Raw genomic sequence first — 516,033 nt, 5'->3', positions numbered from 1 at the left:
TATTCTCTGCCATTCTGCCATTACATACATTGTCATGGCCATCAATCATCTTATAATACATCTTACTCTATGATAAAGCTATAATAAATAAAAATCTTTCATTGGCCCCTCATTGCTTATAAGTTAAAATCCCAACTGAGTTGGAATTAAAGTACCAATCCAGTGTCATTAGATGTCATTCCCTTTCACAAACCTTCTGTCTCTAGATGACTGCCATTCATCAGAAGCATCAAATATATTTAGTCCTTTGCTTATGCCATTCCTTTGGCCTATATTGCTGGCCACTTCCTAACTGTTCCTAATCTTTTCAAGAGTCTGCTCAAGTATTTACTCTATTATTTTCCTTGAATTGTGACCTGAATCTCTCTGAGCAGAATTGCTTCCATGTTTGTTTCAAGGGGACTTTATACAAACTCTAATTTAGGTCTTAATACTTTTTAATATTGTTCAAGTCGTATTTCTTGCTATGTGTTTGAACTGCAATCTCTATCACCATATTTGGCATAGAATTCAGTAAATGTTCATTAAATTAAGTGAATTTTATGCTAAGGCGTTGTGTGAAAGAGTACCTTATATAAGTCTATTAGTAGCACAAATTAATGTTCTTGAAAATATAGGAGAAAAGACATGTGAAGACACAGAAGTTTAAAACATTAACTATCTGTTACGCACTGTCCAATATGCTTAGTATATGAATATGAATAACAAGTCATTATCTTCAAGGGGCGTAGAATCTAGGGGGAAATCAGAAATGTAAATTGGTGATTCATTCATCAAGTATTGTTTTCTAGTTTCACTGAGATATAACTGACATGTGACATATATGCTTAAGGTGTACAAAATAATGATTTGACATGCATAAATGTGGCAAAATAAATGTTACAATAATCAAATATTCATTAAGTGCCCATTACATGCTAGGTACCATGATAGCACTGAGGCACCTTGGTTCAAGGAAGATTTCTTGCTGTTGACTGCTGAGTCTAATCCTAACAGGTTAAAAAGAATTAAGCAGTTGATGAAATAAATATAAGGAGGTGGGGGATGAATTTAAATAAAAGGAGTGTGAGAAAAATTTTCACAGGCATGAAATACATGGGACCATGGGGAATATAAGTAATTCTAGTGCATAAGTCTAAAGACAGGAGTGAATGGAAATGATGGGGGAGAGGTACACAGGACCAATCATAAAGGAACCCCCTTAAATGCTGTTAAGGACTGGACTTCAACTCCTAGGCCTGGTGAGCCACTGGCAAGTTTAGGTTAGGAGACAGTCTCATATTTGTATTTCTGGAAAATTCACTTTGGCAGCATGAAGGAAGGGGGAATATAAGGGAGTGGCTCTGTGGACCAGTCAGCAATTATGAGATTTTTGTACTATTCTCATAATTTTGTACTAAAGGGACGGGGGAAGAAAATGATAGGGTGTAATGTGGGTAGGACTGCCTTTAGAACCTGATCTCGTAGGTACATTAGATTAGATGTGAGCCACAATTTAGGGTGTAAAGTGGGGAAATGAGAGGGGGATAATATTTGGTAGGATAAGGCTGTGACACAAAGCCGGTTTATGGAGACATTAAAAACTGGGAAGAAAAAGGGGATGGGGTATACTATTTCAGACTTTGGAGTTTTCACCTACATCTTAAACATGCTCCCTATAACACTCAGCTGAAATGGCCTCAGAGCTCTGCTGGGTTGGGCTCATGGAATGCGGCCATCCCCAGCTTTCCCAGCAACCAGAAATCAATCTATTTGCAGGAAAATTGAAAAAAAAAATCACCAGTTTTTTGAGAAGGTATCATCCTGTGAACTCATCACAAAACTAGGAACTTTAAATTGAATGTTAATCTAGAATGTGAAAGTGACTTCTGTAAACTGCAAGTAAAACTGGTTTTATCTCTCTTCTCATCAGTAGAATAACAAGAATACCAGTCTATTCCACTGAGATTGTGTGGGAATTATCTAACTGATGATTATAAACTACTTTAGAAGTATACAGTGCTGTAGGAATGCTAAAATATATAGCATCCTAGAATCTCAAGGACTTCAAAACAATCAGAAATTTTATTTAATGTATATTTATGAATTTAATTTATATTATTTAAATTTTATATATTTATATTTATACATAAAATTATATATATTATTATATATACAATTAATATATATTAATTATATATAATATATTTATTATATATTATATATAAATTTATATATTTAACATCTACAACACATCTACTAACATTTATTAACATCTATACTACAAAAGAAACTGGCTAATTCCTATGACAGGAGCCCCTGTGACAAAGGATTTTGAGAGGTGTAAAAATGCATTAAAAACAGTCGTTCATAAACATGGGTTATGGCAGGAACCAACACAGTTGAGTTGTTTTGGCAAGCTTACTTTGTGATTTAAATGTGGTGTGAGATGTGGGGTAAAAGTTTTCAAACATGAGCAGATGCTTCATGTACTAGGAAGCTACTGTAGAAATTTTCTGTCCTGCAATAAAAAAGGGCACTGGCTTTCTCTTAGTTTGTTTTCTTTTTAAATATGGAAATGGAAGCTTTGATTTAAAGGGTTTTAGATTCTCAGGATGCCTGACTGGCACAGTCTGTTAAGCATCCAACTCTTGGTTTCAGCTCAGGTTGTGATCTCAGGGTCGTGAGTTTGAGCCCAGCATCAGGCTTTACGCTCAGCTTGGAGTCTGCTTAAGACTCTCTCTCCCTCTCCCCCTAAGTAATAAAGAAATCTTTAAAAAAAATAAAATAAAAAATATAAAGGATTTCGGATTCTCAAAGGCCTGCCTTCCCAGGTCAGCCTTGCCACTTACTGGCATTGTGGCTTAGCAAGTTGTTCACTCTCAAAGTCTTCAAGTCTCACTCCCATTTTTTTTTTAAATATTTTATTTGTTTATTTGACAGCTAGAGAGAGAACACAAGTAAGCAGAGTGGCAGGGAGAGGGGGAGAGAGAGAAGCAGGCTCTCTGCTGAGAGCCTGATGCGGGGCTCTATCCCAGGACCCTGGAATCATGACCCGAGCCGAAGGCAGCCGCTTAACCAACTGAGCCACCGGGGTGCCCCTCTCACTCCCATTTTTACAACAGGGATGAGAATACCAAGCTGGCCTGCAAAGACTAAAGCCCACTTATGTAAAGCATTTAGCACATAGATAGTAAATGCTCAATAAAATGTAGCTCTATTTTGTACATTTTAAATCAAGATCTCCCCCTTTTGTTAAATCTCAAATGTGCATGTACCATTTTGGGACTGACTAAGGTGCTAATATATGTCTAGTGTTTCAAGGACCTGTCTCTCTGCTGTGACCTGCACTACACTATCCTTTATCCATCGCTACTTCAACTTATTACTTAGATATCTGAATGTACTCTCATTAAAGGAGTTCAAATAGGGAACTAGGTGAGGATTTGTCAGCAGTGCTATACAAAGAATTCTTACATTGGACATGAAGTTAGAAATATACCAGTGGTTCACAAAATTTAACAAAGGAACAGAGGGAGAAGGAGAAGCAGATTCCCCACTGAGCAGGGAGCCTGATATGGGGCTTGATCCCCAGACCCTCGGATCATGACCTGAGCAGAAGGCTGATGCTTAACCAACTGAGCCACCTGGGCAGCCCCAAATAAAGTCATTTCTGAAAATTCACTTTCCTCTATTACCACCATAATTTCATCAAAGGACATTTTAAAGCTCTCTGGTTAAAAATTATTTATGTATATTTCTTGAAATCAAATGAATTTGCTTTATGAAAAATTCATCATCTTACACAAAATTTTATTTTGCAAATGGTATCAGCTTACAGATCAACAATAGACTACCACTAGGTTAGATGAACCTCTCATATATTACTTAAACATCCACACAAAACAAATACACTTATACATAATTTTTGGAAGTTTCTACCAAAAGTTAAATACATAAAAAGCAGAAGGAAGTAACCAATTAAAATTAAAAGTAGAAATGAAAGTGAGATAAAACCAAGCACAACAAGGTAACATTTACATGTCTATGGATAGAATTAAAGAACAAAAAGGTGAACCTAAAGGGGGACGGTATGATGCCAAGCAAGATTCTGGCTTGAGCACGAGGCACCCTTGATGAAACATGAACTGTACTTTCCCAGACCAGCTGGGGATGGTGGTGGGCAAACCAAGTCCATGTACTGGCTAAAGGCCACAGCTTCGACTCAGTCCTTACTGAATGCTGCCATGAATGCTGGCCCAGTGTTGACAGTTCTGATTTCTATAAGTAGAAACATGGCCTTTAAGTGGAATCCTCCAGTTCTTAAATACTGCTAACTAATTCACTTTTGAATTTTCTGTGAACCACTTCAAACAAAATACCTATCCAGACCTCATTCAGCTTCCCAGGATAGCAGTTCGGGTGCAGCAAGGCAGAAAGAGTCAAGGGTACCATCCTGAAAGCCAGTCAAGGGAAGAGGTATGGCCAGAACAGAGCCTAAGGAGGAGGAATCAGCAGAACATTATTGTGAACGGCAAGACAGAATTTCAAGGAGCCAGTTCTACAGCATTAAATGCCACAGAGATTTCCAGGAAGATGCAAGAACAGGTGAGTGATCACTAGTACCACTTTTAGAAGCGGTTTCAGTGGAGTGGTGGTATTAAACCCAGGCTGTTGTGGGTATTCTTTGTGAAGCTTGGTAAAAGTGTTTTCTTAATTGACATTAATTCACCAATAATATTTAAAAAGTTAAAAATCCATTAAAGAATATCATAGCCAAACCTGAAAATTCTATTCTGATCAAGATTCTTGACGGTTCAATTCCAAACAGAATATAAAAGTCAAACTTTGAGATAACAGATAAGAAGCGAAACTAATACTTTAGAATTTTTACCTTATTATCTCAGATTCTTCCTGGGACTCATAATGGCCTGCAAGCTACAGAAAATCCTCTATGCTGAATACCATGAGCAGCACTGAAATTTCCCCTCATTACAGCATCTCAGGCTCTGCTTTGTGAACCACCTTGATGATCCCACTTTTCCAAAACAAATCATTAGCCTTTCTATCACACCCACCTCCCTTCCAGGTGACACATAGGCAAAAACAAACAAACCAAAAAAAACCACAAACAAAACCTCCACATATACAAAACACAGCAAAATAACCATTATTTTCATATTTGCTATAAATTTATAGAGCATTTACGAAAATCCTAGATTCATTATCTAAACTTCCATATTTACTTGTATCATTCTCCTACTAAAGCAAATGTTACTATTATTCCCGTTTCCTAAAAGCAAACTGGAGCTCTAAAAGGTTAAATATATGCACAAGTTTAAAAAATAAGTGACACTAGGTCTGATCCCAAATTCCAGTATTTCCAATACATGTGAAAATGTACATGTGGTACACTCCAGGACACATGCATGGCAGGGCCGCCTCTCTGGGTACATTCCTATTTGGGTGAGGCCATACGACAAATTCAAGCCAATGAATGGAAAAGAGTGTTTTTTCTGAACCACACCGTTGGAGTCAAACTCCAGAACAGTCTCCTAGAAAAGTTTTAAACAGTGACAGCTTAGGTCCCAGGGTACAGACATGGAGCACAGCTCCCAGCAAACTGGCGAAATATAGCCCATACAAGAAATACTCCTTGTTGGAACAGCCACCAAGATTTTTGAGTTGTTACCACACTCCGACTTAAGTCTATCCTGACTCCTACCACCAGTGGTCTCAAAAGTCAAACACATCTCAGTGGGTTAGGATACAGTATGAACATAGGACAGAAAAAGTTAGGGTCCAGAGCTTTTCAAAGGATGTTTGTGTTAAAGTCTAGCATTAGGCAGTTGCCAAAATTATCAGACAAGTAACTGTCTCATGTGCCCAATTTTTATTTTAAATGGTTTTCCTTAGAATTTTCCAACCTCATTAGCAGGAAAATGTAAAGATTTACTAAGTTATTCTCAACTGGGCGCAATTTTGTCCCCAAGAAGACATTTAAAATGTCTGGCGATATTTTTCTGCCTCACATCTCTGGAGACAGTACTACTGGCATTCAGCTGGCAGAGCCCAGCAGAGCTAAGTACCTTATAACACACAGCATGGCCCTCACAAATCATCCAGCTCAGAATGTCTGTAGTCACTATTGAGAAACTCTGGTAGAGGTGTAGAATGCCTTTCTGATTTCAGGGGGGAAATGTCTGATTCAAAAACAGCAATTTACTTTTTAAAATTAGGTTATTTTTGTCAGTAAACTTACACATTGGGTTCTCATCAGTCCTCACGGTGATACTGTATTGGTTAAGATTATAAATAGTAATTGGATTTTCCTTTTGTCAAAATAAAGGTAACACAGATAATAAAAATCAGGAGAAAGGTTTAAGTCATCCCTGTTCAGAGAACTGATAATTTCAGCAGAAAGGTAGTAATTTGTTTCAGTAAGGTATGCTTGTCATCCTGATTATACTGAAATAAGACAACTATAAACTTCCTGGTCAGTGTATTTACAAAGTTTGTAGTATTTTCTTGGTTTATACACTTACCTTAAAGGACCTTTATATTTCATAGATTAAAATTGATTGTCCTAATTGAGACAGGAAGCAAATTAACAGTCTCAGAAGAAAAAAGAAAGCTCTCTTGGGTTTTTCCTCCCTTAAATCAACTCAAAAGACTAGAAGAATTCATCCAAGGGGTTACATAAATTAGAAAGCAGCCCTTTTGTAAGCAAGCACAATGCTAAGTCAATACCTCTCCCTACTCCTGATGGTCCATTAGTCTAAAGACAACTCCTCAGAGTCACAGCCTATCCTTTCAATTAGTCATATGACTGTCAACAACATTTATGAAGCACTTACTATAGAGGTCAGGCAATGTACTAGATATTTTATTAATAGCCAAAAAGTTCTTGCTTCTAAGCACTTACAGACAGGGGAAAATAATAATAACAATAAACTAAATACAAATAATTACTAGTGTGTAGTTACTAGATATCAACATGTATGAAGTGCGGCACCCAGCCCAGCCTGGATGGGAGTTTGGCTAGGTAATTAACTTAAGACCAGGATAGGAAGCTAGGCAAAGCTGGGTGGGTGAAGTGCTCAACTCCGAACGGCAGCTCAAAGGCCTTCAAGTTGGAGGGAACAACGGTGAGCAAGAAATGATACTTCCTACAAGTTGCTTTAAAAAAAAATAAAAATAAAAATAACTCCTTGAGTTATATTTTTCTGCAAGATGGAAAAAGATTTTAAACAAGATGTAAGACAGGAAAGAAAAATGAATGTGAAACAATATGGAATGAAGAAAAACCACACTCATTTGTTCAATAAAAGTAAAAACATTATGAAATTACCAATTTAATTCTCAGAAACACAAGTGTTCCACTCCTTCAGCTAGTTCGTGAGAACCCGTACCAAGATAATATATTAAGAATGATGTGCCAGCATTAATTTGCACAAATTTCCTTACAGCTTCACACTTATACACAGTGCTTGTTTTTCTTCTTTAACACCCAAGTCTTAGAATATTCTTCAAATTCATTTGTCCTAAATTATTCTATTGTCCTTCATTATTCTAAGAGGTTTTAAGCTTCAACCTGATTTCTAAGAGCCATGGCTTAAATGCCTATCACTTTATCTCCCTCTATTCTGTCTGAGACATAATGCTATGCTTGATATATTTATTCGAAATCCCTTAAAGCAAGAATCTGTGATTGTATTATTCTCAATTATATGTAAGGACAAAATAGAGCCTGGTAAAATTCTAAAACAATCTGAGAAGAACAATTAAAAATAACAATTGAACAAATGTTGATTTAATTCATACAGCTTTTATTCTTCTTTTGGCAAACATCAGATAATATGAGCAAAATTATACTGCTCACTATACTTACATACATTCTTTTTTGCTTTATATAAGCTTGTAAACATATGTTAAGTGGATAAAATTCTTGGCTAAAGACATATTCAAAAACTCTGACATATACTTTTCTGAGTTAGGAGAAAAGAAAGCTTATGAAACTTCCATTAGACCATAATCACACAGCAAACTAAATTAGTATATGCTGTTTTTAAATTAACATCTGCCATTTTTTAAAGACTTCAATTTTTGGTTACAGCTAAAATGATTTTTATCTGAAGTTTTAGAAAAGAACAGAAGCTGACCACACAAATCTTACCCATAACCATACTGGCCATTTAAAAATAAAAAATAAAAATAAAACTATAATCAAGAAAATTCCACTCATCTTATTAGAAAAAAATAGCTACCAATAAGTTATTTTAAATATAGATGGCATTTGTAACAACTAGGTTTCATGATACTTGTCTTATTACTTCTCAATGCTTATCTTTTGATTTTAAAGTAACAGATTACTTCATAATAAAGGCAAGTATAATTAAATAATTTTATAAATTTCAAGCCCCCCAAATTTCAAATCAAGAACTCCAAAACAGTTAGCCTTCAGAATACATTTTGTTTGGCAGACAGAATGGTTTTTCATCTTTTGAAATGGAATACCTTCAAACAGTACTTATTTGCTCTAGCTGACTACAGCCCTACCAGCTTCACACATGGTCACCAGCTGGACATGCGAGGCTCACACCCGGTTTTAATATTATAAAACCCAGTATCTACTTACAAAAATTAGTGGCACTCATGGAGGAAAAATTCAAATATTATGAACTTGATGCTAAATCTTACTACTCATTCCTAATTTGGGAAAACTAGATCAAACCCAAAAGGACTCATTTTCATAATACTTAATTATATAACAAATTATCAATGAGACATGTTTCTATTATATGGATACTGTCATCTTAGGCAGAACAGTGTTAAGGGTAACCTGAAATCAGATACAGATAAATCATTCATATCATGAAGTATTGTACACTGACTTCACTACACACAGTGATAGCTCCCAAACAGTGGCCTTCAACTTTATCCCTACATGTAACACAAACATTCTCAAGTATCTGAATTAAAGGACAGATATCATTAAAAAGGCTAACTAAAATAACAAGTAACAAAGGCTTTCTTCTAGTCCTAAAGAATGAAACAAAAAGAAAGGTTCTGTAAAACAAACTGGAAATGAGGAAGAATTTGAAGTCAGGTTGGCCTTGGACCCTTTTACATTGCTACTTCTTCCGTTTGTTCAAGCTAAAGAATAAGAGAGGCCACAAACTGTTTCTTATGGAAAAGGCTGCAAAGAAAACATATGCAGCTAAGTGAGGATGAGGAAAACATAACAAAGAATATAAAACTTTGTAGTTATAAAGCTAATCACGAACGATGGTATTGGAGCTCCTGGCTGGCTCAGGCAGTAGGGCATGCGACTCTATCGCAGGATCATGTGTTCAAGCCCCATGCTGGGCAAAGAGATTACTTCAAAAATAAAAAATAAAAATAAAATGTAAAAAAGAGACACTAAAAAAACTGTAAAAAAAAAAAAACAGTGGTAGTAATTCCATTAGGAAGTTTAAGAAACAGCAAGGAGTAACAAATAAATTAGAGACAGTAATCTGATAGGTCTTTATTTGCACACAAATAAAGGCTAACGTGTAATCCTTTAGAAGTCTGATCTGTAGGGGACACCTATTTGCCTTTGAATTTCTCATTTTTTAAACCCGATTTCCATGTGAATAAATATTTTTAAATTTTTAGTTATTAAAGCAAACTTTTTAGCTTCACTTTGACAGCTATATAAAAAAAGTTTCATAGTATGAATCCCATCAGTACCAAGTTACTGAAATCAGATTCATTTATAAGCACTAATTAAATCTGCTATCACCATTACCATATAGAGATGACAAAGAGACCAAGTCATTTAATTTCTTCAAGAAAAGTAATATTAAAATGGCTACTGAAAGCTTTTACTAATAAGAACAAAATGTTTAATTTACTTTCAGTGCAGAACAGAATGTTCAGGACCTAATATTAATAAAAATATCAGCAAATATCAGGTCTGTAAGTGACATTCTCCACACTGGACTCACAAGTGTTTTTAAAATACCACTAAGCGAACACTGGTTAAAGTTTATCTCTGACACATTTTTTTTAAAAAAATCTCTTAGTAGCTTTGCCATAAAACTGATTTAAGGTAGTCGGTTTTTCAGTAATGTTAGAACAATCCAGCACTTGTAAGAATAGTCAGATCTGCACACTGTACTAAAACATAATTGTGCAACATTTTGTAAACTAGCTGCAATTTTCAGTAGCTGTGTTCACCAACTGTGTAACAGAATTGTAATGTTCTCCTAAGCCGTATGCATGTCTCATATATCTGAAATGAGAAAAGGAGAAATGAGTAGTTTAGATGAAAGTAATTCATTGTATATAAATGTTTATTATGTATATAAAACGAAACAGTCTGAATGAATCACTCCACAGGGGTATCACTCAAAGACTTCATTGACATATTACTTAAAAGTTCAACACCATTTGAAAAGCATCAGCAGTCAATAAAACCTGGTTCAATAACTCTGTAACTGAGTTTAAGTCAGGGAATACACAATCACTGGGTGGGGAGGGTAAAGTGAAATACCGAAGTGCGGAATACTCAATAGCTTAAACTTTTACCTAAATTTAAGCCATCAGTGACTGCCTTTGTAGGTTTGGCTAATTAGTACTAAAGCCAATGGCAAACTCTCCACGCTTTCAGAGAAGAATTCTCATTCATGTAAAATACTTTTACAATATAAAGAAAAAATTCCTGAAGAGTAAACAACTAGGCAACATGAATATATTTCAGCTTTTACACTTGCTGAAACTTAGCATTATTCATGTGAAACTAGGACAATATGAAAACTAAGGCTAAAATCTGTAACCTTTAGAAATGATTTTATTGTTAACTCATACACAAGAATAAATCACTAGGGTTTTTTTAAACAATTACCTAAATCACATATTGAAAATGCTTTCTAATTCTATTATTGCCTTTAACATAAGATAAGCATAATTAATGCAGCTAAAGATACTTTTTTCTGATTAATCATGATACACACCCAAAATATTTGAATAATTCTTTTTGTCTTAACTATGAAAAATGTAAAGTAAAAATTTCCAGGTACTTACACAAGTATTAATGGGTTTTTTGGATATTCTTCACCAACTACAATAGGAGGAGAATCTGCCTGTATTATCTCTATTGGTGTTTGCAAAATGTGAGACAAAGCTCTTAGCTATAGAAAAGAAAATGTGTTAGTAAGGAAAATAAAAAGGTCAATCTTACTCAAATCATAAAATACTGAGTATGCACGAATAGGGCAACCATCATCCAACAACAGGGATCTATTCTGTTCCTCACTGTACACCACAAGCCTGCCACATAGTGGACACTTAATACATATTTGAAAAACAAATATAATATTTATTAAATCAAATGCAGAAGTTTCAAGCCCTGGCTGCATGACAGCTTTTTAGAAATGGCAGTACCATAGTTAATGAAGTGAGAACAGGGTAGATTGGATTCATTATACTAGTCTCTCTACTTTTGAATGTTGTTTGAAAATTGCCAGTTTTTAAAAATACTATTATTGCTCAGGTACCAGACCAAATCAATTACAGTTTGGGAGGGGTTGAGAAAAAGAGAGAAGAATAGAGAAGATCAGGAGGTTTACTACTTTTTTTTAAAGCTTTTCAGATGATTCCAGTGTACCAGTGCTGATAACCAATGCTTCATAATTTTCAAAGCATAACTAGACTGATTTATGTATATGAACTGTACTGTCCTTACATGGGCTTTCCATCTGATTAATTCACAATGTTAATTTCGTATCATACATTATAAAATTAGAGCCTAGGGGTGACTGGGTGGCTCAGTGGGTTAAAGCCTCTGCCTTCAGCTCAGGTCATGATCCCAGGGTCCTGGGATCGAGCCCTACATCGGGCTCTCTGCTCGGTGGGGACCCTGCTTCCCCCTCTCTCTGCCTGCCTCTCTGCCTACTTGTGATCTCTGTCTGTCAAATAAATAAATAAAATCCTTAAAAATAAAAAAATTAGAGCCTAAAGTCAGATGAGTAATAGTTAATAATAAGTATTGGTAGTAATATTGGTTAGACTTACTGTCCAAGGACACTAAAGCTCTTTTATGTATATTAATTCATTCAATCATCACAATAACCCCATGGAATAGGTACTACTGTTACACATTTTAAGGAGCTAGAATCTGAAGCAGAGAATGATTAAGATGCCTGCTGTAGTTCAGCACAAGGAAATAAAATGACCTGCCATTGAACTGATTAAGTGTGCCTGTGGAACCCCAGTTCATAATTTTTTTTTTTTAAGATTTTTATTTATTTATTTGACAGAGATCACAAGTAGGCAGAGATGCAGGCAGAGAGAGCAAGGAGGAAGCAGGCCCCCTGCTGAGCAGAGAGCCTGATGCGGGACTCGATCCCAGGACCCTGAGATCATTACCTGAGTCAAAGGCAGAGGCTTTAACCCACTGAGCCACCCAAGCGCCCCCCCAGTTCATAAATTAAACACTTTATAGTCCTCACTCATAGTGCCCTCATCTATATATTTACCAAATTATAAGCATTCTGTCTGGAACATGGTCCTTTTAGAAAGTTTTAACAAAAATAAGAAATTAGTTCAAGAATGTGGAGAAAATTCTATGCTGCACAACAGTAAACTTAATCCCATGCTCTATCTCATAAAATGTTCCTTTGGGACAGTTTTTTTTTTATACCTGAAATAACATTTTTTAAAAGCCAACCAGAATGGAGGGTGTGAAACAAGTTCTGGAAATAACCTTTCTAAATCTTTTGAAATCACCCCTTCTAAGTCTTTTGAAATCATGTAAAGAATTTCTTTTTAATAATTTAAATTTACTCCATTATGAAAACAGCATAATTATTTCAAATTAATTCATAAACCAAAAAACTTATGAATGCCCTTCAAAAGATGTTTTAAAGGTTATTTTTCCTCAAATTATTTATTTTTAATATTTATTTGAGAGAGTGAGAGAGAGGACAAGCAGGTGAAGGGGCAGAGAGACAGGCAGACTCCCCACTGAGCAGGGAGCCTGATAAGGGGCTCCATCCTAGGATCCTAAGATCATGACCTGAGCCCCCTAAATGCCCCTAAAGTTTTGTTCTCAACTTAAAAAGAATTGCTTGGGTCTCTAGTTCTCCTATTAATTTGTGATTCTCAAAAGAAAGCGCAAGCATCTTTACTCCTAATGTAGACACAAAGCTACTATGAAAATTTCCTGAGTTTCAGAGACCCAGGAGAGGCATACAAAATGAATGGACATAGTTCCCTCTGGTGGTTCAGAACAGGAACAAATAGAGCACTAAGAAAAAGATTTTGAAGAAGCATTCATGCCATTTCTTCCAAAAATAAAGTTCTTGAAGTGAAATACTTTGAGCCACAAACTATTCAAGATGAGTAACCATCACTACCCAATACTAATTACACTGTTAGATTCAACCAACTGGCACCTTAGCTTACAAAGTTCTATGCATACACTTATTTAAGGTCCACAAATGACCTACCAAGTCACACAAGGCTCTTATTACCCACATTTAATTAGGAAACTTGAGCTCAGGAGGGTTGGCTGACCCCCCAAAATCACAAAACTGAAGAAGGAGAGGAAAAGCCAGGACCCAAACCCAGGACTTTCTCTCTCATCCCCTGACATTTGAATACCCCAGACTGCCTCATTACCACTTGGGCCAAAGAAGTGTTCTGTTTACTTTTTTTTTTTAATGAAACATAATTAACAATAAAGTAATTAAAGCTTTAAAGACAATCCTGATTAACTCCCTATATGTGATTGAACATACTGTTTTCCTACACGTGAATTTTAAGGCATTAGATACTGCTTTGGAGTCAGTCAGTCAGTATTAACTGGAATTCCAATTGTAATGTATTGTGATAGGATTTGGCCTGTAATTTCACATAAAAATACTATTTTCTATTTCTAATGTAATGGATAAGTCACTATAATAGCGATTCATCACCTGAGTCACTTAGGGTAAATTTTACTGTACTTGAATAAAATCCTCACTTTCTGAAGTCCAGAAAATCAAATATATTGCCAGGAGCAGCATCACAAATGGAAGCCAACAGGTACAAGATTAGCCTCACCAACCCACAGATTACACACTGGGCTATTTAAAATAAAATAGTGCTTTACTTCCCAAAGATACCTAATTAAATCAAAGGTCTAAGAATGTTAACTCACTATTTCAATCCTTCATCAGCAGAGAAATAGCAAATACATAAAGAAAAGGGATACTCAGTAACTGGGATCATCTGGAAAAGATGTCTGAATACGACATATGGGATTCAGAAATTAAATTTCACAATCCACAAATACCGTAAGTGTTTACAAACTTACCTCAAGCTGACCTCCCCATGCAGCTGTGTTGACAATATCCTCACAGTACTTGCTAAACTCTTCTGTAGAGATAAATGGGACGATAACACTTAATTTTCATAACTCATGTTACAAGATCCCTTTAATACCTCCCACAATTCCTGATCATTACTCAAGTTGTGAACTTGAGTTCCTTCCTCTACCTGCACTCTCCAGAATTTAATCCACTTCCCATATCCACACTTAACTCGCTTCAACTTTCTACCACCTCTCCATCTGAGAGCAAAGCTATTCATTTCTGCTTCTCTCTCTCTCAGACTGAAGTCCAGGGACCTTAACCACCCAGCAAGGCTATTCTCTGTTTACCCAAGCAACCCCCCAAACTGTCACCATATTCACCATCTTGACATGTATTTTAAAGCCCAGATCTACAACTGAAAAAATACACTGAACAATTAAAACAGTGCAGCCTTTATAAAATCAGGTCAACTGTGAGACCCCATAAGAAACGTGAGAAGAGAATTAGGGTAAACGTAGAGATGACCAGAAATTCCTTTCCCAGCAATAGCACCGTACCAGAGTGCCTTCACTGTTTATTTTGAAGGCATTTACTTTATTTGCTTCAGTATCAGTTCTAGTCAAAGAAAGGGCTTCTTGGATCAGTCATAAGAGTTGGCAAACTCACAGTTTAATGGCACATCTTGAGCGTACAAACTTTTATACAGAAAGTTAAAATGGGAAAGAAATATCCTCCCTGCTTAGAGGAAGGGAAAAATATTAAGGGCATCTATAGAAAAGATGGTCTGTGGGTTTGCCTCATTCACTGCTGTATCTCCAATGCTCAGAACAGTACCTAGAATAGTTCCTGGCACACAGTCGCCCTCAATAAATATCTGGTTGAATGAATAAGAAATTAAGTCTTTTATCTTTTTTTAAATTCAGCAGGCTGAGTTGCCACCTCTTTTCCACTGTCCTGCAATTCACAGAGGTGGGGACTCCATTCAGGGAAAGCCAACCTTAACCTTCTCTTCTCCAACCCATTCTGGCCATATAACTTGCTCCCAGAGGATACTACCACACCTATAAGCTTAAGGACTAACTTCCCTCTGTTCCATCTCCGTGTCCCCCCCACACTCTGAGATTTTCACCTGCTCTCTCCTTTGCCAGTTGTGCCTTTTTTTACACCTCTCCATAAATACTTTATCTTAATTATCAAAGGTATTATAAAGAATAATAAGGCAGGTTATCAACTCAATCATTTTTGGTTTGGCAAAGTCAAATTTTGCCTAAATATTACAGCTTATTAAGAAAATTAAATCTTGGGACCCCTGGGTGGCTCAGTTGGTTAAGCAGCTGCCTTCGGCTCAGGTCATGATCCCAGCGTCCTGGGATCGAGTCCCACATCAGGCTCCTTGCTCAGCAGGGAGCCTGCTTCTGCCTCTGCCTGCCATTCTGTCTGCCTGTGCTCGCTCTCTCCCTCTCTCTGATAAATAAATAAAATCTTAAAAAAAAAAAAAATTAAATCTCCCAAAGTACAGGATAAAAGTAGGATTTAGCTTTCCCCATCTTTGTGCTTATGGTCTTTGGGCCCAATACTTCCACAGACTAGTCAAAGCTTACCTCTATGCCCAAAATTTGTGACATGTGAACTCATAAACAATTTTTTCGATAATGATAATGAATCCTATTCCCATTTCTATCTTAAATTAAACAATATATTAAACCCCCAAATAGTTAAGTGCTTAAAAGATCTTAATAAAGCAGGGCGCCTGGGTGGCTCAGTGGGTTAAGCCGCTGCCTTCGGCTCAGGTCATGATCTCGGGGTCCTGGGATTGAGTCCCGCATCAGGCTCTCTGCTCAGCAGGAGCCTGCTTCTTCCTCTCTCTCTCTTTGCCTGCCTCTCTGCCTACTCGTGATCTCTCTCTGTCAAATAAATAAATAAAATCTTAAAAAAAAAAGATCTTAATAAAGCAAAATGTACTAGTATATATTAAAATTATAAAAAATAATTCAGCCTAAATTTTAAGAATTTTTTTTCCCCCTCTGTAAGGACTATCAAGGGTTTTTCTTATTCTCAATCCCAGGAATCATTTCAATTTAACAGCAGCAAGAAAACATAATGGTGGGGGAGGGAGGGAGACATAGTGAAGAAAAATAAATTACCTGGAGTATACATATCTCCTGTATTAGGATTTGTTAAAAATGGCAGAAAGTCTTCCACGTGGCCTTGTATATATTCAGCAGTTTGTCTTCTCAAGGCAGCCACAGTCAAGGGGCATTTCTGTTCTTTCAGCTGATCTTCAATGGCTCTATACATACAGTGGCCATCAGATGGAATCTGTTTGATTTCCAACTGCCTAGCTGCCAATATTTGAGCAAGTTTTTCACTTTCCATGTGTCTAGCTCCAGATAAGTTCTCAATTTCAGCTTCAGCTATCCTTTCTTCCCGTTCCTTTTCCAACGCAGCTTTTTTGTCCTGGGAGGAGGAGGATACAGGAAAGTTAATTTACAATAATTAGGACTGTTTCACATTTATTAAGGGGATAGAAATGTAAGACTCTCGAAACTTTCTGCCGTTTTCCTCCCTTCTCCCACAAGCATTATCATACTGATGATCTCATCACTTAAGGAATTTTTTATACTACGACCTTCTTTAAGGGCAACTTCTCATCTGCATGTACCCAACACCAAGCTCTGTACTAGAACAAAAAAAGCCTTCATATTTTTCTTTGAAGTCTATTTTAAAACTACAAGACAAGTTTCTAAAATCTCTACTGATTTCAAAGTACTGCCCTAAGACTGAGTTATCCTAGCCCTTAAAGCAACATCATTATCATATTTATGCCAAGCTAATCCAAGCTTTTCAACTTATCACTCAACTACTGGAGCATTAACATGCTATATCACCAGTGAGGCATCAATTGCCAAAGCCTTTAGAAGAGTACAGGAATTCTATTTATCTAGCCTAAAGAAAAAAACTGTGTGTACGTGTACACACATACACATTTAATTAAAATAACAGATAAAAAAAATTCTTCTTATGAAAAGTTAAATGCTACAGATAGACTGAAGTTCCCCTAAGGACCACTGCCAATTTCAATGCTTGCTCTAGAGGTCTGGTGAGTATCTTTGTCAATATTTTTCCTAAGCATTTTAACAAATATAGATGTACTCATTAAAAAAGTATAGAAAAAAAATTTGACCAAAAAATGGTATCATATTACATTCTGCAACATGCTTTCCTTATTCAAATGTCAGAAGAGTTCTTCCCATGGCAACATATGCAAGGATGGTGTAGGAGTAGGGCAATGAGATCTGTAACATGAAGGTTGGTTAGGAAGTAGAATGAGAAGGCTAGGGGAAAAGAGAAAAAAAATCCGGACAGTTATACTAGCAAGGAACCAGAAAGTACAACATGTTTCATAGCTGAACACAGTTCATAGAAACATGTCAAAAAATGAGGTTGAGGGCAAAAAAAGGTATGTATATAGTTAATGTATGTTAAATCTGTACATTCATAGTTTAAAAATTAGAGAGATATACACAAAATAGACTGCTTTTCTCTGGATCATAGGATTACAAAGTAAGTTGTTTTCCCCCTTCACCTATCCCCCCATCCACCACCCCTCTATCAACCACCAGTTTGTTCTCTGTATTTAAGGGTCTGGTTTTTGTTTACAAAGTAAGTTTTGTTTTGTGCATGTGCACACGTGCACTTTTCTACATCTTTCTAATTCTCGACCACGAATATGTTTTACTTATATACAGGTCATGAATGCTTTTCAATTTTAGTATATGTGCTGCCGAAGCGAGCACTCATGAATCCTTTTCAATTTAAGAGAATAAAAATAGTTAAGTAAAATTCCACATCTTGATATTGGTAGCAAATTACAGTGAAGGATTTGGTAAACCAAGAAAAAGAAGGGAAAAGTAAAGATTTTCATGTCCCTAGCTCTCATTCCTCTTTGGGGCAGAAGAAATTAATGGAAAGGCAAATTTCAAACTTAATGTCACACACTTGAACTACTTGCCTGTTATGTGCCATGATGGAACCGAAAGTGATTTATAAATTACCTGAATCAAAACATTATTACCTCCCTGACAAAACATACACCTATTTAAGTTTGTTCCACCCAAATCCAACCATGCCAGAAGTAACACGAACAAATTTATTTCACTGCATACCTACAACTACGCATCACAGCAGCATAAAAATCTTAAAACACAAGATGGCACTGTTACTTTATGAAAGTCTAAAGAACATTTTCAGAGGGGAGAGGGAGGATAAGCACCTTGGATATCATCTAATCCAAAACCCCTCATTTTCCTCTGAGGAAACAGCACGCAGAAAGAATTCCAAAGGCCATACAGCTGGTTTAGAAGCAGAGTGGGACCAAGGACAACACAGAGCGCTCCTTCTATCCAGGCACCTAAATCAGAATAAAAGTTGGAGCAGATGGGAGCTGGAGTTAATGATGTTATATACTAGTTACTAGAAGAGTGGAATTGTATACTTCTGCAAAAAACGTTTAAGCCTCTAAAATACTAATCCAAGCATTTCATTTTTGCCCTCAAGCTCTGCTTCAGTGTTCCATAGCAATTGTGTTTTCTTTCTAGGCAAAAGGGGGGAAATACATTGGATTCTGTTCCCAGCCATGGACAGCTTCCCAATGGCACTAAGCACTGCAGTTTCTACAGCCTTAGTGCTGGAGACAGAATGGCAACAATTAAGTCTAATGAAAACATATATTTGAAATGAAAACAGCAATGAACTCATAAATATATTGTCAGTAAAACTAGAGTCATGTCAATACAGTAATGCAGCAAAATCATCTCTGAAGAGAAATCGTAAGAGCTGGGTACTAGTCCTGGATTTGTATCAAACTTTCAGTTTGCCACTAAGACAACTGGGCCTCAGCTCTCTCATTTGTGAAATAAAGAAATTGAACTAGATTTCATTCCAGCTCCCAAATTTCCTGTTTCTGAAACCCAATTCTTCTAAGTTCTACTCTGGGCTCTTTTCAGCATACCAAAGAGCTTCTTCCATTGAAGCCTGATGAATTAAATAAAATACTCCCTGTGTTTTTCTAGATTCAAAGTAAGAGATTTGCTCTACAATATTCCAATAATAAATCTTCATAAAGTTTTATCAAGTTTTTCTAAGACAGAACTATATCTCTCCCAAAGACAAACACAATTAATTTATTGGCTTTTCATACCTTGGTGTTTTGGGCAAAAAAAAAAAAGTTCAGGTTTCATTTTCTTATGTACTATAAACTTTTAAATGTTTTCAGTTCCAGAATCCTATTAATACTATTAATATAATAAAGCAACAAAAAAGTTCAGGCATTACTTCAAGGGTGTTTTCTTGCCAAGTGTTTAAGCAGCTGACCATAAAAGATACTAAGATTTTTGAGAGTATAGTTGAAAAGGTATGCATTTCAGCTACATAGAATTTTAGGAGAAAAGTAACAAATGTTTGAGAAAAGTAAGGGAGTTTAATTTTTTATTTGTTTTGTTGCCTAAGGGTCCAGCTGGGGATGAGTAAGATTTGATAAAGACAGGAATCAGTTGGGACCTAGGTTTTCCAGAATGAAACAGGCTACTCTAAGATGTATCAATTACTAAGTAGAGGCAGTACCAACATGTATTTTGTTATGCCCCTGCCAAGCAAAAATTCTGACCTTTGTTTTTGAGCTATAGAAACTACATGATAATTAAGGCTCTTACAAAAAGAATACACATTATAAGGAGGGAGTTAAAATAGACAACCTCCAAGATACCATAAAATCTAAATTTCATGACTCAAGAAAATAAAATCTTACAGAAGTATGAGAAATGTTTGACAATGCAACTTAATCAACTTTCAAACAACCAAAAAAAGATACAGTCTTGGGTTGAATTTCTAAGAGGCACACTATGCATTACTGAACACACTAAACAATGCTATCATTTGCTGACCCATTAGTTCTCCAGGTCTTGTGTTTGGGCTTTGGAAATGGTATATTATTTAATATTTCCAGTAACTCTATAAGGTAGGTATTATTTACCCCATTTTGTACATATGAAACTGAGGTTTAGAAAAGTTAAGAATCTTACCCAAAGCCACAACAGTAAATGGGATTAAAACCTTCATATGTCTGACACCAAATACCATGCCCTATTAAAATTATGTACTACTAAATTATAAAAATGCTAAATTAGCTAAAAATAAACATTTAAATCCTGCAAAATATCAAATGTTAGTAAAACAATATTTGAGATTAAACATACTAGATTTAAAGCCTTTTTTCTTTTTCCAAGTGAACAGCTGTAACCTATCTAATTTCATTCCCATAATTTTGATTTCATGAACTCACTACTTTCAACAAATCAGTTTTCTTATAGCTCTCTGATGATGTAAAATTTCATGCCCACATTTATTTTTATGCATGCTGTTTCTCCTACTCAAATATCCTATTTAATTAACTGTACTTTCTTAAAATTCCAACTCATTTTTTAGTAATTGGCACAAATGAACTTTTCCTTCTCTGACTTCTCACTGCAACTAAACATTACATAGATACCTGCATAATTCTGAGAATTTTGTACACCCGTTTATCTTAATTTCTAGATTCAAATCCTTGTTTCACCACTTAGCACCACAATTTTTAACCAGAACAGAATCACCTTAGCCCACAATGATACGATTCTGAATTATTAAATGTGGGATAATACATTTGTAAAAATATCTTTTGCACACTCCCTTTCTATCCCTACTCTTTGAGACCTGAAAATTGTACATGTTATTTTATACTGTTTAGACCTATTTTCTTCTCTTCAAAATAAGGGTAAGACTCTACCAGATTATAACTAAGACTAAATGAGGTTTCATATAATCTATAAGCCTAGCACTGTATCTGGCACATACCAAGGACTTAACAAATGTTAGTTCAGGTATTTGGCAAGAAACTTCATCTTTTTTTTTTTTTTTTTCTATTCCTTTTGTATACAATACTTAAGATACTAATAAGCATATAGCACTAACTTAATTACTTGGTGACATGACTTTCATACCCGTCTCTTTTGTGCTTTTGATATCCGAGGTGGCTGATTCTCAAGAACCAAGTTTGAAATGTTAACAGCAACAGAATCTATCTGAAGGAAACAAAAGCATTACCAAGTTAATGGAAAATAAAGTTCTTCTTTAAGTATTACATTATTAAACTGAAAATCACAAAGAAAGAAAATCACCAATATGTATAATACAACAATTCAAATTTGAATAACAGTACTAGGTACAATATTACATGACATGGTATTCTTCTTCTATTTTTAAGGGAGAATTTGTCAGAGTCCCACAAAGTTCCCTTAAAGCTCTCCAAATGCTCATCCCTGCAAGCTTTCCTTCCTTCTTGAAATTCCTATTTCATTAATCTAAATACTTCCTGTAAGTGCCAACTTACAGTCATTGAGCAGTTCACCTTTTCCTTCTCTAAAGGCTGACAGTACTTATGATATGTAAGGTCCTGTGCTAAGGTGCCTGAGTGGCTACTTTGGTTAAGTGTCAGCCTCTTGATCTCAGCTCAGGTCATAATGTCCAACTCCGCACTCAGTGCGGAGTCTGCTTGTCCCTCCCTCTGTGTGCATGATGTCCAGCTCGTATTCTCTCTCTTTCTTAAATAAATAAATAAAATCTTAAACAAAACAAAATAAGGTCCTGCACTGGATCAGTTCATTACCGCCTTCACAACCCTTTCTCCATCTCAATTAGCCAGAACCTAATGAACACTGTTGAGCTTTCTCTATCCTCTTCCGTCTACAAACTGATAACTACAGGTAGAAAAGTTAATGTATTGTTCAGATACCATAACCAATCTTAATCACCAAATGGCTATCATGTGTTTGCTGAAGTAAGAAAAAAGATGCTAGACTAATGATCAGTGTTAGTACTAGTATTTTATTACTGCAAATGTAACTTAAATTAAGTTTTTGGTATAACAAATGCATAAAGCACACAGAGGACTCTAATAACAAAAGAGATAGCAGTCTCCAAGGCTATATACCCAAATTATCAAAATATGAAAACCAGATTAAGACTTCAAAGAGTGGTTACATCAACTTTAATAAAATTAGCATTTGTGTATTTTTTCATAGGAATCTGCTGAAATCTACAAACTGCCATACTGACAACAGGCAAGATACAGAGAAGCATCTGGAAAGCAATGACATGAGAATTCAGATAGTGTTCAGAAAGAAAACAAGCTTAAGTTAATGAAAAAGATAAGAGCCCAAAGTAAAATGGGAGTTTGTATTTTAACAGTTGAAGAATATATTCAAAGAAATCTTTGAGAAGAATTCATTGAGACAGAAATCTCAAAACTGAAAATTGGAAAGCAAATAAAACTCTATCACTAACAGAAAAGATGGGGAGATAGTTAGGAATACCATGATTGCCACAACACAATTAAATATCTGGAGAATCATACCATGCTACTTGGAAATAAAATATGTTAAGGCACAGGTCAGGATCTTAATGACTAGCTAATAAGGCTAAAGAAAATGAGACCATGTTTAATACACTGACCACTGTAAATCAGTACAGACAAGTTGTTTTCACTATCAACAGTAGACCAAAAATAAACCAAGTAAAACTAACTTATGGTAGATAAAATTTCATCCAGCCATAAGAACTTTCTATCAAAAATGGAGTAAGATTATGGACTCTGTGATCGCGGATATCCAAACCCATGTGATAAACCACCATACCACACAAAGTTTTAACAGAATTCAGATTCACATCCTGGAGTAAGACAGTCCTGATTCTGAATTCTGGCTCTGGCATTTAATAGCTGTTATGAATTCAGAAGGAAATTCTTAATCCCTGAGTCTATTTCTGCCTTGAAAAATGAGATTATCTACATTTACTTCATGGGTAATACCTCATAGTGTGTTACTAAGAAAAATTACATGAGAATAATGCACATGCTGTCTTAAAGCATTTGGCACACTATTAGCTACAATGATAAAATAAGTATTTGTTAAAAAAAGACAGTATGGGGGCGCCTGGGTGGCTCAGTGGATTAAGCCACTGCCTTCGGCTCAGGTCATGATCTCAGGGTCCTGGGATCGAGCTCCGCATCGGACTCTCTGCTCAGCAGGAGCCTGCTTTCCTCTCTCTCTCTGTCTGCCTCTCAGCCTACTTGTGATCTCTCTCTCTCTGTCAAATAAATAAATAAATAAATATCTTTTTAAAAAATTTATTAAAAAAAAAAAAAAAAAAGACAGTATGCTCTACTTTACCCAAGAAACAAAGTAAATTTTCATATAACCTGAACATGATTTCATATTTGCTGTCCCACTTGATTCTTACAGAATCTTGTGCTAAACAGCTAAAGTATTTGTATCATATTATAAGTGGAGAATTTTATGCTTAGGAAATAACTTAACCAAGTTAGTCATACTATTTAATGGCAATTCTGGGGCTAGAAGTCTGATCTTCCAACTTTCACTTGGTGAAGATCCCTCTGGTCTACTTTTCCATCGGTTCATTTGGGGGGCAAGTACATAGTTGAAGTGTATGTTTTTTTCTGACCTCCCTTACAAAAACACATTACCAAGTAAACCTTGTCACAGAAATATTAATGAAAAGTAATGCATGAGCATGCTTTTGTAACTTCCTTTCCCTCTAATTATATGATTTCATATAGTGAACAGTTTCTTAGAGGTGGACAGTAGCTTTCAGATGCTGTAGGCAAAGAGAAACATCACTTTACATACTTTACTTTCCTTAGAATTCAGCTTCAGTTGCTCCAATTCCTCCTTATGTTTCTGTTCCATTTCTGCTTCCAACTTAGCAACATCTTCAGTGAGTTGCTTCCTCCTCCTTTTGTCATTCTTGGGAACAGCATTTTTCATACCTTGAATTTTAGCTGAAAATCCACCAAAAATCATTAAGTCAACAACCCAGAGACTGAGAGGAAATGAGAAATAGGGACAATAGGGGATGGTAAGGGGAGAAGGGCGTACACAAGTAATGTAAGCTAAGAACAGTAATTACATAACAATCAGACATTTACAGAGAAGAGCCCAGATGAGGGAGAGAGCACCTCAAAAAAAAAAAAAAAAAAATCCTCATTAACAAAACGTACCTCTGTTTAGTTTAGTGTGATAGGGAGTTTAAAAAAAAAAAAAAAGACTCTAGTTTTAAATCTCTCAAGCATCCCTTCTGAGTCCTCAAAATCGAGGTGAGGTATTTCAAAACGCGTCCATTAGCGCCCAGTATCAGTAGCTGCTTAGGAACAGAAAAGGGAGACAGGGGAGGGGGTGAACAATCTGGGCCCAACACGAATTCTCAGACTCCAGCACCCGGCGGTGGCGTGGGGTAGAGGGGACGCGGTGGACCTGAGAAAAGGAAGCTTCTGAAGATTCGGCGGATTAAGGGACCATCGGGCCAGGGGATTAGAAGGGGCGAGGCCACTGGCTACTTTGGGAAAGCCTAAGAGGATCCAGATCAGAAGCCTCTCGAGATTCCGCAGAACCGACCCACCACGCGCCCTTTCCTGGGTCCGAGAGATTTCTAGGTTCCCATTCCCTCGTCACCTTGCAACTCCTTCTTCTCTTTGCGATGCTTTCTCATTAGCTGCTCCTCCTCATCAAGCTCCTCCGCTAAGACTGACTCCATGACGACCAGGTAGCCTTGCACATGCGCCGGTAGAAACCTGCACCACCGGTTACCCCGCACTTTCCACCCCTCAACCTTCACCTGGGGTGCCATTGGCCGTGCCTGGGACCCAGGCCCGCCTTCGAGGCGGTACCGGATCTAAGCCGAGTCATTGGACCAAAGGGAAAGGAGATGGGATGAACGCATGCGCACTCTCAATGACCCCCAGCTCCGATGAGGCGGGAGAAAAGCGACGGCGCGTGGGGGTGTGGCCTGGTCCGATGGAGTTTGCTGCCTCGCGATTGGCTGGCGCCCTATAGCCCCCCGTGCAATAACGCTAAGCATCTGGCTATTGGCTCTGACGTGAGGCGCGCAGTGATGACGTGACCGAAGCCATTTTGGGCATTCATTTTATTTTGTGAGGTGCTTCGGAACGCTTTTAGTCTTTACTTTTGGTCCCGTTGCGAAGGAGAGTTGTTCAAAAGGTAAGCGGGAGGAAGAAAACTTTTGAGTAAAACTGTTGATAATTACCAATGGGAATTTTGGGGCTGACTCAAACAGGAGGAAATTAAGTTTTGTTTATTGTTTTAAAGGTCGAAATAACTGAGTTCGAGAGAAACAGTTTATAATCGAGAAAATGCCGCCTCTTGAAACGGATATAGCAGTGGAAGCCGGAGAGAGAGTAAGATTTGAGTATCGTGTAACACAGGAGCTTAAAAATCTGTGTTCAGTAATAAAGCAGCTAATGTCAGAGCGCCTTAGACGTATCAGGGAGTTGAAAGAGATAACGGAAATGTGCGAGCCTGATCAGTCACAAAATCGAATTACCGAAGTAAATGCAGAACAAGAGAAACCGCAGGCAGGAGAAGAGGAAAAGTAAAAGAGATTAGAAGCGAAATCTACAGCATCGGTTCAGCAGATACACATAATAGGAATACCTGAAACAGAAGACAAAGCAAATGAAGCTGAAACAATAAGGGACTAATTGAAGAAAATTTTCCAAATTCGAAGAAAAAGCTAAATCTGCAAATAGAAAAGGTTAAGAGAGTACCAGTAAAACAACAAAAAGAAAGCAACACCTACTCATATCCCATTGACTTTATTAAATTGGAAGGATAAAGAAGAAAAATTCTACGAGTATTCAGAGAAAGCAGGTTAACTATAAGGGATAAAAGTCAGACTGACCCGATTTTTCTCTTTCAGCTCTAAATGCCGAAAGGCAGGGGAGCAATATCTCTAGTTTCAAGGGAAAATAATTTTGAGCCAAGAGTTATATATCCTGCCAAGTTACGGTTTATATATGAAGGCAACTGGAGGACGTTCCCAGATACACAGGAGTTAAGAGTTTTTTTTCTTTATTTGTTAAATGCTGTTACTACAGCCCGCAAAAACGAGTCGTGAGACAGTTGTATGGGAAAAAAAAAAAAAAGTCGGGTAAACATTAAAGCTAGTTAAATATCATTAAGATTACATTGTTATGTGTAGAGTTATGAAACTAAATGCAAAGATAAATTAAGTTGGGTCTATAATTTCAGTTTGTCTTGTTTTAGACTGAAGAGATGTGCTAAATGTTCAATTTAGAGACTAAGTACTGTGTTTAGTTTGTAATGTGGATAAAAGTATGCATGCTCTACAGCTACAAAATTAAAGGGCTTTGTCATTGTGGTGGGGAAGGACACCTAGAGTAAAGGCATTCCAAGTGTTAATCTGATAAAATGGGAAGTTGGTACAGTTTTGTGTCCTTTATTTTTAATTACAGAGTGGGGAAAGTAACAAGTTTGTTTATAATGTTCATATTGACAGTGTAAAGAGAAAATTTCTAAATCCCTGACTGGGGAAGTGGTAGATAAAAGCATTGTTTTATGTACATCTTGCCTTGGGAAAACCAGTAGTAACCGTTTCATGTAGTAGTTCGTTCTAAGTAAATTTGACAAAGAGATAAGTGTTACAGATAAAATTAAAATATACCAATTTTATGAATTGGAAAAGAAGTGGTGAAAAAACAAAGCAAGGAAACATTAAAATTAGCATAAAATAGATTAACAGAGATACAGGTGAATTATCACACTCATAAACGGACTAAGTACCCCTGTTAAAAAGATTCAAATTGGGTCAAAAATCAATCTCTGAACCTGGATCTTCACATTTGGATCAAACAAAGGATAAAGGAGTTTAAAGATAATAAAAACTGTTAAGTCATAGAAATTGAACTAGGGAACAACATTTTTATCAGAATTTAAGCTGTAACAAACTATAAAACAGTGTGGGATATAACTTTTAAGAAGCTTTATGTGGTAAATAATATGGCATTCATCTGTAAAATGTTCACTGTCTTGATGTGAGTTGTAGTTTTTCTGATGTATACATAGTTTTTAAAATAAGTGTATTTCAAGTACTTAATAAAATAATTCTTAATTCAGTTACATATGGCAGTACATATATTGGATACTGACTTCAACACTTCCAGTCTTTAGTAAAGTAAATGAAATGGAATACATTAATTAGGAGGAGTGTGTATGTGTGTATAATATGTATTATTTTGCTCCTTTTGCATTCTTCTCAAATTATCCTGAAACATTTCCAAATGATCTTGTACTAGAATACAGAGAAAACTTCAGTCCAAGAGCACATTGCACAAATGACTACTTTGCAAGAAAGCTTAGAAACTAAGTTTAAAAGCTGAAAAGTCGTTCTTGGAATTTTGGGATGTTCTTAAATATCTTGGGTTAAAGAAAATTGTAACAAAGACTTATATTTTAGGAAATGGTACAATAAGGATATTATACATTATATGTTATGGAATGAATGTACAAAAGGCAAGAAATGGAGTGAAAACATTTAAGTGAAGGATGGAATATGCCCCTAAGATAGACTTACTAATTGGAATTTGTTAATTTTGTTACCTTCCATGTAGTGGGTTTTTTCCAATATAAGTGGCACTCTAATAATAGTGCCAAATAAGGCACTATTTCAAGTGCCACAATTAACATCTTAGTGACAGATTTCTCCCAACTGAGTTTTCACATAAGTTCTAAACAGCTCATTTTCGAAGAGGGAGAAGCCAAAGTCTTTTCTCACCACTACAACCCCCATATACAAACACACGTTTTGTCTCTTTCTTAGACCTCCATATAGTATTTCTGGCAGAGTGGTTTTTATACGGAAATTCTGCTCCTCAGAAAAGCAATATCAGCATTATCTAGGAGCTTATTAGAAATTATCTCAGGTTAATAGCAGCATGGGATTAGATTATAATAAAATACATTAAACATCTATAAACTTTCTCACTGAACATAATGCATTTTGCGTTATGAATGCTTAATAAATGTTAAGTAGCATTAGAATCTAGAAATAGTTTTGCTGAAACAGTGTTACTATATAAAAGTTCTTGCATTTGAATTATAAGTCTTTTTGGTTTTTCCAAATATTTCAGGGTAAGACAGGTACTTCTGTTTTCCTCCTGTCTTGAAAATTTATAAAGTTGGGACATGGAAATTTCAAGTTGAACAATCCAAATTTTAGAAATGTTGAAGTATAGCATGGCAAATGGTAAAGGAATGAGCCTCTCTAATAATAGTAATAGGTCTCTCTAGTGAATAAAATAACCTTGGGGTGGATTTAAATTCAAGTTGTACAGATAGTTCAAGATTTCTGGATGAAATCAAAGATTTATAAAAGCTGTAAAAGGCCTTTATTTAACTATAGAATTGGTGACAAGTGATAAATAGAAGGATTACAGCAATTGAAACAGCAGCTCTAGTAAATTACAGACAGGACTTTTTTTGGATTCTCTAATGTTGAATTCCCCTGAAGATGATAACATTCTTGTATTAGTCAGTGTGGGCTAAAATATGCTAACCAGTTGCCTGAAGATGTATTAAAATGCAGATGATACAACAACATATTTGGGATAGAGCTGAGATTGTATTTTTTTTTTTTTAAGATTTTATTATTTGACAGAGGTCACAAGTAGGCAGAGAGGGAGGGGGGAAGCAGGGAAGCTGAGCAGAGAGCTTAATGCAGCCCGATCCCAGGACCCTAAGATCATGACCTGAGCTGAAGGCATAGTCTTGAACCCACTGAGCCACCCAGGCGCCCCTGAGATTATATTTCTTAAAAGCTCCCATGTAATGATCCTGCCAGTCTGGACACACTTTCAGGTAGAAAAATAAGACCTTCGCTGTGTCTACTAACCATGAAAATGAGGCTCAAAAAGTAATTGGCTTAAGGCTGCATAGTAAGTATTAGCCAAATCTGATTTCAAGAGTATAATTTTGTCATCTATGTAATCCTACCTTGTCCACACTACAGCACCTACTTACAAGATCGTTGTGAGGATAAACTTCTAGTTTATATGATAAGGAAGAATGCTTATTACTTGCGTTAAGGTACATACCCAGAAAACAATGGCTTATGGAGGGAAAAATGAGTTTTGTGTGTAACATACTGATCATGATTTGTGACAGGAATTGGTGGATAAGTCAGGTATTTGGAAATTCAGGTCTAGAGCCAGAAGAGAGAACAAGATTGGAAATTTAGATTTTAGTTTTCTGATTTGAAGACAGTATTTGAGGCCATAAGGAATCGTCCTGGAAAGGAGATTAAAGCTTAAGGGACACCTGTGTTTGATGGGTAGGTATTACAGTGAAATAGAAGATTGAGATTTATAGTTCCAGTTGAATTTAACATAAAAAACAACACACACTATAGTCAGCCTTATACTTAGTGATGGGTAATAAGGAGTATGGGACTTTTGTCTTTGTACAAAAGCCTTTTTTTTTTAATTCGTAATTTTCAAACTTAAAAATACAATGGCACACCCATTGTCCTAAATATTCTAATACGTAGTTCACTGCAACATAGTCGATTTTTGTTTCCAGCAGTTATTCCTAGAAAGTCACACTGAATTAGCGAATAACTGTATCATAGCATCGGGAGGAAAGATAGATTTAGGTTCCTGTGAACCTCTGGTCACATTATTTTCATCAACTTATCTATACATAACCTTGTTTGAAGATACTTTATTTAATATATGTTGTTGATTCACCAACATTAAACTCATAGCCAACAGCACTGTAATACATGGCCTGAGCAAATCTTACTTAACATACTTTCTCTGTAAGGCACATCAGAGCCTTGAACTTAGGAACATACACTAGCCAGCCCTATTCTTGGACCATTTAAATAAGCAAAATCACCAACAAAAAGCATAAATATATGAAAAGTATATCATGAAAAGGGCACTTGTTTGCAGCATGGGGGCCGAGACCAGAAGACTGTCCCCTTGTCTCACTTCATCTGGGCCCATGCATGTAAGAAGTCTCAAATGTGCTGCTACTCTGCACATGGACATACCCATGAAAGCACCATAAGTATTGATTTGGGGGTTTTCTAATAAATTTTAGGAAACAAATTCACATACATAACTTGCAGAAAATGAATATGGACTATAATTCAACGTTTTTTTTTAAGGATTTCCAACTGGAATTGGGAAGCTACATTTACACCAAAAGCCGAACACTGATCAGACTTCCACAGAATTAAGGATCACTGCAATGGTCCTGAAAGACTTGTACGTGATCACCATGAACACAGTGGTTTTTACTTCTTTCCTTTCTGTTGGCCCTGAACCAGCACGTCTGAATTCCTAACAGCTGTTATTTTGCTGTTTTGTCTGGGACAGCAAGAGGAGAATGTTCCCAATATGGAACAGAGCCAGGCTGAAATCTAGACTCTCTGTCCCAAATATTAATTTCAAAGAACTCTTAACAAGACTTAAATGATGATATAAATCTATATGCCCAAAAAGTGCAAAAAAAATTGAGGGTTTGTGTTTTTCATTTGACCAGACTGCGTAACAGATACCATGCAACCAATTATGAAATAAGATTGCTGTTCAAGGGTCACATCACCCAACTGCAAAGCTCATAAGGGTTAGATACATTGCTGAAGGAAATTGGGCCTTGGTTTGGTTTGGTTTGTTTTTTAAGATTATTTTGGAGAACCTCAGGCTGATTCCCCTTTGAGCACAGAGCCCCACACAATCCCGAGATCATGAGCCAAACAAAACCAAGAGTTAGATGTTCAGCAGACTGAGCCACCCAGGCTCTCTTGGGCCTTAGTTTTAATTAATTGGCAATTTTGAGCAGCTCATTCTAAAAGCTCATAAAAGTAATAATAAAGCAGTGGGGTGCCTGGGTGGCTCAGTGGGTTAAAGCCTCTGCCTTCAGCTCAGGTCATGATCTCAGGGTCCTGGGATCGAGCCCCACATCGGGCTCTCTGCTCAGCAGGAAGCCTGCTTCCCCCCGCCCCCTTCTGCCTTTCTGCCTACTTGTGATCTCTGTCTGTCAAATAAATAAAATCTTTTTTTAAAAAAGTAATAATAATAATAAAGCAGTACATGTCTTAGTCTTAGGTGGCCATAAACAAAACTATGGGCTGGTGTCTTAACAAACTTATCTCTTACAGTTCTCAAAGCTGTGAAGTCCAAGATCCAGGTGCCAGCCAACTCCGTTTCCGATGAGAGCTCTTCCTGACTTGTAAACACCTGCCTTCTCATCATGCTTCTGCATGGCAGAAAGAGGGCAGAAAGAGGGCGAGTGGGGACAGAGGAAGAGAGGGAGGCGGAGAGAGCAGGCTTTCTCGTGTCTTAATAGGGACACTAATTGTATTGGGTTAGGGTTCTAACCTTACAACCTCATTTAACCTTAATCACTTCTTTATTCCAAATATAGTACTCCCAACGAGGAGGGGGTTAGAATTCAACCTATGAATTTTTTTGTGTGTTGATGGGGCACAGTTCAGTCTTAATAATATAGGAAGGCAATACAATTTTTTTTTTTAAGATTTTATTTATTTGACAGAAAGAGATCACAAGTAGGCAGAGAGGCAGGCAGAGAGAGAGAGGAGGAAACAGACTCTCCACAGAGCAGAGAGCCCGATGTGGGGCTCGATCCCAGGACCCTGGGATCATGACCCGAGCCAAAGGCAGAGGCTTTAACCCACTGAGCCACCCAGGTGCCCCAGAAGGCAATACAATTTAATGCAGCCTAAAATAACTGCTGGTTTACCAACACTGAGCTTTTAGGCAGCAACCTTAGTTGTTACGTGCTAAATTTCTTAATTATAAAAATGTGGAGTGAAGTCAACTTGAAATTTTGAGTGTAAGAGCTTTTTTGGTTTCTGAAAAAATTAACTCTACATTGTTTTCTCTCAAGAATTGCAAGTATGAAATTTATTTTCAAAATATGGCTGCTGTGATTGGTAAAATGGACACTGGGGTTTTTATAAAGTTCTTTTGTATATTACTATCTTGTTTAAGCCTCAAACAATTCAGTAAGACATGGAAAACGAACTATTACCAGTGTCAAGTGTCTTTTAGAGAGAAAGGTCTGCGAGGTTTGAAATGGAACAAACAGTATAATAGTAAAGAAATGATTGGAGCGCCTGGGTGGGTGGTTCGGTGGGTTAAAGCCTCTGACTTTGGCTCAGGTCATGATCCCAGGGCTTTCTGCTCAGCAGGGAGCCTGCTACCCCCGCCCCTGACCCCCCACCACCCGCCTGCCTCTCTGCCTACTTGTGATCTCTCTCTGTCAAATAAATAAATAAATTCTAAAAAAAAAAAAAAAAAGAAAGAAAGAAAAAAGAAAGCCATATTACCTTTTAAAAATTAAAAACATTTCTGCAGAAATCTTGAACAAGATAGAGATGATAAGTGTTACCCATTATCCCACCATGCAGAGATGCCCTGAGAATGGGATATTTCCTTCTGGAAATTACTTTCAAATTTTCAAATTTAGACCAAAACTATATATACATTTCTGCTTTTTGTTCATTTGCAATTGTAATACAGACATTTCTCCAAGTCGTTTTTTCCTCAAAAACAGTTTTACTGCTACATGTATTTCCCACCACATGAAACAGCTGTCAAAAACCACTTTTCACCTTGTAGTTTGCTTCTCAGCAATATCAGACACTATTGACTATCTCTTCTGTCCACGTTTCTCCTGAAATGTCAGTGAAGTCTGTCCTTGTCCCATTATATAAAAAAGGAAAAAGAAATGTGTTCTTCCCACCCACCTTTCCTATTTCCCTGTTGAATTTGTTTGACTTCTCTCCATAAGAGTTATCACCAACTGATGTATATATATATCCTTGTTAAATTGAGTATTGTCTATTTCCTCTCTTCGCTTCCATGACACACCTTCTCCTGCTTTTTTTCCGTTGGTCCTGACTACTCCTTCTGTCTCTCACTGAAATTTGCTGGTTCCCTTAGGGCTCTGACCCAGGCCCATTTTTCTCCTAACTTCCACTCCCGTGGCTTCAATTACTACATCTCTGTGCCAACTGGACCTTTCTCCCAAGGGCTGGAGTCATGCATATGAATAGAGCCTCCTGGGTGGCTTCACTAGGATTGTCCCACAGGTGCTTTGATTTTAACTTGCTAAACACCGACTCTTACCTAATTTGTTTGGGTTTTTGTTCTTTTTTAAAATAACATTTCTGTATTTCTGGGATTTTTTAAAAAGATTTTATTTATTTGACAGGCGGGGGCGGGGAGCAGAATGGGGAGTCATCACTCTCTTAATGAAAAGTCTCTCTCTCTTAATGAAAAGTCATTAAGAGGGAAAAGCTGAGCAGGGAGCCTGAATCAGGACTTGATCCCGGGACTCCAGGATCATGACCTGAACCTAATGTTTAACCAACTGAGCCACTAAGGCGTCCCAGGATTTTTATTCCCCTAATCTCAATAAATGGCACCACTCCACATTGTAGAAGTCGCCACGTGTTTCTGTTTCTGCATTGATCTCGATCCCATCTACTCCCAACCTCAGAACTTCAGCTTTTTTGGTCATTTTTTTTTTCTGTTTTTAGAAAAATCCAGCTTCTTCCTACCTAAAAGTTTTTTAAGTTTTTCGCTATGGGCTTCCTTGGGAAAAACATTCCCCAAATTTTCTAAAACTGACTGTTATCATTCAGGTCAAAATTAGTATGTTTCATTTATCAGAGATGCAGCACCTAAACAACAAGCTACTGTTGGAGGCGGGAATGGTGGGGGGGGTGGCACTCATGATATACATATATCACTTACCTCAAGGAGCTGTCAGTGACTTGACCTTCTGTAGCACCGTCAGGGCCCTGATTACCCTCTAGTAGTGTCGTTTTCTTGCCTTTTTTCTTTTATAGTTTTATTTATTGAGATGTAATTCACATACAATAAACTGCAACCAATTAACCAGCGCCACCGTTGTCTCAGTTGCTCATGTTAGAAACCTAGGTATCATTCCTGACTACCGTTTTCCCTTACTCTTTCCTTTGAGCAAATCCTTAAACCCCACCTTCTAAATGTATCTCAAATCAGTTAACCTATTTCCAGTTCCTGGCATCACTTTAGGTCCAAGCCTGAATCATTTCTCACTTGTATTATGAAAATATGCCCGCTGGGTGCTTGGGTGGCTCAGTCATGAAGCATCTGCCTTCGGCTCAGGTCATGATCCCAGGATCCTGGGATGGAGCCCCTCATTGGGCTCCCTTCTCCACAGGAAGCTGGTTCTCCCTCTCCCACTCCCCCTGCTTGTGTTCCCTTTCTCACTATGTCCCTCTCTGTCAAAAAATAAATAAAATCTTTAAAAAAACCAAAACTCTCTCAAGTTTATTCTTTATATACAATGTGAGTTATCTTTCTAAAATCGAAGCCAAATTTAAGAGTTTATCTCTTAAAGTAGATTTTCAATAAAGTGTGTGTTTCTTCACATACTTCTCAAGGCCGTCTCCAGTCTCATCGCATGCCGCATTCTGTTATAATCTAGTAAAGCCATTCTGGCCTTTGGTATCTTGAACTCTCACACCATCTCTTCCTTCGGGAACGGAGTACCTTTGGAAATAGTGCTTTCTTACCACTGGAAATATTGATCTGCCTTCACTCCCTAACCACTCTTATCCACAATATTTACCACAATACTTACCACAATATTTGCCCATTCATTCCCAATCGTAAGTACCTTAATTAGTCCCCCTTATAATACTTTTACTTTTCTTCTGTTTTTTTTTTAATATGAATATACCTTTATGAAGCGCAGAGTAACTAGATTCGCCTTCTTCACGTTTTTGTCCTCATTCCCTAATGTAGTACTTTGCACACAAGTCATTTAGTAAACACTTCATTCAAACATGGACTGGATGAGCATTTAGCAATAATAAAGACAAATAAAAGAACATTTAAGCTCCCTTTCATCTTCATACAGTTATGGAAATATTGTCCCATATTTTATTATCAATATTCTCAGACTCAAATCAGTCCTCAGTGGTAATTAGAAGACAAAAGATCAGATCTTGACCCTGCAATGAGATTTTACCCAATGGCAAATAACGGAATACCAGTAAGTGAAACGAAATACCTTATAGTACTTTCTCTTTTGGCCTTTTAGCTTTCTAGTTTGTGTCTTAGTTGTATTGTATTTCACCATTTTCAAGTATTTTCAGTTGCAGTGTTCTCAAGTTTCTCACTTTTGTTTTCTTGCCAATTTCTAAGTCCTTCTCACTAAATTATTTTTCTTCCTTTATGATAATTTTTTTTCTGCTTTTCCTTTGCCAACACTAAACAATCACGTGGTACCAGTTAACAATCCTAATGTGATGGAACCTGATGTAGTGGGTATGGCAACTGGTACTCAGCATCCATTCCAGCTTCTTCCTAAAAGTGAAAGAAATTTTAAGGACTGGAAAGAGTACTCTATTTCTTCTATCTCATATAGGATTCTGGATTCAAATTAATTTCCATCAGTTAGAGGGACTTGCCCAAGATTCATGGAGTAGGGCTGTTTTTTCTTATTTCTTATTTCTGTTATGCCTGATTAGGACTTTTACAGAGAACTTGGGTGGCACTGCAGCAGCATTCCAGTGTCCAGTGCCTTGCACCTCATCTCTGGGTATTTTTCTGTCTCTGGTCAAGGCCATGGAGATGTGTTCTCGAAGTCAATGTGTCTTGTGGCAGCCTGTTTTATAGCCTCTTTATGCCTCAGTTTCTAATTTTAAGCTGAGGGGGATGGTAAGATGGGAAAGCCATATCTTTATTTTTTACCATACAACTATTTTTTCAAATGAAATCTTTTGCAGAAGACTAGTGTATGAAGCAGATAAAACAGAGCCAATGAGACTGAAAGGAATGAGTGACATGAAACCTTACCTACTATTCCCTAAACTTGAGGCACCTCTAATGAGCCTTGAGGAGTTTAGTTTTAACATCACTGGATAATCTGAAGCAGAAATCCAATCTGCATGTATTTTTGGAATCATCTGAAGAGATGATTAGTTTTGTTTCTAACGCTATTGTCCTGGTCTCTTTCCCAAAAAGTCTGCTATTGGGACCAAGCAGGTGTATTTTTTTAAATCTTCCCAGATCACTCTAATATGCAGCGAAAATTGGAAATAACTTCTTCAGATAGCTTTTTTTCTGATTCTGATCACTCAGCTTTTCATTGCTTTTCTTTTCATTTTTTTAGTTGTATATGTATGTGTGTGTATATATATATATACACATATATATGTATATATATTTGCCAAAAAACTTCTCAAAAAAAGAAAATACCATATCCATAAATTTTATCTGGTGAATTCTATCAAACACTCAAGGAATAAATAACATCAGTGCTACACCATATATTTTCTAGAAAATTGCAGGAGAAATCATTCCCCATCTCATTTTATGAGGTCTGCCCAAAAAATACAACCCCAGCAAAGATTTTACAAAAAGGGTAATTTCAGAGCAATATCTCTCATGAATAATCCTTTATGGAGTATTAGAAAATCAAATCCAATTATACACAAACTGGATACCACAATATGTTCAAGTAGCATTTATTGCAGGAAAGTAGAGTTGAGTTAATAAAAAAAAAAATCATTTAAAGAAATTCAGCATACTAACAAAAAAAGGAGAAAATTATTAATTCAATAGAGACATAAAAAGCTTTTGGAAAAAATCAACACTGATTCATGAAAAAACCTGGCAAACTAGGATAGCATAGAATTTCCTCTAACTACTAAAGAATATCCAGAAAACCATTCCTCCAACATCATACTTTTTTTTTTTAACTTTGGGACTTTATTTTTTATTTTTTAACATTTTTAAATTTAAATTCAATTAACTAACATTTATTATTGGTTTCAGAGGTACAGACTTGTGATTCATCAGTCTTATATAATACCCAGTACTTATTACATCACGTGCCTTCCTTAATGTCCATCACCCAGTTACCCCATCCCTCCAACCCTTTCCCCTCCAGCTACCCTCAGTTTGTTTTCCATTGTTTTTCAATAAGGCAAATATCTCCTTTCATTTTGGGACCTTGTGTTTTCTTTCTCAACCTACAACTTCTTCAGAAGTCCTTGGATTTCACCAAATTCTTACCTTTCATTATACCTCTATTCTTTTATGTTAACCTAGCCGGTCTAAAGCCGTGTCAGTTTCCAAGACAAAACACTATCTGTTTCTTAGGTATTTATTGTGGTTTTGTTGTTCCTTAATACAAATTTACATAGAATAATAATATAATGATTAATAGATGGGACTTGGAGTCAGAATTAGGTTATTTTATATCTCTTCCCTTTATTACTTTGTAGCTTACTAACCCTTTGGACGAGTTAGGGGACAATGATAGTCTTACTACATAGAATAGTCATAATGATTTGGTAGGGTGATACTTACAAAGTGTCTACTACATAGAAAGTGCTCAAAATTGCTCACTTTTATGGTTACCAATACATAAATAAAACTTCATTTTTTAATTTTTGTCTCTACATAGAAACTAAATAACTGAGTTTAAAACCATATAATGAAGTGTGGATGATTTCATTTAGTCAATCTGCTCAATTAATATTTTTTAAGTACCTGTTATGTACTGTGAAAGGAACCAAATAGATGGCCATCTGCCTTTAAATATCCCAAGTGTTAATGGACAAAGATTCTATCAATTTAAAATGAGAAATATTCATTATGATGAAGGAAACAGACATCAAGAGGGCTGAATCTTGTCTAACATCGTATTTGTTTGACCTGCCCAGTGTTGCCACATATTTCTTTTAATTGGCCCTCAAACATTTTTTTAAAAGATTTATTTATGAGAGAGAGAGAACACACTTAACCTGTTCTGGGTTAAGTGTATTTGGGCCCATCGAAAATATTATTTGCTGGATCTCAAGATTTGCTTCTTTGCTTAATTCCTTTAGAAAATAAATTTGACTTCTTCTTTCTAAATGTGGGGTTTTCTCCTAAAGTCTCTCCCAATTTTTAAAATGTTTCCCACCAGTGTACCAGGAATTGTGATCAGAGACACTTGACTGGTTGTTCCTGTCAAAGCACTTAGTATGTTAACAGAGAATAGACATGGAATAAAAGGTGAAAAGGAAGCTAGATTCCAGAGCAACATGAGAGTTTGGGAATCTAAGTAATGAGGCAGAATGCATCAGAAGATAAAACAAAATTTTCAGCACAAGAAGTAGCCAGAGTTCAAATATGAAACAGACAGGGGATTGCTGTTGAAAATCAACTCCATTGTTTGTTGTGGTAATTATCCACTCCCCACAAACAATTCCAATGGTTAGGGTAGCACACTGGGTAATGTAATTTTCTTGGCAGGACTATTATTGTCTATGCAGGAATTCATGTAATGCCCTTAATTTTGTTTTAAAAAAATTAGATTTTAACTTAAATCAGCTTTATTTATCATGATGGGGAAAAGATTAGATTTTGTCATTGTGATGTTTATATCAAGGAAGGCTTAAGACATGTCATTAAGGTACTTTCTTCCTAGCATTTTGATTATATTCAAATTAGGTAATCAGTGGTGTCTGTTCTGAGAAGCATGGTAAGTAGAATTAAGTATGAAAAACTCTAAAAAAAATTTAAAAATAAAAATGAAAAGCTCTATGAAAGGAAAAACAAAACATCAAAAATTTCCAACACTTTACTCACTTAGATTTCAAAGAAATTTTGAATTTATTTTGTAAACAGCTACAAATTACAATAATTTACTACTTTAACAAAAACTATAAATTATCAGAACAAATAAAAAATTATATTCTTTTTTAACAATATTAAAGTATCAGCTATAACTATTTGTCTGGTTAGTACAGGTTACTATTTACGTATTTCCTCAGACAATTCCACTTTTTTATCCTTGCATAGTGGTTACTGTAATTTTTCAACATTTAAAAGATTTCTATTTATTTATTTATTTATTTGACAGAGATCACAAGCAGGCAGAGAGAGAGGGAAGCAGGCTCCCTGCTGAGCAGAGAGCCCCATGCAGGGCTCAATCCTAGGACCCTGAGATCATGACCCAAGCTGAAGGCTGATGCTTAACCCACTGAGCCACCCAGGCCCCCTAATTTTTCAACATTTAAGTTGTCCTTAAAATATTACATTAAAGTATTTTACCTTGTAGTATTTATAGTATTTATTTTTAATATTTATTTATTTTTCTTTTTAAAAAAAGTTAGGATTTTTATAAGATTTATTGAGGTATAATTGACAGACAAAATTGTACATACTTATTTTGTTTAAGATTTACTTATTTTAGAGAGAGAGCATTCACATGCCTATGCAGGAGGGTAGGGGCTGAGGGAGAGAGAAGTTCAAGCAGACTCCCTGCTGAGCAGGGAGCTGGACACAGGGCTCCATCTCATAACCCTGAGATCATGACCTGAGCAGAAATCAAGAGGCGGATATTCAACCAACTAAGCCACCCAGGAGTCCCTAAAATTGTACGTATTTAAAGCGCACGGCATAATGATTTGATATATGCATACATTGTGAAATGATTACCACAATCAGGTTAATTAACACATCCATCACCTCACATACTTAAATTTTGTGTGTGTGTATGTGTGAGTGTGTTTGTGTATTGAGATTGACTAAAATGAACTCAGCAAATTTCAAATCGTACAACACAGTACTACTAAACTATAGTTACCATACTGTGTTTCTTACCTTTTTTTTTTTTCAATTCCAACTACTTTCTAGTTTCTCCTTTGAGCTCTTTGACTCATGAGTCTTAGAATGTGACTTTTAAAAAACTTTATATTTGGGGGCGCCTGGGTGGCTCAGTGGGTTAAGCCGCTGCCTTCGACTCATGTCATGATCTTGGGGTCCTGGGATCGAGTCCCGTGTCGGGCTCTCTGCTCAGCGGGGAGCCTGCTTCCTCATCTCTCTCTCTCTCTGCCTGCCTCTCTGCCTACTTGTGATCTCTCTTTCTGTCAAATAAATAAATAAAATCTTAAAAAAAAACTTTATATTTTGATTTAATTTTAGACCCAGAAGTGGCAGAAATAACAGAATTCTTATGTACCTTTTAGTCAGCTTTTAGTATTTTATCAAAAGCAGGAAAGTGCCATTGATAATATACCATTAACCATAGATCTTATTTGGGTTTCACTAGTCCTATGAGCACTCTGTTTGTGTGTTTGTGGTAGAAGTCTATGAAATGTGCTACATGTATAGAGTCATGTGACCACCACCACAGTCAGGGCACAGAACTGTTCCATCACCTCAGAAAATTCCTTGTACTGCCCCTTTCTAGTCACACACTCACTTTTACCCTAACTCCTATCAAGCTTCTCACCGTGGCATTTCTTTTTCTACACAGTTGTTTTGGCCCTTTTAAATGAATCACTGAACACTGTATCAAGGACTAATTATGTACCATACAGCGGCTAACCGAACATAATAAAAAAATTAAATGCAAAATCAATATGATAAAAAATAAATGCTCTTCATTACATTTTCTTGAAGATTTTTTTAAAAGATTTTATTTATTTATTTGACAGATAGAGATCACAAGTAGACAGAGAGAGGAGGAAGCAGGCTCCCTGCTGAGCAGAGAGCCTGATGTGGGGCTTGATCCCAGGACCCTGGGATCATGACCTGAGCCCAAGGCAGAGGCTTTAACCCACTGAGCCACTCAGGCGCCCCAAAGATTTTTTTAAAAGATTTTATTTTTTCTCTTTTAGAGTAGGGGAGGGGCAGAGGGAGAGAGAATCTTAAACAGCTTTCAAGGGTATGGAGCCTTACTGGGGGTTTTATCTCACAACCCTGGGATCATGACCTGAGCCAAAATCAAGACGCAGATGCTTAACCATCTGAGCTACCCAGGTGCCCCTAAAGATTTTATTTTTAACTAATCTCTATACCCAGTGTGGGGCTTGAACCTATAACCCCAAGATCAAGAGTTGCAAGCTGGACCAACTGAGCCAGCCAGGCACCCCTCTTTAATACAGTTTTAATATTTTGTTATTAAGGATCTTAGGCTCTTAGGTACTGCTTTATGAGATTAATTTTTGTATACTTTTTGCTCTGTTGATATTGTAAAAGTTTTTTGTTTTTTGTTTTTTGTTTTAGTTGTTTCCTATCTTGTTACTGCTAGTTCATGCAAAATCACTGGTCTTTCTAGCTCCGTTCTCTCTTTTTGGCTTTTATCTCTTCAACTTTTTTTTTTTTTTTTTTTTAAACTCTTCCCATCTCCGGGTCAGAGGGAAAAACATGTCTTTGCTTTTATTCATGAAGAGCAGCTTTCTGATTTCTGATGCTTTCCATCTAAACAGTATTCCTGTAAACCCTCACCTACCATTAGTAAGGTCATCAAAGTAAACTTCTAGACTGATTTTTTGCCTGACAGAAATTCTCTCCTTATTTCAAAAAAAATGTTTAATAAAATAGCTTTGCCTAAAAAACTCCCCCCCAAAATTTACAGTTATTAGAACAGAGACTTTAATTTTAAATTAAAGAAACAATGTGGAATATAATTAATACTACATAAAAGCTCCTGGAAGTTTGTGGTGGTTGAACGAGAACTATTTTGGTAGTTCCTGAAGTTCTTAGAACTGAGGGATCATCTTTCTTTTAAAACTTGAAATTCAGCAGTGAAATTCTGCATTGCTTAAAAACAATAAAGAGATTGTAATGTATACTTCTAAAATATAAAAAAAAAATCTGTAATTAACCCTAGAGGGGAAAAAGAAGGTAATTGTATTAAACATAATCCAATTTAATTCTAAGAGCTATTTTCAAAAGTTGAGTTTAGTGATGACAAGCATCTTTATTATGTTAATGCTCCATAAGGAGAGACTGAAATAAATGGATCAAATAATAGGTTAAAACATTTGGGAGAAGAAGACAAAGAAAAGGAAAGCAGCTAAGATGTGTGACCACATGCAGCTCATCTTAGGGTGAATGAAGACAGAGTGGGAATGTAAAATCGAGGTAGATGGTTGAATTTTCAGATTCAAGAGCAGATTAACCTCATAGAATTTAAAAAGGTGGACTTTGGCAGACTATGGCTGAAAATAATTAGGTTAAAGGATTGTAATAGATACTTGCATCTGGATATGGCTCCATATTTCTCAACATGTGCAATCTCTGTATAAGGGAAACAGTTATGTTTAAAATCAAAGGGTTTGGGATTAGATGACTTGGGTTGAGATTCCAATTCTAATGCTTAAGGCTAGTAATAAATAGGATGAGTGAGCAACATGATCTCTTAGACGTCCACCGTCTGCCTCGGTAAAATGTATGTAATGGTAGTACACCCTTCAAGGGTGGCTTTGAGGATACACTGGGACAATTCACATAAAGCAGTAAGCCCTCATTAAACAATATTAGCTATAATCATAATCAGAGATAACACACCTTACTGTTAAGAAATGTCACTCAAGGTAGAAATAAAGCATGCCATCCCCTGGCTTCCCCAGTTGGCTCAGTTTTGTATCTTGCTATTCCTGATCTGGACAGGAAATAGATCAAAATCCCTATTATCCATAGAGCATGATAAAAATATCATCTGGGGGCACCTGGCTGGTTTAGTCAGTGGAGCATTCGACTCTTGATCTCAGAGTTGTAAGTTTGAGCCCCACATTGGGTGTAGAGATTTCTTAAAAATAAAATCTTTAAAAAAAAAAGATACCATCTGGTGTCTGCTTCTGGACTCCGAGTTTATAAACCTATGTCCTCTAAGGTGCAGCCTTTCCCTATATTTGTCCATTCCCATGAGAGGGTGATGGCCCCGCTTGCCCCTAGCTTCTGATTTCTGCGGTGACCTGGCAGCCTCTCTTTCAACATAAACCTATTTCATTGACACCCATCAACCTGTTGAGCCGATGCTAGCCTAGCCCTTTATCCACAGAGGTTAGACCTGTGCCTCCTAACTCTTCATCGGCTAGATCACTCCTCTCCTGATGTTGATTTTCAGTTCCTTCTAGCTTCCCTTGCTGCTGTGCTTCAACAGCTAGATCAGAAGTCCTTGAGTACTGATTTGATCTGGAACACGCTTCAGTTTTCCCTGACCACTTGGATGGTGCTGACCTGCTCCTACAGCCTGCCCTATGCTCCTATCAATTCTTTATTCTTGCTTCTGACATCTTACCTTCCCTTTTCCAACTAATTGCTATTTCCTAGGATGCCTCAAAGCCAAGCAAGTCTGAGTTGTGGTTTAGAAAGCATGGATGGGGCACCAGCCTGTCTCAGTTGGAAGTGAATGCATGCAGCTCTTGACCTTGGGATCATGAGTTTGAGCCCCACAATGGGTGTAGAGATTACTACAGATAAATTTTTAAAAAAGGAAAAGAAAAAAATTTTTTAAAAAAGGAAGGATACAGATATTTCATAAGAAATTGAGGCTTTGACGTCATATGGCTCAATAGTAATAACTGTCCTACTTATTTGTTGCACAGGTTTACTGTGAAATGAGAGTCTGTATGCACAGCATATTTTAAACTATGAATTGTAAAATTATAATGATAATAGACAGACATTCTTCTTTTGTTGCCAGCTTTCCCTTCCTTTTCTTTTCTGGTCCTTCTTTGCTGCCTTGACATGGCTACCTCATTGTATGTCTTCTCTCTCACTTTTTTTTTTCCCTTTTCCTTATTCTTACTTATCTTCTCCACACATGCCCCCCACCCTACCACCATTTCCCTTATACTTTTATTTTTTCATCCAAAAGACTCCTCTCTCTCTGGGAGGTCAGTGCCTCTCTGATACTGGTTTTCACACTAGTTCCCATCTTCTGCCTGATGATGAATTTCTGTGCCCTCCCAAAAGTACTTGTTCATGATGGCATGGGATAAATCAAAAATTGGAAATTCATGTAATGAAAATAAATGCTAATCTAAAAAGTGTGAAACAGAGGTGCCTGGGTGGCTCAGTGGGTTAAAGCCTCTGCCTTCGGCTCAGGTCATGATCCCAGGGTCCTGGGATCGAGTCCCACGTCGGGCTCTCTGCTTAACGGGGAGCCTGCTTCCTCCTCTCTCTCTCTCTCTGCCTACTTGTGAGCCCTGTCTGTCAAATGAATAAATAAAATCTTAAAAAAAAATAAAAAGAGTGAAACTGATCTTTATATGTTGATATGGAAAGATCTTCCCAAAAAAATGATTAGGTAAAAACAAGATATAGAAAAATGCATATAGAATTATTCAAGTTATAGGGGCGCCTGGGTGGCTCAGTGGGTTAAGCCGCTGCCTTCGGCTCAGGTCATGATCTCAGGGTCCTGGGATCGAGTCCCGCATCGGGCTCTCTGCTCAGCAGGGAGCCTGCTTCCCTCTCTCTCTCTCTGCCTGCCTCTCCATCTACTTGTGATTTCTCTCTGTCAAATAAATAAATAAAATCTTTAAAAAAAAAAAAAAAAAAAAAAGAATTATTCAAGTTATGTAAATAAAAAAGGTACACAAGTTCTTATGTATTACATTTGTTGTGAGGGAGACTAGAATAAACAAATTGACACCTTTTTAGAGCCCTTTTTTTTTTAAGATTTTATTTATTTGACAGAGAGGGATCACAAGTAAGCAGAGAGGCAGGCAAAAAGAGAGAGAGGAGGAAGCAGGCTCCCCACCAAGCAGAGACCACGATCCGGGACTTGATCCCAGGACCCTGAGATCATGACCTGAGCTGAAGGCAGAGGCTTAACCCACTGAGCCACCCAGGCACCCAGCAATTCCACTTTTACTAATAGACATTTTATACTGAAGAACTAAATTTTATATAATTATTGCAATTTATTTATTACAACATTTTTAATAGCAAAAAATGGAAAGAATACTATTGTCCAATACTAAGAAATTAGGTAAATAAATCATGGAATATCCACAAAAAGATATAAAGCACAGGGCGCCTGGGTGGCTCAGTGGGTTAAAGCCTCTGCCTTTGGCTCAGGTCATGATCCCAGGGTTCTGGGATCGAGCCCTGCATCGACTCAGGAGGAGCCTGCTTCCTCCTCTCTCTCTGCCTGCCTCTCTGCCTACCTGTGATTTCTCTCTCTCTGTGTCAAATAAATAAATAAAAATTTTAAAAAAGATATAAAGTACAGTTATTAAAGTTATATTTTTGAAACCTACTTAAAGACATGAGAAATGTAACATTTTTAAAAACAAAAATTTACAAAACAAAGTTTACAGAAGGACTTTAATTTTGCCTATGTATAATTTATGTTTGCATAGACAAATAATGAAGAATATATAGATAAATATTCTTAGTGGACATAACTGGGTAATGAGGTTAAGGGAGTTTTCTTTTTTTGTGTTTTTTTGTTGTTGTTAAGATTTTTGTCTATTTATTTGACAGAGTGAGAGAACACAACCAGGAGGAGCAGCAGAGGGAGCAGGAGAAGCAGGCTCCCTGCCAAATAGGGAGCCCAATGCTGGATTCCATCCCAGGACCCTGAGATCATGACCTGAGCTGAAGGCAGACTTAACTGAGGCACCCAGGTGTCCCGAGATTAAGGGGGTTTCTACAGTCTGTCCTCTCTCCATTTTCCAAATATTAAAATTCTTCTATAATAATAGAAAAAGTAGAAAATGTTATTAAAATAATACAATAAGATAATTAAGTTTTTGAAAAATTAGTAGGCTCAATTGAGGTTGGATTTTTAGAACAGGAAAGTTTACCTCTTTTTTTTTTTTTTAACTCCATGGCTGGTTTCTACATTTATATAACTTGTCTACCTACCTCTCCACTTGCCTACCTACCTGTCATCTGCATATCTATCGTGTCTACATCTGCCTGCCTATCCATCCGTCATCTGTATTTACTTTCCTCAGCTGGGCTTTCTAAACAAGTTTGTTCTGTGTTTTGTGTTTTCTCTCATTTAGTTAATAGTTCTTATGGTTATAAATGATTGCTGCCAGTCTTGTTTAGTAGACTTGGTATGTTCTTTGTAGAGAAGACACAGAGAATTTTCCAATAGTTAGAGTAACATTACTACAATTCCTTACCTCTCCAAGTGTAAACTTCTTCATGCTGTATTTTGTTTAAATGTAGGAGCACTCTTATAGGCTTTTGAGTAATGGTGCATTTTAAAGCACATTTAGCTTGGAATTTCCACAGCAAATTTGTAAAAGACAAGCATGCAACTACCTACACCAAGAAATTCATTTCCCAATAAGCAGTTCATATTTGTTCAAATTAAACATGGAAGTTAAATTCAGTCCTGGAAGATAAATTCTTTCACTTGTCCAGATTGGTATTAGTAAAAACCATTTGGAAAAGCAATCTGTTGCTCCAAGAAGCAATTTTATTTTCTCCAAAGAGATAAGATTAGTAATCAAAATATTGGTATCAATAACAATGATTTTAGTGCAATCTGTGGCTCATATCATTTTCCAGTCCTCAATATTCCTTTATTCCATTACTTGCTAATACATCTAGATGCCATTCTATTCACTGTTCTTTTGCCTTATTAGTAATAGCCTTTTTAACTGAGACTAAGTACATTATTTTCTAAGGTGTGACTGCTTAAGAATTAGATGTTCCAGGGACGTCTGGGTGGCTCAGTTGGTTGAGCGGCTGCCTTCGGCTCAGGTCATGATCCCAGCATCCTGGGATCGAGTCCCACGTCGTGCTCCTTGCTCAGCGGGGAGCCCGTTTCTCCCTCTGCCTCTGCCTGCCATTCTGTCTGCCTGTGCTTGCTCTCTCCCCCTCTCTCTCTCTGATAAATAAATAAAATCTTTAAAAAAAAAAAGAATTAGATGTTCCCTGGGGCACCAGGCTGGCTCAAAAGTCAGCAACTGACTCTTGATTTCAGCTCAGATCATGATCTTGGGTGGTGAGATGGAGCCCTGTTGGGCTCTGTCTCAGTGAGGAGTCTGCTTCTCTCCCTCTTCCTCTCCCTCTGCCTCTCCCCTCACTCACATGCTCTCTCTCTCTCAAATAAATAAATAGATTTTTTTAAAAAAAGAATTAGAACATCCCTTAACTGTGTTTTCATGGTGTTTTCTTCATATATCCATTAGTGCAGAAGTTGTTTAATTTTCTAAGGGTATGTCACACTCAATTGTAAACCCCTCAAAATTAGAAGTCATGCTTTATTCATTTATTATTTATTTATTTATTTGAGAGAAAATCAGGGTGAGGAGGGACAGAGAGAAAGGGAGAGAGAGAATCCTCAAGCAGACTCCCTGCTGAGCTTGTGGCCAAACAGGGGCTCCATCTCACAGCCCTGAGATCATGACCTGAGCCGAAATAAAGATTTGGATGCTTAACCAACTGAGCTATCCAGGGGCCCCCAGGGACATTTTTATGTCCCCACACATAGGATGGTGCTTGGTACAAAATAATCAATCAATGAGTGATTTTTATGATTGAAGTAAAGGGCAGATGATAAGAATAGCCATTCAGAGAAAACAAATCAAGCAGTGGTTGAATCTGAAACTCTCTCTAATATTATTGTAATGGAAGAATTTCAAATATTTAAAACTTTTATGTTATTTTACTAATCCTGGGAAGCATTTTGTATAGATTTATGTTCTAATCCTCTGGCTCATTAGAAATAGGAGAAAACTTAAAGGTAGACTGTTTAGAGCTTTTATGTTCTATTTTTATCAATTTTTCCTAAATGGGAATACATATCAATATCTTTAAGAGATATTTTCTACTTTTAGAAACAAAGAGTAAATGACATAAAAACGCAGGTCTTTCTTGTATCAGCCCAACTAAAGGTTACCTATTTATCTCTGATTGTTACTCTGAGTTGAAGTTAATGGTATTTCTACAAGGGATTATGTATTTTATATGCAATAAAGAGTACTACTTTTGTTTTCATGTATTTTACTTTCTTTTAGTTTTTGTTTGTTTGGCATTGCTAATACAAAGTAGTCAGGAATTTAGTTAAGAATTGTGATTTTTGTCTGCATTACTAGACTCAGTTTAAGATTCAGCTAAGGAACCACTAACAGGATTTGCCTTTGTGTTATGGTGTGGAGAAGTCCTTCTGAGGAAGGTAGAATAGGGGCACACGATATCCTAAATCCCTGGGTATATGTTACCTTACATGACAAATGGGACTTTGCAAATGTGATTAAGTTAAGAATATTGAGATGGAAAGAATTTCCATGTATATAATCACAAGAGTCCTTATATGTGGATAAAATCAAGAGAGGCAGAGTCAGATTTGAACATGCTGGTTTTGCAGCTGGAGGAAAAGGACACGAGTGAAGAGTGAAGGCATGTGGGTGTTTTCTAGGTGCTCTCTCCTAGAAAAGGTGAGAAAATAGATTCTCCCCTGGAGCCTCCATGGAGGAACCAAGCATTGCTGGCAGCTCAGTTTTAGCCTAGTAAGAACCATTTTGGACTTCTGACCTCCAGAACTGTAAGATAATAATAGGTTTGATTTTTTTTTAATTTGAAAAGAATGTATTGTGTGCTGTCTATAAAAGCAGAGTGTACACACTCACAACTAGTGAACAAAAAGCTACACTATCCTATTTACACCGTTTTAAGCCACTAAATTGTTGGTAATTTGTTACAGCAGCAAAGCAAACTGATACACTTCCCTTACATTATTCTACAAATGTGATATTACTGGTAAATAAAAAGTTCCTCCTGTCAGGCAGGCCAGAGACAGCTGCATGGGACCAGTTAGTGTTCATTAGTGTGGTGAGGGTGATTGGGGATCAGCAAGAATATGTGACATGAAAGGTCAGTGACAAAATAACTCAGGCAGACAGAACAGGATGCCTTGGAAAGACTGAATGACCTGAGGCATAACCTTAAGAATCAGATGACCCAAAGAGTAGCCTTGAAAGTAAAGGCCCAGTAAGACATGAGAAGGACAAGGCAAGAAATGGTACTCTGCTAACTCATGTATCATGTATTCTAGGTTTAACACGAAATGAGAAAGAATGAGGATGGCATTCTATCAGCAAAAGAATACAGTTTGATATTTCATGGGCTATAAATTTCAGAGCATATAAAGGAAGATCATACACAGACACAACATATATTGAAAAATAAGGCAGTCATTAAAAATATTTTCAACACAGGGCACCTGGGTGGCTCAGTTGGTTGGGCATCTGCCCATGCTAAGGTCATAATTCCAGGACCCTGGGATTGGGCCCCATGCTGGGTGCTCTGCTCAGTGGGGAGCCTGTTTCTCCCTCTCCCTCTGCCTTTCACTCTGCTGCTCATGCTCTTTCTGTCAAATAAGTGAATAAAATCTTTAAAAATTTTTTCAACACAGACAAAAATCGAAAGACAATAAATTAAGAAAACCATTTGCCTTATTTATTATATGTGTTGAACTTTCAAAAGCTGACTGAGTATCAAGGGGATAGGTACTTCATTCAAGCTGTTGCAACAGAAAGAATATCCAAAGGGAGTGATTCCTGGAAAATGGGAACTGAGGAATTGTATATAGCAAAGAAACAAAAGTGGCAACGTGCCAATTAAAAGTCTGGTGACTAATCAGGCAGGTCCTATAATCCTAAGCTGCTGAGAAAAGGAGAGTCCCAGTCACCACAAGTGGGGTTTAAAAAAAAATGGCTCTCAAGTCCTAGAGGGTAACTGACAATACACACACCAAGATTTTTACAGGTGCATAGTCTTGGATCTAGACTTTCCATTCAAAAAATTTATCAGGAATAAATATCAGAAAAGTGTTCAAAGATTGACTGAAGTCATCCTCAACATCTGTCTTTCATATACTGCTTGAAATCCGTCAGAAAATCCTGTTAGAAAACAGACATGCAGGGCGCCTAGGGTGGCTCAGTGGGTTAAAGCTTCTGCCTTCGGCTCAGGTCATGATCCCAGGGTCCTGGGATGGAGGCCCGCATGGGGTTCTCTGCTCAGCTGGGAGCCTGCTTCCTCCTCTCTCTCTGCCTGCTTCTCTGCCTACTTGTGATCTCCGTCTGTCGAATAAATAAAAAAATCTTAAAAAAAAAAAAGGAAGAAAACAGACACGCAGATCAATGGAACAGAATAGAGAGCCCAGAAATGGACCCTCAACTCTATGGTCAACTAATCTTTGACAAAGCAGGAAGGAATGTCCAATGGGAAAAAGACAGCCTCTTCAACAAATGGTGTTGGGAAAATTGGACAGCCACATGCAGAAAAATGAAATTGGACCATTTCCTTACACCATACATGAAAATAGACTCAAAATGGATGAAGGACCTCAATGTGAGAAAGGAATCCATCCAAATCCTTGAGGAGAACACAGGCAGCAACCTCTTGGACCTCAGCTGCAGCAACAACTTCCTAGGAACATCGCCAAAGGCAAGGGAAGCAAGGGCAAAAATGAACTATTGGGATTTTATCAGGATCAAAAGCTTTTGCACAGCAAAGGAAACAGTTAACAAAACCAAAAGACAACTGACAGAATGGGAGAAGATATTTGCAAACAATATATCAGATAAAGGGCTAGTGTCCAAAATTTATAAAGAACTTAGCAAACTCAACACCCAAAGAACAAATAATCCAATCAAGAAATGGGCAGAAGACATGAACAGACATTTCGGCAAAGAAGACATCCAGATGGCCAACAGACACATGAAAAAGTTTTCCACATCACTTGGCATCAGGGAAATACAAATCAAAATCACAATGAGATATCACCTCACATCAGTCAGAATGGCTAAAATTAAGTCAGGAAAGGACACATGCTGGTGAGGATGAAGAGAAAGGGGAACCCTCCTACACTGTTGGTGGGAATGCAAACTGGTGCGGCCACTCTGGAAAATAGCATGGAGGTTCCTCAAAAAGTTGAAAATAGAGCTACCCTATAAGCCAGCAATGGCACTACTGGGTATTTACTCTGAAGATACAAATGTAGTGCTCCAAAGGGGCACATGCCTCCAAATGTTTATAGCAGCAATGTCCACAATAGCCAAACTATGGAAAGAACCTAGATGTCCATCAACAGATGAATGGATAAAGAAGATGTGGTATACATACACAATGGAATACTATGCAGCCATCAAGAGAAAGAAACTCTTGCCATTTGCAATGACATGGATGGAACTAGAGGGCATTATGCTAACCGACATAAGCCAATCAGAGAAAGACAATTTTCATATGAGCTCTCTGATATTAGGAATTTGAGAGGCAGGGCAGGAAGGGGTTGGGGGTAGAAAGGGAAAAAATGAAACAAGAGGGGATCGGGAGGGATACAAACCATTAGAGACTCTTAATCTCAGGAAACAAACTGAGGGTTGCTGGGGATGGTGGGGTAAGGATAAGGTGGCTGGGTTATGGACTTTGGGGAGGGTATGTGCTATGGTGAGTGTTGTGAAATGTGTAACCGCCGGGGCAAATAATATATGTTAATTAAAAAATAAATAATTAAAAGAAAAAATAAAATCCTGTTAGATTGATCTTCACAATATATCCAGAATCTGACCCCTTCTTTCCCAAAAGGCAGTGGGTGTTGGAGAAAGTGAGAGATTGGGAGGCGTGGTGGGGGAGGGGAGTGTGGAGAGAGAGAAACAGGGGGAGAGAGAGAAAGAGGGAGAGATTTGACCTGTTTTTAGTCCATTACGTCCTTTTTTAGAATTATAACTCCAGGAAGGAACTGAGCGGAATGGATTACTCTCTTAGTACCAGAAGCACCAGGGTCAGTGTACACTCAAAGAAGAAAATTTTATATTTTTCCATACAGGAAAAAAATAAGTATATTTGCTATATAAAGATAAAGACATTCTTTATAACTCTTTCTATGTTTTTCTTTGTAAGGGAAAACACCTCCTACCATAATACATAAACTCTGAAATTTCAGTGGCTTTTAACACAATAAAGCATATTTCTTTCTCACAAAATGCTTCAAAAACCATTGTTCTTGGTGGGCAACTCTCCTGTAAGGAAGTGATTTAGTGTCTCAAGGTCCTTCCTTCTTGTCCCATTTTCAACATGTGATCCCACGGTTTCCTTGGGGTCATTTCCTGCAATCTATCTTAGAAAGGAAAAGAGCTTTTGAGGATCTGAAAGGGAGGTTTTTATAAGCCAGGCTAAAAGTAGTCTGTATCATTTCTACAAACATTCCATTGCCAGAATTTGGACATACAACTATCGTTAAGTAAAAAGATGTCTGGGAAATATAATTTAGCTCAGTTTTTAGGAAGAAAAGGGAATCGGTTTGACCAATAACCTCATAAATGAAATTTTTAAGTGGTAATAGAAAAGATGAACTCCCCAGTGGAAAAATGGCCAATACCAATATTCAATATTCAATAATCATTAAGGATAAAGTTAAATAAGTTAAAAAACCTACTTTTAATATTAAACTATCAATATTAAAAATAATAGACCATGTTATTTTCCTAAGCTGCTGAGAAATAGTTCCAGTCACCACAAGTGGAGTTAAAAATGTTTTCAACTCCTAGAGGGCAACTGACAATACACACCCCAAGATTTTTTCATGTGCATAGTCTCTGATCTAGACTTCCCATTCAAAAAATTTATCTGGAATAAATTATCAGAAAAGTGTTCAAAGATTAATTGAAGTTATCCCCAACATCTGTCTTTCATACACTGCATGAAATCCATCAGGAAATCCTGTAAGGTTGACCTTCACATATACCCAGAATCTGACACCTTCTTTCCACCTTTACTCCTTCTTCCTTGCCTATAGTCTAATTTTAACACAAGTAGCCATTGTGATCCTTTTATTTTTTTATTTTTATTTATTTATTTTTCATTGTGATCCTTTTAAAACCTATGTCATATCAAGTCCTTCCTCTACCCTAGGCCTCCAAGAGCTCCAGAACCAAACTGGTTGCTTATGATCTGTCCCACCCGGGCCAACGTCAAACTTCTCTGATCTCATCTTTTGTTCCCCCACCCCACTGCCACTCCCCTGCTCACTTTGTTCAGGCTGCAAAGGCTTCCTTGCTGTTCCCACCAAGTGTGGTCCCTCCTCAGGAACTTGCTGTTCACTGTCCACATCTCTGCTCAGATACAGTGAAGCCTAGGTAATTCCTCTGTGCAAAAAAGCAATGTGCCCTCTCCATCTCTCTCCTCCTTCCCCTTACGCTGCTTGATTTCCCCCCATAACGTTTTATCACCATCTAATGCATTATATATCCTTGTTCAATTGAGTGTTACTGGTCTTCTGCTGTAATGGGGTAAGGGGTTTTGTAACACCTAGAACAGTGCCTGGCACATGGTAGACATTCAACAGATATTTGCTGAATGACTGAATAAAATGCGGCAAAAATTCTGAAACATCAAAAAAATATATAGGACTGGTTATGTAAACTGGGATGATGCTGTGAAGAGTCAGACAGTCAGAGAAGACAGAATCAAAACCCTAGATGTGCAGAAAATAACACTAAAAATGTGGTTTTGTATTTCATAGGAGGAAACTCTGGGAATACCAATTTCTAAAGAGGTAACGGTTATTTTTCTTACCCAACTGGTTTCTGAAACCATACGAATGGGAAGTTTCTCATCATAAAATGTATTTTAACATTTGTCAACTGCTTCTCTGGTCTCAAATAGGTTTTTCTGTGAACATGGGTGTCTCTGAGGGCTGAGAGGATTTTTAAAGATTTTTTTAAAAAATTTATTTACTTGACAGAGAGATAGAACACAGGTAGGCAGAGCAGCAGGCAGAGGGAGAAGCAGGCTCTCCACTGAGCTCTCCACATCTCCCAATGTGGGGCTCAACACAGGGCTCGTTCCCAGACCCTGGGATCATGACCTGAGCCGAAGGCAGACACTTAGCCACTGAGCCACCCAGGTGCCCCGCCAAGAGGATTTTTAAAAAGCAATCTTATTCTTTGCAGATTATCTTAGTCCGTTGGAGTGGCCATAAGAAAATGCCACAGACTGATTGGTTTAAACAGCAGACTTTTATTTTCTCACAGTTCTGAAAGATGGAAGTCCAAGATCAAGGTCCAATAGGGCTCAATTTCTGGTGAGGACTCTCTTTCCAGCTTGCAGATGGCTGCCTCCTCACTCTGTCCTCAGCTGGGCTCTCGTCAGTGCAGATTCATCGAAAGACAGAGACTGAGAGAGAGGAAGCATATATGAGTGAGCACAAGTTCTCTGGGGTCTCTTTTTATACAGGCATCAATCCTGTTGGATTAGGGCCCTATTGTTATGCCCTTATTTAACCTTAATTACCTCTTCAGTGCCCTATCTCATCTTTGTAGTCCCAGCATTTAGTACCAGATACTTGCATTTCTTAGTCAAAATGTTTTAGTCAGGGAAAGCTTGAATTTGGAGCAACAGTCATGTATTTTTCCTTATCTATCTATCTATCCATCCATCCATCCAACTTATTAAACAAACTTAACTCAAAGAGGTATAAATTAAGAAATAGAGTTTCCCCCAAATGCTGTTCCTAACACGGCCATTTTAAGTTCTCCCTTGCCTCCTATAACAGATTTCTTCTCACCTCTGGGGTTGATTCTATAACTTCCTGGTCAATTTCAGTGATTAAAAGTCCATTCAGTCTATAACTCTAATTTCATATCCAAATAAGAGATTTCCTTCTGTCTGTCATCTGCTAGCATTGTGGTTTAAAAGACCTGAAATGGGGAGGGAATATACTTCTCTTCATTCTCATTTTTCTACCTTGGGGAAAAGAATGTAGTTTACCTCTAGGCTTCAGGTGTTTCCTTCCTTTTTTAGTTCCAAGCTTCTCCAGGGAGTGGACACAGGGAGGAGTTAGAGGGATTCAAGCAGCCACTGTAGTGTTCCTTGGGCTGTTTGGCACTAACTGTTGGACACACTACCTGGCCATTGACAATGGTCTCTCCATGGCAGGTACTGGATTTCCAAAGTAGGCAGAGATGCGAGTTCTTTTTTTTTCTGTTTTCTTTTTCTTTTTTTTTAAAAGAAGACTTCATTTTTAAAGTAATTTCTACACCTAACATGGAGTTCGAACTTACAACCCAAGATCAAGAGTTTCATGCTCCACTGACTAAGCCAGCCAGGTGCCCCTCATGGGAGTTCACATGTGTCCACATGTGTCCTGTTTAAATTCTTCCGACTCTCCTCAGCTCTTGCACTCAGTGATATACCTTGTGGTTACTTTCTTTTTCTTTTTTCTTCTTCTTTGTTTTAATATTTTATTTATTTATTTGACAGACAGAGATCACAAGTAGGCAGAAAGGCCCGCAGGGAGAGAGGAGGAAGCAGGCTCCCCCCTGAGCAGAGAGCCCAATGCGGGGCTCCACCCCAGGACCCTGGGATCATGACCTGAGCCAAAGGCAGAGGCTTTAACCTACTGAGCCACCCAGGCACCCCTACCCTGTGGTTTCTTGTCGCTGGGGAAATTTTTGCCCTGTAGTGATTTTTTTGTATTGGTGCCATGCTCACTTGACCCACCAGAAATTCATGTTCTCATCAAAGCAGAGGTGATCGCTGAGCTACACCATAAGCCTGTTCTGCCATCATTCACCAATTCATTTTTTTCCTGTTCATGAAGACTTTAGGAAGATGGACTAGCCCGTTTCCTAATTTGATGTACAACTGGAAATGAGGTGCTGTTTTCCTTTTATACAGGTACCCCCAGACTTTGCAAGTAATTCTCTTAGAACCTTTCCCATTGGCTTTTTGGAAAGGGGTAGGAAAAAGCCACAACAGAACTTCCTAGGCCAACAATTTATGTCTCCAGTAATTCTCATTTTTCTCCTTCTTCTCTGGCTTATATGGGTTCAGGGTCTTTGTGGTTATTGAGGGACCAGTTGGGCTGAATTAGCATTGCAAGTACTGATCGCTTCTTTGTCCTCAACTTGGACCCTGGCTATCATTTCTGGGTCAACAGGGAAAGTTCTACACAAGTTCAGGTCACATATCCTCTACAGAACTTTGCATTTCAGTCTTCCCTTTTGGAGGGTGCTTATAGAGCTTGTGTCTTACTTTACACTTACTAGCATCCTCTGAGATGTAGGACAGCTATCCCTCATCTTGCTGATGAAACTGAGACAGAGACAGGCAATCTAGGACTAATTAATTGGAAACAAATTCTTCTGTAACTGCAGTCAAGTCTACAACCCTCCTTAACTGTTTTTTGCAAAATGTTGCACCTTTTACAACTCCAGAACATGGCCTTGTTCTTTCAGTTAGAACTTGGTCTGCTGGAGAAGTAAACAAAAATCCTTGGAGCTGAAGGTAAAACTTTTTAGCCTAAGCGTAGTAGAGTATCCATCCTTCAAGCTTCCCTCACCTCACCTAGCAACCAAGTTTCTTGCCTCCCCGAGGCACAAAATAATTAAGGGGCATTCATATTGCATTCTGCATTATTATACATACTACACTACGACAGCACATTTAGTAAAAATCTAAATCCCTGTTTCCCTGAACCTGACAGTGTCCCTCAAATTTTTTAGTAGGCATTTCCAAAAGACCTGGGAAACTTTGTGCTTAAATACAATGCCCTCAGGCCTGCTGAGATGCTCCAGAGTTCTTGTATTAAGCAAGCAGACTACACACGGAGATGCTACCCTACATATATAACTACAAGGTAAGTATAATGACTTAGTGAATTAAAAATATAAACATAGGAGCACCTGGGTGGCTCAGTGGGTTAAAGCCTATGCCTTTGGCTCAGGTCATGATCTCAGGGTTCTGGGATCAAGTCCCGCATCGGGCTCTCTGCTCAGCAGTGAGCCTGCTTCCTCCTCTCTATCTGCCTGCCTCTCTGCCTACTTGTGATCTCTGCCTGTCAAATAAATAAATAAAATCTTTAAGAAAATATATAAACATGTTTATATGTCACTGGACATATAAACATGTCCAGGGGTGCCTGGCTGGTTCAGATGGTAGAGTGTGTGACTCTTGATGTTGGGGTCATGAGTTCAAGCCCCACATTGGGCCTAGAGCTTCCTTTAAATAAATTAATTAATTAATAAAATAAATTGATTAATTAACATAATATATAAATATATATAATATACAAATATATATAAAGTATGCACACCCTCCAGACCATTGTACTTTTAGCTTAATCCAGTGATGCTTATCCCCTGATTTCCCTTCTAATAGAGTTAAAAAGAGAGAGTGGCAAAAAAAGCTTATATTTATAGTTGCCAGGCAGTGATAATTATATTCCATACATTTTCTCTTTCAATTATCATAAATATCCCACAAGGTAGGTATTTTTTTTGTTGTTGTTGTTGTTCTACAGACTAATTACACAAATGAGGTATAGAGAAGTTAAGCTAACTTAACCAAGATCACCACTTAGAGGTACTGAATTCAAATTATATAGAATTGTATTCAAATATAATTGACTTCCAAGAGCGGACTATCCCAGCACAGAGGAGAAAGACTGAGAGATCAAGATGACAGAGTGGAGGAAGCATTCTGATATGCACTGAGAAAAGCACTTATAACTCTTGTGATAAATATTTAATATGAACATACTTTACATCACATAGATATTCATAAAATACACTTCTTGGGACTTTAAAATTTTGATTTGAACTTCTACCCCAAAGCATGGTGTTTCTTGAAGAGCTCTCTTTTGTCCTTCTTGGTGCTTTTCTTACATCAAATATTGTTTTAGCTGTGATAGGTCACTGTATAACGACACCTCCCTGCATTATGCCCCCCTCTATTGATACGTCCCAATTCCCATCAAGAGACTCAATTTACCCCTCTGCTCACCTGAATGTGGGCTGGCCTTATGACTTGCTCCGACCAATAGAAAGTGATAGAAGTAACCTTGTACCTGTTCCAGAACTTGGGACTCCTGAGGCTTTGGCAGCATCTGCCTTTGCCCTCTGGGAAACGCTATTCTGAGACTGCCACACAAGAAAGAAGCCCGGATGAAAGCGAGTTTGGAGAGAGAGAGGTTCAGGCACCCAGCTTTCTCAGCTGAGCTCAGTCCGCAGCTGAACCACCAGCTGAATGCACCTTTCTGAAAAATAATATCTTTATTTTAATCCCTAAATTTTAGGATGATGATTCTTCCAAAGCAATAGATAAACCAGAAGTACAAAATAATAGACTAATCCGACAAACTGGTAAAGTATAAAGCAAGAGATGAATGTAACAGAAATTAGTATTGTTCTAACAAAATCCAAAGCACATGGCAGTCCTTAGGGCCAGGCAGCAGGTGAATGCTGAAAAGGGCAGAGAGGAGACTGTTGGTGCAAGCTAGGAAAGAAAGCAGGGAGGAAATTGCTGCTGGAGACCAGAGGACAGAGGCGGACCAATTAACTGTTGCCTGTGGTACCTTGGAAGGTAGTAAAGGTACTTAATGAACTTGTTGATCTCACTAACATCATTTCCTTGTAGAATACAGAAAGTAACAATTAGCTTCTTTCAGCTGTTTGGTGGGAGGTGGCATTTTTCTATTGCTGCCATAAAAAATTACAACAAACTCAGCAGCTTAAACAACATCAGTGTATTATTTTATAGTTCTGTCAAAGTCCCGAGACAGTAAAAATTAAAACCAGATCAGTAGAATAGTATTTAGTTAGAGTTTATTGTACACAAAAGAACAGTTCACGAATGGGGCGCCTGGGTGGCTCAGTCTGTTAAATGCCCAACTCTTGGTTTAGGCTCAGGTCTTGATCTCAGGGTCCTGGGATCTAGCCCAGGCAGGCTCCGCACTCAGTAGGGAGTCCGCTTGAGGATTTCACTCCCTCTTCCTCTGCACCCTCCCTCCCTGCCCCTAATAAATGAATAAATCTCAAAAAAAAAAAAAAAAAAAAAGTTCATGACTGGGAGTCTTCAAATCCCAACAGTGAGATGAAGCTCAGAGGCATGGTGTTATTAGATGGCTTATAAAGTGGAAATGAGAAAAAAAAAGTGGAAATGAGGAAGTTGCTTAATCTTTATAATGATTGATTATCACAATGGAAGTTGTCTAGGAAAAGAGGCCTCTGAGCCTCTAACTCTCTTTGGGTGGGAAGCAGGAGGCAAGCTGAAGGAGATAGAAGAATATGGGAGAAGTGTCATTGCTTGAAACCAGGAGCCTAGATCTGAAAAGGTACCACAGCTTCCACAATCCCCCTCTCACCCTCTTCAAATACTGCTCTGAGACTACCGGGCCTGTGGTATGGATCGGGAGACTAAATGCAGAGACGCGACAGAACAGCCCTCCTGCCTTCCTCCCCTCCTCTCCTTTCCAAGCTGGTCCTGCTGAGAGAGCCCCTGGCCAATCTGCCAGCTAAATGAAGCTTCCTGAATAGAGGCCCAGGCAAGACCAATAGAATAACCACACAGCTAATCTATAGAATCGTGACAAATAATAAATCATGTTGTTTTAAGTCACTGGATTGTGGTATAGCTCAGTAGTAGATAGCTGGAATTGTAGCTTAAGTAGCTGAAGGAAGTAGTAAGATACTGCTTTACTGGCCCACACATCATCTGTTTATACTGTACTATTATTCCAAAGGACACATTACCTCATCCCCTGAGTAGAGATGGAAACATCTCATAATCATAAAATGCCTTGGAGTGAGATGAGTATTATTTAATGTTTCTTTCTTTCTTTTTTTTTTTTAAAGATTTTATTATTTATTTGACAGACAGAGGTCACAAGTAGGCAGAGAGGCAGGCAGAGAGAGGAAGGGAAGCAGGCTCCCCGCTGAGAAGAGATTTCCAGGACCTGAGCTGAAGGCAGAGGCCACCAGGCCTCCTATTTAATGCCCCTATTTAATGTTTCTTGAGTAACCATGAACTATTATATTATTGTAAAATTAGAATGAAGTGATATTCACCTAATAAAAGTTTTTCCTTTTTATGAAACTTTGCATTGCTGCAAATATAATCTCAATATACTCTCTAACTTTCATAGTGTGAGTGATTTCCATGAGCCGTGTCGCCCTCTAATGAGTTCTGAAATGGACAGAGAAGCCATATAAAGAACTAAAGAAAGAAAAAAATATCCTTTATACCTGGGCAGTAAAGAAACCCCAGTTGCAGCGTTATAATGGAATAATGAAAACACTGGTCAGATGGCAAAACTGTCATCTTCATCGAAAAATCAAGAAATGCTCCATGTTTTTCCTGGTAACAATTTGCTTTAGTAAGACAATTTGGTTCTATGTAGGATTTCCTCATACACTCCTTTGCTTATTTTTTTGGCAAATATGCATCCCCTACTTCTTAATGAGCCAGTCATTGTTAGATAAGGGAGACACAATAATGAATGAGTCATTTACAGTTTCTGACTCACAATGTCAGTTGGGAATAAAGGGTAGGTGGATAATGGAAATGTAAATACACTGTTCCCATAGTGTGATAGGTGACAGGACAGGACACCATAGTCATAGGATTTTGTGGATTCTTCTTAAGTTTCTTTAACTCAATAGCTTCCAGCCCACAATTGTAAAAAAACAAAACAAAAACAAAAAAACCTGCTATTCATTTTGTAAACGGTTCATTTTTTGCAGGGGGTGCCTCATCTTGACCTCTCACTTTTCAGGTTCCTAGAGATTTAGAAATGCCCTTGGATGACATCATCCAGGGATCCTTATATGGTGTCGTCTTGATACTACTGACCCGTAAGAGATGCTGCATAGTAGAAAACATTATTCTTTGACTTTCCCTTAGGATTTCCAGCAGATGCCAAATGGATTTTTTTTCTTTTTTTTGAGAATAAAGAGTCTTCAGAGAGCAAAATGAAGACCCTTCTTAATGTAATATGAGAAGTAGTTTCAAATGTCTAAAGTCAGCTTTCCTCATACCCTTTGAAATCTACAGGGGGGATTCCAGCCTCATTTTTTGTTTGCTTTTGACTGTGCTACCACACAGACATCTGGAGGATCAAGACCATTCATTGCTCTACTTATTCATCTTTGTATACCCAGTAAGCACATAATACATGTTTGTTGAATGACTCAAAGAATCATTGAAGAAAAATGATCTTTTGAGACCTTTCCTGTTTTTCTATTGCATTTTTGTCAGGCATATTCAAAACTTTGATTTCTAAACCATTTTAGCAAACCACCAAAATAAGAAAAGAAAAACATAAACATGAAAGCTTGCTCATAACTATGACTAGCTTTTTCTTTTGTTTTTTACTCACTTTTACATGTGAAAGATTATTTTAAAACACTAGCTCAAAAAAAACAACAACCCCAAAACATTTTTTAAATTGGCCTACATCATTCATAAACTTCCTTTTTGTATAAGGTGTCAGGGACAATATAGTCCAAAAAAAAAAAAAAAAAAACAACTAAAAGGGCAACGTATTTTGTCAACTTAACTTGTAATAGCCAACAAACTCTGCATCGTTTCGATAAGGTACTGTTACTAGAATGCCAAACACATATTTAAAAACAAGGACAAGCAAGGAATGGCACTACGCTTGCAGAAATTTATTTCCTCTCAGACAACAGATGTGGAGAAGTGATTTTGTAACCAAAAAAGCAGCCCCCAAGAAGGAATTGATAACCCTAGGAATAAGCTTTCTTGGATAATTGCTGCAAAGTTGGCAAGCACAGAATCCCTCCTCCTGCCCCCTCCAGGAGCTAAACTTGAGATCTGTGTGTGCTGTAGTTTTTCTGTAATCAAGTCACAGGCCTTTTCCCCTTACCCCCTTTCAGTTTGCTCCTTACGGTTCTTCCCCTTTTCCTCGTTAGTTAAGGAAACGCAAAGTACAAAGAGAGGGGAGAGTTGCAACCCCCTACCTCTCGCTTCCTCCAACCCCCCTTTCGGTCACACCGCACCTTCCCTTCCCCGCCTTTCCCGGGCAGCCCTACTGTGTTCCCCGGCTCCTCCTCCTCCCCTTGTCCCCTCCTCCCCTCTCCCGGGATCCTTCTTTCTTCCTCCCCTCCCCTCCCCCAGACAGGCTTCCCTAGCGCGCTTCCCTTCCCCCGCCTCCCGAACCCGCACCCTCCCCTCCCCCAGCCTCCTGCCTTGTGACACATCCCGGGTCCTCCCGGAGGCGGCAGCAGCGGCAGCAGCAGCAGCGGTAGCAGCAGTAGCCACCACCTCCGCGGGAGCCGCAACCCCCGGCTCAGCCTGCCCCCCGGCCCCGCAGCTGCCGCAGCAGTCATGGCTGCTGATGGGGTGGACGAACGCTCGCCTCTGCTGTCAGCATCCCATTCGGGAAATGTCACCCCCACGGCCCCGCCGTACTTACAGGAAAGCAGCCCCAGAGGTAAGGCCAGCATGGACCTTTCTACTTCGTAAGGAAAAGCCTAGAATGTTAAAGACCCGGGAGCTCTAGCTCCGAGGTGGAGGCGATCCCCTCACTTGGGCTGGGAGAGAGGGATGCTGACTGCGCCTTCCCGAGCCAGCGCCTGCTTGCCTGAGAGCTTCCCCGCAGGGCTTTTGGTGGGGTAGGGTGGGGTGTGAGCGTGGGGCGTGAGCCTTGAGTGTGTGCGTGTGTATTTCACCCCTTCTCACCCTCTGGGGTGTGTGTCTGTATGTGTGTTTCACCACTTCTTACCCAGGGGTACAGGATGTGACATGAATTTCCCAGGCTGGGCTTTACCGTTTCAGAGCAGCCCCCAAGTGCCACTGGAGGAGGTGCAGATCTTTCACGATCATTCATAAATCCTTTCAGATGGCTGAGAAACCCCTAGTACTGCTCACCTTGGGATCTGCCCTTGAAAGGGCTTAGCTTGAAAAATATGCATATCCTACTATCCGCTCTCCCCCGCCCCCCATGCTCTGTTCAATCAGGGAATTGTCTTACCAAAAGGAATAGAATTAATCAATATACCTAATATGTCTGAAATTTCTGCCCTTCCTTATTACTCCCTTTTCTTAGGAGTATGTGTTAGCTTTCGTGGGGAATGAAGAAGCATAGAGAGGAAGATGTAATATTTTTGATGCATATCTGGGTGAGACTGAAATGAACTTACTTCTAAAAGTAACCCAAGTTAATACTTCTATTTATTTCGCTTCTCAAGATGGAATCGAAAAAGATTTGACAGCTCATGGATCTGAAGAAGTGTGTGTGTGTGTGTGTGTGTGTGTGTGTGTGTGTGTGGTGGGGGTTGTTAGCAAACTATTCAAAGATTTATCTTTGTTCTAAGCCTTTTAGTGGCTTCTATAGTAGAAAGAAGGTGGAGTCAGGATTTATAGAAAAGGGAAGGCAAGGCTTGTAAAAACCACTTAAGAGTTGTGAGAAGAATGGTCAAATATGGCACTTGAAAATGTAGCTTAAGTGCATCTCTCTCTCTTTTTGGCTGAATATGAGAGGAGTTTAAAAACCCAAGGAGACAAAATGGTAATGCTTTTGAAAATATAGGCAGATCGTGTTTCTTGTAACGCAACTTTTTCTTAGTTCAAGTCTGGAATTGGAGCCAGTTGTAGAGCAGGTTGAACTTGATTTGTATTTAAAATTTCCATTTCATGTATAACAACTTTAAAAGGAACAATCTAGGTCTTAATCAACACCTAACAAGAAACAGGACAAAGGAAAAAAATGTTTAGCTGTGAATAATTCAGTGTGATCAATGAGTTGAGAAGTAAGGTGCAAAGTGGAACAGAGACTCACCTAAGAAATCCACAAGTCGTGTTTGTATTAAACTTCTGTCAAAGGATATCAGTTGGGGGAATTGCCTTTAATGCAGAAATTTGATACTAATTTTTCACTGTTATCTAAATTGGATGGTCTAGAATAAGTTTAAATACTTATAAATGAGTGTTTCAACTTCATTAAATCACCCTTAAAGGCAAAATATTTGCCATTTATTAAAAGACAAAGTTTGGATTTAAGCAACTATCCTATAATAGATTTTCATGCCTTCTATCTTACATCTTTGTTTTTGTGTTTTTAGTCATAGTGGCTAAATTATTCCCCCAAAATATTCATGCTCATGGACCTGTTTATGGGTTTATCATTTGCCATATATTTGACTAATCTGATAAGACCCCCTCAAACTACACAATAAGGTACAAATTGCAGCTCAGCCCCTGAGAAAAAAAGTTTCATTCCAGATAGTTAAATAACTGAAGAAATTCAATGTATTAAAGAACAAAATTCAACTGAGTACATTTTAAAGATCTTATGGGCTTTATTTGATTCGTGACACTAAAGCATCCCATCCAGCCGATAGAAAGGAGCTCTAAAAAGGTGAGCTAAATGAAAGACTTCCCCAGGCAGAAGAGAGTGGGGAAAAGGAACTTATACTGGCAAAAAAGTGGATTGGTCGTGGGAAGATCACTTTCCTTTAGGGCATGGCAGTGGTCTATCAGGCACATGACCTCACTAGTGCTAATAAGGTAGTTCCTGACTGACTTGAAGAGTTGCTTCCTGGGAGAAGCCAAAGTGTAACTAAGTCTCTCTGGTTGGTGAGATGGAGCTTAGCAAAGTGCCTCCATTTTGAGCCTGTTCTCTTGTTTTCAACAAATGATTTAGCAAAAAGCCCTTTCTGCTTTATGGTAGACTATACATATATATTTTTTAAACTGGTGAATAAGACAGGTCAGATGATTTAGATAATTAAAAAACACTGAGTTCATCTGGCATAATACCTAGGAAGCAAGGAGCATAATTGAGATGTAAAGACATTTTATAAATTGACATTTTTGTCAGAATATCTTTTCTTGAATAACAAATAAGCATCTTCATAAATATTTTGAGTAATACATAAGATCTGATTCTAGGAGACCAATGTCATTTACTCCTTCATTGATTCATTGGGCAGCACTATGTGCCCCAGAATGCTCTAGGTCAACAAAACGGACCAAACCCATCCCTTCTTGGAGCCCATGTTGAGATGGGAAAAAAGAATCAAGAAACACAGGGCTGAATTATTACTGTAGGAAACACTCTGTTGCTAGACCAAATGTTTTCAGAAGTTGACAAGAATTAGAGTTGAGGGTTGGGATTCAAAAGACCAGAATAGAATGTACTTTCTGATAATGAACTTTGGTTTATAATACCATTCATAATTACACAGACTTTTTTTTTTTAAGTAGCTAAAAGCCATAACTAGTGAATATTTTCTTCAAATGAACCCTTTGCTATTTGTGTCACCACCTAAGAACAGGAATGTTAGCTCTTACTCTGAGATGAAATGTTCTATTTTATTTTATTTATTTTTTATTTTTATGTTTTTAAGATTTTTTAATCTATTTGTCAGAGAGAGTGAGAGAGATTGAGAGAGAGCATGAGCAAGGGGGGAGGGGAAGAGGGGGAAGCAGGCTCCCCACTGAGCAAGAAGCCCAACACAGGACTCAGTCCCAGGACTCCGGGATCATGACCAAAGCCAAAGGCAGATGCTTAACCGACTGAGCCAACCAGGTGTCCTGAAACATTCCATTTTAAGTTAAAAGATGGTGAAGTGTTTATTTATAAACAGGTTATTGATAAATGTAGTGGAAAGCAGTATTTTGCATTTGGTTTTAGCACAGTGAAAAACATGTGTGGTCTGTGTAACAGTCCACCTGTGTTTCCAGGTGGAATGCTTCTAGTGGTCTTTACTGTCAGTATTGGATTCCTGTATAGAGTAGGAGATCACCTTTCCTGTGACTAAAACATTTGGTACATGTATCACCCTTTGTAAAGGCATAGAAATTAAAATCAAAGACAGTTTTAGGCTCATTTGAAGAAGAAGATTGAGGAGCATCTGCCTTTGGCTCAGGTCATGATCTCAGGGTCCTGGGATCGAGCCCCACATCGGGCTGTCTGCTGGGCAGGAGGCCTGCTTCTCCTTCTCCCACTCCCCCTGTTTGTGTTCCCTCTTTCACTGTCTCTGTCAAATAAATAAATAAAATCTCTCTAAAAAAGAAAGATTGGAAAAATAGCACAAAACTTGCATAATTTGCTATATTTAATGGATTTGTTTATTATTTAATTTTACAAGTAGGATATGGCAAGATTGGAAAAAATACCACAAAACTTGCATAATTTGCTATATTTAATGGATTTGTTTATTATTTAATTTTAGAAGTAGGATATGGCAAAAGAATATGACCGTTAAATTGATAAGACTTCCTCTGTGAAAATAGTTTATATTTGGGGTTGTCTATTTATCTGTGTATTTACTATGGTAATGTGATTATCTACTTCACTACAATTTTAAAGGAATTGTTATACAGAGACAGTTTCATTTACTTAGTTTATTTCTGTCATTCATTCAGCAAAGAAATATTTGAGTACTAGCCAAGCTCTGTGTGGTAGGATGGGAAAAACAGATATGACCTCTCTTCCAGTTTAATGGAGGATATTGAGACATAAATTACATAATCATTTGAACAAATGCAAAGTGCAGTGGGGTTGAGGATAGTGCCAGAAATGTATCCAGTGCCATGAAAGTATGTAATAAAAAGATTTAACCTGGTTAGGGAAGGCCAGAAAAGCTTTCCTGAGACTTCATTGAGGTTTTTAAAGTTGAACTTGGCAAAGGCAGGGCCTGGAAGAACATTCTAGACTAAGAAAACAGTACGTACAAAAGCCTTTGGGTGGATAGAGTATGGTAAGTACAAGGAACTGAAACAAGGCCAGTGTGGCTAAAGTGAAAGCACCAATAGGGAATATATTGCAACTCGGGATTGGAGAAGTGGGTGCGATTGATATTCTCCAAGACCCGCCTCACCCTCCAAAGAATCCTGCTTTTTGGTATTCAAGTCCTTGGGTAGGTCCCCTCCTTGATTTTGGACTGACCTTGTGATTCAATTTTGACTTATAGAATAAAGCAAAAGAGAGCTGAATGACTTTGGAGACTAGGTCATAAGAGGTCTTGCAGCTTTCGCCTTGTCTCTTATAAAATGCACCCTGAAGAAAGTAACTTGTCTTGTAAGGATTTGAATGCACTGAGACTACCTTGCTTTGAGGAATCCCCAACTGCCACTTGGGGAGGCTACATGGAGAGAGGGATGCATGACCAGCTCTCAGACGTGTAAGTGAAGAAACCATATTGTTGGATGCCCAGCCCAGCTAGGCCTTCAGATGATTCCAACCCCAGCCAAATTCTTATTGTACCTGCGTGATAGAGTCTAGATGATTACCATTCAGCTCAGGCGGAACAATCCACAGACTCATGAAAGGTAGTATTAAACTGTTGTTTTAAGTCACTAAGTTTTGGGGTGGTGTGTTCTGCACCAACAGATGACCAGAACAATACATATTGCTCAGTCCAGGCAGGATATTTTTGGTCATGTTGAGAAATTTTGCCTTCAGCAAAGGGCTGCTCTGGTTAGATCATCATCATCATCATCATTATTATTATTATTATTAAAATTGCAATATAGCTGACACACAACGTTACATTCATTTTCGGTGAAGAACACAGTGATTAGTGTTTATGATATGCTATCTCACCACACGTGTGGCTCTCATCTGTCACCATACATTATGGCAGTACCATGGATTATATTCCCTGTGTCATACCTCTTATCCATGTGACTTATTCATTCCATAATTAGAAGCCTGTATCTACCACTTCCCTTTCTCCATTTTGCCCACCCTCAGAGCTCCCATCCTCCTCCCGCTGGCCCCCATCAGTTTGTTCTCTGTATTTATAGATCCGTTTTTACTATTTGTTTGTTTTTTTTTTTGTTGTTGTTTTTGTTTTTGTTTTTTTCAGATTCCATATATAAGTGAGCTCATACAGTATTTGTCTTTGTCTTATTTCACTTAGCATAATACTGTCTTGGTCCATCCATATTGTCATAAGTGGCAATATCTTGTTCTTTTTTTATGGCTGAATAATATTTGATTGTGTGTGTGTATACATACCACATCTTCCTTATCCATTCCTATGTTGATGGACACTTAGGTTGCTTCCGTATCTTAGCTATTGTGAATAATGCTGCAGTGAACATGGGAGTGCATATATTTTTTGGATTACTGTTTTCATTTTCTTTCGGTAAATACCCAGTAGTGGATGGAATTACTAGATCATATGCTATTTCTGTTTTTAATTTTTTGAGAAACAATACTGTTTTCCACAGTGGTTGCACCAACTTACATTCCCACCAACAATGCACGAGAGTTCCTTTTTCTCCACATCCTCACTAACACTTGTTGCTTCTGGTGCTTTAGATACTAACCTTACTGACAGGTGTAAGGTGATAGCTCATTGTGGTTTTGCTTTGCATTTCTCTGATGACTAGTAATTTTGATCATCTATTCATGTGCCTGTTGACCATCTGTATGTCTTCTTTGGAAAAATGTCTGTTTTTTAAAAGGATTTTATTTATTTGACAGAGAGCAAGCACAGATAGAGGTAGTGATGGAGGGAGAGAGAGAAGCAGGTTCCCCACTGAGCAGGGAGCCTGACGCCGGGTTTGATTCCAGGACTCTGGGAGCATAACCTGAACCGAAAGCAGACATTTAACCACTTGAGCCACTGAGGTGCTCTGGAAAAATGTCCTTTTTTTTTAAAAAAAAGATTATTTATTTATTTATTTGACAGAGATAGAGACACACACAGCGAGAGAGGGAACACAAGCAGGGAGAGTGAGAGAGGGAGAAGCAGATTTTCCACTGAGCAGAGAGCCCAATGTGGGGCTTGATCCCAGGCTCCCCGGATCATGACCTGGGCCGAAGGCAGATGCTTGACGACTGAACCACCCAGGTGCCCCCAAATATCTATTTTTTATTTTTTAAATCAGTCTATTTCTGTATTAGAGAGTGAATGAGAGGGGAGGGATAGGTTGAGGATAGAATGAGGATAGAATGAGGATAGATGGCTTGGGCGGCTACCGTCTGATTCACGCAGATCTCATAAGTCTGATTCATGCAGATCTGATAAACTGCTATGCAGCGTGGCTCCAGGCAGTGGTGAAGGTGGAGAGACAAGACGAAGTTACGAAAGTCAAGATGACTTGTTGTGGATTGGCTGTGAGAGTAAAAGGAAAGCGGCAAGGCCATCTCCCAGAGTTCCCGTGTCCACAACCTGACGGTGTCATTGCCTATGCGGAGATGGAGAACACCAGAAGAGCATCAGGTTTTGGGGAACGCAGATCATGAGCTTAGTTTTAGCTAGGATACATTTAAGATGTTTTCAGATATCCAGGAAGAGAAGGCAGATAGGCAATTGCTTCCACAGGTGTAGACCAGAGAAACGAGGCCCGGGCCAAAAAATAGAAAATTATGTTATTGACATATTGGTAACAACTAAATATATGGATGTCAGTTCAGAACTTCCCAAGGCCCCACCCGATGTGCCATGCAATGTGCTGAGAGAACATACAAGGATTAAGATATGAGTTCTCCTCAGTTCTTAGAACAGCAGAGGCCTCCAGCTCTGCATGACTATAAATATTGTCACTTTCTCTGGGTACTGAAATGTAAAAAAGTTTGGGGAGCTATGTATGAAACTACTTAGGGAGACAAAATAAAATAAAAAGAAGAGAGCCCGGGCGCCTGGGTGGCTCAGTGGGTTAAGCTGCTGCCTTCGGCTCAGGTCATGATCACAGGGTTGTGGGATTGAGTCCCGCATCAGGCTCTCTGCTCAGCGGGGAGCCTGCTTCCTCCTCTCTCTCTCTCTCTGTGTGCCTCTCTGCCTACTTGTGATCGCTCTCTGTCAAAAAAATAAATAAAATCTTTAAAAAAAAAAAAAAAAGAAGAGAGCTCTAGGACGGAGCTTTGAGAAACTCCCACATTCAACAACCAGTTAGTGGAAGATGAGTCTCGAAAGAGACTGAGAAGTAGCTTCCAAGCAGGTGGGAGGAAAACCGAAAGACTCTAATATCACAGAGTCTAGGAGAGAACACCTCCAAGAAAGAAGTGGTCAAACATGTCAAAAGCTGCAAAAAAGAGCAAATAGATAAGGACCCAAAAATGTCCTTTGAACTAGTGACCTCAGTGAGAGTTGTTTCTATGTGTTTATATTCAGATCCTTTGTAAAGAATTGAAGCATTATTCATTTCCATCTAATGTAGTATTCTAATGTAGATTTACTTAATTGTAAAATCAAAGCCACTTCACTTCCAAGAAGAGGCTAATAATATTCCCTTATTCTGAAACACTTGGGTCTCCTATGTAACATAATTAAAAGGGCCTTGTCCTTTTCTTTTCATCTTTGTTTCTCTTTTTAAAAATGTGTAAATTTGAAATTGCTTGACAAAATGTTTTCAGTGACTAGAAAATAATTTGGCTTCTGGTTTAAGAGATAAGTTATTTACTATGTACTCCTGTACTCCTCACTTAGAAACTGCATAGTAAATAAGGTATATTTTTAGTGACCCTCTTCTGTCCTCTACCTGGAAAAAATCTAAAGTTAGAAGTGGTGCCGTAAAGTGGGGCAAAGTCTCATTTCACTTAGAGCTAAGTTCTGTACTAGACTATAATTTTATTGATTGTCTTAGTTCAGGCTGCTGTCACTGAATACCATACATGGGATGGCTTAAACACCAAATCCTTATTTCTCACAGTCTTGGAGGTTGGGAGGTCCAAGATCAAAGTGCCAACAGATTCCGTGTGTGGTGAGAGCTGGCGTCCAGGTTGCAGAGTGCTGACTTCCTGTATCCCCCTCACATGGTGGAGAGAGCACGAGAGCGCCCTCTCATTCCTTTCCTAACAGTACTAAAAAGTCATGCATGAGGGCTCCGCTCTCATGACCCAGTTACCTTCCAGAGGCCCCACCTCCTACAACTCTCACGTTGAGGTCGAGAGGTTTGACCTGAATTTTGAGGGGCCATCAGTCCATTGCACTGAGAGTTCTTGAATATATCTCAGCAGTCTATCACATTTCTGAACCTCCTTGCATCCTTGCAGAGTTCAGGGTTGGCTGTGGATTGGCAGGAAAAGAAAATGTAGACCCAGGGATCTACACCACATGCTTAACCTACTGTAAGATTAAGATTAACTTTTCATTTCATTTGCCAAGGGTTCTGAAACCTGCTGGAAGCCAGGTTGTCACAGTGAGTGGAGAAAGATGAGGCCTATTTGAGAGCAGCTACCTGCCACTCTGTGAAGGCCTCGATAGGGTGTGCACCAGCTGTGATACTGAGTGAGGAGGGTCTTGCTGAAGCTTGATTTCGTGATATGCTGAAGCTCAGGCCATGCTTAGTAGACTTTTTTCAAATCGGTTCTTGAATCAAAATCTGCTTCACTGAGGCCACATCTTTAAGGGAAAATAGAGCGTAAACACTGGTGAAGGGTATCTGCCTCCAGCCGTCCAGTATTGTGGCAAGCCCTTTTCCTAGTCTCATCCTTTTCTATTATTTGGCAGGGATCAGTCTCCATGATTTTTTTTATTCTATTTTATAATGCCCACATTTCTTCCTGGCTCTGGCTCTACCCAGCATCTTTAATACATTAATCAAGATGTGTTTCATTCAGTCAGTCATCCTTTCAAATATTTGAGTGCCTATTATACTGTTTCAGATTTCTGGGAGCCTTCATTCCCATTAGAGTTATATCCAGTGAGCACTATAATTTCCGAGAGTGCAGAAAATAAAGCAGGGCATGAGGGTGGAGGGTGGCTGGCTGCATGGGGAGTGTTTCAGATTGCTTTGGGAAAGAGACCTCGGAGATGACAATTGCTGAGACCTGAAAAATTAGTTGGGATCAACCATTGGAAGACAGAGGAGGAATGTGCCAGGCCACTGGAACAGCAAGTATAAAACACGATGCTGTTTCAAAACATGGCGGGCAGTGGGCTAGAGCATGGTGACTTAGGGGCTAAATATGGCAGAAGGGGCTGGGGGACTAGACTAGGAAAGACAGAGGAGATTTTGTAGGTCACCATCAGAGATTTGACTGTGTTCTGAGGGTAATGGAAAGCCATGGAGGGTTTTGGAGCAAAGGAGAGATGTGAAATACTTTGTTTTTAAGAAAATCATCCTGGGGGTACCTGGGTGGCTCAGTCTGTTAAGTATCCAACTCTTCATTTCAGCTCAGGTCATGATCTCAGGGTTTTGAGACTAAGCCCTACATTGGCCTCCATGCTGGGTATGGAACCTGCTCACGATTCTCTCTCTCCCACTCCCTCTGCCTCTTCCCCCCTTAAAGAAAAAAAAAAAAGGAAAGTCATCCTGGTTGGTTTGTGGAGAATGGATTATTGGGGGGGAAATAGGACACTAAGAACACCTGAGAATAATCAGGAGGCTGTTAATGTGGCATAGGCACGAGGTGATGGTGGTCTGAACCAGGGTGGAGGTGATGGAAACAGTGGGATGTGGTTGGATTCAGGCCATATTAAACATAGATCAGCAGGATGTGCTCTTGGATTGAATCAGTTGAAAGAAAGGAGTCACAAATCTCCAGAAATAACCCAAGCAACTGGGAAAAAAACTGCTTTTTTTCTAAGATAGATAAACAGGAGAAGAAGTTAGGTATGGGGGGCAGGGGAAAGGACAGTGGAAATCAATATTCTGTTTTAGACACGTTGAGTTTTTGAAGCACCTTTAGTCCTCACTTAGTTGGAGGTGTTAAGTAGGCAGCTGAATGCACAGGTCTGGAGGGTAAGGAGACATCAGGGATGGAGCGTAAATGTTATTCAACAATTATTTATCACCCATGTGATAACACTCACTGTGGTAAGAGGAGATGCTCCCAATTTCCCATTTATTTTTAAGGACTCTGCATGATGTTTTCAGGAATGTCTAACTTTTAGGGTAGAGCATTCTGTTAAAGTCTTGCAAGATTTCCAGATGGATACAGATGTTAGCCAGATGGATACAGATGTTCAAGAGGCGAGTTAGCCAGATGGATGTTCATAACTGTCTTTGAGGGCAATAAGCAACTCTCTGGGAAGTGATCCAAATGGGAAAAGCAGACAACACTGGATACAGCTTTGAGCTCAGCTGCTTTGTGTTTTACTCTTGTGAGGATGAAGAGATGTTGCATACACTGGGAATGACATCCCTTTAACAGCTTTTTTATTTTTTAACTTTTTTTTTAGATTTTTATTTTTTTATTGACAGACAGAGATCACAAGTAGGCAGAGAGGCAGGCAGAGAGAGAGAGGAGAAAGCAGGCTCCCCGCTGAGCAGAGAGCCTGATGCGGGGCTCCATCCCAGGACCTGAGCTGAAGGCAGAGGCTTAACCCACTGAGCCACCCAGGTGCCCCAATAGATTTGTTTACTGAAACGTTTGAGAAGACTCTTTTTTTTTTTTTTCCTTTAACAGCTCTTAAGACGGAATATATTTTGCCTATTGTTTTCTGTTCTTTAGAGACAATTTCTCTACTTTTTTTTGTGGGGGGGGAAGGTGGGGAGATACACTGGAGTTCGTGTTGCTTTGGCACTCTTCTAGATTCTTTCCTTTTCCCTGATTGCTGTTGTAAAGTGAATTTCTTTTTCTCTGTAAGAATTAAAAAAAAAAAAAAAGTGTAAAAGAAATGGAAGACATGGCTCCTCTTCCTGGCCTTCAGGTAAGTTTGTCAAGCGTCGTGTAACTAAATCCCTTTATAGTGTCAGAGGTGATCTTGCCACCAGGTAGGGTTTAGCCTGTGGGATCTGACACTTGAGTTCTCTCTGCCAGTGATCAGCTGCTGACCTTAGAATAGTTACTTTGCATCTTTGTACCTCAGTTTCCTACCTGAGAAGGAGTGATTTAGTATGTTCCTTTTTGGTTTTATATTCTATGACACAGTTGTTCTTGGTAAGGAATCTAGATACACCTAGGAGAATATATCTATAACTTTATAAAGTGTAGGTGGTTATTATCTTACCGCACTGTTTCACTTAAATTCCTATTCCATCATCCTTTGAAAATAGGGAAAATAGCATATTGAACATTAAAGAGTATCACTTGGCTTTTTTGAGTGTTGGAAGACCAACTAGCATGGAGTATTTTATTCTGTAGAACGTATTTGTATGTACCATCTGACTGGTTAGGGCGTTCTATCAAAGCATGTATTTCTAAAGGTTATGGGAAAATCTTTCTTCTTTCCATACTTGGTCAATTTTTGATATTTAAGTATGGTAGACTCATAATAGGGATTTTAAAACCATGTACAAGAAAGCCTCTAATTGTTCAGCGTTTGACCACATGATTTCTACTGAGGGAGAATTTGGGGGAAGGTATGTGACAAGATGAAATTTTATAGTTTCAGAGATTAAATGCTAAGATTTCACAATGTGAAATGGGAGTAGATTTTTTTTTAAAGATTTTATTTATTTGTCAGAGAGAGAGAGACAGTGAGAGCACAAGCAGGGAGAGAGGCAGGCAGAGGGAGAAGCAGGCTCTCTATCAAGCAGGGAGCTCGATGTGGTACTTATCCCAGGACCCTGGGATCGTGAGCTGAGCCAAAGGCAGACGCTAAACTGCCTGAGCCACCCAGGAATCCCAGTAGTGAGTAGATTTAAAGTGAGAAGACTTTCACAAACTCCTGAGTCATTATTAATCTTAGGCCATAGGATGTTTCCCAGAAAACACTGACTTCTACTGAGCTGAATGGAGTCTACCAATTAATACAAAATATTTCAAAAACTTATAGGAAAATGATTTTTCAAATTTACAGAATTCTGGGATCCCATTCTCATGATTCTCCATATAGAATACTTTGCCAGGCTCAACCAAAGAGTATCTGTATTTGTTACCAGCCCTAAATGAAGACATAGGTTATTATTAAACTATTAGACACACCTGAATACAAGACGACCTAAGTGCTATGTGTTAGTGCATGCCCCACATCTCTGTACAGGTCCTTGCCCTTGCATTGCATTTCAGTGTGCTTGATTTGATCCATTCCTCCAGCCTATCAAAGTCTTTTTTTTTTTTTTTTTTAAAGATTTTATTTATTTATTTTACAGAGATCACAAGAAGGCAGAGAGGCAGGCAGAGAGAGAGAGGAGGAAGCAGGCTTCCCACTGAGCAGAGAGCCTGATGTGGGGTTCGATCCCAGAACCCCAGGATCATGACCCGAGCTGAACTCAGAGGCTTTAACCCACTGAGCCACCCAGGTGCCCCTCCAGCCTGTCAAGGTCTTAATGAGGGGGATCTGTTCCAAAATGGAAAACACATCACTGTGTGTACATGCTGTTCCTTAAGACCATACTCATTGCCTCATACTGGTATCATTTACTAGTCACTTCTAGTCTTTTCTAGGTAAGAATATACTGTTTACTTCCTATGAATTGATGAGTAGGAAAGGGACTTTGGAATCTAAAACATTCAAATTCTGCTCATTCATCAAAGCCATTTTCTTTCATATAATCTTTTCTAATCTCTATTACTGGAAGATCTGTGTTCCCAAAGCAGTATCTCTCAACATTAACATTTCCATTTCCATTTTATTTTATTTTATTTTACAGAATAAACTTGAAAACGGGGTGAGGGGCAGAAAGAGAGGGAAAGAGAGGGAGTCCCAAGCAGACTCCGTGCTCACCTTGGAGCCCCACATGGGCTTATTTATTCACTAAATATCTTTATGTACTTACTGTATGCTTAAAAATAAATATAAATAAAAATAGATATTCTTTTTTTTTTTTAAAGATTTTATTTATTTATTTGACAGAGAGAGATCACAAGTAGGCAGAGAGGCAGGCAGAGAGAAAGAGAGGAGGAAGCAGGCTCCCTGCCGAGCAGAGAGCCCGATGCGGGACTCGATCCGAGGACTCTGAGATCATGACCTGAGCCGAAGGCAGTGGCTTAACCCACTGAGCCACCCAGGCGCCCCTAAAAATAGATATTCTTAAAAATAAATAAGTTCATGTCACTCCATTTTTGTGTCTGATTTTGCTTAGATTTATGGTGAATATGTGCCAAATTCCAAAATTATGAAACTATTGACTTCATCTAGAATCTTTTTAATCCATACATCATTTTTTAAATGGGTGAAATATTTTAAGATAGAAAATACTGAGGGACGCCTGCATGGCTCGGTTGGTTAAGCCACTGCCTTCTGCTCAGGTCATGATCCCAGAGTCCTGGGATCAAGTCCTGAATCAGGCTCCTTGCCCAGCAGGGAGCCTGCTTCTCTTTCTGCCTCTGCCTGCCACTCTGCCTGCTTGTGCTCTCTCTCTCTCTGACAAATAAATAAATGAAATCTTTGGGGTGCCTGAGTGGCTCAGTGGGTTAAAGCCTCTGTCTTCAGCTCTCAGGGTCCTGGGATCGAGCCCCGCATAAGGTTCTCTGCTCAGCAGGGAGCCTGCTTCCCCCCTCTTTCTCTGCCTTCCTCTCTGCCTACTTGTGATCTCCCTCTCTGTCAAATAAATAAAATCTTAAAAGATATATACTGAGTATAATATCATTCATATATCTTACTATCTAATTATGCTGGACCTTGGGTTTTTGTTTTTAAGATTTTATTTATTTGTTTGATACAGACAGAGAGAGTGAGCACAAAGAGGGGAGTACAAGCAGGAAGAGAGGCAGTGGGAGAGGGAGAAACTGGCTGCCTGCTGAGGAGGAAAATGGACGGGCTTGATCCCAGGACCCTGAGATCATGACCTGAGCTGAAGGCAGATGCTTAACCGACTGAACCACCCAGGTGCTTTTTTTTTTTTTTTTTTTTTTAATAAACGTAATCTCTATGCCCAAAGTGGGGTTTGAACTCACAAACCCGAGATCAAGAGTCACATGCTCTCTACTGACTGAGCCAGCCAGGTGCCCTGATTATGTTGGAACTTAACATTCTGCCATGCTATTTCATATATTGAAGGAAATAAAATTATAAATATGGTTGAATTTTTTTTTCTTTCCCATATACTGAGGTCATTTTCCCTTCTCAAATTCTCTCTTATCTAAAATGTCTTGTAACAGATTTGGGCTCAGTTATAGTTGAGTATATTTTATAACTGATTTATGAATATTTATAACCTTTAAGTTATCATTTAGTGTGTATACTTACTTATATGTAAAGGAGTGTCTTCCTTTCTTTTGAAAATGCACAGTCTTTAAAAAATGTAGATACAGGGGCGCCTGGGTTAAAGCCTCTGCTTTCGGCTCAGGCCATGCATGATTCCAGGGTCCTGGGATCGAGCCCCACATCGGGTTCTCTGCTCCGCAGAGAGCCTGCTTCCTCCTTTCTTTCCCTGCCTGCCTCTCTTGCCTACTTGTGACCTCTGTCTGTCAAATAAATAAATAAAATCTTAAAAAAAATAATAAGAATAAAAAATGTAGATACATAGTAAAAATAAGCTGTCTCTGAAGAATGACAGAATAGGAGTTCTTTACCTCCTTAGGCTATAGGAGGAGTTTCTTAATTTCTAGGCAAGTGCATTTTTTGTCCTGGGAACAACAATTTGTTTTTCTGTACTGAAAAACACATTTTTCTTGAAACACATGCTTTCTTGGAAGCAGTATTGCAAGTAACAAATTATAAATGTGGCCTTCCATGTAAACAGTATGATTGTACATAAATCATGTCAGAAAAAAATTGCATCTTTTGAAATCAAAATAAATATAGTAGTTGATCAAGTGAAAGAAGAATACATAACTTGGGGCCCCTGGGTGGCTTAGTTGGTTAAGCATCTGCCTTCAGTTTAGGTCATGATCTCAGGGTCCTGGGATTCAGTCCCCCTCACCCCCCATCAGGCTCCCTGATCTAGGGAGAGTCTACTTCTCCCTCTCTCTCTTGTGGCTCTGCTCCCCCTGCTTGTGCTGTCTCTCTCTCTTTCTATCAAATAAATAAAATCTTAAAAAAAAATACCAAAAAGGAATACATAACTTATTCACTGTCAATACTTGAAGAAAGCTTAGTGCTCCAAATGAAATGCATTATTAGAATGAGGCAGAAATGTTGCCTTATGGGAAACAGCAAGGTCAGTCAGAAGCTTTTGTCATCCAGGAACTGGTCATTGGCAGGTCATTGGGCATTTCTTGCCAGCATCTCCAGTTATGTGGCAGTGTTTCGATAGGGCCCAAATGCCTGAGACCATGAAGGGAGGGACAGACAAAAGTTTAAAAGCTCAGAGTGGAATTCAATTCTCATCAGTACCTGCTGGAAAGAACGCCTGGTTTGCTATTGCTATGGGACGTGCGGTCAGCCGGTGCACATTAGCTCTTACAAGCAACATCAGAGGCATTCGGATGTAGATGGATGTTGGTTCCAAGCTGATATTACAGCCACACTCAGTAAGGTTTGGATGTTTTTCTAGAGCTGCTGTGTCGGAGAAAGGAGTTAAAGGTAACAATTTGGAGAAAGGCTGCGGTATTGGAGGAAAGCTAAACTGTACTGGAATGACTCTATCATCGGCGTCCCTTGCCCCCACCCTACACCCTTGATGCACACTCTGCCTAGTTAGGGTTAGATGCCCTCCTCTGTGCTTGCAAAGCCCCTGTGCCCATCCTTATCAGAGCACTTTCCACACCCAGTTGTACTTGCACTTTTGCTATCTTTCTCCATGTTAAGAACACGAGCCCTGCAAGCCCTGAGTCTCACTCCCCGAGGTGTTTCTGATGTACCTCCAGCACTGCGCCCTGCTCACAGTACATGTGTGTGACCCACGGACTGCTCACTCCCTCCCGGGAACCCACCGCAGAGTGCCTGGTGGGCTGCTGCTTTCCTCCCAAATAGAGCTGAAGGTCTCTTCACTTTCTCTGGCCTCAAAGCTCATGGTGGGGGTTGTATCACACCCTCAGCTACAAAACTGGGATTGCCTGGGAGCAGCAGTCCAACGTAGAAAAAAAGTGAATTGACGTAGTATGGTATGGGTATGCATGTTTCATCTAATAAATTCACTCCAACATTCTAATACCCTAAACCTCTGATTCTTCTTCTGCGCCATGCTGGGGATGTTCTGACATCCCAGCTCCGTTGAACATAAGGCCGAGTCTCACCAAAAGACAAGGAAACGGATAGAGAGCTACTTCCAGTTTTAAAACTAACATCCAATCCAGAGTATCTGCTAAATGCACCCATATAATTAAATTTGGCTCAACTCAGTGTTAAGTTCCATCCTTTTTGGTTTAACGCTCTGGGGATCTACCCCCACACGTATTCTCCAGGTTTTTGAACATATATATTTTCAAAACCTTGCAATTCTCTTGATGTATAAGCTAGTGCTTCCTGAGTCATGCTTTCGACTTGTCCTCCTGGAACATGTTGAGATGTGAGCTTAGTTCTGTGTCTTGAGGCAACCACAGGAGAGGATGAGTCTTAAGGAAGATGGCTGTCCACTCCTGAGACAGTTTTCCTGTAAGGGAAGGCGTGTCTCTTCAAACACAAGGAGAAAAGCAGCTTTCTACTCATTAAGGGAGGCTCAGAGGGACTCCGGGTTTCTCATTTCTGTTTGGCCACAACCAGATGCACCTATTCCATGTTTCAGGGGTCCACTCCTTCACAATCAGCATTCCAACTTTCACAGGAGAGCTTGGTACTGCTGTGGATTTACCTGACATTATAATTTTGCAGTCTACGCTATTAAATTTGTGTTTGATTTACAGCAGTGTAAGCCCTGTGACAATTGGACATAAGGGTTACTTCTAGGGCTGCAGTAGAAGTTCTCTGGCTTCTCTGACTGTGACTTAAGCTGAGAGTTTAAAGACCTGAGCTTCCCATTTTCTTTCTGTAAATGCTCCAAGGTATTCATGGGACTCCACCCCATATCACAGCCTGGATAGTAATTATTCCTGCCCTAATGGTCTAGTGAAGTAGCCATAACCATCACAGTCATCTGCAGGGGATAATCTGACTCATCAGGATGCCACTGAGAGCCACCAATTTCTACCTTACTGTGTCTGTCCCACTGGTGAAGGAGCTCGGCACTGCATTTGAACCCAAGGCATGATCAAACCATTTCTCTAATCCCATTTTTAGAAAAAGATTTATTTATTTATTTGAGAGAGAGAGAGTGCAGGGGGAGGGACAGAGGGAGAGTGTGAGAGAGAATCGCAAGCAGACTCCCCACTGAGCATGGAGCCAATGTGGGGCTCTATCCCACAACCTCGAGGATCAGACCTGAGCCAAAATCAAGAATTGAATGCCCAACCAACTGAGCCACCAAGGCTCCCCCCAATCCAATTTTTGAGGGTTAGTTTCCTGGGATTACCCTTGGCATGAATTTTTCTATCAGTTAAGACCTGGAGATAGAAACCGCACAGTGGAATATAATAGAATTGTTAATTAGGTATGAAGTTGTTAACTAGGTAACTAAAAGGTAAAAACGCTATCCTGTGGTATCAAGTAGGTATCAGATGTGGGAAGAATCTGCCATGACGTCTAGGGTTGAGAGAACATAGGGAAGTGATTGGAGTCATTAAGATGTAATAATTTAGAATTTAGGTCGGTCGGCCAGCTAGTACTGATGTTCCTGAGCTCTGGAGAAAGACTGTACGCTTGGGGAAAGGGCTGTAAGTCCCTTCTTCCTCCCTCAACCGTGCAGGCTTCTTGTTCACAGAATGTAGACTGCCGCCAGCTGGCAAAGTTCCAATGTGGTCTGCAGAGCTTGGCTCCAGCATGACAAAGCAAAGAAGGCTAGATTCGGAGCGAAGGGTCAGTAACGTAATAAGTAGGACATTTACCCTTCCATGCTGGCTGTAGCCCAATGGAACCTTCTGAGGGTTTCATGGTACTAGAAGAAGCCAAGAGTTTTCCAGAATAGTTTTGTTTCTTTGGTTTCATAGAGCAGGTCGTGATCTTCCCCTTCTCATGCAGGGCTGAACTGGAGAGGTTTCAGCCTGGAAGTAGTAACCCATACCAGCCAGCCTCACTCTGTCCCTTATCCATATTCTCCACAAAGTTCCTAAGGAGGAGAAAAAGCCAGCCAGGGCTTTCCTCGCAGGCTGGCCCTTTTATACTTTGCCTGCTCATCCTTAATCATAGTGTCCTAAAATAGCTCTCATTTTAATTGGATGTCATTTTTCAATTTTGAGACCACATCTTTGTCAAGGGCCTGAAGGAGGGAATATATAGAGTGCATTAGTGAAGTAAGTGAATTAAACTGGAAAATATTGCCATCGAAGAGGCTTATAAAGGAATAACTGAGCTAAGAAAGGTCAGTGCAGTCCAGCAAAAAAATTTCAACCTTTAAAATGCTGGAGGATATCTTTGGGAAAAAAAAAAAAAAGAGGGCGCCTGGGTGGCTCAGTGGGTTAAGCCGCTGCCTTCGGCTCAGGTCATGATCTCAGGGTCCTGGGATCGAGTCCCGCATTGGGCTCTCTGCTCGGCGGGGAGCCTGCTTCTCTCTCTCTCTCTCTCTGCCTGCCTCTCCATCTGCTTGTGATTTCTCTCTGTCAAAAAAAAAAAAAAAAAAGAAGTATGGATTAATACACGAGGATGAAGTAGCAGGACAAGGGGTTGTTTGATATAAATAGGTAAATTAGGTCTGTGTTCATGAAGGGAAAATGTAATTTGATCACATGTGGGTTTACAGAACAATAATGGTTCTTTCAGAGTGTTTCAGTAAGACCATTACGTATACCTTGTGGCCTGTATTCTTTCATATTGGCTCTTTTATGAATCTCGGTTTTTCTGTCAAGTTTTTATTATCATGAATGGATTCTTCTTTTATACTCTGTCCTATTTTTTATTTTCCCTGTCTTCCACCTCCTTCTCCTCTTCCCTTTTAGTCCAGATCTGATTCTTGTTTCTACAGGAAACAAGTAGTATTTCTACAGGATTCTCACTAGTTCTTATGTTTTTGCCTGTATTAAATTATTCTCCAAGAGAGACAACGGTTATTGTGAAGAAGCCTCTGGGAATGCACTCAGCTCTTGACTTTGCTGAAGGCTGTATACAAATCTATTAAAAAGTTATAACCTCTGGGCCTCAGTTTTCTCTTCCATAAGGTGAAGAAAGTAGACTGTGTTATTCCTAATACTGCTTTAATTTTTAGCATGGTGTAACTCTGGAACTTTGAAGGTGTTTCTCAGGACTGGGGGCTACTGGTCTAACAAATACTGCTCACTTGGAGGAAAAAAGGATTTTTCACTTAGGTAAACCCCATAGAGAAAATGACCATTGTTTAAATAAAAAGCCTCTTCCAAAATGAAGACTTTTTGTGGCTGTCAATATCTAATGATCCTCAGTTCTGAGATAACAGTGGACCTTTTATCCAGGGCAGAAATTTGAAACAGGTATGGTACATACTACCATATGTGATCTGTTAACTTTTAAAGTGAAAAGAGACAGAATGAACAATCTAAATCGCCAATTATTACAGGTTTACTAACTGTGGAATGGATCTCGGAAATTAAAAGTCCCTCACAAAAGGAGAGGGAGTTACAGGTGAAGGTTTTTTTGCCGGGGTTGGGGGGGAGGTTAAAGTATCAGACATATCTCTACATTGGTTTAGGGCTGAAGTAATGGACAGAAATTTGAGACAAAAGGCTTGGAAGCACTGTTGAGTGGAGCAGTTAGGCTGCAGCATCTGTCATTCTGTTGATCTCTTGGATTGATTCCGTTCCTCTGGTGGGCCAGACCAGTGTCTCCTGACTACCTCACCTCTGTCAGTGCATGATCTGGAGGGTATTCCTCTATAGTAGAGACCCGTTTTTCAGTGAGGCTCGCTCACCTGCTAGGACCCAAGCTCCTCTTCAATGAGAGCAGCAGTAATATACTGTTATTTTCGCAAGAGAAATTGATGTGTCTGATAAATTTCAAGTGATTCACCCATCCATCCACCCACTCATCCATCCGTCCACCCACACACCTACCCATCCATCCGTCCACCTGCACACCCACCCATCCATCCATCCATCCATCCATCCATCCATCCATCCATCCATCCATCCAATGGATAGTCACTGGACATCTACCACTAGACCAGGCACTAAGACAAGTACTGGGGAGTCCGTCCTAAACAAGCCAGACACAACTCTGGTCTCATGGAGCTTACAGGCTCTCCCATCGTAAATTTCTGATCCTCACTTGTTTTTCTTTTCCCCTCTCCTCTTCTTCTCAAGCCTCCAGAAGATGCAAGCGTATTTTTGTCATAATCAAAAGCTTTTTTTTTTTTTTTGACAGGTTACAAATTATGTAGTACGAATCTTAGAGAAAAAATTCACAGGGTTTTGTAGGCTGTGATGCACTTGAAATGCTTTTGTAACCCCCCATTGGGATTTTTAGATTCTTTTGAGCAAAGCTTTTGCCTGTTGGAGTCGATGGGCTTTCCTGGCCTTTTGTGTAGCTGCAGTGTGTGGCTTCTCCTTCATTCCCTCATCCTCAATGCACTTGTTTTCTTGGTGAAATTCTCTTGTCTTTAAATTTCTTTTCTGTCATATTATGTAAGATGGAGACCTGGAATGATGGGAGAATCTACTTCATGTTACTTCATAACTCAGGAAAAGGCAAGAGATGAAACTACTTTTATTAATAATGCTAATAATTATTAAAGCAATATTTATTATTAAACATCAGGCAGTGTGTCTAGAATTTCTAGGGAGGTATGTATTTGTTTCCCCAGAACAATACATTCTTTATTGAGCTCTGATAAAATAATCTGCAATTTGCAAGGGCTCCAATGTACTGTTGAGTCATTGTTCCTTTAACCTGTTTTTCCTTCTTGATTAATACATTACAAATCACTCTGGATCAACCGTAAATTCTTTCAAGGATTTAAGGCTATTTTTATAATTTAAGACATCTATAGCTTCTTTTCAAGTTCAGTATTTGGCAGTGTTCTGGTAGAAGCCTCCCAGAAATGTATGCATATTGTCATTTCAAAGTGGCCTCTTTCAGGGCCTAACTGCTGTGGAAATTTAGCTTATCATGAATCATTCATTATTATTTTTTTTTATTTATCTTAGAGAGAGTGCATGTGTGTGTAAGTGGGGGGAGGGGCAGAGGAAGAGAATCTCAAGCAGACTCCACCCCCTTGCTGGGCGTGGCACCTGACTGGGGTCTCACTCCCACAACCCCAAGGTCATGACCTGAGCTGAAACCTAGAGTCAGAGCCTCAACCAACTGAGCCACCCAGGCACCCCTTATTGCTAATCCTTTGCTAGTCTAAAACAAAATCTATACGATAAATCTCAAGGATGCCAGGTGGTAATATGTGAATTTTAAACATACTATGTTTATGCTATGCTTTAAAAAATAACACAGAGTTCAGAATCTAATTCTGTGCAGAGGAAAATCTCTGTTTCAAAAATAAGTCTTTTCATGATTAGCTATAGTGATTGAGTTTTAGAGTATCACAGAAGCCCTTTGCGATACTTGTTCTCTTTAGTGGGGCTTCAGTCATGAATCACGTGTTGAGGTGTGGCCCTGTCTAGAAGTCCTAAGACTATACCTTTCCTCGAAAGGGCCTCCTATGCCTGTAATTGAGGTAGCTACACAATGCGGTCAGGGTGTCCCCTGTAGAAATTCCCATTCCACAGTAGTACATCTGGATTCTCTTTTTCAGACTTATACAACGTCTGGTACATGAGCATGATTCTGAAACTGGGCTTCCACTCTTCACCCAATCAGGCAAACTTAGGACTCAAAAAACTGTGTGTGTGTGTGTATTCTGGCAATTTTCTTTTCTTTTTTAAGGTTTATTTAATTATTTGAGTGAGAGAGAGAGAGCACAGAGTGGGGAGTGGCAGAGGGAAAGGGACAGGGAGAGAGAGAATCCCAAGCAGACTCCTTACTGAGCACAGACCCTGACACACATGGGGCTCAGTCCCAGGACCATGAGATCACAACACAAGCCGAAACCGGAAGTCAGATTGCCCAACCAACTGAGCCACTCAGGTGCCTCTGTTCTGGCAATTTCCACACACACAAAAGTGGTAACGACAAGATGACTTTCTATGTCATTGTATTTATTCATTATCAACATTTTGCTAATCTTGTTTTATCTATTAAACCATTGTTGTCTTAGAGTATTTAAACCAAATCCCAGACATCATGTTTTTTACCCATAAATACTTAAGTGTATTTCCAGGATTTTCAATGTTAACGTTAAAAGTTTGAGATAAGAAAATGTTAAGTTTGTTTTTGTTGTATGTCTCAAATTAGCATTGTTCCATTCCAGTTAGCTCTGTTCCATGATGATATGTTTAGTTTTCCTTTTGTCTCTCCTTAACTGCCCCCAAAACTGTCCTGCTATTGACATGACCAACAGTTACATACTGGTCCCTTTGTAAACACAGCCTGGCAGCTGCACAATTTATGGGTATTTGTAAGTGATTTAGAAACTTTGCTCTCACTGACTATTTCTCTTTCTTGGTAATCAGATCATTAGTGTCACATTCTTTAGGCATGAATCATCACTTTCCCATTGCAAGCTCTATGAGTTTATGCAGGAACAGAGGGGTATATTGTGTATAGGTTAGTAAAAGGAATCCAGATCATTTGGGTAGACTGAGGCAAACATGATTTAGTTTTATCAGAGGAAGAATTACTCTGTTTCACAGTGTAGTCCCATGTGTTGTTTGTGCTTGAAACCAGGATAAGTTGGCTAGCTCTGAAAACATAAATACAAGAATGAGGTCATTTGTGATAGTTTCTGCTTTGCCTCTATTCTCTGTAAAACACTGGCTCTGATTCAGTGACTGATAACCTTTTCAGCGGAACTCCCACCTCCGTATACAGCCATTGCCAGCCCTGATGCCAGTGGTATTCCAGTAATAAACTGCCGCGTGTGCCAATCTCTCATCAACTTAGATGGCAAGCTTCACCAGCATGTGGTTAAGTGCACGGTTTGCAATGAAGCTACGGTAAGTGAGGATTTCCATTAATAAAGCATAAATCATTATCTGACGTCTTGTCTCTTAAGGAAATACTCCAGTAATGTTACTTGAAGGTAGATGTGGCCTGCATATAGACGTGGCCATATTTTCTCATCCTTTCTTTCTTCTCTCTAGTTCTCTTTTACCATCAAAGATGTCTCTGGGTGTTTAAAGCTAATTCCATTATGAAAATCTCATGGTGAATTTAAATATAATGCCATTTGGCTCTTTATTTTCTAACACGAGACTGATCCTAGTCAGGTACTTAAAATTATCCTCAGTGTCTATCCACATCACAACTAAATCCCTTTTGATTTTCACAAAAACAAAGATAAGCCAAATTTTACTTCAAATGTGGACTTTGTACTTACCATGTCAAAAATTATTTAAACTTGTTTTACATCTGTAGGATGTCTGTATGGTTTTTCTGGACTTAAGATTATGCATTTATTACTGACACCTGTGCCAAAGTGTTTACAAATAGCTTGGTATTTTATGCTATTTGCTTGATAGTAATTTAGAGAAATGTTAAAAAATTTGAAGAGCACATATTTTTTGAGCTGAACCTGGAGAAGAACAACTACATTTTAAGTAAAATATTTAGTTTCAAGTAATGAAATGGTATTAGTTAGTTTAAATATATTTCTACTTTTATGGTTAGGCTTTATTTTAAAAATTTCAATGTCTCTCAAAATCTGCAATTAAATATCAGTTGTTGGTATTTGTATATTTTTCCTTCTTAGAAAATTCTCAAAAAAAAAAAATCAGCCAGAGTTTATTATGTCTCTAAGAAAAATGAAACATGTTTATTGGGCTTTATATCTTTTATAGAAAAGTCATAAAATAAAACCTTAGGTCGTGAAGCAATATGTTTTATTGTAAGTATGTATTTTTTATAAGGGACATCATTTGGAGATGAGCTTTACTGTGTAAATAGAGGTGATACTGGCAAAACCAGCTATTTTCTTTTTAGGTTGAACACTCCCTAGCAAACCTGACATTAACCTCCGTAGTGTTCATTTTAGAGTTAACAACCAAATAAGAGTTGTGAGACATAGAGGACAATTAAAAACAAAACAAAACAAAAACACCCAATACCTGAAAGGTGTTTTTTCGATTTGATGCTACTGTTGATTTTTTTCTTCTGTTCCACCATCCCTACAAATTTTTTTTCTTTGATGAGTAAAAAAAAACTTGTAAAGCTTTATATTTACTCTTGGAAGTAAACAGAACAGGCTGTGGATTTAGCCAACAGCCTCAATCTGGATACTCAGAAGTGATGAGTTCATTATTCCGGAACAAAAGGATGTGGGTACAAATAAACTACTTCTGGACATAAAGAAAATTGCACTGATATTTTTATATCATTATAACTCCTGTTAAGTAAGGAAGTGTAAGTATTTCTCAATATTCTAGAGAAAATGAGTAGTATCTAATGATACTACCATATCTAATGATACTACTGTGTGGAATACTAATTAATACTAATACTAATACTACTGTGTGGAATCAGTTACATTACAGGGAAAGAGAAGAGAGGGAAAATGTGTGTGAGGAGTGTTTTAACAGATGACTTGCCAATGTTTGCAGTGTAATTGATCTTGAATTTATGAGTGAAGAGGTCTTAGGCAACTAGCAGTTTCTCTGGAGAAATTCTGGGTCGAAAAGAACAGGTAAATGCCCCAACAGAGCAACTAACTCCCTTCTGTTCACTATCTCCGTCTCCTGCTCAGTTTCACTATGGTTCATTCTTCTCATGTCACCTAAAACAGGAGATCAGTGAGTCTGTTCCCCTGATAGGAACCTGATATTTCTGAGGAGATTTAAAAAAAAGAAAAAAGAAAAAAGAAAAAGAAACATAATAAAGCAAACAAACAAACAAACAAAAATAAGGCTAATGAAAGTCCTTCTTATTTTAGTAGATAGAATTGGGAAAGAAATGAGAGAAGTTGGGGAAGAGAAAAGACAGAAAAATTTTAGCAAGGTTTAGAGAATACAGAATTTAAGGTTAAGGGAGAAGCAATTTTTAGAGCTAGTTAATGGAAAAGTCGAGAAGTCCTGGAGGAAGAGTGGAGCTAATTGGCTGCATGATTGATTATTATGAGTCTGAGATCTGGAGGCTGATGGACTGGGTCTTGAGTCCTACCTGGCTCTGCTGCTTGGTAGTTGTCTATCCTTGGGACTCTGTGGTTTCCTCTTGTAGAGTGGTGTAATAATAACATCTACCTATTAGAGTTGCACTGAGATTACAGGGGTAAAGTGTCCAGCACAGTGCCAGGGACATACAAGGTCATTTTACTAAGTAAGAACATTAGAACTTATGCATAAGGACAATGCCATTTTCACCCCCATTTCCCTGTAGGCCAGACATGACCAGGCGTGGGCAGACAATAAAGACCAGTTCTTCTAGTTCATTCACCTTATTTTATAAATGAGGGAACTGAGGTCTAGAAATAAGTTGGGAATATAATATAAAAAAGTTTGTCATTTGCCAAGTACATATTTACTTAATGGGGAAATTTGGATGTATAGGAATTAACCCAATTTCTGGTTTTCTTGATATTTTAGATTGGATAGTAACACATTCTGGATGTTTATAAATTTTAGATATTCAGATTTTATCTGTTACATAGTTTAATAAATTGTTGATGACTTACTAATAATTTTTATATATTTCTAATAAGATTGTTTACTTAAATTTCTCATTTTTTTTGAAATGTTACAGATTCACAGAAAAGGTACCAAAAATAGTACATATTATGTACAGAGAATTTCATAAACCCTGTACTCACATTCTGCAAATACGTTAATATCATGTCACACTGGCTTTCTCTCTCTAAATGAATAAATAATCTTTTTTTAAAAAGAAACTTTTAAGACAATTACAGACATGGGGTTCTTCTACCCCTAAACATTTTAGTGTGAATTTTCCTTACAAAGAAAAAAAAAAGGGACATCCACTTATATAATCATAGTACAATGATCAAATGCAGGAAATTAACATTAATACAATGGCTATTATCTGGTCTTTGGAACTAACTCATATTTGCTCAATGGTTCCATTAAAAACAAAACAAAACAAAACAAAACAAAACAAAACAATATGGTCCAGGAGTGAACCCAGAATTCCATGTTGTATTTGGATATCGTGTCTCTTTAATATCCCTTTGTCTGAAATGTAGTCTTTCTTTGTCTTTGATTGCCTTGATATTTTCCAAGAGTACAGGCAAGGTGGTTTATAGAATGTTCCTCCAGTTTGGGTTTGTCTGATATTCCCGGATGATTGGATTCAAGCTATACAGTTAGGTAGGTATGCCCAGGAGTGATGAGCTAGTCGTCTCACTGCTTCATAGGTTATCTACTCTAACAAGCCTAAGTTCTTGTTTATTTATTTAAAGATTTTTAATTTATTTATTTGACTGAGAGAAGGAGAGAGAGAGAGTGCACAAGCAGGGGGAGCGGCCCAGGGAGAGGGAGATGCAGGCTCCCCGTAAGCAGGGAGCCTGATATGGGTCTCAATCTCAGGATTTGGGGATCATGACCTGAGCCAAAGGCAGATGCTTAATCGACTGAGGCACCCAGGCACCCCGCTAAATCCTCATTTAAAGGAGGGTTTTCTTTGGTATTTATTCTTCCCTTTTTTTAAAAAAAATTTTATTTATTTATTTGACAGACAGAGATCACAAGTAGGCAGAGAGGCAGGTGGAGAGAGAGGGGGAAGCAGGCTCCCTGCTGAGCAGAGAGCAGGGGCTGGATGCAGGGCTCAATCCCAGGACCCTGAGATCATGACCTGAGCTGAAGGCAGAGGCTTTAACCCACTTTGCCACCCATGTGCCCCTATTCTTGCTTTTTAAATTTACTGTAAAGTTTAAAAAAATGGTAACATTAAGAGTTATTGCAAGTTGTTCCTTTTTTAAGTTAAAAGATGTAATAAGATTAATCATTTCTTATATTCTAGCAGTGAAGGAAAGTTCAAATTTGTTATATACTCCTTTTTGCCCAATATTCCTAATGAGTTTGCACCTCCCAAATAGGTAGATGCAAGGAACTTCAGTGAATGTTTGCACCTGGTAGCACAGTTAATTGACTTTGGTCTTAAAACTTTAAAGGGAAAACAATTCTTGTTGTGAACTTAATTTTTCTTCTCATATTAAAAGGGCTCTGCCAACTAATTTTGAAATATGCCCTTCACAATTACATCTGTGCAGCCCCAGATTTTCATAGAGTGCTTGCCAACATTTGAGCTATTTAAAACCACTTATGATGCATTTTTCCTTAACCTGTACTTTGGTAGCACTACGGGGGGCCTAAGTTTTTAAGGAATCATTTCCTTTTTATATACAAACAAGCTTTGGCAATCTGTCCTTCGGTTAATTTGCTGTGTTTGCATTTTCTTCCCTTATCTAGCCAATCAAAAACCCCCCAACAGGGAAGAAATATGTTAGATGCCCTTGTAATTGTCTCCTCATTTGTAAGGACACATCTCGGCGAATAGGATGTCCGAGACCTAACTGGTAAGAGATAAAGATTCATTCATTCATTCATTTGTTCATTCAACAAGTACTTATTAAAGACTCATATGTGCCAGGCTTTGTTCTAAATAATCTTTGTCCTCAAATTAATTGCAGGACTGAGATTATTATTTTTTCTTTGTTAAAAGAATGATGTATTTAGTTTGAAATTAATGATCACAAGTATTTGTAAGATATAATATTCTTGAATGAGCAATGAAAGTTTTCTTGATGTTAAATAAGTACTTAATGCACTGTAATAGACTAGTGACTCCTTAAACTGATAAGTAACCCCTTATCCCCATTGTTATCTATACAGTGATGTTATTAAGAACACTTGTAATAAGGGTATTTTGAGATCGCTGGTTTCAGCCTGCAGACCAGTGTTATCTGAGTAGATAGAGTAAACCCAGTCTGGAACGCAGGCAGGCAGGTGTTTAAACGGTTGCAGTAAAGATGTTTCTATTTGCAAGCCACTTTAGATATCTGTTTTATCAGTAAAGGGAGGGGACACCCAACTGTCATGTGTGTATATATATATATATACATATATACATATATATGCATATATGTATATATGTATATATATATATATGATGTGAATATATATGATGTGATTAAGATCGATTCAAATAAATATGTTTAAAAGAAAAAGAAATTTAAAAACCCCAAAAGTAACCACCTAGTTTACCTTTGCTTTAATTCATCTTAACCTGGAAGTGTGTTAATCATCATTGTGTACCTCACTGTGTGCTATACTTGTGTTTGCTGAGCATAACCTATGCAAGAAATTCGGGAGCTATTGGCCATTATCAAATGCCATTATAGATGTGCCCAGATAGGACTATATCAAGACATTTACTGTGTTTTTTCTGTGATTTCTGGCTTTTTGACCATGATATGTGTCATTTGCAACTCCATCTGATGGAATAGATAGGAAAGAAACCACCCATTTTCCTTTTTGACCGTCTCTGGTTAAATAGACATCAAAGAACTCCAGCCTACCCAGAGAAGTTTGGCTGTGAGCACTTTGGCACCTTCATGGTACATGTGTATTTGTTGATGTAGAATGTTTTAACTTGTGTAGTCTTCTACCAAATTCAACTTGTCTTCCTAGATAGGAAATGATAAAAACGATTTTCTGATTGGAGCTTGTAAGAATTTGGAAATGGCAGTTAAATGGTTCCCAAGGCCATTGGTTAGAAACAACACCATAATATATGGTTTCCATCACAAATATGAAACAGCTTTCTTTTTTTGCTTTCGAAATTATTGCCACTTTCTGTGAATTTGGCTTCGAAGCCTGACAATTTATAAAACAAGTGTAATCTATTTTCAGTGCCGTACCGTATATTACAGGTTTTGCCCTCCATCCATTTGTGGGATAATGAAATTGTTTTCTTTTTCTCTCCACAGTAGACGCATAATTAACCTTAGCCCAGTAATGCTCATTTCTGAAGAACAGCCAGCTCAACCTGCATTGCCAGTCCAGCCAGAAGGTACAAGGGTCGTGTGTGGGCATTGTGGAAACACATTCCTGGTAGGTAACCAGACATTTGTCATAGTGGCATCAGTCTGTACATGTAGATGTGATCATATAGTTTTGACCACGGCTCAAGCTCTTCTAGTTTTGTCCAAGTCCAAATTAATCAGACGATTAAAAGAAAGCCTTTTTAAGAAAGACAGTTAATCAGAGGTTTAGCTAGGGTGTCCTACATCTTTAGTGAATTAGACAAAAGGTGCATCCTCTGATTGGTTCATTTGCAAAAAGGGGCCTCTCTGGGTAGACTAATGGGAAACAGTGCCCTTTCTTTCTGGGCTTAACAACATGGGTGTCTTTGGTTGGTGAGTGGCTAAATCTTAGCTTTACTGTCACCTCCCCTCAGCAAAAAACAAAGTGCACAATCTCATGTAGTGGCCCTGTTTAGTGGTTTCTAGAGTTGAGAAAAATTCTTATTATAATTTACTAATTTTTTCCTGATTTTTAAAAGTCAAACTTGGAGTAAAGGGAATTAACTCTGGTGTCCATAATTCGGTAAACTACTTAGAAAAAAAGTAAGAAGGTGAAAGGGGTTATATATATATATGTATATATATGCAAAAGTTCTTGTAAAGAACAAGAGTTCTTGTGTTACTACTTTTGACTTTAAACCCTAAGTTTGGTGATTTTTTTTTTTAAGTTTTTTTTTTTTTTTTTTAAATTAGAGGGAGAGAGAATGAGATAGAACATGAGCAGGGGAAGGGGCAGAGGGAGAAGCAAACCCCCTGCTGAGCAGGGAGCCTGATGTGGGACTTGATCTCAGGACTCCAGAATCATGACCTGAGCTGAAGGCAGTTGCTCAACCAACTGGGCCACCCGGGCACCCCCTAAGTTTGGTTTTTAAAAGTTAATTTCATAGTGCTTTACGCTGTCAGGAAGATTTTCTTTTGTTATTCAGCCTTCATAGGAGACAGCATATTTTCCTTAGGACCTAAGTATTAAGGAAAACTTGCAGAGTGTGAGCAGGGGCAGGTCTGACGTCACAGCGGTCTCCTACCACAAGATCTACTGCCTTGGGATGAACTAGGAGACAAACCCATTTAAGAAAGTGTAGATGATTTGCTTTTTTTCCTTTCTACTTTTTTTTTTAGTAGAGTAATTCATGTACATAATTCTAATGTCAAATGGGATTATAAAGTTGATAGGGAAAATAGCAGTCATCCCTAAATACCGTCCCCCACATACTTTGAACTCTTTCAGCAGCTCTCCTGGTATTTACCTACCTGTGTTTAAATTGTTTGTTTATTCTTTTTTCCTTTTGATTAGGCAATTTTAGATATTACCTATTACCCTGTACAATGCAGGTTGAGGACTTAGCACTCATAACACCCTTTCCCCCCAGTCTTCTCTTTACTCTGTGGTCTCAGTAAAATTTTAATATTTTATTTAATTAAATAATACTTAGTGTTTACCTTTTTTATGATTAGGTAAATTATGTTCAAAGCTGAGCCAGGTAGTATATACTATATTTCAGTACTGTATGGTCTTTCAGAATTTGTTAATTTTTTTGTTAGTAATTGTCTGTCGTCCTTCTGGAGTGCTTGGCTGGTGGCCTGCCCAGTCAGTAGAGCATCCAAATCCCGATCTCCTGGTCATGAGTTTGAAACCCACATTGAAAGTAGAGATTACTTTAAAAAAAAAGAATAATTGTCTCTCCTCCTTTTGAATTTGTTTAATTTTCTATGTACAAATTATTTCTTCCCATATTCTTTTAAAGGACTGTAAAATTACTATCAATATAGTCATACACATCAGGAATCTATTATTGAGGCTTCCAGCTAACAGCTGCCATCACGGGATTTCCCTTTATCATTATCCTAGGAATTCCTTTTTCCTTTTCCTGTCTTGGATCCTGGGTCTTCCTCACAGTTCTTGGTTTACTCCTTCATTTTGGTGTAGCACATCCGTACTTAGCTCTCTGAGAAAATGCAATGCAAGGAAATAAATTTAACAAATTTTACTTCTTAAATGGTTTTTATTTTTAAAGATTTTATTTATTTATTTGAGAGAAAGAGCGAGAGAACACAAGCAGAGTGAGAGGGAGAAGCAGGCTCCTTGCCACGCAGTGAGCCCCTATGCGGGACTTGATCCCAGGACCGTGAGGACACAACCCAAGCCAAAGGCAGACACTCAACTGACTGAGCCACGCAGGCCCCCCTCTTAAATAGTTCTCTCTCTCTCTCTCTCTTTTTTTTTTTTTTTTTTAAAGATTTTATTATTTGTCAGAAAGAGGGAGATACAGAACACAAGCAGGGGGAGCAGCAGGCAGGAGAAGCAGACTCCTGCTGAACAGGGAGGCTGTTGTGGGACTCGATCCCAGGACCCTGGGATCGTGCCATGAGCCAAAGGCAGACACTTAACTAAGCCACCCATACATCCCTCTTAAATAGTTTTTAATCTCATCTCATATTTACTTTATGGTTTGTCCAGATGTAGAATTATAGGTCGCTAATTGTTTCCTCTCAAAATTAAAAAAAAAAAAAAAAAAAAGATTTTTCCCCACTGTCATCAAGAAGTTCAACTGCGGCTCTGATTCCATGTCCTTTCTGATTTTCTTTTCTCTTTATATTCCTTTCTTCTTTCATTTTCTCCGGTGCTCTGAAATGGCATTAGAATGTGTCTTAGAATGGTTGAAGGAGATGTCATAGACACACACACATGAATATTACACGGCTGTAAAAAGGATGAGACCTTGCCATTTGTGACAACATGGATGGATCTTGATGATGTTATGCTTTGTGACATAAGTCAGACAGAGGAAGACAAACATATGATTTCACTCATATGTGGTATCTAAGAAACAAAACAAATGAAAAAACAGACCAGACCCATAAATACAGAGAACAAACTTGTATTTTTTACGAGAGTGCGGTGTGTAGTGGGATGAGTGTTGAGGGGGAGTGGGAGACACAGGCTTGCAGTTATAGAATGAGTAAGTCATGGAATAAAAGGCATATCATAGGGGTGCCTGGGTGGCTCAGTGGTTTGGGCTGCTGCCTTCGGCTCGGGTCATGATCTCAGGGTCCTCCGCAGGAAGCCTGCTTCCCTCTCTCTCTCTCTCTCTCTCTCTCTGCCTGCCTCTCTGCCTACTTGTGATCTCTGTCTGTCAAATAAATAAATAAAATCTTTTAATAATAAAAAAATAAATAAATAAAAGGCATATCATAGGGAATGGAGTCAATAGTGTAACAGTGTTGTATAACAGATGGTAGCTACACTTGTGCTGAGTATAGCATAAGGTATAGTTGAATCACTATGTTGTTCACTTGAAACTAATGTGACCTTGTATGGCACCTATACTCAAATTAAAAAAAAAAATGTGTCTTAGAGAGGGAGAATATGTTTGAATTCATTGTCTGGGTACTCAGTGGGTCCTCTTAAAGTCCACGCTATTTTCTTTGTTCATTCTTTCTAGAATCCTTCTTTAGATCACCTGAATTATTGACTTTCTTTTCTTTTCTCTTTTTTTCCTTTTCTTCTTTTTCTTTCTTTCAACATTTTCTTTTTAGTTTGCCTTTTCCTATACTTACTGGGAAACTTATCCAGCTATGTCCTCTAAACTTAATCGAAACTTTTAATTTCAGGTTATTTAACTTAATTTTTAATTTTGAAGAGTTTTCCTGTGTTCTTTGGTTGATTTTTTCCTTTTTCTAAAGAGCATTCTCTTTTCTATGGTATCTTTCTGAAACTATTAATTCTGTTTTTTTTCCTGAGGTATTGTTCTTCTTTATGCCTTGTCTCTGTTTTCTGCCCACTCTTTCTTTCTTTCTTTCTTTCTTTTTTTGTAATAGAGATTTTAACTGAAGAGTTGTTTATATTTGAGGGTCAGCACTGATTGGAAGCTCTATTTATGTAGCAGGAGTGAAACTTCCTTCCTTCCTTCCTTCATCTCTCCTCCTTCTTCTTCTTCCACTCTTTTTTCTTCTCCCTTTTTTCATTTTTGAAGAATTGTCAACTCTTGGTATCAAGAAGTCTTCTTTGAGGACAAGTTTCTCAGGGCAACAATCCCCCCGTTTCTTGCGAGTGTTATGCCTGGGAGGCGGCATTTAGGAGTTAAGAAAGGTCGTGAGGAGAATGTCTTATCCACTATTCAAACCGTAGATTTTAACTTAGTTTTTTTCTTTTTAGGATGTTTTATTCTTGCCTTCTGCTATGCCTGGTGTTTCTAAGTTCACAAGCTCTCTAGTCCAGTTTCTTCTCAGGATAAATTCTTCTGTTTTTGCATGTACTTGGGAGAGAGGGCTTTCTGGTTTTGTGTGTAGGGAAGACTTTACAGCCCGTACTACTGTTTGTCTCACTACTCCCAGCCCCACCTTAGAAAACATGTAGTAGCCCCAAGAGCTGAATTGCTCTGCCTTTCTTCAGTGTGAACATAGCTCTCTGCTGACAGCCCTCAACTTTCAGTATCCCTTTCGCTAAGCCAGCTGCCAAGTCTCCATTAACTTTCCATTGTCCAAAAATTGAGGTCATTTCTCCTCTTTATCCATGTGGTAGTATACATTTTTAAATTCATTTCCTATCATTTTGGTCAAGTTTGGGAAAGGAAATGGAAATGCACGCATCTAATTTACTACATTTAATCAGAATTGCTAGGATTTTTCCAATCTAGTAGGAGAAGATGAATCTTCCTTGCATTTATGTTTTATTGATTAAGTCAGTGACTAAGTACATAAATTAGATATAGCTGGTGGGAATAGTTAACAAACTTCTTTTTGAAAACTACTATATACTGCTTTTTTTTTTTCCCTGTTTAGAAAAGTGTATTAAACATTACTCTTGTATTATACTTACTGAAAGAAAAATTTAATTGTCCCTGAAGGTACCCAGTCATTTCACATGATCTATAGCCTAATTTTTTTGTATTAAAAATACAAGTTAAATAATGAAATTAGTAAAATGCAGCATATGAAACTTCATGCTGAGCAAAAACATAAGTCCAAAAAAACAGTTACTCTCTATCAGTAGAATAGTTTCCACGGAATTTATGATGTTTCCTATGTACGTCATATTTGAATGAAATTTTTAGAACTACAGTTAAAGATATTTTGCAGTTTGTTAACTGCGGGTATCCACATTATCCTTTTTTTGTTGTTGTTGTTGCCAACAGCATTATTTATAATAATCCCAAATTGAAAACAACCTGCATACCCATTACATTTGTTCCACATTTTCCTTCTACCACATAATCTGTGCCTTTGATTAAGTTGGCAACATCTGCTGGGATCCATAGAATGCAGTGAGAAGAAGTAGTGGTTATTTCTCAAGATTTAAGCAATCTGTTCCACCTTTAGTGTAGTTTCCCGAGATTTTTGCTCCACTGAAGTCAAAACCAGGATTTTCTTTCTGGAATCTCTCTAATGTAAGTTTTCTCGGTATTTGGTCTTATACCCAAGGTTGCATATTCAGATTCTAGAAGAGAAGTCCAACAATTTGTGGGATCTCTTTTTGTCTTTGTAAGAACAATATGGACCAGCCATGAAAAGGATGAGAACTTGCCATTTGTGACAAGGTCACGTTCCCTCATCAGCTGCTGTAGAATCAAAGAATTCACCCTTAATAATCTCACAACCCCCCAGGGCCAACGCCACATGTTGGCTCTGCAGGCCACACTGGATGTCTTGGGCGCAAGTGCCTGGAGGCACCTGAAGTTCAGTGACTACCTTCTCCAAGGTCTGGTAGCACTGGCCCCATGGCATCCTGCGTGGACCACCCCACTGTGCTCCTCCATTGGGGCCAACATTCTCCAGTAGCCGCCCAGCTACAGCCGCACAGAGTGAGGTTATACTGCTTTACTGTAGTATAGGAGACTCCGTAGGTTTTGATAGATATCAAGTGATTTGACTAAGTTAAATATATATTAAATATATTTATTTTCTTTTTTATATGTGAGCAAATTATATTTTGAAATACCGTTTTAAAATCTTCCAAAACAGATTTCAACTTCCTTCAGAGAGTTTTCCTCTGTAATTATATTTGCATTTTGCTCAATTGTAGTTTATATTTTAAATCCTTGCCAGGATAATCTTATAGCCACAATCTAAGTGATTTGATTTCATATGTTCAAAAGCATATACTGAGTGCATATCAGGCACTGGGCTACATGCTGGGGAAACAGGACGGCACATTTCCTGTCTTCATGGAGTTTTCTAATCTAATTGAAGAACAAAGACAATTAAAACAACAATTACAAAAAAAAAAAAAAAAAAACAATTACATGGAATGTGTTTAGACTACAGTGGGAAATAGCAGTGTTCTTAATGCACACACAAAATTACTATCCTAGAGGAAGTAACATTACCCTAAGAGTAACAGAAAGCTTAGTAGAGCTTTATAGTTAATTCTGTATATATAAGTGCTATTTAGAAAGGATTGCATCAGGGTAACCCTGAAGAGGTACAAGACTAGATGTTTGACCTTTTATTATCCAGAAAAGTGAAGATGATTGATGGAAATAGCATCCAGCTTTTCAGAGAGAATTGACATACTGACAATAGGGTAGATAAGGGAATGAGGGAAAAAGGAAAATCAAAAAGACATTAAAAAGTTCATATTTAATTTTTTAAAATCATCTGGCAGTAAATTCTAGAGAATGATCCAAGTGGAGAGGTTAAAAGATAATGTATGTGACATGGTTTTTATTACTTCAAAAAGCAGTTTATGTGTTTAGTTCTTTTCACCCTAGGAGAAAAGTACTAAAGTAATGTGCAACCCAGAGACCAACTTCTAAAACTAGCTCTCATTTACTTAATATTTAGTGCAGGCAAGTGAATCATATTAGCATATTAGCACAGTAAATATGTCTAAAATCTTTAATTCTTTAGCAGGAAAGGCTGTTTTGAATTAATACACGGTATTTAAAGATGATTTAAAAATTTCTAGAAAACGAAGTTTTTGGTGGTTAGGGGAACACATTACGTGCCTCTGGGGTGGCTATTACTTTTGAGAGTTTCAGATTAATGAGACCTATTCAGTGTCATAAAGAATAAATAGACCGCAAATCTCTTAATTCTGACCTAAGAATTTTGCCTTATCCTTATTATGCTGATCACAAAGTCTTATATCCTCTGTAGTATGTTCTTTGTCTTTCAAGCTTTTAACTAGTGGGATTCACTTACTTTTTCTCTACCTTGTTTCAGCCTTGCCTTAGGAGGCCTAGAAACAATTGAGACAAGTTATAAAGTTCAATGACATTGGAAAGGAAATATGAAAGAATCAGGAACAGTGGAAAACCAGGGCAGAAAAACAGGATAAATCGTATTTAAGAATATAAATATGCATAATATTTAATCCTGTGCAGTTGTTAAAATTAGTCTGAATTTTAGCTGTGCGTGTTCTAGAGTCAACGAAAGCAGGAAAACTTGATCCATTAAAAGGTATTCATGATTTTTTTTTTTTTAAAGATCGCATAGGAGAGGGTTTACTGGAATACTGTGACCGGAAAGAGAATTATTTCCATGGCTTAAGATAACAGAACAATATAATAGACTGTGTCCTCAACAACCTTCTGTTTATAATATCATCTAATATATCAATGTTATAATGCTGAAGTTAACTTTACTATGAATTCACACTGCTCACATTCTATTTCACAAGCTGGCTGGAACCATGGGGGATGTTTAGAAAAGTTAGATTCGCGTTTTCCAAAGTACAATCAATAGAACACTCATTTTGTAGGATAATAATAGGTGCTATGTGAATAAAGAGTTCCATGCTAGGATAAATAAAAAACTAAACACAGTTTTTTTTACAGTTTTTCTTTAGCACATTTAGAATGTGCTAGTTTTACTATCCAAGAAGAGTTTTAATGTAGTATTTACAACATTTTTTTTTTTTTTTTTTTTTTTTTTTTTTTTTTTAAAGATTTTATTTATTTATTTGACAGAGAGATCACAAGTGGGCGGAGAGTCAGGCAGAGAGAGAGAGAGAAGCAGGCTCCCGCTGAGCAAAGAGCCCGATGCGGGGCTCGATCCCAGGACACTGAGATCATGACCTGAGCCGAAGGCAGCGGCTTAATCCACTGAGCCACCCAGGCGCCCCTACAACATTTTTTTTTAAAGGTTTATTTATTTATGTTGGGAGCTGGGAGGGGCAGAGGGAGAGAATTTCCAAGCAGACTTCCTACTGAGCGCAGAAAAGAAACTAATGTGGTGGGACTCAATTTAAGACCTGGAGACTAGGACCTGAGCCAAAACCAAGAGTCACATGCTCAATTGACTGAGCCACTCAGGCTCCCCTACAAACATTTTTCACCTCTAAACTGTTTTGAGGACATCATCTAGTCAGAATAAGGTTGTTGTCGTTTTTTTAAAGATTTTATTTATTTATTTGACAGACCGAGATCACAAGTAGGCAGAGAGGCAGGCAGAGAGAGAAGGAAAGCAGGCTCCCTGCTGAGCAGAGAGCCCAAAGCAGGGCTCAGTCCCAGGACCCTGGGATCATGACCTGAGCTGAAGGCAGAGGCTTTAACCCACTGAGCCACCCAGGCGCCCCCAGAATAATGTTTTGAGGAATATTGCTTAGAAAAGAAGAATAGAGGGAATACATAGTTTTTAGCTAGCCCTGCATGAAAAATGAAGAAGTTTCTTAAGACACTGAACAGTGGAGTTTAATTTGGGGGCAGGTGTTCTCTCTTGCTGGTGAAAGGCAGATCCAGATGCTTTGTCAACAAGTATCTGACTGGGGGGTTGTCACACCCCAATAAAAACAATCTACAGTATGTACCTGAATCACCGATGATGATTCAAACTTTGCTTTCAAGTGAGCCTGGGTAGTACCTTCAGTCAGGGTCAGATTTTCCTTACTTGGACACAGGACATATGATTTGGTGTGATTGCAGAGAGTAGCAATAGTTTTAAAGTGAATAATTCAAAGCTATGACACCAGTCACCTATTGTGTCCATTAAGAAATAAAATCCAGTAGGGTACTATCAAAGGATCCATTTTTAGCAGTATAACTTTCTTAAGCCCTTCTAAGATTGATTAAAAAAGTGTATCTTGGGGAAACTAAGTTTATCTGTTACATAGAATGGTTAGAAATAAGTCAAATATTGGATGACCCCCGCTAAAAATGATGGTGTTTTAGAGAAGTTGCCTTTAATCTTCCTGATAGAAAATAGATAATTTTGGTCTTTTTCCCCTGTTGAAGTTGTGGCAATAAAATTCTAAGAGAGAAGAGGCTGCACTTTAGATAAAAGAACAGTAGTAAGTCAACTTCCTTTCATAAACACAGGTATTTGCAATCACTTGAATAGAGTATGACAAAATTATTTCTAAGAATAGGTGCTTTTCTTAGTTTGCTGCATTTAAGTGAGTACTTGGAGATAACAAAACCCAATGTGTTATGTTGCTGGCTATTTAATTTACTAATTACATAATAAAGTCTTAACTGTTTTTAGTTATAATTCAATTTAGTGTGCATAATCTATGCTGAAATGAAGAGCACTATTAAATGGTAATACTGGACAAAGTCATCTCCTTAGGTTGACCATTAAAAATTCTGGAATTCCTATACCAACATAGTAGGCTTCAAACTTGGATTTTAAGTTCCTCTTTGCTCAAGGGTTTCATAACTGCCTCCTTAACTACTTTCGTTCTTTTAACTTTGAGCAACCTAAATTTGTTATTTATAAATAAAATTTGAAATGACTTTATAAGTTAAGCAACTGTCCTAAAATGAATTACAATAACATAAAAAAGGGGTTCCTGGATGGGTCAGGTTTCAGCTCAGGTCATGATCTCAGAGTTGTGCTGCTGGCATGGAGCCTGCTTAAGATTTTCTCTCTCCCTCTGTCCTTTCCCCATGTTCTCTCTCATTCTCAAAAAAAAAAAAAAAAAAAAAAAAAAATGCCCAGTAAGATTTCTGGATTCTTCACTTAATATTCTGTAGAACTCTGGAAATCTTTGTTTAGCACCTTAATTCTGGCATTTTTACTATTAAGAATACGTTTAGCAATAAGTTAACTTGTTATAAAGTGAGTATGAAAGAAAGATTTACTGGTGCTTGAACAAAAAATGTAGCCTTGGTTTGGCATTCTCAGATGTTGAAAAATAATCATTTTGAAAAGAGAGTGAACATTCATGTAAAGTCTCATTTATCTTGAGACTCTATGTGCCTACTCTGAGAGAGCATTTGCAGCATAACTAACTTTCTTTGAGGTTTCAAATGAAAGTGAAGAAAGAGAAGTCTAGGAAAACCCAGATTTGTTTTTTTTAAGTTAATAATTGTTAAAAATTAAAAAAAAGTATGCATTAAATACTTTCTAAAAGTTAATCTCTTTTGTGTGGAAAACATTTGGATATGTATAATTTATTGAGACCCTACTATGCCTAGAATTGGAAAGTTACGGAAAGAGACCAAAGTGATTCCAAATCAAAATAAGCAGAAGTTGATTTTAATAAAAGAAAAGTTGTTTTGATGATAAAACTGAAGTACTTAAAGGAATTCTCCTAAAACTATAAAGGAAATAGAACCTTTGCAAGAAGGAATATAGAAAAGCAAGCGAAATGGAAGATGAAAAAGGCACTTTTGAATATACATTTTGTGGTTAAGATACACTTTAAATTTATATTGCATATACTTTCAAAGACTTTAACCCACTACCAGTAAACCGTTTCAAGTATCTCAGTAACAAGGAAGATAGTTCATTCTATTACCTACATTCACAGGGAAGAAAATTTGCACCCTAGGAGTATCTTTTTGTTACATAGAATAAGCAAGGACAAAACAGAGAGACCTGCCTGACTTGAGTTCTCTCCATATCTCATTTGTTTAGTTTATTTACTTTGTGGGTTTCCCATGTAATTAGATTATAAATAGCTGTATTTTAGTAATGAATTTAAATATCCATATATTTCAAAGGCTAGTCCTCAAGGTTTTTTAAAAGAAGATTTTATTTATTTGCAATAGAGAAAGCGTGTGAGAGAGACAAGCAGGGGTGGAGGGTAGGGGCAGAGGGAGTGGGAGAAGCAGATGCCCTGCTGAGCAATGGGCCCAACTCTGGCCTTCATCCCAGGTCCCTGGGATCATGACCTAAGCCTAAGGTAGACACTTAACTGACTGAACCACCCAGGCACCCTTAGTACTCAAGATTTAATGGCAAAATGTTTTCAAAGGTCCATGAAATATGTTTTCCTTCCTTGAGAATGAACTGAGACCTAAGACTAGAAGAAATGACAGTAATTACAGCAGTACATTTGGATTTCATTAATAGAGCCAACCTAGATTGCGTCAGAAGCTTGGGCAAGTCATGGGAACTGTTGCAGAGGAGAATCCCAAACTTTATTTTAAGGGAGTGGAAGAAGTGTTGAGGGGAAAAGCTCCTATAACCGTGAGAAGGGGGTTACTTCTGCTGTGATCCCTGGTAACATTTGAACTAAAAAAAATATTTTATCAGATTGGATAGTTTTCAGTTGTTTTTCTTTTCAATCTTTTCTTTTTATTTACAGTGGATGGAACTGAGGTTCAACACTCTGGCAAAATGCCCACACTGCAAAAAAATGTAAGTTTCTCTACCACTGGAAATGCTACTGGGAGGTACTTGAGAACAGTTTAAAGAGCAGAATTCTCACGTTGGTAGATTTTTATTTGAAGACATACAAGACATGAATACATGTTTAGTATATTTATGCTTCCAAAACTAAAAAAAAAAAAAAAAAAAAGTATCTTTTAACTGATTAATATATTCCATTTTGAAATGAAAATGATTGGGCTTGATTATTACTCTCCAAAGGGAAATCAATTTCTAAGAAGAAATTACTAAAATTATCAGTAACCTGGTGAGGATTTACAAATGTTCTAAGAGGTTATAATCTATGCAAGTAATCTAAAATTTATATTTAAAAGATGGGCTGTAATCTAGGAAAAATACCAAATGTTTGCAGGTTTGCAATTAGATAGTTGTTAACTTTTTTCATGTCCTGTCCAGTGAGATTATTCTCTGATAGCAAAGTGTATATAATTATTTGCCTGTCTTAACTATTCAGTATGTTTTTCTCTATTCCCAAGTAGTGTACCTAAGGAAATTAACAAAAGGCAATATAAATGTGGGAAAAAATAGAAGATACTTTGATTAAAGATATTTTATGGCAGCTCTGTTGAGGGGTTCCCAGATCACCCCAGGATTCTGTGATTTTCTAGGAGGATTAATCAGAATTCGTATTTATTTGTACTCATAGCTATGATTTATTATACAAAGCAAAATCAGAAAAAAAAAAAAGGGCACATGGGACAAAGTCTGGAAGACACCAGGTGCTAGTTTCCAAGAGTCATCTCCTATAGAGTCACACAGGAGGGCTTGGAGGGCTTAATTCCTCCACCAGGGAATTGTTACAACACAGGTGAAAATTATCTACTGGAGAAGCTCATTAGAGACTGTGACCAAGGTTTTTATTAGAGTTGGTCACAAGGCACCTCCTTCATAGCACGTATCAAATTTCTAAACTCTCAGAAGGAAAGCAGGTATTCAGCATAAATCATATTGTTTGCACGGACAATTTGGGCACAGTGATCCACTCCTATCAGGTAGGTAATTGTGGGAACGTTTTATTTAAGTTCGCAGATGCCAGCCAAGGTCAATCCTGAAAGCAGGCCTTTCTAAGGGTAGCTATCTCAGGCCTGCAATCTATTAACTCTTTCTGCACAGTATTTATGTTGATAAAATTTTAATTTAGCGATTATTGTTCTCCACTTATTTGTGTGAATTGTAACTTGAGCTAAAGAAATTTAACTGCAATGTTTTGACGGTTCAGCTTTTAAAAACTGAAAATATGAGTTCATAATTTAATTGGTGTGGTCCTTAGTATGATATAAACACCTTACGTATTTTGAGGAAATCTTAAGAATGATCTCTAGGAGAAAAGAACTGAAAAGTATCTGAGTAGAGTATATGTAACAAAATCTCTCCTTTTATCTCTGCTAGATCTAATTCCAACCAAATCTAGCCCTGTAAGAGTAACTTCTTTACAGCATTTTTCTAGCTTCAGAGGAACAGACATTTCCTTTTAATTTATTTGTGAAATTAACCAACTGAATTCTTAACCTTGTTGAATTCAGTACAAGTCTGTATGGAGAAGCAAAGTGGATAACCCCAAACAATATACAGAAAAATAGATACTTGAGAGACACTCCCCCACATAAGTATGTGAATATGTATGTGAATGATAAATATTTCTGTGTGTTATCTATATTTTCACAAAAATGAAAAAAATTAAATGGCAATTATCTTCACTAAGAACATTAAATTGGGATAATAATTCTATGGAAGGGGGCACCTGCGTGGCTCAGTCCATTAAGCATCTGACTCTCAGTTTCAGCTCAGGTCATGATCTCAGGGGTTGTGAGGTCAAACCCAGTGGGAGGCCCTGCTCAGCACGGAGTGGGCTTGGGCTTTGCTGCCTCTCCCTCTGCCCCTTCCTCTGCATGCATGCACATGCTAGTGCATGCTCTCTCATCCTCTCTAAAAAAAAAAAAAAGAAAAAAAAAGTAAAAAAAGATAAAATAAGTAAATAAATAAATAAAAATTCCATGGGAAATAGCGAAAAGTTCCTGTGATTAGTAGATTGTATGCTAAGCACAGTGATGGTTCCTTTCTCTACAGAGATGTATTAGCTGTAATCCTTCCAGCAATCCTGGAATGCAGGAATTACAACCCTCATTTTACAGATGAGGAACTGTTAGAGAGGTTAAGGATTTTGCTTATGTGATTTGCTTGCATCATTGTTTTAGAACAGTGGCAATGTTTTGCTAATAATAAAGAAGCGTTGAATGTCTAGATAGTCTATAATTGGTTAAAATATCACAAGACAGGGCGCCTGGGTGGCTCAGTGAGTTAAAGCCTCTGTCTTCAGCTCAGGTTGGGATCCCAGGGTCCTGGGATCGAGCTCCGAGTCAGGCTCTCTGCTCAGCAGGGAGTCTGCTTCCCTCCCTTCCTCTCTCTCTGCCTGCCTCTTTGCCTGCTTGTGATCTCTCTCTGTCAAATAAATAAATAAAATCTTTTTTTAAAAAAATCACAAGACAGTGTATTAATGTTAAGAATTTTTTTTTTAAAGATTTTTAAAATTTATTTATTTGACAGAGATCACAAGTAGATGGAGAGGCAGACAGAGAGAGAGGAGGAAGCAGGCTCCCCGCCAAGCAGAGAGCCTGAGGCGGGACTTGATTCCAGGACCCTGAGATCATGACCTGAGCCGAAGGCAGCGGCTCAACCCACTGAGCCCCTAATGTTAAGAATTTATATCAATTACTTAAGGAACAACTTTCATAGAAATGCACATGGAATAAGTCAGCTTAAAATCATTCTTAAAGGGACGTTTATGGAATTGGAATCACATGCAAAACATGGGAGGGTTCAGGGCATCCATTACTTATTTGACTAAAGATACTGTTACCACATGAAACTCATGGCTTGTGTCTACATTTGTTTTCCCTTTGAAGGTTCTTCTTCATAACAAAATGATGAGTCATCTGTTGAGATAAGAGTCTAAGGAATCTTACTTCTTTTACTTTTTAAAATTTTCTTAATGTATTAATTTGAGAGAGTGAGACAGAGAATGTTAATGCAGGGGGAGAGGCTGTAAGAGGGGAAGAGAGAATTCTTTTTTTTTTTTTTTAATATTTTATTTATTTATTTGACAGACAGAGATCACAAGTAGGCAGAGAGGCAGGCAGAGAGAGAGAGAGAGAGAGAGAGAGGGAAGCAGGCTTCCTGCGGAGCAGGGAGCCCGATGCGGGGCTCGATCCCAGGACCCTGAGATCATGACCCGAGCCGAAGGCAGCAGCCCAAACCACTGAGCCACCAGGCGCCCCAGAAGAGAGAATTCTAAGCAGACTTCCCATTGAGCATGGAGCCGGAAATGGAGCTTGATCCCATGACCCTAAGATCATGAGCTGGAAAGTGAGAGATGCTTAACCCTGCGCCACCCAGAAATTTTATTTCTTTAAACACAAGTATAAAATATCCTAAAGCTATGTTATGTTAAAGGGGTTACTAAATCATTACTATGAAACCATCCCAAAACATGTGTAGGAAAGCTTCCCCCAGTGGATCCAGAGACCAAAAAGCATTTTTTTTCCTATCACTCTTTTTCCATTGGAGCCAAAGGTGAGGTTGCTCTTTCAGTGTGCTGGGTGGCTTGTGGCCACTGCAGAAGGGGAGTTGTAGTCCTAGTGTTCTGAAGTAGTACTTGGACTGTATTATTATAAAGACATAAGACTGGTAAAGATGGCGGTTTAATCCATGATAGTTATTATTGGCTATCATTTCTCTGTATCACTGACATCCTCCTTTGTGGGTCATCTCCTGACATTTTAAACAATAGTGGGCTCTTACTTTCTTTTATTTTGGTTTTTAGTGCTTTCTTTTATAATTATTTATGAATTGAGTAAGTAGTCCTGTGCTAGGTACTAGGTGCTTAAAATAAAAGGTATAGCCTTGTCTTCAGGGAACTGATTCTTGTGGGTATAAGGAAGAGAAGAGTCAACTAGAATAAAGTTTTAAATCCTTTGAAAGAGGTTCACCTATCATTTTCTGCTTTCAAGAGCCTCTAACCCAGATTGGAGGGAAAGGCAACTTGAGGGAAGGCTTCTGGTTGGGAGGTGGCATATGAAGTAAGTTATTAAAGATGAGTGAGAATGATGCAAAAAAGAATGCAGGATGGTTCCTTGTAGAAGGAGCTATCGGTACTGAGGTACAGTGGAGTCAGAGTGTAGATGTGATGTTAAGGAAACAGAATAGATAGGATTGAGTGTGAAGGTATGAGAGAGATTGGGGGTAGAGGAGGCCTTTACATCTGAGAGGCTATAGAACTATTCACTAAGATAGCATTTAGAAGAACTATGTCTGGCAGACAGATGCTAAATTCAGTTTGAACATATTAGATATAAAGAGACTCTAGGTTTGCTAGATTGACTAAGTCTTCATCCCTTGAAATTCATATCCCTCCACTCTTCAAACCACCAATCTTGGATAAGTATGGCCACGGCTTCTCCCTTCCTTTACCGAGTAACTGACATCTGAAAAAAATTCTGTATTGGTTATCTCTTTCCAAATGTGAGCTTTACACAGTGAAACCCTTGCTTGATACTCCATTTTGAAGGGTCTCTGATTAGCTCCCTCGCCCATTCTCCTAAGCAATTATCTCTAGAAATTTGCTGTTCCTCTTAAACTCCCAACCTTCTACATAACTCACTCAGCCTCAGCAGACGACTTGCCTTCCCTCTCCTGATAGGACTGAGGCTATCCATGAACTCCTTCGTCTTCTCGCTGCCTGGCTATCCACTGCCCGTGTCTACACGTACTTCATTTTCTCTTCTCAGAGGGAGGCAGTTCTCTCCCTTTCCGTGCTTATCCCTCCGTTTGATCATGGCACCCATTCTGTCTTCGGTGAAGTGCAGTTAGCCATCAGCTCCACTAGGGGGTGAGGAATTTGCTTTGACAAAATTCACATCCCAACTGCAGATTCTATAGATCTGATCATTCCTCTGATTCTGCTTTTCTCTCTAGTATTTGGCTCTGTTGATCATCCCGGTTTTTTCTTTAAAATTTGTTCTTTTCTTGGTTTCTAGCTACCACTTTCTCCTTCTTTCATTCCACGTCTGAGAACATTGCTTTGATATTTCCTTTGTTGACTTCACTTTCTCTTCGAAGTAGTTAAATATTGCAATTCTTCAGGGTTGCAACTTGACCACACTAGGTCTTGGTTTTCTCATAGTTTCCTCTGTCATATATATGCCATTAAATCTTGACCAATATGCCACTAAATCACCCCAGATCTCTTCAGATATAAATATGCAATCTGTTTTCACTATTTTCCCTATTGTTATTTCAACCTGGGTGTCCATAGGTACTTTGAACCCACATATCCATCTTCCTTATGCTCTGCCAACTAATCTTCCGTGTGTGTGTGTGTGTGTTAAGATTTTATTTATTTGACAGAGAGAGATCACAAGTAGGCAGAGAGGCAGGCAGAGAGAGAAGGGGGAGGAAGCAAGCTCCCTGTGAAGCAGAGAGCCCGACTCGGGGCTCAATCCCAGGACCCTGGGATCATGACCCGAGCCGAAGGCAGAGGCTTTAACCCACTGAGCCACCCAGGTGCCCCTCTGAAAGCAATTTAATGTGGTTTAGGGTTTGTATCATTCTAGGGAGCCTGGGAAAAGCAAATGGAAGTTCTCTGTGATGAAGCCACCCCAAACCATTCTTACAAATTTTTTATATTAAGAACTGCCAAAATAAATTCTCAACAAAAATTACCAATCACACGAGGAAACAAGGTACTATAAGCAGAATCAGCATCAGAAACAAACAGTATAATTAGATTCCCAAGGACTTCAGATATAATTATTAGATACAGAATGTGCTATAGCCATGTATAAAATATTTTAAAAAAACAGAAATGAGAAAACAGATAAAACTAGAGACTCTTTGATTCTGGGAAACAAATTGAGGGTTGAGGAAGGGAGAGGTTGATGGGCAGATGGGACAACTGGGTGATGGACATTAAAGAGGGATCATGAAGTGATAAGCACTGGGTGTTATATGCAACTGATGAATTATTGAATGCTACATCTGAAACTAATGATGTACGATATGTTGGCTAATTGAATTTAAATTTTAAAAAATGACCAAGCACACACAAGAAACTGTATACAAATTTTCATAGCAGCTTTATTCTTAATAGACCCAAATTGGAAATAACCCAAATGTTCTTCCATGAGTGAATGGTTAAACAAACTGTGGTACTTCCATACCTTGAAATACTACCTCTGCAATGAAAGGAATGAGCTATTGACATATGCAACAGCTTGGATGAATGTAGGGTGAATGAAAAAAAAAAAAGTGCTGTGAGGTTGCCTACAGTAGGATCCCATTTATGTAACATTTTGAAATGGTGAAATTTTAGAAATAGAGAACAGATTAGTGATAATGTGGTGGGTACAGAGGGTAGGCAGGTGGGAGGGATGTAAGTGTGGTTATAAAAGCACCTTTATAGTGTTGGAACTGCTCTGTATTTGACTGTGCTGATGGATACTTAAAACTGTGCATATGATAAGATTGTGTAGAATTAAATACACACATACACAAATGAGTGTAAGTAAAGCAGGAAATCTATCAGTGGATTGTATCAGTGCCAATATCCTGGTTATAATACTGTACTGTAGAGTTTGCCAGATGTTGTTACCATTGGAGAAATTGCATAAAAAAAAATATGAGATCTCTCTGTATTATTCATGAGTCTGCAGTTGTCTCAAAATAACACATTTACTTAGCAAAAACGATAACCAGATAGATTTTAAAAGCAACAATAAAACTTACAGAAATTACAGTGCAATGGACAGGTAAAGTAGCAGATGAAGCTGAAAACTGAAATTGTGGATTAGAAGAGAGAGGTAGGTAAATTACCCAGAATCTATCAGGGGCACACAGGTGAGAGTAGTGTTGCGACAAATATGTATGAGAGCAGCTGAAATATATCTGATCTGGAAGGCAAAAACAAAGAATGAGATGGGGCATTTGAAGAGTCAATCCCTAAGGATTTTCAGATCTATGAAAGATACAAACCCTTCGATTCAAAAAGAGCAGTGAAATCCGTGTAAAATAAGCAAATGCATTGTAGTGAAATTGCAGGAAACCTACGATGAAGAGAAGATACCAAAAGCAGAGAGAGAAAAGACGGATTTTTTTCTAAAAGAAAAAATTTTTTAAGTAATTTCCACTTTCAGTGTGGGGCTCAAAGTCAAGACCCAGACACCAAGAGTTGCAAGCTCCACCTACTGAACCAGCCAGGCTCCCCAAAACAGATTTTTTAACTATAAAAAAAGATAACAGTTCTGTCAGCAAACATCTTAACAGCAACAATGGAACCCAAAAGATAAATTTAAAAATACTTAAATTATTAAGAGAAATTAACTGTCAAACTGGTATTATAGACCAATCTAAGCCATAGTAGAATAATGAAGGCAGAACAAAAGTGTTTTCAGATGCAGACCAATGAACCACAAACAACAGCAACAAGTAGAGAACATTTACCATTTTGATACCCTTACCAAAGAAACTTTTAAAGGATGAATTAGGGAAAATAGATAAATATCCCAGAAGAAATTTCTACAAGGCAAGAATAAAAAGTAATCTTGTAACTTGTAAACAGTCATCAGGATCATTGTATAAAATAGCAAAAATAAGAGTAATGATAATATTAATGCCAATGAATTTGGAGAAATAAAAATATAACAGAATCGAAATATTACAGAACAAATACATATAAGATGGGAGCAGAATATTTGAAGTTAAAGCTCTCTAAAATTCCTATTTTTATTGGGAGGGTAGATTTACAATTTTAGATTTTAAATGTTATGTATGTTCAATTTTACATGTCACTGCTAAATTAGTACAAATAAATTGTAAAACTTTCCAAATAGTAGGTGGAAAATGGAAATTAATAGAATTATAGTCAATCCACAAGAAGTCCAGAAAAGAGGGTGGAAAATCATAGGAAATACAGAAACTACAGAAAGTGAATATAAGAGAGCAGAAATAATCCATATATATATCAGCTTTCAGAATAATGTAATTAGACAGAAACTGTCAGCAAGGCTTGCTACAAATTATCAGACTAGACTGAGGTCCGTCTTTGTGCAGTTTGAAGAATAAACTCGTGAAATACGAGAGCATAGGATGAGAGTAAAAAATGGGAAAAAGATCAAATCACAAAACCTTCACCAAAGGAAAGATCCCATACAAACACTAACCAACATGAAAATAATAATATTAATATTAATTAAAAGAGCAGATTGTTCTCCTCTTCTTCCTTGTACCAGAAGAACTTTTCAGAGTCTGACTGGCCACTTAGCTAACCACATTTTCAAGCCTCTCTTGAGGAAGTTTGTAGTCATGTGTTTCAGTTAAGGCAAAACTTTTCTTTTACCCACTGAGCCACCCAGGCGCCCCAAGGCAAAACTTGTCTTAATTTTCTCTCCCCTCTTCCATTTGTCTGGAAAAGGCATGTGCGGCAGGAGATTCGTCACCTGTGTTGTCTGGCAATAGCAGTTAAATCACAGAACAGAGCAGTCTACCAAACCTAAGATGTACATTTACCTTTGAATTCTCATATGTAAGAGAAATAAACTTTTTAAAATTTTTGATTTACTTGACAGAGAGAGAGAGAGAGAGGAGAGAGATCACAGGCAGGAGGAACAGCAGGCAGAGGGGGAGGGAAGAAGCAGGCTCTGTGTGGAGCAGGGATCCCGAAGAGGGGCTTGATCCCAGAACCCTGGAATTACGATCTGAGCAGAAGGCAGATGCTAAACCGACTGAACCACCCAGGCTACCTGTGAAATAAACTCTTTAAGCCACTGTATTCTGGATGTCTCTTATAGCATTTTAGTAGGTACCTTAAGTATCTCATATGCTTTAGAGTAAAAAGAGTTATTATTATGGTCACTTCATAAAAAACAAACTCTAGGGGCACCTGGCTGGCTCAGTCAGTAGAGCATGTGACCTCAGGGTCATGAGTTCAAGATCTACTCTGAGCATGGAACTTACTTTAAAATGAATGAATGAATGAATGAATGAGTGAATTTAAAAAAAACACATAAATTCTGGGTTTGTGTGCACCACATAATCTGACTTCAAAATAAGTAAAATAAAAATTGAAAATTATAAGGACTGTGCCTTTGTGGATCAAGACATAAATATGAAAAGATAAAATCTAATATTTTTAGAAGATTTTAAAAATATTTTTATAACAGGTAGGAAAGAATTTCCTACACAATGCAGAAGAAAGTACAGACCTGAAAGGGAAATGTTAATAATTTTTACTGTATTAGAATTACCTTACATTACATAGATTTTGTGAATAAAAACTCATTATCAGAAGATGTTATTTAAAATGAATTTTTAAAACCACAGGCTAGAATCCTCAGTGACAGTAGCATCTTTGTGCCATCAGAGCTGAAACTGCTGTCACGGTTTTCACCCCACTGTTTGCAAGATTCCTAGTGGGTGTAGTTTAAAAATTTTTAAGAACCAAGAATTTTCTCAGTTATTGGCACACTCCGTGAACCATGGTTTTGAGACAATATATGAACTCACTAAAATGTGTATCATATGAAGGAGCTTTGTAAAGGGTCAGGAGCAGACTACCTCTATCAGGATGTTACTAGCTCCCCCTGCTGGAATGACATCCACCTGCATGTGGTATCCACCCCCACTCCTCCCCTAAGTGGCAGGATAAAGTTCTTATTCAGATGGATTCACCTCACAGTCCTACTTCTTTCTTCCTTCTTTCCTTCCTTCCTTTCTAAAAGATTTTATTTATTTATTTGACAAACAGAGATCACAAGTAGGCAGAGAGGCAGGCAGAGAGAAAGGAAGGGGAGCAGGCTCCCTGCTGAGCAGAGAGCGGGATGTGGGGCTGGATTCCGGGCTTGATCCCAGGGTCCCGGGATCATGACCTGAGCAGAAGGCAGAGGCTTTAACCCACTGAGCCACCCAGGCGCCCCAAAATCCTATTTCTTAAGTGGCCTCAGGCTTCTGCTTTCTTGAAAACTATTGACCCTTGCATGTGCTTGAAGGTTGGATGAGTCAGACATGATCAAGAAACGACAAAAGAGCCTTGGTTATACTTTACCTTTGTGATCAACTGTTGGATTAAAAACAACAACAACAACAACAAGGACAAAAAACTGTTGGTAACATTGTCAATATTAAGAACCTGTTTACATTGTTACATTCTATTGTAAAGTCAGCTAAAACTGCATACTTTCAGCAGGACTTTGTGTATAGTTAAAGAAGGGAGGGGCCAAGCCAGGGACAAATTATCTATTCGGAAAATGGTCCTAAGAGATTTTTTTTGTGTTTGGCACTTTAAGGTCATCGTTTGGCAGGAGTTTGGAATTAATAGTCTTTCTAAAGTGTGCTTTTTCAAGTTTAGAACCGATGCCGAGTCTTTTTTTCATGGGTTTTCATAATATTTTAAAACTATTTGTTTAGTAATGGCTCTTGTTTAGTTTTTAGGTAAAGGTTAATCTTGATTTTAAAAAACAAACCCACAGACTAAAAGAAGATATAAATAGAATATATAGCTTCCTGGAATAGTATGCAGACTGTGTAAATATCACCTGTGAATCAGTAAGCTAAAGAGCTCAAAACAAAGTGATAATAATATGAACAAACAATTAATAAAGAAAACCAATAGTCAACTAGCATTTGAAAAGATGTTCAGTCTTGCCCGAAGTCATGTTAAAACCACAGCAAAATACCATTCGCACCCATGAAATTGTCAAGCATGAAAACAATACCGAGTGTTGAAGTGTGGGTGGAACATTGGAAGCTCTCATATCAAGATAGTGAGGGTATAAATTTAGCATTTATTAAAGTTGAAGATATGTCTCCAGTACAACCCAGCTATTCTGTTCTAAGAATATGTTCGAGAAATTCCTGCATATGTTCATAGGAGACATAAAGGAGTGTTCAAAGCAGCTTTGTTATAGTAGCCAAAAATCCAAGGCAATAAACCCCTTGACTGTCCTGTCCATTGACAGGGAGAATGAGTAAACTGGTGCTTTCGTATAACGGAAGATAGTTGTGAAAATGAATAAGTTTGATCTCCTCATAGAAGTATGGAAGAATCTCATGTAGAGTGTTAAGCAAACAAAAAAGGGCAGGTCACAGAAGCATCGTTTAGTATGTATTCATACACATACAGAGGTTTAGCACATGCAGAACAGTACTACATTCTGCATACAGACACCACGAGATTTCCTAATCGATGCAGTAGGTGCTTGTTGCTCATTTGTCCCTGTGATAATACAGCAGTTGAGTTGTAGAGTAACAATAGGTTATTTCTTTTCTGGGAAGACTTCCCAGAGGTAGCGATTGTGTAAGCTGGATGATGAAAAATGGGCATGGGTTTTCTAAGGAGAATTCATGCACTGAAATTAATGTACTAAAGTGGATTCTTTGGCTCACAGAAAAGCTGCTCCAATATTCATTTAGGACCTTTTGACTTATTTAATATATAATTCTAATAAACTGACTTGTCTTGTAATCCATAGCAGATTAATTATCTGTATTAGCAGATACACAGGTAAATAAATGAGAAACGACAGCCTGCGGTGAGGTATAAAGGCAGGGAACATCACCAAATGCCTGCACAAGAATTAAAATTAAAAGTAGTCTAAGGCTAACTATAAAGGCAATGAATCTTATGTCTTGGTGACTCCACACAGCAAGCTGTACACTATATTGATGACCCCAGGTTACCCAGATGTTTATGTTTCAGGTTAACAATTTAGGAATATATATATATATATATATATATATATATATATATATATATATATATTTGAAATATATATTATATAAATAAATATATATATATTTTTGAAACATCATTCAGCAGTTTTTAAAAAAAGATTTGGAGCTTAAAGGAAACCATTTTTCTGTTATGCAAAATTAACCTCTTTGGAATAACACATTTCACACTATGCCTAGTAAGTAATGCATTTCTGTATTCCATTTATTCAGCATACATTCCTTGAGCAATTACTGTGTGCTAGCTGTGATGTTGACTGGACTGGCCATACAAAAGCAAATCAGATACTTCATTATCTCATTCACTAATACAGTGCCTCCTATATGATGTATTTATGTATTTATGCTTAGGAAAAGAAGAAAGTGCTAATTTGGGTGGGTGATCTCTGTTCTACTTACACCATTTTGAAATTACAAAAATTAAATGTGTAAATGACTAAAAATTATTGGATTTAAAACTTTGAGAAGCATGATAACAGTATATGATTTTATGAATTTCCCATAGATTCTTACAGTATGTATTAACAGATTTTGAAAAGTTAATCTCTTGAATATTATAATCCTAATTCTAAAAATTTTTCTTAAGAAAACTAAGCAGATTTTTTTAATTGATGTTTACCTGGTTTATAGTAGTGAAAATTCTGTGTCCAGTAGTAGGATATTGACTAAATTATGTTGTATTCATCCATTGGAATTCCAATTTGAAAACATTTAATGACATAGAAAATGCTTACACTGTGTTGGTAAATTACCAAAAAAAAATTGGCTGGAGGAAAATATGTCAAAATTATTTAAGGTAGCGGGATTATGGGTAATTTTCTTTGTCGTTCTTATTTTTTATTCTATTTTCCAAATTTTCTACAGAAAACATACACTGTTAAAACTGCAAAACATCAAGCACTGTTTGTAAGCTAGTACATATTTTCCATCCTAGAATACATTTTAGAGCTGTATTTTTATATTAGAAGATCGTTATTGACCACAGTAGTTCTTTTGTGGATACTGTCAATAACCAAGGCTTGAACTTTGATTAAAGCCACTGTAATATAATTTACCATTTATGATTATATTAGCTCATTAAAAATGGCATTTTTATGCATGTTCTTGTCTCTCAAATTGAAGAAATAAACAGAAGTACATGTGTCACTAGAGCCATAGAAAAGTACTCCCAGGGATGAAAGGGAGAAACTGCATGGAAATAATGCTCTCTTTTGCTCATGAATTTGCAGTTCCTCAGTGGGTAGCGCACTTCCCCGAAGACGCTGCTGTGCCTATATTACCATTGGAATGATTTGTATTTTCATTGGAGTCGGATTAACTGTGAGTATTACTCTACTCACTGTTAGAATTCTTTCTTCTCACCTTTATCAGTAGTAAGTGATGAGGCCTGAGACAAACTTCAGTGATCCCCCAAGAACCTGCCTCCCTGGCATCCCAGAAGCTTCTTGAGGACTGAAGCCCAGTCCATGCACCTGTATTTAATGGAGTTCAGTGGTGTTTTGGGACTCCTCTCAAGGTCCTTGACCTTGGGGACTTTACCATCCATTTAGCAAAAATCCATTGTTTTTATTTAGTGCCATAGCAAAGCAAAAGCAGTAGTCAGCTATGGAGATCTGAAAAACCTTTCTCTTTATTCAAGTTAAGCACAGATTTATTATCATTATGGGGATGGTTTATTTTTAGAGGCGACTGAAGCTAAGTGGTTGGCACTGGGGATTATTCTCTCCCAGGAGGAGGAGGAGTTACTGATCTTTTTTTGGTACCATTTACTTCCCATTCTCCTTTGTCCTACCTGGCCCCATATTATTAGGAACACTATCATGTTGTATAACACTAAGGAGTTTAGGTGACAATTTAGTTACTTATAGAAATAACATGTTCAAGTGGGCTTTTTTGTTTATTTCATAAAGTTTGTAGTTAATATAACTAGCAGTATTGTCCTGCTAAATTTTATTCTGTCAATGATAATCAAAAAATTCATCAACTCATATTTCATAGAAATATTGTGGCCTCAGGGATATATTTTATCAAAATCACATGTAAGCCCACACAGGCTCTTTAAGCAGATATTTGCTTGAAGTTTTTAATCTTTTGTTATTATATTGCTTTTTATTTTAGGTTGGCACCCAAGATTTTGCAAGGCGATTTCACGCAACCTATGTTTCTTGGGCAATTGCTTATCTTTTAGGTTTGATCTGCCTTATCCGAGCTTGTTACTGGGGAGCCATAAGAGTGAGTTACCCAGAACAGAGTTTTGCATAAGCTTGCTTATAATTCAGTGATGCAGGTGAGAGTATCTAGCAGTTCTTGATAAGCTACTCTGGACATATTTGAATCATTCACCCTAATGGATTCCATTTCTGGTTTCTGTATAAAGTTTCAAGACTTGGGAGTATTTTATGAACAAATGCCCATTGCACTACATTATATGCAAATAGTTTGTTTTGCTGCTAGGTTTTCAAGCTCTGAATAATAAAACTGTCTTCATGTTCTTTTACATGTCTTAAAGATATTTTTGGATTTGTCACCAAACATTACATATAACATCACCCTTCCGTTATTTTTAAATCAGTTATTCCATTACTTGCCGATCTGTGAGTATTCCCAAGGAGTGTTTATAAATGTTTCTACAATAGCTTCACATTTATACTCACATTTTAATTAAACAGTATCAAAATTGCTTGCTTTAAAATCTAAGCAATATGCATTTTGCTTGAACTGCTTACTGTAACTTTAACCTAAGATCATAGTGACCTTATTCAGGAAAAAAAAAATTGAGTGTACCTTCAAAGACTTGACATTCTTGTCAGATAAAAATAATTTCTAGATACTGTATGCTTGTTTTTGTTGTTTGTAGAAAGATACAATATTTTGGTAGTAATTTAAAATACAAGAATGAAAATATTTATTTGTCCACAGTTGGAGATAATGTTGGATAAATGTTTTTTCTCAAAGATCACAGGACTTTTGTCTTTCATTTTTGTCTGCTTTTTTATTTACTAATTCTAAACGTTATGGTCTAGATTTATGAAGTTTAATGTTAATCAGCTGTATGTATTCCTTTATAGATCTTGGAGGAAGTATTTCACATAACATGTTTTATAATACTTAACCATTTAAACAAAGATATATTTACACTGGATTTCCCCCCTTTTCATTAGATCATGGTAGATTTTCTTATTGGGCTAATTATGGACTACTTATATGAGAAGAGAACCTATGACATTTTACACTAGCTAAGATGTTGAGGTTAGAGGTAGTTACTCTTATCTTCTCGAATATAGCTGGTCTGATGGTTACCCAGTTTATTCAAGAAAGTAGATCAAAGACAAAAAGTAGCATAGTTTTCTAAGAATTCACAAGGATTTGAGTAATCAGCTCTCACACTGCCCATCTTTGCAGTTTTGAAAAAGAAATTGCTTAATTGAGAAATAATGTTCTAAAGCCTTTAATGTAGTAGAATTAAGATAAAGAGATAATGAATAAATTAATTGGCTCTTCCACAGATAAGAATAATTTAAATTATTTATGTTCCTGACTAGTATAAAAATGTACTCATCAGAGAATTTGGAGCAAAATACATGTAAACTTCAAAGAGTAAATGATAAATGTCTAAATGCAGTAGCTCAGGATTATGTGTACCTTTGAAAATACACTAATAAAGATTATTGTTCAAAACTACCTTGTTATATTCCGTTTTTAAAAAATAAGATGGTGTTTCCAAAATGCCTTGAGTTATTACTCTAAAGGAGTTTTCATGTTTAAGAACATGTCTAATGTTACTTTATATAATATTCGTTTATGTTTTTTTCTAGTATTTTCATGGTTTCATTTTAAAAGTATAGATTTTAAATCTACTTACAATACTTTTGATGTAAGGTATGAAATAAGAATCTAATTTAGGGGCGCCTGGGTGGCTCAGTGGATTAAGCCGCTGCCTTCGGCTCAGGTCATGATCTCAGTGTCCTGGGATCGAGCCCCGCATCGGGCTCTTTGCTCAGCGGGAGCCTGCTTCTCTCTCTCTCTCTGCCTGACTCTCCACCTACTTGTGATTTCTCTCTGTCAAATAAATAAATAAAATCTTTAAAAAAAAAAAAAAAAAAAAAAAAAAAAAAAAAAAAAAAGAATCTAATTTATTTCTTTTCTTAATGGTCAGCTAGTTGTAACCGCATTATATATAGAATAATCCCATTAATCCTCCCATTCCTTTCCCATAAATTTGAAATCTCACATTAAATTATATGCTGCATGACCATTTTCCTTTTGGACTGTAATTCCATGATAGCAGGAACTTTGATGGTCTTGCTCACTGCTTTATCTTCAGCATTCAGAACAGTGCATAGTGTATTTGTTTTCATAGATATTTGTTGCATGAAAGAATAAATGGTTAAATGAATTGGTATGTTAAATTTTTATACTTTGGGGGGCATGTGGGTGGCTCAGTGGGTTAGGCCTCTGCCTTTGGCTCAAGTCATGATCTCAGGGTCCTGGGATCGAACCCCAAATCAGGCTGTCTGCGGGGAGCCTGCTTCTCCCTCTCTCTCTGCCTGCCTCTCTGCCTACTTGTGATCTCTTTCTGTCAAATAAAAAAGAAAAACAAATTTTATACTTTGGGTTTGGGCTTTATATTTTGTTACAGAATATATAGGTGAATGAATATAATATATAATATAATCTTGTGTTAAGGAAAACTTTCTAAGTAAAACCCCAAAGCAGAAGTCAAACAAAAGGGTTGATAGATTATATGATAAAAATTAAAAAAAAAACTTCTGTGTGGGAAAAAAACATAAACAAAGCCGAAAGATAAATTGTATTTCCAAAATAGTAGAAAGAGTTAACCTTTTTAATATGGGAAGGAACTAAAGGCTGAAGAAGCAATTCATTAAGAAGAAATATGCTAAGTAAAATCATGAACTTCTTTTCAATTTATTAATAATCAAAGAAGGTAAGTTAAAACAGTAAAAATACTATTTTTTACCTAGCATATTAACAAAGAATGAAAAAGAGTGATTAATCCTTGCAATTCTGAAGATATGAGAAAGCACACACACAAACACACAGTCTTTGACAATAATTCCATCACTATGAATTCTAAAGGTGTTCTGGATACAAGAACAAATATATTTGTACAATGATGTTTATCACTTTTTTGCTTATAATAGGGATTGAAAGTAAGAAGTCCAAAAATTAAGCAATAGGAGATGGGTGAAATACATTATGGTATACTCATAAGATGAAATAGTAAGTAGGCATTAACAAGATGTTGAAATCTGTCATCTAACTGAATTGGCAATGGTTCACAAAATACTGCGACAAAATTATATTACAAATCAAAATGTACAGTGTTATCCACTTTTTATCCACAGAGATTTTACGTGTATGTGTTAAAAAATTAAGGAAAATTAAACACTAAATATTAAGAAGAGTTCTCTCGGGGTGATAAAAGGCAATAGTAACTTAAAAAACTCCTGTGGTAGATTAACAGTTGGAAGGTTAGGATTTGCTGTTGATGAATAGATAAGAATGTTATGTGGTTATCATTACCAATGTCTGTTACATTTTTATTTAGATCCTTGAAGAGTTTTAAAATAAATTTATTAACTCCAAACCAATATATTTCATTGATAAAACCTTATTTTTTAGAGTCAATATATCATATATTTAAGCTTAGTCCTATATGAATTAACAAATTTTTAATTAAATCCAAATTTATGAGAGTTTATACCTAGATTGATTGATTGATTCATTTGCAGAGAAAGAGAGAGACCGTGAGAGAGGGAATACAAGCAGGGGAATGGGAAAGGAGAAGCAGACTTCTTGCTGAGCACGGAGCCGGATGTGGGGCTTGATCCCTAGACCCTGGGATGGTGACCTGAGCTGAAGGCAGAGGCTTAACAACTGAGCCACCCAGGAACCCCTACCCAGGCTTTTTTTTTGAAAGTAGAGCATTCCTTCCAATGCCTGGTACAGATACAAAACACAGAAAGTGCTGGGAAAAATGTGATTTGAAAGAATACACCATAGTCACTAATTGGAAAAGGAAGGATTTTTTTTTTGGGGGGGGGGTCCCGGCTATACAAAGTAGTAAAACAAAAATGATCTAGTTCTTAGAAAAGAGGGAAAAAATCTAACTACACTCAGTTATTCTTGACCAAGTCATTTGTGAGAGAACATGTGTCATTTAGAAGATCCAATAACCCATGTCAGGCACAGTGCTTGCCTCACAGCGCATGCAGTATGATAGCCACAGGAAGCCTAGAAAGCACATAATTCTTTTTAAAAATTTATTTACTTATTTATTTGAGACAGAGAGAGAAGGAGAACACAAGTGAGGGGCAGAGGTAGGGGCAGAAGCAGATTCCCCACCGAGTGGGGAGCCTGCTCAATCCCAGACCCTGGGATCATGACCTGAGCTGAAGTCAGATGTTTAACCTACTGAGCTACACAGGCGCCCTAGAAAAGCACATATTCTTGTTTCTGTTTTACTAGAAGAAATCGAAGTGTCACTCTCATCGTTCTGAAAAACTGGGTTTTAAGTAGCACAGGTGTATGCATTCAAAACAAGTACTCCCAGATGATGTTGATGTAGGTTTTCCTGGATCATACTCGAGTAACACTGCATTATACCGTGCACACACCAGTTTGCGTCCACTTTCAATGGCATTCACATTTTCTTATATATAAAAGCTTTGTATTGGAGTAAATAATGCCATTTCATTTGTTTAGCTTTGTTTTAGTTTTGATCTAGCGATACTTGTGCTTGTATGTTATGAAATTACAGCCATTTCCATGTGCACTGTCTCAAAATTGCTGTAAAATCTAAATTTGCACTTATTTGATGTGTTTTGGTGCACATGTACATATATATGTGTACACACACATAATAAACACTGAAAAAAACTGGTGTTTATTGATCTGCCTTACAGCTTTGTTAATATTTAATCTCTGTGTCATAGTTATGACTCTACCATTGAAGCTGCTCAGTCAGGGAGGCTAAATAATTAAAGGTCGTTCAGGTTATATGTGATGGAGCCAGTTGGAATCAAACAATCTGCCTTCAAAATTTATCTGCTTTCCACAGCATGAGGTTTTATTGTGCTTTGCTTTGTACAGAAAAACTTTTGAGTTTTGTGCCCCCTGCTGTTCATTGTCTATAACTCATCTGTGGAAAGAAAACTGAAAAATGTTTGACTTCAGTATTGATTTCACAAAGAATAGAATGCTATTTAAATATTTTTATGAATTTGATATTATATCCAGTTTTATTTTAGAGCATTTTATGTAACAAAACATTACATGTATTTATTTTCTTTTTTATAGTTAATATAAAATCACAAAACTGGCTAGGAATATTACATATTAAATATGAGGAAATTGATACACAACAAATTTTAATGTAAATTCCTTTTCTTGTGATAGCAATATTGAAATGATTTTAAATAGCACAAAGTGCTAAAAATGATCTGTAAAGGTTTCTTGGTTTTAAAATCACTTTACATGCTCAGTTACAAATTAAATGCCAAGATTCTTTATGTTTGAATAAGTATACATGTATTTGACTTGGGGTGGAATACCATGCGAAAAGCAGAAAAATAAAAAGCCTATATTCTTTTGGGACTGGCCCACAGACTAAGGTATCAGATAAGGCTACAGGTCTAAAAAGTGGGTATGGTTTGTAAATTGACATTTAAATCAACATCATCTAAGGTAACTTGCTAAATAGGAAGTGATCATACACATTATTCTTAACAAATTTGTAAATTTACCTAGAGTGGCTTATGCATATATATAGGTACTAACACTTGGTTGTAGAACTACTCGAAGTTCCCAGTGTCCAAATCAATTTTTCTGAAAAATCTTGCTGCAGATATTTCTACATCAGATATACCTCTGACTGAAGATATTGGATATTGAAATAATTATGGAGAAAATGTGTTACATTTTCATTAGTTTTTAAGCTTTTAGCAAGAGTAAGTTTAGGCTATTTGTAGAGAATTCCTTAGCTTATGCAATGTATTATTTTTTTCCTGGCTTCTTGAAAACCTACCTGTCTTACTCCTTCCTTTAAAAGTCCCTCTACCTGGGGTGCCTGGGTAGCTCAGTGGGTTAAGCCTCTGCCTTCGGCTCAGGTCATGGTCTCAGGGTCCAGGTCTCTGCTTAGTGGGGAGCCTGCTTCCCCCTCTCTCTGCCTGCCTCTTTGCCTACTTGTGATCTCTCTCTCTCTCTGTCAAATAAACAACTAAAACCTTCAAAAAAAAAAAAAAAGTACCTCTACCTACCATCTGCCATCTACAAATCTCTTATCACTCTCCCATAATCAATGCCGACTTCAGTACCTGATTTCATTCTTACCATATGTCATTGATTTAACTGTCAATGTGAATGGACTAATACTCTGGTCTGGACTCAGTTTTGATACCCTCAAATCGAATGACCTTCCATTCCACTTCTGTTATTCATCTCTAGCTGTATGGTGGGTGCTCATACTTAGAAGCACTCCATCTCTGAACCTTATGCTCAGATACCCACTCTCTGGCCCTATTCCTCCTCTACCCTGACAAAACCCTCACTCTCTTCGTACCACTATTCATGAGTATTACCTTCAGCCCTTCCAGTTTCTCAGTTATCTTCCAGTCTATCTTCTATATTTCCAATGAATCCCACAAACACACAGATTAATACCACTACATATTTTTAATTTCCTTTTTAAAAAAGACTTTATATATTTATTTGAGAGATAGACAGAGTGAGAGAGAAAGAACATGAGCAGCGGGGCAGATGCTTAACCGACTGAGATAGCCAGGTGCCCCCGATTTTTAATTTTCACCTTCACCTGCTCCTCAGCACTGTTGACCTATCTCCAGCAGCTCCTGCAAATTTCCCACAGATACTACTTGAAAACTTCAAAATCCTAAAGCCCGTTATCATACTTTCCATAGTTGACCCCTTCCTCTCATAGCAGATGATTTATCTCCCCTATTCTTACCTTTGTCCCCTCCCTCCACCTACACTCTAGGTCCATCCCAGTCCCTCACTCCTCAGGAAACTCGCAGTATCTTTTCCTTATTTCTACCCATCTGGCTGCTCACATCAATAACTGGCATTGCCATTTTCACTTCTCATTCTCACAGCCTTTCCAGTCCATCAGGTCTCCTTTATTCTCTCAAGTTCATGCACTTCTCTTTCTTCATGGGCAGACCTACCTTCCTTGTTCTCATCCACACTGCCTGGGCTACCGGAGAGGTCTATGAACCAATCCTTCTGCTGCTGTTCTCGCTTTGCCTACTGCCTGTCCCTCTCCTCAGACCATTCTCAGCAGTTACTTAGGTGTACATATGATCTTTTCGCATCTAAAGTCCGTCAGTGTCTCTTTTTACCCTTAGGAGATAAAAGACTCATCCTTCTGGAGCGTGGTACTGAACCACTTATTCAAGCAGGGCCTCATATCTTACGTTTCTGCAGTGCTGAATTACTAGGATTTTTGTATTCACTATTGCTTCATTTCTGTATGCCTTTGCACATATCCTTCTTCCTGCAAGGAATATCCCTAAGTTGGTAAACTCCTTTTTATCCTTGAAAATTCTACTCAGGCGGTACCTCCTCTTGGAACCCTTCCATGATCATCCTTCTTTCTGTCACCCCAAATATAATTATTTCTTTCCTTGTACTACTTCTGTTCCAAGTATATACTTCTAACTACTTCATATACTATCGTTTATTTTATTAGTTTATAGGTACTCTTTTAAAAAGATGATTTATTTTAGAGAGGAGAGCATGAAGGAGAGAGAGAATCTCAAGCAGGCTCCCCACAGAGCACAGAGCCAAACCAGGGATTCGATCTTACCACCTTGAGATCATGACCTAAGCCAGACACTTAACTGACTGAGCCACCCAGCACCCCTACTTGATAGGTACTCTCAAGACTATCATTCTCCTCTTGCTGGTTGTTCCTCAGTCATACTGTCTTATTTCAGTTTGTCTTTGTATCCTCAGTGCCTGGCACCTAACAGGCACAGGTCTTCAAAACTTTTTTTCCCCCCTGAGCTAAGCTGAATAGAACCAAGTCTCTATTACGGTTTTTTAATGACTTGTTCTAATGATTATATGTCTGTGTGCATCTGTATGTATCCTCCATAAAATGGTTTGTAAATGTGGAATAAGTGAATGAGAGACAGACTACTGGCAGGAGGCTAGTAAGGAGATCATTTGGTAAACACTAGACAATGCCGCCTCTTCAGCTTTTCCCAACTCCTCAGGCTTTCAGTAGCACCAATCAGGCACACACACGCCCTCGGAGTGCCTTTATAGGAACAATTAGCTTCTAGAATTGTAATTTACTGTTTGTGAATCTGCACCGTCAAAGACACTACATTTCATGAGAGCAGGTAACCTGTTTATGTGTGTTACTTGTGCTTTGCGTTGTATTAACTTAAAGGTAGGTACTGTGAAGGTCAAATAAGATATGAAAATATAATGGTAACAAAAACCTCTACTTAATAAAAGACCCATTTAACTGTGAATTATCCTTCTTGGGATTCCTATTTCCGTTCTTGCTTTTCCTCAGTCCATTCTCCAAATCTTTATTTAAACCAAAGTAAGTATTTACTTAGAATGAGAGAATGGCATCCTGTTACAAATTTTAAAAAGCTGACAAGTACCAGCTATTAAAAAAATCCATAAAAGTATTTTAATTAACTGCCTGAACCACCCTATTTTTCCCTGTATTTGTACTTTTATGTATTTTGATTGCCTCTTTATCTGACAATTTTATAATGCATTTCCTTTGTGAGAGTAAATAATTTGGTATTTTCTGCAGCATAGCTAATCAAAATTTATTTTTTATTATTGAAAATTTAGAAAAGTTAATTTTAATCATAGCTTATTTAGTCATGTCAGTTTTTAGTGTATTGCTAAGTTGGGGAAACCTGTTGACTTTCTTATATGAGCTTGATGATTTTAGAGCATTTTAAGCTTTTCTTGATCAGTGTGACTAACCTTAAATATTCTTGAAAGTACTTGCTAACTAGTCAAGCTGTTGTTGAAGTGTATGATGAGCTCTAGATTATCCTTTGTAGATGCCAGTATCTCTTGTCAAGTCAACAAGAAATTTTCCAAACTTCCAATGTATTTATATGATTCATTCTTCTTCAATTGATTACTAAAAAGTTTTGGAGTCTACTACCTCTGTGTAAAATTTACCTCTTCCTCTAAATGGATTATTGATTTTAGTTTGGTCTAAAATTTTTTTCTTCAAACTTTTTTGTCACAATAGTTTCTGTTAATTTCATATAGTAATCTATACAAAATAATTGTATAATGTATATGTAATTGTATATGTTATATTGTTAAAATTTTTAAAAAGATTTTATTTATTTGACAGGGAGATACAGCAAGAAAGGGAACACAAGCAGGGGGAGTGGGAGAGGGAGAAGCAGGCTTCCTGCCAAGAAGGTTACCCGAGTTTTCTTGTTCGAGAGACCACCAAGGAGCCAAGCACTGATGCAATCACACGAGGGTTTATTTGACAAACTTAAGCTTGGGCCCAAGTATACCTGACGCAGCGGAGTAGGGACTTGGACCTGAGCTTAGTTAAGGCAGGGGTATTTATGGGTTCCTGTTACTAAAGCAGAGTGGGGGTCTCTGGAACTAAAGTAGGGTGGGGCTCCTTAGAACTAAAGTAAAGTAGGGGAAAGTTCAGCCCTTGGGCACTGGGGTCTGAGATGGCTGTACTTATGCTAAGGCTAAAGACTGAGGTGGGATGGCCTTAATTTTTCTCGGCCTCCACAAAGGGAGTATGGGGGCCCCTGGATGGCTCAGTGGGTTAAAGCCTCTGCCTTCAGCTCGGGTCATGATCCCAGGGTCCTGGATCGAGCCCCGCATCCAGCTTTCTGCCCAGCAGGGATACTGGCAGGGATACCTGCCTCCCCGTCAACCCCCTCTCTCTGCTTGCCTCTGCCTACTTGTGGTCTCTGTCAAATGAATAAATTAAAAAAAAAAAACCTTAAAAAAAAAAAAAGGAGTACGATGTGGGGCTCAATCCCAGGACCCTGGGATCATGACCTGAGCCGAAGGCAGATGCTTAACAACTGAGCCACCCAAGTGCCCCTAAATATTTTCTTGAAGAAGAAAACTTCTATTTTGACTAGATTGATGAGAACTGAAACCTACACTTACAATTTTCTACATCTGGGGGTTGGAAGGATTTATTGACTCCATTGTGCACAGACTTCTGGTGCTCCGTGCCATAGGACATACCAGGTGTGGTGTTGTCTGGGGATAGGAATGTTCCTGGAAGTCATTTCTACATTAAATAACTATGCATGAAAGTAATTCTGAAACCACACCTTTTAAAATGGTAAATCCTATCATGTTACTGCCCCACTGTCCCATTGCTCTTACAGTAAAATTCAACCTGCCTACTGGAGCCTTGTATGATTTTCGCTTTTCCCATCTCTCCAAACTCATCTTTCATAGTCTCTTCTTGCTTTCTCTTGCCTAGCCATACTGATCTCATGTCAGTTTCTGAGTTTTGCAAACTCTGTTTTTCTTGTTCCAGGGCATTAAGATTTCTTCTGCTTAACTCGACAGTTTTTTCCTATTATGCATGTGTTTTAAGGTGTACTTAGATGATCCCTTTTCAGAGAGGCATTCCTTCTTTAGTTATCCCATTCTAGACAAACTTTCTTCGCCTTTACATAGATAGCATCCTTTGGAGGTTACTTGTCTTTTAAGTTCTCTAAATACTTCTTTCCAGAATGCACAAATTTTCTCAATCAGCATCCCTTGCCTAATGTTCCATTTTGTCTGTTATGGGCCCATGACATGTGTGTGTATGTGTATAGGTCTGTATATGTATGGGTATATATTTTCTGAATTTATAAAATAGCTGATGAGAGTCCCACTCTGAATTCCTCATTTCCAACTCTTACACTACCAGCTATTCACTTGTTTGCCCAAGTCAGAAACTCAAGAGTTACCTAGATTCTCTTCTCAGTCACCCCTTCCGTCCAATCTGTCACTAAACTGTGGATTTCACTGCGGCAACGTCGCTCAGATCTTCATTCCCTGTATGACATAATTTCTGACTGGAGTTACTGCAAATGCCTCCAAGGAAGCCGCTTTGCAGCCTCTTTCATCTTGCTCTACCTCCCTGCCCGCAAAATCTGCCCACCAGGGGCTCCTGGGTGGCTCAGTGGGTTAAAGCTTCTGCCTTCAGCTTGGGTCCTGGGATCAAGCCCCGCATCGGGCTCTCTGCTCAGCGGGGACCCTGCTTCCTCCAATCTCTCTCTCTGCCTGCCTCTCTGCCTACTTGTGGTCTCTGTCTGTCAAATAAATAAATAAAATATTTAAAAGAAAATCTGCCCACCATACTGCTGTCAGAATGATCTTTCAAATATTCAAAAAGACAAACTATGAAAAATTTAGGACCTAATTCGCGTCCACGGCTCCTCTTGTCGTTTCCCCGCTATCAGTTCCCTAACTCCAGCGACCCCACACCAGACAAGCCATCTTTTCCTTAGCGCTTCCTCCTTCCGGGCTTTCTTCCCCCTGCCAAATGCAACACACCAGCCGGGCTCTGCTCTGAAAACGACCCCCCAGGCCCAAGGGTCTGTTTAGGCATCCCTTGTCCTGGGCTGCCAACTTGCACCTGTGCCTCCACCACAGTCCTTAGCACGGCCTACCGGACTGCCCCTAGCTCAGGCTCCCAGCGGGTTTTGAGCCCTGTGATGGCAGGACTATCCTGTTCTCCCGTGTAGCGCCCCCATGTCCCCGCAGCCTACAGCTGGCACCCACACGGGACTCTCCGAGAACAGAGAAAACGTGAATGAAAGAAAAAGGGTGAAGACTGAAAATTAATTATTCGGATGGAGTTGCTTCAACTAATCTTGATCTTTGGGGACGGCGGTCTGAGGTAAGTATTCCTGCCTGGTGACCGTTTCTGAGAGCCGGAATCCCAGCACGGACCGGGCGCCTCAGCGTCGGGCACAGCCGCCCGCCCCGTCGGGGCCGGCCGGCCGCTCTGACGCGGGCGGCACTCAGTCGTCAGCACGCGGGCAGCCTCGCTCACAGAGGCGGCCTCGCTCACAGTCGCTGCCTGGAGCCCGGCGCTCGCCCTTCCCGTCCCGGGCAAGCACGGCCGCCGACTGGGGTCCCGAAGGCTGTACATGCGGGCGTGCCCAGTACCGGGCGAGCCTGCCAGCACCTGGGAGAGGCCATCCCCGGTCTCCTCCGCACGCCGCGCGGCTGCCCGAAGCCCCGCGCCGCTCCCGCGCGCCCAGTACGCCCTGGGAAGCGCGCGCGCTACCGGCTTAACGGTTCTGGCCCCGCGGGGCTGCGGCCGCGCTCGAGGCCAGCCACCCGAGGCCCCGCCCCGCGCCCGCCTCGCGCCCCTCGGAGCCGCCGTCGGCCCCGCCCCCGCCATCCCCGCAGCTCTCGGCCTCAAGCAGACGCGCGGCGGGAGCCGTTCCCCGACGGGCAGCGGGGCGCTGGGTCGCCGCGTTTGGGCTGAGCGCGGCGACGCTGCTGCCCCGAAATCCTCCCCGATCTTGAGGCGGTAAGTGGTTGGGGAGGATAAGCCGAACTGGGAGGCCAGAAGTCGGGCCCGGGTGTGAGGAGGCGGTGGGCGCCGTCTCTGAGGTCGGGCGCCGGGAAAGTTGTGAGGGAGGGGGCAACTGGGGTCGGGCGGGGCAAATCAGGCTGGGCCCTCAGGTGGATGGTAGAGTGTGAGGGAGCGAGCGCGTCGAGAAGAAAGGGTGGTGACTGACGGCTGTGGGAACGCCCGGCGAGGGGCAAGTGGCCCGAGGGAGAGGTACTCGGCTGAGGGCGTATTAAAACGAAAAACATAAACTCCAGAGAAAGCTAAGTACACAGCGCCCTCTGTCCCAGGACCCGGTCCTTGAAGACGTTTTGTCCCTCATCCCCTGGCACCGTCACTACTAATTTCGGGCAGGTTTTTTCCCCTTGACATTATTGTAGTTGTTTTTATTAATAAAATAAACAGCAAATTAATAATTAGTTAGATGAAATTATATTCAATAGGAAAGAAAACCCGGCAGGAAAAAAAGTGCCAAGAAACCACATATGGTTAATTCACAGAGGAAAATCGAATGGTTCCTGAAAGTATATGGAGACATACCGCATAATTTCTGTGTAGAGATATGCCATTAAAAAAACCGAGATGTAGTTGACATGTAACAGCCTCAGGTTGACAACATGATGATTCAGTATTTGTGTCAAAAGGTTTAATTGCTGATAATTTAGGCAAAGTTGCAGAAAAGGACAGTTACATTAGTTACATATCTACAAGAGCCCATTATCTGGACAGTTTTATCCTACTTAAATGGTCAGTTTTGTTTCTATTGAAAAATACCCTACGGAGAGGAATACAAATTTTTTGATCAGTTGTGAAGAGAGAAGGCATGAAATGGAAAATATTATGGAACATTCTCTCCTCTTAAAACTTCCTAATAGTTTAGTTTTAACTTTTCCTGAATGTGGCGGCCTGATATGTGGAGTATAAAATATCTTTTTAATCACCTAAGTCACAATTGGTTTAACTCTTACTCCCCTGTATTTCCTTTATATTACTTTTCGTCTGTCAGTTTCATCAGTGTGAGCTGTTTACTTGGGAGCAGCTTGTGGTTTCAAGGAATCCTAATTCTGTTTGATATTTTGAAGTTGAAAATTGAGATTAAATCCTATCTGATTATCATATGGGAAACATACATGAAGTAGATGAAAACATGGTCTTTTCACTTCTCAGATTATTTAATTTTATATGATTTTATTTCTTTTAATTTTAATTCCAGTGTAATGTGCAGTGTTATATTAGTTTCAGGTATATCCTATAGTGATTCAGCAGTTCCATATAGTACTCATTGTTCATCAAGATAAGTGTGCTCTTAATCCCCTTCACCTATTTCTCTCATCCCCTTCAGTCATCTCCCCTCTGGTATCCACTTGTTTGTTCGCTACAGTTAGGAGTCTTTCCCCCCACCCTTTAACTTTTGTTCCTTTGTTTCTTAAATTCCACACATTAGTGAAATTTGTCTGACCGGCTTATTTTGCTTAGCATTATACTCTAGATCCATCCATGTTGTTGCAAGTGGCAGAACTCCATTCTTTTTTATGGCTTAATATTCCAAAATACCTATTTGTGTGTGTACATATAGATATATGTGCATATATACAGCTATAAACATGTATGTATATATCCTTCATCTATATGATTTTTTTTAAAGATTTTATTTATTTGAGAGAGAGACAGAATGATAGAGCGAGAGCGCATGAGAGGGGAGAAGGTCAGAGGGAGAAGCAGACTCTTGGTGGAGTGGGAGCCTGATGTGGGACTAGATCCCAGGACTCCAGGATCATGACCTGAGCCAAAGGCAATTGCTCAACCTACTGTGCTACCCAGGTGCCGCCGCCGCCTTCTTCTTCTTCTTCTTCTTCTTCTTCTTCTTCTTCTTCTTCTTCCTCTTCCTCTTCCTCTTCCTCTTCCTCTTCCTCTTCCCCTTCCCCTTCCCCTTCCCCTTCCCCTTCTCCTTCTACATCTTCTTCTTCTTCTTCTCCTTCTTCTCCTTCTTCTCCTTCTCCTTCTCCTTCTCCTTCTTCTTCTTCTTCTTCTTCTTCTTCTTCTTCTTCTTCTTCTTCTCCTTCTTCTCCTTGTTCTTGTTCTTCTTCTTTTTTTTAAATATTGACTTATTTGAGAGAGAAAGCGTGTGCGGGTGTGGGGGTGCAGAGAGCAAGGGAGAGAGAGTATCTCCAGCAGACACCCCGCTGAGTGTGGAGCCTAAGTCAGGGCTGATCCCAGGACACTGAGATCCTGACCTGAGCCAAAATCAAGAGTGGGACACTTAACCGATTGAGCCACCCAGGCGCCCCTGGTCTTATTTCTTAATTGCAGCAAAACCATCAGCATTGTCTAAAGAAATGTAGAAATTTTAAGTATAGTATCCAGCTTCTAAATACAGTACTTGGTAAGTATGTTTCTTATGTTGTGACCCATGATAAGTAGGGCACTGTACCATGTCGGCAGAATGAGGAAAGCATAGTAATCTTATAATTTATTTACTATTCTAAGAAAAATGATAAATTGAGGAAATAGAAATTATTAGTACACATCAATTTATTCAGCAAGTCTTTATATATAAATGTCCCTTCTCATAATTGATTTAAAAAAATCCATTAAGCAATGGAATACTAGAGAGTCAGATGTCTTTCATTTTACTGACTAGAGTTTCTTTTACTGATTAGAGAGTTGGAAGTCTTTCACTTAACAAACATGCAAGTTAGAGACAAGGACATGACCTTTTTTTCTTCATTTTACCAAATACCAAATACCATGCGAACTTGAGAATCTCTCTCATTTTTCTGAGTATTAGGTTTCACATCTATAAGGTTACTAATAATGATTCTCTACATATGGCTCAAAATTAAGTGAAATATCTGTAAAGAATTTAGCATGTAATAGGACCTAAAAAATTGAGTTTGAATTAAAAAAGAATAGTATATATTGTGTATTAAGATTATGTCCTAACTGGTCAGTATCTGTGCTTATTATCCCATTATACTGTATTTTAGAAAATTCTAGATAAATTTATAATTTCTGAATTGGTTGATCTTTAGGGTTCATACTTAGTTTGATTTTTTTTTAAACAGAAAAAGAACCCAAGATATTGTTAAGTATTGCTAGATGTAGAATAGCAAAGCTTCCTCACTAAAGCTTCCTGACGTGTGGATCAATATTCTATTCATAGCAGTTGTCCTTTTAAGATGATTTGTTAAATATATGTAAACTTCGAAAAAAACTTTATTCAATAGCTCTCAGCATGAATTATTAGAATTAAATTTTTGAGACATTGGATCGAAATGTTATTTAAAAAATATTTATACTACAGGGCTGTGTATTCATAGTTTAAAAGACAACTCCATGATTGGCCCATTACTTATTATCCATTGTCATAAGTAGGATTCTTTTTCTTTTGCAAGTGTTGTCCTTTGTAACAGTTGATGCCATAAATGCCTACCCTAGGTCATTCTAGTAGCTTCAAGGGAAACTTTTGGAGATCTACATTGTATGAGTGAGGCAGGTATTAGAGTTTAAAATTAAAAGTTATTTTGTATAGTGATTTTGTAGTTCAGTTAAATCTTTACTGTTTTTAACCTAAACTAAGAATTAGGCTTTGGTTTGTGGATCCTGTCCTTCATAAGTTATGAGTCTATGGATCAGTTTTACAGTGATACTTACTGTAAATACTTGCATCTTCCGTTAATAACACTGTAACATGATGCTGTTGTATACTGTGTATCCCATACTTATTCCCTATAATATCAGTGTCTTTATGCAGGCATAAGTTTACTTAAAAAAATATTAAATAGAATACTATATGGCATTATCTTTTCTCATTTCTTTAACTTATATGAATTTATCTGGAGCTCTTGCTTAGTTTTCCTACTATATATTGAAAGAGTGGGTGATACTAAAAGATCTTTTATTTTTTGTTTATGTACTTGTGTTGCAAAACCACATAATAGTTCTTTAACTCCCCAACTCTTGAAAATCCCTAGTTTGAATACTGTGGATTTGCATTGCTCAGCAACTGGAAAGGACTTTACAACCTATCAACTAAATTTCAGCTGAGCAATGAAAAACAAGAAAGTGTGTGCCACAGTACTCTATTGTATTCTGATTCATTAGTTTCATATGGGAAACAGGATGGAAAGTTACTACATACTAGTATTAGGGTTCTAATTATAACGTTTAGGATAAACATTAACACAATATTAGATTGCTTTTTGGTCCTTATTTAAAATTTTTCCTTCTACATAGAAAATATTCAATATTTGTCTGAAATACTTTTTTTTGATACATATGCTTATAACTTTTCTGTTTCTTATTATATCAAATTTGTATTGCCAACAAGTACAGACAGCATTAGTTTTGTTTAGAAGTTTGTTAATAGCCGTGTTGAAATACCAGTTAAAAGACACATTACAAAACTTGATAGGTATTAATTTGGAATACTGGCTGGCTTATCTCCAAACTTTAGGAAAAAGTAACTATTTTGTGTTTAGTTATCAGTGCTAACTTTGAGAGGTTGTTGAAAAATTTATGATTTTACATTTGAATTATGTCCAGAGGCATTTTTTAAATAGAAGAAAGCATGTCTTTGGAGCTAAAAGAGAGTTATTAACTCTATTCTTTACTTAGGGAAACAGTTATTTAGGGTAATAATCTGCTTAAAAATCATATGGTTACAATTGCTTCTGAATGAGCGGATACAAAGTCAGATGGAATTTTACTTTAGGCTTTGTCTTAATAGGCATAATAATTTGGAAGGCTGTGTCCTATTCAGGCACCAGAAGATTTAGTTATATTTAAGAGGTATTTAAATTTATAGATTGATTTAGTAAAACTAATTATGTTGCAGGTACTAGCACACAAAGATAAATAAGATCTAGTTCTTTTTTAGACTCAACTAACTCAGTCTAATCATATGGGCATGTAATAGATTTACTGTGATAAATAATAAATAAAATACAGTAGGGGTAGTGGAAGAAGAAAGATAAGAATATAAATTATTATTGTTATTATTATTTTACTGTAAGCTATCTGTTAGGAACTATAAAGTTTCCAACGAACTACTTTATTTTCCATTACTATTGAGACATGAGAATATTTTTTCCAAGGAAATAACAGGAACTTGACCGTGGTCTTGAAAGATGAATAACATTAAAGGAGAAGAGCAGCAGGGAGAGGGAAGGAACTCCAGAATGTATAAATACATGGTGAGACAAAATACCACGTATGAATTCAACAATCTATTAAGCACCCACAGTGTTCTAGGCACTGTGCTAGACACTGGAGATACACCTGTGTGAGAAAACTGTAATTTAGTGGTCAGATGATAGGTAATTGCAACTAGTGCAGTAAGAACTACATTGGAAGAGGATAGACACAGGGATGTTTTGTGAGCACATAAGGGTACTTAACCAGAACCTGTTCAGGTCTGCCTGGGTGTGAGGTAGAAAAAGGTTGGACAAGATTCTTAATTCTTAGTGGCCAGAAGCATGGAGATGGACATGCCGTCACTTCCTTGATTCAGGACCTTGGGCAAGTTACCTAATTTCTCCAAGCCTTAGATCTAAAATTAGGATTATAAAAAAAAATACAGCTAACATTTATTAAGCTCTTAATATGTACCAGGCACTGTGCTAATGCTTTATACATATATCTTGCTTAGTCTTCACGTCAAACCTAGGAGATAGATGCTATTGTTTTCCATAGTTACATCACTAGGTGCTGAAACCATAACATGAACCCACGTAGGCCAACTTGAGACCTGAACTCTAACTCTTAATTGGGCCTAATTGATAGAGTTGTTCTGAATCTTAAATAGTGTAACTTAGATAAATGATTTACTCTGCATGACAATGTAGATGTTGGCTTCTGTTTCTGTTATGAATAATCCAGGATATAATAGGAACTGAAGTTTTTATTTATTTATTTATTATTTATTTTTAAAAAGATTTTATTTATTCATTTGACAGATAGAGATCACAAGTAGGCAGAGAGGCAGGCAGAGAGAGGGGTAGAAGCAGGCTTCCCGCTGAACAGAGAGGCCAATTCGGGGCTCGATCCCAGGACCCTGAGATCATGACCTGAGCCGAAGGCAGAGGCTTTAACCCACTGAGCCACCCAGGCGCCCCAGGAACTGAAGTTTTTAAAGCAGATGTTGTGTAAAGAGATCATAGTTTGGAGAGAAAGAGGTTATATTCACCCATTTGTTCAGCAAATGCTTGTGTTACACCTACTTTGGATCCAGTCCAGGTACTGTGTTAGTTGCCAGGGAAATAGGGTGAATGAAAATATTGTTCCTCACTTAAAGAATCCGCTCTTCGCTTTTGTAAGTATTAAAGACAAATCAGTCATTATAATATAGTACAATATTCTTTAATGCCATGATACAGGCATATTCACTGTGTCCCATGAAAATAGGGCGAGAAGGGAGAATTTAAATCAGGCTGAGTGATCGGTGAGTTGAATTAAGAACTACTGTGGAACCAAGAAAGTAGTGGTGAGAAAGAAGAAAATAGATTTGAGAAATATTTTGGAAATAGAATGGACAGGAATTAGAGACTAATTATAGTATGGAGGCTCTTATTTAGATCTTATTTAACCAAAGGTGGTCTGAGAGAGTTGAAGGCTTTATAAGGAATACCAGAGGTGAGAACATCTTTGGAGTCAAAGTAATGAATTTAATTTTGGATATCTTGAATTTGAGGTGTTTGTGATAAGATGTAAATGGAAATATTTTAAAAAATAGAATTGGAATTTGAGAGGTAGAGCTAAATGTATGGATTCGGGTGTATTTGTCATGTAGATCGGTAGCTGAAATCATCGGAATAATTGAGGTCAGGGAAGATCAAAGCCAAATTTGGAAGGATTCCTAAATTTAACTGGAGAAAAGAAGAGGAATAAGCCAAGGAAGTTAGAAGAGGTAGTCAAAGAAATAGGAAACAAACCAAAAGAAGAGTCAGGAAAGTTATGAGAGGAAAATGTTTCAAAAGAGGGAATGTTCCATTGTGACAGATGGTGTAAAGAGGTCTAAGGTTTCCACCTTAACTTATAAAATAAATTATCTTCAAATGAATGTTGTGGTTGTGTGTGTGTGTGTGTGTGTGTGTATGTATATAAAAACATCTTGATCATCTTGTTGAAAAGATAAGATACATTTTTTCTTCCTAAAGTATGGAACCTCAAGGTCTTTGTGATAATGGAAACCAAAAAATTGATTGGTAAACCGCTTCAACCAGCAAGACCTGTTCGTCATCTGACTTCTCCCCCTGGTGAGTAATCTAGGGTACATATCTTTAAATATTAATTGTTTAATGGCTAAGTAGTATTTGAAAGACTAAATAATATATGAAGTAATTGTTTATGATGGGTAAGAAATAATGAAAACTAATGATCTTGTTTGTTTGAAAAATTTAAAAACCAAAGAGAAAGACTCTTAATAGTCTATGAGTCTACCTAGTCTATCAGACTAACAAATGTAGGAAGAATAGCTCTTGCCTCCCAACAACTTTGTGTACTTTTTTTAATGTCTCATTTTTATGGTTAACTGCTTCTGCTTAGAATGATACTCTCAATACAAATTGTGCCCTGAAATTATGCTCACTGCAGAGCAATCCTGCTGGAGAATTAACCTTTAAAAATAATTCCTAATAGCATATAAATGAATGAATACAAACAAAACAATGGTTACAGATTAGGGCTTTGCTAGGACATAGGGTCTCACTTTTCAGGAAATTTAAACAAAAATTTCTAAAATTAAAGATTTTTCTTTTGCCTGTTAAACTAGTATTTTGGACATATTTTTGGAATACTTTTTCCTTTATTGGAATTTATTTTTTTCATTGTTGCCAGAATGGCTTCTGTATTTTAACTTAGATATACTGTATTTTAACTTATTTTTTTCATTGTTGCCAGAATGGCCTCTGTATTTTAACTTAGGTATGTGTGTGTGTGTGTATGTATATATATATATGTGTATGTATGTATGTGTATATATATATATATCTATATCTATCTCCTAAATGTTAATATATATATCTCCTAAATATTACTATATATATTATATATAATATATATATATTGTCACCATCCTATTAAAATACTCTTTATTCCATGTGTTCAACTGAGTAACTGACTTCTTAGAAAAAGGAAAAAAAATTTCATGTGTTCAACTGAGTAATTGACTTCTTCAAAAAAGGTGCAAAGATGAAGCAGAAAAGATAGAAATGATACCAGTTCCTCAGTTTTCTATTTGTTCTCCTCTTACAAGGGAGATTGTCTCTGCTTTGGTTGTGTTTCCTCTGAAAAATGGCTGTGACTTAGGACTGACAAAGGATATTAAGGATCTTCTGGACCATAGCTTTAACTGTGTTGATGCCAGCTCCTTCTGGTGTGCTGAAGAAGCAGTAGTTTTGGGTCAGGTCACAGATTTTCTCCTAAAGGGAAGGGTATAAGGCCATTGGCCACAGCTCCTTTCTGTGACCAGCCTTTTTATAGCACCCGTCACTCCCTTATCTGTACAGATTCAGTTTTTCATTGATTCTAAGTCTTTTATAGGGGATAAAGGTAGTGGACCTGCCTCTCATTTAATTATATCCTCCTAAGATCCAGATAGAATTATTTACTTTTTAAAAATAAAATTTATTTATGTATTTTAGAGAGAGAAAGACCAAGCTCGACTCATGAGATCATGACCTGAGCTGAAACCAAAAGTTGGACACTGAAGCAAATGAGCCACCCAGGCACCCCAATATTATTTCCTTCTGGAAATTCCTTTTGTCTTCTATATCACAAAGCCCACTCTGCTCTCCCCTAATATCTTCGCTGTACCCCTCATATTTGTTTTTATTATAGTAATTTCTTATGAGCTTGTCTTTTAAAATAGACCATGAACTCTTCTAAAACTCTGAACTCTTTTTACACTTACAACCCATCCCCTAACACAGTGGCCGATATTTCTTAGTGTTTAATAAATATTTGTTAAGTAAATGAATTATCAGAAAACAGTTCAAAACAGTACCTGGAATATCCTGGATAGTTAAGGGTTTTGGATGGTTGTTTATCATTTATTGAAATAATGGATATTTAAATTAGTTTTCTTTTTTTTTTCCCTTCTACCAGGAGCAGTATTCCCTTTCAACTTTCAGAATGAATATTCATGCAACACTCAATGCTTACAAAGTGGAGTTAGCAGAGTAAGTCCTAGAAATTATAATAAAATGAAACATTGCAGACTGGAAAGTAACATTTGTTAGATGGTGCTGTGCTAAGTACTGTGCTAGGTATTTTATGTACTTCTTAAAAAGTTATGTTGTATTTCAAGAATATATTGAAGGAAATTATGACTTTTGCCCAACATTTTCAAATCTAAACATTTTGCTTTATTTATTTTAGAAAATGTTAAAGAGGGGTAACTGGTGGCTCAGTTGGTTTAGCATCCAACACTTGATTTCAGCTCAGGTCATGATCTCAGGGTTGTGAGAAAAGATTTTCTCTCTTCCTTTTCCTCTGCCCCTCCTCCCCCAAAATGTTAAAGAAGAAACCTAACATATATTTCAAAACTCCTGTTTATCCTTCCACTAACCCATTTTCTTCTCATCCTCCACTTCTTACCCCCTACATGGTATATGAAAATAGTGTTCATTGTGCAATGGAATCCTATTTCCTGCCATCGCCACGTGTTGCATTAAATGTGTGCAGTAAGTCTCGTCCCAGAGATGGGCCCAGAAAGGGGGTGGCTGGCCCGATGGGCACACAACCACATGCCAAGTTTTTGATAGGAAGATGAGCTTTAGCCCCAGCCCTGCGATTGCCCAGCCCTGTGACCTTACATGAGTGATTTCTTTAATTTCTCAAAGCCTTAGTTTCCTCACCTGAAAATGGGGCTGATAGCTGTCTTTCTCAGAGGAAGGTGTTAGGAGGAGATAGCAGTGAGTCAGTGCTTCCAAAATCTTAGCACTGTGTCTGGCATGTAGTAAGTGCTTGCTCCATACATCATACAACAGTTTTCCTGGCTGTGCCTGTGGACAGTGCCCCTCCACCATCCTGTTTTCTTCTCACTTTCCTCCTTACCCTCCTCAAATTATTCTCAATTTGTTACTGTTTCCAAGAATGTGTTAGTACTTTTGCTACAACAAATAGAATTGTTTTAACTGCTTTATAATTTTATATATATAGTATTATACCACATGTGTTTTTGCCATTATTTCTGCATTTGGGTTTATATTTTAAATTTTTTAATATAATTTTTCAACTAAGTAAAATAATCAAAATTTAAAGTTGAAAACATATAAAATGGCATTTGGTGACAAATTTCGCTGCAATCTCTACCCCCTAGTCACCAGCTTCCTCTGATCAGAACTAACCATTGTACTAGTTTCTCACCTAGATCCTTCCAGAAATAGATTCTGCATGCAGAAGCATTACTATGTTCATAATAAATAGAATATTAGGCAACTTTTAAAATGAATAAAGCTGTTCTATATGTGCTGATAAAAAAACTCTTTATATATTAATATACCATATTTTTTATTTCATTTTCTGTTGGGGTTGGTACTTGTTTCTATTTTATAATAAATGCTACAGTGCACATCCATAAATATGTTATATCTTATACATGTTTGAGAGGTTCTCTGCATTATAAAACTGAAGTAGAAGTAGTAAGTTAACAGGTAATCCTATTTTTTGCTAACTTACTCTCCAAAGTGATTTGTATGAGCAATGCAGGAGAGGTCTGATTTTTCTACATCCTTGCCTTATTATTGTCAGATTTCAATATTTTGTCTTGTTTATTTAATTAATTAATTTTTTTTTAAAATTTTATTTATTTATTTATTTGACAGATGCAGCGAGACAGGGAACACAAGCAGGGGGAGCGGGAGAGGGAGAATTAGGCTTCCTGCTGAGCAGGGAGCCCCATGCAGGTCTTGATCCCAGGAGCCAGGGATCATGACCTGAGTTGAAGGCAGAGGCTTAATGACTGACCCACCCAGGCAGCCCACATTTTGTCTTGTTTAATGGATAAGAACTTATATCTTTAAAGATTTTTAATTATTTATTTGAAAGAGGGAGTGAGCATGAGTGAGCATGAGTGGGGGGAGGGGCATAGGGAGAAGCAGTCTCCCTGCTGAACAGGGAGCCTCACATGGGGCTGGATCCCAGGACCCTGATATCATGACCTGAGACGAAGGCAGACACTTACTGACTGAGCCACCCAGGAGCCCCTGAGAAATCATATCTTTTTGCGGGTTTTCATTTTTATTTTTCTGTTACTTGTAACAGAAAAATAAAAACTTTTCATCTTTAATTTGGCCATTTGGATCTTCTCTTTTTCTGAATTGTCAATTCATATCATTTGCCCATTTTTCTTGGGTTGTCTTTCTTTTTGGTTTATATGCCTTTAAACTATATTTTGGATTTTAATTATTTTTCTCATATGCAGAGCAAATATTTTCTTTCCTGAGAATGTGGTCTATGATAGAATTGTCTCTTTTTGTGGTGTTTTTGTTCAGAAGTTTTAAATCTTAAGGTAGTCATATTGTCAGTGGTTTTTTATTTTATGATTTCACTTTTTGTGTCATTGTTTGCTAAGTCTTCTCATTGTTAATATCAAAAGATATTTTCCTACATACGTGTTCAGGTATAGTCTACTTGAAATTGATTTCTTTTGTATGATATGAGATAGAAATCTAATTTTTTTCATGTAGGTGGCCAATTCTCAAGTATAATTCATTGCATAATCTGTTATTTCCATAAAGATGTATGACATCTTTATAATAACTTTTCATGTACATAGGGTCCTTTTTAAGGCTCTTTATTCTGTTCCATTGATCTAATTGCATGTGTTTGTGTCAGTACCATGGTATCTTAATTAGTCTTGCTTTATATTAATTTTTTATAAGTCATTGTAATGTTTTGTTTCATTCTATCAGCTAGTATGTCCCCTTAATAAGTAATGTTTATAACTCTCTTTGGAACCATTGACCTTCTTCAGAAATCTTTATGTGTAAAAAAACGTGTATTTACATTGCAAATTTGATAGAGGAAAAACCAAACATATAATTAAACTTACTCCTAAACTTAAAATTTTGTCTGCTGCTTCAGTTATAATGCAAAAGCTGCCAGAACCTATATCAGAGGTTGCTACAAATATGCTGGATACTTTTTACTAACTATGTATTTTTTAAGTCAGCTTTATTAAAATATAGCTTGTAGTAAAATGAACCCATTTTTTCAATGAGTTTTGACAAATATATACCTTACGTAACCAATCCCATAATGGAGATATAGAACATTTTTATCTTCCCCCAAAGTGCCCTTATAACCTTTGCATTCGTTCATCATCCATTCTTCCACTAACCCCTACTGCTCCCTCCTGCTTCAGACATTCACTGATCTGCTTTCTTTAACTGTAAATTAGTTTTGACTATTCTAGAATGTCATGTAAATGAAATATACATACTGGGTATTATGAATAATGCTGCTTTGGATGATTGTGTTCAAGTTTGTTTGTGAACATTCACCCAATACACAGGAATGGAACTGATGGGTTTTATGAGGAGTTTGTTTAGCTTCTAAGAAACTGCCAAAATGTTTTTCAAGGGGGTTGTGCTGTCTTATATTCCCATCAGTGGTATGTGCCAGTTCTGGTTGCTTCATAGCCTACCAATTTTTAGCCATTTTGGTATGTGAATGTTAGTATCTAATTATATTTTAAATTTGCATTTTCTTAATGATTGAGATTGAGCATCTTATCATTGATTGAGCTTATATTCTATTTGTATTTTTCTTTTTTCCTTTTTTTGTGAAGTGTCTGTTAAAATATTTTGCATATTTTTGATATTTGGGTTGTTTACTTTGGGTTATTTGATTTTGGGTTTTTTGGGTTCATTGAATTGTGAGAGTACTGAAAATCAGTATACATGTGTGAGTTTATTTCTAAACTCAATTATGCTTTATTGATTTATGTCTTTTCCCCCCAACTTTATTGAGATACAGTTCATATGTAACTAAGATGTACAGCGTGATGACTTGATAAGTTTATATGTTGCAAAATGTTTACCACAATGGATTTAGTTAAAGTATTCTTCATTTCACATAATTACCTTTTGTTGTTACGGCAAGAGCATTTAAGAATTTTTTCCTAGCAATTTTCAGTTAAACAATACAGTATTGTTAACTATATTCATCATACTACATAAGTCTCCTATATGTCCATCTTTTGTCAACATCACATTTTACAGACTGCTGTAGCTTTATGATGTCTTAATATAAGATAGTGAACATTCACTAACTTTAGTTTTTTTTCCTAATTTTTCTCAGCTGTCTAGGTCTTTTGTATTTCCATATAAATTTTAAATGAGCTTGTCAATTTCTACAAAAAGTCTACTGGAATTTTGAGTCTAAAGATTAATTTGAGAAGAATCAGCATCTTAAAGATACTGAGTCTTCTGATTCATGAACACAGCATATCTTTCCATTTTTTTGTATTTTCTAGCATAGGGGTCTTGAACATCTTTTGTCAAATTTATAAGCAGTTCATATTTTTTGATACTATTGTAAGTGGTATGTTTTGTAAATTTCAAATTCCACATGGTGGCTGGTAGGATACAGAAATAGTATTGGCTTTTGTGTATCAATTTTGTTAAATTCACTTTTAGATCTGATGGTTTTTTTGGTAGAATCTCTCCTCCCATTCATGTTCTATTATAGGAATAATTTTTCTGTAGCTTGTACTATAAATACATAATGCATTGTTATTTTTGCTTTCACACATTATCTTTTAAAATAGCTTAAGAAATAGAATGAGTTTTATTTTACCTTTGTTTACTAGTGCTCTTAACTTCTTTGTATAAATCCATGTTTCTGTTTGATATTATCTTCCCTCTTCTGAATAACTTCTTTTAACCTCTGTTTTTTTATTACTACCTCATAAAAAATACTTGAAAACTTTGACTTAAAACAATAACTTCTTACTCTCTTTCATGGCTCTCTGTGTTGACTGAGCTCAGGTGGCCTTTTTCTAAGTTCAGTAATGTGGTTGCAGTCAGGTAGCATCTAGGATTGTAGTCATTTAAAGTCTTGACTTGATGGCCAAATGTCTTACTTATATGGCTGGCAGTTGATGCTGACTGTTGGCTTAGGATTTAGCTGCTTCAGCGGAATGGAAGGAACACCTAACACCTACAAATGATCTTTCCAAGTGGCCTGCGCTTTTAACAGCTTCATGTCTGGATTCCATGACTAATGTTCTAAAAGATAAAAGGTGGAAGCTGTGAGATTTTTAAGGCCTGGAAATCAGTTAAGTGTCATGTCTGCCATATTAGATCAGTCTGAGCAGTCACAGAACTTGCTCAGATTCAAGGGGAGGAGATAAAGAATTTACCTGTTGATGGGGGAAGAATGTCAAGATTTAGTAGCCATCTTTTTATTTAAGAGTAATTTGAGGGGTACCTGGGTGGCTCAGTTGGTTAAGCATCCGACTCTTGATTTTGGCTCAGATTGTGATTTCAGTATCCTGAGATATAGGCCCCTGTTGGATTTTGCGCTCAGCAGAGTTGGCTTGAGATTCTTTCCCTCTTCCTGTGCTCTCCTCAACCACTGCTCATGCTCTCTCTCTTTTTTAAATAAATAAGTAAAATCTTTTAAAAAACCTGAAAATAACCCCAGTAATTTGAATTTTCCTTCTGTATTACCATTTCCTGGCCATTCCTTATTACAGGCTTTTCCCCCCATTGTTTTATAGGAACTCTTGTATACTACATAAATTAACTCTCAGTGAGTTAGTTTTTTTCCTGTTTAACTTTTATTCTAGGAGTGCAGTTTGAGATGCATTTACCTCTTCTCATTCTCCTTTGTTGTCTCAGTGGTGTACATTTGTTTAAGATGAGTTAGAGGAGCTAGAAACATTTTTGCTCTAAATATGAAAAAGCTAAACAGAATATTGGGTAATGTACCATAAATGGCAAAGAGCCTTGACTTGAAAAAAAAAAAAAAAAAAGACCTGGTGTTTATTTTGCTTTACTCAAGCCTATTCAGTTTTCCATTTCCTAAACTAGCCATATTACGCCATGCTTCCCAACAGAAAGCTGTTCTTTCCTTCCATAAACATTCATTTTTCACTAGTCAAGCCAGTCTAATTACCACTCATCCTCCAAGCATCTTATAAAGCCCTTCCCAACATTTTTAAAAGAGATTTTACTATTTGACGGAGAAAGAGGCAGTGAAAGAGGGAATAAGCAAGGGGAGTGGGAGAGGGAGAAACAGCCTTCCTTCTGAGTAGGGAGCCCTACTCATTGCAGGGCTCAGATCTTAGGGCCCTGAGATCCTGACCCAAGCCAAAGGCAGATGCTTAACAACTGAGCCACCCAAGTGCCCCTTTCCTGACATTTTAAAGCCAAGTTTGATATTCCTACTCATTTCTTCCATCACACTCTCTGCATATTTTTATTATAGAGTTCTCAAGTTTTATTCATTATGTAAGATTGTAAAATTTGTAAGATTATTATTTTATTGTAAGATTATAATTGAAAAAATTATAAAATTTTAGTAGATGTACTCTCTTACATGCTATGAAATATTTGAAATAATCAGTATTTTGAGTTGCTAATATATGCAGAAATGACAGTACAGTTTTTTCCAGATTTCTTGAGGTGTGATTGACAAAAACTGAATATATTTAGGTTATATAACATGATTTCTTGTAAAGGTATAAAACCTGATGATTTAATGCATGTATACATTTTGATGTGATTATAGCAATCAAGTTAATTAACACATTCATCACCTCACATAGTTACCAAGTTTGTATGTGTATATATAGGGGGGAACACTTAAGATCTATTCTAGTAGCAAATTTCAAGTATATAATATAGTATTATTAATTATAACCACCGTGCTGTATATTAGGTCTCTAGAAATTATTTATTTTTTAATAGAAAATTTGTATTCTTTGACCAGCATTTCCCCATTCCCCTATCCTTAGCCTCTGGCAAGCACCATTTTGTTTTCTAATTTTATGAGTTTGACTTTTTACCATTTCACATATAAGTGAGATCACACAGCATTTGTCTTTGTGTCTGGTTTATTTCACTTAATATAATATCTTCCAGGTTGTAACATATAGCAGAATTTTCTTCTCATTTTATGGTTGAGTAATAATATTCTATTTACATATTTTTCATCCATCTATCTATCTAATGTATCTACCACATTTCCTTATCCGTTCATCTGTTGATATGTATATAGGTTATGCCCTTATTTTGGCTATTATGAATAATGCTGCAGTAGATGAATGGGAATGCACAGTCTTGAAGATTGTGCTTTTGTTTCCTCTGGATATATACCGAGAAGTGGGATTGCTGGATCCTTCAGTAGTTCTATTTTTTATTTTTTGAGGAACTTCCATACTGTTTTCTAAAATGGCTCAACCAGTTTATATTTCCAGCAGTGTTGTACAAGAATTCCCCTTTCCCCCCATTCTTACCAATACTTCTCTCTTTTTGATAACAGCCTTCCTAACAGATTGGTATCTCATTATAGTTTTGATTTGCATTACCTTGATGATTTACAAATGTCAAGCATCTTTTCATGTACCTCTTGGCGATTTGTATGTTTTCTTCGGAAAAATGTTTATTCGGGTCCTCTGCCTATTTTAAAATCAGATTATTATTATTATTTTACTTTTCTGTTATATGAGATCTTTATATATTGTGGATATTCATCTCTTATTAGAAATATGGTTGACAAATATTTTCTCCGGTTCAGTAGGTTGCCATTTCATTTGGTTGGTTGCTTCTTTTGCTGTACAGAAACTTTTTAGTTTGATGTAGTCCAGCTTAATTACTTTTGCTTTTGTTGCTTGTGCTTTTGATGTCATATCCAAAAAATCATTGCCAAGACCAGTGTCAAGGAGCTTTTTCCATGTTTTCTTCTGTGGTTTTTATGGTCTTGTATTTGGTTTTGATCCATTTTCAGTTTGTTTTTGTGTGTAGTATAAGATAAGGATACAATTTCTTTTGCTCATGGATACCCACTTTTCTCACCACTATTTTTTTTTTAAAGATTTTATTTACTTATTTGAGAGAGAGAGTGCAAGTGAGAGAGCACAAGCAGGTGGAGCAGCAGAGGGAGAGGGAGAAGCAGACTCCTCACTGAGCAAGGAGGCTGATGTGGGGCTCGATCCCAAGACCCCAGGATTATGATCTGAACTGAAGGCAGCTGCTTAACAGACTGCACCACCCAGATGCCACTCAACACTATTTTTTGAAGAGATTATCTTTTCTCCTTTTGTATTCTTTGTTCTCTTGTCAAAGATTAGTTGAGTATATGTTTGGGTTTATTTCTGGGTTGTCTGTTTTGTTCCACAGATTTATGTGTCTTTTTTTTTTTTTTTAAAGCTTTTATTTTGGGGATGCCTGGGTGGCTCAGTGTGTTAAAGCCTCTGCCTTTGGCTCAGGTTGTGATCCCAGGGTCCTGGAATTGAGCCCCACATCAGGCTCTCTGCTCTGCTTGGCGGGGAGCCTGCTTGCTCCCCTCTCTCTGCCTGTCTCTCTGCCTACTTGTGATCTCTGTCAAATAAATAAATAAAACCTTTAAAACAAATAAAAGCTTTTATTTTTACATAATCTTTACACTGAACGTGTGGCTCAAACTTAAAACTGTGACATCAGGCCAGGTGTCCCATTATGTCTTTTTATGACAGTATTACAGTGTTTTGATTATTATAGCTTTGTAATATAGTTTTAAATCAGGAAGTGCAGTGCCTCCAGCTTTGTTCTTACTCAAGATTACTTTGGCTACCCATGGTCTTTTGTTTTTCCATATGAATTTTAGGACTGCTTTACCTGTAAAAAATGCTACTAGAATTTTGAAAGGGATTGCATTTAGATAGTAAAGACATTTTAACAATATTCTTTCAATTTATGAACATAGCATATCTTTCCATTTATTTATGTCATCTTTAATTTTTTTAGTGTCATAATTTTCCTTGTACAAATATTTCACCACCTTGGTTAAATTTATTCCTAAGTATTTTCTTCTTATATTTATTTATTTATGAATATGTTTATTTATTTTTAAAAATTTTTTTCTTTTAGATACAGATTACAATTTACTTTTGAATTTGATTTTAGGTATTGCATTTTCATGTTAGTGAAGTGTGCCTCTGCTAAAATTTTCAAATTTAAAAAATTATTTTTTAAAAAGGACCATATGGGAGTTCATGTTGTTTATTAAGTCTAACAGGAAGATCTAACAGGATCTAACAGGAAAATCTAACAGGAAGAAAATCAAAGATTTTGGAGAAAATCTTTGACACTTTCATATTTTCCTACCTCTAATTAAAAATAAAGAATTTGTTAAAATTTGATTTGTTTTCTGGTAACTTATTTTGATGACTCAATATTGTAGAGTCCTATTACTCTTCATGTGTCATAGGGCTAGATAACTAATCTTCCTGACTTCTTGCAGAGTTACCTTGGTAGAATTTGCAGATGTTTAAGGAATGGGCTACAGCTTGCTACTATGGTGATTGATAGAAGAGAGATGTTCGTTTTTCAGGATATATGTCTTCCAGTAAACCTACCTTAATGAATTACCATGGTTCAGAGTATGGCCTACTGTTTGCAAACTGATTTTTGTCAGTGTAAGAGAATTATCTTAAGGATAGATTGTATTGACCAAATTTGTGAAACTGATTTATAAAATCAGAAAAAAGATTATTTTATCATGAGAAATCTTACTGTCTTGTGCTGGATATTTTCTTATTGGTTCTACTAGTTTATTATATATGTTAGGGAGATTTATGAGAAGCTAAATTATAATCAGGGTATTTCTTAGTAAGCATGGAATGAAGGGTTAGTTAAAAAATCAGGACAAAATTGTTAAAGATATATGTGAATATATTTTGAAAGATTTTTTTTTTGCTTATTTTTAATAAGCTTTTTATAAGATTGCTTATCCTTCAGGCCAGAAATATGTCTTGACTAATACTTTAATTGTTAAGGAAAATAGTTTTGGAATGGGAAAAAAAAAGTTATATAAAATTTTTAAGCCATAGTTATAAAGTACGTTTTCTTTTCTTTTAATAGTGTAAGACGAATGGAATGCAAGCCTTTTCTCAAGGTCATAATGAACAACAGCAACATCAGTCTCCAGTTAAAAAAGGTAAATTTTTACCATAATTCCTAAGTTTCATAATTTAGCATTCCTGTTACTAGTTGCCTAACTATAAGAAATTTTATTATATTTTTGGGTTGATTTCAGTCTATATTAGAAATGCTATATAGGTTTGACTGCTTTATGGGAGAGACTATAGTAACAAGTCTTAAACAAGACAGAATCTTGTTTTTGTATTGAATATTGTTTTTGTATCTTGTTTTTTTCCTATAATAGCTCATAATTGAGCTGGTGTATTCATTCTGCTCTGGTGAATTGTTACTGGACTCAATCTCATTGCTTTGCCATCTTTAATGTGTGGCTCTCTCTTCATTGCCCAAGATGAATGCCTTTCCTCCAGCCACCATATTCCCTGTCTAGCCATCAGGAAAGAGGTAAAAGGAGAGGTAGTTCTCCTTAAAAGTATGATCCATAGGCAGCATCTGTCACTTTCACGTAGTATCTCATTGGCCAGAGCTTAGTCATGCTGTACAAAGCAGACTGAAAAATGTAATCTTCAGCTGTGTAGCCCACTAATTCTGCTACTGAAGCAAAAGGGAAGAACCGCTCTTGGTTATAACCAGTAGTCTCTTCCCATTGACTACTTTCTAATAAAATAAAAAGTATTTATTTATTTAGTTTCCAATTTTTTGTCAGTCTATATAATTTGAAAGTTATGAAAATATTAGCTTTTTCTTCTACTATTTAACTCTATTTCTAAATAAAATGTTTAAATTGTTTCCAGTTTTTTTTTGTTTTTTGATATTGGCATTCTATTTTGCAGAATAAGAATTTAGGTCTTCCACATCAGTTCCCTCACTTCTTCACTCTTCTATCTTCCCTCCCTACCATATAGTTATTTCACAAGTTTCAGTTTTTTTTTTGTTTTTAAAGATTTTATTTATTTATTTGACAGAGAGAGATCACAAGTAGGCGGGGAAAGCAGGCTCTCGCCGAGCAGAGAGCCCGATGCGGGGCTCGATCCCAGGACCCTGAGATCATGACCTGAGCTGAAGGCAGAGGCTTAACCCACTGAGCCACCCAGGCGCCCCTCAGTTTGTTTTTTTTTTTTTAAAGATTTTATTTATTTATTTGACAGACAGAAATCAGAAGTAGGCAGAGAGGCAGGCACAGAGAGAGGGGGAGGCAGGTTCCCTGCCAAGCACAGACCGATGCATGCGGGGCTGGATCCCAGGACCCTGGGATCATGACCCGAGCCGAAGGCAGAGGCTTTAACCCACTGAGCCACCCAGGCTCCCCACAAGTTTCAGTTTTAACTGACTTATCACTCTTTATATAAATACAGTTGCTTAGCCAAGAGGTGCATGTCTGTTTCATACAGTCAATCATTTTTCTTAGAGCTAATGTTTGCATTGTTTTTCTATGCAACTGCTATTAACTTTTCCCTTTAAATGCTCCAAGAACGCAGTGACACTTACCTGTAGTATTTTTCTTATGCACAAATATATCAGTTGGTATTTTTTTCCCCTTGAGGATACTTCTTTCAGAATCCTCCATTATCCTGTTCCAGTATGGACTGTTTACTCTTCAGTACTATTGCCCTGGAATGTACTTTTACTCTTATCTTGGGATATCGCATTGCGATTCTTTGGTTTCTTCTTTTAATTTTTATATATTTTAATTTAATTTTATTATTTTATTTTGTTTTGTTTTTATTTTTACTTTTATTTAAGAGAGAGAGCGCATGGAAGCTCAATCTTAGGACCCTGAGATCATGACCTGAGTTGAAATCAAGAGTTGGCTGCTTGGGGTGCCTCAGTGGCTCAGTGGATATAAGCCTCTGCCTTCAGTTCAGGTCATAATCCCAGGGTCTTGGGATCGAGCCCCGAATTAGGCTCTCTGCTCAGCAGGGAGCTTCTTCCCTTCCTCTCTCTCTGCCTGCCTCTCTGCCTACTTTTGATCTCTGTCTGTCAAATAAATAAATAATACCTTAAAAAAAAAAAAAAGAGTTGGCTGCTTACCAACTGAGCCACCCAGGCACCTTTTCTATCTCCTTTTTAAATTGAACCATAAATCACCATATAAACCATTTAAAAATGTATAATTTGGTGGCTTTTAGTACTAAGTCGTATAAATATCACCACTATTTAGTTCCAGAACATTTTTATAATCCCAGAAGGAACCTCATACTCCTTCAGTAGTCATTTTCCATTCTCCTCTTTGCCCAGCCACTGACCAACCCTAATCTACTTTTGGTCTTAATGGATATACTTATTCTGGGCATCTCTAATGGAGTTATATTATATGTGACCTTTTCTGTCTGGCTTCTTTCACTTAACATAAGATTTTCAAGGTTCATCCATGTATAGCATGTATCAGTACTCCATTCCTTTTCATGGTTAAATGATATTTTCTTATATTGATATGTCACATTTTGTTTAACTTTCAGTTGATGGATATTTGGGTTGTAAGCTTTTAGTTATTATGAATAATGTTGCTTTGAATACTTGTGGACAGGTGTTTGTTTGAACACCTGTCTTCACTTTTCTTGGATATACACCTGGGAGTGGACTTGCCAGGTCATGTGGTAATTCTATGTTTAATTATTTGAGGAACTGCCAAACTGGTTTCCACAGTGGCTATACCATTTTACCTTCCCCGTAGCAATCTGTGAGGGTTCCATTGTCTTGATGTCTTTGTTGGGATCTTTAAAATTTTTTTATTTTTTTAAATTTTTAAAAAAGATTTTATTTGAGATAGCGAGCAAGCGAGAGAAAGAGCGCAAGTGTGCACCCATGAGCAAGAGAATGAGATCAGGAGCATGGGGAGGGCTGGAAGGTGAAAAGGCAAACTCTCTGTGAAGCAGGGAGTCCCATGTGGGGCTCCATCCCAACACCCTGGGATCATGACCTGAGCCAAAGGCAGACACTTAACTGAGTCACCCAGGTACCACTAGGATCTTTTTTCACTATGGTCATTTCAGTGGGTGTGAAGTGGTGACTTTTTATGATTTTGATTTATATTGCTCTAATGACTAATGATTTTGAGAGTCTTTTCATGTGCTTATTAGCCATTTGCATTTTTTCCTTTGGAAAAAGTTCTGTCCAAGTCCCTGATCATATTTTAATTGGGTTATTTTCTTTTTGTGATTGAGTTATGAGTTTTGGATACTAGCATTTCATCTATTTTCTCTCTGCCAATTCCCTCCCCCTGCCCACATGCTCACTTCTTTTCTTCCCTTCCACACACACACACACACACACGTAGGTGTATATAAGGTATTTGAGATATATATATATAGATATATATATATATCTATATATATATATCTCCTTTATCAGATGTATGATACTAGGCTTTTATCCAATATATTATTTACACATATTTTGTCTTACACTAGGGTTTTCACTTTTGATAGTTTACATATCTGTACAAATTAAAGAATTTGATGAAGTCTAGTTTTTTTTTTTCTCTTGTTGCTCATAGTTTTGATGTCATTTCTAAGAAATCATTGCCAAATGTCAAGTCATGGAGATTTACCACTATGAGTTTTATAGTTTTAGCTCTTACATTTAGGTCTTTTTTTTTTTTTTTTCTATTTTAAAGTAGTTTTTGTATATAGTGTTAAGTATAAGCCAAATTCAATTTTTTTTTTTTTTTTTTTGCCTTGGATATCCAGTTGTCTCATCACCATTTGTTAGACTGTTTTTTCCTCCATTGGCACCTTTGTTGAAAATCATTTGAGCATAGGAGTATGTGTTTATTCCTCGACTTTCAATTTTGTTTCCTTGATCTATTTGTGCTATAAATAGTACCACATTGTTTTGCTTACTATAGCTTTATAAAGTAAGTTTTGAAATTGGGAAGTATGAGCCTTTAACTTTGTTCTTTTTCAAGGTTGTTTTGGTTATTTGGGGTTTCTTGTAATTCCATGTGACTTTTAGAATTAGCTTTTCCATTTCTGCAGAAAAGACTCCTTTTCTTTCAAAAGGAATTTTGGTAGGGATGATAGTGAACTTGTAGATCACTTTGGGGGATTATAACAATATTAAAATTTTCAATCCATGAACATGGCGTATATTTACATTTACTTCAATCTCTGTTTTATCGGTGTCTTGGTTTTCAGTGTAAAAGTCTTGTACCTCTTCAGTTAAATTTACTCCTAATTATTCTTTGTCATACTAATGGAACTGATTTTTTTTCCTTTTTTGGGGGGGGACTGTTTCTTTAATTTCCTTTTTTTTTGACTCTTATTCATTGATAATGTAGAAAATAAAGCTGATTTTGTATGGGGACATTACTTTGAGCTTAGAGAAATAAAAAGGATTTTAAGAAAATACTATGAACAGTTAAGGGTATACCAGCAAATTAGATGACCTAGGTACAATAGAAAAATTACTAAAAACATAGAAAATACTAAAACTTCCTTAAGATGAAATAGAATATCTAAATAAACACATAGACAGGATGGAGATAGGAGATAAAAAAAATCTCCTAACAAAGAGAAGTCCAGGATTTGATGGCTTCACTGGTGAATTCTACCAAACATATAACAAAGAATTAACACTACTTGTTCAAACTCTTCCAAAAAATTGAATAGGAACACTTCTCAGCTATCATTTTAGGCCAGTATTATTCTGCTACCAAAGCCAGACAAGACATCCTGTGAAAAGAAAACTGTAATCCTTAGAATATAGGTGTAAAAATACCAGCAAACCAAACCTAGCAGCATAGTAAAAAGATGACATATCATGGCCATGCGGGATTAATCCCAAGAATGCAAGGGTGGCTAAACATGTGAAAATCAATTTGTATAATACACCACATTAACAGAATGCAGGGACAAAAAAAAATACATCACCATCTCTATTGTTGCAGAAAAACCATTTTACAAAATCCGATACTCTCTCTTAATAAACACTCTCAGCAAGCAAGAAATAAAAGGGAATTTCCTCAACATAATAAAGGGTATATATGAAAAGCCCATAGCTAACATCGTAGTGGTAAAAGACTGCAAGTTTCCCCTACTAAGATCAAGAGCAAGTCAAGGATCGCCATTTTCACCATTTTCATTCAACATTATACTGGGAAGTGCTAGCCAGAGCAATTAGACAAGAAAAAGAAAAGACATTCAAATTGGAAAGGACAAAGTAAAGTTATCTTTATTCACAGATGACACAATCTTATACCTAGAAAATCCTAAAGTGTAGTACATGTGAAAAATTAGTAGAGCTAATAAATTAATTCAGTAAAGCTGTAGGATACAAAATCTTTGTTACTCATTATTTTAGTAATTTGAGCCTTTTTCTAGTTGATTTTTGTCAATTTTGATCCTTTTAAATAATCAACTTTGGTTTGTTGATTTATTGTTTTTCTGTCTATCTTTACTCTCTTTTATTATTTCATTTGTTCTGCTAGTTTTTTATTTAGTCTGCTTTTCTTTTTCTAGTTTCTTAATGTTTGATGTTAGGTATTGATTTGAGCTATTCTTTTTTAATATAGGCATTTATAGTTATAAATTTTGCTCTAAGCACTGCTTTTTCTGTATCCTTTAAAGTTTGGTATGTTGTGTCTTTGTTTTCTTTTGTCTAAAAGTATTTCTCAGTCCTCTGTTATTTATTGTTTGATCCATTGGTTTGAGCATATATTTTTAACTTCCACATATTTGTGAATTTTCCAGTTTTACTTCTGTTATTGATTTCTACTCTCATTTCTTTATAGTCAGGTTGTTTTGTATGATACCATTGTTTTTTAAATTTATTAAGACTTGGTGCATCTGGGTGGCTTAGTGGGTTAAAGCCTCTTCCTTCGGCTCAGGTCATGATCCCAAGGTTCTGGGATTGAGACCCACATTGGGCTCTCTGCTCAGCAGGGGGCCTGCTTCTTTCTCTCTCTCTGTCTGCCTGCCTCTCTGCCTACTTGTGATCTCTCTGTCAAATAAATAAATAAAATCTTAAAAAAAATAAATTTATTAAGACTTATTCTGTAGCCTCACACTTTCTGCATCCTGGAGAAAGTTTCATGTGTACTTCAGAAGAATGTACATTCTGGTATTTCTGAGTGAAGTGTTCTGTATTTGTTTGTTAGGTTTAGTTGGTTTATAATGTTGTTCATGCTCTGTTTATTTCCTTGTTGATCTGTCTAGTTTTTCTGTTCATTATTGAAAGTGGGGTCCTTGGAATCTCCACCTGTTATTAAATTCTGTGTTTGCCTCCGATTCTGTCATTTTCTGTTCTGTTGTTAGGTAATTGATATTTTTATTATTGTATAATACTCTCCTTTATCTCTTTATCTCAAAAAATAATTTTTGCCTTAAAGTCTGTTTTTGTCTGTTGTTATAGCATACTCAATCCAGCTCTCTCTTAGTTATTGTCTGCATCAAACATCTTTTTATTCATTCATTTTTAACTTACTTTTGTGATTGGACTTAAAGTAAGTATCTTCAGACAGTATATAATTGGATCATATTTTTAATACATTCTACCAATCCCTGACTTTTAATTGGAGTGTTTATGACTGATATTTAATTGTAATTAATAGTAAAGAAGGACTAACTCCACCCATTTTCCATTTTGCTATTTGTCTTCTATGTCTTGTATCTTTTTTGTTTTTCATTTCCTCCATTAAAACCTTCTTTTGTGGGGCACCTGGGTGGCTCAGTGGGTTGGGCCGCTGCCTTCGGCTCGGGTCGTGGTCTCGGGGTCCTGGGATCGAGTCCCGCGTCGGGCTCTCTGCTCGGCAGGGAGCCTGCTTCCCTCTCTCTCTCTCTGCCTGCCTCTCCGTCTACTTGTGATTTCTCTCTGTCAGGTAGATGAGCGAAATCTTTAAAAAACAAAACAAAACAAAACAAAAAAAAACCTTGTGTTTAATAAATTCTTGTATCATTTTTACTTCCTTTTCATATCCCTTATTATATATTTTGAAGTTATTTTCCTAGTAGTTGTACTGGGGAATTATTTAATTTATAACAATCTAGTGTGAATTAATATCAATTTAGTTTCAATATTATACAAAATTTTCCCCATGTAGTGTCATCCCACCTTATAATGCCATTGTCACAATTCCATCTTCAAATGTTGTATAATGTATTAATCTAGATTTATAATTCTGCAATTTTATGTAGTTGTCTTTCAAGTCATATAGAAATAAAGAGGATTTACATCCAAAAATTCATTGATACTACTTTTTAACTTGCCAGTGTAGTTAGGTTTGCTGTTGTTAACTTCTTGATGTGGAGTCTAGTTACTTTGTGCTTTCTTATTTTAGCTTAAAGGATTCCCTTTAGCACTTTTTCTAAGGCAAGAACTGTCTTGTAACAGTTTGCTTATAATGCTTATCAGTGTGAACCTCTTTGAGTGTATTCAGTTTTTAGTTCATTGAGCTTCTTGGTTGTGTCAGTGTATGTATTTCACCAAATTTAGGGAGTTTTCCGACATTATTTCGTAAAATATTTTTTGTCTTTTCTCTCTCAACCTCTCCTCCTATGACTCCCATTATGCATTTGTTGGTATTTTCACTGTGCTTTGACAAATATCTTAGGTTCCATTTATTCTTCTTCATTTCTTTTTTCTTTCTACTTCTCAGACTGGGTAATGTCAGTTGACTTTATATTTGCTCACTCTATCTTCTGCCTGCTCATATCTGCTATTGAACCATTCTAGTGGTTTTCACTTTGGTTATTGTACTTTTTTCCCCAGGATTTGTTTGGTTCCTTTTTATAATTTTTTGTTTCTTTATTGATATTTTCTATTTGGCAAGACACTTTCTTATGGGGTTTCCTTTGGTTCTTTGAGCATACTTAAAATAGTTTAAAGTCTTTCTCTAGTAAATCCAATATCTCTGTATCCTCAGAGAAAGTTTCTATTAATTTCTTTTTTTCCTATGTATGGACCATACATTCTTCATTCATTGCATGCATTGTCTTTTGTTGTTTTTGGAAACTGAGTGTTTTGAGTATAATGTATTAACTCTGGAATCAGATTTTCTCCCTTGTTGTAATTTTTGTTGTTTATCTGGTGACTTTTGTGAACTAATGTAAAGTCCATGTTTGTTATATGTGGCCACTCAAATCTCCATTGTGATATCTGCATGGTCACCTGCTGATTTGGCAGAATTCTCAATACCTAGAACCAAAAAATATACAAGGAAAAAGAACCCCCTCATCTTTGCATATGGCTTTCATATGCGTGTTGGGCTGTGCCTTTAGTAAATACTTGATCAGGCAGTTTACAGCTATTTTTTGACTTCTTGTTCCTGAGAAACTGGAAGGTCAGCTAGAGGTGACAGCTTAAGATCTTCTCAAGTCTCTCTATGAGCATGAGCCTAGCCTTTACATTGCATGTAGCCTTTCAGATTTCTAGGAACATCTGAGTCTTTCTGTGCCCTTATTCCCCCAAGCGTGTTTTACCCTAATCTTTTTACCCTAATCTTTATTCCTAAACTTTTGGGTTTTCCTATTGTTTGCTTTGTTATCCCTTCTCCCAGATGGAATTGGCTATTACATTTCCCTGTAAGTGTTTCGACAAATGGATTCAGATAGCAGCCTTAGGCCCTGGAGAGTTCTTAGGTGAGTTAAAGGCAAATCCTTTGAGATGATTCTTTAGGGAGTCAGCAGATAGGTCAAAATGAACAACCGCAGTTCTCTCAGAATATGATTTGCACTACTCACTGTTCTCTACAGTACTGGGAACCTGTACCAGGAATGAGAGCAGCTGTTTTCAAAGCTATTGCCAAGCTGGATTGGGGAGATGTTTTCAGGCAAGTTAAAATGCCACAAAATTCTGTAGCATATTTAGCTGTTCTTTTCTTTACTAAGCATTCCTCTGGTTTTGTAAGCTTTTGATTCCAGAATTCAGAAGGAGTTGGTTCTGGAGGTTTTTGACAGTTTGTTGCTCTGGTGGAGAGATAAACTTTCAGGGTTTCTTTCTTGGTTACTTTTGCTGACTTACTCTCTTGTTTCAATCTTGACTCCTGTTTTCTTCTTTTTTGATTTACCTCCTCATTTTGCTCAGTGCATTTTCCAGGAGTTTCAAAAAAAGGGTATTGGTTTGTGAATTCTTTGAATTTGTGTATTTGAAAATGTACTAATTACATACTTGATTGATATTTTGGTTAGTTAGAAAATTCTAGGTAGAATGAACTTCTGAAGCCAGACACAAAGATTCCATTTATATAAAATATCTAGAAAAGGCAAATCTATAGAAAGTAATGATTCCGCTTAGATGGGATTAAGAGTGAAGAGTGATTGCAAACAGGAATGAGGTATCAGATGGTAGTTGATATAAATACTCTAAAAATAGACTGTGGCAGCTGTGATTTCCCAGCTCTGTAAATATACTAAAAATCATTTAGTTGCACACTCAAAAGGAATGAATTTTACAATATGTGAATTATACTTCAATAAAGCTATGGAGGAGGAGGAAAAGGAGAATTGCAGAATTCTCCTTGGTAGTATTATCAAAACTTGCTGAGTGAAACCTTCCTAAGACAGGGAGTGAGTCTTCAACCTCAGGAGACTTTACTTTGGGACCTCACATTCATACAGAACTAGCTGAGTTTTCACTGTATGGATTAAATATAAATATAAATGTTTGATTAACAAAATTCCAGGTTGAAATTATTTTCATTCTAAAATTTTAAGGCATTTTGCTTCATTTTCCAGCAGGCTATATTAATTGGTTTTTAAATCTACAAAGTTCAGTGCCGTTCAGGTTTCCAGTACTTATAAATGGCCTTGTTTTGGTTTGCTTTTTGTTTTTGCTGTTACTGGCTTTGGATTTATTTTGATTGTGTGTTTATCTTTGCTTTTTAAAATTTCCTAATGTATCTTTGTGTAGGTTTTTTTCAACTTCATTTTTCACCCGCTGGGCAGTTGGTGCACTTTGGTTCTTCTTATGTGGAAATTTGTGGATATTTCTTTGATAATTTTCTCATCTCTATCTTGTCTATCTTCTTCCTGAAATGCCTGTTATAGTCAGATACTAGTGATATTAGTCTACTTGATTCTGTAATTTTCTTATATTTTCTTTCTTATTTTCCATCTTCTCATTGTTTTGGTTTTGCTTCCTAATAGCTTTCCCCAATTTCTTTCTCTGGCAGCACAGTCCAGAGAACAACTTGGGACTGAGTGTTAGCCACTAGTTCTTTTAAAAGCTACAAGTATTTCCATCACTGGAAAATTCTTATTCAGCTTTTATATGTGGCACTACAGCTTCAAGAGCTGCCCAGTCTGTCCCTCTCTTTTTCATTCTCTAAGTTCAGAATCCTTAGCCTGCAGTGCCTATTCCTTTTTAAAAGATCTTTTTTGGGGCAGCTGGGTGGCACATTTGGTTAAGCATCTCACTCTTGATTTCAGCTCAGGTCATGGTCTTAGGGTCCTGAGATTGAGCCCTACGTTGGGCTCCCTGCTGAGTTTGACATCTGCTTGATATTCTCTCCCTTCTCTCTCTGTTCCTCCCGCTGCTAAAATAAATAAATCTAAAACAAAACAAAAACCAAAACCCAAACAAAAGAGCTTTACTGAGGAATAATTTACATACTTTAAAATATACCATTTTAACTATACTATATACTTTATTGTCTTTTTAAGTAAATTTGCAGAGTTGTGTGACCATTTGAACAGTATGGTTTTAGAACCTCCTTATCACTACAAAAAGCATCCTGTCTACTTTTACAGTCAGCACCCATTCCCAGGCAACTAATATTAATCATTGTCTTTCTCTATTGATTTGCTTTTTCTGGCCATTTCATGTAAATGTAATCATACAATAAATATTTTACATATGGCTTCTTTCACTTAACATAATGTTTTTCAGGCTCATCTATGTTGTAGCACTTATCAGTAGTTCATTTTTATTGTTGAGTAAGTATGTTCATTGTATGGATATACCACATTTTGTTGATCTATTTCCTGTTGATGGACATTTTTGTTGTTTTCAGTTTTGGAAAGCATGAATAATGTTCCTATGAACATTCCTGTAAAAGTTCTGTATGGACATACGTTTTCATTCTCTCGGGTAGAAATGGGATTCCTAGGTAACATGGTAAATATATATGCCTAATTTCATGACACATTTTTCCCAAGTGACTAACACCAGAAATATCTGGAAATTCTAGATGCTTTTAGTCCTTGCTAACACTTGGTATTGACAGTTCATATGATTTTTTAGTTATAGCAATTCTAAGAGGTACTGATTTCCAAAGTACTATAAAAATATTTTTATAAAAAAATACTATAAGTATAGTATATAGTATATACTATAAGTATAGTAAAAAATATTTTTATATAGTATATATAAAGTACTTTTTTATAAAAAAATTTTTTTTCTCATATTGTACTCTCTTGGCAACTTTTGTATGTATGGTACAATATTATTAACTATAGTCACCATTGTGCATATTATCCCCATGACTTACTTATTTTATAACTGGAAATTTATACCTTTTAACCTCCTTCCCCACTTTGCGTATGGTCCACCCCTGACTCTGGCAGCCTCCAATTGGTTCAGTGACCTGTAACACTTTTTTTTTTTTTTTAAGATTCCATGTAAGTGAGGTTGTGCCATATTTGTCTTTCTCCATTTGACATATTTGACTGTACTTAATACTAAGTTCATCCATATTGTCACAAATGGCAAGATTTCATTCTTTTTTATGGTTGAGTAATAAATATTTTATTGTGTGTATATATATATATATATATATATATATATATATATATACACCACACTTTCTTTACCTATTTCCATATCAGTAAACAGGTTGCTTCCATATCTTGGCTATTGTAAATAATGCTGCAGTGAACGTGGGGTACATATATATTTTTGAAATACAGTTTTTGTTTTTTGGGTAAACACACAGAAGTTATGCTGGAAATAAAAAAAAAAAAAAACACAGAATGGGAATTGCTGGATTTTATATTTCTATTTTTAATTTTCTGAAGAATCTTCAATACTATGTTTCATAGTGGCTGTACCAGTTTACATTCTCACAAATTGCATGAGTTTCCTTTTCTCCATATGCTTGTCAATGTTTGTTATTTTTTGTCTTTTTGATATACCAGCTATTCAGACCAGTGTGAAGTGAAATGATAGCTCATTGTGGTTATGATTTATATTCCTCTGATGCTTAAATGTTGATCATAATTTCATGTGTCTTTTTACATCTGTGTCTTTGGAAAAGTGTCTGTTCAGGTTCTCTGCCCATTGTTAATTGGGATTTATTTCAGTGTTGAGTTGTAGAATTCTTTATATATTTTAGATATTAACCTCTTATTAGTTGTATCATTTGCAAATATCTTCTCCTATTCAATAAGTCGTGTTTTAATTTTGTTGTTTTCTTTTTGCCTTGTAAAAGCTTTTTAATTTGATGTAGTCCCAATTGTTTATTTTTGCTTTTGCTTCCCTTGCCTAATGAGACAGATCTAAAAAATATCTTGCTGAGACTAAGGTCCAAGAGATTATTACCTTTTATTTTATTTTAGGAGATTTGTGGTTTTAAGTCTTACTTTTAGCTCTTTCATCCATTTTGAGTTTATTTTTGTAAGAAATAAAGTGTAAGAAAGCAGTCATGTTTCATTCTTGGGTATATTGCTGTGCAGTTTTCCCAACACCATATTGAAGAGACCATTTTTTTGTTTTTGTTTTTTTTTTAAGATTTTATTTATTTGAGAGAGAATGCACCAGAGCACACATTTGGGGTGCAGGGTGCCACAGAGGGAGAAGGAAGGGGAGGAGGAGACTCCCTGATTGGGGAGCCTGCCAGTGCTCAATCTTGAACCAAAGGCAGAGGCTTAACCAACTGAACCACCCAGACCTTCCTTGAAGAGACTGTCTTTCCCCATTGTGTATTCTTGACTCTTTATCATAAATTAATTGACCATGTAAGTGTGGGTTTGTTTCTGAGTTCCCTATTCTGTTCCATTTGATCTGTATGTCTTTTTTTGTAGCGGATACCATAATAGTTTCATAGCTTTGTATAGTATAGTTTGAAAGTGGAGTGTGATATCTTTAGTTTTTGTTCTGTCTCAAGATAGATTTAGCTGCTCATGGTCTTTTTTGGTTCCACACATTTTAGAATTTTTTGGTTCCACCTCTGTGAAAAATGCAATTAGTATTTTAGTAGGAATTGCATTAAATCTGTAAATTGCTTTAGGTAATATGAACTATTTTAACAATATCAGTTCTTCCAGTCCATGAGCATGGAATATCTTTCTGTTTATTTGTGTCATCTTCAGTTTCTCTCATCAGTGTGCTATAGTTTTTTTAGAGTATAGGTTTTTTTTTTTTTAACCTCGTGGCTACATTTATTCCTATTTTATTTTTCTAATGCAGTTGTAAATGTGATTGTTTTCCTAATTTCTCTTTGTGATAATTTGTAATTAGTGTATGGAAACATAATAGATTTCTGTATTTTAATTGTATTCTGCATATTATTGAATTCACTTTTTCTAATAGTTTTTTTTTTAGGGAGTCTTTAGGGTTTTCCATATAAAGTATCATGCAATCTGCAAACAGTGACAGTTTTACATCTTTCTTACCAATTTGGATGCCTTGTATTTTTTATCTGATCATTGTGGCTATGACTTCCAGTACAATGCTGAATAAAAGTGAAAAGAGTAGACATCCTTATCTTGTTCCTGATCTTAGAGAAAAAGATTTCAACTTTCACCATTGGGTATGCTTTTAACTGTGGGTTTATCCTCCTTGGGTTTTATTATGTTGAGGGATGTTTTTCTGTATGTTTCCACTATGATCTTTTAAATGTATGGTTGAATTTTGTTTGCTGATATTTTGTTGAGGATTTTTGCATCCATGTTAATCAAGGCCTGAATTTTTTTCTGGGATCCTTTGAGAAAAGCATGTATCAGGGTAATGCTGGTCTCATGAGTTTAGAAGAGTTTGGAAGAGTTTCAGAAGGATTGGTATTAATTCTTTGAATGTTTGGTAGAATTCATCTGGTCCTGGATTTTTGTTTGTTGGGAGGTTTTTTGATTACTGGTAACAATCTCCTTACTAATAATTTGTTCACATTTTCTCTTCTTTGTGATTCAGTTTTGATAGCTTCTATATTTCTAGGAATTTGTCCATTTCTTACTGGCTGTCAAACTTGTTTGATGGATAATTGTTCCAAGAGTTCTATTATGTGTGATTTTTTGTATGGTATTATTTGTAATGTCTTCTTGTTTGAGTTTTTTATTTTAAGCCCCTTAAATTCACTGAGACTTGTTTTATAGCCCAGCACATGGTTTGTCTTGGTGACTCTATCATGTCTACTTGAAAATAATCTGTATTTTGAAGTTGTTGATATAGTTTCTATAACTGTTAGTTAAATCAAGGTGGTTGATATTGTGCAGATCTAAGTATTTTCTGATTTTTTTGTTTAGTTCTTTAAAGCGCTGAGGAGATAATTTTGTATTACTTGATATTTTTGTGGAATTGCCTATTTCTTTTGTCATTTTTCCTTTATGTATTTTGAAACTTTGTCATTTGGCACAGCACATCAGTAATTCTCTCTTTAGCTGATATTAAGATAGCCATTCCTGCCTTCTTATTCCTACTTTTTGCATGGTATATATTTTTATGTCCATTTACTTTCAACCATGTATGTCTTATAGGCAGCATATAATAGTAAGGTTTTCTTTTTTTAATCCATTGTGTCAGTTTATGGCCTTTAATCACGGTGTTTAACCTAAGAGCAAACCATGTTCCTTAGTTCAAATCCCTGTTTTGAAAATTAAATTTTATTGGAACATAGCAACATGCTTTTCTGTAGCTGCTTTTACACTATTATACTGAGCAGTTGTGACAGAGACTTTATGTCCCAAAACTCTCAAATATTTACTGTTAGGCCTTGTACAGAAAAAAGTTTGTTGACACCTTGTTTAGACCATTAACATTTAAGGTGATATAGTTGGATTAAGGCCTTTCATTATTTATTTTCTGTTTGTCCCGTTTTTCCCTTTTCTGCTTTCTTTTGGGTATTTTTAAATTTTTGTTGGTATTTGATTATATCAAATTTTTAGGTATATTTTCTTGTATTTTGAAGTTGTTTGTCTAGGGATTATAATGTCTCAGTGTTCTTGTTAATATTATACTACTACATGCAGAATGGTGATGGTAAAACGTTGCAACCATGTGTAGGTTTCTTCCTCTGCTCCATTGCCCTGACCTTTTTGCTGTTATTGTATCATATCTCCACTAGACAGTGTCATAAGTTTTGCTTTCAATAGCCACACACACAAAATTTAGAGGGGAAAAAAGACCATTATATTTATTCAGCTATTTACCCTTCTTTTATTCTTCATTTCTGAGTATTAAGGTTTCTATGTAGTATCACTGCCTTTCAACCTAAGAAACTTCCTTTAGCATTTCTTGTAGATTAACTAACTCTACTATTTATACATTTTTAGTTTTCTTTCTTTTCTGAAAATGTCTTTTAATCTCACATGTTTCAGTTTCACACAACTACCCTCCACTTCAGATGACAGTTGTAAGTAGTAGGTCCCCAGATTACTCAAAACTTCTAAATTAGAGGTTAAGTCTCCCTTCTTGGATTTGATCATTTGCTAGAACAGCTCACAGAACTTAGGGAAAACACTTAACCAGTTTATTATATAATAAAAGATATGATAAAGGATACAGATGAAGGAAGAGATATGTAGGGGTGAGGTCTAGAAGGGTCCCCTGTGCTAGAGCTTCTATCCCTGTGGAATTGGAGTGTGCCACCCTCTGGGTACATGGATGTGTTCCTCAACCCAGATGCTCTCCATACCCCATACGTTGGGGATTTTTATGGAGGCGTCATCATGTGGCATGATTAATCATTAACTCAGTCTTCAGCCCTTCGCCTTCTAGGAAGAGCTGGAGGTGGGACTGAAAGTCTCAAGCTTCTAATCATGGCTTGATCTTTCTGTTGACCAGCCTCTGTCCAGAAGGCCACCAGAAATCACCTCATTAGAACGAAGGGCATTTCTTTCACCCAGGAAAATCCAAGGGATTTAAGAGCTGTATGTCAGGAAGTAGGGTAAAAAACCAAATACTACAACAAAAGATGCTTCAAGTATTCTTATCATTTAACAAAATTACAAGGGTTTTAGGAGCTTTGTGCAAGGAACCAGGGATGGAGACCAGTATTTTTTGTTGTTGTTGTTTCACAGTATGGAATTCTAGCTTGTCCGTTCTTTTCTATTAGCACTTTAAAGATACTGCTCTGCTGTTTCTGGCTCAGCAAGTGATCTTTTATACTGATAGTTTCTGATGAGAAATATGCAGATATTTGAAGCTTTGTTTTTATTCTCCTTTAAAGATAGGGACCCTATCTTGGATCTTTTTCACCATTACTAGCACATCTCTGATGTGTAGATATACAATAAATTTTTCTTGAATTTATTTTGTTTGTATTACATTTTAAGTAAATATGAAGACTAGACAGACTTAGTGGGGTTCTATTTTGGCAGGATCAGAATTGCCCAACACATATTACTGCCATTAAACTTTTTAAGATCCCTTCACTAGATATGAATAGCCAGATGAAAGAAACCATGCATCCATTACTGATTTTCTGAAATGTTTCTCTTTCTCCCACTTTTCCTTGGTTACTTGGCTTCCTTTCCATGTAAAAGGAAAAAAGGAAGCAGTAGCTACTTGTCAAAATTTTTTGCTTCTCTTCTCTTTTGCATAGAAACTACTCATCATTTTATAAAATAATGGATTATTAAGGGACATTCAGAAAACAATGAGCCAAAAAGTGTTCTGGAAGAGTTCTTTATTTTATAACATTACATCTGATGTTTAATATCTATAGAGAGAATTAAATACAGCAGAGATTTCCTGTTGAAGCTCTCAAGCGTTTCCATCTGCAGAAAAAAACCAGACTTTCTGCCTGATCATCCCATTGTACTTCAAAAACCAGTAAGTAGTTTCCTAATTTTACATTAATTCTAAAATATTTGTCTTTAGTATTTTCACTGGATTCTTTCCTTAGATTTTTAATTTTATTATGGAATATAATTCAGAAAAGTACATAAATCCAAATGTATAATATAACCCCAGCTTTGTTTTTCTTTTTCAACATTTCCTTAGCAGTTCAGGGTCTTTTCTGGTTCCATACATATTTTTAGATTTACATATTTTTTAAATTTACATATTTTTTAGATTGTTTGTTCTAGGACTTTGAAAAATGCTGGTAGAATTTTGATCGGGATGGCCTTGAAAGTATAGATTGCACTGGGCAGAATAGACATTTTAACAATGTTTATTCTTCTGATCCATGAGCATGGAATGCTTTTACATCTTTTGGTGTCTTCTTTAATTTCTTTCATGAGTGTTCTGTAGTTCCTTGAGGTCCTTTACCTCTTGGTTTATTCCAAGGTGTCTTATAGTTCTTGGTGCTATAGTAAATGGAATCGATTCTCTAATTTCCCATTCTAAATTTTCATTACATGTATAATATAACTAATTACTGTAAGTAATTACCACTCTGGCCAAGAAATAGAATGGAATTATATTTTAAGAAATATTTTTTGCATTGAAAGATAAGGAGCCTAAAAATTCTATTGTTTTTAAGTTCTGTAATCCATCTGCAGTTGATTTTACTTTATGATGTAAAGTAGGGGTCAAGTTTTACTTTTTTCTACATGAATAGCCAGTCATCCTAGCAATATTTTCTCAAAGAATAGTCCTCTGCCACCCTTGTGGCAATATATGTATGGTGTGTTTCTATGCCCTTACTCTTCTCAATTTATCTTTTTATATAGTAAAACAAGTCACCCTACTTATTCTTCAGTGTGTTTTTGCTGTTCTTAGTGTCTTATATTTGTGTCACTGCATCAGATTTCATCAAAATAAAATACAATAAATACACCTATCTTTTAGCACATTGATTGGAAACGACAGGAATGTTGGTATCAGACTTGGGTTCAAATTGTAGCTTCACCTTGTGCATTAGTACACTGTTCAAACTTAAGTCATTTAACCTTGAAACCTTAGTTTTGTGATTGCAGATGAGGTTGATAATGTATAGCAGGACTTGGATAGTACTTAGTGCTTATTATGCACTTAGTAAATTGCCTTTATTTCCATTTTGACTAGAGTTTGACTTTAAAGTTTTCACAATCTTTTTTATATGGGTAAAAGTATTCTATTGAGATGAACTCAAAATATAAGTATGCTGAGAATGGCTCATATGGGAGATATAACATCTCCTGTGCTTTCCAACTATTTGGAATACAAAGCCTCTTTTTTAAAATTCCAAACTTGTAGAACTGTAGTCAGTTCAGTCAGAAATTTAAGTTTTTTTCCTAATACAATGTTCAAATTATCCCACCTGTTCAGAAAAAAAATCGTAGTCATATGTATGAATAAATCTAAACTTGAATGCTATATAAAATATGGTCATTTTTTTCATTTGCACACCTATTTCATCTCTAATATTTTATTTTGTAAATAAAATTTAGACAGACACATTATTTTGAACAAGCCAAGTACCACAAAAACAGAATAGGTTTGGAATACAATCTAATATATTTAAAAATGAATTACATATTTTTTTAAACATAGAACTGTTTTGACAAATTCCAGTTACTTTAATACTTTGTATAGTAACATGCATTTAAGATCTGTAAACACTTAATAGGATCACAGTATTTGGTTTGATAAACTAAGTAGTAAAAACTGTATCTTTTCAATCTAATTGATAAATTAACTTTTTCTTCTATGTTATAGGAAAACCACCAAAGTTTTAAGTAGCATTTTAAGAACAAATGAATTTGAAGATAAAGAATTATTCATTTTCTATTTTGGACACCTGCAAATGAAGTGGATCTAGTAACAATAACTGTAATGGACTGTGACAATTCAGTTTATTTTTAATTTTGATGGTTGGGTATTTGGTTTCTCCTAAAATGAGAAATATTTTAAACTATAAAGAATTTTCTAATCAGTTTCAGCTTTGCAGGCAGTTTCCTGCATAAATTGGGAAGTAACACTGGAAAGTAAGAATTTGGTTAGTAGGGAAGGCTGTATTTATAATTTGCATGCTACTTGCAATTTTTTGTTTTTCATCTCTTGTAATAATGGAATGGAAATGTAAGCTGTAAAGATTCTCAAATATAAAGTATTTGCTATGATGTATATATGGTACATAATTTCTTGTTGTTTCTAAAGTTGGCTTTTGTTCTGTTTTCCACTGATTTCATACCAGCACTCTCAAAGGATCTTTACAATCTCTCCAGAGGCTTAAATGACCCAGGATGTTCAATGCATAGTTCTCAATGACAGGAAGGAGAATATTTTAACAGGCATTTCTTTGGTCTCTAGGTTTTTGATAAAATTGTTCAATATTCATGATTACTAGCAGAGATTGACAATTTGGAAACAAGGAAACTCAAGGTGAAAACAGCTGCTACTTGTTGTCTCTAATCAGACTCCATGAACAGAAGAAGTTAGGCAATTGCAAATTAATACTGATTTTTTTTTCCAAAAGAGGAAAGATTTAGGCATTTGCAAGTAATTGAGGTACATTAAGTTTCAATTCTTTAATTTCTTATGACAAGAACATGTATGGATGAAGAATTTGGGGGCTAAGCTTTTAGCTCCTAGAAATTTTATATAATAAATCTCCTGCATTTTGTCACTCTGGACATTACTATTGATAAAAAGAGTTTCTTCCTGCATAGTGTAAAAAAAACATTGCTGATATAAAGGTAAGTGTAAACCCTCCTTAATTCTATTCTCAGAAATCCCCAGGTCTATAAGCAAGGCATTCAAGACCCTCATTTGGCAGAAAGTTTTATCATAAAATTATAATCCTAAAACCAGTAATATAATCCTAAAACCAGTAACTTTTTCTTCACTGGTCTTTGGGCTTTTTTACCTGGATTCAAGCTTTAGTCCATGGTAGGCTTCCCATCTTGGTCTTTTAGTACACTACCTTTCATTACTTCGCTCCCCAGGGGGGGAAAAATACACTAAAACCATAAATTTCTGGATTACTTAAAAATGATACATTTAAACCTTTAGGGCCCAGATTTATTTTTTGTCCTATTTTCCCTTTATATTATTATAGGTTCTAGTGTGTATATACATATATATATACACACACACAAAAAACAATTTATGTATAATTTGTATAAGAGCTGAGGTATTACCATAATTAAATTGGTTTATTATTAGCTTGTTCTCAAAGGGTTTTTTTTTTTTTTTTGGACTCTAATTAAAAAAATGGTAATAGAACTTATTCCAGTTTGGAATCTAAAGAGCTCTTCTGCTCAGCACTGTTATTGAGGGCAGAAACCTTTTTAAAGTCATACCACCATGGTACTTTGCAAACTGCCTCACACTTAAAAGACTTACGTACTTTCTTAATCTAATACTGAAATATGTTTTGATTGGCTATAATTTGTATTTTTTGAAACCATTCATAACCTTTCAAGAAGTTTTATGTCAAAAGTCACTGTATATAATCAGAGTGAGACTGCAAAGTCTGTTTTATTATCTGTTTGCCTTTGTACATATGTATAGCTTGTCTGAGTAATCATTGTACATCTTCATTAATATTCTCTGCTTTGTATATAAATTAAAAGAGTTGAGCCAGGTGTTGTTTCATAGTGTTTGTCATCTTTAGAAGTGACTATATATATGTGTATGTGTGTGTATACACACACACACACACACACATTTGTGTCTGTGTGTGTGTAGGTGTGTATATGTCAAAATTTACTGCCCTTGTCTTGTATAAGTTATGAAAAAAATTACTTAGATGGACGAGGACTGAGGCGTATACAAAGGTATACCTTTGATAGAAGCTAATTCGTTTGAGAAAATTTTAGCTCAAATTTTATATTTAAAAATATAATTTAGTTCAATCTGAGTTTTCTAACAGTAAAAGAAAAAAAAATTGCCTTACAGTTTTTCCTTGAAGACCTGTGGTTTCAAAGGCATTTGGATTATAGAATAACAGAAATAGACTTAATCTGCACTGGATTTTTATTAGCAGCATTTATCAGAATAGATTTTATTAAAACTATATGAGCCTGTATAGCAAAGTGTACTAGGTACACAGAACACACCAACTGTTCTGGTGAAATTAGAATTGTCATTCTAGTGTTAAAACTGGAAAAGGTTTTCTGTCCAGTACCTTCCCTGGGAAGAGGGAATGCTCTTAAAATTTTGTGCTTATTTTGTATTTCTTCATTTACTTAGGTTAAAATTTTATTATTTAAATGCAAATGTCTATTTTCCAGAAGTAAATTAGTCCTCTGGCTCATATGCCAAAAAATTTGAATCAAATTTTCTCAAAGAAAAATTCTATTTTTTTTATTTGTTGAACCTACATATAATTATGATGCTATAATAAATGATATAATGGTGTTACAGTACCAAATGGGACCCTAACTATCACAGAATTGTTCACTTGTGAAAAACCAGTTTATAACATGATAGGTATATTGAGTCTATAGATTACAGTCAAGACTATTGTATGCTCATGTATTAACTTTTTTTTAGCTTAAACACTAGAAAGGTATTTTCTCACAGTTCTAGAACCTGGAAATCCAAGATCAAGGTGCTAGCAAGGCTGATTTCTTCTGAGGCCTCTTCTGGCTTGCTGTTGGTACCTTCTTACTGTGTCCTCACGTGGCCTTTTCTTTGTGCACCTTCTTTTGCTCTCTCTGCACGTAAGGACACCATTTTGGTCACATATTAGCTTTTTCAGTAAAGTGAATACTTACAAGGTCATGAATTGGTAATGGAGGGAGCACTACCAAAGAATAAACTTCACAGAAAATCAGTTACTTAAAAATGACAAAACACTGATTTAACCTTGATAGTTTATGACAAATCTACAAAAGCTATCCTATGAAGTGATACTCTAAAAGTTCCCACTTCAATTATTTTTTATCATTTCTTTTTCACAATTTTTTTCCTTTATGTGTACACTTTTTTCACATATTAAGATTCTTTCACTGAAGGGTTTAGGTTACAATGTAGGTTACAATGTAGCAAAACAGCAAAGACTGAGAATAGTGAACTTCAAAAATTTAGGTAAACTTCACATAAAAGATATAGAAGACATTTTAGAAGAGTGCACATCTTAAATATATTAAAAGTACAGAGTAGATTAGTAACTGCAGAGAATTTTCTAATTCACATTTTCAATAAGAATACTTGTTTTGCACTTGGAACCATAAAATGTCTAGGAACATCTAGTTGTTCAGGATCCACCATGAAGCTGAAAAGAGAAAAACAACCATTATTGAATGAAAATAATTGCCAGGGCTGTGTTAGTCAGGGTGTAATCATTCTTAGACTATTTTCTCCCACCTTTAGTCTGTATAATTATCTTTCAAGTTAGTCACTATTTACTATTTGAACCAAGATTGAACTCTTCCTATGCAATATTTGTACCAGGTCTTTGGGCACTTGGTCATACTTTTTTATGTATGAATGGAGCTTATCTTGGCAATGAGATTGTAAATGCCCTGGATGAAATCATATTGTTTTAATCCTCCCAGTACTGGCAGCAGTTTGGGAATGTAAAATACTTTTACATCACAATTTCCGAAAGACTGGGTAGAAGCAACTGGATGTGTTTTAAATGTAGTGTATCTATGTTGTAAGGTTGAAAATGTTTTCCCCAGTGAATATAAATATCCCGAAGTCAAACCTATAGCAAAGAAGTAAGATTGATGGAATGCTGTGAGAAACAGACAAATAGAAAGATCTGAAATTTGCAAAGCTATTTAAGAAATATACTAGTTGGTAATAGGATCTTAACTTTCATGTGTATCTTCTTTTCTCATAGCCACAGGCCTCTCTCATTTGCCAAGGGATACTTGGCTCCACAGACTGAATTCTTCATATTTTGGTCTGGGTATTTTATGATGGCTAGTGGGCTGTTTGGCTGTACTTCAGTATGCCTCATTTGAAAGATTTTGATATTTGAGAGTCCATAGCAATATATTTAAGATGTTTCTTCAGTAAACCACTTAGAAACTTAATAAAAAAGCAGTCTTATCAGAAATCATAATTTGTGAGTTAAATTAAAAATACAAACCTACCCATCTCTTTATAATAGGTATTTTTTCCAGATTTTTATTTTAGGTCTAACTATGTACAGCTGAAATGCTTTTAATTGTTTTTATTTTTAACCTTCATATCCATATAACAAACAAAATGCATGACTGGTTACTAAAAATATTAGTAGAAAACACAAAAAAATAAACATATTAGTAGAAGTCATATGGCCATTAAAAATTTAAATAATATTTATAAGCTAATTCCAGCTGTTTGTCCAGAGAGGTGTGTCTGCTGTTGCAATTTATAAAACTTCCACATTCAAAAGAAGAAAAGGATGCCCCAAGTAGATATTAAAAATCTTTAGGGAGATTTTAAAAATTGTGTTAGAAATCAGACCTATCTTTTCTTTTTGTTCTTCCAAACTTCAGGGGTCACTGCTGAAATTAGATGTGATATGGAAATTAATGCAAAATAGGTTAACAAAAAAGGCATTAAACTGCACTGAATTTGGGTTCTGAGAATAAGAATCGATCCAGTATTATTTGTGCCCAACTTTTCTCTCCAAATTAGGGAATGCTCTGAGAGAGAAAGAGAACAGAAAAATTTCAGCCATATTCATGGCTTTCTTATTTGAGTAGTAAGTCTGAGATATAAGCAAGGGAAATTCTGTAAGTCCATAAACGTGTCCTTAAGATCTAGAGTAAGTATATACCTAAAGCTCAGGCAGAGATGGTAGGCTGCTGACTGGAAAACATTCACACCTGATCTCCCCCATCTCCTCATCTACCTTCAATTCTAGAATTTACCTTTTCACTTTCCATTTATTTCCTAATCCATTGAAATCTACCCTACCACTGCATTAAAACTGTTCTCTTGAACAGTGACCTCTTGTCAAATCCAGGTTTCAGTCCCATTCTCTTCAGTCCCACCCCACCACACAGGCCCCTGACAAGCACTGTTCCTTGCATGGTATTTCTCTTTCAGTTTCCTTGCTAATTGACTACTCTGACTCTCCACCTCTGAGTGGTTCCCCTCTGTCTCTTTAGAGGCTTTTCCTTCCCTTTTAAATAAAGGCACTTTCCTATGCTTTTGTCAGATAGTTGTTCTTATTTATACCCTTTCTCACAAAACCCAGGCTTCAAATATCTTGCCATGGTTAACTCCTGAAAACTGTATTGGCAAGGGAACTCTCTCTGGGTAGCTCCTGGTTCAGATGCCTTCTTTTTTCTGGCCTAGATTATTGCCCTACCTGACCAATCTGTCACCTCTCCATGATACCCACCTTTCTCCCTCCTGCCAGTTACTACTGATTAGAGCATTCACTATGCCTCTCAGAAACCTTTAACGAATCCATATTACTAAGTTCAAACTCATTATATTTTCAACCTGATTTCCTACTCTCCTCTCTCTCTACATGTACCATGTATAAGCCCTATGCCTTATTCTTACGTTTGTACCAATTAGCCAAGAACATTAACATCTTATATTTTGTTCATGTCTACATTTTACTTCTAGCAAAGTCTCTTCCATCTTTATTTGTCCAACTGCTTTAAAGTTCGAACTCCAGGTCATCTCTTTTTAAAAAAAAAAAACTGTTAAAAAGCAATCCCTTCTCTAAATACACATGCATATTATGACACCAGCGGTAACTACTGTGTTATGCTGGAGCTTGTTTTTTTCTGCAAGTATTTGTCTTTCCTACTGAACAGCATTTTATGGGAAGGGACTGAATTTTTACTTTGCACTCTCTCTAGCTCCCAACATAATGTTTATTCAAAATTGGAACTAGCACTAGTAAAGCTAAGCATCCCAGTATTCTCAGTACCTAACCCATAAAACACTCAGTAAATATATTTAATTGGTGACTGGAAGGGTAGATGAACAAATGAATTTTGGTTCTCAATTATCTTAAGCCTTGGCTACGTGAAACTTCTTAGACAATTTCAATTTTCTCTTTCCATTCTGCTTTCCTCCAATTACAAATAGTATTTTAACAGCTATTAAAAATATTTCCAGCATAATTCTAATCTGCAATCTATGGGTTACACATTTCAAATTTATTCAGTACACTAAATTATAATATGGTAAAACATTTGAATAAATTTTTTTGGACATGTCATGATTTGACTCCAAGTTTGTGAGATAGGTTACTCTATGTGACTAGAAAAAAATGACTAATATTAGTTTAATATAGCCAGGAATACAAATAGGATCAACTAAGTAGTAAAGACAATAGACTATATAGATCTATTTCCTCCCCCCACTTTTAGATTTTAAGATCTAATAAAGAGAGCACCACTGATTTTGGTTTGGGGGTAAGAAATACATCTTTTAAAAGCAAAAGACAATACAACAGCATATAAGCACTGAAATCAGGATAATTACCAGGAACTAGCATAGTAGATGTGAGTTCTGGAGTTTCCAAGAAGTCCACGTTGCTTCTCTGGAATGTCTTGCTATAATTTGTCTGAAGGTGGCTGTATAAATAATTACAGGTTAAGGCTGTGCGCTTCTTTTATAATCTAAGTAGAGTGCAACAGATCGACTTCAGTCACGGTAGCAAGGTTTTGGATGATTTGGATTAAGTCTCTGAATATAGACTTTTTATGGTTATTTGGCCTTAAAAAACAAAATTTCTGAAGACTTTTAAAAGTCTTCAATATAAGAATATATAATAATAAGATTGCAATATATTAATTAATTATATATATTAATGTAATTAAGAATAAGAACATTAATTCCCATGGAAAATAAAAGGAGAAAGACTTTAATTGCAGAAAGTAGCTTAAACAGAAAAAAGAATATACTGGCTGTCAGAATGATTTCAAAGTAGGATAGCTAAGAAGAGAGACTATAGATTTTCCTCTCTCTAGGGGAAAAAAGAAAAATCATCTATCTCAAAATGTAGGTCTTGAGTACAGGATTAAGTAAGTTGGCTTTAGCTCTCTTCTGTGTTTGAAATTCTATTTGTGTCATTATATATTATAGTTTTAAAATAGTCACAAAAATAAAACTTTTAGGTAAATTTATAAATTAGGTAAATTTATAACTAAATTTCCTGGTATTCTATTACTTTCATTACCATATTTAAAACCTTAAATATGGGCTTAATAGAGGGCTCTATTCTCTGCCATTTAAAACAAACTAGTACTATATAATTTCAATAGCAATAATTTTCTTCATCCCATTTTTCCAATTGTATGTTACCTATTTGTAATTATCTTAATTTAAAAGAGGTGTATTGGTTTAACTTTGTTGAAAAGTTACTGACAAATATCTACATTCAACATGTACAATATGGTTTGATATACATTATACACTATAGAATGCTTACCAAGAGAAGTTGATTTTTTAATTTTTTTGCAGTTTAAAGATATTTAGAAACTTAAGCCATGATGGTGTTAACTGTTATAGTTTTACTGTAAAGTAAAATGCCACAAAGTTTATGAAAAATTAGAAAGTAAAATTATTTTCTCATCCTTCCTTTTCTGTGTCCTTTGTCCTCCTAACCTCCCGGTACTTAAGACACCCACGACCCATATCTAACTCTTTTTTTTTTTTTTTAAGATTTTATTTATTTATTTGACAGAGAGAAATCACAAGTAGGCAGAGAGGCAGGCAGAGAGAGAGGAAGGGAAGCAGGCCCCCTGCTGAGCAGAGAGCCCGATGTGGGACTCCATCCCAGGACCTTGGAATCATGACCTGAGCCGAAGGCAGTGGCTTAACCCACTGAGCCACCCAGGCGTCCCCTATATCTAACTCTTACTTGACAACATCAGTAAAGTGGTTATACTTAAAGGAGGATCATTACCAAAAGTATTTGTGCTTCAAGAAGAGAAGGGTTTCTAATCTATGAAATAAATTCTTAAAAGGGTCGGATTTAGGAAAACGAACAAATGGGATAGATTTTAAGGTAAAGGGAATAAAGCTTTTCCTACAAGTTCTAAAAACATCACGTATATTTCCCCCTCCTTGCCCTACCCCCCAAAAAAGCCTAGTGTTACTTACCTATTCCACACACTGCTGTTCTCCCAAAACTCATAAATAATGTACCGAGATTCATTGGAAAGCTTCTGTATGGAAATACTGAAATGGAAAAGAAAAATTGTAAGTAGCCATGGGAAATTAAAGACAAGAAGCAAACTAATTTTAAAGATTCTAGTTATTTATTTTAGAGAGAGATAGTGTGAGCAAGCTCAAGTGGAGAGAGAGGCAGAGGGAGAGAATCTCAAGCATGGCCCACGCTGAGCAAGGAGCCCTACATGGGACTTGATCTAGGACACTGAGATCATGACCTGAGCTGAAATCAAGAGTCAGATGCTTAACCAACAGCCACACAGGTGCCCCAAGAAGCAAACTAATTTTTCTAATTATCTCTGTATGTGGTGTGAAACAATCTTACCTATTCATATGGAAAACACCTATGGTGCCTGCATGAAAATGAAAGTTTTGTGAAGAATTGATTAGTTCAATATGTCTACTGTTTGACATAATTTTTAAATTTTTTGGTTTGTTATCATGAAAATAATCTCAGTATGTAATAGACATGAATATCTGTTGTCTTATGGTTCCAAAAAATGTTGTATGTGTGCATTTGTACTTGACCTCAAGTGCAGATCTTTGAATCTATCCTGTCTGCCTCCATATAGCTCTTTCCAAATTCCTGGCCTTATCCCATCCTTGGATTGACTGCTGCAAGGTTTCTGGTTTGTCACTGCCCATGGTTTGTTCTCTCTCTCTCTCTCTCACACACACACACACACTTCTGGTTTGCCGGGGCCTACTGATTTTCTCTCTTTCACACACACGCACATATGCAAGCACGCATACACACACACACCCAATTTTCTCTCCAACTTTGAGAGTCCACATTCTAGCCATAATTGTCATTTTTTTGTTTGTTTGCTTTTCCAATTTAGGACAGACAGATTTGTCCCTTGCAACTCTCTGACCAGCCTGAGAGTGGCTAAAAGGCTATGTGATGTATTTTGGAGGAGCTGGATTGGGGGGTCTGCTGAAAAGACACATTGGGATGAAGGCTGGATTTAATCGATCCTGGTGGTGGTGTGGGTTATCCCGTGGAGAACAGTAAATACAACACAGGAAGAAAAGCTAGAAAGGTGGTGAAATCGCTTAGTGAGTAATAACAAAGATCCAAATTAAGGTAGAAAAGAGGAGGGGACAGATTCATAAATTTATGGGAGGATGGGAGACAAATACAAAGATGACTTTAAAAAATTCCAGGGAGGGGGGAAGAGTCAAGATGGCGGAGAAGTAGCAGGCTGAGACTACTTCAGCTAGCAGGAGATCAGCTAGATAGCTTATCTAAAGATTGCAAATACCTGCAAATCCATTGGCAGATGGAAGAGAAGAACAGCGATTCTAGAAACAGAAAAACAACCACTTTCTGAAAGGTAGGACAGGTGGAGAAGTGAACCAAAGCGACGGGAAGATAGACCCCGTGGGGAGGGGCCGGCTTCCGGCAAGTGGCAGAGCAATGGAGCACAAAATCAGGACTTTTAAAAGTATGTTCCGCTGAGGGACACGCTCCAGAGGCTAAACCAAGGCGAAGCCTATGCGGGGTCAGTGTGGCCTCAGGTCCCGCAGGGTCACAGAAGGATCGGGGGTGTCTGAGTGTCGCAGAGCTTGCGGGTATTGGAACAGAGAAGCCGGCTACAGAGACAGAGCCGAGGAGTGAGCTCTCAGCTCCGGGTTACCGTGAACCGGTCACAGGCTCGGTGAGCTCGGAGCGCGGCCGGAGGAGAGGCAGACAGGAGCTACTGGGCGTTGTTCTCTGGGGGCGCACTGAGGAGTGGGTCTCCGGGCTCGTGGCTCCTCCGGGCTGGAGACCAGGAGGCCGCCACTTGTATTCCTGTCCGCGGAACTCAGGGAAGAAAAGCTCAGGGAACAAAAGCTCCTGAAAGCAAACCGGAGTGGATTACTCAGCCCGGCCCCTGACAAGGGCAGTGCAATTCCGCATGGGGCAAAGACACTTGAGAATCACTACAGCAGGCCCCTCCCCCAGAAGATCAACAAGAAATCCAGCCAAGACCAAGTTCACCTACCAAGGAGTGCAGTTTCAATACCAAGGAGAGCAGCAGAATTCCAGAGGAGGAGAAAGCAAAGCACAGAACTCATGGCTTTCTCCCTGGGATTTTTTTGGTCTTGCAGTTAATTTTTTTTCTTTTTCATTTTTTTTCTCTTCTGCTAAAATTTTTTTTTAACTTTTACCCTATTCTTTTTTAACGTTTTTTAACTAGTTTATCTAATATATATATTTTTTCTTTTTTATACTTTTCTTTATTCATTTTCTTTTTGTAATTTTTTTCTTTTATTTCTTTTTTTTTCTTTTTCTTTCTTTCTGAAACTCTTTTTAATCCCCTTTCTCCCCCCTCACGATTTGGGATCTCTTCTGATTTGGTTAATGCATATCATCCTGGGGTTGTTGTCACCCCAGGCAACAACCTGTTTTTTAGTATTTTACTTGCGCCTTCATATATTCTTATCTGGACAAAATGACAAGGTGGAAAAATTCACCACAAAAAAAAAGAACAAGAGGCAGTACCGAAGGCTAGGGACCTAATCAATACAGACATTGGTAATATGTCAGATCTAGAGTTCAGAATGACAATTCTCAAGGTTCTAGCCGGGCTCGAAAAAGGCATGGAAGATATTAGAGAAACCCTCTCGGGAGATATAAAAGCCCTTTCTGGAGAAATAAAAGAACTAAAATCTAACCAAGTTGAAATAAAAAAAGCTATTAATGAGGTGCAATAAAAAATGGAGGCTCTCACTGCTAGGATAAATAAGGCAGAAGAAAGAATTAGCGATATAGAAGACCAAATGACAGAGAATAAAGAAGCTGAGCAAAAGAGGGACAAACAGCTACTGGACCACGAGGGGAGAATTCGAGAGATAAGTGACACCATAAGACGAAACATTAGAATAACTGGGATTCCAGAAGAAGAAGAAAGAGAGAGGGGAGCAGAGGGTATACTGGAGAGAATTATTGGGGAGAATTTCCCCAATATAGCAAAGGGAACATGCATCAAAATTCAGGAGGTTCAGAGAACGCCCCTCAACATCAATAAGAATAGGCCCACACTCCGTCACCTAATAGTAAAATTTACAAGTCTTAGTGACAAAGAGAAAATCCTGAAAGCAGCCCGGGAAAAGAAGTCTGTAACATACAACAGTAAAAATATTAGATTGGCAGCAGGCTTATCCACAGAGACCTGGCAGGCCAGAAAGAGCTGGCATGATATATTCAGAGCACTAAACAAGAAAAACATGCAGCCAAGAATACTATATCCAGCTAGGCTATCATTGAAAATAGAAGGAGAGATAAAAAGCTTCCAGGACAAACAAAAACTGAAAGAATTTGCAAACACCAAGCCAGCTCTACAGGAAATACTGAAAGGGGTCCTCTAAGCAAAGAGAGAGCCTACAAGTGGCAGATCAGAAAGGAACAGAGACAATATACAGTAATATTCACCTTACAGGCAATACAATGGCACTAAATTCATATCTCTCAATAGTTACCCTGAATGTTAATGGGCTAAATGCCCCAATCAAAAGCACAGGGTATCAGAATGGATAAAAAAACAAAACCCATCTATATGTTGCCTCCAAGAAACTCATTTTAAGCCCAAAGACACCTCCAGATCTAAAGTGAGGGGGTGGAAAAGAATTTACCATGCTAATGGACATCAAAAGAAAGCAGGAGTGGCAATCCTTAGATCAATTAGATTTTAAGCCAAAGACTATAATAAGAGATGAAAAGGACACTATATCATACTCAAAGGGTCTGTCCAACAAGAAGATCTAACAATTTTAAATATCTATGCCCCCAACGTGGGAGCAGCCAACTATATAAACCAATTAATAACAAAATCAAAGGAACACATCAACCATATAGTAGGGGACTTTAACACTCCCCTCACTGAAATGGACAGATCATCCAAGCAAAAGATCAACAAGGAAATACAAGGCCTTAAACAACACACTGGACCAGATGGACATCACAGATATATTCAGAACATTCCATCCCAAAGCAACAGAATACACATTCTTCTCTAGTGCACATGGAACATTCTCCAGAATAGATCACATCCTTGATCCTAAATCAGGACGTTGTCAACCAGTATCAAAAGATTGGGATCATTCCCTGCATATTTTCAGACCACAATGCTCTGAAGCTAGAACTCAACCACAAGAGGAAGTTTGGAAAGAACCCAAATACATGGAGACTAAACAGCATCCTTCTAAAGAATGAATGGGTCAACCGGGAAATTAAAGAACTGAAAAAAATCATGGAAACAAATGATAATGAAAATACAATGGTTCAAAATCTCTGGGACACAACAAAGGCAGTCCTGAGAGGAAAATAAATAGTGGTACAAGCCTTTCTCAAGAAACAAGAAAGGTCTCAGGTATACAACCTAACCCTACACCTAAAGGCGCTGGAGAAAGAACAAGAAAGAGACCCTAAGCGCAGCAGGAGAAGAGAAATCATAAAGATCAGAGCAGAAATCAATGAAATAGAAACCAAAAAAACAATAGAACAAATCAACGAAACTAGGAGCTGGTTCTCTGAAAGAATTAATAAAATTGATAAACCCCTGGCCAGACTTATCAAAAAGAAAAGAGAAAGGACCCAAATAAATAAAATCATGAATGAAAGAGGAGAGATCACAACTAACACCAAAGAAATACAAACTATTATAAGAACATACTATGAGCAACTCTACGCCACAAATTTGACAATCTGGAAGAAATGGATGCATTCCTAGAAACATATAAACTACCACAACTGAACCAGGAAGAAATAGAAAGCCTGAACAGACCCATCACCAGTAAGGAGATTGAAACAGTCATTAAAAATCTCCAAACAAACAAAAGCCCAGGGCCAGACGGCTTCCCGGGGGAATTCTACCAAACATTTAAAGAAGAACTAATTCCTATTCTCCTGAAACTGTTCCAAAAAATAGAAATGGAAGGAAAACTTCCAAACTCATTTTATGAGGCCAGCATCACCTTGATCCCACAACCAGACAAGGATCCCTTCAAAAAAGAGAGCTATAGACCAATATCCTTGATGAACACAGATGCGAAAATACTCAACAAAATACTAGCCAATAGGATTCAACAGTACATTAAAAGGATTATTCACCACGACCAAGTGGGATTTATTCCAGGGCTACAAGGTTGGTTCAACATCTGCAAATCAGTCAATGTGATACAATACATCAATAAAAGAAAGAACAAGAAACATATGATACTCTCAATAGATGCTGAAAAAGAATTTGACAAAGTACAGCATCCCTTCCTGATCAAAACTCTTCAGAGTGTAGGGATAGAGGGCACATACCTCAATATTATCAAAGCCATCAATGAAAAACCCACCGCAAATATCATTCTCAATGGAGAAAAACTGAAAGCTTTTCTGCTAAGGTCAGGAACATGGCAGGGATGTCCATTATCACCACTGCTATTCAACATAGTACTAGAAGTCCTAGCCTCAGCAATCAGACCACAAAAGGAAAGTAAAGGCCTCCAAATCGGCAAAGAAGAAGTCAAACTATCACTCTTCGCAGAAGATATCATACTATATGTGGAAAACCCAAAAGACTCCACTCCAAAACTGCTAGAACTGTATAGGAATTCAGTAAAGTGTCAGGATATAAAATCAATGCACAGAAATCAGTTGCATTTCTCTACACCAACAACAAGACAGAAGAAAGAGAAATTAAGGAGTCAATCCCATTTACAATTACACCCCAAACCATAAGATACCTAGGAATAAACCGAACCAAAGAGGCACAGAATCTATACTCAGAAAACTATAAAGTACTCTTGAAAGAAATTGAGGAAGACATAAAGAAATGGAAAAATGTTCCATGCTCCTGGATTGGAAGAATAAATATTGTGAAAATGTCTATGCTACCTAAAGCAATCTACACATTTAATGCAATCCCTATCAAAGTACCATCCATCTTTTTCAAAGAAATGGAACAAATAATTCTAAAATTTATATGGAACCAGAAAAGACCTTGAATAGCCATAGGGATATTGAAAAAGAAAGCCAAAGTTGGTGGCATCACAATTCCGGACTTAAAGCTCTATTACAAAGCTGTCATCATCAAGACAGCATGGTACTGGCACAAAAACAGACCCATAGATCAATGGAACAGAATATAGAGCCCAGAAATAGACCCTCAACTCTATGGTCAAGTCATCTTCGACAAAGCAGGAAAGAATGTCCAATGGGAAAAAGACATCCTCTTCAACAAATGGTGTTGGGAAAATTGGACAGCCACATGCAGAAAACTGAAATTGGACCATTTCCTTACACCACACACAAAAATACACTCAAAATGGATGAAGGACCTCAATGTGAGAAAGGAATCCATACAAATCCTTGAGGAGAACACAGGAAGCAACCTCTTCGACCTCAGCCGCAGCAACATTTTCCTAGGAACATCGCCAAAGGCAAGGGAAGCAAGGGCAAAAATGAACTATTGGGATTTCATCAAGATCAAAAGCTTTTGCACAGCAAAGGAAACAGTTAACAAAACCAAAAGACAACTGACAGAATGGGAGAAGATATTTGCAAATGACATACCAGATAAAGGACTAGTGTCCAAAATCTATAAAGAACTTAGAAAACAACACCCAAAGAACAAATAATCCAATCAAGAAATAAGCAGAGGACATGAACAGACATTTCTGCAAAGAAGACATCTAGATGGCCAACAGACACATGAAAAAGTGCTCCATATCACTCGGCATCAGGGAAATAGAAATCAAAACCACAATGAGATATCACCTCACACCAGTCAGAATGGCTAAAATCAACAAGCCAGGAAATGACAGATGCTGGCGAGGATGCGGAGAAAGGGGAACCCTCCTACACTGTTGGTGGGAATGCAAGCTGGTGCAACCGCTCTGGAAAACAGCATGGAGGTTCCTCAAAATGTTGAAAATAGAACTGCCCTATGACCCAGCAATGGCACTACTGGGTATTTACCCTAAAGATACAAACGTAGTGATCCGAAGGGGCACGTGCACCCGAATGTTTATAGCAGCAATGTCCACAATAGCCAAACTATGGAAAGAACCTAGATGTCCATCAACAGATGAATGGGTAAAGAAGATGTGGTATATATACACAATGGAATACTATGCAGCCATCAAAAGAAACGAAATCTTGCCATTTGCGAAGACGTGGCTGGAACTAGAGCATATTATGCTTAGTGAAATAAGTCAAGCAGAGAAAGACAATTATCATATGATCTCCCTGATATGAGGAAGTGGTGATGCAACATGGGGGCTTAAGTGGGTAGGAGAAGACTAAATGAAACAAGATGGGATTGGGAAGGAGACAAACCATAAGTGACTCTTAATCTCACAAAACAAACTGAGGGCTGCTTGGGGGAGGGGGGTTGGGAGAAGTGGGGTGGGGTTATGGACATTGGGGAGGGTATGTGCTTTGGTGAGTGCTATGAAGTGTGTAAACCTGGAGATTCACAGACCTGTATCCCTGGGGATAAAAATATATGTTTATAATAAATAAAAAATTAAAAAAAAATTCCAGGGACTTCCAGGGAAGATGGCAGATTATGAGGACTCTAAATTCATTGTCCCACAGATAGAACTAGATGATAGCCACCTCAGTGTAAGTAACTCAAAAAATGACCCATAGACCGGCAGAACAGATTCTCCATAGCTAAATATAGAGAAGAGACCACATCTAACAGGGTAAGACTACTATTGGGCCATCCATGGACTACTGGACTGCTGGCAGGGGGGAGGGACACATAGGGGTAGGGAAGAGGGAGAAACAGACCCTCACAGTGGGAAGCCTGCAAGGGGAAGATGAGTTTGCCTTTGAAAATAAGAAAGGCCAAATTTCATGAATTCTTACAGTCAGTGGGTCTTAAAACCTAGAACTTTAAAAATCAGCAGGATAGGCTCTGGGAGAGCCTGGAGAGATTCATTTTCTCTTAAGGAGCACAACAAACAGGCCCATGATATAGCAAAGGAGCAGCAGTTTGAAAAAATGCCTGAACTATACTTGTTTACTAACTTCAGGGCATGTGCTGGAGAGGCAGGGATCCTTGGCAGACTTTTCCAGGAACACAGGAACAGGCAGGTGCCATTCCCCCCTTGTTCTCCAGTATAAACATAGTTATCTATGGGAACCAGAGCAGCAAGGACAATCCCTACATAATTTGCTAATACTGTGCATCTTGCCCAGCAACCCTCCCACCCCAACCCCACATCCTGCACTTAGGCAGGTCTATCCTCTCCAACTTGGCCTGTCTTTGTTTTGGTGGCTGCAGGTCTCTCCCAAAGCAGACCAGGACAAATCTTGCTCACATCACACATCCAGCCCCTGTGCACTTCAGCAGATCTGCCCCCCACCCTGGGGTGGAACCCATCCCAGACAAAGCCACAAGCTTGGCTGTGTACAAGCAGCTCTGCTGGAGGCCAGCACCACTCCCAAGGTGATGCATGTCCCTGGGAAAGGGAGAAAGAACCACATACACACCAGTCCAGCTCCAGCTCCAGCAGTGTGCTGAGGGCAGACATCTGGTCTGACTGCAGGCCCTGCTCAACAATGAACAAATACTTCTCAGAAGACAAAAGAGTGTTACTCAGTGTTACTATATTTCTGGCAAATGCCTGGTCTGACTCAAGCCCAAGGTGGCCCAAGACTGGCTCACTAACAGCACAAGGACCAAACTATGGCTGACAACAGGCAAAGAGAGCCAGTGCGATCACTGGACTGAAGGAAAAAGTAGCTCAGTCACAAAAGCAGGGTGCATTCAACAAACAGGATACACCCGTGAAGTGCCAGGTTCTGGTGAACAGGGGACACTGCACTGCAGGACACTATAGGACTTCTTTTTCATAGGGTCACTACTATCTGGAGCAGAAGAGCTGACTTTCCTAATAGAAACAGAGAAAAATGAGACAAAGGAACACATCCCACATGGAAGAATAGGACAAAATCATAGCCAGAGACCTAATTGAAATCGAGATAATATGCCTGAAGGAGAATGTAAGGTACTGATCATAAACACAGTGGATATGAGAAAAGAGTGGAGGACATCGGTGAGACCCTTAACAATGAGACAAAAAACATAAAAAATAGAGATGAACTCAATAAATGAAATAAAAATACACTAGCTGGAATAAAGAGACTAGAAGAAACAGAAAAACAGTGACTTGGAGGACAGAGTAATGTAAAGAAATCAAGGTGAACAGGAGAAAGAGAAAAAAATGATACGAAATGAATATAGATTTAGGGATCTTAGCAACACCATCAAGTGGTGTTCATTCACATTATAGGGATCTCAGAAGGAGAAGAGCGAAAACAGGGCAGAAAATTTATTTGAATAATAACCGAAAACTTTCTCATTCTAGAGATACAGATATTTAGATCCACAAAGCACAGAAAGACCCTAATGAAATCAACCCAAGAAGGTCCACACTACAACACATAATTAAAATGGCAAAAAATGGAGATTGAGATTTTAAAAGCAGCAAGAAACCACACAAAACTATCAGCTGATTTTTCAGCAAAAAGGTTGCAGGCTGGAAAGGAGTGGTGTGATACACAGATCAGCTAGATAGCTTATAAAACTATTGCGAACACCTACAAATCCAATGGGAGATTGAAGAGAAGAACAACAACAATTCCAGAAACAGAAAATCAACTACTTTCTGAAAGGCAGGACCCGCAGAGAAGTGAATCCAAAGCGACAGGAAGATAGACCGGGGTGGGAGGGGCCGGCTCCCGGCAAGCCGCGGAGCAACGGAGCACAAAATCAGGACTTTTAAAAGTCTGCTCCGCTGAGGGACATCACACCAGAGGCTAAACCGGGGTGAAGCCCATGCGGGGTCAGCATGGCCCCAGGTCCTGCGGGGGGGCACAGAAGGATCGGGGGTGTCTGAGTGTCGCAGGGCTCACAGGTCTTAGAGCGGGGAATCTGGCTACAGAGATAGAGCCGGGGAGTGAGCTCTCAGCTCCGGGTTACCTAGAACTGGTTGCAGGCTGGGGGAGCTCAGAATGTGGCCAGAGGCCAGGGAGATAGGAGTGAGTGAGTGCTTTTCTCTGAGGGTGCACTGAGCGGTGGAGCCCTGAGCTCTCCGCTCCTCAGAGGCAGAGATTGGTAGGCCGCCATTTGTATTCCCGTCCTCCGGAACTCTATGGAAAGCGCTCAGGGAACAAAAGCTCCCAAAAGCGAACCCGAGTAGATTACTCACCCCGGCCCCTGGTAAGGGTGGTGCAATTCCGCCTGGGGCAAAGACACTTGAGAATCACTACAACAGCGCCCCCCACCCCCAAGATCAAAAAGAAATCCAGCCAAGACTAAGTTCACTTACCAAGGAGAACAGCGGAATTCCAGAGGAGGAGAAAGCAAAGCATGGAATTCATTGCTTTCTCCCCATGATTCTTTAGACTTGCAGTTAATTTTTTTTAATTTTATTTTTTTTCATCTATTTTTTTTAAACTTTTACCCTTTCATCTTTTAATGTTTTTTAACTAGTTTATCTTAGTACCTTTCATAAAAAAATAATCTTTTTTGAACCTTTATTATATTTTGTCCTTCATTGTATCTAACTTTATTTTTTTGTATACACATAGGGTTTTTTCTTCTAAAAACTTTGGGGTACAACTTCATCTAATAAATCAAAATATACCTTAAATCTAGCTGCAGGCTTGGTTTAGTCTCCAGCCCAAGCAAATTCTCTCCACTTTCTTTTTCTTTATTCTCCCAACCAACTTACTTTATCAACTCCCTTTTTAGAAATTAAAAAAAAAATTTTTTTCATCTGTATAGGCACATTCCATCCCTTCATTGTGTTTACCCTTATATATGTTTTTTATTTTTTAAAATTTGGGGAGGTAGTTTCTTCTAAGAGACCAAAATACTCCCAAAATTAAGTGGGTGACCCTGTTCTAGTCACCAGTCTAATATATATTTATGTGTGTGTGTGTATATATATATGTATATATAATATAAAAAATAATATATTTTTATATATATATTTTTTTCTTTATATATGTGTATATATAATATAAAAAAGAAAATATATATATTTTTCTTTATATATATTTATATATTTATATATTTATATAAATATATTTATATATTTATATTTATATAAATATATATTTATATATATTTTATATATATTTATATATATTTTTATATATATAAAATAAATTTTATATATATATAAAATGAAATTTTATATATATATTTTTTCTTTATATATATAAAGAAAAAATATATATATTTTCTTTTTTATATTTTTTCTTTGATTTCTTTTTTTAATTTTTTTTTCCCTGAACTTCTTTTTATCCCCTTTCTCCCCCCCACAATTTGGGGTTTCTTCTGATTTGGTTAAAGCACATTTTCCTGGGGTCTTTGCCTCCTTTTAGTATTTTACTTGCTCCTTCATATATTCTTCTTTTTTTTTTCAACATGCAATTTTTATTTATTTATTTGAGAGAGAGGAGAGAAAGAGGGAGAACATGAGCGGGATGAAGGGTAGAGGGAGAAGCTGACTCCCCGCTCAGTGGGGAGCCCAATGCTGGGCTCCAGTTTGGGACTCCAGAAATGTGACCTGAGGCACTTAACCCAGTGAACCACCCAGTTGTCCCAACATACAAATGTTTCCACAGTACTGACAGAGTTCTCTCTCTCTCTCTCTTTTTTTTTTTTTTAATAAACATATAATATATTTTTATCCCCAGGGATACAGATCTGTGAATCTCCAGGTTTACACACTTCACAGCACTCACCATAGCACATACCCTCCCCAATGTCCATAACCCCACCCCCCCCTTCTGTCAACCCCCCTTCCTCCAGCAACCCTCAGTTTGTTTTCTGAGATTAAGAGTGACTTAAGGTTTGTCTCCCTCCCAATCCCATCTTGTTTCATTTAGTCTTCTCCTACCCCCTTAACCCCACATGTTGCATCTCCACTTCTTCATATCAGGGAGATCATATGATAGTTGTCTTTCTCCGCTTGACTTATTTCGCTAAGTATGATATGATCTAGTTCCAGCCACGTCTTCACAAATGGCAAGATTTCGTTTCTTTTGATGGCTGCATAGTATTCCATTGTGTATATATACCACATCTTCTTTACCCATTCATCTGTTGATGGACATCTAGGTTCTTTCCATAGTTTGGCTATTGTGGACATTGCTGCTATAAACATTCGGGTGCACGTGCCCCTTCGGATCACTACGTTTGTATCTTTAGGGTAAATACCCAGTAGTGCCATTGCTGGGTCATAGGGCAGTTCTATTTTCAACATTTTGAGGAACCTCCATGCTGTTTTCCAGAGCGGTTGCACCAGCTTGCATTCCCACCAACAGTGTAGGAGGGTTCCCCTTTCTCCGCATCCTCGCCAGCATCTGTCATTTCCTGGCTTGTTGATTTTAGCCATTCTGACTGGTGTGAGGTGATATTTCACTGTGGTTCTAATTTGTATTTCCCTGATGCTGAGTGATATGGAGTACTTTTTCTCGTGTCTGTTGGCCATCTGTATGTCTTCTTTGCAGAAATATCTGTTCATGTCTTCTGCCCATTTCTTGATTGGATTATTTGTACTTTGGGTGTTGTTTGCTAAGTTCTTTATGGATTTTGGACACTAGCCCTTTATCTGATATGTCGTTTGCAAATATCTTCTCCCATTCTGTCAGTTGTCTTTTGGTTTTGTTAACTGTTTCCTTTGCTGTGCAAAAGCTTTTGATCTTGATGAAATCCCAATAGTTCATTTTTGCCCTTGCTTCCCTTGCCTTTGGCGATGTTCCTAGGAAGAAGTTGCTGTGGCTGAGGTCGAAATGGTTGCTGCCTATGTTATCCTCAAGGATTTGTATGGATTCCTTTCTCACATTGAGGTCCTTCATCCATTTTGAGTGTATTTTTGTGTGTGGTGTAAGGAAATGGTCCAATTTCAGTTTTCTGCATGTGGCTGTCCAATTTTCCCAACACCATTTGTTGAAGAGGCTGTCTTTTTCCCATTGGACATTCTTTCCTGCTTTGTTGAAGATTAGTTGACCATAGAGTTGGGCTATTTATTTCTGGGCTCTCTATTCTGTTCCATTGATCTATGGGTCTGTTTTTGTACCAGTACTATGCTGTCTTGATGATGACAGCTTTGTAATAGAGCTTGAAGTCTGGAATTGTGATGCCACCAACTTTGGCTTTCTTTTTCAATATTACTTTGGCTATTTGAGGTCTTTTCTGGTTCCATATAAATTTTAGGGTTATTTGCTCCATTTCTTTGAAAAAAATGGATGGTATTTTGATAGGAATTGCATTAAATGTGTAGATTGCTTTAGGTAGCATAGACATTTTCACAATATTTATTTTTCCAATCCAGGAGCAAGGAACATTTTTCCATTTCTTTGTGTCTTCCTCAGTTTCTTTCATGAGTACTTTATAGTTTTCTAAGTATAGATTCTTAGCCTCTTTGGTTAGGTTTATCCTTAGGTGTCTTATAGTTTTGGGTGCAATTGTAAATGGGGTTGACTCCTTAATTTCTCTTTCTTCTGTCTTGTTGGTGTAGAAAAATGCAACTGATTTCTGTGCATTGATTTTATATCCTGACACTTTACTGAATTCCTATACAAGTTCTAGCAGATTTGGCATAGAGTCTTTTGGGTTTTCCACATATAGTAACATATCGTCTAAGAAGAGTGATAGTTTGATTTCATCTTTGCCGATCTGGATGCTTTTAATCTCCTTCTGTTGTTTGATTGCTGAGGCTAGGACTTTTAGTACTATGTTGAATAGCAGTGGTGATAATGGACATCCCTGCCATGTTCCTGACCTTAGCAGAAAAGCTTTCAGTTTTTCTCCATTGAGAATGATATTTGTGGTGGGTTTTTCATAGATGGCTTTGATAATATTGAGGTATGTGCCCTCTATCCCTACACTCTGAAGAGTTTTGATCAGGAAGGGATGCTGTACTTTGTCAAATGCATTTTCAACATCTATTGAGAGTATCATATGTTTCTTGTTCTTTCTTTTATTAATGTGCTCTATCACATTGATTGATTTGCAGATGTTGAACCAACCTTGCAGCCCTGGAATAAATCCCACTTGGTCATGGTAAAGAATCCTTTTAATGTACTGTTGAATCCTATTGGCTAGTATTTTGTTGAGTATTTTCGCATCTGTGTTCATCAAGGATATTGGTCTGTAATTCTCTTTTTTGATGGGATCCTTGTCTGGTTTTGGGATCAAGTTGATGTTGGCCTCATAAAATGAGTTTGGAAGTTTCCCTTCCATTTCTATTTTTTAGAACAGTTTCAGAAGAATAGGAATTATTTCTTCTTTAAATATTTGGTAGAATTTCCCTGGGAAGGCATCTGGCCCTGGGCTTTTGTTCTTTTGGAGATTTTTTGATGACTGTTGCAATCTCCTTACTGATTATGGGTCTGTTCAGGCTTTCTATTTCTTCCTGGTTCAGTTGTGGTAGTTTATATGTCCCTAGGAATGCATCCTTTTCTTCCAGGTTGTCAAATTTGTTTGCGTAGAGTTGGTCATAGTATGCTCTTGTAATTGTCTGTATTTCTTTGGTGTTAGTTGTGATCTCTCCTCTTTCATTCATGATTTTATTTATTTGGGTCCTTTCTCTTTTCTTTTTGATAAGTCTGGCCAGGCATTTATCAATCTTATTATTTCTTTCAAAGATCCAGCTCCTAGTTTCGTTGATTTGTTCTATTGTTTTTTTGGTTTCTATTTCATTGATTTCTGCTCTGATCTTTATGATTTCTCTTCTCCTGCTGCGCTTAGGGTTTCTTTCTTGTTCTTTCTCCAGCTCCTTTAGGTGTAGGGTTAGGTTGTGTACTTGAGACCTTTCTTGTTTCCTGAGAAAGGCTTGTACCACTATATATTTTCCTCTCAGGACTGCCTTTGCTGTGTCCCACATATTTTGAACAATTATCATTATCATTTGTTTCCATGAATTTTTTCAATTTTTAATTTCCTGGTTGACCCATTCATTCTTTAGAAGAATGCTGCTTAGTCTTCATGTATTTGGGTTCTTTCCAACTTTCCTCTTGTGATTGAGTTCTAGCTTCAGAGCATTTTCTTTTTAAATTTTTTTTACTTCTAAATTTTTTTTAACTTTTACCCTTTTCTTTTTTAACTAGTTCATAATATATATATATATATATATATATATATATATTTTCTTTTTTATATTTTTTCTTTATTTGTTTTCTTTTTTTTAATTGTTTCTTTCTTTTTTATTTTTTTTCTCAACCTCTTTTTATCCCCTTTCTCGCTCCCATGATTTGGGATCTATTCTGATTTTGTTAAAGCATATTTTCCTGGGGTCTTTGTCACCCTTTTAGCATTTTAATTGCTCCTTAATATACTCTTATCTGGACAAAATGACAAGGCAAAAAATCTCACCACAAAAATAGAACAAGAGGCAGTACCGAAGGCTAAGGACCTAATCCATATAGACATTGGTAATATGTCAGATCTAGAGTTCAGAATGACAATTCTCAAGGTGCTAGCTGGGCTCGAAAAAGGCATGGAAGATACTAGAGAACCCCTCTCCAGAGAGATAAAAGCCCTTTCTGGAGAAATAAAAGAACTAAAATCTAACCAAGTTGAAATAAAAAAAGCTATTAATGAGGTGCAAAAAAAAATGGAGGCTCTCACTGCTAGGATAAATAAGGCAGAAGAAAGAATTAGCAATATAGAAGACCAAATGACAGTGAATAAAGAAGCTGAGCAAAAGAGGGACAAACAGCTACTGGACCATGAGGGGAGAATTCGAGAGATAAGTGACACCATAAGACGAAAGAATATTAGAATAATTGGGATTCCAGAAGAAGAAGAAAGAGAGAGGGGAGCAGAAGGTATATTGGAGAGAATATTGGAGAGAATTTCCTTAGTATGGCAAAGGGAACAAGTATCAAAATCCAGAGATACAGAGAACCCCCCTCACAATCAACAAGAATAGGTCCACACCCTGTCACTGAATTATAAAATTTACAAGTCTTAGCGACAAAGAGAAAATCCTGGAAGCAGCCCGGGAAAAGAAGTCTGTAACATACAATGGTAAAAATATTAGATTGGCAGCAGACTTATCCAAAGAGACCTGGCAGGCCCGAAAGAACTGGCATGATATATTCAGAGCACTAAACGAGAAAAACATGCAGCCAAGAATACTATATCCAGCTAGGCTATCATTGAAAATAGAAGGAGAGATAAAAAGCTTCCAGGACAAACAAAAACTGTAAGAATTTGCAAACACCAAACCAGCTCTACAGGAAGTACTGAAAGGGGTCCTCTAAGCAAAGAGAGAGCCTACAAGTGGTAGATCAGAAAGGAACAGAGACAATATACAGTAACAGTCACCTTAAGGCAATACAATGGCAGTAAACTCATATCTCTCAATAGTTACCCTGAATGTTAATGGGCTAAATGCCCCAATCAAAGACACAGGGTAGCAGAATGGATAAAAAAACAAAACCCATCAATATGCTGCCTACAAGAAACTCATTTTAGACCCGAAGACACCTCCAGATTTAAAGTGATGGGGTGGAAAACAAGTCACCAAGCTAATGGACATCAGAAGAAAGCAGAGTGGCAATCCTTATATCAGATCAATTATATTTTAAGCCACAGACTATAATAAGAGATGAGGAAGGACACTATATCATACTCAAAGGATCTGTCCAACAAGAAGATCTAACAATTTTAAATATCTATGCCCCTATCATGGGAGCAGCCAACTATATAAACCAATTAATAACAAAATCAAAGAAACACATCAACGATAATACAATGATAGTAGGGGACTTTAACACTCCCCTCACTGAAATGGACAGATCATCCAAGCAAAAGATCAACAAGGAAATAAAGGCCTTAAATGACACAGTGGACCAGATGGACATCACAGATATATTCAGAACATTCCATCCCAAAGCAACAGAATACACATTCTTCTCTAGTGCACATGGAACAGCCTCCAGAGTAGATCACTTCCTCGGTCCTAATTCAGGTCTCAGCTGGTATCAAAATCCTGGGATCATTCCCTGCATATTTTCAGACCACAATGCTCTGAACTAGAACTCAGTCACAAGAGGAAAGTTGGAAAGAACCCAAATACATGGAGCCCCAAAACAGCATCCTTCTAAAGAATGAATGGGTCAACCAGGAAATTGAAGAAGAATAGAAAAAATTCTTGGAAACAAATGATAATGAAAACACAATTGTTCAAAATCTGTGGGACACAGCAAAGGCAGTCTTGAGAGGAAAATATATAGTGGTAAAAGCCTTTCTCAAGAAAGAAGAAAAGTCTCAAATACACAACCTAACCCTACACCTAAAGGAACTAGAGAAAGAATAACAAAGAAAGCCTAAACCCAGCAGGAGAAGAGAAATCATAAAGATCAGAGCAGAAATCAATAAAATAGAAACCAAAAAACCAATAGAAGAAATCAACGAAACTAGGAGCTGGATCTTTGAAAGAAATATAGATTGATAAATGCCTGGCCAGACTTATAAGAGGGCCCAAATAAATAAAATCCTGAATGAAAGAGGAGAGATCACAACTAACACCAAAGAAATACAGACAACTATGAGCAACTCTACACAAACAAATTTGACAATCTGGAAGAAAATGGGGGACATATAAACTACCAAAACTGAACCAGGAAGAAATAGAAAGCCTGAACAGACCCATATCCAGTAAGGAGATTAAAACAGTCATCAAAAATCTCCAAACAAACAAAAGCCCAGGGCCAGATGGCCTCCCAGAGGAATTCTACCAAACATTTAAAGAAGAATTAATTCTTATTCTACTGAATTAATTCTTATTCTACTGAAATTGTTACAAAAAATAGAAATGGAAGGAAAACTTCCAAACTCATTTTATGAGGCCAGCATCACCTTGATCCCAAAACCAGACAAGGATCTCATCAAAAAAGAGAATTACAGACCAATACCCTTGATGAACACAAATGTGAAAATTCTCACCCAAATACTAGCCAATAGGATCCAACGGTACATTAAAAAGATTAATCACCATGACCAAGTGGGTTGTATTCCAGAGCTGCAAGTTTGGTTCAACATCTGAAAATCAATCAAGGTGATGCAATACATTAATGAAAGAACTGATACTTTCAACAGATGCCGAAAAAGCATTCGACAAACTACAGCATCCCTTCCTGATCAAAACTCTTCAAAGTGTAGGGATAGAGGGCACATACCTCAATATTATCAAAACCATCTATGAAAAACCCACCGCAAATATCATTCTCAATGGAGAAAAACTGAAAGCTTTTCTGCTAAGGTCAGGAACACGGCAGGGATGTCCATTATCACTACTGCTATTCAACATAATACTAGAAGTCCTAGCCTCAGCAGTCAGACAACAACAACAACAAAAAAAACTAAAGGCATCCAAATCGGCAAAGAAGAAGTCAAACTATATTCTTTGCAGATGAGATGATACTATATGTGGAAAACCCAAAAGACTCCACTCCAAAACTGCTAGAACTTGTATAGGAATTCAGTAAAGTGTCAGGATATTAAAATCAATGCACAGAAATCAGCTGCATTTCTCTACACCAACAACAAGACAGAAGAAAGAGAAATTAAGGAGTCAATCCCATTTACAATTGCACCCCAAACCATAAGATACCTAGGAATAAACCTAACCAAAGAGGCACAGAATCTATACTCAGAAAACTATAAAGTACTCATGAAAGAAATTGAGGAAGACACAAAGAAATGGAAAAATGTTCCATGTCCTGGATTGGAAGAATAAATATTGTGAAAATGTCTATGCTACCTAAAGCATCTACACATTTAATTCAATCCCTATCAAAGTACCATCCATCTTTTTCAAAGAAATGGAACAAATAATTCTAAAATTTATATGGAACCAGAAAGACCTCGAATAGCCAAAGCGATATTGAAAAAGAAAGCTAAAGTTGGTGGCATCACAATTCCAGACTTCAAGCTCTATTACAAAGCTATCATCATCAAGACAGCATGGTACTGGCACAAAAACAGACCCATAGATCAATGGAACAGTATAGAGAGCCCAGAAATAGACCCTCAAATCTATGGTCAAGTCATCTTCGACAAAGCAGGAAAAAATGTCCAATGGGAAAAAGACAGCCTCTTCAACAAATGGTGTTGGGAAAATTGGACAGCCACATGCAGAAAACTGAAATTGGACCATTTCCTTACACCACACACAAAAATACACTCAAAATGGATGAAGGACCTCAATGTGAGAAAGGAATCCATACAAATCCTTGAGGAGAACACAGGCAGCAACCTCTCTGACTTCAGTAGCAGCAACTTCTTCCTAAGAATATTGCCAAAGGCAAGGGAAGCAAGGGCAAAATGAACTATGGGATTTCATCAAGATCAAAAGCTTTTGCACAGCAAAGGAAACAGTTAACAAAACCAAAAGACAACTGACAGAATGGGAGAAGATATTTGCAAAGGACATATCAGATAATCTATAAAGAGCTTAGCAAACTCAACACCAAAGAACAAATAATACAATCAAGAAATGGGCAGAGGACATGAACAGATATTTTTGCAAAGAAGATACCCAGATGACCAACAGACACATAAGAAAACGTTCCACATCACTTGGAATCAGGGAAATACAAACAGAACCACAATGAGATACCACCTCACACACCAGTCAGAATGGCTAAAATTAACAAGTCAGGAAATGACAGATGCTGGCGAGGATGGTGCAACCACTTTGGAAAGCAGCATGGAGGTTCTTCAAAAAGTTGAAAATAAGGCTACCCTATGACCCAGTAATTGCTCTACTCAGTATTTACCCTAAAGATACAAACATAGTGATCCAAAGGGGTATGTGCACCCGAATGTTTATAGCAGCAATGTCTACAATAGCCAAACTATGGAAAGAACCTAGATGTCCATCAACAGATGAATGGATATAGAAGATGTGGTATATATATACAATGGAATACTATGCAGCCATCAAAAGAAATGAAATCTTGCCATTTGTGACGACATGGATTGAACTAGAGGGTATTATGCTTAGCAAAATAAGTCAATTGGAGAAAGACAACTATCATATTATCTCCCTGATATGAGGAAGTGGAGATGCACCGTGGGGGATTTGGGGGGCTAGGAAAAGAATAAATGAAACAAGATGGGTTTGGGAGAGGGCAAAAACCATAAGAAACTCTTTTTTTTTTTTTTTAAAGATTTTATTTATTTATTTGACAGAGAGAGATCACAAGCAGGCAGAGAGGCAGGCAGAGAGAGAGGAGGAAGCAGGCTCCCTGCTGAGCAGAGAGCCCGATGCGTGCCTCGATCCCAGGACCCTGAGATCATGACCTGAGCCGAAGGCAGCGGCTCAACCCACTGAGCCACCCAGGCGCCCACCATAAGAAACTCTTAATCTCACAAAACAAACTGAGGGTTGCTGGGGGGAGAGGGGTCGGGAGAAGGTGGTTGGTCATGGACATTGGGGAAGGTATGTGCTATCGTGAGTGCTATGAAGTGTGTAAACCTGGTGATTCACAGACCTGTACTCCTGGCACTAAAAATACATTACATGTTTATAGAAAAATAAAAGAAAAATTTTAAAAATGCTGAAATAGAAGAATCTGCAGCCAAGGACATTCTATCCAGCAAGGCTGTCATTCATAATAGTAGGAGAGATGAAGAGTTTCCCAGACAAAAGTTAAATTCATCACCACTAAACCAGCCGCAAAAGAAATGTTAAAGGGGACTCTCTGAGTGAAAAAGCAAAGAACATAAGTAGGAATAAGAAAAATAGGAAGCACAAAAGGGTAAAAATTAAGTACATATATAAAAATTGGTCAAAAGACTCATAAAATACAAGGCTATAAAGCTGGCACTATACACCTAAAATTTAGAGGAACAGGAGTAAAGAATGAGTCCAAACTGAAGCAAACATCAACTTAGCATAGACTGCTAGGTGCAAATATGTTATATACAAAATGAAAGCCATGAATAAAAAAAAATAATAGATAAGAAAAAAATATAGAAAAAGGAATCCAAGTATATCACCAAAGAAAGCTAACTAATCACAAGAAAAGAGGAAGAAGAAACAGAAAATCTACAAAAATGAACATAAAACAAGTAATAAAAAGTCAGTTTATATCTATCTATAATTATTTTGAATATAAATGGATTAAATGCTCTAATCAAAAGACATAGGGTGACAGAATGGATTAAAAAAACAAGACCCTTCTACGTGGTGCCTGCAAAAGATGCATTTCAGACCTAAAGACACATGCATATTGAAAGTGATGGGTTGGAAAAATATTTATCATGCAAAAGGACATGAAAAGAAAGCTGCGGTATGAATACTTACATCCTGCACAATAGACTTTAAAATGAAAATTGTAAGAAAGACAAGGACACCACATAATCATAAAGGGAATAATCCAACAATAAGGTACAACAATTGTAAATATTTATGCACCCAACTTGGAAGCACTCACATACACAAAACAGTGATTAACAAACATGAAGTAATCAAGAGTAATACAATAATAGTAAGGGACTTTAGCACCCACTTACAACAATGGATAGATCGTCCAAATGATCTATCAAATAAATAAGGAAACAGTGGCTTTGAATGACACACTGGACCAGAAGCATCTAAGAGATATATTCAGAACAGTCCATCCTAAAACAGCAGAATACACATTCTTTTAAGGGCACATGCAACATTCTCCAAAATAGATCACATGTTAGGCCACAAAATAAACCTCAATGAAGTAAAAAAGATGGACTTCATATCATGCCTCTTTTTGAACAGAATGTTATGAAACCAGAAATCAACCTCAAGAAAAAAAACCTGGAAAGAGCACAAATACATGGAGATTTAATAACATGCTACTAACTATCAATGGGTCAACCACAAAATCAAAGAGGAACTTTAAAAACTCATGGAAACAAATTAAAATGAAAATGCAATGGTCCAAATCTTTTGGATACAGCAAAAATGGTTCTAAGACGGAGGTTTAGAGCAATATAGGCCTGCCTCAAGAAGGAAGAAACACCTCCTAAAAGAGTTAGGAAAAGAATAAAATCCCAATCCAGTAGGAGGAGGAAATATTAAAGTAGAAATAAACAAAATAGAAACTAAAAAAAAAAAAATCAATAGAACATATCAAACTAGGAGCTGTTTCTTTGAAAAGATCAACATAATTGATAAACCTTTAGCCAGAACTCATAAAAGAGAGAGAGCGGGAGAGAGGGAAGAAGAGGACCCAAATAAAATCAGAAATGAAAGAGGAGAATAACAACCAATAACACAGAAATACAAATAAGAGGATGTTATGAGAAATTATATGCCAACATATTAGACAACCTAGGATCAATTCATAAATTCCTAGGAACATATAACTTCCCAAAACTGAAGCAGAACAAAACAAAATTTAAGCAATCTGATTACTAGCAATGAAATTGCGTCACTAATCAAAAAATTCTGACAAAAGTCCCCGACCAAATGATTTCACAGGTGACTTCTACCAAACATTTAATAAGAGTTAATACCTATCCTTCTCAAACTATTCCAATAAAACAAAAGAGGAAGCAAAGCTTCCAAATTCATTCTATAAGGCCAGCATTACCCTGATACCAAAATCAGATAAAGATACTGTAATAAAAGGGAATAAAAGAGAACTTGAAGCCAGTATCTCTGAAGAACAGAGATGCAAAATTCCTCAGCAAAATATTAACAAATAGAATCCTACAATATATTAAAAAAATCATTCACCCCAATCGAGTGGCATTTATTTCTTGGCTGCAAGGGAGTTTCCAAATTTCAGAAATCCATGTGATACATCACTAAGAGAAAGGGTAAAAACTATATAATTATTTCAATAAATGTAGAAAAAGCATTTGGCAAAGGACAACATCCATTCATGATAAAAAAGAAAAAAAAAACAACTTCAACAAAGTAGGTTTAGAGGGAACATACCTCAACATATATGAAAAACTCACAGAGAACATCATATTCAATGGGGGAAAACTGAGAGCTTTCCCCCTAAGATCAGGAACAAGAAAAAGACGTCCACTTTCATTCAGCATAATAGTACTGGAAGTCCTAGCCACAACAATCAGACAACAAAAAGGAATGAAAAGTGTCCACATCAGTAAGGAAGGAGTAAAACTTTCACTATTTGCAGATGACAGGATACTATTTGTTGAAAACCTAAACACTCCACCAGAAAACTGCTAGAACTGATAAACAAATTTAGTAAGGTCACCACAGGGCAGAAAATCAATATAGAGAAATCTGTTGCATTTCTATACACTAATAATGAAGTAGCAAAAAGAAAAATTTAGAAACCAATCCCGTTTACATCAAAAATAAAATACCTAGGAGTAAACTTAACCAAGCAGGTGAAAGACCTCTACTCTGAAAACTAAAACACTGACGAAAGAAACTTAAGGTGCAAACAAATGGGAAGACATTCCACGCTCATGGTTTGAGAACATCAATACTGTTAAAATGGCCATGTTACCCAAAGCAATCTGCAAATTTAATACAATCCCTGTAAAAATACCAATAGCATTTTTCAAAGAGCTAGAACAAATAATCCTAAATTTATGTGGAACCTCAAAAGACTCTAAATAGCCAAAGCAACCTTGAAAAAAAGCAAAGCTAGAGATACCACAATCCCAGATTTCAAGTTATACTACAAACCTATCGGAATCAAAGCAGTATGGTACTGGCTCAAAAACACACACATAGATCAATGGGACAGAAAAGACAACCCAGAAATAAACCCCCCATGATTATATGGTCAATGAATTAAAGGAGGCAAGAATATGCATTGGGAAAAAGACAATCTCTTCAACAAATGGTACAGGGAGAACTGGGCAGCCACATGCAAACTGGACCACTTTCTTACACCATACACAAAAAACAAACTCAAAATGGATTAAGGATCTCAGTGTGAGGCCTGTAACAATAAAAATCCTAAGGAGAGCACAGGCAGTAAGTTCTCTGACATCAGCCTAATGGACACTTTTCTAGGTATGTCTCCTGAGGTGAGGGAAACAAAAGTAAAAATAAATTCTTAGGATTGCATTAAAATAAAAAGCTTCTGCACAGCTCACAATCAACAAAAAGGCACCCTATGGAATGGAAGACGATAACTGCAAATGACCTATCTAATAAAGGGTTAATATCTACAACATATAAAAAACTTACACAACTCAATACAAAAACCCCACAAATAACTTAATTAAAAAATGGGCAGAAGACATGAACAGACACATGAAAAAATGGTCAACATCTTTAATCCTCAGGGAAATGCTAATCAAAATCTGTAATGAGCTATTACCTCACACTTGTGACAATGCTAAAATAAAAAACACAAGAAACAAGAGTTGGTGTGGATGTGGAGAAAAGGGAACCATTGCTCACTGTTGCTGGGAATGCAAAATGAAGCAGCAACTGTGGAAAACAGTACGGAGAGTCTCCTAAATATTAAAAATAGAATTACCATGTGATCCAGTAATTCCACTACTGGGTATTCACCCAAAGAATACAAAAACATTAATTCAAAATGATATGTGTGCATTTATGTTTATTGCAGCATTATTTACAATAGCTAAAAAAATGGAAGCAGTGCAAGTGTCCATCAACAGATGAATGGATAAAAATGTAGTACACATACGTGTGTGTGTGCACACGCACTCACACAATGGAATATTACTCAGCCATAAAAAGAATAGGGCACCTGGGTGGCTCACGCTGCCTTCAGCTCAGGTCACAATCTCAGGGTCCTGGGATCGAGTCCTGGATAGGACTCTTTGCTCAGCAGGCAGCCTGCTTCTCTCTTTCTCTCTCTGCCTGCCTCTCTGTCGACTAGTGATCTCTCTCTCTGTCAAATAAATAAATAAGATCTTTAAAAAAAAAATAGAATCTTGCCTTTTGTAACAACACGGTTGGGTTTAAAGAATATAATGGCAAGCAAAATAATTCAAAGACAAATACCATGAGGAGTACCTGAATTAAAATTAAAAATAAAATAAAAAATGCCACTGGTCCAGCTTGTACAGTCTAAAGTTTTATACTATATTCAGATTAGAAATCAAAATGAGAGTGTAAACTATTAACAAGGATACAGATTTAACCAACTGAGCCACCCAAGGATACGGATTTAAAAGAGAATAAAGAATGTATCAGTGTAAAGTCAAACTAAATGTAGTTTAGGGTTTTCCTAAGTGTGACCAGCAGGTGGTGGTAACAACACACAGAAATTTTAATACTTTCTTCCTTTAGTTCTGCCTGTAAATAAAGTTTTTCATAGTTGTTTATCTAGCTTGCTTAATTAAGATATGATGTACCAAATGCTGTTGGCTCAATTTCAGGTTTTCTAGGAAAAGATTTATAAGAGAATCAAAGGAATTGGATGGGAAATGAAATCAGAGATCTTATAAATCTAGAAGTCTATGAAAGACCTCTTGGCGGGGGGTGGGGGGGTGTTCTGGAAATCCCGGAAATAAGCTGCAAATTGATGGTCACGTCTAGTTTTTTCTGGGAAGAAAATTCATAGCTTCCACAACAGTCTCAAAGAATCTATAATCTCCAAATATAATGTGACAATGTAATGGAACAAATTTGAACCCACGATTTTTTTTTTTAAGGTAAAGTTTAAAATACTCAGCTTAGCATTTTAGGCTCTTCAAGAACTTCCTGCTCTAAACTGACTCATTTATATTATTACTAAAAACCAACTTATCTTGCAATCTGCGCCTCCCATTTTTCTGGACATCCATAAGATAGTAAGAAATTCAAAAAAATTCTACAATCATTCTCAAGCTTTTAAGGACTGAGAAAAGCATCAGTGGGATCAGGCAGTGGTTTGAAGTAGAGCCCAGCAGGCCTACTCTTCTCTACAACTTGGTAGCTTTGTCAGTCTGGGCCCATTACTTGCCTCAGTTTCCTCACCTGCAAAATGGTGACAATAATAGTACAATGAGTATTAAAGTGTTCCGGGTAAAAAGCTTAGCCCAGTCCTTGGCAAATTTTGTGTGTTTAATTTAGCTGTTAGCTCAGTAGCCCAGAAGAAAGTGGCACTTCCAAGGAATGAGCAGTTTATAAAAGGCTAAGTCTTAAATGGTGTTAAAATTGAGAAGCATGACAGAAAGCATGATAGAAGTAAAAGGAACTAGAGAGAAAACAAGACTGGGGCGGGGGGGTGGTGGTGGTGGAAAACACTGAAGGAAAAAAGACTTATTTGTGAAAACAATGTAAAACAGCAAGCCAATAATAATGATAATCATTATATTATTATATGCGCTAGCAGCGATGGTGACAGTTGCTAACACGTATAGCTCTGTTCCAGACCCTGTTCTAAGCACTTTACGTGGATTAAGTAGTTTTACCTTCACAGCGATTCTGGGGGTGATACAGCAGACACTATCTGTTGCCCCAACTATTACTCACTTTTTTCTTTTTTTTTTTTTAGATTTTATTTATTTATTTGACAGAGAGAAATCACAAGTAGAATGGAGAGGCAGGCAGAGAGAGAGAGAGAGGGAAGCAGGCTCCCTGCTGAGCAGAGAGCCCGATGCGGGACTCGATCCCAGGACCCTGAGATCATGACCTGAGCCGAAGGCAGCGGCTTAACCCACTGAGCCACCCAGGCGCCCACTCACTTTTTTCTTAACAGAACCTTACCACTGTTGAGTTCACAGTACCTCCAATGTACCTATCAGCACTAGACTGAGACAGTCATCACCATCTCAGTCTCTTCTGTTGGATACTGTTTTCCTCACCTCCCCTGGAGTGAGAAGTGACCCTGTGACTTCAGCTGGGCCAATGAGATTCTGGGGAATGTTGGCTGGGAAGCAAGGGCTTCTGGGAAATGCCTGCATCCTGAAGATCAGACATAAGAGGAGGGCTTGTTGGTATTGCTCCTTTCTCTTTCTTCCTGACCACAGGCCATCCAGTGGAGAGCCAGATGGCAGAGCTGAAAGCAATGCAGGTTTTGGCTCAAAGGGATGTGGGTGAAAGTGCTCATCGGAACTGTTCTACAGACTGGGTGCCTTCAGCTAAGAGTGAATCGGATACATAGCAATGACATTTAAGGGCATGGCTGTGTAAGACTGTACAATACAGATAACAATATGTATGCAATGATGACACTAAGAAAAGGTTAATTATGAAAAAATTGTGTCAGCAATATTTCTGTCGAAAAGGCTTAGGGCTTGAATGATTAGCTTTCAATTATCTACAGACTTTGAATTGCATAAAACATGTTCTGAGCTGCTGCTAACGTGCTTCAGTCTTCCTTCTGGATGTGTTCAGGCTTCCTGTGATAATTACCACTCACTGGCGGAAGCAAGAATTCTTTGGCTAAGCTGTCCCTATAGGTAGTCGATAAGAGCTTCTGCCCTGAGCTTTGGGAGACCTTGAATATTCCCAGCTGCTGGAAAGGGGCAGTGAAATAGCTTCTAGGGGGGAGTGATGTGGCTCAGGAATAGTCGGGGTTGAAGATAAATTACACAAGACCCTCTTCTTCTTGGCTTATATGCCCCATTTTAACTTATAGAATGTAGCCACTGGAGAAAAGGCACGACAGGAGGGAGTCCCCACCTCATTTCTCTACATCAAGCTCTAGCCACCAATTTATTTCACCTGCACAAAAATGCTGATAAATGATTCATGGTCACCATGCCACAAGATATCATTAATTCTTACAGATGTTTCTATGGCCATGGTAAAGTCTCAGGGTCAAGTCTTTTTTTTTTTTTTTTTTTCTTCTTACATTCAGTTTGGGTCAAGTCTTATAATACAATTCTACATCCATGTTCCTTAGGCCCTCGACATAGAGACATAGAGCTTGGGACACATATGAATTCTAGAACTCAGATCTAAGGGTGACTTCAGAAATCGTTTTATTCTCTTTAACAGCTGTGAAATTTTAGGCTATGAATGAGTAACCTCTATTCCCAACTGGATTCTAAGATCCTTGAAAGCAGAACCTTTTCTCACTTTTTCTGGCATTGAGCATGGTTCTAAGAATACACAGTGTACACCACATATATTCAAATAGTACCTCCCCACAGATATTGATAAACTGTCACAATTATAAAATAAGCAAAACTTGGGGCACCTGATGGGCTCAGTGAAGTGACCGCCTCTTGTTTGCTCAGGTCATGATTTCACAGGTCAGTCATGCGACTGAGCCCCACCTTGGGCTCCACGCTCAGCAGAGAGTCTACCTGAAGATTCTCTGCCTCTGCTCCTCCCCCCACGTGCTCTCCCTCTCTCAAACAAATCTTTAAAATAACTAAGAAAAAGATCATCAGTGTTTGTGTGTGTGTGTATACATGTGTGTGTGAGAAATGGGTTATGCGATTTAAGTGGCTTTTCCACTAACAGCTCCTTCGGAAACTCAGTTGACGAGTACCCTGACAAGGACTCCAACAGCCTCTAAACCACTGAGTCTGGTGGTCCAATACCTGCAGGACAAAAACCTCTCTAATTTAATTGCCTGAATTTAAGAAACTAAGACCTTATAGTTGGAACAGGAGGGATCTTGTCCATTCTACCTCTGGTTAACCACAGAGAGTCCAGGAAACTTTAATTCAAGGATGACCAAGTACTGGGAAAAATTAACTGTGGGTTTTGGAGTCAGACACGCTGGGGCAAGATGTTTAATGCATCTGAGCCCATTCCCTCCTTCAGTGGACAGGATACATAATTCAGATGACTGCAGTGAAGATCAAATAAGAAAATGGAAGCCAACTGCCTCGTCAGACAAAGTAATTTCTACTTTGCTTTATGGCAGCATTTCTTGTCTAGCCACGGTTATGCTGAGCCTGACATCAGGGGAGGAGAAGAAATGGCAAACCTGATCATTCTGAGTTTTACTTTATCAGCCAAGATCAAGTCGATGGTGCGTGACTAACAGTATGAGCGGCCTGGCTGATTGCTCATCAACTGACAGAGAAGAAAACGACCCGATGAACTGAATTTAGACAGGCAGGCCGGCATAACTTGCATTTCACATGGTTTCTAGCCACGTGGACTGATTCTCTGATGCTCATTCCATCTGATAACGTCTACTTTCTGATAATTCTGGTAAAAGAAAGAAATCCGTAGAAAAATCAGCAAGTAGGGAATGACGAGTCCTTAAAAAACAAACGAGTCTTGCAAAGGAAAAGGAGAGACCGAGCATCTCAACTTATCTCACTGGAAGAGGATTCTTTCCCTCCCTGTTCTTCACAGCTGGCGCCCCGGGAGCAATTTTCCGTGGCCGCTGAGGGAACAGTCCTCAGCAGGCCGCACAGATCGGTCTCCTCAGCTGCTCTCCCCTGCTGCGTCTCTCACCCTGGGCTGGCCACGGGGCTTCAGGCCCTTTTCCCAGCACACATTAAAGCACTATCTCTGAGCCTTAAGAAATATTCAAACTTTGTACCTTATTTATAAATGTAGCAAGTCTAATCCATTCCTGGAGATCGTGATACACCAAACCACACTTTATCTTCCTTATGTCCCCACTTCTTTGGTTAGTATTGTGCTCTATTTTCTGTAGTTCCTACTGTGGATGGTGTGTACACACACATGCACACACACACACACACACACACACACACACACACTCACACACACGCACGCACACACTCTTTTTGCATTTTCCAAGCATTCAATTCCAGTTTCAGATGAGTAGGCTTTTAAAACTACATATACTCGCACTTTGACAGATCCCTACATCACGGAGCTAAAATGGTTTCGATCTGAGCTCTTCTGAGTTTGTTGTGAAGAATAACAACAGCAGCAACAACAACAAAGGAAACTCAGCATTTTCCTGTGTTTCTGTTACAAAGGCACGACTGGAAGATCGTGAGCGGTGGAACAGGAACAGCACTGAGTGAGTCCCCTGCAGCTCTAGAGAGGGGGTCAGAGGTCAGCTAGCCAGATGATGAAGGGATAGTAACCCCCATGCATGTTTCCTGGGCCTCAGGGTGCTGAGCACTCAGTTAATCCTCGCAGCCCTCTTGGTGTCTTAAGAAGTTCTTAATGAGGAATGGAGTCTTAGAGCCTGTAAAGATCTTCCCCTAAATTACAAAATGAATACAGTCCCATGCTTAACTCCAAAGCCAGACTTCTTAACTGGGGAGCTAGTCTGCTGGGGTATAAATAAAATACAATTACCAGAAATAACACCAAAGCACGCAGAGACATAAAGTATGCATTTCTGTGTGTGTGTCTGTGTGTGTACACACTCACGTGTACATGCGCTAAAGCTGTATTCAAAGAGCATTATGAAATGCAGTTTGAACAAACCCCAAGGTAGGGGTAGATTTTGGTTGTAGTTTTCCAGAAGCAGATGAGTTTGGAGCTGGGCTTTGGACTTGAGGCAGAACCTGCGCTTGGCAGAAAGCTATCTGCTGGGCACACATTTCTGGGGAGCAGAGTGGCCAGGTCTAAGGTACAGGTTATGCTGCAAAGACAATGGGCAGCTGCGCACTGCTGCTCAGAAAGAGAGAACCAACAGTAGCAGCACTGTGCATTCTGAAGGAAAATAAGCATAGAGTCAGAGAAATATCTAGCATTTGGTTAAGACCCTCAGAGTTATTACAGTTCCTGATGAAGGGAATTCCACAATTGTTTCTGTAAAATTATTCTAGTAACTGCTCACTGGATGACCTGGAGTGGAAAACCGAAAATAAGGAATAGTTCATAAATTTCACTAGCCTAAGATAATCGAAGCCTGAGCTGGGTGGCTATGGGAAGAGTTTTTTACTATTATTATTTTTTATGACCAAGGTCTGCAATCACGACTTCAGACACTGTGCAATTTCCTAATGGCTGAAATGATTATCAGGCTGTAAAGCAAGCTGCCAAGGGAGCAATCAGAGCTAGATGCCCTGGACTTGGGGTTCATCTATCAGAGATGATTTTAAATCAGTGTGGGCCTGCCTGGATGCAGAAGCGGAAATGCCAGTAGATGTGAAACTCCCCTCTTCAAATTGTTCTCATCATTTTATTTCCCTTGGTGCCTTCAGTGATCAAATCCACAGAGTCCAAGGAAAAAAGAGAAAATACCCAATTAAAGTCTGCAAAATGCATCAACAGAAACACAAGAGGATTCTCAAATGCCTGTCTTCCAGACCCCGCCTTCACCTAAGAACCATGCAGGAGCACTTACCGCAAACATCCACTCTGGGAGGATGCGCTCTCCACATAGTGTTTCAGCGCAAGCTGGAATTCTTCCAAGTCCTCTTCGATCACAGACATCTGACGCTGGACAAGCATGATGTGCTGCCGAGGAAGAGGCAAGGGTTACAGCCTGGCTGCCAGGGAACCTTGCTTCAGCTGACCCCCTGTACCCATCCACCCCCCCAACAAAGCAAATAATTCTCATCTAAAAATATGACCAAAAGGGAGACTGTGACTAACCCAAGGAATACATTCTATAAAAACTCTAATACAGGCAGGATACCTTCCTTGCCTCTAGTAGAAGGTGGTAAAGACAGTGTCTCCCGAGGATACACTTCCCTTTTAAAAACAATGGTTCTCAATTAGAAGCCCTAGGGAGGTTTCAAAATTGCTACGTTAGAATCTCTGGAAGTGGGGTCCAAGCACTAGTATTTATACAACCCTCACCACCCACCCCCAAGTGTCTCCAATGTGCGGCCTAGGCTGGGATGACCAGCCTATGGTCATTTTTACAAAGTAGTCCTACTCTACACACTGGACAGCTCCAGCTTAAATATTTCATGATATTAAACATGTGTAAAATTACAAACAACCAAACTTCAAAAAAATGTGTGATCAGCGTTGCAGTTCCAAAAGTACATTAACCACTGATCACATACCATAGGCCCTGCTCAAATATCATGGCATCAGTCGGAGCCTGTGTTTAATGGATCGCACTGGGCTGGATGCCAATTGCTTCTTGTAACAAATCCTATTATGTTTATAGCACTTGTAGTTTGAAGACTTTCCTATAGATCTGCCTATGGGCTTCTCATGGCACTTCGATCTCAAGATTAAGCCTTTCCTCCATCAAGGGTTAAGAACCACAGAAATGCAAGAGAAAAAAAAGTAAGGATTGGGAGTGAATTATAAAAATACAAAACAACAACATGTAAGGAAAATTCAGAATATGAGAAAAATAACTTGTACAATATTACCCTGCTGCGTAGTGGTAGAGCCAGAATTAAGCCTCTGGTTTGTGTCTCCTCTCCTTCTCACTTCATGTTAATAGCTACTGTTGTTGGAAAACAGTTGTATCATAGGTATCATATGAGGCACTTTATATATCTAGCAACAGTGCCTACTTTGTTTTTCTACAGGTAAATGGTAGGTGCCGGATTCTGGGTATATAGTCATGAATTAAGACAGAATCCTTAGCTTCATAAGGTGTAGTAAGGAAACCAACAAGGTTGTTTTGTGGGTCTTTTTTTTTTTTTAAAGATTTTATTTATTTATCTGAGAGAGACAGAGATAGAGACAGCATGATTGGAGAGGAAAGGGAGAAGCAGTCTCCCCACTGAGAAGGGATCCCAATGTGGGGTTCGATTCCAGGACCCGGGGATCATGACCTGAGTGAAAGGCAGACCCTTAATAACTGACTAGCCACCCAGGTGCCCCAAGAAATTAACAAGGTTTGAGAACCATGTCTATGGAATAACTTTAGGTATTGATCCTAGCACATGAAATTACCTATATGTAAATCGACCAGAAGTCTATTAAATTCTTAAAAGAACTGTATTGTCAAATAGCTAAAATCTTCATCCCCAATTTCAAAATCCTTTGATTGTGTAAGCCTTAAGATAATATATTTAGGCCTCCAAACTCAGATATATTTAGGCCTCCAAACGCAGGAAGCAGGCTATCAATACTGCATAACCCCTAAAAAAGGCAATACTCTTTGATAAGCTGTTTCCAATGTGGTCATGGAGGAAAAAGAACCCAAAAAAAAAAAAAAACCCCTCAAAACAACAATGGACAAGAGAGTTCCTCCCAGAATGGGGATCCAGCATCTAATCACAGAACTTCCTTCACTGACAAATAGTTTCCCAGCATGAATTCATTGCTGCAATGAACCAGTAAGTGCTGTATGCTTCTTAGTCATGCCTTTCCTGAATTACAGTTTTTATGACATTTCTCCTGGCCCAGTTTTATCACTGTATATTTATCTGTGTGTTTTGGGGCTGTGGTGAGGGGAGATAACTTGCTTCTTTATTCATAACTGTGTCAGACTACAAGGGAACACATCTTGATCTTACAGGGAGGACTGATTCTCACCCAGGAAGCCAGACTTTGAGCTAGAAGCAGTAACTGGAGGAGACTTAGGGTGGTATCCTTTGCAAAGGCATCTATATGTTCTATATACGTGATAAGAATGAATATTTGATAATCAGAAGGCTCACTGTGGCAGAAACTCCAAACCGTTTTCCCCAAATCCATTTCCTCTTCTTCCTAGGCACAGAGTACATAGTCTATCATCCTTTGGAGTTAGGTGTAACCAAGTGATGAGTTTCCACCAACAGAACACAAGCAGAAGTGCTGCACATTGCTTTTGGGCCAAGACTTTCAAGAGGGATGTAAAGCCCCTCCATGTTCTCTTCCCCTTTCTGTTGACAGAATGACCTGCCCTAGGAATGGCAGAGCCACACTTGAGAGGAGAATGTATCCCTGAATCCTTGTGTGGACTGTTTTCCTGGGCAAGGAAAAAAATCTTTATTATATTAGAATCATTCTCCATTTGGGTCTAACCTAGTCACCTTAATGAGTTAGGTGATTTTAATTGATCTTTGTTTTATTTCCCTTTAGGATCAGAGATCAAGAACCAGTAGATATAAGCCTATAACTATCTCCTAAGATTATGTAATGAACAATCAGCCTCCTGTACCACTCTCTCAGGACCTGGCTTTAGTATCAGTAATGAGAGTTAAAGTTAATCTCTGCCAAAATAATTGTAGACATTTCCTTTTGATATAAATCTTCAGAGACTTCCTGATCATGTATTTGTGATGAACAATGACTCGGATGATTTCTCCTGGGCTTTCTTAGTGAGATTATATAAATATATCTACCGATTCCACAGTAATTCTTTTAGTCTGAAGGCAAATCTTATGTGATCTAAATTGCAACCATGAATAGAATCCTTCACTACTTTCTGAAGACATGCACTTCAAAATGTGACTTTTTAGCTTCTATCAAAATGTGGATCCTGATATACTTTCCCTTGGATCTGGGCCAGTCTTATAACTTGCTTTGGTACAGGAGTCCTAATATCTTAATGACATTTCTGTACGTCTCTAATGTCAAATACACAGCCCGAGATCCTTTCTGAAATTTCTTGGATTTTTTTTTTTTTTTTGGAGAAATTTCAGCTTTTTAAAAATCTCTGGAGACAGAAATATTTTAAAGAAAACGAACTTGTTTCATGTTACTAGCTCTACTTACTACATTTACCATTGTGTTCCATGCATGTCTTCAGAATAACAGCCTTTCTTGTGTGCTCTTGTTCTATCTCATAATAGCTATTACAAAGCAAAACTATGTCTTAAGAGTTCCTGACATATTTGTTGGCAATAAACCTCAATACACATGATATTGTGTGGCAGGATTAATTTACTTCACAAAATATTATTCTCAGGCTCTATGAGGGTAGAAAGGCAGAGAAATATATTAGATCTATAAACTCCTATCGTATAAACCATTCTGGCATAAACAATAATGTGCTCAGGAAAAGTTACAGTTTTTGAAAAGCACCAGAATAGGATCAAAATTATATTGACTCCAAAAAGAACCCTTTTGAATATATGAACTATGTAGGAAATCATCATCTTTTTCCAATAGTTGTTTGATAGGAAGTGCCATGCAAGGCATACCATGGCACCAAGCATAAAGGATTTGGGTGGGCAAATATAGCTGGCCAGATCCAGGATGTGTGGTCTGGATGGGTTCCCTTCAAAAACCATATTGACCTTCAGTGATTAACACTCCCTGCCCTAGTACTTGTCGACTAGAAGACAATAAATTACTCCCAAGTTTTCCATGACTCATAAAGTCACAATCCTGGATCTTAGATCTCTGATGTACATTTTCTATTCTATTCTAACAAGAGTAAAATTATGAATTCTGAAGGTTGCGGTCTTTATAACATGCTTTTTACAAATCATTTGGAACATTCTGATCTTCTTACATAACCCCTTAGTGTTGCCCTTTTAGTTCAACATCTGAACAATTCAATGTTATCAGGTATATAAATATTTTTTCAAATTCCTGTTTATTCTTTTTGATTTCACATTAAATACTATGTCATTCTCAAAGCATTCCCTGGCCTCCTAAGTTAGATTGTGTTCCCTTGCTGTGCAAATCTGAACTTTTCTATAATAATCCTCAGCACAGTGTCCTGTAGATTCTTGTTGAATCACTGCAGGTCCTTCTGGTCTGTCTGGTAGCACCTGTAATATTTACCCCATTATCTCCAGACCCTCCCCCAGGTCCTGGCACTTGGCTGGTGATTGAGTTATTCATGGAACAAACAAGCAAGAACTAGTTTTGCTTTCAGCCAGTGATCATTTTTAAAAGCTTTTTAATAAATGCTATTTATGCACTATTCATTCCAGTAAAAAAGATTTGAGGTGGTAGAGGTCTGCATCTTTTCATTCATCTGCCTCCATCATATTGTCCTCTTTCCTTTGACCTTTAAGAGCAAAGAGTACACATATTAAAAAAAAAAAAAACAAAAAAAAACTTCGCTTCACTTTTACTAGCTATGTGGCCTTAAACCCGTTACTTCTTTTCATCCTTAGTCACCAAATGAAATTGGAACAGTGGTACTTATATCACAAAGTTTGGAGGAGGATTAAATGGAATAGCATACGTAAAAATCTTGCCCAGGATAGATACTCAATAGATGTTACTTCTCATACTCTGCTCACTGAGGGGGGGAAAAAAAGAAAGAAAGAAATCATATCCTAGATTCATCATTATGTAATGACTCACATTCCTGAAAACTAGATATGGCAGCTAGTAGAGTTTGGGACTTTGGCTGTGTGTTTAAATAGGCCTACCAGATACGACTGTTCTGCTCTAATGTAGAAAATCTCATGAAACGGAGTCATCTGTTAGCTCACAACCTTACTGGCAAAAAACAACTCCACTTTAGTGTCCCAAGATACACCAAACACTGGAGTGGAGCTATTACAGTGTGGGGTACAGGTCTAGCATAGATCTGGGGTCTGGCTAGGGTATCGTTATCCTTCCATACCTTAATTCTCCATCTGCAAAATGGGGTTACTGATTGCACCACCTCCTACGGCTCTGATGAGGATGGAGTGAATTACAGATGAGTGTGTTTCACACAATACTTGGCACGTCACAAAGGCTCAGTGTACAGTAGCTTTAGAAAATAAAATCTATCATAACCATTTATTTTTTGCTCTCTGGTATGGAATTTATTTTTCAAGGTTCTCATGTATTCATTAAGGGAAAAGGAAAATCACCTCTCTAGCCAATAAAGCCTTAACCTGGTTTTGGACACCAAGAGAAATGAGCCCAGAGGAGCATGAGATGCTGGGAGCTGGCTGTGAACAGTGGAGATCTGTTTTTGTCATTCCAAGTAGAGAAAGTTTTATAAGAATCGATGGTGAGGCATTACTACCACTAATGAGAAAGTACAACTTTTTTTTTTTTTTTTTTTTTAAAGATTTTATTTATTTATTTGACAGAGAGAAATCACAAGCAGATGGAGAGGCAGGCAGAGAGAGAGAGAGGGAAGCAGGCTCTCTGCTGAGCAGAGAGCCCGATGCGGGACTCGATCCCAGGACTCCGAGATCATGACCCGAGCCGAAGGCAGCGGCTTAACCCACTGAGCCACCCAGGCGCCCCTGAGAAAGTACAACTTTTAATGACAGGTAGCTTATTGGTATCTTCGAGAAAAAAACAAACTTATTCAAATCATTACTAAATGTGTAGTCCCAAAGAGCATAATTATTTTACCTTTACATGTGGCTGAAGATAGTTAAGGAATATCCTTTCCTGCTTTTCAACAATATTGACTGCTGCACTTTGCCCAATCCTACTTTGTTAAATACTTCTATGCGCTATTGAATTAGTAATACTGTGTGGGTTGATAAATCTTTTAAAATTGACATTGGCCTCTCTTCTGTGAGGGACCAGAGAATGGAACAGTCTGTCACCTTCCATCAATAATCCTTAGACAATTTTTATCCCACTTAGCTAGTGTGAGAGAAGAGTCTCACATTAGGAAATTATATAAGAATAGACAATGGTCTCTCTCAACATTAGAAATATTATGTTCTGTTGTCTTGACTGGAGTGTAGTTTTCCCTACATGCAAATCTAATTGACGACAGATGTAAGACTGCAAGGTCTCAGTCCTGTGACTAAGGGACCGCTGGGAATAATATTCCTAATAAGTGCACTCAACAGCCTTTTCCTCTCCTCAAAAAAGATTCTGCTTCCCAACAAAACCTACCCCTTTAGAATTCTGGGTGCCTGATGAATTAAAACAGACCACACCCCATCTTTGGAGGAACAGAAGCCCTGAACATAATATGTAGGTTACCTTTGGGGAAAGTGTTCATATCTATAGGATTCTAATTATAACATCATTATAAAGCTTTCCTCAGAACCCTCTACAGCTTCCCCTTTGAAAACTCTCTGGGCTTTGAGTCTGGATTGATGGGCGGGAGCAGAAAGAAAGGTGAGCCTCACCTTCTGGCACATAGGCAGGCAGTGCCTACGGAGTAAGTGCCCGGGACAGAGATGAAAGGTTTGTCTATCTTTGTCTCATGTAAATGTGATGGCTTCTACAAGATCTACATAATATGCCTTTAAGGTAATAAGAAAAGTGATTTTCTGTGAGTTGTCAAGATTTTAAAATCCAAATTTCTACTAAATGTGAATGCAAAGATCCACTTTCCCCCAAGAGAATGTGCTACAAATATTTGTCTCAAAATAACAAATCATGATATGTATTTCCAATTAGGTAACTTACTCATAAATTTCTTATTTTGTGTCTGAGTGCCTATTAGCATCACTTTTTTCTCTCTTCATCTCTATAAATTGCCACCATTCTGAATGAATGTCTTTTCCCTAGGAGCATAAATGTTCCTTTTTCTCTAAATGTCAATTTCTTTTCTTAAAAAAAAAAAATTTCTGAGCACTTACAATGTGCCTGGCCCTAGGACAGAAGCTGGAGATACAATACTGAATAGCATCAATTTTCACCTCAGGTGGAACACTCAGGCTTGGAGGGTTGATAAAATGTTGTTGGAGATATAATTTGAATGTTGCCCTTTTCTTCCAGTCACATTCATTCAATTATTCAATAACTCACTGATTTACATATGCATAAAATAGTCATTCTGCACATATCACATGCTAAGTACTTGCATAAAAACCCTGTAAACTAAGCATTAGGTTTCCACAAATCACAATTTCAAAACTACTACTTAGGCATGCAAAATAAAATATGTGTTTGTACAATTTCAAATTTTCACTGAGAAAGTCACTAATTTTGAAGAAATTAAATTTCTGACATTTTCACCTAGGCAAAAAGTACTTACAGATTTAGTATTCCCTTCAATAACTTCTTCTTCCCGTGGTTCAAGTTTGAGATCCTTCAGGTGGAGAAAGAAATGGGAAAGAAAGGGACCAGAAATGAGATAAAGGAAACACCATATACTTGAATGTTAAGTCTTTTATGGCTAATATTGTACCAAAGGAACCTCATTATCTAAAAGGAAATGGAGTAATTCTGACTTAAAACAAATGAAAACTTTTTGAAAAATGAAACCATTTAAAAAAATGAAACCAGTAAAACCTCTTTTACCCATTTATCAATGGTAAAAAAACCATTTCAGAGGTGTTTGTTATTACCTTAAGTTTACTGATGACAATAGAAGAGAACAAAATGGAGCAGATTCATAGGAATAGGAAAAGAACAGGACAGGAAAAAGAAAGACTAGGCTGACTTCTTTTGCTGTTAGGACTGATTGCCACTGATTGCCCAAGAGGGAGATCTTGACAGACATTAGTGCAACTTCTATAACACTTTTATACTCTAGTGATAATTTGACATTACTAAAACATGATGAATTCAAAAGCAAATCAAAACTTTTTTTGATATTTCCTAAAAATCAAGGATGGCTAAAAAGACCCTAGAACTTTCTGCAGTCATTAATGGATGACGTTAATGTCTCCAGTGAAACCAAGCATGCAAACTCCCAGGGCTTCATTCTAAGAATATATATCCTAGCATCTGTGGTACATGAGGATTATCCACAATAATTCCTTCAAGGAGATAATAAACTGAGAGCTTCAGAAATCCAGACTGTCCAAAATAAACATAAACTTGTTAAAAACAGAGCTATGTAGCTCTAGCTTTGCTGTTCTCTTGTGATTAAACCTTAAGCAAGTTATTTAACTTTTCTAGGATTCACTTTTACCATTAACTTTTCTAGGATCCACTTTTACCATTTACCATTACCGTATTTTCCAATAAATAGCAAGTTATTTAACTTTTCTAGGATCCACTTTTACCATTTTCCTCTTGAATTCTCTATTCCTAGAGATTCACCTAGCTGGCTCCTTCTCCTCTCTTACACCTCAACTCCAATATCACCTTTTTAACATGACCTTCCTGGGTCACCCACTTTAGGTATCCACCCCCTCATCATCACCATACTGCCTTACATTGTCTTCCTGATACTTTCACTCTCTGAAATTACCTTATTTCATTGATTTGTTTATTGATTTTCCTTGGTCTCTACTGGACCAAGGACCTTACCTATTTTGATCACAGCTGTACTTCCACTGCCAGAATAATACTGGGCATAAAGCAGATGTGAAGTAGACAATAGCTGAATAAATGAATGGCTGAATAAATGCCCCACTGAAATCACAGCTTCCCCCTGAAGTCAAGGAGATGGAAGGCAATGGGATGAATCTTCAAAAATGCTCTACAGATAGAAACTCTAACAAAAGGGATCTCCTTGACCACTCTGTCCCTATCACCAACTCAGGTACAATTTTTGCTTCCACATTCTTTGATTGATGATAAGAACAACCTAAAACAGGTGGTATGAACACAATGAGGATGTTTGAAAATGTTTTCTGCAGGGCTCAAGGACAACATAAAATATGATCTCAATATATCCCCATAAATCCTCACAGGGGCTTTAATGGGGAGAAAGAATGCCGGAAGGAAACTGTAGAAATTTCAAGAATTATTCCCCCTCCCCCACATGAATGGTACTGGGCTCGGCTTATGGTGCAGAAAGGATTTATCATACTAACTGCAAGAAAAGATAACAGGTGCTCCCCTGCAGGAACATGTCCTTCTAATGGGGAGATCAAACCCGGTGCCAAAAACTGCATGAGACAAGAGAGTCAGCTGTGAAATGACATGCACTTAGCTACTGTTTGGCAATTGGGTAGTTTTTCCTCTAAAAGCCTAATTCACAGTACAGAATAAGTTGTAGAAGGACACAGAACTTGCACTGCCTCTCCATTCATTAAGACAGACCATGCTGAGCCCCACACAGCTGGGATCCAATGCCCAAGACCATCACATCATACTTTCAGCAAACCTCTCAGACTCTGTCCTCAAAATGAAACCCTTTCATAGGAAGGGAGGGAGAAAAAGTCTAGGAAAGAAAGAGATGTGATAATACTTTGATTTAAAGTTGGAAAAAAAAGGCATGACCTAAGTTAAAGTTATTCCTTTAAAAATAGCTCTATAAAGTTAAGACACCAAATAAAGAGAAGAAGAACTTCAAATCTATTTTAAAAGGAGAAATTTATGTTCTTTAAATGAATCTGAAATTGTGTAACAATGGACGCCTTATGTTTTAACAAGGTTTGTTTTCCAAATAGAGGTCATGCATTTCCATCTTCCATGATTGGAAAGCAAATTTTCATAGCCACCATTTCCCCTATGATTATGTTTAATCTTAGTTCACATAACAATTGATGAAATTAGGAAGTGAATTGCAGCAGCTCTAAGTTTAGGTTATTTGCCCAGTTAAGTGGTCGACGTTAATGTAACAAATGGTGATATAGCAGCAGAGGGACTAGACCTCTCCTAGGTTTCTTCCTCTGGACCTGGTTCCTTGTACAGAATCTCCTTCTCAGAGATCTTCCTCAACTCAGGCCATGGAGTTTCATCTTTGTGGAGATGGCTCTTGAGACCTTAAACTGTTGGCCTGGCTTCTTGCTTAGTAACATCTAACTGAACATTTTTGCCTGTGACCTAGTGGATCTTGAAATTAACACACCTAATCAACAAATTCACCTCAACTCACCCATTAGCTCTCACTTGTCTCTTCCTTTCTGCTAATGATAGAATTGACTAAGGCGCTCAGACACAAATTCTCAGAATCCTATCTGAGATTCCTCTGTCCTTTACCCATCAAATCCATTCAATGATCCTGTTAATTTCACTCAAGTGTTTCAAAACTGCCATTTTCTTTTCAGTCATACACACACATACACACACACACACACATTTCAGTCATATATATATATATATATGACATATATATATATATTTTTAAGTTTTTTATTTATTTCTTTATTCAACAGAGAGTGACACAGCGAGAGACAGAACACAAGCAGCGAGAGACAGAACACAAGCAGGGGGAGTGGGAGAGGGAGAAGCAGGCTTCTTGTTGAGCCGGGAGCCCAATGTGGGGTTTGATTCCAGGACCCTGAGACTATAACCTGAGCCAAAGGCAAATGCTTAATGACTGAGCCACCCAGGTACCCCTTTTTGGTCATATATTACAGGGACATCTCTTGCCATACCTGATCCCAGTGGGCTCAGATCTGCAACTTGCTCCTTAATGTCATTGCTTGAGCTAGCTTTGGTGGTTCGAGTTTTCTTGTTTGAATTCAATTTGTATTCTTGCTGTCCAATTTTCTAACTAAAAGATCTTTCTGGTTATGTCACTTACCTGTTGAAAAATAATAATAAATGCCTCCTGTTGTCTCTAAGACAAGTCCAAATCCCTTACTCTGTTATTTAACACCATCTGTAATATGGGCCCTATCCATCCGCACAATCTTATTTGTTACCATTTTCCTAACGAAAAGAATCTAACCAGGCTGGCCTACTTAGGTTTTACTCATGCTGTCACCCTTACCTAATGTCCTCTCTAGGTGCTCTCTTTTTACTAAAAATTTATTTTTCCATAACAAATATCTATTTGTTCATTGGTTTGTTAGCAGACTAGTATTTACTCTAATTTTAATGACAACACATTTTCCTTTCAGTAAATTCTCCCTTCTCCTTTCAACACAGTGCTCTAGGACCATTAATCAAGATGTTCTTCCCTTCCTTATCCAAGTAATCAGCCTGAGACCCTAACAAGACCAACCAGATTCTACCCCCGGGAAGTGGAATCTTGAGCATAATGTCAACAGACTTGAGATGGTCGGAACTCACTTATTCCAGTAGAGGTAGCCTGAGAGACCACTGAGCATTTCTCACTTAGATCTCTAGAGTTACTGTGTCTTCTGACTTTTCCTCAATCCTAGTTTCTATACCTTCTGTTGATTCTGTGAGCACTCCCATACCTTCCAGAAAAAGAACTGATTACAGAGGTGATTTCTGTTGCTTGCAAACAAAATCCCTAATTGCCATCGTTTAAAGGCCTGACTCAAGCCCCTCCAGCCACACTAAGCCCTTGCCAAGCACCCTAGTTCGCAGTGATCTTTCCCTCAGGAAGCATCTGTAGATTGAAATTAGCATCTGTTCTACTCCTTTGGCATGTCTCAGTCAGTCAGCAAGAGTTCACTGAGCATTAACTATGAAGCTGGTTCTGTGCTATCACATACTTTAAGAAAATCCGTTAACTTTTATAATAATGCTTAATTTTACAAGCAGGCTGTAGGTTCTTCAATGTCTGTAACTGTCTCAAACAAACATTTCTTCCTTTGGTGCCTGGAGTGACTAGAAAACACATATTCTTACTGATATAACCTGCCTCTTCCATCAAAGGGAACACCACTACAATATTAGGACTGCAGGTACTAAGTGAATTAGTCAGCAGAAATAACTTGAAACATGAAATATATATCTGAAAAACTTGTCACATCCCTACTTGGGTTTCTCACTGGGTAGTTCTAGCACAAAAATTCATCAGTTAGCAGGCTAATTTACAGAAGTTGCAAATGTAATTTCACCTTCTAGTATCTCATACAACCACTTTCCTGAATCACTGTGAAACACTCCCAGGACGTGGGCCAGGCCGTCCCTACAAGCAGCCGTCTGCGTCATTCAGGCGCACTGCTACCTACAGCACTGTTAACCTAAGAAGCAGGCAGTACAGTGCATTTATTTAACTTGTAACTCTACATTCTTTTTAAAAAAAATTTTTTTTTAAGATTTTCTAATTTATCGGAAAGAGAGAAACTATGCGTGCACGCATGCACGTGCACAGCAGCATGGGAGGAGGAGCAGAAGGAGAGGGGGATGTAGGCTCCCCGCAGAGCAGGGAACCCATGCGGGACTCCATCCCAGGACCCTGGGATCATGACCAGAGCCGAAGGCAGATGCTTAACCGACTGAACCACCCAGGCGCCTCTCTATATCCTATCTTAACTCTAACCAGGGGTAGGGGTGAGGGACTGAGAATTAACATGTATTTGCCTTAACAGAAATGCCCAGATAACTACCAGGCAGCCATTTGTAGCATCACAGGACTCCTGGCTGTTACTCTATCCATGGGGCAGCCATGGATGTATTAATGCCGTGAGGAAAATGGGTCAGAACATACTGGAAAGTGAAAGGGAGAAGAAAGAAATGGAAGCATGTACCTTCTTTTCCAGTCGATCAATTAATTTCTGGAGTCTGTTGATCTGGGTCATCCACTGGTTATCTTCTTCTAACAAGCCTTGAGGGGAAAACCATGAGGACAATGTGTTAAACAGAGGGAACGTTTGAGCATTTCAGAACTTTTCTTTGACCTGGAAGGAAGCGCACAGTGTCACTGACTAGTCACCACCTTCTTAAGAACTGCATTCACACGAGTGCTTTCTGAGTTATTGTGTTCCACAGATCTGCATGCCCCCGTGGGTTCATTTTCGCAAGTCTGTGCCTTTGACGTCATTGCCTGCACTGGCCTTTGATCATCAAGGAACAGATCCTGCTGAGCCATTTTTACCACTCCGTGAGATGGCCGGTTTTTCTTTTGCAAAAACAGAAAGCATCCATCAATAATTCTAAGCTGACTTCTGTGACAGTGGCAGGAGCCAGGGAAGGAAGTGAGATGTCTGACCACAACAAGGTAGCTGGTGTCTCCTTTCCTAGAGCCTAACCAGAATAAGCATGGGTGCTGTGGTCATGGCATAGCAGTCAGGAATGCAGGATCTGGAAGCTGCTGATCTTGTTCAGATGATTGGACTCCTCTGACCTCAGCTTCCTGATTTTTAAAATGGCAAGAGTATCAGTGGCCACATAGTTATTGTGAGGATTCAATCAAAACATATACATGTGTATATACACACACATGCACACACATATACATGCATACACATGACAGATGTGCAGATGTACATCTGTGTGAACATACACACAAACACACGTCTGTATCTAGCACCAAGTCCTCCTGCTAATATTGTTGCTGTAATGACCTTTTTAATTAAAAAACATTTTTTAAGTCTTTTTTAATTTTATTCTTGCTTTTTCAAGTTAGCTCTATACCCAGTGTGGGACTTGAACTCACAACCTGGAGATTATTCAAGGGTGCAAAGGGAAGAGTTGTGGTCTGAGCTCCTACATAGACATCCTGGCCTCCTTGTGGGTCCTTATGGCAGCTTGGCTCAAAAATGATTTCATAGGCATTTGCTGAAATATTATTGAATATTTCTCGATGGGAGGATGTGATTGAATTCAAACTGTAAAACCTTGTATAAGCTTTGAATGTTTGGAAGAGAAGACCAAATTATAAAGAGGTCGTAATTTACATAAGAATGCACTTCTTGCTCTCTCTGCTTTCTTGGGTGAAACTCCTTGCAAAGCCCATTACGTAAATTAGGAGGCGAACCTAAGCAGGAGCGCAGTCACACAGAAGTGGATATAAGAAAAAAAAAATCAGAATAGGGTGCTTTATAACAGAAAACATTGTAACTGTATGAACAAAATTTATGTTTACTTTTTAACTTACAAATCAGTCAACACCATATCCATCCTGGCTTGTTCCTAGAAGAATTTAAGGTGGCTGACACATCAAAATTCCTTAGAAGGATGTTTGGGTTTTGCTCTGTTTTCTAAAGGGCTAAAGCATGAAGAACAATCTATATTTTGACCTAGGAGCCTAGTATTGTCATTTCCTAACAACACACAGTAGGCTGTATTAGTGCTCATGAACTTCCCTTTCTTCCTGGGATAGAATTCTCTGCCTACAGTCGCTGCCCCTCCATCTTGCAGCACCTCCTACCACGAAAGATGGAGTAGATGTCCTTCCTTCCCCACTGCTACTGGGTTCGGCGTGGGACTCATCTGGCCACTGGAGAGTTAGCAGGTAAAATGCACACAGTGGTTTCAAGTGAACCATGTGACGTGGCCTGGCTGTGCTTCTGACACGAGAAGCGAAGCTGAACTCTACTTTCACCGGGGGAGCACACATCCAGCTGAGGTCACCCAAATCACCATCAACCACAGACCCATGAGCGAAAAAAGACAAGTATTTGCAGTGGTAATCACTGAGCTTTTGTGGTTGTCTCACCGTAAAAATGGACTAATAAACCAGATGACCTTGGACAAATTGCTTCTCATCTGGGGAAATAAAGATACCAACATCCATCTTATAAGGTAATAGAATGAAAAAAGACAGTGTTCAAGAAAGCACTTTGAAACCTTTCAAGTACAGTCTGTGTAAATATAGGCTATAGTTAGTACTTTGGTTTACTGAAATATCAGATATTTAAAGATTAATGTGTGTCAAAACAATATGTTCAAGTGATGTTTATATATACGCACACTCATATACATATACACATATGCATGCACACACATGCTTTACAGAAATTACTGATGCTTTGCAACGTGAATCTGTGTATTTCAAATTGATTATTGAAGTAATTATTAAAATAACACAATTAAAATAACCTATAATATTAAGGTTTTAGGCCAATAAATGTCATAATATATTTCATGCTTCAAAAATGCCAGCTTTGACTTTAATCCCATCATGAAAGGAAAGAAAGATCCTTTTCTTGAGATGGACTTTCTATATGTTTAGGTGGGCTTTAGGGAATCTGGAGCAAATTAGGGTACAAACTAAAGGGCGCCTCCTTTCTTGAATCTGATCGGGGCTTCTACAGGTCTCCAGTCCTCGTGCAGAAGGCGACCAAGCTGCTTTCTGCCCTCCCCATCGTTCCTCTGTGCACTGCTGGATGCTGCTGTGGGATGCTGCCAGAAACAATGGGGAGGATCATCACCCTGTTCTTAACACTGTAGGTTCTTTGCCACGTGGTTTCAAACTTAGCTGGTATAGGTAAACCATTCCATTACTACTGCTGTTTTACTTGTTTAAAACATATGAAACAACTTGTTTAAAAAATACGTCAACGTGAAAATACAAACTGAGTCAGTTTGGAAGGAGAAAAATGACAAAGCTTCATTACCTGGGCCGCAGGCACTAAACTGAGGGCTTTTAGGGGAGAAGCTGTTGTGTCTCTGGACTCGGCGACTTGATCGCTTTCCAGGCCACTGAATCAACAGGACTTCCGGCTTGGTCGGCCCTTGCCTTGAACAAGAGAGACAACATTTAACCACGGCGTGTTTCTTGCCTGGAAAAACAGATCTTCAACCATCGGTCCAAAGATTTTCTGGTATAGTGAAATGAAAAGTTAGGAGAATTGCTGCTTACCAACATGCTCTAAAGACCCAGAAGACTTGGTTTTATAAATGTATAAATGTGAATCTAAAGGAGAAACTGTGAGCTGTCTATATTCTTTCAAAGTTTGAGTAAAAATTGTATATTAATTTGTGACTTAAGAAAAACATCTTACCTATCTTGACCAAACCATCAGTGGAAAAAATGTTTTTGTGTGTGCTGATGTATTTAGTTTGAGAACACCTATGGTGTTCAGTCAGTTTTAAGTTTTTTAAATCAAGGCTATGTATCCATATAATTTTGAAAATCAAATAATTCTACAAAGCTTATTTTAACAAACAGGAGGTCCTACTCCCCCACCTCCATATCATGCCCCATTCCCCTTTCAACATGTGTTCAGGGAATGCTTTCAACAAGTGTTAATTTGAGTGTTTATCCTCATGTCTGTATATAATATGCTTCAATTGCTATCATTTTATTCTTCAGTTTTAAAATGTATCTATTAACTTTCCACTATGAAAAGCTCAGGTCAAGAGTATATACAAGGAAATATTATAAGGAACTTATAGAAAAACTATTCGAAAGAATGGATTCAATTTGGGAAGCAAGTCTTTGGTCTTTCCCTATTCTTCTATCCTGGTTGGAATACACACATGATAGCTGGAATTCCAGCAACCATCTTGCACCACTAGGCAAACATGAGGACGTACTTAATATGTGAAAAAGGCAGGAGGTCTATGATAAATCTGTAGAGCTGTCAGGTGCTTAGGCTGCCACCACCAAGCTCTTTCTTTCCTTCTTTCTTTTTTTAAAGATGTATTTATTTATTTATTTGACAGAGAGAGAGAGAGAGATCACAAGTAGGTAGAGAGGTAGGCAGAGAGAGAGGGAGGGAAGCAGGCTCCCTGCTGAGCAGAGAACCCAATGCAGACCTCGATCCCAGGACCCTGAGATCATGACCTGAGCCGAAGGCAGAGGCTTAACCCACTGAGCCACCCAGGAGTCCCCAACAAGCTCTTTCATAAGATGTAATAAACCCTTTTGTGTTTAAGCCACTTTTTTTCCTGTTACATACACCCAATTCTAATACTAATTCAATCACCCAAAATCTTCCTTTACTATCATTAAGGGAAAATTTCTTTAGCCTCTCTCTAATACTGATTCTCCCCAAACTCCCTTTTAAGCACGATGAGAGGCAATTTTTTCTTTTTAGATAAATGAACCAACTTAATAGCTTTTTATTTTTTTACTACGCTGTTTCTCCTTTTTTTTTTTTATTATGTTCAATTATCTAGCTATAGTACATCATTAGATTTTGATACAGTGTTCAAAATTTTGAGATACTGCATATTAAAAAGATACTTTTGGGACACCTTAGTGGCTCAGTCAGTTAAGCATCTTCCTTTGGCTCAGGTCCTGATCTCAGGGTCCTGGGATCGTGTCTCGCTCCGGGCTCCTTGCTCGGGAGCGGGGAGCCTGCTTCTCCCTCTGCCTGCCTCTCCCCCTGTTTGTGCTCTCTCTCTTTTTTTCTCTGACAAATAAATAAAACTTTTAAAAAAAGAGATACTTTTGTTTTATTCTGCTTTATTGGTGGTTTTATGGGGCAAAGAGCTTTACTTTTTTAAATTCCTGCATAATTAATGTACAGTGGTATATTATTTTCAGGTATATAATATAGTGATTCAATAATTCTATGCAGTACTCAGTACTCATCATCATAAGTGTACTCTTAATCTCCTTCACCTATCTCACCTATCCCCTCTGGTAACCATCAGTTTTGTTCTCTATAGTTAAGAGTCTGTGATTTGGGGGCACCTGGATGGCTCAGTCAGTTAAGAGACAGCCTTCAGCTCAGGTCATGATCTCAGGGTTCTGGAATCAAGCCCCATATGGGGCTCCCTGCTCAACAGGGAGCCTGCTTCTCTCTCACCTCCCCACTTGTGCTCTCTCTATCTCTCTCTCAAATAAATAAAATCTTAAAAAAAAAGGTCTGTAATTTGTCTTTTTTATTTTTTAAATTCCACATGAGTGAACTCCTATGGCATCTGTCTTTCTCTTACTGACATTTCACTTAGCATTATGCTCTCCAGATCCACGTTGCTGCAAATGGCAAGATTTCATTCTTCTTTATGGATGAATAATATTCCACTGTATGTATATGTGTGTGTGTGTGTGTGTGTGTACACTTCTTTATCCACTCATCTATCCATGGATACTTGGGTTTCATATTTTGGCTATTATAAGTAATACTGCAATAATCACAGGGGTGCATATATCTTCTCAAATTAGTGTTTTCATATCCCTTGGTTAAATACCCAGGAGTGGAATTACTGCATCTTATGGTAATTCCATTTTTAATTTTTTGAGGAACCTCCATACTGGTTTCCACAGTGACTGCACCAGTTTGCATTTCCACCAACAGTGCACGAGGGTTTCTTTTCCTCCACATTCTTGCCAATGCTTGTTTCTTGTGTTTTTGACTTTAGTCATGACAGGAGTGAGGTGATATCTCAGTTTAATTCTGATTTTCATTTCACTAATGGTTAGTGAGTTGACCATCTTTTCATGTGTCTGTTGGCCACCTATATGTCTTCTTTGGAGAAACATCTGTTCTTATCTTCTGCCCATTTTTAATTGGATTATTTATTCCTTTGGTGTTGAGTTTTATGCATTCTGTACATTCTTTATATATTTTGGATATTAACCCTTTGTCAAATATATTATTTGCAAATATCTCCTCCCAATCAGTAGGTTGTCATTTTGTTTCTTTGATTATTCCCTTTGCTGTGCAGAGGCTTATAATCTCACTTGATTATGGTGAATAATTTTTTTAAATATATTGGTGGATTCAATTTGTTAATGTGTTGTTGAGGAATTTTGCATCTGTGTTCTTCAGAGATATTGGCTTATAGTTCTCTTTTATTCTCTTTCATTGTAGTGTCATTGTCCTTTTTTTTTTTTTTTTCCAAAGATTTTTTAATTTATTTTGACAGACAGAAATCACAGGGAGGCATAGAGGCAGAGAGAGAGGACAGGAAGCAGGCTCCCTGCCGAGCAGAGAGCCCGATGCGGGGCTCGATCCCCGGACCCCGGGATCATGACCTGAGCTGAAGGCAGAGGCCTTAACCCACTGAGCCACCCAGGTGCCCCCATTGTCCAGTTTTGATATCAGGGTAATGCTGGCATCACAGAATGAATTTGGAAGCTTTCCTTTCTCTACTATTTTTTGGAATAGTTTGGGAATAGGTATTAATGATTCTTTAAATGTTTGGTAAAATTTATATGCGAAGCCATCTGGTCTTGAACTTTTGTTTTTGGAGAGTTTTTAATTATTGATTCAATTTCATTGCTGGTAATTGGTCCGTCAAATTTTCCATTTCTTTCTGATTCAGTTTTGGGAGGTTATATGTTTCTAGGAATTTATCCATTTCTTCTAGATTGCACAATTTGTTGTCATATAATTTTTCATAATATTCTCTAATAATCCATGATGTTGGTCGGTATTTCTCCTCTTTCGTTTCTGATTTTGAGTCTTATATTTATAAGTCTGCCTAAAAGTTTATTAATTTTGTTAATCTTTTCAAAGAACCAACTCCTGGCGTCATTGATCTTTTTGGTTTGTTTTTGTTTTTAGTTTTTATTTCATTTATTTTTGCTCTTATCTTTATTATTTCTTTCCTTCTACTGGTTTAGGGTTTTATTTATTCTTCCTTTTCTAGCTCCTTTAGTTGTAAGGTTAGTTTATTTGAGATTTTTCTGGCTTCTTGAGGTGGACTCAGTGGGGAGTCTGCTTCTCCCTCTGATTCTCCCCCCTCCTCTTATGCTTTCTCTCTCACTCTCTCTCAAATATATAATATCTTTTTTTAAAAAAAAAAAGAAAGTTCTAGGTCTTAATTAAGCCCGAATGACTATTAAAAACTTACAAAATTAAGCCCCTCTGGTTTTCAAATCCAAATGTTATAGGGGTTCATCTTCCCTATGTGAATCCCTTGTGTCTGGGGGCACCTATGGGGTGCCCTTTTCCCTTCTCCATGTTTGCCGTGTCCATCCCTCCCAGAGACAGTCTTGTGGGTCTGTTTGGCTTGTGCCTACATCTCCACCCTTCCTACCATTTTCAATGTGGCCTCTTCCTACATGTAGATGTTGAGAGTCTGTTCTGCTGACCTTCTGGTCATTTTCTGGGTTATTTACATTGATGTAGGTATTATTTAGGTATATCCATAGGACAGTGTGAGCCTAGGATCCTCCTACTGTGCCATCTTCTCCAGAAGTCAGAGTAGAGAGAGTTAGGTTGCAAATCATGTTCTCTTCAAATTTTGAAAAGGCTGATTGCATGCTAGTTTCCAGTGTCATTATTGAAAAAATCTAGTGTTTTCTTTGTTCTTTGTATTTGAAATTGTTTTTCTGTCTAGAAGATTTTAGACACTTCTTTTTGTCTTTAGTATTCTGAAATTTCAAAATGCCATGCCTTGGTGTCAGATTTTATGATTTACTATAATAGGCTCTTGGTCTGTTCTATCAACGGAAACTCAGGTCCTTGTTCTGAGAATTATTTCTTAAAAAATTTCTTTTTTTCCTCTTTCTGGAATTACTACTTTCAAATATTGGGCCTTTTGGACTATCCTATAGTTTTATTTATTTATTTTCTTTCCTATTTTTCATCTCTGTGTAAACGTCATCATACTTTTATCTCCAAATCTTGCTCACAGGTTATTTCTGCAAACATAATTTCCAAGAGCTCTTTATGTGCTTTGAATATTATTATTTTTAAAATAGCATCCTGTCCTTAATTCATAAATGTAATATTTTCTCTGCTTTCTCTGGGTACTGATTTTTTTTTTTTCTTTTTTGGAAGCTTTCTTCTGCTCTCTGGATTAATTGTTTCTCCTAAGTTTCTTTTCTTGTATTTGACATGTTCTCTTGGTTGTCCTTTCCTATTTCAGAGGAAGGAAACAGGGATGATTGGAGAGTGTGTGTGTGTGTGTGTGTGTGTGTGTGTGTGTGTGTGTGTGGCGGGGGGGCTGCAGAGATTGCCAACTTGCAGGCCCCACTGTAGGGTGGCCTGACTTGGCCTATTCATTAGGGGACACCAGCTCTTGGTACTTAGTCTTTCTCTTGGGCTGATGAGATCCTACAGAAAAGTGAGAGAAGAATCTCCCAACTAGAGTGTATAAGTCCAGTTGTCAGGACTCTGGGAGTACAGCATGCTGAGTGACTTTCAAATCTCACTGTTCACTATGGAGACTTTCACTTAATGCCTGTGTTTTAGTATTGTGTCCTGACTGCTACACTGCAAGCTGTGTATCTGTTCCCCTTCTCCAGAAAGCATTCTAGGCTTCCTCAGAGACTGAGGAAAGACACTTACCCAGTGTTGGATGGAGCTTTCAGCAATATGTTAGCCCCACCTTCACCCCCACTGTGTGTGGGGAAACCAATTCATGAGCCTGAGATTTGTGACACCAATTACATTGCATCTTGGCTTCATACACTGTCTGTGTTTTGTCCTTCTCAGAGCTCCAACATCAGTCACTACTACCTTCATTTTCTTTCCATATTCCAAGTTTCTACCCCTTTGGTTCATCTATCCTTATCTTTGCACCTTTATGACTCCTTGTTGTCCAGGCTCTGTTAATGTCTTCTTTGAAAGTTTTAGGGAGGAAGGAAAAGAAATCATATGTTTACTCTCCAATCTTTAACTAGACCACCCTATGAATTCTCCTTTGACATTTAAAAAAGATCAACTTGCTTGCAGCTCTAGTGGTCAGAAGGACAGGTGACTAGAGCAGTTCTCCTTTACGTTCAAGCTAAAGGAATGTAGACTCAAGTTTTATAATCACCTGTAAGCAAAATTAAAGCCTTCTCTTCCTTGTATAATAGACAACCATCAAAAGGAGAAAAATAACTTCTAAACCTAGAAGGAATTAGTCATTTCTCTGGATAAAGAAGAACTTTGGAAAATAGAGTAAAATTTCAGATTCCATTATAAAAAGAAATTCACATATAATTAAACTGTGTTCCCAGAATTCTGGTTTGTGAAGGAAAGACGCTTATGTAAGAGGACAGGGGCCTCTCGAGGGAAGCTCCAGTGTAACGTGATGATTATTCTTGTCATTGGCTATTAGGTACTTTCAGAAGACATGAAATTAAAGTGGCTCTCATTTAGCCAGTATGCCAGGACAGATACAAAGACTGTTGTAGAACACCATCTGAAAAATATCACCACTGTGGCATTCCAGCTGTATGCATCCCTTCTCTCTGAAATTGCCATTTTCACATGAATAGACACAGACAGTCTGCCCGAAACTGCATGCCTAAATCATTACTGCAGGATGAATGATACTCTGCAATTCCTCCCTGGGGTTGATAGCTAGAATAGATGACTTCTCAAAATTTGCTAAAATCCGATGAAGTTTTGTATCCTGAGGGTTCATAAATATTAAGCCCCAAAGTAATACTGATGCTTAAGGGGAAGCAAATTATTATAACCCTGGAATTTTTAAGGCTATCTGCAGGTTGCAATTGTTGACTATGCAGGGCATCGTGGACTCTTCCTTTACAAAAAAATGGGTGAGTTTTGGGGTACATCGATTTGACCTCTTCTCTCTGACCTTGTTCTAACTCATCTCAAATCTTTACTATATACTGTTATGAGACTAATTTCCCTTAAAACTTGTTTTCATTCTATTTCTCCTTTATTCACAATCATCAAGACAATCTCTGATCATATGAAATCAAAATGCATCTGTTGAGCTTTTAGACTTGCTGACCTCAGCTGCCAGAAGGGTTGTTCTCACCGTCCTAGGCCCTCATCCATCGCTGTTCTATATAGCTCCCTTTCCCTGAGATTCCCTTTCATTCAGTTTCATGTATTTAACATGAAGTTGTACCAGGTACAGGGAAAGAAGGAAAAGCCCCTTTCATTTAGAAACTCAAAGTCTCGGGGTACCTGGGTGGTGCAGTGGGTTAAAGCCTCTGCCTTCGGCTCAGGTCAGGATCTCAAGGACTGAGTTTATAGGTAAGTCTAAGTAGATGGTACTGAGGAAGCTCACAGTGTTGGAGTGGGAGGTATAAAGTCCTAGTCTGAGAGCAGTATTGTCTAAGCAGTGACCACACAAATGAGGAAGAGTCAGCCAGAAGGTAGAAGATGGGTACTATGGTGTGGGCGAGGAAACCCCATCCTTCCAGGGAGAATATCCTCTACCTTTATTTATTTTTTTAAAAAAGATTTTATTTATTTGACCGAGAGAGATCACAAGTAGGCAGAGAGGCATGCAGAGAGAGAGGGGAGGAAGCAGGCTCCCTGCGGAGCAGAAAGCCCGACGCGGGGCTCGACCCCAGAACGTTGGGATCATGACCTGAGCCAAAAGCAGAGGATTCAACCCACTGAGCCACCTAGGCGCCCCTATCCTCTACCTTTAAATCTACCCTAAAGATCCCATTCGAGTCTTATCTCCTCTGAGGCTTATTTACTGGTCTCTTGTCTAATACCATGGGAAAAGCACAGCCATCTTTCCTGTCCTGTTTTTTTCTCCATTGGTGAGGACCCCTGGGGCTCTCCTAACTTTGGTTTCTTGTGGCCACCTGATTGCTAGATGGAGTATGGAGAGGAGACACAGTACTTTTAAGCATGAGCCCAATTCCCATTCTTCAGGCAGGGTCACTAGACACTTCAATTGGATCTATGGGCACCAACCTCTAGAAGAAACTAGTTTTTAATTTATTTTTTAATGAAAACCGCCCTGAGAAGAGTATCATGGATTTGGGGTAACATCTGGGCATCCCTAGGTACCTTAGTCAAAGACCATAAGTTACATCAGACTCGTAATAGTTCTCATTCCTCCAAGCTCTGTTTGAGCTGGAAGCCTAGAAATAAAATACTCATTAGTCCTCCAGTGTCTTCCACTTTCATCAAGTTCTGCATTATCACACGCCTTCTCATCAAACACAGCTGCTGTGCAGCTGTCGGCAGTTTTCACAGGAGGCCAAGGCTAGCCTGTGGCCTGACACGGACAGCGGCTATCCGTCGTATATTCACTATATGGCGGTGAATGCAGAACTCAAGCTTGCAGGAGAGGACTACAGAAAAAACCCGAAGTGCAGGTGAGGAAAGGAAGCACAGTGCTTTTACAGGCCTCCTCTCAGGTGACAAATAATTGATTCTGAAAAGGGAGAATCCACGTCACATCAAGAAAATCTAAACAAAACAGAGAAATCAACTGCATTTTCCTATGCAAAACACAAAATCAATTTCATTGTGTCTCAAGATGTTGAGTTATCTTCTGCTCAAACTTGAGGCAAAGGGTTGTTGCTTTTCTAAAGCTATCTGTTATGCCTGCCATTTGATACAGAATCACTCAAGGCACTGAAAATAAGTTTATAATATAAAAATGTGGCCCAGATCCATTGCACAGTGCAGACCCATGTTCATCAGCTGCACAAGCTCATTAGATTTGAGATTAGAGGTTTTTTTGTTAGAATTTGCTGGTGATCACTCATTTAGACGTTGTAAACACATGTTTGAAAATTCCACTGTTTTTCTGACATGTCCTAATAATTACGTATCCGTTGGTTTGCTTAGAAAAATTGGCCCTACTGAGCAGTCTATTATCAGTCTGTTCAAAAAAGTTCCTGTGTGGTTCTCTCTCATTTAAAATGCAAAAGTTAGATGGTCATATGTGTAGGTTTGAAGTAACACATGCAAAATATGTTGCATAAGCCAGAGTTTTGCCAAGCCTTTCTCTAGCTTGCAAGGTGTAAACAATGGCAACTCAAGAAACTAAGTAGCAACTGTTGGTTAGAATAATTTTGATATCTGCTTTACACAATTCTAATTCAGGTTTCTCTTTAGCATTAACACCCTTATTTACATAGCCCTTATAATAGCATTACTTACCCTCTCAGGGATATTAATTGGTGGTCTTGAATTTTGACATCTTTCCCTACCGTTCACTTTTTATTTCCTTAAATAAATAGGCTGATTCTATGTCCAAGTCTCTAGGTACATCCCGGGTCACTTAGCCTCTAAGTCTCTACCATTTCCACATTTTCACATAATACTCATTTGCAAGATGAGCCCAAATATTGCCAGGAAATGCCATGAATTTGTCTTTCTTCTCTCTATCTGCAATCTTTTACTCTTCCTAAATCCTTGGCACCTTATTTCCCCTTCTGTATGATATGTATCACTTCGCATCTTACATCATGGTTTTACTCTTCATGTCTTAGTAGACTTTAGCCTGCTGAAGAGTCAGGACTATGTAAAATGTATCTGTATTTTAAAGTCTTCTCCAAGGTGCCTCATTAGCGCAGTAGGTAGCGCGTCAGTCTCATAAAGTCTTCTCCACCTACTAAATTTGCAATTTAAATTTGAATAAATGATGGACAGTAAAAATAGAATGGCTGCTTTTAGAGGCAAATACAAGGCGAGCACCCAAAGGAGGTTCCTGTTATTCTCTTTAAATTTATTAATTCTCATTTTTGGTTTTCACTAGCTTAATCGTGATGCCCATCAACTCTTCTTTCATCATTGCTAAAGAGATATATGAATATATTTAACTTGCCTTTCTTGACGGGTTTGTTCCTCAGTAGTTTCCATGGCACATTCCAGAGAATTCTGGAGAGACTGCAGCTGATTCAAGGTCTCCTTCAATAAAAATCGAGTTACAAATTGTTCCAAATTAGAGGCCTCTTGGTAGTCCTAAGGATGAGAGCAAAGGCGTAAGGAAGAATATCCAGGAATGGTTTTCCCCCACGTACCCCTCAATTTCAGAATAATCTTCGAGGAGAAACCAGGGACAGAAGACATGTTGACTGTGGAGGTGGGGGCAGTGCTCTACCCGCCCACCAGAAGTTGAATATCAGAGCGGCAGAGGTAACAGTAGTATCTAGCTCATCTCCCAGTGCACCTGCCTCAATGTTAGGAAAAAGGAAAAAACCTACTGGAATTATGGAACAGACATTGGTAGAAAAGGAAAAGAATATTATCTGGTGAAGAAGGTTGGTAAGTGATTAACTCAGAGTCTGTTCTGTGCTTCATTTAAGTAATGATGATGCCATTGTTTATTTTTTCTGTTATCAACTAAATGTAGTCACGTTTCAGCAATTGGCTTAGTTCCTTCTTGATATATTTATTATGCCTGCTTTGTATTATACTGAAGCCAAAGAAAATTATATGTAGTTATCCCCAATTCAGAAAACGTTAAGCACGGAATATTTAAACAGTTTACTAAATCTGCTTCCGTCCCTCCCTCAGGAACTTACCTGAGCCTCATTTGCATCAGACTCAGCCACAAAAGCACCAGGGCTTCAAACAGCCCCAAGTCTACCAGTGATCATCGCAAACACCATAGCTATACGTGCCGAGTCTAGTCTCAGGAGACAGGTGGGTTGTGCATGGTGCTACGCTGTTCTTGTCTTCTACAGTCTCAGAGAGAACCAATTAAAAAAAGAAAAGCAGGCTAGCATGGAAGAAGTGTCAGAGCACTCATTCAGGTCATGAGACCAGCCAGCCAAACCTGATTTTCCAGAGTATTGGGTGGGGATGATAAATACGAGTTCAGCTAAGAAACACATTGATCTAGCTCTGTCCCTAAATGATTTTTTTCATGGATGAAAATATAAAACCAAAGGAATAACAGTGATAAGATAATGCTGGAGGTTATGATGTGCTGGGGAATCTCAGGTCATGGTTGTAAACCCAGAAAACGAAGACATAATTATTTGATCTTTCTGGGTCCTAGTTTTCTCATTTACAAATCAGACGATAACTCTGGCATACAGTCCAACTCAAAAATTTACTGTGTTTCTACCAAGCCTAAATTAGGACATAATGGATCGTGGCCTATTGACAGAAATCACTTTGGGATTTTTCTTCTGGTGCCCCAATCACCTAATGCCATAGAAATCCTCCTTTTGTTTCTACTTTGAAATCATGAAATGTTTCGATCATCAGTTTAAGTCCATTCTCGTAGATGAACACAGGGAATTCCCTTATCTATTATATCTAATGATCTGATTTAAACTTAAAATTTTAATGCCTTGAAACTCCACCTAAGAAACTAACCACAAGCTGAAACGTTAGATGCTTAAAATAACCTAAGGATTTCTGTGAGTTAATTCAAGGTAAACATAACCAAATATTTAATTTCATCAAATAGCTTGCTACTTAATAGCAATAAAAACTTCAAAAAATTATTCCTCAGTGTGTTTTTAAATTGAGGAAAGCTTTCTTTTCTTTTCTTTTTTTTTTTTTAAGATTTTATTTATTTATTTGACAGAGAGAAATCATGGGTAGGCAGAGAGGCAGGCAGAGAGAGGGGGGGAACAGACTCCCTGCTGAGCAGAAAGCCAGATGCAAGGCTGGATCCCAGGACCCCGGGATCATGACTTGAGCCAAAAGCAGAGGCTTTAACCCACTGAGCCACCCAGACACCCGAGGAAAGCTTTCTTTTGAAAAGAAAATGTGTGACAGAAGAAATGGTGTGCTTGACTTTTTTCCCAGCCATTCGCATTTGTGAAAGCATATTTTAAAAATAAAATTTATTAAAAAAATAAAAATATAAAATGTGTTAAAATGTCAAGACAACATATTAGTGTAGTCAGAGATGATACTAATTACATTGGCATCTCGGTATACCCTGTGACTACAGAGAATGATAAAGTTTTACACCTATTTGTAGAGGGCCTGAAAGTAAAGAAAGCATACATTCACCGAATCTTCTCACATTAGCCTCACTCTTTTCTCAGTTAAATGTTAAGTATTTGTCACACCAGAACTAAAGAACTAATTGCTTATCATCACAATTAGATTTTAGCTTCCTAGACTCAAAGGTCATGCCTTAATATTTCTGTGTGTCTCATGGTGCCCATACCAGATGTGCACTCAATACTTGATTGCAGAGAAACTTCTAAGTCTAAAAATGTAACTGGCTTGACTATTGTGGTCTTATATATCAAGATTTCGGTGATGCCAAAGTTCGATATTTAAGGACAGTTAAAATCCAACAGTCGACGACTCCGAGGCGGCAAATTGTTCTTCCGCCAAAACTTCTCTCCACTCTGATAGGACTTTGCCACGCTCGTTAGTGATTCCTCAGATAATGTTAAAAGATGGCACAACCAGCTAGTACACTGGATAGAATCACTGATGCTTGGATGGACACTGAGAGGGGTGGCAGGCGGGATTAAGGTTTTGCGGCATTCAGTTTTTGGAGTCAGTATGAAGATGGGCTGTTACATGTTACTTCTTGATCCTAAGGAGAAAAAAGAGCTTGTTTTCTAATGTTCCTGTTCACCCTTCCAGACTCTGCTCATGGCACTGTCTCTGTACTGCCTCTCCTTTTCTTGAGCCACCATTTTGCTTCATAGGATTAAGCACATACATCTTTTCCCTTCTCTGTGCTTCCAGCCAGCGTGCATAATTTGTTATTGTACATTGTAATCTGCTGTCTACTTGCCCATCTCCCTCATCCTAGGCCAACTCTTTTAATATAGGAAATATATCTTGTAATCATCTCTGCCTCCAGAAAGCCCAGAACAAAGCCTAGCTCCGTAAACAGAGTAGCTGCCCCATAAATGCTTAAAGGGTATGTGAACTGCAGGTGTGAGGAGGGTAAATTCAGGCACCAGAGGGCGCATCTGAGCTCCAGAAACTGCTTTTGCCTCCCCGCCAGACACCAGCTGCTTCCCTCTGCCCGAGCCCTTGCTGAAGGCAGACACTGTTGTCCAGCTTGCCTGGTCATGTGGGCTCTGCAATAAATGGAAATAAAGCTTTGTTCTTAACAGACTGTTTGTCCTCATTTCATTTTCTGGACCATTTGTTAGTCTTCTTCCCTTTCCTTAATCTGAATCCCAAGGTTTAGGACTGCAGACCCAGGTGGCATGAATCCAATCTTCCTTCCCTCCTTCCCTTTTCTCAGATGTGCAGCAGATGTTCCTTTGGAAGGCAGTGGCAAAAGAAGCAGATGGAAAATTAAATAGATAACAAGCTGGAAAATGTCAAAGCATGGCCCTTTCTATTCTCAACGAATGTGTTGGTTCTGCAGGTACAAAAAGGGATCTTTGCATGCTGAACTCCCCAAAGGCTTAAAACACATGTTCCTGCAAGCAAAATCTAGAATTTGAGAGACTGGCAGAAAGAACATCCACTGGTCTACTAAAGCAGTAAAAAACACAACAAAACAAAACAAAACAACACAGTACCTGATATCCAGATTCTGCCACTTTTTTCAGAAACAGTTTAATCCCTTAATGTCCATTAAAAAGGGTATGGGCAAATGAAGACTAATAATATATTCCTCAGATCCCAATAACGTTCATTCCTATCATTGATAATTGTCAGTTAAATTAATCTTTATGTGAAAATTGTTGACTAGCATTAATATTTCTGTTTGCACCTTTGGAAAGCCCCAGTGTGAACATTTCAATCTGCCTATTTCTTTTGTATGGAGCTGGAACAGGGTGAGGATTCATCCAAGTAAAAACCCCACCATTAGAAGCAGAGCCCTTTGAAAGTCAGGTTTCTTAGGACCCTGCCTGTGCATCTTAACTGTCAGATCATTTCTCAAAAAGCAAGCTCCTGCCCATCTGTGTAATGGAAGAGTGGCGATCCCGACTATTAAACCACTATGAATCATCTGAGTTAATTAGGAAAATCAGAGCATCAGTCTTCCCTGTTTGTATTTGCCCTACTTGAAAATTAATCAAGTCTGTGACATCCAGTCTCAGCATCTTCTTGTTTATGAGCTCAGATGCAGTCACATTTAGTAGGGGGTATTGCTTCTGACCGCTGTTCCATCTAAGCCCCTGCAGCTTTCCCTTTTCCTCTGTGAGACAGCTGTGCTGGCTTTTACAACAGAAGAAAATTCACTTTTACAAAGATAAGGTTATTTTCCCCTACTCTTCCCCAAACTGTTACTTTTTAAAAATAATAACTGCCTTTCACTGCTTTATCTATGTCCTATTTCTAGTAAACTTTCTTAGACTTTTATTTTAAATGACCTTTCTTTTAAGTTGGGAGAATACTATATCAAATTAAACCATTAAAAAAAATAAAGAACTGGTCCTTAATTCACTCTTAAGAATGGACTGAGGTTAATTACAGATAAGTAGTTAGAAATTTTAGATAGCAGTTCAAGAAATTAAGATATTTTCACGCTGCAGATTCCCAAGGATTACAGGAATTACAGATTTTCAGGTCAGTGAAAGAGGAAACAAGGCTCTAGTTCTGGAATAAAATGTTATTAAATTACCAATAAATTGAAATAATTTTTAAAAAAGATTTCATTTATTCATTTGCGAGAGAGACAGCAAGAGAGGGAACACAAACAGGGGAAGGGAGAGAGGGAGAGGGCGAAGCCGGCTTCCCCTGAGCAGGGAGCCCAATGCGAGGCTTGATCCTAGGGCCCTGGGATCATGACCTGAGTCCAAAGCAGATGCTTAACAACTGAGCCACCCAGGTGGCCCCTTTTTATTTCACTTTAAGATTTTAAATTGAAATAATTTCTAAGCCCTATGTTGAGATATTCTGTAGTTTGAAATCAGAAAATACTTTAGAGAGGGGTTTAGAGAGGCGTTCTATCTTTAGAGAGGGGTTCTATCCTTTAAGAACTTTCCATTGACAAACTCCACTGTAGGGACCTCATCCTACATTTATCAAAGACTGATTTCATGTAGGTCTATCCCCCCCTCTGGCTCCACTTACTGCTCTGTTTCATAGAAGGAGACTCTAACAAGAACATATGGCCCCTTGAATGTCTTTGCCTAAAGAATACTCCCATTCTGTTCAGAACTAATCTTCAAACAAGTGGAAAATTGGCAAAAAACCCCAAACAAACAAACAAACAAACAAAAAAACCTGGATTTGAATGTGGAAATATAAACAGAGCAAGTCCAAATTTGAGGGTTAATAGCTAACAGATGAAGATCTGGGTTCCATTTATCACATCTAATAACACAATGTGGTGATTAAGAATCTGCGCTTGAAGACAGAGACACAAGTTACACATATATTCTAATCAGTGTTTATGCCACTCAATAGCAATGTGAGCTTGGAGAACTTTTGAACCTAAGTCCTCGTTTCTCTAACTATACATAAGAACAGTGGGAATCTCATAAACTTGTGAGGACTGAATGAAATACAGCCTGTAAAGCACATGGTATGATGTCTACCTTATAGTTTCCAATAAATATTCATCATTGCTATCAGCCCACTGGAGGAAGAATATTACAAAATGTAATGAACAGATAATTGGCTCAAATTTCACAAGGCTTGAATGTTGTGGTAACAGTTCACTTCAGAATTTTGCTAGTATAAATATATGCTGGTGTTCAGTGTGTAGCAGGCTCTTCACAAATATTAAATTTTTGGAGTTCCTTCTATATATATTTCATTTTTAAAAAAGATTTATTTACTTATTTATGTGTTTGAGAGCAAGTGAGTGTGCATGGGCAGAGGGAGAGGAAGAGAGAAACTCAAGAAGACTCTTTGCTAAGCAGGAAGCTCCATGTGGGGCTCGATCTCACCACCTTGAGGATTAGACCTGAGCTGAAACCAAAGTTGGACACTAAACCAACTGTGCCACCAAGGTGCTCCTTTATATATTTTGTATTGCACATTTCCTACACCTTGCTTCTTCAGAAAGGTATAACTATTACACACATATTTCTTACTATACTGAAGCTGTGACCCATGGGATTCAGACCCATTGAGAAGGTCAGTTAAAAATGTGTTCAAGTGCAAAACTAATTAAAAAGTGTTTCTATTCTTGTTTCTCAGCAAAGGTAGTACAGGAGACCCAATTTATACATCTCAACTACTTCTTCCCTTCCCCTTTATTGCCTCTGCATCCTATAAGCCATAACCTCTTCCATGGTATTTCATTTTCCAGAACCTTCTCAAAATTCCTTCTCAGTCTTTAATTTCATTTTTATTTCCTTTTGCTCTTTTGTCTCCCAGATCTTCATATTTATATTGGCTAAGATTTCTTCCTTCTCCTCAAGCCACTGTAAATTCTGGTTTTATTCATCTAGACCCATTCCCTTATTCTGCATCACAGAAGTGTAGAAACTAGAAAAAGATAGTAACAGGAGGATTTGGGGAAGATGGCCATGTGGGGGGCATAGCTTTTGAAACTCCTGGAATCCTCTCATAGACAGACAAAACAGATAAAAACAGCAAAAGACCCCCACAGACAATAAATGCAACAAAACTAGATTTCAAGGTAACATTATGAAACTCAAATTACAAGTGGATAAGAACTGAATCACTGACAGCCACAAGATCTGCACTGGATGGCATCACCGGATGTATGGGAAGAAACAAAGGGAAGTAGTGGGATATATGACAGACCTGAAGTCAAGAGAATTCTAAAACAGCCAACAAATATTCACTAGAAAGCACAACTGGCTAACTGGAGAACATCAGCTAAACCCGGAAAGATATTTATCCAAAACTGGATGAATACAAACAGCCCAGTAAAGCCTACAGGGACGGGAAATCCTGGAGGCCCTGTGAACTCCATTTGTTTTTTAAGATTTTTAAAATTCATTAATTAATTTATAGCACAGCAGGGGGAGGGCAGCGGGAGAGAAAGAAAGAGAATCTGCACTGAACCCAACGTGGGGCTCGATTTTATGACCCTGAGATTATGACCTCAGGTGAAATCAAGAGTCTATGGCTCAGCCAACTCAACAGACCAGGGACACCGACCCTGTGAACTCTTAAATTCAACTAGCTAATACTGCATGCTAGGAGGGCTAGCTGAAAGGAAACTGCTGGGAGTGAAATCAAAGCTGTACAGAACACGGTCACAGAGATAAAGAAAAGAAAATTCAGTTAAAAGTAGGGGATGGGCATAGAGCCAGGAACTCTCAAAGAGAAAGTCACTGTATTTTTTTAATACCACAAGACAACCACCTACAAGGGAGCTCTGTGAAGCTAGAAAAAATACTCTGAATACAGCCATCTTTGAAAAATTCAGGGAAATTAGTATTTTTTTTTAATTGGGCAACAGAAAACTATTAAGGTCAAATTCTATATATTGTTATAAGAGAAAGGATATTGAAGGGCAGAACACCATTCCTGCAGACAATGAAAGCACACCAGAAAGACTAAGCTCACAAAACAGATCAAAAGTATAACCAAGTATTTTAAAATGAGCTAAAAGACATTGAGAAAAGAAACTGAAGATGGGAAAGAACAACATGAGTGAGAGATCAGCTCAGAAACAAGGCGACAAAATTCAGACAAGAGTTAGAGAAGGAAATTATTTCAGAAATGAAATCTAAATTAGAAGGAACACAAGAACACATACACATTACAGGTAATACCTCAACAAATAAAAATGAAAAAGTGGCAGTCCTTAAAAATCAAAAGGAAATAAAGAAAAGTAAAAAGACTGGAGAAGGCATAACAAATATTGTAAACAAGGAATACTCAACACATTTATAATAGAGTTTTAAGGAGTTAGAGAAACCATCAAACGAACAATCCCAATACTAGAAGCCATTATTCCAGAACGCTTTTCTGAAATATAAAGACTGAAACTAGGTATGCAAACTGTGAAAAATGAAATAAAATGAAGTCACTTGTATCATTTTAGAATGCAGCCAGGAGGTCATCAAGCCTTACACATGACCTCACTGATGGAACCATGAACTTTTAAATTGGGCCAAACCACAGATCAAGGACTCTACAAGAATACCAGTCACTTGCCACAGTAAGAGACTTTTGCTTAGTGATAGCCTTAGCAACTAATTATGTTTAGGCAAGGTTAGTGTTCTGTCCCCATCAGCAACCAAAATTCTTTGTAAACAACTTACAGGGGCATTCTCTTTTTGTGTTTAAAAATCCCTGATTTTTGCTCCCCAGTGAGACACTATTCGGATTGCTGCCCAAATCAGTGTACCTCAAATGGCAATTCTATGTTCCCAAATAAATGCTTTTGCTTAATTCCTGCCTCTTGACAATTTTCAGATTGAAAAAAGCATACCACATACCTAAGAAAATCAACTCAGAACCAACATCAAGACATATTTCTGTAAAATTTTTAGGTTTTAAAAGACAAAGAAAAAAATTCCTTGTATACTTAGACATAAAGAGCAAATGGCTTATGGGGCAAAAACAAAACAAAACAAAACAAAAACTTAAAAACTGGATTATCATGAGACTTTCCTAAAGAAAACTTTTTCTGTCAAAAGAATGTGAATTAAGGGCACATAGGTGGCTCAGTGGGTTAAAGCCTCTGCCTTTGGCTCAGGTCATGATCCCAGGGTCCTGGGATTGAGCCCCGAATTGGGCTCTCTGCTCAGCAAGGAGCCTGCTTCCACCTCTCTCTCTCTCTCTCTGCCCGTCTCTCTGTCTGTCAAATAAATAAATAAAACCTTTAAAAAAAAAAAAAAAGAAGAAGAAGAACGTAGATTGAACCATGAGAAGGCAATCAGCAAAATCTAGACCATGAGCACCTCTCTAAACGACTGCTGAGTAACCCGTAAATTAAAAGACGTGTTAACACACATAAAACTGGGCATGACTAAACTATAGTTTTTAAGAGATGAACATTTGTGTGATGAAACCACAATAAGATGGAAGGAAATGATTACTAGAGGAATCTGTTTAGTCATTATATCCAGGGGGAGAAAAGGTAATTGGAACAAGGCACAAGGAAGGGCGGGGAAAGCTGGTAGGTTTGTTTAGTTTCTTGATCTGGATGGTGGTTTAAAAAGTGTTTTGCCTATAATCATTAAGTTCTACACGTGATTTGTGTGACTTTCCTCCTTTTTATTTTTACAGAAGTTAAGATACGTGTAGGAGCTAGCCTGGTAGAGATACACTATCATATTTTTGAGACACTGTGGGAGTAGACAGATAAGGGCTATAAAATACAGGAGTCTTTGGCAGGCAGTGGGACAAGAAAATCTGTAAACACTTCCAAATTAGTAATTTTTATCACCTCTCATATACTATCTTCTCAACTGCTAGCCTGTGTTTTTCTGGAGTGTAACATAGAACCAAATGTTAATTTTTTTTCAGCATGAAGAGCACAGAGCTATATTTACACATAATTTGGGCTAAATTTATGTTTGTTGATGTTGATAATAAAATATCATCAAAATTTCTTCCCCTAAATATGCGGCTTTCCACCTTATTGCTCACACACTTTTCTCTGAACAACATTTTAAGCAGCTACTACCTCAAGGGTAACACACACTTGTAATTTGACTCCTCCTAACCAGCGTATGCATCAGATGGATAGTTCTATTTTAATCACAATCTTAAAATATGTTGAGTTAGTATGTCTAAGTTACTGAATTTGTCAGAGACAAATACATCTTCAAAACATCACTTATGATCTTTCAACTTTCAAAGACATATCCTTGTCTTTGATCTAAACAAACCCTATGACATTGGAATAATCAAGTACTAAAATATTAGGAGCACTTCCAAACAGCATAACATATGGGAAAATAGTAGATACTTGATATATATGAGCATGGACACATTTTGGGATTTAATTTGCCTTTATGGCTCACTTATGAGTAAAATACCAAAACATTCCAGTAAATTTTTGTTCAGAAAAAAAATATTCCTGGGAATAGTAACTTCTTCAGAATAACAAATAGGCAAGGATTTTGCCAGTCTTAAAAAATAAAAATATTGGGGCGCCTGGGTGGCTCAGTGGGTTAAAGTCTCTGCCTTTGGCTCAGGTCATGATCCCAGGGTCCTGGGATCGAGCCCCGCATTGGGGCTCCCTGCTCAGCAGGGAGCCTGCTTTCGCCTCTCTCTCTCTGCCTGCCTCCCTGCCTACTTGTGATCTCTGTCTGTCAAATAAATAAATAAACAAAATATTAAAAAAAATAAAAAATATAAAAATATTATATTTAATCAAATATGAGTACCATTAATTATGAAATGTATTTTTTATATTTTATATACCACTAGGAAATAAAAATATCTGCAATTCAGTTTTACCCACCATTAAGTACAAGATGCATCCCAATTTCATATATTAAAATGTAAAAATGGATGCATCTTAGAAATTGATGAAATAAGGGGTTTTGCTACATTTCAATATGGCAATGACTAACAAGAAGAAATAGACAATCTCTTCATAACTATAATTTCATACTTTTATGTCTTTCACATTTAAAAATTTTTTTAAAGATTTTATTTATTTGAGAGAGAGAGAGTACATACATGCTCAGGGTAGGGGGTTGAGGGCAGAGGGAGAAGCAGACTCCCCTGTTGAGCAGAGACCACAAGCTGAGGTTCAATCCCAGGACCCTGAGATCATGATCTGAGTTGAAGGCAGCTGCTTACCTGACTGAGCCCCCCAAGCACCTCTTTCACATTTTAAAGTCTGGAATGTTATATTGAGAGAAAATACTGAACATTTCTGTGTGTTCAAGAAAATGACAGGTCAATGTAAGAAGAAACTGGGTATGAGCTGAAATCATAGCTATAGCATGCCTTTCTTAAAATTGGGTCTGTGCCAAGGTCTTATGGCTTGCTTTCGAAATATCTAGATAGGCTTACTCAAAATCTTCCTTTGCATCCTGAAGAATAAGTTAAGCATTCATGGTGGAAGTGTTTCTATGGTATAAAGTAACTACAATAATGCAGCCTGCTGTCACACACATAAACATCTGGGGTGGATTACAACTAGTAAAGACCCCCTAATTTCTAGGTGATTAACAACATATAGCACACGGGAAACTATACAGGGAACACCCATAAGAGGGGATTATAAAAATCTACCTATATTCTCCTTTGTAAAAACATCTTCTAGATGATTACACAGATTATTTACAATCAGTTCTGAATATCTTATTTTCAAACTGGTAAATTGGAAGGTAATATTTACATTAGAAATCTCCTGGAACCTCCACTTTTGGCAACAGAATTTGTTAAACTTCCTAAAAAACACTTCTTTTACAAAAATATTAGAGTATGACAAGTATTTTAAATGCATAGCAGAGCTTCTAAGAAAGAAAACAGCACAAAACCCCAGCAATACCCAAAATGAACAGGAAACAGACACGCAGATTATAATGCTGGAATCTAGCACCGAAATCCTTGTTATCCTGTTAAGCATTTTCTTGAGCCAGAAGCTTCAAGTTTCAGATTATAATTTTGGGGGGAGATGAGATGAGCCAAAATGAAGAGATGGAATGGAACACACAAAGGAACATTATCCATAAACAAAGAAAGATGACAAATTGTCTCAGGCTTAGCTATGGGTACAAAAAATTATTGAAGGCTTATAACCAAAGCTTGGTCCAATCAGAGCTGGACATTCAATTCCTTTAGCTGCATGATGCAGGGATCCCTAAACTGAGAGACTAACTTAAAATAGGTCTCTATTAGTAATATCCTGGGGCACCTGTCATAAACCCAAAAATATATTCTTTAGGAAATATATCATCAAACCACATTTCTCAGAATATCCCAATGTTCATAGCTAAAAAAATTCCATCTAACATGTATCCATATTGCACAAAGAATAAAAGAATCATAAAAAAGAGTTCATAGAAACATGCTTCAGTGCTCAAAGAAATAAAAAAAACAAAAGTAACTGAAACATGAGAAAGGAAATCGAGACTATAACAGAAGGCCAGGCAGATTTCAGAAGAAGCAATATGAACTTGAAAAAAAAAAAGGACTGAAATGCTCAAAAGACAGATTAAATATCAGATTAGATACAGATAAGGAGAAAATTAGGGAACTAGAATATAAATCTGAAGTAATTATCCAAAAAGAAGCACAAAGATGGACAATATGTGGTAGAAGAGATAGAGAAAATGAGAGGGCCTAACCTTCTAGAGAGTTCTCAGAGGTGAAGAAAGAGGCCACAGCTGACAATTGTAAAGCATTGAACAAAGCTATGGATCTGATTCAGGAAACACAGCAGATGCAAGTACCAAAATTAAAAAAGAAGTTAGCACTTAGATGCAATATAATAAAACTTCTTAAATAACAGAGTACTAATATTTTTTTTCTCTTCCCTCTTGAGAAACTTGAAGCTAAAACAACATGAATGAACCCTTGTTCCAGCTCCCTCTGGACATGTGGCTGTTACCCCTGGCAGATGTGCTCTTCCACCGGCCGTCAGGCAGAGAAGTGGTAGTTACAGGCTCTCTCATCTTTCGAGTTCACCACAAATATGTGGTGAATCCTTTTCAAAGTCCCTTAAACTCCAAAGTGCAAGTGATCAATATTCTGCATGGATCCTTTGAAGTCCTCCACTAGCTTGGACAAATCATCTGAGACTGCACTTTAGAACTTTCAGCATATAAAGAGGTTTCGGTGATTTTTTCACAGGCTATATTGGACTTTCCTCTCTCCCTTTTGAAGTGACTGGTCCTATATTTTTGCCCTTTTCTTCTATTAGAATGTGTTCTGGCTTTTCCTTCTTGATTTATAAAACTCTTTTAAATGTTCTTAATACCAGTATTTGACAGCTGAGTTTGACAAATGCATTTTCCTGTTTTTCATTTTCTTTTCAAATTCTAAGCCCTATCTTTTGAATTAAAGATGCTCCTGATTTTAATAAAGTTAAAGTGCTCAGTTATACCATGCCAGAGATACATTATTGTGTTCTGTATCTTGTTCATGGAATCCTTCTTGAGGCCAAAGTTAAATTTTCTAATATAAAAAAGCTTTTCTGTCTTTACTCTCCTTCCATACATTTTTTGCCGGATCACAAGTTAGGTTTCTATAGAGGTCCTAACTATGGATTCATAAATCTGATTTTTAAAAAAAATTTTTTTTCCTGCTAAACTCTCTTATTCATCTTCTAGAACTCTGACTCTATGTTGCGGCTTCTCATTCCGTTCCTTGTCTCTTAATCTTTTATATTTTCTAGATCTTTGTTTTTCTGAGCCACATTGTGTGTGACATCTTCAGTTTTGTCTTCAAGTTTTCTTGTTCTCTTTCCTGCTATATATAATCTGTTAAACGGTATCCTGATACATTTTAATTTCAGTTATTATATATTTTTGACTCATACCTATTTTTTGTTCTTTCTCAAATTTTCTTGGTCTTTTTTTGTATACTCCCACTCAATTTCTCCAATTTTTAACCACAACATGTATTTATATGATATGTTAACATTTTTATCCCCTACAAGATATTTTCAGTGTATAAGGTTTTGAACTGTGTGTTGAGATTTTTAAATAATATCAGCACATATTATTTGCAAGATTAATCTTTGAAACCTGTTGGACTAGATTAAGAGGATTCAAAGAGGATTTGATTTTACTTTGGTCTCCTTCCTGGGGGCACCTTATAATAATTTTAAATTAAATTCTTGGGGGACGCCTGGGTGGCTCAGTGGGTTGGGCCGCTGCCTTCGGCTCAGGTCGTGATCCCAGGACCCTGGGATCGAGTCCCGCATCGGGCTCCTTGCTCAGCACGGAGCCTGCCTCTCTCTCTGCCTCTGCCTGCCTCTCTGCCTGCTTGCGTGCTTTCTCTCTCTCTCTCTCTTTCTGACAAACAAATAAATAAAATCTTAAAAAAAAATTAAATTCTTGGTTTGAGGCTATTCTCACTAAAGTTTAAATTTGGCTTGAAAATTCATAAGGAAGGGCTGAGTTATAGTTATAATTCTCAGTTACCCTTTGTTTATTTGGTGCTCAGTATCATTAGGGGTAATTTTCCTTGTCATGAAGAGTGAAACCCTTTGGGTTCCAAGTTTATACAGTTGATTGATCTCTTGTTGGAATCCTTACCATGGAGATATGACTCTCCTTAGAGAGCCTCCTTGGGAGCATAGCGAGGCTTTTTCCCTTACCCATGGTGTTCTGAGAGTCTTAAAAACTAAAATTTAAGGTCACTGGATTAAAGCCAGCTTCCCTGTACTGATTATTGCTTTGAGATCCCTCTTTCATTTAGATATTGCCTATTAGAACTCTTTACTTTCTTTCCAGGCAATTGATACATTAAGGAATTTAAAAATATATATTATGTCCATCATTTTTGTTATGTTTAAGTAGGAGGATTATTCAAGGAATCTATTATCCCAACACTACCACAACAGATAAAGCTTATTATTTTCTATGAATTACTTTATATAAATTTCAAAAACTTGCCAAAAGAGATTAAGGTCTTAAAGTAACATGACCTAGTAGGTAAGTTTTGACTGTTTTGTTCATGAGGGAGTAATAATTGATCCATGGGGAAAAAATTAATAAAAACTGAATGTATTTTTTAAAGATCTATCTATATAAGAGACAGAGACAGAAAGAGGGGGAGAGAGAAAGTATGAGCAGAGGGAAGGGCAGAGGGAGAGGGAAAAGCAGACTTCCCACTCACTAAGCAGGGAGACTGTGGGATTCAGTGTCAGGACCCTGGAATCATGACCTGAGTCAGAGTCAGATGCTTAAATGACTGAGCCAATCAGACGTCCTCAAACAGACTCTACTTTAAATATCTTCTGAATTTTATCATAAAAACCTACACTTCTAGATCAATGTGGCTGAAAAGTGAGGACATGTTTTCTGTAGATACAGCTATATCAAAGTTTTAAATTAAAAAATAACTTACTTTTAAAGTAACAATTTGTTCACTATATATAAAAAAATACAGATAAGCAATACAACATGTTAAAATGACTATTCTAGGACTTCTGGGCAAGATGACAGAGTAGGAGGACCCCAAACTCACCTCATCCCACAGACACAGCAAAGTAACACATCAGTACAAATAATCCGAAAAACAACCTGAAGACCGGCAGAATAAACTCTGCACCTAAATGAAGAGGAGGGCACTCGGAAGAGGGTAGGGAGGGCAGAGACAGTGAGAAGAAAAACCTTGCGGGTCTGGCCACTCCAGGGAGGAGGGAGGGAACAATGGGTATGCAGAGGGATAAGAAAGCATGGAGAAGATGGATTCCTTCAGAATTTGGCTGGGAAAATCAGTGGGGACTAATTTTGAATTCTTACAACAAGCAGGACTTAAAGCCTGGAATGTTTAAAATGTCAGTAGGCTCAGTTCTTGGAGAAGTCAGAGGGTCATAGGAAGCTGAGCCCCCGTCCTTAAAGAGATACCGCAACAAGCAGCCCTACTGAAATACAGTACAGAAGCAGCAGTCTGAAAAAATGCCTGGGGTACACAGGAGGGAGGTTAGTTACTAATCTCAGAGTTTGCTAAGGGTCTTCTCTAGGAATAAAAAAGAAGGAAAGCACCATTTCCTTTCCAGATCCCCGGCATGGTCCTGGCATTCATTACCTCACTTGTTTACACCATGCTCTACCCTTCACCAACTAGGCCTGCCTCAGTCTTCACACCATCCTCTCCCCTAGAAGACAGGCACAAATCTTGCCAACATTGTCTCCTTACCTCCCACAGAGGATGCAACACCTTGTTAAAACACTTCCTGTCTGCACTTCGTGGTATGACTCAGCTGGTCAGGTCTCCCCAGTAGCTGCATGTCCCCAGTGGTAAAGGACCCGCACATGCAACCTGCAGAACCCACACATATCAACACACATATCATAGAGCACCTTGGCTGTATGGGTCTCCATAGTGATCGGGCCTACACTGTAAAGAGGACCAGTGTTGGGGCACCTGGGTGGCTCAGTCAGTTAAGTATCTACCTTCAGCCCAGGTCATGATCCCAGAGTCCTGGGATAGAGCCCCACTTTGGGCTCCGGGATCAGCAGAGAGTCCGCTTCTCCCTCTTCCTTTGCCCTTTCCCCTGCTTGTGCTCGCTCTTTCTCAAATAAATTAAAAAAAAAAAAAAAAAAAAAAAAAAGACTAGTGCTACCTTGTTAAAAGTGCCTGCCCTGCCCACTACCTTCAAGAGCAAAAGACGCAGCTAACTTTCCTAACAAACAGAAACAGATACAGATATTTGGGCAAGATGCAAACATAGAGACATATGTTCCAAATCAAAGAAAAGAGAAAATCACAGCAAGAGACTAAGCAAAATGGAGATAAGTAATATGCCTGATTGAGAATTTAAAGTAATGGTCATAAAGATACTCACTGGACTTCAGAGTGTAGGACAACAATGAGACCCTCAAAACAGAGATAAAAAAGAATGAATCTGAGATGAAGAACATACTAACTGAAATTAAAACTACACTTGATGGAATAAATAGGAGGCTAGAGGAAGCAGAGGAATGAATTAATGACCTAGAAAACAGAGTAATGAAAAGTAATCAAGCTGAGTAAGTAAGAGGAAAAAAGAATTATGCAAAATGAGAACAGACTTAGGGAAATCAGCGACTCCATCAAGCATAATGACATTCATATAATAGGAATTGCAGAAGAGGAAGAAAGAGAAAAGGGCACAGAAAATTCATTTTAAGAAATAATACCTGCAGACTTCCCTAATCTGGGGAAAGAAACACATATCCAGATCCAAAAGGCATGGCGGTGTTCGAACAAAATCACTCCAAAATCACACAAAGACACATAGTATTTAAAATGACAAAACGTAGGAAAAAAAAATTTAAAAGCAGCCAGAGAAAAGCAGACAGTTACTACAAAGGAACTCCCATAATGCTATCAATGGATATCAGCAGAAATATTGCAGCCCAGAATAAAGTGGTATGATAACATTCAAAGTGCTGAAAAGAAAGATCTACAGCCAAAAATACTCTATCCAGCAAGGCTATTGTTCAGAATAATAGGAGAGATAAAGAGTTTCTCAGACAAAAATGAAAGTAGTTCATGACCATTAAACCAGCCCTACAAGAAATATTAAAGGGGACTCTTTGAGTGAAAAGGAAAGACTGTAACTGAGAGTATGAAAAGTAGGAAACATAGAAGAAGTAAAAATAAGTATTTCTGCAACATTCAGTCAAGGGATTAAAAAAAGAATATAAAATATGACACCATCTACCTAAAACATAACAGGGAGAGGAGTAAAGTATGGGTTCAAACATAAGCGACCATCAACTTCACATAGATTGCTATACACAGAAGATGTTATATACAAACCTAATGGTAACCACAAATGAAAAACCAGTAAGAGATATGCAAAGAATAAAGAGTAGAAGTAATCTAAGTATATCATTAGAGAAAGCCAGCAAATCATGAAAGAAAGCAAAAGAAAAGAACAGAGACAAACTACAAAAACAATTATAGAACAAGTAATAAAATGGCAATAAATATGTATTTATCAATAATTATTTTGGGGGTGCCTGATTGGCCCAGTGAGTTAAACATCCAACTCTTGATTTTGATTCAGGTCATGATCACAGGTTTGAGCCCTATGTGGGGCTTGGCATGGAGCATGAAGCCTTGCTTCAGATTCTCTTTCTCCTTCTCCCTCGTCCCTCCCCACTTCACACTCTCTCTCTTCCAAAAAAAAAAAAAAATTATGTTTAATGTCAGTGAATTAAAGGCTCCAATCAGAAAACATGAAGTGACACAGTGGAAGGAAAAAAAAAACCACAAACCAAAAAAACAAGACCCATCTATATGATGCCTACAAGGGACTTATTTCAGACCTAAAGAAATAGATTGAAAGTGAAGAGATGGAGAAACACTTATTATGCAAATGGATGTGGGGAAAAAAAAAAAAAAAACCCATACAGGGTAGAAATATTTATGTCAGACAAAATAGACTTTAAAACAAAGATAGTAACAAAAGACAAAGAAGAATACTATATAATAAACAGGAGGGGCGCCTGGGTGGCTCAGTGGGTTAAGCCGCTGCCTTCGGCTCAGGTCATGATCTCAGGGTCCTGGGATCGAGTCCCGCATCGGGCTCTCTGCTCAGCAGGGAGCCTGCTTCCCTTCCTCTCTCTCTGCCTGCCTCTCAGTCTACTTGTGATTTCTCTCTGTCAAATAAATAAATGAAATCTTTAAAAAAATTGTTATATAATAAACAGGAAAATCCATTGAAAAGATATAACAATTGTAAATAGTTATGTAGGGGCTTCTGGGTGGCTAGGTTGGTTAAGCACCTGCCTTCAGATCAGGACATGGTCCCAGGGTCCTGGAATGGAGCCCCATGTCAGTTACACTGCTCAGCAGGGGAATCTGCTTCTCCTTTTCCCTCTGCCTGCTCATGTGCTCATTCACTTTTTCTCACTTACTTTCTCTCTCAAATAAATAAATAAAATCTTCAAATAAAATTTATGCAGCCAACATGGGAGCCACTAAATACATAAAACAGTTAATAATAAACACAAAGTAACTAACTGATAGTAATACAATAATAGTAGAGGACTTTAACACCCTACTTATGTCAATGGACAGATTATCCTAATAGAAAGTCAACAAGGAACAGTGGTTCTAATGACACACTGGACGAGATAGACTTGAGGGATATATTCAGAACATTCTATCTTAAAACAGCAAAGCACATATTCTTTTCAAGTTCATATGAAAAATCCTCCAGAATAGATTGCATATTAGGCACAGAACAAGTTTGAACAAATTCAGAAAAATCAAAGTCATGCCATACATCATTTGGGATCACATGCTATGAAACCAGAAATCAACTACAAGAAAAAAAAAATTGGGAAGACTACAAATGAATGGAGGTTAATTATGTACTACTAAAACAATTAATAAGCCAACAAACAAATCAAACAAGAGATTAAAAAATTACACAGAAACAAGTGAAAATGAAAAAACAATAGCCCAAAATCTTGAGGATGCTTCAAAAGCAGTTCTAGGACAGAAGTTTACAGCAATACAGGCCTACCTCAAGAAATAAGAAAAATCTCTAATAAATAATCTAAACCTATATCTAAAGAAGTTAGAAAAAGAACCAAGAAAACCCAAAACGAGCAGAAGGAAGGAAATAATAAAGAATAGAGCAGAAATAAGTGACATATGAACTAAAAAAAAATGGAAAAGATCAATATAACCAAGAGCTCGTTCTTTAAGAAGATCAACAAAACTGTTAGCCAGAATCATAAAAAAAAAAGAGAGACAGAACTCAAACAAAATCACTAATGAAATATGTCAGATCTAGGGCTCAGAATGACAATTCTCAAGGTGCTAGTTAGGCTTGAAAAGGCATGGAAGATATTAGAGAAACGCTGTTTGGAGAAATAAAAGCCCTTTCTGGAGAAGTAAAATAACTAAAATCTAAGCAAGCTGAAATCAAAAAAGCTATTAATGAGGAGCAATTAATAATAGAGGCTCTTACTGCTAGGATAAATGAGGCAGAAGAGAGAATTAGTGATATAGAAGATCAAATGATGGAGAATAAAGAAACTGAGCAAAAGAGGGACAAACAACTACTGGACCACGAAGGGAGAATTCGAGAGATGAGTGATACCATAAGATGAAACAACATTAGAATAATTGGGATTCCAGAATTAGAAGGAAGAGAGGGGGGACAGAAGGTATATTGGAGCAAATTATAGTGGAGAATTTCCCTAATATGGCAAAGGGAACAAGCATCAAAATCCAGGAAGCACAGAGAATTCCCCTCAAAATCAATAAAAATAGGTCCATATCCTGTCATTTAATAGTAAAACTTACAAGTCTTACTGACAAAGAGAAAATCCTGAGAGCAGCCCGGGAAAAGAAGTCTGTAACATACAATGGTAAAAAAAATATATTAGATTGGCAGCAGACTTATCCACAGAGACCTGGCAGGCCAGAAAGGACTGGCATGATATATTCAGAGCACTAAATGAGAAAAACATGCGTCCAAGAACACTATATCCAGCTAGGCTATCATTGAAAATAGAAGGCGAGATTAAAAAGTTTTCAGGATAAACAAAACCTAAAAGAATTTGTAAACACCAAATCAGCCCTACAGGAAATATTGAAAGGGGTCGTCTAAGCAAAGAGAGAGCCTAAAATTAGTAGACCAGAAAGGAACAGAGACAAAATACAGTAACAGTCAACTTACAGGCAATACAATGGCACTAAACTCATATCTCTCAATAGTTACCCTGAATGTAAATGGGTAAATGTCCCAATGAAAAGACACGGTATCAGAATGGATAAAAAAACAAAACCCATCAATATGCTGTCTACAAGAAACTCATTTTAGACCCAAAGACAAGTCCAGATTTAAAGTGAGGAGGTGGAAAACAATTTACCATGCTAACGGCATTAAAAAACAAACAAACAAAAACAACAACAACAACAAAAAACCAGGGGTGGCAATCCTTATATCAGGTAAATTAGATTTTAAGCCAAAGACTATAAAAGAGATGAGGAAGGACACTATATCATACTCAAAGGGTTTGTCCAACAAGAAGATCTAACAATTTAAATACTTATGCCCCTAAAATGGGAGTAGCCAACTACATAAACCAATTAATAACAAAATCAAAGAAACACATTGACTATAATACAATAATAGTAGGGGACTTTAACACCCCACTCACTGAAATGGACAGATCATCCAAGCAAAAGATCAACAAGGAAATAAAGGCCTTAAGTGACACACTGGACCGGATGGACATCATAGATATATTCAGAACATTCCATCCCAAAGCAACAGAATCAACATTCGTCTCTAGTGCACATGGAACATTCTCCAGAATAGATCACATCCTGGGTCACAAATCAGGTCTCAACTGGTACCAAAATATTAGGATCATCCCCTGCATATTTTCAGAGCACAATGCTCTGAAGCTAGAACTCAATCACAAGAGTTAAGTTGGAAAGAACTCAAATACGTGGAGGCTAAAGAGCATCCTACTAAATAATGAATGGGTCAACCAGGAAATTGAAGAATAGAAAAAATTCATGGACACAAATGATAATGAAAACACAACTGTTTAAAATCTGTGGGACATAGCAAAGGCAGTCCTGAGAGGAAAGTATATAGCAATACATGCCTTTCTCAAGAAACAAGAAAGATCTCAAGTACACAACCTAACCCTACACCTAAAGGACAACATCCACTCACGATAAAAACCTTCAGTGAAGTAGGTTTAGAGGGAACATACTTCAACATAATAAAGGCCATCTATGAAAAATTCACAGCAAATACCATATTCAATGGGGAAAAACTGACAGCTCTTCCCCTAAAATAAGGAATAAGACAGGTGTGTCCACTCCCATCACATTAATTCAACATGGTACTGGAAGTCCTAACCACAGAAATTAGGTAAGAAAAGAAAGAAAAGGCAACCAAATTTATAACTAAGAAATAAAACTTTCACTACTTTGCAGATGACATGATACTCTATATAGAAATCCCTAAAGACTCCACCAAAAAACTACTAAAACTGATAAATAAATTCAGTAACATTGCAGGAATCAGTATATAGAAATCGGTTGCATTTCCACACATCAATAATGAAGTAGCTCAAAGAGAAATAAAGAAAATGATCCTATTTACCATTGCACAAGAAATAATAGAATACCCAGGAATAAACTTAACTAAAGCGGGTGAAAGACCTGTACTCTGGAAACTAGAAAACACTGAAGAAAGAAATTAAAGACAACACAACACAAAGAAACAGTAAAAACTTCTTCATGGATTGGGAGAACGACTATTTTTTAAACATACTACCTAAAGCAATCTCCCTAAACATACCTACCTAAGCATACTACCTAAAGCAATACCTAAAGCAAAAACCATACTACCTAAAGCAATCTACACATTTAATGCAGTTTCTATCAAAATACCAACAGCACTGTTCACAGACCTAGAACAAACAATCCTAAAATTTGTATGGAAACACCAAAGACTCTGAACTGCCAAAGCAGTCCTGAAAAAGGAATACAAAACTGGAGATATCACAATTCTAGACTTCAAGTTATAATACAAAGCTGTAGTAAGTAAAGCAGTATGGTACTGGCACAAAAACAGACACATAGATCAGTGGAGCAGAATAGAAAACCCAGAAAGAAACCCACAATTATATGGCCAGTTAATCTATGACAAAGGGGAAAGAATATGCAACATGGAAAAAGACAGTCTCTTCAACAAATGGTGCTGGGAAAACTGGATACCTGCATGTAAGAGAATGAAACTGGATCACTTTCTTATACCGTACCAAAAAAAAAAAAAAACCAAACTCAAAATGGATTAAGGACCTGAGTGTGAGACATGCAACCAGAAAAACTACAGAAGAGAGCACAGGCAGTAACTTTTCTGACTTTGGTTACAACAGTATTTTTCTAGGTATGTCTCCTAAAGGAAGGGAAACAAAAGCAAAAATAAACTACTGGATTACATCAAAATTAAAAGCTTTTGTACAGCAAAGGAATCAATCAAAAAAACTAAAAGGTAATCTACTGAATGGGAAAAGATACTCACAAATAATATACCAGATAAAGGGTTAGTATTAAAAATATATAAAGAACTTATACAACTCAACACCGCCCCTCCAAATAATCCAATTAGAAAATGGGCAGAAGAATTTGTGACGACATGGATGGAACTAGAGGGTATTATGCTTAGCGAAATAAGTCAATTGGAGAAAGACAACTATCATATGATCTCCCTGATATGAGGAAGTGGAGATGCAACATGCGGGATTTGGGGGGTAGGAAAAGAATAAATGAAACAAAATGAGATCAGGAGGGAGACGAACAATAAGAGACTCTTAATCTCACAAAATAAACTGAGAGTTGCTGAGGGGAGGGGGGTTGTGAGTGGGTAGGGGGGTACGGCCATGGGAGGAGGTATGTGCTATGCTGAGTGCTGTGAAGTGTGTAAACCTGGCAATTCACAGCCTGTACCCCTGGGGCTAAAAATACATTATATGTTTATAAAAAAATTTAAAAAATTAAAAAAAAAAAGGGCAGAAGACATGAACAGATAATTCTCCAAAGCAGACACTCAGATGGCCAACAGACACGTGAGAAGATGCTCAACAACACTCATCATGAGGGAAATGCAAATCAAAACTATGATGAGGGGGCGCCTGAGTGGCTCAGTGGGTTAAGGCCTTTGACTTTGGCTCGGGTCATGATCCCAGTGTCCTGGGATCGAGCCCCACGTTGGGCTCTCTGCTCCTCGGGGAGCCTGCTTCCTCCCCTGTCTCTCTCTGCCTGTCTCTATGCCTCCTTGTGATTTCTCTCTCTCTGTCAAATAAATAAAATCTTTATTTAAAAAAAAAACTATGATGAGATAGCACCCATACCAGTTAGAAAGATAAAATAAAAAACACAGGAAATAACAAGTGTTGGAAAGGACATGTAGAAAAAGGAATCTTTGCACACCTTTGCCAAAATGTAAACTGGTGCAGCCATTGGGGAAAACAGTATTGAGTTTCTTCAAAAAGTTAAAAATAGAACTACCCTATGATCTAGTAATTCCACTACTGGGTATTTACCTCCAAAATACAAAAATGCTAATTCAAAGGATACATGTACCCATATGTTTACTGCAACATTATTTATAATAGCCACATTATGGAAGCAGCCCAAGTGTCCACTGACAGATGAATGGATAAAGATGATGTGGGGTGTGTGTGTATGTGTGTGTGTGTGTGTGTGTGTGTGTAAAATGAAATATTACTCAGCCACAAAAATAATGAAAGCTTGTCATTTTCAACAACATGGACAGAGCTAGAGAGTATTCACTAAGTGAATTAGAGAAATATAAATGCCATTTGATTTCACTTATACACAGAATTTAAGAAACAAAAAAGTAAAGAAAAAAAAGCAAGAGACAAAAGAAAAACGAAGAAGCACTCTTGACTATAGAGAACAAACTGGTAGTTAGCAGAGGAGAGGTGGGCGGGGAGATGTCTGAAACAGGTGATGGGGACAGAAGAGTACACTTCTCATGAAGAGCACTAAATAATGTGTAGAATTGTCAAATCACTGTATTGTACATCTTAAATATAACACTATTAATGATACTGGAGTTAAAATAAAAAATTACAAAAAAAGAATATTCTAAAGTTGGACTGTTGTACAAATCTATAGATTTACAGAATGTTACTTAACCATACACTTATAATTGGTGAATTTTATGGTATGTAAATTATACCTCAAGCTATTAAAACATCTATATTTTTTATTTTCTAAAAACAACTATGTGTTTATTTTTTACATCAGGTATTTGTACTTATAAATATGTGCATATTTCCAAATCCATAAATATTCATTTGCAATGTAATTTTTAATGGCTAAATGGTGTTTTTCATTATATTCATAATTTATTTACCCAATTCCATATTGTTGGACATTTGGTTTATAACAAAAATTAGAAAGTATTACATGATGAATATCCCTTATGTATATACTAAATTCTTTCCTTAAGCAAATTCTATGGGTGAAGTTATCTTGGGTTTGTAGTTTCCAATGTCACAATACTTGCCCTCTAACACGTAAAGGTTCCATTATTGTGTTTTATTATTTTCCTGTGTTTTTGAATAATGGGCATTATTAAATTTTTTCATTGATACATGCAGATTTCAGTTTCAATTTAATTTATATCTGACCCTTGATGAGCTTGAATATTTCTAGAATATAAACTATAGAGTGTATTATACACACATGGAGAGGGAGAGGGAGAGCTTCTTTGCATTTGTAAGCAGATAATTCAATTTATTCCTTTCCTATATATATTTCAATAGTGATATGCTTTGTACCAAAACAATCTAGGATGTTTAAAGAAATAGGCAACTGTGGCATGCTAGAAATAGAATGGGCCTTAAAATCAGAGACTACAGTTTCTTATTCATAAGAGAATCAACAGGAAAGCCATATCAGCAAGCTAGTATAGTAAGAAGTCCTGAACCATACTTCCCCTTGCAAAGACAATGATTTGGCAAAATTTCACAGACAAATCCAAAAACTACTCAAAAGTCTCCTGCACCTTGGGCAAACATGAAACCAGGCTCACTGAAGCCAGATTTTGGGATACCTTCTTGCCAGTGACTCCAGCCCCATGTGATCAGGATTAGCTGACAGCTTTTCTCATTGGAGGGAAGGGATTAGTTTGTGTGGCTAGCACTACAACTTTTCCAAGACGACTCCCCAGAGGACTGGCTTCTGTCTTGCCAGTCCTGGAGCTCTGACAGCCCTGGCACAGTCTAGCCACTTGGTGAAAGCTGAAATGGTGGCTTGGGCTAGTAAATTGCCATTGATCCTCCCTAATGCTCAGAATAGACAGAGCAGATGAAAATTCCAACTCTCAGTCTCCACTTGTAGAGGGAAAGAGTTGTTCCATGCATCTAGCACTCCAGCTTCCCCAGGGCTCAAAATAGTTTTTCATGTTGAAATGAAAGAATGGTATATAGCAACCATCTATCATTAGAAACTCATTAATAAAGGTAAATATAGAATACAGAAAGCTATATTACTATAGTGGAGGTAAGTAAATCACTTTTAATTCTAGTATAAAAGTTAAAAGAGAAAGTATAAAATATAACTCTAACTAAAAATACATGAAAAGATATACAGTATGAATGCACATAAATTGTGACAGTAACAACATGTGGGTGGGAGAGAAGTTAAAGTGTGGAGTTTTTGTGAGTGATTAAACTTATCTATTTAAAACAGACTGCTATAATTATAAGACATTTTATGTAAGCCACAAAAATAATACCCATAAAAGTTACACAAAGAAAAAGAGAAAGAAAGAAAATCCTATCAATACCAAAAAAGTCAACAAAATATAAGACAGCAAGAGGAAAAGACAGAGAATGGAACAAGGCTAACAGAAAACAGCAAAATGACAATCTTTTCCTATCAATGATGGCTTTAAACATAAATGGATTAGAATCTCCAATAATAATACCTAAAGTGCCTGAATGGATTAAACAAAACAAACATACAAGATGCTCTCTACAAGAAACTCAGTTTTAAGGACACACATAGGCTGAAACTGAGAAGAATGAAAAATATATTACAGGCAAATGGTAACCAAAAGAGAACAGGAGGGGCTACACTTACACCACACAAAATAAACTTTAAATCAAAAAATCTCAAGAGACAAAGGATATTATAGAATGATAAAATGGGCAATCCATCAGAAAAAATAACAGTTATAACTGTTTATGCACACAATATCAGATCACCTAAATATATGTGCAAATACTGACAAAACTGAAAGAGAAACAGACAAAAGTACAATAATAGGACATTTCAATAACCCAGTTTCTAAATGGATAGAACTCTCACACAGAAGATCAATAAGAAACCTGAAGAAAAGAACCACATTCTAGACCAAATGGGCACAACAGACATATACAGAATATCCCATCCAACAATAGGAGATGCACAGTCATTTTAAACACAGAACACTCTCGAGGATAGATCATATGTTGAAACCCAAAGATAGTCTTAGTTTTAAAAAGACTGAAATGATATCAAGTACCTTTTTCAACCACAATGGTGGGAATGAGAAATCAGTAACAGAAGGAAAACTGGAAAACTCATCAATATGTGGAACTTAACACACTCCTGAATAACCAACGGGTCCAAGTAGAAACAATAACAACAACAACAAAAAAACCCCAAGACTAATGAAGATGGAAACACAACTTGCCACAACTTATAGAAAGTAAAAAAGCAATACTAAGAGAAAATTTGCTGTTATAAACACTTACACAGAAGATAGATCTCAAACAACTAAACTTTATGCCTCAAGGAGCTAAGAAAAGAAAAACAAGCTATGCTTAAATTTAACAGAAGAAGAAAATAAAGATTAGAGCAGAAATAAATGACTTAGAGGACAGTAAAATAGAAAAATTAACAAAACTCAGAATTGGCTTTTTGAAAAGAAAAAAATTGACACTTAATGAGAGAGAGAGAGAATGCAAATATAAAATGAGAAATAAAGAAGAGACACAATGGATGCCAAAGAAATATAAAGAATCATAAGAGACTAGTATGAACAAGTATATGTCAACAAATTGGATAACCTAGAAAAAAATGGATAGATTTCTAGAAACATGCAACATACTGTGAATAATCATAACAAATTGATATTTTGAACAGGTCTATAACTAGGAGGAAGATTGAATTAGTATTCAAATGCCTCCCAACAAAGACAGACACAGATCCAGATGGCTTCATGGTGAATTCTACCAAACATTTAAAGAAGCATTAACACCAATACTTCTTAAAGTCTTCCAGAAAATTGAAGACTAATGAACACTCCTAATTCATCATACACCATGACAGAGTGGGATTTATTCCTGGCATGCAAGGATGGTTCAACAGGAAAATCAATTAATATGTCACATTACAGAATAAAGGATAAAAATCACACGATAATCTTAATAGATGCAGAAAAAATTAAAATAATTTCAATACTCTTTCATGATAAAAACTCTCAACAAATAAGGAATACAAGAAAAATATTTCACAACATAATAAAGACCATACATGAAAAGCCCACAGCTGACAGCATACTTACTGGTAAGAAACTAAAAACTTTCCCAAGATTAGGAACAATGCAAGAATGCCTGCTCTTGCCATTTCTATTCAACAGAGTACTGGAAGTCCTAGCCAGAATAATTAAGTGAGAAAAAGAAAACAGACATACAAATCAGAAAGAAAGAAGAAATACCGCCTCTGTTTAAAGACAAAGACAATACGATCTTATATACTGAAAGCCCTAACTTCCATAAAAAAGGAACTGTTAAAACAAATATGCACATTCCATAAAATTGTAGGAAACAAAACAAATTACAAAAATCAGTTGCATTTCTATACACTAACCAACTATGTGGAAAGGAAATTAAGAAAATAAGCTCATTTAAAATACCATTAGAGAGAATAAAATACTGAGGAATAAATTTAACCAAGGAGGTAAAAACTATAAAATACTGATTAAAGAAACTAAAGCAGATACAAATAATTGGAAAGATATCCCCTGTTCATGGGTTAGAAGAATTAATATTAAAATGTCCATTCTACCCAAAATGATCTACAGATTTAATGTAATCTCTATCAAAAGCCCAAGGACATTTTTTTCTACAGAAATTAACAATTCTATAATTCATATGGCACCACAAGAGACCATGAATAGCCAAATCAATGTTGAGTAAGTAAAACAAAGTGGAGGCATCATAACTTATGATTTCAAAATATACTTCAGAGTTACTGTAATCAAAACAGTATGATACTAGCATAAGACAAACATTCATACCAGTGGAACAGAACAGAGAGCCCAGACATAAATCCATGCATATTTGATGAACTGATTTTTGACAAGTGAGTCAAGAATATACAACGGAAATGGATTATTCCTTCAACAGTGTTGGGAAAAATGGATATTCACTATCAAAAAAGTGAATTTGAACCTTGAACTTACACAGAAATCAACTCAAAATAGATCAAAAACTTAAATGTAAGACATGAAATTGTAAAAACTTCCAGAAGAAAACAGGATATATATTCATAACACTGCTCTTGCCAATGATTTTTTAGATGTGACACCAAAAGCACAGGCAACAAAAGCAAAAATATAGAAGTGGGACAATATAAAAAAAATTTCTGTGTTGCAAAGAAAACAACCAATGGAATGGGAGAAAATATTTATACCTCACATACCTGATAAAGAGTTCATCTGTAAAGTACATAGGAATAATAATAAAGACCCAATAACCCAATTAAAAAATGGGCTAAGGACTTTAATAGATACTTCTGCAAAGAAGAAACGTCAGTAACCAAAAAGTGAGTGGAAAAAAAAAATGCCCAATGTCACTAACTATCAGGGAATTACAAATTAAAACTACAGTATCACCTTGGGATGGTTGTTATATAAAAAAAAAAAGACAACAAGTGTTGGCCAAGATGTGGAGAAATTGGAAACCTTGTATACTGTTGGTGGGAATGCAAACTGATGCATCATGGAAACAAGTATGGAGGTTCCCCCCAAATTAAACAGAACTACCATAGGAACCAATGCTCCCACTTTTAAGTACTTATTCAAAAGATTCGAAATCATGATGTTGAAGAGCTATCTGCTCTCTCAGGTTCATTACAGCACTATTCTTGATATTCAAGATATGGACACAACCTGAATATCCACAGATAGATGACTGGATAAAGAAAATGTGGTCGGTGCAGACAGTGCAATACTATACAGACATATACAGACAGTGGAATACTATAGAGCCTTAAATTTAAAAAGGTTCTTTTTAAAATGTGACAACATGGATGAACCTTGAGAATATTACGCTAAGTGCAAAAAGCCAGTCATGGGAAGGCAGACTGCAAAATTCCATTTATATGAGGGATCTAAAAGAGTCAAATTCAAAGAATCAAAGAGTGGAATAGGGGTTGCCAGGGGCTGGTGGAGAGGGGGACATGGAGAGTCACTAACCAACAAGCTCTAAGTTTTAGTTAAGCAAAGATAGATAAAAGATCTGCCGTGCAATGTTGTACCAATCATCAATAATAACGTATGGTGCATTGAAGAGTTTAAAATATTCATTTCATGGCAAGTGTTCTTACCACAGTAAAATACATGATTAAATAAGTAAAGATAATAAAGCTGAACACCAAACAAAAGAAACCTTTCCAAACCTCTATTCTCCAATGACTTTTACCACATGAGTCTTTTTTTTCCATCCTTAAACAAAAGCTTTATTTTCCAGATCATGGATTAATCTTTACTTAGAAAAAAAAAAAAAGGAAAGGATAAATACATATAGGAGTATCTCTTATTTACTGAATGTCCTTTTGTAAATGTAACTGTCAAAGTGCATTAAAGAAGGAAATAAAATATACCACCGGCGTTTGCAGTCGTATAGATTAAAAAGCATTCAATCACCACACACTTACATTACATTAATACACACAGAGCATAGTCAAATTGGGCTTTAACCAAACACTAAATACACATGGAGCATACTAAATAGGGAACATTCACAACCTCCATTAAACGTATATAACTTCTAAAAAGTCTCATTTTGTGAAAGAGATATTTAATAACAGGGTCTATATATATATGGTCTGTTGATGTGGAAAACAAAACTAGGATCAAACAAAACAAGGATCAAAAGCCACTAAATTTCATGAGCGATCAGTGAATCAACCAAAGACAATGCATTATAAAGCTGGAAGGGGCCACTGCAACTAAATTCCTCATTTCCAAAATGGGGTTCAAATACATTAAGTATGACTTGCTCAGGCTCACAGAACTCTTCCAGACGAGACAAGAATACAGGTGTCCTTTCCTTCTGCGTCCTATCAAAAAGTGTTTAAAACACAAAAAGCTGCTTGATCCTTCCTGGGTTAGTGTTAAGCTTCTCTGGAGAGGAACAGCAGGTGCTGGCCTCATGAGCCTGTGAGGGGCAGAGGCTCCTGATTATAAATCGTGCCCTTAAGAGCACTGGTGGAAGGAAAGCTTTTCAGAACAGAAAACAAGCAATTAAAAAGGAGGAAATACGTCATCTGAATTGCAGCTGAATTTCTCTTTAAGCAAATAAGAGCAAAAAGCATAATTTCTAAAAACCTGTTTTTCTTGAGCAGAGGCACTTAGATCACATCGGCCTCAGAAGGTTTTGCTCAGAAACCTTTACAGCCTGCAGGTAAAGCTTTTTGGAAGCCTATACTGGAATTAGTGTTTCCAGGCTGATGGTAATTTCATTTATAATTTCCTATTCTTTCATATTTGAGAGGTTTTTTGGTGTTCTGTACTGAATCACTCAAAACCTTTAATATTGAAAAGTAAAATTAAGATTCTAGGAGAAACAAATATGTTATAACTTCACCATCCATCAATCTCTTTGTCATTGCTGAAATAAGAACATTCAAATATTCAGAATGATTACAGTACATTTATATTACTAAAAACAATCAAGAAACTGATGAAGCAAAATTAATTCACTTATTATATAAACAACAAAAAGCAGAATTCAAGTAGGCACTTTGAGCTCCAGGACTCAAGTAGTAAAAAAAAAAAAAAATGAGAAGACTAAGACAGTGATAAAACTCTGATAGGAATCTTGACTATTTTTTAACAAAAGGACTCATTTTAATCAGAAGCTCAGATTTTGCTCCTTTGCCATGGCAACAGATGCAGAATCCTGTACCTGGAAGGTTAGAATGATAATCTTCACTATGTTCACAAGAAGCTCTGTGTTAAGTTTAGTAATTGGACTGTAAAGAACAAATATTGAGTATTTCTACCCAGTTCTAAATAATATATTTTTTTAAATTTTATTTTATTTTATTTATTTGTCAGAGAGAGAGAGAGAGAGGAGTGAGAGCAGCACAGGCAGACAGAGTGGCAGGCAGAAGCAGAGGGAGAAGCAGGCTCCCTGCCGAGCAAGGAGCCCGATGTGGGACTCGATCCCAGGATGCTGAGATCATGACCTGAGCTGAAGACAGTCGCTTAACCAACTGAGCCACCCAGGTGTCCCCTAAATAGTATTTTTTGATCTTCATGGAGGAAGTGATTCTGTGGAGGACAGTCTTGGCTATTAACTCACAATATGATTTTAGGTACATCCACTAAATCGCCTGTGTTTTTTCCCTCGCTGATCTATGAAATGGGAACACTGATCTTGGCTTTCATCCCAGAACGGGCTAGGTCTGTGTTCCCTGGTTCATCTAATACTGAATGCAAAGAAAAAAACCATTTTGCATTCTCTTTTAGACAGATAAAGAAATTGTCTCATGCATGCTCTACCCTCTTGCTATATGACTTCAAAAGAGGTCATTATTGGGAGATGCGGAACAGACAGGTTCATGGGCGTTCTGCTCCATGTATCCTGACATCTCACACAATCCTTGAATGTTCCCACTTCCATATGTAAGGACTGAGGTCTGCTGCTTCGCTGCTGAGCAACTATTTTCTCATTGAAATGGAGAAAAGGGTTCTATAATTAAAATGTGGAAAGACTAAGTAAACTCTCAGAGAAAAGCAGAGGGAAGTTTTTTATTCCTTCTGATGAGAGAAGGTGCCTTGACAGCGCCTCTTTAGTTACCAATGTGTGCTCAGAAATTATGGGTCCCGTCCTTTTATTCTTGCCGGGCCTTCAACCCTCTTTTGCTAAGTTATCAGATAGCAAAGATTTTAGATCTTTTCCTTCCAAGTGACATTTGCTTTTAAAAACTTGTAAACACTGGGGACACTTAAAGACTGACAAACCTTTGAGACTTGAGAGAAATGGGTATTTAAAGGTGAATTTTTCCAGAATTCTTGAATCCTTGCCCATGTTCTGAAACCACATTCCTGTGACAGGCATGGAGGTGCCCCATGAAGCCACTGAGGGGATGTGCTTATGTGACAGCTTGTTGCACCTTAGGGATCTTCTGAAATGTCCTTGTTGATGCCATTCTCTCCAGGCTACTCCCAGCCAATGACAGAGCACAGTGAAAGTTCAAGACCTGGGCCACTTGGCCTGAGGTGGGCTCCCCACGGCCTGCCAGATGTGCATCACACTCAGAAGGTTCTTCCCGCAACTCTTGCTTCCTCTTCCTTTTTCCCTTTCTTTACAGGGAATCCCGTGAATTCCTAATTCCATCTTGGCATTTGCAGTCCGTGAACTAGAGCAGACTCAATACTCCATAAATATTTGTTGTGCCAGATGAAGAAATCTCAGGATGAACCAAACCAACTCTTAGGGCAGGTGAAGAGATAGGGGAGAACCTCGACTGAGTACCCATCATTTGTCAGGTGCTTGACCGTGAATGTCTCGGTGAAGTTGGGCTAAAAGAGGAGTTAATGTATGCTCAGGGACTGGTATGTATTAAATACTCAGCAAATAGTAGGTATCCCCATTAACAAGAATTACCCTGAATTCTGTGTGAAAGAGTCAGGTGGGTAGGAGATACTGAAGGCATAGAAGATGAAAAGAATAGGTCAGATCATGGTCCAAGCAATACTCTGGGTTCAGCCACTGGGTGCAGCTGAGAATGCTCTGGGAGTTGCTGCTTCTATTGAAGTTTTGGGCCATCTAGAAAATGTTCAGCTCTAGGTGGCTCCAAATACTGATTTGTTCATTTTTCAAGGGCTCTGTGGTTAACCCCAAATGGTTAATATAATATCTGATTTCAGTGAGGTGGGGGAATATCCGTATCACTCTCTTAGTGGTACTACTCCAGGTCTAAAGACAAGGTTCTCTTTTCAATTCGGATTTGGGACCCCAACTGGAGATGGCTGGAAGAGGGGTGAGGGCAGAGAGGATCCCGGGGGGAGACCCTGACTCCTTCTGATCTGAACTTATTGTCAATGAGAAGTCCCAGGCTTGGCGGTTAGCTTTTTCATCTGCTTCAAGTGCAGCTCCATAGTTAGGCCCACAGACTGTGGGCTGTTTTCAACGGTAGTTTGATTAAAGAGGCATTCCAGATGTCAGACACCATGCTGAAGACATGCTCTTTACCTCCTAAGAAAAGGTAAGCATAACTAGGAAAACTCCTAAGGAATACTACAGAGGATACAGAGCCTGCCAGGAAACAAACCTCTCATCCCACAGCAACAGTGAGTAGAAAAAGCAATTATTTAAAAAAAGAAAAAAGGAATTACTTTTTAAACCAACTGATTATTCTCAAAGCCATCTAAATCATCTGTCAGCAGTGACTTTCAGAAGGCAGCTCCAGATTCCTTAGCAAATTAAGCCTACAAATAAAAGCATTCTTAATTCATTACATGTCAGTATACTTGCCATAAACATAATTAGTTTAGTCTCATAAGAGTGTCATTTTTGAAAGGTTAATAAATCCATCCATACTTTCCCCAGAGTATGGGGGGTCAATTTTCACTTGTCTGTGTCTGATGCATGCTTTTGCTTTTTGAAATGCAATGAAATCCCCAAAGAACTGGTAGTTGCTTTTTTTTTTTTTAAATTAAAGTAGTATTACATTTCAGCATTGCTGAAGCATAGAATTTGATAATCTGAAAGTAATTAGAAAATCTATTACCATACCATATATTATCATGTAGCCATCTTAATCCAATCTGTCATTGAAGGTACTGAGGTCAGATGTGTTTTAAAATTCACAATTTCTCAGAAACTAGAAAGGCAATACCTGATATGTACACACGCGTGCACACACACACACACACATAAAATATATTTATCATATATATAATATCCCTAGCATAGTCTGGGGCAATATCCTGTAATATTTTTGCAGCATAATCCTGGATATTAAAATAGGTTTTGTTACCAAATGGATTTTGGTGCTAAGCTGACCAAACAACAAGGACACCGAAGCACTCAGTTTTCAGAACTTCCTGGATTTCAGAATTGCAGATAAGCGGTGGATCTGCAGTGAATTTGCATCCTAACTCCTCCTCAAACAATCTTCACAGAACTGTGGGAACAGAAGATAAAGAGCTGCCAGGGATTTAGCTTGAAACTGTTGTAGGGGACTTTTAGTCCTGCTTTCTCTGTCCTAATTCTTTAAGATTCATTTGCAAAGGTCTCTTAGGCTGCACAAAATACAGACTTATCTCCTATCTTTGTGTACAATGAGTAACTTGGAGGATACCAATGATAAGCCCACCAAGATTTAATTGCACCCCTGATTTGCATGAGCAAATATAAAGTAGAGAATAAGGGGGGGAAAAAAAGCCCCTTCCAGCCACTACCATTTGCCTCTGGCCACAGAACCATTCCTCATCACAGCCCCCTTCTTGTAAAGATGTTGAAGATCTGTTTTATGTTAAACCTTGTGGGGGTAGTGAAGCAGTTCGTATCATTTCCTCCTGTTTCTCTTAATCAAATGGACAACTGCTTTCTCTATCAGCTGAGAAAAGCCGGTACACAATGCTCAAGACAGTAACAAAAATGTCTTATCGTATCACTTCATTGGTGGGTAGGGTGTAATTTTTGTTCTATTATTATATTCCTTTTGGTGTGAACATCTGGCCACACCTTGAACATGGCAGGCGCTTCTTGTGTGTTTATGAAGCTGGACGGAGAAAGCATTGTTACCCTCTCCACCACACCCTTTCTGTTTGCTCATTGCTTTTCAAAAGAAGTCTGTTTCCTCAGTGTTGAGGTAATTCCTAGTCTCTTTAGGATTTTGCTCCTAGAGCTATTTATAAGTCCGGGTAGGCAGGTCCCAAAGCCCTCCTTTGTGCTTCCAAGGGGGCTGTGGGAGTGTATGTTCTGTCGCTGCTGCTGATCTGTTTTGATCATATTAATGAGGAGATGGCTGACTAGGAGCTGTGTTTCCTTTTCCGTTGTTCCTCTATATTGTTATGAATTAATTTCTGTTGGGTTTTGATAATTCTGTTATTGACAGACATTTGCACCTCCACACAATCATGTCTCTGTCCATAAGTAGCAGTTTGGTCGATCACTCAGAGTTGCGCGTGTACGTCTATGTACTCTCTAGACTGAAGTTGCCCCAGAAACAAGCCCATTTTGTTTCAATTCCTCATTTGGTTTTTACAAGCCAACTGAAATGTGTATCCTTGCAATGAAGGAAAGTTTCATGAAGCACTCCCATTATCCATGGGAAAAAAAAATCAGAACGCTAAACTTCTATTTAATCTCTTTGGAGGATCAACATCCCAAATTTTATTAGTCAGTGGCATGCTTGTAAACACAAAATGCTTTAGTTGTTGTTCTAAGAAATAATCCTTATCTGTATAAAGCCCCAAAAGCACATGCTTAGCATTTTTTTTTTCCAAAAACAAAGACTGAAAGTTGGGAGACCCTGGAAGTAAACAGAGTCTCTCCTGACTCCCTCTCATGGGTCACACGCAATGACAGCCACCCTGTGTGTGGGATCTAACGTCATGGTCCCCACAGCCTTGGGAGGGAAGTACAGCTACTCACCTCTGGCAAACGAAGAACCAACGGCACAGAGAGGTTAACTCGGGTGTACCCTAGCAAGTAGCAGAATTGGGATTCGAGTCAAGTTCTACCTGATTCCAAAATTGGTCTTTCCAGAACCATCTCTGCAGATATCCTGATCTACATAGTTTGGAAGAAGACAATTTTCCGTATGCTTATTGAATAGGGGTGACCAATGCAGAACCCAAAGGCAGAACTGACAAGGAAAAAAAAAAAAGTAGGTTTCTCTCTTTCCTAGTATTACATAACTCCTTCCCAACTGAAGAATCAGGCTCTAGGTATCATTAGCATTATTAAAAATATTTATATGGGGGGAAATGTGTGGAACTGTTAAAATGTACCTAAACGTTATCAATCCAATTTATGCCATGTCTTTTTTTTCCCTTTTGATCTTTAGATTTTCACCATGAAAATGAGGCTTCTGTTTCTAAGAAATTCTAAAAATATTACTCACCTGCACCTACCATGTTCTGCCACATTATAATCTTGGTTACAGCTCTAAAAATGTCAGAACAGAAGATCGTGAACTGAAGATGTGTCATAGACAAACACATTTTAAAGGCAAACTCAACATAATGGACTAAGGAAAAAAACCCAACTGTGAAGAAACTTGATGCGGACCTACAGTTTGAAAAATTTGCATCCTTTATAAAACACAAAATTGTACAAGCACTATGAGTAAAACTGCTAATTCTTTTTTCCAGTGTTCCCAAGTTGGCCACAAGATACATCTGGCCCTTTGCCAGACACCCTACTTCCTCTGGCACGAGTGGGATCCAGGCAGACTGGGGTGGGCAGTTCTCATTCCAGAAGCTGGTAAATTCAGAAAGAATATGCTGCTGCCCTAGGCAAGTAATCATTCCAAATTTCAGAAACAGTCATTGGTGGAAATTCCACACACCTGTTCCCTCCTCACCTTTTCCCTAGTTCCTTGGAATATAGTTACTTCGGCTAATTTATCCAAAATCGAAATGCAGGCACCGAACGCTTCTCCTCTTTCAGATGATTCATGATCAGAGTGATATGCAGTTTATCCTCACTTCACCTGTGAACTAATATGTCAAAAATTTTACTGAGCAGCTTAACTAGCCCTAGCACTGCAAGATACTTGAAGACACTGAGAGAATAGGTAAGAATTGATAGGGGCATTCACGGGGATTCCCCTTGGAGGGTTAAGGAAGGCTTTCTAGCGGCAGTGACATTTAAGCAGGGCCCTGTAGGACCACCAGGAATATTACAGCGAGATGAAAAGTAGGTAATTGGAGCCCTGAGAAAGAACCCTGAGAAGGGCAAAAGAATTCATCCACTTGGAAGGACCACTATATAGCAAAGTCCAGAACGGGATAGAGACTATGGGGAATCTGGAGAGCTATAAATGGCTACATATGGCTGAGACAAAAATCCCCCAGCACTGGCAATAAGTGGGACTAGAGGGCACCTGGGTGGCTCAGTTGGTTGGATGACTGCCTTCGTCTTGGGTCATGATCCCACAGTCCTGGGATCAAGCCCTGCATTGGGCTCCCTGCTCAGTGGGGAGCTGGCTTCTCCCTGTCCCTCTGCTGCTCTGCCTACTTGTGCTCTCTCGCTCTGTCAAATAAATAAATAAAATCTTAAAAAAAAAAAAAGAAATGGGACTAGAGAGATGAGCAGGTGTACCTAGTGAGCAAGGAGGGTCCAGTTTTTGCTGGGTCTTCTGTGTCCTGGGCAATGAATCTGGACTTTTTTCCTGAGGGCAATGGGAGGCCATTGTAAGGTTTTAGCCATTTAGTTTTAGGATGGGGAAAGTCTTATTTGGGGGGAAGATTTCTCATCCTCTAGGGTTGAGTGTGATCTATAGATAACACTGGAGCAGAATAATTCATTCTGTGTCTGTGGCAAAGAACCCTAGTGAGAATCATCGCAGTTCTGCCTCACAGAGCCCAGACAAGAGTGGAAAGAGAAGACGATGGATAGGAGCAGTATTAAAGAGATAAAATTGTTGAACTGAGGGGGATTAGACCACAGGGATTAAAGAGTGTGTTCCCTTCAGATCTTTGCTGCCTTCCAAATGGCCCTTTTATTTGGGTGATAGTCACCTGGGTGATTTATCATTTAAAGTGTTTACTTATTGTTACAATACTTTCAGTATTATATATATATACATAATAAAGAATTTGATAAGTGGGATATTTAGTAAAGAATATGATGGTGGGATATTTAGTGATTTAATTTTTTTAAATGATTAACAAATGTTTACTAGAGTAATTATTATTCATATGTGACAGGATCATAAGATAAATCAAGATACATTTCTCTCCCACAACCAAGATAACACTTGTGAGTTAACCCACCCACAATTTCATTTAATGGAAATACTGATTTTCAGATGATGTAGAAGAATGAAATGACTATATGAAGAAGAGTGATAATCGACATATTTCAATATTCCTGAGAAAAACAAAGAAAAATAGTTACATATTTTCTGAATATTTTGCATAATTGTAGTTTTGTTTGTTCCTGAAAGCCAAAAACTCTTGGCCTTTATCCACTACTCCTGGATCACATAAAAATATACTCCAATATGGAAACACAGAGTGCTGGCAATGCTGGCTTTGTGTTTCTTAATTCATTTTGATTGTTAATAACCAAAAAAGATAAGATCAAGAATGGCATTTTTAAAAATGAGAAAAATTCTTCGTGTCAAAATATTTTTTTAAGATTTTATTTATTTATTTGACAGAGTGAGAGAGATCACAAGTAGGCAGAGAAGCAGGCAGAGAGAGAGAGAGGAGAAAGCTGGCTTCCTGCTGAGCAGAGCCCAATGCCAGGATCCTGAGACCATGACCTGAGCTGAAGGCAGAGGCTTAACCCACTGAGCCACCCAAGCATCCCCATAATATTTTTTAAATGTAGAGTAAGTAATGCTTGTCGAAAATAGTGGAACTTTCACCCTCCTACATTGTTGGTGGGAATGCGAGCTGGTACAACCACTCTGGAAAACTGCATGGAGGTTCTTCAAAAAGTTGAAAATAGAGCTACCCTATGACCCAGCAATTACTCTACTGGGTATTTATCCTAAAGATACAAACGTAGTGATCCGAAGGGGCACATGCACCCGAATGTTTATAGCAGCAATGTCTACAATAGCCAAACTACGGAAAGAACCAAGATGTCCATCAACAGATGAATAGATAAAGAAGATGTGGTGCATATATACACAATGGAATACTATGCAGCCATCAAAAGAAATGAAATCCTGCCATTTGCGATGACATGGATGGAACTAGAGGGTATTATGCTTGGTGAAATAAGTCAATTGGAGAAAGACAACTATCATATGATCTCCCTGATATGAGGAAATGGAGGTGCAAAGTGGGGGGTTGGGGGGTAGGAAAAGAATAAATGAAAGATGGAATCGGGAGGGAGACAAACCATCAGAGACTCTTAATCTCACAAAACAAACTGAGGGTTGCTGGGGGTCGGGGGGTCGGGAAAGGGTGGTGGGGTTATGGACATTGAGGAGGGTATGTGCTATGGTGAGTGCTGTGAAGTGTGTAAACCTGGCGATCCCCAGACCTGTACCCCTGGGGCTAATAATACATTATATGTTTATAAAAAAAATAAAAAATTAAAAAAAAAGAAAAGAAAATAGTGGAACTTTCTAGAATTCATAAAAATTAGCTATATTCACATATACATAAATATGCATAAAATGATATAATATACACAACTTTTCTTTCAAAGAATAAAGATCAGTATTATGACTGAATAAACATTATCCTCATTTTTGGGGCCACAGTTGGGAAATCACAAAAGTATGTATGAGAGAAGGAAGAGCTCACTGAGTTGACCCCCAGGTGACAAACTCTATTTTGTCAAATTTTCAGTGTCTCTCTGCTGCTTAATGATTAAAGTCTAAGTTTCCCAGCCAATTTGCCTTTCAGCCTGAATACCCACTGGCATCCAAAGTTGCTTTATGCTTCAAAACACTGTATTCCCCAAATTTGCATGAAAATGCACTGTTTCTCACATTTGCTTATGTTACTAGTTTACCTGAGAGTGACTTCCATTCCCACTCTACCAATCTCTTCCCATAGACCTGCTATCTATCCTTCAAATGTCAGTTTAAATGCATTTACTCCTTGATAACTTTCCAGATTAGGAGGACAAAACAATGCTTTTCTGTTTTCTATTCTTATTGTAAGGAGTCTGAACCATTTCTATCAAATCTATTCCAAGATCTGTATTGCAGACTGTCCCAAATTACCCATTCTTCTCTAGAGAAGAGGTGACTCAATGCAGAGGTGACTGTGCATTGCAGACTGTCCCAAATTACCCATTCTTCTCTGGAGAAGAGGTGACTAGAAAAGGGTGAGACTCAAGAGACTCACCCTTCTCTAGAGCACTGTGTTGTAAGACTTGGATTCCTCTCCATTTCCCAGCATGGCATTTCTGCTAAATCAGTGACGGAACTGAACCCTTCCTAAGAGACATGGATTTTTATTCAGTCACTAAAAAAACTGGAATTCTTTCTGAAAGCTAGTATTTTTGGAAGTACTTTTTAAAGGCTTTTTCAAAGTACTTTTTAAAAGGCTTGTTTTAGAATAGTCATCTTTAATATTGACCCAAACCAAAAAATGTATTATCTTGTCATATATGGTTTAGCTCTACTGATACCTAGCTCTTCATGCATACGTTTGTGTATGTGGCTGAAGGCATCAGTCTAAAGATAAAATATAGCTGATTCTATTTTTCAGCATTCATAATATGAACTAAGACAAAGAATGGACATGTAGACCAGTTTCAAAAAATCAATTTGGTTTCTTTTAATGGAGGCAGATACTAAGAGAAAAACAACAACAACAAAGATTTCCTTCCACCCTCCCATCTCAATGAGTGCACATGGTTAAAAGTTGACTACTACTGATGGTTTTAAAGGTAGGAATACATATTCTTTGATTCTTCCCTTGGAGAAATGGAGCTTAATTTTCTTTCCCTTGGGTGTCGGCTGGACCTTCTTCTACTGAACAGAACGTTAGAGAAGTGATAGGATGTTACTGCCAAGACTATATCATAACCATAGTCTCACTCTCATTTTAGTCTGTCTCTTTACCTGTATGTCTTTGTCTCTCTCTCTCTCTGTGAGGGCTTGCTCTGGAGAAAGCCTGATGCTGTGTTATAGGAGCAACCCTGTGGAGTTACACACAAGCAGGAACTGAAGCTAACTGACTGAACGTGCCACGCTGCTAAGACATATTCCTCAAGTACCCTCAGAAGTTTGCAGTCCCAACTCACAATTTGACTACAACCTCATGAGCTTCTGAGTCAGAACCACGCAGTTAAGCAACTCTTAAATTCCTGAACTTGATAAACTGCATGAAATAATTGCTAATTTAGGTGGAAATTTGTTACACAGCAGTAGATAACTATTGTGACTGACAAGTTCAAAAATATTTTTTTCTTTTCTTTCCAGGAAAACATCATTTTTGTTATCTTTTCAAGAAACTGGCTAGAAACTGACAGCTTCAACCTTAGAAGGTTTAAGAAGAAATTCACAGGGCATCAGTTGAGATTTTTGACTTTGAGTATGTTACCTAGGTTTTGTTGGCGTTAGTTTCTTTATATACTTATAGGAAAAAAGCAGAACTTACCCAATAAAATATTAGGATTAAATAAGATACAAAAGCACTTAGTATAGTCTTTGGCCAGTGGTAATTACTCAATAAATGTCAGCTATAGTATTATTACAATTTTGGTTCAAAAAGGAAAACTAAGAAGTTGCCTGAGTGGACATTCAACCTCACAGAGTAACACACAGCCAGTATCCAGTCACCTACACGTATAATTACAAAAAACACTCTCCTTCCCATACTGCCAGAAGTCAGTCACCCCCAAGGACAGCCCATAGTCTTCAAAGTACATATGATCCTTAGTAGAAGTTTAAACTGCATTTTATCCAAGTCCAAAGAAATCCTATGGGTATGTCACTTTTGAGCCACATCAGTCATGCCAGACCACACTACAACCTTGTATGGCCATGAGAGCTACAGGACATGTGCCAGTACACAGCCATCAGACCACTGAATAAATCGTTCCACAAGGGACAGACAAAACCACGTGGCATGAGCTCTCTCATCCTGGAGCCATACAGGACCCACAGGTGGAACACCACATCCATCTTGTTTTTGCATGTGCTATTCAAATAAGGACTTTGGCAGAAAGAAATCATCTTCAAATGGCATTTAGTATTCCTTGTTTTGCAACAGCAAACAAGAAAAAGAAGGAACAATGACATGATAATAATTGATGCCTGTCAGATCCAGAAATACACCGCAGACCCATTTTTAATCTCTCCCTCTGCCCTCTTCCACTTCGGGCAAAAGAAACAAGTCTCTTCAAATTTCATTCTCATGACAGAAGAATCACAGGCTGTGCTATGTACCCCCTAGATATGTCTGCATTAACGTCTCCTTCCCTTCTCTAGCTTTGAACAAACATCAGTTCTTCAGAAACAGAGCTATAGTTTCACAAAGACAACTGTAGTTTAGAACTGTATCGTTAGGCAAAATAAACCAGCTTTTCTGTTTAAATAATGTAGTGTATTTTGTACTTTTAACTACATTAGGCAGGTAATTAACTCCCAATTTCTGTTAGAAATTAAGTGCTCCAGCCAGCAACTCAAGAAAGATAAATTTTAAAAAGATTTCCATGAAGAAAATAAACAGCTATTCAAAACCACAGGGACATGACACATAATACAGTTAATTCTCACTATATCTTATTTCTGGTTGGGGTGGGAGAAGGGAACAGGGTTGGAAGGATTGTCTGAAAATAGAAAGTGATCATGAAAAAAGTGATTATTTGTAGGGGTCCCTGTGGATTTTGGGGTACACTAGAAGTTTCCCTGGGGCCTCTGACACATGTCCAGGAATTTGTTGGATTTTTTTTTTAAGTTGTCTTAAGAGTATTTGCAAGATCACTGCTTGGTTTTTATACACTCATTCAAGAGACAGTAAATTAAGGTGAAATGTGACAAACTACAGTCACCATGACCTCACCCTGACCGCTGATAAACCATAGTCTCTTCTGGACATGAATGGAGGCCTCTGGCAGAACCAGTCCCTAACTACCCACTTAAAAAATCAAAGAAGGGCTGATAACTGCAGGCCCTCCTCTCTCCCTTCTCTACAAAAATCCTGCCCCTTCTCTGAGGCTCATTTAAGTCTCCCTTCCTCCCCGAGTTTTATCTGCCCACTAAGTTAACATTGATCTCTCATTTTTGAATGTCAAGTTTATTCATAGCCTGATGTGCCCACAATTATATATACATTTTTATTCACTGTTTTTTAATTCATTTTATTATTCATTCATATTACTCATTTTTTCTTTTCTGATAAAAATAGAAAATCTGTTAATATGTTACAAGTTTGGGGGTGCTTGGGTGGCTCAGTGGGTTAGAATCCTCTGCCTTCGGTTCAGGTCATGATCTCAGGGTCCTGGGATCGAGCCTCGCATCAGGCTCTCTGCTTGGTGGGGAGCCTGCTTCCCCAACTCCCTCTGCCTGCCTCTGTGCCTACTTGTAATTTCTGTCAAATAAGTAAAATCTTTAAAAAAAAATATGTTACAAGTTTGTATTTGTAGTATTTTGTGACAACTTTTTAAAAGTATTATTTGGTATTGTGGAAAATTATTTTGTTCCTCTAAGATGTAAGATTTTAAAGTGTAGCATCACATTTATTATGGCCTTAAAGCAATGAAGCATCTGAAATCTTACATAACAACAACAGGCATAAGGTACAGTTCCAAAGTTCAGATCAGAATAATGGGAGAAGGTGAGTCAGAAAGCTAAAGACTAAGTAGAGAGTTGGATTTTGGGGAAGACAGATGTATGGCTTGGTTCTTCCAGTAAATAGTCATGGATTTCAATGTTCAAACCCATAATATCAGCAAAGGAAGACAAATGGTATATCACAGAGTGGCTACTTAAGATGGTAGACAGCCTGGTTAGGAAAATTATATACCAAAAAATATTACTTTCCCATATACTACCAATATTAAGTTAGGGATGTGGAGAAGCAGGTCATTTATAAAACCAACAGAAATATAAAATCCTGTGAACTGATGTAACAAGATGTGTTTTGAAATCCTATGAAGTATCATAAAAAATTTAATGAGCCCCCAAAAGGAGCTTGGATAAGTGGATGTGTGTACCTACATGGGAAGGCATATTACCAAGATGACAATTCTCTTAGTTACAAATTTAATGTAAATCCATAAAAATTGCCATGAAATTTTTCCTTAGGATTGGAAAGCAACTATAAAATTTATGTACACATGGCAACATGAGAAAAACAACTTTCTGGAAAAAAAGAACAGGAAGGGTAGATTTGCATTTTCACATTTTCAAATATATCCAAGTATTCAAAAATTAAGATAACACATTAATAATACCAGACAGTATAATTTTCTAACTAGAACAGGACAGTGAGCTTGGGCACAAATCCAAGTATAAGTATTTAACAAATGATTAAATGTGGCATTTTAGTGGTTGGCATGAAAAAATGGAGAAATAGCGTCAGAGTAGTTAGATACTTGGCGGGAAAAATCAGGTGGGCTCCTATTTGCATACTTTCAGATCCTTTATGAATCTACCCAGAGCTCAGGCCACCAATATTTCTACTTATTGATCTCCAGTATGTTAGCCTTTCTTTGGATATATTTTACTCTCCAGGTAAAAAGTTAAATCTCTCTTGTTTGACGTGGTAGTTCACTTCCTTTGTTTTTTAGGTAACTGTTCATCTGTTCCTCTGACAACAACGAACTATTTTAAAAAAGTATGAACTTCCTTGCCTAGAATGTTGCTTATCTACCATTCATATTTGATTTGTGTTTAATTATTATTTTAGCATTTAGTTATCTACTTCTATTTCTTTCATGTGCTCTTCACATATTACACAAAGCTCTGGAAACCCATTTGTTCATTTGCCTAAAACAAAGCTGAAAATAACTTAACCATGAAAGGTAGAAGTCTCCAGACTTTGCTGATCCACAACTAAACTCTGAAGAGTTCAGTCATTTCAAAGACCATTTTTTTTGGTGCCACGATACAACTTAGAATTGCATATTTGCAATATGTTGCATATGGGACCACATAAACCTTAAACAGGAAAACTTCCAATGAGAACTGGGTTTAAATCTAGTTTTATGATATCAAATCAACTAGCCACCCTTATGATTCAGGTTCCCCATTTTAAAAATGAGTATATTTTTATTTGCCTGACATTCTTCAATGGGGTATTATGAAGGATAAATGAAATTACATATATTAAAACAAACTGAAAACTCGAAGGCACTATATAAAATTTAGTTTGCATCAATTGTTATTCCTCATTCTTTTTTTGTTCATAGCCACTCAAGCCCTAAACTGATTTCTGGTAACCTGGCTCAGGGAAGTCAGGTCAGCTGCCAGGGTTTTGGCAGGGTTCCAGCAGTGGTTAGGAAATATTACTGATGTGGTTTTGGGGAGGGTGCCACTCCAAGTCCTGAGCTTGGCCAGACTTCACTGTGAGGTGGGGTCCCTTCTCCTCCTAGTCACCAGTTGATGGCCTTGCCTCAAAAAAAATCACCTGCACCATTGTCTGAACCCCACTAGTAATCTCAAAGTGGTCTCTTCTCACCTTTAATTTATCCCCCAAGTCATACTCACATAAACTGGGTCAGCTCTCTGACCTCAGTGGTGGCAAGTTCCTCAGCCTAGGATTCCTTCCTCTAAGTTAGTAGACACTGCAGATTCCTTCAGGAGAAGGTGGGTCTCCTAGAAAACCATGTCATCCCCCATGACTTAACAGACTAGACTTTCCAAGAGCCTGGGGTTCTTCTTTGCCAGCACTGGGCACAAGTCTGGTCAGGACTTGTGGAAGGAAAATTCTAAAGCATTGGTCTGACATAGGGCTTCTCTCTTACTGGGCGAAATTTGCAACCTCCAGATACTTTTTTCCTATTTTCCATGGCTCTAGTGTCTACCTCCTCTTCCCTAAACACACTCACACAGAAGACAGATCATCTCAAATCGGATGTCAAATAAGCTTGTTTTCCTATGTTACTATGAAATCTATGAGTATTTTTCATTCTATTTTTAAAGAGAAATTAAAAGGATTGTAAGGAAACCATAAAAATTATGTGTCTGCCTTCTATGAGCCCGTGAGTGTGTTTTCACTATTCCACACATGGTACTATTTCAGCTCCTATATTTTGTCTGAAACAAAGGAATTTATTTTTATTTTTATTTTTTATTTATTTATTTATTTTTTAAAGATTTTATTTATTTGACAGACAGAGATCACAAGTAGGCAGACAGGTAGGCAGAGAGAGAGAGGAGGAAGCAGGCTCCCTGCTGAGCAGAGAGCCCAATGCGGGGCTCGATCCCAGGACCCTGAGATCATGACCTTAGCTGAAGGCAGCGGCTTAACCCACTGAGCCACCCAGGTGCCCCATGGAATTTTTTTTTTTTATTTTTAATGATAAATCCTGCATAAAACTGTAGTAATTAATGTTTTCCCCAGACAGGAATTCTGAGACCTACTGCTATTTCTTCTTCTTAGAGGAATAAGCACGCGCGCACACACACACACACACACACACACACACACACACTTCTTTTTCTCATAAATGAAAAGAAAAAATAGTGAGTTTTAACAGGTGAAAGGAATATGGAGCACAGATGCTAAACACAAGGAAACAGGGATGAAGAAGAGATGGGAAAGTGTCTACAGATCCCAAAGACAGATTTAAGAAGGGAAAAACAGAGACCCAATAAACTAGGACTCAAGTCTATTTTTCTTTTTCTTAAAATAATTGAAAATGTAGAATGTACTTGTTTGAAAAATAACTTCCAGGAGAAAACTATAAAATTTGTATACATTTTAATTTTGGACATTATCCCAGCTTCACTCATCAAGGTGAACTAATCATTCACAATGTAGGTAATTATTTTAAGAACACCATTCTTCACTTTAACTTATGACCATTTCCTTTTAAGCCTTACCAGGAAAGGTTTAAGGGAATCCAGAATTTCATTTTTGTTTATATAAATGGCACAAGATGACTCTTAACTTCAGCTTCAGAAGTCTGTATTTGCTTTGAGATTGCAAGTACATTACATACTAATGACATTAGCTTCTCATCCCCTGTAGAAAGAAAAAATGTAACAGACAAGCCCAGTATTTTGTGTGTGTGGGGTGTGTGTGTGTGTGTGTGTGTGTGTGTGTGTGATCCCAAAGCCAGACAGGGAGTTCTGCTTTTAGCTACTTCCAAGGCTTTCAAATGACCATTTAGAATTGGACCTATGGTGTTTATTCTGAAAAATAAGCAAAGCAGAATCATCCAGGTAAGCCCTGAGGGCTTTGGGTTAAGGGAACACGAGGAGGAGGGGGACTAACGGTGACAGACGGGATCTGTCCTGAGTCACCTCCTGGGGTGTCAGTTAAGCAGCTGTAATCCATTTTATCCATTCTCTGACACAGCAGACAGATGTACTGCCTGAATGGCTTGCATTTCACTTTTCATAAAAGCCTAGAACAGTCAGCCCTCCCTACTGAGACAGGACTTTTTATCTAGGTAAAAATACAGAGAGAGTCTCAAAAAGAAATGCTGGATCTCTCACTCAGAAGGGTTCATTGTGCTAGACAGTATGGAGATATCAGTTCAACAGTGGCTTGAAAAACTGTCAAACTCCTGCATTTCACTGTCTTTGAGCTATCACACAAAGAACCTTTCCCAATTATATTTTGACCATTAAAAAAAATCTTTTTGTCCTTGATTAAGCATATGGTTATATAGATCAAATGCATTTTTAAGGATCATTGTTAAGAAACAGGTTTTGTGGGTGGTGCCTGGGTGACTCAGTTGGTTAAGTGTCTGCCTTTGGCTCAGGTCATGATCTCAGAGTCTCCGCATCGAGCCTCACGCCAGGCTCTCCAGTGTGGGGACCCTGATTCTCTCTCTGACCCTTCCTCCTTTCATGTTCTCTAATAAATAAAATCTTAAAAAAAAATACATTTTGTAACAAAAACCAAAATAACAGGTTGATCTTGATTTAACAAAGCCTTGCTGTATTAATTCATAGAACAGGAGTTTAACATAATTTGTAAAAAAAAAAAAAAAAAAGGATTAGATACTTGCTTTTCCTTCCCATTAAAGGAAAGGATATCTGAATACTTCTTAGATGAAACTTAGGAGCAATTTTTCTTTCAGGAGTAAATTACTTAGCTTTTAGAGCTATATGACTATCCATTTAAGTCAATTGATTTAACCAATCAATAAATGTTTGAGTACATTTTGTCAGGCCCTGTGTGAAGCTCTTAGTATTCCAAAAAGATACTGCCCTTCTCCCTCCTTACAGACAAGGAAAACAAAATACATAGTTACTCATTCTGATCATTGCCTGCAAGGAACACGAGATCCTCAGAGATGACCTCTTTCAGACAAGGTGGTCAGAGAAGACCTCACTGAGGACATGGTATTAAAGGCGAGACCTAAAGAAAAAGGAGAGAAGCCAGCCACACCAAGAAGAGGTTTGGAAGAATTACCGTTTCTGGAGGGGTCCCAAGGAATAAAATCTTATGTACTTTCCAAATACACCTTAATAGATCAAGAGAAAATGTATTTCAGATTCCATTTTTCTTTCTCTCTGGAATTTGTTATTTGGATATAGGACAGCTTATGCTGATGCTCCCATTGGCTTATGCTTTCTCTCTTGCTATACTTTTTTGGAGACTTTCTAAACTTTATTTTCCAGAATTCTGTTAAGTCTTTAGCTCTGCTCTCTTGTTTTAATTTTAAAGAGCTCTTCAGTGTTCCATTTGTCGCCCTGTTTTTCATGGAAACAGTATCTTCTCTTGTCCTCTGAGGAGGCTGAGGAGACTGAGTGGGAGTTTTCATCTTCATTAGAGTCCCCTGTGTTACTTTGTACACTCCTTCCTCCCTCCTCCCTTTTTGGTTTGTCTTGGTCTCTGTCTTTCCTGTAATAAGTCTGGTGACACTTGGCTAACGGAGCATCTTTAAGGATGGGCTGTGGACAAGATTTTAAGATTCAAGGGGAGAAGAGGGAGATCAGGCTGAGCTCTACCTACCATGAGAGAGACTCTCAAGTGACTGGTAAGATTTCTCAGAGACAACATCTCCCTGTCTGCCATGTGGATGCCAACCCTCTGAGTCGTCAACACTCTGGGGGGAGGGGGTACATGGGGGGGAGCTGGAGTCTTTTCATTTGGTTTGTAAACTTTTACTTAATCTCTCAGCTGTGGTGACACACCACCCCAGGGCAGAGACCCTCTCCTTTAACACTTTCAGGGAACAAGCTTTCTAGCTGGCTGGAACAAGAGGCAACTGCTCAGCTGGGTGGAGAAGGGCAGGGAATCACAGATTTCCAACAGGTCCCCCTGTTTTAGCTCAACAATTCCCACCCTTTTCCAGTGGCAACTAGTGCCACAAGTTCCTTTCCAAGAACCAAGCTGGGGCGTTCTGCTTTTCCACTACAAGTCAAGCCATCAAACATGTCAGGTCTGCTGCCAGGGACCACTTGTTCACTGGCTTTCCAGCTCCCAACTTCTGTTACTTTCCCGTTAAAAAGATCTTATTTTAGTTTTCCTTCAGGGGCTTCAGGAGCAAGCAGAGTTCAGTGATGTACACATAAGTCGGCTGTCTTTATCTGGAAATTCCATGTAAGCTTTAAAAAATGTGTATTTCTTGTTATATATCTCACATGCTAAAAAGTCTTTTTTTGATAGACAATTCTCATCTCTCTTGAGCCCTCCATAGTAGTCAATGCAATCAACCACTCTGTGCTTCATGGAATACTCTTCCCAACTCTTGGACATCATGATCTCCCACATTCCCTCTCTTCTTTCTACCCACTCCTTCTCAGACTCTCATGCTGGTTCATTCTCTTCCACCCACCAACAAAAGTTGAAGTTCCTTAAAGCTCAGTGTTAGGTCCTGTCCGTTTTCTACTATATATTCTCTCTCCAGTTGATGTCATTCAGGTTCTTTAAGTATTAACAATCCACAAACATTTGTCCAATCTAGACTTCACCTCTCAGATTCAGATCCATATGTCTAATGATTTACTTCAATTTCCTTAGATGTTCCAAAAGCAGTTTACATTCAACATGTCTAAAAGTGCACTTACAATCTTACCTCCGCAAGCCTGGTTTTCTTTCAGCATTCTCTATTTAGATAATGCCATTACCCAGGCATAGAAACTAAAAAACAAGATTCATCCTAGACATGTCCGCCCATCCACCATATTCATTCCTTTTCCAAGTTTTACTGATAGGATCTCAACTTATGTACAGTTAAGTTCCTTTTTCCCATATCATCTAAACAATATCTTTAAACTACCAAAATCTCTCCCCTGGGTTAGTGAACTAGCTTCCTCACTCATCTTCCCGATCCTGTTCCCCATATTCCCCACCCACCCTAGTAATCTCAAGCTAATTTTTTATATGATCTTTTCAAAAGACTGCATGAATTTCCATATCTTTGCTGAAAATGTGGCTGACTTTTTGCCTCTAGGATACCGTTCTAAATCCTCAGGTTCACCAACAAAATCCTGACAAGTACACCTCCTCTCTACCACATGTTTCATCTCACATCATGCCACTCCTCAGTGTTCTAGACTTTAATAATAAATAAAAAAATAAAAAATAAAAATAAAAGAAATAACAAATAATAAAGACTATATTTACTTGAATGCCCGGTGCTTACCCCATTCCCCTTCCAACACAGAGCCTTTGTACATGCTGTTCCATGTGTCTGTTTCACCTTTCCCTAATTATGATTTCATCTGTAATTTCTCAGGTGTCATCTCCTCCAGCCCAAATCAGATGCCTCATCTTGTGCTTCCCTCTGTTGTACTATATTGCAATTGCTTATTTACACACCTGTCTCCCAACCACAGTTAAGAGCTGTTTGAACAGCTCTTTTTATCCTCAGCAAAAAGCACAGATTCTGGCACCCAGTATTTTATAATTGTATTATGCATGATTACAATAGCTCATTTAATCAAGAAAGTAAGTTATCAGTGATAAACACCAATGTAAACTTTTATGATACATTAGGAAATAGGCAGGATTTCCAAGAAAATTTTTTCAAAGACGATATTTACAGAAAATAAACACCAACATTTCCTTACTTTTTTTGTTTTGCCCATTGCCTTCAGGATGGAAAGATTTAGGTCTTCAAGTGCTGCTAGTACATTTTCATATTCACCCAAGTGCTGGGAAAAATATTCTGAAAGTAAAAATATTGAAAAAAATCATGTTTGCATTTAGATGTCATAAAATAACAACAAAATCAACTGATGATCTACTCCATTAATGTGTGAAACAAATAAAGGGTTGTAACTGAAAACTGGAAAATTTTCATGAGACTAGTGTGTCAATATAGCCATTTCATTAAAATTAAAAAAAAAAACTGAATGGTTACATTATCCTTGAAGAATGCTCTAAAAAAAAATAAGGGAAAAAATGAATCTAGATCTACAGAAAAGACTGTCACAATAAAAAATTGTTATTAAAGCATGTTATTAAAGCACCCATTACAATAATAGCTTAAGCAAAAAATTAAACTACATTTTATTGTTTCTCCTGGGAGACATTTAAACAAGGTACACTCTCTCATGGTTAAGAATTAACAATGCTACAAAACACAAGGATGGGCAGAGCAAAACAGATGTTAACCATATTTTTCAATTGGTAAGGATAAATAATACACTGGATGTTACAATTAGGAGTATGGGATACAGACTCTTGCCAAACAAGTTGAAGTATAGGAGAGATAAATGCAAAACTCATATTTACTTATAGAAACCTATATATTTCTGAAATGAGAGATCTGGTCTAGGAAGTCATATATTGAAAAGACCTAGAACTTTCAGTCACTAGAAAATCATTAGCTCTCACCACTCCTGTGAACTCATTTTTGGATGAGCAGTAGTTTATTATTGCCTCTCTTTAACATGCATAATTATTTGTGGAATCAAGCTGAATGAGAAGAAAAATCAACATAAAGCTATTTGAGATTACTGGGATAAATGTCAGCATTTTTTATGGAAACTTTAATACTCAAGATGGAATTATTTATTTGTTGACATTGACACTAATAACAAATGGGAAGTACCACTGAATAATTTATTAGTAAATGTGCAGAAATCATCTAAGAAAAAATAAACACAGGTGAGCAATAAATCAAGTCTAGATTATCATTGTCAAATTATAATTTGTGTACACATGCATTAAAAATGCATGTCATATTTTTGACAAAAGCAAATGTATTCCTGACTATGCATTACTTAAAAAATGTATGGTGCAGATCATCTCACATAAAGCTTCTTTCAGGAAGGGTTTAGTTGGAAAATAAATAAGAAAGCAGATATGTCTTAAATACCTGCTTGAGAGTAATGTTTTAATTCTTGGCTCTGATACTGATTTCCTGTGAGTGCTGACCAACATAACTAACCTTGTCACCATTATTTGCAACAAAATTATTCCTGAACTAGCAAGCAGTTAATGTGGCTACAGAATATTAACTTTGACAAAAATAATTAGCAGAATAGAATCCACACTAAGTTGAAACAAGCAAAACGTATAAAGAAAAATGGAAAAAAGTAAAATTGTTAGCATATTTTTAATATACACAAAAACTCAAGAAAGACTGTAATAGGGATTTCAAATGCAAGAAGGCAGAATATATTAAGTGAAAAATAAAATTTAGTGCTTAAAAATAAGGGTTAAAAAAAAAAACCATGAAGGAACACCACCTTTTAAAATATTTTCCTAAACAAGGTATCTGACTTAATCAATGAAGGTCCCCTGGAGAGACTATAAATTGCCTTTCCACTGTGAAATCAAGTTTATGAAGGGGTACATGCTGATAAAGAACATGGAAGACATGTTGATAAAGAACATGAGAAGACAAGGAGGTTTCTGAGCTGACACCTATCTAGACTTCCTTCCTTCATTTATTCAGCTACTCATTCATCTCAGTTATCAAAGCAGTTAGGAGGGAAAAAAAATTACCCTCCCCCCAAGCAATATACTAGAACACAAAGAAAATAACTCTCAGAACAGAGAGAACTACAACACCCAAGCCCTGGATAGGAGATTAAGGATAGGGTTATTTTGAGGTGGTGTAGGTCAGTGCCACTCAAATTGTTTTATAATTTACCAATGGGGATGTGGCCCAGGGCAAGTAGGGCTCCAATGAACTCAAAGAAGGAAATTAGATGAAGGAGCCAGAGACACTTAATATATATATTAGGAGAGATTCCTACCCTCCACTTCATGATGGTGAAGGTTCATTTGGTCATTCCAGGACTTAACACACATTTATTTAGTGCTTTCTGTGTGCCAGATGGGTTGTACTAAAAGCTTGGAATACAAAGAAGACAGAATATTTAAGGATACTGTAAACAGATAGGGGAAATAAATATTGCAACAACTGCTATACATATGGTCATTATTCCAGAAAACGGTTCAAGAAATCAGGTACAAAATATAACCAAAGTACAGGGAAAAGCAGGGGACATCCCTGTATTACTTTGCTCTAGTGGCCAGAGGGGATAACATTTGTGGGCCCCATAGGGTCATGGTGAAAGAGTTCTTAACTAGGTAGCCCCCTATCCCCATGGCATAGCACAGAGATGGCAGACTGAAATACACCTATAGTCTTTCTGAGAAAAAGTCCCACTAGCTTACCTTCATAGCTATAGTATGAGAAGCAGGCTTATAATTAAACACACAACTAGGGGCCAACAAAAATCCTCTCCAGAGAATGCGAATGTCGACATCATTACCTATGTGCTCCCTCTTAGCCCTACTCCAGGTCATAGGTGTCTTTAAAGAAAAGAGCTTATGGACACGTTTGGCACCCAGAATTTTGGGGCTTTTGCCAAGAGAGCACATCCTCGATAGCCTGGCTCTGATGGCCAGCAGGGCTTGTGTTCATGAGTTCAATAGGATCATAGCAAAGAAAGAAACAGTTCTTAAGTGGTTATCACCCAGTGATCTGTGCAGAGGGAGCAACAGAGATCACCATCTCCTGCCTTCCCCTGAAAGGTTAAAAGCTGTTACGTAAGGGTCTGATGCTGTAGACTAACTGTTGGTGTTGATTGAGATCCTCCTCTTTAGGACACTGATCAGCCTTGGCACACCCTCATTTACTGGGAACTACTAGAATGAAGTAGGTTACTTCAACAAGATTTGAGAGAAACCAATAGCTATGGCAGGGTTGAAAGATAAGGTACACCTCCTATCAGAGAACACTCCTTTGAGACTGGAAGAGGTGTAGGGTTTTTTTTGTTTTTGTTTTGTTTTTTGAATCTAAAGCACAGAAACCAACTTAGAGAGTCAAGAAAAATAAAGAAACAGAGGAATATGTTCCAAATGAAAGAATAAAGTAAATACTTCAGAAAAAAGACTGTAATAGAGATTAGTGATATACCTAATGAAGAGTTCAAAAGAGTGGTTATAAAAATGACAGCCAAACTTGGAAGAACAAATGAATAAAGTTACAATTTCACAAAGATACAAAATACCAAATAGAAGTAACAGAATTGAAGAATGCAATAACTAAAGTGAAGAGTACAATAAAGGGCTTCAAAAGCAGACTAGATGAATCAGAAGAAAGGATCAGCAAATTTGAAGAAAGGGCAGTGGAAATTTTCCAATCAGAGCAGCAAAAAGAAAGAGTCAGCATAGCTTAGGAGACTTATAGGAAATCATCAAGTGGACCAATATTTATATTATAGGGGTCCCAGAAGGAGAAGAAAGAGAGAAAGGGGAAGAACTCTTGTTTGGAAAAATAATGACTGAAAACTTTTCCAACCTAGGGAAAGGAAACAGGCATACAGATCCAGGAAACCCATTAAGTTCCCATTAAGGTGTAGCCACAGTTACACTCACCAAGACACATTATAATTAAACTGTTTAAAGTTAAAGGCAAGGAGAGAATCTTAAAAGAATCAAGAGAAAAACCAACTTGTTAGGTACAAAGGAACCCTTATAAGACTATAAGCAGATTTTTAGCAGAAACTTTGGAAGAGAGTGGCATGATATATAAAGGGAAAAGTATAGTAAAATTCAGAATAATCTCATGATGGAAAGATGGAGGTTAATCACTTACAAAGCTAATATGACAGATAAAATAGGAAAGAGTTCAAATAATAATAACTACAGTAACTTGTTACCAGATACACAAGATAAAAATATGTAATTGTGGCATCTAAAACATGAAAGGTTTCATGGTGGTAAGGGAATAAAATTGTAGTGCTTCAGAATGTATTCAAATTTAAGTTGTTATCAATTTAAAACAGACATTTATAAATTGTTTTATGTGAACCTCATGGTAACCACAAAGCAAAAACCTATAGTAGACACACACACACACAAAGAAAAAACTGAAACATACCACTACAGAAAAACATCAAATCACAAAGGAAAAAAGAGAAAAAGAAAGGAGAGCAGAGGAACTACAAAACAATCAGGAAGCAATCAACAATATATAAATAAGCACATATGTATCAATGTTTACTTTAAATATAAATGGGCTAAATTCTCCAATCAAAAGACAGAATGCATGGATGGATTTTATATATGCTGCCAACAAGAGACTTACTTGAGATATAAGAACATAGACTGAAAGTGAAGGGATAAGAAAAGATATTCCATGCAAGCAGAAACCAAAAGAAAGCTAGAGTAGCTATACTTATATCAGATAAAATAAATTTTAAAACAAAGATTATAAGACAAAGAAAGTTATTATGTAATGATAAAGGATCAACCCACCAAAAGAAATTTACATTTGTAAACATGTACGCACATAACATAGGAGCACATAAATATATAAGATATATATCAACAGATCTAAGAGAGAAATAGAAAGTAATACAATAATAGTAAGGGACTTTAATATACCACTTATTGGTCAATTGATGAATAAATCATTCAGACAGAAAAATAATAAAGAAACAATGGTCTTAAATGACATATTAGACCAAATGGACTATGTATACACACATACATATGTATGTACATACATACACACACACACACACAAACCATTCCATCCAAAAGCAACAAAATACAAATTCTTCTCAACTACACAAAGACCATTTCTCAGGATAAAGAATATGCTGGGTCACAAAACAAAATTTTTTTTAAAGGTTTTATTTGTTTGACACACATAGAGAGAGAAAGAGCACTAGCAGGGGGAGGAGCAGAGGGAAGGGGAGAAACAGTTACATAATAAACATTACATTAAAAAAATTACATAATAATTCCCTGCACTGAGCAGGGAGCCTGACGTGGGGCTTGATCCCAGGACCCTGGGATCATGACCTGAGCAGAAGGCAGTTGTTTAACCAAGTGAGCAACCCAGGCACCCCCACAAAACAAGTCTTAATAAATTTAAGAAGACTGAAATCATACCAAGCATCTTATCTGTCCACAATGATATAAATTAGAAATCACTTACAAGATGAAAATGAAAATTCACAAATATGTAGAGATTAAACTACATGCTTCTGAACAACCATGAATCAAATAAGAAACCAAAAGAGGATGCCAAAAACAACTTGAGACAAAGAAAGTGAAAATACAACATACCAAAACTTATGGGATGTAGAAAAAAAAGCTCTAAAAGGCAAGTTCATACAGCTAACTGCCTACCTATACCAAGAAATAAGAAAGATCTCAAAAAACCAACCTCTGTACCTCAAGAAACTAGAAGAACAAATGACACCCAAAGTTAGTAAAATGAACAAATTAACAAAGATCAGAGCAGAAATAAATGAAATAGAGACCTAAAAGTCAATAAATCAATCAAAGTAAGAGTTCTTTTTTTTTTAAAGATAAACAAAATTGACAAACATTTAGCTAGATTCACCAAGAAAAACAAAAAGAGGACTAAATATCAGAATAGAAAGAGACATTATAACTGATACAATAGAAATACAAAGGATCATAAGAGACTACTATGAACAACTATATACTGAAACAAGATGGACTTGGATAAATTCCTAGAAAAGAAATATATAACCTACAAAGACTGACTCATGACAAAATAGAAAATCTGAATAGAACAATTACTAGTAATTAAATTGATTAAGTAATCAAAAGTCCCCCAAACAGAAGTCCAGGACCAAATGGCTTCACTGGTGAATTCTACCAAACATTTAAATAACAATACAAAACCTTCTCAAATTCCTCAAAAGAAAAAAAAAAAAGTAAGAAAAGGACTATTTCAAAACTCACTTTAGAAAGCCTTATCATCCTCCTACCAAACCCAGACAAGGTCACTACAAGAAAACTACAAGTCAGCATTCCTGATGAACAGAGATGCAAAAATCCCCAACAAAATATTAGCTAACTGAAATCAACAATACATTAAAAGGATCATACACCATCAAGTAGACTTTTTCCAGAGATGAAAGGATAGTTCAACACCAATAAACATCAATAAAGTATTTGACAAAACTCCATGCCCATTCATGATAAAAACTCAAAATATGAATAGGTGAAACATATCTCAACATTAATAAAGGACAAATATGACAAGCTCACAGCTAACATCGTATCAGTGCTAAAATGTGAAAACTTTTTCTCTAAGAGCAGAAAGAAGACAAAACCACTTTTATTCAACATAGTATTGGAAGTCCTAGCCAAAGCAATTAGGCATGATAAAGAAAAGTCATCCAAAGCAGAAAGGAAGGGTAACTGTAACTATTTGACAGGAGATATATATATATATATATAATTTTTATATAAAAACTCTAAAGACTCTATCAAAAAACTGTTAGAATAAACAAATTCAGTAAAGTAACATGATACAAAAATATGTAAAAATCAGATGTATTTCTGTACACTAATACTGAACTACTAGAAAATTTTAAAAAATCCTGTTTTAAATGCATTTAAAGAATATCTAAGAATAAATTTAACCAAAGAAATAAAAATCTGCACACAACCTAAAAAAACTGTAATATATTGATGAAAGAAATTGAAGACAAGTAATGGAAAATTAGTCTGTATTCAGAGATTGGAAGAATATTGTTAAAAAGTCCATATCATCCAAAACAATGTACAGATTCACTTCAAAATTTATCAAAACTCCAATGCATTTTTCAGAAATAGAAAAAAAAATCTTAAAATTTGTATAGAAACACAAAAGATCTTAAATAGTAACAGCAATTTTGAGAAATAACAAAGCTGAAGGGCATCATGCTTCTCAACTTAAAGCTGTATTATAAGCTATGGTGATCAAAAACAGTATGTTACTGGCATAAAAGGACACACAGATCAATAGAACAAAATAGCCCAGAAATAAACCCATGCATATATGGCTAACTAATTTATGACAAAGAAGCCAAGGTATACAACGAGAAAAAGGGCAGTCTTTTTAATAAATGGTACTAGGAAACCTGGACAGCTGTGTACAAAAGAAAAAGAAACTGAGACCCTATCTTTCATCATACACAAAAATCAACTTAAACTGGATTAAAGATTTAGGTTTAAGACCTGAAACCATGTAACTCCTAGAAGAAAACATAGTTGGTAAGTTCCTTGACATCAGTCTTTACAATGATTTTTTTGGATCTGCCACCAAAAACAAAGGCAACGAATTATAAACAAACACATGGAATTACATCAAAGTACAAAGCTTCTGCAAAGCAAAGGAAACAAAATGAAAATGCAACTTGCTGGGACTGAATTTGCAAATCATACATCTGGTTAAGGGTTAATATCCAAAATATATAAAGAACTCATACAGCACAATAGCAAAAACCAACAAAAAACTAAAATGGGCAGAGGACTAGAACAGACATTTTCCCAAAGAAGACATACACATGGCAAAAAGGTACATGAAAAGGTGTTCAACATAGCTAATCATTAGGGAAATACAAATCAAAAGCACAATGAGATATCAACTGTTGGAACGTGGATTATCAGAAGGACAGTAGGTAAGTGTTGGTGAAAATGTGGAGAAAAGCGAACACTTGTGCAATGTTGGTGGGAATGTATATTGACACAGTCACTATAGAAAGTAGTGTGAAGGTTCCCCCAAAATTAAGAATAGAACTATTGTATGATTCAGCAATTCCACTTCAGGTTATTTATCCAAAGGAATCAAAAACACTAACTCAGAAAAACCCTCAAGTACTTCCATGTTCAGAGCACCATTATTTATAACAGCTAAATATGGAAGCAAGTATGCATCCATCAATGGGTAACTAGATGAAGAAAATGTAGTTATATATACACAATGGAATATTAATTACTCATGAAAAGGTAGAAATCTTGTCATATGCAACAACATGGATAGATCTTGAGGACATTTTGCTTAGTGATATAAGTCAGAGAAATACAAATACTATATCATCTCACTTGTTTATGGATTTAAAAAAAATAAACTTTTAGATACAGAAAACAGATTACCGGGTGGGTGAAACAAATGATGGCAATCAAAAGGTACAAATTTCCAGCTATAAAATAAGTCATGGGGATGTAAAGTGCAACACAGTGACTATAGTTAATAATACTGTATTAATTATTTGAAAGTTGCTAAGAGAATAGATCTTAAAGTTCTCATTATAAAATAAACTGCGTAGTGATGGATGTTAACTAGACTTACTGTAATGATCATTTCATAATATAAATAAATATCAAATCATTGCTATATGCCTGAAATTAATGTTATGTTGATTAATCTAAAACCACACACTGCAGTACCCTACCGTGAAATAAAGATATTTTCAGATTAATATCCCCCCCGTAACCCTCCCCCCCCAAAAATTAGGGTGAAAGAATGCTGAAGTCCACCTGCAGGGAATCAGAGACAGATTCACTGAGCAGGCATGACAAGGCCTGGACTAACAGATGAGCCGGACTTAATCTGCTGGATAACTAGAGGAAGGATAAACAAAGGCATGGAAGCAGGGAATCTCTTGTCATATTTGCAGGAACACATGTTGGTCAGCCTTGCTGAGACACAAAGGACAAGAATGAAAGATATTTGAGAAGAAAAGCAACGAGGAAGCAGGATGCCAGAAGTCACTGATGAGAGAGGAAGCTGGATACGTTGCATGTATTCCCTGCTAGTGCTCTAAATTTATCCTGAAGTCTAGGTCAGTTTCTGATCAAGTGCATCAGAATCTTCTAGAGAATTCTTGAGCCTCAATGCTCAAGCTGTGGTCCAGACCAGCAGCATCAGTATGTCCTGGGAACTTGTTAGAATGTGGCATCTTGGTATGTCTGGGTTGCTCAACTTGTTATGCATCTGACCCTTCATTTCAGCTCAGGTCCTGATCTCAGGGTCATGGGATAAAATCTGGCATTGCCTCAGGCTCCGCACTCAGCCGGAAGTCTGCCTGGGATTCTGTCTCCCTTGCTTTCTGCCCCTCCTCCTCACCCCTATGCACTTTCTCTCTAAAATAAATAAATCCTTAAAAAAAAAAAAAAAAAAGGAATGTAGCATTTGAAGCCCATTTAGAACTACTGAATCAGAATCCTCATGTTAGTATGCCCGCAGAGGATCTGTAGGCTCATGTAAGTTTGAAAAGCCCTGCCCTAGAGTACTTGTTAGAAAGGAATAGTGAGAAAGTCTCATAGCTGAATCAAAATTTGGGTTAAGGCCAAGAAATCGCCATGTTTTATAGATATACCAGGATAGATTAGGAGCTAGAATAAATTTGAGAATTACTAGAGGAAATGGGAAGGCATAGGACAATTTTGAAAAGTAGAGTGACCCCCTCCAATATTCTCATGAGAAAGGTTATCCTGGATATGCTGTGGAATGTTTGAGAAATACTGGTGACACACCATCAGGAGAGACAAGAGTAGAGTGAATTGCCAGGAGTGATTTCACCACAGAACAAGGACCCCAAGCCATGCCAAAGCTATGGGGAGAGGGTAGGTAGGAACTTGAAATTTCCGCAGTATGGCTGCATACCCAAAGATGTGACAGGCAGGGAAAGAAAACCTGTGATGGCTTCACAAGTGGCTGAGCTTAGATGGTTTTCTTCCTGTTACTGTGCTCCCATGCCTCATTTGAATCACAATTCCAATGTGAGCTGGGCAAAGGAGTTTGGTCCTCAAATCATAGCATTAGAGAGAAAGAAAGATCCAGAATATATACTGGTTCATTAAAACTCTGGTTTGTTGATAGCATGACCACTGAGAGATACTCAAGCCATGGGCCAGATGGGAGATCCTGTAAAATTCCAGACAGGAGGTAGGGATTTATGTCAGGGCAGGGATGGATGTGGAGGTGATTGGAATAGGAAGTTGTGAGAGCAGCAGAATCACGTGTCCAGGGACTGGATATGAGGGCTGAAGACAGCTATACAGCAGAAATGGTGCCCACCTTTATAGACTCTGGGCATGGAGGGGAGCTCCAACCTGGGGGGCCTCTGTGTGCCAGCCTGAGGGAGCACTAGTGGTTGATAATGCAGAACAGGAGCTCCAGAGAAGCAGAAATTAGTGATGAAGTGACCCAAACGTGGGAACTGTCCATCATTCTCAAACAACAACGACTGTCCCATGTGGGGCACATTCAGGCCTGCATCTGAAGTGGGTTCCAGCTGTTCAGGTCACACTGAGGCCATTCAGGCAGCCTCTATCCTTCAGCCCTCTGTAATCTGGCTCTATTCTCTTATCTAACAGCCTATTTGTAAGTTCAGGGTCTGAGGCTGACCAGAAGAGCCAGCACAGCTCTGGCCTTCCAGAGAAAGGGCCCAGGACCTCTGAACACACCTCATTCTCAAGATGTACTCTTCATCTGCAGCCTGGGCTCAGAGCTTCACTTCCCATGTGCCCCAATGGGTCAGGAGTGAAGATGGTGACACTCCCTCAGGGTGACATCTATCCTTTCAACTCCGTATCTACAGAGTACAGTTAAAGTGCTGAATATATGTTCTGTCAGGACAGTCCCCAAATAACCCATTATATGTGGAATTCCTTTTACATTTTTTGCTTGTAGGGAACTTTTTCCTAAAGACTATAATATGATTTGCTATAGTATCAAAAGACAAAATTAAAAGAGCTGCATAGTTCCGTCTGGGGATTAAAAATAAATAAATAAACAGAACCCCAAACTCCCATCCCCCAAGAACTAGAATGATTTCCTGGAGGAATCTACTTTTATTGAAACCTGCGTGTGAGTTCCATAGGCAAGAGCAAAGCAGAATTGTATAGCACATATGGAAATGTGTGGCAAAGTAGTCTCATCCGTTTAAGTGAAGAATCTTTGAAAGGTAAGAGTTTGAACATTGTTTTATAGGAGAATAGAGCACCATTTATAAGCAGACATATTCGACAAGCTGACTGTCAGAAAGCAAAGTATTTCATGGAAATTCAATGCAACATCTTCACTAATAATATGCTCACTAAAGGTTAGTTTCTCCCTTCCTTGCTCTACCTAACTGGTGGCGTCACATCACCAAGCTTTGTCTTATTTTCTTAGTCTGCATCTTAATCCTCCAGGTGATCATGTTTTCAGGTTTGGCCTAAGAATTTCAAGTCAGAACCAGAGCCCCATACCCTCCACCAAGGTCACACTGGGAACTGAGCTCACAAAGCAGTCTCATGAGTTCAGAATCCTATAGCATGAACCTTGCTATAGCTTCCCAAGCAGTGTACTAGATCAGGAGGAAAATACGGAAATGAAAGAGAATGGAGAGTTGGGGAGTGTCATGCAAAATGTTTTACAGCTCATTTTTAGTGATTTTTTTTTTTTTTTAAAGTATGGTCCACAGCCAGCATGGAGCCCAATTCAGGGTTAGAGCTCACAACTCTGAGATTAAGTCCCGAGCTGAGATTAAGACTCAGATGTTTAATGGACTGGGCCCTCTTTTTCACCATTTTATAAATGTGCCAGGAAGCTACAGCTCTAATAGTATGGAAGAGGAATACTGACTTCTGATTTTCCAGCGTTTGACCTGTGAGGCATGGATACCTCTCAGCACTGCCCAGGGGTCACACTGAGGTCATTCGGGCAGCCTCTATCCTTCAGCCTGGGGTAGGATCAGGAAAGTAATAATTTTACTCCTGATAGATTTTAGATCACAGCTGAAGATGGAATGAACAGAAAACCAAAGACTCAAAGCTAGAGTTCAAACACAAATACCTAGTTGTAATTGAGTTATGTACTGACTGGTAAGATATGGCCGACAGCTACTATTTGGGCAGGCCTCCCCAATTATGGGAAGAGTGAAGCACGTGCAATGGCTCAGCACTGCTGGTGGGTGTGCAGCCTGACGAGTCTTTGACCAAGTCATGACACCTCTAGGCATCTACCATATAGAACTACTCATACAAGAGTACAAAGATAATACAAATGAGGATGTTTACTTCAGTGCACTTTGTCCAAGGGAAACGTTGGAAAAAACCCTGAAAATCCACAAAAGAGGGTGTGACTAAAAAACTGAAGGTGAATGCAGCACATTTGCAACCTTTGTAATAAAATGAACAGTGTGCAGTTACACTGATCATATAGCATGACCTCACTGTTGGAAAATTATCTATCAAGACATATATATCAATGTCAACTTATGAATAAAAATATCTGGAAGGCGATGCTCCAAGCAGCAGAGATTAGGGAAAAAGCAGGGAGGGGAAAAAGGAGACTGACATTCCATCTTAAATGCCCAAGTAATTCTGTATTATTAAATCTTAAAAACTAAGTATTATTTTCATAACTAAAACAAACCGATACTTTATAGTTTTTCATTTCTAGGTCTATCATTTAGTAAATGAACAAATTAAGTAAAAGCAACAGAATGAAACTTTTAGATACCTGGACCTTTTAACTGCTTCTTTGAAAAAGCACATGAAATCTGCTTTCCATACTGATCTAAGTGCCATCCCTCCCATGCACAAAGGGGAATTTGTGCGGGGTGTGAGTCGACAGATTTTACTCACTTGCACTGAAGCATTTGGTTTTGATTAGACTCCAACTTAAATATTTACTTTGTATTTACAAAATAACAAGACACGAAACTATACTCTGGAAATTAAAATGCATGTTCTTGAACAGAGAGGGGGAGGATTATAACACATGATTGGGAGTACAATCACTGGGTTTAAAAATACAGAGAAATTTGGTTGCATTAAAACCCCATATACTAGGGGTTGCCTGGATCAGTCGGTTTAGCATCTGACTTTTGATTTCGGCCCAGGTCATGATCTCAGAGTCTTGAAACCAAGCCCCACATCAGGCTTTGGCTGGGAGTGGAGGCTGCTGGGGATTCTCTCTCTGTCCCTGTCCCTCTGCCCCACCCCACCCCCCAAACTTGCGTGCATGCTCTCTCTTAAAAAAGAAAAACAAAAACAAAACCCATATCCTACTCTCCTAATTATGGGGAAAATCACTGTCAAAGCTTTTTCCAGTAAATGCACAGTAGGTTCCTAATCTAGTTCTGTTATTGTAGAAGGCAAATTGAACATTTTTTTTGCAGAGGATTCGGTAAAGATACAGGATCATACTGAGAGAGGATAATGTAATATGCACATCTTAATGACAATACATAAACAACATAGCAAACTTAGTGGCAAAAAGAAGAGCCACTAAATGTTTTATGCTAAAATCCCTTGTTCTCATAAGACATGTCTATGTAGGCAAGTTTGAGTAGAAAACAAAAAGAATGATCTGGATGATTTGAGGAAATCATTACTTTGGCCTGCCCTATCTAGACACTTGAGGCAAATGGATCTCCTAACCTCACAAAATTATCAAGATAATCTTCTCAGTTTTCCACTTCATCTCCCCACTTCCCTGAGGGGGACCATCTACACGTGAATGACAATGGATCACAACTTGTCCTTTACAGTGATTGATATTCTATAGAGAGACTGGTGGCCATGGTTCCCATGGGCCCTTTGGTCCACTTAACACAGTTTAATACCCATGGGTGGATGGGTCATGGTTAGATTATGTGTAAACCACGTCAGGATTTTCCCTGTTTTTCTTTACTAGTGCTTCATAGTTAACAAAATCATGAACTGCTTTGGTATCAGATACCTTGCTTCTGCATAAACAAATTTTCAGTTGGATTCTTCCAACTGAAGAGAGACACTATGGAGAGAGAGAGAGAGAGAGACACTATGAAGGAAGAGAAAACTGTTTTACGACTGGAAAATTGGAAAGCTTGTGCTGATTATCATCTGTGTTGTTCAGAGTTATTTTCTTGGAACCTTGTCTTCTCATATTGTAAAAAGGTTGATATCCAGGATTTATAATGAACTCCTCAAACTCAACACACACAAAACAGACAATCATATCAAAAAATGGGCAGAAGATATGGACAGACACTTCTCCAATAAAGACATACAAATGGCTATCAGACACATGAAAAAATGTTCATCATCACTAGCCATCAGGGAGATTCAAATTAAAACCACATTGAGATATCACCTTACACCAGTTAGAATGGCCAAAATTAGCAAGACAGGAAACAACATGTGTTGGAGAGGATGTGAAGAAAGGGGAACCCTCTTACACTGTTGGTGGGAATGTAAGTTGGTGCAGCCTCTTTGGAGAAGAGTGTGGAGATTCCTCAAGAAATTAAAAATAGAGCTTCCCTATGACCCTGCAATCGCACTACTGGGTATTTACCCCAAAGATACAGATGTAGTGAAAAGAAGGGCCATCTGTACCCCAATGTTTATGGCAGCAATGGCCATGGTCGCCAAACTGTGGATGCCAAGTTTGCCCTTCAACGGATGAATGGATAAGGAAGATGTGGTCCATATACACTATGGAGTATTATGCCTCCATCAGAAAGGACGAATACCCAACTTTTGTAGCAACATGGACGGGACTGGAAGAGATTATGCTGAGTGAAATAAGTCAAGCAGAGAGAGTCAATTATCATATAGTTTCACTTATTAGTGGAGCATAACAAAAAGCATAGAGGACATGGGGAGTTAGAGAGAAGGGGGTTGGGGTAAATTGGAAGGGGAGGTGAATCATGAGAGACTACGGACTCTGAAAAACAATCTGAGGGGTTTGAAGTGGTGGGGGGGTGGGAGGTCGGGGTACCAGGTGGTGGGTATTATAGAGGGCACGGATTGCATGGAGCACTGGGTGTGGTGAAAAAATAATGATACTGTTATGCTGAAAATAAATAAATTTTAAAAAATGGGCTTTGTGATGATTTTGCAAACTTAAAATTTGTAAGAATTATAAGATGTTCAGGAAGCTCTCATGACTTCAATTATGAGTTTCAGAGAATCATCTGTAAAATTATTTTTAAAAAACCTAGACAATAAAATTCAACTTGGACAAGGTGTTATCTTATATAATTACCTTAAAACACAAAACTTAAAACCTCCCAGTGTTTGGAGAAAAATAGCTCTTTCACACTGAATAGTCTCACAATGCTTCATAATTTTCTCATAAAAAATAAATCTCAGAAACATTGGCCTTTTCCACATTCCTAGCCATTGACTTTTGTTTTCAATCATGAGGATGAAGAAAATAAATGAAGACGCTATAAGTCAGGAATCTGTAGAAGTTCCTCTCTCCAGCAAAACTTGTTTTGCAAGTAAAATTTAACATTCCGGAACTGTTTACAGAGATATGGAACAAAGTTGTTTTTATATGTCAATGGGGTCAATTTTTAAAAAACAGTAGTAAAGAGTCAATATAATTGAAGAGAATAGTGAAGTTGTATTAAACACCGATGTAAAAATATATTCAAACTAGTGGAGAATTTCCTATTGTTAAACTAATTGTACCAAGTGCAATTTGTACCAAGTTCTTCTCCACGAACAAATTAATGAGCCCCAACTCTTTTTCCAGTGAAATACACGCTTGAGTAAAACTCACAGATGAAGATAAATCCCTTGAGATCTCAATTATCTTTTACTATATTCTAAATCTAGGACATTAATTTCAGGATATGTAGAAACTTAAATAAGATGGTATTCTTTTTCGTCCTAAAGCAAGTAGTGAGTTTGATTGCCCACTCTCCCCACAAAATACCACAACTTACCACATAGTTCTTCTGTGTCAAGATTGCTGAAAAGAAAAGAAAGAAAATTGTTACTTTGTAATATTTAAGTTTTAATATACTTAAATACAGTCATTCCTCCCAATCTATATAGCTATATTAAAAGATGATATGTAGCTATGGTATTTCTCTTATAAATTCTACATCGCTTAAATAATCATTAACAATGATTAATCAGGGAACCTGGGTGGCTCAGTGGGTTAAAGCCTCTGCCTTCAGCTCAGGTCATGATCCCAGGGTCCTGGGTCACTGGGCTCTCTGCTCAATGGGGAGCCTGCTTCTTCCTCTTTCTCTGCCTGCCTCTCTGCCTACTTGTGATCTCTGTCTGTCAAATAAATAAATAAAATATTTTAAAAAACAAACAATGATTACATCAGATTCTAACTTTGAGCAAATAATTTCTGGGGTTTGTGTCTTCCCCAGTATCATGCTGGGGAATACTGTCTAATTGTGAAGAACAGAGACTCTGGAGCCAGAATGCCTGAGTTCAAATCTTGACTCTACCATTTACCACCCATGTGACCATGACTTCTTTACATCCTAGGGCTCAGTTCCTCGACAACAAGAGGGAATAGTAAGTTCTGTTTCATAGGAATGCAATAGGATATAAATGGGTTAATACATTTAAAGCAGTTATAAGAGTAACTAGCACAAAATAAACACTTAAAACATGTTAGCTATCTGGATTCCTGACTGGTTAGAACTGCTAGAACTTCCATATCTAAACTCAACCTATGTGGTAAGTTTGACTCCATGCCGTTTAGAATGATTTCTGACACATGACAAAGAGTCACATGTCTTTTTGCATTATATTTACATGTAAATTATATTTCCATGTAAACAATAGTTACCTCTTAGTCTTATGAAGATAAATATATAAATATAGCATAGCAGATGAAATATTAGCAGATATAATTCATTCCTATTAGAACAATGTCTTGACCATGGCAGGCATGGTATAGGAATTCAAGAATGGTTCAAAATTGACAATAAATCAATCTAAGATACATTGTAACTTAGAGGAGAAAATTCCTACTTAACACCAGATGGGAATTTAATAAAATTCAAATATTCACTCCTAATTATAAAAAGTTTAAATGAAATTGGAATAAAAGTCTCTGAAAGATGATAAAGACTTACTAAAGTCAACTGCAAACATCAATTAACTGAAAATCTCGGACTTTAATTCAGCTTCCACTGGTGAAAGCCCAGTGTAAATGAAGGTCGTAATCCAGTCCTCCTCTATGTGGCCGGCAGGGCTGCTGGGCTGGAGGGTTACTCGTAGGATCATTCCAAACCCTGGGTCTTTTAACCAGTTCCATCCCTAGTTGTACTAATTTTAAATTAAGGATTTTATCCTCAGACACTGAATATCTGATCTTGTATAAAGGATAGCTCCTCTCTTAAGCAGGTCTTTTAGTAAAGTAGCATTTGCCACCAGGCAGAAAACGTAAAGCCTTCTGCAGCAGTTTCAGTGTGGGTTTCTGTTCAGTCATTCATTCATTTTTCCCCACAGGCATTCATCATTATGTGCCAGGCACTGTTCTAACCACCACAGATCAATGAGGTTGCAACAGATACTGAAAGGAGTATGTCCGATCACTTGTCTCTAGCAGCTGGATTTAGAGGTAGACTTCTACAGTAAATAATTAGAATGTGATAAAATAGTTACTATGAGAGAAGTGGCTCATTGCAAGATTATCAGGGGCTATAGAGGATGAAATTTTGAGGCTAAATCTCAAATGTTGAGTAGAAGTAGAAAAGGCAGGCAAAGGAAGAACATTCCAGTTAGAAGAAACACTATTTGCAATAAAATTTATGAACACGAATAGTTCCTTCGAGTGGAACATAGATCATCAATGAAAAAATGGAACAAAACAATGAAAAGCCTCATGTGATCATCTAAAAAGTTTCTATGTTCTCTTGTCAACTTGGAGTCACAGAGAATTTTAAAAACGAATGACATCATCTGATTCATACTTTAGGAAGTTCACTAACAGATGGGTTGAGGTTAGACCAAAAGAGGATGAAAAGAGGCTTAGAGAGCAGTTTGGATATTATTTCTATAGTCTGGACCAGTTGATTCCAGATTGAAGTATACAACCCAAAGGGTGTACAAGGCCATCCAATGGGAGCAAGAAGAAGTACCTGCACATCAGACACACACACCTTTAAAACTTTATTTTGAAATAATTCCAACCTACAAAAAAAAAGGGGCCCTTCACCTAACCATTCCCCCAGTTGTTGGCATTTTATTTCGCTTACCACATTCTTTCTCTGTATATGTTTCTTTAACTCACTTGATTATACATTGCAGATAATGATATTCTTTACCCCTAAATGCTTCAGGGTGTAGTTTCTACAAATAAATATGTTCTCTTATGTTCAAGTGATGGGATTAATATTGATTCAATGCCATTATTAAATCCAGCAGTTCTTAAATATCTGTATTTATATTTAAGCTTACACTTTTTTGTGCGTAATTTTACAGTGTATAAGTATTAATACAGTGTGCCTACATAGGATATGATTTTCAAGTCTTTATATATCAAAATTTCAAGCCAAAAAAGCATTGGCTAAAATGGGAGCTTGATCAGAAGTGTAGGACGGATAGGCAGTGATAGAGAGAGGAGCAAAAAGAATACACAGAAGGGAAGGGTTTTAAGGTAAAACATCAAAGCTTGGAATCTTATTGGATTCAGAATTAGACCACTTAGACATTTTTAGTATCATGTCAAGCATTTTGGTCATTAATACTTATATGTCATTTCCTAACCTCAGTATTTCCATAGAACTTCAGACTTGGAAAAGGACATTAAGGGTCACTCTGTTTTTGTATTTTCCTCAGAATGGTTCACAGGTTCATAATGAGATTTTTTTTAATTTCAAAGGAAAAAAACAGTCAATCCATTATGGAAACTGAATTACATGGAATATATCATCAAACATAGTTCAGAGTAATTTGCATGACATTAGTTCTACTTGTTCCTCAATAAAATGCTATGTTCTTAAAGCATTTTAGGTGATCCCCTCAAACATTCCTTTATTTAGCTGTTTCTGTGCTGTGTTGTTTGTTCTTTTTATAGTAGACTTACATGGGTGAATTCTATAGGACTGATTTCTTTCGAGATAGCTCCATCCTGTAGTAACACAGGGTTGTAAAGAAATATTAAGCCATAGATAAGCCTACAGTATATCTGAGAGTGTGTGATATTGTTCTGCTTTTTTCCATGTTTATAGTAAGAAAACCTATAATCTTTCAGCTATGCCATTTTTTAAAAAATGGAAAGTCACATTTAAAAAAAAAAATGCTAGTCACATTGTAAACATCTTTACTGAAACAGAAGCAGAGGGGTGTTACTACCAGAATGCATTCTCAGCTAGAAGCCAAGGAGGGGTAAAGAACAAAGACATTCACTGCCGCCTGACTGACAGTTGTGAGGGGGGAGAAATGGAAACAAACTAAGTGTTCATTAGCTGAATAACTAAGCAAATTGCATATCATTATATAATCATTAAAATGTATCTAAAGATTTGTCAATTGCTTGAAAAAAGTTTATGTTTAAAAGGTTAAAATGTAAAACCAGATATAAATGGTATATATAAAATTTAAAAAATGCATATGTTAAGTACTTGGCAAAAAATTAAGTAACAATACCAGTAACAGGTCACACTGCTTCTGGATGCTGGGACTTTGGATGAGTTTGCTTTTGCCTTCTTTACAGTTTTCCAAATCTTTGGTTTCTCTTATTATAAGGTTTCATTTATAACGGGAAAAGCAAACTCTGATTATAAATAGAAAATTGGGAAAAGATGAAGCATAAAAGGTAAGGTTCACATGATTTAACTTATGAATCTATTTTGTATAAATTACAATACATCTGTCAGTTTGGACCTGCCTCTCAACTTTACAAGAAAACACCATTCAGACACTGTAAGTGTAACACAGACACAACATATACTGAACACCATTCATTTACAAGTCTCGGGGGCAGCTGAAGTTGTTTTGACTGGACTCTTCTACTGTTGGGCACTGTATGTTCTGAAGAACTGAATTGCTCTCCTGAGAAATATGTTTATTGTCAAGAAAATAGATTTGGGAGTGCAGACGGATTGCTACTTCAGAATTCAGAATCTTTCTAATATAACCTTTCATATGCCAGCCCTCAATTCCAGAGTCCACCTCTAAACAATTTTACCTTCATGTGAACATTCTTAGTTATCTCTGAAGTATTTTTCAAAGGATTTAGCTGCGTTTGCTGTATAAATAACAGCAAAGGATTAGGACTTTCACACTGAAAAACCACCATTCTCAACCCCTTTGCTTCTGATTATATTTGAGATTTTTAGTTTCTTCTTCAAAATTAATACACTGTGGATCTAAGCAGAAACCTTAACAGTCTAAGTCCTACTTCATATTTTACTGTCTTCTCGTTTATCACCGGTTAGTCTGAATATTACCAGTGCAAATAGGTCTTTTTCTTCAGTTGGCAAAACAGATTGTAACACACCACAAGCTCCCTAATAACCTGAAGGAGTTAATTTCGGCTTACAAAGATGTTTACTTCTAGACAGTATCTGAGGCAAAGAGAATGTGACTCAGTGAGCAACACACTTAGTTACTCCCCGATGGGAACCCCGTAGCAATGCCCACATTGGTTTATTGGCAGACGAGCAGGCTAGTTAAGAAACAAATATGCTCAGCCACTGTAGTGTTCATTTTAAAAAAGATTATTATGATCTTCCAATTCACTAAGAATCATTTGAGCAGAATGTCTTTCCATCATCGTCAGAGCAAATGTATTCAGCTAGTTCTGACGCACCAAACAAAACAACACTAATGAAAATCAACAGAAGCAATATTGGGAGATCAGAAGAATGATAAAGGCTCTGACCTTAAAGATATGTTGGAATAGTTTTTAATTCCATGAAGTAAATCTGTAACTGGTCATAAAGAGTCTGGTCCCCTCTGGTGGAGGTGGGATAAGGCCTATACCTCTAGAATGGTAGGGGTCCCTTCTGATGGAGCAGATGCTCTAGATACAAACTAAGCTGAGGTGAGCTCTCTCAGCTGAGAGCCCTCATATAAAGGACTACAGTGACAGAATGGTGGCCAGAGGGATTTCATAAACAGGTTCTATTCAGCTGTCCCCACGGGCAGGGGCAAGTTACTTTAGTACCAGACCCTTGACCCAAGAGGCAGCATGAATGCAGGTCCCTGCTTGTAGAGGAATGGCAATACCACACAGGTTATCAAACAGGGGCTTAGACTGTGCAATGAGCCAAGAAAACCAGAACCGGGATAGAAATGGAGATTGTTCCTTTTAAACATTAACATTTTTTCCCAGTATAAAATGATTACCATCATCAAGTTAACCAATGCATCCATTGCCTCACATGATTACCGTTTCTTTTTAGGATGGTTCTTATAATCAAGACAAATACTCAGTCATTAGAATCAAAGCAATATGTACGGCCAAGCAATCAACATGGTGTGACAGGACTTTGAGTAAACACTGGTAAGACCTCTGTAAATCCCTTCTGCTGAAGGCCAAAATCATTCCTAGAACCTAGAGTGGGTCAGAGCCTGTAATTACAGGTGAAATGGTCGGTCCTAAGTATATGGGAGATGAGGGCTGTGGAGTGTTGTAGGAGGCAGCATTTGGCAAGCAGCCGGCTTGAAGTGCAAGCTCAGAGTCTATCGTGATCAGAACACACTGCATTTGAGTGTCCTATATAGGAGGAATTTATAGGAGATACCACAATCAATAATCTGAACCTCACTAATACTGGGACCGATTAAAGTCAGACTCTTCTGGAAACTCTGAAAAAGCATGGCATGCCAACAGCTTGCTGTTAGACTACTAGCCTCCAGAATATTTCTGTTTTTTAAGGATACCCAGTCTGTGGTTTGTCACAGCAGTCCTAGGAAGCTAATACATGCTTTACCATGTGCTGTGGTAGATTCCAAAGTCATACATGCAAAGTAACACCACCTTTTCATTTCTGTGTCATTTTCATAGCCCTTTAGCATTTAGTGAACTGTAGAGCTGGTTCAAAAGTTGGCAGTTACAATATTGAATTAGATGAACTAAAGTTTGGGAATTCGAAATGAAAGCTTATGGTACCCTAAAGAGTCAAATATGGAGAAGAATAAAAATAATGAATTTTTTAAAATGAGGAATTCAAAGTTAAATAGCAGCAACATATCTGGAGTACTTGGCATATGCAGGCACAATGTTGAGAGCTTTACCTGGGGTAGCTCACTTCCGGCAGCTCTGATTTCATGATTCCCCATTGTACAAGTAGGAGACTAGGCCTCAGGTGAGGTTCAGTAACTTATCTGAGGTCAGACATCTAATGAGTAGAAGGACCAAGATTCACACCCAGGTGCATTTAACTCAAGAATGTTCTTAACCACTAGATATAGGAATCCTGGACTCAATAATAAATATTTGGAGTCATCAACACATGGGGGCCCTCAAAGCCATAAGAATAGGCAACCTATATAGTGTTTGTAGTTTGTAGGAGGAGCCATAGACAAACCTTCATTTGGGCTCTTCAGTCTAAAGCACCATGTCATCACACCTACCAAAGCAGAGGATAGTGATCTCTCCCACTGGCTTTTCCTCTACTGAACTCTCAAGTCACATGAGGGCAGGTACTTATTCCCACTTACTATATAACAAATATTAAAAATAAGAACAGACACAAGGCAGGGACCTGATTAATACTTTTTGAACTGAATCCTAAAGATGACCATCTTCTAAGAGCCCAGTAGAGAGCAATCTCAATTTGTGATGGGAAAAAAAAAAGAACCTGTGAATATATTTAACCCACTGATGAAAGAAACTGAAGACACAAATAAGAGCAAGATAGTCTGTGCTCATGAATTGAAAGGACATTATTGTGTCCATACTATCCAAAGCAATCTACAGATTCAAGGCAATCCCTATCAAAATTCCAGTGGCATTTTTTAGAAATAGGAAGAATAATTCTAAAATGTGTATAGAACTACAAAAGACCCCAAATAGCCAAAGCCATCTTGAGAAGAACAAAGCTGGAAGAATCATGATCTCTGATCTCAAACTATATATATTACAAATCTATAATAAAATAGTGTTATTAGCATAAAAACATGTACCAATAGAACAGATTAAAGAGTCCAGAAATAAACCCATGAATATACATAATTTATGTCAAAGGGACCAAAGATACACAATGGGGAAAAGAGAATCTCTTTAATAAATGGTGAGCAGAAAACTGGACAGCCACATGCAAAGAATGAAACCGGGCCCCTGCCTTATATTGCATACAAAAATGAACTCCAACTGATGAGACGTAATTTAAGACTTAAATTTAAAATGAAATTAAAGACTTAAATTTAAGAGCTTCAACAATAAAACGCCTTGAAAAAAACAAAGCTCCTGGTCACTGGTCTTGACTTTATTTGGATTTAACACTAAAAGTAAAGGCAACAAAAGCAAAAATAAACAAGTGGAACTTATCAAACTAAAAAGCTTTTTCACAGAAAACAAACAAACAAAAAACCATTAACAAAATGAAAAGACACGCTATGGAAGGAGAGAAAATATTTGTTAGTTGCATATCTGATAAGCAGTTAATACAAAAATATATAAAAAACTGACACAACTCAAGCCAAAAAACAACCTAATTGAAAAACTGTCAGAGACTTTTATAGACATTCTTCAGAAGACAAATGGCCAACAGGTGCATGACAACATGCTCAACATCACTAGTCATCAAGGAAATGCAAATCGAATCCACACTGAGCTATCCCCTCACACCTGTCAGAATGGCTATCATCAAAAAGATAATAAATAACTAGTGTTAGTGAGGGTACAGAGAAGAGAGAAGGTTCATGCACTCTTCTGGGAATGCAAACTGGCAGAGCCCTATGGAAAACAGTATGGAGGGACCTCAGGAAACTAGTAATCCCACTTCTGGGTATTTATATGAAGAAAACAAAAACACTAACTCAAGAAGACATCATGCATTGCAGCACTGCAGCATTATTTACAATAGCCAAGACTTGGGAACAATCTAAGTGCCTATAGACGAATGAATGGACAAAGAAGTTGTGAGACATACTTATGAATATTATTCAAACACGAAAAAGGGAATCCTGACATTTGGAAACACACAGATGGACCTTGAAGGCATTACAAAATACATAAGGCAGAGAAAGATACACCATATACCATAAAATACCATATACCACATAAAAATATATACCACATAAAAAAATACCATATACCACATACTGAAAAGGAGACTAAATAGAGTGGGCAGGGGATAAAAAATCTGGGGTCTCAGAAATCAAGAAGAGAGTTGTAAGAGTTCCCTAGACTGAAGAAAGACAAAATAAGGAATGAAGAAGAACCAGTATAGTTCACATTTAATGTCTTTGGCCACTTTTGAGCAATAGTTTCAGTCCTTCCTGAAATATGGGGGCCTAGGAAATGCAGGCAGAACATAAACCTGACTCTTTGAAAAAAATGGGACATGAAAGCAAGAAATAAGGCAGAACTAAGAAGACATAGTGAGAGGAGTTCAAATGGAAAGAGAATGTTATGTTCCCCAGGCTGGAACCAATAGGCAGAGAAGAAAGAGGTGGTAACAGGTGGAGAGATGCCAAGCAGAGACGGGGAGGAGGAATCTGAAATACAGGTGTAATCCTGACGAGGGGGAAGCATATTTCTTTGTCCAAGCCTAAAATTAAAACAAACAAAAAAAGACATCTAATTGGTTCATACCCGTGACTGTTTTCTAGTTTTTTAGAGGTTTCTAAATCTGGCTGAGCATCTGAACCACCTGGAGAATTTTTTTAATGGAGATTTTCAGGCATAACGCTTAGAGATTATGCTTTAAAAATTCAAGATGGGGGCGCCTGGGTGGCTCAGTAGGTTAAAGCCTCTGCCTTTGGCTCAGGTAGTGATCCCGGGGTCCTAGGATTGAGCCCTTCGTCAGGCTCTCTGCTCAGTGGGGAGCCTGCTTCCTCCTCTCTCTCTCTCTCTCTCTGCCTGCCTCTGCCTACTTGTGATCTCTGTCAAATAAATAAATAAAAATCTTTAAAAAAAAAAATCAGATGTGGCTCAAGAAGCTCTTCTTTAAAAAGTTGCCAAGGTGGTTTCAGAAAGCAGCCTTTACCGTTAGCACTGGGTCTTAAACCAAAGTATTTCTTAGAAAGGAAACAATCTGCAAACAGTATCTGCTGCACGGTGAAATGTCGCTTAAATGTATTACAGTTATACACACCATGTTAATAGCATATATGCAACAATTCTGTCAACATAATATCCTCTGTTACTTACTTCTCTGTCCCTCCAGAGGTCTAAGTTCCATTTAGCAGCAGACAGAACCCGCTTATACAAAAAGTCAGACTCCAAACAAAAATTATATATTTGACCTTGCTCTCTTGTAAGCCATACACAATGCCTCGTGGAGAAGGCGGACTTGAGTAAAAATTCTCTGGAGTCATGTTCCTGTCCCTTTGCCTCTCTTCTCTCAGAACAAACTATCCACACAGCTTCAGTGTCTCAGTGGCTGACATGAAGGCTTACTTACTTACTTACGAGTCCTCTTCTCCCTCACACATGAGTCCGGCTTCTGTGGCCACCTTTGTGGCTCTTCTAGTGGGCCCGGTCGCCGGTGTTGATGGAGCTGCGTGTGCGCAGGGATCCCGTGGTGCACCCGGGAAACACAGGCTTCCGAGCCCCGGGCCCAGAGATTCTCTGTTATGAGGAGGGGCCCAAGAGTTTGCATTTCTCTCATGCTTCCAGGTGATGGTTCCAGGACTATAGCTAATGGAACCGGCATGCAGCTTCTTTCCCTTGATCTGCTTTTGACCGAAGAGCCTACCATCAGGAGCCACAAGCAGCACCTGTTCTCTGACGCCAGCCCTGCCTCATTCACCCTAACCTGTTCAGGGCACATGCACCTGAGCCTTCCCCTAATTAACTTCAGGCATTTGTGAATAGGGGGGCTCCGCCGCCTACCATTCGCAGCTTCCAACATGATGTTAAGTTTTCTCCAAGGCTCTGATTTTGAACAGCTTTCGGCACACAAATAATGTTAAAAATGGCATCTTGAGTGTTAGGTCAGGTATAAAAGTTGAACACGGGGAAGAGTATAATGGATCTATGTTTTACAGACATTCTTTTGCCAAGGTATTAGCACATACAGGGAAAAAAACTTCACTCTCTTTCCGGTTGTATCCCTGGAAGGAAATACTGGAGCGGAGGCTCAGGGAAACGTAATACAAATTTACCAGACACTGTTTTCATCAGCCCGAGATTTATAACTGCCGAAGCGTGACATAACCACAAGCAGCGGCTGTGGTTTATGACACTCTTAACTGTTAGGGGATGTTGAGCTCAAACGGGCTGACTGACGTCCATATCTTCCAGAACTAAAAAGCCGTCCCACCACAGCTCGTGTCCTCAGGGGACAATGAATATGTGACTCCCTGCCCTCCCAGTTCCCTTTTCTGTTTTGTCTCACTGCTTCCTCTCTGTTGCTTAATGTCAGGCGCCCTCCCATGCTGCCCCCTTCAGAGCTCCCAGAATCTGCTGGGGAGTTCTTCCCTTTTCTTTTTCTCTCTGTTATTTCTTTTCCCTCCTGCTATTTCTGAGACCAATTAGTTCTGACACTGAAAAGATTCGTTTTTCTAATGCAGTAGACACCTCTTGCTTGTTCTGCTCATCCCTTCCATTCTTCTGTACCACCATCCCCTATCTCTGGGGAACCTGCCCTCAGCCGTATGTGTCTGACAGAGCTGCTGATCGTAGTATCCCAGTTCCCCCCTACCTCAACCCAATCCACTTGGCCATATGCATGTGCATGAAAATACTCTCCTCTCCCCTTGGCTGTGATGAATGGCCCCAAAGTGTAAGAGGGGCCGTTTAGAGCACTGCTTTGGGATCTTACATATGGTCTCTTAAGAGAACAGCTCCCTCTTACCTCCAGAGGGACTAAGAGAATATGATAGAGCCTCACACTACCTAAAGCCACTCACCCTACTCTCCACGTGGCAGAATCTTATCTGTTGTAGAATGGACTGGGGCAATCCTGACAGAGAAACAACTGGAGAGTGGGGTAGAAGAAGGCATAGGACAGCATGAATGAATAAGAATAATGCCCCCAAGTCCCTATAATTTCTGGGACAAGCTTTACACCAAGAGTCTCCACTCTCTAGTCATGGAATCCATGAATTCTCTTTCTCTTTCTCCCTCTTCCTCTTTCTTAATCTACTTTGAGTTTAGTTTCTGTCTCATGTGGCTGAAAAAAGACTGAGAATTTGTAAGTAATGACAGCACCTCTTTTCTACAAAGAGAAAATTAATCTTCCCCTCACAAGGGACGTTAAAATTTGGGACTTTTGCTGGCTCAGCTGCATCTGCTCCTGAGTGGTGGGAAGCCCTTCCTTTCCTCCTTCCACCTCAGTGTTGTTGCTTATCCAGCTCCTTTTCCACCTGGAATTCCTTCAGGAGCCTCACAAACATTCTCCAGAGTAGTGTTTCTCAAACTCTCTGTGGAGAAGGGTGAGATTTTTAAATTTTCATTTTCTGCCAGAGTGATAGTTATATAAAAAAAACTATAAAAATGAATAACTAGATCATGCACTTGGATATTGTAGCAAATATTGAGCTGCAACAAAAGTTTCTAGATACTGTCAGGTTTTCCCTTTATCTCAGGTAGACAAGCAACAATTTGTGAGCCACTGTCAGTCTGGGGACGACACTTTGAGAAGTGCCAATACAGAGAGATGTAATTGTATGACTATTTTTAGTATCTGTTTTAGTTTTCAGAATTTTTCTTTTTCTTTTTTTTTAAGATTTATTTGTTTATTTGAGAGAGCGCGAGCACAGGATCAAGAAGAGGGGCCGAGGGAAAAGAAATCCTCAGGCAGACTCCTTGCTGAGTGTGGAGCCTGATGTGGGACTTGGTCCCAGGACTCTGAGACCATGACCTGAGAGGAAACCAAGAATCGGCCACTTAACCAACTGAGACACCCAGGGGACGCCAGAATTTATTTTTTTTAAAGACCCAGAATTTATTTTAAGAAACATGTGTTACATGGGAAACATCGGTACAATGTGGAATAAAAACTGGAATCTGATCTGGTTCTGTCATGAATAAATTAGGTCTCTATTGTTTAATCTCTTAAAATAACTGATTTTTAGAAAAGTCCGATTTTAACTTAAAATAGTTTATGATTATACATTTTAAAGGGTATCCAAATAATGTCAATCAAGTATTAAACATTAATACTCCCCAATCTCCTTATGTATTACTTAATAAAATGTCTAGATAAAGAATTCTGTTTTGCATCATATATAATGGCTTCATGAATAAGGGGGTTTTACAAGATGGAAAAATTGAAGAATTAAGTTTCAGAAAACACCTACAGATTTTTGTAAGTATACAAAAAGCATCAGAAAACTGTCTTAATTTAAGAAAGTTTGATATGACTAGGAATGTCTAAATCTTTTCAAAAGATGAAAAAAACTAAGAAACATAAAGGCTACTTTGAAGAGTAGAAAAAATGATGCATTTGGAGCATGTTTACGCCTTTCTTTTTATATGATAAAAAATTGTTATGCATAACTCTGAATCTGGTGTGCCTCCGAAAATGCTTGATCCTTCTTCCTAGTTTCTAAAATTCAATCTTGTTGGCTTATTTTAAACATCACTTTGCCTCTCAGAATTCAATCTTTGCCATCAGGCAAGCAATATAAGAAAGACCAGTAGAAGCATTCAGAAAATTGTTCAATCTAGCAGAGAAAAATAGATTTAGGAGTAAGAAATGAATTCTTACTTTTTTCTTCTTAAATTCAGTATTGTGTTTTCACAAAATTCATTTAAGTGCCTTGTATGTACACGAGGGGAAAATATATCCTTCTGGGATTTATATATGTTTTTGGAAAAGACAGAAGTTGCAAAAAGCAAGCACTATATTAAGTTAAAAAATGCAAAATGTTCATTGTAAGTGAAAGAGGAAATAAATTATCGGGTGACATCAAGATACATGGTATCTATTCCAACTTTCTTATGTACTGTCATCAAGTTTCTGATGTTCTAAATTTTTTTTTAAAGATTTATGTATTTTAGAGAGAAAGAGAGTGAGAGCAAGCTGGGGGATGGCAGGGAAAGAAGGAGAGAATCCCAAGCAGACTCCCTGATGAACACAGAGACTGACACTGGGCTTGACCCCAAGACCCTGAGATCATGACCTGAACCCAAATCAAGAGACAAATGTTTAGCAGACTGAGCCACCCAGACACCTCAACTGATGGTCTAAATTTTATACGCGAGTTGCGGGAGGAAAAGTAAGGAGAATACTTTGTAACAACATTTTGGTCTTTGCATACATTTTCTATCTCCAATATTCAATGGGATCCATTCTATTAAACTTATCAGTTTATCCAGTGAAAACATTCCCAAAGAAAAACCATTTAAGGGGTGCCTGGGTGGCTCAGTAGGTTAAAGCCTCCGAGCCCTGTATCGGGTTCTCTGCTCAGCAGGGTGCCTGCTTCCTTCTCTCTCTCTCTCTCTCTGCCTGCCTCTCTGTCTACTTGTGATCTGTCAAATAAATAAATAAAATCTTAAAAAAAAAAAAGAAAAACCATTTAAATTCAAACATAAACAAATAAAAAAGCGTACATACATATGTATGTACACTTAGCAATATATTCCTTCAATGTCCTGTCTATGTCCCTTCAGGACCAATACATGAAACTACCTTATTGTTTTGACTCACAAAATGCCTAATTTTACTAAGATTTCCAAAACTCATTTTTGCAAGCTTATTTCAAACATCGTACCACTGAAAGCTTCATCTTTATCATCATGCATACAGTGTATTGGTCTGAGTGAATAATAATATATGACACGGCATAGTATTCAAAAGGCAAAACAGCACCTCCAGGGACAATACTGTTTCCCTCCTATCTCATCCCCTACCCACACGGTTCACTTCTAATAGACACATCTATTATTTCCAGTCTCATGTGTATTCCAGTGATATTCTTATATAGCCTAATTCCTGCATATATATTTTCTTTTTTCAATCAAAAAGTGCTGCACAGGCCATTTTATATTTTGCTCAATTTACCTGGCAATATATCTTAGACATCCTTTCTTATCCATATATGGCGGTATCTCAATCTTTAGTAACCACATACTTTTCTACCAAATGAAAGTGCCATCATTTATGTATAGAGCTCCCCTTCAATGAGTACAACTGTTGAAACAGGCTACCTCCAAACTGAGAGGTCATTTATTGAGAAAGAAGTGTCAAGTCAGTGTGTTCATCTCTGACTACAGCTGTGCAATTCATTGCTATCAGGTGATGTCCTGTTCACAACATACCAGTCTCGTGCTTCACACCTGGGTTTGAATCTTACTGTGAGGATAGTGGGTGAGAATCAGGAGAGCCGAGTTGGTGTTTGGCTCCACCATTTACTGGATGTATGACCTTAGACAAGTTACTTACACTTCCAGGCTAGAATTCCTTCATGCATAATTAGGAATAATAATTATTATTCCTTTCTTGAAGAATTACTTGTGAAGACTGGATAAACTAATATATGCAATGCCTTTAGCTCAGGGCCTGGCACATAATTAGTGCCCCCAAAGTTGTAGTTCTCATTCCAAGGGACATTTAGATAATTATGCTTCAGCAGACCAAAGGGGTAAGGGGTTTAGTCCTTTGCCATTTGACAGCATTTCCTTTAGCATTAACCATAGGACTCTGATTACCTTTTATTAGGAGAAGATGGTACACCACAAGGCCTAGGCAATCCTATTTCCAAATTATGATGTATCTTATAGCAAGAGAAAGAGAATAAATGCATAAGATGCTCTTTAGTCTTTTATCTTGCCCTATGTCAAGGAAATTTTGCATGCTTGCTTCTTTGCCGGGAGCTCAGATGAGGGAGGGAGAGTGGAACGGTATGTTCTCACTGCCAGTCACACTGGATTACTTGGAGGGAGAGAAGTTCCAGTTAACACAGCCTGCCTTGTGGATGAAATTCTCTTTGACTGTCCCTCCTAAGATCAGAGATGAGGACATGGAGGGGAATGTCTTCAGTTCTCCTTGGACACGAACCAGTTCCCACAGAGACCTTCTCATCACAGACTCTGAGGAGCCAGCGGGGGTAATATCTGATTGTTACTGAATGTTAATAAAGGAATTTATAGAAGTCCCTTTGGACTGATGATGAACTGAGTACTCAGAATACTTGGGCTTTCCATCATAGTCTTATAGAAGAAATCTATTAACCAGTGTGAGACCTGGAGGGAGACAAAAAAATTCTCCCATAAAGCCCAAGGCTTAACTTCTCTCACACCACCCTTACGCCAGTAGGCATGTTCCTACCTCCAGAACTCCGTTCTTTCTCTCCCCTGGACCTGGACAGACCCCTTCCTTCCTTCCTCTCAGACTGTCAGGTTGAGCCCCTTCAGTGCAATGTGTGTCCCATTTTCTTCATGATGCTGTTTCTGCCCATGCCAGCACTTCTTTATTTCTACTCTCCTGAACCCTCAGCTGTGATGTCTAGCCTTTTCTGCAACACTGACCCCAATGCTGATCTGATTAAAGCCACGAGTCTTCTCTATCCATTTACCCAACTGAAAACTGCATATATACACAAACACAAAGACCGAAGTGGTGGTTTCAGGACCTCCTAACCATCCTTGAAATCCTAGGTTCCACAGCATTTCTCTCCATATCAACCAATTTGGTACCGCCTTGTATTGTTATTTAGCTGACAAACATAATACATATGTTATCTCCCCTCTATACTGGTAAACTCCTGAGCTCTTAATTAGTGTCATTCTTGGTGTTCTAGAAATAGCTCTTAAATTGAGGGGCCTCCCACGAGTTAGGGGTGCACTAGTAAAAGTAACAGTTCATCATGCAGATTCCCAACATCTCCTGCTCATTAGAATCACCTAGAAAGATTTTAAAATACTAATGTCAAGCCCCAGCCCCTTAAGTTCTTACTTAACTGGTCTTAGGTGTAGTCTTGGCCTAGTGATCTTTCAAAAAGCTCTCAAGAAACTCCAATAAGCAGGCAAAATTGAGAGCTACTCGTGTGTAGTAATAGTGAAATTTCTTCAGTCAGACTTACGGAGCTCATACTTTCATTACTAGTGACCTAGCTATTATTTTCAGGTTGTATTCTTCATGTTTTTGTGCTATAGCTCAGCTGTGTCAGATGATCCTGTTTCTGGGTGTGGCACTAGAAGCAACAAGGAAAGTCTCAATGGAAATATTCAGTGGAAGAAAGTTGGCTGGGTTTTCCTACTACATATGCAGTAATGCAGTCTCTCTGATTTAGCATCCTTGACTTGATGCTACCATCAAATGCACCTGACCAAGTGTAATCACATAGCACTCTGCCACATTCCCTTTTTAAGCATTTTCTTGTGGGAGATGGGTTTCCGAGAGGGCAATTTTCTTGGGAACACTTTGTGAAATAATCATCCATGTATAACTATATTTTTCTCAGGTTCAAATAGTACCATCTGTATTTTAGGATTATTGCAAATTTGAAAAGGTAAGAAATAATCTATTAAACATATGCTTATCATTTGAAAAAACTGTGAGCTTTAATCGGATGAATACTAGTTTCCTTTTTTTTTAAATCAGCGGTTTTAAATTTTTATTGTATTTTTTTAAGTAGACTCCATGCACAAAATGGGATTTAAACTCACAATCCAGAGATCAAGAGACCCATGTTCTACCAACTGAGCCAGACAGGCACCTTGAATACTAGTTTCCTAATGTCTTTCTACAAGGATGAAACTCAGAAGATAAAATGGAGTACGGATTTAAATTTGTATTCCTTCCCCAAAAAAGCTAAAAAACAAATACTCCAAGAAGTACCCGTGAGGTGGTGCCTGGGTGGCTCAGTGGGTTAAAGCCTCTGCCTTTGGCTCAGGTCATGATCCTGGGGTCCTGGGATGAGACCAGCATAGGGCTCTCTGCTCAGCAGGGAGCCTGCCTCCTCCTACCCCTGCCTGCCTCTCTGCCTACTTGTGATCTTTGTCTGTCAAATAAATAAATAAAACCTTTAAAAAAAAAAAAAGTACCAATGAGTTTCTATAGGCAAATTAACCAACCTGTAGTCTAGTTGGGGATGGGTGGGGAAACACTTTATGATAAGAAAATTCAAACTTAAAAACAGAAAAGAAAATTAAAACTGTGAAGACACAAAGTTCGGGTTTGATTCCCCTATCCACACATTACAAGTTGTGTGGCCTCAGGTAAGTTACCAAACTTTTCACTGCCATGATAGATGATGATAACTTAAAAGAAGGTAACAGCATAAAATGTTTAGAACAGGGGTGAGTGGGTGGCTCAGTGGGTTAAAGCTTCTCCCTTTGGCTCAGGTCATGATCCCAGAGGGGGCTCTCTGCTCAGTGGGGAGCCTGCTTCCCTTCTCTCTCTGCCTGCCTCTCTGCCTACTTGTGATCTCTGTCTGTCAAATAAATAAATAAAATCTTTAAAAAAATGTTTAGAACAGTGCTTGTACGAAGTAGGTACGAAGTGGCAGATGTTAGCTTGCACTCTTCCTGACATACTTTCATATGATAAAATCAAATATTTGCCCACAATGAGGGAGCAGGTAGGGTATCAGGCAGGTAGGGTATCAGATCTTTACTGATGCATTTCTCCACAAGCATCCCCTCCTCCTGCAAGGAAACTAGGAACAACAGAAGTGTATTAATTCATTTTAACTTATTTTAGTGAAAGTGACACTGAATCCTGTGTACTGGGGAGGTAAAGGAATAAAAACAATTAAAAACCAAATGGGAATTTAATGATTTCAATGAAAATAAAAAGTTCTGAACCTCACTAACAACATATACAAAGAGTACTCAAATCCTAGAGCTGGGTAAGCCTGGTTGTGGGTATTAAGGAGGGCACGTATTGCATGGAGCACTGGGTGTGGTGCATAAACAATGAATTCTGGAATACCTGAAAAAAAAAATTTTTTTTAAAAAAGAAAATGGCTCTGCTCACAAAGCAGCATATTTCACCAAAGCATGTCATGTGAAGAATCAGTAAAATTAGTAGAGAAAGATTAAGGCTTAAAGTGATCCAGTGTAATGTCACGGAGGACTGGTTGCTGGTGGAACAGATAGCCGTGGAGAGAAGAGGAAGAATGATGTAAAGATTGTTTGTCATGTATACGGAGAGCTGATAGGTATGTAACACCATAAAAATCACAATTTTTATGGTTCTGTTGACAGCTCTGAGGAAAGACCCCTGCCATGAGGGAACAGGAGCTCTAGGATTTGAGTACTCTTTGTATATGTTGTTAGTGAGGTTCAGAACTCTGGCTTTGGAGAGTTCAAATACAAAAGAAAATAATTTTATTACAAAAATGTATATTATAACTACATACGATGATCAACTGTGGTTGTTTTGTTAATAGTTTTATTTAAAATACCATAAAAATTTTAAATAAAATCTGGTTTTTAATCCTCTGTCATAAAAATAACTTCAAGAAATAGTCTAAATTATTCTATGATTTTAAACTATAGAAGGTACCTGTGTAGCTCAATTAATTAAGTGCCCAGCTCTCGATTTTGGCTTAGGTCATGATCTCAGGGTCGTGCGAACAAGCCCTGCATTGAGCTCTGTGCGGAGCGTGGAGCCTACTTGAGATTCTCTTTCCCTCTCCTCTTGCCCCTCTCCCTCCACCCCCAAAATAAATAAACTATAGTCATTTCTAGCCTGGACAGTTTGACATAAAGTAAGCTCTCAATAAATAACTGTAGAATAAACAGGTAAGTAGAAAATAGCATCAACAGAAAAAAAAATCTTGATTTTTTTACTGAGGCAGGTACTTAATCAAAGTACTTGATCAAAGGTACTTAGAGCTAAATTTTCTGTCTTAAATCTTTTGCTATAAGAGTGAAGACCAGCCATAGCTTGTTTCTTTCAATAAACAAACTATACAACATTTATTAAAGTATTCTTTGAAGCTCCTAGAACACAGTTCTATCTAAACAGAAATCAAGCAACATTCCTAGATTAAATTTATTACGACATGATTACTGCAGTTTCCATTTTGATGACAAAAACATGTCTGTTTTCTCTTTGTGAAGCATCAAGAAGTAAAATAGGGGCGCCTGGGTGGTTCAGTGGGTTAAAGCCTCTGCCTTCGGCTCAGGTCGTGATCCCAGGGTCCTGGGATGGAACTCCCCATCTGGCTCTCTGCTCGTTGGGGATCCTGTTTCCCCTTCTCTCTCTGCCTGCCTCTCTGCCTACTTGTGATCTTTCTCTGTCAAATAAATAAATAAAATTAAAAAAAAAAGAATAAGTAAAATAATGACTCCTGCAATTTCAGTGTTAACCCAAAAGTTATTTTATTATAATAACAAATACTCTAGGAAAGCATTAGATATTAGTGGCCAAAATGTGGTCAGCCGTAATGACAACATGAATACCCAAAAGATACCTATTAAAATCTCAGTTGGCAACACTGGTGGAGTCCTTCTAGTTCTGAAAGGTTACGTTACGTAAGTGGCATTAAAATCAAACACAATCTTAGCTATGTTCAGTGTTACATTAGAGCTGGCACGAAACTAACTAGCTATCGTTTTGTGATAATTAAGGATATGTCACTTTTTGTTCAGTTAGCTCAGCTTTATCTCTGCTTCAGAGAATTTAGGATGTACCAGGTGGCACTTCATTCTAGAAAACCCTGTGGTCTCCCAGCAACTCAAAGGAAGATAGAAGCATTACTTTGTTGGCTTTTAAAAATCAATCAGGGAAAGTCTACTTCAAAAATTAAGAACATAGGTAACACTCAAATAAGAAAAACCACCATGCTATTTGGAGCAAGAAAAGATTGCTCACTTTGGAAACTGTATTCTCGAACTTTTACCAGACTAGTATCTTTTGATTTTGCATAAAGACAAAAAAAAAAAATTGCAAGTCTTAAAATAATCCAAAAAAAATCAAGTTAAGTGAAAGCAGTTATACTTCAAATGTTTTGTTAGTAACAAATGTCACTTGAAAATCGCATAAGTTTTTACTCAAATAAATATGCTTAAATATAAAAATATGTATGTAGCTTATGGCTCATAAACAATTTTTTTTCAATTAATGGAATTTATCATCTATTTGTACAAAGTACTACAGTCAATGGGAAATGAACCAGTGCCTACTTTTAAGATTTTTTTTTTTGGAAGACCAAAGATAAACACCTGCAAAACTGAAAATATACTAATAAAATTAACATACTGGAAAGTACTAATTAATAACAGTCAAAATAAATATAAAAACACTGTAATTATGCATTGTAGGTATTTTAAAAATATGAACCAAAGAATCCTCATCTGCTTTTATGCCTACAGTATCTGCTGTTATTTCCTTCTACAGACTAGGTCACTATTGTCTAAAAGAAGCAAAGACAGGCCTGGCCACAAACAAAAGAGGGGAGTGATTGTTAATTTAATGTGTCAACTTGGTTGGGTGACAGTGCTCAGAAATGAGGTCAAACATTTTTCTGGATGTTTCTGTGAGAGTAACATAGATTGTCCTTCATAACGTAGGTGGGCCTCACATAATCAGTTAAAGGCCTGGGTAGAAAAAAGACTGATCTCTCTCCAGCAAGACAAAATTCTCTAGCAGATGGCTTTTGAACTTGAACTGCAATACTGGCCCTTCCAGGTTCTCTAGGCTGCCAGCCCACCTGCAGATTTTGGACACTCTGGTCTCCAAAATTACATGAGCCAATTCCTTAAAATAAACCTCTTTCCACATAATTATAGGTCTTATTGACTATCTGGAGAACCCTGACAAATACAAAGGGCCGGATTCTTGACTTTTGACTCAAGGAAGAAAAAAGATTTAGAAGAATACAATTCAGCAACAGCGAAGCCTCCCCATCCCCCAACTAGATACAAATTCCCTAGACTAGAAGAGGAAAATAGGGAAAGGGAAAGTGAAGAGAACCAATATTCATGTGTCATCTTCCCTGAGAAGGTCATCTATCCTGTCTCCCCTCAAGGCCAAGTCTGTGGGGTGGAAATGGTAGTTATAGTAGTGTTTTGGTGGTAGAACCTTAAAGAACCTTGAAATCTGACAAACGGAGGCTCGGTGACTCATCTCCAGATAGAAAGACTGTGTTCCTCTCCTTTGGCATGACGGGAGCTGCAGATCTACCTGCGTGGGATCTGGGCAGGACCCAAGACAATGTGACAAAACTGCCTGTGTAGAGACCAGTTTGGGAGCAATCCAGGGCTCATCAGGATAGGTGAGCAGGGGAGGGATGGACCAGAGAGCTGGGAGACACGAATAGGGCTGGGGACCAAGAACAATGGAATCCGGTTAGAGAGATTCTGAACAGAACTCCTGACCAAAGATCAGGTGGGAAGGAAGACACCACAGCAGATTGATCATGGAAAGCTGAACACAGAGACAAACACATGCCTCTCTTCTCTCACAGTTTTGCACCAGGTAAGGCCCCATCCTCCTAAGCCACCCCCAGGAATGGAGGAGAATGACCTCCCACTGAGTGTGATTACATTTCCACCCCCTTCCGGCAGAATGGAGGCTGGAAATAGAAATTACGGTAACTTACAGGGGGGGAAAAGGTTACATATTCCATTTCCCACCCACCCAAGTTTCTGGTCTGGTAGGCCTGTAAGCCAGGAGACAGCACCGAAGAGAAAAAAGAGGTAGGCATGGATTCTGAAGCCCTGTGCTCTAGCCCAGGCTGACACAGGCATAATTTAGAGAAATGGCTTATCTTTTTTGAACTCAGTTTCCTCAAATGTAAGATGGAAGAGTTAGACCAGGATTTCCCTGAAGAAGCCAGATTTTCCTTTTCCTTGACATCCACTGTCAGTGATTTAAAATTATAAATGGAAACATCTTGCTTAAAAGGAAGTACTTCTGTCTGAAAATTATGCTAGATTTTGTTAACTGCATAGTTTCTAGCGCATAGCCAGAACTTGAAACAGATCTGTTCGAGTGAAATGAAACAAATCTGAGTTCGGGGTTACAACTATCCTTGGGGTCCTGCCACCTAGTATACCTCACTGTTCTGGTGGGCGAGCAAGGAAGAACAGTCAACCGGGCCAATGAAAAAAAAAAAATCATCAAATTCATGTCTCTGCTCCAGGCTAAAACAATATCAAATATTTTCCACTTGTGACCCTGTAAATCATAGCTGTGTCTGAAATTAAAGGGGAAAAAAAAAAAAAAACAAGAAACAGAAAAAGATTGTTCCCTCCTTCTTCACTAGGGCAAGTGTTACTTAAAACTCTCTTGGATATGCAGAGGAAGAGAAAACCAGTAGTAATCCATCCATTCAACCTAAGGAATGATTCTGGAAGGGACACAAAACAGTAAACTTTACATGTTTCTCTCTATCCTCATCTGCCATGTTGCAGGGCAACTTTTCTAGCACTTAAACAATCATGTCTCATTTGCCTTGCCCTGAAAGTCCTTGGTAATTTTAGTAAAGCTCTTAAACACACACCATGAAAATCATGTGTAATGTACTGAGATTCATTGAGAAAAACAATAAAGGAAAAATCCCCAGGACATCTAATGTCAGCATTGTCTTGACACGGTAGCATTATAGAAAATGTCCTATACTGAAAAAGCCTCTAAGTGTGGTTACAAGCTCTAGTCATGCACAGTACAGAGCTAGACAACCCAGGACTCATTTGAAGAGCAAAGAGCTCTAGCAGACAAGATGTTCCAGCCCACATAAAACAAACAGCAAACAGCAACCAGGAAGCCCACCCACACAGCCAAGCCCTTGAGAGCCCGCTGACGATTTTGGTCTGCAGACAGCTTCTACACTGTGAGATGCCGCTTCGCCAGTCCTCCCTCTCTCCCCCCAGCACTTGTCCTTAAGGGATGAGAAACAATGGAAAAATTCAGAAAGCAGTGACTTGGCATCTGTTTGTTCAGCATATGGATTTGTACTAAATACAACTTTAAGCCCAAGGACAAAAGGTAATCTTTAAGATCACCTTTTTAGGGGGCTCCCTGTGACCCACCTGGTGGAATTTTCCAGTCTACCTTTGCACTGCTCTGCATGGGGTCTGGACGATGAAGTGTCCCACATAATCTCTCAGGCCTGAGCTATCTCTGTGTCCCCTCTTCTCCGATAATTCCTTCCAGGATCCAGATTGCTTTCCTTTCATTCCAAGCTGCCACCACCCTATTCTCCATCAGGAGGTTCTTCTCTCTTAAGACAAACCCAATATATTCAGTTCCCCCTTTCCCTCATGTTCTCAGCAACAAGTCTCCAAGTCTCTTTCACGGCTGTGAAACTTAACCACGAGGAGAGAGGGGAAGTAGAGTCCCTAACGGGGATGGCATTGTTTTCCTTTTAAAAAAAAAAAATTATTTTATTTATATTCAACTAATTAACATATACTCTATTGTTAGTTTCAGAGGTAGAGTTCAGTGATTCATCAGCTACACACAGCACACAGTGCTCACTACGTCACGTGCCCTCACTGATGCCCATGACCCAGTTCCACCATCCCCCCACTACTCTCCACTCCAGCAGCCCTCAGTTTGTTTCCTAAAGGTAAGAGGTTCTTACAGTTTGTCTACCTCTCTGATTTCATCTTATTTTATTTTCCCTCCCTTCTCCTAGGAGCCTCTGTTTTGTTTCTTAAATTCCACATACACGTGAAATCATACGATAATTGTCTTTTTTCCGATTGACGTATTTTGCTTAGCCTAATACCCTCTAGGTGGGGATGGCATTTCTCAACTCACTTTCCTAGATGATACCCAGAGACTCAAGCAGGAGAATTATTAAAGTCAAGGTCCTCTCAACCCTCATCTACCTCTAGACTGTGCTCATCTCTTTTTTCAGAGGAAGTCCATTTTCCAAGCTACTGTTGCCTGCCAAAGACATGATAAGGAAAAAAGCAATTTCTGTCAACTGGACTTCGCATTTCTAAAGCTCTCCAGAAAGGGAGAGGTTAATCTGCAAGGCTCTCTGACCAAGACACCCTGCCACAGACACCAGCAATATCCCTCACAGAAGAGTTGGGATAGCGTGCAGAGAACTAAATGAATGGACAGCTGCCCGGCCATCATCATCTTCCCCTGTCTGAACCCAGGAGGCAGCAATGGGCAAGGATTTTGTGATTCATGTAGTTCTGCACTCACAAGTACTACTAACCCAAGTTAAACAAACTTCCCATATTTATGTGGCACCTTCTGTGGTTGCCAGACTAAACTGATTCTTAACATTTGTCTCATGAGTTTTCACAACTTCCTGCCAGAAAATATTATTAGCGCCACTTAATATTCAAAGATAGTAAAACATTGAAAAGTTTGCTTGGCCAAGGCCTTCAGAAACAAAGTGACGATTACCATTCTACCAGACACCAAAGTAGTGTATAAATACCTATTTAGGGGCACCTGGTGGCTCAGTTGGTGAAGTGTCTGCCTTTGGCTCAGGTCATGATCCTGGGGTCCTAGGATCGAGCCCTGCATCAGGCTCTGCACCCAGTGAGGAGTCTGCTTGTCCTTCTGCCCCTTGCTCACACACACTCTCTCTTTCTCTCTCAAATAAATAAATAAAATATTTTCTTTCTTTTCTTTTTTTTAAGATTGATTTAACAGGATGCTGTATAGAATAATGGTTAAGAGCTGGACTGCCCAGGCTTACCTCTCACTCTCTGTGTGACTTTAGGAAAATTACTAAATCTGTTTCAGCCTCCTCATAGGTATTTTTGGTAAATATTAAATAAGCTAACAATGGACAGTACCTACAACAGGATCTGGCACATAGGAGTTAACCATTATTATTATTACTCTTCATTATCAGAGTACTGATCATCCAACATCTTTTGAGATCAGAAAGATTTAAACTTACTCAGAAAGACTAGTTTTTTAAAAAAAATTTATTTAATTTTATTTTCTTCGGTGTTCCAAAATTCATTGTTTATGCACCAAACCCAGAAAGACTAGTTTTTAAAATGATGATTCAGATAAATATTTTTTTTTTTTTCAAGGACAGCTGAAGCAGCCTCTTAATTGGCCTTTCTATCTCCAGACCTCTGTCACCTCTCATCATTTTGGGGAGATCCATCTTTCTAAAACAGAAACCTAGTGTCACCACTTCCTTGTTTAAAACCCTTTGGTGGCTCCACCGGGACTGAAGTATAGAAATCCGAATGCCCCATTGGCTGACAAGCCTTTCACAAGTGACTCTCTCTGTCTCTCTCCCCAGCACCCTCTTGAATTCAATGATTTTGGGTAGACTGCATGTCTTTTAAGATCTCCAACATGCCATACTCTCTCTCACCCAAATCTTCCCCACATGCCATTCTCTTTGGCTGGAAACTTCTCTCATCTCCATCCCTACTCATATCCATACCTCTTCTTGATAAGTAGATGTACAAGTCATTTTCAAGAGGTCTTGACTGACACTTTAGACTAGGTTAGCCCATACCCCTAACTCCAAAAGTTTACACTTTTCTACATCCCTAGCTAAACTACAAATCTCTTGTTCACCACTATACCCTGAGTACCTAGCACAATATCTGGCACACCATAAAGACTAACACTTTACTGAAAGAATGCTAAGTTTAGTTTGTGTGGGCAAGACAAAATCTTAGACACAGGCTGACCTCAGAGTTCAATTTATTAGTCTCCTTCTCTCCCTAATCTCTAGGATCCTCTTCCTTAGAAGTCCAAGGAACTTTCAGTGAGTTTTTGTGGTAGTCTCTTAGAACATTCAAGCTCTTCGTTTGCCATATCAGAGTTGACATAAAGTTATTCAGGGGCACCTGGGTGGCTCAGTTGGTTGAGCATCCGACTCTTGATTTCAGCTGAGGTCATGATCTCAGGGTTGTGCGATTGAGCCCCACAGCAGTCTCCACGCTCAGCATTGCATCTGCTTGTCCCTCTCCCTCCGTCCCTCCCACTACTTGAACTCTCTCAAATAAATAAAATAAATAAATAAAATCTTTAAAAAATTAATCATGAAAGGTTGGGGGCTAATTTAAAAGTTAAGAGGAAAAGTGAGTTTTGTATGGTGGTTCTTTGTTGTTCTGGCACACAGCACTTAGTGTCTGACACAGAGTATCGGCCATATTTCCTCTCTTCGCACTAAAATTAAAATATGTAATATCTATAATATTTTATATTAAATTTCTAGGGATTCATGTTACTGGTAAAGAAACCTTGTGTCAAAGACTTTAAATGATCAACCAAGGACAGATTTCCTGTATAATCTATGACTGTGAGAGGGGGATTTCTGTCATGGGCTTTGAAATCTATATTACCTTCTTCACCCTGAAGAATGGTTCCCATCAAATTCAATGAGGGTAACAATTTTTCACACATTCTTTTCATTGGACCATGTCTCTCTGAATATCCTCTATATTAAAGAAAAATCCCTATGAGCTTTTGTGAACCAGCCAGGACATAAACACAGTTAGCTCTGTGGACAATAAAGAGATTTTTGAAATGCAAAATATAAAGGACAAGAATTTAGGATTAGGAATTCAAAATATAAGCAGAAATGCAGAGCCAATTCGAATACATAGCAAAACAAAAATTTTAAATGTGGAGACCTCTTCCAACTCATTCTGATTTAATTGACTCTGGTAGACATAATCTTTGAACACTAAGTTTAGAGCTGGATCAGACTGAGAGAGACAGAGAATGAGAGAGAGATTGGGAGAGAGAGTGAAAGAAACTAGATGGAGACAGGAACTCAGAGATAGTACACACAAATCTATTAAATCAATAAGTAAGGGTAAATGACTAATTTCTTGCAAACTCAACAGGAATAACAGTTGTCAAGTTCAAAACTGAATTTTCACTTGGAAGCTATTCACAGTTCAGAAGAAAAAAAGACAAAAAGATAAAGAAACTCTTTGTGCCAATCTCATCTGTATTTATTAATTTCAACCTGATGGCAGTGAGGATGGGAAGATAGAGGGGAAAATGATTTGTGCAAATGATTAAAATCCTATTGTTTTCTACATGTGGATTTCTTTCTTTTTTTTGTTTTGTTTTCTATATGTAGATTTCTAATTACTTTGAATCATTGTTTTTAATCTAAAGTTCATTAAAAACAGGTTCCCAGAAAAACTTAAAAATAAAAAAACCATTAAACCCATTAGTGAATGAGTCAAGAAAAATATTCAGCTGATACCCATGCTCAGCTTTCTTCCTATTATACTCTGAGTTCACTACTAAAACCTCTTGCTAGTCTATTTTCTCCCCCACTGTGAAACCTTTTAAGAACAGAAAAGAGAATATAATATTCTATATAGGAGGAGCTTCTTTTAAAGCAGGGAAACTGTTTTACATATAAGTGCTGATCTACTAAATATACTGAGACAAAGAAAGTACTTAATTTAAACATTCTTGTCTGTTAAAATAAAGAGAATTGACATTTACACTTTAAAATTAAATTTCATAACTTTTAATTCATGGGAGTAGAGAACTGTTTTAAAAGATAACTTTTTAAAAGTTTGAGGATCCAGAGCCAAACTCATTATTTACTCTATCCCGCACAAAAAGAATCAGTGCTTCTTTTTATTTGACAGGATCTGTTTGTAGCATCATACTTTCTATGGTCAGTTAGCCAGGATTTAAATTCCATAAATCACCAATAATGTGCCGTTGTATGTTCTTCTTACATCAAATCAATATCTCCCATTCCTAAAGCCATCAATCAACTAAGTACTTATTGAAAGTAGTATAGCAATTACTGGAAATAATAGAAAACCATATTTTTGCCTCAAAGGATTGCATGATTTAGATTTAGAGACAAGATTAATATGCTCATGAAACAATTAGCAGAAAATAACAGAAGATATATAATTAAATGGTACTGTGTGAAAGTATACACTGCAATTATGGAAATTTGGAGAAAGAGGACAATCAGGAAAGAAGAAAAGGTTAGTGAATACATCTTAATAATAATAATAATCATGATTACTATTTTATGGCAGATATTTCCATATTATCACTAAACTTTGCAAAACGAGTCTTTACCTGGGCCCTATTTCACAGCCAATGAAATTAAGGTTTAATTACGAGCAATGACCACCTAGAGTTCTCAATGCTAGAAAGTAGAGGGATTTAAGCCCAACCTCAACCAGTTGCTGAGTTCCTTCCACATTGCAATGTTGCTTTTATGGAATTGGGTGGACCTGGATAGCTGGAAAGATTTATGTGGCAGAAGAGAGGGGCAGGATCATTCAGGCAAAATGCAGAGCATGAGATACGGGGAAGCAGGAAATCATCCCTTCTCCCCGAACCCACTATATGTACCAGAGACTGCTAGATCTGGGAATCACTGGAAAGCAAAGCTGTCATGATCTCTGTCTTCATGTAGTTTATACCAGGGAGGTGAGCATGAATCAAAAAAACACAGAACAAATATAAAATTGTAACTTATATAAGTGTTTCAGAGAAGAGATACTCACTACAAGGAGAAAGCAGCCTCAGAAATCTAACCTAATAAGAAAGGTCAAGGAAAACTTTCATGAGATGTATAGATGTGTACATGATTACTTAAATATGGGAAAAGATACAGATACAGAATATCACAGCTTAGGTGGTAGAGAGTGGTTATGTGGGGTGAGATAGGCATGGATAGTGGGAAAGGCGAAGAAATCCAAGAAAATAGCTTCCTGTGATTAAAACAGAATGTACACAATAGAGGTATGGCAATCAAATGCCATTGGTAAAATCGAGGTTGTAAAATTTCAGGTATTTTTATGCTCTTTCTTAAGATTTCTGTACTGTTTGAATCCTTTCTACGGTAAGTATATGTTATTTATATAATTCTTTTTTGTAGAGTGAAATAACTTCCTTAAGAGAGTGCCCTTGAAAAAATACATTTCAAAGGGAAGCAATCACTTTCAGACTATTTGTAATCTATATTTATTTTTAAAAAATCCTGAAACCTAGCGGTAACATAGAGAAAAAAATCTGTAAATATTCCACCAAACTGACATTTTGAGAAAAATGAGAAAAAGCTTGTCTTTAGGTAGCGATAGTGACCATGAAGAGAATTAGATGGATTTGTAAGATAAATGAGCAGGGCGGGGGGGGTGGAGGGAGACAGAATTGGTTGGTGCATTGGGCGATGAAGAGGAAGAAAATGTCCAAAGAAGTTAAGTACTGTGTTTTTGAAAAATACTGGGGTTAACATTTTGCTGACTTGATTTCATCCATTCGGTGAATATTGGTGAGGTAAGAAAGAAGGCTGCGTCTATGTGAATAAATAATTCACCTAGTTTTCTCAGTAGACAATTTTTGTTTCGAGCAGTAATCAATTTTACTTTACCCCCAGCAGTTGTGTTATAGCTGATGGGAAGTGAGTTCAGTAAAAATTAAAAGAAAACTCGTGTTCTTTATTGGGAAGAAGAGATGACAACCAGAAAAGAATTCTCTAGATAAGGTTAAAAATATAAGATGATCTGAAACAGCATGAATGCAAAAGGCTTCAACACAAATGATTAAAGGAAACAGTACAATTCTGTGAGTGCTCTGAAGAACAATGGAGAAAATGAGGCAAGTGCACCGTGACAGAATGGAAGGCGGTAGGGAACCAAGTCCAAAAGTAAGAGATGAATCCCAGATACAAAGGTAGGATGAGGGCGGGGACATGTGCAAAGAATGGAAATAATGTACATAGAGAAAAAGAATAACATCTCTACATTGTGGCAACTCCCACACTGTAAAAATCCTACATAATGATTTAAAAAAGGGAAGAGATTAAGGCAGCAATTAAGGCAATTACCTCTATACTGTACATCCAAATATATTCTATTGCTGGAGAGAATGAACCACCTTTTCATCAAAAAGAAAATACCTGAAAGTGGTTTTTAAAACTGGCTGTGGAATATTGTGACTTCTGAGAGACAAAATAAATAGCTGAATATCTGAAAATTTACAGAAGTGGCCTGACAATAAGCTTGACTTTGGGTTTTAAGGTAGCCCTAAGAGAATCCCAGGCCCTTACATATGGTATCTGTGAAACCCTGGGCGATTCACTGAACTTTATCAGATTTCTTAACTGAATGTTGTGAAGAAGAATATTTTTTTATTTCATTTCTGTGAAGATTATATAAGATGAGGCAAGTAAGTGCCTGGCACATGACCATTCAATAAATTTACTTTTCTACTTAATTAAAAAATTAAACATTTCCTCAACACTTTTTTTTAGAAATCAGACATGAACTGCCTCGACACAAATTTGGCTTGTCTACCAGCAGAGACAATTGAGGCCGATTTTTTTTTTCTTCAGAAATTGTAACTAAAGGGAATCCACTTCCCCATCATCTGAAAAAGAAAATCTCTTTAAAATTCTCTCCTTTATAAATCCCCCAAACTATGCTAATCTTCTTAATTATAAAGTAGATTTGTCGAATCCTCACTTTTCCTCCAGGAAAGAATCCTCAGCTCAATCAACACTGCAGATTGTAGAGTGGCCTGATTTAGGAGGAAGTGGTAATGGTGTCAAGGAAAAGCCGTCACGGTAAAGTGAAGAATTTTAAAAGGAACTCTCAGGAAACAGCCTGTGTTTTTCTCTCCCTCTCTTTAGGAGCTAGAAATGCTCAAAGAAAGTAGATGCGTTTCAGAGATGACTGAAATGAAAGGCACATCTGAAAAATAGCTGAGTATTAAGTAAATTCGTTGGCCACGGATTAGTGCTAATGGCCAGATGCAATCACTACCTGGAGACCCGGTTATGGGTTAGAGTGAGGTCGAGTAAGACTGTAAAACTTCTGTTTCCAGTCTCTAAAGTGTACCCATATAGAATATAATCAGAGTGTCTCTCTTAGCCATGTTCATAGTGCTAATTTTTAAAATTCTTAAGAAATAAGAAGAACACCATAAGTGAGAACTGCCCAGAGTGTCCAGACTAGATGGGTAACTATGGAGAAAGACTCAGGAATAAAGAACAGGTGTTATGCATTAAGTCTGCCTAAATTTTGGCAGTCCCTGAAGATACAGAGACTTGGCAGGACCACAAGGAGCAAAGACATGGCACTGCAGACATGATTCTAGTAGTTGGAGCATGGGAACACAGGAACACTGGGAAGTAACCCAATCAGATGGTCAGGAAGGGAGCAGGTGTAGGGAACTAGAACCCTGGACAGCTCAGGGCCACCAGGAGGCCTGTTTAAACAAAAATTTCTCCCTGGCTTCAATCTTTCCATTAAAAAGAGCTCCAGGGGTGCCCAGGTGGCTCCGTGGGTTGAGCCTCTCTACCTTTGGCTGAGGTCATCATCTCAGGGTCCAGGGATGGAGCCCTGCATCAAGCTCTCTGCTTGGTGGGGAGCCTGCTTCCCCTGCCCCCTCTGCCTGCCTCTCTGCCTACTTGTGATCTCTCTCTCTCTCTCTCTCTGTGTCAAATAAATAAATAAATTTTTAGAAAAATAATAAAAATAAATTAAAAAATATAAAAAGAGCTCCTGATTTTCCTGAATGACCCCACACTCAGTAAAGACTTTCTGGAACTCAAACTCCACCAAGCCTCTTGTCCTTTTAGGGAAATGGATTATATTCCTCTTCTCTTTCACATTGTATTTTCCTGAAAATGGTGATTTTTCAGGGATGTGAATGTAACCCAAGCCAAGCTAACATAATTCAAGATCAGAATTTTGCTGGGACTCTTGGGAAAGGAAGGTAATCTCTGGGAGTTTGCCAAGCTGGTGGCAATACGAACCCAGAGCTTCTAGTGACTATCCTGTATTCTCAGGAAGAGGATGTGCTCGAGAGAACAGCCCCCATGGAGAAAAGAAGAGGTGAGAGATGAGGGCAGACAGATTCCTAGCACTGTTGCTGCAATACTTGGTTCCAGCACACATGAAGCCAATCTCTGGACTTTTTAGATACATAATTTTCTAGGTCAGCTTAATTTATGCTTCTGTCGCTCACGACCAGTGAAGTCCTGCCCACTCTATTGTCTTCTGCCCTACTGTCAAGCAAAGCTTGGGAGAAGTTGAAGAATCTGTACAGAATGTTATTCTCTCCCTCCTTAGTATCAGGCTCCTTTGACTCCGTGCCTCACTTGGCATATAAACATTCTGAACTAAAATCATTGGCCACAGTTGATAGATAATTGCTTCTCCCTCTGGAAAGCACCATACATTGGCCAGCCTTTCTCTGTTTATGCCAAGGAGTTTACTTAATGTCTGGATAGGGGTCAGCTCACAGCCTAGTTCTTACAGCTAAGTCTTTGTAAAACATTTTTCATTTTAAATTCAATTTAGTTAACATATAGTGTATTACTAGCTTCAGGGGTAGAATTCAGTGATTTATCCGTTGCATAGAACACCCAATGCTCCTAACTTCAGGTACCCTCCTTAATGCCCATCACCCAGTTACCCCATTCCCCCACTCACTCCCCTCTAGCAACCCTCGGTTTGTGTCCTGTGGTTAAGAGTCTTTTATGGTTTGCCTCCCTCTTTTTTTTACTTATTTCTTCTTTCCTTCCTCTATGTTCATCTGTTTTGTTTCTTAAATTCCACATGAGTGAAATCATATGGTATTTCTTTCTCTGACTGACATATTTCACTCAGCATAATATCCTCTAATTCCATCCACATCGTTGCAAATGGCAGATTTCGTTCGTTTTGGTGGATGAGTAATATTTCCTTATATATCTATACCACATCTTCTTTATCCATTCATCCACTGATGGACTTCTGGGCTCTTTCCATATTTTGGCTATCGTGGACTTTGCTGCTATAAACACTGGACTGCATGTGCTCCTTCTTGTCACTATTTTTGTATCCTTTGTATAAATGCCTACTAGTGCAATTGCTCAGTCATAAGGTAGCTCTATTAACTTTTTGAGGAACCTCCATACTGTTTTCCAGAGTGGCTGCACCAATTTCTATTCCCACCAAGAGTGCAGCAGGGTTCCCCATTCTCCACATCCTCGCCAACATCTATTTCCTGACTTGTTAATTAAAGCCATTCTGACCAGCGTGATGTGGTATCTCATTGTGCTACAGCTAAGCCTTGATCGTGGAGCTGAAAGAAATGCTCCATCTGTGTTCTCTGCTCATTTGCTCATGGCCAGTTTGGGCCTTGCTAGAATACTTGGAGCACTCTTCAGCCAGAGCTCCTTTGGCCAATCTGTATTGCTAAACCTCAACTCTGGACACCTGGTCTGTCCACTCCATTTCGCCCTATTATAGTATGGTACTTTTCGCTTTACTCTCTTGACATCTTGACATATAGCTACACAACCTCTTCCTCTTTTCCAGCTTCTTTACTGTGTACCTCTCAGTCATGGCATCCTTGCTTGGCCTAGCACCTGGGACTGTGACCTGCCCTATTCTCCAGGCACTTAAGTCTTGGTGCTGCTTTTTGAGCCTCCAGTTCCAGTTGAAGATGCGACTGGTTATGTTAATAGGAAGCTCTCTCATGCCCACTATGGAATTGCAATAAACTTTCCAGTCACAACGCAGTGCAAGCTGTGTCACATACTTTTCAGACCAACCTACTGTTTCTCCCTTGGGTACTGGTACTGCCTTCTTTTCTTACTGCCCACAAAATGTGTCTACTTAAGCATGTGATGAGTAACTCAAGGAGAAAGTGGTTGCATCAACCAACTCATCAAGCCTTAGCATTTCACTGTCGTGCACAAATAAAAGATGAACAACCTTCTGTTTCAGAAGGAACCAAATTCTGCCATCTGGAATAAATCCTTGGATATCATTACTCTCCAATTATTATGGGATTTAATCTCATCATTGGTGCATAAAACTGTCTTCAAATATTAGAAAGACTTGTCATAAAATATTTGTCTTCTGCATGCCCCTAAGGAGCGGAACTAAGAAAAATAAGTGGAAGTTGAGAGAAATTTTCTGTTTAAGAAAGAGATTTTTGAGCTTTTAGAGCTAGCTCAAGATGGACTATGCTCTTTTAGTAGGTGGTGATATTTCTGTCACTTTGGTGTGCTTCAGTGATTTAACAAGTATTGGGTGAAATCCCAGTAATCGGCACTGAAAAAATTATTTTAGCCTAGAATGAGGAATACTCGACCTGAAGACAACAGTTGCCCATCTCTAGTTAAACCCTCCCCCCAACTTCCATCTGCAGGCCCTGGGAAGCTCTTCTGTGTGTTCACTCTCTGACCTAAGAGCAACATTCCCATCTGTTTTACCATTTGGTTTATCTTAACAATCTGGAACTCCAAAGTGCAGTACACTGGAAGAATCATTTTTGGTCTCTAGGGGATCTTTCCCCCGCCTGTGCTATGGTTAACACCAAGGGAATTATGTTAATTTATTCATGTGTTCCTCTGACTGAAAAATGTAGACAAGCTGGCATTCTGATGAGTAAGAGCTCTTCTGATCAACTGTGGAAGTTTCCTCTTGACCTAATGATCTTCCTTCTATCTATTCCTGCTCTCTGATGTGGTGGCTTCAATGTTAAGCTATTGAAGCTCTAGATTTATTTTGTGCTAAACTTCGCTAAACTTAAATGTTAAGGGCTTTGTATATTCTTTTTTAGACAGTAACTTATACAAAATTTGAGAAAAACATGTGCCCAAAACCCTTTAATGGAGATGGAAAAGCTGTAACAAGGCTAATTAAAATGACTGAGAAATTAATAATTCTTTCTTTTTTTAAGAAGAGAAAAGACTAGGCATATTTGATCCAGACAGCAGGCAGTTAAAATGAGGCTTGACAAAAGTCTGTGAAATCACGAAAGGCTTAGTAAAGTCAACATGGCATTTTCAGAATGTTGTGGACTATTAGGTTATGTACACTTCCTTTAAAGTTTGAGAAAGTTAAAAATTTCAACAATATTTTGCCCTGTTGACAGAAACTTATATTTTGATGTTCTTTTTCTTTGTTATGCCGTATAACCCAAGTATCCTCCACAGGAACAAGTTGGCTTTTTGTCCCACACTCAACCAACTACACCACTGAAGAAAAAAACTCCTGAAAAATCCTGAATGTACAAACATAATGGAAAAGATCTACCAAATTTAAAATAAATTTTTGAATATAGGGGATGAAAATTTAGACTTCTGATGCCTTCAGATTTCTCCTACTTTCATTCAGTTTGTTTTTTATTTCTAGTCCTTGCTCCGAGTGCAATCTGCAGGCCATCTACATTAGGCCTGAATATAATTTCTGACAAAACATTATCTTAAAATTCTAGTCAAGAATTAAGATGATTCACGGAATTCTCATTAGAAGGATATTATACCAAATGTTGAGATTAAGCTTGCAACTCTGCAGGCTGGAAAGGTGACCACAACTCCCTCGACACCTCCCTTAATATGGAGGGACATGTGGTTGATGGCTTCATTTTGAAATACACTAGAAAAAATTCTCTATGATTCAGACCTATAAATACTTCCTATCTTGGTAGTATTCATGTACAGAAATCTTTGCAGTGTCTCAAATGTGTAAGTTCTTATGAAGATGCATGTCTTCGGGTCTGTTCTTGTATTTGTTGGTGATAGTTTACTTGCATCCAGGAAAGGAAATCTGACTGAAAAGATTCAAGTGGTTCCAGGGCATACTAAAAGCTGCAGTCGAATCTTCTAAACATAATTTCTTAAATGAACATGTTGATTTTTTAAATTAAAATAGCGCCTGGGTGGCTCAGCGGGTTGAAGCCTCTGCCTTTGGCTCCAGTCATGATCTGGGGTCCTGGGATAGTGACCCGCTCCGGGCTCTCTGCTCAGCGGGAAGCCTGCTTCCCTCTGCCCCCCCACCCCGCCCCGGTTCTACTTGTGATCTCTGTCTTGCAAATAAATAAATAAAATCTTAATAAATAAATAAATGAATGAAATAAAAGAGAAAAGAAACGAATGAACAAAAGGAAAGGAGAAAAACCTGGAGAATTGGATTTGGAAATTAAAACTGCTACCTAGGGGCGCCTGGGTGTAGCTCAGTGGGTTAAAGGCTCTGCCTTCAGCTCAGGTCATGATCCCAGTGTCCTGGGATCAAGCCCCAAGTTGGGCTTTCTGCTCAGCAGGGAGCCTGCTTCCCACCCCCCACTGCCTCCCACTCTGCCTACTTGTGATCTCTGTCTGGCAAATAAATAAATAAAATCTTAAAAAAACTAAAAATAAAATAAAACTTCTACCTAAATGTGTGTGGACAGGGCAATATATATATTTTTAACTTAAAACTTTGTTTTAATTATTGCACCACTCTATGTTAAACTTTGTTCATTTAAAAGCTTCCTATAAAAACATGGTTTCTGAAAATCTGTAGATTTACCTGATGGCTTTTTTTATATCCTTTTATAAGGAATAATTTACTTAATTTTGGTATTTAAATAACTTTAATTATTTATACTTCTAAATAACATTTGCTTTCCATGATTGAGCAGAATATTCTTCATGGGAAAAAAGGGGAGAATTTAGCTAGCAAGATAGGTTCTCAATATTTTCCTTATTTCTAAATATTTTCAGAGTGGATATGTCACTTTTCAAACACAGCAAATCTAATATTTATAGCAAAAAGACAGATTTCTATAGATGACAGAAATGAGCTGAGATAATACTTAGAATATACTTTTGCATAGAATGGAATCTTACTCAAATAAGCTTAAGAAAATGCAGTGCATTAAGTGAATAGTGATTTAATGGACTCCAAGAGGAAGTTAAACCACCAGATATCAGGAGGGGCAGGAACCAGGCATCCCCAAGGGCCTCAGCAGCAGACATTCGTGGAATTTGAATCTCTTGGGTCACCATAAATGTGAGACAATGAGTCTGCAGGACGAGCTCTAGCCTATGTATAACTTGGCTCCTTCAGGCCAGGATGTACCCTTGAGCAAATTTGAAAGGCTGGCAATGCTCAGCCCATGAGAACATATTTTCTTAGAAGTTATGTGGAAGGGGAAAATTATATGGCATGTATAGTACAATCACTAAAATAATTAAACCTTGGATCATGCAAAGACAAAAGTTAACATTTGCTTGAAGTATAGCTCTGAAATTTCTACGTCAGTGTTTGAATTAATCTCCCTAAAAGATCAAAGCAGACACTGACATACTTTCTTTAAAAAAAAAAAATACAATTCAGAAATGTCTACATTAGCCCCAAATTAAGTTGAATACAAGTATCAGAAAAGTTACCCTAAAACACTTAAGTGCTTTTACTAATGCATATGTGAGAGTAACTGGTAGAAATCATCACTCTTAAAAAAAAAGAAAAGAAAAGAAAAGAAATCATCACTCTTTTGGACTTACTGTATAAATCATTGCATAGACTTCTTTAGCAATTAATGTAATCTTAATGCTATGCCAAGTAATTTCAACTAATAAATGTATAAATAAAATAGCAAAACCAGTCCAACAAGGTCTATTGAAAACTTTGTTTTTCACTAATAGGAGCAAATATGTGTTTTTTTGTTTTTTGTTTTTTTAAGATTTTATTTATTTGACAGAGAGAGATACAGCAGGAGAGGGAACACAAGCAGTGGGAGTGGGAGAGGGAGAAGCAGGCTCCCCGCTGAGCAGGGAGCCTGATGTGGGGCTCCATCCCAAGACCCTGCGATCAGGATCTGAGCCAAAGGCAGGCGCTTAACAACTAAGCCACCCAGGCACCCCAGGAGTCAATGTGTTTTGAAAAATCTCTGTGACACCGAATTTTGCAACTATGACTTTCAATGATTGTTCCAAACCTGGATATTGTTAAAACTCTAGTAATAAATGTAATGTAGAAGAAATAATCAGCATACATAATGAAGTATTAGCATCTCAACTTCCAACATCTGAGCCACAAAGGGAGCCTCTGCTCTTTCACTTAAATATCATTTCTCGGAATGGTTCACATGGCTTCCTTTCTTCCATGCATAAACATTATTCCCCAGCAGTCATTTAAGAATTCAGCTAGCATCTGTGGTCCTTCTCCACATTTACCCCATTAGCATTGCCCCTTAGTGGCGCCACAATGACCTACAAAGATATTTCTCCCTGGTTTAAGAGCTTTAAGAGCGTCTCCTAGCCTGCAGTTTAAATTTGAAACACTTTTGCTTCTCAGAATGCCAGTTCCTTCTTGTCTGGCCCATTCTTCCCTTCCCAGATTTTTCTCCTCCTGCACTCAGCCTTACAAACTGACATTTTGGTGACGAGAAAATACTTGTCACTCCTGTCCAGCTTACTTCCAGGTCTTTCCTTATTCATTTTTCCTCTAGTTGGAATATATATCCTCTCATCCCCTTCTTTATCTAATCAGTTTCTGCTCTCCCATAAAGACTCAGCTCCTGGCTTCCTAATCCTCAGAACATTCCTGGAGCCTGCCAAAGTAGGCTAAAATTCCCTGCCCCACTGTGTTATCCCAAAGTGTTCTACATACCTCAGTCACAATACCTCTACACACTATACCTCTACATACTATCCCAAAGTCCTACATACCTCAGTCACAGTACCTACGATATTATATAGAAGTGATCAGTGAGGGGGTCTGCTGTTCCATAAATTATAAGCTGATTCCATGCTGTACTACCAATACCCAGGAGGGACTTAGATTTGTTGAACAGCTCACACTATTTCTGACAACAAAAAAACGTAAGCGGTTTCATAGGGAATTTGAAATTCCAACAGAAGTCAAGAAATTTACAAACTGATTATTTAACAATTTGCAGCTGCTTGAGTTAAGTGAATTTAATCTTTTAATTTTTCTTACTAGTTTGTCGCAAAAAGAGTCTATGCTTAGAGGTAGCCCAAAAGCATTTTTCTTGGCAAGCTGGCTCACTGCCTGGAACCATGTCAACACTTGGCCTAAAGCAACACAGTGATTGTTCAAGTAGCAGACACGCTGATGGATCTCACGGCAAGACTGAAATGATGCATTTTCCACATTAGAATTCTGTAATCATGACTGTCACAAATGTGATTTGATTCAATTACCCAAATCGAACAGCACATTTCTCTTGTTCTCTATCCTAAATTCCTCATTATTTTATGTTTTTAAGTATAGTAAGAATAGAAATAGAAACTTTATCAATACTCAACTGATGCAAAGGAAAGAACTATATATGTAAAATAAATAAAATAGATCACTGTATTCATTCATTGTTCAGAAAAGAATTCTGTATTCCAAATTACCTGCTTACCCCAGGGAACAGTGATTTGTCCAGATAATCACTGCAGCTCTGCATTTCACTGCACTAATATAAGAATGGCCTAAGGACAATTTTTAGATGAAGCAAACAGAGATGAAAGCTAAGAAACAAGTTAAAATTCTATTTTCTTAATATTGATAGAATTAGAATTATTTATAATCTTTGCTTTTGTTTTACATTTTGCACACTCTAAAGTTACCCTAAGAGGGCTCCCTACAGGGCGCCTGGGTGGCTCAGTTGGTTAAGCGACTGCCTTCAGCTCAGGTCATGATCCCAGAGTCCTGGGATCGAGTCTCACATCGAGTCCTGTAATGGGCTCCCAGCTCCATGGGAATCTGCTTCTCCCTCTGACCTTTTCCTCCCTCATGCTCTCTCTCAAATAAATAAATAAAATATTTTTTTTAAAAAGAGGGCTCCCTACAGAAGATCGCTGTTTCACAGTTCAGTGCTTGGTTTTTCAGACTATTTCAATTACTAAAAAGGGAGTATCTCAAAGCTAACCATAAGGAATTAAACATTACAAAATGTATCCTCTGCATATTTCCTCTTTCATCAGTATGTGCTTGGTCACACCTTCTCTACATCATTTGCAGAATCGAATGATAAAAAAGTTCCTTACTTGGTATTATGTGTGTCGATGGTATGGAAGAGCTCATGTAATTCTTCTCCACTCAGAACTCCATCTGCAAAATATGCTTTGAATTCTTCAAAGGACAATTTTCCATCATCTGAAATGGTAGGAACAGACAGAAGAGAAGCAAATCATTTCACCTCTGTATATTGTTATATCTTTTAATTTTAAAAACTTTGCCCAAATGCTTATGCAGGTTTATTTGTGTCTGTAAACACATTTATTTTAAAAGAACGAATAATTCAAAGTGCAAAAAAGAAAAATAATTTAATATCTCTCTATAGTACATAGGCTTCAGATGTATACTCCCTGATGAAATAGGTCTAATGGTTTTAAGTATGTTTGGGATTATTTATTTCTAGGGCAAACATTTAACAAACAATTTAACATGTCAAAAGGTTATCCACCCAACCAAATAATAGCCTAAGACAGAGTCACTTATTTAGACATTTTGTCTTGATATACAGGACCTAGCAGATTACAGAATAAATACTGGATGTTTAATAATGCATATTGATTAAACGAATACTAACATTTAGATTTTAGAATCGTTATTACAATCCAACAAACGGTATTCATTCCCTACTATTTAAACAAAAGAACAGTTTCTAAAGACAAGCACATTCTACTTATTGTGGAATACAAAAGTGAATGACAATTAAATTAGGGAGTCTAATAAAAAAAAATAAGATGTGTAGATGTTAGTGTAAGTGTATTACACAATAACACACAGTAAAGGCAATAAGAGATATACTTTGGAATATATGGGAGTTAGGGCGATCAAAGATCCTTTCATTTGGGGGCATGAGGAGTTTTAGTAACTTTTGCATCTGACATTCTGCAACAGGTAAATGTGGATAAGTAGAGACTGAAGAAACACAGTAACAAATTAAAGTAAAAGATCTTTACTAGATACAGAAGCAGAAAATTTAAGGGAGCGAATAGATGTGAAGGAAAAAGAAAACATCCTTCTTTCTACGCAGGAAAATGGTTTGCCAGTTATCTCAGGTAAGTTGCCAAATGATTTAAGTGGTGGAATGTTCCTCTCCATTTACAAAGAGGAGGAAAGAATTTAGGGTCACAAAACTCCTACCAACACCATACTCAACAAAGTAGAATGTGTCTTTGAGAAAAAGGTGATAAGATTTAATAGGATTGGATCTTCAAGACCCATTTGGGTCTTTTTTTTTTCCCCCCCTCAAAAGATGGCCCACAGACCCCCTGGAGTTCAGTTAAAATACAAATTCCTGCGCCCTGCCAGAGCATCTTAATCTCCTAGAGGGCATGGAAGGGGGGTGGGGCAGTCAAGAAATCAAGATTTTTAATGACCTGTGAGAGTCCTCCTCACACTAACACTTACCATAAAGGACACAATAGGCCTAATCACTGAATGAGCTGCTTTTTCAGATAGGGATTTAAAGGCTGTAACATTTTCAGAAATCCTTATTTGCAAAATAGAAATATAAAGACCTTTGAGAGTTTTTAAATTCCATATAATTATACTTTTAACTTAATAGGTGTCTTAAAGCAATCTTCCAGTTAATTCTTGCCAATAGCTAACTGAGCAGACTTAGCATTAGAGGTCACAACAAACCTGATCTAGATTGTGCACTGAATGAGATCCTCACTCCCAGAGATCCCCTGGATGGACCTACCCCAGTCTAGCTCAGCCATTCAAAGGCCACAGCAACCCACTGCAAAATGAAACTGAATCCACCAGGCTCATCAATTGTCTGATTTTGCATTTCTGCTTTTGGATGGGATATTTTAGTCTCATATCTCAAATAACTATGTTTAACTTTGGCTCAGTGTAACCTGAGGTGTATTCCAGACTGGACATATTATAGTTATTGTTACTGTGTATCTCCTTACTTTGGCAAAATAATATATCACAAGGTTGGGGAACTGGACACAAATCACATCTAGGTATAGAGGAAAGAAGGAAGGAAAAGGGAGGAAGAAGAGAGGGAGAGAGGGAGGAAGAGAAGAGGGAGGGGAGGGGGTGGGAGAGAGGGAGGGAGAAGAAAGGAAAAAAGAAAGGAAGGGAGGAAGGAAAGAGAGGGAGAAAGGAAGAGGGAGAGAGAAAGGAAAGAAGATAGGAAGAAGACAGAAGATAGAAATCAACTCATAATGGAGAGGAGGAAACTCTATTATGGAAATTTGTAACAGATGTAATACATACATATCCATGGTGGAACAGGTTTCCTTTGGTGAATATTTAATGGCTCAGCTAAACTGAACTGGGCTATTATAGAACTTAACCTGCCTATGCACCCTATGGACAGCAGGAGCCTCTGTATACTGCTTTATAACCCCCATAAGTAAGTAAGCTAGAGTGGTAATGTAAATACTGTCAAATAAAAGCACTGAACAACAAATGCTCTGATCATTCTATGGGTCTAAAAGCCTTTTTTCTTTGTAATTCTTATTAGAAAAAATATAAAAAGATAAAGGAGGCATTCAATTTTAGTCCTGACTTGAAGGATGGAAGCTACATTTTGAAAGTCTGTTTTTAACCACATCCAAGACTCCTAGAAGTCTTAAATTCAGGATACCACACTTTTAAATAAGCAGTTATAATGAGTTACTTTGGAATATTTCTAGACTAATTCCTTAATGTTAAACAAAAGTATTACAGTTTTTTGTTTTTAAGGAAAAGGAGACAAAATACTCCTTTCTAGTGTGGTTCTACATTAACAAATCCATCTCAATTTTTTTTATTAAAATATTTTTTTTTCAACTTCAATTTTTCAACTGATCTTTTCTTTTGAAATGGAACATAATTAAACCTTGATTTATACTGGCTTACAGATTAGCCAAATCTTGTGAGACCTGATATACTATGACAATAAATCTTTTTTTCTTTCAATATTTTACTTAAATTTTATTTAAATTTAAATTTAAACTCAATTTAGTTAACATATAGTGTAGTATTAGTTTCAGGTGGAGAATTTGGTGATTCACCCCTTGCATATAACACCCAGTGCTCATTACAAGTGCCCTCCTCAATGCCCATCACCCATTGACCCCATCCCCCACCCCACAGGCCCTCCTATAATAAATCTTAATCTTTACTAACAAATGATACAGGTTTTCCAGCTTTTCATATCTGAATCACATACTTTGCCTGAGTTTGTCCTGAGCATAGCTGGCCCCTCCTTTGCTTTATTTTTAAAGTATTCTGATCTTATACTCTACATTCCATTAATTTTTGAGATGGAGGTAGCAGATTGCAGTTGCTTAGAACAGTCTTTTTTTTATCTTTTTTTTTTTTTAAGATTTTATTTTTTTATTTCTCAGAGCAAGCACAAGCAGATAGAAGGGCAGGCAGAGGCAGAGGGAGAAGCAGGCTCTCTGCTGAGCAAGGAGCCTGATGCGCTCAATCCCAGGATGCTGGGATCATGACCTGAGCCGAAGGCAGCTGCTTAAACAACTGAGCCACCCAGGCGTCCCACTCAGAACAGTGTTAGAACAAAGAAATCTTGAGTTTTTAACATGGATTTACAAATTATTAGTATAGCACTTTCACTCACTGTCCCATCAAATTTTTACTCAGATCCTACTATGATCCAACAGTGTTTTGTGCTAAGAACATAGACAGGCAAGCCCTTAAGGATTTTGTACTTATGATGGAGGATATAGCAAATGAATAGGCAAAGACTGTTTGATAAGAGTAATTCTAGGAGACCCAGGATGATGTGAAACCGTGCAGAAAAGAAACAAACCCTGATGTAGGTATATAGCGAAGGCTTTCCAGAATAAGTGACATTTCAGCTGAAATACAAATGAAAAACAAAGGTTAATGGGGAAAGATCTGTAAAGGGGAAGAGTATTCCCGGTAGAAGAAATGCTAACCACAAAGCTAGGAGGCAAGAAATGATACGGTTTGGGAATTGAAAAGAAAACTCAGTAAACATGGTTGAAGAATACGTACCAAAGTAGAGCAAATCATAGTTACTAGGTGCTGGGGGGAGCAGGAACTGGGAGATGTTGGTCAAGGGATACAAAATTTCAGTTATGCAAGACGATTAAGTTCTGGAGAGCTAATGCACAACGATGTGACTACAGCTAACAATATTGTATTGTATACTTGAAATTTCCTAGAAGGGTAGCTATTAAGTATTTTTACCATAAGGAAAGAGTAATTGTGTGAGGAGATGAATATGTTAAGTAGCTTTATTGTACCAAATATTGCAGAATACATATGTCTGTCAAGTTGTACACCTTAAATATATACAATCTTAAAGTGTCAACTACGCACCAACAAAGCTGGGACAAAAGGCTACATGCTGGGTGGGAGGAAGAACAAGCCAGAGAGTTAGACACAGAGAGTCTGGTTTTTCAATATCATGAAAAACCATACAAATCATGGTAAAGGCTTCTGAATTTACCCCAAGAGGATCCACTGCCCTATTAGGAAGCTTACGTGGCTGCAGTGTGTAGAGTGGAGTGGACAGGTGTGGCACCCGAAGAGAAGACAGATAGAGGTCATTGCCCTAATCAGGGTGAGAATAAATGGCGGCTTAAACCTCGGTGGTAACAGTAAGAACACAAAGTAAGTGACCAGATTTATAATCTATTTAGGAAACAGAATCAATAAGAACTGGTGATCAGTTAGAGGTGACGAATGAGAGGGGACAATAAGGCAAACCTGACACCCATCCAAAATTGAGTAATCAGATGGATAATATCGTTATTCTCGCAAGAGAGAACATAAGGCAAAAAGCATACGGTTGAGTACTAGGCTCTTCAGCCTGCAAAAATTAGATGTACCTGTGGAATAAGTAGATGCATCTAGCAAGCAGGGGATATGGGGTCTAGAATATAGGATATATATCATAGGGATAGAGGAGAGAGAGAGGGAGAGATGAGAAGGACAAAAAGAGGGAGAGGCACTTAGAATTACCAATACATACTAATTGAGGTCCTAGAAGTGAGTTCATTCTCCCAAGGAGAATGCCTACATTCTGAAAAAGGGCATAGAACAGACTTTGGAAATACCAACTAATTCTTTAAGTTTCAGATTTTATAAATGCTTGTTTGTTGCAAAGATTTAGAGGTTGTACAGAAAACACTTGGCACAGTACGTAACACACAGTACGAGTTCAATGAAAGTAGGTGTGATTTTTGGGTGGCTTTACATGTTCAGTCTTGCTAAGTCAAGATGGTTATGTATTACTAATTCCCATATTGTTCTCCTTCTTGAAAAGTACTTATTGAGTACACACAGAATAATGGGTATTTGATATGCTTATTTAAAAGTAGAAATTTGGGGGAGCACCTGGGTGGCTCAGTGGGTTAAGCCTCTGCCTTCAGCTCAGGCCATGATCTCAGGGTTTTGGGATCAAGCCCTGCATTGGGCTCTCTGCTCAGCGGGGAGTCTGCTTCCCCCTCTCTCTCTCTGCCTGCCTCTCTGCCTACTTGTGATCTCAATCTCTCTCTCTGCCAAGTAAATAAAAATCTTTAATTAAAAAAATAGAAATTTTTAATTTATTTTCTTAGGTAATAACTTTTTTCACATTCTAAAACTGGTACTTCTTTGAAAAAAAGAGTCTTTAAAAATACTCATTTAATTTTTCTTTCAAGTTTTGTTTTTACAAATATGCCAACAACTAGAGCACTGATCTCAGAATTTCCTTTCCTACAGTCATGATTTTAATCTAGTTTTTGTGATCATTTAAGTGATTATTCTTTTGGGGTACCAAGATGGCTCAGTAGGTTAAGCATCTGACTCTTGATTTGGGCTCAGGTTGTGTATCTCAAGGTCCTGAGATAGTCCCACACTGGGTTCCACTGGGTGTGGAGCTTAAGATTCTCTCATTCCCTCTCTCCCTACCCACTTACTGGTGCTTGCTCTCTAAAAAAAGATTATTCTTTCAAAACACTGGATTTTCCTTCACGTATTTCTTTACCATTTTTGAACACTTTAAATATTGTAGTTTATTAAGATTAAAATTCCAAAACATGATCATCTTCAAAAATAACAACATCCTTGTACAAAATGAACACCTGGAAAGCATTACTCAGTTTAACACACAAAGAATAGCATATACTTTGCATAATATGCAAATTTTTAGAGGCAGAAATAAAAAATAGCAACCTTGTTTCTAAAATGAAGTACTTAAATTGTAAATTAAGAAAAATAATCATTAGTATATTAACATTTAACTACATGTAAATAAACACTTACTATCAAATGTACATACCATTTAACATAAGCCATTTAATATTATTGTGCATTAACTTCCTTATCTCTTCACAGCCTCTACCTTTCAAATGTCTAATGTTTTATATTTGTTTTAAAACAAGTTACTGACATTATATAAATGCAAGTAAAATACAAGTTCTTCTGATTTCAGTTCTGATATGTAAAGACCTTACACATTATCACTCCTATTCTTAGAAGAATAAAAAGCTGAACAAACTGAAAATCAGTAACTTTTCTTGGACTCATCAGAAAACTGAGGTTGCAGGGCAAACCACTACTAAAAGTCTGAGAAAAAGTGGAAAACCAAAGAATCCGAGCCAAGAGCTGCTTACACAGAGTAGAAGCTACTGGAGCCATAAACTGATAGAAAAAGTTACATGATAATTTTGATGAATTGCTGGGGGCTGGGTACAGACTAGCATGAGAGGGAGAAACTCCTGGGGCTTCAGGATTTAGGAAGCTTCCACACTTTCTGGGTTTTACCTCTAGGAACCCCACCAGATTCTCATAGTGAGGAGACAAAAAAGATCGCCTTGTAGCTCAGGCATAGGGAAGAACAAGAGTAATCATGAAATATACCCGGAGTGCTCTTCAGGACAAAAGTCTATTCTTCAGAGGCACAGATTGTATCAGAATTCTATCCTGGGCACCTGGGTGGCTCAGTGGGTTAAGCCTCTGCCTTTGGCTCAGGTCATGATCCCAGGGTCCTGGGATGGAGCCCCGCATCGGGTTCTCTGCTCAGTGGGGAGCCTGCTTTCCTTCCTCTCTCTCTGCCTGCCTCTCTGCCTACTTGTGATCTCTGTCTGTCAAATAAATAAATAAAATCTTAAAAAAAAAAAAAAAAGAATTCTATCCTAATGGAGGGGGAGATGAACCATGAGAGACTGTGGACCCTGAGAAACAAACTGAGGGTATTGGAAGGGAGAGGGGTGGGAGGATGGCTGAGCCTGGTGGTGTGTATTAAGGAGGGCATGTATTGCATGGAGCACTGGGTGTGGTGCATAAACAATGAATCTTGGAACACTGAAAAAAAAAATAAAATTAAGACATTAAAAAAAAAGAGTCCTATCCTACTTGAAGGGAAGACATTTCTTTGACTGCAGTCCTCTCTAGCCTTCATATCAAATAAGTTGAAGGGAAGCTAAGAAACACTTGGGAAGGTCATAGCCCAGAAACACAGGCCCACTGAAAGACTGAGATTTAATCAGATGATTATTGAATACATTGCTCCTCCAATCCTTATCATCGCACTAACAGGGCTCCCATATAAACACAGTGGATTACAGCTGAAAGAGTTGTAAGACTCAGATTCTCTCTCAGGAGGGGTACTTAGGGAAGCCCACATCAACAGAGGAGACAAAAAGACAAGAGGAATTTGAAGGTTTTAATACCTACAGCTACATTAGACACTGCCCAACTCCTAAAAGATTAGCATAATTTCTCAAGCTAGAAACCTATTAATCTCATATCCTATTACCTGAAACATCATGATCACCTTTCACAAAAATATTATAAGGAATGCTAAAATGCAGTCTGAAGAAACCAAGCAAGCATTAGAACCAGACTCAGATCTGACAGAGATACTGGAATTATCAAACAAGAAATTGTAACTAACTATGATTAGCAGGTTAAAGGGTCTAATGGAAAAAAAGAGAAAAGATGGGTAATGTAAACAGAGATGGAAGCTCTAGGAAAAAAAATTGAAAGAAAATGTCAAAAATCAAAAACACAGAAATAAAGAATATCTTTTTTTTTTTTAAAGATTTTATTTATTCATTTGACACAGAGAGATCACAAGTAGGCAGAGAGGCAGGCAGAGAGAGAGAGAGGAGGAAGCAGGCTCCCCGCGGAGCAGAGAACCCGATGCGGGACTCGATCCCAGGACCCTGAGATCATGACCTGAGCCGAAGGCAGCGGCTTAACCCGCTGAGCCACCCAGGCGCCCTAAAGAATATCTTTGATGGGCTCATCAGCGGACTCAATACAGCTGAGAAAAGAATCAGTGAGCCTGAAAAAAACAACAAAAAAAATTAAACCTAAATAGAACATCTAAGAACCCTAAGAGATTTCAAAAGGTGTTACACAAACACAACTGGTGGAGAAGATAAGATAATACAGAGCAGAAGAAATATCTGAAACAATAATGGCTAAGAAATTTCCAAAGTTAATTACAGAAACCAAAACACATATCCAGGAAGATCAGAGAGGGCAAACAGGATAAATTCCTCCTTGATATCCCTCCACTTTGACCCAAGCAACCCTATACCTAGACATATCATATTGAAACTGCAGAATATCAAAGATAAAGAGAAAATTTAGAAAGAGATAGAAAAAAATTTAATCGATAGTCTATATAGGACTAAAAGTACAAATGGCAAATTACAGTGGACTTCCAATCAGAAACCAAACAAGCAAAAAGACTATGGGGTAAAATATCTAAAAGTGTTGAAAGAAAAGTCCTATAATCTAGAATTTTATATGCAGTGAAACTATTGCTCAAAAATGAAGGTGAAATAAAGACCTTTTCAGATGAACAAGACTGAAGAGATTCATTGTCAATAACTTCTCGTAAAGAAATGTTAAAAAAAAAAAATTCTTAGAGAGAAAGAAAGTGATACAGGTTGGAAACTTGGATTTATATAATGAATAGTGTCAAAGAAGAAATAAATGAAAATAAAATATTTTGTTTTTCTCATTCTGAATTAACCTAAAAGATAAATGTATGAAGAATTAATACTAACAACATATTGGTAATTATAGTATATAGGTAAGTGAAATAAATCACATCAATTCATAAGAACAGAAGGAGGTAGTGGAAATATTCTGTTATAAGGTAACTATATTACCCATCAAGTGGTATAGTGTTATTTGAAGATAGATTTAGATTAGTATAAAAATAAATACTGCAACATAATTAGTGAAAAATATATACACCAACAACTAAAACATTTTTTAAATTAACATATAATGTATTATTTCTTTCAGGGGTACAGGTCTGTGAATCATCAGTCTTACACAATTCACAGCACTCACCATAGCATATACCCTCCCCAATGTCCATCACTCAGCCACCCCAACCCTTCCATGCCCCTCCCCTCCAGCAACCCTCAGTTTGAGTCCCGAGATTAAGAGTCTCTTAAGGTTTTGTCTCCCTCTCTGGTTTCATCTTGTTTCATTTTCCCTTTCCTTCCCCTATGATTCTCTGTCTTGTTTCTCAAATTCCTCATATCAGTGAGATCATATGATAATTGTCTCTGATTGACCTACTTTGCTTAGCATAATACCCTTTAGTTCCAACCACATCATTGCAAATGGCAAAATTTCATGTTTTTTTTAAATGGCTGCCTAGTATTCCATTGTGTATATATATACACCACATCTTCTTTATCTATTCTTCTGTTGATGGACATCTGGGCTCTTTCCATAGTTTGGCTATTGTGGACATTACTGCTATAAACATTCAGGTGCATGTGCCCCTTAAGATCACTATATTTGTATCCTCAGGGTACTTAGTAGTACAATTGCTAAGCAGTAGGGTAGCTTTAATGAAAATATTTTTGAGAAATATAATTGATTTGGTAAGAGAGGAGATAAAATAGAATATATAAAATGCTGTTTAAAACTGGATAAGGCAGAAAAAGAGGGAGAAAAAAGAGACAAAGAATGAGTGGAATTAATAGAAAATAACCACAAATATGGTAGATATTAATCAAAAAATACCAATAACCAATTTAAATGTGAATGATCTAAATATACCAGTTAAAAGACAGAGAGGTCAGGGTGGGGGGGGGGGAAGAGCCAACTACATGCTGTCTGCAAGAAACCCACTTCAGATATAAAGACTCATATAAACTAAATCTAAACAAATGGAGAAAGGCATACCATAAGAGTGTTGAACAGAAGAAAGCTGAAGTAGCTATATGAATTTCAGTCAAAGTACACTTCAAAACAAAATTATCAAGGATAAAAAGGGCATTTACTTAATTATAAATGGGGTCAATTCTCCCAGAAGACAACAATTCTCAGTGTGTATATGCCTTAAACAGAACATCAAAATACATCTGGCAAATACTGATATAACTGAAGAGAAAAATAGACAAACCCACAATTACAGAGATTTCAACACCCCCATATTAGTAACTGATAGATCAAACATGCAGAAAACCAGTAGGGATTCACTTTACCTAAACACCACTACTGACTACTTTTTCTATAGTCATTCATATAATACTCCTTTCAACAAAAGCAGAATATGAAATCTTCTCAAGCTCACATGGATTATTCACCAAGATATGTCACCTATCTATTTAGTTTTGGCCATAAAACACACTTTAACATATTGAAAGTAAAGAAGTGACATAAAGTATGTTCTCAGACCACAGTGGAAGTAAACTAGAAATCAGTAACAGAAAGGAAGCTGGAAAATCCCCAAATATTTAGAAATTAAGGATCACTTTTCTAACACATGAGTCAAAGAAGAAGTGTCAAGAGAAAGCAAAAAAATATTTTAAACTAGATGAATATGACAGTACAACAAATTAAAATTTATAAGATGCAGTGAGAACAGTTCTTAGAGGAAAATTTACATCATTAAATAAATACACTATAAAAAATTATCTAAAGTCACTATCTAGGCTTCCACATTAGGAAATTAGAGACAAGTAAATTGAGCCTAAAGCAAGCAGAAGAAAATAAATAATAAAACTTAGAGCACAAACCAATGAAATTGAATCCAGATAATAAATCCAGATAATAAAATTAACTCAAAATGGATCACAGACCTAAATGTAAAATCCCAAAATAAGAGAAACCTTGGATTGGGTGACAAGTTTTTAGATACAACACTGAAAATATAATCATGAAAGAAAAAAATGATAAATTGGACTTTACTAGAATTTTAAGTTTGCTCTGTGAAAAAAATACTCTTAGAAGAATGAAAGACAAGCCATAGGCTGAGAAATATTTGTAAAACACATCTGAATAAGGACTTTATTTATAATATACAAAGAACTCTTAAAATAGCAATAAAAAGGCAAACACCAATTAAAAAGTGGCCAAACATCTGGATAGACACAAAACCAAAGAAAATATACACATGGCAAACAAGCATTTGAAATATTTTCAATACTGATTGTCATAGGGAATTAATAATTTAAATAGTAATGAGATACTACTACATCCCCATTAGAATGGCTTCCCTACAAAAAACCACACACACACACACACACACACACACACAAAAGCCAGCAACACCAATTTCTGGCTCATATTTGGGGCAACAGGAATATTAATTCATTGTTACTGAGATAGCAAAATGTTGCAGCCAGCTTGGAAGATGTTTTAGCATTTTCTTATATAGCAACAATGCTCCTAGGTATATACCCAGCTATTCAAAAACTTATATCCATACAAAAACTGCATGTGAATGTTTCTAACAGTTTTATTCATAATCACTAAAATTTGTAGGTAATTAAATGTCTTTCAATAAGTGCATGGATAAAATAACTTTAGTACATACACAGAATGGAATATTATTTAGTGATTCTTAAAAAGTGAGCTATCAAGCCAAAGAAAGTCATGGATGAATCCTGTCAGTGTGAAAAGGCTCTGTATTTTATGATTCCAATTTTATGACATTCTGGAAAAGACAAACGTATAAAGATAGTAACAAGATCAGTAGTTGCCAGGAGTTCAGGGCAATGAGGGTTGAAAGGACAAAACCAGGGGAGATTTTAGGGTGGGCTGACTATTTTGAATGACATAGTACAATTGTAATATGCCATTATATATTTGTTGAAACCGATAGAACTTTAAGCACAAAGAACAAATTTCAATATGTGTAAATTCCTAAAAAATCATTTAGGAGTTCAGGCGATTCCAGGATAGAATGGAGAATGTGACAAAATAATTTAAATGTATTAGAAACATATATGAAACAATCTCACTGAAGATAGTGGGGGGAAACAGTGTTGACCTAAGTAACTTTGGAAATGAATGGCATCTATATAAAGGCAAGATAAGCCGTACAGAAGCATTCTACTGTAGTTGATAGAGTTGATAAAGTTGTTTTCCATGGGCGCATAAGTAAAACAGCCGAAATACTACACATGCACACTGAGACTAAACAGTTACATAAATCAGTAACTGACTTGGGGAGCAAGTGTCTCACTGTTGGGAGTGATAGGTTACTGATAGAGCAAAGGGAGGAGACTAGAATAATCCATGTAGTAATGGTTTAAAGTTGGAGATATGACCATGACCTCATGTTTAACTTAATATAGATACATACGAGTACATGCAGAAACATTAGCAGAAATATGCATACACTTGGGTTACTATACACATGTATATTTCCTTGCTCCTCCAGCCAAAGAGCTTAGAGGCAACAATGACACACCAATAACAACGAGCACATCCACCACCCCCATCTTTGTTTCTCATATCATTCTCTAGTAACAAAAGATATCAAGGATCCTTGGACAAAATGACTGATTCTCATACTGGGACAGGATTATAAAAGATGAGCCTCCAGCATCTGAAGGACCAGAGACTAAGGGAATTACTAAAAAACTCACAATTATGAGAGTAAGTCAAAGGCACACAGGTCTACTGAAAGAGCTCCAAGTGCCCAAAGTGGGACAATTTGAACAATAAAATATAGTGAGTAGTACTGGATTAATCATAGAATAAATATCCATGTGTCCATAGTGTTATAAATAAATACACCCATAAATGAGAAAACAGACAAATCTCCCCTGCAGAGGAATTATAAGTAATTCATGCACATACTCAGTCCTCAAGGAGGTGGAACGTAACTTCCCACTCCTTCAGGGCGGACTGCCCAGAGTAACTTCTTTCCAGAGTCCAGTTACAGAAACGGGAAGAATGAGTAAACTTTGCAGTGGAGAAACCTGACAGACACTACCTGATCCAGGAGATGGAGGCCAACACCAATAGTCATAAATCACGTTGACAGTATAAATCTTTGATATAATATGATGGTACTTTACCTCTGTGATCTTCCTCCCCCAAACACATAACCTCAGCCTACTCATGAGAAAAAACATCAACAAATTCCAACTGAGGGACATTCTATAAAACACCAGACTAATACTCCTTAAAACAGTCAAGATCATCAAAAACAAAGAAAGTCTGAGAAACCGAGCCTAAGGAGATAGAATTACTAAATGTAATGTGCTATCCTGGCTGGGATCCAGAAACCGAAAAGGGACATTTGGTAAAAACTAAAAAAATCTAATGAAGTATGGACTTAGGTTAAAAACGTATCAATATTGGCTCATTAATCGTAACCCAAGTACTACACTAATGTAAAATGTTAATAATAAGGGAAACTGGATGTTAGGTATATGGGAATGTTCTACAGTAGCTTCAGTTTTTCCATAATAGAAAAATGTTCTAAAATAAAAATTTAAAAATATATACAATAGAATATGAACATTATATGTAATTCCATACACATATAAACAATATATGAAAAACTGCTTTGCCATGTTATCAACATGGTAAAGTCAATTATGTTTATTCATATTAAATTTTGAAATCTAACATATTAAACTCAACAATCAACTCAATTAATTCATTTTCTCAACCCCAGACAAGCTACCCTGTCTCTCATGTTTACAGACTATCTGAGAGAATGAAATGTTTTATGTACTGGTGCTCATACAAGTAAAAAATATGTTGACCTATTATTTTTCCAAGCATTTCTACTCTGAATTTTATTGACTACACTCATCACAATAACATCAGGAAATAGTTATATATTCTTACTTTTCTTTCCAGGAGCAGAAGAAAACTGAATTACAATAAGATTAAGTAATTCTGATGTGGTCCCCGAAAGCACATCTCTTGGGACATATTTTTGGAACCAGGTCATTAAAACTGACATCAGTTTAAAATTTACCAAGTGCCCAAAACTCAGGTAGAAAATTGAATAATTCAGTCAAACCTTTGGCTCCTCACTAACTTGATACCAAATATTTAGGTTCCTTACCAGGAAAGCTTATTTCTTATATCAGAATAATTTTGTCATTTGGAATTCTGTTGGAAATATGAAAACACTGTCTTCATCTTGTAGTAATGAGTATACATTAATTTTTCATGGCTAGGAAGTGTGCTTTTAATTTAGTTAAAAAAAAAAAAGGTACCTGTTTAGAATGGATAAAGAAGATGTGATACACACACACATACACACACACACACACTGAAAGATTATCAGCCATCAAAAAAAAAAAGGAATCTTGCCACCTGCACTAATGTGGATGGAACTAGAGAGTATTATGCTAAGCTAAATAAGTCAATCAGAGAAAAACAAGTATCATATGATTTAACTCTTACGTGGAATTTTAGAAACAAAACTGAGGAGCATAAAGGAATGAAGGGAAAAATAAAGCAAGACAAAACCAGAGACAGAGACAAACCACAAAAAACTCTTAACCATAGGAAACAAACTGAGGGTTGCCTGGGGTGGGGGTGGGGGCATAAAGTACCTGAGTGATGGGCATTAAGGAGGGCACATGATGTAATGAGTACTGGGTGTTACATAAGACTGATAATCACTGAACTCTTCCTCTGAAACTAGTAATACACTATATGTTAATTAATTAAATTTAAATTAAATTAAATTTTAAAAAGATATCTGTTTAATCTCACTTTCATAAAGGATTAACAATAATATTTTAGGTAAGACTGGGAGAAAGACAACAAACCACTACCCCCACCCATGACCATATACTCAGCCTTTTGTAGAATGATAGATGAAAGAAACATTGTAGGAGGAACATTTAGTCATTGAAAGTGTATTCAAAATCAGCAATGTAAGGAATACCCCATTTGTAGGAAAATTTTACTGCAAAATGTTTTCATACAGATATATCTCTGTACAGATGTACAGGTACATCTCTCTCTCTCTCTCTCTTAGTTGGGGCTTTATGGAGCTCACACTACACTGGGGGTGTGTGTATGTAATCCAAGCCTGGAAAAATCAGCTCATTTCATCTCTTAGTTATTGCTTCAAGATTGGGTATGTGACTCTAGTTGATCAATCAGAGAAAATCTTGAGATTTTTGCTACAATTATTCAAAAGAGGTATTCTCTCTTTATTCTGATTTGTTGAACTGGTAGGATGCATTCCAGGAGTTGTCTTATCTCTCCTGGAGAGAAAGCTAACCTGAAAGTAAAACCAGCCAGAGGAAAACCCAAATTAAGATGGAGAGAGGGGGAAGGAGACAGGGAAAGAGAATGATCCCTGAACACCTACAAGCAACTGTGCCTCTATACCACTGGGCATTTCAGTTACAAGAGCCAACAAACACTCTATTTTATTATCTGAATTGGGTTTTGGGCTTTGAACTGAATTGGTCCCGATGATAACCATCTTCCTTTTTTTCTAGCTGTCTTAATTTTTACTCACTTTAGAGATTTATTTGAGGACAATTACTCTGTAAGCTTACCTAGGTGAACCGAGGCCCAATGAACTCTTCCTCTGAACTCATACATTAGTATATTTAGCATTCGTTTGGCTTAGTGATAGTTCTTGCATTGTTGATGACACTGTTATTCAATTTTCTCTGTTTATGACTTTTTTTAAAAGATTGTATTTATTTATTTGACAGAGAGAGAGAGTGAGTGAACACAAACAAAGAAGCTGCAAAGGGAGAGGGAGAAAAAGGCTTCCCACTGAGTAGGAAGTCCAGTGTGGGCTCTATCCCGGATGCTGGGATCATGATCTGAGCCAAAGGGAGACCCTTAACTGACTGAGCCCTCCAGGTGCCCCTGTTCATGAGTTTTTTTTAATCAATAAGTTGCTAAGTTCCCAAAGGACAACATTATTCAATATCTCTTCCCTACCTCAGTCTCAAATTATTTAAAGGCGATTGACCAAGTATTCTCCAAATCTACATGCAAACATCAAAAAGAAGTTATTTTCATTACACAGATAGATAATTTGTCCTAGTACCATAAAGCTTTTGTCCTTATAAAAGTTCACAGCTTTTGGGGTGCCTGGGTGGCTCAGTGGATTAAGCCTCTGCCTTTGGCTCAGGTCATGATCTCAGGGTCCTGGGATCGAGCCCCACATCAGGCTCTCTGCTCAGGGAGCCTGCTCTCCCCATCCCCCGCCTACTTGTGATCTCTCTCTCTGTCAAATAAATAAATAACATTTTAAAAAAAGTTCACAGCTTTTGATCTGCTTTCATAATTAATTCACAAGTAAAGAAATCATATCTTCAGGACCTATATGAAATTAGTGAAGGTAGAAGGGAACTGACAGGTTTTGAATACTTAATATATTTACCCTGTACATTCATAATAATGCTGCTCATTAAATTTTGTTATTATTATTATTATTATTATTATTATTAATTTACTTTAAAAATGAGGAAAGAGGGTGCCTGGGTGGCTCAGTTGGTTAAGCGACTGCCTTCGGCTCAGAATATGATCCTGGAGTCCCAGGATGGAGTCCCACATCGGGCTTTCTGCTCGCTGGGGAGTCTGTTTCTCCCGCTGACCTCTCTCTCTCTCTCTCTCTCTCTCAAATAAATAAAATCTTTAAAAAAAAAATGAGGAAACAGGTTGAGAGAGGCTCATTAATTTGTCCAAGTGCACACCCTGGTGAACACATACTAAAGTTTATGTTTTTTTTTTAATCTCTGCATAGCCACTGCCTAGCAGTGTCCAGCATGTAAAGAGCACTCATAAAATATTAGGCAAATGAATGAATGAGTAGATGAAACAACACAGGGTAGAGCCAAGATGAAGGGTCATCCTTTTTGGTTCCAAATCTCTGTTAAACTCAGTCACCAACAAACAGGATCATCACCATAGTAATTCCATCTTTTTTTTTTTGTCTTTTATATTTAAAGAACATTGAATCACTCAGCATTATGCATGTGGAAAGACTGATATTTCTACACTTCCATAGCGTAAACCCACTACAGAGGTGAACCACAATACCTGAAACATCCTGAGCTACATACTAGAGCTTTTATGTTAGAAGGGAAGCTGGATATAAATTGTATTTACTTGTTCCATGACCTTAAACAAATTATCTATGTCTCAGGTTACTTATTGATAAAATTGGGATAATGGTATTATCTTCTTCATAAGACTGTTACAGGGATTAAATAAAATTATGCCCAGCAGAGCATCTGTCAGAGAGTAATCCTTGGGTCAGGAGATTTACAGTAATTACTGTAATATTTTCTTTTGAGACTGGACCTATTTTCTCATGGTCATAGAAGCCTCAGTGATGTACAAGCTAGCCTATTTTTTAAAAGATTTTTATTTATTTATTTGACAGACAGAGATCACAAGTAGGCAGAGGGGCAGGCAGAAAGAGAGAGTGGGGAAGCAGGCTCCCCGCTGAGCAGAAAGCCTGATGCAGGGCTGGATCCCAGGACCCTGGGATCATGACCTGAAGGCAGAGGCTTTAACCCACTGAGCCACCCAGGTGTCCTCAAGCTATCCAATTTTTAATAATTTAAGCGTGATTTTAGAATATTAAGGAAAAAGACAATGCTTCTTGTTAACAGCAATAGATATTTGTAAGTAAGCTCTCCTAACAAAAAGTGGCCCCAATGTTATAAAAAATAACCTTTAATATGTAAGATATTCTCACCATAAGTAATAATCTCCTTACCCACCCAGTTTACCCAAGCCAAAAACTAGGAATCTGACCCTTTTGCCCCAACCCGTAAGTACAGGATACCATTAAATACCTTCCTTTCTCTTAAACATTTTCAATTAATTACCAAGTCTTTGCTGATAATACATTCAAAAATATAAATGTCAGGTTCTTATCTCTATTACCCTTGCCATGGATTTACTGAAGCTTTCCATAGCTCTAATCTGGAGGGTTTTGCAGTCCAAGTACCAGAGTATGGAGGCTTTAACTCAGGTAGAGATTTGGAAGTAGTGAGAAGTGATTTGATTTTGAAGACATTTTAACAAGGGAGCCAACAGGGGCTACTAATGGATTAGACACGGAATTATTAGAGAGGGAGCAGAACCATGGAGGTCTCTGAAGCTTTTGGTCGGAACCCCTGCTAAACAGTGGTACCATTTCCTGACTTGGGAAACACTACTGAACAAGGAGGCAGCTGGGTTAAGAGTGTGGCTTCAGATATGAGCACAATAGGTACTCAATATACATTTTTATAAATCAAGAAACTGTGTTCAGAAACTAATTCCTGTAATTGTTCAAGTTGTGTGGCTTTGTTCTTGCCTTTTCTTTTACCTGCAATTACTTGTCCCCCATCTAACCTATACCTACTCAGATGAATTATAGCTCAAGAGAGGCTTGCTCAGCAGCCCGGGCCAAATTAGACTCCCTTCCTCTGCGGTCCCATAGCAATTCAGTAATGTTTACGAAATACTAACAATAAATCAAGGATCATACTGATCACTAGGTATACAAAGGTATATAGTTCCTGGCCTTCAAAAGGCTTACAGTCTAATAGGGGGGTAGGGAAACATACCCACAAACTATTCAGTACACTCTGATAAATGGTATTATACACAAAATGCAATGAAACTTTAGAAACTATAGGTGGGTAGTCAGGCAAAGACATTAATGTTTACCAGATGTGTATTTGTCATGTGTATGGTGCTTTGTGTCATTTCACTGAATCATCACAACAGCCCTATAAGCCAAACATGGATCTTTACGAACCTACCCAAAGTTATACAGTTTGCACATGGCAGAACTAGTTTGCATAAAGCCGTTCTTGGCCAAACCAAACTCAGCAGGGGCTTCCTAGGAGAGATACACTTGGGCTGAAAGCAGAAGGATGAAGGTCATTCCCAGCAGAGAAAGTTGTGCATGTCTAGACACTGAGGGCTGGGGGGGAGTCAGAGGCTTTAGAGATAATGGAGGGAGAGGAGGCTGGGCAGGGGACACCTTGCTCAGGAGTTTCTGGATTTTATCCTGCAACAAATAGGTAACAAATGAAGAATTTTGAACAGAGTAGGGACAGTATCAGATTGACACTACAGAAAGATCACTCTAATATAGAATCTAGTAGTGATTTATATCACAGCATTTATTAAGGTATAATTATTTTGTAATTCATGTTTATCTCCCCTCTAGAATTTGAACATAAATTTAACTGAAGTTCATTCCATTCCTTGTAGTGTGTGTGTGTGTGTGTGTGTGTGTGTGTGTGGTGTGTGCTGTACTGACTTTAATTTAGCCTTATTTAGTTAGTATCTTTAGTGCCTAACAAAGTGTCTGGCAAATAGGTGTGTTGCCTGGTCATAAACGAATGAATGGAAGAGAGGGAGATGGAAGAAGAATAGGAGAGCAGAGACTAGAATTTAAGATTTCTTTTTTTTTTTAATAAAGATTTTATTTATTTATTTGTCAGAGAGAGAGGGAGAGAGAGCAAGCATAGGCAGATGGAATGGCAGGCAGAGGCAGAGGGAGAAGGAGGCCCCTTGCCGAGCAAGGAGCCCGATGTGGGACTCGATCCCAGGACGCTGGGATCATGACCTGAGCCAAAGGCAGCTGCTTAACCAACTGAGCCACCCAGGCGTCCCTAGAATTTAAGATTTCTAATTCCAAACCTTATACTATCATTTCTGTGCGTAGTTCTCATTAGCCCTAATAAAACATTTTAAAAACAGTACAAATAAAAACAACAACAACAACAACAACAACAAAACAGTACAAATAATGACCAGTTGGGAAAAAAAGTCAAAATATTTCTACTTTTAAAGGAATATACTGACCCACTGGTCATTTTGATATCATGAAGACACAGCCAACAAAATCCAGCATTGCAACAGGTTTGATATTAAGGAGAACCTTAGATACTGAAAGTATGACATACATTTCAGTTTTTCCGATTTCTCTAATTATTTTATTTAAAAGCCATGAATAAAAATGAATTCAATTTCCTTAGTTTCAGGGTTGGAGTAAAAAACCCAAAGGGTGACTTAGGCATATAGGGCCAAGTCCAAGCACATCAGAGAAATTATATTAGGGTTACTGGTTTGCAAACAATAGGAAAAGCTGAATGACCACAGCAAAGATTGGGCAAGCACTAGGGCAGCTCTGAGGGTTCAGCAAGGTCCTTATGGGCAGAACATCTGGGCACTGCCAGGGGAACAGCAGTGGGTGTGATGATGTGATCAATGGTCCCACCAAATAAGAATAAGCATCAGGATAAAAAATGAGAAAGGTGGGGGCACGTGGGTGGTGTAGTAAGTTAAGTGTCTGACTCCTGGTTTTGGCGTGGGGCGTGATCTTAGGTTTCTGAGCTCAAGCTCCATGTTGGGAGGAGGCTCAGCTTGAGATTCTCTCCCTCTCTCTGCCCCTCCTGCACACACACACTCTCTCACTCTCTCTCTCTCCAATAAATAAATAAATCTTTTTTTTTTAAGATTTTATTTATTTATTTGACAGAGAGAAATCACAAGTAGATGGAGAGGCAGGCAGAGAGAGAGAGGGAAGCAGGCTCCCTGCTGAGCAGAGAGCCCAATGCGGAACTCGATCCCAGGACCCTGAGATCATGACCTGAGCTGAAGGCAGCGGCTTAACCCACTGAGCCACCCAGGCGCCCAATAAATAAATCTTTTTAAAAAATGAAAACAGGTAATGCTGGGGGTGCCTGGGTGGCCCAGTCATTAAGTGTCTGCCTTCAGCTCAGGTCATGATCCCAGGACCCACATGGGGCTCCCTGCTCAGCGGGAGGCCTGCTTCTCCCTCTCCCATGCCCCCTGCTGGTGTTCCCTCTCTCACTTTGTCTTTCTCTGTCAAATAAATAAATAAAATCTTTAAAAAAAAAAAAAATAGAAAATAGGAAAAGCTGATGTAGCTTCTTAAGGGCCAGACACCTTTCCAAGAAAACCTGTGTTATATCTTCTAATCATTCAACAAGCCTGGGAGAGAAGCATTGCTTTCATTTTGCTTTGTTTTATTTTTTTATTTATTTTTTTTTTAAAGATTTTATTTATTTATTTGACAGAGAGATCACAAGTAAGCAGAGAGGCAGGCAGAGAAAGAGTGAGAGAGGGAAGCAGGCTCCCTGCTGAGCAGAGAGCCCGATGCGGGACTCGATTCCAGGACCCCGAGATCATGACCTGAGCCGAAGGCAGCGGCTTAACCCACTGAGCCACCCAGGCGCCCTGCTTTGTTTTATTTTTGAGAGGCATTGTTTTTATTCCCATTTCACAGATGAGGAAGTCAAGTCACTTGCTCAGATCATGGAGAAAGAGAGGAATTGGGATCTGAACTCAGGACATCTGACTCCAAAGCCTAGCTCAACCACAGTGCCACATGCCTCCCACATCTAGATGGAGAAGAGGAGATGACTCACTGTAGAACAGAAAGGGAAAGAACGCTGGGCTGCTAACCTATAAATCCAGATCACAGACGGCACTTACAGTAAAGGCCGCATTTCAGGTAGACAGTTTGCTCTATAAACAGCAGGATCTGCTATCAGAGTGGGCTCGGACTTCTGAGCCTTCAGCTGCTGCCCATAGCATTCGTGTCACTGGCTCAGTAACTCGAACAGAAATTCTCTGTTTGTTTCTAGGACAGCTGATTAGCCCAGTTATGTAAAGATAAGAGTTTTCACAGTTTTCTGCTTTTGGCAGAAAAGCAACACATTTATGAGAGTGAAACTGCTTTATATTTTAGAAAAAAAAAATTCTGTGGAATAGAAAATTTGTTTGTCCTTATTTTGTTAAAAAAAATTATTCCAGTCAGAACTTGCATTCATGGGTTCCCACGCACCCTAATACTTGATGAGCCACTTCTTCCAGGGTCATTGTTAGGGCATGAGATTTTTTTTCAACAAATAGCTCTTACTAGACTTCGCATTGACTTTCAAGCTGGTAGGTGTGTAGCTGAAGTGTGTGCACGCTTGCATACGCCCGAGAATAAACATGAGTACAGTGCTACATCGGACCCCTACCGCTCAGAAAACAGTTACTTGATGCTCAGTTACACAAATGTTCCCAAAACATTTTGAGAAAGTAGTGAGGAATTATGAAATAAAAATCAGCCTTATGCCAATAATCCTGATTTCCAGAGCCCAGTTTTTAATCTTTTAATCCTCATCTCGGGCTAGGATCCCTGAATAAAAAACCGACAAGGCTATGGCATCCCGTGTGGGGCTGGTGATATTGGACCAAGTAGCTCATGTCAAAGGACGGCCTTGTGACCAAGATGAAGGAAATACAGACCTCTGGGGGGTACTCTGAAAGTTTTCCTGTCTTCAGGGAAAATACTCCCATCTACCGAACCTGTGTTTCATGCCTCTACCTGAGGTCATACTTATTATACATGTTCATCGAATAAACCAAACCTTGGGAAACCACAGAGTCAGAATTGGCTCTGACCAATTCTCACTTCATCTATTAGCACAGGTTATATAATGATCCAATGAAGTCTTCAAAATATTCCCAAACACAGATTCAATATCAACCATTCTTACATTCGTGTTTTTAGTTTTATTTTATTTTTTAAAGATTTTATTTATTTGAGAGAGGGAGAGAGTTGGGGGAGAGGCAGAGGGAGAGGAAAGAGAAAAACCCAAGAGGACTCTGTGCTGAGTGCAGAGCCCAACACAGGGCTCGATCTCACAGCCCTGAAGTCATGACCTGAGCCCAAATCAAGAGTCAGATGTTTAACCAACTGAGCCACCCAGGAGCCCCTGTATTAGTATTTTTAATGCCAGATGTAGTTTGTTCCAATTTTAAGATTTTTCTTTCTATTTCTGAAAAATGCCACCAAAATTCTGTAAAGGGAATACATTGAATCTCTAGATTGCTTTGGGTAATATAAACATTTTAACAGTATTAAGTCTTCTAATCCACTAGCAACAGAATCTCTTGTCATCTATTTCTTTTTCAATATTTCTCATTAATGTCTTTCATTAATGTCTGTACAAGTTTTTCATCATGTTGGTGAAATTTATTTCTAGTATTTCATTCTTTTTTGATGCAACTGTAAATAGGATTGTTTTCCCAATTTCTTTTTCTGATAGTTCATTGTCAGTATATAAAAATGCAGCAGATTTTTGTATATTGCTTTTGTACACTGAAACTTTACTGAATTTATTCATTAGTTCTAACACTGTTTTCAATGGAAACTTTAGGTTTTTAGCTAATACTATTAATTAATAAACAACAAATCAATTACAACAAGGTTTAGTTTGATTAACTGACCTGTGACATTGTGTTTCTTCTTCAGTTTTCAGTATCAGACAGTTGGTCATGCACCTCTTACAAGTGGATTTCCAAGTATTTATTGAACACCAATGTTATGATAGGCATTTTTAAAATTTAAATTCAATTAGCCAATTTATAGTATATCATTAGTTTCAGATATAGTGTTCAATAATTCATCAGTTACCTATAACACTCAGGGCTCATCATATCACATGCCCTCCCTAACATCCATCAGCCTGTTACCCTATCCCCCACCCATCACCCCTCCAGCAACCCTTAATTTGTTTTCTAGAGTTAAGAGTCTCTCATAGTTTTTCTCCCTCTCTGATGACTTCCCATTCAGTTTTCCCTGCCTTCCCCTATGGTCCCCTTCCCTGTTTCTTATATTCCTCATATGAGTAAAAACATGATAATTGTCTTTCCCGACAGGCATGTTGATCACCATGGTGGGCCTGGTGTTATGTGAAATGAGCACATTCTCTGTCCTCATAGATTTATAATGTACAGGCTGCTGGAACAGATTAAAAAGCCACTGAGAAAAACTATGATCAGTTCTTACAGAGATCAGTCATTAATTGGGATTAAAAGAGCCACCCATACAGCCTACCTATTTGCTGGTCAAGAATGACAGCAGAGTGGGGCGCCTGAGCGGCTTAGTTAGTTAAGTGTCTGCCTTCAGTTCAGGTCATGATCTCGGGATCCTGGGATCCAACCCCTCATTTCATCAGGATCCTGCTCAGCGAGGAGTCTGCTTCTCCCTCTCCTTCTGCCCCTGCCCTCTCTCATGCCTTCTCTCTCTCTAATAAATAAATAAAATCTTAAAAAAAAAAAAAAAAAGAATGACAGCAGATCTTAGCAAGGCCACACTGGCAAAAGCAATCCATGGTGTTATTAATTTCTATGAGCCTTTTCATTTCGCCTTGTTGTAAAATTAATTTTTTTTTGCAAATTTTACAAATACCCATGTATCATTTCCATTTTCATTCTACCTGCATGTATATAAGCTTTCTCAGGAGTTTTGCATTTTTAGGCTTACTTCTGGGCTCTTTAGATCAAAGCACTCACATCTCTTCTAATCTATCCTGTTCTGAGGTCTGTCTTTGTGTCTAGAATCCTAGCCTATGATTTTAGAAAAACAACCAAAACCAAATGAATCTAAGACCGATTATTGTAGCTGATTGCTATCATGTATTTTTTCCCCCACGCATGTCTCCCGCAGCTCCTCTCATGTCAGATCCCAGAGGCTAAATCTACACTCTGGTAAGCTAAATACCATACTGCTTATGACCCCTTATTCCCGCTGTTACTCCATCACCAATTATGCCATCCATAAGGGATTCTGTCATGCGAGGGTCTGTTATCCAGAGACACGTAAATGTAACAGCTGTTTATTTGCAAATATAGAATGGAGTGAACACATGGTTCAGAAAGATTTTTTTTTTAATGCTGTTATCTTCTCATTTACATTAGATTATCCACTATACTTTTTTCTTTTTTCAATTCTGCATGTATGGTAAATAGCCTTTTTCCCACTAAACTCTGGAACAGAAATGACTGGAATGCCACCAAGTGTTTCCAATAGCCAAGGCATCACAACACCACAACAAACAGGTATAAGTTGCTACTATGTACCATGCACTTCCCTGAGGACTTTACATCTGTTATGTCATTGATTATTCATAATAACCCCATGACATATATAGATGCTATGATCTCTATTCTGAAGATGAGAGAGTTGAGGGAGAAGAGTTTGTTACTTACCCAAAGTCACAGAGCTACTAGATGCAAAGCTGGGATTTAAACCCAGAGCTGCCTATCTCTGCCTTCCCCCGACTTTACACTGAGAATGAGGGAGAAGAGTAAAACAGGATGAAAGGCAGGGGAAAGACTAGATAGATGGAAGGGAGATGGATCATGGAGGAAAACGTCCTTAACCATTGTTAATTCATTAAGGGAACATCCATTGAGCCCTATACTGGCTGGGCATAGTATCCATTCCTACGACAAGTTCCTTGCCAAGTATGATAAGTTCCTTGCCCTTGGCTTCAGGAAGTAGAATCGCCAGTAAACAACCGTGGTCCTCACAAAAGGGGATAATCAGTACCAGCCACAGTGCAGAGAACCCAGATAGAGGGCGGGGCCCTACAAGGGGAGCTGGGGAAGACTTTTCAGACATGGTATATTTTGAGCAGGATACAAGCAGTACACAGGAGCTGGCTAATAGTGGAAAGGTAGAGCAGGTGGCAGTCCAAGCAAGGACAACACAGAGCTGTGACAGATGGAGTGACGCTCTGAGAATCCCTAGTGCTTCAGAGAGATGCAGAAGAGGATGTGCCTTGAAGATAAGGGCAGAAAGGCAGGCGGCTTTGACGGCACATTAGGAACAGGCATTAGGACACGGAATGAGGAGACAAGAGGTATCAGATGCAGGAAGGAGGCAGGTTAAAAAACCTAGGGATGGAATAGGCCCACACAGGGCTCCCAGTCCAAGGGACAATTCTTCATAACATATGAGGTTATCATAAACTGCAGTAAATAATGAATTTGGTTTTTCAGGTGCTTTTTATTAGGACTATGGATTATGATAGTAGGTCACCAAAATAAGCAAGTTTTGATGGAGAGAAGAGTAAGATAACATACAAAGATAATAACGACCCTCAATCACACTTTGGGGTTCCAGGAAAGGAAGGCATAGCCTGAGGAAACTAGGAGCTCAGGTACAGAGAGAAAAGGCATCCCTGAACTAGAAACGGGTGCTGAAATCCGAGGCAGGTAGCATGGAGCCAAATGGACTATTCAGTCATGTTTTGGGCATCACTGAGTTTGGATGTCAGGCACAAGGTCAACAAGTAGGACAAGGAGACAAAATGATAGCATCATTACTTCTGTCTTAAAAATTGGTCAAGTGATTTCGGTGAAAAAAAGAAAAACCTCTTGAATTGATAATATATTAACTCCTGCAACATGGTTTGAGAAAACATTCTGAAGGACAGGCACAGTTAAATATTACCAGCATTTGGGCCAGTGTTTTTTGCTCCTTGGAGTAATATATTTTCTGTTGTGGGAAAAGCTATATAGTGCCAATCAAGATTTTCTTGATCTGGCTGCTTAAGGGCTCACTAGACCACAAAAAATGTTTTTAAGAGTGTCAGGTCTGGACTCTGCCTGTAATCCTTCCCCACAGATAAGCAATCTGATTTCAAGAAAAGGAAAGAACTCTTTGTCTCCTAAATTTGTCGAGAAAGTCCTGTCAAGACTATAGCTCTATGATGTACTTGTACTATAGCAGCAAAATATACTCTCTGACTCAGTATCTATGGAACACAATTTGTACTGGGTAAGAGTCAAAAGATATTGCTTATGACAGCTTATAATTGGACTTTGTGCAGGCATCTTTGAAATTGTAGTGCCTCTGACAGAATAATTTTTTTCTCCTAGTTTCTCTTACTTCTCTGTCTCTATAGATTATCGGTCCTGCAATATACACTTCAAATGTGAGAGCAATGGCTGAGAGCCATGGAGTGAAGGTAAGTGTGGCAACACAGGCTTCCAGGTAGCTACCTTTAAGTGCAACAGCAGCCCCCAAGGCCACCGTGAAGTTCAGCGTGAACAGCCCAGACTTTGGTGCCACACAGACCCGGGATTCCAGCCTCGGATCTCTATCTTATTAACTCTAAGAAATAACCCAAAGCACTTGGCCCAGTGCCTGGCACACAGTAGACACTCAATAATAGAAGCTGCTATTACTTTAAAATTAAAGCATAAAAGGGAAAAGCTGGAGCTATGACAGCTGCTCACTTCAAAGGCATAAATTCCATCTTCCTGTCAAACCTAAGTACCTCTTTCAACTTCTCATGAATATCTGGAGCCATAAACATGCCTAAAACCCTTATTAGTACCAGCGGCTGATATTTTATGTATCAATTTCTGGGGTTGTCCTCTCTCTTCCACAGTATTCTTTAGAAGGTGATGTAAAAGGTAAGAGATCAATAAATAGAAACTGCAGATGTTTGGTCTTACCATTTTTATCTGCTCTCCTCAGTATCTGAAAGAGAAAAGAGAAAACCTTTATTACCATTTTTTGCATTTGCAGTGAACATTATACTCACACATAATTTGCCCATAAGTAAATAAAAGAAATTCCAATATTTATTTATTTATCTATCTATCTATCTATGAGAGAGAAAGAGAGAGAGGGAGAGCTAGAGACAGAGAGATAGAGTACACACAGGCTGAGGAAGCAGCAGGCACAGGGAGAAGTAGGCTCTCGGCTGAGCAAAGCCTATGCGAGACTTGATCCCAGGACCCTAGGGTCATGACCTGAGCTGAAGGAAAATGCTCAAAGGACTGAGCCACCTAGGCATCCCATGGAAATTTCAATTTTAAATAAAGGTTTCCAAATTGAGATGTTTCCTGATAATAGTGAGAAACTGAAAACAACGCAAATGTCTTTGAACAAGTGAATGGACAAAAAACCTGTGGCACATCCATACAGTGAATACTACTGAGCAATAAAGAGGAATGAGCTCTTGATACACACAATAACTTGGATAGATTGCTAAGTAATGATGTCGAGTAAAAATCTAGATACAAAAAAAGTACCTGCTACAGATTCCATTTATATGAAATTCTAGAAAATGCAAACAAATCTACAGTGACAGAAAGATTAAGGGGTTGCATACAGATGAGCAGGGAGGCATTATAAAAGGACACAAGAAAACTTTCTAGAGTGGTAGATATATTTATTATCTTGATTATGGTAATGGTCTCACAGGCATATATATATGTAAAAACTCATCAACTTTTCACTTTAAATGTGTGCAATTTAATGTAAGTCAGTCATAGCCCAATAAACTGGGAATAAATAGGAACAAACAATAAGAAATTATGGATAGAGCTCATGCACCTACATTAAATCTTACTTTACTTCTCTGCATTAATTGTAATATCTGGTGACTAAGACCTACGTGGCCATCAGCTATCTTGGATAATGAGCTCAAAATGTTTTTCTGGGCAATGAGTCTTTTCTCTCCTCTTTGCCCACGAGCTCAAGGACTGGACAGAGCACTCGGACCTGGCAAACACAGTATCATATCGCTCTGGCCACAGTGACTACTCAGGCAGAAGCACAGGAAGGCCATGGCTTTCCTTTAGTTATCAAGACAGACATATTTTCATGGGGCTGACTCTGAACCTGAGAAGATATGGGTAAGAAGCTGCTGTCTTCCCTTCTATTATTATATCCATTATGGGTTGAACCGCATTGCCTCAAAACAAACGTGGAAGTCCTAACCCCTAGTAACAGTGAAAGTGACCTTGTTGAAAAATAGTCTTTGCTGATGTAATCAAATAAAGATAGGATCTTACCAGATTGTTGTGGGCCCTACATCCAAAGACTGGTGACTTGATAAGGAAAGTGAGATTCAGAGAAGAAAAGAAAGAGAAGACCATATGATAATGGAGCCAGATATCAGTGTGATGCTGCTACAAGCCAAGGAACATAAAGGACTGGCCACTATGAGAAGCTAGGAGACAGGCATCAAGCAGATTTTCCCCAGCAGCCTTTCAAGGGAGAGAGGCCCTACCTACACCTTGATGGCACCCATCTAGCCTCCCGAACTGACAGATCACATCTGGTTGTGGAAGGCACACCCTGCACAGGACACTTACAGCAGCCATAGGAAACCAATACAACATACAACCTGAACAGAGCCAGCCCTCAAGAAACCAGTGTCCATCAGGAGACTGAAGGAAGTGGATCCTGGTGACACTCTCTGAGCTTCAGATCAAGCCATCCTGACAAGATGATCTCCATTTTTTATTAAGGAGTCAATAAATTATTGTTTTAAATCTTAAGATAGTCTGGGTTATTTTTCTTTCTGTTAACAACAATCAAATTAGCCCCAGCTGACACTTTTTGGACAGAAAAAAAAATCTGGAAAATACAACACACAGCTATGTTATATATAGTACCAAAGAAAATGTCCCTTTATCATATTGGAAAGATAACCTTCAATCACATGAAAGGGGTATTTGAGGATCATTTTTCTGAGCAACATACAGTTATGTTAAGTAACCAGAGCTACTCTTAAATTTAGGTCATCATTTCTTGGTGGGCAGCTTGAAACATGAGCAATAGTTTTTACTCCCAAAGTTTTATGACTTTCTACTAAACAAACATTATTCTCTTTCCTTCTGTTGACTTTATAAAGATGAAGTATGGCTAAATCTAATCATTATTATAAGATACAAATATGATTAATAAAAATCTCACCAATGAGAAATTTCCAACAAAAGATATGTATCATCCTGACTTATGTGCATAAGTTGGTGCCCTTTATCAACTAAATTTATTTAATTACTGTAAGAAAACTACTTTCAGTCATAAGAGCTTCTATGCTTAGAGCAGAATGAGACACAAATTCTTTTTAGTTCACAGAGGTAATTTCCAGTGGGGGTTTTGGAAATTCATCTACCATTCGCAGCTTCCCCCTCTCCTTTGAAACTATGAAGCCCCAGCTGAGAGGCAGACAAAAACACAGCCTAATTCTTACCGTTAATATGCCCTAAGATTCTATTTCAAGGTCTTTTGGGTCCTTATGAGTAACAAGAAGAGGAATAACCATATACCAGAGACTCGGACCCCTGACTTCCAACTGCCTTCAATAGTATTCAGCCTCCTAGCAATGAAATTAAAACAGTAACTTTCTTTATTAAGACAGTTCTTTGTAGTTAAATGTGAACAGGACTGTCTCTGCTGCAAATTTTGCCTCTGAGCCCACAGACTAATAAAAAATGTACTGCAGATGAAAACTGAGCTCATTACATTACGCCTTCATAGTCATCTTACCAGTTAGCACCACAGGATAGATCGTAAATAGACATAAATATTATGGTCACCATTAAAACTCAAATGCACAGGTTTTGCTGAGTTTTTGCAACAATTTAAGATTTATCAAATGGCATCCTTTACCCCAAAAGCAATTCTTCGATGGTCTTCATTGGAATTCCTCATTTCTCGTCTGAAGTTATTGAAGGGAGGTGTTAAAAGGCAAATGTTATCTCGGAGGCCTAAAAAACGGACAGTCACTATTTACTGAACTAATATTTGCTAAGTGCTCCCTACTCTGTACCAGGTTAAAGTTAAGTAATGAGATGTGCCAGTCAGCCTCCTGAGAAATGGGGACAGAGGGCGGGGTAGTTGGCACTCATCCAGAATGCGAGTGGCTTCCAGAAGGGAAGACCTGCTAGGTAAACCATAGAGAGCAGACCTTGACCTCCAGTGTTGCTACCACTCTGCTAGTTGCCATGAAAAGGATGCAGGGAGGGGAGTGGGCACTGAATGAGGAATGGAGAAAAGGTATGCACATACGTTTTTATCTTCTTAATCTTGCCTAGAATAGGCCTTGTGTGAGCAGTTCTACATGTATTATAACATTAAAAACAAGTTTCTCGGGCGTCTGGGTGGCTCAGTGGGTTAAAGCCTCTGCCTTGGGCTCAGTCATGATCCCAGGGTTCTGGGATTGAGCCCCGCATCGGGCTCTCTGCTCAGCGGGGAGCCTACTTTCCCCACTCTCTCTGCCTGCCTCTCTGCCTGCTTGTGGTCTCGGTCTGTCAAATAAACAAATAAAATCTTAAAAAACAAACAAACAAACAAGTTTCTCTTATTTCTGCAGATTCTTAAAATTAGGAGTGGTATCTGCCTGACCAATTAGGGTAGACGATGAGGGGGTTACCTGCCATTCTCCCAACGCAACAATCTCACTCAAATTATCTAGCGCACACTAGGCAAGATAGGAGGTATACGGCTCTAAAAGACTTCAGTCACAGAACTGCTATACCTGGAAAATGGTTTCTTTTGTTCCTTTTTTTTCTTTTTTAAGATTTTATTTATTTATTTGAGAAAGAGAGAGAGAGAGCATGAGAAGGCGTAGGGTCAGAGGGAGATGAGGGCTCCCCACTGAGCAGACACCCGATGCAGGACTTGATCCTGGGACTCCAGGATCATGACCTGAGCTAACGGTAGTTGCTGAACCAACTGAGCCACCCAGGTGCCCCTGGAAAATGGTTTCTGCCCTGGCAGTGCCCGTCCATCTGGTGACTTCTACAGATGAGTATACATGCATATGTACAGAGCTTCAGAATTCAGTATCTTTGCCAAGCAAAGCTTTCTCTTGTCTTCAGCAAGTCCCTGACCATCCGGGCACTGTGCCTTTTGTTCGGGGATCATGGGCGTGCATGCTTGGTTGGGGGAAGGAAGAGAAGACAAACAGTAAAATCATCTCTTGCCTTCAGAACCTCCCAGGCCCCACTTCTGCCTCTAGTCAAATAAGGAAGGGCCACTGCCCTTCCAGCTAAAAACCAAAATTGTTTGAGAGAAGACAGTGGCATCAAGTGGTGAAGGTGTAACCAACTTCACAGTTTTCGTGCTTGGTTTTTCTCCCATCGCACAGGAGCAGAGTTGATGAATGTAAAGATTCAGAAGAGGGGCCACATGCTCTACAGACTAGGATTCTGAAGTTTATTCTCTGTTATCTGAAATGAACTAACCTGGGAAAGGAGAAGGTGCAGGTATTAAGATGGAAAAAAGCCATCTTGGTCCTGGACTTTCCACATTGCTGCAAAGGAAACCCAGCGCAATCCCTCTCCTGCCGGCGGCAGGTGGGCTGCAGTGCATGCCCTTGCTTTGCTACTGACACTGGGTGTTCTAAGCGCCCCAGGAGACATTCAAGAGTATTGATGAACAACAGAGATATCATTCTGTCATTTTTTTAGACAGAAAATAATATACACCAGATTCATAATGGAACAGTGTCTGTATTAATTTGTAGATTTGGCTACTGCTACCTAAGCATTCAAGAGGGAACACTAATGTAGCAACAATAGTTCAAATTTATATAGCACATTTCCCTTTTCTTCTCAGTTTTCTTATCCTATGAACTCTCACTAAATACAGCAACCTCTAGAATTAAGTACCATAGTCATCACTGTTGCTCATTTGGACATAAGGAAAATGAAGCAAAAGCCAATAGTTACGGTAAGTCTCTCCCTGATTTTTTATCTATGGCTTCTTTCTTACCAGCTGGACATGCCTAGTCATGTCATCAACAGTATCCTCAAAAGCAGTTCAGATCATTTCTCAGAGGACTGATTATTACAGCAGCATTGGAATACAAACACTGGAAATCAAAGTTTTCCTCAAATTTGGAAATTAGTCTGTGTGACGCAGAAAGCCCTAATGGGTTTCATTCCTTTTCCTCTTTGGAATAGAGGATATCTATTTTCTTATTATAATCTGAATGGAATTCAAAAAGCAATCTTTTTTAGCAGTGCTACTAGAATATATTAAAACAAATCAAATAAATTATGTATTTATATTTCACATTTTATTTTTGCTAAAAGCAGTATGATCCAGAAATGAATAATTCAAAAATCCCCAAGTAAATCCTCTTTCATGTCATATATTTCACCAGAGTGGTAGATTTTTCACAAAATATCAAGAAAAGTGTAAACAAAATCTTTCCTATTCGACATAAAATCCAGTGGCAGTTTTTTTTCTTTTATAGACACTAACATTTTACTGGCAAACAAGCAGGTCAACACCTCTCATGTGAAATCAGTTTTATATTTTTATTTTTAAATTCTAGAAATAGAAGAGGGTAAGGGTATCCTATTCATAGAGTACGTGTTCCTTCAGGATGGGGACCTGATGCTATTTATTTCAAGAGCTTGAGAGCAATCGTGTAGATACAATAATAAATAAGATTTTAATTTCCTCATTTTTCTTTTTTTTTTTTTTTTGAATAGCAGCTTGAACAGTTGGGCCAAGATTAGTGTGTATGGCAAAGAGGATGACCTTCATTTATACAGTTCAATCCTTCCATCTCCACAGTATCACCAGGATTTGTTCACTGCTTTAAGAAAGTCACAGAGGAGCACTTGATATCCTTGGGGGACGAGTGAAGATCAGGCCAGAATGAATGGAGGGCTCTCCTGCCTTCTCTGAATCAACTTTCCGGGAGCTTAGCCATTGATCTTATAACAGACATGCGTTTCTGGAACCCTGAAGAGTCCTTTCTCAGGGGAGCTGTGTGTCCCCATCTCCCAGCAAGGTTTCCTCAAGGGCTTTTTTGGCCCCGAATGGCAGGATTGAAAAGGTAGGTTATCAGCCATTAGCACCCAAACATCACCTGCTAGACCAGAACAGGAAGAATAAGGTCCTTAATCCTATTGAGAAAGGAATGGGAATCAGATTGTTTCAGTGGGAAGATGGTCTGCCAGGAAAGCCTGGATCTCCAACTAGAACTGCATGGTAATGAGGGGAGGAAGCTGCCAGGAGACACAGCTGAGCCTTACCTACAACATTTGCCTTAGACCAGACATAACTATTAATACGGTTTTCTCTCCCAATTAAAAAATCCTAGCTAATCCATTCAAAATAAACTTGGGAGGGCTCCTCACCCCATCCGCCTTATCTTCATGACATCTGCTTCACCATTATGATGCTGCTAAACTGATTTCCTCACATTTTCATCTCTCCACAAATAAATGTACTTTAATTTTATATATAGCTGGATTTTCATAAGAAATGATCTCAGGGAAGGGTAGAGGAAAGAACACACAAGCACTCCTCAATGTCTTTTGACAATTTTCTCTTGTGCTTAAATGAGGGGCCAGAATTGTCCCCACTGAGCCAGCAACTACCTCCAGGGGACAGCATAAATGTGACAACGGAGGGGCAAGAGGGAGCAGGAGCGGAGGGACAGGAAAACCGTGAATCCTTACAGCAGAGAAAAGAGCTGGGCAACAAGGTGAAATAAATAAATAAATGACCAGAAACTGCAGAAAGGGACAGTAAAGCAAAATTGAGAAATAAATAAGAAACAAAACTGCTGTGAAAGTAAAAATCCCAGCGTGAGGGCAGAAGAATGGAAAAAAGAAAACCAAGAATGAGGAGAAACCATCACTATCTCAGAAAATAAGGAAGGGACTCAATCCCGAAAGGAGTGGAGGAGAGGCCCAAAGGAAGAACAGTCAAAAGGTAGAACTGATGAATGGTAATTGAAACTTGGAGAGGTATAAGGAAGGAGAGTAACAGGAGAGAAAAAGGGGGAAACAGGAGGTGGCAATGAAAAAAGTATCATCAAGAAAGAGGTGTAAAACAGGAAAACAAGTGTGTTTGCAAAGTAATTGTTCTCTATGGGGGTTGGGGAGGGTGGCGTGGCATCACAATCTCTGTTTCCCCCATCGTCTTTGAGCTTCAGGGAGACAGGGACTGCAAACAAGACACATCAGAAAGGAATGGAGTTAATGTTCCCTCCTGCTATTAGTCCCCTTTAAAATGCTCTCTTCAGCTGAATGGAGACTGTTGTAGTTACACATCGAGTCCCCAATGAAACTCACGTCGTTGGAAAATTTAACTTCTGCCGTTCATTCAGGGTTGTTAAGCCCCGAGCTGCAGGTGCGGTGCAACCCTTTCTACAAGTTGAATGCGAGTCATTCCTCCCGCATTTGCTCGGTGCATTTACAGGGGGTTGGGGGAGCAAGGTAGGTGGTAGTTCTCGCTGGCGTTCTGGGGACAAAACAGCTGACCAGCTGCTGAGCAGCGCCTGGACCCACCGCCCTCCCCCCGGGGAAGAGGAAGGATGCAGGGGGACCAACGACCCAACTCCTGCGCCCCGGACTTACGTCGAGGAAGATCGACATGCCCTTGGACAGCTGCAGGGCAGAGCTGAGCTCTTCCGAGGAGTTGTTGGAGGACGGCGACGTCTCCCGGGAGTCCTCCATCCTTCGGAGCCCTGGCGGCGGCGGCGGAGCGGGACTGGGCGGCCGCACGGTCTCGGGCAAGGGCGCGGCCGCAGTGCTGCGGGGCTCCGGCTCCCGGGCGGGCGTTCGCTGCCGCGCGCCTCCCCGGCGTCTCTCTCCGCTCGCTCCCTCTCCCGGCTCGGGCCTCCGCGCTCCCACGCGCTCTCGCTCGCGCCTCCCCCTTCCCGGGCTGCTGGCGCGGGATCCGTCTCCTCCCTGCACTTAGCAACCGCTGCGCCCCTCGCGGGGAGCGGAGTTTGACCTCCGCATTGCCATTGGCCGCCGCCCGAGACGACCCCGGAGCCCCCGCCCAACCCTCACGCCCCCAGCCGGGAGGTGGCAGACCCAGACAGGTACCGACGCGAGGGCGTGTGTCCTGAGAGCCAAAGCGCGAATTCAAGGCGCCCCTGACCCTAACCCCAAGGAGGAAACCATTCGAGTTAAGAGAGATTCGAACTGATTTTGCCAACTTTGCTTTTCGTCTAAGCGGACCTGTCTGCCCCACCCTCCACAAAGTGGGTGGGTCTAATAGCCACCACAATTAGTAGGGGTCTGGATTGGCTTAGGCGTTAAATCATTAAGTTTTGGAATCTTGGAGGCCTGGGTTTCAAACCTGCCTCAGTTCCTCTGTTATCTTCTGACCTAGGAGGCTGTTAAATCTTTAAGCCCCAGTTTTCTTCCAGTATAATGGTCCCAAAGATGGTGCTTACCTAAAAGTCTTCCGAGGCTTAAATGTGGACTAACCACCTACAAAAGTAGTGAGTGCTATGGACTCTGCATAGAGTGAGGAAAAGAAACAAACAAACCTTTAGTATATGGAAATGATTATCAGGTAAAGTTCAAGCAGAAATTTTCCAAAATAGAAGGCACAGTAAAGAATGCAATCCCTGTCTATGCTTAAGCATTTAAACTAGGGTAATTATTCAATATTTGGAGGCTTCTATAAACCCTGCAAAAATGGGAATCTCTCCTTTCATCAGAAGAGGATAATATGCACTCTTTATTGGACATCTAAAATGGGGAAGGCGTAGGCCAGTTGCTGTGTGGGTTACCAAGTTGAACAATCTGGGAGCAAGATGAGTCAAAGACAATCGCATCTTGTCTTAACAGGACCCTACCTATGAGAATTGATGGGGTGGATCCAGATCTCCATTTTGTGGCCTCCTAAGAAACGGCATATGTTCTTTCTAGAAGATACGTCCACAAACAATATGGGACCAAATGTGTCTTAAGTCATATAAAAAGGGCTATGGGTTTCTTAGGAGGTATGGTTTTGTACTTTAACTGTTGGTTCCTTTGCTTGATAAAAGGGGTAGTATTTGAAATGGATCGTAAACATTGGTAGATACTCCATAGGTGATATAAATAGAAGAAGACATTCAAGGTAGAGGGAACAGCCTGAACAAAGGCCTGGTACCAGGAAAACCCATGGAATCTGTAATCAGTCCACTGGGATTCTTTAAGAATATACAGAATCTCAGTCTCTACTCCAGGCTTTTTGAATCAGAATATCAAAGTGGGAGACTCAGGAATCTAAATCCTGCTCCCACTCATGATTCCTATGCAGGTGCTCTGTAGCAGGACTATGCCCAGGATGAGGCCAGGAAAGCGCCTGGGACACCAAATGTAATGAGATATTCCCCTGCATTTGCATGATTCTGAGAGTTACTGCCTTCTTCAATTTTGCACCCTAGCTGCCTCATTCCTTTCATGTGCATCCCAGTCCTGCTCTGCAGGTCAGTGTTTGCAGGACATCAGTCCAGTTGTTCTCAACTCTGGCTCTGAATGGACTTATCAAGAATGTATGGCAACTTTAAAATGTGGCCACAAGGGGCGCCTGGGTGGCTCAAGGGGTAAAAGCCTCTGCCTTTGGCTCAGGTCCTGATCTCAGGGTCCTGGGATGGAGCCCCACATCGGCTCTCTTCTTAGCAGGGGGGCCTGCTCCTTCCTCTCTCCCTGCCTGCCTCTCTGCCTACTTGTGATCTCTGTCTAATAAAAAAATAAAATCTTTTTAAAAAATGTGGCCACAAATTCATTGACATGCTTCCTTCCTATAGAGAAGTGGGTCCCCTCCCCTGAAGGATCTTGACTGTTTGATGAATAAAATGCAACAGAAGTGATGCTATGTGCCTCCTGAGGCTAGGTATGTAAAAGGCCCCACAATTCCGCCTTTTTCAAGGGAATATTTTGCTCCTGGGCTTCCTGGGGGCAATTTGACTACGTTGAGCCACCGTGTGCTTCGAGGAGGCTATATGGGGAAGAACATGTAGACAGGCTGGTTAACAACACCAGCTGAGCTTAGCCTCTGAGGCATCCCAGTCTAAGCCATAAAAAAGTGAATAAAGAAACCTCTAGATGATTCCAGCACCTAGCTATTTGAGACATCCCTAGCCATTGTGGTTTTTTGAGCCAAGACCCCAACATCATAGAGCAGAAACACACCATCAGTGCTGTGTTCCTCCTGAATTTGTGACCCACAGAATTTGGGAGCATTCGGAAATGCTCTCTGTTTTATACAAATAAGTCTTGAGTGTTTTGTTTTGCAACAATAGATGACCAGAATAAGGAGCTTTTAAAAACTCCAAAAACCTAGGAAAACCAAATTGATGCCTGTGCCTCACCCCAGATTCATATTCAACTAGCATGCAGTGGGGCCCTGGGCATCAGCATTAAAAAAAAAAAAAAATCTCCCCATGTGATTTTGATGTGCAGCCTGGATTGAAAACCACTGAGCTGGTCTATACTGTTCATTTAGGGAAATAGTAGAATGAAACATCAGAAGATCGGCAGAGGCCATTAAGTGAAGACTCTTGAAGTCCAGGGGTAGGACTCTGGACTTAATTAGAACATTAAATTCATCAGCACATATGTTAATTGGAGCAGTGCTTGAGAAATAGTAATCTGGCATCGTTGTCTGCTTTTACCTTATTAACCATAAATCTTATTATGTGCATTGCTGGAATAGTGCCTTCCCTTGGCCAAGGGCTCATCAAAGGAAAAAACAAAATCATTAAAAACAGACTGTCCAACTCAACAAATGGGTACTGGTCTTCAAATTACTGAACAGGGAAAGCTAGAAAGAGAAGGAGAAGGGATGCCACGCACAGACATCCAGCTTGCAAGTTAAGGAAAATATGATATTCTTTGTTCCTGTCATGCATAGAGCAATGAACAGATACTTCTGCATCAAGTGAGGTTTATTTTTTTTTAACATTTTATTTATTTATTTGACAGACAGAGATCCCAAGTAGAAAGAGAGGCAGGCAGAGAGAGGGGGGAAGCAGGCTCCCCGCTGAGCAGAGAGCCCGATGCGGGTCTCAATCCCAGGACCCTGAGATCATGACCTGAACCGAAGGCAGAGGCTTAACCCACTGAGCCACCCAGGCACCCTCAAGTGAGGTTTAAATCTGGCCCCTCTAACCCAGACTGTGGATCCCTCAGCCCTTAAATTCAGCCCCTGCAAGTGGTAATGCTGTGGTGACTGTCCCTCAGTAACAAGAACAAGTGACAAAGAAGGTCTCCGGTTATAGATGAAAAATGGGAGAATAATCAGCAGTCATCATTCAAACCCAGGAAACTATTTGTAACACTTCAGTTCGAATGTTCCTCCTACCTTCGCCAACACAAATGGTATTTTCTGTACCTGTCGTGTTTCTTATTTCCTCTAATGGGCCATAAAGAAGAAATATAAATTATTAAACAACCAACTAGTCCTTAATTTTTTTTTATGATTTCAGCATAAACCATAAAGCTATAGCTGACTTCTCTTTTTAATGGAAATGTCATGTTCATAGAAGGCTCCAATGGAAACGGATGGCAATTAGATTCCCATTCACAGCCAAATTCAATAGGCTCTACAAAGTGGTAACCAAACATATTTTTAGTTTTTTTTTTTTAATGTAGAAAACGTGCATTTTTGAAAACTGTTTTCACACATCATTTTTCTGAAACACAGATGCTACCCTGCTGTATGTAGTATCAGTTACAAATAGAGACAGCCGACTTGGGGGAGGAAATGCATCTCCTTACCAAATTCTTTGTAGCAAGATCCTGGGGGAAAAAAAAAGAATTGTAATTCTAGATTCCAGCTCTCGAGCTTCTTATGATAAGACATTGACACGAAGGTATTTCTAGCATTTCAGGAGATGATAGCTGTGCAGGAACATATTATATTTCAATCCATCTCTGGTTCACGGAGGAACTGTTATCTAAACCACTTCAGACAGCCAAGAATCGATCTTAGTTATATTTTAAAAATTCTACAGAAGGTTATTCTCTGGAGCAATGATTCAGAACCCTTTCAGTCAGTTTAGTGGACATTTTCATTGCTTTGGCAGCCTAAGATCCAAATCTTCCTTATTTAGGGACATGTTCCCATGGTGGGGATCCCGATTGGGGGCAGGCTGCTCTTCGAGGTAGGGAAGATGGTCCTGGGAAAAGGCACGGATCACAGATCTGTCAGAGAGCAGAGACAGACCTAGGCTCAGTTGACAGGATGCTTTGCTTGGGACTTTAAATCTGATCAAGGGAGAGGAAGGGAAGTTTATTAATGGCGGTGGACAAAAGCTACGTATTGTTGAAGGGCCACAATGTCATCCGAGCCACTGAAGACAACTTTACCGTATGATAAGGAAACTCTGGCTGTGGTTTTAGTAGCCTTGTCCTCTAAGCTTGATCTCTACCTTTCCTATCTACTTCCTGATAGACTAAGCATCCTTCAAAGTTTTTTTTGTTTTGTTTTGTTTTGTTTCTGTTTTATATTGGTCAGTTAGTATGTATATGTGGACATTTAAGTTCTAGCCTTTTAGAAAATTTCAATTATATAATACAGTGTTATCAACTATAGTCACTTTGTTTTACATTAGATCTCCATGTATTCATCTTGTAGCTGAAAGTTTGTACACCAGCCTCTCGCTTGCCCACACACCCATGCAGCCTTTGGTGCCCACTCTTCTACTGTTCTTGTGAGTTCAACATTTTTCTTTCTAAGACTCCAGTATAAGCGATACTGAGCAGGACTGCCTTTCTCTGCCTGGTTTATTCTGTTTGGCATAATGCCCTCAAGGCCCAACCATGTTGTCACAAATGGCAGGATTTCCTTCTTTCTCATGGTGACTCTATCACATCTTCTTTATCCGTTCATCCACCAGTGGATACTTTCAGTGGTTTCCACATCTTGACTACTGTGACTAATGCTGCAATGAACATAGGAGGGCAGATACCTCTTCAAGATCCTATTTTCATTTCTTTTGGATATATACCCAGAAACAGGATGACTGGATCTTTTGATCGTTCTATTTTTATTTTATTATTTATTTATTTATTTAAAAAAAGATTTTATTTATTTATTTGACAGAGGGAGAGAGATCACAAGTAGGCAGAGAGGTAGGCAGAGAGAGAGGAGGAAGCAGGCTCCCTGCAGAGCAGAGAGCCCTACGTGGGGCTCGATCCCAGGACCCTGGGATCATGACCTGAGCTGAAGGCAGAGGCTTAACCCACTGAGCCACCCAGGTGCCCCTGATCGTTCTATTTTTAATTGTTTGAATAAGCTCCATCTTATTTTCCATATGGAAAAGTTTACCAGAAAACTCTGAAAAGCTAGTAAGAATTAGTTTTTGATGCTTGAACTCTGATAAACTAAGTCTAAAATTACTCTGTTAAAGAGAGCCATTTGTTAAGTCCTTGGGGAAAAATGGTTAGAAAAAAATAGTTCTATTCAGACATTTGCTTAGTGTCTGCTTCATGCTAAGCAACTGACAGGCACAGCTAGGAAAATGTTGGGAAAGACTGGCCCTTGCCCTTGCAAAACATATGCAACTTACAGAGACACTATTTTAATAGATAATTTTAATGCAGTGAGACAAGAGTTAACACCAGAGGACAGAGGAGGGCACAATTCCCCATTAGTATCTATTCTGCATGGCCATTTACGTAACTGTATATCAACTTAGGGCTCAGAAATAGTAAGTGCCATGGGCCAAAATGGTTAACAAATAATGGCTATTTTCCTTTGAGCCATTTTACCCTGGGGATAATTTTTTTTTCTAGAATACCACTGTGTAAGTAAAATAAAGTTGCTGTCTGGCAGTTTACTTGACATACAGCTCTAGCATCTTGTAATATCAAACAAACCTCAAATACCCAGTATCATTCACCACCCCTATGCATTCCTATAAACAGCGTGCCCTGAGGGGGTGGGGAGATTGGTGAGCCTGGTGGTGGGTATTATTGAGGGCACGTATTGCATGGAGCACTGGGTGCAGTGTATAAACAAACAATGAATTCTGGAACACTGAAAAGAAATTTTAAAAAGCCAAGGTTGAGTTATTGTGTGCAAAGAGCTTAGTAAACACTAGGCACAGAGAGACTGTTCAACAAAGATAATTATTTTTATCCCCACCAGCACCATTACTTTGCACCCGTACTAGATGGACCAGAGACATTTCACATAAAATGCATGGTAGGATGTCTGGCCCATAAGGGTGTTTGTTTATTTGTTTGTTTGTTTTAATTTTTCATCCATTTATTTGAGAGAGAGCACAAGAGGAGGGAGAGTCAGCAGGAGAAGAAGACTCTCCACTGAGCAGGAAGGCTGACGCAGAGCTCCATCCCAGGACTCCAACACCATGACCCAAGCTGAAGGCTGTTGCCTTAGCCACACAAGCACTCTCAAAGGGTGTCTTTTGTTTTTTTGTTTTGTTTTGTTTTGTTTTGTTTTTAAGATTTTATTTATTTGTCACACAGAGAGAGAAATCACAAGTAGAGAGGCAGGCAGAGAGAGAGGGGGAAGCAGGCTCTCCATTGAGCAGAGAGACTGATGCGGGACTCGATCCCAAGACCCTGGGATCATGACCTGAGCCGAAGGCAGAGGCTTAACCCACTGAGCCACCCAGGCATCCCAAAAGGGTGTTTAAAAACAAAATTCAACTGAGTATATCTGAAGATCTGATTGGCTTTATTTAACAATTCATGAAATGGGCAGTATCCCATCTAGAAAATAGAGGGGTGCTCCGCCGAGCTAAACAAGAGAAAGGGTTTTAAAGGCAGAGAGAAGGCATTGAAAAAAGAAGAGGAAAGGAATTTATCAGCAAAGAATAAATTGTTTAGGCAAGTTTGCTATCCTAAGGGGAATAGAAGACATCTATCAGAAATTTCCTAGTATTGATCAGGAAATTCCATGTTGACTGTTAAAGGTCACATTCTCTGGGGGGTTCCCTGCAGTTACATCAGGTTTTCAGTCTTGCTTTACTGACACCGTTTGGGGCCTGTGGTTTTCTTTTCAACAGGGTTCTGGTAACCAGTGATGGTCACTGTTATTTATTAGATTGTTATCTATAGCCTCGGACACCACTGACTCCTCCCTCCTTGAAATTTTTATCCGGGTTTCTGATCCTGTTCTTTTATAAATATACTTTTTAAGAATTTTATTTATTTATTTGACAGACAGAGATCACAAGTAGGCAGAGAGGCAGGCAGAGAGAGAGGGGGAAGCAGGCTCCGCACTGAGCAGAGAGCCCTGTGTGGGGCTCGATCCCAGAACACTGGGATCATGACCTGAGCAGAAAGCAGAGGCCTAACCCACTGAGCCATCCAGGTGCCCTCTGATCTTGTTCTATCTCATCTGCTTAGTCCTGTTCATGGATCTTTTAATTCTTCCAAATGTTAATGTTTTCTTTTTTTTTTAAGTAGTTCTATTTTTTTAAAGATTTTATTTATTTATTTGAGAGAGAGAGAGAGAATGAGAGAGAGAGAACAAGAGAAGGGAGAGGGTCAGAGGGAGAAGCAGACTCCCCACTGAGCAGGGAGCCCGATGCAGGACTCCATTCCGGGACTCCAGGATCAAGACCTGAAAGAAGACAGTTACTTAACCAACTGAGCCACCCAGGCGCCCTAAATGTTAATGTTTTCTAAACAGTGTCCCTGATTCACCTTTTCCTTCTTGCTTGTTCCCATCCTCACTCTCCTTCTCCCCTCTACTCCCTGATATTACCCAGTCCCATTGTTTCCACTGGTCTTCAGACTGATGATGACTTTGTAACCAGCAGAGCTGTCCCCTCCTGCAGATTCTTATTTCAGTCTGCCTGATGCATATCTCCCTTATTAATGTTTCTTGGGCATTTTGAATTGAACATGTCTAAAAATGAATTCATCATTTTCTCATCATTATCCTAGCTTCCATATCTTGTTGAAGAAAGTCATCCTTCATCAATTTATCCAAACCAGAAACCTGGGAGTAACTTCAGACTCCTTCCAACACTGCCTCCATCTTATCCCCCCCCCATCCAATCAGTTGCAAAGATTATCTTGGAATCCATCCTCTCCCTCCATCCTCACTGCCATCACCTGAGACCAGGTAACTGTCATCTCTCACCTGGAGCAGCGCCCCAGCCACCAGGTTTCCCTGCCTCCAGCCTGTCCTACATGCTTTCTACCTTTTACAGAGCCAGACTTCTAAAATGCACATCTTCAGAATGGCATACACCTGCTTAAGATCCTTCAGAGGTTCACTGGAGCCTTCAAGATAACATCACTTTTGCCTCGGTCACCTCTTGCCATTCTCCCCCTGCCTCCTTCCCAGCCTCTACATTCTAAGCACGCAGATTTACTGCAGTGAAATAGAGTGGTTAAGCAGACAAGGTGGTGTCTCATTGTGGTTTTGATTTTTATTTCCCTGATGATGAGTAATGTTGAGCATTCTTATCTAAAAGACCTGGGCTCAAATGCCAGCCTACCTTCTTATTACCATTGGATAATAATACTAAGGCACTTGACCAAGCCTCTCTTTTTCTCAACTCATAAATAGAAATAAGAATGCTACCTACTGAGCACAGTTTAGGTGAAGATTCAGTTAAATAATGCATGTAAAACCCTTAGCATGGTACTTTGCACAAAAATAATGGCACTAGGAGGTGGTTATTTATCATTACTTGCAGATCCTTGGATATGCATAGTTCTCCCATGCTCCTGGGCTTTTGCCCTTGGCATTCTCTGCCTAGAATAAACACTTTCCTTAATTGGCCTGCACACCATTTAGTTGGGTTTAAGATTCAGCTCAGGCATCTTTTCCTCTCTCATCCCTCTTCCCCCCAGCAATCCCCAGAACTGGGGTTTTCCCTCCTTCTTGTTTCAATAGCACTCTCTACATGCCATTTTTTAAAAATATATCTTTAGTATTCTTTTTGCTTACCTTTCTGCATAAATTCTGAGAGGCTAGAAAGTAAAAACTGCATTTTTCATCTGTATCTTGTACCTGGTAAATTGCTAGACACATAGCGGGCACTCAGTAAATGTGGAAGAATAAATAAGAAAGAAAGATTAAATAAATCTTCTACTCAACATAGGAATTAGAGTAAAAGAATGAAGGATGTTACCTGCTTCCTTGTCATGATATCCAATTATATGAATTAATGATAAGAAGATACAGAGACAAAGCAGAGGGACTTCAAGATCTGGAGAAGAAGTTACAAGCATGGACTGCTGAGCTTGCTGAAGCTGTGCTGGGTCATTAAGCGGCAGAGAAGGGAACCATAACAGAGATTCCCCCCACTCTTCACACCATTAGGTGTTGAACTTAGCTACCATTTCACAAAGAGAAAATATAGGAAATTACTATTAAAGATTTATTTATGTATTTATATTTAAATTTTAGTTAACATGCAGTGCAATATTGGTTTCTCGAGTAGAATTCAATGATTCTTCCCATATATACAACACCCAGTGCTCATCATGATAAATGTCCTCTTTAATACCCATCACTCATCTAGCTCATCCCATATCTGCCTCCCCCCATTAACCCTCAGTTTGTTCTCTATAGTTAAGAGTCTTTTATGGTTTAACTCCCTCTTTCTCCCTCATTCCCTTGTGTTTGTCCATTTTCTTCCTTAAATTACACATATGAGTAAGATCTTATGGTATTTGTCTTTATCTGACTGACTGACTTCACTAAGCATAATACACTTTAACTCCACCCACGTCACTGCAAATGTCAAGATTTTGCTTTTTGATGGCTGAGTAATATTCCATTGTAGGTATCTATACCACATCTTTATCCATTCATCAGTCAGTGGACATTTGAGCTGTCTACATAGTTTGGCTATTGTTAATAATGGTACTGTGAACATCAGGGTACAGGTATTGCTTCAAATCTGTATTTTTGTATCCTTTGGGTAAATACTAAGCATGCAATTGCTGGGTCATAGGGTAGTTCTATTTTTAACTTTTTGAGGACCCTCCAGACTGTTCTCCAGGGTGACTGCATTAGTTTGCATTCCCACCAACAGTGCAAGAGGATTCCCCTTCCTCCACATACTCGCCAACACATGTTGTTTCTTGGGTTAATCTTAGCCATTCTGACACATACAAGGTGGTGTCTCATTGTAGTTTTGATTTTTATTTCCCTGATGATGAGTGATGTTGAGCATCTTTTCATGTGTCTGTTAGCTATCTGGATGTCTTCTTTGGGAAATTGTCTATTCATGTCTTCTGCCCATTTCTTAGCTGGGTTATTTGTTTTTTGGATGTTGAGTTTGTTAAGTTCTTTATAGATTTTGAGTACTAACTTCTCCTATTCTGTAGGCTGCCTTTTAGTTTTGTTGATTGCTGCCTTTCCTGTGTAGAAGATTCTCATCTTGATGAAGTCCCAATAGTTCATTTTTGCTTTTGTTTCCCTTGCCTCCCACAACATGCTGAGTAAGATGTTGCTACAACCAAGGTCAATAAAGTTGTTGCCTGTGTTCTCCTCTAGGATTTTGATGGTCCCGTGTCTCACATTTATGCCTTTCATCTACTTTGAATTTATTTTTGAGTATGGTGTAAGAAAGGGGTCCAGTTTCATTCTTCTGCATGTTGTTGTCCAGTTTCCCCAAGACAATTTGTTTAAAAGACTGTTTTCCATTGGATATTCTTTCCTGCTTTGTCAAAGAGTAGTTGACCATATGGTTGTAGCTATTATAATTTTAATAAGCATCTACATTTAAAAACATCCAGGCTTTTCGAGAGGTGGGAGAGGGGACCTGACAACACTGTGTTGATGCCCCAGGAGTTTTATCCAGACCCTAGAAACAGTCTTCATTTCTTTTTAAGGCTCTTCATATAAATGTGGATATTTGGGGATCTCACAATGAGTTCCTGGGGATGTGTCACTGATTCCTGAGGACCCAGAATGCAGGAGGGTGGGATTAGGGGAGCCAGATCTAGCTCTGGAGTTGTAAGCAAGTCACTTATCTGTCTGAAGCTTAATAGCCACTCTGTTAGATTTTGGAGAGGTTATGAGGATGGACATAAATTTGACTGTGAGTTCTTTGTGTGGGCAGACTCTGAATATTCTGTTCATCACTGTGCCCCCAGCACTTAGTGTAGAGGAAGCTTTCACGGATAACGTCTGAGGAAGTTAGAAACAGTGCACCGTAGGGTTATCATTACATGTGCAATACTATGGACTACCCCAAACTTAAAGAGGTGTTAAGAGATAATGTGAATGTGCCCACATCCTATCCTGGCAAGCATGTTCTAGAAATGACTTTTTCATGAGCTTGAAATTATGGAGAGTCTGCCCACTTTCACCCTGCTTAGCCTTTCCCCCTCTTGGCTGCTCCTTCATGGAAGAAAAGTTGCAACATTACCTTTAAAAGTTCAGATTTACCTCTAATTAGGGAAATGTGTAAAAACAGACTGACTGCTTGTTTTCTCCAAAACAGAATTCCCAAAAGCTGAAATGTTTCCTGGTTTGTGACTCAGTCAAGGTTATTTGAAACAATTTTTCAAAAGTGATTTTCTACTAAATTTATGAATCCACTTTTCACTGTAGAACAGTTGGAAACTATTTTCCAATCACATTGTTGTTCTAGTGGATGTTTCAGAACCCGTAACATACACTTAACCATATTTTGTTATGAAAGAACTAGTCCTTTTGGACTATAGCACATTCTTGAGGTGAGCAGACTCAAAGTATTAAGAACCATATAAAACTCAACATTTTATTTATATCTGAGAGAAAGTTTTTGAAAATATCTAATTTATTAAAGTAATTTACAAACTGAATTACATTTGGGAAAATTTTCAGAATTAACAACAGCAATGACGTCCACTTGCCAATTTCCTTCCCAGCTTCAAATCTGTCTGTTAGCAAAAATAGAAGGGAGAGTTTTGGGGTTAAAGGGATAATACTTTTTAAAACGGGAAATATCATTTATATTTCAAGAAAGGAAAACAAAAACAGAAACTGGTAAGTGATTGTGCCATTCTGCCCACTAGCCTTTAATTGACACCTACTTCCTAAGAAATTGGGCTTTAAGAAAATCTTTCAAATGAACTGTGGGTATTTCAATGGGCAAAATTGCTATAGGTTCAAAAGAATTTCCTAACTTCACTAGGTTCTCTTTCATTTTTGCTAATGGAAGTCATGGTAATAATACTAAGAGAGAGAGAGAGAGAAACAGTCTGCACTCATGTACAGGCTCTTTCACTTTTGACCTGTGTATTCTTAGGCAAATCATTTAACTTACCTGTGCCTCAGTTTCTTCATCTAAAAACGGGAATCCTAACAGCATTTACCTCCTGGAGGGTTGTGAGGATTAAATAAACTATTCCTTGCCTGGCTCAAAGTAGTTTCTTGAGAAATCTAGCCATCATTGATCTAGATAACAAGCAGTTACATAAATCTCCTCATAGCTCCTTGTGAATATGAGCAAAAGAACAGGACATGATTTAATGGGAATTTTTTTTCAAAGATTTTATTTATTTATTTGAGAGAGAGACAGTGAAAGAGAGCATGAGCGAGGAGAAGGTCAGAGGGAGAAGCAGACTCCCCATGGAGCTGGGAGCCTGATGTGGGACTCGATCCCGGGACTCCGGGACCATGACCTGAGCTGAAGGCAGTCGTCCAACCAACTGAGCCACCCAGGCATCCCTTGATGGGAATTTTTAATTTTCTTCTTCTTCTTCTTTTTTTTTTTAAGGAAGGAGGGAACCATCTCGACTCCTTTCACCCCTTCCAAATCCAGTCATTCTCTAAGTCTTATGAATTCTGACATTAATAGTTCTGGAATCCATATGTCTGTATTTGTCCATTTGTCTGTATTTCTGCCTCAACTTACTTCTAGAGCATCTCACCCCTGAAGCTAGAGCTTCTTCCTGAAACTCTTGTCCCTCACACATCCTTCCTGTCTTAGTTCTGCAACCCACAGAACAATGATCTTAGAAACCCAGGATTCCGGTTTTCTCCCTGCTCATTCTCCCTCCATGGCTCAGGCCACCACTGACCTTGGGACGGAGTGCAAATGAACCTTTGTGTCTCTTGCGTTGCTCTCAAGACCCTGCAAAATCCAATTTCATCTCTGCCCATGAGCACACCAAGAGCTCCCTGTGCCCATATCCTTGCATTTAATGCACTGTATTGGGTACATGCACACACAGGCACACATACACTTCCTTCAGTTTCTGACCTTCATGCTTTTTTTGCCTCCCCAAACTCTATTCATTCTTTAGGTTTCATTTAGAGTTCACTTCCCCTTCCATGACTCCATACTTTTTCTACCAAAACACTCAAACTGTGCAAGCTGTCCATTGTAATATCTGTGGGCTGTAAACTCAAAAAGGCAGAGGCCAATGTATCTTGCTTTCTTTCCACTGTGTATTAAACACCTAATGCATTGCAGTGGATTAGTAAGTATTGTTGAATAAAAATCTGTTACATGATAAATTGCCATGTTTGTTCTGCTTTCTTAAAATTTTATATTCAGCAAATCAGGACCTCATATAAAAAGAATATTTAAACTAGATGAGTTTTATATTAGTTTCTTTCATGGGAGCAATGCATGAGAACAAATGGTAAACAAGAAAAAAAATGTTAAATTGTACCATTAAACACTTTTCCCCAGGCTAAACTGCTTTGAGCTATTGAATTTTTTCTTTCAGAAACAGCATGAATTTAATGTTCATTTTAGCAAAAGACAAAAAAGATTAAAGGTGAGAAAAAGAATTTATTTCACAGTCCATCATTTTCAGCCTCAAAAAGAAATTAACATTCAGTTGATGGGAGGGAGGAAAACTAATTCGGTCTCTGTGGAGGGTAGTTAGGCAACTCTTATTCAAGTTAAAATCATTTATGCCCTTCAACCACGTAGTTTACTTCCAGGCATTCTTCTCTAAGTGGATAAACAGACAACATCACAAAGAAGACAGCTTCACCCAGACTGCCTAGAAAAGAGAGTCTGAAGCAAAACTTACATGGTCAAGCTTTGTGGAGAGGTTCAATCCTATGGCAAAAAGTGATGGGAAAAAGTCATGGAAAAGGAAAGCCAGGCAAGAAAAGAAAGAGAAAATTTAAAAAGTGGTACTTAGTGAGGTGGCCACAACTTCACAAGAAAAGAAAGTCAGTCACTAGCTTGGGCCACATTTCTCTGAAGTGGGCTGTGTAGACCTACTGCACCTGGGAACCCTCTTGGGGTGGAGGAAGGAAGGGAGAAATCCACCTGGCATCTTTCCATCTTCTGTCTCTCCCTGGTCATGTAACCTCACCTCCTATTCACCTGCTCCCTCGGGATATTAGGTATGCCTGCACTTCTGGCTTGTGCTACTTGGTTCATCCAGGCAGTCCTGGGAAGTCAGTCTCTCTCCCCACAAAGACACAGAACCCCAGCACTCTGTGTGAGTTGGAAAGTGGTGGGAGGAGTCAATACTGTGAGTCCCTTTGAATCTTGTTGGGGTGGGGCCGAAGCTCTCCCATAGGACACTCGCATCTTTGTGGGAGCATGAGACATCCCCAAGAGCTGGGAGACTGGGCCTGAGCAAAGCCAGTACAGTTCTCTATTGAACTTTATTGAGAAAGCAGCTACCGGCCTGGCAGGCCAGGAACATTTTGAGAAGAATATATATTGGATCAATATAGATAGACTGTACATTCATTGTAACATGATTTATGATCTCCAAGTTTTATACAACTCAAAAATTCATGAGTAGAGGATTAGTCCAATAAATTTTAATATATTCAGAATTGTATTAAATCTAGTTAAAAACATTATTTAACATATGATAGAATGATTGCAATTATGTAAAGAGAATGTGACTGAGTGTGTGTGTATGTGTGTATAAACCTAGAGATAGTAGGAGGAAAGATTTCTAAAATATAAAATATCAGTGGCCATTTTACTATTGTAATATTTGAAATGGCTTTAGTTTTTACCTTAATATTTTCCTGGACTTAAAAAAAGTTATAATGATTACATACTATTTTATAATCAGAAATATTTCAAAGCTATATATTGTGTTTAAACATTTCACATCAAGAGCAATGTTTAAATAATGATATCATGGCACTCATGGCACTTCTAGTAAGAGCAGAGGACTTTCCATTCTGGGTCTGTCATGATCTCTGGTCAGTCCACTGTGACTCTAATCTGGAAAGGATTAGTGTGTATATCAATAATCCATAATATTACTTAGGGCATTATTACCATGTATGATAAATTCACTTAATGAAGATTTAGCTCTCGAGCAACAAGACTGAAGCAAAGATGCATTGAAAGCCCACCATTCAAGGGCTTCTATAGATGTCCATCTTTACTCTCTTGAGAGCCACTTATTTGACCCATATTTCAAATGGGACAGTAGGTTCTCACACTAACCCTGCCTTTCCCTTTTCTGTCATTTGCTTGTGCCACATCCCTGTCCTCACCCCAGCACGTGCAGCTCTGCTCTCCCTCATCCCTCATCTCCACCGGGAGGGATGTGACCTTCAGGTCCCAGGGCATGTGCTTCCTCTTCTTGGTTACCTCCTCAGAGCAACAGGCAAATTACTGTGGTTCTTAAAAATTCTTCTTCAACATCTCAAGAGAATTCATAATATTAGATATTGCCAATAATCCCAAGGAAAAAAAATTTAATTTGCTTACATAAAGCATGAATAACCTGATTTGCAGTTCTAAATGTACAAATTTATCATTTCATGTGACAGGAACAAATCCTGCTCGAAGATGATACTCAGTTGCAAAATGAGACACCGATGTAATAAAAGCATATTTCAAAGCACTGAAGTTGAATAAATGAAATGACAGTGCTTTTGAAGGTTCTTACAATCTCAGGCTGGCTCTGGCTTCATAAATCTATTAGTTCCAAACCACAGAAAGCCAGTAACCTCCATTGCACTCCCTCCAGAAGCAGATCCACTGCCTGCCAGTGCAGGGTGAGTGGAAGTGAGAGGCAGACGGAGACTGGACTCCGGGAGTGGAGGCCAGTGGGTGGGTCCTGGCATCTAGGAAGTTTAACAAGCAGCTCATGTCAAAGAAGACCCATATAAAAGAGGTTTGTAGGGGGGAACATTGGTTTTCAACATACAGATTGAGAAAAGCTGTGGGGAATTTCATGTTAAAAAGAGACCACAGGCTCAAAATTGTGTTGCTTGGGTTAGGGCCCCAAGCCAGTAAACCAAGACTTAATACCTAAGCTAACTGCAGTTTTAACTTATCCCCTGTCCTGCCCCCCACACCTCAGAAATCTAGCATTTAACTAGCCAACAGGGGATCTCCTGGTCAGCACTAGGAAATTTACTAACAGGACCCTTCTCTTCCCCTAAGGAGGGCAATCTTGCCTACAATGGATTTTTTCCTAAAAATTTCCCTTTTTCCACTCTCTGTATTTTACAAAACCTTTCCTTTTCTGTAGCCTTTTGGAGCTCCCCTCTACTTGCTAGTCATTTAATTAAGCCGATTAGATCTTTAAAATTTACTTCAAATATCTACAAAGATGACTCATAAAAACAACGTTCTTTTAAACAGGCAAAATATATGGATAACTTGTATATGTGTATGTACACACACATACATACATATACACATGCAAACACACAAACTTCCCAATAGACAGGCATCATCCTGTCTATTGGATAGATAGAAGGCATCATCCTTTGTACAATTTTCATTTAGACTTGAATCCCTTCTCAGAACTCTTCAATAAGAGAGAGGCTGCATGAAGACCTCTGCAGTACCATAGCAGGTTGTAATTCCTCAGTCCCTTCTCAAATGGACCCACAGATATTTCCTGTTAATTGTGCACCAGGATGCTTCTGGATACAAAGTCTGAGTTGACACTACACTTGGACACTAAGTGCCACCACAAGCTCCTCCCCTTATGACAGCAGCAGTGAATGGAAGTCAGGTAATGAGTACAGAACTGTCTTGTGCATATTACACTGTTGGCTCACTGGGTCCACAGACCCATCCAGTGGTCGTGTCCCCACTTCTCAAATGTAAAATAAGAATGAACATATTTAGTGAGAGGCAGAATCTTCACATTAGTCTCTTGACTTGTGGAAGAAGAGCTACCAGAGTAGGAAAGGCCAAGTGAAATACCCTGAAGCTTCCCTTTCCAAGCCAAAATGATAAACTAAAACCAATATCAGAACTTGAGTGGAGTTGAGATTAGTAGAGATTAGTGGCACTTTCAAAAACAAAGGATATAGGAGTGGTGGACTCTATCACATCCCCATTTAATTCATCAGGCTAGCCCCTGCAAGAGCTGGATAGATTATGGTGGGTAACAGTAGACAGTACAAATTTAGCCCAACAGCCATCTGTGGTTTGTGGCTACAGATCTAGTAAATGCATCCTTCTCCAGCTTCTCCAGCTGTCAAAAAGAAGGGACAAAAACTGTTCACACTCACATGTGATATGTGTGGTATGCAGGGCGCATGGGGGAATGTATTCATAGTTTTGCTACAGTGCCAATTAACTGTTCTGATATCTGAGACAATATTGTGCAAGGGAGCCTGTGTCATTTGGATATCCCCATTGGTCTATTATATTGTTGCTCTCACTTTATTTGAACCTAATGAGCAGCAAGTGGCCAGTGTTCCAGATGCCCTGGTAAAACACATGTTCTCCAGAGGGTAAGAGCAAAACTCTGAAATATATCAGAAGGCTCTTACATTGGAAAACTTTGAGGAGTCAATGATATGGGGGGATATCAGTCATCTTTTTCATGGTAAAGACAAGTTATCTTACCCTGTCCCTCCTGCAGCTAAGAAGCATGACACTAAATTGGCTTTTGGGGGCTGGGAAGCAGCATATATTGCTTTTGTAAATGCTGCTTCAACTCATTCATCAAGTTATATGAAGGCTGTCAGTTTTGAGTGGGAGTCAGAGCAAGGAAGGATTTTATAGCAGATCTAGGCTGCAGTCCAAGCAACCCTACCAACTGGGCTATTGGGTTCAGCAGATTCCATGGTACCACAGCTATTGGTGTGGAGTTTCTAGCAAGGTCCAATAGGAGAATTTTAATATAGACATCTAGGCTAATGGAAAAAGGCCATGTTATCTGGAGCAGATAAGTGTATGAAAAATTAAAAAGCAATTTTTGGCATGTATCATGGGCCCTAGTAAATATTGAACTTCTGATCATGGGACATTACGTGACCATCCAGCCAGAATTGTCTATCATGAGCTGAGGCCTGTCAGACTCACTATGTCATACGATTAGCAGAAATCCATCATAAAGTGAAGGTGGAATATCTGAGATTGGACTTAATCATGCCCAGGAGGCAAGAGTAATATACAAAAACAGGTGATCCATATCCCATACACTCAGAGCTATGGCCTTATGAGGCTCCCTGGGATCAGCTGATGGAGAAGGAAAAAACCTAGATTGGTTCACAGAGAGTTTAGCTCGTATGTTCTACAAACTGAAAATGAGCTGATGAGGCAGGGGTGCTCTGAAAGACAGTGGTGAGATAAGATCTTCCCAATGGATAGAGCTTTTATGCAGAGAACCTCATACTCTATTTGTGTGGAAAGAAAAAATGGCCCAAATTAAGAATGTACATAAAATCATAGGCAGCAATGAATGGCTTGGCTGATTGATCACAATCCTAGAAGAAGCAGGATGAGAAGATTGAGGACAGGAGGCCTAGGAAAGAGGTGTGTGAATGTACCTAGGGGAAGGGGCACAAAGTGTGAGTATCCTTATATTCTACATTAATGCCCACTGGAAAGCATCTAGTGCAGAAGTACCAAGTGGACAGGATTACTTGCCTACCAACTTCTGTCCTTGTCTACTTCTGTGCTTATGCAGTGGGTCTATCACTTGATCTTAGCCAAAAGGCTGAAAAGTGATGCAATGGGTCTATCAACGGAGTAGTCATCGTTGTAAAAATAGAGGCTATGCATGGCTCAGAAAGCACAATTACCCTCTCACCAGCTTGATCTAGTTAATGTCATTGCTGACTATCTGACTTCCCAAGAAGAAAAATCAATGCTGAGCATCAATATGACATAATCTTTCAAGGAGACCGATCAGACAGGTGTACCGAGTTCATTACATAGAGCCTGTCAACCCTGACAAGGATAGCAGTTCATCCTGAGGTAGCCATAGGGGTTTACTTTTCCTTTCCACAGTGGCTCAACTAGTATTATAACCAAAGAATGGGGTTTTTATTTATGGGATCCTATATAACACTGATTTGGGACAAGAGACTCACTTTACAGTAAAGGAGGTACATCACTGGGCACATGATGATAGTATCCACTGCTCCTACATTACATGTCAGCTTATAAACATAAAAAAAAAATCCTGTGAGTGTGGGACACGCTCCTTTAAGATGCCATATGTACCCTGTGTCAGCAGCTATTACATGGTATTGTATCTCCAATGGACAGAATACATGGGTCTTGGAACTAAGGTGCAGAAGTAGAAATGATCCAGTCACCATTATTCTGAGTCATCCTTTTGGGAAACTTGTGTTTCCCGCCTCTGTAACTTTAGGCCCTATAGAATAGAGATCCTGGTTCCCAGAAAGGGAATACTCCACCCAAGGACACAGTAAAAGTCTCACTAAACAAAAAGCTATGGCCACCACCTGGGTGGCTCAGTTGGTTAAGCAACTGCCTTTATTTTGGGATCATTGTCCCAATAGACCAGCAGACAAAGAAATGAGATACCATACAAATCATTTTGAGGAGGTATTGTATGAGAGGCAAAGAGAAATATGTTTGGCACATATATTATCCACTGAGCATCTCTGGGTATACTCCCATGCCTGATTTTAATTGAAATGGGCAAATGCCAGTATGATCTGATAAGGGCATGGTAATCAGAGCCTCAGAGCTTTTGGGACTGTGAGTCTCGGTCAGTCACCAGGCAAGCCATCAAAAGTATGAGCTGAGGATGAGAGAAACACTGAATAGTGATAAAGGAGGGTGATAATGAGGACACCTGGGTGGCTCAGATGGTTCAGCGTCTACCTTTGGCTTGGGTCGTGATTCCGGGGTCCTGAGATCATGTCCTGTCTAAGTGGGGATCCTGCTTCTCCCTCTGCCTCTCTCTCTGTCCCTCATAAATAAATAAATAAAATCTTTAAAAAAAAAAAGGACGGTGATCATGAGTTTCAGTTTCTTCATTGGGACAAAAAGCAGTAGGGCTATGGTTTGCTGTACTAAGACTCCTTTTGTAGGTTTACCCAGAAATTATGACTAAATAGAAGCCAGAAAAAGCTGTCATGTATCATGAAAACTTAATGTAAGGAATAAGTGGATCAGAGTGGTGCAAGGAGAGCTACAGCAGATGTTGGTGGTGCTCGGGCCAGATGCCTTTCACCATGCCCATCTCCCAGTAGATGCAGTACCTATCTCCCAGGTACTGTAGCTGTGGACTGCTGACAAACTTTTTGCAAGGCTGTTGAGGGCCACTCTACCTAGAGATGTCCCAGTCATGAAGCTGGTCCCTTCTGAGGGTGGCTCTTATCCAATGGCTGACTTCTATGGCCCTATACTAGCCTAGCTCCCTTGCCTCTGGAAAGAGAATTGCACTCCAGTGATAAACAGATCAGGCTGAAACCAGACCTGTTAAACCATATCTCCCACTCATGCTGTCCTGATGCTCTCATGCCCTGTCTGGTTTCTCCTGAAAGCATTCCGTCTCGAAATCATTTGCACCCAGGATCCCTTTCAGAGTCTGTTTCTTAGGAACCTCATCTAAGACACAAACCTACTCTTCAAAAAGTGTTACTAGACTAATATTCAGTGCTATACACAGAAGACTGAATATTGAACCTCAGATTTCTGGGCTAGGGATGCTGAATTATTTCCAGACTGTGTTTGAGAGTAGTTCTAGAGAACAGAGCAGGGTCACCAACTAGGATGACTAAGACATGCAAACACTGGAGGCTGCATGGCAAGTTCAAGGCAATCCATTGTCTGCAGCCAAACCAAAAATCAACTGTGGAGGGCAAAAATGTGAACAGAAGGAAGAGGAAGCCTCTGCACTTGGAGAACTCCCCTCATGAGACCACTTCTGTATCTGGGACAAAGAGGTCAAGAAGGGTTGGTTGTCTTTTTGAAGAAAACATCACACCCTCCTAATGTCTACTGCATTCCGCCTGCCACCTGTATCTTACCTCCTGGGGATATTGGTCCCACAGTTACGGATTTCTAGTAATGGCACTAAATAAACATTTGCTTAGTGAATGAGTGAATCCCAATATCCTCAATGTCAGCTTGTGTGTCTCTGAAATGCCTGGAGCCTGCTTATCATGGTATATAATATTCATAAAGCATTTTCAGTCCCTTGACAGAGGTTCTTTGCAGACAGAGTACAGTTATATCTCTCTGAAGGATATGGTGAAGATTAATTATTTAATTTCATAAAATGCTTCAGGGGTGAAAATTGCTTTATAAGAACTAATTATGAATATCATACTCTGTGCATGTCATACATTTTATACCTCTGAAGTTGAATGAAACTTGGGGTTTTTTTTATTGCTATAAGGAAGTTATTGAAATTCATATACCATTGCTTTCTTATACTAAAGCTATTTTGTAAGGTTATTTTGCAGTTTAAAATGTATGTTGGGGTGCCTGGGTGGCTCAGTTGGTTAAGCAACTGCCTTCTGCTCAGGCCATGATCTCGGAGCCCCAGGATAAAGTTCCAAATCTGACTTCCAGCTCCACGGGGAATCTGCTTCTCCTTCTGACCTTTTCCCCACTCATGCTCTCTCTTACTGTTTTCTCTCAAAAAAATAAATAAAAATCTTTTTTAAAATGTAGGCTTTGTGTATTATACTGCAGAGATAGCTGAGTCGTCTTGTGTAGTCGGGGAATTAACACTATCTACTTCTTATTTTGGGCTCATTTAAAATTGCAGACAAAGCCCATTATAATTTAAAATACATAAAATGTAGTAGAGTTCATATTCTTCCTTTACTGTATCCAGCTAGGAGACTTTGGGGAAGCCAGTAAAACTCTCTGTGCCACAGTTAATCTGTCAACTAATAGGACATATCCCATGGAACTAAATGATACAGTTCAGGTATAGACTTAGCAGTGCAGGTATAGACTGATTTAATACTCAGTAATTGCTGGTGCAAATACTAAGTTGAATAGTTACGACTATTAAGTGTATAACCAAAATATTTGATTTGTGTGTCTTATGGTCCCTTCAAATAAATTTATTCAGTAGATGCATTTTCTTAAACTGTGCTACTGCATAAAAACTCTTGGCAAGCCTCATAATTTTTCTGCTTATTGTTGGGTTATGTCAAAAGACAGTCTTAACTTGGCAATTAGAATGATCATTGCTGGAATGATAAATTTGAAGGTAAATCCTCTTTCCCAGCTAGAGCACAGTTAGTGTTGGACTGTCTATTTTTGGCACATGGATCTGGCCTCATGCAACCAGACCACCTAGGCTTTGGACTGTCCTTTAGGCTTGGAAAAACATGGCTCTTCCACTTATAGGAAACTGGCTCTTAAATCATGGAATCTGGCCCTGCAGGCATGGAATGTGCCTTTTCTTCCTTTTACCTTCAGGAATGAAACTTGTCCCTGTGCATGTGTCCCTCAGTGTACAATGAAGCTTCTAGGCATGAGAAGTTGCATGGACTTTACAAACATGGACTCAGCCCTTCCAGGCATGAATTCCATCTCACCATGTATGAAATCTGGTCTTTCAGACATGGCCTGCAGCCATGTAACCTGCTTTTGTACTATGGAACTAAATAGTATGTGTGGGGAGGTTGGCATACCAGACATGGGGTCTGGACTTTCAGGCACATAATCCAGCCTTCCTGGCATGAACCATGGTCACCCAGTTGTGAAATATGGCCCTAAGCAAAGATATTGACCCTACAAATAAGGAGCTTTGATCTCTCTGTACAGAACTTGAGCCTAGGGGAATGGCATCTAACTAACCAAATGGAATCTGATCTTTTAGATATTGATTTAAAACTTCTAGCTTGCTTCATAAAATCTGGTTTTTCACATGACCCACAGCCTTACAGGTATGTAATTAGAATTCTGGGAGTGGATACTAGCCCTCTTATCATGAAACCTGGCCTTCCAGGTATAGGACATGTCTCTTCAGTCATGGGACTTGGATCTCTAAATATGGAATTAGACTTTCCGGTTACAGAAATTAGTACAAAATGTGAATCCTACTTCTCTAGGCATAGAATTTGGTCCTCTAGATGTGGACTCTGGACTTCTACATGTGGTTGCTAGACATCTAGGCATGGAATAGATGTTGACTATACTAGGAACCTGGTCACCCTATCATGGAACTTTGTACTACATATACATATCTCAATCTTCAAACATGGAACTTGACAGTACAAGCATGAAAACTGATACCCCATTTATGGAATCTCAATCTCAGAGTTTGAAACCTGGCTCTGCAAGCATGGATCTGCCTTTCATATTTAGAATTACAACCAGTCATGGTACCAGGGTCTACAAACATGCAACTTAACATTCTATGTGTGGACTCTGAATCTCCATGGACTTCTGTGGTGAATGTGGTATCCCAGACTTAGAATCTGAGAGTTATAGAAGTTGTCCTTGCAAAACATGTCTCCCAGGTATGGAATTTCACTCTCCATGCATGCATGCTCAATTCCCAAACATGAAAACTAAGCCAACAAACATAGAATCTAGTCTGCCATGTATAGACCTTTGAATTTCATACATAAAACTAGGATCTATAGGCTTGAAACTTGGCACTTCATGTATGGAATGTTGATCTCAAAGCATGGAACTTGGTTCCTCAAGCATGAAATGTGACACTACAAATATATAAAGTTGCATTTCAGTCACTCACCTGGGTTTTCCAAAAGATGGAAAGTGATTTCCCAGTCTTGGATTCTGGAGCTCCACATATGTAATCTTAATGTCCAAGCAGGAGTCAAAGCTTTACAAGCATGGAGAATGGCATCACACATGTAGATTCTCAATCTCCAAATATGGACCACCTCAGAGTGTGGATCTTGGTGCCCAACCTGTATTTCATAAGATTTTGGCTCTCCACATAAGGAATTTGATCTTCCTTGCAAGGAATCTCAAAATCCATGTATAGAATGTCAATATCCATGGCGGAATATGGTCCTAAAGTACAGAAACTGGCATTCCAGGTATGGAATCTTGATTTCCAAGTATGGAGCCTGGACTTACAATGATGGATGCTGGCACTCTGGTATGGATTATAAGAATGAAACATGATCGGACATGTTTGAAAATTCACATACTGGACAAGTAAATGGGCATTTCAGTCATAGGCATCAGCCTTCCCAAACTTGGAAATTGTTCTCTGTGGCATGGTATCTACCACACTATATGTTATGGACTAAATTGTAACCCCTCAAATTCATGTTGAAATTTTACCCCTCAATGTGACTTACTTAGAAATACCACTTTTAAGGAGGTATTTACAGTTAAATGAAGTCATGAGGCAGAGGTGCTAATCCTGTAGGGGTGATGTTCTTATACAAAGAAGACACACCAGAGCTCATTCTCCTTGTGTGTGCATAGAGGGAATAAAGGCCATGTGGAGATACAGTAATAAGGTGAGTATTTGTAAGTCAGGAAGAGAGAACTCACCAGAAAAATACATTTTTTGCATTTTGATTTTGGACATCTAGAATCTAGATAATAAGAAAATAGCCCTCCAATTGGATTTAAGCCATCCCATCCAATCTATGGTACTTTGTTATGGCAGTCGGAACAGACTAATATACCTAGGGAATTAATTATTTTATTCATTCATTCATTCATTTATTTATTTTTACAATAAGAAATTTAAATCTCCACACTGTAAGCATAGAATCCAGTATACTATTTGTATAATTTGAATTTCTTAGCATGAAACCTTGCACTACAAAGGATCTTGCACTCCATGCAAGAAATATTAGTTTCTGAGCTTAGAACTTGGCACTCCAATACATCATCTCGAATGTGGTGATGGAAGATGTATCTACAGGCACAGATCTGTTGTTCTATGTGTAGAATCCTAATCCCCATGCATGAGACACAGCATTGCCTTACATGTAGTGAACCTGACCCTCAAGACATGAAACCTAGCACTTTAGTCATAGAGGTTAACACTACTATACATGAAACTATGCATAATATTTTTCAGTACATATTTAATACTGCAATTTCTAAGCATTTAAATTGGCTCTACAAGCTTGGTATCTCCCATTATATGTGGAATCTCAATCTCCACGCATGGAATTTGGCCCAACAAGATTTTAACTTGTTCCATGTGTAAAATTTCAATCTTTAACCTAGCTTTAAAATCATGCAACCTAGTACTCCGTGTCTGGAATCTCAATCATTAAACATGGCACCAGACTCTATATACATGGTACTGACACCCTATGCATAGAATCTCAGCCTCCAAGCAAGAATTATGTTCCATATACATGGTACTTGGCAGTTCATGTCTGAAACCTCAAATTCCATGCATGGAAATTTGTTCAATTACATGTAGAAACTAGCATTTCATATGTGGAGATTTTTTTTTTTTAAAGATTTTTATTTATTTATTTGACAGAGAGAGATCACAAGTAGGCAGAGAGGCAGGCAGAGAGAGAGAGGAGGAAGCAGGCTCCCTGCTGTGCAGAGAGCCCGATGCGGGACTCGATCCCAGGACCCCGAGATCATGACCTGAGCCGAAGGCAGCGGCTTAACCCACTGAGCCACCCAGGCACCCCGAGATTTTTTTTTTTTAAAGATTTTATTTATTTACTTGACAGAGAGAGATGACAAGCAGGCAGAGAGGCAGGCAGAGAGAGAGGAGGAAGCAGGCTCCCTGCTGAGCAGAGAGCCCGATGCGGGGCTCGATCCCAGGACCCTGAGACCATGACCTGAGCCGAAGGCAGTGGCTTAACCTACTGAGCCACCCAGGCGCCCCTCATATGTGGAGATTTTATCAACAAGAAATTTATGTGATCTTGGGGCACCTGGGTGGCTCACTTGGTTAAGTGTCCAACTCTGGATTTCAGCTCAGATCATGATCTTGGTCATGAGATTGAGTCCTGTGTCAGGCTCTGTGCTGGGTAAGAAGCCTCCTTAAGAGTCTCTCTCTCTTCCTCTGCTCCCCCACCCCACACTTCCTCTCTCTCTCTCAAGAAAGAAAGCATGAAAGAAAGAAAGAAACAAACAAACAAAAAAACTCATTCACCTGGTCTTTTTTTTTTTCTTTTTTAGATTTTATTTATTTATCTGACAGAGAGAGAGAGAGAAAGAGAGATTACAAGCAGGGGGAGCAGCAGGCAAAGGGAGAGGAAGAAGCAGGCTCCCCGATGAGCAGGGAGCCCAATGTGGGGCTCTATCCCAGGTCTCTGGGACCATGACCTGAGTGGGAGGCAGACACTTAACTGACTGAGCCACTCAGGTGCCCCTCACCCAGTCTTAAATGTGTGGAACCAAAAACTCCATATATATAATTTCAAACTGTAAGCACAGAACAGTTTTACATGGGTGAAACTTGGTATTTCAGACATTGGTCATGGGTGTGAGTTATAGCTGTTGTCTTTCTAAGACAAGAAATGTTTACCCCCAGGCATGGAACATTAAATATACATTAGGTATTCCCAATACCCAAACAAATAGTTGGCCCTAAAAACATGGAAAATAACATTTTGTATATGGAATTTCTATCTCCAAACATGGAACCAGGCCTTACAAGCATGGAAGCTGGAAGCTGGAATCTTGCATGTAGATTATCAATCTACATGGAATCTAGTCCCCAGAAGAATGGGACTTGATGTTCCATCTATGAAATCTCAATCTTGAAGCTGGACCTGTCTCTAAAAGCTTTCAACATGTCATTCAATGTTTGGAATCTTAATCTCCAACTATTTAACTTAGCTTCATATATTTGAAATCTATAATTCCATACAAGGAACATGGGCTTTTGCTATTAGAATTTGTATTTCTGAGACATGCAAACTTGTCTCCCAGTTTGAAACTTACTGCTCAAATGGATTTTAAAGCTCCATGTCTTTAGAAGGAATATGGACCTAAAGCATGAACTCTTTCTCATTATGTATGGAATATAACATTCATGTATAGAACACAGACCAACAATGATGGAATGTGGCACTCCATGTGTATATTTTTAATCTCCAAATATACAGCTTGGTCACAGAAGTATGGATTATAGTATCTAAAGTTGCTTGTCACTCATTGACATACACTCTGTAAATCATGGAACCTGGTTTTCCAGACATGAAATCTGGAACTCCATGTATGTCATGTCAGTCTCCAAGCATGGAACCTGACACATCAAGTATGGAATCTTCATGCTGTTTGTATTAAATAAAGTGGACTCTGACAAAAACAAACAAACAAAAACCAAAAAATATATAACCCTTTAAACAGAAAATCCAAATTTCAATGTGAGGAATCTACAAACTACAAAGCATAGAACATGACTTGATATGTTTGTAGTCCAGAACTCTAGTCATGTAAACTGGTGTTTCAGTCACAGATCTTGGCTCTGTAAAAGATGGGACACATATTCCCAGGCATCATACCTGGCATATCACATATAGATCTCAACTTCCAAACATGAAATCTGACATTCCATTGTGGAATTTCAATCTCTGTGCATGCAACCTAGCTCTAAAAGCATGTAATCTGGAGTACCACATTTGAAATATCTATCTTTAAGTATGAACATAAACCTATAACCATGGAAACTCAACACATCCATGTGGTATCTTAATCTCCACCAATGGAATTTGGAACTAGTAGCAGAAAACCTGGTTCTATATGTGTGGAATCTCAGTCTCCATAAATGGAAAGTGGTTGAACAGTCATGGAAACTGTCACTCCTTGTAAAGAGACACAATATCCTTAATGGAACATGGTGTTCCATGTTAAAATTTCAGTCTACTAGTATGGAACTTGACCTGTCACGTGAGGAGCCTTATACTTCAGACATGGAGCCTCATATTTTAATTACAGACTTCAGCTTGCTAAGATATGAAGCCTAATTTCTTAGATTACCCATCCATCATGTATGGAATCTTTTTCTCTAGACACAGAACCCAACTCTATGAGTATGGAAATTGACATTATGTATGGAATTTCAATCCCTGAGCATAGAAATTAGCCTTACAAGCAACGGACATGACATTGCATGGTTGAAAATTCTGTCCTCAAGCATAGAACCTGACCCTATAAACATGGAATATGACACTTCATATGTGGGATCTCAATCTCTAAGAGGGGAACTCAGCCTTACTAGCATTGATTCTGATATTCCATGTGTGAAATTCCAATCTTCAAGCATGAAACATTGCCTTATTGTGAGAAATCTGGTATTCTAGACACAGAGATTGGCTCCTCAAGATATGGAACCTGGTTTTCTAGGCACCAAACTTGGCACTTCAGCTTTGAAATTTCAATCTTTAAGCATGAAGCTTGGCTTTATAGGAAAGGAACTTGGTACTCCATCTATGGTATCTCATTCTCCAAGCATAAAAGGTAGTCTTACAAGTGTGAAACATGGTCATCCAGACTTCATACCTGGCATTCAGGTCATACAAGTTGATAGTCTGAGGACCTACATCTCCTGGGCTTGGAACCTAGCACTTCTTTTTTTTTTTTTTTTAAGATTTTATTTATTTACTTGAGGGAGAGAGTGAGAGAGAGAGAGAGAATGAGAAAGGAGAGGGTCAAGAGGAGAAGCAGACTCCCTGCTGAGCAGGGAGTCCAATGCGGGACTCGATCCTGGGACTCCAGGAACATGACCTGAGCTGAAGGCAATCGCTTAACTAACTGAGCCACCCAGGCACCCTGGAACCTACTACTTCTTATGTGAAAGCTCTACTTCTGGTCATTGATATAGTTCTAGGTGTGAATTATGCCTTTCCAGACATAAAAGTTGATTCTCCATGTGAGACTTAAGCCTTCTGTCTTGATATCGAAACTTCTTGTGGAACCTAGGCCTCTGAGGATAAACTTTGGTCCTCTAAGTGTTGAATGTAGCTATTCAAACATGGATCCTGACCCTCTAAGAAAGGAATCTAATTTTATAGGCGTGGGAAGTCTATCCAAATGTGAGTTGCTAGAATCACTCCCTCTCTGTGTGGAATCTGGGCTTCTATATATGGAGCAGGGCCTTCTGGCCCTGGAATTAGACCTCCCAGGCAAACCATGGCTTCCTATCTGTTTGATATCTCCTTTTTTAGGCTTGGAACATAACCTTTTAGGAGTGAGACCTGAACCTAAAGAAACAGTATCTAATCCATCAAGTAAGAAGTTTGCTTAGCTAGGCCTGAAATTCTGAATCTAGACATATTAGCATGAAACACAGCCTTTGGGTCTGTGTAGGAATTTGATTATCTGTGTCTGAAAGTGGCCAACTATTAATAAAATCTGGATTTCCGAGTATGGAAAGATAGTTCCTCAGGCATTAAATCTAGTCTTTCTTTATAAAACTGTGCCTCCAGGCACAGAACATGACATTCCATGGGTAGAATCTAAAACCCCCAATATGGAACCCTATAAGCATGAAACTTGGCACTTTCAGAGTAGAGTTTCAAGTTCCATGCATGTTTCTTGACCCTACATACATGGGACATGGCAAACTATATGTGAAAGCTCAATATCCAAGCATGTAACCTGACCCTATAATTGGGGAACTTGGCACTCCACATAGAATACTGGGCATTTCAGTCTCAGAAAACTCTACAAGATATGGATCCTGGCATTACAAGCAAGGAATCCAGTATTCTATGTCTAGAAGGCCTTTCTTCAAACATGGAACATGGTCTCACAAGTGTAGTAACTGGCAATCCAGACACAGTACCGGATTTCAGTTATAGATGCTATGTTATGTAAGTAGGCCAAAGATGGCTTCTGTGCATTTGCCCCAAAATTGTCTATTTCTTCACTGCAGTCTAAGAACTGTCAACTCAGAAGCCCACGGGCATCATACTTAAGTTTTTACATATCCATTTTTTTTTAAGGTTTTATTTGTTTGACACAGAGAGAGTACAAGTAGGCAGAGCAGCAGGCAGAGGGAGAGGGAGAAGCAAGCTCTCTGCCAAGCAGGAAGCCTGATGTGGGGCTGGATCCCAGGACCCTGGGATCACAACCTGAGTTGAAGGCAGAGGCTTAACTGACTGAGTCACCCAGGCGCCCCCATTGGGTTGTTTTTAAAATAACCCAAATAAGAAGGTTTTTAGCCATTTAGAGCATGCTTGCTTTATATACCTTATGAAACTACACTAAGTATCTGCTGGTCACTGATAGGATAGAGCCTTATGGTTATAAGACTCCAAGCTACCCCTGCCTTTAGAAGCTCTGTGACTCAGAGATTCTCTGCCATGCTGTTGAGTAATATCCCCTTAGCCTTATCTCCATCGCCTTCTAGATGGTGACCTAGTCACTATAAGTCTTTGGAAGGACTTATGCTATGAAGGATATTCCCCCTCACAGTTCTGCCCAAGCATTGCACAATAAGCTTGTTATGTGTTACTACCTTTCATAGTCATATCTGTTTCCTTGATCAGACCCAAATCCGTTAAATGAACTCCATACAGAGTACCCTTTAAAACTTGGAACCTGGTCTCCCAATCCTGGAAACTGACACTTCATATTTGGAATCCTGATCTATAAATAAGGAAACTGGCCCTATAACCATAGACTTTTCACTCTATCCCTGGAATATCATTCACCAAGAATGGAATCTGGTTTCTTTGACATGAAAATGGGAACTCCATATGTAGAATATCAATCTCCAAATATGGAATATCAATCTCCAAACATGGAACCTAATGCAAGGAACCAGCATTTTGTATGCAAAATCTATACTATCAGCATTGATTTAAGTCTCCTGGATCTGAATCTTGTCTTTCTAGGCATAAACTCTGATCCTCCAAAGGAGAACTGGTCCTAAAGCATTGAACTTGGACCCCAGGCATTAAAAACCTAGCCCTCAGGGTGCCTGGGTCACTCAGTGGGTGAAAGCCTCTGCCTTTGGCTCAGGTCATGATCCCAAGGTCCTGGGATCGAGTCCCACATCAGGCTCTCTGCTCAGGGGGGAGCCTGCTTCCCCCTCTTTCTCTCTGCCTGCCTCTCTGCCTACTTGTGATCTCTCTGTCAAATAAATAAATAACATCTAAAAAAAACCCCAAAAAACCTAGTCCTCTAAAATATGTACATTGCTCCTACCCTCCAGGTGTTTAATGTGTTAGCAATAGTTGTTTGTGCATTGTGAGGGCTGAGTGGTTTAACTTTTGATTTGTGTGTGTGTATATTTGTGTTACAAATAAGGAAGTATATAAATTTTCACAAGACAAGGAATGCTTCCTTTTATCAAAAAAATGATAATTACATAACATTTATACTGGTTTACAATGCAATCCCTTAAGAAAGTCCACAATCTGTTGTGTGTAATTTTCCATTGCTATAGCTCTTATGCCATCTTCTGGTCTAAATATAATTCAACTACTTGGGAATGTCTAGCATCAGTGGTTAGTAACTTAATGCTGTCTCAGAAACTTTACTCATCCTGTTTACTCATCCTGCAAATATCTATTTACACATCAAGTATAAAAATTTAAGTCAACAACTTAAAAATGTATGATCACATAAAGAGAGTTTAATATGGTAGGGAGAAAACGTTGGAAAATCTTGTCAAAAGCTAACTTCAGAGATAGATTGAAATACGTTCTTGAATAAACCTATATAAGCCTAACACAATACCAGTGTATTCCTAAACATTGATTTAGTTACGCTATAGAAAAAGCACAACATTTTGGAGTAAAAAAAACTTGCCACTAATTTATTATACAATCTTTATAAACTCACTTCTCACTTACCTTATTTCAGCCCTATTAAATAAAGACAATAATATCTGCCTTTCTCTACTGCCTCTATCCAGCTCTTTTCCCTGCTTATTCTGGAACTTCTAAATTACTATAAATCAGGATGTATTGCTATCTGCACATAAAGACATTAGAGATTTTAATTCAGAAAAAAAGATAAACCAGCATCTTCCCAGGATAGGAAAAAAATTTAAAAAAGCTGTGCAGAGTTATTTGACATTCTAGTTTATATTCTGGAATTTTGAAAAACATGCTGAGTGTGTCCAAAGATTAAAGGGTTGAGAGGTAGTAAAATAACACCTTCATTCCTCATACACATTGAGGGATTTTCACAGTTCCAGAAAGAATAAAACTGAGTGCCAAAATTGATTGAAAAAGGCGATGTGGAGATATAAGAAGGTATAATATTGAAGGTTAGGCCAACTAATCAGAATAAAAGATCACTCATCTCCTGATGGTGGCTTTAAGTCAAATCCTTCAAGTGCAAAAGCTGGCAGCTCCCAGCAGTTCTGTGTCTGGTCCTAAAAGAGAAGCCTAGAATATCTATCTGCTCAGTAATTCTTACTTCCTGCTCTAACTAGACCCCCAGTTTCTGTTTTGGACCACAGTTCTGCTTGCTTGTTCCCAGCATCCCCTGTTCCCTCAGATGAGATCACAGATGTCATCCTACATTTATTTTGGAATATCTGTGATAATTGATTAACATCTATACATTAGTCCAAACACAATCACCACTGGTTAGTATCAGGAGAATGGGGCCCTATGTTGTGATTCACCATTAAAATCCAAGAACTTAGAAATACTAAAGATAGTAGATGCTCAGCAAATACTTTTGGATCAATGATTAAATGAATGCAAAGATGAAAAAAGGTAAAAATACAAAACATAGGAAAGAGGTAAAAGTTTTTGCATTTGGTTCATAATATGTCTTTTCTTATGGCTGTAGTACAGTAAATGTCTCATGGAAACTTTGTTTTTAGAAAGACAGTTTTGAAAACACAGTAGCTGACACTCTATGTATTTTTTTTAAGATGTTATTTATTTATGTGACAGAGGGAGAGAGAGAGATAGATCGTAAGTAGGCAGAGAGGCAGGCAGAGAGAGGTGGGGGTCAGGGAAGCAGACTCCCTGCTGAGCATAGAGCCCGACGTGGGGCTCAATCCCAGGACCCTGAGCCGAAGGCAGAGGCTTAACCCACTGAGCCACCCAGGTGCCCCACTCTATGTATGTTTATAACATAACATGTATACCCACGTTTTCAATAGCATGTGTCTTTTTATATTATAATTCTCTTTTAAAAACATTATCTTACATAGATAAGAGATGATACCCTTCAGTCATTGCTGAATACCCTGTCTTTTTTTTTTTTAAGGGATGCATTTCCATTTATTTATTTATTTATTTGACACAGAGAGAGAGATCACAAGTAGGCAGAGAGGCAGGGGGAGAGAGAGAGGAGGAGGCAGGCTCCCTGCTGAGCGGAGAGCTCATGACCTGAGCCGAAGGCAGCGGCTTAACCCACTGAGCCACCCAGGCGCTCCTAAATCCCCTTTCTATAAGAACACTACAGTAGTTTATCAGAAAACATTTTTCCTTTGGTCAAAATATGTGAGGGGAGATGGCTTAAAATTATAATTATTTTGTTTTATCCCCTCTAGGTTAAAGGATAGATATACAATTTTCTTAAAATATATTTTCTGTTGATATCAATGCAGTCTCATTCCTTTCATTCAGAGAAATAAAGAGCATTTGTGTGTCTATTAAAAAAAATCATGTCACCAAAGTGTGGAGATGTAAAATAAGATCATAAAGTAAGGAACACTGAATAGAGAAGGGAGTTAGTCCTGATTGACCTAGGTATAAAGATAAGAGAGAGTGACAGAAATTGTGTGAGGTATTTTATTAACTTCTTTTAGATCAGCTTGGCCTAAACCCCCAATTCTCAAAAACTCCTCTCCATACCTAAATCTTCGAATCAATCATCACACCTGTGCTGATTTATTTCTCTGCTCTGACATTTTCCATGGCATCAGAGTGACAGAAAACAGTCCCTGGTCTGTGAGGAAGACCTACAACAGCAGTTCCTTCATGAGGAAGCAACATACACGTATATCTGACTAACGGTTTTGAACTGAAAAAACCAGATTGAGCAGCACCGTCATTTGAAACAAAGTGTACTGGATGGCACATTACTAAGCCCGCTGAAAACCACATAGCTCTTGACCGGACCCTACCTCAGATTCTGCAGGACTGGCCCTGGCGGCTGGGTCTGTGGACTGAGCCTTCCTCTCTCTCAGAGCAGTGAAGCTTCCCGAGCAGAGTCAGCGGCCCGCAGCAATGGCCCCCAGACGGAATGCTTGTCATGCCACCACAAGTTTCTTTTGCATTTGGGAAACAAAACACAAAAAATGAAGCTGTCATCACTGTTTTCGTTTTCACAAATCCTTAAGGGTGATACCAACTCCCATTATCCAGAAGTGGGGTAAAATCATAAACTATACAGTAAATGTGGTTAAAATCTTTGTAGTGCCCATAGCGCAGAACTCGGGCTGGTCAAGCAGGCTCAGACAGGCCTAGCGATTTTTCCCACGCATTGGCTGTCCTTTCTCTGAGAAGCTAGTCTTGTTCTACAGTTCAGCCAGTTGCTGGCTGAGATTCTGTTCTAGCCTGAAGGACTTCCTGAAACATCTTTATCTTGAGTCTCCGAGGCCTGCCACGGCTCACAGGCCCTCCTGTCTTGTCCCACCGATGAAGTCAGTTTTCCTGAATATTGGAAAATAGCACTGGACAAAGCTGAATCTGTCTTTCTTCTCCTCTGCCAGCCACGGCAGGGCAATTGCTTTTCTTGCCAGTCATGCTTGAATTCTGCCTTTCAACTCCCAACATCCTCAACTAGAGGCTTGGCCAAAAGGGCCAATCCCCATTGGCTTAAGCAAGCAGGTGCATCCTGCTTCTGTTCCTGCCATTCTCGGCTTCTTCTCCGTGGGTCCTGCATGTGGAGTTTTTCCTAGCACTTAACACAACTGTAGGAAATGGTAAGACTACCCAATAAGGGACTGAACATCCTTTCCTCCATAAAGCACTCACATTATAATGAGAGGATTTCCGACAAACAGGAAGAGATACATCCAACAGCAAACAAGTAACTTACTTAAAAAAAAAAAAAAAATTAGAAGCAAGAAAGCCAAGAGACAGTGATAACTGATTGGAGAGTTCAAAGAAAGCTGAAACCCAAGCTCGTGTTGGGAGAAGTCAGGATTCAAGCTGAATCAAGGATATACCTGCAGAGGGGCTTGAGGAATTAAGTCCTTGGTAACACTGGGAAGGGGGAGATGCAGATGCAGCTGAGACACGTGATTAAGAACTCTTTGGGTTCCCAGATCTCCCTTCCCTGCCCTATGCAGAAGGCTGACTGCAGGGTAATGACACCACCTTCCTTCAACTTAGGAGAAGCTGGAAGCTTTCTTTTTTGTGAAGAGGCTGAACCAGGTAGGTTCTGAACTCAGGGACACAGATGTGGGGAGTGCTGTATTATAAACTGGAAGATTAAGTGAATGACTATTCTGAATTATAAAACTCCTCTCTCCGTTCCCCCATTTGGGTCCTAGAATGCTATTCACCAGGCTTTTATCTTCTAAGCAGGAGAATGGAGCTTTCTTCCCTCAGGCCAAAGTTCTTCAGATGAGGAATTTTCCTCCTGAAATGTCCCAGCCACTCACCCTTCAAAGAAGCCAGCTAGACCAGAAACACCCACACAAAAGTCTCATCAGCTGCGTATGCCTCACTCATAATTATGATCAGTACCCAAAGGTCAGCAGATACTAGAGGAAAGCCACAAGCATGAAATCCCAAAGTAAAAAGGTGGAAAAAAAAAAACAACCCGAAAAACCAAAACAACAAAAACCTTTATTTTTTTTAAAGATTTTATTTATTTATTTGACAGAGAGAGAGAGATGGCAAGTAGGCAGAGAGGCAGGCAGAGAGACGAGGGAAGCAGGCTTCCCGTTGAGCAGAGAGCCCAGTGCAGGGCTTGATCCCAGGACCCTGGGATCATGACCTGAGCTGAAGGCAGAGGCTTAACCCACTGAGACATCCAGGCACCCAACAAAAACTTCTAGAAAATAACGTCTCCCCCCAAAATCTAAAAAAACCATACAGCTCTCTGGTCTGATCTCCCTCAATGTCTGCTCAGTCAGTCCCACACCATGGGGAAGCAGAACAATCAAGTAATCTATATGAACCCAGTAGCAATGCCCAGATCAAGGGGTCCAAACCAGTGTTCACAGCCAATGATCCAAGATTATCTGAAGTGACCAAGGCCTACCTGGGAAGAAGTGAGAGAACAACTAGAAAAGAAAAAGGATCCAAGGCATTGGCTGAATTTGAAGAAAAACATAAATGAGAACTGGAAGAAAGAACTAGAAAGACGCAGGGACACAGGGTGAAATTATTAAGGGGAAATGAGAGCTCATAAAAAAAAAAGAAAAGAAAAGAGAAAAGAAGATATCTGGTAGGTATCTTCTTCATCAGGCTCTCATTCTTCTGGAAATTCTTCTGATTATAAAGGTGAGGATAAAAAACAAAGAAAAACAAAAAGGACCATTCACAAAATCTTCTGAAAGTTCCATGTCAGAAACTGAAATGGATAGTAAGGATAGTTTAAAAAAGCAAAAGAAGTCAAAGGATGCAACTGACAAATAAAAGGATATGAACAGATTCAGCCAAAAAAAAAAATAGATATATATGTGTATATATATATATACTGAAAATAAATCTTTATCATCTATCATCTGAGTCCTTATTAGAATTAGATTATATTAAGAAGGTACAAGCAAAAAAGAAGAAAAGCAGTGAAGAACAAGAAAAAGTAACAGAAAAAAAAAAAGAAGCGTAAGAAACATAGAAGAAGAAAAAGAGAGCTTCTCGTTCAAGTTTGGACTCATGGTAGCAGTAAGAATAATAAGGATTCCCTTACAAAGAAAGTGCAATGTATAAGGAAATTTCAACTGTGAAAATTATAACATAATTACTAAAATGCATGCATTTCCTTATTTTTAGAATTACTCCTGGACTAGTCGGTAGCCACTTGGATGCTGCTGTGTGAAAGGGCCATCATTGTTGCCTGCCGTTGGAATATCTACTTTTTTCTCTTCTGGTGCTTAACAACTCTGAGAGATAATACACTGTAGTTGTGCTAGTGGTTAAGATACACGGGGATAAAGTTAATGTTTTTGACTAGAAGTATTAATGCTAAATCTACAGAAATAGAATTTGGATACATCATTAAGATATAATTAGAAATGACCAGACGACTCTAGTTAACATTTTTGAAATAACATTTTGAAATAGGCTTACATTGGTATCTCAGAATCTTTACTCTGTAGGTAAGTCTATTTTCCCCCACACTTATCTACTTTTATTTACCTGATGAGGGAGCTTTCGGGGTGGGGGGATGGCTTGCTATCTCTTTAACTAGGAAAATAGCGGAATAGCGTGTTTTTTATCCTCACATTCTATTAAAAAAAAATGATTTTATTTATTTATTTGACAGAGAGAGATAGTGAGAGAGGGAACACCAGCAGGGGGAGTGGGAGAGAAAGAAGCAGGTTTCCCACTGAGCAGAGAGCCCAATGTGGGACTCTATCCCAGGGCCCTGGGATCACAACCTGAGCCCAAGGCAGATGCTTAACAACTGAGCCACCCAGGTGCCCCTCACATCCTACTTTGTGGACACAGCAGCCATGCTTCAGGGGAGGTCAGAGCTGGGTATAGCAGTCCTGTCCTTTGATATCCTTGGACTCTTGTTATTTGCTGCTTTCAGTGAACCAGAGAAACAGTCCTTTGCAGCATGACAAAGCCCCAGAAGCTCTGAGATTTTCCTCCACTTCAACAATACTGCATGTTTTCTAGCATTAGAATATGTTATAACATTTAAATTAATTTTGACTGCATGTTGGTTTTAGAGAGGAATCATTTCAAATAGACACTGGTACTTTTTGAACTTGTCAGCTAAACATTCTAAAGTGCATGTTTTATACTGCTAGGTTTTAACCAGTCAGGAAAATTTTATGTAACCTGTGATAGTTATTTTATTTTTGTATGAATTTTGGTTCGGGTGCAATATTTGGCTTTTATTAACTCTTTATTCTTGCTATCTTAAATTCCTTACTATCTCAAATGGCATACATGCCAAGATACTTAGCTTGTTAAAAAAGCAAACTTTTGATTTTTTTGGAAACAGCTTATATTGAAGCTGAGACCTGCCATAAACAAGTTGAGTGGCAGGCCTGGTGTGCCGTGTCTTGTTACATAAAGCTATTGCCAGAATCTTAGTTAATATAATATTTTAAAAGTTTGTTTTTTTATATTCATAACAAATTATGACAAGTGAGAATTACATTATTATACTTCCTGTGTCATATTTTACTTAGACTTTGTGCTTCATATCTACTGCTGAATTTACTAGTACTGTTAAAAGGAATTGATAAATCATTTTCACTTTATATTTTAATATAGTTATAACATGAAATATAATTTAAAGTACAATTTTGTCTGCTATAGAGGGTATGCTAATTATAATGGTATATGCACAACACATTTTGGCATAAGAGGCTGGATAACTATTTTAGTTAAAAAAAAAAACCCACATTAAAAAAATGTAAAAAACCCTACTGCTATAACTGTTATCTTTAGAGAGATAAGGTGGTGAAGCCATGAACAGTATGCAATAAAAAAGGAGTATTACTTTAGGATCAATAAAGGTATTCTAGAAATTAAAAATGCAATACAAAAAGAGGATGTCTGATAAAAAGATCGATGATAAAGTAGAGAAGGTTCCCAAAAACTAGTAATAAAAGAAATGGATTATAGAAGAAAAAAGTTAAAAAAAAGAAAGATTAGTTCAAGAGATTCAACATCCAAAATATAAGAATTCCCCCATACCAAAACAAACAAACAAACAAACAACATAAAAAAACAAAACCAGGATGGGAAGAATAGAAAAAAATCATCTGAAGAAAATTGCTCAAAAATGAAGAATCTAAGCATTTAGATTTGAAAGGGTCCAATGATGCTCAGCAGAGAGAGTGAAGGAGGCCCAGATCAAGGCCAAACATAGTGAAATCATGAGTAAAGAGAAGAGACGACCTCAAAAACTTACAATATTTAAATTTAAAAAAGAGAGAGAGAGAGAGAGAATCAAAATGGCATTAGATTTCTCAATAGAAACACTGCAAGCCAAAGGCATAATGGCAATGTCTCTAATATTGTGTGGAAAATGAATTTGCAGCTTAGAATTCTATGCTTTGTTGTTAAACAAGGTACAAGTAGAATAAAAACAGATTTTAGGTATGTGTGATGGCTAATTTTGTATGTCAACTTGGTTAGGCCACAGTGCCTAGATATGTGGTCAAACATTATTCTAAATGTTTCCATGAGGATGTTTTTGGCTGAGATTAAAATTTAAATCAGTGCACTGTGAGGAAAGCAGGTAGCTTTGCATTACGTGGATGGGCCTCATCCAAATAGCTGAGAATCTGAATAGAACAAAAGACTGACCTCCCTCGAGCAAGAGGGAATCCTACAGCAGATGACTGCCTTTTAGACTTGAACTGCAACATTGGCAGGAAGTTCTGGGTCTCCAGCCTGACAAAACTTGAACCTTAACTGCAGCATTAGCTTTTCTCTGGGTTTCTATTTTACCAGCTCATAGAACTTGAACTTGCCAGGTTCCATAATCACATGATCCAATTTCTTAAAATAAATCTATCTATCTACACACACACACACACACACACACACACCCTATTGATTCGGTTTCTCTAGAGAATCCTAATAAAGAATTTATCATAATTTCACTTTCCATGCATTGGAAGAATGCATTGCACCCAATCATAAGAGTAAACAAAGAGAGAAAGACACTGCATCCAGGACACAAGGGACTCAACAGAGCTGAGCACATAAGGGAATTCCCAGGCTAAAGGGGAAGGAAGAGCCTGTGATAAGACAGCTGTACCACAAGCCAGAAAACAACCAGGTTCATCAGGAGCAGAGGTGAGGGCTCCAGAGAGATGTATGTCTAAGTCAGAGAGAGAGCGAGAAAGACAGGAAAGGAGAAAGAAACTCATAGACAATGGAAGAGTTGACTGGAGAGGTGGAGAGTTTGGGGAAAAATTAGTGATAGATACACATAAAGTAAGCAACTGAGAAAAAAGATAATGACCTCATCAGAAAATAAAAAGCAATGTAAGAAAGGATAAGTTTTCTTTGAATACTACATAGTTGGGTCAGTACTTATACAGTATACATCAAATTGTAATCTTACCAAAAACTATGACTGAGGAATTGGAAAAAATGGGAAAATGAGAAAGGGGGAAAAGGATCTTTCAAAGTAGAAGGTCAATAGATATTATCTACAGTTTAGAAAATCAAATATTGGTATACAGTTTATTTTATTTTATTTTATTTTGAGAAATGAGGGCAAGTACTAGAAAAAAACCAGCTAAGAAAAATAGCTAAAGGAATTGAAAGTGGTTGCCTCCTAGGAATAACAAATGAGTATATGTAGGGATGAGACAGAAAGAAACCTTTTTAAAATTATAAGTCTTATAGAATTATTTTAATATTTTAATAAAGATAGTATTTATGTATAGCTTTCATAAAAACAAAGTTAACTTATAAAACTAAAATTAATTGGAAAAATGGGAAAAAAAGAACTATTACATATGTTTTTATGGCATCATCTTATATAGAGAGGAAGAGTCTGTTTTTCTCTTGCTTGCTGGCCCAATTTTGTAGCTTCTTTAGTGTTAAAATAGAATGTTTGGGTTCAATGACAAGATAATAAATTTTAAAATATTTTTAGGAAAGAAGATTGTTAGGAAACTGTCCACATTCAGGTAGGGTGGATATTACACATGTGCTTCTTCATCTATTGACTGTACAAATTTAACAATGCAGAAAAATTTCAAAAGTAGACAGTAGCCCACTGGCCAAATCTGACTTGCAGATATAATTTATGTGGCTTGTATAGTTTTCTAGAAAAAAAAAATAAAAATTCGTACCTGTATTTAACATGTGGAAGATTTAGCATAAAAATTTTAACGATTGGCTTCTCCTAGGGAATTGTAAGATTTGATTACTTTGGGTCCACATCCCCTCATGGCCACACTGGCAGAAGCTGAATGAGGGACAAGGTAAATTAAGATTCACCCACATGCCATCGTATAGGAGCAATGACACTCTTTATGCAATGAAAAATTAACACAAATGTATATTAATATGTTATAAAACCCAAGAAGGTAGAGAATATTGCATGTAGTATGCTACCATTGGATAAAAAAAAAATATTTAAGTTTATGTATCTGCTGGAACATGTACAGAATAGCTCGGCAAGCACGCACAAGCAATAGGTAACATCTGAAGACAGGATGTGGTATCTGGGACACAGAATGAAGGGAGATCTTTTTACCTTCTGTAACTGTTGAATACTGAATTATGTGAATACACCTTAAAAAAAAAAGTACTTAAAAAATTCAGGATTTCTTAGCTCCAGAAATATAAATAAGTATATACATGAATATGAGTATATAACTTAGAAATATGAATATATTTTTATATATAATATATTCTTTATAGTATATATTCATATGAATATATAAATATTTCCCTCTTCTGATTGAATGTTTTATTCTCATTTCACCATTAGAAGACAGAAGATATATAAAATCAATTCTGTCTTGCACTTAAAAACATAATCCTGAAAACCTTCAACTCTTTCAAGATTTTCCCTGTTCTTTTTTGGATCTTTATATGCACTGCTGAAGAGATTCCTTCCATGCCTATATGATTAAAGCATCCAAAGAAATGTTAGAGACACCAAATTATTGAATCTACACAGTGTTAGATTAACTAAGAGTTAAAAATGCCTATTTTTCAAAGGCAAATACAAAAGTCTAATAATCTAATGAAAGAATTTTTAGTGTTCCCTCTAAATTGCATTTAAGTGTATCTTTGCTATACCAGATTATCAAATATTTTTTTTCCACTTGTATGTACCACGTTGGTCATCAGAAAGCCTCTCCTTCGGATTAAGATGCTCAAAGATGTCATACAGAATGTTGATCTCCGTTTCCTTCTGTTGATGTTTGACCTTTTCCTAGTCCTTTTAATTCTTTGATTTCAATTCCAGTTAAATGGAACTCTCATGTAGCTCAATTGTAAGTGAGTGGCTGGATCTTCTGTACCTACTGACTCAGTCTTGTTTTACATTAAGTCCAGAAGTTGCGCAGACATGGGAGCCATGCACACAAGTACTTTCCAGGGAGTGATGCTAAGGTGGCTGAACAACACAGCCATCAGCTCAGTGAACTGGAAAACCATTGAAGTATTAGACAAGATCCCAGTGCAAGGATCAAGGACAGTGATAGACTTGGGGAGAGTCCATTTTGGCAGAAGATCAGAAGGACTCCATATAGAAAAGTAGATAAAGAGTAAATGAAGTTAAAGAGCTTCATTTTCACCTAATTCTTTGATTTTTCTCCTATAGCAAGGTTAAGGTCTCTGTTTTTAATTTTTATTTCTTTCATGTCAGAGTTTAATTTCTGTTTAAAAGACATCAGAGAATAAAGAGGCAGAGCAATATTTATCTGAATGGGGTGATGACTTTTAAAACTGAAATGACAGGGATATTAGCTATACTACTTTTCTGAAACTTTTAGATTTGCAACATTTTTCTTGATTAAGACAGTAATAGTATCATAATAGTATTTTTACAAGTAAATAACTATTATAAAGAATGACCCTAATATTTTAACACTTGATATGATCAGTAAAAAGGAACAGCAAAGTAATACCAGAGACAGATGCTCAGAACAATTAAATGTGTTTACAGTGTCTTTTAAAATCAAAGTTGTAAAGGAGATAGATGAGCATACAGAAGCCATTAAAGTATGCTGGGTCATTAAAAATAATTGAAACCAGTATCTTTCCCCTACCTCTTACCTAACTATTTTGAGCTTCTAAACTGCTATACAATAAACTGTTGCTTTTGACTAGAACACGTTCTGTCCTAGATGGAAAGGAGCATAGCATACTGGTTATTTAACAATATGGGTTCAAGATAAAGATTGCCCAGGTTCTAATTCTAGCAGCACCATTAGCAAGATCCATGACTTTGGGAAATATTCTCATTCATCCCTGCAGGGGCTCTTTCCTCATGGGTGAAGTAGGGATGAAAACAGTAATTACCTAATAGATTTATTAGAAGTATTAAGTGTAATAACAACTAAAAAAATTAAAATGGTATATTGTAATTACTTAATAAATATTAGACATTATTATTCCAGCTGCACTCAAAGAGTTCTTTAATTTTTGTGGTGTACTTTATAGCAAAGATGTGCCCAACTTCCCACTGTTTGGAGGGCATAACAAAGGTGATTAAGCTGTAAAAAAAAAAAAAAAAAAAGATTAATCTGCTACTTTATAATAATACTGATGGGAGAACAACTGGTCCCTGCAGATAACTTCTGTGGCTGATAAAACTCTAGTGTCGAGTTTTTATGGCAAAGATCCCTTTTGCAGAAGTGATTTTGATTTTTGCTTCTTTCACAAAGGTTGCTTCTGTATACCCCAGGGAATTTTGGTTATATTGAGCTTGCAACAACATTAACAGTTCAAAGCTAAAGTTGTTGGCAAGCAAGAAAAGTTGTGATTTTGTAGACAATCTAGTTTTACTCATTTTTTGGGTCGGAGCCATATTCTTTTGTGACTTTCTACATCCTAAACAGAAGCAGAACTAACTTGGACATTATTTTGTTGAGTAATTTTTATTTTCCAGTGTCTCTCTCCTTTAATCCTAGAAGTCCTATTATTCTGTCACATGTGTTGGTTCACATGTGTTTGTTCAATTTTTTTCAATCTTTTGATCTTTGTTCTTCTGTTTGGATAATTTTCTAGTAGTTTATGGATCCTTTCTTCTGTAATCAGCTATTAAAGCCTGCCAGTAATTTTTTCATATTATATAATATACTTTTTAGTTCTAAAATTTCCATTTGGTTCTTTTTCAATAGATTCTATTTCTCTGCTTACATTTTAAATGTGTTTATCTATTATAAATGTGTTTTCCTTAGTGTTCCTCAGCATAGTTAAAATAACTGCTTTAAAATCCTTGTCTGCCAATTTCAGTATTTGGGTCAATTTAGGTCAGAATTGATTGAAAGTATTTTCTCTTGAGTATGATCACACTTGCCTCTTTCTTCATATGTCTAATAATGATAATATTCTAGACATTGTGAATTGAAAAGACTCTGGATTGTGTTTTACTCCTCTGAAAAGTATTCATTTTGTTGTTTCAACAAACAGTTAGTTTGGCCAAACTAAATCTTCAAATGTAATTCCTGCATGGGCAACAAGTGAATACCAATGAAGCATACGTAGTTCAGGGAATCAGCCATAATTTTGGACAAAATTTTAGACACAGAATTTAGAATTCCTTCCTGTATCTCTCCCATTTTCTGAACATCATTGCTCATTTTCCAGTTACCAAGGTCACACCAAATTCTGTCTTCTGGATTTCTAAGCTAGAAAGACTGGCTTGTTTATTGTTGTTGTTGTTTTTCTGAAGATTTAGTCACTTTTCTTGGGGTTTATTGGAGCCTGTCCTCAGGCACAAATAGTATGTAAGTTAACTTTTTAAAATCAAACAAGTATAAAAATGAAAAACTGGAGTTCTGGTTCAAGACAGTGATGTAGAAGGATCCTGAATTCACCTCCTCTCACAAACACACTGAATTTACAGGTGAATGTGGACCACTTTCTTATGAAAAAAATCCCCAAACTAGCTGATTGACACATACATATAGGGTGAATGAGAAAAAAACCCTCATCAAAGTGGGAGAAGCTGAGATACAACTTTTGTTTCTTTTTTTTAAATGAAGTATAGTTGACACATAGTGTAGTTTCAGATGTACAACATAGTGATTCGACAAGTTTATATGTTATGTTGTTATGCTATACTCACCACAAGCGTAGCTACCATCTGTCACCATATAACACTATTACAATTCCAATGACTATAATCCCTCCATTGTACCTTTTATCCCTGTAATGTACTTTTTCCATATCCAGAAGCATATAGTTGAGACACAAGTGCTATAAAGCCCATCCCCAGAGCATCAACCCACAACTGGGAACAAACTCACAACACCAAATCTCCCTGAAGAGTGAAGGGCTGGAATCTTACATTTGGCACTTTTAAGACCTGGAGCTGAGAGAAAACCCCCCCAAACATCTAGCTTTGCAAACCAGTGGGACTTGGGTCCATAAGACCCACAAGGCTATAGCAAACTGAAAAACAGTTCTTAAAATTTCCCAAGGTCTTGCCCATCTCAGGGCCCAGCACAGAGGCAAGCAAACAGAAAGTGCCCCGACTTTGTGTGAAAAGTCTTATTTTCTAATCTTAAAGCATTGAGCTGGGAGGCAGGCATCTAATTTAACATACATGTAGAGGTGCTTTCTGGGTACAGAGGCCATTGGGTACCATTTTTGCACTCTCTTTCTGCTTTGCTCCAGCTTGAGAATATCTCTAAGAACTTGTATACTCCTAGAAGAAAACACAGGGGTAAGCTATTAACATTGTTCTTGGTGATAATGTTTTATATTTGACAATAAAAGTAAAGGTAACAACAGCAAAAATAAACAAGTGTGACTACAACAAATAAAAGAATTCTCAACAGCAAACGTAATGATAAACAGAATGAAAAGACAACCTACAGAATGGGAAAGTATATATACAAACCATATATCTGGTATGGGGCTAATATAAAAAATACATAAAGAACTCATAGAACTCAATAGAAAAAAAACCAATTTGATTAAAAAATAAACAGAGGATCTGAATAGACATTTTTCCAAAGAAGACATATAAATGGAATGTACATGGTATGTACATGGAATGTACAGGTACATGGAATAGTGCTTAGCGTCATTAATGGTCAGGAAAATGCAAATCAAATCCACAGTGAAATACCACTTCATACCACTTAGAATAGCTTTTATCAAAAAAGATAAGAAATAACAAGTGTTAGGAAAGAGATGGGAAAAGATTTACAGGCATGCCTTGGAGACATTATGGCTTAAGTTAAGACATTATGGCTTTATTGCAGACGACTGCAATAAAGCAAGTATTAGAATAAAGCAATGAAGTCTGGGTTTCCCAGCAACACAAAAGTTATGTTTACACTGTACTATAGTCTACTAAGTGTGCAATAGCATTGTGTTAAAGATTTTATTTACATATATATATATATAAATATATATATATATATAAACACACACACACACATATATATATATATATACCTTAATTAAAAATAGTTTATTCCTAAAAAATGCTAACCATCATCAGAGTTTTCAGCAGGTCATAATCTTTTTGCTGGTGGAGGAATTTGCCTCCATGTTAATGACTTCTGATTCATTAGTTTGCTGGTTGCAGAAGGCTGGGGTGGCTCTGACAATTTCTTAAGATAAAGCAACAATGCAAAAGAAAATCTACTGAGTCTTTTCATAAACCATAAACCATAAATCATAAACCATAAACTTTTCTCTGTAGCAATCTGATAACATTTTACCCACAGTAGAACTTCTTTCCAATGTAGAGTCAGTCCTCTCAAAAACACAGCCCCTGTTTCATCAATTGAGTTTATGTAATATTCTAAATCCTTTGTTGTCATTTCAATAATTTTCATAGGCTCTTTACCATGAGCAGATTCCATCTTAAGAAACCACTTTTTTATAGGTGATTAATAGTACACTTATCTTGATGAGCACCGAGTAATTTGTAGAACTGTTCAAACATTATATTGTATACCTGAAACTAATATAACACTATATGTTAATTATACTTCAATTAAAAAAAGAAATGACTTTCTTCATTTATCCATAAGAAGAAATTCTTCATCTGTTCGAGGATTTATCAGGCGTTGCAGCAATTCAGTCACATCTTCAGACTCCAGTTATAATTCAAGTTCTCTTGCTATTTCCAAACCATCTGCTGTTACTTCCTCTACTGAAGCCTTGAACCCCTCAAAGTCATCCATAGAGCTTGGAATCAACTTCTTCCAAACTCCTGTTAATGTTGATATTTGAACCTCTTCCTATGAATTTCAAATGTTCTTAGCCATCTAGAATGGTGAATCATTTTCCAGAAGGTATTCAATTTACTTTGCCCAGATCCATCAGAGGAATTGCTCACTATGGTAGCTATTGCCTTAAAAATGTATTTCTTAAATAATAAGACTTGAAAGATGTAATTACTCCTTGATCCATGGGCTGCAGAATGGTTGTTGTATTAGCAGGTATGAAAACATGATCTTTTTTTATCTCCATCAGAGCTCTTAGATGACCAGGTACATTGTCAGTGAGCAGCCATATTTTGAAAAGAATTTTTTTTTCCCCCCTGAGCAGTAGGTTTCAACAGTGGGCTTAAACTATTAAATAAACCATATTGTAGACAGATGTGCTGTCATCCAGACTCTGTTTGTCATTTGCAGAGTACATCCAGAGTAGATCTAACATAATTCTCAAGAGCCCTAGATTTTCAGAATGGCCATTGAGCATTGGCTTCAACTTAATCACCAGCTGCGTTGGTACCTAACCAGAGAGTCGGTCTGTCCTTTCAAGTTTTGAAGCCAGACATTGATTTACTCCCTTAGCTGTAAAAACCCAAGATGGCATCTTCTTCTAATAGAAGATTGTTTCATCTCCATTGAAAATGTGTTGTTTAGTGCAGCCACCCTTGTTAATCATTTTAGCTAGATCTTTTGGAGAACTTGCTCTGGCTTCCACATCAACACTTGCTGTTCCCCTTGCACTTTGATGTTATGGAGATAGGCTTTTTCCTATCTCCTATTCCTATCTCCTAGGAAATATTTCCTATTTAAACCTCATAAACCAACCTCTGTTAGCCCCAGACTTTTCTTCTGCAGCTTCCTCATGTCTTTCAGTCTTCAAATAATTGAAGTTATGGCTTTGCTCTGGATTAATCTTTGGGTTAAGGAAATGTGTCTGGTTTGATCTTCTATCCAGACCAAACTCTCTCCATATCAGCAAGTAAGAAAGACAGTTTTGCTTTCTTATCATACATGTGTTCACTAGAGTATGACTCTTAATTTCCTTCAAGAACTTTTCCTTTGCATTCACAACCTGGCTAACTGGTGCAAGAAGCCTAGCTTTTGAACTATCTTGGCTTTTGACATGCCTTCCTCACTGAGCTTAATCATTTCTAGCTTTTGACTTAACGGTCAAAAGCTAGAAATGACTCTCCCTTTCTCTTGAAAATGTAGAGGCCATTGCAGGGTTATTAAGTGGCCTAATTTTGATATTGTTGTGTCTCAGGAAACAGGGAAGTTAGAGGAGCAGAAGAGATATGGGGAAACCACAAGTTGGTGGAGCAGTCAGAACATATGTCCCATTTCTTAACATCACCGTCTTATATAGGTGCAATTCATGGTGCCCTGAAACAATTACAATAGTAACATCAAAGACCACTGATCACAGATCACCATAACAAGTAGTAACGAAAATTTTTGAAATATTATGAGAATTACCAAAATATGACACAGAGACATAAAGTGAGCAAATGCTGTTTGAAAAATAGCTGCAATAGACTTGTTCAACACAGAGTTGCCATAAAACTTCAATTTGTAAAAAATGCTCTGTGAAGCACAATAAAGCAAAGTGGAATAAAACAAAGTATGCCTGGGTGACTCAGTGGGTTAAAGCCTCTGCCTTCAGCTCAGGTCATGATCTCAGGGTCCTGGGATCGAGCCCCGCATCAGGTTCTCTGCTCAGCAGGGAGCCTGCTTCTTCTTTCTCTGTGCCTGCCTCTCTGCCTACTTGTGATCTCTGTCTGTCAAATAAATAAATAAAATCTTAAAAAAAAAGTATGCCTGTAACTCATTCATAGGTATGTACAATGTTAGCATCCTTTTAGCTCAGCTTCAAGAATGCCCTTAGCATTTCTTGTGAGGCCAGTGTAGTGGAGTTGAACCTCCACAGCTCTTTTTGTTTGGGAATGTCTGTGTCTTCATTTCTCAGGAACAGTTAAGCTGGGTCTAGCATTTCGTTAATAGTTTTTTTCAATAGTTTGAATATATCTTCCTACCCTCTCCTTACTTGGAAAGTTTCTATTGAGAAATACACTTACAGTCTTACAGGAACAAACTTGAATTGTTCTTTCATAGTTCTGTCTGTCTTTGACTTTTGACAATTTAATTATAATGGGTCTCTATGTAACCCTTATTGGGTTCAACCTACTTGAAATCCTTTGGGCCTCAAGAATCCGGATGTCCATTTCTCTCCTCAAGTTTGGGAAGTTTTCAGCTATTATTAAACTTTCTACTCCTTTATCTTTCTCTTCTTCTTCTGGGATTCCAATAATGAATAGGTTATTTCTATTAATGGTATGTCATAATTCATATACACTTCTTCATTTTTTTCATTCTTTTTTTTTCCCTTTTTGCTTCTCTGACTGGACACTTTCAATGATCTACTTTTTAGCTCACTGATTATTTTGCTTGGCCAAGTCTATTGTTGAAGATCTTTTTGGAATTATTCAGTTCAGTCACTGTTTTCTTTGGCTCTAGGATTTTTGGTTTTGTTTTGATAATGCTATTTCTTTGTTGATTATATTTTTCTTAGTTTCCCTAAGTTTGTTTAGTTGTCTGTGTGTTCTTGTAGTTGTAAGAGAATCATTCTGAATTCTTTATCAGTTCATAAATTTCCATTTCTTTATGGTAGGTTATTGGAGCTTTATTAATTTCCTTTGGTGGTACATTTCCTTGATTATTCACTTTCCCTCTGGCCTTACATTGGTGCCTACACATTTGAGGAAGTAAACACCTCTTCCAGTCTTTACAGATTGGCTTCAACAGGGAAACCCCTCCAACAATCTGTTTTTCCAGAGACTCTGGGTGGGCTGCCTGGGGGTGCCTATGGTCAGGTTTGATGCTGCATTGCTTGAGCTCTCAAGTCTTTTGTCTCAGTGAGAAGGTGGGCATGCCTGGTACATGGAGACATAAGGACTAGCCTGGTGGCAAGGGCAGTGGTGATGGGCCTAGGAGTTCAGTCTGTGTGGGCAGACTGTAACTTGGCTCTATAAGGGCTAATCAGGAATTAGGGACAACTGGGCTGGGTGCAGGATGTGAGTCCATGGAGACTTTTCTGCTACTGAGAGGGGCTAGCGTAGAGGCTGGGGTCATGGAGGCTGGGCTGGAACTAGGGAAAGCTAGGAGCTTGGGGCTGCAGTAGTAGGCCTATGGTCTGAGGCCTTGGGGACTGACTTGGAGGTTAGTAATTTTGGGGTTGTTCTGTCACTGGGTGGGCTGGGACACTAGGTCTCTATGGACTAGCCTGATGCTATGGTGAACCCGAGGTCTGGTGCTATGGGTGCTGGTTTGGTGCTGAGTTTAGCTGAATTCCTGTGTCCATGGTAGTTGGCACTGGGTCTGACTGACAGCCTAAGTTCATGGAGTCTGGGTTCACATGGGTTAATTGAAATGTAGGACAACAGGAGCTGCCTAGCTCTGAGATGCACTTGGAGGCTGGTTATTGAGAGCATGCTGCCATGAGAGCTGCCTGAGGCAATGGGAAGCTGTTGGTCATGGTTTGATCTGGGAGCCTGGTTCCATGGAAGCTACTTGGGGCCACTGGTTCTGGTCAGTTCCTGAATTCACTAGACCAGGTGCCTGGGCCACAGGAGCCACCTGGGGCTGCTGTACCCAGCTGGCACTGGGTTTGATGAGGAGCCTGAGTTTGCTAAACCTTCTGGGAGCTTGGTGCCATGGAAGCATCTAGGGTTTCAGGAGCCACTGGGGCTGCTAGATCTTACAGGTACCAGGTGAGCTGACAACCTAGGTTCCTGGGAACCCTCAGGGAGCAACTTACAGCCATGGGAGTTGGCCTAGTGCTAGAGTGGGCTGATGGTGAAGAGTGGGTCCATGGTGAAGTCAGAACTCGCTTTATTTTCCTCTCATGGGGAGGGTCTCTCCCTTCGTGATGGCCAATCTGAACTTGTGGAAGGGGTAATAGAGGTAATGTGAATCTATCTTTTCTAATTGCCACAATGCATCTTTTTCTTATTCTGTGTTTTATTCAGGTGCTTGAATCCTTCACCTGGAATCCTTGGTTCTTGTGAAGGTATTTTTTCCTGCAGACAGTTGTTCAAACTGAAGTTGGTGGGGAGGGACATTGCTGCCATTTTGCTGTCTTCACTCTTCTACTTTTTACTTTTATTGTAAAAGTATTTAGTTTTATTTAAGGAGCCATTATGAAAGATTCTAAATGGACAAAACAAAATTGCTGTGCCATAGGGAAAAAATGCAGGAGAAATCTAACTCTAAAAAGAAACCATCACTTCATGTTAAAGGGAAACTTTATTTTTCTGAAACATAAATCCCTCCACACAACAGCTGTGAACTTCTAATTTAAGGACTCTTGGAAAATGTGTTTCTCCAGCTATGAGAGACATGTCCTGCCATTATTTAAAGACCAAGAGAGTAAGACAGAGATAAACAAAAATAGGATAGATTTTGATATAATTTACTCCATCCTTATCTACATAATTGACTCTTACTACTGCCCAAATATTTTATGCCTTTCACCTCTACTAGTTGTTTGCTTCCCATTCTCTGACCATTTCATTCACTTTAAACAGTTTCCTCCTATCTAGAATGCCCTCCAGACACTCAGTATAATTCACTTTCTGTAATACCCATGGTACTTGCATTCAAACCCATTTGGATCAATAATAATTCCATTCTATTAACAGTTTGTGTAATTTAAGCAAATTGTCCAGCATGAACCCTATAAACGCTGTAAATTTCATAGGCTTTACATGATAACAGTTGTACTTCTAGTTTTTCTGATTGGGAAAATAATGTTATGCATTGATAATTAAATTAGTAAAAGGACCCCATGAAATACATCTGTGGTTCTTCAGAGTCCTGCATCTATAGGTTGGAAAATGGTTTGCATACTTAGGCCACATATTTCTTTTTCTAGTGTTTTCCTATGAAGATGTAATTTCTCAATTAGATTTTATTTCCATAAAATAATAATTATAGTTTGGACTATTTTATTGCCTATATTCTCAGTATGGTATAGATACTTCTTATTAGCTAAACAAGGGAATAGATGACAATTCACCTGAATTTCTTATATTGCTATATACGTAGGTAGTAATACACTTAACTAGTAATGTTATGTGGGCTAAAAACACTTTATAGAAGCTAACATAACATGTAACTCAATAGACTCCAGGTAAAGAAGTCCTTGACAAGGCACCAGTATACACTCCTGCCAGTAATTTTCTAATTTTTAAGAGGCATTCATATCACTTGGAACTTTTGTTGAAATGCAGATTCTGATTCAATCAACATGGAGAGAGATTGGAGAATTCTCAGAAGATGATGTTGATGGTCTGTGGACAAGGCTTTAGTCCACCTGAATTCAGGTGACTTCATTTCCACAGCACCTTCAGAGAGTTCTTTATTGAGACATCAGGGGAAAAATGTTAAGAATCAAATGCCAATCTGGGTTGCTATATAGATTTAGTTAATAGTTAACAGTATTTCAGTTAACTAGCAAGATATTGAAGTAATGTCTCCTGATGATTTAATGACTTTATTTTCTCATTCTTCATCATTCTCTTTTGCACTGTTCTCTTTTGTCCAGAGCTTTCTGTGCCTGCCTTCCCCCGTCCCCCTTTCTCTTCCTTCTTATTTCTTTCTTTTCTTCTTCTTCTCCCTCTCCTCCCCCCTCCCTCCTCCCTCTCCCCCTTTCCTCTTTCTCCTCCTCCTCCTCCTCCTTCTTCTTTTGAGTTTCATGTGGCTCTCCCTGGCTACAGGAACCCAAAAATTACTGGCTTGTTATTCAACGACTAATTATTATAGGACAAATTATTTCTACACTTATCTGTGAAATATACACTTAATTGTGAATAGTAACTTTGCTTCTTTATATTTCTTCCTCATTCTCATTGTGTTGGAAGTTTCTGAATTATGGCTTGTTATTGGACGGTGTTTTTAGCAGATGTTAGCTAGAAACATCACTTTTTTTTTTTGCCTAAACGAGAAATGACTCCCCTCTGTGTATGAGAGGAGATAATATATTTGCTCTGTGATTTTTGATAAAAAGCCTAGTTTCTGAGATGCATTTAGAAAATCATCACCTCTCAAAACCCAAATATACTGTTCTCATATTGGCTATCCTCATTTCTACTTTAAAATACGCCAGTAAAATCAAACTGTTTCTTACTGACAGCTGTTTATGAGACACTGGCAAAGGAAAGCATTTATCTCATCTTGGTCCTCTAGATGAGATGAATTCTCCTCTGGTTTAAGTCTCTCTTGATTAGATACTTCTTTACCATCCTTCCTGTTCATATTTATAATTAGTATATCATAGAGGACAACATCTGAAAGCTTGGCAAGGAGAGGTGGCATCTGTCCTCTACATTCACATAATAAATTGTGGTTTATACTGTGAACCTTTATGCTTCATGTTGAAATTTTATGATATTTACACATTTCCTCCAAACATACCATGTCATGCCATGCTATATTATACCATACCATACCAAAGATGGGAACAATTTTTTATTTACCTCTAGATACGTAGTTCAGGGGCACTGCATAATTCTTGGTGAAAGAAACAATATGATCTGCCATGCTCTTGGCCACCTGTATACTTCTGAAATTACTGAAGACCTAATCTGGAACACCAAGAACATGGAATATTTTTTTTTAGTCAGAAAAAGAATGCACAGTTATAATGGGATAAAACTCTCCAGGAATTCACCTTGCACTCTGGCCACACATCCTAGGCCTTTCTTCCAGACTTTTTTTTTTTTTTTTTCACCATTAGTCAACTCTTTAATATTGATGAACCCAGTGCTCTGTCCTTAATTTCAATTTTTCTCTCTCTGTACTTTTTCCCTGCTCAAGTTCATGGTGTCATGATTGAAACTATAGTGATGGCTTCTCTTTCCCTGGCCCAGATCTCCTTTCTGGGCCTCAGGCCTATATATCTTATTGATTACTAGATGGCTCCACTTGAATGTACTATAAGAGTCACAAAGAAAACACATTCAAAAGTTTACGAAAAAAAGGCCCTCTTTTTTTTTTTTTGAGTGTTTTTATTTTAGAGTTGACACACAACTTTACATTCGTTTCAGGTATATGACTTAGTGATTTGACAAGTTTATACATTATGCTGCATTCACCAAAAGGGTAGCTACCATCTGTTCTGTTATATAGCTATTAAAATATCATTGACTATATTCCTTATGGTGTGCCTTTTATTCCTGTGACTTATTCATTCCATACCCGGAGGCCTCTATCTCCGCTCCCCTTTGCCCATTTTACCCAAACCCTCCCACCCCCCTCCTTCCTCTCTGGCAACCATCAGTCTGTTCTCTGAATTTATACGCCTGATTCTACCTTTTTGTTCATTCATTCATTTTTATTTTTTAGATTCCACTTATGAGTGGAATCATTTGGTGTGTGTCTTTCTCAGTCTGACTTATTTCACTTAGCAGTATACCCTCTAGGTCCATCCATGTTGTCTCAGATGGCATGATCTCATTCTATCTTTATGGCTGTGTAACATTCCACTGTGTGTGTGTGTGTGTGTGTGTGTGTGTGTGTACCACATTTTCTTTATCCATTTGTCTACTGATGGACACTCAGGTTGTGAAACAAGCTTTTTTTTTCTTTTTCATTTTATTTTTATTTATTTATTTTTTAATTTAAATTTAATTTTTTATTTTTTATAAACATATAATATATTTTTATCCCCAGGGGTACAGGTCTGTGAATCACCAGGTTTACACACTTCACAGCACTCACCAAAGCACATACCCTCCCCAATGTCCATAACCCCACCCCCCTTCTCCCAACCCCCCTCCTCCCAGCAACCCTCAGTTTGTTTTGTGAGATTAAGAGTCACTTATGGTTTGTCTCCCTCCCGATCCCATCTTGTGAAACAAGCTTTCTTATGGCCTCAAAAGGTGACTAGTGAAATCAAATCCTTCCTGACTGTATTCTAGGAGATATTCTAAACTCTTATTTCCATCACTTCTAATATATAATCAGTCATCAAGTCATATTGATTAGATTCCTAAATATTAAAAAAATGTATCACTTTTCTTTATATCCACTCAAACGATTTTAATCCAGACATGCATAATTTCTTTCCTGGGCCTTTGCAATATACTTTTTACTGTTCTCATTATCTTCAGGGTTAACATTCTAATTCATCTTCCACACTGCTGTAAATCACTGAACGGCTCACTAGCTATTAAGTGGCATCCAAATGGCTTTGTCTTCTTTAGCTTTATCTCATTTCTTTCCAATTTGCATTTCTTTCTCTAATTATTTTTTTTGAAGACTTTATTTACTTGACACAGAGACAGAGATCACAAGCAGGCAGAGAAGCAGGCAGAGAGAGAGGGGGGAAGCAGGCTCCCTGCTGAGCAGAGAACCCAATGCAGGGCTCGATCCCAGGACACTGAGATCATGACCCAAGCCGAAGGCAGAGGCTTTAACCCACTGAGCCACCCAGGCGCCCTCCTTCTCTAATTATTTATAGATCTCCATTTTTTTTGGCCTCCATTCCTATTATGGACTCTTCTACCTTCAATCTGCCCCTAGCCACTTGAGAAATATTACTCATACATCAGGATTCTGTTTAATTATCATCTTTCTGTGGAGGAATAACTGAATCTCCTCCTGTTCTCATCCCCTTTTACATGCAGTTCTATTATAACCTCAGTGCTATAAATTTACTTGTCTGTTTCTCACATAGGACCATGAGCACTTGGTCTCACAGGCTGCCTGGCACAGAACATTTGCTTAATAAATATCTCAAAATTATTTATGTGATTGTTTGCCTAGTCTATTTTAGCACCTTACTTTCTGCATCATGCTTAATGTATCTTGTCTACTTTTGGTCAAAAATAAATCCGTCTCATTCTACTTTATACATTAATCAAACAAGCTTCTGAGTAAGAACCCCTAGTACAATTTTTTTTCTCTGATATAAATACCAAGAACAGCTGTGCCTCTCCTAAACAATTGGTTTGTGAGTGTTTAATTATTTGTAGTACTGTGAATCTTGAAACTGATGGTATTTTTCTCTTTGCTCTTGCTCTTGTACTAAGAGAAATTCAGAGTCGAATGGGTGGCTCACCTCTAAAAGAGGTATGGAAACTTAAGGGGGTTTTTGTATACTAATCTTTGCTCTTTTTTCATTTTCTACCACAATTTTCTCTTTTTACCACATGTTCTTTTCATTTTATCTTTTCCACATTTATGTGTTTTTGAAAGAGATAGTGACTCTTAAAATGTGTAAAGTTAATAAGTGATATTAAATTATTTTGCCCAAATTGAAACCTCCCTCCTTTTTTGATATTCAAACTTCTTTATCCTAATTCTAATTGAAAAAATATTAGAAATAATATAACCAATTTCTTACTTCTCTTAATTACCTGTGATGTGTGCTGACTTTAAGCCCTGATCAGTAAACTATCTTCAGAATATTATTTTGCCCAGATAAGAAAAATTTACACTCTTAGAATAAGTTTCTTGAGATAAATTTATCATTTCTATGTAAGTATAGCTGGTTTAGTTTCTATGTGCCTATCCTTATCATTAAGATTATTATATTTTATAGGGTTATAATAATCATTACTGTGAAATAGCAATAAACTTTCCTAGAGTCAGATAATTTTGCTTAAAATTAAAAGACACAACCTTAGTGGTAGTTACACTCAAAATACACTTTACAATAATTAGTTAAGTTGTACCTATATTTTATATGAGTTTTTCTAAATGTATTATATTTCATAATTTTAAATATTTTTCAGAACTAGTATTACTGAAAGGCTAGGAAGGTATTAAATAATTATTGGTCTAACCTTAGGGAGGTATATAAACAAAGGCTGGACAAAATTCTGTTTTCAAAAATATGAAGGCGTTGGAAAGCTACAAAGGCATAGGCAAATCCAAAAGCCAAGAGACGAGAATTGAGAAAGGCGAGCCTAGTATTTGGACCACTTTCCTTCAGGGACATAATTCTACATGAGATGGTTAAGAAGCTGAGATGCTAAGCGGGGCTTTCCTTGTAAATTTAGGACAAAAACTGAAAGGTAGAGCCTGCCAAGGAGAAGGCATTCCTGGCAAATCCATAGAATTTAGGTTGGGAGCCCTGAGAACCACATCTAAGGAGTAAGGGTAACTGATACAGCCCAGCTCTCACAAAGATGGAAGATCAGTTTGAACCATTCCATCCCTGATAGGATTAAGATGATCTGTGCTGTTTTTGTCCCAAGTCATCTGCTAGAAACAGCTGTAAATCTTATTTGGGAAGGTACATATCTTGAGCATCAAATTGTCTCTATAATTTTTCAAATACAATTGGCACTGAATTTAAAAGATCAGGCACACAGAGACAAAACTATGGGATTGAAACCAAGGAAAACAATAGACAATACAACAGATGCACAGATCATCCAGATGGTGAAATTTCAGATACAGACACAGACTGCTTAAAGTGCAAATAATAACAATGTATTTTAGGGTTCATATCACATATAAAAGTAGAATAAATGACAATAATAGAACAAAGTACAGGAGGGTTATAAATAAAATTATTTTTGAGAAGGTTCCTATAATGCAGGGAAATGCTATAATATTAATTTTAAAAAGATTGTCACAAATCAAGAATATACATTATAATAACTGGAAGAGCTACTAAAAATAAGAACCATAGATAACTCAGAGGAGGAGAAAAAATGGAATACCAAAAAAGTTTATTAGTTGAAGAGAAGAAAGGAATAATAGAATCTCAAAACAGAATAGAAAATAAGCAAGATTTTCTTAAACCCAATACTGATAAGCATATTAAAGGGAAGTGAATAGATGTCCCAATTAAAATGCAGGAATAAGTTAGGGTAGGGATAAAAGGCATCCAGGAGATGCTTTATGAATGACAGAATTTTGGTTTCACATGTAGTAAATTAGATAGTATGTTGGGGGGGTAAAAGTTCAAGAATTATTTATCACTAAAAAACTGATTGTTGTGCTATTTTAATATTTTCTTGGAGATAAGCTGAACAGAGATTTAGTATGTTCTATACATATAACTTTAGTTTTCAGGCTTTAAAAATGTGAGTTCTCAATATGAACAGTGTCTGTTTTTGAAATACAATTTGAAATTGTTTAGCATATATAAAGGGAAGTTGCAGAATTTGTTCCACTTTTATTTTCCAACTCTGTTCACTGTCTAATTTTAATCAGGTGGCAGAAAGTTGGCTTTGTACATAGAAAACCCCACTTTCAGAAGCAGATTCTGGGAATGACAAAGCCCTAGGATGTTGCAGAATGGCTATATCCTAAGGGTTAAAATTGATGCCATTTCCAGGCAGCCTTAGATCCCTGAGATGAGCCTGTCCTGTCTACCGGAATCCTGAATCTACTAGGCTTATGCTTTTTTGAAAAGCGTGGAGCCATAAAAGAAGGGTAGGATGTCAGACAAAAAGTAACAGAAATTCAGCCTACTTAATGGATCAGGAAATTTGCTGTCCTCTTAAGGAGGATGATGGAGATATGAATCTCAATTTATTGGCAATGGCATATATTCACTGTCACTCTGAATTTTTAAAAAAGAGGTCTATTGATTATTGCTGTACTAAACTGTGTTTCATTGTAATAGAAAAACTAAAAATTTGATCTTTGGTATTAGATACCTGAGTTCAGCCACTGATTAGATATATGTGACATTATATTTCCGAAAGATAGCTTATAATAGTAACTCCCATCCTGTGTTTCTTTTGTGATAAGAACTTGTTACAGCCCTAGCAAAAGACAAAGTCCACTTCTCCAGCTCCCAAATCTGGACTGGTTCTGTGTCTGTTCTGATCAATAGAATATGGTGGGAGTGGTGCTCTACCAGTTTCAGGCATTTCCCTTAATTGGCCTGGCATCGGTGCTTCCTGTCTTTTGGATGCTGGCCGCCATTTAAGTAATGCAAATGCTGTGAGACCACAAAGCTGTGAGAAGCCTAAGCCATGGATAGGCTGTGGAGGATAAGAGACCCTGTGGAGAATGAGAGTGGTCAAGGAGAGACATGCCAGACATGTATGAAGAAACCATCTTGAAAGTGAGTGGTTTCTCTGGTCAGTTGCCCAGCTGATGCTACATGAATCAGAAACAAAACATCTAGCCAGGCTCTTCCTGAATTCTTGACTCCAAGAAGTTTGGGCAAAATAAAACCAGTGTTTCAGGTCATAAACTTAAGAGTTCGCTTGTTAAGCAGCAATGATTATCAAAACAATGTCTTAGCTTGGGCACTCTATTTAGCTCTTCTGAGCCTCAGTACTTAGCAAGTCACCATGACTTCTAAATTTACAATCATCATCAACCAACATTGTCATTACCTTAGCTATTAAAGGATGGAAAACAAATTATTAGAGTACAGTATATATATGTACTTTTGCAGTTACAGGTTGTCAGCTTTTAGAATTTTGTGTTTAAATCCTTATTCTGTCACTTAACATTTGTATGACATTGGGAAAATCACATAATTTCTCTAATAGTCAATGTACTTATTTGTAAAATAGGGAGGATGTGGTGCCTATTTACTGAGTGGTGATGAGTTTTTTAAATTTTTCTTTTTGTGTGTGTGGAAGAGCAGAACACATCAAGAGATTAGCTAACAAATTTTTTTTTAAGATTTTATTTATTTATTTGACAGACAGAGATCACAAGTAAACAGAGAGGCAGGCAGAGAGAGAGGAGGAAGCAGGCTCCTCGCTAAGCAGAGAGCCCGATGTGGGGCTCGATTCCAGGACCCTGAGATCATGACCTGAGCCAAAGGCAGAGGCTCTAACCCACTGAACCACCCAGGCTCCCCACTAACACTGAGTATTTAAATGTCCCTTATGCTCATATATTGCTGTACAGTTTTAAAATACTTTCAGTCACATTAGCTCAGTTTGACCTCACAACTCTCTGGTGAAATGTCAGGGCAGTATTACCCAATCTATCAATGACAAGACTTGCCCAGGAGGACCTACGGTTAGAAAGTGGGAGAGGCAGAATTAGAAGATACTGTATCACTCTGCCTTCTTCACTAGTACTCATCAGAGGGATAATGAGAACTTTCTTTCCTACTTTACCTATAAAAATTCTGATTCCAGGTCAACTTCAAATATTATCTCCTCATCAGAGCATCCGTTGATGTCTCCTAGACTTTCTCTCTGAAACCCTGCCCTTTGTTTATTGTGGATGTCTACACCCTTCACGACATCTGACATTGTATGGCGGATATATTTGCTGTTGGCACAGTGAGAAACAAGAAAAGGCCTGAGGGCTTAAAAATGATGTCCAACGTGGTGCAGGTAGGAAACAATCCAAAACCAAGACCATGGTGAGGATTTAGTTTATAGGCTACAGTATTTAAAGGATCAAACACTCCCTCAAAGGACTCCTATCAATGTTATAATCATGTTCTAGTTAATCACATAATCATGACTGGGGTGGAGAGTACTTAAACTCCTTTTTATTTTCAACAATGTCTTATTCTTTTTTTTTTTTTTTTAAGGATTTATTTATTTATTTGACAGAGAGAGAAATCACAAGTAAGCAGAGAGGCAGGCAGAGAGAGAGGGAGAAGCAGGCTGCCCGCTGAATAGAGAGCCTGATGTGGGGCTCAATCCCAGAACACTGAGATCATGACCTAAGCCGGAGGCAGAGGCTTAACCCACTGAGCCACCCAGGCACCCCTCAACAATGTCTTATTCTAATTGAGTCTCAACTACATATGAATAAATAAAAAATGAATGATAGATAAAGTTTTATTTTGGGATGCTACAGTTGCAAAAGTACATAAATAAATAAATAAATAAATAAATAAATAAATCTTGGTAGATCTAATTAGAGGCTGGGTGTTATGAAACATCAACAGTAAGAAAAAGATTTTATGGACTTCATGTCTATAATGCTACCTACTGTGAATTAGCATCTACATAGGTGACTTTTTAGAAGCAAAGAAACAAGCTTTCAGCAGGGAACTCAGATATGAGTTTCCATAGGAAACTCTATGATAGATTTTAAACGTGCCTGGGTTCTACACATAGGAATTTAAACTAAGGAAATAATTTTATGAAGATAGATACTGACAGCATTTTTATAATAACAAATGTAAATGAATTGCTAACTCAAAGATAGGAATTTGTGACATAAATTATAACTTACACAAACAACTAAGTATGGAGCTATATATGTAATATATAAAAAATAAAATGATAGTTATTATATTATAAAAGTCTACTTGAGAGAGATAATTATCATTTATTTTAGAGTTCCCTAATGGTTGTAATACTTATATATAAATAATGTTTTAAAAAGTCCATACCAAATGTAATCAGTGGTTATCTCTGATTCATAAATTTATGGATCATTTTCTTTTAAACACCTATATCTTCTAATCCTTTTATAATGGATCCACAGTACTTACACAGTAGAAAAATCACCAAAGTTTAAAGAAAAACCAATAATGTGCTTGGCTTGTGCTTATGCTGCATGATTCAAGATGAAATAGATATTTTGTTTCCAAGATTCATAAGAAGTATTAAAAACTAACCTTTAAAAGTAATGTAAAAACACAAACTAATTTGGGTTAAGTATTTGATGAACCAAATACAATGTTCACTACATTATAATGTTAGGGTTTGAATTAGAAATGAAATTTTATTTAATGAAATGACTTTTCTTCTCTACCCATACATTTTTTGATACTATGAAAAGATTAGATCAGAAACAAAAGCATGTTGTGAAGGGAAATAATGTAAAAAGGAATAGAGAATACTTAAACACATATAGGAAATCAAAAAGCATATTTCTTTTTTAAAAGAAGAAGATTTTATTTATTTGTCAGAAAGAAGGGGAGAGCACATGAGCAGGGAGAGCAGCAGAGGGAGAAGCAGGCTCCCGCTGAGCAAGGAGCTGGATGCGGGACTCGGTCCCAGGACTCTGGGATCATGACCTGAGCTGAAGGCAGCCACTTAACTGACTGAGACACCCAGCCATCCTCAAAAAACACATTTCTGTTCAGAGTTCAAAAATGTTTTCAGTCAAATAGTGTAAAGGGGCTAGAAATGACATTTTCTCAGTGTGCACTGTAAGTTCAGTATTTTATAAATGCTGCTTAATTAATTCTTATGACAACTTTAAAGAAGTGGATATGTTTTTTCCTACTTTACAGAGGAGGAGAATAAAGCTTGGAGAAATTAGTCTGCCTGAGGAAGGACACATAGATGGTGAATGACAAAACCAATAATCAATCTTATTTCTATTTGATCCTAAGCCACCTGAGTGTTTTGTTATACCTCCACCTGTAACTGATGTTCCTTCTTGGAACACTTTTATAATTTGGGGCGCCTGGTGGCTCAGTCATTAAGTGTCTGCCTTTAGTTCAGGTCATGATCCCAGGGTCCTGGGATGGAGCCCGTGTAGGCTTCCTACTCGGTGGGGAGCCTGCTCCCTCTCCCACTCCCCTTGCTTGTGTTCTCTCTTTTGTCGTCACTCTCTCTGTCAAATAAATAAATAATATCTTTTAAAAAAGGAACAGGTTTATAATTTGACTCTACATTCCCGAGTAAGAGATAAAACTTTTATATATATAGCCTTAAACATCTCTAATTAACAATATGTATATATCAGTATCGTATATCATATAAAGCTCTCTTATTTTTACAGAACCCATTGTTAATTTTGTTTAAATTATATATGACCCCAGGCCACATCCTTTCTTAATACATATGAATTTATTGTATTGCATCCCTTTATACAAAGTCTTTGTTTTTGCTCCATTCAAAGGCTACCCTAAAAAAGATGTTAACATTACAAATTAAGAGCTTAAGAAGGGCAAAATTCAGGATTTATTTCTATGCTGTTGGCAAAATTACTTTTAACAGAAAATAAAACCTCAGGCAAAAACATGACATTAGCAAAAAATTTTTTTCTCTTGAATTACCCACATGTCCTCCAAAACAACAAAAATACTTGGTTTGGTTGCAGTATAGGAAAAAAATATATCCTATTTATGTTCAGAAACTAAAATGACATAATTATGTGTTCTGTCACTTGCTTTATACATATAATTAAAAACACATCTCCTGGGATGCCTGGGTGGTGCAGTCAGTTAAGCCTCCAAGACTCTTTGTTTTCAGCTCAGGTTATGATCTCAGGGTCCTGAGATGGAGCCCCAAGTGGGGCTCTGCACTCTGCACAGAGTCTGCTTTGGTTTCTCTCTCCATCTCCCTCTGCCCCTCCCCACCTCTCTCTCTCTCTCTCCCTCTCGAAAAAAAACAAATAAATCTTTAAAAACATATCTCCTAAATTAAATCCAAGGCCTCAGGTCAGTGGGGAAAATAAAATCCAGTAAGTTCATGAGAGGTAGATGAACATAGTTGTGGCATTTATAAAACCTGAACTGGAGCTCTGGCTGGTAGACTTTGTCTTGGAGCTACAGCAGCAACCGCAGGATTCAGTCAAAAGGAGTCCGTGCTCTGGTGTCCTCACCACTCGATTGGATGACCACCTATAGCAGTGTCATGTGCTGCTCGTTAAACATAATAATAAGGAACCACAACCCAGAACTAATAGCATCTCTGAAGCCCATAAATCTGTAATTGTAGAAAGCTAAAAGCTACTCAGGGTATCCTTAGGTCTCTAAGTTTAAGAACCCTGCTCTGGTCCTCTCAGAATAGCATCCCTTCTGAATAAGCCAAAGAGACTGTTCTCTCAATGATCACAAACTTAACAAACACACCCAAGAAACCTTTATTTCATTGTTTTGGACTTTGGGGAAAGGATATCAAATATTTAAATTCATTCCTTGTTCACCAAACTAAGAAAAAACCCTGTCTGGGAACATAGAATATGTCTTTTTCCTAGAAAAGTAACAAAAAAAGGCCAAGATATAGCAAATCACTCCTGTTCTAAAGTTCCTTCCTAAATCTACTTAGAAACACTCTCCTGACATGTACTAAGAGCCAGTGTTCTTTCTGACAAACCAAATGCAGAATGAGTGTGCACATTTCAGTGATAAAGGGTGAATAATAAACCCCTATTGACACTTGCTTCTCAACTTCAATACTTTCTATGCTCTCAGAACTTGCATCCCTGGTTGCCACTGTACGCTTCATGCTCTCTCTTTGGTGGTCCTTCCAGATCCCCAAACTTTTTGATACATCTACAGATCACCCTGCCAAGGCATCTGGACTTCTTTTTTTTTTATTATTATTTTATTTATTCATTTGACAGACAGAGATCACAAGTAGGCAGAGAGGCACGCAGAGAAAGAGGAGGAAGCAAGCTCTCCACTGAGCAGAGAGCCCAATGTGGGGCTCCATCCCAGGACCCCGAGATCATGACCGGAGCCCGAGGCAGAGGCTTTAACCCACTCAGCCACCCAGGAGTCCCTGGACTTCTCATTGCGTTTGATGATACAGTGTTTGTCATTAAACTTTCCAAATAGTTCCTGAGGGTAAACTTCATGGTTTAATAACTTCTTGGGTGAGCAAGATCCTTTCAAGTTTCTCTGGATGGGGTGTGGACAACAAACTCTCTTTAACTGACACCAAATTTCTTAGTGTGATACTGGTGGAGCTAAGTTCCATTTTCTTTTCCACTAGATCAAGGGTCAGCAAAGTTTGGCCCAGAGATCAAATCTAGCCAGGCACCCATTTTTGTAAATATGATTTCATTTGAAACAGAGCCACAAGTGTTTATTAGATATCATTTACATCTGGTTTCACAATATAATGGTAGAGCTGGGTATTTGCAGAAGAGGTGGTATGACTTGCAAAGCCTGAATTATTTATTACCTGGCTCTTTACACATGTCCTTTTATGTATGTCAAAGTTCTACTGGTTCTTCAAATATTATGTCCACTTTCACAAGAGTGGATAATTCCTGGTTGATACTGAGAAGATACCCACAGGCCTGTGAAGCTTGCCAAGGCCCTCAACATTCTGCTTTAAAATATTTACTTCCCCTACAAAGGGTTCATGGAATTCAAATATTTTCTCACAGCAGCTTTGATGACTGCATATCATGGATGGCCAAACATGCTCTGAGCTCCAAGTGTTCATCCATTCAAGCCCAGAGGCCAAAGGCAGACAGTGGTCCCACCTGGAGCGGAGTTGCCCAGGTACCCACTCACTCATTCTTAACCAGGGCGTGTCCACCAGGAGCCGACCCCCTACCAGGCCCATGATTCACCCAGTCTGAGGGAGTGAGGATGTTGTCATAGGAATTTATGTTTTACTGCACTCATCTTTTTTCATTTGAAGATTTCCTGCAGCAAGCATGGCTATTCAAGTTGTCACTCCGTATTAGTCAGCTTTCACTAGGTTATATTGCATTAAAAATATAATTCTCAAATCATAGTGTTTACCACCTCAAAGATTTACTTCCTGCTTATGTTACAGATCAGCTAGGGATTGCCTCAGAGACTTCTCTGAATATCGTCTTTATTCCAGAATGCAGAATGGAAGAAGCAGTGTCTCTGCCACAGACCATTTTAGGCAGAGAGGGGAAAGATGGCACAACTTCTCGACAGCTCTTAAAACTTCTGCTCAGACTTCCCACATGTTTATTCCACTCTCATTCCACTGACCAAAACTAGTCACATGTTCAACCCTGATAGAAATGGAATGGAGGGGTGCCTGGGTGGCTCAGTGGGTCAAGCCTCTGCCTTCGGCTCGGGTCATGATCCCAGGGTCCTGGGATTAAGCCCCACATCAGGCTCTCTGCTCAGCGGGGAGCCTGTTTCCCTCCGCTCCTCTGCCTGCCTCTCTGCCTACTTGTGATCTCTGCCAAATAAATAAATAAAACCTAAAAAAAAAAAAAAAAAGAAATGGAATGGAGAAACATATTCCTCTTGTAAAGAAGGCCTACTTCAAGTTCCATGGGGATGTACAGGATTACAACCTTGTTACGGGGAAGACTGAGAAAAATTTGGAGCCATAATTCAATTTATGGCATATTCTTTAGGATTGGAAATATTCTTTACGATTGGCATATTTCTGATTTCATAAAGTGTCATCTCCTTAGGACTAGGAACTTGATTTGGCCTCTGATACATTTAAATGCATGAATCCAGTCTGGACATACACTGTATTTGCCATCCTCAGGGGAGTTTAAGAGCCTTAGAGCCCTCTTGTCTGGTAGCCAAATTGATCCTGAAACCACAACATCAAATATTTGCCTGTCTCAATTCAAGTCTTACAAGTTTCTTTAAAACTACAAATCTAAATAGACCACTGTATTTTGTTTTTATAATTTTCAAGGATTTTTATGGACTGCATAAATGGTACATGCTATGATGATGAAGTTAAAATCCCATTCTCATACCCACATCCACCTACTCACTTCTGGGGGGAAAAGATAGAACTTTCTGTATCACCGACAACTTTTAAGCTAATAGCTCTTGCTCCAATCATTCCGGGAATTTGTTTCGGGATGCATTTAGAACTGGTTTATCAGATGTAGTTGAAAAAATCAATCTCACTGTTGTACAGATGTGGGGCACTTACATTTATATCATTATTTTCTTGGTCTCTCCCCCCCCACCACCTTTTTGTTCTTTTTGGCTTACCCACTCAGAGAGTATTTATTAAACTACTTTTATGCTCTCTTCACTGGGTAATCCCTTCCTCTTTTCTCATCCAGATTTCTTAAGCCTTAATATGTGGGCCTTGGGGACAGGCACCACAGAGCAGACCTTCTGGGCTAGCCTGGAAGGGGCCACTAGGCCGTTCAGTGAGCAGGCTGACTGGGGCCAATCCTTGGAGCGTTGCTTGCTTCCCAGCTGCGTGCTGATGCAGACTGCAAAGCACCATTTGGAGCAAATCACCTAAAGTCATTATCCTACAAGGAGGACCTCCTGGCACCCCAAACATGAACCTGGGATTCCAGACTGTATCAAATGGGAGGTAAGATACATATTACAAGGCTGTTACTTCCTTCAGAAGGATTCATTATAAGGGTTTACCACTTAAATTTTAAAGTTGGTTATGTAGTCACCCAGCACAAAAATCAGAAGGCACAAGGGAGGTCTGTAGTGAAGATGAGTCTTACATCCTTGTTCTCAGCTACTTAGAGGCTCTCTCAAAAAGCAACCATAGTTATCATTTTTTGGTGTATCCTTCTAGAGATATTCTCTACACATGCACACATCTTTTTTTTTTTTTTAATTAACTTCAATTAGTCAACATATAGAACATCATTAGTTTTTGATGTAGTGTTTAATGATCCATGAGTTACATATAACACCCAGTGCTCACCAGATCACATGCCCTCCTTAGTATCCATCCCCCAGTTACCCTATCCCTCCCCCACTCGACCCTCCCCCCCACCTTCTGTAACCCTCAGGTTGTTTCCCAGAGTCAAGTCTTTCATGGTTTGTCTCCCTCTCTGATTTCTTCCCATTCAGTTTTCTCTCCCTTCTCCTATGGTCCTCTGTGCTATTCCTCATATTCCACATATGAGTGAAACCATATAATTGTTTTTCTCTGCTTGACTTACTTCACTTAGCATAATTCCCCTCCAGTTCCATTCATGTCAATGCAAGGTGGGTATTCCTCCTTTCTGATGGCTGAGGAATAGTCATTGGAGTGATCAGAAGGGGCACATGCACCCCAGTGTTCAGAGCTGCAATGTCCACAGTAGCCAAACTGTGGAAGGAGCGGAGATGTCCTGCAACAGATGAATGGATAAAGAGGGTGTGTGCGTGTTTCTTTTTTTTTTTTTTTTATTTCCAGCATAACAGTATTCATTATTTTTGCACCACACCCCGTGCTCCATGCAATCCGTGCCCTCTATAATACCCACCACCTGTGTGCGTGTTTCTATTTAGATTTCCTTTCCTTCCTTTCCACCTTCTTTCTCTTTGGGGATAGTACCCCTTCTGCACTGCACAATATGTTTTTGAGAGTTTTTGTTTCCACTACATATAGAGCCACTGAAAAGACTAGTGTTATGTGTGGAGACTAAGCACCAAACCACCTGGGTCCAAATCCCAAAGCCATCACTCATTAGTTCTGAGGCTTTGGGCAAATGATCTAACCTCTCTGTTCTTCAGTTCCCTCCTAGGGATGCTATAATAATCAAGCAATTTAATGTATAAACAATGAATTTATAGTTACCTCTGGCACCCAGTAAGTTCTGAAAAAGGTTTCTTATTGTCATTTTTTTATTGTTACATATTACTGTGTGTAGAAATACCATCGTTTATTTTATTTATAACTTAGTTATAAGTTGTTTAGATTATTTTTAATCTTTAAATATTATAGTGTTCTTTGAAGATTTGTTTTTATAAGGCTCTTCAGATAGATACCTTGGGGGCACTTGAATTACATGGGCTTACAGGGATAGGTTATGAGAAACAAATTTACATGTGTATAGCACTTTATATCTTGAAATAAATGTTACTTGCTTGATCACATTTAAACTTAGAACTGCACAGTTCATCATCTTCTGTCTGTCTTCACCCCGTCATTCCCTTCCAGAGTACTATCACTGTGTTCTCAGCACAAAACACTGAATAGGGCACATTGCAGGTGTAAAAGAAAATGTATTGAATAACTGAGAAAAGAGGTTGAGAATGAGATAACATGTAAAATAAGGGAGCAGAGAGCAGAAAGTGGCTAACTTTAGTTACGAAGGTCTAATGGTTGGGAATTACTGAAGCCAAACCTCAAGGCTGTACCTTCTCTTCTGGGGTTCTTCTGGCAATACTTCTCTGCCTGTCTGAACAATGACTGCACAGACGCACCACCAGTGGAGATCACCAGAAGAAAAGGCAAGCCTTCCGCCACCCAGTTACTACTGAGACCAACGGCACAATAATATTCTCTTTACACAATCTCTTTTAAAAGAAACTTATCTGTGAATGGGTCTGTAGTTGTATGTGTACTACAAGGGCAACTCTTTCATAACCAGGAAAACTGCCCCAATTTCAAACAACTTGATATTATGTCTTCTTCAGTGTCTTTGGAAGAGAAGTTCTAATATGGGATGATATATTGAGGGGAAAAACAGATAATGAAAATAAACTAAACATGATTGTCAAGGTAATTTCTTAAGAGTTGGATTTGCATAACTTATATTTTATATATATATAATATATATTCATATATTTATATTTGTATATTTAATTTTTTAGAGGGAGAGAGAGCATCTTTTTTTCTTTTTAAAGATTTTATTTATTTATTTGACTGACAGAGGTCACAATTAGGCAGAGAGTCAGGCAGAGAGAGAGGAGCAAGCAGATTCCCCACTGAGCAGAGAGCCTGATGTGGGGCTTGATTCTGGGACCCTAGGATCATGACCTGAGCCAAAGGCAGAGGCTTTAACCCACTGAGCCACCCAGGCGCCCCAAGACAGAGCATCTTAAGCAGGCTCCATGCTCAGCACAGAGCCCAAGGCAGGGCTCAATCTCACAACTCTAAGGTGACAATCTGAGCTGAAATTAAGAGTCCGACATTTAACTGACTGAGCCACGTAGGTGTCTCTCTTCATATATTTTTTAAAGGCTTATACACCCCAAAGATGAGCAAGTGTGAAAATTACTCAAGGTATCATTGGAGGAGCTTGTGGAATCTTCAAAACAGAAATAAGAGCGCTGCTGGAATAACTATGGTAGGACACGATATTGCTGATTATTTACTTCCTCATTTCCATCTTTAAATGGATCACCTATACCTGCTCACCACCCAGCAGTGTCCAGTGACTACCTGGCCACTCTGCACTCACCTAACCACTGGGATGCTGAGTAAAGTGAAAATTCTCCATGGTTTAGCTACTCCCAGGAAACCTATCAAGTGCCTCCCTCCAAAGATTTCTTAAAGGTCAGCTTACTCTGTACTCCAGCATTTCTCAAAGTGTGGCCTGTGGACCACCTGTATCCAAATCCCTTGGAATAGCTCATTAAAAGGCAGGGGCCTACCCCAGATCTACTGAAATCAAAGTACAGAAGGTGGAACCTGGAAATTTGGGGTTTAATTAGCAACCTGAGTGGTTGCTATCCACACAAAAGATTTAAGAATCACAACTCAGTGTTGTAGCCAAATTACTCCCCAAGTTGTTGTAAGTTATAAATGGATCCACTTTTCCAGAAAAGCTTTGAATTTTTATATCAACTCTGGAATGTGGTCCTTAAATCTCAGAAAATTATAGGAAGTTGCTATTGCCTAGCAGAATTTTGTGTTCTTCATTAAAGTAATTTGTGGTCTAATTTTAGTTTCCAGAAGACTAGAATATAAAAGCCAGAATCGGTCTTAAAGAGGAAATTAATTGCTTGCATTGTTATCTTTCTCAACAGAGGGCAAAGTGCTTATTAAGTGGAATTTAGAATACTAGTAGCCTGACAGAGGCAAAGTAACAATCAAGGTTAATGTCTATAACAGATATTTAAAAAACATTATCAGGCAAATTCTGGATTTATTTTTAAGGCAGTAGATAAAGGGGACAAAATATAATGGGTCATAAAAGATAAACGCCTATGAACTTCCTGCATGCCTCTCTGCAATCACCTGCCTTCCTTGTATTTCTTTGATTGTATTTCTCTGATATTAATATCACCTTTCTGGTGAACTAAGAATAATAAATATTTTTACTTAAATAATACAAGTATCCACAGTGGTTTCAGGATATGACTGTACTAAATGGAACTCATTTCTGGAATGTTGGGGGATCACAGAAAAGTGGGGATAGGTGACAGCAACACTTTCATGCATCGACAAGCTGGGACTTTAAACTTTGTCTGCTTCAAGCCAAGTCAGTACTGAGCCAATTGCTTTGACAAACCAAAGACCAGGTTTCCCCTGTACTTTTAGGCATGCTACCTTGCTACTTCACAAGACAGAGTGAGTGTCATTCACCCAGCTATAGCTATCCCACACCATGAGGTTCAAGTTGAAGCCTCTAGGGAGACGTGTGGGAGCTCAGCTTGCAGAGGCCGAGGGAGAAGACAAGTGCCTGGGGTTCCTGCCACAATCCCCAGCCAGAGCATCTCTCCTTGTCTGTTCTACACACCAGACTGTTCACAGATACCAACTAAAGAAAGTTCTATGGCTAACAAAAACATAAGGGAACTCAGTGTCCAACTGAGTCTGACGGGGGACTGAAAAATATGGGATACTGGAAAGACTGGAAGTTTCTCGAACTGTACTTTCTCCAGCTTCTATGCTGGTTTATTAGTTCTTCATTCTACCGTTCTTTAAATGGGGTGGCTTCTCAGGACTCAGTCCTTTGTCCTCTGCTTCCCATTTTTACCCCTTCCCCATTGGAGAAGTAATCCAGTTTGATAGCTTTGAACTCATCTTCTCTCTATAGACAACCTACCTCTCATTTATAAGCATGTGTCAAAATTGGGGATTAGAGGAATTTGCTCAGTGGCAACCGTGGACACTTCATCACTTCCAAAGTTCACGCTTTAACCCTGTGCATTTTTGCTCAGAGCCCTTTCTTACCTGAACCGAATTACATGTTTCTACCTTTTAGATACTTAATAATTAGAAATCTTGACATCATGTCGAATTTGATATGTTTAAAAATGAATTAATTGTTTTCCCCCAGAAGGAAAAAAGTTCTTCCTGAATCCACTACTTATAGAGTGGCATATCTGCTAACAATCTTCCAAATTCAAATTAACAAAATAAATGCTAAAAAATGCTATCCAGTTCTTACCTTGAAATAGGTTATACCTGTCTGTTTTTGTATCACTACTATCACCTTCATTTAGATCCTATTGCTTCAGGCCTAGTCTGTGCAGGCTTCTCTTCACGTGTACCTATGTTTCCACACCACAGGCCCTCAACCCCAGAAAGCACACTTGAAATGCACATTTCTGGGTCCTACCCCCCAAAGCGTTGAGTAATTCTAATAAAATGGCCTAAGAAACACTGAAATACTGCTTTAGACTTTCCTCACAAGATTACCCCTATCTGAAATTGTCAAAACTACTCATCATCACTCTGAAACCCAATGTGGGGGATGTTTGTGGGAGTGGGTGTGATGATAATGACTGAGGAACTATAAATAAACTGCTGGCTATCAGAGGGGGAAGGGTTGGGGGACCAGCTAAATAGGTGACGGGAATGAAGGGGCACTTTTATAACTCCCAGTTATAAAATAAATAGGGCATAGTGAGGTAATGTACAGCATAGAGAAAAGGTTAATATACTATAATAATTTTGGTGACAGATAGTAACTAGACTTGTCGTAAGGATCACTTCACAGTGTATAAAAATATTAAATCACTATAATATACAATATCCTGGGATCCCAGGTGTACATCAGTGATATTTCCATAACAAAATGACTCAAATTCATCTGAGGAATAAAAGATAAATAGGAAAATCTAGCTATTTTCTTTTTCTTTCTTTCTTTTTTTTTTTTTTTTGGTTAAGATTTTACTTATTTGTCAGAGGGAGAAAGAGAGAGAGAGAGAGAGAGAGAGCACAAGCAGGGGGGCAGCAGGTGGAAGGAGAAGCAGGCTCCCTGCAGAGTGAGGAGCCCAATGCAGGGACTTGATCCCAGGACCCTGGGATTGTGACCTGAGCTGAAGGCAGACAACCAACTCAGCCAATCAGGCACCCCAAATCTAGCTATTTTCTAAGAATCGGCTGATAGTTCCCCCACCCTGAACAAAATAAACACTGACAGAGATTAATAAATCATAATTGGTACTATATAAAAATGAACCCTTGTATAAAATTACTCCTATTAGCAGGGATGGAATAAATTCGCCAATAAATAGCATTGGTAAATGCTTATTATAAAATAACTAAATGCATGCTTACATCATATTCCAAAAATCTTCCAGATGGATTAAAGAATTAAAATGAGAAGAATAAAGAAGACATCATAAAAAACTAAGGAAAAGTATAGGCAGCTTTTCTCTTGGATGGTAAGAGACTTTTCACCAAATAAAAATTGTGAAAGATATCACAAAAGAAAACTTAGATTTGACTACATATTTTTTTAAAAATGTAAGATGTCAAAAAGCACAAGAAAGTTACAAGGCAAATGATAAACTGAAAGCCTTTGCCTTGAAGAAATGGCCTTCTTTATCTCTAAAGGCTTCAATGGTTGGACTGGGTCTAGCCTGTGAGGGAGAAGAGCTTTTTGAATGTACTTCTTAGGCAGAATTCATTTTTCAAATAATAATGTAGGCATTACTCCAATTTAGAAAACATTTGGTGGAAGAGTTGCAGTGGTTAAAAAGGGCAGCAGGCTCTAAGCCTCCCCTGAACAGTCTCACCTCTTATGTGCAGCAGTCCATTAAGACATGGCTCAGAGACCCAGCAGTTCCAAGACCCCACCATGTAAACCGTAACTGTAGGGCATTTACAAAAGCATACTACTTGGAGCCATGTGGGCAGTTCACGAGTGAACCTGTGTATTCCCACTGCCAGCACTTGGCCCCTGCATCTTGGTGCATGCAACAGCAGGAGATAATTTCATGGCCAGGATCTAGACTCAATTTTAACTTTGATGTATTCCATTTCAAACTGTACACAGAAAATGATCACCCACCTATAAGATATATCCATGAAAACAAAAGTAGGAAGATAATCAAAATGGTAGAGACAGAACATTTTAAAAAAAGATTTATTTATTTAACAGAGAGAGAGAGAGAGAAAGATCACAAGTAGGCAGAGAGGCAGGCAGAGGGAGAGGGAGAAGCAGGCTCCCTGCTGAGCAGAGAACCGGATGCAGGGCTCCATCCCAGGACCCTGAGATCATGACCTGAGCTGAAGGCAGAGGCTTAACCCACTGAGCCACCCAGGTGCTCCGAGACAGAACATTTTGAAATGGAAAGCAAAATAATTACAAGCTATCAATCATACACTATCTCAAACATTTTAGGTTGTCATGAGATCACTTTCAAACTTCTAAGCTGGGCATTTGAGCTACCCTCCACTGGTGTTCCAATAAAAGGACGTGCAAAGTGCAAAAACATCTCGAAATGAACACTGTTCCCCAAAGCCTGTGCCAGCCACCTGAGTCCCCTTCTTACTTTCTAAACACATATGCATTCCTTCTGCTCTACTTGGTTCATATCCTTCCCCTCATTTTCTTCTTATTTAAATTCTGTTCATGTTTCAACATTCAGTTCAAGCTTTCTTGTCCCCATGAACAATTTTCTGAGTTCTTCAGGACACAGCAAATTCTTCCCCTCTGAAATTGCAGCACTGACTTTCTCTACCAATCATCAGGAAAACTGGCCTTGTGACATCTCCCTTAAGTATTGTTATTTACCTTTAACTGTCTCCTTAAGAGTCAAGAGTTCATATTATCTTTAATCCATTGTCCCTAACCTAGTTCCATGTTCACAGTGTGTATATAGAATATGTTTGTCCAGAGATACGCAGTGAAAGAATCAGGCTTGATGTCAGATGGATCCAGGTGGGGTATAGTCCTAACTCTGCAATTCAATTTTCTCATTTGTAAAATAAGGTAAGACATACTCCTTAGGATTAAATGAAATGTGAAATACCATATACAAATGCATAGTGTTGTCTTTGGCAAAAAGAAGGAATTCAATAAATCCTAGCTATTACTTATTACCATCATCATCATCACCATTGTCACAGGGTCCTTCAGATTAGAGATGATCTGGATGTGTGAGGTATACTCACATCATTATTTATTCAATAAATATTTATTATGGTGCCTGTTGCACGCCATTTTTTAGAGACACTGCAGTAAAAATGAAAAATTTAGGTTCTTGTCCTCATTGTACTTACAGTCTAGTGGGAATTGAGTATCATCACAGGAACCAAATCTTAAACAGTTAGAGCAAGAAATTGTCTATAATGATTTTTTTTTTTTAAGAGAGGGAGAGAAAGAGAGAGTGAGCATAAGCACAAGCTGGAGGAGGCGTGGAGAGAGAGGGAGAGAGAACTTCAAGCAGACTTCCCACTGAGGGTACAGCCCAACACAGGGCTCAACCTCACAACCCTGAGATCATGACCTGAGCTGAAATCAGAAATGCTGAATGGACTGAGCAACCCAGGTGCCCCACATTTATAATAATTCTAAGTAAGGTACATTTTATTGCTTCACCAACTCATTTGTCTTCATAAAAGCAAAAATAATAATAACAAAAACCAAGCCAAAAAAACTGACCAAAAAACCTTCCTATCTTAACATATCCACTAATATCATTAGAATTCTTTATTTTGCATGTGATATGATTTTTGGTTTTTTTTTTTTAAAGATTTATTTATTTATTTGACAGAGAGAGAGGCACCGTGAGAGAGGGAACACAGCAGAGGGAGTGGGAGAGAAAGAAGCAGGCCCCCCCATGGAGCAGGGAGCCCCATGCACAGTTCTATCCCAGGACCCTGGAATCATGACCTGAGCCAAAGGCAGATGCTTAATGACTAAGTCACCCAGGCACCCTGATTTATGTTTTTATTACACCTCTGGTGTTCATCACCTAAGGAAGCAAATGCTCACTGGGATGGTAGAAAGGCAGATGGCTGAATCTTCTCTTTACCTACACACACACACACACACACACACACACACACACACACAGGTATGGACTGTGTACAATGTTGCAATAGTGCCTACAATATCAAATATGCTGGCCTCGCCATGAAACCGAATGTCTTCTTTTCCTCTCACTTCCCAAACCTCTGCTCACCACAACTTTCCCCAAAGTAGGCTCTTTGACTCCATTAACAGCTATTGTTGAAGTATCTCCTTACCATCATCTATGTAAACATTTAAAATAATGATGATTTTTGCACATATCCTCTCTTAGACTAGTGCATAGTCTGACCTATAAATTTAGGGTCTTATTTTTTCATAGCACCTGTTAAAAAGGTTTCTTCTGTAAGTGACTCATCCAGTGGCTTAATATTTTTCATATGAAAAAATGTTACATATGGACTGGTATGTGACCTTCTGCATAAGGGTGAGTCATGAAATGAATTGTGACTAGGAAAGAAATAGCAGTTATAACATAGGAAAGGGATGAAGAAGGGAAATGCTTTATTTGCCCTCTTGCATTTGGACAAGAAACATACCAAAAAAAAAAAAAAAAGAAAAAGAAAAAGAAACTTACTTTTGGCTAATTTATTATTTATATATTATATAATGTGAGAAACTGAGCATCCTCACTGACACACTTAGAGGGCTAATAGATGGCTGTGGATTTGGCTTGATGCTATTTTGTTTTGCTTTTGCCTAGCTAATTGTAATATGCAAGCACATTTGGAACTTCCTACAGGAAAGAAGGGGAAGAGAGTATCATTTTACTGGAAACACTGAAAGGATTTTTCCCGAAGAAAGAAAAGAGATATATGGATGCTTCCATGAAGGATGGAATCCCAGAGAAAGAAAGAAGTTCAAAGAGCATTTTAAAGAGGCTTTGTTATGTGCTATGTGTTTGAACTCTCCCCTCTGTTGGTGCTCTCCACAGACAAGTCCAGAGTTCTGTTTGTGTGTGAGAAAAGAAAGCTTCGGGAAGAGCCCTGGGTGAAAGTCTTATCAGTAGCTTAAGAATGATATTGTTCAAAAAGGGGATCATGCCATTCTTCTATTTAACTTTTCAATATAATTTTTCTTCAGTGTGAAGAATAGCTGAGTCCTTAATAAAAAAATCATAGGGTACCTTATGGTGTTCAAACCAGTTCCCTATCAAGTCATCCAATATTTACATAGCTCAGATAAGTTACCTTAATTTGGGGACATATTCTCAAGCAAACAACTCTGTATTCATGATTTTATTTTTTCTAAATAATGCATGTCCATTGTCAAAATTTCATAAGTTTAAAGAAGCATATATAGTTAATAGTTAGTCAAGGTAACAGGTAACCTATGTTAGAAATTTAGTGTTGGGTCACCTAGAATTTTTTCCTCTGTATTTATGTATCAATCTCTTCAGTCATTGTTACCTCCATACTTGCTGCAATGATTTTACAATTATTGCTTAATACTGAACAATTTTAACCTTTGTTATTTTACATCTCTTGGGCTTAATTTATTTTCTGGAGTCACAGAAAATTCAAGGAGAATTTGTATTTGGAAGTACCCACTGATGGAATAGGGCTTCTAAATATCTTTAAAAATTATTTTTTATTTACATAATTGTTAGGCACTTAATTCTCAGGTTTATTTTTCAAGGAAAGTTTTAAATCTCTACTTCATTTTTCTCTGAAAACTCAGCATTTCAGAAACTCTATTTCAGGCTATTTCTTGATTGTCTTGTGTTTTGTGAGAATGTGAACCTTCTTCACTATAATTTTAGCAAAATGAAATTAGAAAAAAAATTCTCTGTTCTCATGCACTCCAAAACACTGAAATGCAATTTTAAAGTAAAAAAAAAGTTTTGGTTTTGGACTTTCTGTATTACTGTTTCCTAGATGGCATAATTTAGAATAACAATAGTTAAATTTTAAATTTCTTAGGCCTCATATTTATTGGGGAAAAATTAATTTGAATTTGACTAATAAAGAAAGGAAAAAAAGAACATGAGAATCTTAGAATTTGGGAAGAAAAATGAATTATGCTATATTCTTTTCATATTCGAAATTATTTTCTAATAAGGAAGATGTCTCCCCCCACTTTGCCCCCCAATAGCTCCTTCCATGCTTCCTTCTGCATTCGGTCTATGGCCAATCATTTATCCAGGCTACAGATGAACGAAGCTTCCTCTGTTTTCCACTTCCTGCCCTTGGTCTCTCTATATCCCAATGAGTACAAGTACCAGGTGGTGGGTATTATAGAGGGCACGGATTGCATGGAGCACAGGGTGTGGTGCAAAAATAATGAATACTGTTATGCTGGAAATAAAAAAAAAAAAAAAAAAAAAAAAAGGCTGTAACCACTAAGAAAAACAAGGACCGCATTATCCCCTGTCTCTGAGTTTAGATGATTCCTTATTGCTTTTTGCATACATTCACATTACCTACCCAGACCATAGGTCACCAATATCTTTTCATTTCCATGTGACACTTTGAATTCAATCAAAGGAATTTTAGTTCTATTTTTCTTTGTCTTTTAATTTTCTTCACTATGACTTTTTCATGTTGCTCTTTATTTGCAGAATCATTTTCTCTTTTGTATCTTTTAGGTCAGTCCTCTTATTCCTACTCAAAACTGCACACAAAAGTATTTGCATTTCTTCAGGAAGCTATCCTGAATAACTGAGTTAAGGTAAAGATGAAGATTAAAGTAAATAGTTCCTAAGCTTGACTCCTGTATGACATACCTCACTCAAGACATCACCTGGGAAATGTTCCATTCATTCATTATTATTCCACTAACTCATTTATGAAATATTTATTGACGTCTCTAGACCCCCAAAACTATGAGTAAAATTTATAGCAACATGTTTAAAACCACAGGCTCAGGGGTTAAATCCTAACTCTGCTATTTATTAGATATGTGACTGACTCTGGCAAGTTATAAAACAGTTTCCTCATTTGCAAAATAGGCATAATAATATTTCCCAATGATTGTTGTGAAGATTACATAAAATAATCTATGTAGGGGTGCCTGGGTGACTCAGTGGGTTAAAGCTTCTGCCTTTGGCTTAGGTCATGATTTCAGGTCATGGGATCAAGCCCCACATTGGGCTCTCTGCTCAGCAGGGAGCCTGCTTCTCCCCCCAACCCCCCACCCCCGCCTGCCTCTCTGCCTACTTGTGATCTCTGTCTGTCAAATAAATAAATAAAATCTTAAAAAAAAAAATCTGTGTAAAATGGTTTGACCCACAATGGGCCTATATGAGCTAGTAATAATCTAGAGATAACATTACATTGGTTAACATGAACTGGACATAATACTGTTTTAAATTCTATGCTCCAGATTAATTTTATCTTTCAAATCAAGGGGAAAGAGCTGAGCCCCACCTGCTTCTCTGAGTCTTAGGAGTAATTAAGCTAATAGGAAATACGGCCATACTGTAGATATAATAGGAGCATGTCCTTCTAAGGAACAGGACCTCTTCTGATAGAAAGAATCCCATGCCTAAGGTCTGGGGCCAAGATGAGATAAGAGAAATTTATGATACTTGAGAGGATCTGCCAAGTCATTAGAAGTCTCTCATGTATGCAGAGCTTATTCTCACCATTGGTGTGTTAAGATCCAACTCAACCCCTTGAGCATGCAGTGGAAATTCAAGGGACTTACCAGTATTTAAAAGTTGTCATTGTATGGCTACCATTGCCCCTCATAGTGTGCCAACAGAAAGTACCCATCTGTTGCAACACCCTGCCTTGGGGCCAATGGAAGAAGGGTGAGAGTGAAAAATTAGAGCTTTCTTCTTTTCCAGCCACAAGACGCCTGCCTAGTATAGCTGTGTGGTGAGTCAGAAAGGATTTTTAATATGCTCTTTTCCCCCTATGACTTCCAGGCTAATTCAGAATATCCATTTGTAGAGGTATGAATAGATTTTTTTAAAACCATTTTTCATACAATTGAATTACCTATTGTATAAAGCAAGCTGTAATAATAGTTCAAATAAATACCTGAAAGGAAGGAAATGTGAATAAAGTTAGGACTTTAGTTAACACATGTCATTATTGGTTCATTAGTTGTGAGTGTCATTCTAACCTAAGATGTTAACAAGAGGGGAAACTGGATGTAGGGTGTATGTGAATCTTGTACTATTTGTACAGCTCTTTTAAAATAAATCTAAAAGTATCCTGACATTGTTTAAACAAACAACAAAAATATATTGGTGCAGCCCTACTCTCAAATTTGGTTCTTTTTGTTTGTTTATTGGCTAAGGAGAATTCTGTTATTGTTCAAATGGAGAATCAAAGTTTTGTTTTCATTTTAGGAAGTCAACTGTTCTTTCAACAGTCAACTGAATGTTGAGAATGGAAGTAAGCCAACCACCTGCAACCCCAGCCAGTTCAAGTTCAAAGAAAAATAAACTTAAGGGAAACAATTAAATACAAGCAAAAGATTATATATACTAGCTCTACAGTGGATTCCCACCCCTGTTTCTCAGCAAAAAAGAAAACAATATGCCTGTCATTAGGTGACGATTCTAACAAATTATGACACATAAATGTAATAGACTATTATGTACCACTTTGGAATAAAAGAACAACTGTAAGAATTTGAGAATTCTTAATTATGCAGTGGTTGGTGGGAATACAAAATATGTGAGAGTTCACAACCAAAATAAATGCAAAAATGTAAAGAAATGTGTGTGCATATTGTGCATGTTGTACATCTTGGAAGAGTGAGATATGTTTGTATGTTCACTAATACATCAATATTATCTTTAATAAAAACAAATGATATTACAGTGAAGCAGTTAATCTTTTGGGGGGTTAAAGCTCTCTTAGTGAATTTGTTAAGTTAAAAAAGAAACAAATAAGCATGCCATTCTCTTCCACATCTTCTAATTCCTAATGAGTTGACCTAATGGCCCCAATTTCTGAACTAGCAGGACCCCTGCCTTTCTTCCTCTTTTCAAAGTTCCTATTCCTCAGTATAGATGACTTGGGAGGGGGGTTTAGGAAAGAAAGGAAGGGAGCTATCTGTCTTCCATGTGTATATGTCGTGTCATTCAGTTCCACAATTAATTGTGCTTTCTACTCCATTTACTTTGCTATTAATTTTGGGATCACAGTCCTCCACTGCATTAAGTGACATCAAATGCAGGGAGAGGTTGCATTGCTCCCTGCTGTTCTTTCCTTTATAATTTTGATCTATGCTTGTCAAAATTTAATCACTGGCATTACCATGCAGAAATGTACCTTTTTTTCTTTTTGGTCTATAACTGAACTTCCAAAGCTTCCATTTCTTCACAGTTGTAAATTTACTATCTTAGAGTCAATCTACTTTCATTAAACAAACATACACATAAAATTCCATGTTCTAAATCCCTGATATTAAAAAGAAACTTTTGAAGTTTGACAATGTAAGCAACTGGGTCTTGCACTTGAAAATAAGGCTTTCAAAACTACTATTTCTACTGAGTTATTTCAAAATCTATTTAGAAACTCAATTGATTCCTCTGTTCTCTATGCCCCTTGGTCTCTGTTCTTTGGGGTAATAAGCCAAGGATATTCTGTGGAGTTTTAAGGCAAGGAGTCTTCAGTATAAGCAAGGAAAAAAAAAATATTTTAAAATACTATCTTCAGTTTACCTGCCTAAGTTTCCTTCCAAGCTTTGGTTCTTCTTATTTCTGGAATGAAAGGGCTTAAATAAAACATATAAACCTTTTTCCCCAAAACAAGTGTTCCCTTGAACTTCACTCCAACAGAAAAGTCTACATCAATGTTACAAGTAAAAAAGCAATTTGGTAGGGAGCCTGGGAATATGGTAGAGTAGAAGGATCCTAAGCTCACCTGGTCCCACAGATACACCTTAGTTAACAACCACATTAGTGAAACTAACCTAGAAAATGACCCAAAGACTGGCAGAACAGACTCTCCACAATTAATTGTAAAGAGGAAACCACATCAAAAAGGGTAGGAGGATCAGAGATACAGTTGGGAAATAAACTCCCAGTGAAACTAACCACAAACTCAGAGGGTACCACAAGGACAGAGAAGGAAGAGGAAGAGACCCCACACCAGGCACCCCAGATCAAGGGGATCTGCAATGGGAAGACAAGTCCCCATAACATTTGGCTTTGCAAACCAGGGGGGCTACATGTCACAACTCTGTACAACCAGTGGGGCTCAACTCTGGGTACTTTAGAAATCAGTGGGCTTAGCTCTGAGAGAGCCAGGAGGGTGTTACGAAACCAGGCCCATGACTTTAAGGAGACATCATAACAAACAATCTTCTGACATACAGCATCGAAATAAGTAGCAGTCCGAAAGTGCCTGGCCTATATAGGAAGGATTTATTTACTAATCTCAGAAATGTGCTCACTGGAAGGACAGAGCTCTTTAGAAGACTGATCCAGGAACAGAAGAGCTGGAAGGTGCCATCCACCATCCTTCCCAACCTAGATAGCAGGACACTTCCAGAACCAGCAAGAACAATTTCCGTCCAGCTTGCTAACATCTGTGTCCTGCCCCCATCTTCTCCTACAGCAGGGAAACTGAATCAGAAAACAAAACACAACTCCAAATGAACAAAAGTCTAGGGTCAGATGGCTTCACAGGTAAATTCTACCAAACATTTAAAGAAGAGGTAATATCTACTCTTCTCAAACTATTCCAAAAAATAGAAGAGGAAAGAAACCTTCTAAATTCATTCTTGAGGCCAGCATTATCCTGATACCAAAACCAGAAAAGGACAACTACAGAAAAAGAGAGCTACAGGCCAATATCTCTGATGACTATAGATGCAAAAATCCTCAATAAAATATAAGCAAACCAAATCCAACAACACATTTTAAAAAATCCTTCATCATGATCAACTGGGATTTGTTCCAACGATGCAGGAGTGATTTGATAGTCACTAATAAATCTGTTATACACCACATTAACAAGAGTATAAAAACCATGTGATCATCTCAGTAGAAGCAGGAAAAGAATTTGACAAAGTACCATATCCATTCATGATAATTACCCACAAAAAAGTAGTTTTAGAGGGAACAGCCCTTTCAACATAATAAAGGCCATATATGAAAAACCCACAAGTAATATCATACTCAATAGTGAAAAACCAAGAACTCCCCTCTTAAGATCAGGAATAAGACATGCATGTCTGCTCTCACTGCTTTTATTCATGATAGTACTGGAAGACCTAACCACAAAAATCAGACAAGAAATGATACATACAAATTGGTATGAAGAAGAAGTAAAAGAAGTAAAACTTTCACTATTTATAGATGGCATGATAGTATATTTAGAAAACTCTAAAACTCCACCAAAAAAAAAAAAAATACTAGAATTGATAGAAATTCAGTAAAGTTACAGGATACAAAATCAATATACAGAAATCTGTTGAATTTCTACACAATAATGAAGTGACAGAAGAGAAATTAAGAAAACAATCTGATTTACAGTTATAGGAAAATGAATTAAAATACCCAGGAATAAACAAATAAGAAAAGACTTATACTCTGAAAATGCAAAACACTGATGAAAGAAATTGAAGATGACATAAGCAATTGGAAAGATATTCCACATTCAAGGATTGGGAGAACCAATATTGTTAAAATGGCCATGAAATTCAAAGCAGTCTGCAGATTTAATACTACCCCTATAAAAACACTAACAGCAATTTCACAGAACTTCTGAACAAATTATCCTAAAACACACACACAAATCCCCAAATAGTGAGCAATCTTGAAAAAGAAGAACAAAACTGGTAGTATCACAATCCCAGATTTTAAGATACACGATAAAGCTGTAGTAATCAAAACAGTGGTACCAGCACAAAAAAAGACATACATCAATGGAACAGAATAGAGAGCCCCGAAATGAAGCCACAATTATGTGGTCAATAATTCTTTGACAAAGCAGGCAAGAATATATCATGAGAAAAAGACCTTCTCTTCAACGAATGATGTTAGGAAAACTGAACAACTACATGCAAAAAATGAAACTGGACCACTTTCTTACATAATACACTAAATTGATTAAACTCAAAATGGATTAAAGACCTAAATGAAATCTGAAACCATAAAACTCCTGGAGGAAAACATAGTAATGTCTTTGACATGGGCCAGAGAAACTTTTTGTAGGTATGTCCCCTGAGGCAAGGGTAACAAAAGCAAACTCAAACTATTGGGATGACACCAAAATTAAAAGCTTTTGCACAGTGAAGGAAACCAACAGCAAAATATAGAGACAACCTACTGAATGGGAGAGGATATTTGCAAATGATCTATTAGATAAAGGATTAATATGCAATATATATAACTTATACAACTCAACACCAAAATAATGTAATATTAATAATAATAGATTTATTTATCTTAGACAGTGAGAGAGAGAGAGAGAGAGAGAGAGAGAGAGAGCACCAAGCAGGGGGGAGGAGCAGAAGGAGAGAGAGAAGCAGATTCCCCGTTGAGCAGAGAGCCCAATGTGGGGCTCGATCCCAGGACCCTGACATCATGACCTGAGCCAAAAGCAGATGTTTAACCAAATGAATCACCCAGGCACCCCTTCATCATCATCATTGTCATCATCATAATAATCTAATTTAAAATGGGCAGAGGACATGAATATATATTTTCCCAATGAAGGCATATAGATGGCCAAAAGATATAAGAAAAGATGCTCAACATTATTCATCATCAGCGAACTGCAAACTAAAGCAACAATAAGATATCACTTCACACCTGTCAGAATGGCTAACATCAAAAACCCAATAGGAAGTGTTGACAAGGATGTGGAGAAAAGGGAACTGTCATGCACTGTTGATGGGAATTCAAACTGGTGCAGCCACTTTGGAAAACAGAATGGAGGTTCCTCAAAACATTCAGTACAGAATTACCATATGATCTAGTAATTCCACTGTGGGGCATTCACCCAAAGAAAATGAAAACACTAATTCAAAAAAATATATGCACCCCTATGTTTACTGCAGCACTGTTAATAATCGCCAAGATATGGAAGCAGTTCAAGTATCCATCGATAGATGAATGTGTAAAGAAGATGTGGTACACACACACACACACACACACACACACGGAATATTTCTCAGCCATTAGGAAAGAATGAAATCTTGCCATTTACAACAACATGGATGGATCTAGAGGGTATAATGGTACATGAAATAAGTTCATCAGAGAAAGACAAATACCATATGATTCTACGCATATGTGGAATTTAAGAAACAAACAAAGAAAAAGACAAACAAAAAAGACTCCCAAATATGGAGAACGAACTAGTGGTTGCAGGGGGAAATGTGGGTAGGGGGTGAGTGAATAGGTGGGGGGATTAATAGTAGATTTATCATGATGAACACTGAGTCATGTAGAGTATTGTTGGATCCTATTGTACAGATGAAACAAATATAATCCTATAGCCAATTATACTTGAATTAAAAAAATACAGATTGGCAACATATGCCCTCTCCTCACCCCAATTCTGATCTAGTAGGGCTGGAATGATAACATATTCTGTATTTTTTATAAGACTCTATGTGTAAAATAAATTAGATTTGGTGGGGAGAAAGCAACTTTTTTTTTTTTAAAGAAAATGTAATTTGCAAAATTTCAATCTTATCCTTCATAAAAACAAGCAAGTTTTAACTTTTCCAGAGTCATTTATCCTGCGAAGCCCTTGAATCTTGAACTTTTCTATTTTAGAAAGCTGTTGTTACCTGATAAGCATGTAATTAAAGGTGTTGGGGAAAGGGGTAGGTTCCAAGCATAAAATGAAGGTTGGAGAGGTAAAGTCAAGGCTCCATCTTTTATTATCAGAATACCTTCCTATTTAATCCTCTGAAATTATGTGGAATTTCTCTTTGTTTGGTTTGTTTTTGTGTTCTCTATTAGAAGGCTATTTTTCTTAAATGGCTGTAATATTCCAGAATGTTCTTGACAAAGAATGCAGCAAAGAACAATAACAAAAAGCCCTGGAAACAAAAACGGTTGGCGGGGGGTGGGGGGGAACGACAAGACTTCTTACATAAAAAGCATGGAGTGTGACTGGTGGCATGGCATAGATTCAAAATTGTTATAAGTACATTTTAGAAGAATGTAGAAGTGTATGTGCTTAAATAACACTGGCTAGGTACCTCTCAGGAAAGTATTCTTACAACCATATAGAGTACAGCACCTTCTGGTTTATTCATTTCATTATGTCTTTGAGTTAATGGAATCTCATAAGAAGATATTCCACTGAAGGTATAAAGCTGATTTGTTGAGATTATCACCTCCAAACATTTAGAGTTCTAAAATTTTATTTCCGCTGGGCCAAGATCCTTTTCTTCCTCTTTAAAAAAATCAGAAACAAAAATTATTTTCATCCTCACAAAAGCTTGAGCCTCAACTTTTAATTTGTTCCACTTTACCAAACTCAACCCCCACACTACACTGTCCATTTAAAAGTATTCAACATAAACATGTTCTCATCTGACTACTTTACTATCAGAGTTAATGAGATGTAGCAAGTCAAAGAAGAGCTTCTGAATAAGTGATAATCACCCAACTCTCAACTGTGTTCCTTTAACATGAGAAACAACTGACTCATATAAAAGAATGTGAGCTCTACTTTCAACCTCAGACTAAATCCCAACTCACCTGATATTTTCTCCACAGTGTCATTCTTACTTAAACATATTATTATAGATAGACCCAACTTACAATCTTTCAAGTTAATGATTTTTTTTTTAACTTTACCATGATGGGAAAGCAATTCCCATTAAGTAGAAACTGTACTTCGAATTTTGAATTTGCAAGGCCAGCCACAGTTTCTAATCAGCCAGGGGGATCATGAGGACGAACAACTGATACACTTACAATCATTGGGTATCCCTCAGAACTTCTTTGAGTTTCAGTTGAGTATTCAATAAATTACATGAGATATGTAACATTTTATGATAAAGAGGCTTTGTGTTAGACAATTTTGCCCAACTATAGGCGAATATAAGTGTTCTGAGCACATTTAAGAGATGCCAAGTTAAGCTATGATGTCTGGTAGGTTTAGGTGTATTAAGTGTTTTTCACTTATGATATTTTCAACTTATGATGGGTTTATCAGGATGTAGCCCCACCATAAGCCCCCCAAAATCTATATTTAAAAGATAAATATTGAAATACAAGTACAGGAGACTTCTTTAAAGGAGTGTCCATTTTGAGGATGACAAGAATTTTCCCATTCTTGCTGTAAGCTACTCTCTTGCTTTGTCTTTAAGGCTACGTTTCTCCCTCTATATTTTATCTCTTTTATTTAAGGGACAACTGTGCTACATGGAGCTCCTACTTCCATCATACAGTGATTATTTGGATAACAACAAAACCTGGCTCATCACCCAAATTGTTCAGGTGATGATGACCTTTAGAATCCATCTGACACAGATGACCCACAACTTAAGAATGAAAGACACTCAGGAGGTAACTGCCTGTCTTCTGTCTCCCCTTGATTACTCAGGGAGAAGATCCCACACAATCCCCTGGCATTCTAGTCTCTGACAATTTCTATAAGCAAGACATACTTTCCATTTACCCTAATTTTATCCCCATTATGTTCTCTCAATGTGCCTTTCATGGATATAGATGATTGCTCATTTCTTTCTTTGGGAGGTTGTGGTACATTGTAGCAGGCTGCAAACTAACATTAAAAAAAAAGATCCTTCAGATTCCATGGAGACTACTATTTGCTTTCTTTTATCAAATTTAGAACACCAGTTTAAAAAAATTTTTTTTTAAGGTTTTATTTATTTATTTGACAGACAGAGATCACAAGTAGGCAGAGAGGCAGGCAGAGAGAGAGGAGGAAGCAGGCTCCCCGCTGAGCAGAGAGTCTAATGTGGGGCTCGATCCCAGAACCCTGGGACCATGACCTGAGCCAAAGGCAGAGGCTTTAACCCACTGAGCCACTCAGGCACCCCTAGGACACCAATTTTGAGTTTTATTTTAATATCTGTGTGTCAAAAGTTTATACACTTCCTTGGCTCTTTCTGAATAATTACTCAAATTTTTATATCCCAATTCACTCATAAGGTTCAGAGTTGCACAGAATATTCTAAAAATTATACATGCAACATTCTAGTACCTTTCTTTTCTAACTGCTGAATATACAGTATTTCACATGATGATGGTAACACTATTTCATAATTTATATTGTGTCAGGGTCCAGGCTGTGTGTTTCCTGACACATTATGGGTTGACACAAAATGTTAAGAAAAAGAGTAAGTCAACTAATGTGATTCACATTCCTAAGCTCATAAATTATCTGTGAATGGTCCCGTGTTCAATAGTAATTTTCAAATCACAATTTTTGTTAACTATACTAATAGTTCCATCCAGTGATGATGGTATTATGTAATGGTTACGCATGGGGGAGAAAGAGTTGGCCAGTGTTCCACGTGTGAATCCTAGTTCTCTCACTCAGTTATGTATGACTCGGTGCAAGGAATGTAGTCTCCTTCATAAAACCTACATCACTGAGTTGTTGTGAATGCTTGCAAAAGTCTCTTAGCATTACCTTGGCCAAACAGTAAGCTTTCAATAAATGCTGGCATGGTGGAATGGGCTGAATGTTTGTGTTCCCCCAAAATCCAGATGTTAAGACTCTAAGCCCCAATATAATGATATGAGGAGGTAGGGTTTTGGGGAGATGGCAGAACCTATGAATGAGATTAGTGCCCTTATGAAAGGGACCCCAAGAAGCAGCCTAGGCCCTCTTCTGTCATGTAAGGACACAGCAAATGGGCTCTCACAGACAGCAAATCTGCCAGCACCTTGATCTTGGACTGTCCAGCCTTTCAAAATTGTGAAAAATGAATTTGGTTGTTGATAAGCCACCCAATCTATTGTATTGTATGTTATCTCATCCTGAACTAAGACATAAAGTATCACCACTCTGGTGGTGGCAACATTTCAACTTTGTGATGTTTCAATATCTAAGAGGAGGAGAAAACCCTTTCAGAGGTTAGACTCTAGATAATGTTGTCTGAGTGAGTGAGAATGCATCCTTTGTTCAAGAGCTACTGTTATGCTTTTGACCCCTCCCTCTTGTTCTCATTTCACTCCCTCTTTGTTTCCATGAATTCTACGAGAGAAATCACACTATGTATGTTGTTCCCTGATCTCACGTCCATCTCTATCCAGACTATGCTGCCTTCTCCATTGCTCTAAACACACGGTCACCAGTTGCCACTGAACTCTGGCCTTTCCGCCCCACTGTCCTGAAAAACTTGCACCCATGCTCTCTACAACATCTGCCTTCTCTTCCTTTACTGCAAAGCAGCAGAATGCTGTTAGAAAAACCAAAAGTAATGCAACAAGATGGGATTGGGAGGGAGACAAACCATAAGTGACTCTTAATCTCACAAAACAAACTGAGGGTTGCTGGGGGGAGGGGGTTTGGGAGAAGGGGGTGGGATTATGGACATTGGGGAGGGTATGTGCTTTGGTGAGTGCTGTGAAGTGTGTAAACCTGGTGATTCACAGACCTGTACCCCTGGGGATAAAAATATATGTTTATAAAAAATAAAAAATTAATTAAAAAAAAAAAAAAGTAGTGCAGATGACGCCTGTGTACGTGTGTGTCCTCTCACTTCACCCAGTGAACAATCCTTTCACATGTGTCAGTCAGCTTTCTCTCCAGTTTGTCAGCTTTTCCTATCGTCTACTATTATTTTTTCAATGTCCCAGACATTCCTCTCTTACCTCATTCTCAATGGGTAACTTTGCTTCCAGATACATACATACACACACACAGGGCCAAAAAAAGTTGAAAACTTGAAATTTTTAGTTCAGGTGTCATTTGAGAGAATGCCTAAACACAGATATAAGACAATTTTTCTTCAATATGGGGGTTATCTGAATTGATGTGTTGGTGGTGGGCCGTATCTGCTTCAGAATCATGGTTGACGGGCCTCTAGGTTGCTCCCTGCCTACCTCTGGTGCTGCTGGAACCCCCACGGTAGGAAGGGCTCCTGCATCTAAAGGAGTCAGTCAAGTCTGCATCAGATGTCAACGTTAGAGCAAGAGAACTAGCTCTGCAGGGAAAAAGAGACAATCTACCATTCATTTAAAGATGTTCCTTTAGGTTAGATTCATCTGTTCCAATTCCCTGGTCCTACATCTCTGTGCCAATCAGAAGGCACCCATTTCTTGCCGATTTTGTTATTTTCTTTCTTCCAGCACATCAGATCAACTAATATCAAAAGCTCTCCCATCTGTGAGCTGTCAATAGCTTTACCATCACAAGTCTCTCTAGGGCCAAGCAGCTGTAGAAGCCTCTTCAATAGCTCACAGTATTGACTGGACTTGGCAGCAACTTACTTTGGAAGTACTAAACCAAAAGGCTAGCTGGTGTTTCATTTGATTAACTGAAAATCTAGACATCCATTTTGCTGACCATGTTCCCAGAAGCAAGCATCTGTGGTCAAGAGCCCCTGTTTAGCGTTTCTGAGCTGAGCCAAGACATTCATTCCCTGACAACAAAGGCATGTGGGGAGCAGCCGGCAATAGTATCAGAGCTTGGGACTGAAGGAAAGTTCTGGCTGATGAGTGCTGGACAAACATCTTTGATATTTGTTGAGTTCTTTAGTTCCAACTAAACATATTTATTCCTTTGCTGCTGATAAAGGGGTTTGTTGTGCTCAATATCCCCAAACTGTCCAGAAGATGTGAACCACTGTCCAATGGTTACTGCGACACCTCCTAGTTTCCCTGCTTCCTCCCTTGCACCCATTTTCTAGAGAAGCAGATCTGTTCATGCCATTGAGGTGCTTAAAATATTCTAATGGTTTCTATCACATCTAAAATAAAATCCCTATTTCTTATCATGACTTTCAAGGATGTGCCAATCTGCCTAAACTCACTTCTTTTGATTGTTCCTCACCAGGGTGCCAAGAACACTGTTCTTCCTAACCCTGAACATGCTGAGTTCTTTGGTGGCTTGGAAACTTTATGCTTGCCCTTTATGCTCTCTGCATGGAATGCCCAAAACAGTTTTCTTGGCTAAACTTTCTTAATGTCAGTGAAAACTAACTGGTACAAATAAACAGAATTGGAGTGAGTATAAGTTTATTTAGCTTCCTTTCTTATATATGCAAGCATAAACAGCTTTCTGTCTCACATACCATTCTTGGAACATGTTAATATTATATCCATGGTTGTTACATTTTATTTACATTAGAAATTATGCTATTCAAACCAGCTACCTCAGCCTGGTAAGCTGCAGCTCTGCTGGACTGCCATCTCCTCGCCCCTTCCCCAGCCTTCCACACACTCACACTCTCGCTCTCTCACAAACACACACACACTCTCGCACAGCTCCGTCCACTGGGGCCTGACCCACTTCTGGCCTCAGGAGACTTCCCACCTTACCTACTCTGGTGGGCAGAGAAGGGCATCTGGGGTCTGGTGCTGGGAAGGAGCCCAATTGGCCGGCTCCAGGGCTACCTGAACGTGTCGCAGCATTTGGCCACTGTGTCTTTCTCAGGGGTTTGGTCGTGAAGGATGGATCTTCCCAGCTGGAGGATGCAGGGACAGCGTACTGTTTCTGGTCATTGGATCCTCTCCCCTTCCCCAGGCAGCTTGCAAGCCCAAGAGTGGGGATGCCAGCAGGTGTCCCAGGAGCAGGGACGCAGGCAAGAGAAGCTTTCCCTGAAGGCCACAGGGCAGGCCGTGGGTCAGGGCCTCTCTGGGCCCTCCCCTCCCTGTCTACGTGTACTCTGGCCAGGAAAATGTGTTAGCACATGGGTAGCCTAGGAAGTGATAAGTACCTCAGACGTCCTCTTGCAGCAAGTGTCTGTATATGTGGTGGTTGTTTTCTATCCTACGTGTTCTCGAATGTTTATATTTCAATAAACCTCTACCTCTTCACACACACACACACACAGAAATTATGCTATTCATTTATCTAAGAAACAACAGTATCTACACTCCAGTGGGCTAGTTCATACCTAAAGACTTAAGTAGGTCAAATTCCATCTACTTCTCTGGATCTTAAACTATTATTTAAGGCCCAAACTCAGTCCTGGCTTTTAAGGTAAAGCCTAAGCTGCTATCAGCCTAAACTGCCACCAAACACACAATGGCTTACATGAGATAAATATTTATTTCTCTGTCATGTAATAGTCCAGGGTAGCCTAGGGGCCCAAGTCTCTACATGGATATTCGGCAACTCAGATTCCCTCCATATTAATGCTCTGCTGATCCTTGGGGGCTCATTCCTCCTCTATAAAATCAAACTAGCTCATAGCCATATCTAAGGTCTAAGATCTCAGTCGTATCTAAGCCTCCAGCCATATCTAATGTACCAGACAGAATAGGGAAAGTAACTTCCTTTTAATCACATGAGGTGGAAGTTACACTCATCACTGCTGATCACTTTCCATTGTGGAACCAAGTCCTATGGCTACACTTAGTTGCAAAGGGGTCAAGAAATACAGACTCTGTCTGGGCAGCCATGTCCAATTAATAGTGGACGAACAGACTCTGGGGAGCCACTACCTGTTTTCCATATCCATGTAGGCACTGCTATTCTTTTTTTTTTTTTTTTTTAAGATTTTATTTATTTATTTAACAGAGAGAGATCACAAGTAGGCAGAGAGGCAGGCAGAGAGAAAGAGGGGGAAGCAGGCTCCCCCCTGAGCAGAGAGCCTGATGTGGACTCGATCCCAGGACCCTGGGATCATGACCTGAGCCGAAGGCAGAGGCTTTAACCCACTGAGCCACCCAGGCGCCCCTGGCACTGCCATTCTTGATGAGTAAAAGCTTAACTAACACAAAGATAATACTCCTCTACACTGATCTAATTAAGAAATGAAAGAAAGGAATAACAAAGACAAAAAATATCATCTTTATTACTTAACAAAAGCCAGGTTGTAGGATATGGCTTTGTGTATGTTAATCACAGGAACTCTACAAAGCTGAGTGGTAGAATAAGGTATATAGAATCAACGTTAAGGCAGACTGGGCGTAGGCAACTCTTGTGTGGTGGGGAAAAGTGTCCCCTTGAAGGAACAGGAGAACATATGCTCTCTGCAGGCAGACTGCTCCCCAAAGGAAGGGTGGCTGGAATTCAGCCAAGAATTTTAATGCTCAGTTGTTCTAGTCAGATTTACTGAGTATGTCATTAGTTCCACCTCTCCTAAGGTGGTGTGACTGAAGGAGTAGAGACCTCCTGGCATGCGTTCTCTCTAAAGAGGAAGAAAGAGGAAATCACCCATCTGAGTGCAACTAAACTAAACTAGATATCAATGCATTTCTAAAACCCCCAATTCTCTACCACCCTCCAACCTCAAATAGGTCTTCTGTCTAAAGCCAATGCCTCCTCTAAGCCTCCGTGCTGTATCTCCACTCGTACTAATTTCTGTGGCATCGATTTTACGTTCTTGCTTATCTCTTAAGGTTCTTCTCCTACTGATTCTCCCTCCACCACTAAATGTAACCGTATCTTTCCCATCTTGAAGAAAAACCTCTTTTGATCTCGAATTCTCTTCTAGCTATACTTTAATCTCTGCTCTTACCTTCATAAATGAGCCTCTTGAAAGAATAATCTGAATTCATTTCTTCATTCTCTGTTCATTCCTCAGCCCATAGGAATCTGATTTCTGCCAGTACCTCTAACTGAAACTGTTCTTACTAATTTCCAAATTAAGTGGATGCAAGCCAGTCTTTGTCTCACTGGACCCCTCACAGTGATTAAAACCCTTGACCACTATATTGTTTAAAAGTCTTTCTTCCCCAAGATTTCCATGACAGCCATTTGTTTCTCTTTATCTCCATAAGAAGACCTTCATCCCCTCCACCCTATAAATATTGGTATTTTCCTAGAATTTATCCTTACTCTTCTCCTTCCTTACTATATACACTCTCCTTAGAATAACATCTAAATCACCAAAACACAATGACCAAAATTACGACACTAGCCTAGATCTTTCTCCTGAGCATCATATCAAATATCCAATTATTTACTAGAGATCTTTCCCACGGATGCCCCTCAATTTAGCATGTCCAAAGTTAAATTCATTAACTCCCACCTCAACCTGAACGTTAACATCCACTAGTCAACCTGATCAAGAACCTGGGAATCATCTCCCATTTCTCCCACTTCTTCAAAAATCTAATTTTATATAAATTAATATATAAATTTTATTTATATTTTATATAAAATATATAAATTTTATATATTTTATTAATTAATAAATTAAATTATTAATTTACTCTTCGTCTCTGCTATCATTATCTTATGTAAGTCCAGACGTCATATGTGTTTACCTGTCTCCTAGCAGACTCCAGGAGATAGAGGAAACTTTCATACCACTATCTTTTGTTTCTAATAACTCTAGCCACACCTTTGTAGCAAAATCCCAATCTTTTGAAAATTTGCCTTCTCTTTCCTATTGAGGACTCCTGGAAAAAATCATGTAACTTATGTCCTGACTTCCTTATGAATTCTTTTTGTTCCCTCCTCATCTTTAATCCACAACATCCACTCAGAATCTTTAATATTCTCCTAAAAATCCTGACATAATCTCCTCTCACCTCACCTTTGACAGGTAACATGGCTTCATTCAGAGAAGGGGAGAGAACATCTTCCCAAATTAAGATTTTTGTTTTAAAGCAGATAATGCTAACATATATTTAACAAGATAACTTAGGCAGCAGGACCATGACTAAAACAGTCATCAGGACAGAAAATACTTCACAATAAAGTCTAAGCTCATTCACATGACACATAAGGTCTCTCAGACTTTACTCTTGCTTGTCTCTGGCTATCCCTGGGAACTCCCCTTCTGTAACCTCCCAAATAGCATCCTCCACAAGAAACTACTTGGGGTAGCCTTTGCACAGACTATTTCCTCATCCCAGTTTAGATAATGGAATGATGGCTTTGAATCTTCCAGAACTTTACCTAATTTTAGATCAAAGTAAACGTCATGATCTATCCCATACACAAAGGTACCAAAATGGTGTTCAGTTCTCTACAGCAACACTGCTCAACCCCCCAGCACCACACACATACCCAATACCCTATACCCCAAAAGAGCTGGGGGCGGATGCAAAAGCAGTTGCCATTTAAACATATTCTAACCATAATTCTATTCTATCTTAATTTTATTTTTTAAGCAAGCTGTATGCAGGGCTTGAACTCACTATGGCAAGACCAAGTCACATGCTCTACCTACTGAACCAGTCAGGCACCCTACCATAACCCTATTCTAAAGCAAGATGATAAATGCTAAATTCATTGTTTCTCAGTTTTCTTCTCCGTTTACTCTATGATGTCAGGAGTAGGCTGGTTGCATGGTTAGTTCTGGGAGAAGATAAAGTTTTACAGTGACTTGAAATAGAATCTGACAAAAAACAGTATTAATTTTATTATAGAGGAAGCTAAAAAATAATTTTACATATCATTGCTATGGGATGCATATTTTAAGTGCAACTAACACCAGTTTTTTTTAAAAAAAAAAAGGTTCCAAAATGCCATTTTAGGATCTGACATAGAAAAACCTGAGGAAGAGTTTTGGAACATTTTCCTAGTTTGCTTTTGCCACACATGAGAAAATAGCATTTCTAGTATTATAGTACATAATAGACCGTTTTAGCTTCTCCTCATCACCTGTCTCCTCTGACTGCATATTCCTTGAAGGGAAAGCAGTCTCTGTATCTCCAGAGGAGAACAGTCTTAAGCCCCATTAATGAATAATGAATGAAAGCTCATGGAGCTTCCAGGTCAAAGTTAAGAGTACTTAATCATGTAATTAGCACTTCAAAAGGCATGGGATATTGCATCACATGCTGAATTTTACAGCCCAAGTGACTGGCAAGATATGACAAGAGTTCTTTACTCCTCTCAGTTGTTCACCCTCTGTTCCTTCAGGAAGGAACACAGAAAATATATTTCTGTGTGAAATATATTTCACACAGAAAAATAATATATTTCTGTGTGAAATATATTTCACACAGAAAAGTAATATATTTCTGTGTGAAATATATTATTTTTGGGTTTGTATTTTTCTCTTTCCTCTCTCCTGCTTGTCTTTCCTCCTCCATAAGCTGTGCCTTATGAAAATAAATTATGTTAAAAGTTTATTGAATAAACTTGAGTTTTCCTGGACTAAATATTAGTAATACGTTTACATTAACAACTTTTTCTCTAAAACAGAGTCTTTCCAGACTGCTTTGACTTCTGAGGGCTTTATTATTTTGACAGTGTTAGTTAAGAGGTACTTAACACGAAATATGGTAAGTCACCTTTTTAAAAGCACATAGTTTATAAATAAGATATTACTGCTATCTTCTGCTCTCCCTAGTTTCCACCTTAGAGAAATAGAAAAATTTGTATGAAGCAGCATCAGGCTTTACAATGGACTTTGTAAGTTCTACTTCAGGATTAAACATAAGGTATACTATGTTGGAAATTCAATAACTCAAGAAATTAATAGTCATTTTGGTATCTACATTTAAATACTGAAAAGAGCTTTGTATAAGGTGCTTTAAGGAAAGGGAACTATAAGCATTATCTGAAACAGAAATACCACTTTGAACCAGGAGTTACTTGGGACCACATGAAAACACAAAAATGGATTTTACCTATCATTAAAAAATTTAGTTACCCACCAACATTGATACAAATTTTTACGCAGTAAAAATTCCTATACTGCCAGATTTTATACAGATCTGTGCACTGCGTTACAATGTTGAAAGTTAGAGGTACATGTTTTAGAGCCGAATTTCAGGTATCTTTTATAATTTATTTCAGCTATAGTGATAGTTCTTTATCCTTTGTTTTTCTATTTCTTTTTTTTTTTTTTTAAAGATTTTATTTATTTATTTGACAGACAGAGATCACAAGTAGGTAGAGAGGCAGGCAGAGAGAGAGAGAGGAGGAAGCAGGCTTTCTGCGGAGCAGACAGCCCGATGCGGGGCTCGATCCCAGGACACTGGGATTCTGACCTGAGCCGAAGGCAGAGGCTTTAACCCACTGAGCCACACAGGCGCCCCTGTTTTTCTATTTCTTTAAGATTTTATTTCTTTGATAGAGAGAGTGTGAGCGACAGTGAGACAGTGAGTGACAGAGCACAAAGTTGGGGGAGGGGAGCGGAAGAGGGAGAAGCAGGCTTCCTGCTGATCAGGGAGCCCAATGCAGGGCTCAATCCCAGGGCCCAGGTATCATGACCTGAGCTGAAGACAGATGCTTAGCCAAGCCACCCAAGTGCCCCTTCCTTTGTCTTTCTAATGAAATATAAGAATGGTTGAAGCATGAGTCTAAAACCATCCTGAACAGGAATGGCTGCGGTAACTCCAGTAGTAGGTAGTGTACACATTAGTCTTCTCGTGGTCTGTGACCGAAAACGCAGAGGTGACCCAATGAGTAAAGTAGTTAATGATCAGTGTCTAGAAAAAAGTGTCTAGAAAAGAGATTCCTGAATGTTTTGTTCATCCATTTAACAGATGCTTATTAAATATAGGCTAGGCCAGGTGATGGGTGCTAGGAATCCAGCAGTGACCAAACCAGATGATCTGCCCTCCTGTACTTCATAGTCCAGCTGAAATGCAGATTAGTACAGAGAAATTGTAAGAGATCTATGAAAGGAGGATGGTCATGGGATTACAGACTCATAAAACCCAGTGTGAAGAGTTAGTGATGAACAAAACATATATTGGTATGAGATTTAATTTTCCCAATGTCCTCAGTTATGCAAATGATAATACTTCTAGAGTTAAGGTTGGCTACATATTCTATGCTTTGGGGGAGATGAAGAAACCTTCACCAGAAATACCCTCCTTAATGATGCTCTGAATAAAAGTTATAGTCAAAGGCATAATGAAATATATCATTCAATAAGGAAAAAAATGTCTACTGAGTGCCTACTCAGCACTAGAGAATAAGACAAATGTGTCTTGGCCCTTGAGAAGCTTTCAGTAGAAGAAAAGATGACTGCTGAAGAATAACAAAATCTGGTGAGCATCTCAAGAGGAGAAGCTGAGGGAATATACAATGAAGAAGCAAAGCCAGCCAGCCATTAGCTAAAGGCTTCAAAGAGATTTGCAGGTAAGTAAATTGCTCTGACTTGGCCATCTTTAGGGTTTTGAGGGTATCTCAATTTCACTACTCTTTGTCTCATACAGAGTGTGTCCTTTTAAATGATTTTTGTATTAAGATGCCCCCCAGGGGCGCCTGGGTGGCTCAGTGGGTTAAAGCCTCTGCCTTCGGCTCAGGTCATGATCCCGGGGTCCTGGGATCAGGCCCCACATCAGGCTCTCTGCTCAGCAGGGAGCCTGCTTCCTCCTCTCTCTCTGCCTGCCTCTCTACTTGTGATCTCTGTCAAACAAATAAATAAAATCTTAAAAAAAAAAAAAAAAAAAGGATGCCCCCAAAACACATATCTCAGTGTTGAGTGGTCTAGGACTTGGTAGTTTGGGAAGATCAGTTCTAGGTGTAAAAGAAAAAGACTCTTTTACCCTTGGTTCTCCTTTTTTTAAAAAAAAAAAAAAAACTTGTCTTTCCTCCCTTCTTACTATTAATAAAGTAGCAAGACTCTTAAAGCAAAAATTTGGGTGTAGGCCTGGGGCAGAGAAGTCAAAGGGGCCTCTTTGCTTTCTTTTTATCTAGGCTTTAGGCCAAGGGGACAAAAAGTGTCCTTGTAGAGCTCTATGACTCAGCCTTGCTCACTAGGGCTCTGGGTTAATGCCAGAGACTTTGTGTAAAGAATGTGCGTGTGCATGCACGTGTGTGTGTGTGTGTGTGTGTGTGTTACACTGGTCCCCAAGGAATCAGAAGATGGGTGATTTATTTTTCCCGGACTTGGGGGTCCCAAAAGTGCCTCTTTTTATCAAAGATCTATCTAACAGAAAACAAGAAGGCAACAACACATTGCTTTTTCTAAGGAAATGGACTCAACTACTTGAAATAGTTTTGTTCTTCCTTCGGTATAGAACATCATTCCACAGTCACATTCTTCATGCTACTTTAGGGAGAGAGGAGGAGGTTGATTGCATTAGCAAGATCAGAGGATGCTGATTAAGCTTTCCAAGAGCTATAGGTTACTCAGGCCTCTGTTCCTTCCATTTGGCTTGCTGGCAGGACATAGCAGTGCTGTGAGAGGCAAAGAGAGATTATCCTCTCCCTAAGTTTGGGGCGCAATGAAAAGTTTACTTCAGCAACACACAGGAGAGCTAATAGGGTCCTCTTCGGGTTTCCCTCCATTTCCATTAGTGCTCACTGAAGTCTTAAGGCTGCCTTTGAAGCTAAAAAGTAAGAAGAGAGCACTCCCCAGAGCCTACTATAGCCTGAGGCTATTTAGGCCAACCAGGCTCAAGAAAAAGAAACCTTGCATGTGTTCGGCCCAGTTTACTAGAGCTTCGTAAGGTGGCTTGAAGCCAAAATTTCCAACTAATAAAATTTTTTACTGTTGTTTGGTTATTTTTGCCCTTGAATTTTACTGTAAGCGAATACATACCTCTCAGAAGCACTGGGGAGGATATAATTATTTGAGGCAATTTCAGGGACACTCTTGGTATTTTCTGGCAAAACATCATTAAATAGTATCCTGAACTCACTCAAATTTCTAAACAATGTAAGCAAGAAAAATTGATTTAGAAGTAAAAAATGCTATTTTTGTTTGCAGAATACAGTTTACTGGTATTGCTGTCAGTAAAGGTCCCAACAAGAGGGTAGAGAGAGTAATAAAACATTTACAAACAAGCCCATGGAATTCCACAAAATCTTTATGGTGAACCCAAGCCTGCCCACACTGAAAAAAGGCTACCCATGCTATGACCCACATCTGTTCATCTGCTTTGCTGGGTTTGGAATTTGAGAGCTATCAAACATCCAGAGAAACACAAATAATTTGAATACTGGTAATAAAATCACATCTACTGTGAGTCACGTTGCAGCCACATTGTTGAAATTATGCGATGAACACAACTACTAACACCGTAATATGCCATGCTCGAGCTCCCAAAAGCAAACGCTCAAGACTTCCCATTGCACATGTTTAGAAGCAATTATTATCTGCTGCTTGCAAGAGCATCCTGTAAGTTCTGACTTTTGTCTCAAGGATCTCCACCCAAATGGTCTCATCTGCTGTTTCTAGCAAGCCTGGGAGGCAGATAGGAGCCACGGCCACCCCCTTGGTTGAGTCAGCATGTTCATCTAGCTGCTTTCCTTATTCATCAAGGGTTTTGCATGTATAATCTGAAAGTGCATATTAGATTTTACAGTAATTTGAAAATTATGCAAAAATATTAGTTTTATAATATAGATCACAAAAACCAAAGCTGCAACAATGGGGATATTTGAGGCCATGATACGCAATGAGGTTGGGAGGAAGGAAATGTGTTTATTCAGGATTTTGAACAACTGATAGAGATTGTTCTACTCCCTTTTCCTAGATGATCGCACCCACTTCCAAGGCTTTACTAACTATTAAAATGCTGGTGCCTCCTAAATTTTGCATCTCCAGGCTGTATTTCTCTTCTGTATTCTGATTGGTACATTGTTATGCTTGCTGAACAACTCTTTGGACAAAAAAAAAAAAAAAAATGCCAGCTTGATTCATATTGTTTTAAGTCATGATCGGGGCTGGTCTGGCATTGAGCTGAGGCTCTAAGGCATCATTTGCGGATAAGTAAGCTAAAGAAGGCAATAGATGCAGGCAACCAAAGCAGATGGTCTCCATCAAATCTGATGAGCTAAAACTGCTTCAGTTTATTCCTTATAACACATTTCCTCTATTTGTGACACTATGGGTTGTTTTCAATTCTCAATTATTTTTGTTCTTTAACAGACCCCAAAAGTCAGGTAAGTCATTAGGTTAAAAAACAGAAGATTTCAAATAAGCACAGTTTACTAGTGGGTTGATCCCTGACGGACAGATGAAATATCTCCCACAGATGAAATATTTGTACAGACATGACTAAAACATGACGAGGCTAGCTGGTGTTAGACTAACACATAAACAGTCACATAATGTGCAGGCGGGTCTGCAAAAGAAAAGAGTATAGCTGATTGTTTACAACTGAAATAATGATAATCCCCTCATTTTTAGGAAATTGGTATTTTAAAATGTTAATTTGCAGAAAAGCTGAACATGGAAACAAGAACTCCTGCTTAAAGTAATTAAAACAAAAAATTATATAAACCTTTCTATCAGACTTCAGCAATCATTAAAAAACCATGTTCTAGCCAGAATTGTATGAAGACATGATTTCTGCTGACTTCAACAGATAACACCTTTCCACAAACTCAGCTGAAATATTTCTACTCAGGGAGGTATGTTTTTCCAAGTTTATTTCTGAGAACACTTGCACAATGAAGTTGTCTACGCTCGCCCTTACTTCTCTTTTGATGTAACTATATATCCTATAACAGCAAATACTATTTCACCAGGGGAAATAGTTTTCTATTTGTCTGAGAATATCAGTGTTTTCATAAGTGAATGCTTTAAGTCTTAAAAACAGAGGACAACTTGGGGCACCTGGGTGGCTCAGTTGTTTAAGCATCTGCCTTCAGTTTAGGTCATGATCTCAAGGTCCTGGGATGGAGCCTTGTGTCTATGGGGAGTCCGCTTCTCCCGTTCCCTCTGTCCCTTCCCCTGCTCATGCTGTTTCTCTCAAATAAGTTAGTACAATCTTTACCAACAAAACAAAACCACAAGACAACTTTATTTGTTGTCTCATTTGGTTTTTTCTTTTTTGTGTTTTGAGGTTGACACTGCATGCTCAGAAAGCAATATTACTGGTTTCAAATTTTTTCACTTTTATTTTATTTGAAAACATCCATATGAAAACTTGGGTGAAAAAATATGAAAGAAGATTCACCCCAGGAAGTGAAATGGCTGTGAGTCCAAGAAAAATCTTATTCAGACAGAGTGAAGAAACAGCAATATCAACACAAAACTGATTTTGTTGTTTGCCCTTTACCTGAGTAGCTGTTTAAAATGAAAAAGTGCTCCTGGCCACTTTCATTTCATAGAACCAGGGATTTCATATTACCTTCTACCACCAGTTATCAGTTATCAGTTTATCAAACATATTACCAAAACCAATACTACTGAGATAAGCTGTATATAGAATTTAGCGGCAAAAAAAAGATAACTCATTAAAATGCTAGGCATCTACAAATATATACAAATATATTCCAAGTCTCAACCTAATAAATTAGTAACCACCATATGGCATTCTAAGATTATAGTATATACCTAGGTACTTAAATGAGAATGTAAATTTATTACCTTTTTTAAAACTTAGGTTAAACTTGAATATATCAGCGATGCCATTTGTTTTTGTTTTCCTTTCGGACCACAGTTTCTCAATATCATTGTAAGTATTTTTTTAAAAAATATTTTTATTTATTTATTTGATAGACAGAGATCACAAGTAGGCAGAGAGAGAGAGAGGAGGAAGCAGGCTCCCCGCTGAGCAGAGAGCCCAATGCGGGGCTTGATCCCAGGACCTTGGGATCATGACCCGAGCTGAAGACAGAGGCTTTAACCCACTGATCCACCCAGGTGCCCCGTACATATCTCTTAAAATGAATTTGGGGCCCCCTGGGTGGCTCAGTAGGTTAAGCCTCTGCTTTCAGCTCAGGTCATGATCCCAGAGTCCTGGCATCGAGTCCCTCATCAGGCTCTCTGCTCAGCGGGCAGCCTGCTTCCTCCCCTCTCTCTCTGTCTGTCTCTGCCTACTTGTGATCTCTCTCTCTCTGTCAAATAAATAAATAAATAAAATCTTTTAAAAAAATGAATTTGGACTGTGTCAAATGTTTACAAGGTTTGTTTCTGTTTACCTGCGTGCCTGGTGGATGGGTGAGAAAAGCTCAGCACTACTGTCGCCCTGCAGGCCTGCAGAGGCAGAGATTCCTTAGTAGTGACTCCTCAGAAGGGTTACTCCAGCTTCTCCACAGGATCCTGGAAAACAACTTCGGGCCCAGCTGTGTTCACTTGAGCATGAGAAGTTAAGACCCCACTGCAATCTCCTCCTACCTATTTCTATATGTAGAATAAGCTGGTATCTTATATTGCAAATAAACAAATATCAAAATCCATTAAATTTTTATTGTAGAAGCTTAGGATAAAAAGCACTAAGGAGATTTAAAAAACTCATTCATTGGGGCGACTGGGTGGCTCAGTCGTTAAGTGTCTGCCTTCCACTCCGGTCGTGATTCCAGAGTCCTAGGATCAAGTCCTGCATCAGGCTCCATGCTCGGCAGGAAGCTTGCTTCTTTCTCTCCCACTCCCCTTGCTGTGTTCCCCATCTTGCTGTGTCTCTCTCTGCCAAAAAGAAAAAATAAATAAAATCTTTAAAAAAAAATACAAAAACCTCCCTCATTCATTAATTCAACACCCAAAGGAGAGCATTTTTGGTGTATTTCCTTCCAGTATTTTTATGCATACTTATTTTCAGTATATGTTTCCTATACAGTAAATCTTCATTTTGTGGGTCCAAGAGAAGACTGGCTAGTATAAAAGGAAATATTATACGAGTTCAGCACTGAGTGAAAATAAGAAATATATAAAAATTTAAAAATGATGCAAAACATTAAAATACCAGGGGAGAGGGTAGAATCTGATTTTCACATTATCTATGAATAGCCATGTTGAAGACAGTGGGAGTAATTAAGGAAGAAGTCCCTTCTAATAAAAGGATCTAGTAGGGATCTCTGGTTCCCAGATAAAATTAAGAGTTGACTTGAACTATAGACTCCATATTGTTTAGTAGTATCTATGTGTGGGAGAATCTTGCACTGCTCAAAGTCTAAAAGCACTCCAAGGAATAATACTCAATGCAGGGGTTAAGCCGCTGCCTTCGGCTCAGGTCATGATCTCAGCGTCCTGGGATCAAGCCACGCATCGGGCTCTCTGCTCAGCAGGAAGCCTGCTTCCCCCTCTCTCTCTGCCTGACTCTCTGCCTACTTGTGATCTCTGTCAAATAAATAAATAAAATCTTTAAAAAAAATAATACTCAATGCATTCTTTCTATGTGATCATAACAGCAATTTTTGTTGTTTTGGACATAATTTTGAAATAAATCCCTGATTTATGGGGTTGCCAAATAGAAAAAGTGTATTTCATAAACTGGAGATAGGAGGAGAATTACGAACAATTCTCTTTACTCTAAAATAAATTTCCTTACTCAGTAGATTTTTAGAGGCGCTTGGGTAGCTCAGTTATTTGAATTCTGACTCTTGATCTTGGCTCAGTTCTCTATCTCAGGGTCATGAGTTTGAGTCCCACGTTGGGCTCCTTGTTGGGTGTGGAGGCTACATAATAAATAGTCAGACAGATAGGTAGATTTAAACCATTCTAAATTGGAGATCTTTACTGGTTAGAATGGTGTGTTATTTCGTCAACTTACTTGTAAGATAATAAAGATACAAGACCAGGAGTCCAGATCCATAATAATCCTAACGTCTATACAGTGAAAGCTTTAGAAATACAAGGAAGTATTTTTATTACAGTTTCTGTCCTATTTCCCAACTAGAATGATCACTGTGCAACACACTGAATATCTGATATTCTTAGATGGTCAAACTTATTTGTCCAACAACTTAATGGGAGGTTCTCTCATTGCCACGTAACCTAAAATTGTGACATAAAGTTTTTTTTTTTTTTTTTTTCCATTTAGCTCCTTTTTAAAATGAATCAAACAGTGCTGACCATGTTCATCTATCTTTTCCAAGGAGACTATGAACCTTTGAAGGTTGGGACCATGTCTCTCATTATTATTATTATTATTATTTTTTAAAGATTTTATTTTCCTTAGTTCCTTAGTAGGGATTCCTCAGAAGGTTTTCTCCAGCTTCTCCATCTGATCCTGGAAAACAACTTCGGGCCCAGCTGTGTTCACTTGAGCATGAATGATTGAGACCCCACTGCAATCTCCTTCTACCTATTTCTATAGGTAGAATGAAGTTGATATCTTATCTTGCAAATAAATTACTACTTTCCCGCCCCATGCGGGACTCAATACCATGATCCTTGGATCATGACCTGAGCCAAAGGCAGATGCTTAACTGACTGAGCCACCCAGGCGCCCACTTTTTTTTTTTTTTTAAGATTATTTATTTATTTATTTGACAGAGAATTCACAAGTAGGAGAGAGGCAGGCAGAGAGATGGGTGGGTTGGGGGGCAGTCTCTCTGCTAAGCAGAAAGCCCAATGCGAGGCTTGATCCCAGGACCCTGAGATCATGATCTGAGCCGAAGGCAGAGGCTTAAACCACTGAGCCACCCAGGTGCCCTGATGTCTCTCTTGTTTTTATATACCCTGCACCTTTCAGAGGCTAACATACCTAAAGCAATCAGACGGTGTCTTTGTTTTTTTTTTTTTTTTTTTTTTAAGATTTTATTTATTTATTTGAGAGAGAGAGAGAGAAAGAGGGAGAAAGGGTATGAGAGGGGAGAGGGACAGAGGGAGAACCAGAGACCCACTGAGCAAGGAGCCTAATTTGGGGCTCAGTCCTGGGACTCTGGGGCCATGGTCCTAGTCAAGGCGGACGATTAACCAACTGAGGCACCCAGGAGTCCCTACTTTTTTTTTTTTTTTTTTTTAAAGTAGCCTCCATGCCCAGTGTGGAGCAACATGGGGCAAGAACTCAGGACCCTGAGATCAACACCTGAGCTGAGATCAAGAGCTGGATGCTTAACCAAGGGAGCCACCCATGTGCCCCAACGTGTCTTACAAATGAGTGAGTGAACCCTCCATATTACTGTTCTATGCACCTTATAGTATTTCATAACAAAACAAGAAATGACTTTTTAATTTCTCCACATCCTTCGTCATCTTCACTATCAAATTTTATTAGATAGCTGTGTTCGTTTCCTAGGGCTGCTGTAACAAACTACCACAAGCTGGGTGGCTTAGGAGCAAGATAAATTTATTCCTTCACAGGTATAGGCTGCATCATCCCTGTGAAAGGAGAGAAACCTTCCTTGCCTTTTTCAGCTTCTGGCCACTCCAGGAGTTCGCTGGCTTACACATACATCCCTTGAATCCCCCCCTCTCTTCACATGGCCTCCCTCTCTTCTGTATTTTCCTCTTCTGTCTCTTATAAGGACATGTGTTGTCTGTTACATCTTCAAACACCCTTTTTTTGAAATAAGCCTACATTCATAGGTTCTTCATAGACCTATCTTTTGGGGGCCACTGTTCAACCCACTAAATAGCTAATTGTGCACATTTCTTCCTACTGAATATTTTAACAATGTCAGAAATAGGCATAAATATTTGTACTAGTTGGTACAAATGTTAAGCTGACATTAAAAAAGAGACTCAAAACACATAGTGGCCTAAAAAAGGCAGAATTTTATTTCTCTCTCATCTTATCGTCTGGCCAGTCTAGGCTAGTAGAAAGGCTCAGGTTCATTAGGTCATTAAAGGTCCCTGATGCCACTGATCTCAGTATCTTAGCCCAAGAAGGGGAAAGAAAGTGGAGAGCAAGACATTTCCTTTAAGCAAATGAGACTAGAGTTGCATGTATCGCTTCTTCTCTGCCGTTCTGTTGCTGAGAACTTATTTACTTGGCTACTCCTAGCTGCAAGGGAAGTTGAGTTACTCTAGTGGGATGGCCACATACCCAGATAGAATTTTTAACACTGGTGAAAGGTGGAGGAATGGAGTAGGAATAACAGCATGTGACAACTTAAAAAAAAAAAAAAAAACCCAAACCCAAACCAAAAGTTTTAACTCTCCAAATCATCGGTTTTTAAATGAAATGATCGTTGGTGGAATTATCACAAGTTATACGTATAATTATGCCATTTGTCATCTTTATTCGTAGATGAGTAACTTCCCTGATTTTTTAATAATACCTAATGTCTTTGGCATTAATTTTCTTAAAGGAAGAGATTATTTTGACACTGTTCAGAAGTCACTTATTAGACACTGTGTGGTTCGTCACTAGTATTTTCTTAGAACTATCATTAAAACTTTATTAGAAAATATACCAGTCTTGAGGAATTCAATCCCTGGTTTCCCTGGACTTTTTGCCCTCTACCCCTGTGCTTTTCCACATGGTAGCGGAAGGACTTACTGTGGGGAGGGTGATTGACAATGGGTTAGGTTAATGTGTCGGTGTAACAGATTCCAACTTTCCCTGAGTGGGCTGTTCCGAAGACTCGACTGACAGCGGTTCATCATTATCGCCTTTCACTCTAAGACAGATGCCCCATCAGTCCTATCAATAATAGAGTTAAAGTTTTGATCTTCTTTTTCCTGACTCACATCTCTCGCAGTTTAGAATTAGGTGGTGAGGAGTAACATATAAACCCCTCTAATCTCAACAATGACTATGAAGCTTTTTTGTTTGTTTCCCCCATGATTTGTGAGCATTAAAGAGTCAATTAGAAAAGTTCCTGAAAGGCTACAGCTGAAGAGTATGTTTAATATTGTTAAAGAAAGGGTAACATTTCTGTCCAAGGGAGAGATCTGTTTTCAGTTTACACCCAATCTGAAAGTTATTCTTCTAGTTCAAAAGAAGAAAAATATGACACCTTACTTCCACCCCACTCCATTCTTTCCTTCCCCTCCTGCTCCTGCCTCATCACCAGCAAGGGGAATAGCACACAGAGGCTGGAGTCCAGTGCAAAAGATATATTAGGTTAATGGGCTGCAAAGAACAAAGAGAAGCTAATGGGTTGTTATAAGTATTTGGCAATGAGAACAGAACAAAGCAACCTCTTTAGAAATGCCATTGGCAGAGATTACATTGATGGAAACATTTAGAAACTGCAAAAAGATTAAAAAAAAAAAAAGGGCTTTGTACAAGGAAGTGACCATTTCAACAGCCTTGTAAGAGGAAACAACAGCACAAAACACAAGAAAAGGGTCAGTAGCACCTGGCACCTTAAGAACAACAACAAAGAGAGAACAGAACAGAGATAGCTCCTCAGGCACACTTGGCTAAGGACTCAGTTGCAAAGAGAATCTTGAAGCTAAAATCAAAATTTCACCGAGTGTTATTACGGGTTCAATTTAGGATCAAGTTACTCATTTATACTTCTCTTTCTATTTAATGGTTTCAGCCAGTTGCAATTTATCCTCCATGTTGTATCTACGAAGTCTTAACGTATTTGGGGGAACCCCTATAGTTATTAAGAGTATATTGAGGTTGGAAAGACCACAACTAATACTTGCAGCTAAAGTTGTGATGTTCTGAATGGGCACAGTAGGTGAACAGCACCCCTAGATGATGCTGCCTTAGGAAGGTCTGACTATACATGAGTGGCCTTCACGCCACACATTTTGCGGAGTGACTGACTGCAGAATGACCATGACCAAGTCTTCTCTCTCTCTTTAGCTATAAAGGTGTGACACTGGCAAGAAAATCTTCTGAAATTCTGTATGATTTGTTAGACCCTATTTTAAAGATTTTGGTAGCATGAAATTCTTTGAGTACATAAATGTTATAGTACTTTGGTTATATTATGGAAGATCATTTTAACATTCTCAATCATTCCAAGTAATCTTGATTATGCCTCTAGACATTCTCAAGTGTATTTCATCTTCCCATAAATGCATTGAGGCCCATTTACTTTGTCGCTTGGACATGAGATATAATCTACCCAGTGGTTTCCCTCCCTCATTCTCCTCACAGCTGCCAGTAACTCCTCTAAATCCAAATCTGATTCTTTCTTTCTTAAGCTTCTCAAATTTCAGGTCCCAAAGGATTTATAGGATAAAATCCAAACTCTTAAGAAATGGATCTGAAAGTGTGGTCCTAGGACCAGCTGCATCAACATCAGTAGGAAATTTGTAACAAATGTAAATTTTTGCCCTCTCACCCCAAATCTGCAGACTCAAAAACCTCTGGGGATGGGGTCCAGGGATCTGGGCTTTTAAAAGCCTCCAGGGAATTCAGATGCATGCTCAAGTTTGCAAACCACTGCTAGAGATTGACACAATGGTTATGCTATCTGTCTCCCTTCTCCCAGGTTCACCCACGTTTACTCTGTGCATCATCTGCCCTCAGATCTTCCCACGACTTCCCAAGCATATCGTGCCCTTTCACACTTCGGTGCTTCGGCACTTCCCCTGTCTGAAATGCTATTCCACTCCTCGATGATCTGGTCCCTTAAATCCTTTTGGAATAAGCAGGATATAAATAAGTGTATACTCATCCTTCAACAACCAGCTCAAATATCACCTCTGCTGCAGAACTTTCTCTGATACTCAGACAGATTTAGCCACTCCTTCCTCTGGGCTGTCCTTGTACCTAACATTCCACGCTACAATTGCTTATGCCTCTCCCGCTGCAAGATGGATCTGTGGGGGCTGAGTCCTACCCTCAGCATGCCCTTTAAGATGCTGGAATCACAGATGTTCCCAATAAGTAATTACTGAATAAGACTTTATTTGGTGATTTAACAAGCAAGCTTGTCTACACCTTCTGTTTGTTTGTTGTTTCAATTCCTTTCTTTTAACTGAAGAAGAATCCTCTTCCAGGGAGACTGTTCTCTTCTTACTCTTGAAATGGGAGGACAGATTTGAGAGAGAATGATGTGAAGAGATGAGGCAAAAGAAAATCAGCCAGATGGGTCACTTTCTGCCTGGCGGTCAACAGAGTAGGCCTTTCCTCCTGAACTCATACTTAATAGATGAAACAAATGATCTTGATACAAATCCAAATCTTAGAAATAGTCTCTAATCATATTTTCTTCATAAGTCTTCACTTACAAGAACAACTGAAAAGCCACAAGTATTTAATAAATCATAAAATTCTGTGTATGTCTGCCTAAAAATATTTAGTCTACAGAAATAATATCAGTCTCTTATCATATTTTATATACTGGGAAATAAGGATCATTGGCAATAGGATATTCTGAATTTTCCTTTTTCTTTCCTTTTTTTGTTGCCATTATATTTATTCATCTATTTATTTATTTATTAAAATATAATGTATTATTTGTTTCAGGGGTACAGGTCTGCAAAACTTTAAACATAATATTTTATACTCATTTGTATCCCTAATATCCTAGATGGTGTTAATTAATGTAGTGGCTAGACTGTGTAAAACTTTGTGTGTACATCTACTTGTATAGTAACAGAATCATAATAATGGCAAAGCTTGGCATTTCCCCCCACCATCATGAATGAAAAACAGTTTTCTGACTGAGTCTTGATAAACTGTTTTCACAGAATTGAAAATACTTGAAATTAGAAACACCAAATCTTCTGATTGTTCTGGACTGGAAGTTGTAACTGTAAGATCAGCCTGTGATTTCCTATTTTCTTACTCTAAGTGATAGTTAGCTAAACAATTATTTAGCTGATATGAATGGGTGCTTCCCCCCTTTCTGCTAATTTTTACCTGCTACCTCCATCAAGACTCACTTCTTCTGAATCAAATATATTGAAGAGCATTGGTAGAGGAGAGGGAGGCTGGAGATATACTCCTCATGAAAATGTATACTTGATAAAGGATGGACAGGTATGTGAGCAAAATTATGGCAGATCAAGCTAGAAAAGATTATAGCATTTCCCATCACACTGTAATGACAGACAGAAGGAATTTATAGAAGAAGACTGGTTACATTCACAGTTAGCTCCAGGGATTAAGGAAAGCCCGGAACAGAATGACAAATACTTGGACATGGCCAGCCATCAGGAATCATCTACCTTACCCTTGCCATCTCAAACCTCTAGACACCACTCTGATGTACCCATTACCCATGCTAATTGAGTTAATGTTCCCTTCTTCACAATTAGACTGTACTTCCTTGAAGGCAGGAAATGAATGTCCTTCATCTTTATATTCTCAAGGCAGCTAGCGAAGATATATATCCCCACTATGCTTCTGTTGAACAAATAAGTTAAATAGATATCATTCAGAAAGAATTAGTTGCTAACACTGAAACAGCAACTTCACGGAGGGTCCAGACACTCATTTAAATTATATATCTTAAGCAAGTCTGGAAAAAAGAAGGCACTCGTCTTTTGTGAAGTGCTCTAAAAGTAGTGTTCAAGGTATTTGCCTTGTTAGCTGGAGAGCTTCTTGAAGAACAGCACTGTTCTGATTCCACTCTTCGATGCATTGCTTACACTTTCATATCCTTTGGCTGCAGGAGTCGTCACTGAAGGATGCCTGGCGTGTGTGTTCATTTGGCACAGAGATCATGAAGTGAATTCAAGCCTTCTGAAACTCTATTACAAAATTCTAAAATTCTATTTTAAACTCGGTATTTAAACTCTATTACAAAATCTATTCTAATTTTGATCCCAGAACCCTAAAATCTCCCCCAAACCTATCACTCAAAGATGTAAATAGTAGGTAGAGAAAGGTAAAGACAGTACATTCGTGTAAAGACTTGCAATTGTGGATGAGAAACAATTTGCATGAATAACAATAAATCTCAGCAAATTAATTTTAACTATTAATTTCAATACCCACATATCAAAATGTACTTATCATTATGGATGTACTTAAGTTTAAGTGAAGGTAATACTGTGAAATATTGTGAAATCTGCAATTATAAAATAATTTAGAGTTTTAGAGTAATCTACCATTGAATTACTTTTTAATAGCATCTTACCATTTTGCTTTTAAATGTTATTAATAATGTTTGATTGGATTCCCTCTTCTACCTTCCTTCCTCTCCTCACAGATATTAACAAAGTAAGGAATTCTAATGACTAACACCATGGCAAGGAGCCTCCATACCAAGGAGGCTAGAAAAATGTACCCACTATATGAATGGCACCTAAAGAGCTGAGAAGATAAATCAGGGAAATTATTTGTGATCATGGAAATCATGCCATAGGCTATCAAAGGGGAAGAGAAAAACTATCTGCGTCTTTCCAAATAAACCCCCAATGACAGACTCCATTACAATTAGAAATCAGCACTGGCAAATTTGTATTCATTCTTCATCATTCCTTTAAACCTCAGAGAAAGCATTGCCTCCCTGCATCTAATCCTTTCCCTAGATCTTAATCCCACCCCCCTCCCATCTCATTGGGAACCTGGCTTCATCACTTCTTTTTCTGTTTCTCAATCCTTTTTTCTCCCCAGGCTTCCTTATCTCAACTTATGAACACGCTAGAACGTCACACAATCTCCCCATCTTCCTCACCTGCCATTACCTCCTAGCTGTCACCCTTTTTTTCCTTTCCTTATGTTCAGGAATATCAAAAGAGCTATTTAGACTCTGCTATACTCACCTTTCATTTACTCGCAAACCTCTACAATTTGCCTTTCATTGAAAGTACCTTTCCTAATGCCTTAGCAGCTTTTTTTTTTTTTTTTTTTTTTTAGATTTTATTTTATTTGGAAGAGAGAGAGACGGAAAGAGGGAGACACAGTGTGTGTGTGGGTGTGGGGGGAATGGAGCAGAGCAGAGAGAGAGAAGGACAAGCAGATTTAGCACTGAGTGGGGAGCTGGAAATGAGACTGGATCCCAAGACTCTGAGATCACGTCCTGAGCCGAAATCAAGAGTGGGATGCTTAACTGACTGAGCCACCCAGAAGTCCCCATGGTGGCTACTTTTAAAACATTATCTAAGAGACCCTTATTGGTTCTTCTTTTACCTTGAACCCTTTGCAACATTAGGCACTGGTGACCCTTTCTTCCTTCGTAATATTCTCTGTTCCTGGGACTTCCAGTATAATAATTTCTCCTGATCTTTCATAAAACCTGAACTTCAATTTTTTAAAAAATATTTTATTTATTTATTTGACAGAGAGAGATCACAAGTAGGCAGTGAGGCAGGCAGAGAGAGAGGGGGAAGCAGGCTCCCTGCTGAGCAGAAAAACGGATGCAGGGCTCAATCCCAGGACCCCGAGATCATGGCTCAATCCCACGACCCCGAGATCATGACCTGAGTGGAAGGCAAAGGCCCAACCCACTGATCCACCCAGGTGCCCTCTGAACTTTGATTTTAAAACCTGGTTCCATCACTTTCTCTGTGCAGCCTTGGCTAAGCTGCGTTAATTCAGGTGTTAGTTGTACTGAACTGATCAGCCTTTGACCCTTTCAGCTATCAGTCAGGGTCCCAGTGGGCAACAGAAGCCATAGTAAAGAGTCTAACCAAAGGAGGATTATAAGGGTAGTGAAGCGTCAGGAAACCATTACCAAAGCCAGGATGGACCTGGAAACTTGATAAAGGAACTTTGGTCATGGAAGAATTCAGTTACTCCCGAAACCACAGTGAAGCTGGGTTGGGTAGAGGTAAATGCCCTACTTCTTGCTCGTACTATTCTGTCATCTTCTGCTGCTTTTCATTGGCCAAACCTAACTGGAAAGACAGAGGATAGAGGAGGCTAAGAAATGCAAACTCTAAAGCTCAGCCTCCTGAGACACACAGCAGGGCAGGGAAAAGCAGAGAATGAACCCAGATAGAGGACTAGCAGAAAACAACCAGTACGAGCACACTACCTACCACCCCCTTTATTCACTTAAAAAATTTAATGTGCTAGGAACTACTTAGGAACTACAGAGGATCCTAAGACAGAAAAGATGACCATTTTCATGGTGCTTTTGGTCTCCTTAGGGAAGACAGTAAAGCAAGAACCATACAAATTTCAGACTGTAGATCCAAATTAAGAAAAGGAGTACCATGACTTCAGTGTAGACTCTATCTCTGAGATGACAGTAAAATTTGAAATTAATAAGAAGGAAGGAAAGAATAATACACTTTCTAAAAGCTAAGGGAAGAGTATTCAGACAAGGGAGATTAGCAAGGGCGGAGTGCAGACATCCTGAGATAGAAACCAGTTTGGCTTATCCAAGGGAGAGACAGGAGGCCAGTGTGGCTGGAGGGAGGGTGATAGGAGATGAGGTAGGACTGGTTGGCAGAAGCTAGATCATAAAGGGCTTTGTAGACTTGGCAAGGAGCTGGGGTGTTTTTGCTAACGCAACAGAAAGGTTTTAGGCTAAGGGTGGCAGGTTGGATTCTTTGTAAGTTAAGACATACCTAATTTCCATTTGTAAAACATAGCTTCAGAGATTCTGTGAAAAATAAATTGTAGCAGGCAGGGGAATGGAAATATCTTGGTATAGTCTGCATTGCCCTGACCAGAGCTCCCATGTTCAAGAGAACTGGGTGGTGTTCTGTGCAGGGCAGCCCTGCTTGTGTCAGGATAGGTGCCTGACACACAAGCCGCATGACTACAGACTGACTGGCAGCCAATGATGAGGCTGAGATAAGGGGTCTTGCAACTGGACTGTGATCCTCAGAAATGCAGATGAAAGTATGAGAAGAGAATTACTAGTCAGTAGTGTGAGGACAGACCAAAGAGGTAGAGAAAAAAATGGAGATCCAAGAGGAAAGAAATAAGAGGACAGCTTCTAGAGGGGCTTTGGTTCCTAATAACTACTCATTTATCCATATAAACACTTTTGCTTTCACCCTTTTAATGGAGGTGGTCTCTGGGTCTTTCTTACATGAAAAATTGTCTAATGAATACATTAATGTTCTCAAGATTTGATTCTTCTCATTTCCATCAGTCAGAAATGACAAAGATCTGTTCTGGTAACAAATAAACTCCTCAAATCTCAGTTGCCTAAAACAACCAGTGTTGACTTCTCATTCGCTTTAAATATCCATCATGAGGTGAATGGGACTCTTTTCTGCATCATCCTCCCTCTAAGACCAAGAATTACAGAGCATATATTCTCTGGAACATTGTTGATTGCCATGGCAAAGAGCAAAAAGAGTTCTGGAAGGTCTTGCATCAGCAATTAAGTGCTATGCTCACAATTCATGACAGAATGTGTCAGGAGGCTCATCCCAACTACAAGGAAGCCAGGAAATGCAATCCTACTTGTATCTGAGAAAGAACAGAAAGTATTTGATATACTCACCACCATTCACTCACCCATAACCATGGCTTTAACTGCTGCCTATACACCAATATCCAAATTTCTAACAGATGTCCCATTGTCACTTTTTATTCATATTTTCAACTACCTGCTGGAATGCCACAATTGGATTATATCATAGCTATTTCAAATCTCAAGTTATAAGACAGAATCCTTTATCTTTCCCAGAAACTTCCTGTGTTCTTTCTCTTGGTCAGTGGTCCCATAACTGAGCCATTGTACCAAATAAGAAACCAGGGGCACCTGGGTGGCTCAGTGGGTTAAGCCTCTGCCTTCAGCTCAGGTCATGATCTCAGGGTCTTGGGATCAAGCCCCAAATCAGGTTCTCTGCTCAGCAGGGAGCCTAGTTCACTTCCTCTCTCTCTGCCTGCCTCTCTGCCTACTTGTGATCTCTGTCTGTCAAATAAATAAAATCTTAAAAAAAAAAAAGAAACCCAGTTATTATCTTTGACTCTTCCTTCTCTTCCAACATTCAGTTAGTTGCCCAGCTTATAGCTGTTCCCCTGTAATTTATTCTCATCCTACTAACCTCATGACCATTACCTACTTCAGCCCTTCATGGATTCTTGCCCAGACAATTGTGTTGGCCCCATTTGGTGTTTTTGCCTTAGTATCTTTTCTTATAAACTGTGATAATTTATTCATTCCTCAAACATTTATAAAGTGTTTACATCGTCTTAGTGCTTAAGTAATGAGCCCACCTTGAAGAAATTCAGTCTAAAGACAGAGACAGTGATGTAGACTAAAAATTTCAACACAGTGGACAAACGTAATAATAATTATGTAGCAAACAGTGGAAAAATAGAAAAGAAACATCAAATCGAGTGTGGTGTTGATGGGAAGGTAGTTTCGGAAGTTTCTAGAAAGGAAGTAAAACTTTAGCTAAATGAGGATGCATTACGAGCTGCTCCTCCACGTGGGCCACAGCAGTTGCAAAAGATGAAGGAAGAAGCATGTGTCTGACATCACTGAGGTACTTTTCCTGACTCAGCCAAACCAAGGTGGATTAAGAGGAATGGCATGAAGCAGCAGGAACCTGATCAGTAAGGACCCAAAGTGTCCTGGTCAGTTATTGTGCAGGCAAGTGGTAGAAGGTCATCCATTGAAATAAGAAACTCAAAAGGAAGAGCAGGTCTTGTGGGGAAGATACTTTTAATTATAGATACCTCCACATAGTTGAACACTGATTCCAGGCATACGGACAAGCATCTTACTTTATTACAGCTCACCCTTGAAAAATGAGGGGATCTGATCCCTACACAGTCAAAAATCCCTTTATAACTTCTGACTGCCCCCAAATGAACTACTAACAGCCTACTGCTGACTGGAAGCCTTACCAATGAAGAGTTGTTGGTTAACACACTTTGTATATGTATTATGCAGTATATACTGATAATAAAATAAGCTACAGAAAAGAGGTTATTAAGCATATCTTAAGGTAGAGAAAACTCATTTACGGTACTGTAGTATATTGAAAAATATCTGAGTGTAAGTGGACTCACAGTTCAAACCACTGTTGTTCAAGGGTCAGTTGTATTTTATTTAATCTTCACAAGTTTATGTCAAGTTGTTCTTTTATCTTCATTTTGCGATTTAAACGCAAACCCTAAGATTCAGAGGTTAATGACTTGACCACTCCCACCCTAAATGTTTTGCACTGGAGCCCAAGCTGCTATCGAGCAAGCCATGCTAAGTTTAAGGCGCCTACAGGAACTGCACCCGCATGTGTCCACAGGCTGGACAAAGGAAGGACGGGCTTGGGGGTCATCAGAACAAGGGAAATATGGTGGGATCAAAGTTATGGGTGTGGATGAGATGGTCTATCTAACCAACCCTAAAAAAGGAAAGAGGACCCGGGTAACAGTAAACTCAGAAAGACGAAAGGTGGGTAAGAAACCAGCAAGAGAGTCTGAGGAGCCTTTTGACGGCCTTTCCATGAATCTATTTGAGAAGTCCCTAGTCCAAGTGTCTAGCACTTGGTAAAGGACCTCTGGGTCAGAAAGGGCATTCTGTCAAGGGTGGGCCTTTCTACCTAATTACTCCATCTCCAGAAGGATCTCCAGAAGGATACCCGCATGGGGACTGGAGGAGGTAACAATTAGCAAATTCTCCTCAAAGCAAATGAAGAACTCTTCTTCCTCCAGTGTCGCCTAAAGAGCTGTGGATGTGAGCGTCCCACAAGCTGTTCGCTTGAATCAGAGGTTACTGCAGAAACGACCAATGGGCAAGGATCCAAGCAGCCTGGCGGACTGGGACTGGGTCCGAGGTTGGCGGGGCGGGAGAGCGCGCGCCCTGACACGCAGGCAAGCGCGCGCCCGCCAGGAAAGGTCGGGAGCGCGCCTGGTCCCAGCCCCTCACCGCACTCTCTACTTCTTCGCTGACACCTCTTTCCCTCTCCCGTACCTGCGTCCCCTCGGATTCTTCTCTCCTCCCAGCAACTCCTCTCAGCAGCCCCAGCGCAAGACCGCCCCCGCGGCCGCCACCGGCCCCCTCCTCACCATCCCCGCCGCTTGCCCGACTGTGCGTCGGGGGGGCGGGGCCAGAATGCCGCTCACGCTAGGCCCCGCCCCCGCGCCGATGCCCCCACCCCCTCTGGCCGAAAAGGGGCGGGCCCGGCCGGTGCTGGGTCCAGAGTTTTCTCACTCTCGGTCGGACCCGTCCCTCCGCCTCTGAGTCCTCGCCCTTACCCCGAGCCCTCTCCTGCCCCCCGAGCGGACGCAGGGAGTCGAGGCAGGGCGTACCGGGCGCCATGAAGGGCCGCTGCCTGATAGGCGCCGCGGCGGAGGGGCTGGCTGGCTGAGGGCCCGCGCCGGCCGAGGCATGTGGAGTCCTGGCGGGAGCCTGCTCCAGGCACTCCCCCGGCTCCTGCAGCACGCCGCCCTCCAGGGCCGAACCGAGCCGCCGGCCCGCTGGGCCCTGCCGCGGGCAGCGGGCGGGGACGACGCGGCCGATCGCCTCCCCCGCGGAGGCGGGGCGAGCGCGGCGGCGGCGGCGGCTGCTGCCTCGGGCGCTCTGCTCGGCGCCTATCTGGAGCGCCACGGTCCGCCCGCGGCCTCGGAGCTGCCGGCGCCGGGCGGGGCCTTGGCGGGCTGCCCCGGGAGCGGCGGCGGCGGCGGCGGCAGCGTGGTGGTCGGCGTGGCGGAGGTGAGAAACTGGCGCTGCTGCTGCCTCGGCAGCACCTGTTGGTGCCGGAGCCTCGTGCTGGTGTGTGTGCTGTTCGCGCTGTGCTTCGCTTCCCTGGCCCTGGTCCGCCGCTACCTACAGCACCTCCTGCTCTGGGTGGAGAGCCTCGACTCGCTGCTCGGAGTCCTGCTCTTCGTCGTGGGCTTCATCGTGGTTTCGTTCCCCTGCGGTTGGGGCTACATCGTGCTCAACGTGGCCGCCGGCTACCTGTACGGCTTCGTGCTGGGCATGGGACTGATGGTGGTGGGCGTCCTCATCGGCACCTTCATCGCCCATGTGGTCTGCAAGCGGCTGCTCACTGCCTGGGTGGCCGCCAGGATCCAGAGCAGCGAGAAACTGAGCGCCGTTATTCGCGTCGTGGAGGGAGGAAGCGGCCTGAAAGTGGTGGCGCTGGCCAGACTGACCCCCATACCTTTTGGGCTTCAGAATGCAGTGTTCTCGGTGAGTGGTGTCCCTCTGTCCCCCATCCCTTTCCAAGACTGTTTCCAGCGGTCTTGTGACGGTCCTGGGAGGGCGCTCCATCAGATACATGCCAGCAGAGAAGTGACATTGACAACAGGAGTTAGAATCACTTTGTGTCGCACGCTGAGAAATCTCATACAAATAAAACAAATCTTAAGTCGGGGCCTCAGACGTGGTAGAGAAAGAACTACTCTTTTTTGGCATATGAGTGTGACTAAATATGAAGAGCCCTTTTAACTTTGAGGGGAGATGGATGAAAATGTCCGTTTTAAACATTTGTCATCTTATTTCTGTAGCAGCTTTGGCAACAGTCGGGGAGTGAAGGCTTCACATTCCTAGCTCTCTCGCCTGCAAAAAATGCATCCAAGGTTTTAACTCAAGTTTTTAACGACATGGGGCTGAAGGAAGTGTTTGGGTAAACAGTGGAAGGGGTAGCTCCCGACTCCATATTATAGTCTCCTAAAACTTTAATAGGCCTGTTCTTCACAAAGTAATTTGCTTTAATACAGTGCAAAAGGGGGAAATCCTCCTGTTTATTTTTCTTTGGAGGAACTGCAATTTGAAATCATTAGGTAGGGAATAAAACAAAATAGGACAGATAATCTTTTGCTTAGTAAGCATATATTTTTCTTTATACACACCTTCTACACTTTTTTGCCTTGTATTATTTATTTATTTAATTTTCTCTAGCTCATTGCAACTGATTGAGGAGTAGAAATACTGCTAGTGGAAGAGACCATCTGCCTGGAAGAAGGGAATGAGGTCTTTACAAACTTCTTGTCTTTGGACTACATCATTAACCCTATGTGTCCTTGCTTTCCTCTTTTCTAAGGCGAAGGCATTGAACTAGATTACTGAGTTCCCCAGAGTCAATGATTGTAAACTACAAAGGGTTCATACAGCGATTTTCAGGAACTCAGCCCTTCATCTTGACTTAAATAAAACTGTGATATGGAAGTAAAGAGATGCAGCGCTCAAAACCATAGGTATAGGTATATAGGTATGTACATCTATATATGTATGTATATATACATATATAGGTGTATAAACATTTCATAATAGGTATATTATGTTAGTGATTCTGATACATTGTATTGTTTTCAAAATATTGTTAGTCTTTAGAAACTTTCTCGTTTTGTTTTGTATTAAGAATAATTCCAACCACTGATTCCTAAAAGGTAAAGATTGGTATTTTTAGGAGTGTGGTATCCTTTTAAAGCCCAAATATCTCCTTATTCATTAGTTTGAATAATTTTTATCACCACGAATTGCTTTCAAACCAATATATAACTTTAACAAGCTGTAACCACCAGGATAAACAATTTGAATAAACTAGCAGTTTATCTAAAAAAATAATAATAATAATTCTACCAACTTACCATTTTTGTGATGAAATTAAGAATTTTTAATTTTTCTTTCTTTTAAATGCCTTTTGCAAGTCTCATGTTGATATTAATCAACAGCAGCAACGACTAGAATGAGGCTTATGGAGGCATGGTAATAGATAACTGTCTTTTTAGGTAGAAGTTTTGGTGTTTATGGTGGTTTGGTAGTTTTTTGTCTTAAATTTTTCCGTTTCACAACAACTTATAGTATTAAGTATAAACATGAACTTTGATCCAGCCTTGGGTAAAATAGATCAAGTTTTCTAAGACTTTGGAAGAGAGTTGGGACTAAGGAACCTGAATATTTGCTTTGTTCTCCAGTATAGCTTGTATCCTTGTGCCTTTTCTTGTTCACTTACTGTGTGCTTACTAACCTAAGTTCTTTCCAAATATTATTTCTAATCTTTAAACCAGCTCTGCAGAATGTATTTATGCATGTAGTGTAGACTTGTTTAACAGCGTGGAGCATAGGACTAGTGCTCTACTCTCTGCATCGAATCTATTGACCTTGGTCAGGTTGCTTGTCCTCTCTGGTCAGCTCCTTATTTGCAAAATGGGAAGAGAAATGGTACCTACTTCATAGGATCATTGAGACAATTTCATAAGATAAATACCTGCAGTAGAGCCTGGCTTAACAAACATGTGTTCTTTTTGGTCACCATTACCGTTGTTATTATCCAGGGTCACCTGGGTACTAAATAAATGATAAAGTAGAAGTCTGCACTATGGTTTGATGATAGGGTCTCAACCCATGGCTCTATTTCTTCATTGTATATTTAAAAACAAATTTTTTTTTAATAAACATATAATGTATTTTTATCCCCAGGGGTACAGGTCTGTGACTCGCCAGGTTTACACACAGTTCGCAGCACTCACCATAGTCCATTGTATATTTAATAGCTGCTGTAGTCCTGGATATATAGTAAGGACTCATTATATATGTTTAATTAAAAATAAGACAGTTTTGGAGAGCCTGGGTGGCTCATTCAGTTAAGTGTTCAGTTTTTGGGTTTTGGCTCAGGTCCTGATCTCAGCGTCCTGGCCCCGAGCTCCATGTCCTGTCCCGTACTCAGCAGGGAATCTGCTTGATTCTTGCTCCCTCACCCTCTTCCCCTCCTCTCTCTCTAAAATCAGTGAATAAAATCATGAAAAATAAGTGAGACAGTTTTTAAAAAATGTTTTAAACATATTAAATATGTGAATTAGAAGTTTTACTTTGTGCTTGGAAATAAGGTAATTATATAGTTGAAACCGCACTTGACAAGAGGCAACTCAAGTTGGTGCTGTGGGGTCAAGAGCAAAGACGGAAAAAAAAAAGGAAAATGGTCTCATTATTAGGAAGAAACTTTTACTGAGGAAGAAACAGAGGCTTAGCCTTCCAGGGACTTGTTCGGGGTCACTTACCTAGCAAATGGGAGCTGCGATTTGACAGCAGGATGGGCTGATAAGATGTGTCACACTAATATTCGTATTCATAGCTGTAAGTAGGGTGGCTTGTAGAGCCAGTGAACAGAGTCTGTTACATTTTATTTTTTTCTTCTTAACAATCTGCTTATTAGCTCTTTCAACCAAAACAGTTTACTAAATTCACCCAGGGTATGTGGGTGAAAAGAAAGCTTAGTTTCGGCTGATTTTTGTTTTAGTCTGACTTTCTCTTTTCTGCTCTAGAACTTCATTCTACCTCCACCCTTTCTATCCCCATACCCCTCTGACTGCCCACAGCTGCTCACTTTCCAGGCATATTTATGTTTTCTTCTTTTCTTCCCATCTTTTAAAAGATCTCCCCGCCACCCCACTTCTATTCCATTAAGGAAGTCATTTTCGGGGGCACCTGGGTGGCTCAGTGGGTTAATCCTCTGCCTTCGGCTCAGGTCATGATCTCAGGGTCCTGGGATCCAGCCCCGCATCTCTGCTCGGCAGGGGGCCTGCTTCCTCCTCTCTGCCTCCTCTCTGCCTGTGTCTCTGCCTACTTGTGATCTCTGTCTGTCAAATGAATGAATGAAATCTTTAAAAAAAAAAAAAAGAAAAAAAAAAGAAAATCATTTTTGTAATGCTCTTGATTAAAGAAGTTTATCTGAGTTACCTTAAAGAGGAAGTGAGGTGTAGTGATCATGAGAGGCGTAGGCTTTAGAAATAGTCCTTGATTAGTCCATGCTGAGTTATGAGAGTTAAATAAGCTGGTGTAGGTGCACCTGGGTGGCTCAGTGGGTTAAAGCCTCTGCTTTAGGCTGGGTCATGGGGATGGAGCCCCGCATCGGGTTCTCTGCTCAGCAGGGAGCCTGCTTCCCTTCCTCTCTCTGCCTGCCTCTCTGCCTACTTGTGATATCTCTCGCTCTGTCAAATAAATAAATAAAATCTTAAAAAAAAAAGCTGGTGTAGTGAAGACTTCAAGTATTGCCTGGCACATAGTCAATTCTGCCATTGTTAGCAGTCATTATTATTATTAGTGGTGCATGTAGTGGTGTTTACATTTTAGACACAGGAGATGACTGTAAAGGTTAAAATATAGAAGGAAAGGGGCTCTCCTTTGCTTTGTGTCTTTTATTAACCATATTTCTTTGCTTTTTCCATGTGCTCTAAAAAGGGATAGGCAAATGGACACTACCCGATTTTGAAACTGTTGAAATAAGAAAAAAGTCCATACATCTCATAGTATCAATTATTAGATCATAAGAAATATAATTTTCCAAGTACATATTTAAATTTTTTTCCTTTAAAAAAAATGCACCTGTTTTTTTGGGTTAGGAAGTAGTTAAATCTCGCTGTTTTTAATGTAATCTTGTACCTGTAGCTGCCTGTGAAGACATCTGCCGATGAAGACAGATTTACAGACTTACAGTTTGTGCGTTTTTCTCAGTATTATTCTTATCTGGACACTCGTCTAGGATGAGCATTTCTTTTTTTTTTTTTTTTTAAAGATTTTATTTATTTATTTGACAGGCAGAGATCACAAGCAGGCAGAGAGGCAGGCAGAGAGAGAGAGGAGGAAGCAGGCTCCTCACTGAGCAGAGAGCCCGATGCGGGGCTCGATCCCAGGACCCTGGGATCATGACCTGAGCCGACGGTAGAGGCTTTAACCCACTGAGCCACCCAGGTGCCCCATAGGATGAGCATTTCTTACAGCTCCAGTCAGGACAGGTTAAGTTATGCTGTAGTAGAAACCCCTAAATCTCAATGAGCTGGGAAGTAGAGGTTTGCTTACCTGTTGACACAGATTCAGGTTCAGCGTGGTTTGGGGAAGGGGCAGGGAACCTTTGCGTTAGATCCCTTTTACCCTGGGATCCAGGCTGACAGAGCCACTGTCTTTCACTTGGTTACTGGGATGTGGTGAATTTTAAAGCTTTCATCTGGAAATCATCTCACTTTTTACTGGCCTGAACGAGTTTAAAAAGAGTCACGCAGATTCCTGGAAGGAGCTAGAACTGGGCTGTCTGGTAGCAGTCTTCATGACACTGTCATTTGATTACCTCCTTTCTCTCTCATCCCCCACAAGGAATCATCCACACCCTATGGATCCTGACTCCCGAACAGGTCTGTTTGACCCCCTGCCATCACTCTGGTTCAGGTGTCTCTGCCAGCCTCCCACCTGGTCTCCTTGCCTCTGAGCCAAGGAGTTCCATTTTTTTCTCTCTCCAGAAAGTTCTTTTTGATATGTAAATCTGATCTTGTTATTCCCCTGCAGGAAACTCTCAAATGGGTTTTCTTTTCCCCTCAGGATAAATTCCAAACCCTCACAGCATAGATACTTCTGTACCCTGCCTCTTGCCATTCCTCAATTACTAAATGCTCTTTGATGTGTTCACTTTAATCCTCAGCATTCTAGGAAGCAGACAGGATATTTCTGATTCAAACAGTAAATCTTGTCTGTAGCTTTGAAAATTCAGGTTTCCCTTTTTCCTTTCCTTTTTCAGAAACCCCATGGGCTGCAAAACTTAGGCTATGTCTTGCCTGGTACTATAGGAAAAGTTTGCATTAGGACTTCAGCAGTGACTCTAATAAAACAGCCCTTAAGCCCAAAACTGCTAAGCTCTCCTGTATAGCTTACTTACCTTTGTATTTAACAAAATTATCTTTTTGAAAACAAAAGCAGTAAGTACATGGGTACTGTGAGTAGAATGTACACAAAATAGAAATGAGTAAATTTGAAAGTGCAAGGCCTGTCCCTATCACCCTGGCTCTCTTTTCAGTGGAACCATTTTAAAGAATTATGTGTTAGCAAACTATTAATTACTTTAGTTATTGTTATGAGCCCACAATAGGTTAAAAACAGCAACTGAAAGATTTTCTGTTGGTTTGGGGAGGGGCAGGGAGCTATGAAACTGATATACTAACTAAATGACAGCAAAATGTGATTAAAGACGAACTTGGAGCTTATTTAAGGAATGAATTTTCCTCAGGTTTGCACTGAGTAATCAAGAGAAAGAAAAGTTTTAGTAGTTTAGTTCACAAACTGAAATTGATTTTACAATTAAAGTTTTTGACAGGCTGGTGATCATAAGACCACAAGTATGGTAAAGCCTTAGCCTCATGGACTCGTTGGGGGCCTCTAGTTCTGTCTCCGCTCCTGTGTGACTTTGATGAAGTCATTTAATGATCTGCCCCCTCAGTCATCTTATTTATAAGGGGAGAGACAAGGTCTCATAGTTTGCTTTTCAGAAGGCAAATGTTCTGAGCAACAATTTAACATCCCCCCCCTTTTTTTTTAACAGTTTGGTGATAGTATGTTTTATAAAAATGTTTTCTCATCCTAAACTCTTATTCTGTATTATAGCTGTAGACATCGAGTCAGACATAGGTGATGGGTCATGGTGCTTATCACTGTGACAGCATACCTGACGGTCCTTCCTTCTCACTCTTAAGTGTACTGATCCACTGCCACAGGTACAGTTTGGAGAGAATAGCAAGACAGAGATCAGTGTGTGTTTTGAAGGACCTTGGAGTCTTATCTCTGAAGGAGCAGATGTGATGGCCAAGTTAACAAATGTGATGCCACCTCAGCCCACACCCTTAGGCCTCACAGTGCCACTGAGTCCAACTGGCCATGACTTCTTCAAAACTTTACCCTTCTTTATGCGCCTTCAGTTATCTCATTAGTTTCTGTGTTTTTCATGCCTCATCTGTGGGCTTACGATTCACAAATCAGTATTTTTAGCCTACTGTATCTTAATAATACATACAGTATGTCTTATTGTCCCTTATCCAGATTTTTAAAAAATTCCTTAAGAGCAAATAGGTTTTATTAAAACTTATTTCAACAGTATTTGTTTAGCAGTGCTTATTGTAAAAATGGAAAAATACAGTTAAGCACAAAGAAAAAACCATCATTAACATTTTAATGTTTATTTTTGTAGTCTTTACATTAATGAATTCTTGTGTTTTCCTTATATAATATTGTGAGTAAATGTTATAAATGATTCTTGTCACGTTTTACTGGATGTAATGGGCATTTTGGTCATTACAAATGGTATAGAATGACGTAAAACGGATACAGTCAACTATGGTTTTTCTGTTTTTTTATCTTTTTCCCTGCTGGGTCTTATGTATAGAAGGCATTTGATAAATTCTTGGGGGGGGGGTGAGTAAAAGTAATTAGCCTATAGTTTTTCAACTCTACAAATAAAATCTTTTAAATTTATGTTCCAGAAAGTATATTCAGTGAAGTGTGTGTGTGTGTGTGTCTTTTCTGGGGAAAAGGTTTAGTGTGTGTGTGTGTATTAATCAGATTCTCAGATGGATCAGTGACCCCCTAATTATTAACCATCAAAAGCAGTTCCTAATTTAGGTACACTGAACTAATGAAAAGGTCTGTATATAAGAAAATGGCCTCTAATTTGTAGGTAGACTTACTGACCTAACCATCTTTGTCTGTAGAAGCCTGTACATCGCAGCATCTTGGCTGTTGGAGTGGGTCTCTTCTCTCCGAGCCTCTGCCTTATCTGCTCTCCCCAGTAGCAAGACTTTTCCTAGTACTTTCACAGTCGCTCCTTAGCCAGAGGGTCTCAACCTTGACATTAGGTTGACCTTAGAGGTTACTGGAAATGCTTTTAGTCTTCATTCAGTATTCACTTAATAAGTAACTGGTGGTTACCGAATTTGTACCCACTGCTGTTCTAAATGCTAGAGTTATAACCATGAACAAGGCAAAGTTCGTCCCAGATTCTTTAAGGAGCTTACAGTCTAGTGGAAATAACATTCTAGGTATAGTATGGCATAAATTTTGCTGGTAATTTTCATTTCTAAGATTTTTTCCTTCTGGGGGGTGGGGGAAGGTGTTCTCAATATCTGAACAACTGATTACAAGTGGACTTGGCATCCTCACCTGTTTATAAACTGACAATTATTATAAGTCTCAACATTTATAAACAGTTTTGTTGTTTATATCGTCCACATCCAATGAGTATGTATTTAGCATATAATATATAGTAAGCATCATGCTAAAGACAATAAAGAACAAGAGAGGTCCTTTTCTTCACAGAATTTTTAGTCTGGGAAAGAGGTGAAGGACAAACAGGTGGTGAAATCTTTAGTTACTCTCTAGTGTGAAGGGGATGGGCACGGCCTAGTGTCCTCTCAGACAACCTGAAAGCTGTTCTTAATGCAGACCTGGGAGCTCAGGGAAGCTTTGCTAGAGATGTCCATGACTGAGTAGTAAAAGAAAGTTTAGGACTTTTGCCCAAGGAAGAGGAGTGGGAGGAAGGATATGAGTTTCCTTGCTAGAAGGAACATTGTGCAAAGGCCCAGAAGGAAAAGAGAGCAAGGAGTGTTCTAAGAACAAGAGAATTTTGATGTGCCTGGAACGTAATGTGACATGAAGCATGAGGAAATCAGAGTTGGGGTCACGAAGCGCATTGCCTGTGGAAGTGAACCTGAACCGTATTCTGATGGCAGAAGTAAGAGTTAAGCAGGATTAGATCTAGATTTTTAAAAGATTTCTCCAGGATTTAGCATAGGTGGTGAGTGCAGGTAGGTCTCTTGTCCGTGTCCAGACTAGAGAGGAGAGACTGACTGGGAACAGAATAGACAGTATAGATTTCTTAGGTATTAGAAAGTGGCATTGAAAGACAGGGCAGATGAGTAGACGTGGGAATGAGGGAAGAATGAGCTGTGTGACTGACTTCTGAGGTGTCTAACTAGGGAAACTGAGATTGGGGACATGGGGAGAGGTATTTTGGGGAGGGAAGGTGAAGGAAGGGGAAATGGGCAGTTAATGTCTTTTCTTGTACTGGTTTTGAAATTTTTACATTTCTGGAAGTGAAAACTATAGTTGACCCTCAGAACAATGCAGGGGTTGGGTACTGACCCCCCACCATACCCCTGCTCAGTCAGAAATCTACTCCCCAAAAAACTTTAGCCTAGTGTTGACCAGAAGCCTTACTGATAGCATAAGCAGTTAATCACAAATATTTTGTATGTTATTGTATACAAATATCATTACCTACTGTTTTCTTACAATAAAATAAGCTAGAGAAAAGAAAATTCCATTAAGAAAATCATAAGAGAAATACATGTGCAGAGTGTACTGTCCATGTGTAAGTGGAATTGCATGGTTCAAACCCGTGGTGTTCAAGGGTCAGCTCTAGTTGCCATTTGCAACTGTTTCTGAAATATCAATAGTATTTTGAGGATATGTATATATGCAGTTTATCAATAAGTAGTAATTAGATGAAAAGATTGAACTGTACTCATTTTCATTTCCTTTTGCCATTCCTTTCTTAAAAATTATTTTGGGGATTCATGGTTTTTTTTCTATATAATATTATTAAATATATTTTTAATTGGAATTTACCTTATTTGCAATTTTGTCAATAAAACAGCATTGTTTTTGTATAAGCCAAGAAAATTTAGGAAGTATAATTTGCTGAAACTAATATTAGATTCATAAAACTGTGGATAAAATCCGAGTTCTTTTGTGTGTGTGTGTGTGTGTTTTTTGTTTGTTTTTTGTTTTTTTAATCTGAGTTCTTTTAAACACAGATAGATCCTCTTTATATTCTTCATTAGGTCTATGTCAAGGTATTCTGTGTAAAAATTACATAGTTTCTTAGTGGATTAAATTAAATCCAGTAAATCCAGTAAAGCCATTGTATAAGCAGCTGGAAACTCAGAAAGTGGAGGGGTTGCCTGGTGAGCTGAATTTTGTGCTGTGCAGTAGAGGACAACAGGCCTCGGGTTTCGGGAGCATCTGAGTGATCCGTCTGAAGATAGAAGTTCTCTTACTGTCTGCCCCAAAGATCAGTCAGCTCTAGCTCTTCTGAGTCAAGCATTTTTCCTTTTCTTTTTCTCTTCGTCTTCTTCGTCATTGTCTTCTTCTTCGGCTTCTTTTGTCGCCCCCCCCCCCCCCAGCCCCTTGAATGGGCTCTTTGTTTTCAGGATTTATTTGGTATAAGGTCATGTCCTACATTAACCCATACCAGCCCAGAGAAATGAATTCCATCTCCAAGGAAAGCACAGTACGTCTAGGACTGAGAATGTATATGCCTCTATGGTGCTTCTAGAGTATTAACAGCATGGGAGGATGGCAATCAAGGTAACACCATCCCTGAAACTCTTTCTCGAGTTCTATGATCACAGAGACTGAGCAACAAGGCAGCAATGACATCGTAGGCTGAGATTTCTAGGAGTTCTTTGGAGTAGGAAAACAATCTTGAGCCAAGATCCCAGGACGTTGTAGGCAGAAACTCCAATGATAATATTCTACGCTCACATTTAATGTCTTTGCAGCAAGAAGGACAAGCAGACAGATTTTTAAGAAGTTGATGGGTGAGAACTTATTGGGAAGAGAAGCTTGGATAGGTCTTTTGGGAATAAGTATTCTAAATTTATTACGTTTTTCAAAGAATGGAGCCAGGTACAGTTTCTGAATAGGACCTTAGCATGCAGGAAGTGGTGTATTGGAATAATTTGGAACTGTTTATCTTAATAAAGTTAGTACTAGCTGAAAAATGTGTGTGTATGTGATTGTGTTGCTGTACTGGTTAAATTACTGGACACTCCAGTGTAAGTGTTTAAAACAGTTAGCCAAAATTAGTTTTTTACTTTCTTTTGATACACAGCTTTTCAGAAAGGGCATATGTATAAACAGTAACACTTGCTTTTTCCCTAGGATGAGGTTCTGTCATAAAAGGTTTGGTGATATTTGATTTCTCCTTTGGACAAAGGTCTTGTTAAAGAGTTGAGTTGTAGAGTTATTTCACATTTATGAGATCAGTTCTTAATATCGCCATTTGGATATTCCTGATTTCCATGTGAATGTCAATTTTATGTTTTACTTGGAGAAATTTCATTACATTTAAAGACTATGGACTGAAGCTTTGCATTCTGACATTTTGGAAATGAAATATTTACTTTAAAGATTAACAGCCTCCAAAACCTGTAATGTTTTATTATTAACTGCAGTAATTTTTATAAGTCATTTTTTGTCATATGTACTCATTTTATACTTTTGACATATTTATTTTAAAGAGTGGCCCCTTCTATAACTACCCCAAACTGACAGAGGAGCCTTTCTTCCTCTCATTGACCTCATTTCTTGACTAGACTCTCTAGTGCTTTTCTACTAGGTACAGACTTGTTTCCCTTTTCATCCCAGGCCCCTAACAAGTATCACCCTAAGGCCTTGTCCTGTATAGGATTCCTTTGCGTGTGCTCTAAACAATCCAGACCCCATTGCCAACCTCACTGGTACATCCTGTGCCCTATTGTCCCTGTTCAGTCCCTTCTTAGAACACCTTAGCTTCCTCATCCCACCTGTCTCTGCTTGCCAAACCTGTATTTGGCTTTCAGAGTCCATTTCAAATGCCTCTTTTTCCACATGCTTGCCCTTTGGCCCCTATTCCTGCAGCTAATATTAATCCCTGATTACTCTTTAACACTCCACACGTAGTCCTTCTCAAGAATCCCTTACTGCCTGTTTTTGAGGTAGTTGATCTGTCTTTGTCAGTGTGTAAACCCTTTGAGGTAGGAGTTGTATCTTACCTTCCGTCTCTTGCAGGCACCAACCAGAACATCTTGCATGGGCAGTCTGGAGCCAACAGTTGCTGAGTTAAATTGTTAACCAGTCGCAGTAGTATTCTTTCCAAACCAGCAGTGCTGTATCCCGAGTTAATCATCTGTGAGTGGAGATGAATGTAGCTTTACTGAAAATAGGACTTACATGTAGGTTACTCTTAAAATACTGGATCTTAACATCAGCCCCCCCAAAAAGTTTAATAAAGTGTCCAATAATTTTCTTGCATACTAGTAAACCTAGATGGGGATATATAGAAAAGTTATTTTCCAAAATTAATAGCACTAGCAACAACAAAACCACAAATGCTTAAAGGTACATGAATAAGAAATGTATTATATAAATAAAACCATCAAACTTAGTAAGAGATGTAAAGATTTTGAGTAATTACAGATACATTCTGGATAAGAATATTGAATATTGTGGGGATTTCAGTTCTGTCCAGATTAATTTAAAAATTTACCATAGTCCCAATATAAAATGTACTGATTTTTTCTTTTGAGTGACAGAATGATCCTAAAACTTATCTCTAAAAACAAATAGGTATGAATAGTTATGGCAGTTTTATAAGAAGAGTAATGAAAGGATTTGCAGGATAGGGAATTCTTTGTCAGATATTAACTGATAGTCTTTGCAACAATTTGGTTTCAATACAAGATTTAAGATGTCAGTGGAGATTATTAGAGCCCCAGATAGACTCTTTATATATAATTACTTTATTTGTAACAAAGTAAACATCACAAATCATAGGAGAAGTTATTGATTAGTCAGTAAGTATTGCTAGGGAAATTGGCTCTTGGAGAAGGGGAGGAATAGGCTATATCCTTACCTTTAATTCCAGAAGGGATAAGTGGTAAATGTTAAAAAGGAAAATAGAATCAGAAAAGAAATACACGTTAAAAAAAAAAAAAAAAAAAAGGATCTGGGACACCTGGGTGGCTCAGTCGATCAAGTGGCTCCCTTCAGCTCCAGCTGTGATCCCAGGTCTTAGGTTTGAGTCCCACATCAGGGTTCCTTGCTCAGCAGGGAGCCCTTCTTCCTCTGCCTCTGCCTCCACTCTGCCTGTTTGTGCTCTCTCTCTTTGTGACAAATAAATAAAATCTTAAAAAAAAAAAACCTAAAAAGACCTAAAGCTAAAGAAAAAAAAAAAGGAAAAAAATCAGAGGAAAAGATTGGTAATATTTGATTATATAAAAATTTTGAAATGTGTATGTCAAAACATAAAATATAAGGGACATTAGTGGAAAATATTTTAGCGGAATATATTTATATTATACTATAATATTTTATTATTATATTATATATTATATATATTATATTATTATTATTATAGTAAATAGTGGGAAATATTTGCCAAGTATAATAGACAAAGGTTGCCCTTACTATTTATAGAACTCTTACAAATAAATTAAAAAATTTAACATTCCAATAAAAATGGACAAACATGAACAAGGAAAGCCATAAAGAAATGCAAATAAGAAAATGTATATTTAAAAGTAATATAAAAAATTAAAATGTGTAAGATAAACAATCATGAAATGCCATTTTTGCTTCATCAGACTAGGAAAGATTGAAATTTAATACTTAGAGTTGGTAAGAGTATGATGAAACACACATTCATGGATTATGTATTGATAGATACATAAATCAGTGTGGACTTTTTGGAAAAACAGGCTTTACTATTGGATCCAATAATTCTATTCCTAGTGATCTGTCCTAAAATAATGGAGATACATATTGCATTAGTCATTTCTTCCTGTGTTACACTCCAAAACTTGAGTGACTTTAAAAAATAAAATAAATAAATAAAATAAAAGCAAGCATTTATTAGCTCCCACTTTCTTTGGGTTGGGAATTCTGTGCAGCATAGCCAGGTGCTTCTGACTCAGGTTTTCTCAAAACCCTGCAATCAAGTGGTGGCCAGGACTATAGATAAGATGTGGATGAGGGATTATCTGCCTCCAGGCTTACTCACATGGCCGCAGGTCTTGGCTAGCTGTAGGCTAAGACATTAGTTCCTTGCCCCACGGCATTCTCCATCAAGCTACTTTAGGATATGGCTTGTCTGCTGTAGGGAGAGATGGAGTTCTACTCTTTTTGTAACCTGATACTGAAGGTAACATCTCCTCACTTCTGCTAGAGGTTGTTTGCTATTAAGTAAGCACCAGGTCCAAACCACATTCTAGGGGAAAAGATCACATAAGGATATGAATAACAGAGGAGGAGTTTTGTTGGAATATTTTAGACACCCGTACACAGGTTAATATACAAAGGTTTTCATCAGTTTTTTAAAAATTTATAATAAAAATATAAATAAATAATCACAGATAGACAAACAAGTAAGCAATTTAAATATTCTATAGCGGAAGAATGGTTATATTGAGCTAGATCCACACAGTGGTAGTATAATTGCATAATAATGATAATGTCTATCCTTTCTGAGTGTCAGTCATGTGCTATTCATTTGCTACACATTGTACAAATATTTCTGATCTCGACAACAACAGTGTAAGGTTGGTTATTACCCTCATTTTACAGATGAAAAAACTGATGCTCGGATGCACAGTAGTTCACTGAATTCTCAGAACTCACATGCCATCATGGGGTTATTTGGCTTCAAAGCCCGGTAACCACACTGCCACTGAAGTATGCTTATGAAGATTATTAAATAACATAAGGAAGACTTACAAAACTGTTTTTACAAAATGTACACATTTTATTTACATTGAAGAAAAAAGAGTCACAAATATTGTCTTTCAGTGGTAGAATCATAGAATATTAAATTTTTTCTTTACACTCGAATTTCATTCTAAATCTACATTGTGCATGTATTCCCTTTATAATCATTTAAGAAAATTGGAATGCTTTGTAAATGTTTCAGCTCCCTTGGAAAAACTACTAACAAGACTTGTACACACAGTTTTATGTAAAATTGAAATTTTACTTGATAATGAATCAGTTCCTTTAATCTACTCTTCTAGATTACTGATCTCTCCTTACCCAACTATCTGATGGCATCTTCGGTTGGACTGCTTCCTACCCAGCTTCTGAATTCTTACTTGGGTACCACCCTGCGGACAATGGAAGATGTCATTGCAGAACAGAGTGTTAGTGGATATTTTGTTTTTTGTTTACAGGTGAGTTTAAGGCCAAGGGTTGTCTTTTTTTTTTTTTTTTAATTTCCTTTTTCTGTGGCATTACTGATTTAAAACAGATTTCACTGAGAATAATTTAGGAAGATTTTTCCTTTTTATGTCTTTCCTTGTTCTTTTGATTATACTTCATATTTTGACATTTACATTTTAATTGTGTAGATATATGGAAGTTTATAGAACTGAATTGGTACTTCTGAAAATTCTCTTTAAAAAGGGAATGACAAAAATAAGGTTCTTTTTGCAGTGATTTTCAAAGTCATCACTCTATTTTGGGTTTTTGTGAAGTATTGTTAATACTATGCTTCTGAATATAATTTTAGTGAGATTTGATAGAGTTGGGTTTTTGTCTTATCTTCAGGTTATTAAACTCTCCAATTGGTATTTTTTAAGAGTATTATGCTGGCAATGTAAATTTTTTCCAGTACAATTTTATGTAGAACAAAATAATTTTTGGAAAGTATTGCTTTATAAAAACCATCTGAAGTATTCCATTACAAATTTACAAATTTGATTATTACAAATAAGATTACAAATTAATCTCATTACAAATAAGATTAGCGTAATGAATTGTTATTGCCATGCGAATTGTAATATAGTTTAGGGTACATATGATTACATATAAAAAAATGTTGATAAGAGAGAAAAATCCAGCTGTGTAGACATATTTATTCAGTACCTTTAAGTTGTAACAGGAAGAGTTAAAAAAACTCATTTCTTTGGTTGTGCTACATGTCCTTCCTGAGATTTACCAATATATAAAATCACCATAATTTTTGATGGCTTAGTAAGATGCTGATAATAACTTATTGAGATCTTTATATGCCATATATTTAAGCTCCTTTAATCCCTACCAAAGGGCTAGAAGGTATGTATTTTTATTATCTCCAGCCTATTGTGTATATACATCTCTTCCCAACTTCGTGTTCAGTGACATCAGCAGTGGTAACTTGAAATTGATCGTGACAAGGGTATTTATACCATGGAAAATGGCAGATGCTCCAAATCAAGATTCCTACCTCTGATCTCTGCGAGCTAGTTTATCAGCACACTAGTGGAGGGCGATTTGTGTAAAGTCATAGCTACAAGGGGTAGAACCATGATATAAACAACCGGAGTTGGCTCTGTGAACTATGCTCAAAACATAGTTTACTGAGCAGATAACACTGAGATAGCCAACATCTTATTGATCCCTTAACTTGTTAGTTTTAATTTATGTTATTAAATATATGATACCGTATTAGAAATTTAGTGTATCATTCTCCACTTTTAAGGTACTATATTGTATTAAAAATATTATGATAAATAAAGCCAGAGTTGATTTTCTCTGTGCTTATGTAGTACAAGTTCAGTAAACAGAGTGAGCCCAGGAGTATTTATATTGAACTGTAAATAAAGCTATCAATTAAATGGCTTGCTTTATGAAAAATTTTGTAATATTTTTGATATTCAGGGAATTTTTTTTTTTTACTTTTTTTCTACAAAGTTATATACACACACACACAGACATATTCTAAAGAACCCTAGGTTTAGGGTTTTTATTATAGTTGGTTTATTTTTATTGATGTAGTATGTTAATCACATATTAAACTTTTTATACATTATGGTTACGTGATAATGTATGTTTTTAATTACCTTGCGGTACTATAAGATTCTAACATACCCTGCATTCTCAGATTTTTTTAAGTATAAATTTAAGTATATTTTATGTTTTTCTAGTTTCCTGAAAATGAATAATCCATTTGAAATATATTTCTCCCCCCTTATATTATGCTTGAGTCATTAGAATTTGTCATTATTAGTAGGTTTCCTAATATTTTCACTATTTGATACTTTATATTTCTGAGCATCTTAGTAAATTATTGAACTATAATTGGTAGAGTTATAATAGAACAAAATACCTCATGTATTTGTCAGTTGTGCTTCTAAAAATGTAGGATCTTCTTTTTAATCCAGTGATTTCATACCCCTTTGTTTGAGCTGACAAATTTAAGTTTAGCATACAAGACGGGAGAAAAGGGCAAATAGTTCTTAACCCAGACATTTATGAAAACAAGAATAACCATCACAACAAAAAAAGTAAAGACATATTTATGCCTCAGTTTTATTTACTGATGTTACTTTATAGCTTAGCATATTTCAGAAAAGATTTAATTCAGCTTGCAGAAGATTTACAGGAGAATAAAACAAGAGGAAAAAGAAGTCATCCTGAAGGGGGAAGTCCATAGGAAAAAGGATGAAGCTTAAGTGAAAGTAGAGTAAGTGTGTTCACGAGGCTTCTCATATTTGCTAGAAATAAGCCATGAATCTGCGTCTGAACTTTATAGCCACCTAAATAGAACCCAGTGTCTATACAATTAAAAAAATACAAAATAGATGTTCAGAGGAAGGCACAACTACTTCTTGTACAAAAATCCAACTTGGATTCTGTGGATTCGCAATTCAGTTACTCTTTTCCATGCCCTGTATTTTCCTGTGTACCCAGCAACCAAAACCCTGGATGAGTCCAAGTTTTGATATGCTTTGCACCTGTTGTTTTCAGGAAGTCATACAGCCAGATTGGTAATATTTAATTCATCGTTGCAAACCTTCTGCTGGTTTCTCAACATTGCCCCGTAGCCCAACTGTTTCCTACTCCCCCATTGCCTCAATGACTATTGCAAACCTATCTCAGCTCCTCACAATTTTGATTTCTAACCCCACGTTCCTCTTCAGTGTCAACAGATTATCTCTTTTGCTTAACAGAAAAATCAGAAGCCTTCAAATGGGAACCCCTCAGTTTCCATCTAAGAAATCCACTAAACACTCTGTGTTTGGCTCACGCTCTCAGCTTGTTCTCCAGTGGATAGTGGAAGAGATGCCTTTTGTCTTTGATTCTTTTTTTTAATAGGGAAACTTTCTAAAACAGGTTTTTGGGTTTTTTTTTGTTATTGTTGTTTGTTTTGTTTTTTGTTTTCACATTTACACCAAGGTGGTGTGTTGGGAAAAGAGTCTGTACAAATTGCCAGGCCCTGGGTCTAGAAGGGCCTCTGGGGAAAGTCCCATGTAGAGATGTAGCTAGTTCACCCTCACTGGGAACCTGAGAAGTTTTTCTGCAAGATCTAAGCCTACTTTCTATGACTGTCATCACCAACTTTGTTGAAATCAGATGCACTTTCCAGTTCTCATCTAGCTCGATTTCTTAGCAACTTAAGATTCTGCTAACCATGCCTTTTTAAAACATTTTTTTCCCTTACCATTTTGATTGTTTTTTTTTTCTTCTGCTTGCCTGTTTCATTTATCAGTATCTCTTCCTCTTTTCACCCCAGAATTGATGTTCCTCATGATTCTAGCCTGAGCTTTCTGTTCTTACTCTGAAAACTTTTCTCCTTAGCAAATCCTATTCCTGAGTTGGTTGCTGTTAGGTTTATTTGTGTAAGGACTCCCTGATACACATCTTGAGCCCAGCCTTCTTTCCATAGCTTTGGACCTATTCCCTGCATTGCTTTGGATCTCTGTTCGGCACCTCAAATTCAACATGTCTGAGGCAGAGTTTAGCATCTCATCCAAGTTAGTTCTAAGGTACTTTCCATGACTTCACATGGTGTCATCACAACACTGATAAGTATCAGACTGAGAGTTTTCAGTGAGTAGATCTTGTTTGTTTGGTTGTTTTTTAAAGAGAGCTCACATAGTTAGAGAACCAACACAAGATTTGAAGGCCCACCTTTAAAATACCTAATTTGTTCAGAATTCTATGGCATAATGAATACCCATTTACTAGTGCCTCCCTTTCACAAGTTCCAAATTCCCCTCTCTAATCCACCCCCGGCATGACATGTCTGCCTCTGCCCTTCCCCCACTACCCTCAATGCTTATATTTAGAATATTTTTCCCACAAAACTGCTAAAATTATGCATAGGCTTAATTGAAACAGTATTATATCTTAGGGTCACTGTGGATAGATCAGCCTTTGAAACTTACTGGGACATTAAAGGTCACCTGTTCTAACCTTGTTGCACTCAGACTATTTGCTCCAAACTCTGAAGAACTGATTTACAAATGAAGTTAGAAGATGTGTACCGCCTAGACATTTTAATGAACTGTATATAGAATGTTAAAGCATCTTAACACATAAAGAGGGGCCACAGTTTCCTATTGGAGAGTAGCAGAAGCCCCACATAGCAATGTGAAATCACATGACTAGTTGAGTGGCTAAACCAAGACTAGCACCTGACTTTCATGTCAGTGCTTTTTCTAGCATCTCTTTGATGGGCATTTTTTTTCTCAATCACCATGTTTTCCTTTGTTTTGTTTTTCCCTAAGCACAAACAATTTCATGTTCATGGTCTCTTGTTAATTTATTTTGAAGTTTATTGGCATTTCATTTTTTAAGTGGTTCTTGATATTTTACATTTTAGCTGCACCAGATAGTTCATTTGCAAATGGTAGTGCTTCTCTCTAAGTGGACTTAGGAATACCTGTGGACATTTATGGTCATGCAAAGATATAGTACATTAATTAAATTAAGATTTAGTTGTCAGACCTCTGTTGTAGACTTTTTTTTTTTAAATCCTTGAAGGAAGCTTTTCGGTACAGAGACAAATTTGACTTGTATCAAGTAAACATCATGTTTATGGACTAAAAGGGATGTATGCTTGCCTTGTGTTAACCTGATATCCTGTGTTGATGACTTATAGATTTTAGTCCTCTACTCTCAATAGACGAAGCCAAGGAAAGAATGGATGGCAACTGTGTATAATCTATTTAAAATTCTTACCTGACCATATCTGAGAAACATCCTATTTGAGATATTTCTAAGCTAAATATTTACCGGGTTTATTTCTCCCTTTTTCCCCCATGTAAAATATTGTTAACTGTAATGTTTTATTTTTATTCACAGATTATTATAAGTATAGGCCTCATGTTTTATGTAGTTCATCGAGCTCAAGTGGAATTGAATGCAGCTATTGTAGCTTGTGAAATGGAACTGAAAACCTCTCTGGTTAAAGGCAATCAACCAAATACCAGTGGCTCTTCATTCTACAACAAGAGGACCCTAACGTTTTCTGGAGGTGGAATCAATATTGTATGACTGATGAAATGTATGATTGTCAAGAGCTAGTGTGCTGTCCAAGGTCTAGTGGTCACCTTACCAGTGGGCAGAGACAAGTTCTAATTGTATACGGCACAAACAAAACTGACTAGTTTTTAAATTGCACAATTTTTTTAAAGGAAGAATTGTTTTCTGGATATGTGAGTGTACATGTAGATGCAAATTTGGGCTGCACCTCTTTATCATTTACTATGCCCTCTGTGGCCTATAGGTCTGCACTTTAGTGTTTTTTAATTGTTTTCTTTCTGGGTACTTATGAACAGAGAAATAACCCAAATATTTTTCTGCTTAGTGTCTTTATTTATAAAGTCCATGAAAAGTTGTAAGCATCTTCCCTACTTAAAATGATGAGTAAGAGTATGTAATTTTAAATGTATGATATTATTTAGATGTTCTTTATCCTTTTCAGAAAAGATAGTGTTTCTTTGTTTTTTAAGTAGGACCACTTTGCTTCCCTTTTCCTTATGAGTTAAAATATAGACATTAACTTTCAGTTGAATGTATTTTTGCAAGCATCATTGCAGGGCCATTTACACCTATTCACACAAGCTTAAATCCTACATTGTGGGACTGAAGTGCTCTTAAGATATCTTTTTATTTTCACTGTGGAATATGCAAAGTAAAAGGGAAATTATTGGGCAGTGGCTCAAATTAGAACCCATGCTCTAATTCCATTACATTGGCTTTACTCTCCTCAGATCTTTCATCAAAGGGCTGTCCCATTGCAGTCTTACTAAAAAGTTTTAGTAAAATAAACTTCTTTTTCCTTTTATATTCATCATTAGGCTTTGAGATAAAAGATCTAATCCTTTAAAATGATGGATTTACCATCATTGAAGATGTCACTCAGGTGGCCTTGTTTGATCAAATCGCCTTTTAAAAAAACTAAGCTTTAAAATCATGTTTATCAGTCCACTGAGTTACATATATATTTGTCCCCATAGTCTTCAGCTTTAAAACTAGAAATACACTGTTAATGCCCAAATTTGTATTATTTGCCCTACTATAAAGTGGGTTTATTTTGTTTGTTTTTTGGTACTTGTTTTTCTCTGATAAGACTCAGGAATTCTGAAATGTGAAATTAAGTCTCAATTCTTTCTCTTGTAGCATGAATTGAGTATATTTATTAATAGCACTTAGGAGTATATCATACAATAATTTGGCATATGATTCATATGACATATGTATTATGCATCTATCACCTTATGATTTTTAAAATGGTTTAGTTGTGAACTTGATGACTAATTTTTTTTTACAACCCAGATTATAGATACGAATGCAAATTTTCTGGTTGGTATCTCTTTTTTGGCTATGAAGATTCCACCTTATCAGAGAACTCCCATTTGCCCTTTCATGAGGGTAAAACCTTTGCCCTGATTCACTAAAGTGCAAAAGAATTCTTTGGGAGCAGATTATTCTAGTCCTATGTTAAAGACACATTGCATTTGATTTTAATGCATAAGTTTTTTCCCTTATTGGAGCTGTAATCGATTTCCTTACCTTTATCATGTCTGTTTTCTCACCTTTGGATAATAGAAAAGTTCATTTACATGTCTATACCAAGACTTCAGTGCAAATGATCCAAGAAGCAGCTGGGTCTGCAGTACTTAATTGGCCTCCAAATCCTTCTTTCTTTCCTTGGTAGAAAAAAAATACAGTACTAGAATATTCTTATTCTTTTTTTATCCTAATTACTTGTTTTTATTTTTAAAATAATTTTAATTTAATAATCCCAATGAACAATATGCTTGATTTATTCTTTTCTATCTAACTTGACAATATTTTTCTTGTGTTTCTTGTTTTTGATAAGTTTTTGTTAAAGGAATCATTTAAGATCACTACTTTCAGACTTGTGTTATACTTCATGTCTATTGAAGTGCATTTATTTACTTAGCATTTTGTAACTTGAATAATTTCACCAAATGAATACCTTTTAGTAGTTTGTAAAGAGTTCTTCCAATTGTTGCATTTTACTTCATACTTAAAATAAATATGTAAAGGTAGAAGAGAAATAATTTTTCTGTATTCTGCCAATCATAATTTTATATAATAAAATCATCCATTTTTACTTAAAATAGTATGGATTTGCTATTTCTAAAATACTAATCTAAAGCTGCAATTTTCCTTTGCTTCATTATTTCCCAGCCTCCCAAGTAAACAACAATCCATTATATTCATGCTGTTTGATAGCTGAATTTGGTTACTGGATTTTGGATGTGTTCTCTATAAACTGTATGAAGCATTGCCATGCCTTATTCATTCCATCTTTAAGCTTGCATCCCAGATTTATGGCAGCAGCAAATTTAACAAGATCCTTGTATGTTGCCCAAATAATGCCTCCAGTTCTAGAGTGTATATTTTTAAAATAAAATGTTTTGATTTTTCAAACAGCAGTATAAAGTTGCTTTATGAACATTTTAAAAATCATACAACATACCTAATTTCTCAATATGATGAAAGATAATATTGTTTTTAATTCTTTGGGCCTTTCTTTTAGTTTTCCGTACTTTTTTGGTTTATTGTTAATGATTTGTTTACTCTTTGCCAAATTTTATCATGTAAATTATTTTTAAACAGCACATCGTTTTAAAAATGTGTAGATAATAATTTACTAAGTGCTTTCACGTCCATTTTCATTTGATCATCTGATTTGTGAAATAACTTGAAATCTGTACTCGTTGGTTTATGAAAATAATAGAACCAAATCTCTGTCATTAGAACACGTGTTTTTACTTTGTGTTCAAAAGGGACTGGGTAGATTTGTTCCGAGCCTGCCATAGTCTTGTTTTATGTACTTTATAACCAACTGCAAACCTGTCTAAGATGACTTTCCTTTGGTAGGGTCAAATGTATGACTCTAAGACATTTCCCTCCTTGAGAAGTTCAGTTCAGTAGTTACTCTTACTTACCTTGCTGTAACTGAGCTCAATGGTCTCGCCACCAGCATGTCCCAGCATTTCTGTGTGTGTTAATGTGCAATGCTGATTTGGACTGTTCTTGGGGAAGGTGCTATGGCTTACTTACGTCCTTATTTGTGGGACTAGCTTTAGAATGCTTGAGAAAGGGGATAGGTATGTGTTAGGATGATACAGGTCAGTCCTTAAATGCATGGTAAATGCACGCTATTCAAATCCAAGTGGTGTTTGCAGAGAAAAAGAAAGGTTCAGGAGGACCTCAGGGACAGTGAGACCGACCTGGGTTGATGACTTTGGTGATAAATTTTGTTTCAGAACAATGGTCAAAATAACAGGATTTGGTGTTTAGGTTGGACATTGCTGATTTCTGTTGTAATCAGCTATTTAGGATATATTTTTTTGAAGGTCATCTCTTTAAGTTTAAAAGCCTTTAAAGAAGGGAGAGGAATCACCCGTTCCACAGGATATTTGAAACTCAGGAGTTCTGGTAACTGTGCATATTGAACATTAACTGTTAATTTATTTCACAACTAAATTATAACTTGGTACTTTGGAATTGCTAAGTGATTGCTGCAAACTATTTTCTATGGTAGCTGAAGATTTAAAATAGATAACTCAAAGGGTGAATCAGTAAAATCTCTTGATAATTGACATCCCAGATCACTTGTGTGCCTGAGAAAATAAAAGGTGATATTTTATTTTCCTTCTTTCTTCTCTTTCTTTCCCTCTATAATTTGATGGATATGGAGACGTGTGACATGGGAGGGAGCATAGGAGGAAGGGAAGACATGCTTCTAAGATGGAATGGTGGTGACACCAGATGAGGGTGATCGTGGTTACGGTTATAGCAGAGGCCCTCTGGAGAGATGATTCTGATGTCTAACATTGCCACTTCCCCTTCCATTTTTTTTCCCCCCTTATACCGCTAAATCATGAACTGCCGCCTATCTGTCAAAAAATCTTGTCATTTGCCCCAGGCTGCAGTAATGTTTACAATGCCTTCATAATAATGAAAGTCTTTCACCAATGTGATTTCCGGTTGATCTCTACCCTTGTTCCATGACTGTTGCTTTGAGGACATACTCTGCTGTCATACACTTTCATCTCAGCACCTAAAATAATGCTTGTCCTT

General features: G+C 38.1%; 6 protein-coding genes, 2 long non-coding RNA genes and 1 pseudogene across 11 annotated transcripts; 6 read left to right on the top strand and 3 right to left on the bottom strand.

The window, feature by feature from the left end:
• Positions 1-7,787: 7,787 nt before the first annotated feature.
• OTUD6B (OTU deubiquitinase 6B) lies at positions 7,788-25,225 on the bottom strand. Of its 4 annotated transcripts, none has more exons than XM_032316178.1 (7): positions 24,884-25,222; positions 24,071-24,213; positions 21,359-21,439; positions 16,466-16,778; positions 14,324-14,385; positions 11,050-11,156; positions 7,788-10,258 (listed from the first exon to the last, which is right to left on the bottom strand). In XM_032316178.1, the coding sequence occupies exons 1-7, from the start codon at positions 25,056-25,058 to the stop codon at positions 10,174-10,176; spliced, it is 966 nt and encodes a 321-aa protein (XP_032172069.1). In that variant the 5' UTR covers positions 25,059-25,222; the 3' UTR covers positions 7,788-10,173. The 4 variants fall into 4 exon arrangements, with proteins under 4 accessions (XP_032172069.1, XP_032172068.1, XP_032172070.1 ...); XM_032316177.1 differs by having other exon boundaries at positions 24,062-24,213; positions 24,884-25,217; XM_032316179.1 differs by lacking the exon at positions 21,359-21,439 and having other exon boundaries at positions 24,062-24,213; positions 24,884-25,225.
• Positions 25,226-25,308: 83 nt separating this feature from the next.
• Positions 25,309-26,373, top strand: LOC116575072. The gene is made up of 2 exons (XR_004279590.1): positions 25,309-25,429; positions 25,538-26,373. It is a non-coding gene; the product is annotated as an uncharacterized LOC116575072 (long non-coding RNA).
• A 27,659-nt stretch (positions 26,374-54,032) lies between these two features.
• Positions 54,033-58,711, bottom strand: LOC116575472. The gene is made up of 2 exons (XR_004279796.1): positions 57,814-58,711; positions 54,033-54,172 (listed from the first exon to the last, which is right to left on the bottom strand). It is a non-coding gene; the product is annotated as an uncharacterized LOC116575472 (long non-coding RNA).
• A 3,227-nt stretch (positions 58,712-61,938) lies between these two features.
• On the top strand, positions 61,939-118,596 carry PIP4P2 (phosphatidylinositol-4,5-bisphosphate 4-phosphatase 2). Its single transcript, XM_032316338.1, has 7 exons — positions 61,939-62,263; positions 85,398-85,546; positions 89,966-90,072; positions 91,486-91,609; positions 103,055-103,107; positions 116,145-116,235; positions 117,034-118,596. The coding sequence occupies exons 1-7, from the start codon at positions 62,158-62,160 to the stop codon at positions 117,175-117,177; spliced, it is 774 nt and encodes a 257-aa protein (XP_032172229.1). The 5' UTR covers positions 61,939-62,157; the 3' UTR covers positions 117,178-118,596.
• Positions 118,597-128,265: 9,669 nt separating this feature from the next.
• On the top strand, positions 128,266-129,473 carry LOC116575251 (translation initiation factor IF-2-like). The gene has a single exon (XM_032316524.1). It carries the CDS (start codon positions 129,081-129,083, stop codon positions 129,471-129,473), a length of 393 nt encoding a protein of 130 aa, XP_032172415.1. The 5' UTR covers positions 128,266-129,080.
• C16H8orf88 (chromosome 16 C8orf88 homolog) lies at positions 129,380-167,742 on the top strand. The gene is made up of 6 exons (XM_032316525.1): positions 129,380-129,469; positions 136,669-136,767; positions 138,617-138,690; positions 148,585-148,660; positions 165,416-165,522; positions 167,335-167,742. The coding sequence occupies exons 2-6, from the start codon at positions 136,695-136,697 to the stop codon at positions 167,356-167,358; spliced, it is 354 nt and encodes a 117-aa protein (XP_032172416.1). The 5' UTR covers positions 129,380-129,469; positions 136,669-136,694; the 3' UTR covers positions 167,359-167,742.
• A 1,042-nt stretch (positions 167,743-168,784) lies between these two features.
• On the bottom strand, positions 168,785-374,448 carry NECAB1 (N-terminal EF-hand calcium binding protein 1). Its single transcript, XM_032316523.1, has 13 exons — positions 374,015-374,448; positions 366,347-366,371; positions 338,911-339,019; positions 299,157-299,182; positions 283,302-283,399; positions 232,084-232,220; positions 222,312-222,433; positions 219,501-219,577; positions 214,247-214,300; positions 206,843-206,955; positions 175,636-175,713; positions 174,013-174,104; positions 168,785-170,839 (listed from the first exon to the last, which is right to left on the bottom strand). The coding sequence occupies exons 1-13, from the start codon at positions 374,111-374,113 to the stop codon at positions 170,814-170,816; spliced, it is 1,056 nt and encodes a 351-aa protein (XP_032172414.1). The 5' UTR covers positions 374,114-374,448; the 3' UTR covers positions 168,785-170,813.
• A 35,989-nt stretch (positions 374,449-410,437) lies between these two features.
• LOC116575187 lies at positions 410,438-410,969 on the top strand (annotated as a pseudogene).
• An 80,325-nt stretch (positions 410,970-491,294) lies between these two features.
• On the top strand, positions 491,295-515,442 carry TMEM64 (transmembrane protein 64). Its single transcript, XM_032316445.1, has 3 exons — positions 491,295-492,327; positions 506,721-506,876; positions 511,774-515,442. The coding sequence occupies exons 1-3, from the start codon at positions 491,524-491,526 to the stop codon at positions 511,963-511,965; spliced, it is 1,152 nt and encodes a 383-aa protein (XP_032172336.1). The 5' UTR covers positions 491,295-491,523; the 3' UTR covers positions 511,966-515,442.
• Positions 515,443-516,033: the final 591 nt, after the last annotated feature.

Source organism: Mustela erminea, chromosome 16 (assembly GCF_009829155.1).
Source record: "Mustela erminea isolate mMusErm1 chromosome 16, mMusErm1.Pri, whole genome shotgun sequence".
Classification (NCBI taxonomy): domain Eukaryota; kingdom Metazoa; phylum Chordata; class Mammalia; order Carnivora; family Mustelidae; genus Mustela; species Mustela erminea.
Note: the sequence above shows the minus strand (reverse complement) of the source record. Positions and strands in the feature narration are given on the sequence as shown.

Coding starts and splice junctions, on each gene's coding strand:
- OTUD6B (XM_032316177.1), bottom strand. CDS start 25,058: ATGGCACCCCAGGTGAAGGTTGAGGGGTGGAAAGTGCGGGGTAACCGG. Junction 11,157..14,323: donor CATGGGGAGGTCAGCTTGAG/GTAAGTTTGTAA, acceptor TCTTTTCTATAG/CTAAGAGCTTTGTCTCACAT. Junction 10,259..11,049: donor AAAAACCCATTAATACTTGT/GTAAGTACCTGG, acceptor TTCTCATTTCAG/ATATATGAGACATGCATACG.
- PIP4P2 (XM_032316338.1), top strand. CDS start 62,158: ATGGCTGCTGATGGGGTGGACGAACGCTCGCCTCTGCTGTCAGCATCC. Junction 90,073..91,485: donor GGATGTCCGAGACCTAACTG/GTAAGAGATAAA, acceptor TTCTCTCCACAG/TAGACGCATAATTAACCTTA. Junction 91,610..103,054: donor ATTGTGGAAACACATTCCTG/GTAGGTAACCAG, acceptor TTTTATTTACAG/TGGATGGAACTGAGGTTCAA.
- LOC116575251 (XM_032316524.1), top strand. CDS start 129,081: ATGCGGGCGTGCCCAGTACCGGGCGAGCCTGCCAGCACCTGGGAGAGG.
- C16H8orf88 (XM_032316525.1), top strand. CDS start 136,695: ATGGAAACCAAAAAATTGATTGGTAAACCGCTTCAACCAGCAAGACCT. Junction 148,661..165,415: donor TCAGTCTCCAGTTAAAAAAG/GTAAATTTTTAC, acceptor TAATATCTATAG/AGAGAATTAAATACAGCAGA. Junction 165,523..167,334: donor CCATTGTACTTCAAAAACCA/GTAAGTAGTTTC, acceptor TCTATGTTATAG/GAAAACCACCAAAGTTTTAA.
- NECAB1 (XM_032316523.1), bottom strand. CDS start 374,113: ATGGAGGACTCCCGGGAGACGTCGCCGTCCTCCAACAACTCCTCGGAA. Junction 366,372..374,014: donor GCATGTCGATCTTCCTCGAC/GTAAGTCCGGGG, acceptor TTTCTCTTTCAG/ATACTGAGGAGAGCAGATAA. Junction 283,400..299,156: donor TGACACAGAAGAACTATGTG/GTAAGTTGTGGT, acceptor TTTTACTTTCAG/AATATTTTTCCCAGCACTTG.
- TMEM64 (XM_032316445.1), top strand. CDS start 491,524: ATGTGGAGTCCTGGCGGGAGCCTGCTCCAGGCACTCCCCCGGCTCCTG. Junction 492,328..506,720: donor TTCAGAATGCAGTGTTCTCG/GTGAGTGGTGTC, acceptor CTACTCTTCTAG/ATTACTGATCTCTCCTTACC. Junction 506,877..511,773: donor ATTTTGTTTTTTGTTTACAG/GTGAGTTTAAGG, acceptor TTTTATTCACAG/ATTATTATAAGTATAGGCCT.